The 475,019-nt window shown below is 39.9% G+C and overlaps 8 protein-coding genes across 18 annotated transcripts in view; 3 read left to right on the forward strand and 5 right to left on the reverse strand.

The window, feature by feature from the left end:
• Positions 1 to 15,438, reverse strand: part of nxf1a (nuclear RNA export factor 1a) — a 16,313-nt gene extending 875 nt beyond the window's left edge. The window contains exons 1-21 of one of the 2 annotated variants that reach the window (XM_041797420.1): positions 15,353 to 15,438; positions 15,013 to 15,107; positions 13,589 to 13,648; positions 12,276 to 12,489; positions 11,497 to 11,662; positions 11,327 to 11,410; positions 11,110 to 11,214; positions 10,798 to 10,878; positions 10,512 to 10,581; positions 9,288 to 9,376; positions 9,077 to 9,184; positions 8,880 to 8,989; positions 6,163 to 6,199; positions 4,652 to 4,720; positions 4,440 to 4,495; positions 4,243 to 4,350; positions 3,181 to 3,239; positions 2,970 to 3,085; positions 2,827 to 2,869; positions 2,647 to 2,725; positions 1,080 to 1,262 (exon numbers count right to left, since the gene is read on the reverse strand). In XM_041797420.1, the coding sequence (XP_041653354.1) occupies positions 1,080 to 1,262; positions 2,647 to 2,725; positions 2,827 to 2,869; positions 2,970 to 3,085; positions 3,181 to 3,239; positions 4,243 to 4,350; positions 4,440 to 4,495; positions 4,652 to 4,720; positions 6,163 to 6,199; positions 8,880 to 8,989; positions 9,077 to 9,184; positions 9,288 to 9,376; positions 10,512 to 10,581; positions 10,798 to 10,878; positions 11,110 to 11,214; positions 11,327 to 11,410; positions 11,497 to 11,662; positions 12,276 to 12,489; positions 13,589 to 13,648; positions 15,013 to 15,082 (1,907 nt within the window). In that variant the 5' untranslated portion in view covers positions 15,083 to 15,107; positions 15,353 to 15,438. Of the gene's footprint in view, positions 1 to 1,079; positions 1,263 to 2,646; positions 2,726 to 2,826; positions 2,870 to 2,969; positions 3,086 to 3,180; positions 3,240 to 4,242; positions 4,351 to 4,439; positions 4,496 to 4,651; positions 4,721 to 6,162; positions 6,200 to 8,879; positions 8,990 to 9,076; positions 9,185 to 9,287; positions 9,377 to 10,511; positions 10,582 to 10,797; positions 10,879 to 11,109; positions 11,215 to 11,326; positions 11,411 to 11,496; positions 11,663 to 12,275; positions 12,490 to 13,588; positions 13,649 to 13,706; positions 13,945 to 15,012; positions 15,108 to 15,352 lie in introns of those variants that run through there. The other variant, XM_041797421.1, reaches the window with a different exon arrangement.
• A 20,189-nt stretch (positions 15,439 to 35,627) lies between these two features.
• rnaseh2c (ribonuclease H2, subunit C) lies at positions 35,628 to 39,630 on the forward strand. 2 transcript variants are annotated; one of them, XM_041798275.1, is made up of 5 exons: positions 35,628 to 35,709; positions 36,155 to 36,312; positions 36,437 to 36,549; positions 37,927 to 38,046; positions 39,416 to 39,630. In XM_041798275.1, the coding sequence occupies exons 2-5, from the start codon at positions 36,156 to 36,158 to the stop codon at positions 39,437 to 39,439; spliced, it is 414 nt and encodes a 137-aa protein (XP_041654209.1). In that variant the 5' UTR covers positions 35,628 to 35,709; position 36,155; the 3' UTR covers positions 39,440 to 39,630. The 2 variants fall into 2 exon arrangements, with proteins under 2 accessions (XP_041654209.1, XP_041654210.1); XM_041798276.1 differs by lacking the exon at positions 35,628 to 35,709 and having other exon boundaries at positions 36,131 to 36,312.
• Positions 39,631 to 44,051: 4,421 nt separating this feature from the next.
• On the reverse strand, positions 44,052 to 50,913 carry zbtb3 (zinc finger and BTB domain containing 3). Its single transcript, XM_041798239.1, has 4 exons — positions 50,843 to 50,913; positions 50,416 to 50,542; positions 46,394 to 47,214; positions 44,052 to 45,874 (listed from the first exon to the last, which is right to left on the reverse strand). The coding sequence occupies exons 3-4, from the start codon at positions 47,209 to 47,211 to the stop codon at positions 44,845 to 44,847; spliced, it is 1,848 nt and encodes a 615-aa protein (XP_041654173.1). The 5' UTR covers positions 47,212 to 47,214; positions 50,416 to 50,542; positions 50,843 to 50,913; the 3' UTR covers positions 44,052 to 44,844.
• trpt1 (tRNA phosphotransferase 1) lies at positions 50,546 to 61,411 on the forward strand. 4 transcript variants are annotated; one of them, XR_005992511.1, is made up of 9 exons: positions 50,996 to 51,160; positions 51,365 to 51,446; positions 53,230 to 53,399; positions 57,861 to 58,038; positions 58,118 to 58,174; positions 58,280 to 58,390; positions 58,474 to 58,542; positions 60,991 to 61,047; positions 61,188 to 61,411. XR_005992511.1 is itself a non-coding variant. In XM_041798242.1 (8 exons), the coding sequence occupies exons 1-7, from the start codon at positions 51,095 to 51,097 to the stop codon at positions 58,494 to 58,496; spliced, it is 687 nt and encodes a 228-aa protein (XP_041654176.1). In that variant the 5' UTR covers positions 50,996 to 51,094; the 3' UTR covers positions 58,497 to 58,542; positions 60,372 to 60,447. The 4 variants fall into 4 exon arrangements, 3 of the variants coding, with proteins under 3 accessions (XP_041654177.1, XP_041654176.1, XP_041654174.1); XM_041798242.1 differs by lacking the exons at positions 60,991 to 61,047; positions 61,188 to 61,411 and adding an exon at positions 60,372 to 60,447; XM_041798243.1 differs by lacking the exons at positions 50,996 to 51,160; positions 60,991 to 61,047; positions 61,188 to 61,411 and adding an exon at positions 50,546 to 50,575 and having other exon boundaries at positions 58,474 to 59,074.
• Positions 61,412 to 64,824: 3,413 nt separating this feature from the next.
• Positions 64,825 to 86,287, reverse strand: fermt3b (FERM domain containing kindlin 3b). 2 transcript variants are annotated; one of them, XM_041797726.1, is made up of 15 exons: positions 86,105 to 86,287; positions 82,331 to 82,455; positions 81,548 to 81,781; positions 80,834 to 80,950; positions 79,216 to 79,384; positions 73,386 to 73,488; positions 73,198 to 73,305; positions 71,376 to 71,510; positions 71,200 to 71,246; positions 70,972 to 71,096; positions 69,003 to 69,109; positions 68,689 to 68,910; positions 68,365 to 68,489; positions 67,019 to 67,160; positions 64,825 to 65,525 (listed from the first exon to the last, which is right to left on the reverse strand). In XM_041797726.1, exons 2-15 carry the CDS (start codon positions 82,452 to 82,454, stop codon positions 65,346 to 65,348), a joined length of 1,938 nt encoding a protein of 645 aa, XP_041653660.1. In that variant the 5' UTR covers position 82,455; positions 86,105 to 86,287; the 3' UTR covers positions 64,825 to 65,345. The 2 variants fall into 2 exon arrangements, with proteins under 2 accessions (XP_041653660.1, XP_041653659.1); XM_041797725.1 differs by having other exon boundaries at positions 82,331 to 82,479.
• Positions 86,288 to 88,168: 1,881 nt separating this feature from the next.
• macrod1 (mono-ADP ribosylhydrolase 1) lies at positions 88,169 to 343,476 on the forward strand. Of its 4 annotated transcripts, none has more exons than XM_041797546.1 (11): positions 88,169 to 88,720; positions 89,369 to 89,467; positions 93,066 to 93,173; positions 227,478 to 227,507; positions 260,365 to 260,481; positions 311,987 to 312,108; positions 319,850 to 319,880; positions 324,333 to 324,406; positions 332,811 to 332,892; positions 335,855 to 335,896; positions 343,066 to 343,476. In XM_041797546.1, exons 1-10 carry the CDS (start codon positions 88,183 to 88,185, stop codon positions 335,857 to 335,859), a joined length of 1,206 nt encoding a protein of 401 aa, XP_041653480.1. In that variant the 5' UTR covers positions 88,169 to 88,182; the 3' UTR covers positions 335,860 to 335,896; positions 343,066 to 343,476. The 4 variants fall into 4 exon arrangements, with proteins under 4 accessions (XP_041653480.1, XP_041653481.1, XP_041653479.1 ...); XM_041797547.1 differs by having other exon boundaries at positions 335,855 to 335,884; XM_041797545.1 differs by lacking the exon at positions 335,855 to 335,896.
• Positions 136,392 to 143,789, reverse strand: flrt1b (fibronectin leucine rich transmembrane protein 1b). The gene is made up of 2 exons (XM_041797544.1): positions 143,445 to 143,789; positions 136,392 to 139,474 (listed from the first exon to the last, which is right to left on the reverse strand). The coding sequence occupies exon 2, from the start codon at positions 139,448 to 139,450 to the stop codon at positions 137,252 to 137,254; it is 2,199 nt and encodes a 732-aa protein (XP_041653478.1). The 5' UTR covers positions 139,451 to 139,474; positions 143,445 to 143,789; the 3' UTR covers positions 136,392 to 137,251.
• A 27,540-nt stretch (positions 343,477 to 371,016) lies between the features above and the next one.
• Positions 371,017 to 464,762, reverse strand: ccdc88b (coiled-coil domain containing 88B). 2 transcript variants are annotated; one of them, XM_041797830.1, is made up of 27 exons: positions 464,683 to 464,762; positions 462,789 to 462,937; positions 459,704 to 459,812; positions 445,571 to 445,640; positions 445,315 to 445,373; positions 440,437 to 440,520; positions 439,473 to 439,613; positions 435,043 to 435,188; positions 431,936 to 432,017; positions 430,305 to 430,463; positions 427,275 to 427,421; positions 426,882 to 427,050; positions 426,541 to 426,656; positions 426,070 to 426,138; positions 423,332 to 424,003; positions 422,957 to 423,136; positions 416,039 to 416,379; positions 415,726 to 415,885; positions 410,862 to 411,260; positions 406,624 to 406,785; positions 403,124 to 403,401; positions 402,736 to 402,879; positions 397,072 to 397,258; positions 392,234 to 392,379; positions 381,208 to 381,315; positions 376,372 to 376,523; positions 371,017 to 371,945 (listed from the first exon to the last, which is right to left on the reverse strand). In XM_041797830.1, exons 2-27 carry the CDS (start codon positions 462,917 to 462,919, stop codon positions 371,584 to 371,586), a joined length of 4,773 nt encoding a protein of 1,590 aa, XP_041653764.1. In that variant the 5' UTR covers positions 462,920 to 462,937; positions 464,683 to 464,762; the 3' UTR covers positions 371,017 to 371,583. The 2 variants fall into 2 exon arrangements, with proteins under 2 accessions (XP_041653764.1, XP_041653763.1); XM_041797829.1 differs by lacking the exon at positions 464,683 to 464,762 and adding an exon at positions 464,085 to 464,288.
• Positions 464,763 to 475,019: the final 10,257 nt, after the last annotated feature.

The following is a 475,019-nucleotide window of genomic DNA, read 5'->3' on the forward strand; positions in this document are numbered from 1 at the left end:
GGGAAGAAACTAGACTTTGAATGTGACATGGTTGTTGGTGCCAGACAAGCTGGTCTGAGGGTGTCAGAAAGTACAGATCTACTGGGATTTTCTCACACAGCCAGCTCTAAGGTTTACAGAGAATGGTCCAAAAAGGGAAAATATCTAGTGAGCAGGAGTTGTGTGGACAAAAATGCCTTGTTGATGTCAGAGAAGAATGGGTAGACTGGTTTGATATAATAGAAAGGCAACAGTAACTTAACTACTGGTTACCACCAAGGTATGCAGAATACCATCTCTGAACACACAACACGTCAAACCTTGAAGCAGATGGGCTACAACAGCAGAGGACCACACACTGCCACCCCTGTCAGCTCAGAACAGGAAACTGAGGCTACATTTCACACAGTCTCACCAAAATTGGACAATAGAAGATTGGAAAAATGTTGCCCGGACTGACAAGTTGATTTCAGCTACAACATTCAGACGGTAAGGTCAGAATTTGGCATAAACAACATGAAAGCATTGATCCGTCCTACCTTGTATCAACAGTACAGGCTGCTGGTGTTGGTGTAATGGTGTAGGAGATATTTCTTTTGCACATTTTGGACCCTTTAGTGCCAACTGAGCATCGTTTAAATGCCACAGCCTCCCTGAGTATTGTTGCTGACCATGCCCATCCCTTTATGACCACGGTGTACCCATCTTCTGACAGCTATGGTCGATTCCAGCAGGATAAGCACCAAAGCTCAAATAATCTCAAACTGGTTTCTTGAACATGACATGAGCTCACTGCACTCCACAGTCACTAGATCTCAATCCAAAGGAGCATTTGTGGGATGTGGTGGAATGGGAGTTTGGCATCATAGATGTGCTGCCAATAATTCTGCAGCAACTGTGTGATGCTATCAAGTCATAATGGACCAAAAAAAGAATATTTCCAACACCTTGTTGAAACTATGCCATGAAGAACTAAGGCTGTTAGAAAGGCAAAAGGGGGTCCAACCAAGTACTACAAGGGTGTACCTCATTTAGTGGCAGGTGAGTGTATTTTAAAGACAGAACCCTCAGCATCTCAACATACACAAAACAAAACTTACTTTTGAGACCATTCCAGGTTCATACCAGACTTCAGTGAAAAGGCTGTGAGCATTTCCTGCTGCTGTGCGGTGAGGGTGGGGACAGGGCTCGAAGATGGAGTTGGAGCGGGAGCAACAAAGGCTCGACGGATCTCCTCTGTGGTTGCCATCCGGATAAACAGCTGGTCGTTCACTATGCATAAACTGTAGAAAAGGAACAGAGTGAAGACAAACATTATTGGGCTGTTAAAGGGATATTAGGAGAAGTTAAAGCCTGTATTCAGGCTTATTTGTACGATTTTCCTTTAGGTTAACGTGCCAAGTAAAATAATCTCTCAGGTTATTTGGCTCCCGAACCAAAAATAATGTAGTCTAATAACTGACTTTACCTAGTGTAGTTTTTCTCAACCTAAAAGTGGGTTGGAAAGTGTGTCTGGATAAAAATGGTGGCAAAAGATCATAAAGAACATGCAACTGTACCGTTTATTTTACTGTTTTATTGTGATAATGGGTACATTTAAATATTCTATTGACATTTCAACATGATTATCACCTTTTCTTGCAATAAAGAGCTGCTTTTACCATGTTAATGAAGTGATTTCTAAAGATCTCTGGAAAATTGGCTAAAATTTACACACAATCATGGGGAAAGGAAGGTGTCGTCTCGTGTTCCTGTCATCAATTCTGTTCATCCAAGATCTTAAGTGCAACATTTTTATTTATTTAAACCTGCATTGTTGAAAATTTTTGGAAATGTGGGTCGCCATTTGTCATCAAAGATATTGGTGGGTCCTGAGGCTAGAACAGTTGAGAATCAGTGATCCACTCAACTTGTTTAAGATGTAACTTGACTGTACCATTGATCAGTTTTTAACTCAAGATAAAGAAACATATGAAGTATATCTAAGCAGCAAACTTTCACTGTGGCCTACATGACATATTCAAAGGCAGCATATTAGTTGGTGGAACTGAGGGCATTCGAGGTGAGTGCATATTGCAGGTATGTTTAAATGCTGTAAAACACGCTGAACAGGACAGAAGCTATGTAGCTGGCAAAACAACATTGAAGTGTTCCAAAGTTAAGTGCTTGTTTTGCTTTTTATTCAACAAACTCAAGTGCAGGACAGGTCAGGAGTTCAAGTTTGTTTGTCATTTAACAAAGATGTAAACAGAAAAGTTAGAAAGCTGCTTATCTATTTAAATCTTGAGAACCACGCCTTGTTTTTATTGGAAGTTTCAAAACTTGACCATCAACATAAGATGATGCCTGAGGGACATCTGTAGAATTACTGAAAATACGATTGGATTGAAAAATGTGTATTGTTCCTGAGGGGCAATTTGGTTTGTGACCCACATCCACACAGACTATACACGTCATGAAAACTACACAAAAGCAAAGATGAATATATATCATGCATTACTCTTGTGTAAGTCATGATGGATGGGCAGTGAAATATGAGACACTAAGTCCAGTAGTTTATAATATGTTTGATGGCAACATTGTCTACAGCTAGCCAGATAATCCCAGGAGAAAATATGAAGGAAAATATGAGGATCATGGAGACTACTGGGAGTGTCCCTGACTTACCCTGAGCCACCTGCTGGGACTGTGATGAAAACACGAGAGAAAGCCATGGTGGACTCTCTGGATTTCCCATCAACAACAACTGAAAAACAAGCATGATTCTAATTAGTGACAAAATCAACACCACACAGCTTTGCAATAGATGAAAACAGAGCTAAAACCCATGACAGTCAGACACCTTACCTTCTTTGAAGACCCCGCTCACTGTGAATGACAGTAGTGTGTTCTGTAAAAGAAAACATGAATCAGTAATTTATACTAAGAAACTATTAACACTGAGGAGGAACATCTCATAGTCCTGGCTGCCAGAACAAACATAAACTCACTGTGTAGGTGTTCACGTCGACATTAAAGGAGGCAATGTCGTGCTGAGTTTTGGGCAACTCGTTGAGGAAAGCCACCACGTTCAGTCTTGTGTGCTTCAGCAGGCGAAAGCGCATCACTAAAGGAGAACAGGAGGAACCAGTGAAATTCCAAATAGTCATTGTCAGTGATTCAGATTAATTGAAAGGTAAAAAATGTATTATGCTGACTCACTGGAGTCTTTAACCCTCTTCAAGTTGCGAGTGTCTTTGTGGTATTCTCCCAGACTGCTCCTTTAGCCAGAAGAAAGGGGATCGATATGAATACAACAGAAACTCAGACAAGGAGGAGTCAGGAGACGGTTTAAAGGAAAAAGCAGTAAATAGCAAAGCAGAGTTTGTGGGTGGGTGGGTACACAACAAACAACAGTAGGCAAAATGAAAAATCATATTCATTCATATGTTTTACTGTAAGCTGCACAGTAATACCTAGATTACAAGTCACCCTGGTGTATAAAACAGCTTGGTTTTTGTAATCTACCAAGAGGAAAAGGTTTTAACCTTCCTCCTGCATGAAGATTGCCTTTTTGTTCACACAACATGCAGCTTCTGCGTAGCTGCTCTACTGAGCTGAGCTAAATCGCCTGGATCTCTAAAATCACAACAAGCAAAGATGTAGGTTTATGAAATTAACTCAGGAAACCCAGTGAGATCAGAGTTTAATCAGTGTGCTAAACTGTGCTGAACCAAACTAGACCACTTTGTGGAAACAGACAATACATGAGCATTGTGACATCACTCATCCAGGCTTCAGACGGAGACTTTTCAATTCCAGGCTTCTGCCGTTAGTTTTTAAAACATTTAAAATTTTTCTGCTTGAATATTTAGCTACTTTTGGGACACAAAAGTAGCCTAAGAATTAAGGATGGTTATATTTTCATACTATGAAGCTTGGCATAGTCGACACAGCTCACAACAAGGCCTTCTGGTAGCGTTTCACTATACAGAAATCACCACTTGCCCCCAAAGGGATGTTCTCTGCTGCTTGACGTTATCTGCAAAGAACCTACACACAATGAGCAGGGATGAATTCTCAATCCTGCCGCATGTTATAGGACGGCTGTGACAACTGCATGTACTAGAGGTAATAATGTTTTGTTTTAGCACTTTTTACTGGTATTTAAGTCTCAGCAGGTAAGCCACAGCCAGCTTTGAAGATTAAAAAAAAATGTTTTGAAAGTGCAGCTTATACACCAGATTTGTTGGCATTTCTTGTTATGAATGTGAGTCTTCTTACCTAGAGGGGTTCTGGGTCGAGTATGGTGTAGTGAGGGACAGAGACGCTCCATCATGGTAAGCATCAAGGAGTGGCTGTCTGTCCCCTGAGTCGTATATACTGTAGTACCTGCAACGCAGTCACACGTCACTTTACTGAAGAGCAGGTCAGATTTTGAGTCACATTGAGCCTCAAAAAATAATTAAATAAAAACTCACTGTTGCAAGAAACGAAGGATGAGAGCCTTGATTTCATCAGAGCCAAAGTAGCTGCCCTGCAATTATAATTTAAAAATGTGTCAGGAACAGAGAGAATTATGCAAAGACTTTAACCTGGAAAATGTTCTAAAAAATATTAATTACACCAGAAAAAAATTCTTAAACGTGTTTGAGTAATAAATACACCATAAGAAAGTGACAAAACAAGTAACCTTGCATGGAGGAATTGTAGTGGGTGTTTCCACGTCAAAGCCAATGGGTGGTGGGAGGTCGTGACCATCCTAAAAGAAACAGAAAATATAGATTATAGTACAAGTTAAAATGAACAGCTCTGGTCATTACTAAAATCATTTTTATTTTAATTTCTGACTTCCCACAGAACCCCAGTGAGCTGGCTTGAATTTGGATGTAAAAAGGTACATTTAGTTTGAAATCCCACATTCCTCTCCAAAATGGTAAAACATCAAGAGCTAACTTAAAATGAAAGACTCAACATTAAAGCATTTCATGATGCTGGATAGTCTCTGAGACAAATACGGAGAGACAAAGTGTCAAGTTTGAGCTCTTTGCTCTGCATCGCCGTGTTTATGTTTGCAGAAAAGCTGGAGAACGTTTTGATGTCAAATGCATTGCACCCACAGTGAAACATGGTGGAGATTCCACTATGGCATGGGGTTCCATTTGTGGAACGGCATGGGCAAATTTGTGAAAATCAATAGTATCACAAACAACAAATTCTATCACATCATCTGAGTGTATCATGGAATCCCTTCCGGACTGAATTTGATTGGTCATGGGCTCATATACCAACAAGACAATGACCCTAGAAACTAGCTAGAAAACTATTTGGAACTCAATAACAAAACAGACTGTTGTAAAATACATAAAATCAATGCCAGCAAAAGTGCAAGTTGTTATCAAAGCCAAAGGAGGCCATACAATATGTACATTTTTTTTCGGTTATTATGTACGAAAAGGACTATTTCAGTTGTTTCAGTTTATTTTCCAAATAAAAAACAATACCATTTTTAGTTTTAAACCATTTTTGGAGAGACCTGTGTTACTATGTTTTCTCGTTTTTATGACAGGTGGTCTAATTAATTTGTTAAGCACTACATATTACAGTCAACAACTAACAGTAGTGTATGGGCTTTAAACTACCCAAATCCTACGCAAATTGTAATATTTAAATTTTAGATATTCTAATGACCCTGTAAAGTGAAATCCAAAATTTGTGTCTTAACACACACGATATGTTAGAATATGGTTGCTGTAAACACGTGAAAACACTGAGATCTACATGTGACTTAATTTTGGATTTAGACTGTTCAAAAGTTTTTTACCTCTTCCTGGCTTGGTTTCATGTGGGTGGGGCCAATATGTGGGCTCATGATGTCACGAGCCCACAGTAGGGAATGACCCCGCCGCTCTAACACTACAATATAAAATCACAGAGCAGTTCATCTCAGTACAGTCTGTAGTTAGCTGATGTCACTGCCTTTGTTGAAATTTAACAGTCAGTTAAATGATGTGTTTTTTGTTCATTGTGAGGTAAATTTGCCAAATCTATCAGCCACAGTGGTCTATGGATCATTTAAAGCATGATAACAGAGATTTGAGCCAGAAAACAGACTCTGACTTTGACTTTACAGGGTCTTTAATGTATGCAATATCGACCAGCGTTCAAACACTTCAACAAAAGGACATCAACTTGTAGACCTACCAGTTTGAGAAGCCGGGGAAACCTCTGCCGCACAGCACTAGTACAGAACAAAATAAAGGGCAAGAAAGTTATCTTCACAAACCAACTCACAGGCAGCAGAATAATCACACTTAATCCTGTAGATACTAAACACCAGTCACACTTGCTGACTTATTCTCACTGTGTGTCTTATGTGTGGTTTTGGTTTAGCATTCAGCAAAGCCTTACAAAACAAAATATTTTAATGTTCAGGCTGAAACTTAAAAATGAAAGATTATGTAGCAGGGTTGGGTGAGAGTCTTTTCTTTACTTAGAGTTTTGGGGCAAAAGTTGAGCAGGAGAAAAAAACATAACATGCTGTAAAGTTCACTGAGTACAGTAATACTATGGTAGAAACAAAAAGGAGATAGAAACAGAGGTCAGTGACTCTAGTTCACCAGCTCCCCAGAGACTCTGCTCCACTGATGACTGTCAACATTAAATACCAGATGCATTGCTCCAGTTTAAGATTTAAATTAATATTAGGAGAATACCGTTATATGACAAGGGTATCTACAACCAGCATAGAAGAACTTTTCAAAAGAATAGTTTTTAATAGTCAAACTGACAAATCCTTGTCCTTTCTTCAGTTTTATGATGGGAACTGTCAGTTTTCCCTCCCCCAAGTGTACTTACCAGCTGGTATACTCACCCTCTCCCCCATTATGAAGAAACAAACAGATCTGACACAGGGAAGCAACATCAAAAAGACTTTTCTAAGAGCATACACACACACACACACACACAAACACGTAGAATCCAAGATCTGCCAGACTGCACTGTAAACATTTTTAATTTGTTAAATAAAAAAGGTATTCATTGCTGGGAGAGAGGGGGTTACCGCTAGTCATGTGTTAACTCCCACCCAAACTCTGGCCAAGGTGCTGGAAAACAGAGGAGTCCATGTCACAAAATACAAAACAGGGTCTGGATACAAAAAAAAAATAGAATGTAAAACTAACATAAACACACAACACAGTCTAACATTCAGAAGAATGTGTAATTTTGTAAGAAGTCTGCAACCATGACTGTCGGAAAAGAACTACTACCTGAGGAAAAAGTTGAACAACAAAAGCGTCAGGCTTCAAAGTGAGCTGGACCCAGCAGTCCCACCGGTCATCCTGAAACATTCCCCTGCTGCACAATCAAACAACTATCAAGTATCTGAAAGCCACCATCAATTCTGAAGAGATGGCTCTTCATGCATTGCATGAACTGGGCTCAATGCTGTTACTTTTTTTTTTGCTTAATTTGGAGTCAAACCTCTGGTTACAGAAGGACTAGAAGATCATTTGGCTTCTAGGTAGAAATACTTTTGTCTGCTCTCCCTGTTTAATATGTGAGCTCCTTTGTACTGGTCATCCGTGTCAACACTGCAAGAGAGGTTTTTTAGTCTCAAGGCATATTCCAGGCAAAGCTGAACTTTGATTTTCAGTTCAGGATACAATCTTCTGAGAAGTTTAGTTAGGGGTGTTTCCCAAACCCTCCATGTCATTTCCTGAACAGCAGATGCTGGTTTCAGGCCAAACAGAACCAACTTAGTGGAAGGGATAGATAGATTTTTCTCTTTGGTTCATCTTTTGCCAGTGAAAATGACAAATGACAAATGTTCCCCTCCTCCTCAGCCCACAATTGTCCTGTGAAGCCCCGTCTTCTTGATTTCTTCTTTCCAAGCTCATTGTGAGTCAGATCACGCAGAGACTGCGGCCAAGTAATCGTGACTGTGCCTGCCTTAGGTTGTCCCAGGGTTTCAGGTGGGATCTTACCCGTCATGGGCTATCCAGCCTTCCATACTGGCCTCATGCAGTGGGGGGGGCAAGTGGGCAAGGGTGTTTTGAGGGGAGGGGAAAATCACTGGGTTTGAATTTTCTTTGTTGCATCCAAATGTTTGTCAAGACAACTGTCGACTGCTCTCTTCCCACTAAAAACCTACACTGTTCAACAGTACTGCTCAAGAGATTGTTTCAGGTGTGTATTATTTTATTATGTTCAAAATGAGTTCACAGCAAATTTGGCAGGAGGGTTGTCATGTTAAATCTCTCCTTTGGTTAAATCTTTGTTTTGGATTTCTTTTTGTATTTCACACAAGCTCAGCAATATTTTTTATAGCAGGTTATAGAATAGGTTTTCAAGATGTCAGCAGGGGAGTGCTGTGTACAGAGTCACTGAGAACCATATAACAGAACAGAAGATTAAAAGGATGTCCCACAGAGAGGCTAAATACTAACTGGCAGGGAGAAGACAAAGTTTAAGACGACTGATAAGAAAACATGTTCAACTTAAGTGTTGTTTAATAACCTTAGCAAATTTGGAAACAAGACATTTTTACATTTTAATGAGAAAAGGATGTGTTAATTTTAGAAAATTCAAACTGAATCATGTGCATTTCCCCCATTCCCTACAAAAACTCACATGTACAAACACAGAGACTAACAGTGAATATCAGCTGCATCTGCCCGGTCCAAAAGGTTCCTCTTTGACTGCTGGGGGAGTCCTATATTAAATTATTGCGTAGGCATTTACACCGGACAGTAAAATAAAACCACAACGGCTTCCTTGATCTTCTTCGGTTCATCACTGCTGTGTACACCTGTCATATAGAAAAGACTCCAGCACCAACTCTCCCGGCACGCAAATTGTCTAACCTGGTGTCCCCACCATGGAATTTCTCCTTTCACCCCCCTAAATCTTTGACTGACCTGATGTATGAGGCCTGATCCTTGAAGAAGTCACACAGTGGGTTCCTGTTGAGCCACAGCTCCACCAGCTTCAGGCCTTTCAGTTTGTCCAGCTCCCGGTCAGACTTCAGCTGGATGACAGCAAAGAAGACAAGAGAATTAGTCTTAAATCAAATCATCTACTAATTATTACCAATACACGGAGCAGTCAGCTTTACCTCATTATGGGAAAGGTTGAGGGTCTTCAGATGAGGCACCTTTGAAACCAGTTCACTGAGTTCATCCAGTTTCTGAATTCGGTTGTTACTCAGGTTCAAGCATGTTAACTGGAAAGGCACAAATATAAACTGATCAGTTGCTTTTAACAAAGTATCTCCTGTTTGCAGCTGGCTGTAAATTACATAAAAACATCAAATGTGTTGAAATTACCTCTGGAATGTTTTCTTGGATGATCTTGATAACAGCCTCCATCATCGACTTTCGATTCAGGATCACCTCAATGTTCTGAGACACCAAGTCTGTAACAGAAATATAAATTCCTCAACACAATAGTTACAGTCACAGTGACTTCAGCTAAAAATCACAGAAACAAAGTTGTATGTAAAAGATTGCATCACCAGGACAGTATCGCTACAACTTAATACATAACACAACGGAAAGACACGTTCATCATTTCATTTCACAATCATCGCAACAAAAAGTCAACACAGTCCAAGTTCATTGCAATTTTAACACAGACCTTTTTTTTCATGAGCTCAGCATTTGACCCTCACAGGCGACATATTTGAGCTCCTGTAAAAAAGTCTGTCTGTTGGTTTAGGCAGTAACTACCAAAAGTGGCATAAAGCCATTTGTAGAGCAGTGCTTTCCTAAAGTGTGAGTAAGGGCCCCCTGGTGGTCCCCATGGGTACTGCAAGTGGGCTTTGAGAGGTCATTTACAACAAATAAAGCCATAAAAATTGTAAAAGAAATACTTATAAATCATATTTAAATGATCATAAAATACTTGAAGTGTTATTGTTTAAATGTCAGAAGTATTAAAACACAGCCAGTGTCATGGTTTGACTGGTTTGGATTAACTTGTGGCACTCGATTAACCACTCTACTAGGCCACTCACTTCCTGGTTTAACAAATTTTTAGAGTCTTCTCAGAAATTAATGCTTCTAGGACAGAGTTTTCTGGGCCAGAGGGTACATTTACAGAGATTAGTATTACAAGATTTTTTTTCCCAGACAAATGCCTGATCAAAACAAATAAATAGCAGTGGCTCTGTACTTTCCGACCTCACGGATCCTTTCCAAATAATGTTTCTGAAATCCAGACATTCATATTTAAATTCCCTGTTTATGAAACCAAAGAAATCAAAAATAAAAAGTAAATATCTAAGCTCATATTATGGCTGTATAAAGATCGTTTTGGTGGGCTACAGAAGATTTTCAGGTCTCAAGTTCAGCTACATGAAACAGACGTTTGGGAAAGGCTGGTGTAGAGGAAAACTCCTTTATAGAAAATGAGACTGTAGTGTGAGTTTTCACAAACTATCCCTCTCACTCTTCACTTCAGTGTCCTTAACCAATACCAGTCAGAGCGAGAGCGAGAAAGAACTACTATTATATGAACCAAAAGCATATTTTGATATCAAGCAAGCTTACCTGGGTCAGTTCTGATGTTGTTCAAATCCAGGGCTTGCTGGGAACCATCAAAACGTTTGGCCATGCATTGCTGTAAAAAACAGATGAAAATAAAAAGACCTTAAGTATTCTTTTTCAAGCTAGATACATTTAGATGCATCTTCAAAATTCAATACCCCCTTCTGCTTCTAGTATATTAAGCTTAGAAGTTTTGATGACTATACTAAACATTGACTTTATTTTAGAAACTTTGACTGTGATCCAGAAATGTTAAAGTGGTCACCACTCAGTTTGGAAAATTTATCACCTTCAGGTGCTCCAAGTGTTCAGGCTTCAGGTCAGCAAGGAGAAAGGATGGCGGATTGCTGGGGTTGACGTGCACTTCCACCTTAAATAAACAGATCCAAGTGTGATTATTGATGTTTATTAAATAAAGGGTCAAGGTAGCTTGGCTATAACAGATATTTTTTTTAATGATTTTAAGTGGAACAGACAAATGCAGAGTATTTGCAAACTACAAGAAACAGCATTTAGAATTTTCCATGTTCTGACATTACTAATAAGACAAACATGAGGGGAGACTTTCTGCAGTAATAAAGTCAGTGTTTTTAAAACATACCTTGTAGCCATCCGAGTCTGTGATTTTGTGAGAACATTTGTGCAAAGCAGTAGCTGCAGATGAGTCATCCACATAGAAATGAGCTCGGTAATGGTCAACGTGATACTGGACAGAGAGGAAAGGGGAAAAACATTAATTCCACTTATATATATGTTTAGATGCATCCTAAAGACACAGTGCTGCAAGTAATTAAACACCTTAATTGAATGACACATACCTGAACAGGTGTGTAAGTAACTGAACAGATGTTCTGAAGAGCTGTCAATAACCATTTCTTGTCATATTTTTTTCCATGGGGTATCTGTCAACAACCAGAGAATATGATCTGTTAAACAAGTGTCAGGAAAAATAAAATTTAAGATATTACATAGCAAAAATAGTACTCACTGTTACTCTGTACCAGCGTGGTCGATTTTTCCACAATCCTCCACTGCTGCCTCCTCCACCTCTGAAGTTACCTCCTCCCCTGTTACCTCCTCCTCCTCCTTTGGCTTGACGTCTGTCTCTGTCAAACCGTCCATCTCCTCCTTTCCGAGGTCTTGTATATGGGTTGCTAAGAAAGAAAAGAAAAAGAGTATATAAAACAAAATACTTTCAAACACATCAGTGTCTGCTCTGATATTTTCCAGGAAGCTTTCTGGTGTGATGTCCACTTTTGTTCTGGCTGAAGAAAACAAGTTCCTGCTTTGTGGTTTGTATTTCTAACACCCAAGTAGGGCTGCATCACAGTTTGTTATTATTCTCAAATCCCTATGCAACTAACAAGTCCCAAGAGTAAATGTTGTAATGATTGATTGATCTCTACTAAATTTTAAGTCACATTTAATGCTCATCCGTAGTCCATGTTATAAAGAAATCAAAATAAAACTCCCTCCCCTTCATTATGTCATTATGATATTATTGGTGTTTTACTTCTTTTTATACTGTATTTTCCCTTTATCTCACCCCAGTGTTTGCTGTGCATCCTGATACATGTACTTGCAGAGAATCAGATAAAGTAATATGGTGGAGCCGAAACTAGTGTGAAACAGTTTAGAACTGGTCTTTTCCATAAAAATCCTTGCAAAAGCCCTTGCAAATACCCTGATACTAAATATATGTGCTTGAGTGTTTCTGTCAACAATGTGATTTACAACAACTTAATATGGTCAATCAGTCAAACTTACAATCTGTTCTGGGAGCTGCTTTCCTGGGAGTTGTCGCTCATAGTCACATCTCCATCAGGATCATCCAGCCTTGACCGTGGCCCAGGACCTCCAAAACCACCCAGGTGGCCTCCTCGCTGGCGGTCTCGTCGGGACCTGTCATATGACCTTCCCTTGTTGCCGCCTCTGCCTTTACGGTTACGGTACTGCTGCGGATTAGTTCTATCATCGTGCTCTGACAAATTAAACCATGTTAACATGTATTAGTCTGTTTTGAATTAAAAAAAAAAAAAAAAAAGAAACATAAAAGATCAGCTCAAACTATAAAACCCACTCCATGTTCCGAGATTCTTCAACAGTGTAAAAGCAAACAACTTCCTTAACTATGAAGGATACTTTTGGATGACACTGGTGGTAAATAATTAAATAAAACCATAAAAATTCAAAACCTTACTGAAATATTGTTTGACTATTTGACTGAACAAAACCAAATCTGAACATCTTAAATTACCTTTGTCTCAAAAAGTTTGTCTTGGAGGACTTTTGAGGACCTATTCTACATTAGCTCCTAATCTTTATTAAGTTGTTGGACAAATTTTGTAAAATAATACGACAAAATAACATTAACACAAGTGCTTATATATACTTAGCCTTTTTTAATCTAAAGATAAAATTAATTTGTAATAACCAGAGGTGGAAGTAACCAACTACATTAACACAAATACCTGTAATCAGGCTGCTTTTTTGGGGACTTCTGCTTCATTTTGAAGTTAGTAATTCTACTTTTACCTAGATGTATTTTAAGAAGTATTGTATTTAAGTATATTTTAAAAGCATACATTACTGAGTTGAGAAAACAACTCAGTAATGTAAAACAACGAGTCAAAATGTGGAGGTTCTAGCTTTTAATAACATGACACTGGCCTGTTGTTTTGCTTCGACTGCACATGACAGTGGGAGATAATGGTTCCACTCCGAAAGTGAAACAGCTATTGCAGTTCACTTAATTATAAATGCATGCCTTTACTTGAACAACCTGGTTTGAGAGCCATATTGTCATGTTGTTACTAATAAGAAAAGCTCATATTTTACTGTTCAATTCCTCAGTATCTACTCAGTACTAAAAGTGAATCTTACATAAAATACTTTTACTTGTACTTGGGTAGATTTAGAGGCCATTCATTTTGCTTTTAATAACTCATTTAATTTCAACTGAAGGAACTATTTTTACTTGAGTACAATAATCCTGTATTTTCTTCCACCTCTGTAGAGGGATCATGTGTATACCCATATGAGGACAATCAGACCTCAGCTGGGGCCTAAATATAATTTACCTCCTTGAATCACGAAGCCAGTGCTCCTGACCTCTCTCCTCACCATAAAGTCCCCTCGGTCTAAGGAAAATGGCACAAGTAGCACATCAAATGTTAGGGTTATGAACAGATCTCTTACCGTTGTAGTAATGCCCGCCATCCGCCATGTTCCTTGAACACTATTTGACTAAAACACAGCCCTTGATTGGAATTTAAAACTTGAAGGGCTTCGTTTCTGTCAAATACCAAACAAATTTTCAGATATGGGCGAAACTGGTAGACTCCACGCCGTTCAGAAGAGAAACAAAGGCGAGCACGACGGGATCGGGCGGCTGCTCTTCAACCAGCTGGTAGCTTAACAAGCTAGCTTTTCCTACTACGCGTTAACGAGAAGACAACGGAAGCGTAACATTCACGCTCTTTCCCTTCCGGGGCAACGACGGGGCGCGGGAGGTTCAAACAGCACACTCTCACTAAGACAAAGAATAGACAATGATGTGAAACATTTGAAAAAAAGCTTTGGTTTGAGACTTTATAGCAGACGTTTTCATAAAAAGAATGTAGCTAAAATTACTTGGAGGTTTGTGGTGTAGTTTAGACTAGAGATGGTGAAGGCTTCCACAAATCGTGTATTAAGATTAAAACAGAAAAGGAGGAAACTATGGGGAGCCGTTTTCAATGCACGCGTTAATGCTGGTCCTATGGCCGTTAGTTGCCATGGAAACAGAAGTTTACTAACGCAATTGCATTGACGATTTAAAGAATAAACCAAGTATTCTCAAGGAAAAGTACCTTCAAAATTTCTAATTAATTTCGATTAGTCAATCGCAGGGGTGAAAACGCGATCAAAAATATGTGCTTATTGATCGCATTTAGATACCATCACATAACCGGCTAAAGTAGCTTTGTAACTTCTAACTCTAGCGTTGATAATACATAAAATGGGACGGTTTGATGATATTAAAAATGAATACCGCCCATCATATTTATCTTAAATTGAAGATGATAGCCTTAAACATAGGAGTATAGCTTTTTAAAAACTTAAAATAGAAATTGTCCTCAATGCCTTACTTTAAAAACACTATTATAACAGAACAAAATCCTTAATGTATTCCTTTTTTTAAAGTATTCGTTTGTTTCTACCTTTTACAGTCTATTTTCTCAATGAGAATATTTCTTTGTGCCTTTCTGAGCTTATTTGAATCTGGTCAAGTTCCCCTTATACTGGTCACTTGGGTGGTCCTTCTGGCGCATCAACCCAATGTCAAAGCCGACTGAGGATTATTTATTTTCAAATATTTATACAACATTAACGATTCCTTTCAATATCGTTCATTTCTAGTGATATTTTAGCACTCAAAACCCCCCGACTTGACTTTATCCGTTGAGCAACTTGCCCTGGCTAAAGCTACAGAGCTGTAAAGTGGATACAGGATCAACATTACCTTGATTTAACACACGTGCCACCACGGCTAGGTTTGGGTAGCTCCTCTGCCAGACATTCACATGCTCCATCCCAGAAACAGTTTTCGGTCTCAGCCTTGAAAAACACCGGCAGAATATACTCCATTATCATAAATGTAATAGGAATAGCGGCAAATGTCATATAAGCAGCGCAAATTCAAGCAGAGTATACTTAAAATGACCCAGTTGAAAATTAGCTTAAGCTAGCTGTTAGCGTTAGGGTAACGGACACTGCAGACATTGGATGGACTCACAAACAAAGAGAATATTTATCTTCATTTGCGTTATCACAGTTATATTTAACGTAATAATATACTTAACAATTGTCTCCTGCTGACTGCCTACTATTCCTCTCGTCAGGCCGATGTCCCGCTCCCCTGTCTCCACCTCGTTCAATGAAACAGCGCCACCAAGTGAACAGCTACTTTGAAGGTCACCTGGCCAACAGCTTTCTAGAACGTTGATTCTTTGACCTCTGCAAGACGGACCAGGTAAGCTTTTTTGAACGTACTTCCCACGGTTGTAAATGATATTATACATGTAATTGTGTGGTGGAATTGCCGGTTTTACTTCTGTTAGCGTCATAGTGCCTTCTTAATGATTTATTTCTACTTTTCATCCCCATTGTAAACTCTGTCAGATGTTTGTCAGCTCCATCTGATGATGGTTTTATAGGGTGTCTGCAAAGCCTTAAAAAGTATCAAAGGTTGATAAATCACTTCACTCAGAATTAAGGCTTTTAAAAAGTATTAGGAAGTCTTAAATGCAAGACAATGATGTCTAACATTTTGTAGTTTTGTTGATTTTTTTTATAGTCTACTCATCTAAAGAGATTTTAGACTAGTTTTTCTGCTTTTGTTTTTATATTATTCAGATTTAATCACACATGAAATTTTTCAGAACTTTGCCAGATCTGACCTGAATCCTCATTCTTCCCAGACTTATGAAGATAAGTTAAAACAATTACAACTCAATCAATATCAGCTATGGCTGATCAGCTTCAACAATAAAGCAATCATTGAAACATCAGTGCTTTATAATCAGTATTAAAGATTATAAAGATCCTGAAATTGCCAATTATACTATGCACTTCTTCTTAAAACCTACCTGTAGGCTTCTCAACTTTTTAGTTCTAACCACTGTGGAAAACATGTAAATAGGTACTGGATTGAAATATACAGTAAATAATTTTAGACCACTTCAGTAAAATAAAAAGACCTTTCATTCAGCCACCTTATGGTATCAGGTTCTTTTTTTTCATAATCCAGTCTCTAAGTGCTCCAAGAAAGCTTAATTTGCATACTACAGTAAAATTACTCCAGGCATTTTCTTTTGGTTTTGTCTATTTTTTTTTAATCTTGCTATCAGCACAAAACATAACTGTAACTGTGCTGTTAATATAACTGGTTAAAAATTGAAGAATTGATAAAATGCACAAAGAGTGACTTAAAAAGGTCTTAAAGTATTTCATCAAATGTCAGATTTTCTGTATAAACTGTGTTTTGTTCATTTTACAAAAAACACATTATCCTCAGCTTATTCTAATCTGCTTGTTTGTTGAAATACCAGCTAATCTATATGCAATAATAATTAGTTAAAAAGATCAATTTAACATGGTTAAAATAAAGATAAAGTAAGAAAAAGGTGGTGAGATGCTTCAGATGAGTGAAAGATAAAAAATGAGTGAAAATAATGCATTTTTAACCAAATATCATCACTGAATACCAGTATCAGATACCTGAAAACTTGAAATTCATTTGAATTGATAAAATGAAAATTAATTTTTTAGTTTTTCTGACAGAGTTGTCAAAAATCAAGATATAGCAGGCAAAAAGTCATATTTTAGAAAAAAAAAATGTTGAATCAAAAACCTGTTCCTTCACACAACCGTCAGCTTAGACCTTAACCAACACAAAAATCCACTTCAAATTATTGAAGTAAAACAAAAGTACGAATTTAGATTTGTGAAATGTTTTATCTTGAAATGTGTTTTATCATTTTCTTAAGAATCAGTGATGTTCCATCTTGAGTACATCCGTTGGAAATATACAGACGAAAAATGAAGGCTAACAGTTAAAGTCAATTGTATGTTTAGGAAACAAATTGACTGATGTGTTTTTTTCTGACATCAATTTCCCTTTTTAAGGTTTTCTGAGGAGATTATTTTTCCAAGTCGGGCTTAAACGAGCCATAAATTGCTACAGAAGAGGCACATGTGGCTCAAGAACCACCCATTGAGTGTCACTGCTCCACATACTATGTTCTGGTGGACCTAAAGTGGGTCACAAAGCCATTTTCAGTTGGCCAATGATTCACTTTTTTGTGCTTTCATCAATCAGCACCAAACTTCACAGGGATAAACACATATCCATTTAATACACCAGTGCCTTTGGTTTCTTTGTTTTGTCACAGCGCCCCCGTGTGGCAACAGGAATTTCATTTGTTGATTTTTCTCCTCCAAAAAATTAAAACCATCAGCCCTAGCTTTTGAACTAGAAAGATGGTTTTTGGCGTGCATATGCGTCATGACCACAACCAAAAAAAAAGCCTCCTGGGCCCATGCCAAAATCCTAACAGGAAGTCCACCAGCTTCATTGTAATTTCAAAATAATGCCTCTTTTTGGAAGCTTATTCAGTGAAAACTGATGTAACTTTGGGAGAGAGAAACAAATGGGTAATTTAATTCTTTACTGTGCTGAGCCTGTCACACTCAGATTTTGACCTGTAGTTCTCAATATCTGTCAAAATATTGACATGTTTCATTAACAGATACCCCAGTGGCAAGTGCAGCCATTTCTATAGCTCGCCACTTGAGACAGGAAGTTGGTGTAACTCTCATAGGAAAAAATCTGATTTCATTCAAATTTCATAATGTACGATCAAGGTCTGCCTACACTTGAAAGGTTTATTTCAGCTTTTGGTCCAGCCCCCTCTACGGACAACAGGAAGTGACACAATTGGGTGTTTTCTGTAGTCCTGTCATTGACTTGCACCAACCAAGGTCAGATTTACAGACAGGCCTCAATATTTATCTACAACACTGACATGTCTTGTTAACGGCCGCCTTCCTGCCGATGGCGACTAATTCGATAACTTGCCACATGGCACAGGAACGTTACCTCATGCTAAAATGAAAGATCTGATTCTCTTCAGATTTTACCTGATAAATAGTTCTGCCCTGATCACTTCTACATATCAGCATCCACCTTTGTCATACCGCCACCTACTGTTGACAGGCACTACAACCTCTAGCACAGGAAGTGCACTGTGCTTATGTTTTTTTTTAACTTAATGACATTCCTGTGAGGATCTTCATGGTCTCTGCTGTGCTGCAGCACACTGCACCGTTTGCTTACGCCTGACTATTCCCTCATACTTGTCATTGCAACACACCCCGACATGTGCCAGGGTGCAAGGGCCCTCCAGTGCTGCTTGCAGTCCTAGTTTAGAACTGGGGTTATATGTGTGATAGTGATGTCAGTGGGCACAAAAACATTTCTCCAAAATATTATCTTAAAAGCTACTCAAAGTGTGTTATTACAACCATTTCTTGTCTTTTTACAGTAGAGTGACTGATGAAGTTGTGTTTTACTAAATATATTCAAATACCTTGAGATTATCACAAAAAGAAAAGCAAAACCTCAATTCAAATTGGTCCTTGTAACAAAAGAGAAACTGTCTCCTGAATTGCAATTCAAGACAACCACAACACAATTCTCTGAGTCACATTCTTGCTCTTGTGACTTAGCTTGTTCCAATAAAAAATCCCAGTTTTCTCTTGATATGAGGCAGGAGTTCAGAGTGTAACAGCACCCAATTAGTCCAGAGTCTACAGCACACGTCAGGTGATATTTTTGCCTCCTCCACAGCCATCCTGCTGCTGCCAGGACGCCACACTGATGGCCTGAGCCAGAGAAGCAATGAGCGAGGTCAGACCGATGAGGTAGCCGTCCTCTCTGCTACCCTCAGCCCACGGGACGTCGTGCAGGAGTTCACTTGTGTCAGGCACAGGGGTCGTCTTCCCAAAGTCTATCATCCACACGCTGGCCTTGGTGCTGTGGTCATGGACAAAGAGGAGCGAGCTGCCAATCACCTGTACAGATCAAAACAAGGGTTTTTGTTGTTTTAGTAGCTGCCATATTTGGTGTTGTCTTTTGATGTAGGTGAAGCAGAATTTAGAGAGAAAAGACTGGTGTCAAACTTACCTCGTGGGTTTTGAAAAACAGAGAGCTTTTCAGTGCTTCACTGAAGGCCAAGAGTCTGGAGTGGTACGATTTCTGAGAACAAAGATGGTTTGATTTGTAATTTAAGCAGCAACACAAAGTCCAACATCACAGGTTTAAAGTAAGTGTGATAAACTGAAGATGAACAGATGAACAGAGCAGGTTTGACTGTCATAAGTGAGCAGGATAAAAATTTTCATGCATATAAATGTACAGGACAGGCTCAGCAAATTACATGCTACATTGTCCACAGGGGTTGCCAAAAGCTTGACTGATTTGGCACATGTTTTCTAAGGCAGGACTAGTGTAACAGAGAGAACTAACCAGGATCTCCAGGTGACTCCTGGTGAAGTAAAGCAGAGCCTCTGTGGCCTGAGCTATACTGCGAATTTTCCTGAAGTCCCGTTGGATGCTGCCATCCTCCATCTGACTCCCAAGGAAAGACACAAAGGAGCATTTGAAATCATCTGAGGTATTTTTGCCATTTGTGTAGAGATTTAACAGGTCTTTTCTCCCACCATGATGCCCTCAATCCTGAAGCCCAGTGTGGATGTGGAGCTGGTCGTGTCTCTCCACTGAAGGTATCGCAGCTTGGTCACTGCTTTCTGTGCATGTTCCTCTGCTGACGGAGCAGAAGGGTCGACTTTAATCATCTTCTGGTACATGTCGGTACGGAGGGACGCTTTGGTCCTTGCTATGATGAGTTCCTCCTCCTGAAAAGTTCTGAGAAAGAAACTCATGATGAATGAAGAAGTCTACACCCAGAACAAAAACCTTTAACGGTCATAGCCAAAAAAATGAACTTGTTAACAAACTGAACATAATAATCAGGAATCAATGCAAGAACTTGTTGAAATTAGGTGAAAAATCATCAGGGATGTGTCAGTCCTTATTGAGAGACAGGAAGTGATCCAGTGAGGAACTTTATACAAAAATTCTGCATTCCGTGTATTAAAAAGAGAACAACTGGAATGTACATGGGTGCAAAGTGATTAAAAACAACCAGAGATGTTCTAGGGTCCTAACAAAAATGGTTCTAATGCCATAAAGGGACAAAAGTCAGGAAAAGGTTAAAACATGTGTACACGAATAAGCTTAATATAATGTGTACCAAAGAGACAGTACTGATTTCATCTATCATCGTGTCTTTAAGTCTGCAGATTGATCACTACTGGTATTAAAAAAACCATTCACCTGACTCCCATCTTGCAGTCCATGACGACTGGCCTCCTCAGGCCGCTCAGCAGGTCATCCAGTCGGATGTAGCAGTGCTCCCCTCTGAAGACCAAGCCGTGGTACTGAGGGACGAAAGGTCTTAGCGCATCTCTCATCAGGCAGTCCAGACATTTCTGCTCCACCTCGCTGTGCAGCTTCAACACCTCCCCACCTTCGCTCAGCTGGAAGTTTCCTACTGACAGCAGGTATCATAAGCAATACATGGAACATGTTGTATAAGATAATATGTCTGACTGTTGGTATAATGTGATTTCGTGACCCTATTGACACTCAGCAACATTACTCATGCATGGAATAGGATTTATAATTGTTGCCCTTATGTGTCTTATTTTGAAGAATTGTGACACACTTGCCTTGGTGTCCAGCCAGCTGAACCCAGGAGCTCTGGCGCCCCAGTGACCAGTGCATTATGCTCAGGTAAGTTTTCCAGGAGCGGCACTGAGAAACAAAAGAGAAAAGATTGTTGCATCACACGTGTATCATATCACCGCAGCATGCATTTCTCAGTGTAAGATAATATTACACAACCTTAAAGCATGCAGAAAAACAATCCAAAAAGATGAACCAAACCTTAATGTCTGCATGTTTGTAAGAGGAAAGTCTGCAGCTTGCACAAGTACTATTAAAGGCAGATCAATAGTGGGTCATGAAGTATGTGAAAAAGGTAAGTTAGCCGTTGATGAAAAGTGTTCAAGTTTCACCACTCCTCTGACAAAAAAAAGCTGATTAACATACACTATATTGCCAAAAGTATTCACTCACCTGCTTTGACCTGCATATAAACTTAAGGGACATCCCATTCTTAATCCATAGGGTTTAATATGATGTCGGTCCACCCTTTGCAGCTATAACAGCTTTAACTTTTTCTGAGAAGGCTTTCCACAAGGTTTAGGAGTGTGTTTATGGGAATTTTTTTTACCATTCTTCCAGAATCGCATTTGTGAGGTCACACACTGATGTTAAACAAGAAGGCCTGGCTCTCAGTCTCCACTCTAATTCATCCCAAAGGTGTTCTATCTGGTTGAGGTCAGGACTCTGTGCAGGTCATTCAAGTTCATCCACACCAAACTCTCTCATTCATGTCTTTATGGACCTTGCTTTGTGCACTGGTGCACAGTCATGTTGGAACAGGAAAGGGCCATACCCAAACTGTTCCCACAAAGTTGGGAGCATGGAGTTGTCCAAAATCTCTTGGTATGCTGAAGCATTCAGAGTTCCTTTCACTGGAACTAAGGGGCCAAGCCCAGCTTCTGAAAAACAACCCCACACCATAATCCTCCCTCCACCAAACTTTACACCTGGCACAATGCAGTCAGACAGGTACCGTTCTGGCAACTGCCAAACCCAGACTAGTCCATCAGATTGCCAGATGGAGAAGTGCAATTTGTCACTCCTGAGAAGGCATCTCCACTGCTCTAGAGTCCAGTGGCGGCGTGCTTTACACCACTGCTTCCAACGCTTTGCATTACACTTGGTGATGTATGGCTGCAGCTGCAGCTGCTTGGCCATGGAAACTCATTCCATGTAGCTCTCTACGCACTGTTCTTGAGCTAATCTGAAGGCCACATGAAGTTTGGAGGTCTGTAGCGATTGATTCTGCATAAAGTTGGCGACCTCTGTGCACTATGCACCTCAGCATCCGCTGACCCCGCTCTGTCATTTCACGTGGCCTACCACTTTGTGGCTGAATTGCTGTCGTTCCCAATCACTTCCACTTTGTTATAATACCACTGACAATTGGCTGTGGAATATTTAGGAGCGAGGAAATTTCATGACTGGACTTGTTGCACAGGTGGCATCCTATCACAGTACCATGATAGAATCCATTGCATTGGATACTACACATTCATCTAAGAAACCTCCCACATAGTGTCTGGGAAGGCTTCTTCAATACCTTTGACACTGTGGATCACTGCATCTCATAGAATCGTCTGAAAGCTTCTGGGTTTTCAGATCATGCTGTTTGATGGTTTGCTAACTATCTCACTGGTTGAACCCAGGCTGTTCAGTTAGAGGGTGCTACATTGGAGGTGTTACAGATTCACAAATGAGGACTTCAAGGTTCAGTTCTGTGACCACTATTGGGGCTTTTTCACTATGAATTCTGGCTCCGATCCGATCCAAACCAAGCTGTGCTGACTTACTTTTCTATCATAAGTTTATACTGAGCTGCGCCTAGAAAGGTCCTGCTCTGGAGCAGGACCCAAACACGCCTGGAGGTGACGTTGCAGCACCTCGTCACCAATCAGGGTTGCCTCACAGACATGTTTAAGTAGCAACTAGTGCACCAATCTCTGAAATACCTTGGAACAAAGGCATGATGTGAGTGGATTGCTAAACCAAACAGTGCTTCTCCTTCTCCTCATGGAACAAAACAATGTTTACCGAAGCGCAGCTGTGTAACGTCAGCTCTAGACGAAACCTCTGCTGCGCTGGGCTGCTGTGCCAAGTTAAACCAAGGAGAGCCAAGCCGCTCAATGTAATGCAGTAGCCCCATATTACTTACTATCTGCTGTATATTGATTGCTTTGGACAAATTATATTGAAGTCTTATCCAAATCTTCATCAGGGTAACAACTGCACTTGATTAAGGTCACTGAAGACATTTCGCCTTTCCTCCAAAAGGCTTCTTCAGTTCGGAACTGAAGAACTTCAAAACTGAACATTCAAAACTGAAGAAGCCCTTTGGAGGAAAGGTGAAATGTCTTAAAGAACCTCAATCAAATCCAGTTGCTCCCTTGAAAAAAAAAGATCTTGATAGGGGCGCAGGTGGCTGAGTGGTTAAAGCATGCTCCATGTACACGGACGGCCTGGGTTTGAATCCGGCCGGAAGCTCTTTACCGCATGTCTCCCCCCCTCTCTCATCCCTGTTTCCGACTCTATCCACTATCCTCCTCTATCAAATAAAGGCACAAAAATGCCCAAGATAAACCTTAAAAAAAAAAAAAAAAGATCTGGATAACCATGACCTGGATGAATGAGAACCTACACAGACAAACCAAATTCTTCTTTTATTGCAGCTGATACTGTTACTTACTGCTGTGCAGCTTTGCCTGTGCAAGCTTCTGCATATCTGCATTTGATTTAGTCCAAGACTTGTTTGATAAAACTAAACGTGCGTTCTTTACATCTACGAGAACAATAAGATACTTAGCCTGAGAATTTTTGTACAAAGGACAGTTGAGAAATTGAGTTGGTATCTTTTAAAACTTCTTCTTTTAGGGAGCACATTCAGTATGTTGCTAAAAAGCTGAAAGTTTTACTTAGTTTTTACTTTAGAAACATGTCTTGTTTCTCTGTATGTGTTAAAAAGAGGTTGGTTGAGTCCACTGTTTTACTTATTCTTGGCTATGGTGATGCATTGTATATGAATGCCCTTGCTTAATGTCTTTATGTGTTTGATGGTGTGTATCATGGTGCATCATATGTCACTAACTGTGGCTTTCTTACTCATAATTGCACTTTATATTGTAAAGTCAGCTGGACCACTGTAAGTTCATGTCCTCTTGCATGTTGCTGTCTTCAATTACAAAGCAAAGCCATGATGGGTAACATTTTTATCTCACTTTTTATCTCATAATTATAGATCATTATCTCATAATTTTGACTTTTATCTCATAATTATGACTTTTTTAAAAATTGCCTAACATCCACACTTTTCTTTTATCAGTGGCGGAAATGGGCTTCCACAGAACCGAATTGGGAAAGAGGTCTAAAAAAAAAGAGATGTCTGATATTAATTAGACTAGCCCGACAACAGAAACTTCAAATAGATAAAAATTAAGTAATTACAAGCAATGCAGGCCTTTTTTGTTGTTACATCTTGAAATAAGACGGTTAACAGGACTTGCCAGGTGACTGCGGTTGACTTTACGTGTAATAACATTTTTCAAAACTAGAAATTAGATACATACACTTGCTTGGATGTGAAGTTTTTCAGTATATCATGAGACATTTATAGAAACGTCTTCATCCTAATATGCTCTCTTATCTGTTGCAGCATCCAGTTATGCAAACACCATTCAAATTCGACCTTGTCAAAGTCCTCTTTCAAGCTTATGCAAATCACCCAAACCACAGGACCAGAGAGCAGTTCAGAAATATCGTTTGGAGCCTCTTCCATGGAAAATGAGATCAGGCACATGTACAGGTGTGATACACGTGCAAATGTCAAATAATTTTTTATCTCACCTTCCTGAATGTCCTCCTTTTTGAGCTGGCGTCCTCTCCCTCGCTGAAGACCTCATCGCTCTCTGCTGAGGAGTTGATGGAGGAGCAGGAGGAGGTGGAGGAAGAGGAGTGTAGAAGCTTGGAGAGGATAGGGTGAGGGGAGGGCCACTTATGAGGAGTGGAGTCCTCTACAACTCCAGGCTCCTCTGCTCCCTCTGGAGTGTCCTTCCTTTCCTCCCTCTCTTCTCCTGAAACAAGAGGCTGCTGTATCTCTTTATCTTCTTCCTTTTTACCTCCACAGTGTTTCCAATCCTCACCTTCTCTTTCATCATCATCACACTTTCTGCCTCCTTCAGTTTCCTCCACCCTTCTTTTCATGCCCCCCCTTGCACTTTTACACCTCTCTGTATCAACCTCAAAGCTATCCCAGAGCCTTTCCCTCCTCCTTGCCCTCCATTTTGCCTTCATTTCTGCTCTTGCACACCTTCTGTTCAAGTCAAACTCCTCTTTTCTTTGCATTCCTTGAACTGTGCCACTCCTGTCTTCTTTCATTGTGGCGTCTGAAGGCTGGTAAGCCGTTTTCGACTCAGGCTCATCATCCCACCCTGCGTCTTTTCCGAGCCCACCTATACACTGACTGTAAGGAGGGAAACTTTTAGTGGACTTGAGTCTGGGTCTTGATCTCAGTTTGAATCTGCAGCTGCTGGAAGGACCTTCCCCGATCGACAGATGTTGGTGCATCTCTTCAGATAGTCTGTTCTCAACCTCCATATTTGTTACCTCCATGTGGTTTTCATCCATCTTATCCCTCTTAGTGTCCAGTGTGAAGCACAGAGGGCGAATCTACTCCTTAGGCCCAGCATGTGCTTATAAAAAGCAAAAAAGAGGATGTTTAAGAAAATGCATTTAAAATCCAAAAAGTGTTCTAAAATAGCCTCAACAGGAGTTTTAAAATGGCACAAAAAAAATAATATAAAACTGAAGGATACTCGATATCTTACCTGTGTCGTCCTCCTGTTGGTTTTCTGCGCCTCTCAGTGAGCTACATCCCTCTCTGCGTGTGTTATAGTTTGCATGCAGTGACGTTAATAAGTTTCCAAGCACGACTGAGCCAGCAGAGCCGCAGGCCAAAAGGACATCCAGAAATGACGCCTGACTGTATCAGATAACAGCTGGGAATACAGTAAGGTATTCTCCCACCTGACATGATTACACTCTTTATGGACTATCTGTGTTAGGGTAGTGCTGCCACGCTGCAAAAGAGAGTCTCCAGAGCATTTTTAACCAGGTTTTATTTCAACAGTTAAAAAAAATGCACTTCAGAGTGAATTTGAAGCCAGGTTACATTTTGTCTCAATCAATAAGATGCATTTAAACATGAAGAAACACATGCAGTTTGCCTTACAGGCTATTCAAATCACAGACAGAAATGGCAACATTTAAAAGTAACATTTTACTGCAAGTTTTAAGGAGCATGCAGTGTGAAATAAAACGAGTGCTTGCATGAAGGAGACTTTAAAATAACCATGACCTAATGATATAATTAAAAAACTGTAGTCTTAAAGAAGTAGAGTTTCTTTTCAACTATAAATACACAGTTCTATTGTACAGATGATATGAGATACACTTTGTGGACAAAAGTATTCAGACACCTGACCATTACACTAACAAGGACTGTAATGGCATTGTATTCAAATGCATGTACTTTAATATGGACTTGACCCCCTTTTTGTTCCCATTCATTCTGTAGAGCAGTGGTTTTCAACCTTTTTTTGCTCAAGGCACACCTAAGGTTAAGCCAACATTTTAAGGCACACCAAATCCATATCTATACAAAATTGCCTATTTAAAATATGTTACAGTAAATTGACCGTACAGCATAACTCAAGCAGGCCACGGCGTCAAGCACTGATATATTATTGAGATTAGGTGATCTGACGCATCAGCTGATGACCATCTGATTTGCTTTTAAGCATGCTATTGGCTAATCACACTCATGCGGCCATATTTAAACTGCTCTAACCTAGCTATGCTTTGCTGCTACCTCTCCAAGCCACATTTTTACAACCCTCCTCCACCCCAGCTCCTCCTTCCCAGAATAGCCACATATACACAACAGCAATACGTGCGAACGTACAACTGCCGATAAATAAAAACTATTTAGGACTGCAAATCATGTGTATTTCTTGACAAAGTGGTCCTGGTGGAACTTAAGTTATTGTATAGTTGCAGTAATTATGTATGGTTGTACAAATTGCTACGGCACACCAAGACTTGGCTCTGTGCCTTGCCACACCATTTGAGAACCACTGCTGTAGAGCTAGAGCATTTATGAGGTCAGGCATTGTTGGCCTGGCTCACAATCTCCATTCTAGTTCATCCCAAACGTGCTCAATGGGGTTAGGAATCTGTGTGGGGTAGTCAAGTTCTTCCACATGAAAGTTATCAAACCATGGCTTCCTAGTCCTTGCTTTGTTCACTGTCAGCACAGTCATATTTGAATAGTAAAGGACCTGTTGCCACAAAGTTGGAAGCATAGCATTTTATCCAAAATGTCATGGTATACTGAAGCATTAAGATTGGCCTTCACTGGAGATAAGGGACCTAGCCCAAACCTTGAAAAACAGCCCCATGCCATTATCCCTCCTCCATGAAACTTCACAGGTAGCAATGCAGCCAGGCATTGCTACCTGTTACATTCTCCAGCATTTGCCAAACCCAGACTCATCATTCAACAGAACATGTTTCCACTGCTCCACAGTCCAGTGTCTGTGTGCTTTACACCACTTTTTACTATGTGCCTCAGAAGTCGTTGACCCCACTCTGTGATTTTACATGGTCTTCTGCTTCATGGCTGAGTCGCTGTTGTTCCTAAACTCTTCCACTTTCGAATAATATCACTTACAGTTGACTGTGGAATATCCAGCAGAGATGAAATTCCATGAGCCGTCTTATTGCAAAGGCGGCACCCATCACAGTGCCAGTACCTGCAGGGCTAGGCGCTGTGTCAACAGGTCTGATAGAAACACCTGAATTTAAAAATTAAACAGGTGTGGCCAAATACTTTTGTCCATAAAGTTTATCTACTTGCTCATTCACTGAATTGATTAAAACAACCAGCAGAAGAAGTTCAGACGTGTCATTCCCATAAAATTTGGGGCCCTTTAACAAATAATATGCAAAAACATTAAAGATAAAACAGAGAGGTCATACTGTAATGTAAAAGTCCTAAGGTCTACAATGAAGTTCGCCAGCCCTGCTTCTTTTCACGTTCTCTCCCCTTTATTTGTGTCCCCAGCCTTCCTCCTATTGTTTCACTTCAGTCTGGACCATAGATCTGTTAGTTCTGCATCTCTGTGAACTCCTCGCTCTGACTTCTTGAGTTCCTCTCACAGGCCGCCTCTGAATCTCCTACACCCAGGAAACAATGCATTCCTTCATTAAGAATACAACACATTCAAATTACTTTAAACTGCAGTGAGTCTTTGTATGTATTTTTGCACCTGCATCGGCATCTCCTCCCCTCCTTTGCTGGTGGTTGTTCACTTGGTTTTCCCTTGCTGATGTCCGTCTTTCTGTTCTTAGCTTTAAAAAGAGAAAAACACTCATCTGTTTGAGTCCAGGAGCTAACATTTGAGATGATGTAACAATTATAAATTGAAACACATTTATAAAATGTGCAGCCCTGCTGCTAAAGACTAAACACTTATGTCTGTCAGGCCTCACCTGCTCTGATCTCCAGTCCACTCTAAACAGCAGCCTCAGGTAGCTAAGGATGAAGAGGAGGCTGAGGAAGCTGAAGTTACTGGACACTCCAACCAGTGCTGACGTCAGAGGGAAGTTGAACAAGAGGTATCTGACAAGGACACAAACATGATGCAGCATGACTCAACGTTTTCTCAGTTTAACGTGAAATAACAGAGATTTTTAAACAACTTTTTAACAAAAGAAAATTTCTGAAATTTACTCATTTGGAGAAGATCAGAGGGAGGGTTTATCCCAAACTAGATGTGTTTTATGTTTTTAATTAATTGATGATTGTGCTGGAGGAATGATTCACACATAATTGTCATCTGTGATTGATTTTCTGTTTATTATTTGGAGAACTGATCTCAATAAGTCCTAATTTTTAATCCAAACCGAGTTTGTGTTGTGATAATGTTTTTAGTTGGTCAAAAAAAGCACTGAAATAGATCACCTGATGCACTACATGAACAAAAGTATTTGCCAGCACCTGTTGATTGTTAAATTCAGGTGTTTCAATCAGACCCATTGCCACAGGTGTCTAAAATCAAGCACCTAGCCATGCAGTCTCCATTTGCAAACATTTGTAAATGGGTCGTTCCGAAAAGCTCGGTGACTTCAAGCAGAGTAATAAGATGGATGCCACCTTTGCAATTCATGAAATTTGATCTCTGCTGGATGTTCCACAGTGATTTATTAGGAAGTGGAAGCACTGAGGAACAACAGCAACTCAGCCACGAAGCAGAAGACCATGTAAAATCAAAGAGTGAGGTCAATGACTGCAAAGGCAAAAGGTGTGTAAAAGTCACCAACGCTCTCCTTAGCCATCAGACAAGTCTGGGTTAGGCAGAAGCTCGGAGAACTTTACCTGCCTGTCTGCATGTGCCAACTGTAAAAGGTGGAGGAGGGATAATAGAATGGGGCTGTTTTTCACGGTTTGGGCAATGCTATGCTTCCAACTTTGGGGCAACCGTCTGGCAACAGGCCCTTTTCTATTCCAACATGACTGTGCCCCAGTAGACCTTCAAGACATGGTTTGATGAGTTTGGTTTGGAAGAACTTGACTGGGCCGCACAGAGCCCTGACCTCAACCCCATCGAGCCCCTTTGGGATGAACTGGAATGAAGATTGCGAGCCAGGCCTTCTCCAACATCAGTGCCTGACCTCATAAATGCTCTACAGAATGACGGGCACAAATTCCCACAAAACACTAAAATCTGTGGAAAGCCTTCCAAGAAGAGTGGAGAGTGTTATAGCTGCAAAAGGTGGCCAACTCCATATTAAAGTACATGTTTTTGAGTAAAATGTCATTGCAGTTACTGGTGTAATGGTCAAGCAGCCAAATACTTTTGTCAATATAGTGTATAACCATCAAACGATATAATTGGGGCTTGATCTCTCTCTTTTTTGTCTTTCTTGTCTTTAAACACTGCTGCTGTGTAGGAGTCAAACGAGGTCCTGCATGCTTCCAGCCAAACCTGACTTGAGATGATCAACAAGATAGAAGATACCGCTATGTCAACAGGAGTCTGCAAGTTCCTCTCTGGGGCTTTTAAGGTATAATAACATTAGCCTCATAGCATAATTGCCTAAGTAATTTTTGTCCAAATTGTGATATCTGCAAAACTCTTCTCTCCTATCGCTGCTGATTCATTGTGCCTTACTACCTATATCCTCAGCGTGCTTGTTATGGTCCATAATCACTGTATGACTAAGTCATCTATTAATAACTATCTATTAAGTCATTTATTTATGGAGTCCTTGTTGTAGCTTTTCTTTTCTAAGAAACTTGTTTGCAAATCTGCTAGAGCTCACTGTTATAGTATAAATAAAAAATCCAATGTATTTGCCAAATCTGTTTTTTCCCCTTTTTTTTCTGAAAACCTGATATATGACTGAGGCAATTATGCTATTAGGCTAACGATGCAACAACATTTTAAGCATTAATCTAGTAAATGAGAGTCCAAGAAGATATAAAATAATATCAAAATAGGTGACCACTGCCCTGATGAAGGCCTGAATGGCTGAAACATGTTGGCATATTTTTATGAGTTTGCAGCCTTGATAAAATAACAGCTTTATATTAATCATCCCTCTTAGTGCCTCAGATCTCTTTAATAAAAAGCACCAGAGGGATCCCCATTTTTTTGCAAGTATATTTGACATTGTTTCCACACCCATGCAGGACTGCATGCATCTGCTATTTGACTGAGCATCAGAATAGATTTTGATTATCAAAAAAGTCCCAAGGAGGACTTCTGTTCTCAAGAGCAGGGCCTAAGCTCCTCAAAAAACTCCAAAATGTCTTCATATTGGGCAAAGGTAAATACATCCCTACAGACATATTGAAGCAATTAACTTGTAGATTACTGCAGTTAAATGACATCCAGTTAATAAAAATGTATGATTTGTTGCAGAAAAAATGAAATTGCACCAGAAGTGAGCATTTATTTAAATTTTTTTAAGTCTCACTTGGCTTACATGTAGTCAGTTTGAGTTATGGCGCTCTTCCGAGAGAAGAGAAGAAGTACTCTTGGCTCTTTTGGTATTTATATTTCACATCTTAGTTTGTCCTATCGATGCTTTGAAATATTCTTTTCACTTGCTATGCTTGCTTTTAACTAAGTGAGGGAAGACCACTGCAGCTTCCAAACTATTAGAGCTCAAATCTAGGAGAATTTGAAAACTAAGATACAGTCAGACCTCTTGATGGTAGCTCTCACCTGATGCCAGTGAAATGAGCATGGATGAAGAGCTCCGATGAGTAGATCTGCACCTTGTTGGACAGAATCTCGATGATGGCTGTGACTGAGGGAGAGTACTGCACATAAAGAAAAATTCTGTCAAGAAAGTTTCAAATTGAGTCATTTAAGCAACTGAACAGCTGAAGACTTACAGGGTCTTCGATGTACTCTGAGAAGAGCTCCACCTCCAGCACCTGTTTCTGCTCTGTGACTCCGCTCAGGAAGGCCGGCAGAAACAGCAGAGTCCCCAGCTGCCTCAGCAGATCTGAACGGTACCGCAGCATGCTCTGTCAACAACACAGTCAACAAGGGAAATATCTGGAGCATTTTATTTTTCCTGGGAATTAATAGTGTCTGTCAGTGCAGGAAGCCAAAGCAGCTTTAATGTGTCTCTGACCATGCCGTGTAATTAAATGCTTCTGTGTATCAGTCCTGTACTCACAAAGCGAGAGCTGGAGGCTGACAGCAGTTCTCTTGTCTGAGAAATAGAGCAAGTGAATCAAAAGAAAGTGTGAGAACTGGCACTGAAACATTTGTCATTGTTTGCAACAGAAGAAGTGCAGAACTTACAGCGCGAGCAGAGGAGGTGATTTGCTCTCCATCTCGGGAGAAACAGGTCGTCTTGATCATGAACATCCCCAAATTCTGATTAACTGGAGAGTCTGGCACCTCCAGCTGCAGGGACATCTTGTAGGCCTGACCAAACGTCAGCACCTGGATGTGGATTTTGGAGAGATTAGAAACTTACAGGTGCTCAAACAATTAACACACATATGTCAAATACATACATGTCTGTTGTTCCTTATCAAAGAGATGTTAGCCAATGGGAAAGAGCATGCAATAGAGCCGGGAGATGCACAGTCTGTCCTGCAAACAGAAACATGATTGAGTCAGCTACATCAAGCAACAAGGGATTCAAGACAGAGTGAAATGGGACAGCTTGATGGGATTTTTACATACGCACCTGTGGTAAAAGTGCACAGGTGTGGAAAAAGCTGCCTGTGGCATGTATGAGAAATAGAAGCTCCCATAAAGAAAGGCAGCAACCCAGAGAAGCAGGAAGACCACAGAGAACACAATAATGATCTGCAGAAGTCTCTGACGGACACGCGCCATCATCATAGAGACGGCACTCTGGAGGCTCTTCATCAGCCGGCCGATGAAGAAAGACGCTTCTCCATCGTCTCCTGAATGCAAATGACTGTTTCCATCCATATAATCTAGAAATGTATGATGATTAAAGAGCAGCATATGAGGAAAAGAGCAGAGGCTTTCAAGGCAAATGCAGAAAAACAACAACAGTAAGGATCGTCATGATTTAGTTCCGCTTATGTCAACAGTCTGTGACTAAATATCATACATTTGATCAAAGTTGAATGATTCTTCCATAAAAGGTTAAATTATGCCTCTTCACATTAAACTCAGTATGAGGGATGAGCTCATGAAGCCAAAGACACAAGAACCACTGATGGTCTAAAACCACTGCGTCCAATCTCAGTCACAAGCAGAGGCTCTTTCTATCAGATGACTTCTCACTGTGTCAACAAGCCAACAATCTCAATGTATTACAGGTCACCAAACAAGCTAAAGCGCCAAATAAGTTTAGCAGTCATGGATTTTTTTTGGCCTGAATGACACATTCAAGAGCTAAGGTTTTTCTTTATTTGGTTCCAAACCTAAACGAAGCAGCTGCTGTCATGGAAATCCTTAAATCTCAGGCTGCCTCTAAATATGCTTAAAAATAGGTACGCTCAAAAATGACTTGAACATGTAGAATTAAATAACAGAGAATTTAACGTGAAATTTCCCATAAATATAAAGATAAAGATAAAGCAGAGGTGATATTCCTACCAGTAAGGTAGGAAAGTAACAGTAGTGACTGTAATGCAAGAACAATCATCAACTAACTGTATAATTAGTCTGCATTTTCTCAGTGCTTTTAAAGGGCTGCCATATTCACAGCTATGTCAATAATGAGGACAGAGAAACTCTATTAACACATTATTGAACAATAATGCAGATTCTGTGACTCATGCTAGCAACCATAAAAGTATGAGCATACTAAAGCTTTTTTTTTTTTTTACTTGAAATCAAAACAGGACAGACACCAAACATCCATGAGGTATACATCAAACATGTTACTTTAAAAACTCACCTGTGTTTTCTGCTGACCAAAATGAGCTGTTAAAATCCACCTCTCCTCTCCCTGAAGTCTCTTAGTCCACAGCCTGACACTTTTCTTCTTTTTGCTGTAGCCAAAGAAACAACTCTCATTGGTCAGGATCAAGTCCTTCCCTCATAAAGACAGCAGCTGCAGCCAACTGGAACAGAGTTCTTAGTGATAAACATGACTCTGACCAAAAGAAAGAGGCTTATTTATACTTTCAAAGTATTTTCCCGGCAAGGCCCACGGCCCATTAGCCTAACTATTTTTTTTTCCTTTTAGCTAGACTATGATTTTTGGATGTTTGATTGCTGTTTAGTGTGTGTTGTTATTGTTTCTTTATCCCTTTATAGCTAAATATATTGCAAATTTCTCATCCATCTATTTTCTATAACCGCTTACCCTGTTGGGGGGCTGGAGCCTATCCAGCTGTCACTGGCCGAGAGGCAGTACATCCTGGACTGGTTGCCAGTCAATCACAGGGCTGACATATAGAGAGAGACCACCAGGCACACTCACGGCCAGTCTAGAGTCACCAATAAACCTATGAGCATGTTTTTGGTGGTGTGAGGAAGCCAGAGTACCCGGAGAGAACATGCAAAAAAACATGCAAAAAAAAAAAAAAAATCAGATATGACTCTCATATGACTGAAAAAATCAGATATGGGTCATTTTTAAATTTTACAGTGTTGCTTAGCAGAGCTTGTCCAAAGTGGTGTACGTGTGAGAGTTAGTAAAAGCAAAGATAGACAAGAGGAAATGAGATCAGCAAGTGCAACAAAGTGCTTCAAAGCCATGCCATGCAGTGTTACAGGAAATGCATAGAAGCTTTTTTTAAGAATATTTTTTAAATGATAAACATCAGCATTGAAACAACCAATAATTTGACACAAGAAGCGAATGTACCTTTGTTCAACTGATGGTAATTTTAGGGTAATGGGCCTTGGCCTTGCAGTGCTTTGTATAGAGTAAAATATAATGGTATTTTCAGGTATATTACACACTTATCTTCTGGTTTTGCATTATGACTTGAACTCTGAGTTGCACCATGATGAAATCAAAAGCATTTCAAATATTTCTTATTGGGTGGAAAGTAACTGAAGTAACTGGAAGTAACAACATTTACTCAAATTACTGAGTTGCTTTCTTTGTATGTGTACTCTTTGAGTAGTTTTTGAATTCAGTAATATTTTAGTGTAGGTATTGTACTTCACCACAATTTAAAAAGCATCAAGTACTGAGTGAAACAAATAAGGACAGAAAGACAAAATGGGGAGGTCCAAGCGTTCTGTCAACAGCATGAAACTGGCCAGTAGTTTGGTTTTAATTACACCTGACGGGCAGTAGCATTTTACTTTAGGTTAAGTCACACCTTTTAACACAATTCGGTTGAAGATTTATATTCTCTTATTATTGCACATTAAGGGAAAGATGATATGTCAATGTACAAGCCCCTTGGTTATCAAAATAGTTGCTCAGTACTAGGAATGGATATTGAAATCTGGTACCAACATGGTACTGGTACCAAGACGTACTGAATTACGTCACAGAATTTTGATGCTTTAATTCGGTACCCACCAACTTGACCAACTCCCCACAACTCCAAAGAGAAAGCCAGTACCATGTTATATGATTTTGTGCACTTATTTTATTTCAGTAGAGCAATACCATTAATGAATTTTGTTTAAGCCTTTTTACATTAAGAAGCGACACCTGTTTGCTTTACTTCTGTGGTCTACTGGCATCTTTTTTAAGATGTTTCCCTAATTCGACAGACACAGCTTTGATTCACCTACTGACTTACAGCACACTTTTTTCTTATAAAAATCGTTTGAGCTTGGGCACCATTTAAAAAGTACTAATTTAGCTCAGGTATCAGAAAAATCCAAACATAGCCAACTCTACTCAGTACTCAGAGAAAACTTTAAATTACTTTCCTTTTCATTTTAACTTAAGTTAATTTAAAGACCACGACTTTTACTTCTTAAGACTTTAACCACAGTAACTCTACTTTTGACTAAGTACAATATTTTGGACTCCTTCCTTCTGCTTTCTTAATAACTTATGTAGAGTAAACTAATTGGAAATTTTGATAGATGATAATGCAGGGAACGTTATTTTTGGGTCACAATGTTGTTCAGCACAAACGCATTTTTTCAAGTCCTGACTTGTGAGATAAACAAATGAAAAACGTCCCGAGAAAACAACTATTAAAGGGGTCATACTGTTGGAGAACTCACCGGAAGAGGGCGGAATCATCTAACATAACAGGGGAAAAACCCCGCGAAAAAATTGTTTTGGCGTAGAAGAAGAAGCTTCGTCCAATCACATTTAGCGACTGGCGCTAACCGGAAGACTACATTACATTACATTGAAGCTTTGGGAAGCTGCAGAGAGGTAATGATGAAGTTCTATTTTTAAATTATTTTTGCACTCACAACATGGTTATTTTTTTTCCTGCGGAACTAAAGGGAAACGTTATCTATTATTCATGTAGACATGTGTCGGATTTTACTAAAAGTGTTAACACTTTGTTACATATGCTTCACAACAAGCGGTTTATTCCTCTGAAACAGAGGGATATATATATTCCAAGGCTTAGAATATATTATTCATAAGGTATACGGGGTAGCACGTTGCATGAATGTTACATTACTGGTAGATATATCTACGGTGAAGTCAGGAGTTCATTATTGATCAAATAAAGATGCTACAAAACAACCTCTAAATGTCTAAATCACCTCATAGTAATGAGAACTAACCTCAGCATCCTTGTGAAAATACAGCTAAGATTTTAATAAAACTGTAAAGTGCATTTTCATCTTCTGTCCTCTGGCTGCAGGATGTCCTCTAACTCCAGTGTAACGCACGTGCAGATTGTCTCATCTGCGGGACAGGCCCCGCGGGTACCTGTCCATCTGATGCCCTGTGAGATCGAACATGATGGGCCAGCCCAGGTCTCCCAATATTTCACTGCTACTACAAAAGACGGCAAACAAGGTGCATTCAGAATGTGTCCAACACACGGCCTATTTCTTTTATCCAGTGTCTTTTATTGTTTTCTTTACAGACAAAGAAACTCGATGTCTTACATCAGTCTATTGTGCATTTTTCTTGCCCTCAGAAAAGTCAGTGTCTTTTAGAGGGCGAGGGCTGAAGGGGCAGGAGCTCAGCTGTCCACAGGGATACACTGGTTTAGTGCTGAAAGAGACCAACAAACCCGGCTCTGACCAAGAGGTAAAAACCACAGACACATTAGGCAGTTGGCTTTGGCTTAGTTCACCGGGGGGTCATGATATTGAAGAAACTACTTTCAGTTAGTGTTGTACTTTGAATAAGGATAAAAAGATACACCAGTCTAACATTGCTTTGACTGGTATCAGCCAAATAATGTGGCATGGACAGATATCAGTAACTAATGGTTAACTGTTGTGACCAATCAATTTTAAGTTGGCATCTGGTAGATTGAGCTGCTGAATCAAATAAGAGATTTTAACTAAGCGGAAAAAAGTGACCGGTTAGACAAACTGATCTGTTTTCATGGTCAAATGTGAGAAAAAATGTCAGCACTATTGGAGTTTTACACTGAAAGAAGTGATGGGGAAAAACCTTGATTTGGCATCTGCATTTTGATTGTGTATAGTTTGGGTTTATTCTGATAGCGGTGTTAAATCAACACTTTTTATCCGTGTCTGTGCCTTAAAGGTTCCTAAATCAATGCGTTTATGTGAGAAACGAGTGTGTTGAGAGTTGTCAGGAGAATAAAAGCTGTCTGGGTATCAAATAATTTTCAGAAATGTCTTTAGAAGATGTCGGTAGAAAATGGGATAGGAAAATAAAACTGGTGGAACTTCTTAATGTGAGAGGCTCAAGCATAATTCATGCACTGATGTTGCGTCAAAGACAAACAAAGTAATTGTGTCAGTTAAAGTGATTATATCTTCAGTAGGAAGATGAAAGCAGAATCCAGACAGCAAAACAATTTTGAGACATTTATGCTGTGTTAAAATAAAGCAAGTGGACAAAATCATAAAAATTGCACAACATATTTCTTGCCTTTCATTTGGGGTGGGAGGGTATTGAAATGAAGAATTGATATCTGAGTTGTAATTCGGTCCGGTAGGTACCAGTACTATGTCAGTACCGGATTTCAATACTCATCCCTAATTGGCATTGGTTAAATTGTAATGTTAAACATCTGTATCAGCCCTAATTTTCACTATCAGTGCATCTATAATTTTGAAAGTAAATAAAGGGTTAAGAGTGAATAAAATACCATCAAATTACATTTTGATTATCCAAAAAAGATGATCACTTGGGCCACCAGCATGATCCAATTCCGATCCGATCCGATCCAAAAAATATACTGCTGATTTGGGTCCGTTCTGTAGTTTCTGGCTTTGTTCCCTAAAAAGATGCTCCGCATACTCTGGCACTCTCTATGATTGCTTTTAGTTAAGTGAGAAAGGCCCTCCAAATGACTAAAACCACCCCTGATCACAGTGTCCTGTGTGTAGCAGGCAGGGTCAGTAAAACAGAAGGGCAAAGCATATGCATGGGTTGTGAGAATGTGATTACTTGAGGCTAATTTGGTGTGTGTTTGTGTGTGTCCAGGACAGGACAGTGAAAGTGGCCTTTGTGTTTGACAAACTGACCTACTGGAACCTGGAGACGCCTCCCAACCCTGATGACACAGTGGTGATGGCCATGGATTGGCCAGAGCTGGCTGAGGCAGTAAGTTCTATTAAAAGCCTCCAATAATAGTTAGAACGATTGTTGTTGAGTAACTTTGAATAAAAGTAAATCAGAGTAAATAAAATTTATAAGAGCAGGGTAAATCTGAAGAAGTCCTTCATTTTACATTAGTGATTATAGAAATGAAACAGAGCTGATTTCCTCCCTGTTAACAGACTGAAGACCCTCTGTGTGTTTTCTATGTCCAGTTATAATTTTGTGAGCGAGTTCAGTTTAAAGGTCACTTATAATGCAAAATACACTTTTTCAGGCTTTTCTTACAAAAATTTGTGCTCCTGGCCTGTCCACAATCCCCCCAAGAATCAGAAAACCCCATTCCCTCCCCCCTCTCTTTCTCCACCTTTCAGAAAATGTGTGCTGAAACAAGACTTTCTCAGATATTCCCCTCATGATGTCATGTGGGGAGTTAGCACCGCCCCCAGGTTTGGTTTGCCCTCTCCTGGTTTGGGGCCCAATCCATTAATCCTCATTCCTGAGAGGGGCGTGGTCAGGGGCGGAGTCAGACAGCTCAGTAACATTTAAAGCCACAGACACAGAAATAGCTTGTTCAGAGCAGGGCTGAAACAGAGGGGTTTTTTAGACATATGAAAATCCATTACTGGAGTGTTTTTCAGAAACAAACTAGAATATGTGTCACAAAATACATGACCTTTAAATGAGTCCTTACCATAACAACTTAAATTCTTTCTACCAAGGACTATGATCATTTACAACAGCTATGAACATTTCTGCTGATATTTATAGGAGATATATTGGCTGTACATATTGGTGGTACAAATCATATATTTGCCTTAAATATCAGTAAAACATACAAGATTACCATCAAATATAGCTGACTGCCCTTTGCCTCACACTAAAAAGGCAATCACCTGAACATTATGAATGAAGTCCAAAACATAAAACAAATACCAGACTGTCTACTTTGCACTCCTCTCTCATTGGTATTGGCTAAAATGAATTTGGAAATACTGGCATTTCAGGTATCGACAAAAATCCAATCGCTAGTATTCCTCTGGTTCAGAGTCAGATCTGAATAACAGTGTAATGGCGGTTGTGCTTTGTTTACAACACTTTGTCAGAAATACTGATTATTTGAAACGAAAGGGGCTGTTTTTTTCTTCTTGTAAACAGTCAGCATTGCATGCACTGTAGATACAGTTGGTTAGATTAAAAATTTTGGCTACCAATTTGGGTTGGAACACGAACCCTTCCTTTGTATCATCTGTCTTGTTAGAAATGACAAGAGCTGACACTTTGGCAGTGATTTATTTGAGTATCACGGTTGCAAATTAAAGAACATGGAGGCAGGGGACTTGTAAACAGACAGTGATAATTTGTATTTTCACAGATACACGGGCCAGTGGAGGACTGAAGAGACGTCCTGTCAAGAGGTGGCAGGTTGGTGTCACCAGTGCATCCTAAGAAGAACATGTACAGTTTCCTGCTTGCAGAAATCTCAACCAATTCTGTTACTGTTGCAGAAAAATAAATACCTAATGCAATGTTTATATTTTTGTATGAAACACTTGTCTGTAGTAAAAAATAAAAAAGGAACATGTTGAACCATTATCTGTTTTGTGTAATGAAAAACACATTCAATATGAACACATCATTTTCACTGAATTATGTTTAATCACAAAGTGACAGAGTTTTGCACACAGCCTGACAAATAACTGATCAAACGATCACTGATCAGGTGTTCCTTATCCAGTGTTATATTGGATTAAATGGTTTATCATGTGGTCAATAATATATAGAATAATGAAAATCTTAAAACATGTAAAATGAAATTTCCTTAAATGATCAAATGCAAATTGAGGCACATTAAAGTTCTAGTTTGAACACAGTATTAAGTTAAAGGTCAAAAGTGTTGTCCTTCTGTATATTCTCTCACATTACAGGAAAAACAGCAGAGGTAAAAGTCACATGAGCATCAAGCAAAGACAAAAAGGGTGGATTACAAAAACTAATTCACTCCTCCCATGTCTCCCCTTCAAACCTACTGGTGAAGGAGGCTGGAAGTTCAGTAGCAGAACAATCAAACCTCGAGCCAAACTACATCTAGACTTTTTAAAATTTTTAACTAAAACTTCAAATTCAAGTCAAAATAATCCAACAAGTTTTAAAGATATCAGAATTAAAACTCAAAATCTGATTGTTCAAAAGAAAAAATATTTAAAAAAAGAGTTTGTGTTCTTCAAAACTTTTGAGTGGGATTAGGATTACTTAATTCCAGATAATCCTCATCCCATCATAGGTCTGGATCCAGGCTGTGTTACAGGGAAAAACACATATTTCCCAAATATATTTTGCACTAGACAGCTGTATTTCCTCAGTGGCAGAGTAGAACAGGCACCCACAGCATTGGGGCTGTAAAGAAAAAGTACAGCCCACAAATAAATAGCAAAAACAAAATTCTTAGACTAAATAATGAGTTTAGTATTTTGAGAATCTTTCAGTTTGTGAGGACAATGCACACAATATGAAAAAGTACTAATAATCCAGGATTGGTAACCTTAAAAGCCTTGTACCTGGATCGGTGTGAGTCTAAACAGGTTCCAGAAAATTAAGCTGGATCTTGATCCTTAGTACAAATAATGGATTTGCAGTCTGGATCATTTTAGTCCATATAAAACCTTAATAACAGCCTGACCAGTGAGTTCAAACCAAGTTGACAAGACATCTAAGCCCAAGGAAACATACGAGTGACCCGTGACAAACCACTTTGTTAATATAGGAATCATCATAATCAGAGAAGACCAACTAGTCTGAGGTGGTAGATGTGCAGACGAGTGAACAGGATGAACAGCAAAGGCAACAAAAAAAAAAAAAAAGCCATTTTGAAAAGTAGATCCTTACAACATCATATACACTATAAATATCTATTCTGTAGCGTTTGCTTCATCAGAACATAGAAAGTGAGATCATGAGTAGCGTTGACTGAATGTGGTTTTACAATGTCAGCAAACCTTCAGGATTTCCTCCTGTTACTACATTTCTAAACTTTAAATACTACTACAAATACCATTAGTCAAACTTTGGTGGCACAGTCGCACTCTGAAAAGGCAAATTTATAAATACAATTCATTATTCCACTTGTTTAGTTCATTTAGCAATAACTACATGTAGCATGTCACAAAATCTTTAGCTATCTCCTTAATTTTCATACAAAATGATGTTTTCCCTCATTTTATTTCCCAAACAGATGCATGGAAAATGATACAACAGAGTAGATGCATGACTTCTATTTCATCACAGTCAGTCAGCCATTGGGCTTGATGAAGACGGCATCAACCAAAAACAGCGTTTAGCTTGATGAATGAGAGCAGATTTTAATGGTGTTTAATGAAAACGACCACAAAATCTCCCATTAAATTTCCAATCCCAGAAAAACAACATGGGGTCATGAAATATGGAAGGGAGAATTATGAAGACTTTGGCAAAAGCAGACAAAAAGCAGTTGCTCAGAAAATCCAAAAGCACTTACACTTGTGGCGAAACTAGAATATTCAAAAGATGGACTACAGTGTGCCTCATGCCCAGTGTGCTCGACTGTCAAAGTTACATGCAGGCACATTAATGTGTACAGTAGGGGTGTAACGGTTCACAGAGGTCACAGTTTTTCTCATACTTCAGTTTGGGGTCATGGTTCGTGGTTGGCTTTGGCTCATCAGGAAAAGGCAACAAAGTCCAGGGTTTACATTACTCGGTTTCCCTTATATTCAAGGTTGCCAGGTCCAAGGATTTCCCGCAGAATTGGGCAACTTTTTATGTACTGCTGCGGGTAAATTTTTTTGTCCCCAGGTTGTGTGGACTCATTTTTGATGTTTTGTGTATGTGTGTTTAATATCCAAAGCAGAATAAACTACTTTATTTACCCTCAAATACAACCAAATCTGGTTAGCATAGAAGCAGGAAAACATAGAATATGGCACACAACAAAAGAGCCGCTGTGCCACACTGGCACATAGTCATACACGCCTCACACAGGAGCAGCACACCTGCACACACAAGCAATTTATGTGGTGTGGCAGAGGTTTTACTGGCTAATGTTGAATTTCAGCGCTGGGCTTGGTTTTGGGCTAGATTTGTCACTCAGACCTGGCAAAGCTGCTTGTGTCTTACTTTAAATTGACAGCAGTACAACGACATCTAGTGTTGTTTAGAGTTACTTGTAATGGTTGGTGCAGCCTGTGGTGTATTAGAAATGAGACAAAAAGAGGAAACAAAGTGTGCTGTGACACTGTCACAGATGTTACTAAATAGCTGATGCAGTTGCTTCTTGTGCAAAATCACAACTCTTGTACGCAAAAGAGGGACCCCGGACTGGCTAATATGTAAACACAGGACTGGACGCTGTAACGGGCCCTGAGTGGAGCACTAAAATACACTCCTGTAGCTGCTGCTCTCTACTTTTACATGTCCATGTTTAGCCTTTACCACGTGCTAGCATTGGTAATATCTACCACCCTCTGCTGCTCTTGCAAATGAATGCAACTTTTCTTTGTCGTGTGTTCTACTATTGTTGTAAATAGCAGTTAGAAAACAGTTATGAGTGTTGATGGTGCTGGTTATGGCATCATGCAGCAGCAGCAGCATGTTGGAGAAAGCTGTGACCCCTGCTATTTATTTGTTTTTTGTATGCTGTATTTATGACTGGTCTGGATATATATTTGGCTGCCCGCTGCAAAACAAATTGCCCTTCATCGGGATAATTAAGTGAGCTTTGAACCCTTGAGTGGTGCTGCCACTTAGGTCGGTGTGCAAATACTGCTGAATTTGCCTTTTTCTCCATTCAAACAACTTTGTCGTGACTCCATGCACCAAACTCTGACGAACCCAAATACCGTTACACCTTTAGTGTACAGCCTACGTAAAGGAGACAAAAAAGAAGCATTTAAACTCCTTTTCTTCACACAGAGACCTAAGCCAGATCTAATTTCAATTACCACTTTAACACTCTCCCATATTACTCAGAAGCTAAACTGGTCTGACTGCTTACTGTGTGTGTGGCGAGTGTGTAATGGGCATCTGTAATAATAGGTGACATGTCTACAGTATGAAAGAAAGCAGAAGTGTACACAAGGCATTTAAGAATAAATAATAAATGGATAAATTAAGTAGGATGGTTTGAGTTGTGCCTCACATGAGAAATGTTAAGAATCAGCCCCACTAGGTTAACAGCTAAGATACAGGCTGGAGTTAGAGGTATGTGTTAGGAATAGAAATACAGTTTTGCATACCTGCCAACATTTAGGTTAAGATGTGGGAAAGGACATACATTTTTTAAAAGTTGGGACACTTAAATTTGAGGTCTAGTGCTTTTATTTCCTGTGTTCTTTATGCAGCTATTCATCACAAAATTCTTTTTGCACAGAAAAAGACAAAAACACTTATTATGTTTCAGTAATAGCCTAAATTTCTTTCCGTCAACTCCCACTTGAAATTTAACTTGGGCTATCAATATTTAAAAGATTTATTGTGACTGACTAAGATCAACAAATAGTGCATTAATTTTTCTTTAAACTGTGATTGTCATACTTTACTGTCCCTTTCAGCACACTTTGGTGAAGCCACTGCAGTGTCTCCCTGCAGCCATCACTAGTGATGTAAAATAAACCCACCCCTGTTCCTTAAAGGTCACATATTATGCAAAATACACTTTTTCAGGCTGTTCTTACAAAAATGTGCCCCTGGCCTGTCCACAATATACCCCAAGAATCAGAAAAATCCTTTCATTCCACCCATCTTTTTCTCCACCCTTCAGAAACTGTGAGCTGAAACAAGCCGTACTCAGATTTTTCCTTCATGATGTCATGCCTCATCTATTTCCTGAGAGGGGCGGACTCAGACAGCTCATTAACATTTAAAGCCACAGACACAGAAACAGCTCATTCTAAGCAGGGCTGAAATAGGGTTTTTTTTTAGACCAAATCCAATACTTGAGTGTTTTTTTCAGCAACAAACTTCACAGGCATGCTTTGGGGACCTCTGAGACCAATATAAACTTGTCTTAAAGGGGTAAAATATGTGACCTTTAATGTCTCATTTTAATTTAAAAAACTCGGACACCTAAGCGGACAAGTCAAAGGTCATCTGCACTTCTTGGTATCAAACATGTATTTTTTTACTGTTCAGATACATAACAAGTTCCTTTTTCTGTGTTTGAGTTTACATTAAAATCTGCGATCTAACTATAAAAGCAGGTTTGTATCCAAACAGGAAGTTAATAATCATTAGTTGAATACAGTGCAAGAATTGAAAATGATACAAAAAGTTTAAATGTAATAAAAAGGATGTGATTAATAGCGATTAACAGAAATTCTGCGATTTATCTCAATTTATGGAATTAATTTGTTAGCCCTATTTTTAACATTAACATCATTCTTAAACCAATAATCCTGGTGCAATGACAGAGAGGTTTCCTTTGCTTTTCCTTATACAGATATAGGGGTATTAACTTTAGATCTGGTTTTTAATCCATAAATTCAACACGAGTACAAGGATGTCATATTTTCAGCACAGATGGAACTATGCGGCGCTGAAGTCCACGTTTACCCCCTTTTTTTTGTAGGACTGTTCATATAGGAGGAGAAATTGAATTGGGACATAAAACATTCAGGACTCTACGTTTATGAATTAGCCTGTTTATAGTAGGATCACAAAAAGTAAGGGACTCTCCCAAGTGAAAATACAAAACAGGAGGTAGCCACAAAATAAGGGCTAAACTAGGATTAAAAACAGGATTGTTGGCAGGTATGCAGTTGTTTTTATGTGTTAGAGGAGAGGTGGTATCGGCGGCGGCGGTGGAGGCTGTGGCGGCTCTAACATCTCATTGTCAACCTTGGTACGTTTGGTGCGCAGTGAGCGGTCGTGAGCTTTGCGAATGTGTCGGTACAGGTCGCCTGACTGCGTGTAGCTCCGGTAGCAGTAGTGACATTCGTATGGACGCGCACGCGTGTGAACAATGGCGTGGCGCCGTAGTGTGTATGTACATGAGAAAGTCTTTCCGCAGGCTTCACACGTGGGGACGTCATCTGCAAAGTTCCCTAAAGAGTCCTGGAAGTCCTGGAAGTAGGAAGGAGGGTCTGACTGATTCTGAGTGGTGGGCGGAGGATTGAAGGAGGCAGTATCCTGGGAGGAAGGGCCGGCGCCTGAGGAGGAGGAGGAGGGAGAGAGAGGGTAGGAGTAGTCGTTGGACTGAACGGTGATTTGTAAGAGGTCCTGCTGGTTGGAGGAGAGATACTGGGGGTTATTCAGGTCCTCCTCTTCAAATTCGTCATCTACGTCCATCACTGCATCTCCTTTTCCGCTTTCCTCTTGTTCCTCCTCCAACTCCTCGTCAGATATAACAATGGCCTCAACTTTAACTTTCACATTCTCGTCATCTTTATCGCCTGTCCTCACTCCACCACTATGAGATGCTCCTGCCTCAGGCACCTTTAAAGTTTGAGACTGAGCAGGGCGGGAGTCTAAACTTTGTTGCTGGAGTGAGACGGCACTTTGGATTCGAATCTGAGGGAACTCACTCTGCAATTGTGAGTGATTTAAGTGGGTTTCTCCATGTGAGGTTCCTGCTGGTGTCTGGATAAACATTACCACCTGCTGTCCTCCGCCTGATCCACCTCTGATGTCATTCTCTGAGGCGTTCCTCACAGAGTCCTGACTGGGTATTCTTGGTGTCTCCTGCTGAAGGGGACTGGGGCTGAGACTTGATTCTGAGTTTGAAAGAGCCACAACTGAGCGACCTCGGACCTGGCTCACCGGTACCAGGGAGGAAGAGGATGAGGAGGGCTGCTGGTTACCACTGTGAATAATAAAGAGACAAAAAGTTATGTTATTTAAGAAGAAGGTTGCTTGACAGCACTAAGACAAAATAGTTTTTTAATCATAATTTAAGAAATAATTGTCCTTTTTTAGCTGTACTTTTAGTTTAATTTGACAGGGACCTACATGGGACCTACATGTACACTATATGAACGTAAGTATTTGGCCACCTGACCATTACGTCAACAGGGACTGTAATGACATTGTATTAAAATACATGTACTTTCATATGGAGTGAGGTGGAGTTCATGTGAAAATCTTTGATTTACATATAAAAGCAGGTCTGTATCCAAATAAGTCAACTGCCTTTCGACAAAGATGGTAGAAAAACTAAGAATGACACAAAACAAATTTGAATGCAATTGGAATTTCTGAATGTGATAAAAAGGACACAATCAATAGCAAACAACTAGTGAAATTCTGAGATTAAAAGTATAATCTTTCAGACAGCCCTAAAGAATAATATTAAATAACTGAGAAAATCACACAAGCCTCATACCTGTAGGATTCTGTAGAGCTGCATGGACTGCAGAGTGCTGAACCTTCTCCCTGGCCCCCAGTCCTTAACCTGACATGAACTCCTGAGGCAGGTTCAGACCGGCCTGTGATCACCAGCTCCACACCTGGGGGCAGGGGAGGGGCGTCCATGCCAGGCTGTGTGGTATCAGCCAGGTTTGGACTGAGAGGAGTCTGGGCTCTTGATTTGTACACCCCCCCACCTGTTCTCTCCTCAGACTTCACAGCCTCCAGCTGACTCCTCTCTGCTGTGGTTACTGATGACAGTGATGCTATCATTGCTGCTGGATTTAAATGATCTGCCAAAGGTGCCATAGGCTCGGGTCCACTGTCAACCCCACCCTGTCTCCCTGTCTCTGTGGTTCTCCTTGCTCCAGCATTCTCCTCAGAGCGGGTGCTATCTGCTTCAGCCAGAGGCCCTCGCCGCTGCAGCCGTCTCTTGCATACTCTCACAACCTCGTTCATGTGAAGAAAACTTGCGGCAGCCAATACATCCTCTACTGGTGGAGACTCATTCAGGTGCAGCACGCCCTCATAGACAAAGTCCAACAGCAAGCCAAAAGCAGCCGCCGTGACAATATCGCTGTCGAGCGTGACAGAGCTGCTGATGCCATTCCCGCCACTAATCCCAGGAGAGTCGGAGTAGAACATGTGGAAGAAAGGTGAGCAGGAAGCCAAAACAGCTCTGTGAGCCAGGAAACGAGATGAGCCCACCAGGACGGTGCAGTCACAGAGGAAGCCTCGCTGCCGCTGGGAACGCAGAGCTGAGAGCAGCTGCTGGGAATGCTGGGGGAACTCCATCGCCTGAGCAGCAGAGAATGAGAGAGAATGAAAAACTGAAATGGCTCTTTATTACATTTTACCCAATGGAAAGACACCCTGGGCCCTACTTTACCATGAACTCTCTAGTTAAAGAGTGAAATATAAGGCTCTCTGTCAAATGTTCTTGCGCACTGGACCAACAGAGAGAACACTTTAGCAACCTTGGCAATAAACTGGCAGTTTTCTTTGAGGGCTGGGCAGTCTCAGATATTGGCTGTTGTCAGTTTTGACTGAAAACTCACCTTCACATTAGTATCTTGAACACCTAAAATATTTACCGTATGCATTTAAGGCTTTTGGCTTAAATGCATACCTCTCAAAATTGAGAGGTGTCTTTAGGCACCAATCAACTATCTCATTCAGGGGTCAAAAAGCAATTATTATTACCATAGTAACACTTAACTGCAGTATGAACCCACAGGTGATTCAGTAGAAACTACTTTCATGCAGCTTAACAAATTAACACAAACAACAAACAATTTGGGTTAGGGAAAGCTTTACGGTTTGACACAAAAGGCTCCTCTTGACTTGAACATTTCTGCCAATATTCACTACAGATATTTTGACTGTGAATATTGTCCTTTATTGGCTGTAAATATCAGCCATGCGTATAAATTTGTGAAGTTTTAGGCAGGAGCAACAGACCTACATCAGCTCAAGTCTTTTTTCTTTGTTCATCCTCATTTCTTCAACACTAAAATGTGTTTCAGGACTTAAGTCTTGAGTCTGAAATACATATTTCAATATCAGTATCGACTAAAATGAATCTGCGAATATCTACATATTGGATATAAGCAAAAATCCAATATCAACCATCCCTAGTCCTCAACTACCATTCTTATCTAACCCTCATGCTTCTTCTTTTCCAAATAAAGTTGATGTCTTTGCTTGTCTTTCTTCTTTGTTGCCCCAACTTCACCCTTCTTCTCTTTTTATATTCCTCCACACATCACTTTGAGCTGCTGATCACAACTACTTCAGGTATTTCCGAAGCTCTCTTCTGTGTTATCTCAGTTTATGGACTCTAAACCCCCAGGGCTTTAAATGTAATTGCAATGATTTTTAAAATGTCCTGCTGGTCAGAACAAAGTCTGCCCCCAAGGAAATTTATCATTGCTTAAACCATCAAGCTGTTTACTACTAGGGATGCAAGAGCTTATTGGTAGGATATAGCTGTTGGAAGAAATTAACTTATAATGTGAATGATCATATCAGTAGATGGGATATTTCTTTAAATAATCACAACTTATGTTTTGGCTAAAAACACATGCCTAAATCAGTTAATATTGGCTGTACAAACCAATAAGTTGGTGGAGTTTTAGGCTGGACCAACAGACCTATGTCAGCTGAAGGCTTTCCTTTATTCATCTTCATTCTTTACTCTTTCAAGCCTTGGTTCTAAACTGGTGGGTCAGACCAAAAAGTGGGTTGTGGATGTATGCCTGAAACAAAAATCTTTGGTAAAAAAGTCTACTATGTGCTTTTATTTTGAAGGATATGTCTCAATGTCTTGTTCCAAGTCCAGACTGCCTGATTTTCTTTAAAAACATCTGGCTATGATTGAAATATTTAAGAAATTGGGGCCGTGATTTGACATTTAGGACGCTGGTGGTGGGTCAATGTCAGACCAGGTAAAAACCGCTGCTTTAAAATTTTGTTTTGTTTTTTTGCAGACTAACATTTGTTGATTTGTTCATCGTAAAACTTTAAATTGTGTGTTTTAAGAACTGAAGTTTAAAGTTGGAACTACAGTCCAATATTGGTAGTGAAATGGTTTAGGCTTAAATTGTTTTGTAAATATCACACTGGATATCAGCAAAAATCCAATAAGGTGCATCCCTTGTTAAAATATTAAGCTTTTGTAGTTCAGCTTCATGGTAGTTTGGCAGTGTGCTGAATGATTTAAAGTTTTAAGTTTCCCAGCTAATTTGTTTTACATAAACTTTGTACAAAAATGAAGGAAATTTGTGTTTGGTAGATTACTTCTTTCTTGTAATGATGTTTCTTGGCAATACATTTTTATATACCGTTGGAAAGCCTGTTTATTACCTGTTTAAATGGTACCACATATGTAAGGAACAGGCATTTTTGGGATGAGGAGCAGAGCTGAGTATGTGGGTTACACCCATGAAAAATTTGCCAAATCTTCTCTGCCAGTGTCAAACAGCTCATTCTGCCATTGACTCGTTTATTGGATTGGATGACTGAAGTCTGAAGAAATAGGACACATTGGCACTTTAACAATTTATTCATTCAAGAAATTGGAGCCTCAGTAGCGTGTGGAAGAACCATACACAGCCACAACAGCCTGGTACCTCCTCATTATGCTGGTCACACACTGCTGTGGGACGGCAACCCATTCTTCAACCAGCGTTTGTTGCAAGTCAGCCAATGTGGTTGTGTTGGTCACTCTGGCACCAAGGTGATACCACAAGTGTTCAATGGGGTTGAGGTCAGGACTTCTGGCAGACCATTCCATCCTTTCCACTCTCAAATTCTGGGGGTAGTCTCTGATGAACCCCATCATGGGGTTGAGCATTGTAATCTCTTAGGATAGAGTTCGGTCCTGGATTTTGAACATATGGGATTGCCACTGGTTGCAGAATCTCATCTCCATATCTTTCTGTATTAAGACTGACAATTGATTGGCACCTGAACCTCATTACCCAGGGGTACCAGAAGCTCAAAATAAGAGTCAATAGCAATAGCAATCCCCATCCTCTGCAGCTCACAAATGCATGTTCCTTACAGATGTGGCACCATTTAAATGGGAAATAAACAGGCTTTCCAACGGTATAAGATTTATTGCATGCATATATATCCACATGTAATAATCAGCCTTCTCTCACTTTCTACTTTATAGCTTTTGAGCTGTACTGTTATACTATTACTTCTATATGATCAATGTGTAAAGCAACGCATCTATTTTGTATGTAATGTATTTATGTTTTGTTTTTGTTTTTTTTTTAAGTTTTCAACTTCTCCCATTTAAAGCAATAGCTAGAGTTGTAATTAGCCTCAAACACATGGAAATGAAAACGCTGTTGGGTATGTCTGGAGGAAAAAAGGCGTCTCTAAATATGAACAACACAAATATGTCACGGCGAAACAAAAACACATTTCAGGGACACGTTTTTAACAGATTCCATGGAACTATGTAGACGATAAAAGAAAGTTTATTACGGTGTCTTTAGTCTTCACGCTGACAGCTGAGGGTCGTTCATGTCTGAAGTGACGTTTTCATCGGGACCAGCTCAAATTCTTCAGTCAGCTGGCAGCTTCGTGTGAGAGGACATCTCAACTCCAAACGCTGTGTACACAAAAGACAACCAAAACCATGTAGGTGAGAACGAACATGACATGCTATAATCGTAAAAAAAGAAAGAAGAAGTCCAACAGGGAAAACAAGCAGAAATCAGACAACGCTTGACCAGTTATGCTAACAATAGTTAGCAGAGTTAGCTTCGCTTCAGTGTTAAACTCTATCACCGGGAGCTTCTGAAAACAGAGTTCTTTAAATAACATTAAACCACATTGCCGAGAAATGCACACAGCGAAGCCTTGGTTGCGATAGATCTTTTTTTCGAAGACAGGATAGATATATTCATACCTGCAGATGTTGTCTGGATGATGTTTTCCTCTTGGCCAAAAATGTATCTTTTCCTCTGTGGTACCACTAGTGTGTGCTAAGTAGACAACAGCGCCTCCTACAGGCGAACAGCGAAAACAGTCAGGAAGTGACACCTTGCACGTTTGACAGGATTGTGTTCAACACAAGTGAGATATCGTGTTAGAATTAAGCGGTGTATGGCAGAATGACAGATAACCTCATTTTATGATCTGAGAGTCGACCCGCGGTTGAATGGATAGTGGCAGGAGAGGGAGAGGAAGAGGAGGAAGAGGAAGGCGAGTAAATCGTGGAGGGGAGGTATGAGATTTCTACCACATGAACTGGGATTTTAATGCTTTTTTTAGATTCAGAGACTGATTGTTTATCATTGCACTCTGCCTGGCAATCAGTGAAAGCCGTACAAATGATTCTGAATGGTTATGTCCCATGTTTAAATAACAGCCATACTTAAAGCTGTGTGTTGACTGGGTTTATTTTGAGAAAGTCCTTCTCCCCTACTAGGACAGAGATGTCCGCCTGTCTAAATCCATGTCTTACGCTCTACGCCATGGAGCCAACCAGATGGGTCTTCACATGGGTTCAGGTCAGCACCTTACAGCACTTCAAGCTCTGGTATGGGTGACAGATTTCTCAGGACAAGTATGGCTTGTCCAGTCCCTAAATAAACTCGATGCATGAATATAACTATATTATTATAGCAAATAAATATAGAACTGTCAGTATTAATGCATTATTGCTGGTATTGCACTGCAGCATCTCCCTGCAGCCACAGTAATGTAAAATACTGGTGCATCCAAACAATTAGAATATCATGAAAAAGTTCCTTATAATCTGGTGATTTAATTAAAGAAGTTAAACTTCCATAAACTCTAGATTCATCTTATGCAAAGTGAAATATTTCAAGACCCAATCTCAAAATTGTGGAATATTTCAAAACATCAGTCTGTCAGTTCGTGGCACTGCTGGGATGTTATGAAGCACAGACTGCTCTGATAGCAGCCCTTAGCTTGTCTGTATTGTTGATTCTGGTGTCCCTAATCTTCCTCTTTACATTTCCCCGGAGATTCTCCATGGGGTTCAGGTCAGGCCAGTTGGCTGGACAATCAAGCACAGTAATGCTATCGTCAGCAAACCAGTTTCTGGTAGTTTTGGCTTCGTTGGCAGGTGCCAAGTTCTGCTGGAAAAGGGAATCAGTATCTCCATAGAACTTCTTAGCATATGGAAGCAAGTAGTGCTCTAAAATGTCCTGGCTGACAGTGTTGACTCTGGACTTGATAAAGCACAGTGGACCAATAAAGGGACCCCAAACCATCACTGACTGGGGAAACTTCACACTATATTCCAAGCAATTTGTATTCTGTGCCTCTATGATCTTCCTCTAGAATCTGGGACATTGATTTCCAAATGAAATGCAAAATTCACTTTAGTCTGAAAACAGGACTTTGGACCAGTGAGTAATGGTCCAGTTCTTTTCCTCCTTTGCCCAGATGAGAAGCATATAGCATTGTCTGTGTTTCAGGAGTGGCTTGACACTAAAAGCATGACACTTGTAGTCCATCTCCTTCACCCATCTGTGTTTGGTGGCTCTTACTCCACTGTCTCCAGCCTCAGTACAGTCCTTGTGGAGCTCGTTTGTTTGAAAATCCTCTGAAGTCTGATCTCATACCTGTTGCTTGTGTTCCTTTTTCTTACCACATTTTATCCTTCCAGTCATCTTTCCATGAATATACTTCGATACAGCCTCTGAGAACAGCCCGGCCTTCAGCAATGACCTTCTGTGGCTTGCTCTCCTTGTGCAGGATGTCAAAGATGGTCCTCTGGACAACAGTCAAGTCAGCAGTCTCCTCCAGGATTGTGTGTACTGAACCAAAATGAGAGAATGGAGGCTCAGGACTTTTTAGACTTTTCCACAATACTTAAATTTTTTGAGATAGTGGATTTTTTTATTTTCATGGGCTGTAAGCCATAATCATCAAGATTAAAACAAAACAAGTCCTGAAATGTTTACATTTGTAAGGGATGAATCTAGAATATATTATTTCTTGAGAAATATGACAGGTACAAAACTATATCAAAGATATTTATCATGCTTTTGCAGGGCTTTGTGACTTGCACACAGATACATTCACACACAAAGCATCTTTAAAGAATATCTGCAAATTATTCATTATTTTAAAGCCGTTATTAAAGTACTTAATAATACCAGGATGTTGATGTTAATTGGAGTTACACATTGGAGTAAAATTTAGTTTTCATGTTTTAACTACTATTGATACTGTTTTTTTAATGAATAGTTTATGAAACCAATGCCTTTATTCCTGAAATGTTTACATTCAGAATAACCTTTACATCTCTTAATCTCATAGATGGCTTCCTGTTTGTGGAGGACCTCCTATCCCACCCACAGTTCCACTCATACTCACTGGAAGATGTGGAAAGAGTTGTGGCCACAAACGACAAGCAGCGTTTTAAGCTTCGCCCCCATCCAGAGGATGGACGGCTGCAGATTCAAGCTTGTCAGGGACATTCGATACAGGTACGTTAAGTCAGAAATCTTCAGGGAGGAACATCCTAAGAACCCAGAATAACCCTTACAAACCCCATTGAAACCCCAACAAATATACATATCACAAATGTCAAAATACAAATATATGTATTGACTGTTTCTTTGTAACACAGCCACGTCCATTTGTAGTCATAATGTTACCTCAGCTCATAGGGAGGGCCAACACCACCAGGTATATCAAGAAGACAGTTGAAGCTCAGGCGCCAGGTGATCAGCATCAGCATGACTAATACAGATGGATAAAGTCTCCTGTCATGTGCAGTGTTTCTCAACCATTTCACCCTGTCATTGTCCAGCTACATGCTACTTCAGCCTGGACTTGGACATGACCTTGTAATGACAAATCAAAATCACAGTGACAACTGAACATTGAAAAAACACCACAACCTCATTTCCAAAAAGGTTGGGGCACCACTGGGTGTAAAAGGGGCATTCTAGAGAGGCAGAGTCTTTCAGAAGTAATGAAGGTCAAGAATGACAGTGTTCAAAATTATGAACCATTATGCCAAGAGCTGTGAGTGCGGCAACAAAGGGTGTTTTCACACCTGAAAGTCAAGATCAAGGTTCACATTTTTGGTGCATTATATATAACCTTGGCACAAAAAGTAAGAAACTTTCTATTATGTTATTTCTTTGATGTTACATTTGTAAGGAACATGCATTTGTGGGGTGAGCAGCAGAGCTGAGAATGTGGGTACCAGAAGCTCTAAACAAGAGTCAGTAACAACAGCAGGAAAAGCTGTTTGGCATTGGTAGAAAAGATCTAGCAAATTTTGGGGCTCAACCCACATACTCAGCTCTGCTACTCATCTCACAAATGCATGTTTCTTACAAATACAAATACATGTTTATTTCCCTTTTAAATGTAGCACCATTTAAAAGGGAAATAAACAGGCTTTCCAACTGTATAAGTTTTACTGCCAAGAAGCACTGTTACAACAAAAAAATAAAACCAAACATAAATTTTCTTAATTTTTGTGCCAGATTTATTTGGTCGGGTTGGATTTGCTCTCACACTGTAAATACTGCATATGGACAAACAGACTTTCCATGACAAACAGCTACGTGGGTTACATGTCTCTATACTTTACATTGTTTGGTTACTTGGCCAATGGGTGTCTGATGTCAGCATGTTGAATAATGCCCAAGCTTGTATGCTGTAAACAATTAATGAAATAGTAATTTTGGCCTTCAAATCAACGTTGATTTAGCACAAAAATTAAGAGCAGTATATGGCTAGGCTAGTTCTCCTTATGAGCTTCCTCATTGGTTGACAACTTCATCGTCGTAGATAGGAAAGGAGAAGACAGAAAGAAATCCTGTGAGCCATGTCAATGCTAACTCAGGAGAGAAGGTGAGTGGTGTGATTGCGCACCTTCATACACTGCTGCCACAGTTTCTTTATCTGCGGATGGTACTGTTCTCCCATCCTCTCGTATCCACTCTCTTTTTCCATGGCTGAACAGCTGCATTCATCATCAAGTCCAGGGGCGGATCTGGAAAAATATTCTGAGGGTGGCAAGAGGGTGGCAGGAGATTTTTTTGGGGTGGCAACCCAAGGCAAAGTGTATTTGCTGATTCAATCACATTATCAACTGATATTTACATGGAAAGCCTCCAAATTAAGATATGTTGATTCAATAAAGTTTGGCTCCCTTTTTTGTGGCACATAAGTAAAACTATTGATAAAAATAGACACTGTGAAAGACAATAACTAAATGAATTCTAACCAAATAACTAAATGGTGCCGCTTTACAACAAAATACTTCTTTTTGCACTTCTACACCAGCAGCAGGCACCTAGTTTATGCAAAGGCTGATACAATAAGTGTTTTGAGTAAATATAATTGTAACTGGTGTTTGTCAGTGTTAACAAGGGATATTTCTATCAATCGTTAGTCCAGCTTGAGTGCACCAGTCAGTTTATTTGCAGACTTCATTATCATACATCCAGTATAAATTAACTACTTTCAAAGCTTCAATATATCAAAAGAAAAGCAGCTGATAATTGAAAATGTGGATGCATATAAAAGTAGTCAGACCTGATATGAGCACAGAGACCACTGTCTTTGAGTTTGGTCTTTTTTTATCACAGCACTAATCAACTGAAATAAAAACAGTCTTCAGGTCAGGAAAAAGGTCAACAAGGGAAACCATAAGTGACATATTTGGACTGTGGAGCCTTCTTTAGCCTCCTCCTTTAAGGTTTTTGCAGAAACAGTCCTATTTCAGCTGAGCTGGCTCTTCACACCTGGATTTGGATGTCTAGAGGATGGAGAGAAAAAAAAGATTTAAACTTCCATTGAGTGTTACTGATTAAAATATGAACTACTAATAACACAGTCGACACATTTTGAGTGGAAGGGGATTTTAAGTTGTGAAAAATCAAACTAGCTGAGATTCATGGCTCTACCAGTGTTTTAAGACTCTGCAAAACCACGTCCTGTTTCATGACAAACAAAAGAATTGTCATGACTACGGTTTTTGATATGACTTGAGCTTAAGCTGACTTGAACCCACTGGCAGTTGCAAAAAAAGACTACAACAAACAACAATCATCATAAACATTTAGTATTCATGTTCAAATGACATTTGTAGGAAACTATTACCATTTAAAAACCAGTGATTTTTACTCTCCCACCAATAAATTAAATCCCTGCAAATGTAATAGTTAGTAAGATTGAGAGAAATTAGTTATTGCATTTACAGTGGGCAACTGCTTTTACTTATTGCACTTGTGGAATTATTATGTTAAAAACTGTAGATTTGTATTTCGTTTGTTGCTTATTACATTTGTGGGCAGTTGAAACATTTGCAGGTGTAACACTTTTTCCCTACACCCACCAAAATGACACCAAACTCCAACACAGAGAATGTGTGAGTTTAAGGGTGTCTGATACCCAGTGTGAGGTGAAAATCCAGTGAGAAACATGGTGGATTTAAATTTAAATGAATTGTATTTTTTTTATGCAGACTCTCAACTTTAGTTAATTTTCGCAGTGTGACTGCAATATTGAGTGAACCATGCAGGATTTAGGAAATAGACAACCTATGTAGAGGTTCAAAAATAAATGGGGAAATTAACAGAAATGAAAGAAAGCAATCATTCGTTCTATCAGTAAATCTATTAATAAATCATTCTCTACTGCTTTCTCTCTGATTTTAAATGAAACACAGAGAGATCCTTAGGCAATACAATACTCTTCTTGTTCCACGGAGAGCGCTCAAATATAATGAGACAATTTACACCTTCAGAACATCAATTTCAATCTCATCGTGAGGTGAAATATGCTGTAAGTCCCCTGGAAATCAATTTTAGATGATAATCAAATTTGAATCATCCAAATGAAGTGTAATGAGTGCAGGGTGACTGTACAAAGTACATTTAGGAATAACACAGACTCCTCTGCTTAAATGCGTCTTTAACTTTGATTGCATTCGCCTTATTTTTGTCCCTCTAGAATCTTTTAAAGATGTATCTGATTCAAATACTTAAATAGAGGTAGGATATGAGATGAATGCAAAGCATCAGGGAGCTTAATTTTTGGTTCTACCCTCAGTTTTCTTCCAACTATAACCATCAAATTTTACAAGAAGAGCTTCAGCAACAATTTTTTATCACTCCCAGGTTCTCCTTAATCATTAGGGCAGGTTCCTCCCATGTTTGGGCATTTCAAGGACCACATTGTCAAAAAGCTCACATGATTTGCAGCTATAAATGTTTTTATTTATTAGCAGTTATTAATTAGCACTTATGCTGTTATTTATGTTCTGCAGTGTGGTTCCCCATGCCCTTCCTTGAGCTTACATGGATAGCATCAAGCAGGAACAGCACACGTTCTTGCTCTTCCTTTGCCGATAAGGAAAACCTGAGGCAGGGGAAGAAGCAGCAAAAAACCCAGAGCAGAGCAGGCATCAGTGACAACAGAATGACATGATTAAGCCCAAAGCAGAATGAAGGAGGAGCTGGGGTGGAGGAGGGTTGCAAGAGCAGCTTTCAGAGAGAGCAGCAGAGCATAGACAGACTAGGGAAGTTTAAACATGGCATGGAGAGAAGCAGCAAAAGTCCCAGAATGGAGCAAGCATTAATGACAACAGAATGACATTAAGAAGGAGAAGCTGGGGTGGAAGAGGGTTGCAAGAGCAGCTTGCAGAGAGAGCAGCAGAGCATAGCCAGGCTAGAGCAGTTTAAATATGGCAACCTGTGTAAGATTAGCCAACAGCGCAAATCGGCTAGCTGTCAGCTGATGAGGGCTTGCTTAAGATCAGCTGATTTCAATTGTGGCAGGGCTTGACTCTGTGGTCTGCCTAAACCAACGCTATTCTCTCAATTTTCCCCCCTGTTTTAAAATTTAATCTCGTTATAATAACCCTAGAGTAATAACCCTTATTTTAAATGCTGTGTTAATGTTGTTTGTATTGCTGTGTTCAGGTAAAAGATTTAGAACTGAAACCGGTCCTGGCTGGTTCTCCAGACTGTCCCTCTGAAGCTATCCATGGCTCCTACCTCCGTAACTGGAGCTCCATTCAGCAGCAGGGCCTGAGCCGCATGAAGAGGACACACATCCACCTGGCACCTGGCCTGCCAGGGGAGGATGGAGTTGTCAGTGGTAAGCCATGTTTGTTTTTTTGTGTCAGCTAAACATTTAGATAAATAAGGCCCCACAGTGTCATTTATTTTCCTGGCAGGCATGCGGAAGGACTGTGATCTGGCTGTTTACATTGATGTCCCTAAAGCTCTTGCTGGTAAGGTTAAAAATCAAACAAATTGCTCCCAAAAATCTTAATTCAGCTTATTTGTCCAGCAGGAATCTCTCATGCGTGTGTTATTGCTTGTATCTCGCTACACAGATGGTATTGAGTTCTTCTGGTCTGAAAATGGTGTGTTGCTGACTGCAGGCGACTCAGAGGGAAAACTTCTCCCTAAATACTTCAGCAGAGCCTTAAGACTAAAACCTACAAGTAAGAGGAAAATAAATATTGACATTATTTTCCTTTAATGTTTTATTCAAGGGAATACAATGTTTTCCTTTTCTGTGTTCCAGGAAGCATCCTGCCACTGCAATAATGGACAGGGATACTGCTGTGTAATCTGACTGGCCCAGCATCCAGTGGTTGGTTAATGTTTATCTTAGTTACCATGGTAACACTTGACAATCCAAGTGAGGTGATTTTGACCGGCATAAAAAAAATCCGAACACATATTACACCAAGCAGAGCTTAGATGCTTTGTTTGTTTATGAAAGTTTAAAGCTCCTGTGAGGAACTGTTGGTGTTTGTTGATTTTGGCGCCCCCTATGGACAAAGATGCCCCTCCAATCTCCATGCTCCTCCTGTCAATAGTATTTCTAACTACAATTCTTATCCTGCTTTCTTTAAAGGTCACCTGTTATGCAAAATACACTTTTTCAGGCTTTTATAACAAAAATATGTGCCCCTGGCCTGTCCACAATCCCCCCCCAAAAATAAGAAAATGCCCATCCCCCCTCTCTTTCTCCACCTTTCAGAAAATATGTGTTGAATCAAGCCATTCTCAGATTTTCCCCTCATGATGTCATGTTGAGAGTTAGCTTTGCCCCCAGCTTTGGTTGGCCGTCCCCACTTGGATGAAACTTTTTTGATGTAATGGGTAACACAATGTGTTAGTTTTGCAATTCAAGTAATCTGTTATTAGTAACTTTTTTCATTAAAGTAATCCATTACTGAAAAAAAAACTCCTATTTCCTGTTTCTTTTATACCTGACATGCTGGATAGACTTTTTTCATTTATATTCATTTCATGGATATATTTCAGATTTCTGGGAAACCTCCCATACAAGGCGTTTGGGAAGGGCAGGACTTTTTGAAAAGTTCTCAAAAGGTGATTGGATGAATGTGCTGTCACTTAATACAGGCCAATCAGAGTGATGAGAAAAAATAAGGTAGGAGACATTCGGAGCTCCAGTAGTAACCTGAGTTCAACAGGCTGCCATAGTATATGAACAGTGGAGCAGTATTAATTTTGGCAGCTATTTTTAATTTTAGTCTTAGTTTTAGTCTTTAACTGAAATGCATTTTAGTTTTAGTCACATTTTAGTCATTTCTATCCTTTTAGTTTTAGTCGCTGAAAACTCAAACAATTTTAGACTGGTTTTAGTCCAGTTCTATGCATTCTCCCAAACCTGAGGTCCCTGCTTTCTACAGCTGAGAGGCAGAAGAGATACAGCTGCAATTTTTTTTTTTTTTTTTTCTGGCAGATTTACCCACAGTGAAAAAATATCACAGATTTTGAATGTCCGATGAAAACTATTTTACATTTTAGTTTAATTTTAGTCATCTTGATGAAAACTAAACTTAGTTTTTGTCAGTTTTAGTCAACACAGATCTGCTTTTGTTAGTTTTAGTCTAGTTTTTGTCATTGGAAAAAAGGCTGTGGATAAACATTTTTAGTCATAGTTTTAGTTGACGAAATTAACACTGCCGTGGAGTTTCGTGGTGAAACTCTGACAAAGAGAGTTTCTCACCAAAGTCAGTCTGGAGGTGTGCAAAAACATCTCTGACAAATCAATCTTTTAATGTGGCTCTTTGTTCTTGTTTCAATAAAGAAATGTTGTCCAGTTCTGATTAAACTGCTGTTATACTACAGCTGCATCCGTGCTAATAGTTACCATGGCAGTAGCCATTGTATACATGACAAGCCCCACCTGTAACAATTGCAAACTAATGCTGAAGCAGGCAAGGGTTAACAGCAGAGCCAAAACATATTTTCACCATAAGAGGCTTTCAGAGTTGTTTTCTTCTTTCCCTTTATTTCATACAGAAATGTCATCAAGTTCTAATAAAACGACCACTGGACTATAGCTACATCCAAGCTAACCTCCTCACTGGTGTCAGCTATAGCTATCAGCTTTCAGAACAACCTTGTTCTTCTCAAATGATGCCGATTGGTCCAAATTGTTCTCAGTTTCTCAGAAATGTTGTGGATTGGAGGTGTGAAAGACAGACTGATGACGAACTGGCAAATCTGTCTGCTTTGCAAGGTTAGTCTCTTTTATGCCTCCCCTCCCAAAAAAAGAAAAAAGAAGCTCCACAAAGCATCTGCACTGTTTCTGTTTCTCTCCTTCATGTTGACACACAGGGGCATGCTGGCAGAAGATAAACACAGCTCTTTGCCCAGTGGCACAACTGTAGAGATACAGACTGTAAAGATGCTCAGAAACTAACTCAGTATCTTTTAACTTAGGAAATGGCCTATTAAGTTTACACTGCTGTTTAATTAACCAGTACTAGTGCTTTAACTGGTAATGGAATAGATTGGTTCCTTTATTAAAATGATGATTTTCTTTTTGTGTTAGTATCAAGCTAACAACCAAAGATATATCTGCTTGTTCATCTGTGCAAAACTGTATCTTGAGATCTTTAATTGTACAACAAATTTTAAACAGAAAAAAAAAAATTAAAATGGACATTTTTCTCCATAGCAGAAAGTTTAGATGGAAAACTGTGTACTTTGTGGATGTGCTACTAAAAACCATCAGCAGGTGGTGCTCTCTTCACTTGCTCTTTTTTGTCTTTTCTTTTAGTTCATTGAGGAAGCTGGTTTCTCGAATGTTCAGACAGAGGATCGGACAGAAATCGAGGTGATAAAAACAGAGCTGCAGAGAGCTGAGGCAATCAAAGATTAATTCAACACTCAGGCACACATGTACAAAACCAAATATGTCAGAATTACAAGGTTACATAAATGACTGCTAATCAATCTTTCCTACTTCCTCTGCAGGAATTTTTTGAAGAATACGGCAATTGTAAACAGATGGAGAGAAAAACTGGAACAATCTAACAGTGGAGATCAAAGATGTGGACTCTTATGCAAAAAGGGTGAAAGATTAAGTGAATTCAGTGAGAATGGAGAAGATAATGACAGAAAAATTGAGCTTCTTTCCCTATTTTATTTATATTTATTGTCTGTGCTTTTGTATTTAGCACTTTATATTGTGAATCCTCAAAAGCGTGTCCATGTGCTGACAATTGGAAAACATTTACACAACAATCACAGTAGTTCTACACTGATGTGATAAAACTAGGGATCATGTCACATACTCAATTAAGATGAGCTCAGTAGTTTCTCATTCCCATGTAATTTAAATTGATTACATTTAATCATAACATTTAACCTTTTGTCACATTTTGTTAATGTGGAACAACGTTGAATTAAACGCTGTTCCTTTACTGCTCTGACACATTTTTGATCTTTTGAGTCTCCCTAAAATATGAAGTAAGGCTATTCAAAAACATGACAAATGCTGTAATACAGTTTAACTGAACATAAACATTTTTCAGTGTCTTTTTCTTTCATTCTCCTCCTTTTCTGCATCAACACACCGCTGCATTCAGGTCTTCCTCTGATCAAATCAGTACAGTAGATCTTCAGACCGTTGTCTCAGAACTGCTGTTGTTCTTTTCTTAACTTCTGACACAGACTCAAAACTTTGAGCACAAATTTGTTTTTAGGAAAAGGAAAAAGCCACATGGTGCTAGATCAGGTGAATAGAGAGGGTGATCGAGCACTGTGGTCTGCTTTTGGGTCAGAAACTGCTTTACTGAGAGCTCAGTGTGAGCTGGTGCATTGTCTTGATGAAGATTGAAACCATTTTTCCCCAATCGTCTCTTTCTGTAGACTTTTCTCACATTTTTTTTTACTTGTTTGTAAAAGTATTGATTCACTATTGACCCTTCTGGATCCCAGTCCTCCAAAATGAAACCCTTAATGTCAAAGAAAATTTCAATATGGCCTTGAACTTTCTTCATACTTGGTGATGATGGTGTTTTCCAGTGCATTGACAGCTATTTTGTCTCAGGATCATATTGAAAGATAAAGGTTTTATCACGTAATCACTCCTTCTAAAAAATTTGGATTATTACAATTTAGTCCAAAATGTTTTCACTAATTTGCTTGCATTTTTCTTTTTAATCTTCACTCAGAAGTTTTGGGAAAAGTTCAGCACACACTTTTGTCATTTTTGAATTTTCATGCAAATTTGGGGAACTGTCTCTTTATCAGTGGAGACCATTTCTGGTATCATTCTTATACCGAGTCATCAATCATTTTGAACGATTTGCTCAATCTGCTTAATGTTTTCAGAAGTTTTGATGTGCATGGACGCCCATAACATTCATGGTCTTGGACATCCTCTCTGCCTTCACTAAATCTTTTGTGCCACTCAAGCATACGTTAATGTGAAATGCAGTGTTCCCCATTCACCTCAGTGAATGTACGAAGAGATGTAGCTGCTGTTTTGTTCAATTTCACCAAAATTTCAAGTAAATGTCTGACTCAACTTTTAAGCTTATAGTTTTCCGATGCCTTAGCAAAAATATGTGAACTTCAATCAGTAGCTAGCAGTGAACTGAGGGCGCCATTTATTGGAAACTTACAGTAGTTGTGTGTGAAAAACCAACCTTTAATATCTTACACTCAGTGTGACTGTGAACCACGTGGTTTTATCCTCATAAGCGCAGTCTCATTATTTAATAACCATACCGTGTATGCTGCAGTTTTTGTTTGCTAGCCCACATCAGGGACTATAGCCAGACCTAAATAAAGGCCGACTGTGATCAATTTTTATTTCATGTGAAAAAAAAAAATTGCTCAAATATGTCATTTTACAGTTCCTTTTTGTATTTTCTCTCAGGCACACTTCACAGCTAAACTGAGTTACATTAGGACAGACAACTGAAGTTTTGACCTTTTTTTTTCTCTTTCTCTCTGTTTTTAGTGCTGCAGATACACATGCTCTTCTCCCCCTGGTTAAGCGGTCACATGAGAAATGATAATTCAAACCATACAAGACAAGATCTAGAAATAAGTAATAACTTTTACTTTTCATTGCACAACTACAGCAAGCTCCATCCAGCCGACTTCACGGTGCAGGAAGCTTAAAAAAATTGACCTCTTGAGCCACTAAAACAGCCGACAACTATCAATGAACTTTATCTACATTTCTCATGAAAAGAGGTTAACATTTATGAAAATGTTTGATAGCTTTAAATGTGCATGGTGTTTCTGCTTTATGTATGGTTATTAACAAACCTTAGTTAATTTCTTATCATTGATTTACACTCAGAGCGAAGAATTAATGAGATTCATCTTGCTGTGAATCACATTACAACCTGTGATACTGTTTATAGCTTGACTTTAGAAAGGACTATGGTTAGCATGGCACCATGTAGTCATGCACAGGTATGCATAAGTCATTCCTGGTTTGTTTTTTGAAAAATCAGCCTGACATCATTAGCAGGAGTTCAGTCATCACTTAATAGCATCATAACACAGGCGGGGTGCTGCTGCTAGAAACAGACACACACTGTTGAAGCAATATATGTATTCGCTTGCACTAGCTAGTAATTTTTGAATGCCACTACACAATACGATATTACTGTCCATTTCTACTTTTCACTTTTTTTAAACTTGTTCATGACTTGATTGGTTCAGCTGAGAAAACAACCTTCATTGGCCTGGTTGCCATGCTTGTCAAAAAGAAGACTTTCTGTTGATGATGATGGTTCCCATCTTTACAAAAGTTTTCAGATACAGTTTGTTCAATGGTGTGTGCACTGTCTTTACCTGCAGCTCTCTGTCTGTATGAATAGATTAAAGAATCGCACAAGCGGCATTTAGGCTCATTCATATTAGCACCTTCAATCATGAGAAAGATGTGCTACCTACATAATACCATTAATAAACTTTCTCTATCTTCCCTAACAACTCTGCTGTTTGTAACAATCAGAAGACGATGTGATGAAAAAGTTCGAGGCTCACCCCTCCTTCCCCTTTTGCCTCTACTGCCTAACTCATGGCAAGCTGTGGAAATAAGTGAGGGAGATGAATCTCTGTTTTCTGTAAGTGCAAGTGTTGCTACACCCACATACCCGCTGGGTGCAACATGCCTGTTGCTAGCACCCAACAGTTGCTACACATCTGTGGTTGCGACACACCCCAACATGCAATGGGGTGCAAGGGCCCTTCATTGCTGCTTGCAGCTTTAACTTATTTTTAAAGTTTTGTGGCGCTCTGACGGCCCAGTGGTTAGGTGGCGCCCCATGTGCGTGGACAGTCTGGGTTCAAGTCCAGTATGTGGCTTCTTTCCTGCATGTCTCTCATCCCTGTTTCTGACTCTATCCACCTTCCTTACTTAAAACTTAATTGACATATGTGACACGTGTGGTTAGTAACTGATGAAGTGAAAGCAGAGGACATAGACTGTGGTTTTTCTTAACGGACTGCCTTTAACAGTTTCTTGTGAGATACAGACACAGCTTGTGAGGGGAGATAAAAAGCTCAACGCTTCCTGTGAAAAAAACCAACAGATTAGCACCATATGTCAGGACCATAAGGAGCGAAGAAAACAGAGATGAAATAATGAATTGCTGTTTTTATTTCAATAAATGGTGTTTATTCAAGTTAATTTTGGGAGCATTTTGCATTGGCTTGATCTTCATCTTCTCATGTTTGTTGAATCTTGGCTTTGGTAACTTGGCTGCGGCTGTAATGTGTTAGAAATTTTAAACTAAGTGATGATAAAACTGCAGCTGAATAAAGCAGGATTTATAATCTGAGTGAAGGGATGCTGTCAGGCTCCAGCAGTCCATTTTGATGCGAAGGAGAAGTCAGCATGGCAGGAACTGTCTGAAATGTTTTGTGATCCATCCAGTGATGAAGCAGATCCACTGACTGAGTGAATATGTGGAACAAAGGTTTTATAAAAACTTGTCTGGACTGCCAGAGGGGGTTTCAAACATGAAAAAAATCTTCCTTTGACCCTTTTTTGTGCTCTTCTGATGTTTTCATAGTGGACTGAATGGAGCATAAAATCCTCTTTCTGGAGGTTGAGACACACTGGGAATCACTGTGGGCTGTGAAGGATTTGTGTGTCGAGTCTTAGAGGGCTTCATGGCCCCCGGTCAGCTTGTGGAAAAGCTCCTCATTGAGTGTGTCACTCTTCTCTCGACTGCGTGTGGACATGAAAATGTAACCTCCGATGAACTCGTGGACGATTTTGCAGTCTGCCGTCACACAGCTGAAAGCGATGTTGACGTTTCCTTCGAACTCTATGGCCATCTAGAGGAGAAGAGCATGAAGAAGAGGATTTATGAGATGGACCTGCTTTTACTATCAGAGTTACCCTTTTGGTTTAGCTACATATTGTTCTACCTGTTTACTCTGTGGAAACAAAACATTCTGATGTGAAAGTAGCATCTCCTTTTGATAAGGATAGTCAGACCTAAAGTAACGATGTCTTTGTCACAGCATGGTTTAGTGCAGGGCTGTCAAATTCTCAATCAAGATTAATCTCAGGTTTTCATTCTTAATCACAATTAATCTCACCATTTTGGTCAGATTTTGAAAACCCACTGCTTTGCAATTATACTGCTTTTGTTTCATTTTGGATTTTACTACTGTCTTAAACTAAGGGTAACAGACTCCCTGTTTGGATAAAGCACTGCTTTTATTTTAAAAGAAAATAAGGAACTTTGGTGAGATTGAAGATTATTATATGTACCACAAAAAAGGCCAAGACATCTGCCTGCAGACCACACATCTCTGAAAACCCTTCAGAACTGAAGTGCTATATTTTGCTTGTACAGCATATTTCCAGTTTCAAATTTTTTTTAAGAATTAATTTTCATTCATAAACAAAGTCTAGCAGTCACATTCATGAATTAACCACATTGCAATCATTACAGACTAAGATGCATTCATAAATGAAACAGAAATAAAGTCAGAGGTCTATTCTGGGATTAAATTATGTATCAACCCATTTTCGAAGTAGTTTCATGAAACAGTGACTCACTTTAGCTTTGTTAGATTGAACTAAAGCTAACTTTGCTATGCTAGCTACATAGTTAATATTACTACATAAGCCAAAAGCTTTAGCAACCTCAAATTAGCAAATGTAGCTAAAGCTAACATAGCTACATAAGCTAAGCTGTTAATGTTACTACATAGGCCAATGTGGCTGACTAGTTGTAGCAACGTGAACTTTTAACTTTCAGCATCCTAGCCCTTACTGTTACCCTAAACGGAAGTTAAATCAGTTTTTATATTGAAAGTTCCAGCTTTTATTTCTGTTCTGACAGAGATAGCATCTCTGATGAACAGTCTGTGAGAGGGGCTATAAAAGAAGTACAGTCTGCAGCCAGACCCATCTCGAAAGAGGAACTTGTTACAGATTGAAAAGGAAATAGACAACAGTAAAAAGGTAAACACAATGTGTAGACTTTTATTTGTCCACTGAGCTGTCTTTGAGTTTTTGAAGTGAAATGAGACACCAAGGAGCAGTGTTGGACTTAATGAACATCACTGTGGGATGATAAAGCATGTGAGTAATCACAATACAAAATAAATAGAGTGCCCTCATTATTTTAATTAATTGCAACAAATTAATAAATGCTGACAGCTTTAATTTAGATATTATTTTATGATTTGAAGCTGAAGTTCTACCTGCTTAAAATTGTTGAGGTAATTCAGTACAGCTTGTTCTTAAAAAGGAACACTGTGGCATCATTTGCACCTCTCCTTGTAAAGAATGTGCATGAAAGCATCTGTTTCACCTGTCTTATGTCCCAGTTGACATTCCATTGCTTCATGTTGTTGTAGCGCCAAGTCTTCACCACATCGCCCACGCCCAGGTCAATTCGGATCAGACGGTTTGGAGCGATGCCCAAAACTTCGTCCTTCCGACTGCCCTTAAACCTGTTGGAAAAGGAAATCCAAAACACCTTCAGTTTCTTTTCTTTGAAAATGTTCTGGGACAAAAGCAGATAAAAAAATGCTTCCACCAAGCTTTGCAACAGTATAGTGACTAACACGTTTGTGGGATTACACTGAGAAGTTATGCATATTCAACTTCTATCTCCTATTATATGCACAATAATCCAGGAAATGGATCGTTTTATTTCTTTTATTACACAGAATCACACAACAGGATTGCTTCTTAGGCTTTCTTACAGCTTCAACCAGCCTATTGTGCCTATATTCAAGATATGGTCAATGGGGGGTGTAGATGGCCTAGCAGTTAAGATGCATCCCCATGTACACAGGCGACTCAGGTTCAGGTCAGGCTTGTGGGTCCTTTCCCACGTCTCTCCCCCACACTCTCATCCCTGTTTCTGACTCTATCAGCTGTCCTCCTTTCTTAATGAAGGCATAAAAATAAAATCTTTAAAAACACACCAGACTCAATAATTCAGACAAGCTGAAGGCTGCAATCAGAGCAACCTGGGTTTCATAACACCCCAGCAGTGCCAAGGTCTGATTGCAAAAGGAGCTCCAACCAATTACTGAGCGCATAAATGAGCATAATTTTCCAGGTCAACATTTCGGTATTGTAAATCCTTTTTGGACTGATGTTTTGTGATTTTCTAATATTTTAAAAAAAGTGTATTTTTGATTTTCAAGAGCTGTAAGCCATAATCATCAAGATTAAAACAAAAGAGGTCTTGAAATATTTCACTTTGTATGAGATGAATCTGGAATATATGGAAGTTTCATTTCTTTGATTAAAGTGCTTTTTAGACTTTGGCAACAAATGGTGTCCCAAATTCCTTAAATTTTTCAATCACAGCCAAATGTTTTCAGTCAAAAGGGGAGCAGTTTGGACTTAAGATGGAATAAAGAGATAACATTGGTTATGATTTAATGCTATATAAATAAAGATTTATTGATTTTATATAATTCCTTTTCAATGTACATTACAGTCTTAAATTGTGTTTTTTTCCAGAGTTAAAGTAGCTTATCTGTTCTGCTCTGCTCTCATAAGTTTCTAAAAATAATCCCCGTTCTTATAACTAGGTTTTCCAACAGTTTATAAGAAGTGCCCTTCAGACATAACCTCCATCTCACAAACTGAAGTAACACTCAGCACTGCAAAGCTTTAAGCAGAACTTTGAAAGTTCACCTCACGATGAAGTATGAGAGGCCAAAGTCGGGCAGCGCTTGCCAGATCTGCAGGAAACGCATCAGTGCGTCTGTCAGGGAGAGCTGTGCCACGTTCTGGTACGCGTCCAGGATACGAGGGGTCAGCTGGAGGGGCAGGCACAGAGTTAAAGGTCAGATGTAATTAGAATTTTGCTGAGGAAAAAGTGAGCAATACTCTCAGCTGCAGGACATCTAAGTCAGTGGTATTTTGGCCATGCAAAGTGCTTAGGATCAATAAATCTGCAGCCATTAAATCCAGTAAATATCAGACATGAATTTTTTGTGTTGTTCAAAATCTCCCCACCTGTTTGGCCTTGTACTTCTTGTGATAGCGTGGGGACACCAGACTGTGAGTATTAATGCTTTCATCACTGGCAGGTGTGTTGCCATGGGAACCAGAGCTGGTCTTTTGCATAGCCAGGAAGGAGCGGATGCTCTGGATTTCGCTCTGGTAGCTGCTGTCGGCCAGAGTCTTGCCTTTAGAGCCCAGCCGACACGCTGCCATCCACTGAGCGTACTGCTGCTCCTGGAGGGTGAGAGCAGATAGAGATAATAGTGGGATAATGAGAATAATATGTCACGTTTAGAGATGAGACAGGTGTGTTTGTGAAACCTCACATTTTCACAGCGTAGATAGACCTCATTCATCCCCTCTGGTGCTGGAATCAGGAGTCTAATAAGGAACTTCTGTGCTGCCACGTTGACATCTGGAGCCACCTCACAGCCTGTGTGCCAGAGAAAATCCACATTATCAACACAGGAAGCTAACTATTATCACACAGAGAAACCAGCTGAAGATTAAACAGTAATGTGTTAGAAACAGAGTCAGACATTCATGAAACCTGAACAATGCTGACAATTAACTTTCAGTTTTATTTCTTGTAAAAAAGATCATTTTGCACATACTTAAAAATGAAAAGAGTCGGAAAGTTTTTCAAAGTAAATCTACGAACTTTCCAAAAAAAAAAAAAAAAAAAATTGAACCTCGATGGATTAAAACAACAAGTAGCCAGGAATGACATGAATGAATTAATACAGAAGCCCTTAGAGGACATGCATGCATACATTTATTTTTTTTCTAAATTTCCCATTATAAAATGCAAATGTAATTGGTTTTTTAGTGATACATTATCACAGGGACCAAACATAATTTTTTCCCATGAAAAGGAAAAAAATAGTCAAACTTACTCATCACAGCAAAACTGAGTTTCAGGCTTCTGACATCATAGACTATCTGCCACATCTATTTTTTTCTAGGTACATTCATATCCAAAGATCTTGTGGCCGTTTGGGGGGGGGGGCTTCGTCTGCTCACAAAGGCCTTTCCTTGGGGGTTTTATCAGCGAAACAGTTAAAATATAAGTTGATTTTTGGCAGCGGTGTGCCATTTTTTTCTCTTTGGTCTTTTCTTAGGTACATGTGAGGGGGGCTCCAAGGAAAAATGGTTGGGAACCACTGGTCTAGATAGTTAAATAAAAAGAAATGCACCGTATTATCAGCATTATAGCGGTATAGGCAGAAATTAGCTGAAAAAGATACCCTAAATATTTGATTTTTTATTTGGCCAGTTTGAAAGGAAATCATTGCAAGAGGAGTAAGTCTTTGTGATTTGTAGGCATAATTTAGCTCTTATTCCAATTCATTCTGTAACCTGAGAAGGTGCCAAAGAAATCTATGAGGGATAGTAAATTTGGAATGCTTTGTTGGGGTTTTGTAATACATAGAAGGATGTCGTCGGCGTAAAGGGATATCTTTTTTTTTGTATTATCCGTGTTATAGCCATATAAGTTTTGATGTGATCTTATGCTTTCTGCAAGGGGTTCAATTGCCAGAGCCAATAAAAGTGGTGAGAGAGCACATCCTTGCCAGTTTCCTCTCTGTAATGGGAAAGATGTAGATAGAGTTTGATTGGTTAATATCTTTGCCTCATTGGTTTGCATATAAAATTCTTATCCAGTTGATAAAATTATGACCCAGTTCGAACTTCTCCAGTGCTGCAAAGAGGTAGGACCATTCCACTTGGTCAAACACTTTTTCTGCGTCTAAGGTAATTCTTATTAATAAATCTGAGCTTTTTCTATGTGTATACATTATATTAAATAGGCGCCTCAGGTTGGAGTTGGCTTGTCTCTTAGGAATAAACCCGGTTTGGTCTATGTTTGTGGAATTTAAAATAAAAACAACAGACCTACATCAGCTGAAGTCTTTCTTAACCTCAGTCCTAGTGTGTTTTAAGGACTGACATTAGCTGATTTGTTCATCCTTTAAATTGTGTGTTTGAAGGACCAGAGCAGGAAAAAGTACACAACTAATGTACTCAAGTAAAAATACAGTTCTAAGTAAAATTTCTGATTTCAAAAGTACAAATATCCTAAACCCAAAACCTATAGTACAATTATTGCACATTGTAAGGATTGTTTTTTTGTGTTACCTGCAGAGGGACTATGGATGTAAAGAGCAGTTTTGCTAACTCTGGCAAATTAACAAATGCATTTTGCACAATTTCCTTTAATGTGCTCTGTTGCTTTTTGATTAAAAAGTTAAGAAATATTGTGCATCTCTAATAATAAAACAATAAAGTTGTTACCTTTGAGGTTAATCTGTTGAATGGGCTCTCCGATGCTCTCCTCTTTGCTCTTGAAATAACAAATGGAAGTATCCTGGAACTTAAACCAGTACTGTTTATATCCTTTCAGGGTCAGCCTCTTTGGTCTGAAACAAACAATGAAATACTCAGTTTCACCTAAACTATTTACCCTGGTTGGTAAACAAAGAGTTAAAGCAGACATGCATTCAGTAAGCCATGCAGGTTCACCTGAATATCTTCAGATAGTCGTTGAGCTCCGGTGCAGTCATGGTGTCCTGGATGACATACAAAAATGTTTTGTTTAGTATTCAAGTGTATCATTATTCCGAATAGTAAAATAATGTAATGTTAAAAGATCTAAATGAAGACTCAAGTGACAAATAAGAAAATCAAATATGCCTGACCAGCATTTCAGATGCAGAGCTGCTCTCTCCCTCCATCTTGACCTCCAGGGACTGCAGGGCCGACTCCAGGTCATCCATGGCTGCACTGGAGCTCATCATCTGGGGCTCCGACTGAGACACCTTACTGATGTGGTACTGCACAGGAGTTTGAGAGAGAAAACAGCTGAGACCGTGTCATGTTGTTACCCATATGGTCTAGATCAGTAATACTCATGTGGCTTTTTTGTGATGATTTGTGGCTATTCAATCTCTTCATTTGAAATATGTATTTTTTTGCCCAGAAAACCTTAAAAAAGGTAAAACTTTGACCTCAGAAATCATCCACTGCAAGCTACATTAACCACTTTGTTTCCATTAATGTGTAGCTGGCTTTAATTGTCAACCTTTTTTTCCTGTATATTTCTATTGCCCTTATATGCAATTTTGTTCCCATTTTTTTCACTTTTTTTGCCACATTTAATCATTTTTTTCTGCTTTTTAAGCCCATTTTGCTGGTTCTTTTTGCCACTTTTGGCCCATTTTTGCAATTCTTTACCTATTTTTGGCCTTTTTCTTTTTCTTTTTTTTAAAAACTGATTTTTACCTCCGCCAAGGAGGTTATGTGATCGGGTGGGTTTGTTCATTTGTTCGTTTGCTTGTTCATTTGTTCGTCTGTTAGAAAAAAAACTCAAAAAGTCATGGACGGGTTTTCATGAAATTTTCAGGAAATGTCAGAAATGGCATAAGAAAGAACTGATTAGATTTTGGGACTGATCCGGATCACTGTCTGGATCCAGGAATTTTTTAAAGGATTCTGTTCTATTGGGAGAAAGGGCTATTGGCAGAGGTCTGTGCTGTTACCACTTTACACCAGGAGATGGCGGACATGAGTAACTTATTCAAAGTTTTGGAGTTTATAGAGTTTGAAAGACACACGCCCGGTCGAGGAGATGAGTCGGAGCGTAACAGAGAGAAAGACAGCGAATTGTAGTGAGAATACTCACAATGCTGGGAATATTAATAATAATAGAGGAATATTCACCCTCTGCCATGACTTCCACACGTAGTGAAGCGAATGCTTTGCCTCACTGTGTCTCCACTCCACTGGGGAGGGAGTAATCGGCGAATTAGATTTTGGGAGTGATCCGGATCACTGTCTGGATCCAGGAATGGTTTTTAAAGGATTCTTCACTACTGGGAGATAGGGCTGATGGCGGAGGTCTGCGCTCTCTGAACACTTTTCTAGTTTGCCTCTTTTTTTCCTGCTTTTTGCTATTTGCAAAAGAGATGAGATTGTGGCTCTTCCAAAGGTATTTTTCAACAATTTTGTCTCCTTGGTTGAGCAGGGTTGAGTAACACTGGTCTAGATACTCATGAGCAAGATTCATATAGTTTATTAATCTTATTCTAAACCACTGTGATTTGCTGCCAGCTTAAGAATATTACTAATTGTATTTATCATAAGTTAGGTTAGATTTAGTGGCATAAACTGACAAAAGTTGAATAACTATTTAAAGTTTGGTTGATCAAAAATGTTTTCTACTGCTAACTTTTAAAGCATGTTTCCAGTTCAGAGATACATTTATTATCATACTGAAAAATAAATTTAAAAGTGCATTCCGGGCTCAGTTTCTATGCTTAATCTGTTTGAGAAACTGGAAATTATTAATAGTCGTTGCAGCTCTGGTCATTTTTGTATATATTAAAAGCACTTTTAATTCCTGTAATATGTACCACATAAAAATACAGGAAATTCCACTTCCTGAACAGTATTTTTACGTTCTATTGTTTCAGTTCTTTTGCCAAAAGCATATAGTTTCATTTCTTAGGCAGAGGTCAGTACCTGTAGAGCTCCAAACAGCATCATCTCCTCCTCTGTGCAGTCAATGTCCTCCAGCAGGATAGCCCAGCGCGCCTGCTCATAGAGCTGGCACAGACGTACAGTGTCGTACTACACGACCAAAGAAAGAGAGTCAGCTACAGATTTAATAAAAACACAGATGTTTTCTCTACAAAACAGGTTCAACCCACCTTAGGTTCCAGGTCATAGGGGGCATAATATTTGAAACGAAGCCAGAGTTTGTCGTTTTCTTGGATGCCCTGTTGCTTAAGACACCGGGAGGAATCCAACCACCTAGAAGCAAAGAATTTGTAGCTTTGAGTTAACAGACAAATGATTTAGAATTAAATAACACTGGTTTTATGTGTTTTTTAACATAGTCAGACAACTTAAAGATATAGTTTGGCTTTTTTAAAGGCGATGTTGTACGAGGTACTTGGACTTTAGCTCTTTTCTGGTTGTCTTCAGGGCACAATTGGCTCATTTATGCCTTACATTTTAACCGAATACGGATACAGACGGACCTTTTTTGTCCGTTCTCTTACGGATGCAGCTCAAACGTTGCAATACCGCTGCCAGTCGTAGGAAAGTGTTAAGCAGCGCAACCAAGAGTTCAAGGAGCATCAAAGCAGCCTGGCAAGAAACGACGACCTCTAGTGGATTCGTTTTTCAGGGTCCACTCCATCATAATAAACTCAAAACAAAAAGTAAGGCAATTTGTGTTTGGTAAGTTATTTCTTTGTTGGAACAATGCTTCTTGGTAATAAATCTCATACTGTTGGAAAGCCTGTTTATTAGCCTTTTATATGGTGTCAGATTTGTAAGGATCATGCATTTGGGGGATGAGCAGCAGAGCTGAGTATGTGGGTTGCGCCCATGAAAAATGTGTCAAATCTCTGCCAATGCCAAACAGCTTATTTTGCTGTTGCTATTGACTCTTGTTTGGAGCTTCTGGTACCCCCAGGTGCTGCCAATCAGGTGCCTGATTGGCAGCACCTGTGAGCACGGGCCCTGCTACGGTGGTCAGTAGATGTCTGCTTCAAGAATCGGCATGCCACGTTTGACTGATCTGGATAGGGCCTGTTGGTTCGGCAACTTCAAGCTGGTATTCCGCAAAACCAAGCTGCGGCATTGTTTGGAGTGAACCCTAGTACCATCTCCAAACTGAAGGCCAGGTTCCATACAACGGGGAATGTCAGAGACAGGCCGCGAAGTGGGCGTCCCAAGAAGACAACACCCCAAGAATACCGTTTTCTTACCGCTCTTACAGAGCGGGGTTTATCAGAAACTACCTCCAGAATTTGGGAGTGGAAAGGATGGAATGTCCTGCCAGCAGTCCTGACCTCAACCCCATTGAACACTTGTGGGATCAGCTTGGGCATGCTGTTCATGCCAGAATGACCAACACAACCACGTTGGCTGACTTGCGACAAATGCTGGTTGAAGAACGCGATGCCATCCCACAGCAGTGTGTGACCAGGCTGGTGACCAGCGTAAGGAGGAAGAGCCAGGCTGTTGTGGCTGTGTATGGTTCTTCCACACACTACTGAGGCTCCTGTTTGTTAAATGAATAAATTGTTAAATTGTCAATGTCTTGTTTCTTCAAACCTTGATAATCTAATCCACCAAACACCAAACGAGGTAATGGCAGCTGCTTGGCATTGGCAGAGAAGATTTGGCACATTTTTCATGGGCGCAAACCACATACTCAGCTCTGCTGCTCATCTAACAAATGCATGATCCTTACAAATGTGGCATCATTTAAAAGGCTAATAAACAGGCTTTCCAACGGTATAAGATTTATTACCAAGAAGCATTGTTACAACAAAGAAATAATGTACCAAACACAAATTGCCTTACTTTTTGTTTTAAGTTTAGATGCACGTCAGTCTTGGCACTTGAAAAGTTCACAACACAGGGATCTATTTATTTATATTTTAGTGTGTAAAGCTTAAATGAGTCCTGAGGTGTTGGAACCAGAGTTACAGCAGTTTGTTGCACTTTAGCATTAGCTTCAATTTTTAACTCCAACTGCACCCTTTGTACTATATAGAGAAGATATGCTTTCTGGACAAAAGTATTTGGCCACACCTGCTAATTATTGAATTCATGTGTTTCAATAAAACCTGTCACCACAGGTGTACAAATTCATTTGTGAAACAATGGGTCATTCTGAAGATCCCAGTGACTGCAAGCGTGTGATGTGTTGGATGCCACCTTTGCAATAAGAGGGTTCATGAAATTTCATCGTTGCTGGATATTCCAGTCAACTGAAAGTGATATTATTAGAAAGTGGAAGAGTTTACGAACAACAGCAACTCAGCCATAAAGAGGAAGGCCATGTTAAATCACTGAGCAGGGTTAATAACTGCAAAGGCACATAAAAGTCACCAATGCTCTGCTGATGCCATAGCTGAAGAGTTCTGAAATTCTGGCACATAATGGCATTAATGTAAGCACAAAAACGGTGGTGGGCTACATGCACACCTTGCATCACTAAGTCCAATGCCAAGTGTCAGATGGAGTGATGTAAAGCACACTAACACTGGGCAAAAACATCCAAAGATGTCATAAGATGTCAAGGGTTTGTGCTTTATCTCCAGTGAAAGCTAATCTTAATGCTTCAGCATACCAAGACATTTAGGATGATGCTATGCTTCAACCTTGGTGCAACAGTTTAGAGAAGGTCCTTTTCTATTCCAACATGACTGTGCTCCAGTGCACAAAGCAAGGATTATACAGACATGGTTTGATGAGTTTGGTGTGGAAGAACTTGACCGGCCCGCGCAGAGCCCTGACCTCAACCCCATCGTGTACCTTTGGGATGAGCTATAGAGGAGACTTTGAGCCAGGCCTTCTCATCCAACATCAATGTCTGACCTCACAAATGCTCTACAGAATGAATATGCACAAATTTCCACAGAAAAACGCCACAATCTTGTGGAAAACCTTCCAAGAAGAGTGAAGGCTGTTGTTGAATGGCATTTCTACTGGTGCTGTCAAATGATTAAAATTTTTAATCAGATTAATCACAGGGTCGCTGTGGATTAATTTCGATAATCATGATTAAATAACATTCATTTTTTTATCTATATTAATCGCGTTTCATTTTGCAAGCTTGGCGATGCATTAGCCAAAGTGCTAGCAGAATCCCTGACGAACGTATGCTTCGAGTTAATGTGTTATTTTAAGCTGGAAGTGCTTCGGTGAAAAGAAACTCCTTCCTGCAGAATGTGCATAATACTTTATGTTGGTCGACTGTTCCATCTTGGGTTTTTTTGGACTCAAATTTCCCATCGAGAAGGCCAACGTGCCGTTTAGCGTCTTCCATATCGAGTTGGTCGGTCACCGCCCGATCAACGGCCCATTTGCGCATGCGTGGCAGCATGTTCGACGGTTACCCTGCTTGGACAAACTGCCTGAAATGCGTTGCCAGAGATGTTTCAGGGATTTTGAGTCAATCTGCGCTGTAGATAGGTTAATTGCGTTAAAATTTTTAATCAGATTAATCATCATGATGGATTAATCCGCATTAACGTGTTAATTTTGACAGTCCTAGTTTCTCCTTAACATTTGATGGAGAGGCTATGAAACACATGCAAAATAATATTTCATTGTGTGGTAAATTTGTGGATATTTTCATCGCTTCTCCTTAGAAAAAACAACTACAGGTGGCTGAGTTTACAGTTATTCTTTTTATTTGACAGGTCTTTGTTGATGGATATGTATGAGATCAATCAATTTGAAAAAATTAGACAATATACCATCTTTTATGTCATTTTGTTTCCTGCTCCTTTTAAACAATGCCTATTACAGAAAAAAAGATCAAGTTTAAACAGATATAAACTTAAACTTATTAAAGAGACAGTGGGGGAGACAATATAAAAGGAGAAAAGAACTAGGTGAGAAACTCATTTTCCTGAATATAACTTTAGTGTGCTCATTATAGCAGAAATGAGAGTGCTCCAGAGCGTATCATAAAGCCCAAAACGCTTCAAACAGCTCCAATTATAATCCAATTATAGAGCTGCGGTAGACATATCCTTATCAACGAGCAGCACATAAGATAAAGCTACACCTCACAGTTAGGAGGCACTAAATGACCTGAATCAAATTCTTATTCTGACTTGAGGATACGTTTATAACCTAACTTTACACACCTGTGAATGAAAGATGTTGAATCCTCTTAAAAGGTACAACAAAAGGAGCGTATCATTAACCTCAATTTAGTTGACTGCAATAAATACTGAACCTGCCTTCTAAGCCCTAGATTTAAAATCAGGGTAATTAGTCTGTACATGCTCTCATTTTCAGTCTAATTAGCAAACAAGCTACACCTGTGCGAGCTGTTGTATATAGTATGAACAAAGAGTTCATATAACAGACTTTTTAGGCCTGTGACTCAATAGGAAGCAAAGGGTTGAATAAAATACAATTATAATGGCTTCATTCCATTTAGCTGCTTCTACTTCATGCTTCATATCTGTGCACACCAGCTTACTACATACTTGTATCTGCTGTTAGTATCATTAGTGTTGCCAATGTGTCTTATTTAGCTTAATCTATATCCTCCTGAGACCTGAGCTTTTGTTTGGAAAGAATTTTGAGTTTTTCCCAATTATTTGTGCTAAGTGGGGTCTGATATGTTAAAACATCAGGCTGATTTTTGAACAGGAATTTCTTAGAAAAATTACTCTCCAAAATCCAAAAAAAAAAAAAAAAAAAAAAAACTCCTGTGAAATGTATCCCTAAATTCCTTTAAAAAATCATCAAATCTTCCGGTGAAGCTTTATCATAAAGGCTTAACATTCCAATAAAAAAATTCCCCCCAAACTTCCATGCAAATTCATGACCATTTTCAAGCAAATTCCCCAAATTTTAAAAAACATTCACCTTAAAATGTCGTAGAAAATTCTTTAAAAAACCAAACCAATTCATTCTCCAAAATTCTGTGAAAATGACGGAAACATCCAAACATCAGAATAAATTCCCTAAGATATCCAGGAAAATTCCTGAAAAGTTCAAAGATCAACCTCTACCTCCAAATTCCCAACTTTATTCCCAAAATATTATGAATAAATTCTCCAATGTCCTATGAAAATGACAAAAAAATTAAGCAAATTTGCCCAAATTCTTTCAGTGAAACGCCAATATATTACCAGCATATCCCCAAAATTTTCATAAAAATACTTGCTAATTTCCAAGCAAATTCCACAAAATATCCAAATAGTAATGTATCTCAACATTTCAAGCAAATTACTTACACTTAACTGGACATTCCCGACAAAAAACATTAAAATTCTAATAGTAGAAATTATTTATTTTGTTGTAGGAAAGCCAACATGTTCAGCACCCAACATTACCTAACCTAACCCAACATCGCAGCACCACGCTTGAAGCCACTGAGCTTTTCAGACATGTCTAATAATTACTGGTAATAATAACTAACAGGGGTATAATTATTAAGAATTAAGTATAACAGGTGTGGCCAAAGACATTTGTCCGTATAGTGGAGTTTGTATTTTAATGCGTTAATGTAGGTTACTGTCATATCACTTTCTTAAAGCTCCTCTGCAGGACTTTTGGTTTGTGTTGATTTTGGCGACCCCTGTGCACACAGTGGTAGGCTCACTCATCTTTGCTCTCTGTGCAGTCTCATCTTTCTTTCTCTCAAGAATCATTGCTTTAAAAGTGTTTTAGCAGGACGTGGTTAATCACTTCATCTGTCACCTACACAGTGGCAGCAGTTTCAGGCACTAATAATTACAATACAGAAATAAAATTCACTTTAATGACAAGCTAAAAAGGGCAAAGCACTGTTAAATACTCAATGATATTTTTAAAATCAACTTGCCTTTTCCTTACCTGTGTTTCACTCAATAAAACGAGTAAAAAATATTTTAAAAGGGTTAAAAACAACTTGTGTTTAGATTTGAATACATGTTTTTTCCTGAAGTATAATTCAACTCTCACTATTTTGTTAAAGAGGGGCTGATTACATCAGTATGTGTGGGCTCCTACCTGCCATGGATGTGGGCCTTGTCCACAACGCTGGCTGGCCGGTACTGCTTGGCGATGACCTCGGGGGCAGGGGGAGGCTGGGTGATTGACAGTATTTTGTAGATGCCCTCCATTTCTGGTGAGTCAGCAAAATGAGCTGGCATGCCGTTGTACAGGCTGGGCCGGGATACTGAAAAGGACATGTGGAACAGTTAACCAGGAATTTTAAAGGAAGTGAACTCTGAAGTCACTATGATAAAGTTTTTATTGTCTTAAGATGAGTTTCTTTAGCTTTAGGCGAAACTGGGAGAGAAAAGCATCCAGTTCTAATTCTTTTAATTTGATCCTCAGAGAACTTTTGTACAAGACTTCTTCTTTTAAGCAAGGGAGTAAAAAGTTCATTTGTGACCGTACCTCTTATAATTTTATCCCTCCATTTCCTTTCTGTAAAGTTTAAATCATTAATAAAAGGCAAAGGCAAAAGTGGTTGTACCTTACCTTTTATCATATTCATCATTGCCTCAGGGATTGCCTTTTTTAATTATCAAATATTGTTTTCTGGTGCATTTGATATTGAATTTGTTAATAAACTCGTTGTGATCAAGAAGATTTACTTCTGGATCCACCAGCTGTACAATAGGCCAAATATCCTTTTTCAACCAGTCACAATAACATAAAGATTTCCTCCTAAACTGTTATTCCATGTTGATGAATTATGAGGAGTTAAATTATGCTTGAAAGCCAATTTCCAGCAGAGGAGGACATGCTGATTAAATTTTGATAATATAATAGGTAGTTTAGAAACACAAAAATCACATTTTAAAAGAAATTCAATGCCACCACAAGCCATTTTAGTTTTATCATACCATTCATTGCTTCAAAATCAATGACATTTAAACCACCATCTTTTAATGGCTTAACTACATCATTTCTCTTTAGATAATGATGTTTTTCCAGACAAAGTTGAAAATAATCTGATTAACTTATTTAATAAAATTATCTGACATAGCCAATGAAAAAGCAGGATATGTTAATCTAGAGTGTTTTTAGAATGCTAACAAAGTTTTTTTTTAGCTAAGTTAGCCTGAATTTACCTCTGATCTATCTATCTATCTGTCTGTCTGTCTGTCTGTCTGTCTATCTATCTGTCTGTCTATCTATCTATCTGTCTGTCTGTCTGTCTGTCTGTCTGTCTGTCTATCTATCTGTCTGTCTGTCTGTCTGTCTGTCTATCTGTCTGTCTGTCTATCTATCTATCTATCTATCTGTCTATCTGTCTGTCTGTCTATCTATCTATCTATCTATCTATCTGTCTGTCTGTCTGTCTGTCTGTCTATCTATCTATCTATCTGTCTGTCTGTCTGTCTGTCTGTCTATCTGTCTATCTATCTATCTATCTGTCTGTCTGTCTATCTGTCTTTGCTAAAGCTAGTAGCTAACGCAGCTGTTCGTTTTAGCTAAAGCTAACGACGCTAAAGCTAACGACGCTAAAACTAAATCGCAATTAAGTACTGAAACTGAGAGATTAACTTGAACCTTTCTGCGCTTTTCTACAAGTGTTGAAACGGGAATTCCTTCTGTGTTCTTATGAGGATTTAAAGCTGTTAAAATGTGTGTGATTGAAGTGTGATGAGTCTACCCGAGGAGAGGGGCACCTCGGTCAGGTCGTAGATCTCCTCAGTCGAATCCTTGCCTTTCTTCTTCTTCTTCTCCTCTACAGGCTGAAGGAGTGACAGTTCCTCAGGGTGACGGATATCTGTGAGGATAACAAAGATGAAATAAATGCAAAAGTAATTGAATTTCAAGCAAATTCATCCTGAGCTAGTTTGTTATAAAATAACTTATAATTTTATTGGTTTGTACTCTTGAGCCAAACTCTACATGAAACAACATGAAATATTCTGTCAGTTTTATCACTCTTTACCATGTGATGAGTCGTCTATTAACAAAGTGACACAGTGCAATGGCACCGTATAATTGCTCATGAAATTCAGCCAGAGGCAAGTTTATTATCTTCAAGTCAAAATCAGATAACCAGTGAAGTGAGTGGTGCTATATCTCTGTGCCTTCACGGCTCGGCGTCCTGCCTTTTAAGGGCTGTTTCTAAGTTTTGATAAACTCGTGATCAGTGCTGAAATTGTTGACAGTACTTTAGGTTTGCAATAATCTTTCAAGCTTTTTCACAGCAAATATCCACCCATATCTTTGTAAGAGTTGATGACATCTTAAAATGACTGCAATCCTGCTCCTTGTTTTGGTCAACCCATACTGAATGTGACAGACAGACAACAAAGAAACAAAGGAATAACATGGATGTGGATAGAATCCAGACAGACTGATGGCTGAGACTCACTGAGCAGTCTGCAGATGCCCATCACGGTCTGGAAGACGGGGTTGGAGAAGCAGGCTCGCAGGCTCAGGGTTTTTCCATTTGGCAGACCAAGCTTCAGGGGCTTGTGCTGGGGCATGAAAAGCAGCCGGGCGTCGGCATGGATTCCATATTTCTCCAGAGACCAGGCTGTCCTCAGCAGCCAGCACTGCTTCTGCTCCCACCACAGAGCATGGTCTGACCAGTCCTTCTTGATCTCTGCAGACACGCAACACGGATGACACTAACACTGAGCTCACATCATTTATGTAGGAACACTGAAGTTTAAATGTCCTCTCCTAATTCTAATAACTCTGTTAATAGTGAAGAAAAATATAGTTTACTGCACTAAATAATAACTTTTTTTTCTCGGGCCCTACAGAAGGGGTAAGTGCTCAGTGAAGAAATCTCTAAACCCAGTTATGCCCTAAATATTGCCCCACAAAAAAACAGTTTCAGTAAGAAGTAAGAAGCCAGCACTTCACCAGTGTTGTCAAATGGGAATTTCCCTTCACTGAGCTTTGCTTAGTGAGTCCCACAAGACTCCAGGATGGCTGGACAGTGAGCTCTGGTGCCCCAGATCCACCTCCCTCTAAACTTGCTCTCGCCACCCACTATGACATCTGACAAGTACAATGGAAGTTACATGTGAATTTTTATATAGAATGGAAACTTTGTCCTTGCAATCTCTGTGACTTCTTTTATTCTCCCTACACAGTGACTGAGGCAAAGACTGAGACAAACAGCAACAGACAGACAGACACCCACGTGTCTTCTCCACCAGCTTGAGGATGACCCCTCCGACATGGAGGTCTGAGGCAACGCTGATGGTGACAGGTGGGGCATCAGGGCCCAGGTCTTCCACCGTGATTGACAGGTCCCAAGATGCCATACTGGGAGAGAGAGAGGGAGAAGATCTGACAGAGCAGACAAATGTCAGGAGAGAAGCAAGCAGGAATACAAAATGAAGAGCGTTAAAAGACAAGATTAACTAGCATCTCCAAAGTGATAACAGTTTGTAATGAAAAACTGCTTAAAAAATGCACTTTAAATGATCTATTATGATGAATCACTTCAATGAGATTTTAATATAAAATGTTTTCCTCCCACAGGTTCTTAAATTAAACATTTCTTTTTTCTCTCTTCAGGACTGACAGGAAAAAAGGTTCCGAAGTCTCATGAAGTCTCACTAAGTGTTTCAGCTATTATTAATCTAGAGAGTTATGTGTCACAAGTAAGAAACAGTGCGAGGCAAGGCGGGAGAGAGCACTGTTCACTCACAGAGGAACTCAGAGTGCTTTACAGAACTAAAATCAAAATGTAGAGCAATGTAAATAAAGAGCATTTAAGGACAGCAGAGTGACATGAAAATTAAACATTTAAAAGTTTAAGATGAAATGAAACAGAGGATGATATGGGGCAAAAAAGGACTTTAAAAAATTGGTAACACTTTAATGGTGGGCCCTAATTACCTTGTACTTCTATAGTAGTAATTGTAATCTAGTAATTTTTCAAGAATGAGGTGGTAATAATATAGAGATAAGTTGGCATTTTACAAAGTAAAAACACAGAAATATGGTATATTAAAAATATTTACCTAGTAATAATGTACCAGTTATCAAATTATTCCTTGTGTGGCAATTCTTTGTTAATCAGATGGTATTATACCCTAAACCTGACCCCTAACCCTGACCACTAACACCCTACACTGTGCATAACCCAACCCCCTAACCCTAACCCTAACCCCCTAAACCTGAACCCTAACCTTGACCACTATCCCCCTACTCTGCCCATAACCCAACCCCCTAAACCTGACCCCTAACCCTGCCCACTAACACCCTACACTGTCCATAACCCAACCCCCTAACCCTCACCCCCTAAACCTGACCACAAACACCCTACACTGTCCATAACCCAACCCCATAACCCTCACCCCTTACCCCCTAAATCTGACCCCTAACCTTGACCACTAACCCCCTACTCTGTCTATAACCCAACCCCCTAACATTAACCCCCTAAACCTGACCCTGAAAAAGCAAGGACTCACTTTGATTTAGTGGACCATCATAAAGAAATAACCTTGGAAAGATCTACCAACTTATATAGAGACATTACTGGTTAAATACCACCCAATTACCAGAGAACTGCCCCAATATTAGGGGGGTTAGGGTAAGGGTAAAAACTACCTAATTACCAGAGAATTGCCATAAAATTACCAGGGTTAGGGTTAGAGTTTGTGGGTTAGCTTTGAGGTTGAAAGGCCACCTAATTACCAGAGAATTGCCCCAATATTACCATGGTTAGGGTAAGATTTGGAGGCTTAGGACTTGAGTGTTAGGGTAAAATGCCACCTATTTACCAGAGCATTGCCACAATATTCTGAGGGTTAGGGTTAGAGTGTTATGGTAAAATACCACCCAATAACCAGTACTATGAGGGTTAGGGTAAGGGTAAAATCCAACCTAATTACCAGAGAATTGCCCCAATATTATTATGGTCAGGGTCAAGGTAAGGGTTGGAAGGTTAGGATTCAAGTGTTAGGGTAAAATGCCACCCAATAACCTGAGAACTGCCGGGGTATTATGAGGGTTAAAGTTGGGGTAAAATGCCAACTATTTACCAGATAATTGCCCCAGTATCACCATGGTTAAGGTTAGGGTTGGAGGGTTAGGATTTGAGTATTAGGGCAAAATGCCACCTAATTATCAGAGAATTGCCACATTATTATGAGGGTTATGGGTGAGGGTTAGAGGGTTGGGGTTAGAGTACTACGGTAAAATACCACCCAATAACTAGTGAACTGCCTCATTATTAGGGGGGTTAGGGTTAGGTTAAAATACCATCTAACTACCAGAGAATCACCCCAATATTACCATGGTTAGGGTCAGGGTAAGGGTTGGAGGGTCAGGATTTGAGTGTTAGGGTAAAATGTTAAATACTACCTAATTACAATAAAAATTGACGGCAGTAAAACAAGGAATTACCTGGTATATATTATTTCTAGGTAAATACTGCATTAAACTTACCAAGTTATTTACTGGTAAATGCTTACTTCTTACTAAGTAATTACACCTCATTCTTTTGAGAGATTTCTAGATAATTGCACTTTTTGGCACAAAATGAGAAGACCTAAAATTTCTGTGAAAATTCTTACATTTATGTCTACCAAAAAATGTTCCCCAAAAAATATCTTCAAACAGTCCCAAAATCTTTCAGTGAAACTTTATCATTACAACTAAATATTCCAATTAAAAAAAATCCTCCACAGGTTCCATGTGAATTCCTGTACATTTGCAAGCAAATTCCCCTTAAACATTTTTTTCCAATTCCCCAAAATTTGCAAATACATTCCCCAAAATTCCATGAAAATGATGGGAAATTCCCCCCAAAATTCCCCAAAGTTGGCATGAAAATTCCTAAAAGCTTCATTGCAAATGCTCCCAATGTTTCAAGTATACACGTTAAAGTTTAATTGACATTCTGGACAATTATGTCAAAAAATCTAATGTCTGAAATTACTACTTTGTTGTAGGAAAGCCAAAATGCAGTGCCTTTATATGCACATGCAGGGTCTTAGGAGGTTAAAGGTATTATCAGTCGTAGAAAGCTCTGGTTCTCCAGTATTATTTTTTCACTGTGATGAATGTAAAACCTAAAAGCTGCCTCACCAGCTCTGTTCTGATTCTGGAAACAGTAAGCCAACCTTTCCCAGAGGACCTGAGGGTCTGGATTTCTCATAACTGACTTAGAGATCTGATGGGTAATTTGGCCAAAGACCATTTAATGCTTTATAAACCAATAAGCACAATTAGGAAATCTATTCTTTATTCACAGCAAGCCACTGTAGAGATTCGGACTGATGTAATGAACTCTAAGGCATGCATGAGTCACTGAAAATCCTGGGAAGCATCAGAGTAAATGACAGAATAGAGATTAAAGTTTACCTGTCAATCAAACTTCAGCCAAATAGACCTGATGCCCCCATATCACATGATACTGAGTAACTCACAAACACACTGAATGGGCAAGCTGATTCCAGCAACAGGTCCAGTTTGATGAGCACTTCCTGTTTCTAACTTGAACTATCACCAGGCGCACACTTCCTCTTTCTGACCCACTCTGAGAAAATGTTCAATCAATCACAATAAAGCAGCTCACTGTGTGTGTATGTAGTTGTTAGCCCATGATAAAAATATTACAGCTGAGAATAAAAACGTGTTTTTGTGCTTATATTTCTGTGTTTTTTTAACGTACCAAAAACAGTAGTCTAACACTGAGCATGGCTGCCCCTATTTGAAATCTTTTGGAGGCCTAAACATTCTTTTCTTGTGTGTTTCTGAATTTAAGTTCTGATTCGTGACCAGCTTTTTTTCCAACATTACATCTTTTCAACTGATGTGACCCCAAAATTGACCCCTTGGCTTGAATCTTCAAACAAACACACCCAGGTCTTTTCTCTCTCTCACTGCTGTTGTTCCACCCTCCTCTCATTCAGCCACACACACACACATAGGCCATCACACACACAATAAAAGGCTCTACCTTCAGTCTCCTCTGTCCAACGGTTTGATAAATGAGAACTGTGCCCCTGCACCTCTCTCTGTCAGAGCTTTGAAGAAGTTTCCCAGGTTTTCAGTGAAAAATGAGCAGCAGCCTTTCTCCCGTCTCTTGGGCTGGGCGGGTTGTGGTCTGTGCAGCTTCGCCTGCTTGTGACACTTCTGTCAAAAAAGGCTGGTTCCTTTTTTTTTGTCAGTTTCCGTCAGGCGGAAATGTAAAGAGGGTTCAACTTTCTGACTGACTGACTGTGTATGATGCACACCAGGCAGCATGTGCACACATCTGCATGCAGCACATGTTGAAGGCTAGATATGAGATGAACAATGGACAGACAACACATGAATAGCTTCCCTTTTCTTGAGAACTGACTGCATATATACAATAAAGTGATCATTAGATATGTTGCAGGATTACTAATGAGTACTTCAGGGTGTTAGATTGTGTTTTAATTTCATAAATAGCTTTTAAAATTTTTCACGTGAAAAGCTCTAACAGCCAAAAACAAGATAGATGCCTGTTTTGATTGTAGGAAAAACTCTGGTGATACATTTTACCATTTCATTTGTAAAAGGATATGCAGTTTTTTACTTGGCGGAGAAGGCTTTGACTTTGCAGGGAGCACATGGCTCAAACTACCATATGGACAGATACACATTTATGACAATGTGTATTGAATGCAATAAAATTAGTTCAAAAGCAACCGATCCATAGAGGCATAAATCTGAATTTGAGGGGGGCAACAAGCTTTATGCCATAAAGGAGGAGGCTGGGGTGGAGGAGATTAGTTTTTCTTTTTTCTGATTATTTCAACTGTTTTGATACTGACAACATACATTTTACTGGGTGCACATTTTTCAATAGAATATTGAGATTTCAAGATCAGAACCTGCAGGGGGTCAATAATAAGCTCTGAACACTTCCTGTATACACTCAGGGTACTCATGACCAAAAATGCCCCCTTGAAACCCAGTAAAATCATCCTTTTTGACCATCCCCAAACTGTAGCAGTCCAAAAAAAAAAAACTAAAAACTGCTGAGTCACTGTTACTGTCCCATATTAGGCACAAATGGAAAATGCATTTTTTTTCCTGGTTCCCTATAGAGGAAATATGATAACAATGTATAAAAATCATAAAATGTAACAAAATAAAAATGCAAAAAAAAACTGAAGTTGTTGCTCATTTTTTACATATTCGGCTTTGATAATCTCCTTCAAGGAAATCCAATTTGCATGTAGTATGAGAAAAATATTTCATTTTTTGTATTATTAACATCACAAGCATCAGGGTTTTTGTACTTAAACTGGCACTAAAGAGGTTAAATTGCTAAAAAAATGTTCACTAGTTTATATTCATAATCAAGGCTGATCTTGACAGTAAAATTAATGCAAAAATGGGGAAAGGGTAATGTTCCTATATATATATTAATGCTTAGATATCAAAGTTGTTTCTCTTTATTAACATATTCAATGCTGTGACAATTCCATCCAATGAAATCTAATTGTCATGCAGTATATGAAAAATATTTCAGTTTATTTTCACATTACAAACATCTTTTTGCACTTAAACTGTCATTAAAATGATTAATTTTCCCTAAAACAGTAATTTACATGTGATATTTCTGATGGGGTCTGTTCATGATCTAAAAATTACTAAAAAAAATTGGATGAATTAAATTCTAATTTATGTATGCCTATATTTAGGGCCCTTTACACCCTCAGTAATAGCTGTATTAGTTTGTTACACTCGCAAGTACGCTGTCATCCTGTGATTACTAAATTTCCGAAAGCCGTGAAGGAGGCATCAGATTGCAGTTTCCTGCTTTGGCTGTTCCATTCCATTTTCTTCGGGGGTGAAAATTTAATGTGAGACTGAAATATGTGCTAAACGTGGTTCTTTTCTCATATAAGTCTCTCTTTAGAAATATTAATAAGTAAACATAAACACTGCAAACTACATTAATGCTTTTTAAGACTTTTTAAAGTTCGCTGTTTAGCAACAGTCCCTTATCAACCCTAGTAAATGGTACAGTCCACGCGCTAACGTCCAAAACAAAAATGGCACATGAGGCGTGATTGCCTGAGATCTCCTGTGAAAGTACCGAAAGCGAAACTGCTCCACGGTGTTGCGGACATTTATCTCTTTGACACAGACGTAACACGAACCGTTGTCCTCCCTGACTCGGGCATGGCACTGCAAATGTCAGCTCTGTTTTCACATATCCGAGCCCCTCTGTCCACCGGCCCTCTGAGCCGTATCCGCGCTGACTTCCAGGGAGCCGGTGTCAAGTTCAAACACATTTTATCTCCTGGAAGCCCACAGCTGGGAGGAAAGCCAGCAACAAGTCCTGTCCGCGGCCATATTAACGCTCCCCTCCGAGCTGAGAGGTTTTCAACGACAGCAGCAGTTTGGAAGTCCAGCCAGGGGAGCTGTCCTTCCTCACCCACGGGGAGGAGAGGGTGGCTGGGAAAGTTTGCCCTCGGTGCCGCTCTCGGAGTGAGCACTGCCACCTTGGTCCAGTGTCTCCACACCGGAACCCTCACCGCCATGGCCCAGAAAGTTAACCTGAACTCGGCTGAAGGAGAGTGGAAGGAGACCAAGGGTGAGACTCTTCAATAGAGGCCAAGAGGAAGTTAAAAATTTAATTTCACAGCAGGTTGTCTTATGTTGCACGACTAAATAACCTGTCCACCAGTCTGTCACTGGCTTATGGATGTAAACATGAAACCAGCAAGTCTATGCTTAAAGTGAGCGACCATGATGGTGCACAACAATAACACAAAAGCAAACGGTCCAACCATATTCAATCTTAAAGACTAAAAGGTTAACAATTTGTTAGTTATAGCAACATTTTATTGAATCAACACATAATAAACTCACAATAAGCATCTAGAAATTAAAACACAGGGTAAGTCCAACTATACCATCACAATTAAGCCTCTACTAATGACCATTTTGAGTAATTTACTTGCCTTTGAGTTACATTTTATTTTGTACAGATTATGATATACATTATAGATTACAAGGAAGCTCACTGTTCAATTTGAGAAGCTCCAGGAAGAACTTTTTTGGTATTAGGAACCACTGTCTCATGGAAATTTGGTCCATTATGCCAGAATTACTTGTCCTGTTTTCCTAGCTTTTCTCCAGTTTGACATGCAAAGTTAACATGTTTCTCTCATCCACAAAATATATTGATATTTATATGTAGTTTAATGTCGTTCACTGTTGTTTCTCTATTGTCTCTCAGAGTTTCTGCTGTCTCTGGCAGTGAAGGACAGGCGTCAGTACTACAGGACTTCCAGCTCTGTGCCCCTCGAGGACATCCCTTTGTGGACCCCTGCTGCAGGTCAGACTCCCAACATCTGTCAAAGTCAGTGTTGAGCTGTCTGGGAGGATTGTGAGACATCACTGCTTCATAATTCTTCTATCAGATGTTTAGTCACATTGCGACTACTATTGCTACTATCATAAAGTGTCTTAGTAGGAGCAGTTCAACATTTTTAGCATCATGAAGAAAGTTGGGATATTTTACTTGCACATAATCAGCTGTGTGAAATACGCAGAGAGTGATAAATTGTATCCAAATATGTTTATCACTTGTTATTAAATATCAAAAGCTTTTTTTATTCACTGTGATATCTTAGGGCTTCCAGCTTACTCTGTTCTTCACATACTAACCCATATGTAAGCCCTTCTCTCTGTATGCAAGCAAACAGTTGCATGTGTGTTGGGTCAGTAGCATTGGTGCTTTTGTCCTGGCTAACATTTACTTCATTTTGGTGCTGTAAAGTGTGTCAAACTATTATTGGGTTCTGATGTTGAAATTATTTATTTGTGCCACTTTTTTTTTACCACCTGTCATCATGGTTTACACCCATTTTATCATTATTTTCCACATTTAACTCATTTTTGCTTCTGTAAGCCCATTTTTGCCTTTTTAACCAATTTTATCACTTTAAATCAATTTTTGCACATTTTTAACCCTTTTCACTACATAGGTCACCTATTTTGCCACGCCTCTGCCACTTTTGGCCATTTATTAACCTTTATTCACTATTTTGTCTGCTCATTTTTGCTATACCTCTGCCAATGTTACACAGATTCTGACACTTTTAACCCATTTTTTTCCACTTTTGACCCATTTCTACAGCTTATTCCGTCCGTTTTTGACACAACTTTGCTACTTTCATACCATTGTTGCCCCTCTGAACTGATTTTTGCCACTTTTTAACCCCATTTTGGCCACATTTAACCCCCTTTCACTACTTTGTCTGTATTTTTTTGCCACATCTCTGCCACTTTTAACCATTTTATGCCATTTTCTTAACGAGTTTTTCCACTTTTAATCCATTTTGGCCACTGTTTTGCCACTCTTTAACCCATTTTTTGCCACTTTTTACCCAGTTTCACTTTCAGAACCCTTTTTCACTACTTGTTTGCTCATATTGTTGCCACACCTCTGCCACTCTTAGCCGACTTTTGCCACTTTTAACCAATTTTCACAACTTTCTTACCCTGTTTTCACGACTGTGTCCTACTTTTTTGTCACAACACTGCACCTTTAACCAGTTTTTGCCATTTTTTTTTTTAACTATATTTGCCCCTTTTAACCCATTTTGGCAATTTTTTAAACATTTTCACTGCATTGTCCACCAGTTTTCTGCAACTTTTTGACCAATTCTATCACTTTTAACCCATTTTCACCACCTTCTGACCCTTTTTCACTATTTTGATGACTCAATTTTGCCACACTGCTAATATTTCAACTTATTTTTGCCACTTTTTACCCATTTTCACAATATTGTAACCCTTTTCCACTACTTTTTTCACCCATTTTTGCCATACCTCTGCTACTTTTAACTGATTTTTGCCACTTTTAACCCCTTTTCAAAATTGTCAGCCCAATTTAGCCACTTTTGCATCACGAAAAACCATATTTGACGTTTTCATTCCTTTTTTGCCACTCTTAAAACCTATTTTTGCCAACTTTTGCCTCCTCACAACTATTTAATCATTTCCCATTCAAGTTGTCTAAGTTTCTTCAACTTTATTTTATATCATTTTGACATTTTTGCAGGCATGACCTTGCTATGAAGTCTGACATCAGTGTCCAAATGGTTTATTTCAGCGTTTTTTATCCACATTTTAACATTGTCAGAAAAAAATACATTTTGTTCTGAGAAAAGGGTTTTACATTTTAAACAGAGCTGTACCATACTACAGAATAAATAAACAGAACTGATTTTGTAGCTTTAATAAGAGTAGTTATAATTCAGGTTAAATTTAAAATGTTGTTATCACAGATTAACTTTACAGTGGACCATGATTTTGCTGTTTTTTTTTTTTTTTTTTTTTGGGCCCCAGAAAGCTCTCCTCTATCCCCCCTTATGGGCAGCCTTGTGTATCGGTAATTTGAATGATGTGATAACTGTTGTGAAATTTTATCATGAGGATAAGGATAAACCTTACTGTCCCCTGAGTGAAATCTGTCATGGCAAAGTTCAGTGTAGCTGCTCACAGTCAGTGCATCCAGAAAAAAACAAAAGCAAAAAAACAGAAAACACACAAAAACACAGCCCACAGTTTCACAAGATAAAGGATAATAAGAAAGAGGGTTATATGTAAGAGTTTAGATTGGACCTGCCCTGTCCTCACTGCGATGAGCAGATTGAAACGTATTACACAAACACATTGTGCAAGAAGGCAATATGCCTGAAAATTAAAATGAAAGAAAGCACATAAGCGTCATCATTAAAACCTCTGTTTTATCCCTACTGTGTTTTGTGTAGATGCCTTTTCAGATGAAATAAAACTACAAAATAAACAAAAAAGCAAAGTGAAGGTTATCAACACTTTAACCCTTTACAGTCTTTTGTATCATATTTGATACACATATTTTTTGAGGTGCCTGATTGGCAGCATCTGGGGGTACCAGAAGTTCAAAATAAGAGTAAATAGCAACAGCAAAATAAGCTGTTTGGCATTGGCAGAGAAGATATGGCAAATTTTTCATGAGTGCAGCCCACATACTCAGCTCTGCTCCTCATCCCACAAATGCACGTTCCTTACAAATGTGGCACCATTTAAAAGGGTAATAAACAGGCTTACCAACGGTATAAGATTTATTTATAAGCATTACTACAACAAAGAAATAATCTAGCAAACACTAATTTCCTTACTTTTTACGCTAAGTTTAGTGAATAACTGCTTTTTCGTGGTTTAAGTCAATATTTGTCAAACAAATTTTGGCAGCCTCAGAGCAGACAAAGCCTCACACCCCCTAAGATCTTTGCTGCCCCCCACTGGGGTTCCCAAACCCCAGATTGGGAACCAATGCTCTATCTAATCAACATGATCAATAAACCTTTTGGATACAATCTGCTAAATGATGAAAATGCCCTCCAGTATGCCATTATCAGTTGCCAAGAACACCTAATTAAAAAATATATATATATACGTGAAATTTTAAGACAAGTTTTCTATTTTTTAAGCTAGGTTAAAGGTTGAATAAATATCTCAGCTCTTTAAAATGAGAATTTTCTGGCTGTTATTTGATGTATCAGGCTTTAAGGCGTTAAGAGTTGTCAACACTCCAGTGGCCTTGTCTGTGTGAAAGTCTGCAAAAGAAAAGGAAAAATATATGTTGTGAAAGGCTGAGCTGTTGTTTTGTTTGTACAGCCGATCTCTATGGCATCAAAATAAACACAACTTTTTTTTTTCCCCACTGAGACTTTGCACAGAGATTTATCAGCTGTGTGTGTGTTTTACTTCGGTAATGTGTGTGTACGGGGCTTTCTAGGGTAATTTCCAGCTCAATATCAGTCACTGTGACACATCAATCCCACAAGGTTACACCCTTTATACTGTTATATTGTGTATTTATTATGTTTGAATTATCTGTAATGCTAAGTTCTGAACATGATGTGTCTGTTTGTGATTATCAGGTGGTACTGGTAAACCTGTGCACCAGAGAAATGAGAAGCTGGACCAGAAGATTTCCCTTTACAGCGGTGACATCACCAAGCTGGAGATAGACGCTATCGTCAATGCCGGTATGTGGGAGAGATGTAGTTTCATTTCATGTGTTTGAAACAAAAATGAGACGTAGACAAGTACAATAGATAAAGAAAGACAACCATAGTGAAACATGCGAAAGGATTATGGATTAGAGCGCAGCCTCTTGTTGGTTTGTGCGTCCATCTGTAGAAGTGAACAGAAATGTAGCACAACAACAGCTGTGAGGGCAGCTTTGTGCTGTGATAATAGGAATGATGCTTTCTCAGTGTGTGGGAGGGACAGCTACTGGCTTAAATATTGTTACCTACATGTTTGTGCTGTGAGGTTTCCTGTAAGGTAGTGTACACACGGTGAGCAACAGCACAGGAACAACAAAGAGGGTTTAAATCAGGAGGATTGCTTCTCTGAAAACTTCAAAAGCAGGAAAACAACCTGAAAGCAGAGCTAGCTTTTATGTGGAGTCTCTGTAGAACTAAACAGATTATAAAGAGAGTCCTTTGAAATTAAATTATGCAAATTAACAAAAGTTACAATGATTTCCCTTTTAAAGGCCAAACCAAACTCTTTATATTTAGTCTAGTGAAAAACTGGGAGTTTGTCTACAGAAAACAGCCCGAAAGCTCAGAAAAACACACTGCTTGTATACATAAAAATGTGTTTTATTTTAGTAATAGCCCCTGCGTATTGCACATGTTTTGTCCTTGAAACGCAGTCTTCTTTAAATGTTTTTGGTTTATAAATTATTCTTTTAGTTCTCTAACGTGAAGAGTTAATCCACAGAGACAGCAGTCTCAAACACATTCACCTCAAACAGGAGAGTGGACTACTTTATCTGTAATCCCCACTTTAAAATCCACCTGGAGCATCACTCTTGACTTCAAATGACCTTGAAGCAAACTGTGTTTGAGGAAAACAGCAGACATCTCCTGCCAAAACCCAACAAACCTCTGATGTTTTTATTAACCGATGACTAGTGCTGCATTTTATTACCAGCTGATTCTTAAAGCTGCTGTCCCAGCTCTCACACGAAATAAATTAACTCCTGAAAGAACTGTGAACAGTAACAATAAAGGCAGCTTTGTTAAAAGATCGGGTCGCAAAAGAAACAGCCTGCATTTATCAGCAGGTTTCAAAGCATTTTAAGTGCTCAGTGCAGCCAAATGCACAGAAACTGATACCGGTATCGAGAATCAGTGCTGATACCAACTCTGAGTACTTGCACTCTGAAAATATACCTGACCTAGTATCATTTTACATCAGGATGTTGGCCTCTCTATGTCTGAGCTGGGAGGCAAATTTGGAGCCATGTCTGCAGTATGGTGACATTTCAGCATAAACAAAGATGACAAAACTAGATTAAACTGCAAACTATGCACTGATATGTTTTCAAGAGGTGGGCCGAGGAACATTCGAAAAAATAGAATGGACTTCAAAGTGGACATATGCAAAAATCCCTTTTTCAGGCTTTTCTAACAAAAAATTTGTGCCCCTGGCCTGTCCACAATCCCCTCAAGTTAAAAGTACCAGAAGAATCCCCACCCCCTTTCTCCTCCTTTCAGAAAATGTGTGCTGAAACAAGCCGTTCTCAGATTTTCTGCTCATGATGTCATGTGGGGAGTAAGCCCCGCCCCCTGGTCCAGTTGGCCCTCCCCATTTAGAAGGAAGTTCTGCCCTCCTCTCCTGATCTTCCTCTTAGCTGCCAACTGAGAGGAGGATCAGGAGAGCCACATCCATTTCCTGAGAGGGGTGGAGTCAGGGGGCGGAGTCAGACAGCTCATTAACATTTAAAGCCACAGACACAGAAACAGCTCATTCTAAGCAGGCCTGAAACAGAGGAGTTATTTGACATGAAAAAATCCAATACTGGAGTGTTTTTTCAGCAACACACTTCACAGACATGTTTTAGGGACTTCAGAGACCAATATAAACTTGTCTTAAAAGGGTCAAATTTGCCCCCTTTGTAAGACTTGTAATGGTATTTTTAAGTACTCATATTTGTAATGGCTGTTGAGTCCCCAGATGTAAGTCCTTACACTTATACTTAAGCCAGGCAGACATGGTGTGATTTCTACAGGTATGGTAAGATGTCATGTCATACTGTGTAATTGAATCGCTTATGACGTATGACCAAAATGCACAATTTACGTGCTTACGCTGGACAAGTGGGGTCAGGATGGATTGACAAAAATCTGTGGACTTTCCCATTAAAAGTCTTACATACTGAGGTTGAAGTCTGATCTAGTAAAATCCCCTCTCTCTCTCTATCACACTAATAAACAGTAATGCCATCCATGTCAGCTGGAGGACCACAGGGAGGCATATTTCCTGCTCGTCTCTTTCCTTTATTATGGGGGGTGGTGGGGGTTGGCAGTTGTATGAACAATATCAAACATGCTAAAAAATCCATCCAACCATTTGGGAGCAGATGGTTGGGCCGTATTTAGGTTGAGGTCGGCCAGCGTACGCTGCATGACAAACGAAGTAAGGTCCGACTGAAAGTCTGCGCTTCTGCCACATGAGTCGTACAACTCAAAATTCCTCTCTGAATTGGAGGAAATTTGCACAATATACAGTACCATGAAAAAGTATTCACCCCCTTTCTGATTCCTGACTTTTTTGCATATTTATCACACTTAGCCTAAATGTTTCAGATCATCAAGCCGACAACCACAAAGACAACCCAAGTAAATACAAAATGCAGTGTCTGAATGATTAATTAATTTTTTAAGGGGGGGAAAAAAATCCAAACCTATCTGGCCCTGTGTGAAAAAGTAATTGCCCCCCTTAGACCTAATGACTAGTTGTGCCACCCTTGGCAGCAATAACTGAAATCAAGCATTTGCGATAACTGGTGATGAGTCTTTTACATCGCTGTGGAGGAATTTTGGCCCACTATTCTTCGCAGAATTGATGCGAAGGAGCAGTAGCTCTACTCCTAGTTCCCTCCGAATGTCTGAGCTCCTTACCCTATCTCTAAGGCTGAGTCCAGCCACCCTCCGGAGGATACTCATTCTGCCCGCTGACCATAGGTGAGGGTTGGGAGGTAGATCGGCCGGTAAATTGAGAGCTTTGCCTCTCGGCTCAGCTCCCTCTTCACCACAACTGTTCGGCAGTACTGCCGATGCTGTGCCAATCCGCCTGTCAATCTCACACTCCCCTTTACCCTGTTGAACAAGACCCCAAGATACTTGAACTCCTTCACATGACATGTTTGTTTGAAATACAAGAGGGAACAAATGTTTAAAAGTGAGAGATTGACTGCATATATTTTGGTGAAATTAATATAAGTTGTCCATATTTTTTTAACAGTGTTGCAAGGTGTCATTGTATTCTTGTTGAATTATTTTTCTAGATTATGAGAACCTTTATTTTTGTAGGGACAATCAGGATCGTTATGAGAAAATGCAATTACTGTGATTTGGCTAGGGCTGAATGATTTGGGAAAATAATCTAATTGCTTTTTTTTTCAATATTGCAATTTAATATGCAATTATATCTTTATTTCCTTATTTTCTGTATATTTCAACAAAGTAAGAAATATTCTATATTAGAACCATCAATGTTAGAAGATTAAACATAAAGTGTTATTTCCTCTGGGCCAGGGAGATATATTAGGAGGAAATCAGATGATGCATGATTCAATATGAATTACATGTTTTTATTTTTCTTCTTCAATCACAGTAATAAATTGACTGATATATTTAACTTAGAGCTTTGTAAGACATCGCCATGACAACAATGCCAAACAAGTATGGAGTAAACATCCATATGAAAGTCAGTAGCAGACCATCCAAACTAAAGTCCACACTGCAGAAACAATTAAAGCAAATCCGTGGCTCTGCATTTGATAATTCAAACTGAGTTATTGTTAGAAACATGATCTGTAAACATGTGGCTTGTCTCTTTTAAACACTGTGTGTTAAATTTTTTTGAATGGGGAAGGGCATGATCATTTTTATGCTGCTCTCATTTTGACTTAGAAACCTACAAAAACAAGGCAAGTAGGATTTTTTTTTTTTTTTTCAAAAACAGCTTTAAATGGGTATTTTTACACACATTTCAGGTTAAGGAAATAATGCACCTTCTGCGATTCTTCATCAAGTTGACCATCCAAGCCATCATCAAAAACCAAATTACAGTAAAAAATGGTACTGAATAGAGTAAAAACAATCCAGCTGTTTTCATCCAACCCGCTATTATGCTTTTAAATCAGCCATATAATCTTTTCATTTTAGAGCCCATTCTGCCATCATCTTTAGTCTCCAGCTTACACAGGCAGGATTTGAGTTCACTCAGTGGCCAGTAGATGGAGCTCAAAGCCAGTCCATGTACCTGGACCTTTTCCCACGAGGCTGTTTGGGCATTGGGGGGAAATTGAATCGGAGTCCTGGCACAGGCACTTTATCAGGGGAGAGAGAGGCAGGCCAGCATGCCTAAATGATGCTCGATGATGAGGCTTTAGCAGAAAATGATAGATGCTCATTGGCAGCTGACTGTCAGCAGGTGTACGCGGTGCCAGCATCCACTGAATATGTTGATCGTTGACTCTAATTTACAGCATTACTGCCTGTGTGTGTGTGTCTGTGGGTGCAATCGTTCTCACGTGCATCTGCCTACAAATGTTAAAGTAATTATATATGTGTGCAGAAGATAATTTTAATTTGTGACACTGTGTCTCTGCAGAGGCGACTCTGTGAATTTTAACAGGCGCTTTTACAGAGTCACACCATGCAAAGTAGCACATAGTTAACAAGAGGAAACAGCTAGTAAAGTGCCATTTAGCAGAGAGGACGAGGCAAGGTGAGGGAGGGGAGGCTGAAAAACAGAGCAGCGCCAGAGGAAACATGACTGAGAGACGGAGCGTGAGAGCGAGTCAGCACGCCGACCGGCAAAAAAGCAAGTCTGAAAGAGGGAGGGAGGGAAAAAAGAGGATAAAAAGAGAGGCAGGGAAGGGACACAGGCTTGTATTGAAGCCTTGGACTGCATTGCCATGGCAACAAGCAGGTACAGGGTATCCACAGAGGGGTTTTTGGGCTGCTCATCTTTCTGTGTACGTGTGTGACGGATGGGCTGGCCTGCCGCCTGTCTCTGTGGTCATTTTGTCGAGTAAGCAGCTGACCTTTCCAGCCGATGACTAACTGATTGACTAAGAGGCGCTGAGTGATGTCAGCTGCACTCAATGTGAAGTTAAAACAAAAAAGGCAGACACTGAGGGACAATTACAGATGAGACAGTTAGTTCTGCTCATTTAGAAAATTGCTGCTAAAATGATTCTTCTGTTAGAGAAGAGGGAAGAATGAGCGTTAAAGAGCAGTGCCTGTGGTTTGTGACATGTGCAGGGGGCTGTTGTGTCTTTTCTCTGCCTGCTCTGACGGCCTTGAAGAATCATTTAGCCCCTAAAGCAGCAAAACATTCAATTGAAGCCAACTGTGGCCAATTATACGCTGCACTGGCAGACTGGTAGGCAGGTTAGGAGGGGGGCTTCTAGGCCTGGCTGGTGGTTGGTAATTGACTGCAGATGAACAAAAAACACACTCATGGATGTTTGTATAATGAGATGCGCTCACATTTGTTGGTGGGTCTAAAAACACAGTAGAGCGGAGGATGAACAGGTGGAAACTCTTCCTCCTTTTCTTCAGTATCGATCAGGTAAGCAGGGCGTTGCAAGGGGGAGGCCGGCAGGGTGCTGTTTGTCGTTCGTGTCGCTCTCAATAAAGATTGGATTTACTGTAACTCTCCACTCCTCCTCCTTCTCCTCCTCTTTTCCTCCCTCCCTCCTTCTTCCACACTTTTACAGCCCCTGGCTCCTGCCCACTCCTATAAAACACTACAAACATAAAAACCCACAAGCACTTAAGAGCCGTCCCGGTGAAGGGGGTGGGGGGTGGGGGATTGGTTGGGTGGGTGTGGTGGGGGGAGGAGACGGTGGGCTGAAACATCCTCCTCTTTACACCCCTCAATCACTCCATCCGGAGCAGGAGGGAGAGATGGAGGGGAGGATATATTGTCTCTGATGGGCTAGCTGATTAAGATGGATTGCACAATGAAATGGCGTTGGAGTGATGAGTTCTTGGAGTGTGTGTGTGCAGCGAGGGGGCGTGTGTGTGAATACGATGTCTCGGCAACTAACTTTGCATTAAAACCTTTTTTCAAATTGATTAAATGCAAATTTGCTTAGCTCTAGTGAGCTGCATTTTCCTCCTGCAAAAGTTCTATTTCTCATTTCCATTCCTGCACAAAGTGTTGATCCTGATATTAGCTGGCGTTTATTTTGACCCTCCTTTTTCTTCATCAGGGGATTAAAATTTGATGACAGTTTTAAAATTCAACTTAGAGGATCTATTAGTATTTTTTTGATAATCTTTTTTTTCTCATGGATCTTACTCTGTATTTCAGGCAGTGCCGGCTACTGAATCTTTTAGGCTCGACTATAAAAAACTGTCTCTAAAATTAAGCTGAGTGAGTGATTAGAAATATTCTGCCCCCGTCTCAGTCTTTAGAGCTCTACGCTGTGTCACAGTCACAATTTCTGCTTGCTGAGAGCATGTTGTAGTGTCTGTTTAACTTTTGCACTGGTGCGGGGTGAAACCAGATAAAAATAAATATGCTTGCTTTTTAATGTGTGGTAAAACGATGATAGACGATTTTATCATAAAGCAAAGGAAGGCCCAGGCATTAAAGAGATACTTCAACATTTTGGTAAATTTGTCCATTGCCATAATTCCTATAGTCTTAGTAATAGGTTTGTTACCTTCAGTTGTTGGTGCAAGCTGTTTTTAGATCGCCGCTGCCGAGTTTAGATCTGCTGTGCCAACTCAATGTAAGCAGACGGTATTCCAGCTTTCCCTCATCAAACTCATCAAATACACAATCCATCATCTCCAAAACGCTCTTGTGGACAAGTTGTGACCTGCACATTCACCACGCTATGAAATAATCATGGAACATTACGAGACGGAGATGTTTTAAAGCTAAATGCAAAGCCGGAACTACACTCCAGGCATGGCTGCTGCACTGTGTCACTCCACCCAGTGGTTTACTCAAGAAATAGTTCTGAGTATTTGCTTCATGCGTCGTAATGTTACATAATTATACATTTGATCTGTAAAGGGTTTTCCAGTGCACTGACTGCTGTTTTGTCTCAGGATTGTATTGGAAGTTCGAGGTTTCATCGCATGTTATCACTCCTTCCAAAAATTTGTGTTTCCTTTAATTTGTTCCAAAATGTCAGAAGTTTTGGGGCAGCTGTGGTACACACTTTTGTCATGTTCAAATTTTCATGCCAAATTTGCTGAACTGTTTATTTATCAGAGACCATTTCTGCTCTCATTCTTATTCTGAGTCGCTGATCATTTTGAGTGATTTGTTCAACTTGTTGAATGTTTCAGAAGTTTCTGATGTGCATGGGCCCCTAGAACGTTCATGGTCTGGACGTCCTCTACCTTGATGAAATCTTTTGTTCCATTTAAACACACGTGACTGTGCTCCTCATAAACATCAGTTAATGTACATTCTTTGTTATGATTTTTGCCATATATTAGCAGCTCCACTTTGCACACACATGTTTATCGTGAGATTTCTAACATGTATGTCCAGTGTGCACACCTTTGCATGGCTGCACCTGCTTGACACAGATAAATGAACCCGGTTCTGTGATTGTGTGTGCGGCAGGCGAGTGTGGATGACGTGCATGTGTTCCATGTGCAGGGGCCCCATCATGTGTGTGTGTGTATGAGATATGGTCTTCCAGGTTTTCCTCTGCAGGTCAGAGATAAAGCTATTGGTCAGTGTTAGAAACCACTCACCGTGGCAACAGCTGAGAGATACAAGATTAGAGCCAATAGTTTTCTGAGCCTGCAGGTGACAGACGGCATGAAAGAGAGGGAGATAGCAACTGTGGACTGTACTCTAACTTCCCAACAAATTAGAAAACCTGCAAAGGAAGCCCAGATGGACGGCTGAGTCGATGGATAGCAGTGTTGGCGCTGATGGACAGGTAGGGGAAAAAGCCAGACACTCAGGTGAAGGGTTGCAACACTTCACATCTCACCTTCCACCAAACATGTCCTTGTTTTACTGTCAGTGTGCATCGCATTCTTCCAGACAAACCTGGAGGAGGACGAGCTTTTCTGTAGCCAAACAAGCCAGTTGTGATTTGTAAATCTGTGAAACATTTGCAGGATTAAGTTGCGATGCTGATCAAAGCCTTGACTCACCAGGAATAATAATAAAAGGCTGGATGTGCGGTCGATATAAAGGTCAGAAAGAGAGTCAGCTCACACTCAAATGACACAATTAAGCTGTGCAGATCAGTCACAGTGAGATCAAAACAAGAGAGAAACATGTTGAGTGTAGTCAGAAGTACACCACAGCCTGAAAAGAACCAATGTTTTATCATAATAGAAGCCCTTTTAACAACATTGGCTGCTGGATAAAGGCTGTCTCCATGTTCTCTGACGTCTAATTAGTTCATCCTGGGTTATTTAAGCTGCTCTTTTTTAGGTAAGACAGTGCATCTCTGCAAGTTTAAGTCAACTTAAATACAGTAAATCAATGGAAAGCACAATAGGTAGAGAAATCCCCTCCTAGAGGCATTTCTTCTCTGTGTTTTTCTCTGCCTTCTCTTTCTCACTCCTGTCAGGCAGTCATTTTTCAGACCCGTGGACATTTTTTTCCGAGACAGTTTTCATGCTGTCCTCTCGGGCTCCCCGTCTTAAAACAATCTTCAGCGTGACACAGTTTTTCTTGACTGCCTGACAGATGTTTGATGACTGCCTCGTTGGCCGTTCCCCGTCGCTGCAGTTGTTGGAGCGATGGTACCTCTCCGCTTCGCTCCAGTCGCTTTTGTGGCACAGCTGCTGCGTTGAATGTGTTTAGACATTTAAATGCCTTGTCCTTGAATGGAAGACAACTCCAATTTTTCACCAGCAGTTTTAGAGTGAAAACATTAGGCGCTGTTACTAATGTTTGTCTGTAAAATGTCAGGAAATAATAAATAAACCCTACTGTGTTTTCTTGCAGAGTAAGGGGATATCTTTAAATGTCTTGTTTTATCTAAAAAACAAAGTTATTGTATTTACAATGATCACATCCTCACGCGACAGAAACCAGAGCTAGCAATTTCAGAAGTTTGTCTGCTTTTTCTCCCTGAGGGCTTTAGTGGCTGCAATCAATATTACTCACACAACAATGTGTTCTTTGAACATGTAGAAAATATTAGATATAAGAAATGTCTCACCTGTAGTGATGACTCCATAAAGACTTACCGTCTTTATCTGCTCAGTTTTAGCACTCCTTAAAGCTGTCTGGACCCCACTTTTAGTGCTTCGTTTCACCGCTCTTAATCTTGGACCAAGAATGCAGATGTTTACTGCATAAATCTCTGAAAACTAGGAATGCAAAGTACTCTCAACTGACGATAGTTATGCATCACAATACTTGGCTCTCAATATGAATTTCACACCGTTTTCTTTGATTTTCTAATTTCTAAGTGAATATTATTTTTATATTGAAATTGTCTGATTGAAATTAATAAAAATATCTTAATTATGCACCTCTCTCTTCACCGTAGTTGTTTTGTGAGATGTTACGTGAAACAGTAAAACACAGAAGTTAAGTAACTTTGGAAATTGATAGGCTAAAGACATTTTTCCCCTCTTGAGTAGGAAGACACTAATCAGAGCTAAAAGATAGTAAATGGAAAAAAATGCAATGTGAAGGCATCCTTATTAACAGCATGGCCTTTATTTAATTATTTTACAAATACTAAAAGTGTGCATGAGACCAGTAGGGGTGTAATGATCCATCGATGTGTATCGATACATTAATTGGTTGATTAATCATACAGTCAAACTGATAGGAAGTCAAAACATCAATCTAAACCATCCCCTTTAAAGTCCATGTAAGGTTGTATGAGAGGCCACTGTTTAGTTAACCACCAGGCCAAATTTTAGTCATGAAAATCATCTCTAAGTTTATAAAATTATGCTTCAAAATCATGAAAAATGAGGTGATAAAAACTGCTCTAGTACGGTGTGGGCATGTCCTGCTGAAGCCATGCCCAGTTATAAGAAATACGATCCTCTCAGATTTAAACAAATGCTTCTGATCACAGTGCAGCTGCCTGGCTTTGTGTGTACAGACAGTTTTACTGTTTTCTGGCACAAATCTCTCTGTTCTGATACTTTTAATGACCACTAGGCTACCATGGCGGACAGATTTGGGAAATACATCTCACAGTAAACAAAAACCCAGCATGTAAATCGCTGTTAACTTTCAATGAAGGAAGTGACATTGGCTGACAACAGACTGTCTTGAGATCAACTACTCAGTGATTTTATATGAATGTAGCGTTGGAGGTCTGAGTAATTATGCATTAAGACTGGTGATGTCATGAGCTCAGATATTTACCCTTCTTTTTTTTTTTTTTTTTTTTTCAGATTTATTTTTGGCCTTTTTGCCTTTATTTGATAGGACAGTGGATAGAGTCGGAAACAGGGGAGAGAGCGGGGAGAGACATGCAGGAAATAGTGCCACGGGCCGGATTTGAACCCGGGTCGCCTGCGTATATGGCATGCGCCTTAACCACTCGACTACCGGCGCGCCAGATATTTACCCTTCTTAAATAAAACTCGGTGTTTTCACATGTTTACAGCAAGCTTATTCCAACGTATCTAGTGTGTTAAGACACAAAGTTTGGATTTAACTTTACAGGGACTTTAAGCTATGCTTTTATTTTGAAATTCTTCTTGCATGTGTTTTGACAGTTTCCACCCTGCAGCATGTCCTCAATGAGCTACCAGTAGCAGCAGCCATTAACAGTTAGCAGCAGAGATAAAAGGGCTTTCCACTCTTCTCTTGGCTTCATGGATATACTTTGGGTGGAGGCTACTGCAGGGTAGGCTTCTTGCCTTATTTTGCAGACGTCATTTGCATTTTTTATCCATATTTAACCACCTTATAAGAGTGTTTACAGGTATAAACCACCCTCCCCTCATTATGGTAGAAGTAGTGCCGTAGTGTTGTCTGATACAAGCTCAGTACAAGACTCCCCAAGAATCTTGTTTCCCTTCATCTGGATAGACTCTATAGGAGGTATACAGAACTAAGCATTTGTGATATGGATCACCTCCATATCCAATAAATCAGTTAAACCTTAGGAAAAAACCCTGCTTTGTAAAGTGTAGGGATTGTACTCAATGTATGTAGATTTTGTTTAATAAAAATTGCAGCATACAGGTCTATTTAGAGCTTTAAAGTACTAACTTTCCTCCATTCCCATTCATTCCTGATGGCTGTCCCAAACAGACATTTGGGATCACGTGATTGCCAGTAACCAATAGCAGTATAGGGATGTAAGGATGTGTTCAACCCACGATTCAAAGGCATCAATAGCGTCAATGGGAAGGCTTAACAGCAAGCTTCAAAAGGAAAAACAAGAAGGAGGTAACGATTTATGGTTCAAAAGTTATTTAAGTTTTGATAAACTGTGTCAGTTCCTGTTGTGTACAACAGGCATTTAAACAATCACATTCAGAGAAAAACTGTCACATAGCCACCATTCTTTGCGGCTGCAGTGGGTTCTTTGGTTCTTGTTCGCTGCCCTAAAAACGGTAGCTTGTGCATGTGGCGTTTTCCAGCAGCAAAGAATTGATTTCCAGTTTATAGCGCTAATATTTAAACAAAGCAAAATATAAGCCTAAACCAAACAACATCAGATTGGTGCATAAACTTGTGTACTCGCCGATACCAACGTGCATTTTAAGGACTACCGGACTCATTTCCTATACTGGTATTGGAATTGGAACAACCCTAACCACAGTCATGGTTTGATTTGTTGCATGATGATGATGTGCTTTGAGCTTTTGTTCCACTTTGCAAAAGGAGGAAAAACTGATGCATGCTTTTGCATGAATACCTGAGTAAATTTTACTCAAATTGAGTAAAATTTTACTCTGAAAAATATAACACTTGGTCCCAATCTGTTTGGAGTAAAATATACTCTGCTTGCAGAATAATGTTTTCAGAGTCGTTTTTAACTCTAAAAAGTGTTTTTATTTAACTCTAGATGGTGATTATGTACTCCACAATGAACAAAATAAAAACAACTCTACAGCAATTGTACTCACTACAGTGTAATTCAGACCATAGTTTATTCATTATAGAGCTGTTTTTTTCTCAATACAATGTTTCATTTAATCCTTTCAGAACTGTTTTTCATTCTTTATAGAAATGTTTCTACTCATTACAGAACAATTTCTACTCCATATAGAATTGGGTAATGGTTATGCAGAAATGTATCTTACTCTAAATAGACTGATGTTCCTCGTTATATAGAGCTACATTTTCCTCTTAACAGACAGTTCTGCCTTTCCACATATAAAAGGTGTAACAACAAAAGAGGAGTTTTTGCCTATACATATTAGACAGTGTTCTAATATTATAAGATAATTGTGATGAACATATGACAAGAACTCAGGAGCAGAGCATGAGACAAGGTGGTAAAGTTAAAGAAGTTTATTTGACAACAATAGAGCAAATGATGGTGAGTGTACTGGCTGGTGGTTGGAAACAGCACTGGCAGAGAGGCGGAGATGCTGCAGAAAAAAGAGGACAAATGGAGTTAGACAAGGCAAAAAACAATAATAATAATAATTCACTGAGAAATCACTAGATTATCAAAGGTTGAAGAGGAGTTACCTGACTAGAAGCTGTAGTACAAAGGTGTCTGGAGGTTCATCACCTGGTGAGGAGATCTTGATTGCCAAGGATTATCTGCAGCTGTAACCGTCCATGAGTGACACCAGCTGAGCTGAAACTTAAGTGGGTGTGGTTAAAGTTTTACTCTGGCAGAATTTACTTTGTGTTTTTACCCCAACTCTTGTGGTGGCTGGTAATGAATATACTCAACAAAGAGTAAAGTTTACTATTTTTGAGTGAAATACTTTTTACTCTGGAAAAATGACTCCCCAGATTTTCTTATGTAAGACTTGATTGCAGTATCGATAAGCTAAAATGTTATTGATTTTTTTATATTGATAAATACATACCCGGATGTTTACATAGCTGGATTTCAACTGCATCCATTCTGGCACCAGCTGTGACACGAGTAGGAGCCACCAAATTTAGCTGCCTTTCTCTGTGCAGAACCAACAGAAGTCTGTGATTCAATTAACCTGTTTTTTCTATTTCTATTTACCTGCCACCATGGCTGTAGGGTTGAGTAAATTCACCTGACACTGAAAAAGCTGATAATAATAGAGCTGGTTGTGAAGCAAAGCATCTTCCTCAGCTCTGTTGGTAATCTTCAGATGGATATAACAGCAATCTTACTTCATGTTGAATATAAAGACTGATTCTTCTAATATAAATAAATGGTTAACATGTCTGAGATATGCATGTCCTGTTGAATTGACCTCCCTAGTACAGCAGAAACCTCCCAATATCAGCTTAATGTTTCATTATTACAACCATCTATATGAGGACGGGTGCGTGGGGCGAGCATCAATAATTGAACATCCGTGTTTCTTGAGTGTGGATGCTTCCATTGGGCGCAATTTAAATTCAACCCAGCGCTGGAGCATCTTTTATTGATTCCAGGGAAGTCGGTTGGTTGATGGTGACCGATAGCTGTAGCACGGCTGGTTGTGGAGCTGTGGGATTTGAGTGGATGAGAGGACTGGGATGTTGGGAAAGCACGGATGAGTAATTCAAACAAACAAAAAAAAAAAGACAGGAAGGCATCGCCTCGAACAGCTTGATGAGAAAGGTGAGAGGGAGGTGCTAGTTGATCCTGTTTGGCGATTTTAAGAGGATAAACCAGGCGAACCCTTGGCTCTGCAGGTGGATCCCCTAACAAGAGCATTAGCCCTCAGTGGCACAGCGCCACACTCCTTCTGCAAGGCTTCACTGATTCTTAGCTGGCTTTGTCAATGGGGCTTAGCGCTGTGCTTAGCGCCAAAATCAGCCTGGCAGACATCCCTGCTTTCCACACGCTGTTTGAGCTCGGATGGAAGATTGTCAGGCCTGACTTGTTGTTGAAAATTGCTTTAGAGTGGCTAAAATTATTCTTCAGATTTCACCTGAGCTGCTTTCTTCTCATTTGACTGGAGTAACAGAGGACGTACAGCGTGAATCTTTGCATGCTTAACCACTTTATAAGGGATTTTCCTGCATCAAGTCGAGGATTAAGTGATTTTTGTCACAGTATCTGCTCCAGTCTCTCATACTTAAGCTCTTGATAGTCTGTTTGTTTTAAGTATGAACATGATGTCGCAGTTATTAGAGGATAATCAAGTCGTTGCCAGCTGTAGTGTTTTTTCTCTCTGCCTGAGGAATTAATGCTTCCAAGGCTGCATTTCATCCTTACATGGCTGCCACTTTGTCATCAGGACACTTATCCCGGCTTTTAATCAGGAGAGGCGTGTTGTTACGATCCATGAGGCCTCCCTGGTAGTAACAGAGGGTCAGAGGAGGCGGTGGAAAGCCCAGAACAGAGATTTCTCTTGCTGTTAGGGTCCCTGAAGCCCTGCAGTGCTTTCTGTATATCTCCTTCTGTGCAGCACTTACCATACATCTACCCCAGAGCTGCTGTCAGCTCCTCTTAGGACAGGCTCATATCGCAAGATGCAAAATGTCACACCAAGTTTGCCATCGCAGAGAAATATTTTAGATGCGTGTGTGCTCAAAGAAAGCCTCAAAAATGATACTTTAAAATAGTCCCAAGTGTATTCATCACTGTGTTTGGACACATTAGTCCTGCTTGATAAAAGATAAAGACACATCTTGCACCATCTTTATGATGATTAAGTTATCCCTGTCTCCTTCCTGATACCAGTTCTAATATCTTTACTTTTTATTAGATGATACAGAGGAGCCCTCTGATACTAGTCAGACTCTAAAACCCATTATAGGACACACTCTCAATATGTTTTTTCATCTGGAAAGTTAAATGCATCCTATATATACAACATGTACAAAATGTGTCACAAGCATCATGCATGCAAATGCAGCCGTGTCTTTCAAGCAGCTGCTTTACTGTGCAAAGAGAGCAGGGATAAAAGCAATGAAGACTGGTCTGAAGGTGCCTAATGGCTTTGCTCCCTCAATGGGACATATTCAAGTACCCCAGTCCCTACAGTTATCCTGATACATCTCTATGAAAGGTATGCCATATTTGCACTAAAAATAGCTAATTTTCTAGGTTGGATGTATTTTTTGTCTTGCTTGAAGCCCAAAGAGCCACAGGATTGATCAGTACACTGACAGCGGTGGAATAAGTACAGTGCTAAGAAAACACGTTCCTGATTTCTGATTTTTTTTTTAATTGTACTGTTTTAATGTTTCAGATTATCAAACAAATTTTAAAATAAAATAAGGATAATCTGAGTAAATACAAAATACAGTTTCTGAAATGATTATTTCTTTTGTTAAAGGGAAAAAAGCCATCCAGACCTACCTGGACCTATGTAAAAAAAAAAAAAAAAAAAAAGTCATTGCCCACTAAACCTACCACCCTTGTGCCAGCCTTGGCTGCAACAACTGCACACAAGCCTTTGTGATGAGACTTTCACATCAATAGCTGCGTTTCCATCTCCCTTAGAAATGTGCAAAATCTAAATAGCGCATTAAAAAACTGGTTATGGAAAAACCTGAATTTTGAACAACCTCTCAAATATCGCAAAAAGGTTTTTACACTCTCATGAGCAGGTTTTTTCAGGTGTCTCGATATATAAATATATCGCAAAAGTGTAATGGAAACAGTTTTTACGCATTTACAAGTCAAGGATGTGACGTATAGTGTCACATGACCAGTCACTCTGAGACAACATGTCACTGTACGTGTGGACAGACGAGGCGACGAGACTTTTCTTATCATACTTACACCCTTATACATGGCTTTTGCCATACATGCGGACCTTGCCCTGAACTATCATCCGTTACCTTCATCTTTTGTTCAAAATTATCAAGGCAACCGCTGTAGATGTAACTAAAACTACCAACATGCAACAGATTTTGAACATCAAGCTTCCCTGCAGCGGATGAGATTTTATGAGAATTGCAAGGCTTTTGCCCAAAACTCCCTTTAATGGAAATGCATTCAAAGCGCAATTGTACCTAATCGAAATTTAAGAAATATCGCTTTTATTTTGTGAAAAACTGTAATGGAAACCCAGCTACTGTGGAGGAATTTTGGCCCATTCTTTTTTGCAGAATTGTTTTAATTCAGCCACAATCTCATTCTGAAGCCTTTCAGTGGTGGACTTGCTGGTGTGTTTTGAATCATCGCCCTGCTGCATAACCCAAGTGCACTTGAGCATGAGGTCACAAACTAATGGCTGGACATTCTCCTTCAAGATTTTAGAGAGCAGAATTCGTGGGTCCATCAATCATGGTAAGTCATCCTGAAGTGGCAAAGCAGCCCCAGACCATCACTCCCACCACCATGTTTGACTGTTGGTATGATGTTCTTTTATGAAATGCTGTGATAGTTTTAAGCCAAGTGTAACAGGATGCACACTTCCCAAAAGTTCAGCTTTCAAATGTGAGATGAGTCTTTGTGTTGTTTTTGCTTAGCAGTGGTTTTGGCCTTGGAACTCTCCCATGATGCCATTTTTGCCCAGTCTCTTTCTTATTGTTGAATCATGAACACTGACCTTAACTGAGTCAAGTGATGCCTGCAGATCTTTAGATGTTGTTCTGGGTTCTTTTGTGACCTCCTGGATGGGTAGTTTATGCGCTCTTGGAGTCATTTTGGTAGGCCAGCCACTCCTGGGAAGATTCACCACTGTTCACCAAGGTTCCCCCACTCTCTCATCCCCATTTTTTATTATCCACTGTCCTCCTCTATATATAAAGGCATAAAATGCCCAAATATACCTTTAGGAAAAACAGCCATCAATAACTTTTAGATCCCCTTTGTCAAGTTTTCCAAATTTATATTTTCAAAGCATAATTTAGACTAAAGCTGAATAATTAATCACAATTTTAATGTAATTGCAATATGGCCTTCTGCAATTTTCAAAAAGCAGGAGGTGCAATGGCTTTTTTAGGTGAAATATGGATCAAAGATCCATTTGAAGTAGGAACATTTTGCAGCACAGATGTCCTGGGACAAATATAATGAACAGACAAAAGAAAAAAACTCTGGCTACAAGCAGCACTGAAGGGCCCTCCCACCTCTGCATGTGTCAGGTGTGTGGCAACCGTGGATGTGTGGGAATACTTGGGTGTAGGGCTGAATGATTTCGGAAAATAATCTAATTGCAATTTTTTTTCTCCAATATTGCGATTGCAATTTGATATGCAGTTATTCCTTAACTCTCTTTTATTCCCAAACAAGCACTGAACAATTCTTTAAAAGTGTCTGATTTTCATCATTTTGACTGGTATTGCAAATTAGATATGAATCGTGCATTGAAAGGGTTTTGTCATTCTCATATTTAATAGGAAAAAAATACAAAAATGAAGGGAGGATTTTTTATTGACTATTCTAAAAAAATGGCACTTGAATGATTGCATGATATGTCATGTATAGCATCTCTACTGTAAAAAAAAAAAAAAAAAAAAATTTAAACGGCTATTTTGGCACGAGTTGACCTTCTGTGATTTGAAAATTGCAGCAGGCCATATTGCGATTTAATCTTATTTTCAATTAACTGCCCAGCCCTACTTGGGTGATTGCTAGGGTCGAGAATCGAGAACCGGTTCCAATTGGTTCAATCCATTGACATCATTTACATTTAGTCTTGACAGTTCCCTTAACAATCCCTTAGTTCCACGTATCTTGAAAAACATCCAGGAGGTTTAGAAGGTAAACATGATGGACAGTCACAAAAAAATGGCTAAAGTGGTTGAAAGTGTGGCTTCATTTCTCAAAAAATGAGGACAGAGCGAAGTGCAGCGTCTGTCTATCAGTGATTTTATGCAAGGGATGCATCTTTTTGCTCAAGAACTATTTATTCTGTACAAGATTTCAATCCAGAGATCTAGGGTCCCGAGACTAGTTTTATATTTTTCAAAGGTTTTATTTTTAGTATTATATAATTTAAGTTCAGAGAATAAAGGCCCAGAAACCAGTTTGTTTTAACTGAGACATTCTCAACAAAAAAAAGAGAATATTTTCACATCTATCAGCATGTTTTCCCCCTAAACACTTGATGTTTAACATTTTTAGTCATCAAAACTGTTTATTATAGCCACTGAAGGTGGCATACATCTTGTTCAGTGTTCAGAAAGAAGGAAACTCAATAAAATTTGAGTTATTAACAGTGAAAACCTTTAGGCTATAGTCTTCTTTTCCAAAAAGGTAGAATCGAAAGAATTGAATCAATCAGAATAAAATGATAATGGCAGCGATATCAATAAAATTGTATCAAGTCACATTAGCAACCCATGCAGTGTGCAGCTGATACTGTAAAGCGCCCCAGGACTCTCATTAAATGTAGCTTATTGCACTTTGTATATGAGGTAGTATTGGTTATCAACACTAGGTGGCAGTATAGCAAAGGAAGATGTTGACATGTAAAGCTGATCAAGCCAGAGCAAATTTATTTTGTAAACACAAAGAAAATGGGATGTATTTTGTAGGGGTGGCCACTGGAACCTCTCAGTAGTTGGCGCTACAGCAAACCATGAAGTTTACATTGAAATGTGCAGAGATCATGTTAAAGTTAAGGCAAATAAGATGTTTCATATCAGAATTAGGTTGATTTTCTGTGAAATTTGCAAGATATCGAAATTCTTTCCAGCAGCAGTTAAGCATCTTTTATTTAGCCATGATAGTGTTTGGACAAATATTGAGGCCTTTCTATCTAAATCTTAGCTTAATAACACTGTCATTTTTATCTCGGATCCAGCGAGTCTCTAATTTTTACCTGACAAGTCTCAGATGAATCTTTTGCTTGAGCTCATTCATTGTAAATTTTTCTGCAGTTTAAGCAAAATTATTGTTGTCCTCATTTTAGTTTATTTTTCGTCTGTGTATTTACATCATTGTAATTGGCCGGTATTAACACAACAGATAAGGGCTAAAAATGCATTATCTTCAACACAGATGATTGTGCTTTTAAATTCAAGTAATTGAGCTCAGCTAGCATAGATGCTAAAACCAGCACCTCTCTGTAAAACAGGGAATATGGTGAAAATCATTTCTGAATTAAATCCTGCCCCAAGACTCGGAATCTAATTGAATCTGAGATACACATCCGTGGTATCACAGGCTAGTAAGGATACCGATGTCAGTACAATTCCCCCACTTTTGTAAAAACTAATTTAAAAAGAGCTGTATTGTTTACTTGAAATATGACCTCAGTTCATGTGTTGCTGCAGAAGAAGCTTCAGATCCCTCGAGAGCTGCACCGACTCTCCCTGCCGTGGTAACTGAACCTCCTCTGCTCCAGCTCCTTCAGCAGTATCCCCACCGCGCTGACTTTGTGTTTTGTCAGGCACAGCCAGCGGACACATTCTCTCAATAAGCTCGCCAACTCTCTGTACACACCAGCACTTACAGAGACAATTTGGCATGGCTGATCCTCCCTTAGTTTCAGACTCCATGTGATGTGCTGTCAGAACTTTAGTGTTGTCTTGACCTCCTCTCAGCTGTACCGCCTTCAGCTCGCTAAAAGAAGAAAAAAAAAATCAAATCAGTCTTGCCACTGGGGCACAGGGAGAGTGGACGGTACGTAGGATCAAGAAGTCAAGATTCAGGCAAAAATACAGTTTCTTTGGCTTTATTGAACAATTTTTGTGCTGACAATTAAAAGCTATTTCTGCTCATAAATGTGCGTACATCACCCAGTCTGGTTAAAAATCCACTCACCTCTTATATTCTTAATCACACTAATAATATCAGACTTGACCATGTCTTCAAACAGAATAATAATAAGTAAAGGAATATTGAAAGAGAACCATTTATCAGTCAAAGATGTGGGCTGTTTTGTGTTTTTGTTGATTAATATTGCCGCTGCTTGCAGAGACAAATTAGACGGTTCTCAAATAAACATTATTTTAATTGGCTGGCAGACGGACTTCAACTCAATACTCTCATCTCTGGTTCATCTGCAAAACTCAAGTTGATGTATTGTTAAAGTGTTTGATTAAATGTCTAAAAACTGTAAATCTATTAATCATATGTTTCCCCTGAGCTTAAGGCCATTCTGGCAATGGACTCCATTATCACTAGACAGAGGAGGGTTGAGCACACTGTAAAAAATGTCTAGATGTAGGGCTGGGCAATTAATCACACAGTAGATTAAATCGCAATATGGCGTGCTGCAATTTTTGAATCGCAAAAGTTGCAATATTTCTTTAACTTGAAATGTGCCAAAATACCAGTTTAATAAATCCATTTTTGCAGTGGCAGTAATTTTATGCACATTATGCAAACAATCAAGTTTCATTTTTTTACAATGGTTCACAAAAATCCTCCTTTTTGTGTTTTATGCATGTTTTTCTTAATCAAAATGAGTGACGTAAAAGTGATAATGCCCTTAAGCAAATCAAATGACATCACATTTGCAATGTGAGCAAATCAGCTGGTAGCCAGCCTGACCTCCCCTTCCCCTAGCCGCTTCCTAGCTTAAAGCTTCAGAAATAATTTCATTGTTTTCAATACACATGGTCGTATTTATGGAATTATTTATTGCTTGAATTCGTCAAAAATACTTAAGGTTAACCCAAGAATAACTGGATATTAAATTGCAATCGCAATATTTGGGGAAAAAAAAATCACAATTAGGTTATTTTTGCAAATTGTCCAGCCCTATCTAGATGTTATTGTGAAAACTGTAAACCACACTAGTAATAGATGTATAATATATGACAGGTAAACCATGTTTCTGTGACAGTCAGAGATAAGGGGTCTTGCCCAAACCCTGAAAAAACCCAGTACCATTGTCCTCCCCCACCAAACTGACTCACAAACAGAGAAACATGGCTCACCCTACAGCTTTCACAGCTCCACAGTCCAGTGTAAGTGTGCTTTACACCACTCCATCAGACGCTTGGCTTTGGACTTTGTGATGTGAGGCTTGCATGTAGCTGCTCAGCCATTGAAACCCATCCATGAAACTCATGCTGCATATTTTTACTGCTTACATTAATGCCAGTGGAAGTTCAGATCTCCATGTGGAACTTTTATGCTCCTTGCACCTTAGTAGTCTTTGACCCTGCTCTGTGATTTCCATGGTCTTCCCGCTTCGTGGCTGAGTTGCTGTTGTTCCTAAACGTTACCACTTTCCAATATTATCACTCACAGTTGACTGTGGAATATCCAGCAGGCAGGAAGTTTCCGAGTCTTAATGAAAAGATGACATCCATCACAGTACCAAGTCCCTGAGCTCTGTACACACCAGCACTTACAGAGACAATTTGGCATGGCTGATCCTCCCTTAGTTTCAGACTCAATGTGATGTGCTGTCAGAACTTTAGTGTTGTCTTGACCTCCTCTCAGCTGTACTGCCTTCAGCTCGACACAAAACTGAACAGAGGTCAAGGACAGTATAAGGATTGGGATGTTTTTAACCATAAGAATAAAGTTTTAATGCAGTTGTTACTTCCTCTTAAAGATATACTTTATATTTTCCTATTGTTTGTACAAACAGCTAAGGGTAAAGTGGTTCTACTATTTATTTTTGGGGCTTTTTGCAGAGATAGGACAGTGGATGGACACTGGGATGAGAGAGAGTAGGGAATGATGTGTAGTGAAAGAGCCACTGCCGGGACTTGAACCAGGGCATGGCACGACCTACCCACTAGGCTTTTGATGCCCCGGACATGTTTATTCATGGAGACAGCCATTGGTTGCAAGTTCAGTCGCTCAAAGTTACCTCTCTAACATGGATCCCCCTACACAGTCTGGATGGCCATGCTTCATTGGGGCTTTTCTATTGCATGGAGCGGCTTGGCTGGACCTGGTTTGAGCCTTCCTAGGTCTCATCCACAGTCTGATCTCTTCACTGTCTGATCGGATTAACTTCACATTGTTTTAAAGTAAAAATCAGACTTGACTGCTAGCACGGCACGCTGCTCTTTCCATTATCTCTCTCTCTGTCTTTCAGCTATCAGTGAACAAACAATTAATGCTTATCATCAAAAAGAGAGAATTTTCCTACACAGAAGTTAAAGAGCAGCCATCTGATGGTAGATTTATGGGTCTCTTGACAGCAGATAATAACACAATCATATTTTTGGATTTGGCAGTGAGAACCGCATGCTTTACTAGTGCCAGTTAATAAATTAAAGACTGTCTCTATCATGAGCTAAATGTTTCAATCTCCAGTTAAACTTTTATTATTAGTAAGCACTGACGAACTTGTAATCCTGGCGCCTGGTCTGCCCTGATCTCACTTGTCACTGTGAGAACTAAGACCGTGCACCACTATAGGACAGCAGTATGAGCACTTATATGTCGACTTTTGGTCGTGTGCCATAAACGTTTCAGTCGCACATGCTGAGATTAGACCACCACTGTTACAGAGCTGTAGTCGCTCCAAGCAGAGGCAGGTATAAAACATATCCTCCTGTGGGCTGAAAATTTATCATCAGAGGGACTGCTTTGATGTCAGCATGGCACGCTTGGACAGGTGCTAGCTTGCTTTGAGCAGGACCGGCCTGGCCAAACTGGTGATGGCAAAGTAAATCAGCACGGCTTTGTTTAGCTTGTTGCAGCCAAAAGTCATAGTGGAAAAGCCCCAAACGTCTGTCATCAGGAAAATCTATCTTGCAAAGCTCCAATTTTTAACATTTGTGCCAGACCTGAAAATAGTTCCGACCAATCAGCATCATTCGAGGAGAATGAGGCAGGAGCTATGTGGGGGATTTAGTTGTACTGGAAGCTGACTGCAATGGCTGCCACTAGTGTAGTGTTTAGCTGAAGCATATGACTGTTTTATCAGAGCTGTGCCACATTTATTTACTAAATAAAAAGCAAAGAACAGAAATGAAAGCTTTTCATGACAGAAGAGATTTTTAGGCTGTTTTCCAACCTGCTGTGGTATGAGTTTGTGATAGTTGCAGGTGGGGTTGGATGTAACTTTAGTATAGCAGCAGTTTTATCAGAACCGGGCCGCATTTATTTAATTGAACAAGAGCACAGAGCCAGCCAAGATCAGGTGAATACCGAAGCTACACATACCTGGTTTTGTGTTGTTGCTCTGATTAACAATTCCAAGATTTTTTTTGAAAAGTCCTGCCCTTCCCAAACACATTGTATGGGAGGTTTCCCAGATAGATGTAACAATTAAGCTAATTGCACTTACAGGTGCCAATGTTTCCTACTTTTTCCAACATTTTCTCACAAGAAAAAAGGTAAGTTTGTCCAACAGGTCACATCTTCTGCCCAATAGTAAGTCTCTCCCTTGAATTAGCCATTAGATATGTTTAGTGGCAGGGTTAAATCTATACAAAGCAACGGCTACTGACATTGGTTCATAACCACATTTTTTGCTGATGTCTGATGAATTAAGCGACCTAACCTGAGCTGTCATATATGGATCAGAATATAATGTGGGAAGACGAGGAACACCACTGAAAAGTGAAGAAACTGCAATCATTTAAATCAGGGATCCTCAACCTTTTCAGCCCGGGACCCCCAAAATAAAGGTGCCAGTGACCGGGGACTCCCTCTGTACCTGCAGGTGGCTGAACACAGCCATGCACTTTCTAGAATAGTCATGTGGAGACAAGGCCACCCGTAAGGGGGGAATTGGGAGAGCTTTCTGGGGCCCAGCCAAACTGGGGGCCAGCAAAAAACTGGTCCTTTGTAAAGTTAATCTGTGGTATTTTATATTTAACCTGAATAATAACCACTCTTATCAAAGAAACACATTTTAATTCATTTGTGTAGTAAGTAGCCCTCTTAGAATATAAATCCTTTTGTTAAAAACAGAATTAAAATACATTAAAAATAGCTAAAATGGGTTAATTACAGCAAAAAATGGTGGGAAAGGTGGTGAAATTAGAAGTAGCAGAAATGGGTTAGAAAAGCCAAAAATTACATAAAAGTAGCAAAAAAATAACAGAAAAAATGGGTTAAAATGGCAAAAATGCGCATTTTAAGTGGTAAAAGGAGATTCAAAAGTGGCTGACATGGCGTTAAAGTGGCAAAAATAGTTGGAAATTCAGTGAAATGGGATGAAAATTGAAATAAACTGGTTAAAAAGGGTTAGTGGAGGCAGAAATAGTCAGAAACAGGCAAAAATGGGCATATCAAATTGTGAAATGTGACTAAAAAGGTGGTAAAAGGGGTTAATAGTGGTAATGATGTGTCAACAGAGACAACAATAGGTAGAGAGTGGCAGGATTTGGTTCAGAAGTGGTAAAAAGTGAAAAAAAGTGGTGGAAGGAGTTTAAAATTGACAAAGCATGGGTTTTAAGTTGCAAAAATGTGTTAAAATTGGAAAAATTAGTGGGAAAAGGTGATAAAAGTGGGTTAAATTAGGCAAAATTGGTGTAAAGTGGCAACAGTGTAATTCAAAAATTTTCTTAGTCTTTTAAGGCATCTTGAGACCCCCTCTCAGTGTCTTGCTACCCCCAACAGGGTCCCGACCCCAACGTTGAGAACCCCTGATTAAAATAACCAGAGATATGTCAAACAACTTCTTAGATCTAAACCTGATTTTTCCTGTCATGTCAGGAAAAGGAGCAAACTGGAACAGGGTGACCATGATGAAGGGAATCAAAATAGTGTGAAATCTGTCAAATAAAATGAAGCCCGACATGCTCTAAGTGTACTGCTCCCGCATCTGAAAGCTCTTAAAAGCCTTAAAATGGATTTTAGCGTAAGTGCAAATCCACTGGGTGTCATTTAAAATTCACAACCACAGCAGCAGCATGTGACAGAAGCATTTAAGGGCTCATAAACGGACTGTATTTAAGCTTTTTCCATCATAAATGTTCTGAGAGTAAACATTACTTTGCTGGAGTGAGGAGTGTATATTAACAAAGACTCTCCATAGAACTATTGATGTGATAAATAATGAAAAAATAAATCTTTAACATTGCTGAGCGGCCTGTCACTGAAGAGACTCTCTTGTATAATTAGCATGGTCCCTGCACAGTGCTACTGCTTCTGTGCTGAGCTGATATTAAAGCCAAAGTGATTTCTCTGCTTATTTGTTTTGAGCAATTTGGCTTCTTCCTCGTGATTTAAAAATACACATCAAATGAATAGAAAATTGCTCTTCCACGCCCTCTTGAAGTGTCTCATTTTTGTTGTGTAGTAAATGAAAGGCTGTGGGTGTACTTTATGTCTTTAAGGCTGAGGACAGGCTACCACTCTGAGGAACAAGGGTCTGTGAGGCTTAAATTCACTTTAAACTGTGTTTGAGACTCTGAGTTTTCAATGTTTTCTCCTCTTCTTTGAGTTTTGTTAACAAGCACGCTGCCGACCCTCGTCTTGTTCCTACTCCGATGCTCTTGTCTCGTACTTTTCATCACGGCGCTGAGGTCGTGTCATTATGTCCACTCTGTCCTCTTATATCTGTGTCTTTGCCGTGGGCGATGTTTGGAAGCTGCGGCGGCTTTGAGAATTGGCTGCAGCGTGAATTTAGACGGTGCTGCTGCTCCACTTTTTCCAGTCCAGATCTGTCTCAGTTAATTATGGCACAACTGTCAGAAAGAGCACTTTTACTGGTCATTTGGGCAGCGACATTAACGCTCTCTGTGCTCTGAAAATTCTGCGCTTTCAAGGTTCAGTGCCCCGAGTTTCCGTGGGATGCTGTGGTGTCGAGTTTGTGTCTCAATTTGAGTGCAGAGATGGAAGAACAGCACGGTTTCATGGTGAATTTCCCAAGTTTTATGCTTCTCCATTCCCTCTCTACCTTTTTTCATTTCCACATCATCGCAGCGCTGTGACCTGAGAGAAGTGAGACATCGGCGTTAAAGACAAACGGCCCCTGCTGCAAAGCTTCAGATTGATTTACACCCTGACATTGAGAAGTTAACGTACCCTTGGAGAGTTAATCCCTAATGTCGTCCCGGTCAGTAAATAAATGTAAAAAAGAAAAAGCCAAACTGACAGAGTTAGCAAAAAAGCTCATTCGTGCTAATTATTTCTCTCCCACCCCTCCCTTGTTAAAAGCTTTCCCACCCCTCCAATCAATCGGCACTTTAGCGAGCAGGAAGGGATGGAGGAAGTGCGAGCCTCATTAGCCTGATTGGGCCGATGTAGGAGATAGAAAGATGGAGTGAACGAAGGAGTAAAAGAGAAAAGGAGTCAGCTTGATCATCAGCATTTGGCCCGTCAGAGTCCATCTGTCATCGGGGTGAGTGCTGTGTTCAAATGAGTCTGTTTTTTTTGCCACTTTGTGACTCCTCGCAGGCCTGGAGAGGATCATCTGGAGGAGCTGTATTTGTACTTAGTTATTTAGTTTTGATCTTTTATGTGATAAAAGTAAAGACTGTAAGACTCAAAGTGAAGCATTCAGTAATTTCACCTTTTCTTTGAAAAATTCAGGGGCTTAAAGAGCCCTTCAACCACATCCTTAGTCTTCACGTCTGCTCCAGATGATAAGCCAGGATCAGCAACCTGAATGAGCGCCATATGTCTGCCATGAAGATGTAGTTAGCACTTCTAACACACAGGGGCATGGGTTGTTATGAGATCATTTACAGAAATAACTCTTTAAGTCTATCCTTGACCTTTTGAAAATAAACAACCAACATGAACATTTATGTGTGGCTGAGTAGAGGAAGTACAACAACATGTCAGACGATCAAATAGCCACTCTGCAAAGCCTGCCATAGTTGCTCCCACTGCCTTCCTGATGTCTGTCCAAGAGCTTTTTTTTTTTGACATTTCACCAAGTGGAAATCACTTCAGCCCATCCCTTCTCAGAGGCATTAAGAACTTTGTGTTCAGAATTAAAAAAAAAAAAATGAAGTTGAAACCCTGTCTCACATCAACACCTCCACACTCTTGGCTGATCACTCCATATAGTGGGCGTGATTGTCAGATTGTTTGTTTGGAAAGTTTCAGTCCCTCCCTTCTCCAACCATTGGAAGCCAAGCCAAGAATTGATCACTGAGCATATTTTTAAAACAATAATTACTGCGTGGGATATACAAAAACATAAATTATAGTTACGTGGTTGAAGAGAAAATGAGCATAAAATAGCATAACTCTGGATAAAAATGTGCAGTTCATGTAGAACCTCATTCTACAGTAAAGAAAGGAGAGGTTAAACCCATGACCAATGCATTGAGGGCTTTAGCCCCTATATGCAGATACAGGCTCTACCCACTGAGCTAAACTGGGGCCCATAGTCAAGACAGCAGACGTACATCTGAGACGCTGTATATCTCAGAAAGGAAATACACACTAAAACTTTCAAAACAAAAGTGGGTCAGAAACCTGTCCTGCAGAACCTGATTACAATAAAAGTCGGGTGAATGGTTTAAAGTAAAAATGCTCATCCTCTATAAAAACATTCCAACTTCATAAGCTACATAGTTAATGGAGCTACATTGCTAACTGAGCTACATAGCTTACATATTAAAATCTAAGCTCACAAAGCAGCTATGCAAGCTACATAGATAATAGAGCTACATAGCTCACATATCAAAAGCTAAGCTCACAAAGCAGCTATGCAAGCTACATAGATAATAGAGCTACATAGCTCACATATCAAAAGCTAAGCTCACAAAGCAGCTATGCAAGCTACATAGATACTGGAGCTGCATAGCTTACATATCAAAAGCTAAGCTCACAAAGCAGCTATGCAAGCTACATAGATAATAGAGCTACATAGCTTACATATTAAAATCTAAGCTCACAAAGCAGCTATGTAAGCTACGTAGATAATGGAGATACATAGCTAGCAGAGCTATGAAGCTAACATAGCCAAATTCACTCACACTCACAGAGTCGATATATATGTATCTATGTTGTCTGTGTAACTGAATTGGCTTAAGCAACATTTTCTAAATCTCACCTTGCTAAAGCTTATTAAGCTAAAAACAATGGAGCTACATACCTAATGTAGCTATGTTGATAAAGTAGCTAAAGCTAATATCACAAAGCAGCTGTGTAAGTGTAGGTAGGTTACCTGTGTTGCTAAGTTAGCCTTAGCTATATTTGCTAAAGCTTATGGTGGTACAGCTAACTTAGCTATAGATAACAAAACTACATAAGCTACATCGATAATGGAGCTACATAGCTAATAGACCAGCTAAAGCTAAGCTCACAAAGCAGCTACATAAACTACATATCTATGTCATCTGTGTAACTTAGTTTTGCCTTAGCTAACTTTGCTAAAGCCCAAATTGCCAAATCTTACTTAGCTATAGGTAACGTAGCTAACAGAGCTATTTAGCTACAGCTAATATCATAATGTAGCTATGTAAGTTACGTTGGTATGTTATCTGCAAGCTATGTTACCTTAAGCTAGGTGTGCTAAACCCCTTTTTGCAGAACCTAATTTATTGGCTTATTTAGTAATAATAATCATGTAGCTAGTGTAGCTATGTTACCTTTAGTTAAAGCCAACAAAGCTAATGCGAGCCACTGTTTGTGTAACTACTATGTAGTTATTTCATGGATGTAACTGTCAGACTCTGTTTATGAATAAAGTTGAATTAAGAAAAAAATAAATCAAACTGGAAATATGTTGTACTGCAAAATTATGGCACCTCCTTTCTGAGATGTAAGCTGTGTCTGTGAGACTGACTTTCAGACATGTACCATCTGCAGTCAGACCCCCTTCCATAAAGTATTTTTTATAAACACTTATCTAATACTGAATAGCCAGCTGCAGGTTTAAAAGAAAACCGCGCTGCTGTCATCTTCCACCATGCAACATCTCCAACTTCCCTGGTACAGACACAGCACACGAGGATTTAAGGTCAAGGCTTTTAATGCTGTTAGAACAGTTATCATATGATTGTTATTAGTATTATTAGTGTGTCTGGATGTTAAAGTAGCCTGATGATTCAGGATGAGGAAGAGGATCTTAAAGATCTGTAAGCTTCCAGATGCTTTTGGCTGCTTTGACAGGCTCTATGTGAAGCCTCCTCAGGACATTTGGCGTCAAAAATGGCTGCTTAAATACGGCCCCGACTAATGATATTGTATAAAGCAGGTCCTCTGAGGTTTTGACAGCACGACAGTAATGAGCAGTTAGTGAAGCAGCCGGCTGTCAAACTCGTATGCCTTTTCTTGTGCAGGGCAGGGTTCAATTTTCTCTGCTGTCTCACTTAATGCACTTCTTAGTATAGCAATAATCGTTTGCATATCCACTTCTTTATGACAGTCGCAGCCTGCCCTTTATTTTTCCTCAAATATTGGTTTTGGTGCCAGATGAATAATCAGCCTGGCATTAAAGTTTTGGCCGTGCAGCCAGAGTCCTCGTCTCCTTGGCGCTGCAGGTTGAATAAATGAGCACCCATCTTGATATAAAAAAGCAGGCTAAGTACAAGCCCAATCACCTGATGAATGGCTTTTTAAATGAGTTTATCAACCTTTGATGATTGATGTTTTTCATTTAGACTTCTGACATCTAAATCCAGCCTTGTCTCACTGAACCAGCTGTGCAAATAATTCTAGAAGAAGTGAGACACAGGAGACAGAAAGGAAAAAAGAGATATGGAAATTAAAAGCACATTGGGGGAAGATTATCCTCATTGTAGGCAGCGTTATTTGAATAATAAAGTATAATGCAGCCTGACAATAGGCTTCCATTTTCTCTCATCTTTGTAATCATAGCTTAGCGAATGAAGTACAAAGGATGTATCATTGTAACCTCCAAAATGGGCTTTAATCTAACCCTGAGTCCTCTCTCTGTCTCCTCACCAGACAGTGTAAGACCCCCCCCCCCCATTGTCATCACACATGTCCTCATCACAGACGCTGCTTTTGTCGTGTAATCACACAAACACACATGAGGACGCAGGCAGTACACACTCCACACAATGACCATCTTTTAATTGGGATCTTTGAGACGCAGTTGTGGAGTGGTGCCCGATGCTGGCGGCCTCCGGCTGCATTATCAGAGCTTAGAAAATGACAGGACTATTTACGGGAGCTATTTATCCACTTATCTCTGTTGTTTGCATCATCCCCGGACAGAGCGGAGCAACGCGCCGGTGCATACAGTGCATGCAGGGAAAAGAACATGAAAGAACGGGTTTGGTCTATGGAGTCTATGGTCTATTAAGAGCATGAACGTCTATACGGTATGTTTTTGTGACCTAGCCTTTATAATCCCAGTGACAGCTTTGCTGAGCTTTTAAAATGCTAAGCTGGTGAGCTTGTGGAATTTTACTTTAATTATTTCAGGTAATTGAAGCTTAAAATTTTATTATGTTAAGCCCCTAGCAGATCCCTGTTTTTAGTGCACTAGCAAGGATATTCCTTTGGTCAATGCACGCTTTTAATCACAAATTCTAGAGAAGATTATTTATCCCTGGAATAACTATTTTTGTTTCCTTTATGGAGTGTGTGACGTAAACTGAGAGCAAACAGCAGGTGAGTTTGTCAAGGACACTGATGCATCAGGATACTGAGAACACCTCAATCACAGCAACGTCAAGCAGAGGAGAGATTTATTACCACCTTTACTTTGTGCGAGTTCTGCAGGATCAACAGCATGTCTGTGATAGCTTCCCGCACACACGAGCGCGGCCGCTTATCTGAGAGTTCTGGTAATCTTTTCACTTTATTGTGCAGTTTAGTAAAAGAGTTTGCCTGAATATTTTTTTCAATGTTAATACAGTATTAAAGAAAGTGCCTTTGTATGAAGAGCAAAGGCTGGCCGGTTAAAGGCTGGTTTTTCTCTCTATTATTATTTATTGCCTACAATCCTATGAAAAGAGCCAAACCAACAGTTGCCCTTTCCCTGACCTTAATACTCTGTGTGTGCTGCTCAGCTATAAGCCTATTTCTTCCTGCTTAGGGCATAAATCTTTAAAAACTGGTCATGAGTTTATCCTTTCATTTTTAAAAAGGCCACACAATACCATGAAAGAGATGCTCAGTGCAGTGTGTGGAAAACATTACTCAAATAGCAGTAAAAAAAGAGATGCATCCAACCCACGATACAATATGGATCATGATGCCAGAGTCAAGATGTTTTTTTCATTTTTTTTAATGTTTCTGGTGTTTATAAAGACACGAGGTCAAAGTCAGTTTATAAAAAATAAAGGTCTGTCAAACATTACAATTTTAAATTTAAATTAATCCCAGGAGTTCTATGGTTGATTGTGGTTGACCTCTATTCGCCACACTTATATTTTCAGTGTCTCGCACTTAATACTGGTCATAGCCATCCTGTTTAAATCCAAATCAGCTTTTATTTTGAAAGAACTTTGATCATGAATGATTATGACACGCACTTAGCCTCAGAAAGAGGAACTTGTGATGGATTGTTAAGGAAAAAAAGGGAGCAGTAAAATATAAATGCTGGATAACTTAAGGTGCAGATGATGTTTGACTTGTCCACTGAGCTCTCTGTGAGTTTTTAATGAGAAAGGAGCAGTGGTGGACTCATTTAATTTAATTTGATTTAAAATTTGCTTGCGTGTACAGATCTGTTAATGCCAAAGCAGTGTGCATAATAAAAAAACAGCATTAAATATTTACACAAAATATAAATTTTACATATCACATAATTCCACAATTAACCAATGAATAATAAAAAAATCAGACTATTTAGTAAGATCATATTTTTTCTTTCTTTGTATGTTTGTGGAATTATACAGTAATAACAGTGATAGTCAACAAAAATTATAACACAAATAATATTCACAGTGTGGGTTTAGAGGAGACTGGTTGAAGTGATATTTTTTATACTAGTATTCATATTATATACTTAATTTATTAAGTAAGTAATATTACTATGTAATATTTAACTTGCATATTTGACTCAGAATTTGTTTTTTTGTGTTTGTGTCGTTAGGCTGCAACGCTGCAGCTCTTTATCAAACTTCATCCCAATCATGTTTGTCGGGAACCACAAATGATCATGGCTTTGAACTTGCACGCGGTCATGGAGACAGTGGTGACATCAGCATACTGTAAGTGGTCAGGATCACACTTGTTGATTACGCTTATCCTGTTCAGGGTTACAGGTGGGCTGGAGCCTATCCCTGCTATCACTGGGCGAGAGGCAGGATACACACTGGACTGGTCGCCAGTCAATCGCCGGGCTGACATATAGAGACAGACAACCAGGCACGCTCACATTCACACCTACAGCCAACTTCAGAGTCAGCAATTAACCTACACTTGTAAATGAGATTCTTAATAAGGTTTTTTCTGGTTAAGTAAATTTAAACGGCTATAGCAATGTCGAAGGAATATCTACCAACCTCATCTTCATTTATTTCATTTATTTTAAAGTCCTACAGAGGTAGAATTGTTTCCTGATCACTGGAAAGTTTGTGCATCATAAAAACTGTAGCACACTTCCATCAGCTCTTGCAGACAGTAGACTAATCTCTACTATATTAATGCCGTGCTGTTACCGTCCTTATCATAAGATGCTTATTGCAATAAGGCCAACTTGCTTACATAGGGGTGTTAAATCCTCACATAACTGCATATGAACTCAGCCTCTCTGTGTAACAATGCTAAAACCTAAAACCTTTGCTGCTCACCACTAAATGGCCGTAGGTCTTTGGTTATATATTCACCAATACTCCTGTTGAGCCCTCACGCTGTCGTGGGGAAGTGGGACTGCGAATACATCCTTTAGAGTCTTTTGGCAAGGCCAGATTTTGCTCCTCGAATATCCGCAGATCTTTTCAGGATGAGGATTTATCAAGTGGCTCATCGTGTTACTCCTATTTCCCATGAAGTGTGTCACCGTGGTCTGGCAGTGTCTGCATACTATCTTTTGTTTGTCCGTCACGTTTTCTCCTTTCTCATTTCTTGACACCAGGAAGCCAAAATGTTTCCATGAGTCAGATTTAAAAGTCATTGGAGCCTCCGCAGTCTCAAAAACTCTCACTCACCTCTCCCTCGCTACTCCAAGCATCTGCCATTTTCACGCTGTACAGTTAAGCAAGCGAGTGGAGCGCAAAGCATGGTGGGTATGCAAGGGATGATGGGAATTATAGTTTCCACATTAATTAGCTCTGCTCCACTATGAAAACTACACTTTCTGGTGTGAAGACACACCAAACCGTCGCATGCTTGGAGCGGTATTTGGACGCTTCTGATACCGCCATACAATATTACTGATACCGTTACACCCCTGGGAACAGGTGTATCATCTCATCCAGATATGTTTCCTTGTGGGCGTGTTTCAACAAAGTCCAGCTGTTTTTCTGGTTCTGTCCCTTTCTCTTAAGCCAGGTATACACTGCAATTTCAATCCGACCATACGACAGTCATGGCAGAATGTCATCTCATGAATTGCCTCCGATGCACGACCATCACGCACGAGTTGTGTGCTCACACTGTTTGACTGAAGTCGGGACGGACTGTGACAGACACCCGCGGAGTTTCCTTTTTAAAAGTCTCACATGTGAAGTGTCTCCAGTCATATTCTCTCCCCCACCCCATCTCTCCCGCTCTCTTCCGCTCTCTCACTGTCATGCTCTCTCTCTGTCCCTCTCCCGCTACCTCTCTCTATCCCATACACACGAACAACATCATCTCTGTGTCAGCTGTAGGTCCACGGATAGGAATATTTCCTGCTTGTTTATTTACTTTATCATAGCGGGGTGCATCAGAAAGTCATTCCAGTTTTTGTGATGGTAATTTAGGACATTGTCTGACTGTTTACAAAGGAAAAAATCCCCAAAGTTGTTTACTCTGCTTGCGTTTCAGCTTTCACTGTGAAGTGTCTGGAGTCACCAAAATATCAAACATGCCAGGTCATCAGGTCGTAGTCAGGCTGTGGTCGGCTGTCGTACCTCCATGTACACAGCACGACAAACGACGCCCGATCCAACTGAAAGTCGGCTTGACTTCAGAGTGGGTCGTGTGACTCTAAATTCGCGGCTGAATTGCAGGATTGCACAGTGTACACCTGGCTCTATGAAACTGATGGTAGGATTCTACGTCACATAAGCCCCGCCTTTTCAGAAAAGATTTTTCAAAGCAGATGTACGTTTGAGCTAATTAAAAGCCATAAAGTGCTGATTTTTATCAGTTTGGTGCAAATGTCCGCAGTAACACCAGAACTGATGTGTTTTATCATAGTTCAGTCAGACACTTAGGTGTACAGCTGTGTTCACTGCTTCTTTAAAGGAGCAATGCTCTCTAAAATCACTGGAGGCCAATGCCACGTCTACTGCCACGTACCTCATATGACTCAACTTAAAAAACACTGAAATATCCCTTTAACACTACCAAGCCTAGAGGTAAAATAGCTCTGAAGAACATTTTTAGTGTCACCTTTTCACTTTTCTTTTGTTGTAAAATAACATGTGTACAGACATAGATGCATGTGTACATGCATACATGCAATGGTATAAAAATAAGAACTGAAAATATGAATTGGATCATTTCCAGATACAGTATGTCTACTAAAAACATACATTGCCAAACATAATGTTCTTTTTTGAACTGGTTTCTCATCTTCATTTCCAAGTTTGCAGTGAAAGGATGACAGAAAATATTATCTTTAATTGTTTGTCCTTATCCTTATAAATGGGAGAGAAAGCCGTTAAAAGCCTTTGCTTCTTCATTTAGAAAGGACTGAGTTCTTATTGCATCACTTTTTAAAGCACTTGTTGATATTTTTTTATATTTCCGTGTTTCAGCCTCTCAGCGTTCGTGCTGGACCTCTGCTATGATCACAATGCTCTCTGTGGCTTTTTTCTGACTGAGTAATGAATAATTCACAGCACTCCTGGAATTCATTTATTTTTTTTGGCTGCGATGTTTCTGCCTGTGCCGGACAAAGACTGTGAGCTGTTACTCCAGAGGAATCACAAGTTGCCATAACTACAAGTGGCGAGGTGTGTGCGTGTGCGGAGCGTAGCCCCGCAGAGGTGGGCAGCAAGCCGAGCATGAGTGAAGGCTGAGAGCTGAGGAAGACCCTCGTCCAGCAGGAGCCGCCGCCTGGAGCGCTCCTTAGTCGAGGCTGCTTCTCCTCACAGTTTTTACTCATGTAGGCAGGAGATGAAACTGCATGCCTGATGGCTTGAAAAGGAATCCATTAATTATTCACTTAGTGTGCGATGAGGACAGATAATCAGCCAAATAGCACAGCAACTACCAAAGGTTATAAATGCTTTAATTTCCCTCATGCTCCTTTTTTCCAACAATGAGGTTATACAAAAGTCCACCGGTATACGGGCTCATATTAAGCTAAATTAAAAGATAAAAACCACATTGCCTGCCAACTGAATGGAAACCAATTCAAGTAAAAGCACAATTTGGTTATCTTTTCCTGCATGCTAACAGGAGGGGTTTCATTCTTCTCACAAAAGGCGTCTTTCTGTGGCTCCTCAGCGGCGCTCTCCCTGATGGACAGCCTGATTCGTACAGTTGAAGTCGTTAGAATCCCCTGGAGGATGTCTTCGCATTTTCTCTCCACCATGTTTATTTCCAGTGTTGTCCTCTCCATCCATTGCTGCAGAGGGACCGAAACCACAACTCTGATGTGCTGTTGTTGTTGTTGTTGGATCAGTTTATCCCTCTGAGGCTTTTCACCGGGTTCTTGTATTGTGTGTGTGTGTGTTAAGAGAAACACGCCAGTGTTTGTTATCAAGCTCCATCAGGCTCCTCCTGTGACTGAGAGGTGAATGATGGATGTCTAACAACAGACTTAAAGTAATTTCAGTTTGAGTGTTTATCTTGAGCTGGATTTTCAGCTGAAGAAAGGACTGGGCTGAGTAAATAGGTTTGGATTTCTTGTAATTTAGTGGTGATTTCTTCGTGCATGGAGGCTTGATTTGATCCTTGTCATGGCATGTACAGTGTCTATAAAACAGTGTTAATTTCATCGACTAAAGCTATGACTAAAAATGTTCGTCGACAGCCTTTTTTCCATGACAAAAACTAGATTTAGACTAACAGAAATAGATCTGTGATGACTAAAACCGACAAAAAGTACGTTTAATTTTCATCAATATGACTTAAACTAGACTAAATCGTCATGTAGTTTTTGTTGGACATTCAAAATCCGTAATACTTCCCCACTATAGGTAAATCTGTAAAAAATCAATGCAGCTGTATCTCTTCTGCCTCTCAGCTGTAGAAAGCAGGGACCCAGGTTTGGCAGAGTGCACAGAACACACAACCATGACTTGGTACCAGATTCAGGCAAGAAAATAAATGCTTGGACTAAAAGTAAAGACTAAAATGTGTGGACTTTTTATGGACTAAAACTAGACTAAAATGTTTTGAGTTTTTGTCAACTAAAACTAGAATAAAACTAAAAAGGGTAGAAATGACTAAAATGTGACTAAAACCCAAGAAAATATTATCTAAAGACTAAGACTAAAGTCAAAAATAGCTGCCAAAATTAACACTGCTATAAAAAGTATTTGCCCCCTTGGATGTTTTACCCTTTTTTTGATTTTATAAATCAGTCATCAATATGATCTGACTTTTTTGACAAAAAATGCCAAAGTAAAAAAATATGTTTTGTGAAATAAGTGATTGCGTCACTTTTAAGTGACCTGAGTGCAGTCAATGTGTCTCAAGTGATTGTAGTATGTTAAGTCACTGGTTAATCAGTATTTCTGGCTACCATTACACCATGAAAACAAAGGAACACTCCAAGCAACTCAAAAAGGTCAATGACAAGTAGAAGTAAGGGGTAGATACAAAAAATCTCCAAAGGCTCTGAACACCCCTCAGTGATTAGTTAAATCCATCATCACTAAATGGAAGGAGTATGTCACATGTATAAATCTGCCTAGATCAGGCCGTCCTCACAAACTGAGTGAGCGTGCAAGAAGGAGAGTAGTGAGAGACACCTGTGACTACTCTGAAGGAGTTACAAGCTTCAATGGCTGAGATAGGAGAGACTCTGCAGACAACAACAGTTGCCTAGATTCTTCACCAGTCAAAGCTTTAGGGGAGAGTGGTAAAGAGATAGCCACTGTTTGGACAACTCAGATTAAATATGGGCTAGAGTTCACCAAAGGTTATGTGGGGGGCTTCATGATCAAGTAGAGGAAAGTTCTTTGGCCTGTTGAGACCAAAAAGTTGCTTTTTCACCATAAGACAAGACGCCAAAGATAACATCTGAAGATAAAAATATGAAGAGCAATAAGCATTCATATTATATCCAGACTTAGTGCCTAACATTGTTTCAGTTGCATGTATTGCATCCTTAATATCTCTTTCAGCATGCTTTGGTTGAGCCACTGCAGCCACAGTGATGTGAAATAAATCCCCCACTGCTCCTCAGTGTCTCATTTCACTTATAAACCTCACAGACAGCTCAGTGGACAAGTTCAAAAGGCATCTGCACCTTGTTTTATCAAACATATTACTTTTTACTGTTCCTTTATTTCTATTTGATTACTGGCAACTAGTCCAGGGTGTACCCTTCCTCTCGACCAATGACAGCTGAGATAGGCTCCAACCTCCCGTGACCCCCAGCAGGATAAGTGCTGTGGAAAATGGAGGGATGTTCCTGTATTTCCTTTTTAATACATAACAAGTTCCTTTTAAAATAATGGTTAAAATAATGTCATTGTTTTTTAGTTCCTTTCTATCTTTTAAGCAGGTCTGTATCAAAACAGGTAGCCTGTCACCTTTGTTTTAAGACGGTACAAATATTTGAAATCAAACTTTGAAATGCTAGATTGTGAACTTGAAAAATGTGAAGACCTTAGTGATTAGAAATGGTTATCATTTGACAGCCCAACAAAGAGAGCAAATTAGCTACAACTCTCATGTATTCATGCCTATCTGCCCGCTATGTCTTCACAATACATTTGTCTAAGAAATGTTACGCACTCTAAATTAAAAATGAATCCAAATAGCATTTTTTTACAAGTCCATCAGACCCAATTACAATGACAGCTGGTTTGAGCTGCATCAACACGGTGTGTAAGCACAGCCGGTATTCACAGGCCTCCATCCATCAGGTAAAATATGTGCATGCTGAATGAGAAAGCACTGCTTGTTTACTTAAAATAGTATTTACTATTATTGCAGTAAATCTGTAAATGCTCATATCAAATTACGATTAAATGCTCAGTCCTACCTCTGGGTGGATTCCACTGAACGATGTTTGCATCCAAACCATCTTTGCAGGAATATTAAGGTGTGGACATTATTCTGTAGAGAGGAAAATGTATGCATGCTATATACATTCACCAGATACATGCATTCAGAGGAATACATTGACCTTTTGTTGGGAAACCTTTAAATGCATGCAAACACCGGAGTACACTTTACCCAGAGCTGCAGCTCTACATTTCTCCTAACAGCCCCGTGGTGAAGAAAATACTGGAGTTTAAAATGCAACCGAGCGTTTTATTGCACATCGGTGAGTCGGGCTCATTTGTTTAAGAAACGGAGGCAAAGTGTTTGAGGATGCACTGAATTTAAAGCAAAGGCATTAAAACTTAGCGGACTACTGCAGTGCTTAACATCTCTTCCTTCTTGAGGATTTTATTTCAACATATGATATACATGTGATGTTAATGGATATGTGAAAGAAAAGCATAGCCTATTTTTAATAATGCAGGTATATTTAGACAAATATACACAGTGCAGGCTCTGCAGAATGCATTCATGTTCTTATTGGGTGTAATGCGAGTTAGAATAATTAAGCTGGAGGGCTCAACGCTAGATAATGGACTGCGTCAGTGAAAGGCCCACATAATGACGGATGAGTACTCGGGGCAGAGTGGAGACATCACTTTAAAAGGCTGCAATGACACACACTCACAGATATATGATCACAACCCCTTTAGATAAACACTCATGAAGTCGGCTCTTTGTCCGTATTGCCCTCTTGGCTCCCTCGCTACCACAAACCTTTTCAGTCTTCATAAGGTATATTTCTCTCCGACTTCCTCCCTCTCGAAACACCCTCCGCCTTCACTTACTCTTAGACGGACACTTATACACTCCCCCGTTCGTTATATTGATCCGTGCTTACACAAGCATTAGCACTCACTTAGAATGAGAGGCATGTCTTCACCCAAATGCACCACCACAGTGTATAAACACATCCGAACGTGCACACATGCTTGTTTTTCACGTCGCTTGGTAAAACTGTGCACAAACTTCATGGATGGAAACCACTCAAATGTGTCAGCTTTAGATTCTTCCAAATAGAGTTGCAGCGAATAGCAGGCGATGAATTCATTGAGTGTGTGTGATTTAACGAGGTCCACTCCAACTCGTCATAAATCATATTAATAATCTCAGCTTCCCATTGATTTCTATTTTTTAAGCCATCCCAGTGCATTATTTGATATCTGCAGCCTTTGTTTCAGATTTAATGAACCCACCCACTCGCGCTCAAACACACAAGGAAAGCTCATGAAAGCGTTGCTCCTTTTAGAAGTCTTTATTCATCTGTGTAGAAAAAAAGATGACAGACCAATTAATAGAATAGCATTTTGCACCCATTTTTATGTTTATACATAAGAGTGTCTTCATTATCACATCTGAGGGTGACTCTTCTTAAAGGAAAATGACTTCTGCACAGCATGAAAGGAAGCTTCAGTGCTCTTAAGAAAAACAAAAAATAACAAAAACAAGAGCAGAAAGATAACTAAAACACCCACAATGGAGCTCTTCCTGTAGAAGTGGTGTCCAGTAACACACGTTGGAAAAAAAGAAAGATAGAATGGGTTTCAACACTTACAGGCTCTATATATAAGTATCAGTCCTCCCCTCTATGGCCTTGCTCTCTACTTTCTACCTCTTCCTCTTTGAATCTCCGGCTATTTGTGTTTTCCTTTTGAAGTTCCAACACCTTTAAGTATATTAGGGGGGGTCAGTGAGGGGCGAGCAGAAAGCAGGTGCTGCTTCCTTTCTGCCGTGTGTCTGTTGAACTGCACAGTGAAGCGGTAAGGCTGTGATCCCTGTTAAAAGAACTGCATGTATGCTCTGCTAATGCCTTTTAAATCCAGGTGACCCGAGACAACTCATGTCCTCTACCTCACACGATGCATCACATCCACTTGAAAGCTTTACTTAATTAGAAATAAGCATGTAAGTTTTCAGAATATACCAGACTGAAATGCCTTCTCAATGGGTCTAGTCCAGCGCTGCCAAATATTCACTCCTGGGAAACTAAAGCACAATTTTTGCAGCTTTGCCTACAAACAATTTATTGTTCTCCAAAAATTGCAAATGATGTCTCTATTTATTTATTTGTTTAACTAATCAGTTGACCTCTACAAATAGACCAACTATTTTATTCACAGTCTATGAAGCTTCATGTCTCTGGTTTATAAAGGCATTGTTCTCCAACAAGTAGAACTAACATACTGACCTGCATGTGAGATTTTTTCCTCTGACTGAAAAAGTAAGGCCTTCTTTAATGAGGGCATCCAGACTTTTAAATGTGAATATACAGTAAATCCCAACAATAGATAGAGCTGCTTATTTGTACGGTGAGTGTTTACACCTGCAGTGTCAGAGAGAGACACTAGTGGAGACATGGTGATTGTCGTAGTGGCTCACAAGTACGGAAAGTTATCGAACATCAGAGAGAGAGCTGTGATTTTATCTGTGTAGGAACTAGTCCATGATTGATAAGCTTGTGGATGAGCTGTCCTTTACCGTTGTGTTGACATTTACAGGAGAAGGAGTGGGATGGAACATAGCGCTGTGTGTATTAGAAGGGGACAGGCAAGTGTGTGCTCACAGCCTGTTGGGACTGCCACAAGTATACTTACAAAAATAATAAAAAAAAATATGACGGGTAATTCTAAAAGCTAAAGAAAGCCTGATTTCTAGAGATGCAGGTATTACTATCATGATATGTGTATCGGCAGAGTTCCACTTAAAAGGTCAAATATTGGTATCGTCAGATATGAACATTTCTGCAGATATTATCAGCCAATATTGTCCAGGAATATCAGCCTATATTGACTGTAAATATCAGCCTATATTGTCAGCAGTTGTGGCCTATATTGTCTGTCAATATAGGCCTATATTGTCTGTAGAAATTGGCCTATATTGACAGTAAATATTGGCATATATTTGCAACATATTGGCCAATATAGGTTGTAAATGAAGGCCTGTGTTTTGGTTTATATTAGTCAATATAGGCTGTAAGTGTGGCCTATGTTGGTTAGAAATATCAGCCTATTTTGGCTATATATATATATATATATATATATATATATATATATATATATATATAAAATCAGCCTATATATGCTGTAAGTATGGCCAATATTGCCAGCCAATATAGGCCTCACTTAATTGTCTGAGATATCAGCATATACAGGCTGTATATATTGGCCTAAACAGGCTGTAATTATGGCCTATATCAGCTTTAAATATTGGCCTATATAGGCTTTATATATTGGCCTATTTAGGCTGTTAATATAGGCCTATATTAGCTGTAAATACCAGCCATATTGGTTGTTAATATCAGCCTATATTGGCAGTAAATATAGGCCTATATAGGCTGTTAATATCAGCCTATATTGTTGGTAAATACAGGCCTATATAGGCTGTTAATATCAGCCTATATAGGCTGTAAATATTGGCCTTTATAGGCTGTTAATGTCAGCCTATACTGGCTGTAAATATAGGCCTATATTGGCTGTTAATAGCATCCATGTGTTTGAATAAGTTAGCAGAGCCTATATCACCTTAAGTCTGTCTTTCATCCTCGGTCTTTAAACTATTAAAGCTTATTTTAAGGACTTTGGATTTAGGTCTAAACAGCGTTTATTTGCGTATTGGATACTAGCAAAATCTAGTCATGTGCATTCCTACTGATTTCATTTATCAGGTGTTAAATCAACAGTCTTTTTGATTTTTTCAATGTATTTGTTTTAAAATTAAAATAAAGGTCATCTTATCATCATTTAACCTTGCAGAGCAGGTTGGTAGGCCAATTCTGTGTCTGTTTGTTTCTGGACCAATCAGCGTCATTTGTGGAGAAAGAGGTGGTAGCTATGGGCGTGGTTTAGTTGAGGTGACTGCAAGCCTGTAAACAACGGTGACCAGTGAGGAGATAGCATGAGTTTTGTCAGGACTGAACATAACAGCACTGAAAGTATTTCTGGGTGGAAAAGCTTTTTTTGCTTCACTGATGGCGATGAATCATACATTGTCAGTAAGTTTTGACATGACATCAGCTGTCTGCTGAGCTTCTGTTCTTTAGTTTACTCTTCAGTCGTGGTACAAGCCTCCGGTCATGTGTTTTGTTGCTCTGATTGGCTTGTAATGATCTTGTAATGATCATCTGAGTTTTCTTTAGGGGTTCCACCCTTCCGAAACAGAATTGAAATATATCTTATGTTATGCAAATATGTGGAACAGTCTATCTGGTGTGTCACATTAAAATGCATCAGGAATGTCATCAAGACAGTCATGTACTCAGGTTCACTTACGTAAACAAACTCAGTCACAGATGTGTCATCAACTTCTTCTACAGAACTGAAATATATGTATGTACTCCTGAAAGATTACCCAGACCAAAGTTGTTCAGACTTTTAACCAAAAATGATTAGCTGCTAAAACTTATTTTCAATTAACAAGGTTTAACCAGACTCCAGGAGATAATGAGATACTATAATAAGATGTGTGATTAGGTTTCTTCCTCTTCATTTGCAAAGGTAATTTAATAATGAGACCAGACCACAGTGTAAATTGGGTACACGCAGTAATTTTTCTGAGAGGGCGATTTTTAATACAGGCTCTTTTCTATCTAATTATTTGTTCTGCATTGTCTTGCCATGCTGCACTCTCTCTCTTCTTGTCCTACAAATGTTTCTAAGATTCATTACACTTGGTGGTGAAATGGACCCACCTTATGATGCAAATGCAAAAAACATATGGTGTAATCTGCCCTAAAAACTGTTAGGTTAAACCAAATATGAACAGTCATAATCACAGGAAAGAAGAGTCTGCCATCACTCCGGTATTTGCTGAGTTCAGTGGTGAAGACACCGTGGGTAAAACTTGAGACATTGTTCGGATGATGCCACATTATTTCAGTTGTCACCTCTTTTCTGTACCCCGCCCTCACCCTTCACGCTTCCCCATCTTCTTTCTCTTTTGTCTGCTTTTTTTGCCTCCTGCCACTGAATTTGTCACACGCCCTTCTTTCACTTATCTTCCTTTCTTCTCTTTTCTGTCTTCCCTCTCTGCCTTAAGCCAACACACCTCTTTCCCTGTCTCATCCCCAAAACAGCCCCGCTTTTTTCTCGCTCTTTCTCCCCCCTCTGTCTTCTTTTATGTTCTATCTATCCATCTATCCATCAGCTCCCCACTCTCTCGCTCTCTTTCCCCCTCTCATTAGTCTCCCTATGCTGTGGTTTGTGTCTCCCGTCTCTGTCAGAACTGTTATCACTGCTGTCAGCTCCCTCGGCGAGAACAAAGTCGTCCTCTGCTCAAGGCACCACAAAAGACGAGAGAAATAAAAAGAAAGAGGCTCACAAAAAAAAAAGGCGGAAAGGAGGAAAAAATTAAAAAGGAGGGGGGCAAACTAGAGGGAGAGGAGGGGGATAGAAACACATCTTTTCATGTCAACCATGATGCATTGTCATCTGTGGGTTATAACAACCATTGATTTCTTCCCCTGTCATCCCTTTTATCTACACAGCACAGAGCTTACAGTTGGTAGGAAGATATGAGAGCTATCTCTATACACATCAAGTGCCTTTTCCTCGTATTATAAATATATCTCCTGCTAAATCAGCTAAGCCTAGTATATCAACCTCAAATAAGTTACTGTGTATTATTATGATCTGAGAACAGTAGGTTTGAAAGACACTGAGATATCCAAAAGAGAAAACGTAACCATTTATAATGAAGCGCTGAAAGAAGAGTCTACTGTATAATGTAGAACACAGTAGAAGTATAGTAGGACCGTTACATCTGTCACTCAATAGCAAAGTCCAATCAACATAGCTGAGTCTTTTCTACCTAGCAAACCAATCAGAATTGAACCAGCAGAGGCACAGAGGGTACTTTGGAAACCAAGGACAAAATGACCACCAGCCACTGGCTCATCACGGCGCCTGGCATTTGTGGCTTGGGGAATGTGTCCCTGTATCATCACGTGTAGGCGTAATCTATGTCGGGGATGCCGCCCTCTCTGTAGCCACGGTTAGTACCGTAAGTGACGTGATGGTGGCTGGTTTGGCTGAGGATGGTGCCATTGAGGCTGCCAGCTCCGTGGCTGCTCCGGTAGGTCCCATTAGCTTGGGAGGACGAAGAAGAGGAGGGGAAAATGGTGTGGATGTAGGTGACGTCCTCCAGCCTTGACTGGAGGGGCTGATGGGCCATAGCTGTCATCTGAAACCCTGCTGGAGGGGCCCTGATCTCCAAGATAGAAGTGTCTTTCTTGGTGCCTGACTCTACATAGTCATCATAATGCTTTCCACCTCTGCCCCTGTTGAACGAGCTGGAGTCCCCGGACATGTACCCTGCCCTCTGTCCATACCAGCAGAAGATGCCAAAGATTAAGAGCAGGCTAACCAATGCTGTGGCACCCCCTATGATACCCGCCAGTGGCAGGGCTGTTAGTTCAGAGTCCTGGCCCTCTCTGTCTGAACCGTCCCCTCCTGAGCTGGCCAGGGCATCTCCAGTCTCTATCTGTGCACAGGCTGGGGTTGAGACTTTACTGTCAGTGTCCATGCTACCACTTCGAGATGAACCCATGCTGGACCCCCCAAAGGAGGACTCCTGTCGGAGAGGCAGCAAGCAGATGAGGTAATGGGAGCGTGGGGTGAGCTGGGTAAGCAGGTATTGCCTTCTCTCTCCAGGTACTAGAGTTTCTGTTATGGAACCAAGCGCTGCACTGCTACCCAGCCTGAGCCATGATAGGCGGAAGGAGGGTGCTGGCTGTGGGCACAACCAGCTCACTAGTACACTGTCCGAAGAGAGGGGTTTTACAGTCAGCTCCAGGGCCTCTCCAGATACCTGTCCCCCTTCACCTGGAGGCAGAGGCATAACAAGTCCTGGCCGTTTAGCCCGCAGGGTAAAGAGGGAACCTTGTGTGGGTACCAACAGGGAGCTGGTGGTGGTGATACCATGAGGGACTGAAGCCACTGCTTGGCCTCCTCCAACACCATCTTCTACTCCTCCATCTTTTTCTACTGGGTTCATCCCCATTCCAGTACTGGGACCTGCAGGGGGGCCTTCACACTGCTCCATCAGAGAGGTCAGATCCCTCAGGAGTTGGCCTCTTACAGGCTCAGGACCCACGCAGGTCAGACCCCTAACAGTCACTGCTGCCCCACGGCTGTGCAGCCAGGCGTGGAGCCAGCGAAGGTTGCAGCCACAGTACCAGGGGTTTCCCCGCAGCAGTAGCAGCTCCAGGCTTTCAGTGTCCTTTAGAAGTCCTCGTGGAAGGCTGGTCAGATTGTTTCCTGACAGATCTAGCTTCTGCAGCCTCCGCATCCCATCCAGGGCCCCTCGAGGTATGTGGGTCATTCCGTTGTCTTGTAAATGAAGTCGCACAAGGTGAGCTGAAGGAAGGTTAGCTGGTGGGGACTGCAGCGCATTCCTGACCAGTGAGAGCTCAGTCAGATTTGCTAGACGGGAAAAGGTGTCATCTGCAATCCGTGTGTTGGCCAACAGGTTTCCATCGAGGACCAGGCGTCGCAGGGAGGAAAGCCCACGGAAAGCATGCGTGGGGATGGTGCTGATTCTGTTGTCGTCTAATCTCAACTCCTCCAATGATGCTGGCAAGCCTGCAGGGATGCTCGACAGGTGGTTCCGAGACAGAAACAACAGTCTGAGCCGTGGAGTCCCTGAAAAAGCTCGCTCCTGGATGCTAACTGTTGATATTGAGTTATCATCCAGGTGTAATCGTTCTAGTAGCGGTAACTTGGCCAGAGCTGATCTCGGTAACGTTCGTATGTTATTATCCTGCAAATGAAGTTCCCTTAACGAAGGCGGGAGGTGTACAGGGAATTCATCCAGCTGGTTTGCATACAGGTATATTACTCGTATAGAAGTACTGCGTTCCAGTGAGGGGGGTAGCCCAGCGTTACTCAGCCGATTGCTCTGCAAGTAGAGGATGGCCGCCATTAACGGCAGAGGAGGTATTATGCTGAGGCCACGGTCGTTGCAGTAGACGAAACCCTCATCGCAGCGGCACACAGAGGGACAGATAATACCCTCATCTCCCTCGCCGGTCTCCATCGCAATCGCCGCTGCTGCCAGTTCCAGCACTTCAGCCAGTAAAGTGAGGCAAAGAAGAAGCAGGAAGAGCCAGTCACGGAGCTCAGCAAGACTTTCAGCTGCCATGTTGGTGTGGTACACAACTCCTGACTGAAAGAGAAAAAATGGGAAACTAGATTAAAATAAGGCAAAAATCATTACTTTGAAAAACATCCCAGAAATTATTCATAAGATTTAAAAGAAAATGTAGAAAGGCTTGAGGGCAAACTACACAGTTAACTGATTGCTCTAAGAGAGCTGCGTTTCATTCCTTCTGTTAAAAGTTAGATTTTTAGGTCTAAAGTGAGAAAGATGTGGTTATTAAACAGTCAGACATCCTTTAGAGGGGCCGTTCAGTATTTTATGGGTCAGAGCAACCAAGCAGAAGAAAAACGGACATTTAGAAGCAGAAAGCGCGATGAAGGGAGGAGAGAGCTGTAGAGGAAGATTACAAGAATCAGAGAAAGCAAAAAGGGATGACAGAGATGGAGAAAATTGGACAGTGACAGTTGCGGGGAGGGAAAATGAGGGAGAAAGATTTTTTTCCAGGGAGATTAAGTGAGATGGAGTGAGTGACATGAAACTAAAATGGAGGAGAGATCGGGGGAAGAGAATCAGATTAATTGCTGACAGCGCTTCTGATCGCTCTGAGGACAACAAAGTGGTGAACTTGTTGTGACCACACTACATCTAACCCCTGAGGAAACGGCAAAGAGAATTCACATGGAGAGTAAAAGGTAAAAGAAGCAGAAAACAAATTTCACATGATCCCTGCTGTGCAACTAGAACCACCAGACATCTGTTGGAGGTTATGACCAAAACACACACACAGGAATCCACTCACTAATAAGTAAACAAACTAAACGGGAAGCATTCACATACAGAACACAGCCCCGGAACACGCTGACATGTATAATGCATGTTTTCTCTTGCTTGTTATTGTTCGTGAAATTTCTATAAATTATTCAGCAAAGTGGTCCTGAAATCCCCTGAAATGTTGGAGCGAAATGTTCAACAGAGAAGCATTTTTCTGCAACATTAATACACTCCTAGCTCGCTAGCTGTTTTATGACTTGTCTCTTTGCAGATTCCTGACACCGACATCAGTAACATGAATTTACAATTTAGATAAAATGATCTCAGTGCGCGCACATTCACAGCACACTATTTATAGAAGGCGGATAATATACAGTTGGGAAAGTTGTAGAAATTACACTGTGGTGTACTCGTTTGACTGCTTTCTTTTGGTTAGCCAGGGGCTGGAAAATGTGCCCTGATGTGAAATGCCTGACATGATTTGACAGCACATTTGATAAACAAATCCTCTAAAGGCAAGTGTTTTTTTCCTTGCCCCCTTCTGTGCACGCATGTATGTGTTGGTGAGTATGTGTATTTGTATGTGAACTCAGTGCTAGATGCAAAATTGCCCCTTGGCTGCAGTCAAAATCCATGCAAAGCAAACAAGAGATGGCAACAATAGAAGAGGCTGAGGGAGTAGGGGTGAGGAAGGGGAGGGTGGGGGGGGAGACAGATGGAGAGTTGGACAGTCAGTCAGAGGAGGAGAGAGGAAATGAGTTCCTGGCAGCGAAGACTCCAGTCAGTATCAGCGGAGTTTGCTGCAAAAAGAAAGGCTTGGCATTGTTTATTTTTTGTACGATAGGCATAAAAATAGCTTCATTTCTTTACCTTTACATGCCTGTGTGTGAAATAGATCAACAGCATCCAGCTGCTGTCTCAGCCAGCTCCACACAGGCTTCATTTGATGTGTAGGGATGGGAAAGAATGTGAGCCACTCTTTTCAGCATAGACTTTACCATTATTGTTGGTATTTTTAGTGTAATTTTGACTTTTCTCAAGCATTCCTAGCATACAAGGGACAGGAACGTATGCCCTGAAAAAGAAAGTGTCAAGATAGAAGCAAAAACTTTGTAGGGAAAGCTTCATGAATATCAACTAGCATAGCTTTGATACCACACTTTCCCTGCCATCTTTGTATAAATATCATCTTTGTTGTGATTTTGGCGGCTATTTTGAATTTACTCTTAGTCATAGGGTCAGTTTGAAAAGTAAAAAAAAAACTTCCTGAGTCTTTTCCACTTTTCCTTACCTTGTTGAAAAACGTAACAGGGTGAAGGAAGGGTGAGTAAGGATAAGAAAAGAACCACCGTGATAAGGGAATTTGACCATTCTTAAACTTAGTGTTCAGCGTTACTTCAGGCCATGGAATGTAGTGCACACATATTATTGAGATCAGCTGATCTCATGCAAGCTCCTATCAGCTGATGGCCAGCTGAATCACTCTAAGCACACTATTGGCTAATCGCAATCATGATGCCTCATTTAAACTGCTCTAGCCTTGCTTGGCTTTGCTGCTCCCTCTGAAAACTGCTTTTTGCATCCCTCCTCCACCCCAGCTCCTCTTTTATTCCGGCTCTGACTTAATCAGTGGAATTCTGTTGTCATTAATGCCTGCTATGCTCTGGGTTTTTTGCTGCTTCTCTCCCTGCCTCAGGCTTTCCTTGTAGACAGGAACGTGCGCTGTTTCATGTAGACTCGTGGAAGGGCTTTGGTAATCCCAGAACAGACACCAACAAATATAAATAACAGCAATCAGGGCAAATTAAGAACAGCTGATAAAGCACACATTTGAACTTAAAACAATGTGTGTTTCTTGAAAATGTACTGTTGATCCTTCGGGGATACTATTAGTAGACTATAAATTTGCTCTTTATAACCATATTCAGGCTGGGAATATCCCATTAAAGGAAATCCAATTTAGATGTTATATATGGAAAATATTTATTTTTTTGTGTTTCTTACATTACAGACATCAGTGTTTTTTGTCGCTTGTAGCTTGAACTTTTAGTATTACTGCAGTGAAGTTTAACAGAAAATCTCAATTTTTAATTTTCAGACTCTAAATTTTCCAAAAAGCCGATTTATCGATTCGATCAGTTTATTGCCCAGCCCTACCTTAGAACATACTGAAGAAAATCCTGACATTGCGTGAATGCTCTCTAACCAATCTCTCCTTGTGTTTTTACTAACTGAATATACAATGGAGAAATATCATATCCAACAGTCCAGCACTAATATTTTAGTCTTCTTGGTGAATCTGAAACTTACTTTTTGTCAAGAGTTTTTTCCACCAAATATCTGTTTTTATCTAAGTCTTGTCAGCATTTTTAGGCACAGTGTTTGTCTACTAAATTAACACTTCTTGGTGTGGACTTGTCTGTGTCTTTGCATTACTGCCAAGGTTTTCTTTTGAAAAACAGTCTACACGCACATCCAAACCAGGTGGGCAGGTGCTGAGCTGAAGAAGAGACTAACAAATAACAGACGGTCTGATGAAGAGCAGCTCTGCTCGCAACATCATGTTGGTGCAACAAATAATCATTTTTTTGGAGCCCTGCAGTGTGCGAGACGTCTGTCTGTTCAAGGTTTCTATTGACATGCCCTCTTAAAGATCCTTAGATTTTCTGTCTGTGCTCTTTTACCTCTTCCCTGGCCCTTTCTTTCTTATACGCCTCTCCATTCTCACTTCTCTCTTTCTTTCACACCATCTAGCTACCCCCATCATTCGCCCACCTTCATCTCCTCCCCATCAGAATTTTCATTATATCCACTCTCAGGATTGTTTACAGAAGTGTCCATGCAGCCGTCCTCCTCCCTTCTCTCTATCTATTTCTAATCCTCTTTTATCATTACCTCCCTGCTCCATAGTTTATTTTCTACACACTGACATTGGATCAATCAGCTCTGCTGCTGTCTTACTTCCCGAACGTCCTCTCTTCTCTTTTCTATGGGGATTTTTCTTTTTTGTTTAGATGCAGCAGACCCGCTACCCCTCTCTGATTATACTCCCTCTAGGCCTCGGCCTCCTCGTCCTTGCCTCTCTTTGTGGCATTTTTCCCCTTAACATTTCAGTCATGATCTGAAATAAAAGCCTCAGAAATAGTGTGAATTCCTCCTTCTTTTCCCCATTATGCAGCCGAGAGTGAAATAATTGTGAGACTATTGTAAGTACAGAAAGAAAGCATGTGTGCATTAGTCAAAGCTCTAGGATGGGCTTCCTAACCTGCTCAGTCTTTGCCTTTTCAGGTCCGTCCAAGCTTGGTCTTCTCTGTATCGAGGATTTGTGGAGGGCAGTCTAAGAGTGTCTGTGTGATTGAGGGTGTAGCTGTAGATCTCTGTGTGTTAGCACACTTTCCAAGTCCTCTCTGAATCGTTCAGAAGTGCAGCCTGGCTCCTTGGGGCCGTTGCATCTTCCTCAGCTTGGGTGAATGATGATAGGGATGATGATAGCCTGTACTCCAGGGCTCCACGAGAAGCAACACCAGCATGGCTCAAAGCAACTTCGGCACCCACATTTGTGCGCAGTGTGTGTCCTACTGCCAAGCTCTTTCTCTCTCTGGGGTAGGGGGCTTTTAGGCCTGCCAACTCAAGTCATCTTCAACAAGCGTCCAAAGGCCTATTTCTGAAACCAAGCCTCCACACCCAAATGCTACAGTTGGGCAGACAGTCAGAAGATAGTTGAGCGCTCAAGGGTCCTTCTTCGAAGTCAGAAGCAATCCTGGATACTCGTGCAAGCAGTGGGTCATTCAGAAGTAGCTACGCGCTGTGCTACACTCACTTTGTATTTGTTTAATTAAAGCCGAAGAAAAAAGAGACTGATATCTCTACAGATCAGCAAAAACAGCACCTGGAAAAGCAATCCTTTATTCTAGAGTGTTGATACGGCATAAATTTGACACCTCAGTCATGTTAATGAGTGCGTTTGAGGCTGTGATGGGCAGGTTGGCCTGGTGCTGGCTGTGAAAGTTTAGTTCAGAGGGAGAAGTATTCCTCTCTTCTCCTTTCTCCTAGCCTCTCAGTTTCAGCTTCACTCTCCTCTGTTAAATGTTTGATCGCTTCTTTTCCAGTTCACACAGATTATCTTCAGAGGCAGCAAAGCAAGATGACAGTGTGCGCTGTATATAGTTCGCTGAGAGCGCGTGATGGCCAGTCACGAGGCTCTGTGTGAAAAGTTCTCCCACAGGTTAGCCGAAATGGACCGCTGCCGTCTGCCTTTTTCTCAACATAGAGCCGACTGGCGTTTGCTTCAGAGGGACAGCTGGCCGAGTGTTAGCGAGCAGCAACCTGAGAGGAGACAGAGGACAGGAACAGCATTAAAACCTTCATGGAGATGCAGCGAGTACGTGTCACAAGGTATTTGAGTATACCAAAGCTTCTGTACGCCTCATACATTAGGTGAGCTCATGAGTGCTCTCATAGTAGAAAACTTTATCAGAATTCAGTGTTAGAGAATGCAAAAATGTGTGACACATCATTAAATCAACCTTCAACTTCCTAGCTTAATTAAAAATATTCAGAGTATGCTCTGTCTTTAGAACAGACAAGCTGCTTTTAAAGTGCTGCATAAAAGGAAAGTTTTGCAACCTCTGTCTCTATTTACTGCTTCTTTTACAAGCTGTGCCAAGAGTTTATTTAGATTTTCAACACTGGCTCAATGCTTCAAAGGTATAGCCCTAATAATCATACCCATCAGAACATTTATACCTTTTAGAATTAACTACCTCTTAAAAATACTTCCTGAAGGTCAACACTGCATATGTGCGACACTAAGCTCCCAGCGGAGACAGAACCTCCCATTAAGGTAACTCTTTATTTTTTTTCTCTTCACACTAAGCTTCGGAGCTTTCATTAACCACCACTCGCTAAGTGCCCGTATCTTGTGTGCACAATCGAACCCCCCAGTGGCTGCTGGCTTTAGAAATATAAGGTTTTCATCAGGCACACTGAGTGTACAGAGACAGATTCATCAAGGCCATTAACTGCTCTGCTGCTCACATTCGTCTGTTCGCTTCATCCCACAGTAACTAGACTACATAGCCAACTGGGAAATTATCATGCCGTTTGCTTAAACACAAGTAGAGACAAATAAAGCCGTCCTCATTTTCATTTTCAGAGGACACATGCTGCTGCCGAGAATAAGTTGGTCGACCGGCTTATGTTGGGGTGTGAATCTGTCCTTGAAGGGTATTTAAAAATGCAATGAAATTATCCCAAGAAACATCTGAAAGTGAGGAGGACGGAGTCTGGTTTATCTCAGCATTGTGTTTTTACTTGATTTCTATAATGGAAAGGAATGTGTTTAACTGGGTGTGTGGTTAAGTCAGGTAGTTAGAGGGTTGGAGTGAGGTTAAGTCAGACAGTAAGTGGTGAAATAAATGCCTTTTTATGAAACAGCTCCAGACAATTATCCAGTTTGTGGCACAGTAAACACATTTAAATGTGCAGCAAGCCAAATGTAGAATACCAAAGGAGTGTAAAACAAAAATGACTGGATGATTAGAAAAGTTTTTTTTTTTTTTTTTTTTTTTAACTTGGGATCAACCATTGTGACGCCATTTCCTTAATAGAAAAACAGCCGAAGTACAGCTGAAGGAGAGAAAGAGCAGACGTGCAGGCCTTGTTTTCTTAAGACTCACAAAATGTTCAGGTTAAAGCTATAGAGCTCAACAGTGCCTGTCCATTTTCTTCAGCAGCCCTGGTTCCAGGAGTAAAACTTGTTCTTCAGATCCTTCATAGGCATTTCACAAAATCGTCACACCAAGATTTTTGAAAACATGAGCCAAGCTTACCAGCTACCTAAATACTCATGGCTGTAAAATATTTTAATTTGACACAAAAACGGCATTCCAAAACAGAGAAGGCAAAGGTACAAGTATCACGATACAGAGGCCCCTATACAATACGTATCATGATACAGAGGCTTTTATTAGTGATGCACGACAAGTATTTTTTTGACCCGATACTGATAACCAATAATTTCTTACTCCTGATGGCCGATAACCGATAATTACCAATATATTTTTTTCAAATGTTGATTTAACAAAAGAAGTTTATTTGATGTGTTTATGCACATCTGGGGGTAAGAAGGGGTTAATATGTAGTGAGCAAAGGTATTTATAACTAATTTTAACTAATATCACTCGTGTTTTTCAAAAAATAAAGAACTATTCTGACTTTCTAACTGTTATTATAGTTAACGTTTTTTAGTTAAACATTTGTGTACCAAGTGCATCATAAACAAACAACTGACATAGGTTTTCCCCCATAAAACCAAATGATAACAGGCTGTTATGCTTAACAAATGGAGATATTTGGGGGTCTGGGTTTTTTTTTTTTTTTTTTTTTTTTTTTTTTGCTGCTTAAGCCAGAATTAAAGCGAGCTGATGTTTTACATAAAGATTAAAAATATGCACTGACATAACTCATATCAGAGATAGGTAAAGAATGTAAAGTCCACCGTGGTCTGTGGCTAAACTTCTGTTCCTAACATCGATCAGACTGAATGAAACCACGTCAAACAGAGCAGGCAGGTATACGTCTATGAAAGTAGCGATGGATCAGGAGACTGTCAGACTGATTTTGTTATTATACCGTTGCGCCTTTTGGATCTGGCAAACTTTCTGCAGTTTTCAATGCCTGTGCCTGCGGCTGAGGCTAGTGGCTGCTACCGCTTCGTTTTAACGTTGTTAGGATGATGACTCCTAAGTGACTTCTAAGATTCGTCGAGGACTTCTTTCTACCCTTTGCGACCTTTGCAGGGCAAATTCTACACACACGGTCATGTTATCCTCCCTGTAAATACTGAATAACGCTACTGTGTTGTTAGCATTTTAGCACAGGGGCTGCTTCCTCTTCTTCTCCGGTGCTTAACAGCGGGTCGTGTACTGCGGTGCCACCTGCTGTTTCGGAATGTGTAGACTCTTGAGAAAGAAAACAAACACCAGCACTGCTGTGCTGACAAAAATATATATGTAATTGGGGCTCGTTGTCATGATATCAGACTTATCGGAATGACGTAATAATTTCCTGTTATCGGCCCAATTATTATCGGCCCGATCGTGCACCCCTAGCTTTTATATTATATGTATCATGATACAGAGGCCACGATACAAAAAATATGATGATACTTGAATTTGTAAGAATGTTTATATTATATACTTCTGCATAGAACACTTCTCTTTTTTTAAAGATTTATTTTTGGGCCTTTTCATGCATTTATTGGATAGAGGAAGGACAGTGGATAGACTCGGAAACAGGGAAGAGAGTGGGGAGAGACATGTGGTAAAGGGCGACAGGCCGGATTTTAACCCGGGCCATTCGCATACATGGGTAGCGCTTTAAACCACTCGACCATCTGCGCACCCATAAAACACTTTCTGTAAAGAACAGACAAGTGAGGATTACACAGCGTTAGTCACACTACCAAAGCAGCTGCCTGAAGCTGTTGTTATCTATGCTGTTGTTCAGCACATGTCTTGACAAATAAAGCAAACAGTGCTGCTTAAGATCTCCTCATCAGAAGTTGAGGGACACTTTGACTTTACAGTGTCATTCAGTGCTGGTTGGAACAACGCAGATTAGCCCAGTGAGCATTGCCATTGTTGTTGTGCTCATGAAGATTGGTGTTGCTGCAGTCTTTTACCTTGGTACTGCTTTCATGACTCATGCCCAGCTCCTGAAATAATCCAGTATCTTTGCTTTTAGCCTGTTGGCTGTAGATAAACACAATAGTAGATGTAACCGGTCTGAACACCAACTTGTTTTGGATGTGTGTGTGCTGCATCATGCAGTTTTACGACTGCCACCATCTGCTGGCTTTTTTATTAACTGCACCACGGGGATATATATTTTTTAAACTGTGGTCACAGCATTTACGTCTGTATCAGTTCTGTAAAATCTGTATCATACGTGTATCGACAAGGTGCCCGTGACTATATATTGCTGTATCAATATTTTAAGCCCAGGTCTAGTTACAGAAGGCTCCACCAATCAGAGATTGAGAAGAGGTTGATATTTGAAGAACTTTTGCCTTCTGACTAAGCATGATAAGTCTACCTGGGATGTTTCTGACATTATGGGAAAAATCAAATCAGCTATGGAGAAAATAAATGGGATTTTTACACATGGATGCACACTGTTGAGCTCTAAAACTCTGTGCCATCCCCCATCACACTCCTGACAACAGGTTACAAAATCAGGAAATTTGTTAGTGGTGAATTAAGCCCTCTTTTGCTTCACCATCACTGATGACCAGTGGTGAGTCCTCATGCCTGTCTTAACTGCATGAGCAAGTTGGAAAACTAGTTTATGAGTTTATAAGCTCACAAGATGAACATAAAGACACATCAGCTGCCATCAACAGAAAGTGAATCCTTGTGTTGGACTGAGTGGACCACATGTATTTGTTTCCGGTTAGTGAATATGATTGAAGCAGAGCTGCTGAGGTGGTCTTTTATTAAACATGAACCTACTAAAGTTAGCTTCCATGCTACGTAAGTCCATTTATCTTTTAGACATTTCCAGTAAAGAGAGAGTGAAGTCAATAGTTTGTGGGTAGATGGAGGGAAACTGTGGGAGCTACTTCTGAGGCATCTCAGCTGGTGTTCAGCACAGTGCTGATGTCATTGCACCAGGAAACACATCGTCATACTAAATGGGGGAACTTCTCCTCTGGTAGCCAAGACAACATGATGTCGCTTGATTATCACAGCCAAATTGAGCTTGTTGGAACACATCACCTGGATGTTGCAGCTGAAAAACAAAGAGTGACTGACCGACGTGATGCACAGTGTTTTTGGAATTATTATGATATTCCATGTCTCTACTGAATGATTTTCTTTGCTTCCATTCAAAAAGGAAAGGAAACTTATGATAATAGATAACCATCAGATCATTGTGATACTCAAGAACTGCAGTATAATCAAATCGGCACCCAAAAAATCAGAAGCCGCACTACAACATATCCTCCCCAGAGTTAATGATCAGTAAACATTTGCAAACAAAACAACAAAGTGAAGTGATTGCCATCTAAGAAGACACAAGACATCAGTATGTTCAAGGACAGTCTAGATCTATAGAGAGCTCTGAGTGAACACTCAAACAGGCTTTAGCTTTTTACTCCATTCATTGATTGATGTGTAATAATTAAACCCTCTTGTGTTAATACTGCAGAGACCAACTCTTTTAAGAGGCTCAGAAATATAATCGTAATTCAGATGAAGACTTTTAATTGGGTGTCATCAGTCATGAATTAACAGCAGATGTCACCTTTAATAACAGTAGCTGTCCTTTTAAAACAAGTTGTCTAATTGGTTACAGAGTGTGGTCCAAAAGTAGCCGTACGCTCGGCACTAGTCTTTGCCTACCGCAGGCAGAATGTCTGCCTGCCTCGGACAAGATGTGAATATTGAACATCAGCAGCATTTCCACAGCTCACTGCCATCACCCATTAGACATCGATACGTGAAGTTCTGTCTGTGTAATGTCAAGGCTGTCCTTAAAACTTTTTGTGATGGATTTTCAAAAGCAGGCCTCGCTGGGGGGAGAGTGAGTGGGAGACAAAGGAAATAAGGAGAATTAAGGAGCGTGTGTCAGAGAAGGGAGTCGGGAGGAAAAAGGCATCATCGTTTAGAAGGGTGAATCTGTGCTTCAGTAGAGGAACCGTACTTCATTGCAAATGAAATATCTCCTTTTATAAGTTATTTCCCAGTCGCCAAATAAATCTGCAGAGAAGATACCTAAGAGATAAATTAAGATTCATTATAAGGTGAATGGATACACCTTGATACAGGGCCAGCTGTCTTCCACTAGATAAAAAATAAGTTATTTATTTATTTATTATCCGTTTATTTGTCAGGGACAGTACATAAGCATTGCTGCATTTCATTACAGTGCAACCGATGCAAAGTATAAAAGACTTCTAGCCATGGCTAATTTGCAGTCCTTATCCCTGGTTAGACTGTTTCTCTTTTCTTTTCTTTCCTTTCATGTTAGAAGTAGCACTTTTTGAAGGTTTTTTCATCAAGGATGTACGAATGATCACGTCAAGTATCCAATCAGCAACCAGATTCGCATTCAAACTCAGACAAAGCTGTTACTCAAAAGAATTCATTCAATGAAACAAAATTATAAAGATTCAAATGCATGGAGTCCCTGCCTTTAAAGCAAGTATGTGTAACAGAAAATGGGGCTGATATATTATGGCAAAAAACATAATCCTGAGTGTTTAAATTTTGATTGAGGTTACAATTATTAAACACAATTACTCACCGGTTTTACACAATCTGCATCACAGGCATTCATTGAGCTTAAATACTCTTACTCTTTGAAAAACAAGTTATTAATGAAATCTTTTAAGCACAAAAAAACAAAACAAAACACATAAATGTATAAAAAAATGGTATGTAAAAACAGGGTATAAAAAATAATTATTTTTATGGCCAAATAACCAGGGCTTGACAATTACATCCGCCAACTGGACAAATGCAGGTATGGCGGTTAGCAGAATGACTCCAACTAACTGCCAGGTTGAATTTTTTTACTGACACAATCTTTGTTTCACTTTAACTGTAGCTGATTGTTAGCGCTGAGGTTATTATAGTTATCTAAAACTAAATAAATGTAAATGTAAATGTACTTTATTTATATAGCCCTTTACAAAACCCCACAGCTGACCAAAGTGCTTTACAAAAAAAAAAACAAAAAAACAAATAGCATTAAAACACAGCACAAGAGAAATCCATAAAGATAAAAATAATAGCATTTATAAATACAGATTAAAAGCATAAAACACTCACAGCACTACTAGGTATTAAAAGCCATTCTGAATAAATAAGTCTTTAGTTTTGATTTGAAGAGGCTCAAGTCAGAGATAACATGCATATCAGGGGGGAGATTATTCCAGAGCCTGGGTGCAGCAACTGGAAATGCTCGGTCACCCCAGTGTTTGTATTTTGACCTGGGAATTTCCAACAAAAGTTGGTTGGATGACCTCAGAGCCCTGCCATGTTCCCAAACAGTTAAAATCTCTGTTAAATAGGACGGAGCGAGGCCATTCAGAGCTTTAAAAACAAACATTAAAAGTTTAAAATCAATTCTAAAATGGACTGGAAGCCAATGAAGGGAAAAGAGAATGGGATCAATGTGCTCTTGTCTGGTTGTGTTAGTTTAAAGATGTGCAGCTGCATTTTGCACAAGCTGAAGGCGTCTGATTGAGATTGGGGGATTCCAACATAAAGTGCATTGCAGTAGTCCAGCCTGGAATTTATTATGGCATGGATAGCTCTCTCAAGATCATGACAGCTTAAAAAAGTTTACATTTGGCAAAAAGACGTAATTAATAAAGTGGTCTTCACTTCATTGTCAGTATGTTTATCAAATCTCAGATTACTGTCCAAAATCACTCAAAGATTTCTGACAGACTGACTGAACCTGGAAGACAAGGCACCAAAGCCAGCCGTCTTGGCATCTCCAAACATAATATATTCTGTTTTCTTCATTTAAATGAAGAAAATTTTGAGCTAACCACTGCTTGATGTCAGAAATACAATCAAGCAAAGAATGTTGTGCATCATTTTCTTTTGCCTTCATTGGCTAGTAGATTTGCACATGGTCCGCATAACAATGAAAATATAAATTGACTTGAACTAAATAACTAAAACTAAAATGTAAAAATCATTTTAGTAACTGAGACCAAATAAAAACTAGGCTTTACAAATAAAATAAAAAATAACTAAAACTATATTTGTGCTTCCAGAACTAACTAAATTTAAATAGAATTTGATACAAACTCTCCTTAGTTACAGTCTTGACACTAGCATACTGGCTGACATATATGCTCAAGCCTGGAGAAAAATAAAATCATAAAAAATAGTAAAATCACCTTTTGATTTGATTGAAGACAACTTCACACAATGGTAGTTTTAGGTCTTGAGTTTTATACAAACTAAGCCTGTTAATATTAACTCGTTAATATCATGATTAATCCAGGAAACTTAACGTGTTAAAAACAATGACTAAGTTTGACCACAACTTCCTCCTGTAATCCTCCTGCGCCGATGTTGGCATCCATGGGGTGAAAAGGTTAAAGGCGGGTCAAATGCAGCCAGCAGTGATGAGTGAGGAGACAGACCCAGGTCTGCGTCACGGCAGAGTTGGATTTAAAAAGCTGCCTAATGGAAGTCTGGATGAAACAAAAGCTGTGTGTACACACTGCGGTGATGAACTGTCTTTACGCCGAAGCACAACCAGTCTGAAGTACCACCTCCAGGCAAAACGCATCTTTTCTAATGTTAGCAAAGACGCTACAATAACACAGGATCAAGCCATGATAGCTAATGTTGCTAATGTTAGCAAAGATGCTAACAACAACACGGGATCAAGCCATGACGCCAAGGTACACCAGCGCAGTCCAGCAGACCCGGATTTGTCCCCAAAACGATAACATCTAAGCTAACCAATGCGATCAGTAACCGGTCGCCAGAGACTGCAGACCATTGACATCGTTGATGACAAGGAGCTTCAAGACATCATTCAGGTGACCTCTGATGACCCGTTTAAAACTCTAGTTTGTAGGGTGATCTAAATGGGTCACAGATCAGCTCCACCAGTTCATCAGCTAACAAAACCACAGTTTTAGAGTGTCCAAGGCATCTTTGTGATCTTTAATAATTTCCAGTTTGCTGTTGTTTTCTGTAAGGAGAGCTGCTGCTCCAAGGGTCTGCGCAGTATTGACCTTGCAAGATGGATTTTTTTGCGACGAGAAATCTTCTGGCGTTTTGATCTCGCCACCCCCCCCTTATATATATATGTATATCTATATCTGCACTTTGTATTACCAAACATGAATCTTTTTAACACCAGCTTTTATCCTTTTCAGATCATATCAAGTTTCTTCTTCAGTGTTTCAGTTCATGTTATAATCTTCAGTCTACCCATAAAAGCATGGGTCTGTATCCAACCAGGAACTCAATTTTTTCTAGTTGAAGACAGTAGAAAAATCTTAAATGAAACAACAGTTTGCCTCACAGCTTGACAGATTAGTGAATTCTTATACTGCCATTGAGTCAGACCTTTGCAACATGTTTACTGTGATGCTGCAATAATGACTAAAATATGGTTAATTGTGCAGCCTTAAAAAATTTTTTCTGGTTTCTAAAGTGTGAATTATTTTGCTTTTTTTTTTTTAAATCTTTGGGCCTGATTGAACTATCTTTGTAGGTGGATGAGTTGTTGGACAAAGCAATTTTTTTAAATGACTGACCTCTGACCCTTTAAAGATGTGCTTCTTTGATTCGATAAATGAGGATTACTGGCAACCTCTGAATAGCTCAACTCTACTGAAAATTAAAAATAAAAAGTCAAATCTTGAGGCTGTATTTTGTGTCCCAGCCTTTTATTTGTGTTTTAGGTTTTAGAAACTTTTGTTTGCCTGTTATGAACAGAAAAACATCTTGCACACTGCAGGGCTTGAAAAATCCAAATTATTTATTGCACCAAAGTTGCTCCTAACTGCTTCTGCTTGTTCTGCTTGTTGCTTGATTGTAGTTATACATCTTATTAGGCACATGTATATTTCAATATTTCCTGCAGCTATATTGTGCATTATGTCCCCCCAGGGGATCCCTGAAGTATCTCTGAATCTGATCCACACTAGACTAACCTTAGTGCTAAATATGTGACTGTTCTGGGTTGCATTTTGGAAATAAAGAAAACATAAGTAGAAAAAATTGTTAATCTTTGATCTACAGTTATCTTCAACAGTAAAGGAACCTTGAAGAGTCACAAATATGCCAAAGAAATCCTTCTTGTGTTTATTTCTTTCTCAGTAATAACGGAGTGAACTGCTCTCACATTTAAAGCAGGCAACACATCCTAGCTCTGAGGTCATGTCTAGCCCACTGTGTCTTTTTTGGTTGTATTTTTCTGCATAACTGAGTGCCTCTTATTGTTCAGAGGGACAGAAATCACTGTGCTGTAGTAAGCCAGTCAATGACGGCTGTGTAGCCTGTGGGCACGCTGCGGCGTGACTTAAACTGAGGCTTCTGTACCATTCAAATGCTCACGCTGGTTTGTTTCCTTCTTGTCTTTGAACATCAACCACCAGACCCAGGCGTGTTTTTCTTCGCTTTATGGTCGGGACGATAGAAAAGCCTGTTGGATGCAGTGAAGATAGATTATAATCTACTTCTGCATCTAAACTGAACTAAACCTGTCCAACTACAACAACACCAGTGATGTGTCAAACACTTTTATGCAGCCAACTGTTAGTAAACGGTGTGCAGATGTGAAAATATGTGCTTTAAGCGAGTCCTGTTCTTAAAGTTGTCCAGATGGTGCTAACATATGTACAGAAATCTGACCAGAGCATTTATGTGTTCATTGTAAGTGCTGACCTTTAACAATGTGCAGATGTCTGCTACTACAGGTGTGTTTACTCACACGAGTCTTTGCATCCGAACTGTAAAAAAAAAAGAGACGATAGAGAATGACTACAAACCAAGGTGATCATTTTTCATTCAATTTATTCTAATTTTGTTCAGTTTCATTTTGTGAAAATGCTGAGGTTCATGTTTGTTTTTGTCAGTTTCCTCAGTAATATGGGATACTTATTAGGAGGAGACCCATAAGAGCAAGAAAAATTTAAATCATACAATTTAAAAACACATTCAAATAGGTAACTCTTCTTACTCCCCTTGATATTAATCAAATTTGATGTTCAAACAGCCACTGTGTGAAGTCTTTACTCCAGGTAAGGCAGGCCACTTTACACCACCCAGGCAGGAATAGATGCTCAAACATGTTTATTTACTGCTAGAGGATAAAGTAGATATGATTATTGGAGATGTGTTGTAGAAAATTTTGTTACAAGCTATTTACTTGTGTCTGCACATAAACAGAATCAATCAAACTTTGCATAATCAAAGTACTCTCAAGACACTTTACAAAGAGGGCAGGTCTAGACCGTACTCTCTGTTGTGGCCTATTATAATAAGACCAGTGTTAATCCCCATGAGCACAGCACTAACAGTATTTAGCCTTGTTACTGTGGTGATCCAGATCCAAAGTTTTCCGGTGTATTTTTAAATTCAAAATGAGTTAAGTAAATCCCATAGGAATGCACAATACTGGATTTTTGCCGATATCAGCGTTTAACCAATGAATTTTGGATCATACTGTCGTTGATACAGATGTTTAAATGTAGTTCAGACTCAAAACTTCAGTCCCTAAAACACAATTCCAGGTGAAGATAGGAAGCAGGTAGGTGAGTCCGCCGTGTGGCTCCTGTCCTGCATGTCTCACCCCCATTTCTGATCTCTCTTTCTCTCTCTATCTACTATCCTCCTCTCTGACATAGGTATGTTGGTCCAGCCTAAAACTCCACTAACATATTTGTTTGTTTGGTCAGTATTTACAGCTGATATAGGCAGATTTTTAGTCCCAAAGAATAGACCAAAATCATGTTTTAAGAAAAACTAGTCCCTAAACAAATTCAAGAATAAGTGCCCCAGTAAATAGTCTTAAGCTTGTATAACGCTTTTCCAGTCATCTGACTTAAAGTGCTTTTACACCGCAGGCCACACCTACCTTCACTCCACATTCACACACTGATGGCAGAGGTTGCTATCAGGTTGCGCTAAGCTAATCTCATTCACATGCATCCATACCCATTTACACACCGTCGATGGCGCAGTGAGAGCAAACTGGGGTTAAGTGTCTTGCCCATGGACACATCGACAATTGACTGCAGGATCTGGGGATCGAAGCCACAATCTTGTGATTATGGGACACTGATGACACTGATCCACAGTCGCCCCAGTGTCCTCTTCTAAAATAAAAAAAATAGTTAAGGACTATTGTTTAAGAAAAAAGCCCCTTCTGTATGACTATTTATTGGGCATTTTGCCTTTGTTTTATGTGACAGTTGAAGAGAGACTGAAAATATGTGGGATGACATTGGGTATAATCGTTGAGATTATATTTAGGAAAAACCTCGCTGCAGACTGATTGACACATCTCATTTGATTGGCAGATAGCTGGACAGGCAGAAGCTACGTTTCTGTCAACGAGAATGTTAGCTAGCTAGCTGACAGGAAGTCATGCCTAGTGGGCGGGCCGTTAGGTTGATCCAAGGTTCGTTTGAGACCACGATTTCAATATGGAAGCCTCCACGGATTGGCTTCAAGAGCTGTTTGAGTCCGCCTATTGTAAGCAGACGGCTGACGTCACACAGAGTTTGTTCAATTCTTTCTACAGTCTCTGGTTTTTTATACGCCTTCTCTGTGAAAATTTGTAGAATTTTGGAAATTTTTTCGTACTGAGAGCCTGTGTCTCTGTCACTCCTTTAAAGTCTCACTGGGTCCATCCTGACAGAGAGCTTCATACAGCACAGCTCATGCGTCTCAGCGCTGAGCAAAGTTGGTGAGACGGAGATTAACTTTTTAATTCAGCCTCTATTATGACCTGTGAGTAGGCTACAGACTTCTGCCTTTATCTGTTATATTTCCAGATCTGATATCCACATAAAACACCAGCAACCTACAGTGTTTAAAGTCAGGTTTTGGTGTGAGAGAGAGAGAGAGAGAGAGAGGGAGGGGTTGGGCGGGGGAGAGCGAGCAAGAGAGAATAAAGCAACAGCCGCTGATCTGAATCATCAATCACCCATCTGTCTGTTATATTTCCATGGTTGATATCCACATAATAAATAAGCAAACTTTGGTGTTTAAAGTGAGGTTTGGTGCAAGAGAGAAAGAGAGAGAGAGCAGGGGTCCGTCCAGGGTGAGCAAGCAAGGAAGAAGCAGCAGACACTGTTGTGAATTATCAATCACCAATTTAAATGACTTGGACTGATGCAAAATTTCGCATAAAATCGAGTCTGTTTGGAAACAAAATATGACGGACGAAAATTTCGGCTTCAGTGTGCAAACATAATTATAACAACATGAGCTGAACGGCTCGGTTCAGACTGCTGCGACTCTTGTGCATGACAATTGACTGCAACTGCAGTGCGCATGTGCGTTTTCAGAGAGTGACATTTTGTCCGTTTACATGGAGGTGGAGGCGGGGCATTTGGGAAACTTTTCACTCTCCATATTGTTCTGTTTTCAGGCACCAATAACTCTGTTCTCCTGGAGACAGACAGCCAAAATGTTACAAAATTTTTGCGTTTTCACCTCTAAACACCCCATAACAGGGCCTTAGTCGACTCTAATAACCTTCCTATAAACACCCCTAACATATCATGCAGACTCCACCTGGGCGTTTCTAAATGTTCATCAAAAATAACCGGGAAAAATGCATTCATTAGTTTTAGACAACTCTCCTCCAGACGACCTTCTTGCTGCTAAATCGCACATTTCAAACACTGGAGTGTGTGGCTGGTGGAAATTGACAATATCAAATCTCCATTTCTATCCTCCCTTTGCTGCTGCTCTGGATAATTCAGAAACTGGGTGGCAAAGAAAAGTGACAGCTGTGATCCTTGGCAGTGGGCTTGCTCTGTGCTGCTCACTGTAGGGAGCGAGGAGATAGGAAGCGAAGGAGTAGGAGTTAGGGATTAATAGTTCTGGGTCTGGGGACCAAAGTCTGAGTACTTTGTAATCATGTGGCTGCCTAACCCCGGTGTTGGCGAGGTTGATGAGCATGCGTCCCTGCTGACACACTCTCTCTACATCCACTCTGCTGAATATTAATATGGAGGAGAGAATTCCTCTGAGCCCCATTGTCAGACGGCACTATTGTTCTCCGTTGGCCTCTGTCTCGGCGCGTGTATACGCGTGTGCTTCCTATTAATGCCTAAGTTGCTGTCTGCATTGTGTGCTTATGCATATTATGCCCATGTCTTGAATTGCGTGTGCGTGTCAGCTGCAGCAGAGCAGCAGTTAAAGTGTCGGCGAGGGATACTAGGGATGTGTTTGTGGCCCTCCGTGGCCCATAAAGACAACTGGCCTGAGAGCACTTGGACCGGCCATCAGGGCCCAACATTGGCGATTATTTCACCTAGAGGCACTATCTGTAAAATGAACACTCTCATTAAAACAGCAAAGTGTGTGCTCATGTGTTTGTGGGGAAATGTGAGAGCATGTTTGCCGGCACAAGTCAATTTCCAGGCGTGGAAAATATATTGCAGCACAAATGCTTGTTTTTCAATCAAAGCGTAATGTGCTGTTTATGATGTTTGACTGCCGATGTGTGCTCATGTGTGCGTGTATTTACACATTTCTTCTGAGCACATCTGTGAGTGTTGTGTTTGTGCAACTTTGTTTGTGTAGCATGTATCAGTACGGATTTATGTGCGACTGTTTAACTACCCTGCACACGTAACCTCCCCATCTCTGCCTCCCTGTTTCTCATTTACTGAGCCCGCGCCAGAGAGGAGGAGAGCGGGGAAACGAGAAAACAAGTGATAGGGGAAGAAAAAAAGGAGGGAGACGGTGGAATAGAGGCGGAGAGGGAAAGATGGAGGAGGGTAGAGGTTTCACGGAGAAAAAATGAAGTGGAGGAAGAAAGAGACAAGAGGAAGAGAGGGAGATGGAGAAGCAGAGGCAGGAAGACGGAGGGGGAGAGAAGGAGGCAGAGGAGGAGGAGGAGGCAGCAGATTTATGAAGCCATTGGAATGTAATTTGGAGGCAGAAATTACTGTCAGCCTGAGCAAGGTTTAAAGTCAGTGAAGCCTGAATCCATGGCCTGCCTGGGTGTGTGTGACGCTGTGTGAGCCAAGTATCACAGACAAATGGATGGCCAATGTGATGCAGAACAATGCCACAGAAGCTCGTCACACACCGTGAACGCCACATGTGTGTGCACGCTTGCTTCGACTCCTCTCGGATGCATGAGTGACGTTGACTACACAGCATGGGAACATAACCTAGCATTCATATTTAACAGCTCGTATTTCATCTGTGCTTGACGACCCAGATGCACACACTTACGCACACATACGCGAGCGCTGAATTCCTGTCAGGCTCTGAAGGCCGTGACTCCGGCAGACTCAGTGGAGGGTGTCGGCGTGGACAGAACGAAGGCTGGAGGGAGAGGAGTGGGAGACGAGAGACACAGAGAGAGAAAGAAGGAGAGGGAGAGACAATCAAGGATAGAAAGGTAGAGGTGGGAAATAGAAAAAAAGCAGAGAGAAAGGCTCTGAGAGGGGCTAAAAAGAAGAGTAAGAGGGATGTGACTGGCTTTCTAACGCAGCGACACACAGCTTCCATTTAGCGTGAGAGGGAGGGGCAGAGGAGGAGAGATGAGGAAGGCGACAGAGTGGGGATAAGCAGGAGAGATCTGAAGGGAGGCTGTTAACCACACCTCGGGTCGGCTTTATTTTCTTACGCTATTTTCTACTCTGAGCGCTTATCAATTTGTGTCAGTGGGGGACACATTTAAAAGACCCTGCTGGTGTTCTTTTTTCTATATTTTGATAATTGGCGACAAATTCAAACAAAAAAGCAACATTACAGTGTAAGGTTTCAGCCACCGATGCATCACTTTAACATTGGCATTGGCCAAAAGAGCTCAACTGTGGGTTTCTGGAAGTTAAATTCCCACTTATTTTCTCTGCAGCTGGTTTGATTATTAGCAGCCAGAGCTACCTAAGTGTGAAACAATGGTAAATGCTCTTATAGAAAACTAAACTTTGTAAGCTATCAACAAGAAAACATAGTTTATTTACAATATCTGCCCAAAATACTACAATAGCAACACTCGTAAAGTGCTACAATGATGCTGCTGATTGGTGGGGTCTCTCTAGTAACAATGGAAATGTCTACCTCTACCACAGATAACTGTCGACTCCTGAGCTCAACAGTCCCTGCCCACTTTTTCAGGAGCTCTGGTTCCAGAAGTAAAATTTGCTATTCAAATTTTCAATACACATTTTGCAAAATCCACATTACAGCACTTTTACTGGATGAACCAAGTAGGCCTGGCATGTTCCAGTTGGTTGGTTGGTCAGTATGCTCTTATCTGATCCAAGACCCTGCGGGTGAGTGCGCATAAGAATGAATCAGCGTAAGCACACAGCTGGCTGATTGAGAGATATGCAGCAGGAGAAAGAGAGTAGTAATGCAGCGCTGGGCAATTACAGATAGAGAGGCAGAACATGTTGTATTCTATGTGGTATTAAGTCCCTTTATCATTGCTTCAAAATGTAAGAGCGTCTGTTACAGTCAGAGGAAAAGAGACCATGTCTCCTGGTCATCAGGAGTATTCACTGAAGTTTCTTTTATCATTGCAGGGTTTTATCCACACGGAACAAGCATCTGGGTGCCAGAAAATGTTACTTTTTGAAAGCGGATCCCAGAGGTCATTTCTGACATTTCCTGAAAATTTCATCAAAATCCGTCCATAACTTTTTGAGTTATTTTGCTAACAAACTAACAAACCTGCCGATCACATAACCTCCTTGACGGAGGTAATAAATAGGCCTATGCATGCGCCACTCCTTGCGTCTCCATGTCTACAACCAAGCGCATCTCTTGGCTCTTGGGGACTCCACTTTTATTAGGTACATATGGGGGTGTGGCAAGGGAAAATTGTTGGGAAACACTGACCTGAACCATAAATCGATTGGTCGGTGTTGGTTGTAACTTCCATAGAAGTTTTTCTTTGGTTGACTGCAGCACTAGAACCAAAAACAACCAGCTATCTCAGTACTCATGACTACAAACAGCATTTTAAAAAGCAAAGCAGAAGACTGTGTACATGTGTCTTTACAAGGATAAAGGAACTACGTATCCCACAATCCTTTGTTTTCAAACTTCTTCTTAACCCTTCCTTTTGATTGTATTTTATAAATGATACTGTTGTGATATGTCATATTTTAAGTATATTTTGCTTCATACTAAGGTGGCATGTATTCATGTCATCGACAGTCTTCATTTGTGAACGCAGTAGATATTTCCATGGTAACCAGAGATCCCACCAATCAGACATCACTATGATTCTTGAGGACTAGGTAGTTGAACGTGGTCACAGTTAGGCATATTTTTCTTACTATATACGATATATTGTCAACTTTCTGCACTCAAATATCAATATTAACTTAAAAGTGACCCTTTAGCCCTTTGTTTTGCTCTCAAAGTTCACTTAAATGTCAAGGACAATCATGATTGTTATCCTTTTTTAAAAATATTTCTTTTAATGAAACATTTTTGACTGACTACTTGACTTTTGAAGGTATAAATGCTATCGTAAGCACTTAAAGGCAACCTCTATCACAGACTTCAATAAGTGGCACTGCTTCTATTCCTATGAGGGGTTAAATTCACTTCTGCAGATGCAAGGGCGCATGTTAAGAATCCAGTTGGATTTAAAGGTCGACTCCAAAGAGAGATGCATGTTTTTGGCTTTGCTGTTCTTATGGGATTTGTTAAAATCAGTGGATCTTTGGACATTATGATTTTTGCAGCCATTTCCTCTCCCAGCTCAGCAAAAGCTTCCTCTGTACAGAGTAGTAAGAAAAGTATGCATCTGCCCCTGATAATCTGATTGGACAAAAAGATGACTGTCATGTCCCCTAAACTCAAACTACTCAGTGCATGATCCAGATTTGCAGCAGAGAAAAACAATATCACCAAAATAGATTAAAAAAAAAAACAACTAACAGCAGCAATTTAAAAGTCGACTGTTAATCCGAGTCTTTTTCAGCTGGTCAGAAATGGAACAAATGTCTTTGGATGGTGCGCTGCTTTTTCACACAGGTGCTGTAGCTTAGAAGTGGCAGTGATTTTATCCTCTTTTGAGGTTTTACTTTGTGAAATATAATCTGAAGTGAAATGTTCTATGTGCTTCTTTTTTATTGTGGCCATCTTGAGTTGAGCTCTGACATGTCTTTGTACGACTGCAGGAATAAGAGGCATTTCTATAAAAATTCTGTTAAATGTGGCAACAATAGCACTGCACTCCTTTCTACACTGCCACTAGCCTTATTCAGCAGCTTTCCTCCAAACACGGTCACCTCGCACAAATACAAAGTGCGAGATATCCTCCCCAACAAACATCAGCACGGTCACGGCCCCATAAAAACACACCTTTTTCTGCTCATTTGACCTGTGAACTTGCTATGACTTTCTCACCCTAACATGGCAGCTCTCTCTGTTCTTTGTTCCTGTATCCAGTGATAATGATAGCAACACCATTTATGCACTGTGACAACACCACCTCCTACTAACTCTCTATGGAGGTTCACTCCATGGTAGCTCCTGTCTCTCTCCTCTCTCACTCTAGAAGTGCTGAGGTCAATTATCTCTGAATCTGCTTATACGTGAGGTCGACTACTCCAGGCTGCTGAAGGTGTTGAGTAGTCTGTGGATTATTTAGAAGGTTTTCTGACATTCATCCTCCTTCAACACCTTCTTTTCGAGCTTGCTATTATTCTCTCCTCATTTAGATTCTGTGTTTTTTCTGGCACCTTTTCCTCCTTTTCCGCTTCACCTGCCTTTACTCCAGTTGTATTTCCTTTCCCCTCTCTTTCTGTTTCCCTTCTTTTTTTTTTCATCCTTTCATCATTGTTTTCTGGCAAGACTAGCATGATGTACAAAAGATGCTGCAGAAATTTAGGCAGGTAGAAAATCAACACAGGCCAACACTATTCTGCCTTTGCATCAATGCTACATCATCATTATCTACAAATGAGTATAAAAGAACATAAAAAGGTGCAGAAAACAGCCTAAAACAGCTTCACTGCATGTGTGAAGATTGCTCCAGTCACACATTACTTTCATAATTTACACGTTATCGCCCCTTCCAGCCAACTCAAGGTGAATTTTCCTGAATATTTCCTGCTGTATTTACACATTCGCTCGCCCAAATCACACAGAAATTTCAATACTTTTCCTTGGGGTCTTACAGGAGAAAATCCAGGTAGAGTCAGCGTGAAATATTTGGCAGCGTTCACAAACATGTAGCTCACCCTGACTTAACACAGAAATTCTATTTAGGCTTGGAGGAAATGATTAAGGTAGAAAATGCATTGTAGAGTCCACCCAGTTGCCCTCTGTGGACATATACAGTACTTTGCAGAACTTTAATGCATGTTTGGGCCAAAAATTGTGGCTGAAGTAAGGCGTAGATGTGGCGAGTAAGCCACCTGAGGGCGCCATCAGGAGGGAAGGAGGATTGAAACAACCCTGGTTGTGCTCTGGATGTCCTTGCGTATTACCAGGACAATAATCTGTTGAAATAACAAAAAAGTCCACAGCTTTATGGCAGAGTAAGGGGTGGATGTGGTGAGTAAGCATGGCCTAGGGCAGTGATCATCAGCTGGCAGCTCAGGGGCCACATCAAGCCCCCCCAAATCTTAATATTCAGCCCCCAGAGCATGATCAAATTCAAAATATTTGCAGAGTAAAAAATTCTAGAGGAAAACTGTTGTGCCATTTTTGGTAATATTTTAAAAAAAATGTATTCAGTTTTTTTATTAACTCCCTACAGCTATTAAAACAACTACAAAACAACTGAGATTGAAACAGTTTAATCAGAAATTATTATTTTTTTTCATCAATTTTTCAGAAATCCAGCTGTGAGCCACTTTTAGCAAACATAATGCATGTTAAACATGAATTTATCAGTTTATTCTGGACAAAAACTGCCATTTTTTAATGGAAATTTTTTATGGAAACTTTCAGCTTTAGGTGTTTTGGGAATGCAATTCTCCTGCTTGGGTTTTCACTCATCACTACACAGCATAGACAACATGACAGAAACAGAAATATTCAGCTGAAATTTCTCAGTCCCCCCCTTATGGCTGGATGCGATATACAGTGCTTAACAAATTTATTAGACCACCCTAACCCTAACCAAAGTAAGGTTTATGCCACAGCTGCCCCAAATTAACAGCACTGGTAATTACCAAAATCATTGTTTATGTTTCTGCAATGGTTAATACACCAATATGTAGAAGATCTTTAACCCAAATGATATTTTTAATGCTAAAATATCATTATTATTGTTATCCATAAATTTTCAAATGCACTGATTTAAAAAAAACAACAGAAAAAATAGTAAAGCACATTATTATTTCTTGATGAATATGTCAAATTATAGTTATTTACTTGCATTCCTGAAGAGAAAAAAGAGTTTTAGTGGTTGAATGTTATGCTTGATTCATTTCTGACTTCTCAGAAGAGCCCAGTGAGCCAGCTCAAATTTAGGTATAAAAAGGTGAGTTTAGTTTGAAATTCCTCATTCCTGTTAAAAATGGTAAAATGTGGAGAGCTCACTGAAAATGAAAGAGTCTGCATTAAAGCACTTCAAGATGCAGCTGTGTCATAAACCTTACTTTGGGTGGTGGACTGATAAATTTGTTAAGCACTGTAAATATGTACAAAAATATGTTAACTAGACTATTTTGGATTTTATTTTTGTTTATTTTATAATTCGGCCCCTAAAGTGCCTGTTTAGGTAAATGCTGGCCCTTGTACAAATGTAGCTGATGGCCCCTAGCCTAGGGCGTTGTTTCACAACCCGGAGACCCCAGCTGCTCTGACGTTGTCACAACTGGATGTACATATTTTTTAAAAATCATGATTAGAAACAAAACCTATGCATTTGCGTAGGGACAGTATAAAGACAACAAAATAAGAGAATCTGTTAATAAATGAGCAAAAAAAAATATCAAAATTTGTGTGGGGGGGGGGGATTTAAAGTTTTGAGATTCTAGTCACATATTTACAAGAAAGCAAACGCAGAATTCCAGAGTTTAAAAAGTAAGAAATTTACGTGAAAACTCTAAAATGTCCAGGTTTTAAAAAGGCTTGAATTTTGACGTTAGAAACTCAAATATTTCAAGTTTCTAAAATTTAAATTTAGAATAGTGTAATGTCAAAAATTTACAAGAAACCACACTGTAAACGGTGGTAGGATTTTCAACTTTATAATCTCAAAGTTAGTTCACCTACATTTCAGACTTTTAAAGTCAGAAATTTCAAGCTTTTTTTCTGGTAAATGAACGACTTCTTAAGCCTGACAATAAGCTTAAGAAGTTTTTTATTCTTAGTAATAAACAGCTTCTCTTTACTATTATTTTCTAGCATGGCCCTAATAGACTGTTGTAATAACAGATAGTTTATAAACAGATCTTTTGTCAAGAACAAGTGTATGTAGGCCGATGAAAACAATTGAAATGGAGGTTTAATTTCTCCAAGTGCTCAGGGGGGTGCTTGGTTTTTCTTAGTACAAGTGTGGGGGGGTGAGGGGGTGGGGGCATTGAGGGAAATAAGGTCGGGATACTAGCCTTGGGGTACTGTCCTGGTGGGTAGAAGGGTTGCCACAAGCTCCTTGTCATGTTGTGGATGTCCCAAGGGGCCAAAAATCACCAGTAGTCTCTGGGTGAATCACAAGGGCCCAGACAAAAGAAATGCCCTCGAGCTTGACCTTGACTGCCTAGCAGCACATCTGTGTTGACATGTGTCGAGTAGGGATGCGCATGGTTAAACGGTTAAATTTATTTAGCTAATTAGCCAGTGCAAGATTTACATGTTGGTTAAACTAATTAATTTTTTGTAAACATGGGTTTAAAATCCTGGTCTATAACGCTGTTTTAAACTGTTACATCCTCCTGCCACTAGAGGCCGCTGTAGCTGCAGTTAATGGACACTGCCTTCCTCTCAGAGCTTCCCCCTGGCACTTTACCAGACATAAATAAGAGAAGCTAAGCAGTTAGCGTGTAGTTGTAACTGCATTGTATGACTTTTTTTTAAAGGTGAAAATAAAAATGAAGTGGTATGTAGGTTATCGAATGGTTAAACTCACATACTCAACTGAAGTGAAAAGAGGACACATCTTAAAGCCCGATATTAATCTGCATAGAGGAAGGAAGGCTGGTGGAGCTAGCTGCTAATGTTAGCCCTGCTCTACAGAGTATATCAGGCTCACATCATACCCACTGACACAATGACTCTGCGATGAATTTGACTATTTTCTAAATGTTTTCTCCTCTTTAGACTGGTCGGTTAAATTTAAATGGGCGTTTAGCCAAATGGGGAAATAGATGCCTAGGAACATCCTTTGGCCCCGTCCACACGGAGACGAATTCAGGAGCATATGCAAAAGATTTTTATCATATCGGTGTTTCATCCACATGGAAACAGTGTTTTAGGAGGATGTGAATGTTAACTTTTAAATGCGGGTCCCAGAGTGAACACATCTGTAAACGCTTACGTCACACATAGCATAGCTCACTTACGCCGCATGTGTATGCCGAATAAAAAAACAACAATGGGGGTTTACGGGGTTGCGTTCGTGCTGCAGAAACTACTGAGCTTATTATGGCTTTTACAGCAAAATCTGATGCTCCTTTATCATCAACGTGAACAGCACACACCAAATGTTCTTAAATCCACTGCAGAGAACAACCAGAAGGGCAACTAGGAGAAAGTTTGTGGCAGTTTTCTGTGATCTTCTTCTCTCTTTTGGTGCATACCAGCAATACAGCGCCACTTACAGGCTTGGCATATATACTACAGCGTTTTCAGTCATTATCAGTGGTTCTGTGCATACACGGATGTTTCCTGAAACGATCCCGTATTTAAGGAAAACTTTTTCAAAACAAAACAGAAATATAACGTTTTCGTCTCCGTGTGGACTCTGGCTGCCACCCCTCGGGTCTTTGTTGTCCTACCCGTGAAGCTGCCTATGTGCCTGAAACCTACGCACATGACTGTAGCGGAACATTTTCAGGAGTTTTCTGCATGTGTAAAATCACCATAAACTAGTACTGTCAGTGGGAGTCAAATGTTAAAAGTTGGGGTGTACCAATTGCAATTTTCTGGCCGATCACCGATCACTGATCTTTAAAAAGCCTGACCTGCAGTTTCCGATTTTGGCCGATACCGATTTTTTTTTTTTTAAACTGACAGCATACACTTCCAGTGTCCCAATGTTCTTATTTTACTGAAAGACATTGAACAATACCCGTGAAACAATACAAACTTGTTGTTTTAACTGCACGAGGTAGTTCCCCTCAAATATAAATGAAAGGTTTAGAGCATTGCTGTCCAAACTACTAAATTATATCAGTTCCTTTAGTCTTTCATTTTTAACATTTTAGTAGGTAGAGGTACATATGAAACCGATCTTATCCACTGATCTTATCTAAGTATCGGCCGATCACCAATCCCCCAAAATTAAGGAAATCGGCGCCAATTCCAATTTTGGCTGATCGATCGGTGCACCCCTAGGTTAAAAGATAAGGAAGTTTAAGTTCGGAGCATTTTTCTCCACAAACAAGACATTATTGAGAGCAGTAAAGAATGTTTGCTGTTTTGGAGTTGCACTGCAAGCTGCCAAATACAGTTCAGTAGGCCTTGTGCAAAAGTATAAAGTGCTGGTTCAGCAAAACAAAAGAAAAATGTAAAAATTCAGCGAGCTTCTCAGAGGACAAAGAACTACAGAAGCTGCATACAAATCTATTTAAATGAATAAATTACAGAAAAAGTTGACTTGAATATTTAATCTCATTTGTTAAAATTCTTTGTCAGTTACAATCCCGAACTTTCAGTCACTTTAAACATGATTTATTTATTTTACCCATATCTTCCCACCTAGCTACTTACCTAAAAGTAAACCTATCATGTAGTAACCAAGAGGGAGACAGTATTAAGTTTTTTCCTGCTGGGATGTCTATTAACTGGGCATGCAATACTTGCATCACTGCATGGTGAAGCTCCATCTTGGTTAGAATGAACATGTGCTTGTGTCAGCATTTAAATACATTTAGCCAAAATCTCACATTCCTCAGAGATTTGATTCTGTATCAGCTATTACTGATGCGCTGAACAACTAATAATAATGAATTTGATTGAAAAAAAACCCCAAAGTATTCCAGCCACCTCTGAATAATTGATATTTATGCATCTTCGTGCTTGTTCAGCTGTCCTCCTGAAGATCAATCACAGCCCACCCACTGTGCCTGTTGATTAGAGATGAGACTGTTAATGGTATTAATGATAACAGCGATGAAATTTCCCTGTGGTTGTTATACCTTTTATACTTTAATTGTAATGATAACCATTAGAGACGACTGCGCTTAAAGATCACGGTAAATAATGTCTAGAGAGCATGCCACGTGGGTTTGCTTACTGAGGAAAATGAGGGAAAAATGTCAACAGTTTGACTGAGGATATAAAACACGTCAGAGAGGAGACATCGTTGTGTGTCCTCACTGTGACTGTCAGACTGCAGAGACTCAGACAGACAAGTAGAACTAAAGAGCATGTTAGCCTAGGTTCATCAATCCACAAGCTCAAAACACATCAGAATCAAATTAAACCAAAGTGCAGTAGCCTCCCTTAGACTGTTTGACTAAAAAAAGAACAAACTCAGACTGTGGGAGCAGTATGCACTCAATATGAGCATCATTTGAGGAGAACAAGGTGTAGTTATGGGTGGAGTTTAGCTGTACTGAAAGTGTGTAGCAATAGCTGCTGCTAGTGTGTAGCGATTAGCTCGAATGTAGCTGCATTTTCATCACAATTGCACCACATTTCTCCATGGATTAAAGCTTTAATGATGGAAAATGTGTTTTCGCCCTCCTGCCAACCTGCTTCGGCATGAGATTCGAGATCTGGTTCAAATTGTTTCAATCAATCGAAATTTTACCCTAAAGATTCCCTTATCAATGCCCTACTTCCATGTGCCTTAAAAAACACGGTCTGGAGAGAGGCAGTCAGCGAAGTGAGCAAGAACAGAGAAGTCGAGGAAGTAAACATGGCGGACAGTCACAAAAACAGGCTGAAGCGGTCCAAAGCGTGATTTCATTTCTCAAAAAATGAGTGCAATGTGCAACGTCTGTCGAACAATGATATCATGCAGGGCATGCATCTTTTTGCACAAGAACTGTAAATTCTGTACAAAATTTCAATTTATCTTTGTACGTCTAGAGATCTAGGATCCAGACACTAGTTTTATATTTATTTGAAGGTTTTATATTTTAAAGAAGATGAGCAGTATCATTGTATTCTAATTCAAATTCAGAGACTGAAGATCTAGAGAGCAGTTTGTTTTAACTGAGACATTTCCAATAAAAATGTGAATTTTTCTTGCAGGTTCTCCTCCCAAAGGAGGAAAAAGTGTTGTGCTGCTAGTATGATTTATAGTGTTTTTTTCAAATCAAGCTTAAAGGCAGAAATGCAGAAACCACTTTTTCAGGTTTTTCTAACAAAAATATGTCCCCCTGACCTGTCCACAATCCCCTTTCAGAAAATTTGTGCTGACACAAGCTGTTCATGGTGTCATGTGGGGAGTAAGCACCGCCCCCAGGTTTGGTTGGCCCTCCCCACTTGGATGAAAGTTCCGTCCTCCTCTCCTGATCTTCCTCTCAGCTACCAGCTGAGGTGCTGGCTAGCTGAGTGGTTTACCCTGCTGACTTTGGTCTGGGAGATGATGGTTTAAATCCCAGTCAGATCTTTAACTTTGGATAAAAGCATCTGTAACATTGTAACAGGAGTGCCACATCCATTCCTGAGAGGGGCGGAGTCAGGGGTGGAGTCAGTAACATTTAAAGCCACAGACACAGAGATGGCTCGTTCTGAGAAGGGCTGAAACTGAGGGTTTTTTTAGGCATGCAAAAACACAATACTGGAGTGTTTTTTCAGAAACAAACTTTAATGAAATGATTTTTAATGATGAAGCTTTACTTTTTTAGATTTTTATCAAATTCTAACAACACTGTGATAATACTGATAACTGTGATATTTTAGGTCCTGCTTACAGTGACCTGAACTTTTTCCCTCTCACATCTCTATTGTTGATCAGTAGGGACTATTTCATAAGTAAAGTCCCTCCTCTTCTGTCCTGTCTGGCTTGTTTCAATCAAGTTTTATTTTCTAGTGGACAGTATCCAGTTTTTACCATTAAACCTCCCTCAAACCTCCCTATAATATATGGCATTACTGCATTACTGAAAATCACATTATACAAATGGCATGTCACCAAGCTCTTTGATTGGTTATCTGGACTTCTAGAATGTGTTCAAAGCACAGCAGTGACAGCAGTGTTAATCTTGTGGACTAAAATGTGTGCCCATCAATAGCTTTAGAAACAAGTAAGACTTCTTTAGAGGCCAGAATAACCAACGTGTAAATTCATCAACATATTCCATAAAGGTGGTTAAAATCAGTTTTTATAAACTGATGATTGTGGCTGATTTTCGGGCCTGCTGCAGCACCCAGTGCCTTTGGTTATTAACAATAAACCTGAAATCATTTCCCTGTTGCCATAGAATGCATTACAACAAGTGGTGCACATTAGTTTAAATGCAGAGAACAGCCATTGTCGGGTTGTGGCGCTCTCAGCTCTACGGGGATGGACACTGACAGATGCAGGAGGGAGACTGGGGGATGAATTTATTACCAGACCAAATATCAACAAACACCCCCTTAGTGGAGTGTCTCCAGGGTCTGTGGCCTACTGAGTGCTGTCTGAAAACACAACCTTAGAACATGTTTAAGGAACAGCCAAGTGAAATGGTGTCGCATGAATGGGCTAAGAGCACAGCCTTTTGTTTGACAGGGCATTTATCTGACAAAATAGGCCTACATCATTTCTAGTAGTTCTGTCATCACTTTCATGCTGTCTGCAAACATGATGGTGCTGCTACTAATATAAAGATGGGCACAAATCTATTCAAGTAAACACCCTGGGATTTGGTATTCCTAACCGTTTCTAGTAGTGTATCGCAAAGCGATAATATATTCAAGCAATTAGTATTTGAGCCTGAAAAATCAAAGATCAGCACAGAGTCTTTTCCTGCTGTTTGTTTGTCTTTTACAATATTCCTCTCTGCGTTTACTTCCCTTCCCTCTCATCTCCCCCTCTGCATCTTCTAAGCACTAATGCTGGGACAAAACTCCAGCAGTGATAAGATGAGAGCACGCTGCTGAGAGGCAAGCAGTGCAAATGGGAATTTTCAATAGATGGGTCCTGAAACCCCACTGTATTGTGAAAAGGAGCGAAAGAGTGAGGATAAAGAAGATGGATGGAAGGAGGAGAGCGTGGACGGAGGCGGACAGGGAGACAGAGTGAGCTGTAGAGTTTTTTTGCCCTGGAGGAAGCCGGTTTTCCAAAGAGGGGAATGAAGAGCAGAGGAGGGAGCAAACGAGACTTTGAGAGAGGAGAAGAGAAGGAGAAGGAGGATGAAGACTGAGTAAGATTGGAGGAGAGGTGGTGGAATGGCAGAGCAGGAGTGGAGATAAAGTGAAGTATTCACCCCTTGGATGTTTTACCCTTGTATTGATTTTATAAAGCAATCATGGTCAATATGATTTGGCTTTTTGCCAAAGAAAGATTATAAAAGACTTTTAAATGTCAAAGTGAAAACAGATTTCTGCAAAGTGATGTCAATTAAATAACAATATGTCATGCAAAATAAGTGATTGCATAAATATTCACCCCCTTGAAGTCAGTATTCAGTAGATGCGCCTTTCACTGCAATCCCAGCACTGAGTCTGTGTGGATAGGTCTCAATGAGGCGCCAACATCTGGACAGACAACTTTATTAGTTTAATTTTGTGCAGAACACTTAACAAACAGATAGCATTAATTAAGCTATGATTAAAATAATTAACCTCGGTGATAACGTTTTTTTAAATAATAGACACGGATAAAAACTTCAAGTATTATCTTTATTATTGCTTAATTGTAACTCTTTTCAATGACAGTAACTGATGTCAATGAGAGTTTTTAAGGGAATAAAATCTGTTTAATCTTAAATCTTTATCAGGAGGTCAGACCAGGAAAATTCATTTGAAAATGGCAAGTCAAACTGGAATCAGCACCACTCTGGTTTAATTTCTACAAGGTCACAAAACTGTTTCAAGAGAATGGAATTTTACAGATTAAGGCTGGCAACACACTACAGGATTTTAAGCCTGATTTTAGGCAAGATTTGACCCCCCCGATGATTGCGGGGGCGTATACCGGCTGGAGCCTCGTCGCAAACGATTATTTGTCTGAGTAGTCTGCATGTGTGTGGTGTCAATACGATATTGCTCCAAATTGCGTTGTAGCGTTGAAGTCACGTGATTATGTGAGGTCGTAGGCAGGTCGACAGGTGTGTGGTCTCCAGGGGTCTGACAGTCTGGCTGAGTCGTCTAGTGTGTGCGTTCAGGGGATTAAAGATGAAAAATCTTTGGAAATTGTCCTAAAGTTGGCTGAATATTTACAGCACAAACTGAGTTGGAGGTGAAATAACCATTCGTTAACCGTTAATCATGATTATGATATTTGCCATATTTGCTCAGCCCTAATTTACATGTGCCATATTCCTTCCATTTCTTGATGATTGATTCAGCTGAACTCTGTGGGATGTTCAGTGCCTTGAAATTTTTTTTATATCCATCCCCTTACTTATACTTGTCATTAACCTTTTCTCTGAGTTACTTGGGGAGTTCTTTTGTCTTCATGGTGTAATAGTAGCCAGGAATGCTGAATAACTAGTGACTGGACCTTCCAGACACAGTTGTCTTTATACTACAATCACTTCTGACACATTCACTGTACTCAGGTGATCCCAATTTCACAAATTGTGAGACTACTGGCACTAATTGTCTGGACCTCAGTTGAATTAGGTCAGTCACTTTAAAGGGGGTGAATATTTATGCTGTCACTTATTTGACCTTACATATTTCTGTTTAACTGCATTACTTTGGGGAAATCTGCTCTCACTCTGACAAGACGAAGGTCAAATCATATTGACCATGATTGATTTCTAAAATCAGTAAAAGGGTGCATGGTGGTGAGTACTTGTCATAGGCTATAAGAAGGAGAAAAGGGAAATCATTAGTAAAAGCTAAACACAGAGCGAGCGACATTTTTTGGAATAAATATGATGTGAATAATAAAAAAGTGCTGCTGGCTTCATTTTAAACACAGCAGCTAATAATTAAAGCAGTCAGACCTCACACTGTGGGCTACAGAGACAGCATGCAGGTTTTTCTGCATAAGCGGTAAATAAACTGTATTATCTCTCTGGAGGCTCTCTGAGGGCTTTGGCCTTGGGTGCTGACAATATTTACACCGCGCTGCGAATCCAGCTTCTTCTCCCGCTCACTGCAACTCCAATTAAGGTTAAGCAAACACCCCGGTTTAATGATGACTGGTCATATTTTAAGGCGGAGAATCCGCTACTTTTAATTAGAGGTTGACCATTTTACAGCAAACAGAACCCAGTTTTAAAACACTTCCCTTTGGCATGTTACTCTGACAGTAAAAGCCTTCTGCTGCAGCATTAGAGCATGGGACAGTGAATTTTCAGGGAATCCCTCACACATGAAGGCTTTTAGCTGGGCTGGCAGCTCCTTAAGGCAGGGTGAGGCAGGTTTCATCGCAGGTTTTACCAACTGACACTCCTGAAGCTGTGAGTAAAAATCCACCCACGCTGTGCTGGAAGCCATCTGTGATAAAGGAATAATATTTACTAAAACATACTGAGCAGCCACGGTGAGACAGGAACGGACGATGTGACCTGGAAAATGTCTTAATGGAATATAAACAGCTTTAACTTTGACCTGTTATTTCCATCCAACACTGATCTCTATCTACACAACAGGGGGAATGCATTAAATTTATCCGCATAAAAAACCCTACACACCCATCTGCCTGCAATATTACGTGCCAAGAGATGCTCCGATACACCCCATCTCGCAATGAAACACACATTTCAACACAAACACACACACACCCCGGCATGCATACACATCGTCTCATGACAGTACGTGGCTCAATAATCCCATTAAATATGATTGAGGGTTTTTCCAGCTCAAAGCATTTACACTCCCGCTCCGTCTATGGGCCCAGAAGAGGAAGTATCTTCAGACAGTCAATTTACAGGTCAGACACCCTCAAACACGATCATACATGCACGCAAATGCCCACACATCCACCCACATGACAGTCGAGCAAACAGCACTCCAGATAGGTCGCAATAACTCTCACTAGGTTGAACTTGGCACTCATGCCTTTGGAGCAGAATCCCAGGAGTCCCTTTGTGTTTCCTGAGTGTGTGCCTGCCTATGTGTGGTTTTGTGTTGTGATGACAGATAAAACAAGTCATTTTGAATCCAATAAGCTGTGAAGTACATGTGGCCTCCTGGTGGCTGGCTCAGAAGGTTGGATTCCAGCTGACAAGCTCACCCGCCAACACTTTATCTCCCTCTTTCTCTATTATTTCCCGTCACTCTCTATTTCATTATTATCTCTGGAAGCCAAAAAAAAAAAAAAGGAAAGACTTCACGGGAGCTAAACTTTGTAAAACTGCTGTGTGAACTGGCAGAGTCTGAGTGAAGTGAGTGAACCAACTCCTGCCTGCCTGACTGACATTCAGGAGTCGCTCTTTTTAAACAGTGTTTACCATTGTTCCTCATTAGACAGAGACAATGAGCATGCTGCAGAAAAGGCTGTAGGGTAATTATCAAAGCTTATCCATGAGCGTGATCCCTGCATACCTGAGAGATCTATTGAAAGTCAGAGCAGAAGGTCAAACAACTATAGCCCTGCCAAAGTCAAACTGCATCTTGTTATGCTCTGAACATAGCTTAGTAAATCTCTTCATACATGCATATCATTCTTTAATCACTGTGAAAAATGAGCTACACATGCATCACCCTAGTTGGCACCAGAATTACCGTAAAATCTGGTGTATAACCCATGCTTTTGATTCCTATTTTTCATCTATAGAGTTGGTTGCGGCTTTTTGCACCTGGAAGACTTATACTAGTATCAAGGGCGGAGACGGGCGACATCATTGTCACAAGTGCGGCGGCTGCGACGGTCGCACTGCACAAGACCTAACGCGAGACTGAGAACACTCATCTGCAGGCTGAGAGTTCAACTACTGGGTTATAGCTAGTAGATACCCAAACTTCATACAAGGGCTGAACAATATCTACATTCTATTGTGATGGCAACGTGTTTATGTGCAGCAGTGACATCGCTAGGATGTGCAATAGTCAGATAACCTGATGCACATCCCACGGCTGCTTCTGTGCTTTTGCATTTTAGCTAAAATCAAACATTTTCTTGTTTCTTTGACAAGTGTGCATGTAAGTCTGTCTGAAATCTCCTTTAGAAGTCAGAGAACTGAGCTCTGTGCGGCAGAGTCTCCTGGTGACGCTGTCACTACACTGGTATGATGCTTCAGACTGACATCAGATTGAGGCCGATCCCATCTGAGTGGATAAATGGCTCGCTAATGACAATCCATTCAGCATGGACATGAGGGACAGGAAATATGGGGAGACAGAGAGGGGGAAGACATGCATCAAAAAGCATAGAGACTGGGAATCGATCCCACAACCAGTGCACCAAAGACCACAGCCTATATAAACATCTGCTTCATCCATGGAGCTAAACCAGCACCCAAGTTTCTATGTAGTTCAGTTGGTTTTATTTTAAATAGCCGCATAAGTAAACAGATGTTTTTAGAAGCAGCCTGACACGCCTCAGGTGGAGAGAAACTTTCTGTGATCTTCTGCACAGATATTAGTTGAGTATGCCATCACATGCTTGTTTCAAGAGGAGAGTGGAGGTTGTAGCACCTGAAAATGCATTGAAATGCTTTATCCCTTTTAATTTCGTAACACTGTGATGTAATACCATTACTGCACCGAGCAAAGACTTTCCATTTTAGGTCAAATTACCCGGCTCTAGTTTCACTCAAGCGTTGTTTTGGGTCTCATACTTCAGAGTAGAGTTGTTGAGATGCTGTGCTGTTTGGTTTCAACATGGTCTAGGTGTATGAGGTTTATGAAGATGATTGATTTTTTATTTGTCAGTTTTCTCTGCACAGTGGTTAAGTTGTTGTGAAGGCCTCTGAGCATACATTCACAACAGTGCAGGGAACTACAAAAACAAGACAGCTGATCTAAAAAAAAACCCAGCCTACTGAATTTTTCAAGGAAAAAGAGCTGTGTTGTACATACAAAGAAACATATGGCAAGGTAAAAATAGAGACTATCCCTCATAAAAGATTTAAGGAAATATTGAACACCCGCCTTTTTAAGCAGTGAGCTATGTCAGGACGACTCGGTTGATGCAAAGCTCCCCATATCTAAAATTGAGCTTCTTAAAGAAAAAAACACACAAGTTCCAAGTGAATTTTCTGCACCGCATGTCACTGCAACATTAATTTTGGCTGCAGGCAACACTCTCAGACTGCTGCAACAGATGTGAACTGCAGTGCAACTAATACAAAATTAGAAAATGCAGACAATCTGGGGCTTGTGGCAGACTGCTGCCATTGCAGATGTGCTGCACTATGGGATACATGACAGACTATTCCATGTTTCTTTTTGGTCTTTCATCCCTCATATTTTAGACAGATCCTCACAGGTCGGACTCCCTAGAATTGACTGAAAAATTAAACCTTTCATGCCCATTTTTTTACAAGAACTGCAAATAAACTGAAAAAGTAACACAGCCTAACAGAAGGTTCAGAAATGACATGTTGAAGGGCTCTTTCTTTATAGAAGAATCACTAACCCTGGGCCATAGGTGCTTGATTTATTCATTAATACTTAAAAAGCTGTCCCTCTCCATTAGCTCTCTCTGCCTTTGATGCATCGAGGATCAAAAGGAAAACCACTCTGCATCAAATGAAGTCCTCAGCCTGATGATCACATCTCTAGTCTTTGCTTTTTCCCACTGCAGGATTTAGATTCTCCACAAACTGCTCCTTTCTATTCCTCTACTGTTGACATAGCTTCCATCATAATTACAACAATGTATGAGAAATACAAGCTGTCAGTAACACAGGCAGATAATTTGCAGCTACCCAACATTAACTCTGCAGTATTAGAGCTTAATGGCAGCGGCTCATTTGTGTTATTTTCAGGAGTGTGAGGTGCTAGTGTTGGCTGTATATTGTCTTTCTTAGCTAATCTCCAGAGAGATTCTTTTTGCACAATTGCCAATGATCTCATTTTAAATCGAATAAAACGCAGTAATCTTAAAAAGTTATTCAACTCGTTGTGACCTGCACTATTAAATCAAAGATTCCTGTATTTCTGGAGGCGTTGCTCGCTGCTATAAAGAAAGGTAAAGAAAAAGTGCCGCGCTCTGAAGTCATCCATACTGCTTGAACAAAAGCACAGCTCTGAAACTTCTCCCTGGGTGACTCCTACTCTCTCTGACCTGCCTGTGTCTCCCACACTCTCCCTCTGCTCCATCAAATGGACTAAAACACACACACACTCAGACACACACTCAGACACAAAGCCATAATGCAATGTAACACAGTCTAATGCTAGCCTGTTTTGTGTGTGCGTGCGTGCCTGTGTGTCAGAAAGCCTCCTAAATTGTTAAACCCTTCCCTTGTGTAATGCATCTCTCTAATGTTCTTATCTGGCATCTGCTGTGGGATATATTTGTTCCAGGTTTTTCTGGGGATCCTATTTATTATGTCTTTTCGGGACAGTCTCAGCCAAAACACAGCATAACCTCAATTATATAAAAGCGCGGTTCGCTTCAGAGCCATACTGCCTCCTACAATAGATTGCATAAGGCATAAACTAAAGCAATAACTGAGCCTACATAAAATCAATTGTAAATGAACACACGGGTTGGTGTTTGTGTGTTAATCTTTAAAGATTGTTTGCTTTCTTAACAAAGACAGAAAACAGAAAGCATAAATGCATTTAACTCCATTGCAAAAAAAAAACCAACTTGGGGATTTATCTTTTGTCACTGTGTATGAAATAAGTGAACTGTCTTTATGTCAAATGACTATTTTAAACAAATTCTCCATGTTCTTGTGGGCTTCCCTGGGGTCTTAGATGACTGTATCATCTCTATGACAACCTGCTCTGACACAGGATGTACCTGGCATATGGTGAAGAAAAATCCATGTTAATGTGTGATGGAAATGCATGCATCATTTGCATTTCTCCACAGTTGTTCCAATGGACACCTGGTACATACAAATCCAGCATTTCTTCTCTTTTACTTCTGTTTATGGTCTCCAAAGAGACTAGAGCCCTGCCTCCCGCCTGCTCCCGCTGGATTTCTGACCTTTCCTGCTCGCTCCTGCCGCGTGCACCGTCCACTCCTTCCTGCACCCACAAGAAGTGTGTTGAATTCTGCCAGCATCCCGCACAGATTCTGACAATCTGTGTTTAATAGTCAGAATAACACAGTGCATCTGATTAAAGGCAACATTGATATGTTCACTTAAGCACCGCCTGATTAAGTTTCCTCTCTGAAAGAAGAAAACCCTAAGAAAACAACCACATCCTTGTCATGTGTAATGGTGCCACACACGGCAGCTGGTAGTCTCAGACTGATTTAACTCCTGGTTATGGCTTAGAATCAGTAGCGTCAAAGTTATATTCTCCAACCTTATTAACATATCATTAATTTTAAAGTCATACAGAGGGGAAACTGTTTCCTGATCTCTGGAAAGTTTGTGTGTCGTTAAAACTGCAGCACACTTTAATCAGCTTATGCAGACAGCAACAATAACGTAACAATCTGACATATTTAAATGTTTTAATAGATAAATAATGGCCAAGGGTTGTCTTAAACAGTGTACAAGCTAACTTTGTCCTCAGCATCCCTTTATTTACAGCTAATTAGGTGTATAGAAAGTGTTGAGTCATAGGCTATCTCTCAAAGTACCCATGTTCCCTGAAGGCAACATAATTGGGGAAGGCTCTGAGCCTTCTTTGCTCTGCTGTCACTCACAATTCCACACCCTTCTCAGTCGAGACCACGCCCCCCATGCCAGAACAGGGCCAAAAAAACATGTTCTGAAAGTGAAAAAAATAAAAAATAAAAGATTTGAGTGTGAAACAAAAAGATTTGAATTTGAAAACATTAAACCTACAATTGAAAAATGATACCTCAAATGTGAAAATATATTTAAGGGTAAATAATGAAAATAAATGATTGTATTAAAATAATTACAGAGCTGAATCAAAAGTATATTTAAATTGAAAAACCTTTGCTTATGCTTATTTTTAGTTTCAGTTCAGTGTTTTTATTAAATTCAGGATCAAACCATAAACTTTTGGTTTCAAAATTAAATTTTTTCAATAACATTTTTTAAATTAAATTAACAAATCCTTTCGCTTGGATTTAGCTCCATATGGTGTGGCGTGCATATCAAGACAGACAAGTTGCCAATTCTAGTAGTAGGATATATATTGACTGGCTGGCTGCTTACTTCCTCACCATGAAAGCCAGTGATAAGTGTCTTTAGTGTCATCATTACAAGTGACCCTTTTCACCCTGTCAGATCAACAAATCAACGCCAACACTGATACTAAAAATAACAACTGAGCCAATGCTGGTATTGTTGGTTTTTCTATGCTTGAGTTTTTCCAACAGGGGATTTTCTTGTGCCTAGTAAAAAATCTTTTCTTTGACTCAGCAATTAGGTGTGCTAGATTTCTGTATTAAAATGTTTGAACAAAACAAATAATTATCTGCTAATGCCACTTGGTTTGATGCTGGGATGCCGGAGGACTTGTTTTGGAGCAGATTTTGGCTGACACTAGTAAGAGCAGTAATACAGTGTCCTAGGCATTTAAAAATAGCCACGGTATTACTTTCATTAACACCATGAAGACAGTGCTGTATAATGAGCACACATTTATAACTAATGCCTTAAGAGTGTGTGTCCATTTCCAGCAGCAGCACACTGCCACTGTGAAAGTGATGACAGAACGGTAAATGATGTAGGCCTGCTATTTAGAGACATGCGTATATATTTGCACAGCATGGCACTGTTCTATAGTTTTACATGCACTTCTGGTTGTAGTGATATTCACAGCAATTTGAGTTAAAACCCCTTTGATTTATCTTTCTGGGGTAAATTGGTGATGTAATATAATGAGTAATGTCACACAATCGAACCTTGCACACTGAGTCTGTTGCATTTTCTTTGCATTCACTGCAAAAATTCGTGCAGGTCACAAATTTATTCATACTGCAACAAAAATCAGCAGTGAAGATGAGCCTGACTCTTTCACTTGATCCATCCACCCTGACCATAGACTGTAAAAAGAATCGGACAAACCGTTTAATTATAATAGGCAGACAACGGCAGATGAGCCCGCCCACTGAGCTCAACTTCCTGTCAGCTAAGATAGCACGAAAGCTGGCTTCTGGTTGTCAGATAGGTAGCTTCTGCCTGTCAAGCTTTCTGTCAGTTAAATGAGACATGCCAATCAGTGTGCAGTGAGGTTTTTCCTAAATACAACTGAAACGGTACAAAAAAATTCCCCCCGGTACAGTGTGAGGACATGAAGACATTAGCTAATGAGACACATTTTGTTTTTTGAACCAGTCTGTAAACTACTAAACTTCCAGTGTAAAAAACATCTTTTTAACTTCCGTTTTTTCTGCAGCCAGCCTCAAGTGGACACTCGCTATATTGTAATTTTTTGCACTTCCGCATTTGCTTCATTTTGTCAGCTTCACGTGGCACCAGCTCCTACGTCACAGCTGTGCCAAGTTGGAGAGACGGAGATTTCAATAGGCTGTAGTTTGAAAGTGGTTTGAGATAAAGGCATACTGTAAATGAGAAAAATCTACAGTAAGACCCAAAGTTTGTGATGGGAGTAAATTTACTCGTCTAATTTACATATTCTGACATCACCAGGCAGCCTCCACCATCTTTGGCTGTGCGTTTCCTCCCACAGCTTCTACCACGTCTGCCACTACCTCTGTGTTTCATTCATTTCCACTACCTCCGTCACTATTCCCGGTGTTTTGACCACCCCTAATACCCCCACTATGTCCCCACCTTGGCATTCGCCGATTACTCCCAACCCAGCCACGATGAGGCAAAGCATGGGCTTTGGTTTGTGCTGCTTGTGGACTGTCATGGCACACAGGACTCCCTGTCGCTGCTCACAGATGCACCGTCAGTCTCACCCATGGTTTCACCAGATGACTGAACGTTATGTCAGAGGGTGAATATTCCTCTATTCCTCCCGACATTGTGAGTATTCTCGCTACAATTCGCTCTCTTTCTCTCTGTTATTCTCCGACTACAACCACTTCTACCGCGTCCTCGTCTCCTCGACCAGGGGTGTGTCTTTCAAGCTCTCTCCAAAACTTTGAATAGAAGCACACCCACAAATGCTGCTGGGATTGAAGTTACTCATGTCCGCCATCTCCTGGTGTAAAGTGGTATCAACATTAGGCACCATATTTGCAGCTAGAGCCTGTTTAATTCAGCAATGTTGCTTGTCGCAATTTTGCAGCTTTGGCGCTTAAAGAGTTAATTCAGTCCCTCCCTATTGGGTGGCTGTGAGAACATACTCATGCCTTTGTCTGTTATACTTCCATGGTTGATATCCACTGGAAAACCAGTGTTTAAAGTAAGGTTTTAGTGCGAGCAAGCGAGAGAGATTTTCTTTTTTAATGCGCGAAAAATTCAGACAAATAAAATGGGCTTGGAGTGCAAAGGTCTTTAGCCGACACCAATGTTAAACTGATGCATCGCTGCATCCCTAGATGAACGTCACTCAATGAGTTGAAAGATTTGCTAAGCAGCTCAAAAATTGCTGCCAGGTTTGCAAAAGCAAGCTGGTGTTGTCTTGCACTGAGTAAAGAAATGATGCCTGAGGATTTGGTCAAAATGTTGATAGAGTTGGTTTACACCAGATGTTACACACCAATAAAATGAATATAACCTAGATACAGATCTTGGGTAACACCAGGTGTAAACAGGATTATTGCTCTAAAGTAAGCCTTCCTCTTGTGCTTTTATAGATAAAATTACATGTAGAGATAATATTTCCCTCTACTTCACTTCCTTGGCAGATCAGCCAAACAAAAAGGGTTCAAACTGATGAAAAATGAGACCAAGTATGCTGGCCTGCTGATCCACAAAATTACTTATTCTGAAAGAGAAATGAAAAAGCACCGTTGTCTTCAAGATATCATCTCAGGTCCTGCCTCAGCCTGAGTTTCTATGAAGTTATTCAAGGCTACATTATGAAATCCTTGTTTTGTGGGTGTGTTGGCTCTAAATCTGGCTGTAAGAGCAGTGCTTCCCCACACAGGCTTCAACTGGGTGTTGCTGGCAAACAATAAAGCCGGTATATTTGGAAACCTATATATTGTAAATAGCAAATACTTCCACCCCTGTTCTTTTTTTCCATCCAGAAATGGAGTGACACATTTTTAACCTATCTTCACAAACACTTCACACATATTTACTCAGTATTATTTTTACTGAATGGCTTCTATATACTGTATGCTCTCCATTTGCTTTTTGATGTATGATCTGACCATTAAGATGACAAGACAATTTCCTGTCTTGCTGATCAATAAAACCTAATCTGATGTGGTTCAATTCATCTGACTGGTCAGTGGATTTAACCGTTTACCTTCCTCACAAACATTTCTTGCAATAAAACAGCTTAAAGCCAGTTGAGGGCTGCATGAGCTTTACTCCATTAGTTACAACACATATTGATTTGGATGAGTACCAATTCCAATATTGAATCATTAATAAAAGGAAATGTTAACAGCCTGCCAAAGTCGACAAGCATTGATATGCTTTGTATCAGTCAAGTCCCGGTTTCATAGTGCTGAATAATTTATATTTCCAGTGAAACATTAATGCTGAATGCCGTGACTTTAGGCGTGAAAGCAAAGCAGAAGACAATCTTTAGTAGATTTTTACGCATTACCCATGTTTGAACGGACATAGGTGATGGGATTAAAAAGGCGATTGAGGTAAGATATTTTTAAATAATGAATGAATAAATGAACAGAGTCAGGAAGTTATTCAGGTAGACACATTTTAAGGTCAAACAGCCTCGGGACAGCAGACATTCTGCTCAGATACATGAAGCACAGAGGGTCATATCTCCTTCCTGACACCTGCTGTTCTGCCACAGGGCACTGACCCACCACCTTGAACGCTGCTCACCACTACACGCAATCACTCCCTGCTAAGCAGAACAAACTATCACCAGGGAAGCATCCCGTCACTCCTGAAGAAAACTGGTCAAACCCTGGAGGTCAGACTGAAGGCGTCTTTGATAATAGGAAAGATATTTCCTGTATAGTCTATCAAAAAAAAAAAAGAGGAACTAGAGATGTTTTCAATCATGTGTTCAGTTTATCCATCGCTGTATCAAAGCAGCTGTGGGAAACTTTGGTTTGTGTTCACCCCCTACCCAATGCCAGGTCATTAGTCTCTTTGCTAATCTTGTCCCGTACGTGTACGACCCTCAATCTTTCTTGGAAATAAATTTAAAATGCTGTTTCTGCAGTGGGCTGTTATTCACATCATTTGACACCTTATCCTTCTCAGGGATGACAAACATGTAAAAAAAAGGTATAGAAGTAAGCAATCTCCTCTCTGTGGCCTTGTATATTGTTGTTGTTTATATTGAGACATGAATGTAAGGCCTTCTAACCTTGAAAAGCTGATGGATTGGCCAGATTTCATGTCTGTCATCAGGCACATCTTGCAAAGCTCCAGTCTTCAATGATTGGGTCCCACTGAGAACAGATGGACCAGTCAGCGTAATTTGAGGAGAATGAGGTGGTAGCTACAAGTGGGGTTTAGTTGTACTAGAAGCAGTGGCCGCTGGTGGAGTGATTAGCTCGGATGCAGCTACAGCGGCGGTTTTTTTATCAGACCTGGACAGCATTTCTTTATTGAAGCCACACACACCACAAAGCCCCTGTGGGCAGAGAAGAGGTTTTTGCTCTTCCCCCAATCAACTTCAGCACGAGTTTGATCCACCAACTAACTCCACTGTTAAAGTAGCCCGCCTGCTGGTCACACATTACTTACCGAAGCTGCAATTCTGCTACCTTATTGTGTCTAGTCGCTCTGATTAACCTGTAAAGAATGTGGCAGACAGGACAGACCTCCAAGCACTATCTGAGAATTTTTTGAAAAGTCCTGCCCTTCCCAAACACTTTGTATGTGGGATTCCTAGACAATTGTGAAACACATCCCATGCAGTGGATATATGGAACAGCCTATCCTATCTCATTGATTCCCAACCTAGGGGTCCTCAGCTCCTCTATGATACAAGGGGGGCTAAAAGGAAAAAAGGTTGGGTGGGAACCACTAGTCTACCTGGTGTGTAAAGTTAAAGTCCTTCAGCTTACGGCACATTAACTTAAAAAATCTTAGCGCTACAGGGCCAAATATTTTAGTTGGTAGAGACCAAAAAGTGATATAAAATAAAAATAAAAATCAGTGTCTTTAAGTCTAAAAAAAAAGAAAAAAAATAGATAATTGCGTTCTAGTGGTTTAACAAGTCGTTTAATCAGTGGTTTAGCCCGGTGAGGACGTTAGCATAGCAAAGTGATATCTAACAAAAAACAGCTCCAACACTAAAGTAGTATCGAGTCAAACATTACCAGTTTGTGGCAGAGTAATTCATGTCATCTACAGCTATGAGGTAGAACGTGTCCTCTCCTCTCCAAGTTTGATCAGTGTAATAACAACAACATACAGCGAGTGTGCTCACTTTGCAAAGCATCTCTTTCAGCCTGCATGGGGCTATAACACAAGCTGTGAGCTGCAATGGCTCGACTCTTTTCATCCTGACTCCAGCACTGCAATCAAATAATGGCTTAACAAACTGTGTTAAGGTGTGTCTTCACTCATGAGCTTCGGGGAAGCAATCTTATGCTCAGACATGAGTTGAGTATGCCATCACAGGCTTGTTCTAGGGAGAGGAAGAGGGCTGTAACACCTGAATATGCATTTACATCTTTAAAAATGTTCTAATACCGTGATACAATACTGTTACAGTAAAGGGCAAAATAAATGCCATGATAAAAGTAATAGGACATATCACCCAGCCCCAGTGCATTTACGGTTAACATAGTACTGAGACTATCCAGGTGAGCTGCATGTGTGAATGTGAACGGTTGAATCATTCACGCTAGCACTTGCAAATTTTTCCTGCCATCAGCGTGAAGTCAGGGTTAACTAGAATGGCCGTCTGAGGCGGCAGACCCACACTGAAGCAGCGCCACCAAGGAACTCATGCTCCCATTGATTACTATGGTGTTCAAAATTTCGAAGTCCGAGAAAAACCGAACAGGCGTGCGGATCATCACCAAAATCTAATCAATTCTTCCCTGTCACTATCCCAATATTCCCTGAAAGTTTAGTGAAGATCCGACTTTCCGTTCTCGAGTTATCTTGTACACATACAAACAATGAAACGAACAAAGATACGGAACCCTTTACATAACCCCCTGCTGATTTAATCGGAGTGGGTAACTATAATGTGAGAAAACAGCAGGAAATATAAACTCACAGTGGATGAGTGGAGACAAACTAAACTTACCAAAAAATGTAACCAAATTTGTGTTTGCTAGATTATTTCTTTGTTGCAACAATGCTTCTTGGCAATAAATCTTACACTGTTGGAAAACCCTTTTATTTCCCTTTTAAATGATGCCACATTTGTAAGGAACATGCATTTATGGGATGAGCAGCAGAGCTGAGTATGTGGGCTGCGCTCATGAAAAGTTTGTCAAATCTTCTCTGCCAATAACAAACAGCTCATTTTGCTGTTGCTATTGATTATTGTTTGGAGTGTCGCTACCCACAGGTGCTGACAATCAGGTGCCTGACACCCATGCCACATTGGACTGATCTGGGTAGGACCCGTCCGATAGGGCAACTTCAAACTGGTGGACTGCAAAACTGAGCTGCAGCGTTATTGGATCGAACCCGAGTATCATCTCCAAACTGAGAACAAGATTTAGCATATTTTTTATGGGTGCAACCCACGTCCTCAGCTCTGCTGCTCATCACACCAATGCATGTTCCTAAAAAAGTGGAATCATTTAAAAGGGAAATAAACAGGCTCTCCAGCAGTATAAGATTTATTGCCAAGCATTGTTACAACAAAGACATAATCTACCAAACACTTATCTCCCTCCTTTTTTTGGTGGTAAATTTATGTGCACTTACACTTTATTGTGTTTATCCTGTTTAACAGTAGCCTTTGTTCTTGTCTGCCCTTAAGATTTGATCCAATGATAGGTGTTACCATATATCCTCCTTAGACCCTACATACACGTATGAGGATATTTGTACATTAGACTTTCCTACAACACAGCAACGACTTCTGCTAGTAGAATTTTAGAGATAATTGTTCAGAATTTGCAAAAAAATTAAGTAATTGGCTTGGAAAATCTGGAGAATTTGCTTTAAAATCTCCAGAACATTTCTTGAATATCTTTTGGAATATATCTGAATTGGTAGATTATTATTATTATTTTTAAGTAGTGGGTGTTGTGCTAATAAAATAAAATAATAAAATAATAAAATCCTCAGTACTTTCATGGGAATTTCAAGAATTAATTTGTATGTCTTTGGGAATTTCATTTGAATTTTGAGTGAGGACTTTGTTTGGATTTTTGGGGGGGGGATATTTTTGGACATTTCCCCTTATTTTCCATGGAATTTAATGGTACATTTTGTGAATTTAATAAAAAAATTGGGAGAATTTGCTTGAAAAATTTAAGGCATTATTACATATTTCTATTGGTGAACATTTAATGTAAATCTTTAGGCATACACTTTTTCAGAAAAGCTAATGAACGTTTGGAGAATATTTGAGGACATTTTGGGTTTTTTTTTTTTTTTTTTAAGATTTATTTTTGGGCTTTTTTGTGCATTTATTAGAGAGAGAGACAGTGGATAGAGTTGGAAACAGGGAAGAGAGCGGGGAGAGACATGCAGGAAATAGTGCCACGGGCCGGACTCGAACCTGGGTCGCCTGCGTACATGGTGCGCGCCTTAACCACTCAACCACCGGTGCGCCCCATTTTGGGTATTTTTAAGGGATTTTTAAAATTTTTCTGATTTTTTAAATGTTTTGGGACTCTCATTATGATAAAGGGAATTTTCCAGAACTTTTAGGAGAAATTTGGTTCCGGTTCTTGTGGTCTATCAGATAAAGGACTAAACTGTATGTCTCTAACACCATGAATTATTGATTGATTCAGAACTAGAGCTCAGGACTCAGGAGGATATGCTCCAATACAGTACAATGAGACACATACAGCTGCCAAAAAACATCAGAAAAAACTACAATCCTCATGTAAACATATAGAAAGCAGCAGCATGAGTCTGAGTCAAGAGCAGGGCATTGCAATGGGAAGGTACTCTTGTTTTAATGCGATGGAAACGTCAAACGTCACATTGCTTTAAAATAAAGTCAACTATTATAATAGCATCAAACGCTGCTGCATTTTTGCGTTGCTCTTTTGCTCTTCCACCACCTTCCCCATCCCAGTGACAGCAGGTAGATTTCCGGGCTTGCCTGCCTGAAATTTTCCAGGATGTTTTGGAGTGCATGTGTGAAATTAGCACCTATTCTGCTGCCTGTATGAATACAGCTGTTTTTAACACACATTACCTATCACTGAAGATGTCTGTGTCATGTCAAAGAAGCATTGCCAGCTTGTTACATTGCAGGAGGCTGAAAAAAGATGCAGCTCTAAGACTCAAGGAATGTGTCTTGCATCACACAAGGATTTTTTCTATTGCTCTAAATTTAAAGGCTGTCTTTGCCACTGCAGCGTAAAGTCTACATTAGGAATAAACCCGGCCTTTTTGCAGGTTATTTTAAAATGTGCTGTTGTTTTAAAGCCGGGGTTCCTAAACTTTTCAGCCTGCGACCCCCAAAATAACAGTGCCAAAGACTGGAGACCCCTGCTGTCCCTGGAAGTAGTTAAAGTGTAGGAACACACTGGTGTGGACATTCAAGAATAGATGTGCAGATGTACATTATAGGGATTTTTTAAACAACATTTATGTCAGAGTAAATCTCAACTGCAATTTTTTATCATTTTAAAAATGTTATTTGTTTTTTGCAAGGCCTCTCAATGTCTTGCAACCCCCACTTGCTTTACAGCAGTGGTTCTCAACTGGTGGGTTGGGACCCAAAAGTAGGTCGCAGAGCTGTTTTCAGTGGGTCGTGAGAGAAGTGTCTTTTAAGTGCTTTTGTTCCATTGCTTATGCTTTTTTAAAGCATATAATTAGATTTATATATATTGATACCCTGAATTATTAAGGAATTTTTATTATGATTTTATCCAAACTCATAGTATTTTTTCTCCTTGATTTTTAAGGAAACAGAAGGCAATATTCCCAAAAAAGGTTAATGAGTTTTCCTAATTTTTGAGGGAATTTTCTATGGGCATTTCCCCTGAACTTTTACTACTCTTCTCTGGGACTTTTACTCCTAATTTTAAGAAAATTTCACAAGCAATAAGAGACTTCCAGGACTTTTTCCAGAAACTTCCAGCAATCTTCCATAGCAGTATTTCAGGAATTGTCAAAGGAAGTTTTAGTGAATTTTCAGATATAGTTTTGCGGATTCTGTCTGGGATTTTTTCCCCAGAAACTTTGAGGAATCTTCTGTAATACTTTCAAAGATTCTCAATCTTGATATGTTTTCAGCATCTTTGTTCTGCTGCATCTCTATTTTGGCTTCAAACAGTGTAATCTTTTCTTAAACAAATCCAAATGATTGAAAAATTGATCAGAAATTTGGGTCACCATTTGTAATATGGAGGATGTAGTGGGTCCCAAGGCTAGACCAGTTGAGAACCACTGCTTTAAAGGACAGCACTCTTTAGAATGATCTAAATTTGCTGAGATGAAACATCTATTTATCAAGAGTATCCTGGCCAGTTTCAAACAAAGAGCAGTCAAACACAGCAATCCTAAAACAGGGTATGTAGTCTAAATGCATTCAAATGCACATATTTACAAAAACAGGCCTCATTCGTAGATTAATCAAAGCATCTGCATCTTAGTCATTCAGCTTCCTCTTTTACAAAAGCTGTTTAAAAATCAGCATTTAAATCCAGATCATACTTTAATATTGTGCTAATCCCCAATCAGGCCTTTCATTAGTCTGACAGTGACCTCATATTGGCAGCAGCAACCTGATTGCACAGCTGAGTCAGCGATATTTAAACATGAAGACTGAAAGCTGCAGCAGAAACGATCCTCCAAGTTCAATTAAGGACCACACACCTCTGGTCTGCAGAGACGTTAACACGCTGTGTGAATACACCCAGTCTGACATGCCTTTTTTTTAATACATGTGGTGCTAAAAGCTAAACCAGCTGAGGATGGAAACAATCTGTGTCTATAAATGACGCCTAGTCCTTTCTTCAGGAAATGAAACTGCAGCAATCACCTCAGTCCAATCATCTTTTTATTTCCTAATTTTGTTTGGCAATTCAACATTCTGAAAACCGTATATTGTGTTTTGCAATCCCTTTCATGGGTTTATTGTGTTTCAAATGCAGTTATATAAGCAGCGCTCCTCTCCTGCTTGTTGGATGGGTGAATAAGAGGAGATCAAAAGGGAGGCGATAGAGGAAGAGTGTCTGCAGCCTTCTCCTCTTCTTTATTCTCTCCACATTCTGCCAATGTGCCGCTCGCTCCGACTGCATGACTTGCCCTGGATTCTCTCTCTTTTACTCTTTCTCTCTAGGACATTACACTTTAATCTCATGTTCTGTGCTGCTCTCCGTTGCCCCCTTTTTTGGTCTCTTTGCCTCACTCTCTTCCCTTGTTCTCCCTCCATCCATCCCTCCATCCATCTCTGCTTTTCTTCTTTAATCCCATGTTCTGTACTGCTTTGGCCCTGAGAATCCCATTCTAATCTGCTGTCTCAATATGGCCCCTTATGACTGCTAATCCTATGCTCTTATATATAGGACTATGTGAGTGTATCTTTGTTTGTGCACATATGTGTTCGCACCCTGAGAGATGTCAGGCAGCTCTACTTAAATGAGTTGTATGACGCAACACTGTGTTTGTATTTGTAGGCCCTTCTGTGACTGTACATGTGGAGGTGGGTGCATAGGTTGTCTTGTATAAAAGGGCATGTCCACTGGGAGACAGTCCCTGCCTTTCAGGCAAACACACACCAGTACATGAAAGGCCACATGCAATTATACACACATGAAAAACACGCACTGCTGCTCTCGTGAGGGATGCAGGGAGGGAGCAGGAAAGAGCGATGGGAGAGATGAGAGAAAACATGCAAGAGGGAATTCAGTCTCTTTACAAAGTATAATCTCTCACTTTAATCTCTCTCTGTCTGCAACTCTCTGAAGCCCAGCTGTTTAAATCTCTCACTTTTTCTTTTTCTAGTCCAGCAGGTACGCAAACATTAATACATCCTCATGAACGTGTTTTAAACGACTGTAGCTGTGAAACCCTTCAAAATAAGAGCCCCGGGTCTAACCTCTACGTACCGTTGTCTCAACCCAAAAGCACCGTACCTGTGTTATCCATTTGTGCCCCTCTCAAGCTCGCTTTCTCCTCAAGGCATCCTTGTCAAATCCTCTCAACTTGACAGAAAACGTCGCGGCTCCGTTAAGTCCCAGTGGGCAGCCTCTACAGCCGGGCTAACGCACCGCGGAGGGACGAGGAAGGGGACCGGGGGAGGATGTTCGGTCTGCCCACGTCGGAGCTCCGCGATGTGCACTACTTATCTCCCACCCTGTTGTTTCACTCTGAGCTCTCTACTGTGGGTTAATGTTTGAGTGTGTGAGGGGAGAGAGAGGGAAAGAGAGAGAGAGAGAGAGAAAGAGAGAGAGAGAGAGGGGGACTAACCTCGGTTAAAGTCACGTTTTTTCTTATTTTCTCTCGCGGTTCTCCGCTTCCTTCAGTCGACACATCAACTTCGCTTCTTCAACTCCACTTGTGACGTTTATGCTACATATTCCTCCTTTTTCTCTGTCCGTTTCTCCTTCTGAGCGGGAAACAGCGGCGATAGGCGCGACCAATCGCTATTTCCACCTCGCTTTATCCCCCAAAGTGTTCAGGGCGCCTCAGCCTTTTAAAATAAACCAACTGTGTTTAGTAACGGCTTGACAGGTGTCGCCTCCAGCGCACGTTCTCCTCCTTCCCTTCTCCATCTCGCGCTGAAGCTGCGCGCGGGACTGTTTTCTGTCTCTGTGTTTGTGTGTGATAGTGGGTGGGTGGGGAGGTGGTGGTGGTGGTGGGGTCTTTACAGTGACTCTCAGAGCTCTGTTACAAGGGTTCAGCAGGTCGCCACGGTCCAGCAATTACCGACAACTCACCGAGCGTTAGACTGACAGGTGCACACTCACTCACATAGACACGCGCACAAAGCTCCAGGGAGTGGCGGTGCTCTCTGGGGCCCGCCGGCATCAGCCAGTTTTGGGGGGCCCTTCAGATGGAAAATGAGCAGATTTCAATCCTCCAGGGGAAGTGGAAGTTCTCTTGTGTTCGGCAGAAAAAGCTCAGTTCTCTATGTTGGAGTCAGTTTGAATTGTAATGCACACTAGAGCTGTGAATCCTGGATGGTCTCACGATTCAGATCGATTATATTAGGCCAACGATTTGATTGGATTTGATAGTGACACCATCCATGTTTGATCCATCAGAGCAGTGGTTCTCAACTGGTGGGTTGGGACCCAAAAGTGGGTCGTGAAGCAGTTTTCTTGATGTCTGGAAAAAAATGGTGTCAAAAGTCCTAAAGTCCTTATACCTTTAATTTTACCCTGTTTTTACTGACACTGGGTAAACTGGTATGTTTGATAAATATTTCAACTAATATATCGCTTTCACAAGTTCAATGGAAAATTGGCAAAAATTGGGAAAGATGGTATAAATGTGTCAGTTTTTTTTAAGTTTTATTTTTTGGCGTTTTTGTGCCTTTATTTGACAGAGGAGGACAGTGGATAGAGTCAGAAACATGGATGAGAGCAGGGGAGAGACATGCGGTAAAGGGCCTCAGGCCGGATTCGAACCCAAGCCATCCGCATACACGGGGCGCGCCTTCATCGCGATTCATCCTCCTTTTATTCTGGAGGGTTCACTGTAGCTGGAGTTTCCTGTACAGTTACAATAACAGCAAAAAAATGTTTCTCCCTGTGGCTTAATATCAGTGTTGGTTCAAAACTGCACAAATACTTATTACAGGAGCTTCCTGGTGTGCAGACCACTTTGTTTTCTTTCTTACTTAAGTGGCTTAGCACCAACGGTGGTTTAGTAAGCGCTGCGTAATTATTTTAGATCAAAAATTCTGCTAAATGGTAGTATAACCTGAAAGTCACACTTTCTGAAACAACCTGATGCCTTTTTCTCTGTGGTGCTAATAACGAGACAGAGTAGTGTGTGTCTCTAACAACGGGGCTTTAGACATGATGTTCGCTGTCTGGCTGCATTAGGGATGTGACTACTTTGATAATAAGTTCATTATAATTCTTAAAACAGAATCAGAGATTTACTGAAATGAAGAGCCAGCCAAGTGAATCCTGGATATTAAAGAGTTCACACATTTAAAAAGGGACTAGTTGGTGAAATAAGAATTTCAGAAAGGAGAAATGCTTAAGCTCTGACTGGACTCTACATCTTGTTTAAAGTACATAATGTCATGTCACAATTCCTTGGGATCATCCTTAATACTATGCAATTATTGATCTAAAGCTAATAAAGTTACCTAAATTTACTAGTGCTCCTTATTGGAGGCAGTTTCATCATTTTGTCCCCTCCAGTAGAAGAAGGAGGAGAAATAATATTACCCTGTTTGAAGTTTAACAGATGACGTTTGCATATTTTAATCTCTAAATCATTCTAATAATCTGGATCTGCAGGTTACTAAACAAAGTCCCAGTCTGACTGAAGGGACTGGCAGCCGAGCCCACATTTCATACTAGATGTCATGGGGACAAGGAACAAGGGGGATATAACTACACAAAGCAGTCTGATAAAGATACACTCCTAATGTATATTTAAATTTCTGTATAAAAACATATATTCTTGATATAATTCAACTAAGTAATATTTACAATAAAAATGTTTAAATGATGTGCTTATTTCAAGCGAGAGGTTTGCATGAAATAAAACAGCATAGGCAGATTAAAATTGGCGTAATATTTGAAAGTACAGGTGCATCTCAAAAAATTAGAATATCATGAAAAAGTTCAATATTTGTTGTCACTCTTTTCTGAAAGTGAAACCCATATATTATATAGACTTGTTACACATAGAGTGAAATATTTCAGGCCTTTATTTCTTGAAATGTTGATGATTATGACTTACAGATAAGAAAACCTGAAATTCAGTGTCTCAAAAAATGAAAATATTACATAAGATCAATAAAAATAGGATATTTTACACAGAAATGTCAGGTGTCTGAAAGTATGTTGATTTTTATGCACTCAATACTTGGTTGGGCCTCCTTTTGCATGAATTACTGCATCAATGCAGCATGGCATGAAGGCAATCAGCCTGTGGCACTGCTCAGGTGTAATGGAAGCCCAGGTTGCTGTGATAGCGGCCTTCAGGTCGTCTGCATTGTTGGGTCTGGTGTCTCTCATCTTCCTCTTGACAATCCCTCATAGATTCTCTATGGGGTTCAGGTCAGGCCAGTTTGCTGGCCAATCAAGCACAGTAACACCATGGTCATTGAACCAGCTTTTGGTACCTTTGGCAGTGTGGGCAGGTGCCAAGTCCTGCTGGAAAATGAAATCAGCATCTCCATAAAGGTTGTCAGCAGAAGGAAGCATGAAGTGCTCTAAAATGTCCTGGTAGATGGCTGCGTTGACTGTGGACACCAGAAAACACAGTGGACCAACACCAGCAGATGCCATGGCAGCCCCAATCATCACTGACTGTGGAAACTTCACACTGGACTTCAAGCAACATGAATTCCATGCCTCTCCACTCCTCCTCCAGACTCTGGGACCTAGAAGAACTTTTTCATGATATTCTAATTTTTTGAGATGCACCTGTATAATCAGATGTTTAGCCTACTTTTTCCTTTTTCATAATTTATAGTTTAAGCTGTTTTCTGAGACATTTTTCAGTAGATGATGTTTCATATTGAAATCAAACATTCACATTTCTCTGTCAGGATTTTAAATTAGACCAGAAAATGTGACCAATGGCCTCCTGTGTTGTTTAAAGGATTTTTATATCAGCTTCAAACAAATGTAACTTTTAGGGAATATTGTTGGCCTTTTGTTAGGCAGTGGGTTCTAGTTTATCAAACTGGGCTCTTGGACTGGACTGCAACATTCATGATTATTTTTGACATTTTAAAACAGAGAAGTAACAATTATAACCAATCTTGTAAAATGGCAAATTCCAAGTTGATTTATAATTGTCTTTTAAAGTTTACCAGTTATTTAAATTCTTGCACTTTTCCCAAGCTTTTGTATGGTCTATTAAACAACCAATGTTATCATTCATGAATAAATCTCACATTTACAGCTTGCAAGGCCTTGCCTTGCGTTTTTTGTTCTTCTAAACTATATCTATCTCTTGCTCTCGTTCCTTTTCCAATAGCTGTGGCTGAAAGCAGTAGATGGGGGAAATGCTACAGATGTCAACTGCACTTACAGATATGTCAACTACGCATGCGTTTACTGATGTCTACAGTCAGGTGCGTCTTGGAAAAGCTGCGCCACTTAAAATAATATGGTGCACAATGCATTGAAAAGAAGAACACAAACAGGCTAGAATTAGAGTTTTTATGATCATGTCTGCAGGAGGAAAATACACATGCATGCATCTGCACCAATTAAATGATTATTTTCAACACCACAAATACATGGAGACTATTAAAGGCCTGCTGCTACGAAAGCAGAAATAAAAGCACGTTTCTTTTCTCTGTGGTAACTCCATAAAATACAGGCTGGATTAACAATCTCTGTGAATGAGTGTTACACAGTTTAAAGCCTTCTGCCACTAACAGCATAATCCTGAAGTCAAAGAAAAAGCTCCTGCACTCCTTAAAATGTTGAGAGTCTGTTCTTAGCTTCTGCCTGGGAGTCAACACTAATTCAGACTCTGTGACCGATGATTTTTATTTGCCTAAGAGGCATACCTCACAATTAATTTGCATTTATTACCTTTGGGCAGTTTTCTCACAGAAGAGTTACCACAGCGTAGCCCTTTAGGTGCTGCTCACACAGCATTATTAAAAGTAGCTTCCCAGGCAGAACATGCTCTCTTTAGACCTGAACACATCGCACTGACACACCCTTACTCCATCCAATCACACACACTTATGTATACTGTTTAACTTGTACAGCTCATCCGTATATAGAGCATCTATAGGGGGCTTATGCTGGCTCCTTAAGGGCCCCTGTTCCAGGTGTGCCCCTGCTACCAGAACCCTCTGGCACTCTTTCACAAATTGCTTCCTACGATAATTCTGATTAAATCAAGAGACCCTGATTGTCACAACCAAAGTTGCTCCCAGAGTGAGACAAGAGGACTCTCGACATAACTGGAGCCTAAACGGATTTTGTCAGTTGCCTTCTATAGTAGAAACAGAGTTTTAGGGTTAAGTAGAATGATGCAGCTGAAACCCACACTTAAAAGCCAGTTATTTGAGGATCACTTAAGGCTGGATGCAAAAGTAAAGCAATTCCTATAAATCCTGTTTTCAGGTGGCCATTTTTACAGCAGTTATTTGCTGAATGGCTAGTGTCTTTATGATTTGGATTTTCACACCCATCATTGTGATTTGTTTGCAGAAGTTGGTTGGTCTTCCTTAAACAACAGAGGGATGGATCATCTTTCTCTGTAAGGCCATTCTACATGTCTGTCTTTCCTATTTTTGTTCTCTACTGACTCCTAAAGCTGTCAGTACCTGTACCCTTCATTCTTAGTGATGCGTCATGTATGACAATCCTCAAACTTGCTCTGTCTTTGGTGAAAGAGCTGTCAGTGTTTTGCTTGGTCGTCTTTGCCTGAGCTATAGGGTTTTCTTCTGGACTGGGTTAAAATTCAATTTTCTGATTTACATGGATTCTCATTTTTGAATTTGATATCAATTCATATAATTGTTCTTTATATAAAGGCTTTCTTTGTTCCTTTGCGGCACCTTGTACAACCATTTTTGGGCTCCCACTTGCCATGCTGCTTAACAGCTGACCTGCACTCGCCTCTAAAAGCCATTAGATACTGATTCGAGGTTTGAAACCCATGCCCAATTATTTCATTGTATAAATCTGGCCCATAGCCAATACGAGCTGAATGTCTCTGCCTCATGCTGTGCAAAAACCTCCAACTCATGCAGTGCAAGCAGCCGATCTCTACAGGTGACTGGATGGAGAGTAGTTCAGCTGCAGCTTTTAAAGACCAGGCTGACTCACAAATACAATGAGTCAGTGACATAGCATAGATCAATTATTTTCTGTAAAAACCTATTTGGTTTGAATACATTTTCAGTGCATTGGAAAGATATAATTCATTTCATATTTTTGCATTTTAATCCCTAAAAATCTCAGGAGGCACGAATAAATGAACCGATTACTGACACTGTTGAAAATTACATTTTAATTGTGAAAAATTCAAATTAGGCAGTAGGCATGATTTTATGGTTGAAATCTTTGCAATAAACAAATATTATTAAAATCAATCAATATGAAGTTAGTCAGATCATCATAAAAACTTTATTTTGGAATTTGCATGTTCTTAAATGTCAGGGTGGGACAGCCGTAATCATGGGACTTTAGTTTAACTCTCAAATCCTGCTGTATCATATTTGATACATACTTTTATCATACCTCTATCTAATTAAAATGATCATAAATGACTAAAAAAAACTTATGAATACATTCTGATAAATGATAAAAAATGCCCTCAAGTGGATTATCAGTTACCAAAACACCTGATATATCAAATGAGATGGAAAGAAAACATATATAAGTGTTAAATTTTATGGAAATTTAGATTTTTTTTTGGATTTCATAGAAAGTGAAATAAACATTTCACGCCCCCCCCAAAATTAGAAATTTCTGGCTATAATTTGTGTTTTCAGGATTTAAAGGGTTAAATTAGTGATTAATAAGAGACTGTAGCATAATTTATCTTTTATTTAAGTTCAGCTGACACTTAGGGAAGAGTGAAATGGTTTGTAGAAATAATAATTAAAACAGTTCTTTTCAGTCACAGGTGGACAGGCACGCTCACTGTCAGGTGGCACAACCAGTGTAAAACTACTAAAAATCATTTTACGATAAAACAAATGATTTTATTTTAAATATGTAACTGTCAGTTTTCTTAAAAGAGCAAAAGTAACAAGATGTGTCTAAGTGTTTGCTGGTTAAATTTGAAATGAGCAAATATCAGGTGGCTCAACCAGTGTTTCAGGTAAGGAAACTGCAAAAAATGTCTTATAAGGAATAAAAAATATCACTTAAAGCTCTAAAAATATTCACTTAGGTAAAGAAATATCACGTATTAAATCACCAGCGTGTTTTCGCAATGTTTTTATTAATATCTGTCATTTTACGCTGTAGTAATGCGGTTCAAACACATCTGTGAACGGGAGAATCTCATCTTTTATGTCCTCCTTCACTTGCCATCCTACGTGATTCACAGCTGGAGTTACAGGGCCAATAAGAGAGCAGTGGGCACATGCCGTCACATCTCACTGTGTGTCATTGGATGAATCCTTTGTCTGTCAAGTTGCGCATACAAACTTTGGTCGAATCTTTCTTTTGCCAACCTATTGACAGTCTGGCCCTCTGTATCACAGTTTTTGCAGGAGAGCTAAGGCGAGAGACAGGAGCGAGAGGAGATCTCGCTGACCTTTGATGATGGTGAAGTGTCTGAATGTTGCAGAAGTGCTGGAACAGATACTGACAAGTAGTGATGAAGACAACAACGCTTATTTTTGGTGAAAACTGAATGACAGAAACAAATTACGTGCAAAAAATGATATGACTAAATTTCATTTTAGAAATGTTTTCAGCATGTACCTATTATTTTATTCAAATATTTCACTACTTTTCTGAGGCTAAGACTTTGGTAAACCTATTTCAAGCACCAAAACGATTTGTCCACATGAGAGAATGGGCCTCAGGATGCATAAAGCTGAGATGAACATTTTGAGATGAAATACTTGGGTATTATGGTATTGTATATGGTATGGTATGGTATTTGCAAGCACCTTAAAAAGGTGAATCAAAAAATTATGTGAAACTCAATTAAATAGACCTCAGTGGGTTAATTGACTGAGCAGGTATACTTTCCATGCCAGATGGTACAGCCAAGGTAAAACGGCCAAATTTAACTTAACCATAAAATTCTTTATTATTTTTAAGAATATATGTGTCCACTGTCTAACTAGAAAAAAAAGTATCAACATGTGTCTGAGTAGTTGCCTGTTTATTTTGAAATAAGATGCAAATGTCAGGTGGTGCAACTGCAAATCAGTTCAGCTTTATATGTCCCTGACCCACATGAGATGGTCTGTGCTACGTTCAAGAGGAGCGCTGCCTCAAACCCTGAGTGTTTTGTTAAAGCCCCGTCTTTAGCGCTCTGTACATTGTTCTTTATTCTACCTCCTGTATTTCTTTGCCTCACAGCTCCCTCTCTGTGCCAATTATGCATGGCCAAGTTAACATAATGAAACATTTATAAAATACATAACATAATACATAACATCCATTCATCAATTATCTATAATGCTTATCCCGTTCCAGGTCACGGGGGGTGGGGGCTGGAGCCTATCCCAGCTGTCATTGGGATAGAGGCAGGGTACAAACTGGACTGGTTTCCAGTCAATCAGGACAAACAACCTGGCACTTTCACACTCACACCTACAGCCAGTTTTAGAATCACCAATTATCCTAACGAGCATGTCTTTGGTGGTGGAAGGAAGCCGGAGTACCCAGAGAGACCCACACATGCATGGGAGAACATGCAAGCTCTGCAAAGAAAGGCCCTGACCAGGACCAGAAACCTTCTGGCTGTGAGGCTCCGCTGCTGTGCAACCACCTACTACATAACATGATACACATTTCTTTTTTTCCTTTTTTTTTTTTTTATTAGTGCTTGGATTTTTGTCATTTAATCAACAAGCATAAATGTCTGCCTAAAGCACATGTTCTGCATTACACAGTCAGAAAGGCAGCAGTGTTTGATGAAGAAACAGAAGAAGTAAAAGCAGTCCCAGTTTATAACAGAGGAACATCACAGCAACACACTGCATGAACTCTGTCTGAAAATGTGTAGTGTAAGAATCATTTTTAGTGATGAAATAACCATTATTGCTACTACTGCATAGGCTCCAGTGTTATTATTTTATTAATGTCTCAAACTAAGAAATAAGACTTTAAGTCTCTAATTGAACCGTTTTTTATTCTTATCTATGAAACCACAAGACATTTAACTTGACATGCGACTTATCTCTGCCTTAAAACGAACACAGCAGAACTCTGCAGGCTGCATTTTACATTCAGAAACTAAAAAGACAAAAGGAATATGGACTAAAGAGGCAGGATGTGCTTCATGGATGTAAAATATAGTGGAAATGCTACTAATTTTGAGTCTATTTTTAAAGCAAACCTTGATATGAATAATGTGCCTTGTTGGAAGAGTCCTTGTAGCTACCAGTTCCCCATTTAGTTCTTTGAGAATCTTTTCAATCTTTTCAAAGAGGTTCAGTAATTACAATACTCCTACATTACATGATATTGAATCATGAATCCAATAGGCCTTGTGAATCACAATTGAATCGACTCAGACAATCTTTGGCGGTACACAGCCGTGGTGATCTGAAACTTGAGCGTTGTACTAGTTTTGGAGATTTATAAAGGGGAATCAGGGAATATCTGACTGGTGTATGCTCAGGTTTTCCTGCTAAAAGCTGCTCTCACTTTTTTATGTTATGTTCTATTGTTTGTGATATGTGGACTCTATCAACCGCAATTTCCACATAGGACGACTGCGCCGCGCACCAAAGCGTCGCAGGTTTGCTCTGACCGAAAGGCGAGTGACCTCGCCCACTGGAAGTGAGTCTAGAGTGCTGCACCGTGGCGTACAGCCCAGCGACCACGGAAGAACTGCGAGTTCATGCAGGAATAATATGTGAACAGCAGACTATTTTACCTTTTGGGCTTAATTTATCATCCTTTCTGGTATATGTCCATGATATGGCTTCCGCTGTTGGGTGAGTACATAAGGATGTTAAAAGGTTAATGTTTGCTTGGTCATCAATGGTGCTGTTGTAGCTCTGTAAACCTCTGCTCTAGCTGCGGGATGAGATGTAATGTTGATATATTGATGATTTAAGGTTGATATATTGATGATTTATGATTGAGAGTCCATGCATTGTGTTGTATTTTGAAAGAACCAGATATTCTACCTTTGTCACTTAATGTTTAGAGCTTCCTGATCGACGGGAATTATCGCGGTTTGGCAGCAGCTGGTGCTGAAAATAGACTTGCAGCGTATCTTGAACGAAGCATAGCAGAGTGGCGCTCCAGGGACGCCCTGCTGCCGGACTGGAGCATGGGCAATGGAACTGGTCTGATAGACTAGAGAGGGAGCGATGTGCTCTGCAGTATGATCTGCTGGCGCGGCGCAGTTGCTGTAGGTGGAAATTGGAGATCATGCTCTAAAACTGACCAGATTTTTTATCTTAATGGGAATACTCCTGGTTGAATAAAAGTTAAATAACTTTTGATTTTATGACAGCTAAGAGTTCTGAACCAATGTGCATAATGAAGGATGTTGCTGAGTTAGCTGACAGGTGGACCTGTTATTGTTGTCTGCCAGGAAGTTTAAGGCTCACCTCACCTCCACCTCTAGACCTTTTGCTGTAGTTTGACCTTAAGCTATTTTCAGATAACATTTTCAATATGGCCACTGCCATGGGCTTCATAAGACCTCTTCACAAATCAATGCTTGCCAACACTGAGTCTAGGTCCATATCTTACAGTCTGTGAACAAAATCCATGAATAAATGCATGAAATACAAAAACACATTACATTTTTTACAGAGGTGTATGCTGGGCTGGGAACTTGATGCTTTTGGACAAACTTTGCAAAAGCTCTCTGTGAAAGACACCAAATATTCAGAACATCTGCAGAACTTATTCTGACGGATTTTCACTCATTTATTTATAGAACTGGCTCAATTTTCTCATTGCTAAGGATAAACAATTCTAAATGTCACCATCACATCAGCATAGACTCCTTACACAAAGATCAATGCAGGTTATTATTTCTGCAACAAACGCAGGCTTTGTAAAGTTTGAATAGGTTTATTCAGGATTGGAGCAGTGAAGAGTTTGTTCATCTCTTTTTTATTATGCTCTTATTTATACTGATGGTGAATTTGCTGTATTGCATCACATTATTTCACAATTTCGTTCCCCTAATAAACACAAATAGTGATTTAATTGCATTCTGTAATAATCAGGGGATCTTTTTTAAACCATTTTGGTATTTTTATGATTTAGCTTCACAGTTTTCTTAATGAAAAGTAGCAGTTATATTCCTGCAGGAGCTATTAGTGCGTCTGCAACAAATGACTCTAATTTATGGTCTAGTTATTCCTCATGGTATCAGTGTTAAAGCACTGTGCAGGCAGTTATTGTCTTAAGTAAAAGTAGGTTAAAGGGTATTAGCTGCTCAATCCCTTTAAGAAAACACATTTAAACAACCAGTAAATACAAAGGAAAATTTCTAATGACACAGGTTAGTGGTGGAGAGAGGGGGGCCAGCTCATCAAATGTTGATTTGTTGTCTACCTGAGTAAATGTAAAACACTGTTTTTAAATGATGATGCCGTTTATATATATATTAAGGACAGAGTCATTGTGTCGGCAAGTGTGTGTGCCTGATACAGTGTGGCTAACATTAGCCACTAGCTCCGCCAGCCTTCATTCCTCTTTGCAGATTAGTATTGTGCTTTGACGTGTGTCCTCTTTTCACTATGATTAAGTAGTTATACATGAGTTTAACCCTTGACAGCCTACATGCCACTTTATTTTCATTTATTACTTAAAAAACTGTCATACATTGCTGTTCCTACTACATGCTGACCGCTAAGCTACTGCTGAGCTTCTCATATTTACGTTCGGTGAAGTGCCGTGGGAAAGCTCAGACAGGAAGGCAGCAGCTTAGAACTGAAGCTACAGCGGCCTCTAGTGGCGGGAAGTTTATTACAGTATAAAGAGCGTTATAGATTTGTCTGAATTTGGCCCCAAAACGACAACATCTAAGCTAACTGTTGCGATTGCTAATGGGTCATCAGAGACAGCAGACCATCAGCATCGTTGACGACAAGGGGCTTCAAGACATCATCCAGGTCACCTCAGATGACCCGTACCACAGAACACCTACGAGAACTACTGTCACAAGAATCCATGAACTGTATGACAGCTAAAAAGGCAACTAAAGAGGAGCAGCTGGCCCGAGCTACATTTATTACACTGACGAGAGACCACTGAACATCAGTCAGCAACTTCAGCTAGCTCTGGGTAACAGCACACCTGATCATTCACTTTACAGCAGAAGTGATTTTGTGCCTGACGTGTTTGTCTGCTGGGCTCGTTTGCAGTTTATAAATATTATTGCTCGGTGAATTAAGACACTCTGATTTACAAACCACAAATAAGTTTAAGAACTCTAGTTTGTTTAATATTACTTTATTTAAACATCATACTTGAACTAATTTATCTCAACCAAGTATACAAGTAAATGGTAGTATTTTAAATGTTAATTTAAAGATAACAATAACAATAATAACAATAATAATAATAATAATACACTTTTTAGTAAAAAGTGCTTTCAAAGTGCTGTACATAAAGTTAAAATTACAAAGTAAACACTTAATAATAAGAACGTTTAAAAATCTAAAAATTACTAAAACTAAAGAAATGCTGTGATTAATCGTTAATCACAGCATAGTGATGTGATTAACTTGATTCTTTTTTTAATCATCTGACAGCACTAATATATATATATATATATATAAAAATATATATATATGTGTGTGTGTGTAGGTGTGTGTGTGTGTGTGTGTGTATACACACAGTGCTTAACAAACTTATTAGACCACCTGTCGTATTTGTCTCAAAGACCATCCAGCATCATGAAGTGCTTTAATACTGACTCTTTCATTTTCAGTGAGCTCTCCACGTTTTACCATTTTGAACAGGAATGAGGAATTTCAAACTGAATTCACCCAAATTTGAGCCGGCTCACTGGGCTTCTCTGAGAAGTCAGAAATGAATCAAGCATAACATTCAACCACTAAAACTCATTTTTCTGTTCAGGAATGCAAGTAAAGAACTATAATTTGACATATTCATTAAGAAATATTTATGTGCTTTACATTTTTTTTTAGTTTTTTTGTAAAACAGTACATTTGAAAATTCATGGATAACAATAATAATTATATTTTACCATTAAAAATATTATTTGGGTTAAAGATCTTCTACATATTGGTGTATTAACCATTGCAGAAACATAAAAAATCATTTTGGTAATTAGCAATGCTGTTATTTTAGGGCAGCTGTGGCATAAACCTTACTTTGGTTAGGGTTAGGGTGGTCTAATAAATTTCTTAAACACTGTAAATGTGTATATTTTTATATATAGATACTGTACCAAGTGAGCAGTCTTTGTGCCACTGGTTTGTATTGTGACATCTATGTTTGCACATACAGACAACATGCACTTTAACTAGTTATTCATAATGTGAAACATCCAGATCAAACTGTTGTGAAAGGCCTGACAAGAAAATGCAATAGCTTTGTATGCTTTGTGAGAAAAACAATTCTGTTGACGCCACAAGAATGAGGAAACTCACTGTTCAACAGATTCACTGAACAACAATACGACAAGGACACAAACTTTCACACTTTTTTTGCATCTTCTTCACAACAAGAAACTAGAAAAGCACTCGCAGAGCGCAGACCTCTGCCATTAGCCCTGTCTCCCAATAGTACAGAATCCTTTAAAAATTTCCAGGATCCAGACAGTGATCCAGATCACTCCCTAAATCTAATCAGTTCTTCCTTATGCCATTTCTGACATTTCCAGAAAATTTCATCAAAATCCGTCAATAACTCTCTGAGTTATCTTGCTGACAATCAAACAAACTAACAAACCCTGCTGATCACAAAACCTCCTTGGCGGCGGTAATAATGGGCCAGTAGTTTCAAACGTGGTTTTTTTGAGTCAGAATTATTATATGAAAAATAGAATAAATAAGTTGAAAACCAAGGGTTGCACTGATTCCACATTTTCCAGATCAGACCAAGTACGTTTAAGTTTGGATACTCAACAATACCAAATACAAATATGAGTACGTAATAATACTATAACTGTTCTTTAAATTATTTTGAAAGTCAGTTTAATTTTCACGAGAAGTTCCTCCTCTAGATAATTTATCAGTGCATAGTTTTCATTCTCCTCTACTTTTGTCATCCTCATTTCTATTAGAACATCACCAAACTGCAGACGACTCCATGTTAGATTGCATGCTCTCATAATGAGCGGCTAACGTCATGCTTTACAACGATAGAGTACAGTATCTGCCATGCTGTATGAGTATGAGTACTTAGGTCCTAATCGGCACCGATACCCGGTCCTTGTATTAGTAAAATCCTGAGGCTTTGCCAAAATATTTAAATCATACCTGACAGTCTCCTGTAATTAAGAAATAAGCAGTAAAATAGATATTTTACCTTTCAGTTTAATGAAAACATTAAGGTAAACTGTGGAATTACAGATTAAGAAATAATCAAACACATTTTTTTTAATAATAGTAATAATGACATTTAAAATCCAAAATAGCCCTAATGAAGCCTGTTGTTAATTAACTACACAGTCTCAACGGTTGCTGAAATTAGAGATAAATACTGAAGATCCAGTATTAACTTTCTTAATTGATTTCTCCATCATGATTTAAAGGTAGAGCACAGTCACCACAAAAAAGGAAAATGGACTTTTAACATGTTTTCCTTCATACTGTAGTCAGTCTCATTTCCAGGCTGTTTCAGTAAAAAGGTTATTGATTATGTTTTCATTCAATAAAGGTCCTCAAGTGTCTGTCTCTGTTCAAGTCTCTGTTAAGGACCTATGTGAACTGTGGTGGCAGTATTTCTGTCTGAATCCTCAGAAGACGATCCAGAGTGAATACATCAACCCTTCCTGTTTCACATCACTGCTCATTTTTTAAAAACTCTTGGACACCTGTTAATTTTTTCAGCATCAGCTTGAAATGAGTGACTGACAGCTGTCTGGTGTCTTATCATCTCCCCAGGAGTGAACACACGAGCTGATGTGTCGTGTAGCTAATGATTTAAGACAGGATCATCAGGTCACTGAAACTCTTTCAAAACCAGATCAAACCCACACAAACTCAGCCGCAGTTTTCCTCATGGATTCTTCAGGAGCTTTGTCACACAGTCAAATATGATGTTTTCAAAGATGAAACAATGTTCCTCTTTGTTCACATGGCAGAGTGTAAGTCACAACCTTGAGGTGATAAAAAGGCTTTTATAAAACACACTGAGGGGAAAAACACTCCAGGAAGCTTGAATACATTTTCACTGTCAAGGTGTTTTCACACATGCATGAAACTCCTGGTATTTTCATGAGAGTTCAGGGTGAGAGGAATGTATGATTGAAAACATTCCAAAGTAAAACTACAACATGAAGTTTGGATGATCAGATGTGTGAGTGCAGCAGGAAATATTCAGGAAAAGGGATGTTTATATTGCACGGCTGCTTCCATCTTCACGCTAGTGGAGCTGCTTTTTCCTCCTTACTGCTTGTAAGAAGATATTGATCATAGTTTTTTAATACTCAAATGGTTGTTCATTAAAAAATTAAGAATGTTCATGCAACTTTTATCTCATATCAAATAACATATGCATTTTTCCTTGTTATGCTTTTTAGTGCCTGGCTGTCCTACTTCCAAACAGTGGCTGTAGTGCATCAGAGAGAGTGTCTAAATGCTCAGACCACTTTTTTCAGATGGAAACTTTAATACATGGCAATTTAGTAGTACTATTAATCAGGTAGGATCCAAATCTTGACATTTTTGCAAAAAGAGTTTTTATTCTGCATTTTATGTTAAAAATTAAATAGAGACTGCCCTCTATGGGTTGAAATTGTCTACTGCAACTTAATTTTGTTGGACAATTCCTATTGGCTGATGTGGTGCCCTGTGACGTATATGGTGTCATCTGTCATCACCACAGAGGTCAACCATTACCGCCCACTTTTTCTGATTAACTTCACATGTAGCAGCCCATGGCAGAATTTATGGCTCCACCAATCAGAGACGTTGCTGTGACACTCCACCACCTTGTCTTTCTTAAAATAAAGTTGACAATATTCCTGCTTGTCTCTTGTACAAGACAGTATATCTTCATTTTCCAGCCTAAACTCTCTTTTGTGGAAAAACAGCCTTGAAATTCATTTCTAGCGGCCTTACCAGACAGAATATGGAAATGTCGAGCCAAAAGACAAACAGCTAATCAGAAGCCTCGCTGTGAATGTGGCGCTGTTGACCTCTATCGCAAATGAACTGTTTCTCCCAGAATCAAGATGAATTTAGGAATTTACGTCTTCTATAGCAGTGGTTCTCAACTGGTCCGGCCATAGGACCCACCACCTACTGTAATGTGAAGTAGGGACCCAAATTTCAGATTATTATGAATTAATTCAACAAAAAAGCTGAACTTTAGACCTTGGGAGGAACACAACAAAAGGCTGAACAAGGAGACTGGCTAACACTTTGGGAGGACATGCATGCGGACATTTTATTTCACTATTTTACCATTATAACACACATCCAAGATAACAAAATAAATAAGTGAAGATCTGAAAAAAACAATCAGAATTTACTCATTTTCCTGCCAAATAGAGTAAATGGATAGATGTTTGCCTAGGGCTTCAATATCAGATATTTTGCCTTCTGAAAACAGCCCTGCGACCCACTTTTAGGCCCCGACCCACCAGTTGAGAACCACCGTTCTATAGGATCAAATATTTTCGCTTAAACCACCTTTTGTTTAAATAACCATTAAATTTGCTTCTAGTAACCATACTGGATTGAATGCAGAAGTTTTCCGACAGCCACTCTCACAGACTGTTCATCTGAGATCCCATCTATTTCAGAATGGAAGTGTTTTTTCTAATTCAACTTTATTCATAAATTCAGTCTTGCGGTTACATTCATGAAAGAACCAAATTGCAAACATTATAGACTGAGCAACATTTCATAAATTAAGCAGAGGTCAAAGGTCTAATCTGGGATTGAATTGTTTACCTGTATTAGAAGTAGTTATGTAGCTATGCTAGCTACGTAATTCATGTTACTAAATATGTCAATGTAGCTAAGTTAGCTTAAGCAATGGGAGCTTTAGCAAACATAGCTACGTAGATAACATACCTACTTAGCTAACATACCTATGTAGCTTATGTAGCCCTTTTGTGAACTTAGCTTTTGCTACATAACTATGTTAGTTACGTAGCTATGCTAACATAGCATACGCAGTAAGTGAAGCTACATGAGGTACGTTTGCTGTGTGAGTGCCTTAATGGACGACTGGCTTTTTTTCCTGTAAGGAGACCGTTTACTTGTCTTCATTCATTTTTTTGCAGTCAAGTTTAAAACTTTTAACTTTTGGTATCCTACTCCTTACCTTAACCCTAAACAGAAGTTAAATCCCACTTTATATCTGAAGTTTTAGTGGGTTTTAGCCTTTCTGGAAGAGAAGGCGTCTCAGGTGAATGGTCTGTGAGAGTGGCCATCAGAGATGTACGGTCTGCAGACATTAGACAATATGATTAGCTGTGTGTTGGAATGATCACATTCAGTATGATGTGAAATATTGTGATTGGCTTGGAAGTAGTTTTCAAAAACTTGAAATAAAATATTTAATTAAAATAGCTTGATTTAAACAAAACCTTAATTATTTATCTATATGTATTTCATGTTGGTGCAGCCTAAGACTTACTAACTCAGTTGTCTGTGTGGCCAATTTTTACAGCTGATATAGTAAAATTTTTGCAGCCAAAATAAATATCAGTAGAAATTTTCATGTCTGCCAGGACCTGTAATTCACTTTTTCTATGTTACAGATATCATACCAGTAATTAGGGGTGGGAATCACTAATGGCTGATTCGATATTATTGCGATTTTAAACATTTTTGCAATACAGTGAGTAATGCGATACCATCTATTGCGGTCTATACCATTTTTTTCAACTGTTTAGCTGACTTAGTATTAGTCTTGCCCTCATGTTTGTCATATTTCTGCAGTATTTTATTTTCATGTAGCACTTCTTGCAAACCTCATGTGTCTTGTCCGTCTTATTCGTGCCCTGCTTGCGTTCCTGTCCTTCCCCTGGTGCTGCCATGTTTGTTGTACTAACTTTCTCCTGCTCTATGACCGTCACCTCTGCCGACCTCACTGATTTTATTTTTCCATTGTCATAGACTTCAGTTCATATTTGCAGTTCATTTCAAAAATTCGATACTTGGTGGACGAGACGATACGATATATCACCAGATGAAATATCGTGATACTATGCTGTATTGATTTTTTTCCCACCCCTACCAGTAAAATATGATGCATCCCAAGCCAATGTGTAGCATCACTAACAGACACAGGACCCTGAGCAGATCTGGCACCTACACCGGCAGTGTCTTTAAAATGCACTGATCTATCATTGTACACCAGTGGAGCAAAAATTATCCTTCACAGACTGCAAAGATGCTGGGAAACTGGCCTGACGTCTTTAACTGGAGGAGCAGTCTATCTCAACAGCAATCCAAGAAATTATTAATCATTTATTTAGTTGAAATTTTAAATGAGCAAAATCTGTCAGCCCATTTAAGGAAATTTCCTTGTTGGTTAGCATCAAGCTTACAAAGTAATATCTACATCTAGACTCTGTTACTTCATCTGTAATTTGTGTGTCATTCTTCCTATGTCATATCTTGTCCCCAGAGACCCCCATCCCCCATGTCAGACAGGGAAAGTCTCCGCATGTAAACAGGCAACTTGTGAGGATTTTAGTGGGAGCATGTCCTGAAATTTCTGTGTTAAAAAAACTACTTAAGATTCTATTTTTCTGTTAATTAAAAGCAGAAGAAAGCTGATGAAACATTAACAGAAGTGTATACTTTAAATCAACTTCAGCTTCACTGCAGATAAGCAACCATATGGATCCATATGGGGTGTATGTTGACAGGGTGGGATTTCCATTTGCACAATAAGCTTTGAAAAAAACATGCTTTTGATCCCATAAATCCTTCCTACTGTCATATGCCACATCTTTTTACCATCTTCTGTTAAAGAACAGATTTCAGTCAAGTGATGATTTAACCATATTCTAATCTCATCTCAGACAAAAGAGGGAAAGCATGTCTGCATTTGTCTTTCATTGTCTCTGAGCCTTCTCTCCACAAGGACCTCAGCAAATTGATTGACATTCTCAAGTGCCCTAACTAAATGATCACTAGAAATTAAATGACCCGAAGAGGTATAATGGTGGTTAGGACAAGTGCGCAGAGGAGGAAGGATGAGGAGAGGAGGAGCTGAGGGAGGAATACACAAACAGGTTGCTCTGTGGCCTTAGGGAATTCAAGAGGGGAGAGAGGGCAACCAGAGAGAAAAATATACGCCGGGCCAAAGGAAGCAAAGATAGAAGGCTGGTTTAACACGCAGAGGAAGTTTTAGCCTGTTTTCATCATCATCATCATTACTCCATGCATTGAAGCAAACACACGGACACATTCAAATACACACGGGTGGATACACCTCTAACTCTCAGCCAAACAACAAATGAGCTCCACCAGCCAACTTCTTCCTCCTCTTCCTGCTCAGTCCTGATGATTTAAGGCATCAATCTTTCCATTTCCCCTTTCCTTCTCTCTGGGCCTCATTCACCAACTGTTCCAGAGAAGAAATTTGGTCTTAAAAGCTTCCTAAATGGTTTCTGTGAAGATTCAGACATTAATCAAAGTTTTCTTATCTGTGATTTGTCCGTCGCTAAGAACAAAATCTGATTTGACATGATGAGCTGATCAGTTTTGCACTCAGATATACGAGATTAAGAATGGCACGACAAGATATAATTTTAGATTTTACTTACTGCATTTATAGCCACAATTCTATAGAATTAAGTAATATGCATGACTTAAATATGTTTCATATATCCATTGCATGGATTTATTTCACATTCCTCTGGGAAACCTCTCATACGTACTGAACAAAGGTACTGTCAGTCACTTTCACTATAGGCCGATCAGAGACAAAACTAGGTTGTAGACTCTTCTCAAGTACTAACCTGAGCGCTACAGGCTAGCGCTAGTGTAGTTTATAGGTAGGTAAGGTTCATGCTGAAAACTTTATGTGGATACCACAATAACTCAAGATTTCCTCAAGTTTTGGCTGAGAAAAGTGTTTAATATTTGTGTCTTTTTGTGCTACTTGCTATTATTAGCATTGTAGCTAAGTATTAGCTCCACTGTCTCAACAGGTGAGATTTATGTGCTGCTGTTCTACTTTATCACTTTTCTCCAGTGTACAGTTGGGCAGACATTTCCAAAGTTATCCTTTCTTTAGATGAAGTCCAAATGTCGTGATTTCTGAGGGAGAGAAGTGTAGCTGTGAGATACTTCGGCGATGCACCAGGTAACACACCTTGCTACCTAGCAAGAAGCTTTTGCGTGTGTTACTTGTTGTAGAAGGCCAACAGGAGTCGTGGGATTAAAGACTGAGCCACTTGGACTTGGACCTTTGACGTAGTGATCTGTTAACCAATTCAGATCAGTTTATCTACCTACTGAGCCAACTGTGACTGTGGCCGATTAGCTAATGTTGGTGGTCAGTTCACCCTCTTACAACAGTGTGTGAATGTGGACTGAATGGGTAGGTGTGACCTGTGGTGTAAAAGTGCTTTCAGGCCTCAGATGACTAGACAAGTGCTATACAAGCTCAAGTCCATTTCTTTATTATCTGTATCTAAACTTAGAACAAAAAGTAAGGGAATTTATGTTTGGTAGACTATTTCTTTGTTGTAACAATGCTTCTTGGTAATAAATCTTATACCACTGGAAAGCCTGTTTATTACCCTTTTATATGGTGTCACATTTGTAAGGAACATGCATTTTTGGGATGAGCAGCAGAGCTGAGTATGTGGGTTGCACCCATGAAAAATTTGCCATATCTTCTCTGCCAGTGCCAAACAGCTTATTTTGCTGTTGCTATTGACTCTTTTCTGGGCTTCTGCTACCCCCAGGTGCTGCCAATCAGGCACCTGATTGGCAGCACCTGTGAGCACGGGCCCTGCTACAGTGGTCAGTAGATGTCTCCTTCAAGAATCGGCATGCCACGTTTGACTGATCTGGATAGGGCCTGTTGGTTAGGCAACTTCAAGTTGGTGTTCCACAAAACCATTGGCATTGTTTGGAGTGAACCCTAGTACCATCTCCAAACTGAGGGCAGGTTCCATATAACGGGGGATGTCAGAGACAGGTGAGTGTCCCAAGAAGACAACACCCCAAGGATACCGTTTTCTCACCCTGTCAACAAGAACTCTATCCTCCAAGATGACAAAACTCACCCCTACAGAGCGGGTTTATCAGAGACTACCTCCAGAATTTGGGAGTGGAGGGGATGGAATGTCCTGCCAGCAGTCCTGACCTCAACCCCATTGAACACTTATGGGATCAGCTTGGGCGTGCTGTTCGTGCCAGAGTGACCAACACAACCACATTGGCTGACTTGTGACAAATGCTGGTTGAAGAATGGGAAACCATCCCACAGCAGTGTGTGACCAGCATGAGGAGGAGGTGCCAGGCTGTTGTGGCTGTGTATAGTTCTTCTACACGCTACTGAGGCTCCTGTTTGTTAAATAAATAAATTGTTAAATTGTCAACATGTCTTGTTTCTTTAAACTTCAATCATCCAATCCACCAAACATCAAACAAAAGTCAATGGCAGAATAAGCTGTTTGGCATTGGCAGAGAAGATTTGGCAAATTTTTCATGGGCACAACACACATATTCAGCTCTGCTGCTTATCCCACAAATGCATGATCCTTACAAATGTGGCATCATTTAAAAGGGTAATAAACAGGCTTTCCTATGGTATAAAATGTATTACCAAAAAGTATTATTAAAACAAAGAAATAATGCACCAAACACAAATTTCCTTACTTTTTGTTCTAAGTTTATTTATCTACTTGTTCTTAAGTCCGGGATTAGTAAAAGAAGCAGTCTGTGGCTTTGTCTCTCTCAAAGCAGCAACATTTCAATCCCCCTGTCTGCTAGTGTCACAATGCTAAAGTTTAGTGAAGTGGATAGACACGTTCTATTCCTGCCAAGTCTGTCACAATAAAAGCCTCCAATTAGGGCTGGGAAATTTACCAAAAAATAATCAAAACTGACATTTAGAGTCTTTAACCAACGTAAACCTGCCATAGCAATTATTTCAACTTTTCCCCTTTTAATCCTCTCTTTACTATCCACCACACCCTTTTCTACTTTTTATACAATAGTAAAAAAATAGTCATTTTGTTAGCAAGAAATACAAGTTTTTTATTCCTGCATTTCTCGTCAAATTTGACTTTTTTCAACAGAACAATTTCATTCCAGCTGATGTGTGTTTTGTTTTCAGTTGTTTTAATATATAACCATAAATTGTTAATAAATTGCATGTTCCATTCAGTTATTTATTTTAAAATTGTGCATATATTCACAGCACAAACAGTTTACAGGGGTTCATCAATCGATTTTGATTGTTACCATAATTGCCCAGCCCTACCTCCAATGGTAATCAAAATTGAAGGGCAACATAATGGAATAGAGTGTTGTCCATAGCAACTTGACAACAAAAACCCCTCAAACAGGAGAGAAACTTGACCCAGTGTTGAATACAGAATAAAAAATGAAACTCAGACTTTTAAGGTGGCTCAGAAGGAGCTGTAACACCCAGTAGAGCAGACAGATAAGTCCTCTGGTAAGATTGTAGCATTTTTTTTAATTTAGAAGAGCTTATTTCTCGTTAGTGGGCGTGGCTTCGGCACATTCAACCAACATGCCCACACTATCCTAGAGCGGATGTTACTGCCTCATTTTTCATGACTCTAAATTTTAATTTTAAAAACTTAAGAAGGTTTTTCACAACTGAAATTTGGCCTGGTGATTCATAACACAGTGGCCTGTCATAAAACAAACCTAACATACAGATTTTTAAAATTACTTTACAGGGACTTTAATAGTCACTCCATCTTCATCACTGATCATAAAAGTGTCTCAATGTCAAAAAAATTATCAAAACTTGTTAAAATTCCATCAAACTGCAGGAGATGACATCTACCTTGTTGAAATTTTTCAGGGGTAGGACCCCCAGACCCCCCATTAAATTGCCCCACCCACTTCTGTCACCCTTAGGTGAATGAGGCCCTTTCAATTCCTCTCCCTCCTCCATTTTTCCTCCCTCGGTGCGATCACTTACCTCCCTAGAAAGCCCAAGTACACTCCATCTTGTTGTTTTATGTTCCTGGCAAATTTAGTCCTGCGTCTCCCTTCTCCCACTCTCAACTCGCTTTCACTTTGTCTCCGTCTGTCTTACTCACTCTCCGTCAGCCCTCCCTCTTTTCCTCCCTCCCTCCGTCCCCCCTGACTCCTGACGGCCTCCTCCTCCCCCCTCCCTCTCTGTATGTCGTTGTATCATCCTGATCCCTTCCCCTGCTCTGATAATTGGTGCATCTCAGCAGCAGATGCGAACACGCTTTATTTAGCTGCTTGGTATTAGCTATTCCAATTAGCTGTCCAATACTAATAAGAAAAAAGAAACTGTTAGTCTCGTCGTATCCGGCGCCACGGGGGAAGAGGAGTTGTGTGAGCTTGTTTTTTTTGTGGCTAACGCTCACGTACAGTTACACTTGGTGCACCTTAGCAGAGGGCACATGTGGGCTTTAACAGATGGTGAAACACTTTCCCATGAGTATCTACATTACTCTCTCGTCTCACTCTCTCTTTATAATTAACTAGGTTTCAGTAACAAACCTTTGGGCTTTGTCGTTGCCATGGCGACCCAAACTCTGCCTCTAGTGTGTGTTTTTGTATGACCGCCGGAAAGTAAGATGAATGCATGTGCACAAATTCAGCCCTCATCTGTGCGTCTGATTGTGTCTGATTTGTTTGTGCCCGTATGTGTGCGTCTGTGTCTCTTCTCGTCATGATTGTGCATACTTATGAGTATTTTGGTTGCTTTGATGCCTTTGTTTCCCTGCAGGGCTCAGAGGCGATCTTTCTGCACAGAGAACAGCAGCATTTTATGGCATCATTGATAATTTATCTGGGGTCCATTGTACCTTACATAATGCAATCTTAATAATTATATAATCCCATGAATAAAGATTAAATGAAAGCTGAATTTAAAGTGAGCAGATCAAGTAAAATTTTTCTCTTTAGTTGTGGAAAAAAAGGTAAAAGTTGAACATGTGTTCAAATTTCCTGCACTCTCCCTTAGATAAAAATAGGATGTAGGATTATAGCTTTTGAACTGCCTGTGCAGCCAACCATATGTGTGATTATGAAGCACTATAGTGAACATATATTACAACGCTACATGAAGGGTAAGCAATCAACCTTACATTAGGGTCTGATACATTTTTAAAGATGAGACAAGAGCATTGTTCAGGGTTCAGCGTGCTTCAAATGAATCCCCGTCTAGAGGCTGCAGCTGTGTGTCTTTTTGCATGTCTTTGTTATCTTTATTCATTAGATTGTGCAACTGGGAATAGCACCAATTCCACTTGAAGGCATTAATGGTGTTCCATTCAGTTGTACACATTAAAAGTGACGTTAAAAGAATGCCTTAGAGAGAGGGAGATGTTCAAATAAATCCTGCCTCTCCTCCCATGTGCACCTGGAAAAGAGCTGCACCAGCTAAGCATAATTGTTGGTTTCAGACGGATGTGGAAAAAAAAGTCATTTTAGTCATTTTTTGGAAGTTCAAGTCAAGTCTCAAGTCTCTTATGGTTGTAATGATCGATCTTTGATGTGCTGCTGACATCCAGTCTGCTTAGACCACTGCATGTACTGTATTGTATCATCAGGAGCAGTGCCGATGAGATTTTTGATTTATCACTTTAAAAGAAATCCTGCATGATCAGACAAATAGAAATGTATGTCTTTCATATGTATATTGAACAAAATAACTCAATAAATATCTGCATTTTGAGTAAATTTGCACTTACAAACTCATCAGTAGGTGGCCATGTTTCGATCCACTCTGGTGGTGTGGCGTCACTTGGCCACAGCACTTCCCGGCCTGCCATCTAAGCTTGACTTCCTGTCAGCTAGCTAGCATTCTGGTTGGCAGAAACGTAGCTTCTGCCTGTCGAACTATCTGTCAATCAAGAGAGACACACCAATCAGTGCACAGCTAGGTTTTTCCTAAATATAATCAAAACGATTGTGGAACAAAAATATTCACCCCCCATACAGTGAGAGCACATTAAGACGTTAGCTAATGAGACACATTTGTTTTTTTGAATCAGGCTGTAGATCAGTTTATTTCTAGTGTAAAAACCAGCTTTTTAACAGGTTTTCAGACGGGACTTCCAGTGTTCCTGCAGCCAGCCTCAAGTGGAATTGCAACTTTTTGCACTTCTGCATTGGCTTCATTTTTCAGGAGCGGAGGCTGCCGCTTGTTATAGACTGGCAGGTGTACATGCTGATATGCACGTCCCACTTACAGAGAATTTTGAGATTTTAGGATCTATATTTGTGCACCACGAGTGGTTATCAGTCAAAATAGACAGGAAAATGATAAATAGACAGCCATATATACGGTACCTTGTTGTAGCAGATATGTACATCAATGTTGGTACAATATGTTTAAAATCTTTTTCTTGATGCACCTGATGAAAGCCATGAGCTACAATACATCTGTTCAAAATATTTGTTCTCCAAACTTCTACTATATATGAAGCTTTCTGTTTCCACACTAAATTATGCCACAGGTAAAGATAAACAAAGCATGGAAACACTCCTGCTTTATGCTTTCAAAGTGAAAGCTTGCTTTGGCATTTCTTAGGAGAAACTCCCTTTGTTTGTATCTAATGCTTTTATTTTGAAAAGCTCCTGGCAAGCTTCCACTATACGCTGAATGAAGTCACTTGTAGGAAGTTTTATTGAGGTGAAACTTAGAAGGAATGACAGAGCATTGACAGCAGGGAGACAAAGCCAACATGCAGCAAACTCATTCATGGCAGCCTACTGCTCGGTTTATACGCTCAAATTTACTCAAAATGCAGATATCTAGTGAGTTTTCATGTTCAGTATATATATGAGAGACACAAAAATCTATCCAATTAGGTGAATTTTTGAGGCTACTTTAAAAGACTACTGCAATGCTATATAAAAAAACACACACACAAGCCTTCCTTATAAATTTGGTTTCAATATTAACATGACATGTTAAAATTACACTTTGGGATTAAAATTGACTCTGAAATGTTTAAACTTGAGATATCAACACTATTTTTTGTTGTCCAGCAGTTATGGGATGTGATGTGAATTTATTCTCTTGAGGTGCGACTGTGTAGTTGACAAAGGTGAAAAAGTATAGGAGTATAGTACTCAAGTTAAAGTACAATTACTGTGGTTAATATGTACTTAAGTAGAAAAGTACTGAAAACATATCACCACGCCCCAAGAACTACTGAATTACAGTAATTTGAGTAAATTAGTTACTTTCCATCCCTGGTTTCAGACGTTAGAAATAATTCTGTTCAGAATTGTTGTGAAAAGTTGTGGGTGGAGATGCTGTTAGGTCAGAAAACAGCACCATAAAGCCAAAAAAAAGAGAAAAACCACTCTTCACTGTAGACAGAAGTTGGAGGCTCTGGCAAAAAGTGGACGCTGTCAGGGCAGAAAGTTTAACCCAGGTCAACTTTTGAACTGTTGTCAGTTTTGTGTAAGTTTTTAAATCATGCTGTTGGCCTTTAAAACCTTTAGTAATGCATTTTACCCGTACTAGAGTTCCTGGGAGGGATTTCACAAGTCTAGAATATTTAACTCTCATATACTAGTCAAAATCAAGCATTTTTAGTATCTGTTTCAAGGGAGTGAGGGACTCTGCAGGGAAATTCAGTGTTTATACACTGTTGCAGGCGCAGCAGTTGGATTATAATGTTGACCTGTTAGTATAAACTGTATCCTTCTCATAGACAAAATCTGCTTTACTTTTTGCCAAAGAAAATGCTGGAGATGTTTGAAACATTCAGCCTGGGAAAGAGACAGTCTTTTATTTAAGTAACAACTAATGAGACATAATCTATATGGACAAAAGTATTCGGCCGCCTGACCATTACACCAACTGGGACTGTAATGAGATTGTATTCAAATGCATGTACACTGATATGAAGTTTTGCAGCTGTAACAGCCTCCACTCCTCTTGGAAGGCTTTCTTTCTGTGAGAATTTGTGCCCATTCATTCTGTAGAGCATTTATGAGGTCAGGCACTGATGTTGGACAAGAAGGCCTGGTTCACAATCTCCATTCCAGCTCGTCCCAAAGGTGCTTGATGGAGTTGAGGTCAGGGCTCCTAATGGGCCGGTCAAGCTCTTCCACACTGAACTCATCAAACCATGTCTTTATAGTTCTTTGTGCACTGGGGCAGTCATGTTGGAATAGAAAGAGCCTTTTGCCACAAAGTTGGAAGCATATCATTGTCCAAATGTCTTGGTATGCTAAAGCATTAAGCATAAAGCATTAAGACTGGATAAGGTGCCTTGTGCCATACTATTATCACTCCACCAAACTTCACAGTTGGTTATGCAGTCAGACATTGCATCTGCCAAACAGAGGAGTGTGATTCATCCACAGAACACATTTCCACAGCTCCACAGTCCAGTGTTGTTGTGCTTTACACCACTCCATCTGACGCTTGGCATTGGACTTGATGATGTGAGGCTTGCACGCAGCTGCTCAGCTATGGAAACCCATTCCATGAAACTCCTGCTGCACATTAATGCCAGTGGAAGTTCGGAACTCTTCAGACTGTGGAATCAGCAGAGCGTTGGAAACTTTAATGAAACATGCGCCTTAGCCTGATTGGGTCAATTTATTAGTACAACCAATATTTACAGCTGATATAGGAAGATTTCTATTGCAAAAATATCAGTTTTGAATATCAGCAGTAATTTTTTCATATCTGCTGATACAATTAGTTACTTTGTAACAGTTTTAATATTGGCAGCTATTTTTAATTTTAGTCTTAGTATTAAGATGAAATGACTTTTAGCTTTAGTCCCATGTTAGTCATTTCTACCCTTTCTAGTTTTAGTCAACGAAAACTCAAGAACATTTTAGTCTAGTTTTAGTTCATAAAAAGTCCTCACATTTTAGTCTTTACTTTAAGTCCAAGTATTTATTTTCCTCCCTAAATCTGGTACCAAGTCATGGTTGTGTGTTCTATGCTCTCTGCCAAATAGAGACAGCTGCATTGTTTTTGACAGATTTTAAATGTCTGATGAAAACTATATTACATTTTAGTCTAGTTTTAGTCATTTTGATGAAAACTAAATTTAGTTTTTGTCAGTTTTAGTCATCACAGATCTATTTTTGTTAGTCTTAGTCTAGTTTTCGTCATGGAAAAAAATGACTGTCGACAAACATTTGCTGCTTACTGCTTTGTAAGCTGATATTTGCCGATACCGATATCATGCTGATAATACTGTGCTTCCCTAATGATAACTTTTTTTCAGTTATCAAAAATGCAGCCAGACTTCTGTACACTGTCCAAACTTCACATAAACATTAGAATGTTGTCCATTTTTTGTGTAGATTAGAAAGTTTCTGTAATTTGTCTGCAATTTTTGAATGATTTATTTCCCTTCCAAACACCTGTCTTATAAAATGAATGAGTTTTATTCCTTAAAATGATTGGGATTGATTTTTCTATTACAGTGGTATTTTAAAAAGTTTCAAAGTATAAGAAACATGGACAGTCTTCCTTCCTTGATTCTCTGTCTCTCTGGTAACAGGAGCATCAGGTGCATCTCCATCATGCCCAATTTCCTCTATGAATGGATCAATTTATGATATTTACTCAAGGACAACCTTTTTGACCACACAGAGTCCTTGCCATTGAAGGTTACGTCATTCATGCTGAAATCTCTTCAATGCACTTATGAATTTAGAATTATCAAACAGTTCACTGCAAATTACTCTGCTGGTAACGTACTCATTGCAGTTCTTAGAAAATCCCACCAACATTTGGTGCTATTTTTTCCTCTCGTTCCTGCTGATAGCTGTCCAAACACAGACAGTGTCACCTCCCACTGAGACACTTCCAGCCGCTACAATGGAGACTGATAGCAGAGAAAAATTTCACTGATCTAAAACATCAGATACTGCCAGGCTTTGGTGTCAGTCGCTCAGAGGGAGAGAAAACCATTTTTTTACACACTGTTTTTTTTCCAGCAGACGCTCATCAGTTTTTCTGGGAAAAATCCAACACAGAGGAGGCAGAGAGACAAATTTTACACTGATACCAGCTTCTATAATCCATGAGACAATACAGTAATAAAGTCTGTGGACTAACAAGAGATTTTTTCCCTAGACTGTTAGAATTTCACTATGTCTGAGTGGGTGTCCGCTCCACGCTTTATTGCAACGACATTATGAGAAGTGTTGGATGTCAAACGACATTGATGTAGACGTGGCAGGTAGAAGAAAGCAGCGTTTGTAATAAATTTCCTCGTAGCATCACACAGAAAAAGGCCTGGAATGCATTTAACATCATAAACTGATACATAACAGTAAAAGCATCCATGGTCATATTTTTCATTTAAAGTGCACTTCTCTCACTTTGAGACAGCTCTTTGTTCCTTATGAAATCTGTCATCTGTTCAAAAATGCCACATAAAAAGTCTGAAAAACAAGAGGAAAACAGAATCAGGAGTTAGATAGTGACACAAACGTATCGTCTCACCGTGATGACTTTATAGTCAAGAAGGACACCATTGGTGACCTACAGTCAGTTAAAGCAGCTCCACTTAAATTCAGGCCTAGATTAATTATAATTTGACCATTTATTTCAGATATTTACATGTTACTGGATTAAAGGGATATTTCTGTATTTTTAAAGTTGGAAGTTGGAAGCCTATCCTAGCTGTCATTGGATTGGGCGAGAGGTGGGGTAAACCCTGGACTGGTTGCTAGTCAATCACAAGGCTTTCTGTTCAGGGTCGTTTCCTCTAATTTATCTTCAGAAAGTTGCAGAAGCCCCATAAAACACTAACATTTAGTAAGGCAGGGAACTCTGGGTGGGGAGTGATGCAGGCTGTCAGAGTGGATCAGAAATGTCCAGATGAAGTCCTACTCATGACAATAGTGTCCACGCCTATACTGCCAGGTAACTCTGGATCTCTCCTGCTAACTCTCCACTAAAGTTTCTCTCCTCTCTTTCTTTCAGCAGAGCCATCATCTGTAGAAGTTCCTCTGTGAACGCTGGTTCATACCAATATCCCCTCATATCCACAGTAAACAGCATGCCATGGTAACTCGAGATGAATTTGTTAATTTTAGTTACTCCCTGTTTCCTCTGCTGAAACAGGCCCAAACAGCTGATCAGATACGCCGAGGCAGAAGAGCACGTAGCCAGTAGAGAGAGATCACATGCTTTCTGGGTAAATAATAAAATGCTTGATAAATGTTGGATAAAGTGCCAGCTGGGTTTTTTGGGGTTTTTGGCCTGTTTTACATTAAACTTGCTAAATTACGCAGATAAACTATACCTGTCTGCTACATCGTATGGCAGGGATGCCCAAACTTTTTCTGTTGAGGGTCACATACAGAAAAATATAAGGATGTGTGGCCACTTTTATATACCTCACCTTGGGGATAATAAAGAAAGTAAAACCAATCTAATGTTGGTTAAGACATCCTTAGAGATTAAGTATGCTCAAATGGCTAGTTAATGACTGACAAGGCAATCAGCCAATCAGATTTGAGGGGGCCTGGTCAGCTTTGGCTACCCCTGTCTCTGCCCGTGAAATGCTATTGGTACTACTATTTGCTGTGGTTATCAATCAGGGCATTATGAATAAATATAGTTTTATTATTTTGGTTGCCAATATATCAACCTTTTACAGTGTTGTCTCAATTAAGTCACAAAAAACACATCGATAGCACAGACTTGTGCTGAAACTAAGAAGTACAATCCTGTCAAGCAATTTTTAAATTTGCTGTGGGCCAATCAAAAGTAGTCGCGGGGCACATTTGGCCCCTGGGCCATAGTTTGGACATCTCTGCTGTATAGCCTAGCTTCACCAAGCATGCCATATTTAAAGCGGCCACACTCTCTGAAATCACTGGAGGCTAATGGCATGACTATCGCCAAGTACTTCATACAGCCCAACTCCAGAAATACTGCACTATCCCTTTAATGTGATGGCAGCCTTAAAATAAATTCAACTAAAGGTTGTTGTCAAAAAAGAGGATGGTAGTAAATATTGAAGCCCATAACTTTATTTAAAACCTAAGCACGGATGTGTTTGTACGCAATAACTTATAAGTGGTTAACTTTTATGAGTTGTGTGAATTCAACATTGTACAAGGTTCATTGTTAAAGGCCTCAGTGCTCATCCTGTCACTCCTTTAAGTTCCACTCAGAAAACAATACAAGAGTTTTACTGTCAGCACAAATTACTCATTGCAAGTCACACCAATCTATTTGTTTTTTCACACATAGGTGAAACTTGGGCAGGTTGTCTGAGTATAATGAGCAACCTTTATTCAATCTGTACATTATCACCACCATGCCTTCACAGTCGAAAGAGACGGGAGTGTGCCAGAGAGTAAGAGATGAAGACAGCTGGTGCATCCCTCAGTAAGTGTATCGATTAAGGTGTGAAGTCTCCTGTTTAAACTGAAGCTTCTATCTGCTTTGTTTGAATATTTTTCTGCAGATGTTTGCTGCTGATGCTGATTAGCACTCCGTCAGTCCTCCACATGCAGATCACCTGCAGTGATAATTTAATATTGAGCGAAACATTCCAGAATGTCAGCAGTGTTAGATGTAACATGGTACAAAGTAAGGCGTTATATTTGTCTGTAATGCTGTAGCATCCCTCCCAATACACGCTCATGCGACAGTTGCCAATTCACGTGAATGACACATTAGCTCAAGTCCATGAGGGAGGAAAAGGAAAACAGTAAATGTTCAATTAAGGACGTCCTTGGATGCGCGGAGGTATGAAAACTACTTTGAATTTGTTTTACAAATGAAGGATGCAGGCTCACTCTCATAATGCCACTTAACAATACCGCTTTTAATTAATGCCACCATTTTACAAAACATAAAACACAAAGGTTTTGTGATTTTGATGAAATTTTCAGGAAATGTCAGAAATGGCATAAGGAAGAACTGATTGGATTTTGGGACTGATCCAGATCACCGTCTGGATCCAGGAATTTTTTTTAAAGGATTCTTTACTATTGGGAGATAGGGCTAATGGCGGAGGTCTGTGCTGTTACCACTTTACACCAGGAGATGGCGGACATGAGTAACTTTAAATCCAGCAGCATTTTGGGTGTGTATCTATTCAAAGTTTGGAGTTTATAGAGTTTGAAAGACGCATGCCCGATCGAGGAGACAAGTCAAAGCGTAACAGAGAGAAAGACAGCGAATTGTATCAAGAATACTCAGAATGCTGGGAGGAATAGAGGAATATTCACCCTCTGCCATGACTTCCAGTCGTCCAGTGAGACCATGGGTGAGACTGTCAGTGCATCTGTTGGCACCGGCAGGCAATGCTTCTGCCATGACAATCCACCCGTAGCGAAACCAATGCATTGCCTCACCATGTTTCCACCCCACCGGGGAGGGAGTAATCAGCGAATGCCGTGGTGGGGGCACATGGGGACGGATCCAGGAATTTTTTTAAGGATTCTTCACTATTGGGAGATGGGGCTGATGGCGGAGGTCTGCACTCTCTGAGTGCTTTTCTAGTTTAACTGTTTTCTGCCTCAACTTTTGAACAGGCCATGTTGTCTTGTCATTCTCACTCATTTCTTTCGGTAAACAAATGATTTGATCGGCTAATTTGAGTAACGTGATCACAGAAGGGCTTATGGCGTGAACTGAATATGCTGTGCACACAAAGTGTGGCTGCACTCTTTGTGAGGAATAGGACACAGCCTCATGAGGATTCATTACTTTATCCTGTTTTATTCATCAAAAATAGGCTACGTGTCCACATTAAACACTTATTTGGTCCATGCCTGGACTGATGTCTGCCATTGGGTGATGCCTGGTCAAGACACTCGTAATATTTTAATACAGTCAAATAATGATAGTTTGTAAAGTGAGGAAAGATTTTTCAAACCATAAGACGTGATTCCAGTGCTCCATCTCAGAGCTGCATCATCTCTCTGTCACTCAGATTTGTCTTTAAAAAGGAGAACTTTCACTTTCCTGGAGTGTAGATGTATTTATTTGGCCTGGGGCGTGTGAGTCAACATGGTTGAAGATTAACAAGACCCAGTGTGTGATATACCTCTAACGTACAGCCTAAGGCTCATCAGCGGAGGATGAATAGGACTGACTTGGAGATATTGTATTTGTCTGATTCTGACTTTTTCTTCCTCTGGAGATCTATCAGCTCTCAAACAAGCTTTTTTTTTTCCATCCACGCTGCACGCTGCTTCACATTTTCATATTAAAGAGGCGAGATATTCACACTGGGAGATGTTAGAGAGACAGTGGTTAACATATACAGAGAAGTATAGTGTGTTTAAAGACTCAAATTAAGTGGGATTTACAGTTAATGAGGCAGTGGGGACGGTGAAGTGTTTATGACTGGAGGATTCTGGAAAGAGATAGATGGCTGTGAGATTTTCTTCTTCTCTTTCTAAAACCAGCTCGCCTGATACTGGATTTGAGTGGGTACCTGCTTGGCAAAATGCCTCCAGGCGAAGATGACGACAGGCATCCCCTGTGCTTTCTGATGAGACTTTTGGAGACGATTTGCACGAATCAGATGTTTGGTCAAATCAGCTAAAATTTCAACCACAGACGAGGAAGTTTTGGGAAATGCACATGTTCAGGTTTTCCTGGATGTGCTGCAGATGTCCTCAGGCTAGCACTGTGAAGTACATGTTTATGGATATTCTAGTGGAAAAACACTTGGATAGTTAAAATATCAGATTTAGCAGCACCATAACCTTTCCAGAAATTTTACTCTTTAATCATGTGCACAGAAATTAATGGCTTAAGATCTAGAGGCCAGCCTGGTTTCTAGCATTTTGTCTCATCTTAGCTTGTTGGAAAGAGCTAATGATGTTGTTACTATTTAAACTACGCACCTCTGTATTATCCAGGATGCTATGAGATTGAATTATTTCTTAGGTAATCAACATCGATCTGTATTGGCTGCCTGTGTCTTCTCTCAGAGTTGTTTTCCCTTGGACTCTGCCCTCAGTGTGAGTTCACTCATTAGTTTTGCAGGCAGCGAAGTGTCTTGTTTTTACTTTGCCACGTCTCTTCTCTCTGACAGAGCTGCTGCTTCTCAATCTCATTCAAACAGACACCGGGTTACACCTGCAATGCCAGGTGATGCAATTAAAACGCTAGCTGGCAGAAACACTGTGAGCCTCGAGCACTTGGATTGAAAACTGCTCTTGTTGAGAAGCGCAGACAATAACACATTGTGCAAAAGGACAAATGTGAAGACCTAAGAGCTTTAAATACGAGCCAAAGCCTGAAGAAATGTTTCAAACACACAGTATCCTACTCTATTAGAGATAAGAACTTAATAGAGAGCTGAGATTTAGATGTTAAAAGATACATCCGTGAAGTGTTTCCATGCTTTTTAACACTGTGGTCAAAAGGTCATGTCAGGGCAGAGCCCAGGCTGTAAAAATAAAGAGAGAAATGTTCATGTCTTTGTTTTAGAAAAGCTGCCAAAACTACCAGTGAAGCTCTGGTTACAACTTAGTTTTGCTGTAATTTTTTGCGACTCTCTAAGGAGGTTTTTCACTCAGTGCTGTTTTGGTAAGGAGAACTTTTCCCCCTATTATCATAAATCTTAAAAATGTTTTAGCTTGTGCAAAGTTAGAAACATTACATTTTGTAATCTACTAGCATTAGTGCCAAATTAGTTCTTAAAGTTTCATTTTCATTGTTTTAAATTCACAGCTAGTGTTTTTGCTGTAGGCTGATTATTAGGGATTTGACCTTTCTAAAAGCTCAAAACAACCTGTAAGGTTAGGGGTGATGCCTTGTTTAATGAAACTAACTAAGGATGTTCCCTTGCACTCATTTCCCTATTTAGTGAAACGAACATTAAAATTGCATTTAACCAACCAGTCTAAAAAGGAGAGAAGGCTCAGAAAACAGTCTGATCTGTCACAGGATCATTGTGTCTGTGGGTATATGTGTGCTGAGTAGAGTGTGGCTAAAGTTAGCAGCTATCTCCAACAGCCTTTATTCCTCCTTGCAGATTAATATTGTGCTTATTGTGGTTACTCATTACTTCAGTTAAGTTACTATAACCCTCAAATAACACTCTCAAATTCTTTGTGCTAAAATGTCAAGATTTGAACCCTAGCTGATCTACAGTACTGCTAAATCCCCATTTACGTAGGTTTATCTGAAACAATTGGTCTAAGGTTTTAGTTGCTCTTTAAAAAGTTGATTATAGGTGTCAGCAGATACGCATGGAAGCCTTGAAGGGCCATATATTCACATATATTATTTACTCCGTTTTCCCGTGATAACGAATAATTTCTGTTTTCTTGTGATAGCGACCTAATTTTTATGTTATCATGGGAAAAAAACATTTGTTTTCCTGTGATAATGAATTGATTTATCACAGGAAAATGGAGTAAATAATAAATGTGAATACATGGCCCTTTAGGGCTTCTGTAAGCATTTGTGTGGATACAAATACTGTATATTGGCTGTAAATATGGGCCTACATCTGCTGTAAATATTACAGGTTAAGGTCACATATTTAACCCTTATAAGACAAGTTTCTATTGGTCTCAGATGTCCCCAAAGACATGCCTGTGAAGACTGTTTCTGAAAAAACACTCCAGTATTGGATTTTGGCATGTCTAAAAACCCCCTCTATTTCAGCCTTCTCAGAATGAGCTGTTTCTGTCTCTGAGGCTTTAAATGTTACTGAGCAGTCTGACTCCGCCCCTGACCACGCCCCTCGCAGGAAGGATGTGGCTTAATGGATATGGCTCTCCTGATCCTCCTCTCCTCCTCTCAGGGCCAACCCAGCCAGGGAGTGGGGCTAACTCCCCACATGACATCATGAGGGGAAATCTCAGAACAGCTTGTTTTAACACATATTTTCTGAAAGGTGGAGGGGGGGGGGGGGGTGTTCTGGTACTTGAGGTGATTGTAGACAGGCCATATTATTTGTTAGAAAAGCATGAAAAGTGTTTTTTTTTTTTTTTTTTTTTTTTTTTTGATAGCATGTTCCCTTTAAGGGTGAAAAATTATATTTCGATATATTTTGGCAATATTTTACATCACAAAAATGTGGAATTTAAACAAGTGTTTGTGAACATTCGTGCATAGTTACAACAGATAATTGGTTGTAAATATTGGCTGTATGTTCTAGTAAGTTTGTATGGTTTACTCAGGACCAACAGAACTACATCAGCTAAGTCTCATATGTTCATGCTCATTCCTTAGATTTTATTGTGTTCTTTTGACTGAATTTTGTTTTTTTTGTTTATCCTCAAACTTTAAAGTGGGTTAATAGGGGTGCAGATGACCTAGCAGTTAGGCCGCGTCCCATATACACAGGCCTGGGTTCAAGTCCAGCATGTGGGTCCATTCCTGCATGTCTCACCCCGGCTCTCTCATCCCTATATCTGACTATTTCCACCATCCTACTCTATAAATAAAGGCATAAACCCCCCCAAACTGTATATTTTTAAGTATGTTATAAAGACTGTAATTTTAGGTCAGAACTACATTTTTTTATTGGTATCGATATAAGCTAAGATGAATTTGTAAATATTTGCATATCGGATATCAGAAAATGGGAGTCGGGAGTGGCAGGAAAACCGGACCTGAACCTGGGTCCTCTGCTTCCCACATTCTTTAATTCTGCTTGAAAAATGAGTCACCCAGATTGTAGATAGTGTGACGTCCCGTGAATTTCGTACAAAATTAACCTTGACTTCACCATTTCAGTTCCTTTTTTCATAAACCTGTTAAATATGCCCTGAAATTTAATACACTTAAAAATATGAATGAAAAGTCTTCGGAGCTGGATGTGATGTCTTTTGTTCATCTGATATTCAACAGTGTAGTCAAAGATCTTTAGTCCTAGGAAGAACTATTAACTGTAATCACAGGTGATTTTAAAAAGCTGCACTTGAACATTTTCTACCCATCCAACATTCAGTAAATCATTTGTTCATTTCAGCTTTGGTTTGATGTTTTCCAGCCTGTTTTTTTTAAGATTGTGTGTCCTTATTTTCTCTTTCAGCCAATAAGACTCTGCTTGGAGGAGGCGGAGGTAAGTCACCACCTGTCTGATCCTCTGGTTCAGTGTCTGTATGCTTGCCAAGATACTTGTTGCCATTAATAGTACAGCTTTGTGCTGCACATAGTCCTGTTTGGATACTAAATCATTTAAAATGTGTCTTTCTAATCAGACGATGCAGTGCAGCGTACCAGCTAGAGAGTGTGTGTGTTTTATGTGTGGCTGCTTTGTCTGTCTGTGTTTTCCTTTGTGTTTAGTAGCAGGTAGCTCTTTGTTGTGGCAGGTGTGCGTTTGCATGCTGCGCCATGCGTGTCTGTCTGCCCATATCTGTGTGTGTGTGTGCGTGTGTGTGTGCAGGTGCAAAGTCGATAGTTTGTAATTTATGGGTGTGAAGTGCTGTGGATATAAACAGTCATTTTTCAGTGTATTGTTGACTCAGTGCTTTGCTGCGTGTGTGTGATGTTGGACGTCCATGCTGGATCGATACTTGTAATAAATCTGTACAGCTAATGCAGCAGCCGTATTCACTAAACCATGCACACACCCTCTGACTCACTTCCACCTGACTGTGTGTGTTGTTAATGCTTGCAAATTCTGGTGTAGCTGAATTTGCCTGTGGTTGTTTTCTCTTACTCCATTTGGACGAACAGCTTTAGCCTTTCAGTCCAGCTCTGGCATTTTTAACTTTTCAAATCTTATTGATGTGTGATTGCATGCTTATTCATTCCTTTCAGTTAGGGGTGTGTGATAGGACAATCTAAGATCAGGAAGAAATAAAATGCATCACGATCTGACAAAGCTGAGATCACATTCTAGTTGTATACAGCAGTGGTTTTCAACCTTTTTTTGCTCAAGGCATTAGTCATCTAAGGTTCAGCCAAAACACATAAGAAATAGACTCTTTAAATAATGTTACTATCAAGGCCGCCCATAAGGGGGGATAAAAGGAAGAGCTTTCTGAGTCCCAGCCAACTGGGGGATCATGGAGGTCAGCAAAACCATGGTCCATTGTTAAGTTAAGCTGTGATTACCAATGTAACATTCTTATCAAAGCAACAAGAAAATACATTTTATTCATTTGTGCTTTGGTATGATATAGCTTTCTGAAAAATGTAATCCTCTTGAAACAGAATTACCTTTTATTGGTAACGTTAAAATGTGGATGAACACACTGAACTACATGATTAGGAAAGTAATGTTAACTTCATAGCGAGGCCATAATGTGGGCAAATATCAGGATGCCAGTAAACAAAGCAGAAGAAATTGAGGCCCTGGCCACACGGAAACGAAGATGATATATTGCTGTTTTGTTTTGAAAAAGTTTTCCGTAAAGACGGGATCATTTCAGGAAATATCCACGAAGCACAGAACCACTGAAAACGACTGAAAACGCTGTAGTGCACATGCCAAGCCTGTAGAGAAGAAGATCACAGAAAACTGACTCAAACTTTCTTCTAGTTGCCCTTCAGGTTGTTCTCCGCGTTGGATTTAAGAACATCCGGTGTATGCATTTCACGGTGGTGTTACAGGAGCATCAGATTTTGCTTTAAAAGCCATAATAAGCTCAGTAGCTTATGCAGCACGAACATAACCCTGTAGTCCACCATTGTTGTTTTGGCCGGACCCAGGTGCTTAAATGAGCTATGCTATGTGTGACATAATTGTTTCAAGAAAGATGCGGTTGGCCGCCCACACGGAGACGAAAAGGTAGTTGTTTACGGATTTGTGCACTCTGGGACCCGGTTTCAAAAAGTATCATTTACAGTCACCCAAAACACAGTTTCTGTGTGGATGAAATTCCAATACGACAAAAACTTTTGCGTATACTTTTGATTTTGTCTCTGTGTGGATGGGGCCTGAGACATCTTAAATTAAAAAGAGCTGAACAATTGTGGAAAGAGACAACAAATGGGTAAAAATTGGCAACACAAAAGGGTTGATGTGGCAAAATTGGTCAAAACGTGGCCAAACAATGGCAAAATGGGTGAAGAAGTGGCAAAAAAATGGGTGAAGACTTGATTTTTTAATATAGGGGCAAAAATTGGCTAAGCAATAGCAAAAATGGGTGAAGAAGTGTCAAAAATGAATTTGAAGGGATTTTTTAAAAATTGGGTAAAAAGTGGCAAAAATGGGTCTGAAGTGATTTTTTAAAAAAAAAAAAGAAGGTCAAAAAGTGGCCAAACAATGGCAAAAATGGGTTTATAGTGATTTAAGAAAAAGGGCAGAAGTGGCCAAATTATAGCAAATTTGGTTAAAAGTAGAAGATTAGGGTTTACAAAAGAATTCCATGAAAAATGGGTTGAAAGTGGCAAAGAGAAGAGGTGAAAATAGACCACAATTGGCGAAAAAGTGGGAGGAGGGACAAAATGGGTTAAATGTAACTAAAAGAAGTGGAAAAAAGGCAAAAAGCAGCAAATGTGGGTCAAAGGGGACATAAGAATTGGCAAAAATTGGTAATAAAAGTGGTTAAATTGGTTAAAAGTAGCACGATAAGTAATTTGAACTTCCAAACCCAACAATAGCTTGACACACTTTTCAGTTCCAAAATGAGGGAACTGTTAGCTAGGACGCTAGCACCAATGCTACTGATCCAGCCCACATACACATCTAACTTAATATCATCAATAAATCACAACTGTGGAGGGTCCGTTCATTGGGTTTTCAGGGTCTCAGCTAATCCTGTGGGCAGACTTGGTTACAGTACTTTTCATAAAGTTGTGGTAAAAATGTACAATTTTACAAATTCCCAAGGCACACCTAGACTTACCTCAAGCCACACTTGTTTGCCTCAGTGTTTGAGAACTGCTGGTATATGGTGTCTATTAAAAGTATTTACTCCCTTGGAGGTTTTACCCTTTTGTTGGTTTTATAAATCAATCTTGGTGAATATAATTGGACTTTTTTGACAAAATAAAACTAAGAAAAACACTCTAATGTCAACGTGAAAACTAGTGATGGGTCGTTCGTGAACCAGCCAGCTCTTTGAAGTGAACGATCAGAGCCTGATCCCATTTAAGAGCCATTTTTTATCATTATGACTATTATTATTTTGGTATGGTGTGTGTCTGTGTGTTATGTGGTTGATTAGGAGGGGTTATCTTTACATTGTTTTATATCAGGTGTGTCATACAGCCCAACTAGCAGATTTCATCTGACCTGCAGGGTGTTTGGGGAGACAGTATATTTGAAAAAGAAAAGATCATGATATTTTAATCAATTCAAAAAGATAGCATAGTTGGAGTCAAATAACTGCACAAATTTCAATCATATGTCATGGCATTGCTAAATTTGGCAGGTCAGATGAAGCCAAACTGATACCTAAAAGTAGGGTGACCAGATCCAAACAAAGACTACGTTTATGTGAAACAATGAGGGATACCAATGCATCGAGGTAGTCTACAATAACATTTCTTTTCTGCCCCTTAGCTTATACCATTTTTATTCTTTACCTTTGGGTTCATTCAGCCGCACACAATAGACCTCGAAACAGCAAATAAAAACTTTGCAAATCTATTTCATTTAAATGTAACTTTCCCAGTGTGCTTCAGAGTGCTTTATAAAGGTTCTCGCTTGCACCACAACAACAGATAGCAACCACACAAAACCCCCCAGGACAACTCCAAACTCAAGAAAAGTAACGTTTTTTTAGGCTTTTCTAGTAGAACAATATACTGAACCACATATTTATGTAGAACATGTACTGAAGCAGTCACAGGAAAGCCTACTTTTGAGCTGTACATTTTTTGTGGGTCTCTCATTTTCTGTGTGGTTTCCAGTCATATTGTAAAATGGAAAAAACACTCAGAAACTTCAGAGAAATATTCTCTGGAACGCCTTGCACTGGTCTCACCAACGGAAAAATTGCTTCTAAAAAGTCATGAAAATTACACAAAAATATGTACGGTAAAACAAGTGACCACATAAATATTAGCCCCTTTAAAATGACTGACCTAGTACAACAGAGGCTCAGACAATTGGTGCTAGTAGTCTCACAGTTAGTGAAATGAGGATCACCTGAGAACAGAGAATGCATCTCAAGTGACTGTAGTATAAAGTGTGTGGAAGCTCCAGTCACTGGTTAATCAGTAAAAGTGTCTCCCTGCAGCCACAGTGGAGTAAAGTATGTCCACCGCTGCCCCTTGTTAGGAATGACAAGGACGATTAAAAATTTCCACAAACAGCGGCCGCGCCGCAATCTGCTGGCGAATCGTGCTGCGGAGCACATCGCTCCCTCTCTAGTCTATCAGAGCATGTTCGCAGCCGGCGCTCCAATTTGACAGCGGCGCGTCCCTGGACCGCCACTCTGTTTGAGATACGCTGCAGATCTATTTTCAACGCCAGCTGCTGCCAAACCGCATCAATACCTGTAGATCAGTATGCACCATAAAGGAAGTCACAAGGGTGGAATATCCAGTTCTTTCAAAACAACACAATGCATGGACTCCCGGTCGCAAATCATAACTATGTCAACATGATGTCTCATCCTGCAGCGAGAGAAAAGGATCACCGAGAGGTCAGTGGGTCACAGAGCTACAAGGGTGCCATTGACAAGGAGAAGTAAACTTTTGAGGATATTTAGCCAAAGAATTTTGTATAAAACCACAGATCCTTTAAGCAAATATGAACCTTTTAACTTCCCAGTGTATTCACCCGATGGCACAAGCAATAATATCATGGACTTATACCGGAATAGATGATAGATTAACCCCAAAAGGGGAAATAGTCTGCTGTTGACATACTATTCCTGCGTGAACTTGCAGTTCTCTCGTGATCTCTGGCTGCTGATCAGGGCTGCAAGCCCCGGCGCAGCGCTCTGGACACGCTTCCAGTAGGCAAGGACGCTCACCTTTGGTCTAAGCAAACCAGTGACGTACCGGTGCTTAGCGCAGTCATCCTATGTGGAAATTGCGGGTAAGCAACATCACCTCAGAATCAGCAATGCACAATGCAGTGGCAGTTTAAGTCCAATATGTTGTCTAAGTTTTGGATTGGAGGGGAAAAGGAGTACCCACTGCTAGGCAAGAGAGACTGACAACACTCATCCCTTTTGCATCACCCTACCTGTGTGAAAGAGGTTTTCTGCTGTTGCCTCAATCAAGACAAAAGAATTCAAAGATGGGCAATGAAAATTAACTGAGACTCAGGAAGATCTGTTGCACCAAATAAGCCTGTGATAGTCACTGGAGCTGGGGGTATAAATCTGTAAGATGTTCGTCTACAGAGAGTCAAATCTTTACGATCTCGTTTACATATTAATGTTGATATGTACAGTGAAGGGTAGGGGGGCCTGAGAATATTTTCATCTGCCAAAGGGGGGCATGACAGTAGGAGTTTGGGAACTGCTGGGTTAAGCTGTGTGAATGTCACAGGATTGCCCAATAGTCTTGAATGCACCGTGCCAGCAGTGTGCACGAAGCTGCGGCCGTGTCACCTTTGATTGACGTCACAGGACTAGGTATCAGAGTGGCCACTGGGGGAATGAAAAGAAGCCATTGCATTTGTTATTGGACTCTCCAAAATCCAAAATGACACAAAAAACGTGTTTAATGTAAAATAGTTAAATTTTAAATTGAGATAAAAAGGATGTGATCAATCATACATTTGAAAGTTTAACTGTGATCAAAAAATCTGATCGTTTACATCGTCTTTGCAAACTGAATCCATCATTTCTGGATGCATTTTTTTGTATAATCTGAAAAAGTCACACAGTTGAACCTTTCACACTGAGTCTGGTGCGTTTTATTTGTATTCAGACATTTGTAGAAGTTTGCAAATTGTTTTGTATTGCGATGAAAATAAGCAGTGAGGTTGAGCCTGTGGCTCTGTCACTCCTTAGAAATCACTCTGGATCCATCCTGACAGAGATCTTCGTACGGCACCAGCCTGTTTGGCGCAGCTGTGCCAAGTTGGAGAGTTGGAGAGCAACTTTTAATTCAGTCTCTGAAAACAAACTCATGCCCTTATTTGTTATATTTCCATGGTTGATATCCACAGAATTTACAGGAAAAACAGACAGCTTAAAGGGAGGTTTCAGTGCAATCAAGGGAGAGAGGGAAGGAGGAAGGCTGAGTCTGCCAGAAAAAAAATCATGATATTTTTACCATATTGATCATGCTTACTTTCACTCTGAATGATAACAGTGGGAGTGGCACACCTGTTTAAGTATCTGTGCATGCATGTGCTTTCATATTCCAGCTTAAAGAAAGCCATTCCTGCCTCAGAAGGTACACTCCAGCTCAAACCTCGCTGATATACACCAGCTGAGCCTTGAGCCATAAAATAAGGGCCGCACTCTTCTGTCCTGTTGCTTCATGCAGTCAAGCAGCTTGAGATCTCCAGCTCCGTTTGATGTTGTCTTCATGTCTCTGATGGCTCTGCAAAGACAGATGGTTTGTAGAGGGGCGCTGAATGTGTGTCTGTGTCAAACTGTGTGCCTCTCAGAAGCATGTTTATGTTGTTCGCCCTGGTTTGGTTATTTTTAAATGCTCATTCAGTTAAATTTAACCCCAACATCTGTTTCAATTTGAAGAATTTCCACCAACTGGAGCGGGCTACATATCCAACAAATGCTGTCTGCATCTTTTATCTGCCACTCTTTAGCAGTTTTCTCTCCGGCTCAGTCGATTTCTCTCATCTCCTCCTTATTGTTTTTATTTCCATCTCTTTGTCTTTCTCTTCAACTCTGTCCTCTGGGGTTTGCAGAGGCAGATAGAGCCTACAGTAGGTGTTAATTAGAGAGAGAGAGAGGGGCAAGGGTAAGACGAGAGAAAGCATGGAACAAACAGGAAGGGGGAGGACAATAGGAACAAAAATGCAAAAACAGACGAGTGGAAAGGCAGAAACAGAAGTGATTCCACATCAGATAACCAAGCATCCATTCATTCAGTCTCTTTGAGATGTTTTTTTGTTCCATCCTCTGAAGTGAGGCAATAAAAGGTCCTTCCAGTTCCTTACTACTTACTCTCAAGGGTACCTGGGTAAATGCCATTCAGTTAGATCAAACCAGAAGCTGCTGACATTGTTTTTGCTCCTCATATGGAGGAGAGCTGAGCTCGTCAACAACAAACTCAAGGGCAGGAAATTAATGTGTTTTATTTCCACTGGCTGCAATAGCTCATCAGTAAAGTTTATCAGCTGTTTCTCTGCTTTCATGATTCTCATTAGAGAAAAAGAAATGCACGTGTTATGCAAATACTCAACCAGAGGGATGTGGGTTTGATGCCCAGCTGCCACAGTCACATATCGATAGGGCAGGACTCTTAAGTGGTTTTCTCACTAGGGGTCCGGCCCCCGTTTTGAGTGAACTTGAGCCCGAAGTCCGCTTTGTTTTGGTAAGTGTGAATGCAAACAAACCGCACCCAGGCCCACTTGGGGAGGTGGTCTCTGACACGATTCAAGTGGACTCTGGCGTGGTTCGGATGAGCTGTGAATGCAACCACGCTGGATACGGGACAGAGAGTCGTACCTGCTTTATGGCATTGTTGTAAAAACTAAACTTTTTCCCACTGCAATCTGTTCACATTTTTCCTCAATAAAAGGCTGAAATCATCAGAATCCAGTCAATAAACGGTCTGTTGTAACTCACCTCACAGGTGAACTTAAAGGGATACTTCAACATTTTGGCAAATTCGCCCATTGCCATAATTGCTATAGTCTTAGTAAAAGGTCTGTTTCCTTTAGTTGTCGGTGCAAGCTGTGTCTAGATCTGGGGGACCGTTAAACCAGCTGCACCACTAACGCTATGTAAGCAGATGGAATTTTTGCTTTCCCTCATCAAACTCATCAAATACACAATCCAACAACTCCAAAACACTCTCGTGGACAAGTTGTGACCTGCACATTCACCACGCTATGAAATAACGTAAAATTATGTAACATTACGACACATGAAGCAAATACTTGGAATTATTTCTTGAGTGAACCACTGGGCGGAGTGACACAGTGCAGCAGCCTTGTCTGGAGTGTAGTTCCGGCTTTGCATTTAACTTTAAAACATCTCCGTCTCGTAATATTCCATGATTATTTCATTGCATCAGTGAGATTAGATGCAAAGGCAATGAAAGTCTCCTGTCACCTCAAAAAAACCACTGTATCTGCACAGCGTTAGCCCATTTAATCCTCTGAGCTGCATGTAAATGTGAAGATACGAAGAGTGACGTTGCTGGCAGCTTAAAATATGATATTAAATCATCCATGGCTGCAAGTTTTTTGCCAGGTAAAAAAAAAACAATCTTCGCTCAGGTCATGATCTGTGTGGTTGCCATGGTAACTTCTTCCTCTTTCTCCTCCTTGGCACATTTGTTAACCAGCTATGTGCATACCGCCACCTGCTGTTTCAGACTGAGTACATACACAAGTAAGCCGAGCATGGATCAATGTTGCTAAAGTGAAAACAAGCCAGTGGGGGAAAGGGGGAGGAATTGCGCCTCAGCGCGGTTCAAAACAACTAATGTGAAAGCACCCTTAACCCCACTTTGCTCCCACTGCTGTGTCAGTGCTGTGTAAATGTGTACGTTTACATTTGAATGGGTGTGAATAGGTAGGTTTGACCTTTGGTGTCAAAGCGCTTTGAGTAGTCAGACTACTAGAAAAGTGCCGCACAAGCTCAAATTAATTTACCAGTGCATGGATGTGTGATGCTGATCACGTGGTCTCAACACCTCAACACTGCTGTGTTGTTGGATGTAAACCAAAACTGCAAGTTTGATCTACTAACCTGCATTTAAGTCTGAAAACACCGCAAGTAGTCAGAGAGCAGAGCCATGTGCAGGCAGACTCTATCAGTGTTTCAGACCGACACGGTTCTAATTCCGGTTCTGGTTCTGGAAAACAAGCCCACGTTCACTGTTCGGTTGTCCTTCTTCAGTTTCTTGAGCAAAATCTGGAGTGTTGAATTTTCAGTGTTAAACATTTCAGTGTTGATTTTAGCTCTCAAAGTATAATTTTAACTCCATTCAGAGTGACATGGCCTTCAGTGTTGGAGTTATTTGATAGTGTTGATCCATTTAGTATGAATTCAACTCTGCAGAGAGTCAACTGATCTAAGCCCTGCCCATTTCAAATCAGGGGGTTGGAGTTATCCCATCATGCTCCAGGGTAGAGTGTTTAGATGTGTTAAGATGTTGCGTGTTATACAGCGATCACCTCTGGGATTCCCTTTGCTTTTTTTTTAGTGGATTATTGTTTTTGGCGATAAACACTTCTGCACCATGAGTGAAGTTGCCCACTACATTGGTCACATCCTGCTTGTGGTGGGGAATGGTTAACACAATAGACTGGAGCTGGCGTGCAACTAAGTGCATTACCATGATACTTTAGTTTTCTTTTGATTTAAAAGAAAAATCACAATAGACAGTTGAAACAGGAAGTTTAATTTCACTGTATAAAAAGACAACCTTTTTTTCTCACTGTCTGACATTAAATCAGACTAAACTCTTTCTGTTTTAGGTCAGTGAGGATTAACAAAATTATTTCTATTTGCTAAATGCCAGAATAAAGACAGAGAGTTTTTTTTTTATTACTTTCTTCCAAGTCAGAAGTTAACATACATTTCCTTAGTATTTGGTAGCATTGCCTTTAAACTGCGTGACTTGGGTCAAACGTTTTGGTATCCTTCCACAAGCTTCTCGCGAGAGTTTGCTGGAATTTTGGCCCATTCCTCCTGACAGATCTGGTGTAACTGAGTCTGGTAAGTTAAGGGTTAAGTGTGTTATGTGTTCTTTGGTCAGCTGAAGGGAGATAGTGCCAATTTTTGCTTCCTCCAGCCAGCTCTCCTCAGCACATTTCTTACCGGATTATGACAAATTATTGTGTGGGAATATTTTTGCCTCTATTCTGTCATATGAAGAAGACTGAGAAGTGCCGTCTATTTTAATATACAGAAAGTTATCTAAATTTACAAGAATATATTAATTACAGTTTCCTGATGTAAGGAGTGACATGTAGGTCCATGTGAGTTTGCTAACACTGCCTTCTTCAAATGCTAAAGCCTCAGAAGCTACTGCTGATCCTCTGTGTGAAATTCATCTTTGATTTTGTTTTACAGCCTTTGCCATGTCACTGCTGTGGTTTGACTCATGCTGGACAGGAGCATGGCCCCTATTAACCCTCTTTCTGACCAAAACCCTGTTCAGATTATGTAGGGATTGCCCCGTATTCGCTCTCTGATAATTTGACTGAACAGAAATTAATTTGAAAATTTTCAACATGTCAGCCGGCAACCTGTAATGATGAAGGCCTCGAAATTAGATCTTGGCTCAATAAAGAGCCTGAAGACCATGAAATTATCCACATGATGCCATTGCTTTAGTGTTGCATATTTCTAATCGCACTTTAAAGAGTAACTAAACCGTCTGACCTCATTTTCACATGAGATTCTATGTACATTGGATAAGGATGTAACAGAATGTTCACATCCTAGTTTTGGGATAATGGTTTGGTACAAATTTAGTTTACCGGTGAAAAAAACAACCACGATGTTTTGGATTTATTCCAGGTTTCCCTGATTTAAAATTTTTAACTGACAGTAATGTGGCTTACAGTTTGTTCTTTAAAGAATTATAAGTGATAGTTGGTACAACCTGTGATGTTAAAAGTGTCACTGTTTCTGCTCATTTTCTCAATTTTTTTCCACATTATTGCTATTTTTTCTGTTTTTAGCTTCTAATTAATAATTAAGCTGCCCATTTTGCCCCTTTTAGCCAACTTAAACCCATTTTTGCCACTTCCCCCCTCTATTTTCTACAATTTTTTCCCACTTTTAACCAGTTTTTCCCCATTTTTTTAGTTTTTAACTCCTCATTACTACTTTATATGACCATTCTTTCTGTTTTGTCACTTGTTGCAACTTTTGAACTACAGTATTTTTACTTTTGTAACCCCTTATCACTACTTTGGCAGCCCATTTTTGCCATTTTTTTGCCTGTTTTAACCCATTTTTGCCATTTCTGCTCACTTTTAATCCATTTTGCATCTTTTCACCATTTTTACCCATTTTAACTAATTTCTTGTATCCCATTTAGCCTTTTTAAACCCATTTTGGCTATTCTGTTACCACTTTTCACCATTTTTTCCTGCATTTGACCTGTCTTTTACTGAAAAACAACTGTTAAATTCACTAGTAGTAGCAGAACAGGACAGGAGGCCGAAGTGTCGTGGGGAAAGGCAGTCAGAGATCAGCCAATCAGGGATGTCGCTATGACACTGTAGAATTGTGGGTAATGTAGTGTTGTTGCCTGAGATCATGATCAAGTGAATGAGATATGAACTCAAGTATTCTGCATGACCATATATCATCTTTTCACACTGCGGTGGCTGCTGGTTAGTCTACCTTGGTCATGGTTAATGGTTATGATATTAAAGCTTATAATCAAATCTGAAAGCAGCATGGACTGAATGATGATGTGGCTGATAACGGACAGCAGGAAGGACAGAGTGGGTGTTTCTTATCCCCCTCCTTCACACACCTTTCTATGATGTTTTAAAGGCTTTTTGTAAAGTTCCAGGATGGATGCCCTTTAACTGAAACTCTGGGGTTTGGTTACTTTGAACACATGAAGGAGCAGGTGGCAATTTTCAGCATAGGACCAGGGGAGTGTAATGTAAGTGATTAGGCTGTCTGGAATGATGAAAAAAACACATTCAGATTGTGTAGTTCACATCAGATATGGTGCAATGATTGTATTCTAATGTACTTCAGCTACATTCCTGTGTTGCCTTTAGTGGCGACTAAGTAGGTTCCTACCATGCAATCACTTTCTTTCACTCTGGTGAGCCATGAATCACAGCTTCCAGAGTTTTTCTGAAGGGATGCCTTTAATACATGTGGGTTACTGAAAAAAGCCTTTCTTCAACTTACCATTGAGATGCCATCAGCATTCTAGCAGCCAGCTGACTAAAATTGAATGCTCAGCCTGAAGCTGTCTGACATCAGGCTGACCTGACTTTTCACTGCCCTCCATTGCCTCTTTTATATTTGGTTTTCTGCCATTCCGACACTCCCATTGCTCTGTGTACAATGACGCAGCAAACATAAAACCAACTGATGAAATATTTGACTCGTGGTCTGCTGAACTGATTGTTTGAATAGTCCCATCAAGTCGTCACTATAAATAATCTCTACAAACATTCAAATCAAGGAGAAGTAGCCATAAACAGTCCAATAACAGCTCTTACAGTCAACACAGTGTCGCTGTGTAGCCCAAACCTGAGGGCTCAGGTAGACATGGACATAACTACAGCTCCTGTCTTTAAAGATGGCTGGAAGTCATCCATGGACCGGCCCACCAAAGAGCGGCTGGGCCTCTGACAGCCAAGTGAATGGGTTGGGATTTATTGATGAAATCAATGTGTATTGGATTGGTAGCATTGGTCCTAGCATCCCGGCTAATGTTTACCTTGTTTTAGAGCTGAAAAACGTGTCAAGCTATCATTATGTTCAAATTAACTCACTCATGCCACTTTAAACCCTATATTCATCACTGATTCTGCCCATTTTCTCCAGTTTTTCCACATTTGACCCTTTTACCTCTTTTACCAATTTTTGCCACTTGTCCAATTTTTTTACCCATGAAAGGTAATTCTGTTTAAGAAAAGAGGTTAACATTTTGAAAAAGGCTATAATATACTAAAGCAAGTGATTTTTTTTTGTTGTTGCTTCAGTAAGAGCGTTTTTTTTTATTCAGATTAAGAATAAAATAATGAAATATGGTTATCACTGATTAACTTTACAATGGACCGTGATTTTGCTGACCTCCTTGGACCCCCCTATTTGGCTGGGCCCCAGAGAGTTTTCCCCTTATCCCCCTCATGGGCAGCTTTGTCAATGGAGCCCCCCACACCATCTGTACCCAACGTTATGTCTTTGTTTAAAGTTACTGTGGAATCACTTTTATAATGCCTTCAATTCCACCAATGAAAAACTTAAAAAAAAAGCACCCTGTTATAGAAAGAAAGCGTGGCTCCTGCTTATTTTCAGTTCTAAAGGTTTAGAGCTCAGTGGGGTCTTGCTTTGCAAGCAGAGCAAGTTGGTTCAGCCAACTTTAATCTGGAGCTAAGCGATCCTCCCTCAAGCTTTTCAGTATCACATCACCCTGTATCCATTGCTCTTCTCCTTTTCTATAATGTAAAGTTTTATTATTATAGCCTTTTTATTTGTGAACCCAGTTTAAAGTCTGTCAAACCTCTGCTCCTGCATTTCTCTGTGTACAACTAGGAATGTGAATAGTGCCCTATCGCTGCTCTTCCTCTTTCCAAACTACAAAATCATCGACTGTAACCAGCGCCTGTTCCAGACATTGTTGAATGCCTTTAGACACGCTCAACTAGGGGTGGGCGATATATCAGTTACACTCAATGTATCATGGCTTTTGCCATGTGAGACTTATAAAATGACTTTATCGTCAGCCATCAAGTACATATTACCTGAAAGTTTCAAGCTGCCAGCATGTAATTCTCCTCGAGTTTACCTATTTCCACCGTCTCCTAATGCCTCTCTCACAGCAGACAGCACACTCCACCACTCATCCAGAAAACTCTCCACTCATCCACGTTTTAGTATCAGAAGAGGAGGGAGGAAAGCATGAGAGAGTGGAATAGTGCCAGCACACAGCCATGGTGGGTTAGTGGTGATAAGAGGAAATAGTGAGGTACTAAGATAGACAGTGTGGTTCAGAAGAAAAACAGTTCTGAATTTCTTGTCTGGCAGTGGCTCTGATTTCAGAAGGAAGGCGTTGAACTAAACGCCCAGAGGGATACAAAATACATTCAAGACAGTCTGGCTGTAGACCGCTGCTGTCAGACACCACCACCGTCAGGACAGAAATACATGTAAAAACTTTCAAATTAAAATCAGATTAAAATTCTGGTTAAGGTTAGGGTAAGGGTGAGGACACCAAAAGTTAAATCAAAAACCTGACATGCAAACCTAATTAACAAATTTTGGTACAGGCAAATAAACAGTTTGCTCACCAAAAATAAGCTTGTCCTCCATGAAAACACTTGCACAGCTAATGTAGCTAAAGCTAACAGAGCTACATTCACATACAAAGCAAAAGCTTATGAAGCTACTATAGCTTTAGCTATGTTTGCTAATGCTAACACAGCTAATGCCAGCATGGTGACAATAATTTTGAAGCTAACATAGCTATGTTAGCTTTAGCTGTGTTTGCTGAGGTTTAAGTTGCTAAAGCTAAAGCTGCTGTAGCTGCATTTGCCTACGTAGTTAGATTAACTGTGTAGCTACCATAGCAATGTTAGCTTTAGCTATGTTGCTAAAGCTATGTTGCTAAAACTAATGTAGCTAGGCAGCAGGCCTACATCCACAACTACTACTGAAATGGGAATTATCTTGTACTGGCAAGTTACATCAGCTCTGTCCTGATGATGTGCTGTGTCTCACAGTTGTGGTCTGCAAGAGTGGTGTCTGACAGCTGCTGTCTGCAGTCAGACCCCTCTCAATATATATTCCATACAATGAAATGGTCTGACTAGAAACTAACAGCCAAAGAAGATTTTACAATCACTGACCCTCTCTAAACTATAAAATTATGCATTTTAAATTGTTCCTTAGCCGTTTTGGACATAATGCCTTACAAAGTAATGCACTTGTGCAGTCAAATTATTGTTCGGTTGCCTTTGCCATCCTATAGAAGTGGGTATACTCTGCCTGAGTTTACCCTGCTGTACACCACTGTGTAAAAGCAACCCACTTTTTGAGCTACAGAGAAGAGATTGCATTAGAAAACTGTTTACATAGCCCTTTTTACTGCCTTACAAACCAACATTTGTAATAACCGTAATTGCTGAATAGCAGAATTATAGGAGTAAATAAAAACATCTTAAAGAAGGGTCAGTAGCTGAAAAATGTTCACTATATTAGGCCCCTCTGAAAAGGAATATCTCTATTTTGTAGGGTTGTTTAGTCATGTCTGTCTTTCTCCCTCTATTGCCTGCGAAGCAAGTTTGGACACACTGCAACAGCAAGACAGAGAGAGAGGGACCATGCACTAGTTTATTGATAGATGGATTAAAAGAAAAATGATTAAATGGGCAGTAAATACACTGCTGTGGGCCTCCCAGTGACCATCAATGTGTGGGAAACACTGGCTGAACATCATCCACTACAGAACTGCAGCCTTCTGCCAGGTCTGTAAACCTTTATTTAGCTCAGATTAAAGAGATGTCTGGACCTCTAACAAGACAAGTCAAAGCAGATAGCATTATTTACTGTTTATAAAAGGGAACAGGGATTCACAATTTCTTTACAGATTCAAATCACTTTTATACCGATATTATACTGACTTGCAAGGAACCGTTTGATCCCATATGTCAGTGGTGTTGACACAGCTGTGACCTAAGGATCTTTAGTTTAGATAAAGAAAATGTACTTTTCCATTTCTACACTCTTTAGTTGAACATGCAACCAAATAGGTTACTGTACATGCACAAACGTGATCCTGTGTACATGCATGAATGCAGAGATGTCAGTAAGGCAGTGCTGCTGACGATGAAGCACCTGTTTGGTTGGGGGGTTTGGTGTCTTGCTCAAGGGTACCTCAGCAGTTCTCTGGAAATGAACTGTCACTTCTCTGGCAACCAAACCAAATTCCAAACATGGTTTGACTGTGACTTGAACTGCCAATCCAATTCCTTAGATCCTGCTGTAGCTCAGCCTTAAGCCTGGCGTATACAACAAGATAATCATGCTGATTTTTGATCTGATTCCCCCTTTCTACTAAAGTCCAGATTGTTGTATGGTTCTAAAGGTTTTTTTTGACAGATTTCCCTGCGGTGTGCTGAGAGTGATCTTCTCGGAAGATAAACAGGCGCCTGCCTGCCTGTTGAGCTCAGGTTACATTTGGAACGCATGCCCTCTACCTCATTTGGGCTTGTTGCTCTGATTGGCCCATAATGAATGTGTCCAATCACCTTCAGAGAATTTTTTGAATGTCCCGCCCTTCCCAAACACGTTTGATGGGAGCTTTCTGGAACATCAGGTTTAGTTGATTTTTGGCAACAGCATGACTGGTTTATACTGTGAAACATACGTCAAAATGACAAGGTAGGGGGCTGGACAGAAATTGCTACTGCAGTGGATGAGACATGTAGCTAAGAGCAGACACATGTAGCTTGTTTACCATGAAGTCATGTTTGACACTGCAAGAATTAGAGTTTTGAGCCAGGCTAAAAAGTCTCTATATTTAATGCTCTTCACACACATTTACTCCTGAAACTAGTATATGAGCCTCAGAGAAGAAGAATAATTACAGCAACCAGTAATGCTTTCACTGCACGTATAGCATGCAGGCATTGTTTAAAGACAGGCATTAAAGAATTGAACCCTGTCCTCTAAGAACCTTCACAGCAGCACAATTGAAGTTATTCTTGCGGCAGCTCCTCACCAGCTCTATTGTGCTGCTCTTGTGTAGTAAACACTATGTGATCAAACAAAGACACACACTGACAAACACAGGCAGCTGGCATCAGAGGGGCTGTGCTGTGTCTGTAGGGATGAAGAGAGCACAGGACGAGAACAAGTCATAAGACTGGGGTCCATCCAGTATCTGTTTCTATGTTAAAGACAAACAGTACTGTGTTAAGTATTTACCCCCTTCCTGATTTATGTTTTTTGCATATTTGCCACACTGAAATGTTTTAGATCATCAAACAAACGTTGATATTAGACAAAGATAACCTGAGTAAATACAAAACCTGGCCTTGTGTGAAAAAGTCATCGCTCCTGAAACCTAATAACTGATTTATCCATCCTTGGTGGCAACATCTGCAAGAATTTGCAATGACTGGCAATGAGTCATTCACATCTCTGTGGAGAAATTTTGGCCATTCTTTGCAGAATCAACCCCATTTGAGGGTTTTTGAGCATAAACGACTCTTTAAGGTCTTGCTCAACTTGATTAAAGTCCAGACTTTGACTAATACACTCTTAAATCTTCACTGTTTTTTCAGGCCATTCACAGGTGGACTTGCATGTTTTGGATCATTGTCCTGTTGCCTGACCCAAGTGAGCCTGAACTTGAGGTCAAGAACTGATGGTTGGACATCCTCCTTCAAGATTTTACAATAGAGAGCAGAATTCATTGGTCCAGGTCCTGTAGCAGCAAAGCAGCCCAAGACCATCACACTACCACCACCATGTCTGACTATTGTTGATGTTCTTGTGATGAAATGCTGAGTTAGTTTTACTCCAGATGTAAGGGGACGCACATCTTCCTGGATGTTCAACTTTTAGGGCCCTATGAAATCCATTTTATTTTATTCCAAATTCCATTTTAATTTTTTGGAATTTGGTTTTTTAACCTTTCCACTAATTTTTCCATAAAAAGAGTGTGCTATTTATGTAAATGAATAAAATTTTCACTAATTAAATAGAAATAACCTTAAATTTATTGAATGAGCCGCAGTTTGGATAACCCTGATATAAAATAATTATAACCAGTGTAACAGTCAGATATTTTCACCATTTTAAGACACATCCACATATATAATCACATCCTAACTGATGTTGATAATGTAAATGAAGAAATCCACAGAGTGGTAGTAACTTAATAAGAAGGTCACATTAAAGTTAAATGGTTAAAAGTAAGCCTGTCACCTAAACTTTCTTTACTCTCACAGTCTGTAACAGTCCATACAGTTGATGCTGCATTGTGTTTTACTCCTGACTGTAACAGTTCTCTCCTTATCTCTCTCCATCCTCACTGACTGTCCGTCTGCGTCATATCAGACCGCTACGTTAATGCAGACACGTATTGGCTTGTTAAGCAACCAAAGGAACTACAGTATCTATGGGAGGAATCAGAACGCTAATTGTTACTCAAATGTAACATCATTTAGACTGCGGGACTTTGTAAAATCTTGAGTCCGTCTGACTTGAGTTTGATGCATTCGAGGGGTGAGCAGGTCCTCAAGTTGTGCCTCACTCACAGACACACCTCTCTCTCTCTCTCTCTGACTCTCTGGTGTGGTGAGGTAAAATAGCACGGATGAGTTTTCTTGTAGGTGCAACATTATGTCGCCCTGTATTGCCCCATGTTGAGTTACTTGATGTTTGCTGGTGATTCGTGCAGCTGCTCTGACACAGTTTGTATTGTGTAGGAGGGGGGGCGGGGTGAGTGTTTGTGAACTGAGGCATAAGTTATGACCTGGAACATATTCCCAAGATATACATTCCTCTTTCTGAAAAAAACCCCAACATTTCAGTCAAATTCATTCATTTCCCACGATTTCCGCGTTAAATAGCAGATTCCATTTTTATTGGCATGACCTTAAATAGGCCTTCATGCTGGAAAAACTCCAGTGGGGCTGAATTGTAACAGTTCTGTGAAGAAGAGTGGCCAAAATTCCTCCACAGAGATGTGAGAGACTCATTGCCAGTTATCACAAATGCTTGTTTGCAGTTGTTGAGGGTGGCACAACTACTTTTAGGGGGCAATGACTTTTTCACACAGGGCCAGGTAGGTTAGGATGGCATTTTTCCCCTCTATAAATGAAATCATTATTTTTGTCTTATGCTATTTTTTGATGATCTGAAACATTTCAGTATGACAAATATGCACAAATGTTAAGAAATCAGGACAGAGGCACATCCTTTTTCCTAGCACTGTAACTGATGCAGCAGATAAGCATAATTAAACTTTCATTCACATTTCTTTATTCTAATTTAAAAAACAGAATCCTTGCATATTGGATTTCTTGTCAGCTCAACAGCCAGACTTAACTTATGTTGGTGCTGACATGTGTAACCAAACCAGAACATAGATGGCTTTTGATACCATGCACTGGGAGTCTGCTGTGGTCCCTTTCTCTGCAGCCAAATATCTGCTATGAATGGAAATATGCAGGCTGAGGAAAGGCTTGTCTGTCTGCTTTTTTTTTTTTTTTTCAAACAAGTGAAAACATAAATTCTGAATAAAGAGAGAGAGCAGACGATTGGTTTTTGGAGCACGGAGACAGGAGGCAAAGAGCACCTGCTCTACCTTCCACATGCATACAAAGCTATCTGAAACTTAAATATATTCGCCTGCTCATCTCGGTTACTGATAAACCGTCTTTATATATGTGAGTGTTTAAGTTCATGCTGGCTGTTAACAGGCTGTATTGTGTTCACATGTACAGGTAATTTGAGTTTGTGTGCACAATAGTGCATATAAGTGCGTGTGTCAAGCAGTATGCATGTGTGTGCGTGCATCCACCACCAGTCCCATCCTAAATGTTGCCTTGGCAACAAGCTGACTGAAGTAAATGAGTGTCCTGGCTCTGCTGAGGGATTGTGGGAAAGCAATATGCCAGCGTTCCGCCCCATTAGTTTGATGGACAGCCTGTTTGGCCTATAAGGGGTCAGCTGGCAAGGGCAGCCATATTAGTATTCCATAGGAGAGAGCTCAGGATTGGTTTTACCCTAATGTCAATCTACCTGAGTGTGCATGTGTGGGTGTTTTTGTAAGTGTGGGTGGTGGTGGGGGTCTGCAGGAGGTGAAGCTTGACCTGGCATATAACATTGCAGTTAGGCGTGTGTCAGCCTGTGCGTGTGTGTTGTTGTCCTGCTGGGGGTTGCAGGCTCCTTGCCAGGTAAGCATATCGCCAATTATCACCTCCCAGTCCCCCCTTTTTCCTCCCTCCATTGTCTCCCCCGGAGTGAGTCAATACAAAGCCTGAGAGGAAGAGATGATAACACCTAAACTGGTCAGCCGCCCGCTGGCTGGCTGGTCACTGGTGTAACGAAGCCAAAGCTCTCTTTTCTAACCCCACAATCCATCCATCAATACACCCTTTTTATCCATTCTCCTCTCCGAAACCTCGCTCGCCATTCATCTCTTCCTCTTTTGTTTTTAGCCTCCCTCACTCTCGTCACCTACACACCCTTTTTTCCCCACTTGATCCTCGTCCAAACACATTTCTCTTTGTCCAACTGTGCTCTTCAGTCCCCTGTCTCTTCCTCTCTTCGTTGTTTTTGTCCTTTTCTCGTTCACTAAAAGACCGGGCTTCAGTCGGTGGAAACTCTGTATGATAATGAAGGCTAACTAATGAATTCTGTTTTTTTAATATGGAAATGAGTTTGACACTTCCTAAAAGATTTTTTTCCATGTGTATCATTATATAAATTAAATTCATGACTAATTCATTATAATCTGTTGATGCCTGTTAGTTGCATTAGGTAAAGCCAATTATGACTGATTGTTGAGCAGTTCGGGTTCTTCATTTGCATGCGACAGAGTCAGTGGAGTATGAACAACAAGTATCCTTTGACACTGCAGTGCAGCTAATTTGGTTAGGGCTCACCCTGCCTCCACTGTCCAAATGAGGGATACATCACACTGATACATGGGGCGGTGTATTGAGCCAATAAAAATGATTTTTTTAACCTCTAAAGGGGCATCCATTCACAGCGACGGCACAGAGTTTTGTCTTCTTCATCCCAACAGTTTTCAGGACTCACGCAAATCACCACCAGGTGTTGGATACTTAATTTGTATTCAGCTTAAGACCATAGATTCAAATCAGCAATGAAATTATGAGGCCTACCCAGGGGGTCTCCTCCTTAACTTCTTTTACAAATTGTAAATGGGGAAAATGACTTTGTCTGGCAAAGAGTTTTTATTTTGAAGGTTTATTCCCTCAGAGGTTTTTCAAAATTTGGGAATCAGCATAACCTTGAGAGGTTGTTGGTCACACAGGCATATATCCACCAAAATATTCATCTTAAAGTTTCTTTAATATGTAGTATGTAGTTTCAGGAAACTTTAAGTTTTGACCTGACGGTGTCCTTCTACAGTGCCTAAAAGAAGTTTTCACACACTCGGATGTTTTATCCTAATAAATCAACCACGGTCAATATAATTAGGCTTTTTTGACAACTCCCCCGCCCCCAGACACCTGTGTCTGGAAGCTCCAGTCACTGATAAATCAGTATTCCTGGCTACCATTACACCTAGAAGACAAAAGCACACTCCAAGCAACTCGGAGAAAAGGTTAGTGAGAAGTATAAGTTATGGGATGAATGGATGGATACCAAAAAAATTCCAAGGCAATGAACATCCCCCAGTGATCAGTTAAATCCCCCCATTCATCCCATCCATCTTCTTCCGCTTATCCGAGGTCGGGTCGCGGGGGCAGCAGCCTAAGCAGGGAAGCCCGGACTTCCCTCTCCCCGGCCACTTCATCCAGCTCTTTCCGGGGGATCCCAAGGCACTCCCAGGCCAGCTGAGCGACATAGTCTCTCCACTGTGTCCTGGGTCTTCCCCGGGGCCTCCTCCCAGTGGGACCTGCCCGGAACACCTCACCAGGGAGAGGCGTCCAGGAGGCATCCGGACCAGATGCCTGAGCCACCTCATCTGGCTCCTCTCACTGCGGAGGAGCAGCGGCTCTACTCCGAGTCTCTCCCCGATGGCCGAGCTTCTCACCTTGTCTCTAAGGGAGAGCCCGGACACCGTATGCGTGATCTCGTTCTATCGGTCACAACCCACAGCTCGTGACCATAGGTGAAGGTAGGAACGTAAATCGACGGGTAAATCGAGAGCAGACTGATGCAGAGACTGCATCACTGCCGATGCGCACCGATCTGCCTGTCAATTTCCCGCTCCATTCTTCCCTCACTCATAAACAAGACCCTGAGATACTTGAACTCCTCTACTTGGGGCAGGATCAGTTAAATCCATCTTCAAGAAATGGAAATAATATGGCACATGTGTAAATCTGCCTAGAGTAACTTTGCAAGAAGAGACTAGTAAGAGAGGCCACCAAGACACCTATGACTACTCTGAAGGAGTTACAAGCTTCAGCAGCTGAGATGGGAGAGACTCTGCAACAACAATTGTTGGCTGTGCTTCACCAGTATTTATGGGAGAATGACAAAGAGAAGCCACTGTTGAAGAGAACTAAGTTTAAACCTTGACTAGATGTCACTAAAAGTCATGTTTTAGACTCCATGGCCAAGTGTAAGAAAGTTCTATAGGCTGATGAGACCAAAGTTGTACTTTTTAGCCATCAGACAAGACACTATGTTTGGCAGACACCAAACACATCACCACAAACGCACCATCTGTGAAGCAAGGTGGTGGTAGCATCATGCTGTGAGGATGCTTCTTGGCAGCCGGCCCTCGAAGGCAACATAGAGAAATCCTGGAGGACAATGTTATTCTATCTGCAAGAGAACAATGGCTTAGAAGAAGATTTATTTTTCCAGCGAGACAATGACCTGAAGCATACAGCAAAAGCTACATAGAAATGGTTTAAAGACAACAAGGTGAATGTTTGGAGTGGCTGAGTCAAAGTCCGACCTCAATTCAAAAGAGACTTTGTGGCTGGACTTGAACAGGGCTGTTCACGCCCAATCCCTGTGTAACCTGACAGAGCTTGAGCTGTTTTGCTAAGAAGAATGAAGTCAAATTCAGTGTTCAGATGTTAATCTGACAGGAATGTCATTAGCTTTGCAGGTAGTCAGCAGCAAACCAAAGGTTTGGAAAAATTGAGATTTTGACCTGATGGTGTCCTTCTATGAGAAGTTGAGTAAAATATTAAGCACCAAAACACAACAGAACCCATCTCATGAAGCTGTAGAGCAGTGATTGATCATCAACAGACAGGCTGGTCTCATTCAGCTTTGATATAGTTTGAATATCTTAAGTTTGACTGGGACTCCTCTTTTTATTCTCTCAGCCACAGTCCATCCCTGGCTAACGTCTTCATATACCCCTGCTCTGTCCTACCAGTGCAGCTCCACTTCAAACACATCCTTCATTTTCCCTCCCTCCTGCTCATGAATTCCCCCTTCATATTTCTGACCGCATTGAAGTGACAGAACAGTGTCTGAATCTACTCAGTAGCGTGCAGTGCTCATGCTGGGCTATTACACCGGCTCCCACAGAGTCAGAAGATACCACAGGCTGAAGGAGAGCTAACAGGGGCTGTCTTCTCTGAGTGTAGTTAGAGGGACAGCTCTCTACATAAGAGAGAGGCAAGAGTCAGCGAGTAAAGGAGGGTGAGGTGGAGGATGTTTATTAACCCTGCTGGCCAGGTTCAGAGAGATGGAGGGGCTTATTCTGTCTCCTCCCGTCTCATCTCCATTTGACAAAGAGCAATCTAAGTTAAACATGAGGAAAACAAAGGCTTCTTCGGCTGAGTGCACAAAGCGCGTTTCATGTGAAAGTTAATGTGATGGAGTGTGGAGTCATTTGCAGCTAAAAAGAAAGAACAAGTCAGCTGCATTTTAACGTTATGCACCTCCTGAAGTTTCACATAAGACCACTGCAGTAATGCATCCATATTAATAAGAAAGAGACTGTCTTCCAAAGATGAACTTTACTTCCATAGGAAAGATTCCTTATGTAAAAGGTGACAGTGAGCTTAAAGTCCCTTTAAAATGGTTTTAAAAATTGTTTTGTAAGACAGTCCACTGTATTATGAACCACCAGGCTGAGTTTCAGTCATGAAAAACATCCTTAAGTTTATAAAATTAACTGTTGACTGTTGCTGCTTTGAGAGAGACAAAGCCGTAGTCTGCTTCTTTTAATCATCCAGGACTAAAGACAAGTGAAATTTCGATTAAAACACACCTTCAGGTGGTAGGGTGTTAGCAACTGCTGCATCCGGTTCAAGTAAAAACTAGACAAGTACTCCAGCAATTAGCCTTCCCCCTGACCTCATGATGAACTCTGCGAGAGCACAGCTGTGCCAAAGCAAAGACAGAAGTTTTGGATTAAATGTACTGTTTTCTTGCACAAATCTTTCTGTTATGATACTTTTAATGACCCCTAGGTCACTGTGGTTGATAGATTTGGTAAATTTATCTCACATGCAAACTGTCATGGGTACAACCCACATACTCAGCTCTTCTGCTCATCCCACAAATACATGTTCTTTACAAATGTGGCATCATTAAAACTGGAAGTAAGCCATTTTTTATTGCAATGAAAGCATTGTTACAAAAAAGAAATTGTCTACCACAGTGTTAGTTTTGACAGCTGTTTTTTCATTTTAGTCTTAATCTTAGTCTTTTGATTAAATGTCTTTTAGTTTAGTCTCAACATTTTAGTCATTTGTACCCTTTTCAGTTTTAGTCTAGTTTTAGTCAAAGACAACTCCAAAACATTTTAGTCTAGTTTTAGCCCATATAAAGTCCTCTTATTTTAGTCTTAACTTTTAGTCCCAGCATTTATTTTCTTGCCTGAATCTGTTACCAAGCCTGGGGTCCCTGCTTTCTACAGCTGAGAGTCAAAATAGATACAGATGCTTTATTTTTTGAAAGATTTACCCACAGTGGAGAAATATCTTTGATTTTTTTTTCAGTTTTAGTCATCACGGATCTATTTTTGTTAGTCTTAGTCTCATTTTCATCATGGAAGAAACACTTTTGAGGAACATTTTTAGTCATCATTTTAGTCGACAAAATTAACACTGATCTACAGACCCTCACCCTAACATCTACATTTCCTTACATGGTATGTGCTGGTTGAAAACTCCACGATCATTGTGAGCAAAAAGGAAATCTTTAGATTAAATTGTCTGAGCATCACAAACCCCTTAAATGCGATTACATTTTTTTCATACCAAGAATTGTATTAAAATGGTCTGATAACCTTTGGAAAATCTAGTTCAGTGTTTTGATTATATTACTGTGTCGCATTCAGCTCCCCAGGGAGGAACGGGAAGTCAGCAAAAATTCTTTTTTGTGTGATTCCAGGAAGCAAGGACAAACAATTCTGGTAAATTTATTTTGGCAGCAGCAGTGGTAACCCCATACAAGAGCTGTTTGTTTCATAACATAATCATTGCCACTAAATGGTCAAGCTAGTGATGGTAATGGTGACATGCTATAATGGCTAGAGATGTAACGATGTTGCTAAACTGCTAAAGTAGTGTGATTCAAACAGCTTTTCTGTGTTAACATGTGTGTTACTTAACCTTGACATGTAGCTGCATGTTTCTGCACTCTTGTGTGGGCTGTTTTGCATGTAAATGTTCTTAGCCTGTGTTAGTAGCCATGCATTTGTGTTTTCTATGTGTGGGACTGAGCACAGCAGCACACAGGTCAGAAAGCATCTCTGTAGCTCAAGGCTATTCATTGCACTCACCAAGACTTCGATAAAAGGCCACTTTTTACACATGTACTAGAACACCTACACATACATTGCATTTATGTAAGTCAACATGAAACATGACACCAAACAGAAGGTATTGTTGGTTTAAGTTTCAATTCAATTTCAGTGTCTTTTTCTTCTGGTTTCATGCCTGTTTCCTTATCTCCCTGCAGACTATTTTTACATCTGCTGCTCTCCCTTATCCCCCCCACCTTCTCCATCTCTCTGTCTTATCACACTTTCTTTATTTCAGATGAGGGCTGCTTCAAAGTTACTGTGCTGTCTTCAATGTGTGTGTTTGTGTGTCACCTCAAGGACTGCATCCACACTAGACACTAAAACACACACATGAAAACATTTGTGCACACTGGCGCTCAGGCTTTGACAAGGATATACACAGCTTTAATATTTCAAACGCGTGCACGCAGCGCCAGTGTGAGCGTGGTATCTGAACTCGTTTCTCTGCACCCTGAGGAGCAGGACGGCGTTCAGAGCTCTGCTTTCACACTCTCACACATGCGGTTTGCTCACAGAGCTGCCCAGTTCAACATGGCACAGCATGAGGTGGCACGCCACAGCCCGGCGCCACATGCGATACGCTAACTTAACACAGTAACGTTCAGACAACACCAGACCTCGCCTGGAGTCACTCGGCTAGGCGAACCACGCCGCTGTAACAGCTGGTCTGAATATGAGGAGGCACAGAAGAGTGACAGGGCAATGAGCTGATCTGTGACATGTGGATGGGTGCGACTGAACGCTTTTCACCAAGGGCTGACAAGTTTCACAGAGCAAGACGGACTTGTTTCTGACACATGTCTAATTCTGGTTGGGCCTCATTACCCGATATCTTCCTAAGATTTTTCTTGAAATTGCTCTTAAGAAAATTTCTAAGAGAAACCTAGGTGGGACTCATGCCATGTCTGGATATGTTGAGAGGTCTCTGCACACCTGAATGTGTGACGGGTGCATCAAAAAAGGATAAGGCTTATAAAAGTTCAAAGAAGCTCCCTCACACTGTCTCACTTTCTGCTGATGTTTATTGAAACACTCAACATTTCGGTTATAACCGACCTTCATCAGGTATCATAGTTGTTGCAAGCAATGACTGCTTCCAGTGTGGCGATTAGCTCAGATGTAGCTACGGTATAGCGGCAGTTTTTTTTAGAAGTGGACCACATTTCTATATTAAACAAAGCTAAAGACTTTGGCAGGAGTTTGCTATTGTTACAGGGGAGTTAAGTCATACTGTTAGCCAGTATATGCGATGTGGCTATTAGCTCTGATGTTACTGTGGAAAAGCGGTCGTTCAATTAGACCATGACCATATCTATTTAGAGCAAAGAGCCACACTGAAAGCTCATCTTGGCAGAGAAGTTGTTTTTGTACGTCTCTCGTATAAATTTTAGCCACCGAAAAGATCTGCCTTTCTTAAAGGGGTTATATGTAACTTTTCGACGTTTACCAATCATTATTATTTTTTGTGTGGAGGTAGACTTTAGTCAGATGTGAAACATGACACCCCAACTGTCTGTCATGGTTGCGTTATTAAGCCTCAAGGCTCCTCTCATTAAAAGGTACTTGGGCTGAGTGCGCTCGCGCCTGACCTCACTCACCCCCACGCACTCCCAACTGCTTCTTCCTCTGCTGCAGAGAGCAGCGGACGCTAACCATAGTACCTTGCAAGAGTACAACATTGCGCTAGATAACAATGCTCAGTACAGCTGTGTCTGAGCAGTAAACTTACTAACGTTATTATGTTATGTATTACCACTGCAGCTTATTTAGCTAATGATTCTGAGGCTCTCTGAAAGCCAAGTTTGATATCAATGAAGCTTGTCGGCTAACATTAGCTAAAACAGTCAGTTAGTAGTCAGCATACATATTACGAGGTTTATAAAGTCAACACATCATGAATATGTCACAAATATGTTCAGTGCTGTACTCGGTAGAAGGCCACTAGTGCGATAAATCATCAACAGCCGTAAAACTATCTTCATTTCCTCGTCTCCTCTGTATCAGATAATGTTTCACCGCTGTGTCAGCATACCAGAGTCAAACGTAAATTATTCTCCCGTCCCGCAGGAGAAAACACGTCATTTTATAGGCCATTAATAGAGATTCAGACCAGGTGTTGTGTCGGCGGTAAAGGGGAAACAAAATTGTCACGGGATACATCAACAATGAAAAACAGTGCCTTGTGCAAAAACGGGCCAAGCATCTCTCTCCCTCACTCTCTCTCTGAGTGGCAGCAGTCAGTCAAATCTGCCGCGTTTCAGCACCAAGGCCAGCTCATTTAGCCATTCTAAGCATAAACATTAATGTTCACAACACAAAACCCGCTTTTTCAGTTGAAAGAATTGTTTATGAAACTGTACTTGTCTCGCCATGTAGTGTTCAGTAGTAGATATTAATCAGTTATTCCATCAGAGCTTGTCTGCAGACACAAAACTTGTCAGACTTTCCTTGTTTTCTTTTTCTGTTGTAAAGACCTTGTTTGAGCTTTTTTTCTACATCATTAGTTGACTCCATCATCCTGTCACTAGGCCACATCCTGATCCTGCAGTGTTTTTTTTCTTTTTTTGCTGCCCGCCCCCGTCCACAGAAAAGTTCAAACCGCCTGCTCTCGCGGGATTTGCCTTTGGTCCCTCGGGACCAAGCGGGATCCAGCAGGACCCAATCCCGATGGGTCCCTCTTAATATAAACTATAAACTTTCAGAAGTGTAACTTCACTTACCTCCCGTTAGGAAAGTGCTTCATTACTTAAAAAATGTTTTGACTTTTTGCCAGCCTGCTTTGGTAAGAGTTTGCGATGGATACGGACAGGGTTTAGTTGAATTGTTTGCTGCATAAATGCAATAGCTGCCAACAGTGTAGCAATTAGCTCAGATGTAGCCACAGTAAGGCAACAGTTTCATCAGAACCACGCCAAAAATTCAAGATGTAGCGTTAGTAAAGCAGCCACAATTCTTTATAAAACCTGAACATTCCTCCAATCACCTTCTGGGAAATTTTTTGAAAAGTCCTGCCCTTTCCAAAATGCTTTGTATGAGAGTTTTCTCAGATGAATGTGAAATATATCCATGCAATGGATATATAAAACAGTCTATCTGGCATGTCGGGTTTATTGTTCGCACTGTGTTTGTAAGTTGATACATGCCAGGTGCTTGTGAGCTGAAAGTACATGCATGTTACTCCCAATAAGCATGGAGAAACTCCCCTTTTATGCCCATGTAAGGGCATGAGAATACAGTGCAGAGTGCAAAGAAGGAGTAGCAGGCCGAGCATTGAACCTTGTATGTCAGGACAAAAGAGCTAAGGTTGGAGCAGGTGATGGGGCTCCACTGGTGTGTTTTTCATCAAAAGGTATTCCGGATAGCCTGCTCCTCTCTTGTTTGTTGGTAGGATGAAGACATTACATCTTGATATACTGCTTAGCACTACTCTAAACTGACTTCCTGATGATGAAGATGAAGCAAAAATAAAATGGCTTTGCCAGAGTTTAATAATATATCCCGAGTATCCTTGGCAAAACTGTGTGTCTAATGCTGATCAGGAGGGTGAGGATGGGAAGGGTCAGCTGCTTGATACAAGAATGGTAGCTGAGCTTCTGTGGGCACCTGGCACCTTTCTTGGGCCTGATACTGGGTGCCTGGGACCTGGTGGGTTGAACAGGCATTGGGGGCAATGGTGTGCGTCACAGAAGGGTCAACTGGGAGTTCATCAGGAGAGATGGGGTATGGGCCTGGTGCAAGCCTGGACGATGGCCATCAGGAGGCCAGAGCAGTACAGCACCAGGGTTAACATGGCAAAACATATGCTCCCATACCTGAGCTGACCTGAATGATGTAACATGATGTGCAAGTGATTTTTACTGTAATCAAAGTTTTCAAATCTGATCAAATCCTTGCAAGCTGTATAGATCAGCAGGTTTTGCCTGGGTTCCTGCATGCTTCTTTTTTTGCAAAAAAAAAAAACAAAAAAAAAAAAAGAAAGAAGTTAGCATAAGAATAAAGTGAATTCTTCCTGCCTTGTGCTCAAAGAATATCGAATTTTCCATTATTGAAAAAAAAACATCTCCTAACCTTACCTTTGTGCACAAAGATAACCATAAAAACAATTATTCTTCAGCTTCTAGACTTATATATTGTAAAAACAGATATTCTTGGGAAAACAAATTAAATATGCTGTCCGTGAACAATTTGTGACTCAGGCTGTGCTGGTGGCCCGGGGCTTTCAAGGCGAGGACTGTGAACATCACTTTTTGAGCTTGGCCAGGGATTTGTTATCTCTCTTCCTTCCTTTTCCTGATGCTCTACAAACAAGAAGGGACTCTTTTGAAAAAAAAACCATGATGACTGCAGGAAGTGTGGATGCCAAATGTAATTCAGAAGGCCTTATGCTGTTGCATGTGAATGGTGTTTAAAGAAACTCTGGAAGAACATGTCCTCAATCAAAATAAGCTCCTCATTGGCTCCCTGCTGAAGGAAAAGTAGTGGTTTGAAGTTCTGATTTATTCTCAACATGATTTACCAACCTGATTGTCTTCAATAAGACAAAAAAGAAGAAAAGGCTATGCTAGTATACTTTGCTGTTGTACACCTCAATTTCTTTGATGTGCCAAAACACTGATCTATTGAAATTGTAATTCTTTTTAAGGTCTCAAGCATCAACCATACAGGATAAGACTGTGTAACCTGACACATCAGATACACACCATTGCATGGATATATTTCACATTCATCTGGAAATGCTCCCAGAATAAGCTTTCAGGAAGGGCAGGACTTTTCCAAAATTTCCTGAAAGGTGATTGGAGAAATGTTCTGTCATCATTCATGACAGGCCAATCAGAGCAACAGGACAAAATTAGGTTGTACACATGCAAAGCTCCCATACTAACCTGTGCTCGACAGTCAAATGCTGCCATAGTTTATGATGATAAAACTCGTGCCAAGAGAAGCTTACAGTATGGCTCTTGTTTTAATAAAGAGATAAGGCTGCTTTACTAAAGCTACATCTTGAATTTGTGGTCCTGCTCTCTTGAAACCGCTGCCTAACTGTGGCTACATCTGAGTTAATTTCTACACTGGTGGCAGCCAATGTATAGACCGGCTTACAGTTCAGCTAAACCCTACCCGTTACTATCGCACACTCTTGCCAAAGCAGGTTGGCGAAGAGTGAAACGTCTTTTCCGTCATGAAGAGCTTTCAGTGCTGTTCTTTACTCTTTATTTAATAAGGAACAGTGGTCCATTTCTGATAGAAATGCTGCGATACAATAGTCACATCAGAGCTAAGCGCTACACAGGTGGCAGTCTAGCAACCGCCACATTCTCCTCAAATGACGCTGATTGGTCAGACCTGTGTTGGGAAGTCAGCTATGTTGACATGAAAACTCATGCCTAGCAAACTTACAGAGGCCTGATTTGTAGTTTGGAGAGAAATTTTCAAACAACAGTCATAAAAACTGAGAGACTCATCATCCCAGGATCCTTTGAAGAACTTACAGAGAAGACACATTCTCTTCTCTAATGAGGAGACTCTGCAGGGGGTCCACAGGTAATAAAAGACAGAGTAGCCCCCCCTTAGGGCCGTTACACTGCCTGCAAATCAGAAGAGCAACTGCCTTCCACTGTGTACTTTATGCTCCCAGCTTCACCTGAAAGTTTGGCACAATCAGCCACTGGCCAGTCGAGTACCAGAGTTCTTTCCTTCCTTTGACGTCATTCAGACAGGAATGCTGCAGGAAGCCCACCTTTATCTGAAAAAGGATACTCAACTGTTCTCCCACTGTTAGAACGACGATGCAAGCCCTGCTTTCATCCTAAAGCTCTTAGTGCCACAAGACTTTTAACTTGCTGGAACCATGGAAGGAACATTAACACTGACCTCTGCTCACTTCTGGGTCTGGTTGGTCGTCAAACCCTCGTTATTTTTTGATTAAGTCTGTTGGTTTAAATTGATGCTGCTTTGTTAAATAAATTCTATCATAGATTAAAGAGAATTTGTCTGTGATCATCATCCATATACAATAGAACAATCTGCTCCTTGAGAAGATCAGTGCTCATTCTTGCACCTTTGTTTATCTAAAATATTTATTAAATGATAACAGTATTATTTAATCTTAATTTGGAAACAGGTTTCTGCTTATTTATGGTTGTTGTTTTTAAGGTGGTGCGCCGTTAATTGATAAATACTTTTAACCCTTTAAACCTACGGGATCGCCGGTGCTCCCATTTGCATATCTATCTTTAACCGTGGATAGAATTGTAACCAAATGAGGTTGAGCTATAATTCTTTATACATATAAAACTGGAGGAGTAACACTAACATATTGCACATTCAATATACTCCAGATTACTTTTTCCTTCTAGAAATATCCTTCCTTCTTTTGCAGAAATGTAGTATAAAGCACACACATCAAAAACTATATAATATAAAATAATCTGGGCCAGAATTGTGTTGGTTTCTTGCAGGTCACGAGTCACACTCATTATTATTTCAACATGGTCTACTGCAAACACATGTATGCTCAAAGTATCTGGCACACTTACAGATTTGAGTGCACAACTGATTGTTTTTAAAAAGATGCTGTCTTTTTGCAAATGGAGCACAATTTCATTTTATTTTTGTTTTTGCCACGGTTCATAAAGATGAATGTATTTCAAAAATTAAGTTATGACCATACTCAAAATATTTATTTGTGGGTTGAAATGATCTAATGCAACTTTTTTACAATCACAATTTTAAAGGATACAGCTATTCCATCTCTGTATTTAGGAAAATGTGTAAAAAGAATTAAAAAAGCTTTCTTTTTTTTTTTTTTTTTTTGCACTTTTGAGCAATTTAATTTGTTACTATGGACTTGTCACATACATATCATTAAAATTTGGGTTCTAAGGGTTTTATTGATAAATAGAGAATTCAAATACTTCAATAAATTGCACTACAACATGTAAAAATGAAAAGATATGCTCTGGTGGACTTGTTCTATGGTAGGTCATAAAGGGTTAATGATGTATATTAAAAACTCTAATGGTTATTATTAATATCTTAATAATAACTGGTCTGGCCAATCCATCTGTTTAACAAGGTTAAACATGCTTTTATTTAAAAGTGTTGAGTAGTTTAAACTGATTTCAAAGTTAGTTTTTTGTCCTCGGATAAAGACTGCTTTCTCAGAGCCATATTGCTTCGACTCCTAGTTCAAACGCCGTTTTGGGATCCAGATGGTCTAAATATTAACTTTGAGGAAATGTGTCTCGACTGTGAGAGGTGCAAAGATTGTGAATGAAGCTGTAATTGGTGCGGCTGCAAAAATGGCTTTTTTCCTGCATCATTGCCCTCCTGGAATGAACACAGTCACGGTCTTTAGATGTGGTGTGGATCAAGGAAAGATACGCATTTCTGAATATTATGCAGATATATGAAAATGTAATTAATAAAGACTAATTGACCAAGAAGTCAAAGTCAGCTGAGTCTGTAATAAGACATTAAATCGAGTAATTAACCAAGGCAGTTGCCCTAAAATCCATTAAATAGACTGACGCGTGGAGGCAGATGCTCTGACTTATTAAAAGGAAAAAAATGGATCCAGGGTGAGAAGTCAGCAACCTGCAGGAGGAGAAATTCTGTTCATCCCTAAAATTGTTCAGGTTTATTCAGCACTAAGTTCTGACCCTTGTTAACGTGTCTTTTGGACTTGTTATAGTTTAATTCCCCTGTAAGTGGTGAGATTGCAGGGTATTCACAGAAGTAGGCCAGCTCTTTGAATACTTTTTCCCTCTTCTTTTCAGTGGATGGAGCGATCCACCGTGCTGCAGGTCCCCTGCTAAAAAAGGAGTGTGCCTCTCTCCAGGGCTGTGAGACCGGAGAGGCAAAGATCACTTGTGGCTACGGGCTCCCAGCAAAGTGTGAGTACACAGTTTGTGAGAACATGTGTATCTTCTAGCTACTCTAGTGACACTAGTCACGGTTTTGTTGGACTGTTCTTGGGTGTGAAAGTGTGTGAAAGTTGTGGAGGATGATTCCAGAGCTATAAGAGAATAAAAAGCCCTTAGAAGGAAGAGGAAGGCAACTGATGTTAAATCTGGAGATATACTCACTTTTTAACCTTCTGTGGCAAATGCATGACCTTGCAAAGCAGATTTCCATGCATCTCACTGCTGAATCCATCTTGCAAAGATGCCGTCTGAACCGTTTAGGCCTGGTTAGAAAGTGACAGGACCAATCAGTGAGGGTGCAGTACTTTCGGCCGCAGTGGAGCCGTGACGTAAGCAAGCAGCAACAAGAGGCTGATGCAGATATGGTGGAAGACATTAGCGTGGATGCTGCTAAAGCATCTGTTTTATCAGAACTTGACAACATTTCTTTGTTAAAAGAAGAACAAAGAACAGCAGTGAGTTGTTTTCTTTTCAGAATTGACAAAAGTCGTGTACTGATATGTCTGCGGTCTCCATGGTTCGCGTTATACAGTTCTGTCTTTATGGAGTTTACTCCTTCGGTAGGGGCGCAGCTCGGCAGTGGCTATGTCACATGTTTGATTGCTCTGATTGGCCCGTAAGGATGTGACAGACAGAACATTCATCCAATCACCCTCCGAGTTTTTTTTTTTTTTCAAACGCTCTGCCCTTTCCCAAACGCTGTGTATGACAGGTTTCCCAGATGAATGCGTGAAACAAATCCATCTGGCATGTCAGGTTAGCATATGCATCCATTCGCTCAACATATATAGTTTATGTATGGAGTCAAGCCTGTCGCCATGCACTCTCCATTTTCTATTATTTTGATAAAAAATGGGTTGAATCTTTGGAGGATTGTGGACATGCCAGGGGCACATATTTTTGTTTGAAAATCCTGAAAAAGTGTACTTAGCATAATTTGTGACTTTTAATCTCTATAAATCAGAGAGTGGCTGGATGAAGCCTCTCTTCTGCAAAACTTGTGAAAGCCTCTATGGAGTTTGCAAAAAACTGCAAATGAAAGCTGGGTGGGTTTTTATGAGTTTTGCTCAGGGAGGCTTCTGTTTAGCCACTTTGCCATAAAGCCCAGATCAGTGGAGGTCTGCAGTGATGTTGTCTCCCTGGAACTTTGTCTCATCCCCACACAGGATCTCTGGAGCTCAGTCAGAGTGATCATCAGGGTTCTTGGCCACCTCTCTTACTAAAACTCTTTTCCCCTGATTGCTCAGTTTTGCCAGACTACCAGCTCCTGGATGAGTCCTGGTTGTGCCAGACTTCTTCCGTTGGAGAATTCTGGCTGCCCCTGTACAGCAGTTCAGCAGAACCTTTTTATAGCCTTCCCCAGATCTGTGCCTGAGCTCTGCAGGCAGTTCCTTTGACCTCATGGCTTGGACACTTTTCAGCTCTTTAAGTTACCCTTAAAACTGGTGACTTTCAGCCGAGTGCATCTATTTTTCATCAAATACACATCTGATGTGTGAATTTTGATGATTCATACATTAACTGTGTATCCTGTTCAGGGTTGTGTAGGCTGGAGTCGATCCCAGCTGTCACTGAGTGAGAGGCGGAGTACATCCTGGACTGGTCACCAGTCAATCACAGGGCTGATGTAAACAAACAAACAGGCATTTACACTCTAATCTACTGGGGATTTTGGCATCACCAATCAGCCTAATGAGCATGTCTTTGGACTGAGGGAGGAAGACCAAGTACTCGGAAAGAACCCACTGTTCATGATCTCATCTCCATAACATGATATCTAATGGACTAGCTTTCTTTCTCAGCCACCAGAGGAAACTCCTCTAGGTATCCATGGTGTCACTGGTTGCCTTCCATTTATAGCAGAGTAAATGGATCTCAATTATTAAGTGGCACTCCATTGCAGTGTGTATAATGTGACGAAACTGAAGATTCAACATGACAGGAAAAGCTTTTTTAGGTGTTTTAGTTCCAAAATAATTCCTCCTCCTGTTCTTCTGACGTCAACATTTGACTGTGAGAGGGAACATTAATAAGAGAAACTCAATAACTAAACACAAGTCTTAGCATGTTTGAAGATACCAAGGTCACTAATGGTGCCCTCTTTGGATCTGCTTCATCCTTTTTGCAGTCACTGATATTTTCTTTCATTAAAATGTGCATAAAAGGCTAAAATATCAAAATCATGGCGGTGTTTTGAACTCTGGCTCATAACCAGGCTGTCTTTCCAGCATGCTGCTTTTGTGCAGTGATCATCACTTTGTTTTTTTGTTTTAATAAAGCAGAAAGTTGATAAAGTTCTTACTTCTATAAAGTATTTTAGATCAAACAAAATTGATTCCATGGTTTGGAAAGTCATTTCATTTTTCTTGAATTATACTCTTGTGACAAAACTCCGCTATTGTGCCTCTACAGACATTGTTGTTGAGTGAATAGGGCTGTCTCTTTCCCCTCATGTGGCGGCTAAGTCAAGAAGTTCATGTGGAAATAAACATGTATGAAACATATTTATCTTATGAGTGAATCATAATATGCTGAAATAGGGCTGTCATGTTGGTTTTGAACATAGAGCTGAGAATAACAAACCCAGGGCAAGTTTGACTTCACTCTTTTTGGTGACCAATTTTAATTATTTTTCAATAGAAGTAGCACATACACAGTCATGTGCATACATTTTAGGGACATCTGAAAAAAATATACAAAACTTATTGGGCAACTTAGAACGCAGGTGTAAAAATAATGTCTAGGTCACGGGATGGATGCAAAATAAATTCCAAGATACTGAACATTCTCTGGAGTTCAGGTAAATCCTCATCAAGTAAAGGAAGGAATATGGCACATGTGTAAACATCAGGCCGTCCTCATAAATTGAGTGACCGTGCAAGAAGGAGACTAGTGAGAGAGGCCATCAAGACACCTATGACTTCTCTGGTGGAGTTCCAAGCTTCAGCAGCTGAGATAGGAGACTCTGCTAACAATAACTGTTGGCTGTTTCTTCACCAGTCAAAGCTTTATGGGAAAGAGAAATAGAAAGCAACTTTTGGAGAAAACTCATGATAAATCTGGACTTGAGTTCATCAAAAGGCATCTGGGAGACTTCATGGTCAAAGAAGAAAGTCCTTCAATGATGAGACCAAAAGAGCACTTTTTATCCCTCTGGTATAACGCTTTGTTTAGCGAATGCCAACCGCCTCACATCACCACAAACACACCATCCCAACTGTGGATTATGATGGTGGCAGCATCATGCTGTGGGGATGTTTCTCAGCAGCCGGCCCCAGAAGGCTTGTAAACATAGAGGGTAAAATGAATGCAACAAAATATTGAAAATACCTGGAGGACAATCTTATTCAGTTTGCAAAAGACCTATGGCTTGGGAGAAGATTCATTTCCAGCAAGACAATGATCTGCAGCACACAGCTAAAGCTGCACAGAAATGGTTTAAAGACAACAAGGGGAATGTTCTTGAGTGGCCGAGTCAAAGCCTAGTCTCCACTCCAATACAGAATTTGTGGCTGGACTTGAATGCACTGTGCAGTCACTTATTTTACATTCCATATTTTTAGTCATTTGACATTACTTTGTAGTATTCTGGTTTCTCTGTGACACTGAAGACATTTTTGTTGTCATTTTATGTTATTTCTTTCTCTTTTTTTTTTTGGTAACAAAATGACTCTGATTGAATTATAAAGTCAATAAAAGAGTAAAACATTCAAGGAGCTGAAAACCTTTTATAGGCATATCTTTTTATTTTTCCATACTTAACCCCCAAGAGCTGGAACCACCAAATTTCTCTTAGTATTAATCCATGGAGTTTTAATTGGACAAATGGTGAGATCTTGGAGGTTTAACTTAACGCTCTGTATAGAAAGTCTACCTGGATCTTGCTTTGACTTCACTCATCGCTGAAAGCCAGCCCTCATTTACAATGACATTGAGTCGTTATAGAGTCATTTAAAGACTGACAACACACCATTGAAAAAACCAGAGCACAGAGGGATACAAGGCCACTGGAATAAAGAAGCAAAGAATTTCTAAGAAGCCAAGACAATTAAAGAGATGAATTAAGATCAAGCATATACAGCAAAAAGATAAGATACGATATTCCTTCATTAAAGCCTAAGAAAGCCTGAAATATAATGAAATGGTTAAGTGAGATCAAGGATAGTAAAATAAATTTGTTGAATAGATATAAAAACACTTACAAAAAGAGGTTGGGAGTTTTAAAATCAAGTTTCTAAAATGTCCAAGGTAAAAGTGCATTCCGCTTTAGCAGATGCTGTACCTTGCTTCAACAGTCAGTTGCAGAATGTGAAAAGCAGATTATCTATATGCATATACGTTATACACAATAACTGCCTGATTATTAGGCCTCGAACACTAACCTAGGGTTGGCAAGGATTCTATTGTATCTGAATGCATTATTTTTCTGTCAGAAGAATTTGAGGGCTTACAAACTCACCAAACTGTGGAGAAAATTGTCCTTCAGCAGAAATTTGTGTATTTTGGCTAACGTGAGCTAGGGGACTGGGTAAGAGCTGCATGCATGAAAATTGGTACACATATATTTCATAAATAGACGAACAAAAAAGTCTCTTGGGGCCGTCCTCTAAAATGTAAAGGAAGCGCACTACAAACAGCTAAATGTCAAATTTTGGCACTTTTGGGTGATTCACAAGTTTCATATTTTAACGAACTCATCCGAGGGATTTCATCCGATTGACTGCAGAATTTTTTCATTCATACTAGACAACCTGGAGATCTAAAGCCGTGCATACTGTGAGTTTTTGCCATAGGGTGAGGCCGTGACAGGAGCCCAAACTTAAAGTACTTTTTTGTATGTTTTTTGCAACGAAAATGCATCAATAATGCCTTATATCTTTTTAATGCTTATGTCAATCATCACCAAACTTCTCAGGGATGATCACACACTGATCCTAAATCCATTCCTTTACAAGCAACATTACTTTGTCACAACTTCCCCTTCTGGCAAATGAGCACTTCCACCTGATTTTTTTAGTTTTCCCTTTAAATATTCGGACAATATTAGCACCACAGTATTAGCACTTGTATCTCGAATTTTGCTTGTGTGTCATCAATGTTTCAATCAAACATTGGATGCTGAGATTAGACTACCAGAGTAGGAAGCATTCAGAGGCTAATCTGGCTAGTTCATCTGTTTTATAAGGTTAATGTATGTTAACAGTGAAAAAGCTGTCATGTTGTTCTTTGACACCTACTCATCCTCTTCCTCTCAAACAAGATCTTTTGCCTCTGCAGTGAGAAACAAACAGCATGACATCAATCCCAACAATTCTCTAACCATGCTTTGTACATCATAGTGACCAAACAGGTATGTGTGTGTTTAAGTGTGTATGAATTAAAGAGAGATTAAAGCAACTCTGAGAGTGTGTGATATCAGCTTATGGTTCCACAGAGAGTTTAAGTTCACAGAGAAAGATGGAGGGGGGAAAAGGAGGAGAAGAGAAGATGATAAAGGCGGGCTGGAGGCAGAATGGAGAGCAGGAGGAGAGATAGATAAGGAGCAAGTGGGAGAGTGGTTAAAAAAATAAAAGAGAGCAGCTTTGGGGAGGGGATGGATGTGAGGGGAGCTGGAGACAGGAGGGAATTAGGAGCAGATGAGTTCTTTCATTGTCTCATCTCCTTTGTTGGTTCACTTGTTAAACTTTGAGGATGTTCGCTGTAATGTCTGTCTACATGGCGTCTCTGCTGAGTGTACATTTGTGTGGATGTGTATTTATGTCTACTCAATCGTAGAGTCTTGTACTCTGCCTTTCTGTGCTGTGTTTACTCGTGCCTGAGCTGCATTAGGTGCAGTATATCAGTGTGGGTTGTCTGTCAGCTCTTATCACTCTCCTACCTGTAACTGTCTGTCAGCATGAGATCCATGTGACTGACTTTATATCTGACTCAGTGACTGACTAAGAGTGTGTGGGTGTTTGTGTTGTGCATGTCACTGCCTTGTGTATGTGTGGTTGTTCCCCAGCAGGAGGTATGAGTAGACTAGTTCCCTCCTCGCAGACAAAACGTTAAGTCCTGAGAATAATTCAGCATGCGTCTGCGCCGATGCTTAAACAGGCGCAACAGGGCTTGATTACCTCTCTGCAGGGGGGAGAGAGCAGCGACGGAGGCAGAGCAAAGGAGGGATAACAAAGCGGGGCGGAAGGATGACGTGGAAAAGTGCGAGACGTGAAAATGGAAGTCGACAGGAGGGTGGCAGAGAGGTTGACGGACAGGTCCAATCTAAAGCCAGCTCTTTGATGTTGATTTGTATGGGCTTGCCACCAGATGTAGGATTTCAAGAGAGTCTGACATGCGAGTTGCCAAATAGTCCAGAGGACCTGCTGTCAGCCCTCAATGCAGAGAGTCCGTCGATGATCCCGCAGCCACTTAGCCAGCAGCATCCCAAAGACGTAACCTAGCAACACCCGGAGTGCATGGCACACCACGGCTGCTGTTTAGCAAGAGTCACAAGCAATTTAGGGATGTTGACAAATGACAGCTGGAAAATATCAAGCAAGCTTGACCTAAAAATCACGCACTAAGTAAACTTACAGGCAGTTAAAACAGCAATCTGCCAACGTTACTGTAATTAGGACGACTTAATTAAGAGTGGAACAGTTTAAGATCAGTCTGAGTGTTTATCTGTGGTTCAGCTTGTAAGCAATCCTTTGTGTTTTGTGGTTGCCAAGGCTGAAAGTGTTGTTCAGACGACCCGGCGCCCCAAAGCTCACCTGTGTACCAATAAATACAGCTGTAACCTTGCTTACCTGATCCCCAGCTGGCCCCCGCTCCCCGGACAAATGCACCAAGATACAACATAGCAATACACAGGGGAGAGAAAAGACCTGAGGAGAGATTGACAACATTAGATTAAAAACCACTATTGCTGTTCACGTCCACCGACGGCAGCGCTCTGCTTTACTTTAATTATCTTTAACCTTTGAGACGTTCTCTGGTGATTAACTGATACATCACCATCAATGAGAGACAAAATCAGAAGTGTAGGACATTTCAGTACTCAAGGCAGTCAGCTGCACAGCTTAATAGTGTCTCATTAGCATAGTAAAGATTCATTATTTATCCGCCAGTTGGCAGCACTATAGATGGGTCCATTAGGACGGCAAACAGGAGATGTAAACGACTGCGTGTTACAAAAAACACAAGCCCTTAATTTAAATTACATGAGCCAAGAAGGGGGAGAACTTCACAACTATAACATTTCTCTATGAGAGATTGTTTCAGATACTACACTAGCGGTAGCTCTTTAGGCTCATGGCTTACAGAAAACAAGTCATTTGAGTGTATTTAGCTCAGTTGAGGGACCATCCTGCCTGTGTGAAGAGATCCAGGTCTTAACTGAAGTGGCCTGTGGTTCAGTACTTCATCTCCACTTCATCCCCTCTCAGTGTGTCTTGAGTTTACTCAGCTGTCTAACCAAAAAGAAATAATCAAAAAAGAAACCTTCAAATAGAGCTGAGTGTTATATAGTTTTCATAATGATGCAGGATTTATATTTTTTTAACCAATATGATAACCATTAATTTCCTACTTCTGATGGCCAATAACCAAAAGAACTGATACATTTTTTCATCAATTGTTGATTTAAAAAAATAAATTTATTTTATAGATGTATAAGGGATGTAACAGTTTTTGTATTCGTCTTAAATTGCCACATTACGGGGGGTTACAGGGCTCATAATTTCACGACGAATACATCAGAACCATTAAAAAAAACAAACAACTAAATGCAGACAAATGTTACACGTATTTACCCGCCAATGTAGGTGGCAGTTGTGTTCTTAAGTGTTTGCTATCAACTATAAAACAACCAACTTAGAAGCGGAAGAAGCCAGCAAAACAAAACACAAAAATCCAACACCATGCAGCCATTTCCTTGCATAATTTTCTCCGTTTAACACACAAGCTTAACAGGATACTTTTAAAGTTACACTATCCAACACTGATAGAGAAGGGGTTGAAGAGAGGAGCATGCAGTGGTGAATTTTTTTTAATTTTCAGGTATTTTTAAGTCAATTTAGACTACCAAGAGGATGCAATGAGGAAACTGTGATAGCCTCGGTTGAATTAGAAATGATGTCACATGCGATTGGTCAGTGTGTGGATGTAATTTGAGTTGACCAGGGTTTTCTTTGGTTGATTACATCTGTAGATACTGTATTGATCCTGAGGGAAATTCAGACACCCAGTCACCGCCTTCAAGACACATGATGTTTAACATCTCTAACAGCTAAACCCCTTCCCTATGTGTGTATTTTCACCCATACAAGATAAAATGATGGTTTTATTTAATAAGAGAAGCCCTATTTGAAAAAGTAATTGTCCACTAAACCTAATAACTGGTTGTGCCAACCTTGGCGGCAACAACTACAAGCAAGGATTTGCGATAAGTCTTTCACATCAATTGGATTGTTTAAATTCAGTCACACTGGAGGGTTTACAAGCCCAAACAGCCTGTTTAAGGTCATGCCCGACATCTTTATTGGATTTGAGTCCAGATTCGACTAGGCAGCTCAAAACCATTTTGTTTTTGAAGCCATATGGAGGCGGACTTGCTGGTATATTTGGGTTAATTATCCTGCTACATTGAGATCATCAAGATGTTTTTTGTCAAGTGTGAGATGAGCCTTTGACTTCTTTTTGGTCAGATGAGGTTTGGAACTCTCCCATAGATGAAATCATCATTTAAAAACAGCATTTTTCCCAGCACTGTAGTGCAGAGAAAATAAATATTGACGAAACAACCATAGAGTGGTTGTGTGAATAGATGGGTCTCTTGGGGAACCAGCAGTTATCCATCGTTTAAGTAAAGATATTGATCACAGCAGCTTCAAGATTGTTTCTTCAAACTCTGAGTTTTCTTTCCCTTTGTCACTCTCCCATAAAGCTTTGACTGGTGAAGAACCCCGGCAACAGTTGTTGAATGCAGAGTCTCCCCGTCTCAGCTGCTGAAACTCGTGACTCCTTCAGAGTAGTCACAGGTGTCTCGGTGGACTCTCTCATTAGTCTCCTTCTTTCATGGTCACTCAGTCTGTGAGGGCAGCCTGATGTAGGCAGATTTGCACACGTCTCTCATTCTTGATGATGGATTTTACTGAATTATAGGGGAGTACCTTGGATTTTTTTTATTCCATCCCCTGATTTATACTTTTCAACATCCTTTTCTCTGAGTTGCTTGGAGTGTTCTTTTGTCTTCATGGTGTGATGATAGCCAGGAATACTGATTGACCAGTGGCTGGACCTTCAAGACACAGATGTTTCTATACTACAACCACTTGAGACATATTCACTTCACTCAGGGGATCCCCATTTCACTAATTGTGAGACTACTAGCACCAGTTGGCTGGACTTTTGTTGAATTACGTCAGTCACTTTAAAGGGTTTTTGTGATTTTATTGTAATTATATTGACCATGATTGAGTTATAAAATCAATAAAAGGTTAAAACATCTGAGGTGGTGAACACTTTTTATAGGCACTTCACACCCAGAGGTGGACTTTACCATTAGTTAAAGGTAGGCAATCACCTGGGGCCCAGACTACGAGGGAACACCCTTTCTCCTGCACCAGCCAATATTTTGGCAATGTGGAATTTTGAGAGCTTAACACACTCATTAACATTGCAAACTGTGAATCAAACTAAGTGCTGTTATAGATGGTTAGAAAGAGGAAAACCTCCAGATTCTAATTACATCCAGCAGTAGCGGATCACAGAAACACAGAGACAGAAACTAGACCTTTAGTGTGGGAAACACAGGAAAAATGATGTATGCTGCGTAACATTTCTGTCATATCCGCCTAAAAATCAATACGATCCCATTAATCGTGGTATCCAGATGAACCTAAGGGTCCAAAAACAAAACAAGACACTTCATTTACCTGTAAGAACACGCTAACTCAAAAAATCATCACTACAAAAGCACTGCTCATCCCTGAGGTGACATCCTGTGCGCTTGGTTGTCTGTCTGTCACATCTGCGGGGGGCGGTGTCTCATAGACTGTAAGGAACAAAACAAGCCCACCCACATGGTCCTGTGGCCTGTTTTTTCCCAGTAATGTTTGCTACTCTTTGAGGTTTTAGTTGGTAAAACATGGCAAAAAAGTGAAGAAATCAAAAATTGAACAAAGATTCATTCTTTGAGTAAATTTTCATAAAAAAAAAAAAATTAAAATAAACATGCAAAATAAAAACAAGAAGTTATTTGGTTAGGAGATTTCCATTTTAAATTCTCCAAAGTCTCCATACATTTGTAAATTTGCTTGACTATTACTGTACAATAACATTGGAAAACAGTTATTTTTGGTTCGTTTTGCCTCAGTTTCTAACTTGAATATGGTCGGGCATTTTGCAATGGCTCCTTTAGGTTTCTAAGCTTAAATATCACAGCTATAATAAAACAACATTAACCCTCGTGCATACTTTAAAATTAACATACACTCTTTAACCTCATGTACGGTCCGTCTTATAAAAGTGCTTTAAAAATTTAATACATATTTATTTTTTTTACTTTCACTGCATCAGATCTTTTCAAAAACTTCAGCCCTATCCATAGATATAAAGTTTATTATAATTTTTCAATATTCTTTATGTTTTTATGGTCTTTTTGTCATTAGAACCCCTGATTTTTTCAACAGGAAAAACACAAAATATGCAATATCTCCAAATATGAGGTGCGAAGTGAAATATTTGTGATGAAGACATTACAGCCTTGACCATGTCATTAATTGATAACAATATTGATTTTAATACAATATCATTTTTGGCACACTATTTTATATCAGTGCTAATGTACCAAGACCATTTGATGGTGTTCAGCTTTTTTATTGCATTTTGCGAGGTAAGAAATCCAGGCCTGCACTGAAATTTCCCTGAAATTTTATGTGATTGCCTCTGGTGGTTAAAGAGGGTCATTACACCTAAAACATGTTTTCCCTATATTTTGAAGGTAGAGCCTTATATCTATTAGGTATTAAAGGAAAAAGCATTATAATATGTGAGGATTATAGTCTATGAAACTTGGTAGTTATAATGAGAGTCAATGGGGCAAATTTGGTCACGAGGTAAAAGAGTGTCAGTATGATGCAAATCTCATGTTCTATACAGTTCTAATAGACGGGGTTATGGAATTAGCAAGTTAAAAAAAAATTTGTGGCAAAATTTCATACAGTTAGCCTTTAAACTGACCGGTATATCAAGAGCTGAACAAATAAAAACAACCAAAATGTCAGTTTTGGTCCCCAAGATGCTCAGAGGGTTAAACCAAATTACTAACAGAAGTGTTAAAGCATTAGAAGAATGCAAAAAGAAATTTTAAAAAATGATATATACAATATATTAGACCAGTGGTTTTAAATATTTCTTTGCCCAAGGCAAACCTAAGATCAAGACAAAATTTCAAGGCACACCCCAACTATATCTTTACAAAATGGCCTCTTACATTTCACAGTAAATCGAGCGTATAGTTTTAGTCCAGGCAGGCCATGGAATCAAGCGCTGCATTATAACTGAGATTAGCTGATCTAACGAAAGTCCTCTAGGAATGCTATTGGCAAATTGTACTCATGCTGCCATATTGAAAGCCTGTCTACACTTTGTTCCTCACAGGCTGCTTTTCCAACCCTCCTCCACCCCAGCTCCTCTTTTACTCTACCTCTGACTTCATCAGTGTCATTCTGTTGTCATTTATGCCTGTTCTGCTCTGTTTTTTGTTATTCTACAGTTGTAGTAATTACGTATGGTTGTATAAATTCCTACGGCACACCAAGACTTGGCTACACACACATCAGTGTGCCTCGCCACGCCATTTGAGAACCACTGTATTAGACTATAAGGTCAAAGGGAATAGAGAAAATTCCAATTTTATAGTTTCTATGTGTACTTGATTAACTGTTTATATATTTTTCAAACCCAGTCCCAAACATCCTAATATTGTTGTGTGAACACTGATTTAGATATGTTACGAGTAGCTCTTTCATGATAAATAAGAATTTAAAAAGAGGAGAACAACGGATTTGGAGGCCCCCCATGCCACTGTCTGTGGCCCCAGAAATGCTAAGTTGGCCTCATTTATAGCCCTGTGCTGTAGTTAGGTGAAGTATGTGGAGCTCTCCAGCATTGTTGCATGAAGATTCATACCCTTTCATTTGTTCTGCTGTGTGTAAAGAAGATGTTTGAGTGTGTGTAGTGACAGAAACTGTTCATGGAGTTTGGCAGTATCACAGTTGGAGGTGAAAAAAGATGGCGGCGAAAAGAGGAAATTGAAAGCCTTGGATGTATAAAAGTGCTGAAGGAAATAGAGAGATACAAAGCAAGAGAGATATCACTCTGTCAAAAAGTGCCTCTAATGCTCCCCCACTCTTCCCTCCCTGCCTCCCCGCTCCCACTTTCTGCTCCCTCGGTGGCCAATTACCGCTAATTAAAATCCTCACTGCAGCTCTCCCGGACTCCCCCTCCTCTTTCTCTCCTCCTAGACCTCCATCTCTGCGCCTCACCCGTCGCCCTGTCGCTCTCCCTCTTTCTTCTTCTGTCTTTATCTCTTTGAAGACAGGGCGCCTCTGCCCGTTGCCATCAACAACTTCAACACCACGTTTCCTCCTGCTTCTCCCGTCTTCACCTTTCTTTATGCTTCTCCTCACTTACTCCCTTATGCCCCCTCCAACCCTCTTCATCACCCCCCTCCCCTCCTTCCCTCTCTGCTCCTCTCATCTTCCTCATCAGCAGGTTTCTTTAGTAGTGCCAGGAGACTTGACAAGTCTGTGGGCTAAAGACTATAACACTCACACTGTGATACCTTGCTAGTTTCTCTTTTTCACCCTCTTCTCTATCCCTTTTTTTTTTTTTTTGACAAGGTTGTCGGCATCTCTACTTCTTCCTGCCACGGTGTCAGCAGTGCGATCCTTCGAGGTGTTGGAAAGCTTTGTCAGAAAGCTGCTGCTGCTGCTGATGAGGAGAAGCGCTATGGTGATGATGATGATCACAGCAGCAGCTTTGGTGTTAATTCATTCAGTTAATTCATACGCCTTGAAGGAGAAAGGGGATGAAAAAAAGCCCCAGTGTCGCTTGGATCACAGAAGAAGAGTTGGAGAGCAGGCATGAGAGGGAGTACAGAATGTCTTTGCTGCATGGAGAGAATTATACCCGCTCCTTTTTTAGCAACATCAACTTTATCCCTGTTTAGAATAACACCCCCTCTGTCTCTCAGAAAAAAGGTGCAAAGAGATAGGTTGAGCCGTAGGGGCCTTAACAAGACCCGAGCCTTCCTTTTGTGCTGAAGCCAGGGTCTGTATTTAAGAGCCGTGTCCGCTTGGGTGAGCACAAACTGAGGGCCCCGGCGCACAAAGGAGCAGCTAGCCTTTTTCCTGCCTTCTGCTTTAAAGGAGGAGAAATAAAGGCCAGGGACAGATGGAGGTAAGAGAGAGAGGAGAGAAAGAAAGGGGGGAGGGGAGAGAGGATGAACGGATGGATGGCTGTTGAGTATGAATAGCAGGAGCGGCGTCTTGTGGCCTCCCAGGTAAGAATGGTGCAAGGCCTCGCTGGGAGGAGAGGAAGTGAGGACAGAGCCAAAAAAAGGCTTGTGCGACAATAAGGCTGAAAAAACCAGAACGGCAGACAAAGGAAAAAGCCAGGCGGGTGTCACCGGATGGCTTTCAGTCAAGTTCTCTTAAGGCTCACGCTGGTGTGACGGCCTCTTACGCACATACAAAGTCTTTTACTGCCTATTTTTACATAAATGTGAAAGGCAAATCAGGTGAGATGAAAATACTTTGAGCTGCAGTCAAGTGCTGCTCTTCTCCTCATGTGTTTCTCACCGTTTCCCTTCCTTTTCAGTCCTTTTATCATGTTGTCTTCTCTTTTTAAAAGTTTCTGCAACCTTAATAAAAGCAGAATGTTTTATAAAAGTGCGTTGGTGCCATCTGTTAGAAACACACCTTTGTGTTATAATTACACCCAAACTCTGCTTTGTGTTTTACACACTGATTAAAGACACTTCTAAGCATTTTATTTTAATAATCCTGATAAGCAGGGACACTTTTCTCAGGTGGGAAACAAGATAAAAACACACAGGACATTGTAAGCAGATTGGCCGCCTAATACAGAACAACCAATGACTTTTTTAAGGGTAAAAATACAAATTAAAGAAACCTGATGAGGAAACTCTTTTGCACTTTTCACTCTTACTTTAAATGAGATATTTTAAACATTAGTTACTTCTTTATGCACATAATCAGATCAGCTTCAGAGAAGTTAGAGAAGTGGATGGAAAGGTGAAAGTGCTCCAGTATTATAATCACCTTAAGTCCAGACGCCCTCTAAAAGCCTTAAAAAGACCCGAGATGAGTCGAGGAAATAGTCCTCTACATCAGGTGGTGCCAAAGCCAGATGCTTGATCAGACTTGCTCTGAAAAATCTGATTTTCAAAACAGTCAACCAGTCATGTTAGGTCAAGCTTTAATGGGGTTATAAAAAAACAGAATTCTGGGTAAAATCAGCCTAAAACGCCTATTCAGGTGTACCCAGATTAAACTGAATGTGAACACTCTGTGGTTTCTTCCCAGCAGTGTTAATTTTGACAGCTTTTTAAAATTTTAGTCTTAGTCTTAGTCTTTTTAATACATGTCTTTTAGTTTTAGTCACATTTTAGTCATTTCTACCCCAGCCTACCCTGGTTTTAGCCGCTGAAAACGCCCTGACTTACAGGTGAGACACTGCAACTTCCTAACTATGCAAGGCAGATGGATACACCCGTTTCTGTGTTTCTCACTGGCGAATCCATCTTGCAAAGCTCCCATCTTGAACAGTTAGATGACAGGACCAATCAGCGATGCTGCTTAAGCGCCAGTTTTATCAGAATTCAACAACATTTCTTCGTTAAAAGAAGAACAAAGAACAGCAGTGAGTTGTTTTCTTTTCAAAATGACAAAAGTCGTGTACTGACATGTCTACAGTCGCCATGGTTTGCGTTACGGAGCTTTCTATGGAGTTTACCCTACAGTAGCAGCTACGGTACATGTTCTGTTGCTCTGATTGGCCCGTAAAGATGTGACAGACAGAACGTTCATCCAATCACACTCCGAGTTTTTTTTTTTTTACAAAAGCTCTGCCCTTTCCCAAACACTGCCTATGAGAGGTTTACCAGATGGATGTGTGAAACAAATCTATCTGGAGCGTCAGGTTAGCGACTTCCAGGTGAGCCTTTCTTCTTCTCCTCATCTCTGTCTCAGACTTTATTGAAGGGCATCTTGTCATTTCCAATTAGGTTTGAATATTCAATATAAAAAGAGGAAACCAGGCACTCCAAACAAATGTTAAAAATGAGGAAGGAAATACTTTAAAAGCCCCCATCACAATGGCCAGATCATTTAAAAAGTCAACGTTTTGACCATGTAGGTCTTCATCAGGACTAAATCCGGGCATACACTGATTCTATGACAGCTCACACTGTGTGACTGAATTGTTTACAATGCACGACCATCGCCTGGTTTATGTGCTCACACTATACGATCTGATGCTTGTTCATGACCTGATTGCTGACACTGTATGAGAATTTTGAACGGACTGTGACAAACATCAGTGGACTCTTCTTTGAAGTCTCACATCCTGAGGTTGAAGTCGTATGCTCATCTTTCACTCTCACTATATCTCTCTCCTACACATTCACACGAAAGCAGCATTGCCGTCTAGCTTATCTAGTGGCTAATTAATGAATATCAGCAGGAGGGCTGTAGGTAGGCCTATTTCCTGCCGTTCCTTTCCTTTTATCTAAAAAAGACACATCAAAGAGGCATTTCAGCTGCTTTCATGGTGCTTTAAGATGGTGTCCAACAGTTTACAAAGGATACCCCAAAGTTTCAGAATCTGCTCTCTCACTGTGCAGTTGTGTGACCAAAATATCAAACATGCCAGAAATCCATCTGATGGGTCAGGAGCAGCTGGTCAGGCTGTAGTCTGGCTGTGGTGGGCTGTCGTGTTCCCCCTGTACAGTGCACGACAAACAGCACACTCACCAGGAAGTCGCCTCGACTTGCATGTGAAATGCCTCTTTGATGTGTTTTCTTTGTAATAAAGGAAATAAATGGCAGGAAATAGGCCTACCCTCAGACCTCCTGCTGATATTTATCATTTAACCAAAAGATGCCTGCCGGCAATGCTGTTTATGTGTGTAGAAGAGATAAATAAGAGAGAAACAATATATGACGACACAACTTCAACCTCAGGATGTAAGACTTTCCAAAGGAAAGTCCACTGAGATTTGTCTGTTTGTCCCAAATATATTTGTACAGTTTGAACACTCAAGTCATGCATGACCATCGGACTGTATAGTATGAGCACATTAATTGTTTGCAAAACAAACATAGAAACACACCATTCCCACTGTGAAGCACGGTGCAGGCAGCATCATGCTGTGGGGATGCTTCTCAGCAGCCAGCCCTGGAAGGCTTGTAAAAGTAGAGAGTAAAATGAATGTGGCAAAATATAGAGAAATCCTGGAGGACGATCGTATTCAGTCTGCAAGAGAACTACAGCTTGGGAAAAAAATTAATGTCCAGCAACACAATGACCAGAAGCATACAGCAAAAGCTACATAGAAATGGTTTAAAGACAACAAGGTGAATGTTCTGGAGTGGCTGAGTCAAAGCCCAGACTTCAATCCAATAGAGAATTTGTGGCTGGACTTGAAAAGTTCTATTTATGTGAATCCTGAAAGAGCTTGAGCAGTTTTGCAAGAAAGAATGAAGAAAAATGTAAGTGTCCAGACTCAGTGCTGTGATTGCAGGCAAAGGAGCATCTACTAAATACTGACGAAGGGGGTGAATATTTAGGCTCTCACATATTTAAATGAAATGAAGCTCAGCATTAGTTCACACAGAACACAGTAGTCATACTCCCAGCTTTGTTCAGTGGACAGCCAGCTGATCCAAATAGAGTGGTGCAGTCGTGACATAATTTTCTAGACACTACCCGGAAGTTAGCGTCTCATGGGTTCCCTCGGCGGGGAGCCTATGGGATTTTTTCAATGGGTTTTTGGATCATTGCTGAAAATAAAATCTGTGTCCATTAAAAGTTTATCTTTGTTATCAACCGCGGATACAAGTGAACTGCAGGCTCAGTTGTGTCGTTTCAGATGATGATGATGTATAATCTTCCAGACAAACGCTGTAGTCCTTGTTAGCTTTCCTTTAGCAACTGCTTTTAGTAAGACGTGAAAAGATACACAATTCAAAGGCGGGGCACGTCGCAGATGTATTTTATGTTGTAGGATTAAACGTTAAACTCTCTTGAGTTGTTAAACTCAGTCAAAAATCTCATTGACTTTCAGACGAGGGAACTTGAAGTGCTAAATTGCTAACTCACTTCTACGTTTTAGGACTCATTCCTGCACCACTCTATAAGCGCCTACCAGCTCCCACAGCCAATCACAGCTCTTTCTCTCAACACAGTCATGTATTTAAATATGACCAGTTTCTCTCTAATCCCTGCTTGTATTAATGCTGTTGCACCACACTGCTGCTGCTGCTAGCAAAACTTAACCTTCTCCACCCCAGCCTCCTCCTTTATAGCATGAAGCTTAATGACCCTCGTATTCAGATTCATAGTACTATTTATTACTTTTGAACTAATGTTACTGTTTTCAACAAATTGTCATTATTGTAGCTATGCATATGGGGGTTTCTAGCCATGCTGTCCTTGGAAATTTAAAATTGTATTGCTATTTTGCAGTAGAATGGTAAAATGTTTGACAAAAGGGTTCCTGACTGAAATATTTTTATTCAGTCATTTTAATCTGTTTTCACTTTGACATCAAAGAGGTTTTCTTATATTTTTTGAAAAAAAAAAAAAGTCATATTATATTGACTATAGCTGATTTATAAAATCAATAGAGGTAAAACATCCAAGGGGATTAACACTTTTTATAAGCACTGTAAGCAGTGAAAAATGTTGCCATTGTCACGGGGGCTTTTTGAGTATTTCCTTCCTTTTTTTTTTTTTTTTTTTTAACATTTTTTTGCATTTGGAGAGCCTGGTTTCCACTTTTTAAATTAAATATTCAAACCTAGGCAATGAAAAGATTTCCTTCAATGAAGTCTGAGACAGAGATGAGGAGAGAAGAAAAGGCTGAAGATTTCTTCATTCAGTGAAAAAAACTACTCAATTATCTTACATGACATTAGACTCAAATCGAATCACTGTGCAGAATACCTTATTACCACCCGATGACTCTTTTTGTTCTGAACATTAAGAAACAGGCTCTGCAGGATAGAATTTAAAGGCTTCACATCTGTCTAACAATAGTGCAGGATCCCCTCCTCCATGTGTAAAATCGACCTTTTCAGACCCACAGACGCAAGGACACACTTTGTCACAATGAAATGCACAACTGCAGAGTAATGACAGCCATTAATTCAGACTGCACACTAACGCCCATGTGCAGGCAGCTTTAAATGTCTTCTTTACATATCATAAACCAACACATGTGCACATGTTCCCGTAATGATAATGTGGGAACATTTAACCTCCAGCAGGAAGATAAAATGTGCTCATTACATCTCTGCTTTTCTGCACTGTTTGCAGCTACCGCAGTGATGGCTGTTGTTAGGTAGATGGCATAAAACTGCTTGTTCCTGTTATGTGCAAAATCAGCATGAATGAGCTGCTCTGTTAAGTTTCTCCCTCATTAATCAACAAACAGCCAGAGAGTGAAAACTCTTTAGGTAACAGCCACAAAACTGACTGTGAAAACTAGCACAATCACAACTCGAGACAGTTTTGGCAACACAGTTTTTAGCTGTTGAAAAAGCCGGATTTAAATCTAAGGGAAGGGAAATCACTGCATTGTTGCAGTGATTGTGTTTGAGCAAAACTCTGACCTGCATCTGTAATGTGTATTGTAAGTTTACACAGCACTGCTCTGACATTACTCATGTGACGCTGGCTCGAGTCTATGCAGGGAGGAAACGGCAAAGTGGTTCAAATCAAGACATCCTTGGAGGTTTGGAGAGCTGCACTCTACTCCCAGTCTACTGTGATAAAGAACAAAAAATGTGCTGGTTAGGAGTTTCTGACTGGGACAGAAACAAGCATCCACTGTTGGGAACGGGACATCAACTCTTTCCAAGCACCTGCAAAGAAAAGAAGCTAAAACAAGGCTGTGGCTCAACTTTGGTTGCCCGGGATCCCGGGACCCTGAGTGATGCTAAATGAGAGCATGCCAACACCAACCAAACAGGCACGGCTTGATCTTCAACTAAACATATCAATACTAGAAAAGCACTCTGAGAGCGCAGACCTCCGCCATTAGCCCTATCTCCCAATAGTAAAGAATCCTTTAAAAAAATTCCTGGATCCAGACGGTGATCCAGATCACTCCCAAAATCTAATCAGTTCTTCCTTATGCCATTTCTGACATTTCCTGAAAATTTCATCAAAATCCGTCCATAACTTTTTGAGTTATGTTGCTAACAAACTAACAAACTAACTAACAAACCCTGCCGATCACATAACCTCCTTGGCGGAGGTAAAAACAGAGGAAAAGAAGAATGAAATGTCCTTTTATCATTTTACAATGCCACCTATCGAAGGACTCAGTACACTACAGAGCTAAGTAGACTGACTGACCATTAAAGCACCTGTTACACTTTATAGACAAAAATATTTGGCCACATGGCCATTACACCAATAGGGACTGTAATGACATTTTATTGAAATATGTGTACTTTAATATGGAGATGGGAATTCTGTAGGAATTTGTGCCCAGGTCAGGTACTGATGTTGGACAAGAAATCCTGGCTGACAATCTCCGTTCCAGTTCAGCCCAAAGGTGCTTGATGTGGTTGAGGTCAGGTCTCTGCTCAGACCAGTCCCATTCGTCCAAACTGAACTCTTCAAACCATGTCTTTATAGTCCGTGCTCTGTGCACTGGGGCATGTTGGAATCGAAAAGGGCCTTCCCTAAACTGTTACCACAAAGTTGGAAGCATAGCATTGTCCAAAATGTCTTGGTATGCTGAAACATTAACATTGACCTTCGCTGGTGATAAGGGGCCTAATCCAAACCCTGAAAGAGAGCCCCATACTGTAATCCCTCCACCAAACTTCACAGTTGGCAAATGCAGTCAGGCAGGTAACCTTCCCCTGGCATCGGCCAAACCCAGACTCACCCATCTGACTGCTAAACCTGACACATTTCCACTGCTCCACAATCCAGTCACAGTGTGCTTTACATCACTCCATCCAACGCTTGGCATTAGACCTTGGGATGTGAGGCTTGCATGCAGCTGCTCAGCCATGGAAACCTATTCCAGGAAGCTCCTGCCACACTTTTTTTTGTGCTAACATCAACGCCAGTGGAAGTTCAGAACTCTTCAGTTACGGAATCAGCCGAGTGTTGTCGATTTTTACGCACTATACATCTTAGCGGTCACTGACCCCGCTCTGGGATTTTATGTGGTCTTCTGCTTTGTTGTTGTTGTTCCTAAACGCTTCCACTTTCTGATGACATCACCTACAGCAGGAATATCTTGCAGGGAAGAAATTTCACAAACCACCTTAATGCAAAGGTGGCTTCCATCACAGCACCACGCTTGAAGTCACTGAGCTCTTCAGGACGACCCATTTTGTACCACACGTCTGCAAATGGAGACTGCATGGCTAGGTGCTTAATTTTAAACACCTGTGACAACAGATGAGATAGAAACACCTGAATTCAATTATTAACATGTGGGAGCAAATTCTTCCTTAAAGTGTATATTATCAGACCCTCAGTCAGCTGATCTCACTAATGGGTGAATGTGATTGGTTGCCAGAATCTTCTCTATTTTTCATTAGATACAGATTTGATCTTGGGCTTGAATACCATTTATTTTTGTTGTCTTAAATCAATTTAAAGAACTTTGACTAAAAACACTCTATAAATCAAGTATTTATTTGCTTGTTTGTTTGTTACTATTATTATTTTTTTATGTGAGAAAACCCTGAAATTCAATGACATAGAGATGACATTGTATCATGGACCCCAGTAAGAACATACTGCTCCTTATCTTTATTCTCCTTTTTTCTTGCAACATGTCTTTCTTGAATCTGAATAGATATACAGTTAAGGAAAAAATTATTAGCCCCCCATGACAATTTCATCTTTTCTCAATTATTTCCCAAGTGCTGTTAAACAGAATGGAGAGTTTTTAACACAGCTCTTCCAAATGTCCTGGTTTTATTTTGGATGCTGGGATTGTTTTACTTGGCACACAGAAATGAAAATATTCCACAAAAAAACAAAAACTACCAGGGTCAAAATTATTAGCCCCCTTGGTGATAACAAGGAATCGTGTCTCCTTTCTGCTTAATAACAGCCTGCATTCATTTGTTGTAGTTTTCTACAAGTCTCTGACTTGTCTTCTGTGGAATCCCAGCCCGTTCTTTCTTGGTGAAGCTCTCAAGCTCCTACAGATTTGATGGCCTCCTGGGATGGACCTTCTTCTTCAGTTCACCCCACAGATTTTCAAGGGGATTTGAGTCAGGGCTTTGTGCAGTCCACTCAATAACGCTCACTTTGGTCTTCTGAAGGTAGTTCTTCACCAGGAGCGGCGTATGTTATGGATCGTTGTCATCTTAAAAGAAAAAGCAACAACCCAGACCCAGTCTTGTTGCTGACTGCTTCAGGTTTTCTCTCAAAACCCCCACATTCCCTTCTTTCTTCATGGTTCCTTCTACCTTGACAAGGTTTCCAGTCCCAAACACACTGAAGCATCCCCACAGCATAATCCTCCGACCACCATGTTTCACTGTGGGGACGGTGTTCTTTGGGTAATACGCCTCTCCCTTCTTTCTCCAAACATCACCAACGTCTCTATGGTCAAAGAGCTCTAGTTTAGTTTCATCTGACCAAAGGACATGATTCCAGTATGCAGAATCCTTCTCCAAGTTTTCCTTAGCACACCTCAGTCTGGCTTGAAGGGGTCTCTTCTGCAGACGTTGAGTTTTTCTTGGTCTGCAACCTTACAGTCAATTTCTGTGCAGGACTCTGGTGATGGTCTTCTTTGAGACTACAATTCCTGACTTGGCTAAGTCATTCATACGTGTCTTGTTAGGTGTTCTGGGGTCTTTAGACACATCTCTCTCTAGCTTTCTTTCCAGAGTCTCCAAAATCTTTCTCTTCCTACTTCTAACAGGCTTGTTCTGGACTGTGTGGCTCTTTTTGAATTTCTTGATGATTTTTCTCACCCCAGATCTTGACTCTTGGAAACACTATGATAACTTTGTAGACCCTTCTCCTGCATCATGTGAATCAACAATTCTTTTTCTCAAGTCTAAACAGATTTCTTTTGGTTTTGGCATGGTGCCTTCTCAAGTGACAGCCTAAACTCTTTCTGATGCTTTTATACTGTGTGTAAACTGGGAAATAACCATTGGTTTTAACTTGATTTTACAAGCTTTGAGCTTTGCAAAGTTAAGGCACGCCATTAACTTACAGTAGTTTTTTGCTATGGCTCCACTAAAAGGTCACTTCTAAAGGGGGCTAATAATTTTGACCCTAGTAGTTTTTGGTTTTAGTGAAATAACTTTTTTTCTGTGTACAAAGTAAAATAATTTCAGCATCCAAAATAAAATGTTTGGAAAAGCTGTGTTAAAAACTCTTCACTCTGTTTAACAGCGCTCGGGAAATATTTGAGAAAAACTATAAGGTCATTGCCAAATTGTTACCAGTGCGTAGAGAACAGCTAGCTGGAGCTTCATATGAATTCTTACAGGTTTGAAAGCTTGTTAAATCTATGAGCATTGCGCTAAAAGGTTAAAAGTCACTCTTAATAACTCATGATGAATGAGAAATCATTACATGTTCAATTGTGTTATTCCTTTGACGTGTGTATTACATGCTTGATAATGATGTTGTACTTGTGCAGCTCTCACATTACAGATTTCTGTTGGTTTGTGCTTGAAAACCTCGTGTGTCAGTTTCTATTTCAAGAGATCCAATCTCTGTAGATCCGGGTGTGTGTGCATACCTTATTTCCCCTCCATCATTTCATCACAAATGAATACTAAATAATCCATTTGCACATCATTACTGACTCCACTTTGCCATCATTAGACCTGTCAAAGAAAAAACAACAAAGCAGACATGTGGTTTCACTGTGTTGCATCAGTGAGGTTCTCAAGCAGCAGAACAGCTGCTGGCTAGTGGGGAGCCTCAAACACCAGCACAACATACAAACCTTTAAACCAACATCTTGGTGATACCTCAATCATTGTGGATAAATTTGTAGGATGATGATGGATTCATTGTTTTTCTTTCAGTCTTTCCCTGATCTGTATATTTATATTGGATCAGTCAACACAAAATATGTTAGGTAGAGCTCCTGTGTTAACAGTTGGTTGTAAAACATACTGGCATTAATACTAATGGATCTAAATAACCTTTAAAAGTAAACAACACCACCAGCAATAACAGTGATCACTCTTATGTGCCCATTTTTAATGCTGTTAACAAGGGCTGTCAGCTCTGATGCATTAATCATCATTAAGGTCAATAATTGTTGCATTATTTATTTTAATCGCATGCTTTATTGCCCCTTTCAGCACGCTGCAATGTAAAACCATAGAAAGTTTAACAAATGCAACAAATCGTTTTCCCTAGCAATGCCTGAGGAATGACGAATAACTGGGACAGTCATAACAGTCCCATAAAGTTCTTAGGGAATGTAAACAGAGTTCAGTACTTCAGTTAATGGGACAGGCCATGGATATGGAGGAGCAATGGGAAATAGATTAGTCCGCTCAGCTGACTGAACAGCATGCTGTTAGCTGTTTTAGCAGATGAGCTCTGTTTGAATAGACAGAATAATATTCCTTTATGTGCTATGAGGTGATGTGAAATGGCGCTGTCATCATCATGCAGATGCTGATGGTGCAGTATACTAAAATAGTTGAAATTTTTGATACTTTTTGGTACTTTTTTCAAAACTGTACAGTAGCTGAATTTCCTGGCTGCAGACCTTTTTGGTGGGGTGTTTTGGGCTCTTCTGTTGCAGACCTCTAAAACAGGGCAACAGGAAGTGATGTACTACTTGTTTAGGTCTTCCTCAGTCTGTTGCAGTATGTGTTATTTTTAATTTTATCCCCCTTACTCTAACCCAGCCTTCAGGATTTGGGTGCCTAACCCTAACCCTCTTTGGGTTTTCCTTAAGGTGGCCTTACACCTAACGACTTTTTCTCCAATTTCAAAGTCGCAGACAAAATTCCAAAGTCAGGGTAAAATCATGGGAGTCTTGCTAAAGTCGCAGCTTGCTCCCGTTTTCTATGTTGATAGGTTAAAGGTGGTCATAAGACTCGATTTTAGCCTTTTTGAGGTGGTCTTTTTTTAGTCTTTGTGTTACGATAATATCAAATGTGTTTGATATTGTAAGTCTTAAGTCTGGTCGTATGAAAATTGTTTCTCAGTGACGCTCCCGTTGTCTGTGACCAATGGGTGATGGTGTTGTGCAAACGCACATTAAATCACTTCATTCTTTAAAATACGAACATGACAAGATGATTCTAGAGCTGCTGAATGTCCACTCATTACTCAAGAGACTGAAAAATGTTCTGATCGCCATGAGGATTCAAAGTAAAAGTGTGATCAGTTTGTTTCTGTGGTGAGGCGACTCACATTTGCATACAGTACTTTTATTCTTTTTTTAAGATTTATTTTCGGGCATTTTGTGCCTTTATTAGATAGAGGAGGACAGTGGATAGAGTCGGAAACAGGGTCAAGAGTGGGGGATGGACATGTGGTAAAGGGCCTCAGGCCGGATTCAAACCCAGGCCACCTGCATACATGGGAGCGCCTTTAACCACTAGGCCACCTGCTCCCCACAGTACTTTATCCTGAAGTGTTTGGAGGATAGTTCCTCTGTTGTTGCAGTAACATGCAAAGTTGCGTCAGAGTTTAACTCTCCTTTCATTTCTTCTCCATGTAAATGATTTAAAAACATCGGATTATAAGAGATATTAAGTCAAAGGCGATCTCCATCTCCTTCTACATCATGTTCTCTACTCAAAAATTGTTGTGAATTTCTACCAGATGCAAGATGGGAAATCACCTCAAAAGGAATCCTATTCTAGTCGTGTAGTTAGTGACCCACAGTCTTTGCAAAATCTGAGACTAAAAACTCAACGGCTTGCCGACAAATTGTCTTTAGATGAGAGAGGGTCTCAGAATGTCAGTTTTTCTAGATTCTTTTAAGAGTTTTAGCAAAGTCCTCTGGTGTAAGGCCGGCATTAGTTTGTGGTGTGTTATTTTTTTTATTTTATCCCCCTTACCCTAACCCAGCCTTCAGGATTCAGGTACCTAACTCTAACTTTCTTTGAGGTTTCCTTAGTTTGTGGCGCATTAAATTTAAATGTATCCCTTCAGTATATTTTCGAGTTCTTCACATACATTTCTGCTGTTGTGAGAGATAACCACTTGCCTGCCCCATAATTGAGATTGCCTTATTGTAAAGGTCCCGAGCTCAACGCGCTACCGTAGAGCCCTACAGCCAGATCCTCTTGGAATTTCCTGGTGTTTAGTGCCACTTGTTGGTCTAATATGGCTCTGGTTCCTGACCTCCAAAGAACATTTTGACAATTTGATTGCAAACAACCTGTTGTAGACTAAATGTTTTAAACATCTCCAGCATTTCTTTAAAAAAAGAACATATCAGTAGTCTGTAAAGGGGAACAGTTTGACCTTTTTATATCAACAAGTCCAGCTAAAAATTACATGACTCCATCCTAATTTGTAATCCTGGCGCTGTGCCTGGTTTATACACTGTCTGCTTTTTCCTTTGTTGCATCAAATTGCTTCCAGTATTTTACTTTGCATCTGACTATTTGCATTCTGATTAAATTATCCTTCATGTATATTGTTTTTGCTTTCTTCTGTGCACAATTTCAGCCAGAAGCAACACGCTCTCATTGTAAAATACTGCCTTAACAGTGCAGGACATTATATGTCATGCATTCATTATATTTTGGATGTTTTTTTTTCCAGTTTGAGCATAAAAATGTGACTGAACAGAAATGTCTTCCAGAAGATTTATTGTTTTTCACATTTTGTACTAAAAGGCCTCTTTCAATACAACAATGCCTGTGTGCAAAGTCGGGTCCATTAAGAAATTGCTTTAGAAGTTAATTTTGGAGAGTTTTAGCAGCTTGTGCAGAGCCGTGGCCAACACCAGTGAATGTCTTTGTGGTAGTTATGTGTCGTTAAAGAATGAGATGGTTCAAAGAGGATATTTCATGCGAACAGTGGGATCCGGATTTTTTACCTTGACCGACCGAGCAGAGAGGATCTTTTCTCCACACTGCTCTAACAGGCACCCCACAAATTAAGGGCTTGTGCTTGATGGTGTAGCATTAATGTTTCACTCCAGGGGTGTCATACAAGCTGGCAAATGAGCAGGCGTCATCTGGCCTTGGAGCCATGTTGGATAGACGGGATATTTAAGAAAATAAATACACAAGATTTTCACTAATTATAGGAAAATACAAACTCAAATATCAACCATATGTCAAAACATTGCTAAATTCGGCTGATCTAATGAAAGAAAACTGGGACCAAATGAAGAGCAGGTAGCCAAAAAAGAGCTGAGCTAAACCTCTCAAAAGAGCCTGAATTCCCGTATTACTTTCATACTCCATCTTAGTCTTGAAAACATGGGCAAAAATGTTCCTAAACGGATCCGTTCAGTGACTGTTATTTGTCGGTTGTAATTGTTGGTGCTACATGAACATGTTTGAGTGTGTATCAGTTCCTGTGCAGCCAAATGGTGTGATGCTTTGTTGAAGCTCCACACTGTAAATAATTTCCTTGTAAAATAACAGTAAAGAGCTGGCAGCAGCAGACGGCAGCTCTTTACCGTTTTTTTACTGTATCTGCACTGTAATCAATTTTACAGTAGCTGACTGTAAAAAAGAGAAACTGTATAATCCTGTAATTCAGTAGTAGTAATAATAATGATAACTTTATTTGTATAGCACTTTTTAAAACATGGGTTTACAAAGTGCTTTGGTTTGTGTGGAGGCAAACAGAAGAACAAAGCAATAAACCCAAACAAAAGAGACTAGAGACAGAACGTGACAGAATCCAAACACAATCTATCACAATAACCAAAAATATGATCGAGATAATAATTCAACAACATCAGATTACATCAAAACCCAGACATCATATGATGCCATGCAAACGAAGGCATCACAGACAATCAGAGTGCAGACATCATACGATACTACACTAAGACATCATGAACATCATCAGGATGCAGGCAAGACACAGACATCAAGTACCATAAAAACAATAGGAACCCAGGCAATGCAGGAATTAAAGACGTGAGAAACAATGAGGAGTAAAAACAAAACAAGAGAAACGAAAAAAGCAGTAAAATGTGAATACAGGGGGCAAAAACAGATAGTAAAGAAGGATAAAACAAGCTCCAAAACTGTAAAATCTGTAAAATTGATCAATATTATAGCAAAGGTAAACAAAGGAGAAGCAAAAAGGAGATAAAAGCAATAACGCAAGGAAGACAGTAATGATTTAAAGCAGCCAAAGAGGCAAAGAGCTAAAATGAGGTTGACAGAGAGTAAAGGTGAGGAAAAGATAAAGAGGAAACCAAATAAGATGTGAAACTAAAAAATTTGTGAGAAGATAAAAACCAAATAAGAAGACGACGTCACATAAAAGCAAGTCTATAAAAATGAGTTTTAAGAAGTTATTCAAAAGATGTGACTGTTTCTGCATGCAGTGATTTGGCAGCAGCAGACACCAGTTATTTTACAGTACTCATACTGTAAACCAGAAATACTATATATTACAGTATTTCTACAATTTAAATTCAATTTTCTTTTAACCTGTTTATCAATTCTAATTTTACATTCTGCAAAACATATTCAAGCGTAGGTTAAAATAAATACTGACACTAAGACATGTAAAGATCAATCATGTAACCCAACTTTCATTTTATAAACCCAAGGCTCTGAGCAAACAAACTGTTTTTCCAATAAAGAAAATGTTAAACAGAATGATTTTTTAAAAATTAAATGAACATTTATCAATTTTGATGATTATCTTTTTTTTTTTTTTTTTTTTCAGAACAAGAAATTTCACTTTACTTTGGCTGTGTTGAAGTGTATGGGTAGACCGATACGTAGCAGTAAACTAGCTAAATTATACATAAATCTTTCTCATGCTTCAGCCATGGCTATCAAAATATGATCACAGAAAGCAAAATTCCCTTAGGCCAGCCACACACTACAGGATTTTAAGCCCGATTTGGGGCAAGATTTGCCTCCCCCTGCGATTGTGGGGGCGTATTCCGAGAGGAGCCTCGTCGCAAACGACTTTTTGTCTGAATAATCCTCGTGTGTGGTGTCAACACGATTGTTTTACTACTCCAAAATGTGTCGTAGCCTCCAAAATCCCAAATCGTAAAAACATGTTTGGTATTTACGATTCCAGGTTGCCGAGTTCAGACCTGCTGTGCCAACTCAATGTAAGCAGACGGTATTCCGGCTTTCCCTCATCAAACTCATCAAATACACAATCCAACAACTCCAAAACGCTCTCGTGGACAAGTTGTGACCTGCACATTCACCACGCTATGAAATAATAACGTATAATTATGGAACATTACGACGTATGAAGCAAATACTTGGAGCTATTTCTTGAGTAAACCACTGGGCGGAGTGACACAGTGCAGCAGCCATGTCTGGAGTGTAGTTCCAGCTTTGCATTTAACTTTAAAACATCTCCGTCTCATAATGTTCCATGATTATTTCATAGCGTGGTGAATGTGCAGGTCACAACTTGTCCATGAGAACGTTTTGGAGTTTTTGGATTATGTATTTGATGAGTTTGATGAGGGAAAGCCGGAATACCGTCTGCTTACATTGAGTTGGCATAGCAGGTCCGAACTCGGCAGCGGCGATCTAAAAACAGCTTGCACCAACAACTGAAGGTAACGAACCTATTACTAAGACTAAAAATGTTGAAGTATCCCTTTAATTCCAGCCAGGATTTCGCCTTGAGTCTTTCCCTTGTTTTGTGATTTTTGCTGCACCTACAATGCATGCCAGGGCAGTCTGTTATTGAGGGACACCAAGACAGTATCAACAGACATCCGTGTTTGTTTTATTTTGTTTCTTTCTGTTTTTGAAGTCACGTGATCACCGAGGTTGTTGGCAGGTTGACAGGTGTGTGGTCTAAAAAATCATCTAGTGTGTGGCCGGCCTTAAAGAGGAAAATGCATTTTGTCTTACCTTGTTATTTTCTACAGAATTTAAGCAGGAGTGATGCGGATGATCTTGAAAAGAAACTCCAGATTGTCATATTGTTCTAATAGGAAAACAGTATAATGCTGTTAGAATTTGGCCGTATTTTTACAGCAGTTTGTTACAGTGCACATTTGAGTGCATGCACTAAAAACTGTAAATCAAAGGCACAGCTTTAATGCTGAAGGCCTAGCACCAAACACGCACAGGTGCACGGAGATGCTGAGCCATTATGAAGTTACTTGGGGAAAAAAACACCCTTTCAATGCAAATTGGCCTCATTGCATTAAGCAGAGTAAAGGTCAGTTTTCTGTGAGAGATGATTTAAGTGCACTGCAGTTTATGGTGCTCAAACTTTCTAGATATTAGGAAACTATTCCTGCCTGGATGAATGTGAGAGTATCCACATACTTTTGATCAGGTAGGATCCACTTTAAAAATAGCAAATATTTTAAACCCTCTTTGTTAGGGAAAACGCCAACAGCCCCATGTAGTCACACAGAACATTAGAGTATGTTTTCATCATTTTAAACCCAAGCTCAACACACAAAAACACCAGCATCCACGCTCATCGCTCCTCACCTCACACATGCTTCGTAACCCACTACCTATCACACCTTCTCCTTCACACATAAATCCCTCACACATCCTTACATGCTCCGCTAGATTTCCATCTCGCCATCCAGCTCCCCCTGCACACACACACCCCCCCCCCTCCGTCTTTCAGGGTAATGTGAGCCAGCAGCCGTAACACCGGGGGTGGGGGAGAGGAGGGTGAGGAGGAAGAGAAGGAGGAGGTGGTTTTGATGTATGGTGGAACTAAAGCAACCCTGCCGATCGATAATGTAAACAGGAGCGAAGAGAGGCGGTAAATAAGGCCGACTCCTGACAGAACTGTCTACCTCAGGTGACGGAGAGAGGAGGGGGGTGAGAGGAATATGTAATGGTGGAGGGCAGGGAAGGAAAAAAGATGTAGGGGCAGAAGGGATAATGGAGGGATGAGAGGGACAAGGTGGGATGATGGGAGGATGAGGGATGGATAAAATGGGGGGGGGATGATAGGAGGGAGGTGATGGCTGGAAGGAGGGGAAGGTAATGGGGGTGAGGGGAGAGGTGGGTGACGGGATGAGGTAATGGGGAAGGAGGGAGGGAGATGAGTGACGACAAAGGACGTGGAAGAGAATCAGAGGATTGGGAGGAAGGGGAAAGAGGAGGAGAGAGGGATGAAGAAAGAATGCAGCAGAAAAGCAAAAATTTCTGTGTTTTTTTAAGTTTGGATGAGTAAGGTAATTGGCAGTAGTAATGGCATTAGCCCCCAGAGTTTTCAGTGTGTTTCCCCTTTTAAAAGAACAAATTGGATTGATATTTGTATCTCTTATATGTTTACTGAACAATAAAACTTACTTAATATCTGCATTTTGAGAAAATATTGAACTGAAATTGAAATTGACCACCTGGAGGCTGCTATGTTTTAGTGCGCACTGCACTCTGGGTGTGACATCATCAACCTCCGCTCATACTTTTTCTATACATCAGCTGCCCATTAAATCTTATTGCTATATCATTGGCGGCATGTCTGTTTTTCTGTGTCAATTTGCACGCCACACTGTTGCTCCAGTTGTCCTTGATACCTTTTAGAGGACTGAGATCAGTGTACTGGTTCAAAACTGGTGCAATAAAGAATCATAAATTTGTACAGATTTGCTTTAAAATTCAAAATTGTTGCATCTTTTGCTTTGCCTCTCCCCCATCTGCCACTACATGCCATTATGTGACTTCCCCTGTATAACACATATGCTCACTGGAAACTACACCAGGCTCATCACTCTTTTTTCTTTATAACTGAGAGAGAAAGTGACAGAGCTGGAAAATAGCTGGACTTTGCTGAAACATGCCCACGAGGAAACATATTTGGCACTCCTGGATATGATGATACACCTGCTCCACAATCTCTGATAGAAGTGAGCTCTTCTCAAAGCTCATATTAAACAAGATAACACAGTAAATGTGTCACATACTGGTGTGTGAAATCACAGTTTATTTGCTGTTATTTGTCGGTTGTAGTTGGCGGTGCTGTCTAAACATGTTTAAATGTTTGTCTGTCTCTGTGCATTCATTGTGTGAGCTTCAAAACTTTGTAAACAAGTCAAAAATTACAGCTGTCTTGCAAACACGCTAGAGCATGCAGAGACGCTGAGCCGTTATGTAGTTATTTTTGAAAAAAAAAAAGCAGACAAACAAATTGGTCTTACTGTATTAAGCATCTATTGACAAGGTAACAGTTACACCTTTGTGTAACAACTGTTGCAGAGAAATAGTAAGCATGGACTGGTCTGGCCCTATGGCAGTGATCCTCAACTGCAGGCCCGGGGGCCACATCAGGCTCCCCATGGCTTCCCATCAGGCCCCCAGAGGATTAATAAATTCCAAAAATTTGGGCAAAAAGATGGTGTATGGTTTCACTTTACCTTTAGGTTTAAATAAAACCTTTAACCTAGCAGCTTATCAGACAAGAAGCGAACTAGTATTTCTGTAATTTGGCATGGCAAACACATAGTTCTCATTGTTCTCTTGAATAACCCATTAAAACCTGAAAACACAAACTATAGCCAGAAAATTCTCATTTTTTGGGACTGAAATCATTATTTCACTTTTTACTAAAAACCAAAAAAATCCAAATTTCCCTAAAATTTAACATATGCAGTGCTTAACAAATTTATTAAACCACCACCCAAAGTAAGGTTTATGCCACATCTGTCCTAAATTAACAGCACTGGTAATTACCCAAATCATTTTTTTTATGTTTCTGCAATGGTTAATACACCAATATGTAGAAGATCTTTAACCAAAATTATATTTTTAATGCTTAAATATAATAATTATTATTATCCATGAATTTCCAAATGTACTGATATACAAAAAACCCTGAAAAAATAGTAAAGCACATTATTATTTCTTGATTAATATGTCAAATTATAGTTATTTACTTGCATTCCTGAACAGAAAAATGAGTTTTAGTGGTTGAATGTTATGCTTGATTGGTTTCTGAATTCTCAGAGAAGCCCAGTGAGCCGGCTCAAATTTGGGTATAAAAAGGTGAATTCACATTGAAATTCCTCATTCCTCGTTCAAAATGGTAAAACGTGGATAAATGTAACAGGTGGTCTAATAAATTTGTTAGGCACTGTATATTTTTTGAATCTCATTTGATACATTAGGTGTTTTTGGTAACTGATAATCCACTTGAAGGCATTTTTATCATTTATCAGATTGTATTCAGAAGTTTTTAAATAATTTTTTGATCATATTGGTTAGATAGAGGTATCATAAAAGTATGTATCAAATATGATACAACAGGCTTTAAGGGGTTAAAGTTGCAGTTTTTTTCCACATAAGCCTCTTTAAAGGTGCAATTTTCCCCTCTTAGAATCTTCACAGAAGATCTGTTACCAGCACATGCTTTTGGCCAATCACAACACAGCATATTAGCACCAAACTCAAGAGGGCTCCAGAAATACGTTGCTAATATATCTTAAACGTTCCTTGTGGCTGGCTGCAGTAAAGGTGATAGTGGCTGATCTCCCTGTTAAACGTTTAAAAAGTTTAATTAATTTTGGGGAGGATATTTTTACAATACTACGTTAATTAGACAAAAATGTTGATTTTATTTCTGTGTATTTCAATGACCGGCCCCCACAGCATCAGACAGGAAAAAGCTGGCCCTTGTGAAAAAAAGGAGTGGATGACACCTGCCCTATAACATCACACTAACCAGAGGACTAAAACACAGAAGCCTCCAGGAGAATTTATAACTTCAAGGGTGTACCCGACCTCTCATTGGGTGAGAGGCGGGGTACACCCTTGAATGGTCACCAGTCAATCGCACACACACACTGACATGCAATTTAGAATCACCATATGACCTAACAAGCATGTTTTTGGTGGGGGAAGGAAGCCCGGCCAACAGACAATGTTGGCTTACATGTTGAAAAATCTCGACACGTTTATTTTTCTTCCAGAAAGCCTCTGTTTTTGCACTATTTTACAATGCAACCTTCAACTTTGTGCTCTTACATGTTCTCCTGCCTCAACATCCCTTATCTTCTGATCAGCTTCTTTGGTCTATGGACTTCAACAGAGACAGTTACAGTAAACTAAACTAAAGCTAGTTATGTCATCCCAGTTTTCCCACTTTAACAGCTGACACAATTTTTTATAAGGAAAACATACTGTACTGACTGTAGCTTGTCCAATCGTCAGCTGTGAGAAGGATACATAATCTGACACACTAGATGAATTTGTTTCACACATCCATCTGGAAAACCACTCATACACAGCGTTTAGGAAAGGGCAGAAGCTTTGAAATAAAACCTTGGAGGGTGATTGCATGAACCTTCTGTCTGTCACATCTTTATGGGCCAATCAGAGCAACAAAACACGTGACATAGCCGCTACCGAGGTGCGCCCCTACCGAGGAGTAAACCCCATAGAGAACTACATAGCGTGAACCATGGGGACTATAGACATGTCAGTACATGACTTTCGTCATTTTTGAAAGGAAACAACTCACTGCTGTTCTTTGTTCTTCTATTAACGAAGAAATGTCATCAAGCTCTGATAAAACTGGCGCTTTAGCAGCATCCACGCTAATGTCTTCCGCCATAATTGCACCTTCTTTTTGTTGCTGCTTGCTTACGTCACAACCCCGCCATGCCCGAAAGTACTACCCCTTGATGCTGATTTGCCCTGTCACTTTCTGACCGGGCCCAAATGGTTCAAATGGGAGCTTTGTAAGATGGATTCACCAGTGAGAAACATGGAAACAGGCGAATCCATCTGCTTTGCAAGGTTAAAGGATACAGCGACTGTAATAAAATTACTTGGATGAAAAAATTCCGTTCGGGGCATCCAGGTGGGGTTATATTTTTTCAATTCATCTTCAGAAAGTTGAAGAAGGTCGGGAAAACATAAGCGTTAAGCGTTAAGCAATAAGACAGGGAACTCTGGATGGGGAGTGATGTAGGCTGCATATGTGCAAATATGCTAAATAATCTGTTATTTGAAACACATTTTACTAAGCTTTTTAATGTCAAATGATAATTCAAAACTCCTTAGTGTACAGCAGACTGGAGTAGATGCTGAACTAACCAGCTCTAGGGAATGTGTTGTGAATCAAGAATCAGTTTGTGTCATAAAATCGTTTCTGAACTCAATATCATGAGATACTTACAGACTTACATCTCTCTTCGCCAAGTTCCTTGTACAGCCCAACCTCAAAAATACAGAAATATCCCTTTAAGCAGGAGTTGTGCTTCAGTTATGAGTTAGAAAAACTGTGTTTCAGCAACATTAGGCACATGACACGCAGATGAATGATCAGCAAGTGACCCAGTGTTAAACCAAACGGGTCCAGCACATACAGTACTGAACACACACATGAAAACACACTAACACACACACGACCGAGTCGTGAACCTGACCACTGCTGAGCGCTCGGCTGATACATTGGCATGGATGAACGACTTTTTCCAGAGCACATGCTCGCTCTGAACTACTTGACATCTGACAGAGAGGAAACACACGTGTCATGAGAAACAATCACACAGAAACACACATGGAGAGCAGTTATGAGCCATCTCTCTGTGCTTGACTTTATGTTTGAATGTGACGCTGAAGTTTGTGTGTTCCACTAATTCACGTGTTCTAATCTCTCTTAGCTGCTATCTGCTGCATCCTCTAACACTATAAATAAAGCTGTTGCTGCTCACCAGGCGATGATTCACTTTAGTGATTCATCCTATTGCCGCTTCTCAGAAGCTTGGTTTAAAACCACTGTCTTTTCTCTGTTGTGACAGTGTAATGGTGTTTTTTTTAACACTCTCAGAAGCAGAATTTAAAATAAAAAAATCAAGATAAATGTCATTTTGAGTTTTTGTTGTTGTTGTTGCCAGAGTGTACAGTGTTTGACAAAGAAATTTAATATCTGGAGATTTTACTCATCAGCTAACTAAAATGTAAAATAACTAGATTAATATCCTTGTTGATATTCTCTACATATATTCTTAATTAGGACTAACCCCCCTCAGATGTGTCATCTTGTTTTTGAGGGAATCCTTAAAGGGATATTTTTGTATTTTTTAAGTTTGGTTGAATAAGGCTGGGGAAGCTAGGCTATAGAGCGCTACAGACAGGTACAGCAGCTCTGTGTAATTTAGGAAGTTATAGGTAAAATTGGGCAAAAAGCATCAAAGTTTTGAAGTGTTTTACTGTCACTCAAGAAGCCTCTGAGTTTGGCACTATTTGCAAAGCAAGCTTCGTCTACTGGACATGCGCTCTTCCGCTTACCCTGCAGTTTCCACACAGGACGACGGCGCCGTGCACCGAAGTGCTGCAGGTTTGCTCCGACCGAAGGTGAGCGACCTCGCCCACTGGAAGCATGTCTAGAGTGCTGAACTACAGCGTGCAACCTTGACATTTGCCCCAGGAGACTATCTGGGACAACTATCTCTTCAGCTTTCTGTGCTCCATGTTCAGTGTGGTACACACCATGATACCAAACAGTTGTCAATTATCAAGCAAAAGCTCATGAAATTCAACTTCCCCTGCTCCATGTGAAAAACAATATGTTCTGTCTGATTGCATTGGGCATCTGTAAATGGAAATCCTTTGATTTTTTTCATAATTGGCAAGGAAACAAGGCAATACATCAAAATGTCACCTCTGGCTTTGAGTAATTGTAACGGGCATATTCTTCTACATATTCCAATGAAAAACATAAAGGCACCATCTAAATGGAACAAACAGAGGCCTGTATTTAAGTTGTTTTTTATGGCATACAAATTAATATGTGATAACTCTTTCAGACATGTTTGCCCACATCCCCATTATCCAGTAATGTAACAGTCATGAATATAGATTGAAACAAAAGATGAGTTTAAAATGGATTAATAATAAAACAATACTGTCATACTTTAAAGTCTAAAATGCAACTTTTAAACTTTAAAGAGTGGATATCAAATATACTGTAATTTAACTCTACGTATGTATATTTCAGACTGGCAAGACATACCGTTAGATCGTTTTTGGCAACAATGGCAGACCTGTTCAAACTCATCTGCTTCTATAGTTCTAGTTAAAAATGTACGTATATCTGCATCATGTTAAATCAAACCAAATGTAATATTTTATCTCCCCTTACACATGCTCTCTATACTGTCTACAACTATAAAAAGCGTGATGTGAAAAGACTTTAGGTGAGTGCATTATTGTAAGTGGCACTTTACACCTAACAGTCCTTCAGTGCTCACTGTTGTTAAAACACTTCCACTGAAATAAGCGTCTGCACTGAAACTGAGCTCAGATTTGTTATAAATGTGGATAAAGAGGAGAATCAAGCAGATGTCAGCAGGGTTAACTGGTGTGATTACTCTTGTTACAGATAACATGTATATGTGAATTAGCCCCATGACATTTCCAAAATGTTCATTACTGCTGAGAGGCTGCAGCGACAGTGTGTCACCTAAAAGCACACAAAACACCAACACACAACTGCTGCTGTAATACAGCCTAAAAAAACACCATGCAATGTCTCACACTTAAATGCACAATGTGTAAATTACACCACCAGGGGGCTCGTAATCAAAACAGTAACAGAAGATGAGAAGTAGAGATGCACTGCCCAACTCTGCCCATTTTCATTCTTTATTCCTGTTTTGCATAAATAATGGAGATGTGCACGTTTGCAGGCAGTATCCACTTTTTCACACTGTTTAACCCTCACCAAAACTTTCCTGCAGTGTACTTTAATACCACTGCATGCTTATTTAAAATTATGGATGACTTCAGTGCCCAAAATCACCAACAACTAACAATTGAGTTAATCTACATTTCCCATAAAAAGGGTTGACATACTGTAAGTTGAAATGTTTTTAAAAACTGTTAGTTTTAATTGTGCAGTAGCATGCAGTACATATTAATTAGTACACTTAATAAAACTTCATCTCACATTTCTCATCACTTCTTTCAGCCTAAGAAGAAGAGTGCTGGAAACATTTAATGCATTTGTTATAAATATGCACTCATTACTTAGCACCTTTTTCATGGCAGAAATTAAAGAGGACATATTACACAGAATTTACCTTCTCAGGCTTTTCTAGCAAAAATATTGCCCCTGGCACAAAAGGGGTAAAAAAAATGGGTAATAAGTGGCAAAATCGGTTGGGAGATAAAGTGATTAAAAGGGTTTAAAATGTAGTAAAAAGAGGCTTTTTTACAAGGTTTATTTTGGGCATTTTTGTGCCTTTATTTGATAGAGGAGGAGAGTGGATGGAGTTGGAAACAGGGATGAGAGCGGGGGAGAGACATGCAGCAAAAGGCCTCAGGCCAGATTTGAGCCTGGGCCGTCCACGCACACAGGCCCAAGCACTGTGGCAAAAGATGGTAAACAGTGCAAAGTTGCTGAAAAGTGGCAAATGAAAGTGGCAAAAATGTGCAGAAAAAATTCTTTAAAGGGGTTGAAAAGTCGCACAAATTAATAATTTCCACATCAGAACCCTATAGTAGCTTGACCGGCTTTTCCAACACACATGCACACCATCATTAAATCACAACAGGGGAGGGCCTGTTCACTGAGTTTGTCAGAGGCCCATCCAAATCTGTGGGCGGTCCTGATCTAAACCACCAATGTGCCAAATGGACTTCACCGCTAAGCGCTCACAGTTGGTGGGGCGTGTTTGCACCTGCATGTTGTTAGTGCAAATTCTTTAGTGGACAAGGTGCAGAAGAGGAACTAATTGCAGGTGCAAATCTTGTGCTGAAGTTGGCACTATTAGCTTGGCACAAAAAGTCTAAGTGGATCTACCCCTGAGAGTTAAAAGTTCTGCTATTTTACCCTTTTATGACAAGTTTATATTGGCTTAAAGGTCCCCAAAACATGCCTGTGAAGTTTTTTGATAAAAAAAAAAACACTCCAGTATTGGATTTTTGCATGTCTGAAAACCCCTCTGCTTCAGCCCTGCTCAGAACAAGCTGTCTGTGGCTTTAAATGTTAATGAGCTGTCTGACTCCGCCCCTGACTCCACCCCTCCCCAGCAATGGATGTGGCTCTCCTGATCCTCCTCTCAGCTGGCAGCAGAGAGGCGGCGGTGCTAACTCCCCACATCATGAGTGGAAATTCTGAAAAAGTGATATTTGTATAATATGTGACCTCAAGGACACTAGGGGGACTAAAAGCAACTCTTTGCGTTGATTTTGGCGCCCCCTGGGGACAGTTGTTGCAGTGTTCATCCTAGATCTTTAGATGAACACATTTATTGACAGAAACTGGAAACATTTTATCCCAGTTTTAGTTGACAAACTTCTTTGGAGGTGGCAGGTCATGGATATTATTATAGGATATTGACACAACAGGCTATTATTAGCTTGATGACGTTTATTATAGTGATCTTGCTCTGTTGGTCACTTTGCTTTACTGATGCTAAGATCCTCCTGCCCTCTGCCAGGCTTTTCCATACCTCTCCCTCTCCTGCTTGTATTTCACAATCACAGTCTTTATTCTACTTCTCTTTGTCTTTTCTTTGTCACGGCAAAAGATCTTCAACCAACATATGTCAGCATTAGTTTTAAAATAACTCTGCCCTATTTACACAGCAGAATTGTTACACTTCACTGTGTAAAAATGACAAAGGGGGGCAGCTTGCATGCATGTTTAAACAGAATGTAACACATCTAACAACCACTTACTGATTGTATATCTGCATCTGTGTGTGAATTTCTAATGATTAGGCCTCAGTAAATCTTTGTGTTGCCTTGAGTGGCAGCCACAGCTCTGTTACATTAGAGTCCCTGTATAGTGATAAAAACGTCTATATTTTAGGTTTGTTGTTGGACAGGCCACTGTGTGATGAGCCATCAGGCCACATTTCAGTCATGACAAAGTATTCTAAGTGTATAGAATTATTATCAGAATCATGAAAAATGAGGCAGGAATTTCTGCTCTGGGAATGTGTGGGTGTGTTGGTTGAATGAGACAAAGCCACACCCACTCACATAAAATATAAATCCTCTCAAATTAAAAAGAAATTGCTACAGTCAACTGGAGGAATCATCTGTGTGCTATTCTGCTATGTAGTAACTCTCTTTTTTAAGTCACCAGAGAAACAATAATGTTTATGACCTGGCATGCCAGATGGATTAGTTTCACACATCCATCTGGAAACCCACTCATACACAGCGTTTGGGAAAGGGCAGAGCGTTTGAAAAAACATTTGGAGGGTGATTGGATGAATGTTCTGTCTGTCACATCTTTACGGACCAATCAGAGCAACAAAACACGCGATGTAGCCGCCGAGCTGCGCCCCTACAGAAGGAGTAAACTCCATTGGAGCTGCATAACACAAACAATGGTGACTATAGACATGTCAGTACAAGAATTTTGTCCTTTTTTTTAAGTAAACAACTCACTGCTGTTCTTTGTTCTTTAAACAAAGAAATGTTGTCAAGTTCTGATAAAAATGGCGCTTTAGCAGCATCCATGCTAATGTCTTCTGCCATAATTGCACAGGCCTCTTGTTGCTGCTTGCCTACATCACGACTCCACCGCGCCCAAAAGTACTGCCCCTTGACACTGATTGGTCCTGTCACTTTCTGACCGACTCAAATGGTTCAGAAGGGAGCTTTGCAAGATGGATTTGCCAGTGAAGAACATGGAAACAGGCGAATCCATCTTCTTTGCAGATTATCATGTTTATGTAGTGACAGACAGTTTAGAGCTAAAGACTTAGTTTAATTTTTTCATCCTGTTTTTAATTCTTCAGGTATCCCTAACATCTCAATTTCGGAGTTATGTGAAGTTAGGGCTCTCTCCTGTTTATGAGACGGCTTTGTTGTTAAGTTGCTGCTGAAAACACTCTATTTCCTGATGCTGCTCTTCAAAATAAAAGTCTTCAATGATGATTAGAATTGGAGGCTTTTATTGTGAAAGACTTAGCAGTAATAGAACGCGTCTATCAACGGATACTTTACTAAACGTAAGAATCACATTGCTAACAGACATGAAGGATTAAACTGTTGCTGCTTGTAGAGAGACAGTCTCAGTCTGCTTCTTTTAATAATCCAGGACTAAAGACAAGTGAAAAATGGATTAAAACACACCCTCAGCAGGTAAGATGTTTGTTCCTGCTGCATCTGATTCAAGGGAAAAATCGACAAGCACTCCAGCAGTTAGCCTGCCCCTTGACCTTACGGTTGACTCTAGCCAGAGCACAGCTGTGCCAGAGCAGAGACAGAAGTTGGGGATTAAATTTACTGTTTTCTGGCACAAATCTCTCCATTATGTTACTTACCTGTGGACAACTGTGGTTAATAGATTTGGTTAATTTACCTCACAAGGTACAAAAACACAGCAAGCACCTGGCTGTTATTTTTCAGTGAAGGCTATGATATCGGCTAACAGCAGACTGTACTGAGATGAACTGCTCAGTGGTTTTATATTGTTGTAGCATTAGGGGGGAGGGGTTTATCCCCATAGTGGCCGCTGACGTGATGGGGGTGAAAAACGTTTTAATGGTCTAAATCTAAAATTCAGTTACAAATACAGTAGATCTTAGTGTTTTTAGCAACCTTATTCCAACATATCCAGTGTGTTAAAACACATATTTTGGATTTCACTTTACAGGGACTTTAAGTGTTAACATTTCTTGCTTTTATAAATTTCATAAGGACAAATTCTATACAGAGAGGCTGTAGAGAAGTGTACGCAGCTAAAACTTTTTGTAGCCTTCCCCTGATCTGTGCCTTGCAACTCTGAGCTCTGCAGGCAGTCCCTTTGACCTCATGGCTTGGTTTTTGCTCTGATATGCATTTTCAGCGGTGAGGCCTTTTATAGAGGTGTGTTCCTTTCCAATACATGTCCAATCAATTTATTACACCACAGGTGGACTCAAATCAAGGTACAGAAACATCTCAGCAATGTTTCAGAGAAAAGGGAGGAACCTTTGCTAAATTGCAAGTGTTACTGCAAAGGGTCAGAATACTCATGTCCATGTGAGATTTCCTTTTTTTTTCCTTTCTTTTTAATAAATATAAAAAATTGTCATTATGGGTAACTGAGTGTAGATTTATGAGAACAAAAAGTACATTTTCTAACTGTAGCAACTTAAGGAAACTGGAAAAAAGTGAAGGAGGTCTGAACACTTTCTGAATGCATCAGTTGAGACCAAGAGCACCAAATATTTACAATGTAAGCAGTTAAAAGAGAAAGCAAAGAGGAATAAGAAAAACGAGATTAAAACAATAGACGGAGAGTAAAAGCAGTCATTATGATAATGGAAACAAAATGAGCCGATAAAATCACAAGAAAAAGATAAAATTAATATATAAAGATCTATAAATGTAAAGGAAGTAAAATTTAAAAAAATCAGAGACAAAAGTCTAAAAAAGAATAACAGTACAAGAGATACAAGTTTTAAAGAGAGGAAGGCAATGCAGATTGAAAAAAGCCAGAGTATGGCTAACCCTATCATCCTCCATTGATTGTGGGTGCCAGAGCAGAGACAGAAGTTGGGGATTAAATTGACTGAAAGCACTGTAGTATATATGCCAAGCCTGTAAGGGGCGCTGTAACTCTGCCTCGGAAATGCACCAAAAAAAAGAAGAGGATTACGGAAAACTGCCCCAAACTTTCTCCTGGTTGCCCTGCTGGTTGTTGTGGTGGATCTAAGAATATAGATCATTAATCTTGTTGGTTTGGAACCAAGATGCTGATCACTTACTGGTGTGTTTGGGTTGTTGTCTCGTTGAAACACCCACTTCAAGGGCATTTCCTCTACAGCATAAGGCAGCATGACCTCTTCAACTATTTTGATGTGTTCAAACTTATCTAAGACCACTATAATGTGATAAAAAGGCACCATAGTGCGTGAAACATCCCCATATCATGATGCTTGCACCACCATGCTTCACTGTCTTCTCAGGGTACCATGGCTTGAACTCAGTGTTTGGGGATCATCTGACAAACTGTCTGCAGCCCCTAGACTCAAAAAGAACAATCTTGCTTCATTAGTCCACAAAATGTTGCTCCATTTCTCTGTAGGCCAGTCAGTGTGCTCTTTGGAAATAGAAACCTCTTCAGCACATGTGGTTTTTCAACAATAGGGCTTTGTGGAGGCTTCTTGCTGATAGCTTGGCTTCACATAGGTGTTTTCTAACTGTTACAGTAGTCCTTCTTTGATCTTCCAGGAGCTGATTGTTGGCTCAGTCTTTGCCATTTTGGCTACTCTTCGATTCTTCTTCCATTTCAATAGTAGTTTTCAGTTTGCTTCCATATCTTTCTGGTTTGGTTGCTATTTTCAAACAGTTGAGATCATTTTAGCTTAGCAGCCTATCATTTCTGCACTTCTTTATGTTTCCCCCTCTCCTATCAGCTTTTAAATCAAAGTATGCTGTTCTTCTAAAAAACAAAATGTCTGAAACGAACCAATTTAATGTGATTTTCAGAGAAAAATTCACTATAACCAGCGTGTATGACATTTGCTGCCTACGAGTCGCTGCAGTGCTAAAGAGAAACCGTCTCACGTCTGATCGATGTTCTGACTTTGCATCAGTTGGATTGTTGCACCTCATATTTTGTAGTATACATTGTGTGCATGCTATAAAGCAGGTCACTTACAGCAGAAGTTAATGCTGCATGATTTGATAGAAATGTGCAGTTGTGATTGCAATTACAATATGCATAAATGGCATCAAAAGGTGTTGATTGGATATCAAGGAAAACGTAGAGAATGAAAGTTTTAAAGTGTGTATTTCTCAACTGAAAACATACAAATATTAAGTAGCATAAAAAATACAAAACCCAACCCAGTTAATATTTAAAAAGTTTTTGAAAATAAAGTGCAATAGTGGCACTATTTTAACCTTTCTGCAGACATCTTTGTAAACCTTTCAAATATTTATCAATACAAAAATATTTGCAGCCCTTTATGCCATTCTGTAAATGCACAGCCTGATTGTGATTGGATTAATTGTGCAGCACTAGTAGAGGTATGTTATTATCTATTGGACCTGATATATTGTACCGTAGCCCGCAGACCTTAAAGGTTGACACAAGATTTCTGGGAAGTTGACACAAATAGACACGCTTGATGCTTTTTGTCTGTGTTTCTGCTTTTGAAATAAGATCGGCGGATCATATTTCAGTCTTACACTGTGCTAAATCTCTCTGCCTAATGGCCTTTTGTCTTCAGAGTGTAGGGAAAAAGAGCTTCTTTCCCTTCTAGTCATCTTCTGTTCTATAAAGTCTTTTTAACCTCTATGTCTGAGTGAGTTTGTGGGAAGAAGAGAAATGAGCAAGAAAAATCATGGGTCAGGTTCTTTTTCAAAGTATCAGTCAAAGATGTAGGAATTTGCGCTCAAACACATAATTTAAACAGAATTAAACAAGATGTGATATACAATGCCTGTAAAAAGTGTTCACCCCCTTGGATGTTTTACCCTTTTATTCATTTTATTATGTAAGGTAAAATAAGTCACCTTTGGCTACAATTACAGCACTGAGTCTGTGTGAATAGGTCTCAATCAGGTATGCACATCTGGACACTGTAGTTTTACTCCATTGCCTTTGCAAAACTGCAAAGCTCTGTCAGGTTGCACAGGAATCAGGCATGAACACCCCTTCAAGTCCAGCCACAGATTCTCTATTGGATTGAGGCCACTCCAGCCACTCCAGAACATTCACCTTGTTGTCTTTAAGCCATTTCTGTGTAGCTTTCACTGTATGCTTCAGGTCATTCTCTTGCTGGAAATAAATCTTCACCCAAGCTGTAGTTCTCATGCAGACTGAATAAGATTTTCCTCCAGGATTTCCCAGTGTTTTGCTGCTTTCATTTTACCCTCTTCCTTTAAAGCCTTCCAGGGCCGGCTGCTGAGAAGCATCCCCACAGCATGATGCTGCCACCACCCAGCTTCACAGCACTTTTTTGGTCTCAACAGACTAAAGAACTTTCTTCCACTTGCCTTTTGGTGAACTCTAGTCCAGACTTAATGAGTTTCCTTCAACAGTGACTTTCTTTTGCCACTCTCTCATAAAGATTTGACTGGTGAAGAACCCGGCCAACAGTTGTTGTGTGCATTATCCTTCAGAGTTGTCACAGGTGCCTTGGTGGCCTCTCTCATTAGTCTCCTTCTTGCGCGGTCGCTCAGTTTGTGAGGACGGCCTGATCTGGACAGATTTAGGCGTGCCATATTCCCTCCATCTCTTGATAATGGATTTAACTGAACTCCTGGGGATGTTTAGTGCTCTGTCTTATACTTTTTTAATAACCTTGTCTCTAAGTTGCTTGGGGGGTGTTCTTTTGTCTTCATAATGTAATGGTAGCCAGGCATACTGATTGACCAGTGACTGGATATTCCAGACACAGGTGTCTTTATATTACAATCACTTGAGACACATTCAGTGCACTCAGGTGATCCCCATTTCATTCATTGTGAGACTATTAGCACCAGTTGGCTGGAAATCTGCTGAATTACGTCAGTCACTTATTTTTACATTACATATTTTTGTTGAATTGACATTAATTTGTAGAAATCTGTTTTCACTTTGACATGTTAGAGGGAGTTTTTAAAAATATTTTTAGTAAAAAAAAAAAAGCCAAATTATATTGACCATGATTGAATTATAAAATCAATAAAAGGGTAAAACATCCAAGACGGTGAATACTTTTTATAGGCACTGTACACTTTCAGTAATTTCCATAGCAACCACTCCCTCATCAATCCACTCAAAAATGACTGAAAAATGATACACCTTCCTTCTCTAGAATGATTCTGTGCTTATTTACTACACATCCATAGTTTTATCATGAAAAGTAACTGCTTAATGCAGCTACGGCCTGTAACCCATGGCAACATCTTGGTATATGAGATGGCAGACTGTAACCACAACCATAGCGGTATAATGCCAACAAAAAGACCTGATGGATAAAACATTCCACTCTTTGTTTTGGGCTCAGCTTAATGCAAACTCTGATAAGTTCAGATGAGAAAATGCTGTTAGGTAAAAATCAGACCCCTTTAATGGCTACTAACTGGGTGTATGGATAAGAATGAGCTTTGGGTGTAAGTAAAATAAAGAAACAATATAGACTAGCCTGGTATCGTATCAGGAACATGAAGAAAAAGACAAGATTGATTTCTGATAGAAACAAAGAGATTCTGTCACCATAGGATCTTATAGATAAATGGTGTCAATATGTGATTAAAGAATTCTCAGAATGGATTTGTTTTCCGCCATGTGTGTTGAGGCGCCTGTCCAGCTCAGCCTGAAGGTTTGAATCCACGCTGAGAGCAACATGCTGAGTCTCATCAGAATGTGTGGCAGTGTCAGCGTAGGCGTATTCAGGTTGGTTAGACCACATTTCAACTGCAGCTCTCTCTGTTCTCACCCAGACTATTTATTTTCCTTCTACCCTCTCTCTCCCTCTCTCTCTCTCTCTCTCGCTCTCTCTCCCCACTGCCTTCAGCACATGAACCCTTCATTTGATCAATTAGTCCACTGAAACATTTTTCTCAGAGACCTGACAAGAAACAAAGCGGTCACATTAACTTAACAAAGAAAAATAACACTTTGATTTATTTGAGTGTTTCAGGAGCTACATGACAGGAAAACACAAGTGAATTATTCGAATGAGTTTAAACACTGAATGATGAACAAGTGACAAAGAAACGTAATCTTTAACACTTTTTACTTTCATCTTTTAAAATGGGAGAGTGGCAAAGAGAAAGCCACTGTTGAAGACAACTTGTATTCAATCTCTAGAGTTTACCAAAAGGCATGTGGGAGACTCCATGGTCAGGTGGGAGAAGGGTCTGATGAGACCAAAATGGTGCTTTTTGGCCGTCAGACAAGACCCTACGCCTGACAGACGCTGCACATCACAGGCACTGTACCACAGCTGAGCTAAGTGAGGTCTGCAGGTCTTTAGATTTTTCTAGGTTCTCTTGAAGTAATGTTTGTTGGCCAGCCACTCCTTGGAAGGTTCACCACTGTTCTAAATTTTCTCCATTTGTGGATAACAGCTGCCACCATGCATTAGAATTAGCCTTTACTAGAGGTAAATGGCCTAGCCCAAACCCTTATAAACAGCCCCGTAACATTATCCCTTCTCCACCAAACTTCACAGTTGGCTCAGTGCAGTCAGGCAGGTAAGGTTCTCCCAGCATCCACCAAACCCAGACTCCCCTGTCTGACTGCCAGACTGAGGAATGTGGTTCATCACTCCAAAGACCACATTTCCACTGCTCCACAGTCCAATGCTGGTGTGTTTACACCAATCCATCTGATGCTTGGCATTGGACTTGGTGTTGTGATTCTTGCATGCAGCTGCTCAGCCATGGAAACCCGTGCCATGAAGCTCTGACTGCGCAGTTTTAGTGCTTACATTAGTGCCAGTGGAAGTTCAGAACTCTTCCGCACCATGCAGTCGTTGACCCCACTCTGTGATTTTATGTGGTCTTCCACTTTGTGGCTGAGTTGCTGTTGTTCCTAAATGCTTCCACTTGTTAATAATATCACTTACAGTTGACTTTGGAAGATCCAGCAGGCATTAAATTTAATGAACGGTCTTATTGCAAAGGTGGCATCCATCACGGCAACACGCTTGAAGCCATGAACTCTTCAGAACAACCCAGTTTGAATCCCACATGTTTGCAAATAGAGACTCCATGGCTAGGTGAAACAACTGAATTCAATATGGACAATATGTGTGGCAAATCAAAGAAAAAATCTCCACAGATCATAAGAGGGAGGTGACATCAAATCATGTCAATGATGGAAACACTTTTATTCAGTCGTTAACAGGTGTGGCCAAATACTTTTGTCCATTTAATGTAAATGCAAACTAGCATATATCATCTAAAAATGTAAACACCACAGTCAAGATAGATGTGGAAAAAGGTGCATATGTGGTGGGAAAGCTGGAAAAAAAATCTTTAAAAAATAAGGCAATTGAATTGCAGTGGAATGTGGGATATGAATTTCCTTTAACCTTGGAAGAAATATGCAAACAGTCTTGCACTTTTGCTTTTTTAAATGCTTTTTTTTGCACTGAATAAACTGTTTTATGATCATGACTATTCAGGTAGATGGTTAGCTTGGTTCATTCATTAAAAGTGCTGTTATTCTGATTTTAACAAAATGTCTATGGGGGATTTTAATGGCGAGTTTTACTTCCTGAACCAGAGCTGCTGAAAAAGTGAGCTGGCACTGTTGTGCTCCATGAAGAAAAATCTACTTACTGTCACTTAATGTTGTAAATGTTAACGGCAGACATAAAATGTGGCTTTAATTAAGATTTAATTATAAAGTTTGAGTTTGAAAAGGTAATGTTAACCTTTAAAGCTGATGGTTAAATGATAGCCATGAGCTTACAGCAAAGCTTTATCTACTTGGTTGATTAAGCGTTTCAACAACTGGGCATTGGTTGCAGCCTGATAAGTTAAAAGAATTTTTCCAACACCGCATTCATCATATTCATCTGTAGTGATTATTAAAAAACTATTTGACGGTGCAGCTACTTAACCAGCAACAGCAATGCATTTGCAGCTCCACAGAAATCTTATTAAATCAGGCCTTGAAAACTTCTACACTGAATCTGGGAGATGAGATACACTGAGTTATAGAAATCTGAATTAATATTATGTAAAGCCTCGTTCCACTCCTCTGAATGACTGACTCAACTACAGTTTTTTTTCTCAGCTATTCAAATAAAGAGGAGCAAAGGAGGCAAAATGGGAATTTAAGGCAAAATAATGCAAAACATCACCATGTGCTAACTGGTCTACCTTTTTGCCTAACATACCCACATCGAGGACCGAGCCTGCCAGGTGTCCTCATGTTTGTGCTTCATTTCCCCGTCTCAGGCCAGGGGTGTGGAAAGGAGATATTGATCCAGACTCCAACACGCTGTGGAGCTTGAAAAATGTAATCAGGAGAAATTTTGTATCAGAAAACAGCTTTTATAAAAAATAACAGGCATGCGTTCTTCCTGCATAAATTTACACTATGGTGGATGGACAGTGAAGCTTTACAACACATCACAGCAAGGCCGCCCATGAGGGGGCCTAAAGGGAGAGCTTTCTGGGGCCCAGCCAAAGGGGGGGGGGGGTCAGGAAAACCATGGTGCATTGTAAAGTTAATCTGTGATAACCTGATTAATAATTACTCTTAACAAAGCAACAAAAATTACTTTTATTTATCTTTATTAGTGCAGTGAAAAATAACAAGCTAATGCATTATGATTAAATTACAGGATTGATTAGTCATTTTTTAATGCATTTAATGCATGCACAGATTGAGCCCTCCAATATATCCCATAATTCCACTCAATTTGTCACTGCTCAAATGCAGTCAGACAGGAACAGCTATCCAAACAAACGAAGGATGTGGATAATTCCGATGAACATGATGACCTTCTGGGTGGGAAGTTTGTATCCAAAAAAAAAAAACTAAGAAGATAAAGTCAAAGTGATATACACAGTCTGTAAGAAGTTATCATTTCACCAAAGCAATACCAACCCTAAGTACCACCTCACTGTTGAGCATGTGTCAGTTGGCGAAAGGAGTTCAAGTGGAACATTGCACCAAACTAACCTACTGAACAACATAGGCCCCTCAGGAAGTCGGCCTGCGACATGTTGACAGGCACAAGTGCAAAAAAGCTGTAGACTGATTAATATTGTTGGGGACAAAGGGTTCACTGAAGTTTTGCAGGTGACTGTTGAGACTCAAGCATCAATATGTGATTATTCATGAATAATCCACAGAAATCCTTGATTCATTTGATTAAAAATTCAAAAAATTTAACAGCTATTTATTGCTGTAGCACAATTTAGCCTTTTTAAAAATGTAAACACATTTCCTTAAAACAGAATTGCCTTTTTGGTAATGTTATAAAAGGAGATGGGCACATCGACTGAACCATTTGGAAAGTGAAGTCAGACTTCATAGCTGAGCCATGATATGCATAAACACCACCATACTTTACTACTGGAGAGTAAAGTAGAAAAAACTGGAACAACTTTAAGAGAAATATAATTAAGTGAAAATTAAATTGGCAAAAATTGGTTTAAAATGGCAAAGATCAGCAGAAATGAGTAAAGAAAAGTGGTGAAAGAATGGCAAAAATGGGTCAAAATTGGGATGAACAAGCAAATATTGGGTGAGACAGTATAACTGTCATAAAACTGAGAGAAAGGAAATATTTGGCAAAATGGGCAGTAAAAAAAGGTGAAAACCAGTTAAACAGTAGCAAAAATGGATTATAGTAGCTGATATGGATTAAGTAAAGAAAAATGTGGCAAAAAAGGTGAAAAGCAGTTAAAAAGTGTCGAATATTGGTTAAAAGTGGCAAAAATCTGCAAAATTAATAGGGGAAAGTGGTAAAAAAAAAAAGGCAAAAATGGGGTAAAAATTGGGATTCCTCAGCAAATTAAGGTAAAGAAAGGAAAAATGTGGCAAAATGGGCTGTAAATAAGGTGGAAAGTGATTAAAAAGTGGCAAAAATGAGATAAAGCAGCTGATATGGGTTAAGCAAAGAAAAATGTGGCAACAGGGCTGAAAAAAAAGGTGAAAAGCAGTTAAAAAGTGGAAAAATTGGTTAAAAGTGGCAAAGATCAGCAGAAATATGAGGTGAAAAGTGGTTAAAGAATGGCAAAAAGGGGTTAAATTTGGTACTCACTGGGATGAACCAGCAAATCTCAGTTAAGAAAGGAAAAATGTGACAAAATGGGCTGTAAAAAAGGTGAAAAGTGGTTAAAAAGTGGCAAAAGTGTAACAAAGTTGGTGAGTTATTTCTGTCGGTAATCTCAAGCACAGTGATTCACGCCTGATATGCATCTTACTCAAATCACATGACTCACATCCTCCTTAATTAGTGGTCTATTTAAGATGCAAGATTTCAGGTCTCTTCCTCTGCTCTGCAACGCCTGCTGCCCTTGATCAGCTCCATGCCCTTGCTTTCAACCCACCTTCACCCCAGCATCTACCTGTTGGCTCTGGTTGGGGGTTTAAGCTGTTTTCTTATCACTCCTCAAGTTCTGTATGTAAAAATCAGTGAGGAGTGATTCAGCTGGAGCCTGACGCCAAACATGTTATGTTGCCACAATAAATGCTTAAACAAACTACACAAGAGATTATTTGCCAAAATGAGTTAAAAGTGGCAAAAATGGTATAAAGCAGCTAATATGGGTTAAATAAACAAAAATGTGGCAAAATGGGTGAAAAAGGTGAAAAGCAGCTAAAAAGTGGCAAAATTGGGTTTAATGTGCAGACAAATGTAACAAAAAAGGCAAAAACAGCAATGAAAAGGGGTTCAAAAGTGGTATGGGTGAATGTCTGCTGTCAACTAGTGGTTGGAGGTTGAATTACAAGACAAATCTATTGCACAAAGTAAATTAATGATAAGTAAAATATTGATACAGTACTTAGAAAGAACTGATATAGTAATGTGTCATGAAATATCTTGATATTTTAGTGTAGGATATTTTTAACACCCCAAGTATCTTTCTCACATTTTATCATGTAATATCAAGCATGTAATATTATATCATGTCATTACATATCATACAGTACTGTACCGTAGCATACTGTAGCATATTATAACATACTGTTGCATTTTGTTGCATATTGTATTGAAACATGTTGTATCCTATCCTATTGTATAGTAGGATGTTATAGTGCATCATTTTAAATCTTTTTGTTTTGCATCATACCATGTTGTATGGAATTGTCTTGTTTCATATCATATATTATTATTATATAATGGTATTTTACAGTGTAAAGTATTGAGTGTATTATTACATCCCTGAATACAATTGGGCAAAGAAACATTAAAGCAAACTATTTTATGTCAGCAATACAGCTTAAAAAGATCTGGACGAATCAGTGGGGCTTCATTGTGTGATTTTTTTTCCACTCCATTTGGTTTAATGTGGGAGCTTATTCACCCTGACTGCTTTATATAAACTGAATGAATGTGGATATTGCAGCTGATATGAAACTGAACTAAATGTATTTTACATTTTCACTCTGGATCTGTCACACTATGGAAAGGTGGAGGGCCTTCATCTTCTCACCCTCCCTCTCTTTCTCTCTCTCCCTGCAGATGTGATTCACACAGTGGGGCCGATTGCACAAGGAGGAGTTGGAGAGGTGGAGAGAAAAGCCTTGAGGTCGTGCTACAAAAACAGCCTGACAACAGCCACCAGAAACGGCGCTCGCTCTGTGGTGAGGATGGAATGATTGGTTATACTGGGATGAACAGAGGGGAGAAATAGGAGATTACAGACCTGTTGTTGTGGTAAAAGAGAAGAGAGGAAGGTTATGATTAAAACCTGAAGAAAACCTCAGCAAGGGAGAGAGGTTTCATCATATGAAGATTGTCAAGACAAACTACAGTCAGACTGAGGAACAGGAGAGGGAGAAAGGAGGGGCAGGTAGGATTGCTGAGTGTTAGAAGGTTTCAGAAATCACACCAGGCAGGAGGTTTTACAACAGCACAAGGTGTTAAAGTCAAGGAGAAACACCAAAGCAACACAAAAAGTGCATCTCCCTAAGGTGTGTTTGGGGTAGGTGGGTGCTGATAAAAGAGCGCAGGCATGAGAGTAGGATCACATTAAGCCTTCTTCTCTAAAACAAATAGAATTTAAATCTCACTCAATTTTCCCTGCTGTTGTTGTGTTACGTTTGCTTCTCCATCTCTGTGTGCTTCTTCCTTCCTTTACCTGTTCACATAAGCAGAGTTATGAATCTTTCAATTGATTTCATTTTAAATCCAAGTTTGATTGAGATTAGGGCTATGATTCAATTAAAAATGGATTTTCTATCCAAACAATTCCCATTTTGTTATAAAATGATGCTTATTTCAGGATCTACTCCGGTCTGTTGTGCTCTAATTCACATCATGTTACATTTTCTGTCAGCTAACTTTAATAATGTAGTCGGCAGAGGACAGCCTATCTGTCATTTTTTGTGTCTAACTTCAAAAATACGTTGACTTGAGTGAAATTTATGGGATAACTTAACATTTAACAGAAAGTCCCACTTAAAATTAATTGTCTTTATAATGTATAATGCTGTTGAAGAGCAAGTCTTTGAAATGAAACAGGTGATACATTTTATTTTTGTTGGCCTCTCAGAATTAACAAGCAGATGGGTGAATTGATAGCATGTGTGGCAATCAGCCGTCATTGACTGTTGTCATTCTACTCTTATAAATAGATACTGTTAGCTAAGGCTTTTGCCCCTTTCCTGAGGCACTTCACTTTCATTAAGCAGACTTAGCCCAAATAATTCTTTAGGTCAGGCTTCCTTTTGGAGATTGCAGCATCCAAAGTATGTCCTAAAGCATGCCTTTAATGAAATGTTAACATTAGACCCTGAAAGCTAGTGCTGCCAATGCTAGCATCCCAGCTAACGAGCCAGGACTGACATACCTTCCTGCTGCAGTGATGTAGTGTTGGACTAACCTTGCAAAGCAGATGAATTGGCTGGATTCACTGTCTATCATCATGCAAATCCATCTCAAATAGCTAATAATCTGAAACCATTGTGCCGGGTTTAGAAACAGAATTGACCAATCAGCATCATCTTAAGGATAGTGTAGTTATAGTGTAGCGGCATTTTCATCAGAGCATTTCTTTATATTAGATAAAGAGAAAAGAACAGCACTGATAGCTTATCATGGCAGAAAAGATATTTCCAACCTTCAGCTGCTTCAGCATGAGTTTGCAAAACTAACGGGCAGAGTTAAGTTGCACTGTGGGCCAGGATAGTCTAAGCTGCTGCCGGTGGAGGTTATCTTGGATGTAGCCATTGTACAAAGTCACAGTTTTATCAGAACTAAACTACACTAAATAAATCAAAAGCCAAGTTTCTCTTGGCAGAGATGTTTTGCACTTTTGCCAACCGGCCTTGTCCTGAGTTTTATCAGCGAGCTCCACAGTGCCTGTCTGTTGTGCTCAGGTTACTACTGGAGCTGCACGTGCATGCTACCTCATTTTGTCCTGTCGCTCTGATTGGCCTGTAATAAATGTGACAGAACATTCATCGAACCAACTTCCAACTGTGATACCAGTACCAGAAATATGTCCAAAACTACATGTTTATGCACTGATCTGATACTGTATTGTTCAGCTATATATTTTGCTTTTTTTTTGCCATGCTACATGTTAGCATTTTAAACCAGAAATCTATTACAACCAGTATAACCAGTTGCTTTGCTTGTTTGTGAACATATACTGGGGGCAAAAGATAAGGAATAATAATAAAGATATTGGTAATCAGCATTGCACTGCATATTTGAATATCAAGAATATTAATAGCAGTCAATTTTTACATGACATCCCGGATAGACTATGTCACATGTCCATTGCCTGGGAATGCCTCTTATAGATCTGGAATCTGGCCAATCTATTGGCTTTGCAAGGTTAGTTAGTGTCATTACCAGCCAGAATCTCCTCTGAGTGCTTTAAAACAGTCTGAAAATGTCTACACTTGTCCTCAGTTCTTCATGTATTCTCTATTACAGGCCCTAAATGTGTATTTGCATCACATGTCCTGGTTTGGTTGATACCACAAGATTTTTTTTTTTCTAATTGGTGTGGTCTAAAATCACGAAATAACCAACTTTGTAATCCTTGATACTGACTCCTTCACCTGCTCTGTAAAACGACCTTACTCCCAGAAAAAGAATACCCTTTTTTCCCCACTGTTAATCCCTTTGAGTTCAGCGTTTGAAGTTCACTTGCACTGAGTTCAATGTTTCCCTTTCGTCTTGAGGAACTTGTGAGTCATGTCTGCTCTCACCCCGAGTTGCCAGCTCCGCAATCTGGTCAAATGCACAGATCTGGAGACTCTGAGAGCATCCAAGCATCTGCTCGAACGGCGCCGTTTGACAGCAGGTTGAGGATCTGCCAGATTTGATTTACTTTGAAGTTTCTTGGCTGCCTCTCTCAGCTCAGGAGCATTGGTAGAGCAAGAACCTTTCTGACATGTATCTCAATTACCTAAAGTTAAATCCCTCGCGTTTTATATTAAGAAATACTTTTTAAACTGTTTGTGGTTAACGCCATCAGCATTAATTTACATCCAGTAATCACCTCAGTTTGTATCAACTTTCATTTTTATTGATTAATCCACGTTTCATGAGCAGGTTTTATATTAGCTGCCCACTCACCAGGGATTCACAGGAGGAATCGATGTGTGCATGGACCTAAATGTTGCTGTTTGTAATTATGGCTAATTGACTGAAGCCTTTTTCACCTCCTGCTTCCCAGCAGTTCAGTCAGAGGTGTGTTGAGTTACCACAGAGGCAAAAACTCAGGGCTTCTGCCTTATTTTAAAAACTCACATTAGCTCTAACTAAAACAGTGCTAACATGTGCAATAGAAGAATTGTGGGTCTAGCTGTTTCAGCTGTTACTGATCTCAAAAAGGCATCCCCTGCATCAGTTTTCATGCAAAATACACCAAAATGAAAGGCGCAGTTCTAGTCCAGTTACTATTGAATTTAATTAAAGGTTTACCTCACTGTACCTAATGAGGGATTGATTTGGTGATCACCTGAGCCAAGTCTTTTTATTGTATTATATTGATTTTTTCAATCTAATTAGAATGAGGACAGCGCATGTTAACATGAACATGGAAATAAGACAGATTATAGCCATAGGCTAATTTACAAGAGTCGCTCCCCTGCAAGTTGATGTTGCACAAGTGTTCATAGAACTTCACCTAACAAAAGTAGCACAACAACAAGCAAACCAAACCCAACAACAGCATAAAAGTTATATTGGCTGTCAATGGCACACATATAACAATACCAAAGATGAATTTTGATTTTGTTCAAACCAATCCAGGAATAAAATTACCATCAGAATTGAAGTGCATGAGCTGCTAAGGAGGCAGGAGGTGAAGTGCTAAAGGGGAAAACTGCACATTTCTCCTAATGCCTGGCAAATTTACAACCTGGTATAAATGCACATAGCCCTGTTGCAAAAAATAACATTTATATACCTGTGAATTCACATTCTAGTGCAAAGAGTCACCATACATAAATGGGTTTTAAGTATGTTGATGAAACCAAGTGTATAATTTTGGAGTTGGAGCTAATAAATATTGAGCAGCAGTTGAATATGTTGGAAATTTTGCAACAAAAAGAAAAAATGCCTTGACTCAAAGTTTTGTTTTGAGGAAGGGCACATCCCTTTGAATGTAGACTTTAATGTAGGTTTAGAGCTATAGACTCCAGTGTGTACTACAGCTTAGATTCAATGCAGAAGAATAAATCAGGCTCCATTAAAAAAAAAATTGCACAGCGTAGGGAGTGGCTAATTTGACTAACAGGTGGTCATGTTGCAGCTGTTTGTCAGTAGGCTTACACCCGACTAAAGCCCAAAACACAACAGGCCACAGCAGCATGGTGCATCATGTGACCTGCCACAAGTGCCACCCCTAGCACATACCGGCAGTAGCGTCTCAACAGTCAAACTCCCCATCAGCTACTGCTGGTCAAGGCGCTTGATTCCAGATACGTCTCACCAGAAACCATAAGAGTAGCGGTACTTTGCTGACAGCCGAAGCTCCCACATTTTCCAAGACAGTCCGTAGACTGTACATCTGCACACCGTATATCTCAGAAAGTAATTTGCTGGTACAACAAATAGCCATTTTTAGATTTTTCTTTTTAAAAATTTGATTTTATTCATAAACAAAGCTTTGCAATTACATTCACGAAATAACCACATTGCCAGTTTTATAGACCAAGCAACATTTCATAAATCAAACAGAGAAAAAGATACGAGGTCTAATCTGGGACTAAGTTATTTACAGACCCATTTTAGAAGAAGTTACATGAACAGTGGCTCTCTTTAGCTTTGTTAGCTTTGGCTACAGTTTAAGCATAAACATTGCTTCACTATTAGTGTTACTATGTAAGCCACATTCAAGCCAACATAGCTATGAATGTGATAACGTTTCTACATAGCATAGCGTTGAATAGCTGCTTTGTGAGCTAAGCTTTAGCTATGTTACCTACATTATCTATGTAGCTACATTATCTATCACTATGTTAGCGTTAGCAATGTAAGCTTTAGCAAATGTAGCTAAAGCCAACATATCTATGATAATGTCGATACATAGCTGCTTTGTGATCTTAGCTTTAGCTACAGTAGCTACATATCTATGTAGCTACATTATCTATAGCTATGCTAGATTTAGCATGTGGGCTTTAGCAAATGTAGCTTAAGCCAACTTAGCAATGTAAATAACAAAGATACATAGCTGCTTTGTGATCTTAGCTTAAGGTACGTTAGCTATGTTAGCTATGTAGTTCTGTTCTATATGTAGCTTGGTTATGTAGCTTTCGCAGGTAACTGAGTTACATACGCTTTGCTTGCTGCTTTAGAGTTTCCATGGATGACAGGCTTTTTTCCTGTAAGCAGACTGTTTACTTGGCTTTATTAAGTGTTTTGTAATCAGGTTTCACAGGTCAGGTTTTTAACTCCTAACCATTACCTTAACCCTTACCCTAATCCTCAACAGAAGTTTAATCTGTTTTGATTTCGAAAGTTTTAGCGTGTATTTCCATTCAGAGATACAGGGCGTCTCAGATGTACAGTTTATAAGAGTGGCTGTTTGAGAAGTGCCAGACCACTCTCACATATTCAACACCAAGAGTGGAAGACAGTGCTAAATTCCTTCTCTGTGCAGTACTTTGGGCGCAGCAGAGTCCTGGCGTAAACAAGCAGCAGCAAGAGCTGGTGCAGTTATGGAGGAAGCGATTAGCATGGATGCTGCTAAAGCACCAGTTTTATCAGAACTTGACAACATTTCTTCATTAAAAGAAGAACAAAGAACATCAGTGAGTTGTTTTCTTTTCAAAAACGACACAAGTCGAGTACTTATAGTCGCCATATTTCGCGTTATTCCTCACTAGCTGCGTACGCGTAACTCGATAGCAGCTACGTCATGTGTTTTTTTGCTCCTATTGGCCCATAGAGATGTGATAGACAGAACTTTATCCAATCACACTCTGAGTTTTTTTCAAATCCTCTGCCTTTTCTCAAACATTTCCTATTGAAGCTTTCCCAGATGGATGTGTGAAACACATCCATCTGGCGTGTCAGGTTAAATTTCCTCAACAGGATAAAAAAACAAGATTCTAAATGCCATGTTTCTTGGTCTTAATATCCAACCTAAAAATAATCTTTTCAGAACATAAAAAAATTTTCAAACATTTAGCTGCTGCAACACAGGAGTCTTTTATCATGAAATAACCACAGTGAGCAGAGAGCTTTCATTGCTACACCTTTTACAAATCTGTCCTGTTGTGAAAATCTGATCACAGCTGGGGTTTGCACAATGGGAAAAAGTGACTACACACATAAAAACGCAACATTTTCTTCAGTGTGGTGTTGAATGTCACTCTGAGACCTGATATTTAACTGATCCTGCTATTACAGGCTTAATAAGATAAAAACAACTGATGTCCTAAAATGTTAGCTACAGCACTGGTTCTGTCTTTAAGACAGTGAGTAATGTGAGAAGCACTTCAGACAGCAATTACACCATTACACATAAATATTCCCTTGATCTTTTTTTCTTATTAACCCATTAGAGCCCACACTCATTTCTTCTCATAGCAAAATTATGGCAGGGCATTACACAGACTCAGTAGACCAAGCACTACACATGTCTGACTTTAAAAAAAATACACTTAACACTAATGTCAAGGTTAGCTAATGTTACCTTTACGTCAACTTTGTCTTTTGTTGTTAACCTATTAGCATCTATTGGAAAATACATTTACTTTCCAGTCTTGATCACAAAGTGGTGCATTTTTATACAGCATAAGTCAAAATCAGTTTGATTTAAAAGGAACCCTGCATGATCAGACAAGTTAATCTTGTTGGATAGATATTTGTATGTCTCAAATGTATATTAAACTTAAAAACTCACTAAATATCCCACATACCTGCATTTTGAGTACATTTTAGCTCATAAACTCACCAGGAGACAGCCATGTTTTCATCCGCTTCACGGAGTATGACGTCACAGTTCCGCAGCGCTCCTCTCCGTTGCTAAGCAGCAACCATTTTTCAGACGGTTTTTCTGCTTGCAGCTGTTGCCGACTTGAGTTTGCTGCGTGTTGGTTTTGTCTCCCTGCTGTCAAAGCTCTGTCATTCCTACAAAGTTTTACCTCAGTAAACCTCCGTCAAATGACTATATTGAGTGTATAGTGGAAGTCTGCTGCTAACACTGGCTGCCAGTCTGCAACAGCGGTTACTGCATAGGATCACCGCGGAACTGTGATGTCACGGCACCAGCGCGGACCAAACGGGACCAACACATGGCGGTTTCCTGATGAATTTATACACTCAAATGACTCAAAATGCAGGTATCTTGTGAGTTTTTTAGTTCATTATGTATATGAGAGATGCAGATATCTATCCAAGATAAACTTGTGTGATCATGCAGGGTTATCATTATTTATTGATGACATCAATGCATGTTTGCTGGATTGGCAAAATAGGGGCTTTTTAACCCTTTTTCACCACAGTTCCTGGTCATTTATGCCACTTTTTTCCCACTTTGCTCATTTTTCCATTTCTAATTCACTTTTGAACCCCATTTTCCTACTTCATCTAGCCAATTTTTGCAACTTTTTTCCCCCTGGCTTTTCACCATTTTCCACCCATTTTGGCTCTCCCTTTTATCCCCCCTTATAGACGGCCTTGTCTTCACATGACTATTCTTGAATGTTCATGGCTGTGTTCAAACACCTTCAGGTACCGTGTGGGTCCCTGGTTTCTGGCACCTTTATGTCAGGGGTCATGGGCTGGAAAGTTTGAGAACCCCTGCCCTATAACATAACCACAACAGGAGTCTGGGCTTTCTGAGGTGCATTTGTATAAGTATGTGATATCAGAGGTAGTACAGTGACCAATCTGTCCGTCTTCTTTCCTCTGCAGGCTTTCCCTTGCATCTCCACTGGAATCTACGGTCAGTGTTTTTTGTTATTCATTTGCATTTCAACTCTAGAACAATTCTAAAGCATTTTCTCTTGTTAGGTGGTTTGTTTGTGTGTTTTTGAGTGTGTGTGCTTTCACATTTTTATTTCGCAGTATTTATATGTCGCTCGAGGCTCTGAACTCAGTTTTTTTGTTTTATTTTTGAGCAAGGGAGGAAAACATCAATTTTTACCAAACAACAACAGCATAGCTGTGAGTGCCAGATTACACAGTCAGATCACTGGCTGTGTTTTTCCGTCATGTGCTTGTTTCCACTATCAGTCTCTCTCTGTTTAACCAGCATGCCGAGCTGCCTGGCTCCACTTGTCACATTATCTCCAGCAACCCAGAGGTGGTTCTCAGATTAAGGCCTTGGATTAAGACCGGCAGATTAAGATAGATTAGGCCGGAGATTGTGTCAGATTAACTGTAATCTCCCTTCACACTGGCAGGGGAGAGAGTTAAGGACAGTGCTTACACGCTCCCTGGGGTGGGTCTGGGTGTTAAAGCAGCTTGTTGACACTTCTCAGCTTTCCTAGAAAGAGGAGGAGGACACAGCTCAGATTGACTCTGTGAGAAATGTCGTCTTCTGTCCTTGCTACTCCTGTTTTCTCTTTTCCCTCAATGTACTTTTTTCAAGCCTTCACAAGTACTTCCATTTTTCCTCTGCCATCAGCGCCTATTCTTTCAGAAGTACAAAAAGCAATGCCTCTTATTGTACCACAGTGACTTATTCATGTGAGGGAGTTCAAAACGAATGAAAGGATGCTGTATTGATACTTTTAACCAGTCATGAAAACCTTAACTACAGCTGGTTTTAGAGCCAAAAAGTAGATATTTACTTTGAATTTAGCACACAATTCAAGGAAACAATATCACCAATCTACTTCAAAAACCCTTAGTAGTCTAACTGGTTCTCACAGAATCAGGCTTTAACAGAGTGTTTTCAGTCAATGTCACTGATTACAACTGGTGTTCAGGTGGGCGGTGAAACACTGGCAGTCATATCAGGTCACTTCACTCGTTGTGCCTCTACAAGTAGTTGAAGTGTTTTGGAGGTAATTAGTGCTTTTATTGCCTTCTGTAAAAACATTTTGTACACACTTGAAGAGTTTCATATATTACACAGGAGTCTTCTAGGTCATTCTGGGCTTAGTTTGGTACATTCCTGTACTTATTTATTTGCATTTCCTTAATTAAATTTGGAAAGGGTCCCAAGTACCATTCCACTTTTTTAGCACCCTTCCATTTGGGTAAAGGTCTCCAGTGTTCTGCTGATGCCATCGCTGAAGAGTTCAGAGCTTTACTGGCATTAATGTAAGCAGAAAACTCTGTGTTGCGGGAGCTTCCTGGAATGGGTTTCTATGGCCGAGCAGCTGCGTGCAAGCCTCACATCACCAAGTCCTGTGCCAAGCACCAGATAGAGTGGTGTAAAACCCCCTGACACTAGACTGTGGAGCATTGGAAACCAGTTCTATGGAGTGACCAATAACGCTTCTTTGTTTAGCAGTCAGATGAGAGAGTCTTGGTTTGGTGGATGCTGTGAGAATGTTACCTGCCTGACTGCATTGTGCCAACAGTGAAGTTTGGTGGAGCAGGGATAATGGTATGGGGTTGCTTTTCAGGATTTAGGCTATGGCCCTTATTTCCAGTGAAGACCAATCTTAATGCTTCCACAAACCAAGACATTTTAGACACTGCTATGCTTCCAACTTTGTGGCAACAGTTTGGGAAAGACCCTTTTCTATTCCAACATGACTGTGCCCCAGTGCACAGAGCAAGGACTATAACAACATGGTTTGAGTTTTCCAGGGCCCAGCCAAACTGGGGTTAATCTGTGATAACCATCATAATAACTACTCTTATCAAATAAACTAAAATAGATGTTTTTTAAATGTATGCTTAAGTGCAATATAGCATTTTCAAAATGTGAACCAACTTTCATGAAAGAGAATGGCCGTTTTAACAATGTGGATGAGCACATTAAGCCATGATGTGTACAGACATCAGGATGCTAGAGAGTACAGTAGACAGAACTGAAACAACTTTAAGGAAAAACAATTTAAATTGTTGTAGAATGAAGGTAAAAATGGGAAAAAAATGTGTTAGAAGTGGCAACAGTGCGTTAAAGGTGACATAAATAGGTTTAAAGTTGCAGAAATTGGCAGTAAAATGGTGAAAAGCAGTTAAATTGGCAACAATACATTATAAATGACAAAGATGGGTTAAAAAAGGGCAAAAATTGGCAGTAATAGGTGGCGAAATGTGGTTAAAGAGTAGCAAAATAAGTTAAAATAGACAAAAAAAGCAAATATGGATTATGAAAGGAAAGTGGCAGAAATTAACTAACAGTGGCAAAATTGTCCTAAAGTAGCAAAAATTGTTTAAAAGTAGCAAAAGTTGTCTAAAAGTAGCAAAAAATGGCTAAAGTGACAAAATTAGCTAAAGTAGCAAAATTGTCAAAAAGTAGCAAAAATTGGCTAAAAGTAGCAAAAGTTGGCTAAAAGTAGCAAAAGTTGGGTAAAGTGGCAAAAGTGGCTAAAAGTAGCAAAAATTGGCTAAAGTGGCAAAATTGACTAAAGGTGGCATTAATGGTTTAAAAGTAACAAAAATTGGCAGAAAGTGTGGCAAGATGTACGAACAATTCCAAAAATAGGTTAAAAGAGACCTGAGACCTGTTAAAAGAGGCAAACCAAAATTATTAAGCAGCAAAATGAGCTAAGATAGAAAAGTGGCAAAAAAATGGCTTGAAGTGGCGAAACTGGCTAAAAGTGGCATAAATGGTGTAAAAATAACAAAAATCGACAGAAATAAGTGGTGAAATTTTGTAAGGGGGCAAAAATGTATTAACAACGGCAAAAACAGATTTAACAAGGCAAATAGGATAAAGCAGCAAAATAAGTTAAGAAAGGACAAAATTGCAAATATTAGTGCTAAAACAAGTTAAGAATGGTTAAAACTGGTTGAGTGCAGATGGTCGAGTGGTTCAATGCTTTTGTAAGGGGGCAAAAATGTATTAACAACGGCAAAAACAGATTTAACAAGGCAAATAGGATAAAGCAGCAAAATAAGTTAAGAAAGGACAAAATTGCAAATATTAGTGCTAAAACAAGTTAAGAATGGTTAAAACTGGTTGAGTGCAGATGGTCGAGTGGTTCAATGCGCTACCCATGTACGCAGGCGGCCTGGGTTCGAATCCAGCCCGTGGCCCCTCACCCCATGGCTCTCCCCAATCTCTTCCCTGTTTCCGAATATATCCACTGTTCTTCCTCTATCAAATAAAGGCATGAAAAAGCCCAAAAATAAATCTTGCAAAAAAAAGAAAAAAAAGGTTAAAACTTAGCAAAAGGGGTTGAAAGGTGCAAACTTGGATGTCTTGAAGTATTGAAAAGAGTTAAATGTAGCAAAAATTGGCTAAAAGTGGCAAAAACTGGTTTAATATGAAAACAAATGTGGCAAACATAGGCGGAAACAGTGATGAAAAGTGGTTAAAAAGTGGCGGAAGTAAATAATCAGAACCCAATAATAGCTTGACACACTTTACAGCTCCAAAATGAGGTAACTGTAACAGGAGCCCAGCCAACAACCAATACTGAAGGCCAGTTCTCTATAGCAGCCTCTGCCATCAGTGTTTGAATAAGGAGTGGAAGGGTGTGAATGGGTAGGTGTGACGTGCGGTGTAAAAATACTTTGAGGAGTCAGATGACTAGAAAAGCACTATACAAGCTCAAATCCATGTACTATTTATGATGAAAAAGCCTGTGGATTGCTGCATGTTAGGTTTTTGATTTTTAAACAAGAATTCTAAGGAAGAATTGACAGACAGGTGAGACAGAAACACCAGTTTAAAGTCCAATAACTGTAAAGATACCTTTAGTGTCCAGTATTAAACCTAATCTTGTGACATTAAGGGGAAAATATCTGTTTATTTTTCAGTCAAGCGTTATAATTTACATCTCCAGTATAATAAATAATAACAGTAATCCTCCCCCAGTTTTAATGATGTATGTGTCTATTTTACTGCAGAAATAAATCCATTTTCAGTGCTAATTTGTGCCCACATGTATTCCCTCATGTTGAAACCTCTCCTCCTGATGTATGGAATAATTACTGTATAATCACACAGTATGTGTTTGCCTGGGCTGAGCAGTTTGGCCAGATGATGCATTTTTAGTACTTGTGTGTAGAGTCTCCAGCAGTGGGGATAATTTTCCTGCGCTGAAAGGTCTCTGCTGCTGTTTGAATATGGAAGAGATTGTGTAGTCCTCCTCCATCTGTCTCCTCCAGCAAGTGTGTTGTGTCTGCATCCTATCAGAGCATGCAAGTCAATTTTAGAGAGAAGAAGAGATACCTGTTAACGCTCAAACCAACTAATGCAAACACACTGCACCTGTTTCGTCTAACTGTGTGTGCATTTTAACATTGTGTGTGTGTTATGGTGCAGGATATCCACCCGAGCAGGCTGTGCACGAGGCGTTGGCGACTGTGAGGGAGTATCTGGATGAACATCACGACAAGGTGGGTATTCGTGCATGTGTTTGTGCGTGTCTGTATGTGCATGATTGGCAATTTTCCACTTCCATTTCCTCTCGGTATTATTCCTTTCACAGCTGTTGTTTTTGTTTTCTGGTGGGAGCCAGGAGAAGGGTGTATTGAGAAAACACATACACACTCAGTGACACGCTCATAGACATGCGTTTAAGCGTACACACTCCCGGGTTCTGGCTCTCATGCTCATGGCCAAGTCGGCGTTTTAATTGGCTCCTTACGGGACTAAACCCAACTAACACAAATGCGCACACACATACTCTCTCTCCGGAGAAACGGCAAGTGGAGAAAGACAAAGTGATGGGATAGATGACTGGAGGGGAGGGATGGAGGGGGTGGAGGGGGTGGAGGGGAACAAAGAGGAAACTTTCCAATCAGTCCTTTACATGCTCTAAACTCTCCTCCTCTCTTCCTCTGTAACTTTTCAGGTCTCCTCCCATCCCTTTTTTCATCCTCTGTCTCTCTCTCACTAAGCAGCATGCTGTATCACCTCCCAGCGAGAGTGTTGACGATGTTATTGTTAGCACTCCGGTCTCCCGGGTCTCTGCAGCAATACCAGTCGACTGATGCCGTCAGCCGGCGCAGAGCTCAACAAATGAGCGTTAAACATCACACGTCTCACCACAGAGGCCAACAGTCAACAAAACATGAACGGCACAAAATAAGACCAGGGAGCCAAATCAACAAAACTCCTATTTACACTCTGCCCAAAAATCGTTCCACTGTGTGTTTGTTTAAGAGGAGGGAAAAAGTTTTATTATTGACAGATGAGATGGAGGGACAGAGTTTATTTGCATTCATATAAAGTCAGACTTCACCAGAGGAGATCCAGTTTAATCTGTGATCGGGCCTCCTTCCATTATGGGTTTTTTACAGTGCATTTTGTTGGCCTTGAAGTGCTCTAATGAAGGAAATTAAATATAAAATTACAGACACAGTGAGAGATAAAATGGACTCCAGACACAGGGCAGTGTGCCAGCACTCTGCATCAAGTATAATAATAAAAACATGAATCATTTATTCCTGAATCACCAAATTGCTAACACCCCAGGCAGCCCGTGTTAAATGACTCTTGTGTTTTACAAATTAGATTTACAGCAAGAAGTTTCGACAGAAATAGTGCATGACATTGATAAATCAGCCATCTGTAAAAGGTCCATTTCAAGTAACTTTTAAGTCAGGGAAACTTCAACGGTTGGGATATTTTTTTTTCTCCTGTTGGTTGTAAGGTGGTCATTAAACCCTGTCAGATCTCACCATCAAATTCCACATACTCCTTCTGTACAGAGATCCCAATGCAGAGTTCACTCTAGAGAAAATCGCTCTCTTTCTGGTCAATCTTTGAAATCCCACAGCACATTCTTTAGGGTCGAGCCCATTTCTACCCCACAGCCCTTATCTTAGCCCTTCCCTTTGGTTTTGTGTATTCATGTCAGATGAAGGGGTGTCCCATTTGACTTTTGAATCAAGGACTGGGGCAAAGGGCCAAGTGTCACATAGCCTCTGAAACAAAGATTCTTCAGGACCTCACTTGAAACCAAGGGGTATGATGAATTTCCCACCACACACTGCATTCACTTGCAAAATGGCATAATGGACAACGAAGGAGGCATGTAAATGTAAATATTTTCTGCATTTAGACAGGTGAAGTTTTCTCATGTATTCAATCTTTAGCTACTAGGGATGGGAGGTTATTGTATTTTCCAGTATGTACATGTGTAAACCAGGGCTATTAACTGTATGAATATATGGAGAAGATCAAAACAGAGATCCATAGTATGAACGAGGTGGTCGAAGCTTTATCGTCACCTCTGATGACGCGCTGTTTATCAGCAGTGTGTGATGATGAACAGCAATCAAGTGGTGTCTCATTTCTTAAGGGAAGGTTTTCACTTCCATCCCTTACCACTCTGTTTCAGGGGGCAAGGAGAAAGGCTTAAGGGGTAGAAATGGGATTAGACCCTGACCTGTCTCTGGTGTATACCAGAACAGCCTCACTGGAGGCCTCTCTGACCATCCCTGCTGCTGGTCATCAGTTGATCAGAAGGTCACAGAAGTTACACAACACAATGGATTAAGAAAAGTTCATTTTTTAAGGTGGAAAACCACAGGATAATATATGCAACTACACATTGTTTCAAAAAGAAAAATCTACCTTGTAACTTCCCGATGTATTCACCCATGGTAGAAGCAAAAACATTGAAGTGAACAACAAATCAACCTCAGTAAACACCAGTAATAACAAATATTCACTTGTGATTATAGAAAAAACATCATCTGTGCACATCAAAACAAAAAATTTAATGGCATCATGGATGTGGGAAAAAAATCAGATCTCTTTCCTTTGGCTTTCTTCACTCAAAATATTTTGGCCCTTGGCGAAAACTACTTGGGGAACCCTGCAGTAGGTGATGGCGTGTGCCATTGGTTGGGGCAAAACCACAGCTTGCACACAATGCGATCAAGGATGTGGAATTTGCAGATTAGCAATACGATGAAGACAATCATTTTTGATATCACATATGTCAGGTCTTTCCAGCATAAAACAGGAAGCTGCAAACTAGTAAACATGGCTTATCTCCTCCTTTTGGGTTTTTTGCTCCAAAATCGTGGTTGTAAGTTTCCAACAGGGGCATGATGGGATGTCATCTTGAAAGGGCTTATTCTTACAGTTTTCTGTCTTTGGAAATTCTTGGTCTCTGTAACTAAAAACTCTTTCGTTTGTGTCTGCATTGTCTTCAGCTTTGAGAGGGTATCAGAGGTTTGCCTCTTTTTTTGGCCATTTTCTAGTGTATGGTAGGATTTCTTGGTGTAATTCATGATCTTTTCCATGAAATGTTCATAAATGGCAACAATAAGTCAGAGGTCAGTGTTATCTGTCATAATTCTGATTCAGCTTCATATGAATAGGTGATGATAGTTTCAACACTAAGTTAAGCTTAGTGTACACTTTTCAACAATTCCGACTCAGTTAACCTTTGCACATAGTAGTTCTGCAAAACATGTTTGACTAATTGCTGCTGTCATTGCATCTTTGTACTTATAAATACAAAGGTGTAACGATGTAAAGATTTAAAAGTATAATGGCAGCATAACATAAGTGTCTCAGGGTTTTATTTTTTTTATTTTTTTGCAATTCAGAGGCATGAGTGGAAAGGTGTAAATACACAAGGGGATCTTCATACTCACTCACACATCACAGTTTCCCCCCAGTTCTATATAAAACTGAACAGATGTACAGGTTTACTGGTGAGTAGGCGATAGTGCAGTTCTTCTAAATAAGCATAAAACACATAATGTGCAGTTGTAAACAGAAGAGATAAAGTCCAGTGGTCGAGAATGTAGCACATAGGGTCTGTTTAAACCTGCATTTTTTTTACCTCTGGTTAAGGTGTTTAGTGAGAGTCTGTGAGGGTGGAGAGAGGAGAGGGCTGGAGTACTGTTCATGAGGCTGATGTTGCATTCACACCAGGCGCGAATGATCGCCTAATATAGGGAACTCGTTCCACTTGCACGTCAGATTGTCCAAAAGACACCAGAGGAGAGTGGCTTCCTTTTCCCACATCGGGCAGTTGTCAACAAACATGGCTGTTTGCTTGACTATATTGAGGGGATTGGTGGTTTGTATCGGCTGAGGAAAGCCCAAAACTGACAGGGTGACAAAGTTGACAGACAAATGCTTTCACAACTTACCAGGCAATTTGACCCCCTCACTCGCTTTGCTCCAATTAAGCTCCTCTTTATTCCTGTTCCAGTAGAATAGGCATGTTGTGCTGTCTAGCTCAGAGTAGCCACAGACAGACACCACAAGTTTTTCCCCTATTTTCTGGTTAAATGAACCTCCTTCCCTAGGCTGGTCCATGGGAGATACTCTGGTATTTCACATACATTGGAGGATCTCCACACTGATTGGTCATTAGCTTGAGTTCGGATTTTTCAACTCAAATAAAGCGAATGGTGCATTGAAACATGGTGCAAATTCTCCTCATTTGCACAAATCACTCGTTCAATTTTCGTCATTTGTGGCGCCCAAAGGGAACTCCCATCTACTGGCGTCTTTGCATTGACTTTACATGTAGGCAACTTGCTGAATGATTTTACTCATCTCTGGTGTAAAGACACCATGACAGCAGAAGGGAAGCAACTGTTCTTATGGTGGGAGGTTTTGGTCCTGATGTACCTCAGCCTCCTGCCAGAGGGGAGATCCTCAAAAAGTCTATGTCTCCAATTTTACCTGCCAGCCTCAGCGTCCTGGAGGTGTACAGGCCATGCAGAGATGGTAGGTTGCAGCCAATCACCCTCTCTGCAGAGCAAATGCAGCTTGTTTCTGCCCCTCGCCGTGGCTGAAGCATACCAGATGGTAATTGATGATGTGAGGATGACAGATGATGGTGGAGTAGTAGTGCAGATGATGTAAAATCAGTGAGTAATTGTGTTAAATAATCGTGATCTTGATGTCAATTAAAATAATCGTGATGAGGATTTTTGCCATGGTTGAGCATTTCTACTGTCATCAAGCTAAATCAGTGCATAATGTGAATAATTAATTTTGCTGCTGACCGATCTTTGGTGGAGAGGAAATTTTTCAAGCCCTGTTTCCTTTAAAGACTGTCAGTTCTGAAAAAGCCCATTACACTCTTTTATTTTTATTGTTAGCTTTAGCATCTCCAGGGTCCATGCTGTAAAAGTATCAAAAATAGCCCCCCACCGCCACGAGCTTCTGGAGCCCATTTTCCATCCCTCCTTGCAAGCATTTGCCTGTAATTTGAATGCATGAAGCTGCAAGATGGCGCAATTGGATGCAGCTCAGTGTGGAGGTTTGATTTTTTTTTCTTTCCAACCTTAGCCCAGGGGATGTAGTTACATACCACACATTTCCATATATTCATTTTTTTGCCTCCATTTGAACAGTGGTGACTGATGGTAATTGTGCAACAAGCTGGGAGTGAAAAACACAAGATGGGAGCTAACAGACGGCAGAAATGTCTGTATTTGAAGCTGAAAGACTTAAACTCTGACGTTAAGCATAAAGTGATAGAAACAGCCCGGGTATAAATTCACACAGCCTCCAAAAAGCAAAGAATGTAAACCTTTGAAGAGACATTAGGCTGGTAATAATGCTTGTCAGAGTCTGAGCGATAGGAGAGCACAAAGGTGCTTTTATTCCTGAGAGCAGCTCTTTACTGTAGCTCCAGTAGCTTTAATCATTAGACTACATAGAGTACAACTATTTTACTGTTTGCCCACAGAACATGGTGTGTTATGGAGGACTGAGGCATGATCTAAACATTACAAGAGCCCAGAGCGTACTTTCAGGGTTGTAAAACAGCCACACTGGCCGGCCACTAGCTTAATGTAATTTTAAATCTATTATGTTTATAGCTTTGAATGTTTATGTGTGTAAAGAGTCTAGATTGAGTAGACTTTTATTTTCATGCAGTTATAAGAGTCACTAAGGGCCTATTAGATTTTTGCATGTCTAAAACCCCTCTGTTTCAGCCCTGCTCAGAATGAGCTGTTTCTGTGTCTGTGGCTTTAAATGTTGGTGAACTGTCTGACTCCGCCCCTGACCCTGCCCATCACAGGAAATGGATATGGCTTAATGCCAGCTGAGAGGAGGATTTGTAGAGGAGGGCACTTTCCTCCAAGCTGGGAGGGCCAATCGAACCTGAAGGGGGCGGAGCTAACTCCCTACATGACTTAACTTAATGAGGGGAAAATCTGAGAACAGCTTGTTACAGAACACATTTTCTGAAAGGTGTGGGGGGTCTGATTCTTGGGGGGATTGCGGACAGGCCAGAGGCACATATTTTTGTTAGAAAAGCATGAAAGGTGTATTTAACATGATATGTGACCTTTAACTGTTCCAGATAACCTGAGTATGTTTTTAAGTAATGATTTCATTCATTTAGAGAAAAAAAAGCCATCCAAACCCACCTGGCCCTGTGTGGAGAAAGTAATTTCCCCCTCAACCTAATATCTGGTTGTTCAACCCTTGGCAACAACTACTGCAAGCCTTTGCTATGACTGGTGATGAGTCTTTCACATCGCTAGAGAAATTTTTGGCCCACACTTCTTTGCAGAACTGTTTTTATCCAGCCACACTGAAGGGTTTTCAAGCATGAACGGCCTGTTTGAGGTCATGCCACAGCATCTCGCCCAGATTACAGCCCAGACTTTGACTAAGCCACTCCAAAACCTTCATTTTGTGTTCTTTTAAGCCATTCAGAGGTGGACTTGCTGGTGTGTTTCTTGCTGTATCAGTATTATAACACTGGCTCCCAGTTCAGAATAGAATAGGGGAGAATGGGGTTGGTTGTCACACTTTTTACTCTAGTGTGAACTGCTCATCATCACATATCTTTCAGTAGTCATTCGTACATAAATTGAAGCTTACGGTGTTGGCTTTACCGTGTTTTCCAGACTATAAGTCCCTCCGGAGTATAAGTCGCATCAGTCAAAAAATGCATCACGAAAAGGAAAAAACATATATAAGTCGCACTAGACTATAAGTCACTTTTTAGAAACTGACACACCGTTATCCGTACTCTGATAGAAAGGCGGTTGCGTTGCGTGAAGCGGTAACACCAAGAAGGCCCACCTGCAAAGTCATTTATATTCCTCTCCTTGACAACTACCAGGGCGTGGAGACATAACTGCACCGTTGACAAGCCTCTCCTGGCAGCATGTTGTTCAAGCACCCATCTGTGTACTCGTTCCTTCAGCTCTGGCCATCTTCCTTACAGCCTGCGATTAGCTTTCTTCATTTTCTTCATTGCAATAAGAGTAACCTCTGCTTTTTGCCAGTCCCTCACAAGTTTCTCACTCACTCTAAACTTTCTTTCTGCTGCTCGATTACCGTTTTCGTTCATTTTTTCAATGGTACAGGAGCATATAGCATATAGTTGTCACCATGGTTGTCACAAGCCTAGAGCTCCCTCTCGCGGCTGTAGACGGTAATGTTTACTCCTTGTGCATGTCAGTCAGTATGAATTAACATTAAAAAACATGTTAAATTATATATATTTTGATATATAAGTCGCACCTGACTATAAGTATCAGGACCAACCAAACTATGAAAAAAGTTCGACTTATAGTCCAGAAAATACGGTAAATGTTTATCCCTCTCATTTTTCAGCTTATTGTAACGAAGATATAATTAACTAGATAATTAAGATGCTCTGACACATTGTGACAACCAACCCCATCACGGGGATGGTTGTCACACACTATGGGGTTGTTTGTCACAATTTTATTTTAATGGGAAAAATCTTAACAAGAAGGCAGAAATAAAATTGAAACTTAAATTGCTTTGAAAAGTTGACGAAAACATAACTTAATGCATCTTAACACAAAATGGGGAATGAGCATGAACAGGAACATCTTTGACATATATTCCAATGTGTCTAGGTCTTGTTTTGGAAGCACTTTATAAATAAAGTTGACCTTGACTTTAATTTTGGTAGGCCAGTCCTCCAGGGAAGGTTCACCACTGTTCTAGGTTTTCTCCTTTTGTGGATAATGGCTCTTGCAGAGTCCTTAAGTCTCAGAAATGGCTTTGTAACCCTTTCCAGACTGATAGAGTCAATGATTGCCCATCTGTTCTTGAATTAATTTAGATGGCACCATGATGTCATGCTTTTTGAGCTCTTTTAGCCTACTTAATTTTGTCAGGCGGGCTCTATTTAAAGGACGTCTTGATCAACACGTCTGTCAGTAATCAGGCCTGGGTGTAGCTAGTGACACTGAAATCAGCTTCCCCCCCAAAAATTGGGTTAATCACAGTTAATTTGTGATTTAACAAGAAGGGGTTTACTTTTTTCACATAAGCCCAGGTAGGTTTACATGGCCTTTTTACCTTGATAAATGACATCTTCTTTTAAAAACATTTATTCGGGTTATCTTTGTCAAATATTAAAATTTATTTGATAATCTGAAACATTCAAGTGTGACAAATATGCAAAAAAAACAGGAGGGGGCAATCATTTTTCAGAGCACTGTGAACACAAACATTCAGTTTAGGACTCTGGGGGGTTCACATGTCTGTCTCACACTCACATCTACACACATAAAGAATTCAGTACAACAGGAGTCCTTAGAAACCCTCGACAGAAGCCTCTCTCCCTCAGACACCCTGGCTCTCTTTGTACATTTGCAGCCCTCCGTGTCGTCTGGTGGTGTAATAAGCATTGTGTTGTGTCATGATCATAATAGGGCGCTAATATGGGAGTAATGGACTGATGCATTAGCTGTGCTCTCCTGATGTCGCCGCCACACACTGGCACGCTCTGTTATGTTGCCCCCCCCCCCCCCCCCCAATACATTTTCAGTTATGCTTGTAATCAAGGATGTTGTGTGTTTTTGTGTGTGTCAGCTGGACAGAGTCATCTTCTGTGTGTTCTTGCCGACGGATAAGGAGCTGTATCTGCAGAATCTCCCGCTCTACTTCCCTGCTGGTGAGTTGTCTTTCTGCCACACACTCATACACGCACACATTGTTCAAACACAAAAATACACACGTCTCTGTACCGTGATGACAGTTCAGCACATACAGAAACATCATCTGTGGTGTGATTCTTCTGATGTTCACATACCCACATGAGTCCATTAGCCACATGACACCATATATATGTCATTAATTGAGTTAAATGTCATTAAATAAACATTTACTTGCCGCCATGCTCATACACCCATGCAGAGGCTTCTAAAACATTAAAATACACATAAATTTACATAGAGGCTTGATTTCACTGGATGATTCATGCATGGAAAAAAATATCAAGAGATAGAAAATGTACAGTACATGCCGTTCATGTGTGTGCCTTTTTCAGCTCACTTTCTGAGAAATTGCTCTGCTGATGTTCCCCACAAAATGTGTTTGGTTCATCTAGTCTCTTAAATCTGTGTGAACTCAAATTGCCATGATAAACTACAGCTGTGTTTGTGTCTGACGCTTCTTCTGGTGAATTAAGTGAATTAAACACTGTGTTTAATATCAAATCATTCATAAATAGTAAAAAAAACATGTTTGTGCCAGATGTAGTGAGTCGCTAATTTCACTAATCTGTAGTCCCACTTTAAAGTGATGGAAAACATACATAAAAAAACCCAAGTAGCAAGGGAAAACACCTGACAAGACCACAGCTAACTGGACAAGGTATAAAATTGCATTACAGAGAACAATCAATCAGTCCTACTCAGGCCAGATTACATAAAAGTTAAAAAGTTGTATGAAGTATTCACAAAGGTACTTTAAATAGATAAATTGGTTCCAGATGCTGAGGCCAAACTCACTAGATGATTAAACCATCGATAATTCTATTCTGTGATCTATGTCAGGGGCCGAAGTCTGAATTTAGGTCCAACCTGAGGGCCTAACAGGGTCAACATTTAACCATAACCTGTCCACCTCATTTTCAAACTAAAAAATTATGGAGGAAAAAACTTAGCTTGGTTGAATGATTTTGAGATCTAAAATTAGTCAAAATGACAAGTTTCAAGGCTAAAAATCTGAGCTAAAAAGTCAAACTAATTAGTTTAAAAGATCAAAATATGGGATAAAATTCAAAATCATGAGTTTTAAAAGTCAAAATATATGATAAAATTCAAAATCATGAGTTTAAAAGGTCCAAAATATGGGATAAAATTAAAAATGATTAGTTCTTAATGTCAAAATATGAGGTAAAATAAAAATCAGGAGTTTTAATGGTCAAAATATGGGATAAAATTCAAAATCTTGATATTTAAAGGTCAAAATATGGGATAAAATGCAAAATCATGAGTTTTAAAGGTCAAAATATCAAATACAATTCAAATTTATGAGTTTTAATGGTCAAAATATGAGATAAAATTCAAAATTACGAGTTTGAAAGGTCAAAAAAGGGAGACAAACGAAGTCATAATGGTGACATGCAAGATTGAAAATATGAAATGAAAACACAAGTTAATTCCTGTCCTTAGATTCCTGAAATTTTCTCTAATTATTTTTGCTCTTTTTCTAATTATTATGATTTAACAAGGATTTTTTTAAAATCATCAAGGTTCAGTTTACATTTTTATACTGGAGGAAATCTGCAGACCTCATGTGAGCTAGTTATAATAAAATATGATATGATCTTGCGGGCCAGGTATAACTGTACCACAGGCAGGATTTAGCCCTCGGGCCTTGACTTTGACACCCCTGGTCTATGGTAAGGTGTATTTACTGAACGGGAAGCCATCATTTTGTTTTTATTCATAAATTTGTCTTAATGAGGGAAAAATGCACTGAAAAAGGCATTAAATCTGATTGATTATCTGTGTATAGCAAGCAGAAACATCTTTACCTGTAGATAAAAGCATGCTTTATAACACTGGGATTTTATTAGTAGGTGTAACACCTGAAGAGCTCTATTTTGACCATGTAAAGTACTTTGTCTGAAGCACACAGTGCAAATTGGTTTTGGGGCATGTCTGCCTATATTCTGCTTTCTAGATGGAACACAATCCCAGTGCCAACGCAGACTCAAAGCATGAAGAAGATGGATTATATGCCTTGATTTTACATTGGTGTTTTTTTGGGCATAGCATCACTCAAACCACCAGAGCCCAGGCACTTCTCTTTAGAAGCAGTGTGAGCCTGCCAGCTGGCACACTGGTGTTAGCAAGGCAGATCTTAGTTTTTCATCTGTCGTAGATGATCGCTCGCCCTCGGTCGGAGCAAAACCATGGAAGAAATTGCGGGTAACTCTGTGTTTGTCTCATTGGTCCATGATTGTCCACAGGGCTGCCCCTGGCCAAGGTGAGGCCCTAAAAGCAGACTCTGATATGAGACCCCCCAACAGCCCCCGCTCCCAGCAGGGATGACTGTACCAACACAACTACACAACTAAACACATATCAAACACACCTAGATATTCTACCCAAGTGCACCTTTCCTTCACAGACAGTCTTTTATGAACCAAACTCTTACTGGCTCATTCAACTTCTGTCCTTTCATTGTGACAACACACAGGACACTGACAAATATGCTGTTAGAGGATTTAAGTTATATATTTTACAAGCTATGAACCCTTCAGCATTACACAAAAAACATAACTTCATTAATTAGTTCCATTATTTCTGCCATGAAGCTAATAAATTGAATCAAATGTTCCCCTGTCAAAACTTATTCTAGAAAAAATATGTCAAAGCTCTAGGGCAGGAAATGCTTTTTTTTATCTCCAAACAAATGTTCAGATCCTTCATGATTACTTAATATTCTATTTTCTATTCCATCATCTTTATTGGTGATTCAAATTTTACTCCAGAAGATTTGATATTTGATATTTTTTCGACTTTTTGATTATTTCAACGTATTTTTCCAGCGTTGATTGATGATTTGTGGACTCTAAGACATTTCTTGTGAGTCACTGGTGTTTCATCATATATTCTTTATAGCTTGACCAGACACCACAGCTCATCCTTCAGGTAATCAGCATGGTATGTATAAAGAAAGTGTGTTCTTAGCTTTATTAAAAAAATTAAATTGTCAGCGATCATGTTAACCGCTGTGTGAGATGTCAGTGTTCACAGATGGATACCTTAACAATTCTTCTAAACTGCGTCCATCCTTTTTTGGCAATAACTTGCTGTGCTTAGCACCTTGGTTCAATGAAAATAGGTTTTTGCATCTTTTGCATTCCTCTATGTTAGCTAAGAAAACTGCAGGCCTGGAGCTGCCTCGTCAACAAAATGTCACAGAGGAAGTAAATGTGAAGCTTTTTCCTCAGGGTGAAAAGTGTCCTGTTTTATGGTGGAAAAAAATCCCAATGGTTTGTTCCTTCAATCTGCTACTCGTGTCTGTCTTTCTTTTCAAAATGCACTAAAAAGAGGCTTTTAGGCCATTATTGCAGATTGATCTGAACGGTTAAATGAAGTTTAGTAAATACGTAAATTTTATGTTGGCTCAAGCTGTGACATGATGACTTCACCCATTTGTTTTGATTGCACTGCTGATTGATAGTGTTGTAAAGCGGAGCAGTCTGGGCTCCTAAGCATGATCAGTCATTCACTCAATTATTCAAATTAAGCATTGGTATTACAACAGCAGCTTTAACCTCTTAGTCCCACTTTAACACGGCTATAAATCAAACTCACCTCCAGACTCCAGAGCATTTTTGATTTCTGTTTTTAAGAACTGTTTTCTTTTTTCTTTTTTTAATCATTATTTGGCCCTGCAGCTGCTGCAGACCAAACCTAACCAGCACCATAACCAAAGAGGGAATCCTACACAGTTTCATCTCCACAGAGCTGCAGGGTTCTACATCGAAACGAGGCAGGCCTGAACCCACCCACCTGTCCAGCCTAAATGATTGGGAGATAACAGTCTTTTCTTGCTGATACTTATTGATTTATATTACATAACTAACCTGAATAATGTTGAACACCATGTAAGAGAAATTTAAGTCATTATACAGTGCATTCAGAAAGTATTCAGACCCCCTTGACTTTTTTTTTAATTCTGTTATGTTACAGCCTGATATTACAGTAAAAAAAAAAAAAAAAAAAAAAAAAAAAATTTTTATTCTCATAAATCTAAACTCAGTATATCATCATGACAAAGGGAGACCAGAATTTTAGACATTTTTGCAAGTTTATTAAAAATAAGCTCAGGTTCCTCCCATTTCTCTTGATCTTTGCTGAGATGTTTCTACACCTTGATAGGAGTCCCCCTGTGGTCAAATAAACTGATTGGACATGATTTACAAAGGCATACACCTCTCTATAGAAGGCCTCACAGCTGATAATGCATATCAAAGCAAGCGCCAAGCCATGAGGTCAAAGAAACTACCTGCAGAGCTCAGAGACAGGATTGTTGCGAGGCATGGATCTGGGGAAGGCTACAGAAAAAATTCTGCTGCACTGACGGTTTCCAAGAGCACAGTGGCCTCCATAAGTCTTAAATGGAAGAAGTTTGGCACAGCCAGGACTCTTCCAAGAGCTGATTGCCCAGCCAAGCTAAGCTTTCTGGGGAGAAGGGCCTTAGTAAAAGGGGTAACCAAGAACCCAATGATCACTCTGACTGAGCTCCAGAGATCCTGTGTGGAGATGGGACAGAGTTCCAGAGGGACACCCATCACTGTAGCCCTCCCCTGATCTGGGCTTTGGCGGAGTGGCGAGATGGAAGCTTTTCCTCGGTGCAAAACACATGAAAGCATATTTGGATTTCACACTGATTTTTGTTGCAGACTCCAAGAAGAGTTTCATTTGTTTTGCACTGAGGAGAGGCTGCAGTCTTGCCACTTTGCCATAAGATGTGACGTCATAACAAGTCATATCATGCCATATTATGCCACCCGAGCTTTTAAACTAGCGTGGGTTGCATTCATACTTGCAAGCACGTCATGCTCTAAGGAACAAAGTGGGGATCTCATCTCTAATCTCATCCACGGTGACTGAAGCTGTGTTTGCTGAGTGAGTCATGTCTGATTTCTTAACTGGATTAACACCACTTAATGACAACGCAAGAACCAATAAAACAAAAAAGGAAAGACAGGGATTAGTGGTAAATGTTTCTGTCTCGATCTGAAATTGTCTAAAAGCAAAAATAAAGCTGTTTCTGATGATAAAAGACTACAGAAAGAGCGCGGTGTGCCAGTATTTTTCCATCAAAATTCACATTTAACAGTGGGCTCCACCATTCAGACATTGTTGTGATACTCTAGGATTGTAATTGGTGAGCTTCTTTACCTTAGATTGTAAATAAACCATGTTTTAAAGAAATGGTTGATGACATATGAGGTTGTGTCTTCTGTAGGAGCACAGACCATTGTTTCCCCATTTAAAATGTCTGTAGTTTAAAACAAAAAACAAAAAACAAACAAAAAACTTGTAGTGGTAGAGACTGAAGTCTAGCCAATTGGTGCTAGTAGTCTCACAATTAGTGAAATGGAGATCACCTTAGTGCAGTTAATGTGTTTCAAGTGATTGTAGTATAAAGACACCTGTGTCTGGAAGGTCCAGCCACAGGTTAATTAGTATTCCTGGCTACCTTTACACCATGAAGACAAAAGAACACTCAAAGCAACTCCGAGGAAAGTTTATTGAAAAGTAGAAGTCAGGGGATGAATACAAAAAGAATTCCAATGCACTGAACATCCACTGGAGTTCAGATAAATCCATCAAGAAATGGAAGGAATATATCACGTGTGTAAATCTGCCTAGATCAGGCCGTCCTCACAAACTGAGTGAGCATGCAAGAAGGAGACTAGTGAGAGAGGCCACCAAGACACCTATGACTACTCTGAAGGAGTTACAAGCTTCAGCAGCTGAGATGGGAGAGACTCTGCATACGACAACTGTTGGCTGGGTTCTTAACCAAAGCGACTCATGAAGTAAACTCAGATTAAATCTGGACTAGAATTTGCCAAAAGGCATGTGGGAGACTTCATGGTTAAGCGGAAGAGGGTTCTTTGTTCTGATGAGACAAAAATGGTGCTTTTGGGCCATCAGATGAGACGCTATGTTTGGTGGACACCAAATCCTGCACATCACCACAAGGACACCATCCCTACTGTAAGGCACAGTGTTGGCAGCATCATGTTGTGGGGACGCTTCTCAGTAGCTGGCCTACAGCTTGGGAGGAATTTTATTTTCCAGCATGACAATGACCCTTACATACAGCTAAAGCTAAACAGAAATGGTTTAAAGACAACAAGGGAGAATTTCTGGCTGGACTTGAAGAGGGCTGTTTAAACCCAAGCCTGGTTATATTGACCTTGATTGATTTATAAAATCAATAAAAGGGTAAAATTTCCAAGGGAGTGAATATTTTTTAGGCACTGTATTCAAGTCCACAAAAGCAGCAAAGACTGTAAGATGATGATGGCTGACTGGGACTGTATACCTGCTGAAACTTTGCTGTTTCGTTACTCTTCAATTACCTTAAATAATAAAGCACCGATGATTAGTCACAGAAAGCAGACGAACCGTTGCACATTGTACTGTCTACACAAACTTGGCAGAAAGACTGCAAAAACCTTCACAGTGTAGTGAGGCTGACACTAAAACCAAAGCGGAAAGTGTTGTGTTTTATTTTAAATGAGATGAATTTACATGGTGTCAGTGGCAGTCAAGTCAAAGCAACAGAGAAAAGCATGTGGTGTGTAAACATATACTAGTCTGTATAGCACTAAAATGTAGTCTTTACGTTGATAATTCAAGGAAATAAATAGTTTGCATAAAATCCACACAGCAGACAAATGGTCAGATAAGGAAAGGAATAAAACATAAAAAATAAAAAGTCACCATGCACACAGGATTTATGCATCTTTGTCCTCCTGACAGAGAGCTGAAGAAGAGCAAGAGTGCAAAGAGGGGAAGTCTATTAAAAAATAAGAGCAGAATCCAATCAACTTTGCAGCTGAATCTCTCGCATAAGCTTTAAAGTCAGACAGTGGGTTAAGAGTCTTAATATTTTTATCTCTTTGCACACAGATCCGACCACTAAGTGTCCGATACCAGGGAGGATTTCGCTCTCATTTCAGTCCGGCCTTAGGGAAGATCAATCGCTAAAAATAATGGGTTCTCAGACTGTTATGCCCTTGTATTCCCTGTTTTATTAATATGCAGGGAGTTTACTAATGAGGGTTTTGCAGATAAAAATGCAACAGTTATCAAGTAGAAGTAGCCACCCACCACTAACACAACATGTGCAATGATAAGCAGAGCTTAATTGATTTGCAGCCATTTTTTGTTGTTGTCAGCAGAAACACCCAACAATGAAAGTGTCTAGCTGATACATAATATCAATATCACTTAATCCTGATGTAATCTATTAATCCTGTGCTTCCACAGTCTTAGAAATAGATCCTGCATATCTTCCGTATTGATTTATGGGACAGGTAGATTATTTTGAGTTGATCATATTCACTCCGTATTGCTGGTGGTAATGCTCACTCTTAGAGATTAGGTAGTAATCCACAACTTGACGATTACAAATTCAGATTTTACTTAACCTTGCAAAGCCAATGGATTGGCTAGATTCCATGTCTGTCATCAGATTCATCATGCAGAGGTTTAGTCTAAAACCTTTGTGTCTGTGGGCATGGATGGACCAATCAGGGTCATTTAAGGGGAAAAAGGGGTGTGGTTTTGCTGTGCTGCAAGCTAGTAAACAATGGCTGTCAGTGAGGTGATTTCTTTGGATGTAGCCATGGCAGTTTTGATCAGAACTGGAAATTTCTTTACTAAAAGTAGAGCAAAGATCCACACTGAAAGCTTTCTTCTCCTGATTACTCTGACATGAGCTTGATTCACCATCTGGCTCCACTATTCATGAACAATGATAGCAGCTACCTGTTGAGTTCATGTTCTGCATTTCACTCACCGGGGCTGCCTTCCCACTACATGATACACTGTATGGAAAAAGTATTTGGCCACTCCTGTTAATTATTCAATTCAGGTGTTTCAATCAGACCTGTTGCCCCAGGTGGATAAATCAAACACCTAGCCATGCAGTCTCCATTTTTAAACATTCATGATACAAAATGGGTCGTTCTGAAGAGCTCAGTGACTTCAACGGTGGTGCTATGTTGGATGCCACCTTTGCAATAAGCCAGTTCATCCTTACAGATATTCCACAGTCCACTGTAAGTGATATTATTAGAAAAATGGAAGTGTTTAGGAACAACAGCAACTAAGCTAGGCAGTGAAAGACCATGTAAAACCATAGAGCTGGGTGCACAGAATTTAACAATGTTCGGCTGAAACCACAGCTGAAGAGTTCTGAACTTTCAGTGGCTCTATGTAATGGGTTTCCATGCTGAGCAGCTGCAAGCAAGCCTCACATCACCAAGTCCAAAGCCAAGCAACGGATGGAGTGGTGTAAAACCCATCGACACTTGACTTTGGAGCGGTGGAAATGGGTTCTGTAAAATGAGGAATCATGCTTCACCATTGTGCATTCAGATATCTGGGTTTGGTGGATGTTGGGAGAACGTTACCTGTCTGACTGGATTGTGCCGAGTGTGAAGTTTGGTGGAGGAAGGATAATGGTACAGGGCTGGGCTAGACCCCTTATCACCAGTGAAGGCCAATCTTAATGCTTCAGAATACCAAAACATTTTGGGCAATGCTATGCCTCCGACTGTGCCCTTCATGTGGAGATTTTTGAAGTACGCTTTCATGTGTTTTGCAGTTGTGTTGTCTGCTTTTGTTGTGTTGTTTTCTGCTTTTGCAGTTGTATTTCTGCTTTTATTGTTCCATTTTCTGATTTTGTTATGTTTTCTGTGTATGCAGTTGTGTTTTGTGGTAATATTTTTGCATATTCTGCTTTTGTTGTTGTTTTTTCTGCTTTTATGGTGCTTTCTGCTTTTGTTGTTGTTTTCCACTTTTATTGTGTTTTCTTTATTTGTAGTTGCGTTTTCCACTTTTATTGTGTTTTCTACATTTGTAGTTGCGTTTTCCACTTGATTGTGTATTCTACTTTTGTAGTTGTTTTCCACTTTATTGTGTTTTCTTTATTTGTAGTTGCATTTTCCACTTTTATTGTGTTTTCTACATTTGTAGTTGCGTTTTCCACTTGATTGTGTATTCTACTTTTGTAGTTGTTTTCCACTTTATTGTGTTTTCTTTATTTGTAGTTGCATTTTCCACTTTTATTGTGTTTTATGCATTTGTAGTTATGTTTTCTGCTTTTGCAGGTGTGCTTTCTGCTTTTACCGTGTTTTCTGCATTTGCAGTTGTTTTCCACGTTTATTATGCATTCTTTATTTCTTGTGTAGAGGTAATATTAAACAGCCAAAGTGCTGATGCCTGGCTGCTTCAGCTTGTATTCTGAGAAGTTTTAGGGGTTGTTGTCAGAAAGAGAAATCATATCAATACTCTCCAAATCAACTTTGGCCTTTGTCCACATGTGTAACTTTTAAAACGACCACTAACATTTGTGGGATGATTACTTTAAAAAATCATGTTGTATCTAGAGCTTGAACTTAAGCCCAGCTGGACAAAGTAAAAAAAAAATTGCTGCTCTTCAGATTATCTCTTCCCCAATGGTTAACAAAATGAAGTTATGTCAGGGTTAAAGAGGTTTGCCATCTTGTTTCTGTGATGAAGCCTCCACTTGACCTGCTGCACTTTCAAACTGTGACACAGCATAATCTCATCACTCCAAGCGTGCAATCACCACTTTAAAATCTCCACTCTTGGCTCGGCTTACATAAGAGGATGTTTTTCTAAAAATGCAGGTGACTCTCTAAAAAGATGGTGTTGTGTCTTTGCCCTCTGTTGGCTGTGCAGCAGCAGATTTGGTAGCAGCAGTGAGTGAGCAGCGGCGGTGTTTGGCTGGTAGTTGGTCTGGAACTGTTCGTTGTGTGACAGAGCTGCAGGCAGGTCTCCAACTCTCCTCTATAAACCTTATATGTCTCCAAACACCTGGCGCTTCCCTCACTGCCTGCCTGTTTCCTGTGTATGTGCGTGTGCGTTTGCATGTTTTTGAGTGTGTCGTCAGCCATGTTGGAATGAGAGAGACTAATCCTCGCTAACGGATCCCTTTGAAGCAACTAGACGCTCCGAACGCCAAAACTGCTATCAACTGCAGCATGGCCAAGGTAAAAAGCTCTCTTCCATTGTTTTACTTGTTTCTGTTTTCTCTCTCTCACTTCCCACAGAGGCCACAGTGAAGAGTAAACTGTGAGAGTGGGCTTGTCAGGTCTGGTTTCTGTGGAAACGCATCGCTATATTCAGCATCCAGATTGCTCCTCTTCGCCGTCCTTACAGATCGAGACCTCCTCCTGCATGACGATGACTCCTGAATAGATGATTTCTTCTCCACTGCACATAGGCTCTTCTGCAGATCATTTTCTTTGTGTTTCCCACTAATAGTTAAGGATATGATAGACATCATGCAATGGTGTGGAATAATAAGATCATTCTTGTAAAAACAGACCTGTAGTTGCACCTTAACTTGACCCTTATTGTTTCAGAGCAGTCATAGCTTTGCAACTAGCTCTTTTAAGGATTCCAGGGTGTGCATGAGTGCAAGACGATGACAAAAGCTCATTAAAACGATTCACACAGGCTCCTGGTGTGTTTGAATTGATTATTTCTCGGGATGTGATTCAAGTCAGTGAGCTGAAGCGTCATGAGGGAGAAATTTACATGAATATTTTTCGTTAGTTTTCACTGCATTTGTGCGTGACACAAGCAGAAAAAGGTACTTTTTAAAGTTTTCTTTAGAGGTAGACATTAACTAATAGGCTTGTTCTTATAACAGAGAAGTCATTAGCATATATTTTACTTGATACATTCAGTATTCAAATTTAACTTGGAAATCTATCCTGATAACCACACGTGAAGATCTGCATGATCAGTTGCTATCATTTAAACCAGTGGTTCTCAACCTTTTCAGCCTGTGACCCCCAAAACAAAGGCAATACAGACCGGGGACCCCCACTATACCTGAAGGTGGATCAATACAGCCATGCACTTTCAAGATAGTCATCTGCAGACAAGGTCACCCATAAGGGAGGTAAATGGGAGAGCTTTCTGGTGCCCAGCCAAACTGGGGGCCCATGGAGGTCAGCAAAATCCTGATCCATTATAAAGTTAACTTGTGATAACCATGATTTATATTTATAACCTGATAAAATAACCACTCTTATCAAAGACATAAATATCTTTTTAATCATTTGTGTAGTAAATAGCCTTCTTTAAATGCGAATCCCTTTTGTTGGAAAATAAAAAAATTAAAATGGGCTAAAAATGGCAAAAAAAAAAAAAAAAAGTGGAAAAGTAGTGAAATTGGATTTTAAAAGAAGCAGAAATGGGTTAGAAGTAGCAACAATGACATTAAAATGGCAACAAAAAAATCAATTGCAAAAATAGGTTAAGGTGGAAAAAATTGACATAAATAATAGTAAAAGGGAGTTCAAATGAGGCTGAAATGGCTTTAAATTGGCAAAATTGAGGAAATTTGGTGAAAAAAATAAAGTTTAATTGAAAAATTTAATTGAAAAAAATATTTGCAGAAATTGGTTAAAGTAGCAAAAATTGGCATATCAGATAGTGAAATGTGGGTAAAATGGGAAAAATTGGGTGTAAAAAAAAGTGGTAAAAAGAGGTTAATAGTGGCAATAATGGGTCAACAGAGGCAATATTAGTCTTAAGTGGCAAGAATTGGTTTAAAAGTGGTATAAACAGACAGAAAAAAAATGAAAAAAAATTCTATTAAATGGAAAAAAACTGTTAAAATTGTTGGGAAAATTGATAAAAATGGGTTCAAATTGGTGTAAAGTGGCAACAGTGTTATTTTAAAAATATTCTTAGTTTTGTTTTAGGGAATCTGGTGACCCCCTCTCAGTGCCTCACGACCCCCAATGGGGTCTCGACCCCAAGGTTGAGAACCGCTGATTTAAACAATTACAAGAAACATTATCAATGTGATATAATGCTAATACAACCCCCAATTCCAAAAAAGTTGGGACACTGTGTAAAATGTAACTCAAAACAACGCAATGATTTGCAAACTAATAAACACACATTTTATTCAAACTAGAACATAAACAACATATCAAATGATAAAACAGACATTTGAACATTTCATGAAAATATTAGCTTATTTTGAAAGTCCTTCTTTTTAAAAAACATTATAAAAACATCTTGGAAGTGAGGAGACCAGTTCCTGGAGCTTTCTGGAGAGGAATGTTGTAGCTGCTCTCCAGTCCTGGGCTTTTTTGCAGGATTCTTCATTTTATCATATGACACTGGTGTCTGGGGGAAATTTATAAATGATCAGAGGTCCATGGGTACTTCTAAACTTAAACTTTTGGTGGAAAAGTTACATATCATTGCTGGGAGCGGCTCATGATCATCTGCATGTTCTTCAATTTGTGCAACAGCCTTCACATTTGTCCTCATGTCATTTGATAACAAAGCACTCAGTGACTTTGTTTTTTCATCAAACTTTCCTGTTGTTCTTCCTTTCAGTGTGTTGACTAGTATTTAGCAGTCTTGTTACTTTTTCACTTAAAAAGGACCCTAATGCTTCCACTGCCAACAATATCATTTTACACTCTTTCTTCTGTAGCTTCACTTCTTTTATTTTTTTGGACACCTGTTCATTTTCAACAACAATCATCAATCCTCCCCCCTTACTTTCTTTCTTTCTTTTATTTCCTTTTGTCTTCACGCTGTCCAAATCACGTCTACCCGGGCTGCCTGTCAGAACCCACCATATGTGTGTTTATGCCAGCTCCATCATGCCTCTCCCTGCAGCCCATTTGCATGAGTTTTTAATTGTTTGTTGCAGGATGTAAGCATCACGTGTTGGCGGGACTCAGGCGGTGATTTGTGTAAAGTGAATTGAGTGTTTAGTGAGCCACTGTCCCGCCCCTAGACTCTCATCTGCCAACAACCATCTTTATTGATTCCAAACAATCTGCCATGGAGGCGCAGACGCTCGGGGAGGAGGGGGGGAGGGACAAAGGAAGGAGACGAGCAGGAGGGGAAAAAACATAAACTACAAAGAATATCAACAGGAAATTGGGAGAAAGCCCTCTTTTTTGTCTTAAAGCTTCATCCGTCGCAACGGGGATTGTCTTTTCCTCTTCTGAGTCCTTTGATTTCCCTCCCTGTCTGGGCCTTCCTCCTCCCTCCTCCGCCTCTAAATTTCTCGCTGTTTGACTCGACAGTATGGTGGAAAAAAAAAATAAACAGATGGAGGAAGGGAGGGATAAAGAGACAGCAGAGGAAGGATGTAGGAGTTCAAACTGAGAGAGGGGGAGGAGAAAAAGGTGGGGATGAGACGAAGCAGGCGGCCGCCGGCGGGAGGATGGAGAGATGGTGGTAGAAAGAGGGATGAAGAGCCTGATGAACTCATCTGAAGGCGCTCAGGGTTTTTTTCTTAATAAGCAGCAGACTGTGAAGCTACTCGGACCAGTCACTCTGAGTAATGAGAGAGAGGGAAGGGAGGGAGAGAGACACAGGATGAGAGGATGAAAAGACAACGAGACTCATTATCTTCCAACCAATTTTCATCACTGTCCCGTCAGTAATCTCTCTCTCTCCCCCTCTCTCTCGTTCTTTCTGTCTCAAACGGTCTACAGCTCTGTTTGAGATGACAGATGAAGACCAATTACGCTAACTGTTTCGTTAACTTGAAGGGTGATTCCCCACCATCTTCCAGAGCATACACTGATAATCCTGTTGGCCCTGGAAAATTACTCGCTGAACACACCTCTGAGTGTGTGTGTCTAGCCTTAATGCTTCCAATACTTTGTGAGTGTTGAAAAATGTCCACTCCTTGTTAGGTTGACAGTTTTCGCCAGCCGTGAACTCTCCGGTGTTTGATGGAGAATTATTTCAGGCTGATGACTGCTGCTGCTGACTTGGTTCTTTACCGTCTAATAGCTTCTTGCCTTGTCAACATTTCCCTGGCTCTTAAACATTGTTGTTGTTATTCTGCCTGAGTTTCCCCTAGCAGGGAACAGAAAAAAAAAACTTAAAATTGTTAGTTTTTCCTTTACTGCTCTTTGCATTAAATGTTCGTACGTGAGTGAGTAGCAACCTATTTCTCTGCAGTCGTCTGTGTCTAGCATGGCTGAAATGTCCTATACATGGAATCAGAGCTTTGCAGTTTCTCTTAAAGTCTTTGGATGTGGTTGTCATCATGCTGTACCTCAGCGCTCGGTTGTATTGTTTCAGGCTCTGACAGCGTGGTGTGGCACGCTAACTCAGAGATTTACAGCTTTTTACTTCAAGTGTTCCAGAGTCGCCAGAAAGCTTTATGTGATGTGTGCCAATCTTTTGGAAAGGGTGAATGTTCACTTAGGCTGTTCTTCTCAAACAACAGTACTTGCTTGATAGGGACTGTAGAAGGCTGTCACATATAGTAGTTGACTTAAAGGCTGTGAAAACCAATGGTTTCGCTCTGTTTACTGTGCAACATAACTCAGCTACCACTCTATGCTGATATATCATAAACTGCAGGTGGTTCATTTGTTTTCCACAGATTCATCACACACGAAGTGAGATGTTTCAACTTTTTTTTTGTTTTAGTCTTGGTGATTATGACTTACAACTGACAAATATCAAAAATCTGCTTTCTAAAAATATTAGAATATTAAAACACACCAATCAAAACAGGGGTTTATAATACTTATGTCAACCTACAGGAAAGTTAGGCTTATTTTTGCACTCAGTTCTCCTTTTTCATGAATTACAGCAGGGATGTCCACACTTTTTTGGCTTGTGAGCTGCTTCAGAAATGACCAGGGGTCACATTTATGGCCGATGTGTATGCACAAAATGGGGCCTTAAAGAGATGCTTCAACATTTTGGCAAATTCGCCCATTGCCATAATTCATATAGTCTTAGTAATAGGTTCGTTTCCTTTAGTTGTCGGTGCAAGCTGTTTCTAGATCTGGGGAAATGCTATACCAGCTGCACAGCTAATGCTATGTTAGCAGACGGTATTTTTTGCTTTCCTCACCAAACTCATCAAATACACAATCCAGCAACTCCAAAACGCTCTCGTTGCCAAGTTGTGACCTGCACATTCACCACGCTATGAAATAATAACGTAAAATTATGTAACATTACAACATATGAAGCAAATGCTCAGAACTATTTCTTGAGTAAACCACTGGGCGGAGTGACACAGTGCAGCAGCCATGTCTGGAGTGTAGTTCCAGCTTTGCATATAACTTTAAAACATCTCTGTCTCGTAATGTTCCATGATTATTTCATAGTGTGGTGAATGTGCAGGTCACAACTTGTCCACGAGAGCTTTAGAGTTGTTGGATTGTGTATTTGATGAGTTTGATGAGGGAAAGCAAAAAATACCATCTGCTAACATAGCGTTAGCTGTGCAGCTGGTTTAGCGGTCCCCCCAGATCTAGAAACAGCTTGCAGCAACAACTAAAGGAAATGAACCTATTACTCAGACTATAGGAATTATGGCAATGGGTGAATTTGCCAAAATGTTGAAGTATCCCTTTAAATTGACGTGCACTACCCTTATACGTCAGATGGGTCTGTTTCACACATCCATCTGGTAAACCTCCCATAGACAGCATTTGGGAAAGGGCAGAGCCTTTTAAAAAAGACTCTGAGGGGGATTGGATGAACGTTCTGTCTGTCACATCTTCACAGGCCAATCAGAGCAACAAAACACGTGACGTAGCTGCTACCGAGAAGTAAACTCCATAGAGAACTGCATAACGCAAACAATGGCAACTGTAGACATGTCAGTTACTCGACTTTTATCATTCTTGAAAAGAAAACTGACTGCTGTTCTTTGTTCTTCTTTTAACAAAGAAATGTCATCAAGTTCTGATAAGACTGGTGTTTTAGCAGCGTCCACGCTAATGTTTTCCCCCATAATTCAAATCGGCCTCTTGTAGTGATGGGTCGTTCATGAACAAGCCAGCTCAAAGAGCCGGCTCTTTTATGTGAACGATAAGAGCTGGATCCCGTTTGAGAGCTGTTTTATATTTTTATAGCTATTATTACTTTTTTATATAGATTATGTGTGTCTGTGTTTTATTTGATTGATTAGTAGGGATGATCTTTTATCCTCTGCCACAGGTACACCACGCATTAAGGACTTGTGTTTGATAGTGTAACATTATTTGTTTGATGTCAGGTATGTCATACATCCAACCAGTGAGCATATCTCATCTGAACCAAAAGGTGTTTTGGCGAGACAGTATATTTTAAAAATAATTACATGGCATCTTCAACAATTTTAAAAATTGAGCACAGTTGAAGGAAAATACCTGCCCCAGATATCAATCATATGTAATAATATTGCTAAAATTAGCAGGTCAAATGAAGCCAGACTGGTACCTGAATGAAGAGCAGTTTTGGAGCATAAGAGCCGACTCTTTTTGCTGAGCTGAGTCAAATGAGCCGGATCACTGAAAGAGCCAAAATTCCCATCACTAGCCTCTTGTTGCTGCTTGCTTACGTCACAACTCTGCTGCACCAGAAAGTACTGCCCCTCGTTGCTGATTGGTCATATCGCTTTCTAATCGGACCCAAACAGTTCAGATAGAAGCTTTGCAAGATGGATTCACCAGTAAGAAACAGAAATGGGCGTATCCATCTGCTTTGCAAAGTTAAGTGTGTGCAACTTTCCACCCTAAGTACGTTGTCTATAAAAGCAGTAACCTTGCAAAGCAGATGGATCCGCCCGTTTCCTTGTTTTTCACTGGTGAATCCATCTTGCAAAGCTCCCATCTGGAGGAAGAGAATTATGGAGGAAGAGATTAGCGTGGACGCTGCTAAAGCGCCAGTTTTATCAGAACTTGACAACATTTCTTTGTTAAAAGAAGAACAAAGAACAGCAGTGAGCTGTTTTCTTTTTAAAAACGACAAAAGTCAAGTACTTACATGCCTATAATCACCATATTTCGCAGCTACGTCACATGTTTTGTTGCTCTGATTGGTCCGTAGAGATGTGACAGACAGAACGTTCACCCAATCATACTCCAAGTTTTTTCAAAGCCTCTGCCTCTTCTCAAACATTTCCTATTGAAGCTTTCGCAGATGGATGTGTGAAACACATCCATCTGGCGTGTCAGGTTATAAAAACAGACCTGACGGTAAAATGTGCACACCTGTAAGCAAACCATGATCCATACGTATGAATGCGCTGAATGCAGATTGGCGACACACACAGTGGAGCGGTGAATTAGGGCCAGTTAGTATATTTATACATCTGACAAAATTTCACTAAATTCAAACTTTATTCCACTATTTACATCATCATTAGCAAACAGTTTCATTAGTCTATACTATCTTTTAAAAACCTTCCATACCTTTTATTATCAAAGTCTCATCATCATTCGCCCTGACGTGGGTGGCCAAACCGTAACTTCATCATATGAGGCAAAAATCTAAACACCAAGAAGCAAGAAAATACTGCAGACTTCAGCACCAATACTTAAATTCATATCTTATATTTTCCTTGTTATCTCAGTGTGAGTTTGGTTTGAATAAATTTACTTTGCTGCAAGATGCACAGACAAAATGGAGACACGGTGTCAGCTTCACACTGAGCGCATCTTTATCACCCGCATGTATCTAATCACATAACTGATCAACAGTGTGCAAATGAAGCCCAGACAGATCTCTCACAATAGGAATATTCTAATAATCAGTCATATTTAAAGCTGAGCACACCAGAATTAAACAAAGGTAAATAAATATAAGTCTTTGTACATGAATCAAACTTTAATTCATTATATCCCATAGTGATCAATTGAAATTATCTTTAATAATATCCTACAGTGGAGACGAGATCTGGCATTATGTGAAGAAATCAGTGTGGGCCCGTAAACAAAAACTGCAGAGATACTTGTGCAGTTTCCTGCACCCAGAACCAGTCGAATGGTTTAGATAAAGGATGGCTGAAGTCACTACATGAGCCCTGTTATAAACTTTTATTTATACTCATCAGGTTCCAGTCCTCCTATGGCAAAAAGTAACTTACTATAGCTGTTTGAATAATGTGACAACAATGCTAGTAGATGGTCTAACTATCTTTGAGTTGCTGGTAAAGGAAAATTTTCCCATTCTCATGTATAAATGTGAAAACATAAAGAAGATCTGTCAGAATTTGACCCGTAGTTCCTCAGTGCTACATTTATCTACTTGTTGCAAACATTACCTCAGCCTGCAAAATCTGCAAAATTACCTCAGCCTGCAAGTCTGTGGGATTTTATCTCCCTGAGGGGGACTAAGAAACCTGCAGATCGCTGGCAGTGTTACGGCCTGATGTTGAGATTCAGGTCATCTCAAGTTGAAGGTGTGAGCCTGAGCTCAGAGCTGAGCATTGAATGAAGAGTGCAATAAAAGTGACAAGATAAGGAATGATATCAGCAGGATCCTGTTACGTATAAGTGCACTAAGTGGCAAAATAAATAATGGTTTAGGGCACAGTTAATCAAGATTACTTAATCTCTTTTAATCACAATAATAAAAGCACTGCTATAAAGGGGGCCACATTAGACCAAATGCCTATTAGTAGTGACAATCACTCCTGTGGGATGTTTTTACGTAACAAGAGAAAACCAAAGAGCTTCATGGATTAACATTTATTTCAATAAAAAGTCACATGTCAAACAGACCAAATGCTTTTTAGACCGAAAGAGAGGCTAGAGTTTATATGAGTGACCAAAAGGACACAATTAGTGCCACAGTAAATGAGTAATCAAACTAATATGATATTCAAATCAGGGTAAAGCGAGGAAGGATCTTGACCCATAAGCCCTATCCTGTGGCTGTTCTGATTGTTTTAATCATATCACATGATTGTAATCAGCAGACAGACCACACATTATCACACTGGAGATGTTCATATTTCATCCATTTCTCTGATCACTCTCAGAACTTTGTCGGTTCGAGTTGAAGACAAAAGTCTCAGAGTTTTTCTGAGAAAGTTTGCCATTTTAGCTACCCTCTCATCCTGAAAAGACGCAGCCTTTCCTCACTGCACATGTTGAAGTGTTACTTTAGTAAAACACCAGTCAGAATCCATCGGCTCTCCAAGGTACACGCTGCTGCATTGAGCAGTGAATCATTTCTTGTGTGCTCTCCACTTCAGCGTTCTGAAATAAAAACAAAACACATTTGAGCCAAGAGAAGAGATGCCAGCTTCCCCTCGGACCTTAAGCCAGTTGGTATGGCAACTCAACACACAGAAATAAAATTAGCATATTCTTTATTAGAACGTTGGATGATTGCTTCTTTTTTTTTAATAAAAGAGCTAATTTGTTTGCAAACAAGGCAGTTGGAGATGCTACATCCGATCATGTCTTACAACCCCATAACGGAAAAAGTTGGGGCGCTGGGGAAAATATAAACCAAAAAAATGCAATAATCTGCAAATTAAAAAATCCATATTTTATTCTCAATACAACATAACATGTAAGTACACCAGCTGGTTGCTGAGTACACCAAGAACAGCATTGAGCGGTCTTAGCTACGCCCGGTCTTACCCTGCCTTCGGTTAGTATTTTATAGGTTTATTTACTAAATACTGGATCACTGTTTTCTTTATATGGATGATTGTAATGACCTACTGAGTGAGAAAAGTTTGGCACACAGTGAGAGAATCATCACCTACAGAGCGGGGTCAGCTCCATTTCACATCACATCTCATAGAGCGCTGATCGTCAACCGGCAGCCTGAGGGCCATATCAGGCACCCCAAAGCTCCCTATCCAGCCCCCAGAAGATGGTTAAATTCAGAAAAGGAGGAGAAGAAGAGGTTGTGGTTTTTGGAGTATCTTTTGGCTTTAAATGTCTGCAGCTGTTAAATCCACTCCAAAAACAAATAATATTCAAATAGTTTTAGAATGACTTAGCATTTGATCTGTTTTTACAGAAATTCACTTGTAAATATTAAAAAAAAAAAAAAAAAAAAAACAGGTTTGGACTGGAGGAAATGTTGCAAAAATGGTCGGATATAGAGGTGAAAAGGGGTTGGAGAGTGGCAAAAATGGGTGATAAGTGTCAAAATGGCTTGTGGAGTGGCACAAAGGGATAAAAATTGGCAGGAGAAGTGGTTGAAAGAGGTAAAATCTGGCAAAAATTGGTAAAGAGGAAAAAAGGGGCAAAAAGTAACAAAAATGAGAGAAAAGTTGCAAAAATAAAGCAAAAATAGCCTGGCAAAGTAGTGAAAGGGGGTTAAAGAGTGACATAATGGGCAAAAAAAAGTGTCAGAAATTGGTTTAATAGTGGCAAAAATGGTCAAAAAATGGGTTAGGAGTGCCAAAAAATGTTGCAGAAACGGTTGAATGAAGTAGTGAAAAGGGGTTTAAAGTGTCAAATATGAGTTAATATTGGTGCTAAATCACAGTTGGGGAGGGCCCAGTCCCTGGGATTTTCTAACCTTGCAAAATAACAGGATTTGCCCGTTTCTGCGTTTCTCACTGGCAAATCCATCTTGCAAAGCTCCCATGTCCCAACAGTTCGGGCCCGATTAGAAAGTGACCAATCAGCGACGAGGGGCAGTACTTTCGATGTTTAAACTGGGCCGTTTTACCATTTCATGGAAAAATATGACCTCATTTGGAATTTATAGCAACAACACATCTAAAAAAAGTAGGGACAGGGCAACAAAAGGCTGGAAAAGTAAGTGTTACTAATGACAAACAGCTAGAGGAGAGGAATTTCTGGAGTGGCAGAGGAAGCAGAGGGAAATTCAGTACAAAAGTTTTAATTAAAAAAGTGGAAGCAAAAACAACTGAACACCAGGATGTGCTGCTAACTCAGACCTGAATAAACTTTAGGAAAAAAAACCCACAACAAAATAAACTATAAATGGTCAACACTAGAATTGGGATTTAGTTTAAGAATAGAGAGAGACAGTGAACAGGAAATTGTTGCCAAGGTTGCTACCTGTACTCATCAATACCAATCCAAATCTTAGCTGGGCTCGTCTGGACAGGTTCGAGGTCAGGGTACTCAACATAATTCAAACTTACAAGAAGAATGAAGGTTTTGTACTTTCAAGTCTTAGAGAAAAATTCTGTCCTGCACAAAGATGATATATAGTTTATTAGTGCTCTTCAGAGCATCAATGGAGAAGTATTGAATTGACTCTGCCTCAGTGTCAACCTCAGGTCAGGCTAAGAGGAAAAGAGACTCAAGGAAGAAAACAAGTGAATTGTTGAAAACATGGTATAAAGTTTGTTCTTTTGGGTTTTTTTTTTGTTTGTTTTGTTTTTTGGAAGAAATGGAAGAAGAAAAAAATAAATTCTTATTTCAGCCCTCACTGACCTGGACTTAAACTTGGAGAGATGGGTGTTATATTTTACAGTTGGAAACATAAAGGAAAGGCAATTCTATAGAGACTTTGATAGGAGTCCCCCTGTGGTAAAATAAACAGATTGGACATAATTTAGAAAGGCACACACCTCTCTATAGAAGGCCTCACAGCTGGCAATGCATATCAGAGCAAAAACCAAGCCATGAGGTCAAAGGAACTGCCCACAGAGCTCAGAGACAGGATTGTTGACAGGCACAGATCTGGGGAAGGCTAAAAATATTTCTCCTGCACAGAGGCCTCCAGAATGAGGCTGCCGTCTAGCCACTCAGCCATAAAGCTTAGATCAGTGAAGGGCTGCAGTGATGGTTGTCCTTCTGTGACTTTTTTCCTGAGTTGAGACAAAATCCAGATCTCCAAAAAGAGCTGCGATTTTCATCATTCCCAGTGAGGCTGGATAGATCTGAATAATGCCATGCACTTTTTTTTTTTTTACCAAAATACAGCAGACCATAACAGTTGAACACACAGCTTTTAAAGGTCACATATTTGGCCCCGTTAAGACAAGTTTATATTGGTCTCAGAGGTCCCCAAAACATGCCTGTTTGTTGCTGAGAAAAAACTCCAGTATTGGATTTTCGTATGTCTAACAAACCTGTCTGTTTCAGCCCTGCTCAGAACAAGCTGTTTCTGTGTCTGTGGCTTTAAATGTTAATGATCTGTCTGACTCCACCCCTTTCAGGAAATGTATGTGGCTCTGAATGATCCAGAGGGCAGAACTTTCTTCGAAGCGGGAAGGGCCAACAAAACCTGGGGGTTGTGCTAACTCCCCACATGAAATCATGAGGGGAAAATCTGAGGACGTCTTGTTTCAGCACACATTTTCTGAATGGTGGAGAAAGAGAGGGGATGAGGGAATGGATTTTTCTGATTCTTGGGGGAATTGTGGACAGGCCAGGGGCACATATTTTTGCTAAAAAAGCCTGAAAAAGTGTATTTTGCATAAAATGTGACCTTTAAACACACAGTACCTAAAACTCCACCACCAGGGGGCTCTCAACTAAAACAATATGACGAGTACAGATCACTAGTTCAGTTGATCTGGTCCAAATCAAGGACCAATTTGTGACATTGTTGCATATGATGTGAAATTTGGTGTTCACATGCATTTACAAGCGGATCAAAACCTGTGATCTGTGAGGAAAACGTTTGCTGATTGGTCAGTTTCTTGCAGTTTATGATACAGCTATACTGACATACAGCTTTGACACTTTGACATGAAAAACAAATGTTTGAAATTAATATTTCAGAGTTACAAACAAACCTTGAATGCATAAATACATGAAAAAATGGGTTATGAACTCTGTAATAGTTTGAATTGATAACAAACATGATAACATTACCAAATTTCATCATTTGCACTCATTAAACAACCACAAAAGACGATATTTAACAGAATCTTTCCACCAACTAGTTTACAAGAGGGACAGAATCAACGAGCAAAGCAAAGTTGAATTACTTCTGAGGCATAAATCATAGCCACTAACATGTTTTTTCTCCTCTGAAAGCCCCCTGTTGTGCTGTTCTAATGACACTAACCACGCCTTCGTAGCTCTTACAGAATGTTTTCTAGCAAGACTGGAACTTGGGTGACTTAAACCAACACCAGTAACTCTGATATTGAAGTCATTGTCTTTTTATCCACCTACAATTCATTTTTCGATTGTTCCTGCAGCTATTGGCCATATTGTGCGTTTGTATCCCAAAATGCATTGCAACTAGGCTGTGACAACCAGTGGGAGGCTATTCTATCGTCACGTCATGCTTTGCTGAACAGTGCATGTGCACAGACTTAGAAACTGGATAAAAGCCTGAATGACTAATAACAGAGAGAAAGAGACACAGAGAGGCTGTGATGTGTCCCTCAGAGTCACTGAAACAGGAACAGCTTTAAATGACTTGAATTCTCAAAAGCACAGGGACTTTTTTATTTAAATGTTAATGTTTTCAAGACCTTTGTAACAGAATGATTTTTTATTCAGGATAGTGTGCAAAAAAAAAAATCTTCGTCACTAATGTTTACTGTGTGTAATACATAAACATGTTTGAGTTTTAATTCCAATACGTTTTTCTTTTGTCTTCATAGTCCCATAACTTTTCTCAAATTAAACTGACATTGCTGCAGCACACATGCCCTTAAATCCCAAGTTGTCCTGAAAAAAGGACATTAAGAGCTTGTCTGTGCACCACAGGGGTGCTGTTGTTCAAGCTTTTTAAGTCAAAAGTTCAGGTGAGATCCAGTGGTTAAAAAAAAAATAGCATAGGACTCAGAGGGTTAATTGATCACGGATCGCATTATTTCTCTGATAATATATAAAATTAATCAAGTGTTCATAGCCTTTCTGAAAGAACAGAGACGTCTATCCCTCTGGAAAAGTCAGAAAGGACGAGACCTTCAGCACCAGACAGTCTGAGTGCGTCTGTCATTGTGTGTTAGAGGGGCGGAGCGAACAGAGTGTGCGCTCACTGATGGATCTCTGATCATGTTATTAATCCAAAAGTATATAAATCCTGGTAGAGGAATGACTGATGTCAACTATCTGTGATATTTCTCACAGAGACAGCAGCCTGATGAGAACTGTCTGTAGTCTTAAACATGTCTGTGGCTATGGTAGCTGATTTAGTCCAAAAATGCTCAGTGTTTCCTGAGGTAGGCCGGATTTAGGTAGGTTTGTGTTCTCACCACAAAATAACCGCAGCAGAGTGCGGATGAAAGTGGACTGAGACCTACTTTTGCAGGTGGTCTCAGTCCGGTTCTTTGGTTCACACCATAGTTCGGTGGTCAACTTTGACACCGGCACAGATGAACCGAAAAATGCTGCAAACAAACTCATTTTGATAAAAATAAACAGGTTAGGCGTGAAAGGTTAGGTGCTCAGTTTGGATGGGCAATCAGCTCTTGGAAGAGTCCCGGTTGTGCCAAACATCTTCCATTTGAGATTTATGGAGTCCACTGTGCTCTGGGGAACCGTTAGTGCAATTAACCAGGAAGGTCACTGAAAAGAAGATGAAGAAGTAAACAGAGGAGGTGGGGGCTAAGCTGAGCAGTGCATCTCTACTTGTCATCTTTTCTTATTGTTTATATTGAGAGCTCTACTGGTGGTACAATTTACATACTGTGCGTTTAAATTCAGTGCTCTAAATCATGTATGAGTCCCTTTTCCACTTCAGATAGAATCGGAAAACATTGGAAAATGTGTTGCTGCCCAAAAGTGCAAGGTTTGCTCTGAAAATCAGCAGCTGCAGAAATGTATTTTGCACATTTGTATACCCAAACTTTGTGCCAATTTGCATTCAAATATAAACATATTGCATGGCTCATCCTCTAGAGTATGGATATAAAAGTCAGATCTTTGATTTCTTGGAGGAAATGCAGCACAAAAGCATCTCTGTGTTAATTTTCCAGCATTCACCCAGGGTAGAATAAAAATGTAAAGGAATGTTGTAGAAAGGTAAAGACACAACGAAACGCTGCAGGAAGGCCTGTTAGCCGAACACATTTCATCATTATGCTGATGTCAGACAAATTACAGTGTGAAGTTAAATTAGTCTGGATGTTGCTGGAGTCAGACCTCTTGGAACCCATTCAAGGAATCCCGCTGAGCTCTGAACTGTGTTTGGGAAAATGTGTGCTATTCAAGTGTGTTTTCTGAGTGTGTGTGGTGCAACCAATAAATAGAAATTGAATGTTTTAAGGTCTTTAGAGGTATTTTTCATCCAAGAAAATTGTGAGTCGGCTGTGGAAAGTGGGAGGAAAACAGCACCCGGCACTCAGAGTGGATGAGGATTCGGCAGTTAGGTGAGACAGGTGATGTGTATGGATGAGGCCATGATGGAGAGAGCGAGAGAAGAGGGAGGAGGGCGATGTTTACGGGGGTGGGGGGGTTGTAGGGTAGCGAGGCCAGTAAACTGCTTGTGAAATGAAAATGGCTCTTTAGCAGAATCCAGGACACTTGGGCGCTGTGCTGGATCAATGTCTCTGATTTACTGTCTGAAAGCCTGTCAGAGCGAAAGAGAGGCAGAGGGGGGAGACGGAGGACAAGGAGGGGAAGGCCGGACAGGGGGAAGTTAGAGAGGAGAGGTAGAAGAGTCCTTTAATGAAAGGAGAAAGAGGAGGGACAACGAAAGGTAAGGATGGAGAGGGAAATTGTCCATCAGAGTGACAGTGTGTGGAGGCAGAATCAGAGGGATTGCTCCTCAAGTCCTCACAGCCCAGATACAAAATCAATCTGTCAGGGCGATGGCGAAGGGCAATCTTGTTTTGTGCAGGGAATTGGTACGGCCATTTGGGGTAAAATCAATAGGGGACACATGGTGCTTCTTAAATCCTTACTATCCCACTGAGGCCGGCCGTATTGACAAACAGGAGAGTGAACGTATGCAGTACACAAATCTTTAACTTGACCCGTCTGAGAGGAATCTGTATTCTGTTGGTGGCCGAGGAATCAGCGGAGTCAGGGAAAGGTGGCGCTTTCTGCTGCACACTCAGGAAAAGCATGTAAATGATGAAAAGACAACTCTGGGGCAAAACTGATTAAATCACAGCCTGCTAACAGAAATCTATCTCCTTCTCTCTGTATATCATTTCATCGTTCCTGCCCTGATACACCTCTGGGACTGTAAGTTAACAAAAGAGGTTAAGAGTCTACAGCCATACACTAAGCCGACATCAGCATGCTACTCTGGTGACATTTAGCTTGTTATTTTCAACCTTGGTGAACTAAACCTTCTAGTTTCTCTGTCCCTATACAACACCTTTTACTTACTTTAAAAATCAAACATGGTCAATATAATTTGGCTTTTTGACAGAAAGAATTACAAAAAAAAATCTTTAATGTTAAAGTAAAAACAGATTTCTATAAAGTAATGTCGATTAAACAAAAATATGTAATGTAAAATATTCACGCCCTTTAAAGCGACTGACCTTATTCAACAGAGGTCCAGCCGATTGGTGCTAGTAGTCCCACACTCAGTGAAATTGAGTTCACTTGAGTGCAGTGAATGTGTCTCAAGTGATGTCAAGTGATTCCTGGGTACCATTACACCATAAAGACAAAGGAACATTCCAAGCAACTCAAAGAAAAGGTTAATTAAAAAAGTATAAGTCAGGAGATGGATACAAAAAAATTCAAAGGCACTAAATCCCCCAGAATTCGGTTAAATCCATCATCAAGAACTAGAGGGAATACGGCACATGTGTAAATCTTCCTAGATCAGGTCGTCCTCACAAACTGAGAGAGCGTGCACAAAGGAGACTAAAGAGAGAGGCCACCAAGACACCTATGACTTTATAGGAGGGTGGCCAAGTGAAAGCAACCGTTGAAGAAAACTGATTAAATGGAAGCTGGTTGTGTTTGTTGTTTGCTGCAGTCCCCTAGGTGAATAGCGGCTCCAGACTTATACAGTAGAAAACTGCATATTCCATATGGCTGTTGGGAACGTTTGACAGGTGTAGCAACAGTAACCAAGGGGTGACAGGACTAAGCAAAGGGTCAGCTCCACTGTGGGTAAATAAACATTTATATGTGCACAAAACACTACATATTCATGGCCTGGCAATTTTCAAAGGGAGCTGTGCCTCTCCTACACCTCTGTGGTAACACTGACTTCCTGTTTGGCATTAAAGCTAACTTACCTGACGGGAAGCAGCAGGCCCTGTCAGTATGATACGCTAGTCTAGCTATAAGCGACACTGATTGACACCTGTGCAGATAAATCAGTATCACATGTTGAATTAGTGATGATTTTCTATCAGTTAAAATAACAACAGCCCTGACTGTTGCACGCATGGAGCAATGTTTCTGTATTTAATGTGGCTCCAACTGGGATATGTTGGAGCTTCATAGATATTTGTTGGGACAGGGGACATGGAGCTTGAAAATGGGACGCCCCGGTCAAACCAGGACGCATGGTCACCCTAATCTATCATTGTGACAATGTGTGTGTTTTGTTTTCATTGTGTCTGCACTGCATGAGTGTGCGGCCGACTGTTCCCTCCTAGTTAGTATCTGCATGTCTGAGTGGGTTACCACACACATAAATACACACACTCAGGTGGAGCTCTGGGGCCCAGGATGACAGGCCGGACGTCTCGATAAGAGTGTTTTCCCGCACCCTCGGGACACAAGGAGTCTGGGTGGGTGGAGTGTGGGGGGCTATTTTATTTTTATTTTGAGTGTTTAATGTATTAAAAGGGGCTGGGGTAATGAATTATAATCTTTAATGCAGAAACCGATCGATACCACCAAGAGAATAAATCAGCTTTTACTGAGAGCGTCAAAGCCCCTTAATACACTTGGGGAGAGAAAGGGAGTGCATGGGGGAGGAGGAGGAGGGGAGGGAGGCAGCAGGGACAAACTGTAAAGAGAGGAGAAACACTCAGAGAGAGTGAGGATGATGATGACATAGAAGTGAGGGCTCTGTGGTGTAGAGAGGGGGGTGGGGTGGGGGTTGTAGATGAACAAACTCACCTTTGGGCTAACCTCATTGAGTAAAAGCTCGCTGAAAGCACCAAGATTTTGACAGTTTTGTGAGGAGGCAAGGTTGCGGGGTCAGCCGGTGTGTGCTCACACACTCCACTTTCTTGTTATTTTTCAACCCAGTTGTATTGTGTTCCTTCTCGATGGTCCCCTCCCCAACTTGTGTTGCCTGAAGCAAAATATAATTAATTGAATTACAGCACCACTTCTCGATCAAAGATCACCTCACCGCTCTGTTGTCTCGCTGCCTGCCCATGCGGAGATGCCTCTGCTGGGAGAAAAGCCTAACACCAATCTATGAATTACAGCTTTGTTTTTTTTTTTTATGAACACAAAGTGAAGTTTGGATGGTGTGCGCTGATTCTAAATCAGCCAGACTGCAGAGATAAGCCTGGGAAGAACAAAGATTGATCTGGATTCAGCTGGCAGAGGAATCATAATAGAATAATAATAATATAATAACTTTATTTATATAGTGCCTTTAAAAACAGATGTTTACACAGCACTTAAACAGATGTAGCAAAGGCATGAACTCCGGAATTAATAAAATACATTAACAAACAAAACAAGTTCTTGAAAGTCAAGAAAAAAGTCAGGAAAAACAATCATACAACAGTCAATCTAAATTAAAGGAATGGAAATAATGCAAACGATCATGAAAGACAGTTAAAACAGTTAGTACATGATGAAAAGATCGAGGAAAAGACAATACGATATATTATAAATGATTAAATAGTATAAAAACATACCAAAAAGACCATATAAAACGACAACACTTCATTTAATTTAGAATCAGTCTCCTTTCACCGCTACACAGACAACACTCAGATATACCTTCCACTTAGATCTGAGAACCCGTAGTTATTGAGTTGAAATTTTTTTTTTTTTTTAGGGCTGTCAAAGTTAACGAGTTAATATTGCGTTAACTCAAATTACTTTTAACGCCGCTAAATTTTTTGTCGCATGATTAACGCATGTGCGTTCTGTGTTACCCTCGACCCATCCCGTAGTTTGCCAGACCAGGAAGTGGCGCAGTCGTGATGCGGTAAGCGAGCAGAAATGGATAAAGGACAGACTTTTGAATGACAGGTTCAGCTCTCAGATCATGTCAGATAAGACTGAAGTTATTTTCTCCTACTGTCGACATGAACGGAGTTACAGGAAGTTCGTAGAGTCTTATATAGCCCGCACCACTCGCTAGCCATGCACACCGCTAATGCAGAGAGCCGCCCCCCTCGCCATGCTGGATTTGTTTACAATGGAGACACTCAGACAACTCTGCAGGGATGGACTCGCTATCTGGCATACCGGGCATTTCCCGGTGTGCCGACGCACTTTTGGGCCAGTATGATTTATTCATTTATTTAGGCTATTATATCTGCCATGAACCGGCACCACAGCTGCGCTATTGACTGTTGACTGGTCCGATCACGTCTCCTAAAGGTCCGCTCTCATCCGCACGCAGCTCCTGCTTGAAAGTGAAAGTATTCGGAAAAAACGAAACTTACTGAAACGATCGACTGGAACTGTAAATAAACGCCAGATTTAAATTACAGTCAATCAAGAGGCTGCAAAACTGTCAAAGACTCTGCAGTCCCCATAGGAGACTGTCTGATGCATGGTGAATGTACAGCTGCATCATGAGGAGGAGGAGGAGACAGAGCAGCAGAGGCTGGTGTGTGACAGGAGAGCAGAGGTTAGTGAATGAGCTCTGTAGAGTATCATAATATAAGCTGAAAGCATAATTAGACTGTGGGTCTCCTTTATTTAGGAAGAAAAAAATGGTTTTAGATTAAATCTGTAGCTCTTCTATGATCTGAAAAATGAAAAGATGGTTAAGTCCTCTTAGTAGACCTTAAAAGTGCTCCACTTAGACTTCTTTTACTTTGTGTGTTCATGAGTTTTGAAAAGAGGCTTCACATGTGTGTTTGTTGACATCATTCCAGTAAATCTACTGGACTGATGACAGTCATTTCTTACTGTCGGCATTTATTTTACATTTGGACTACATTTTTTAGTTTGAAAGTAAGAATATGATAAATAATAGCAGACATTTTTTAAGTAATTACTTGCTTTTTCTCTTGAGCAGGGCAGATGTGTCCACCTTACTCACATCAGAACAGTGAAACACCATTAGATGAGTCTGTGCCTTACTGCTGAGCTCTCAGCAGAGACTTGACTTCTTCATGTCCATGTGTGATGATGAGATCTGTTTGGTGTTCAGCTGCTGAGAACGGAGGAGTAACTTCTAGAAGTCTAAAGTTTGACTCTACATTGTGGTATTATTCAGTAATGTTACATTAAGGTCAGTGTTTTCATCTGTTGTGGCTTTTTGGGCTTGAGTTTACCATGTTATGCTCTCAGCATATTTTTGCAGCATTCAGTATCTTTGAGCTCAGACTAGAGAATTTTCTGGACTTTATCTGTTGTTGTTTTGGTTTGTTGACATGAACAAACATTTACATAAAGAAAGCATTTTTGTCCACTTGTGTTGATAAGGGTATTTAAATCTTGAGAAATAGTACTGTAAGGTACATTTAGAGCAGACAAAAAAGTGTGATTAATTTGCGATTAATCGCGAGTTAACTATGGAATTTGTGAGGTTAATCGAGATTAAAAATTTTAATCTATTGACAGCCCTAATTTTTTTTCAACTCAGTACCTCAAATTCCAACATAAAACCTTTTAAACATTCAAAATTCCACCCACCTCATCAAATCCAAGATACTGGGCAAAAATGGCACCATGGGAGAGTTCCAAGGCCAAAACCACTGCTGACAAAAAAGAAGACAAAGGTTCGTCTCACATTTGCCAGGAAACATTGCCAGGATCCCCAAGACTTTTGGAGAAAATATTCTGTAGACTGACGAGACAAAAGTTGAACTTTTTGGAAGGTGTGCGGCCCGTTACATCTGGTGTAAAAATAACACAGCATTTGATAGAAAGAACATCATGCCACCAGTCGAACATGGTGGTGCCAGTGTGATGGTCTGTGGCTGCTTTGCTGCTTCAGGACCTAGACCACTTGCTGTGATTGATGGAACAATGAATTCTGCTGTCTGCCAGAAAATCCTGAAAGCCAGCGTCTAGCCATCAGTTCATGCCCTCAAGCTCAAGCCCTCTTTGGTTATGCAGCAGGACAACGACACAAATTATACCAGCAAGTCCACCTCTGAATGGCTCAAAATAAACAAAATTAAAGTTTTGGAGTGGCTAGGTTAATGTCCGGACTTAAATCCAATTGAGATACTGTGGTGTGACCTAAGACTCGGAGTTCATGCTTAAAAACCCTCCAATATGGCTGAGTAAAAACAATTCTGATGTGAAAGACTCATCAACAGTTATTGCAAATGCTTGATTTCAGTTATTGCTGCCATGGGTGGCAAAACCAGTTATTATGTTCAGGGGTAATTACTTTTTCACACAGGGCCAGATAGGTTTGAATTTTTTTCCCCCCTTAAAGAATTAAATAATCATTCAAACACTGCATTTTTTTAATTTGCTTGGGTTGTCTTTGTGAAATATTAGAATTTGTTTGATGATCCAAAACATTAAAGTGTGAAAAATATGCAAAAATATCAGGATTTAGAAAGGGGGCAAATACTTTTTCACGGCACTGTATGTAACCAAAAGTGGGTTAAAGGTGGCAAAAGTGGGCATAAATACATGGTGGAATGCGGTTTGAGAGTGGCAAAAGTTGGTTAAAAATGGTAAAAATAGGTTAAAAGTGGCAAAAATAGGTTAAAAGGGAAAAAATAAGAAGGGAAAAGCAGCAAATATGGGTTAAACGGGGAAAATGGACAGTTAAATGGTGAAAAGCAGTTGAAAGTGGCAAAAATGTATTAGAAGTGGAAAAATGTGCTAAAACTGGCAAAAATGTGTCAAAGTTGGAAAAAAATGACAGCAATTAGTGTTTAAAAGCAGTTTAATAGTGTTAATAATAGGTTAAAAGTGGCGAAATCAAAAGGAAAAAGCAGTAAATTTGGGTTAAGACAATAAAAATGAGCAGTTAAAATTGTGGACAGCTGTTGAAAATGTTAAAAATGGGTTGACAGTGGCAAAAATTGTATTAAAGTGGCAAGAATTTGCTTAAACAGGCAAAATGGTGAAAAGCGGTTAAAAATTGGCAAAAATTAATTTAAAGGTGCAGAAAAGGGGCAAAATGGGTGACTGAAGTAGTGAAAGGGGTTCAAATGAGCATATATTGGCTAAAAGTGATGAAACAAATGATGATGAAAAGGGGTTAAAAAGTGGCATGAATGAATAATTTGAGCATCAGAGCCCAATAATAGTTTGACACACTTTTTAGCTCCAAAATGAAGAAACTTTTAGCCAGGATGCTAGCACCAATGCTACTGATCCAACACACACATATATTGACATCATAAAAAAATCACATGTGGGGAGGGCCCATTTACTGGGTTTTTCAGGGGCCCAGACAAATCTGTGGGCAGGCCTGACTCGTTAGTTTTATCAGAAGGAAATGCAGTTAAGTAACAAATTACTCTCTCAGTGTGTAACGCAGTAACGAGTATTTTCTAAACACATATCTGAGAAAACTGTGATGTCAACCAAGGCAACCATCTCAGAGGCTGGGACAAAAATGTAGTGCACCTCTTAGCATTTAGGATGCCTTGCCTGTTCAGTTAGTGGACTAAGTGGTTTAAGCGAGGGCTCGGCCGCTGGAGGCTCTTTAGGAAGACACAGTCATTAAAATTTGATAGCTCAGGCGTGGAGGTAAATGGGAAGAGAAGGGGCTGATGAGGGAAGATATACAAGAGAGAATTATGTCTGGGAGAAAGCGAGAGAAGCCATGACCGAATGAAAAAAGAGAGGAAGTCCTAACTTGAGGAGAAAAACTGACAACATTGAAAAGGGAGGTTGAAAAGGTGATGTTATCTGATAGTGTTACACCCCTAAGGTGCTCAATAATTAAGCAGCTGAGAAAACTCTCGAGATCCAACTGTGATGTCAACCAAGGCAACCATCCATCATTCATTGCTTCAGGGATCAGGGGTGGAGATAGCACTTAATCACTCATTTTGTGCCAAGACTTTTCTCTCAATATTTTTTTTTCCTCCAAGGTTTTTCTCTGACTGCTGCTTGTTTTGCTTCCGGGGAGAGGGCGCCGGCTTATTTATCCTTGTGAATAAACTGAGGTCAGACCACAAACAAATCACATTCCTGTTACTCATCCTCCTTTTCAAATGCTCCTCTCAAAGCATTTCTCTGTATCGCACAGGGGTCAATAAATGAAGAAAAACAACCTGTGAATCCTCTCGCTGTGTGTGCATCCACAAGGCTCCTCCTTTGAGGATTTAAAGCCTCGCCCTTCACGTTTTGTCTGCGGGTGCTGTCTGTTTGTGTGCCTGAGGGCGTGTGATTGTTGCATTGCACTCATAATAAGCCGCTGAGTGACTGGCAGAACCAATATCTTGCTATCGCTTTGCCCTGCGCTCGCTCAGGCGGCTCGGTGTGCAGCCCCCGTCATGCATCTCAATTCCACAAACACAATGTTCGGAAGCGAGAGAAAGGGCCTGCTTTTTGATTAATGTCGCCATGACAACTACATAATTCATGAATTGTATTAGCGGTCCATTTGTCATTTGCAAATCATAATTCAGGATGTGCGTTTGGGGAGGGCTGGCTGTAGAGAAAGAGCAGCGGCCTGTTGTTATCCTCACTGTTGTCTCTGCACACAAACACACTCTCACTCTAAAACAAACCCCAGCTGGAAATGCTGACGTATCCTCATCCTAATCTGAGGAGCAGGAGCTCTTCGCAGGCTGCCTGTCTCACACGAGGACCCTTTTAGCGTCATGATGAACTCTCAGGTCTGCTCATTTGGGAAGCTGCATGCTAATTCCCCTTTTCCATCCATCCGTCCATCCATCTGCCAACAGCGGCCCGGCTCCACACTGACACCATTTGGTGCAAAAGTGAACGGAGCATTCTCATTAAAGCACTGGAGCAGATTATTCGCCATTTGATCAATGACTGGATTTACACAGGAATCCTAAAATGAAATTGGATTTTCGACCATATGTGAGCCAGATGGCGGAGTTTGTCCATGTTTATCCTGCTGAGCACAGATCAGATATGAGGGTTACAGAGAGGTTTATCATTAGATTTATGTATTTATTTTGCTCTCTAGATAAATCCGACCTCCGGACTGTCGCTTCAGGCAGGGCTGGAGATGATTTAGTCATTTCTCAGGTTCTGTACTTCAGTGCTAAATCTTAAATACATTTTCTGGGCACATTTATTAGGTGTCTTAATTCCTGATCTCCTTAATGCTCTGTGTTCACCTTGATTCAGCTCTGATAGTCCACATTTTATGAGATATCCAACAGCTTCTCCTTGAAGCATGACTTACAGAAGGGATTTTTGGAGTGAGCAAACTTAGAGAGGAGTTAATATGAAGAAAAAACAGGACCAGGGAGAACTTTTAGCTCCTCCTGTGATGGTTTTAAGAAGACAAAATGAAGAACCTTTAGCTCTTAAATTTAATACTGAAGATAAATTTGCATTTTGGAGGTTTTACCTTTTCCACTTTTGTTGCTCTTGGGTATTTCTTTCACAGCTTAGCCAGGCCTTAAATGTTCTAATACACGCTGCCTGTTATTAAACCCAACCTTAAAATGCACTTTCATTCCCTGGCCTTTGGCTCTGCTTCAATCCCTTTCTTTTCTATTCATATTAATATTTTAACTTTTTGTGTTTTGTTGTGTTTAATTTCAGTGGTACAGCACTTTGGCCACCTTCTCTTCTTCTCTCTCTCTCATCATTGCCATTTTTTTGTTAATGCTAATATAACAATGTAACCTGGCACACAGGATCGACTGTTTTATTTGTACATTGCATGAATATATTTTACAATCGTCTGGGAAAGCTCCCATACAGCATGTTTGGGAAGGGCAGGACTTTTGGGCTCTGATGGTCTGATCCAAGCAAAAGGACAAAATGGTGTTGTACACATAGGCTTTTCTTGGGCTGACAGGCTGCCACTGCCTTAGATTGTTACTAGCAGAGTTTCTTGATGAATGCCAAGGCTGGTTGAGACGGCCAAGACAAGCTAAATCCAAGCTAATAGCTACCATGGCAGCAGCCGTTGCTGAAGCAGGCTGGGAAAGGAGCGAACAGATCTTTTCTGTCATGAAAAGCTTTCAGTGCTGCCATCTCTCCTTGTTTTGATCAAGAAATGTTGTCCAGTTTTGACAAAACTGCCGCCACGGATATGTCTGAGCTAATCACAACCACTTACACAACTAACCATTTCTCCCTGTAACTCTTAACAAACTTATGCCGAAGCAGGTTGGAAGAAGACCACAAACATCTTCCCCATCATGAAAAGCTTTGAGTGTTGGTTTTATTCTTTATTTCATGCAGAAATGAGGTCAAGCTTTGGTAAAATTGATACTTTACCAGCGTATATCTGAGCTAATCAGCACACACCATTGCAAACAGCTTTGAGTACAATTAAACCCCGCCCACAGCTACCACCTTGTTTCCTCAAATGACACTGATTGGTCCAAACAGTGTTCGGTTCAGCATAATTGTTGATTGGAGCTTCTCAAGATGGATGATAACGCATACCATGCTGTACCAAACTGAACTGTACTACTCAGTGGAAATGACCTTATACAGTCTAACTTGTCGAAAAACTGACACAAGCTATATTACCTCTGTGGCCACATTCTGTTATTTCCTTTGAATTTATTTAAAAAACAGGTTAGTTTCAAGCATCACAATTTGCTTGTATTAAAGCGTCCACCCAGATACTTGTGAGCTCTAACACCTCTCTGTCCCTCCACAGATTGCCTACATCGCTGCCGTGTTCCATGTTTGTTTTCACTGAGCGTGGCTGACTCCCATCTCTGCTGATACTGTTTCCTACTGGTTCAGAACTGTGATGAGTGTCACTCCAGATTAACGTCAAAGTCACATTCAGTGTGACCTGGCCGTTTAGATTGCAGTCTAATTCCAAAAGATCCGATACGTATCTGATTTAGGACCACATATGTAAGTGGCCTGAATCTGACTTGAAAAGATCACATTCACAGCGACTTGTGCTGTTTACACTGTCAGAAAAAATCAGATATGAGTCTATATCTGCAGAAAAATCTGATTTTTAAGGTGAAGGTAGCCTTAAGGCGGCCTTACACCTAGCGACTTTTCCAATGATTTCAAAGTCACAGACAGAATTCCAAAGTCGGAGTAAAATCGTGGGTGTCGTGCTAAAGTTGTAGCTCGCTCCTGTCTTCTCAGTCATTAGGTTTAAGGTGGTCATTAGACTTTTTAGGCGGTCTTTCTCTAGTCTTGGTGTTAACGATATCAGACACATTTGATATTGTCGTAACCTCCAATTTCCAGATACAGCAAACGCGCCACAAAATGCCAGCGAATCGTACAGTGGATCACATCGCTCCCTCTTTAGTTTATCAGAGCAGTTCCACAGCCGGCGCTCCAGACCAGCAATGGCGCATGCCTTGACCGACACTTTGCTCTACAGCACTGGCCACTGCCAAACTGCGTCAATACCCGTCAATCAGAAAGCTCCAGAGGAGGAAGTCACAAGTGTAGAATATCCGGTTCTTTCAAAATACTACATAATGCATGGACTCCCGATCGTAATTCATCACTATGTCAACATTACGTCTCATCCTGCAGCACGAGCAAAGGGTCACTGAGAGGTCAGTGGGTCACAGAGCTACAACGGTACCATGGATGAGGACAAGTTAACTTTTGGGGAAATTGAGCCAAAGAATTTTACATAAAACCACAGATTCTTTAAGCAAACATTAACCTTCTGACTTCCTAATGTACTCACCCAATGAAGGAAGCAATAATGTCATGGACTTATACCGGAAAGGATGATAAATTAAGCCCCAAAGGTAAATAGTCCGCTGTTGACATAACGATCATAACTCACAGTTCTCCCATGATCTCTTCCTGCTGATCAGGGCTGCACGCCATGGCACAGCGCTCTAGACTCGCTTCCAGTGGGCAAGGTCGCTCGCCTTCAGTCGGACCAAACGTAGGTGCTTCGGTGCGTGGCACAGGGGTCCTATGTGGACATTGCGGGTAAGTCCTAGGTCTGGTTGTATGCAAAATTGTGTTTCTCAGTGACACGACCGTTGTCCATGACCAAAGGCAGCCAGTGTTGTGCATAAGCATATTAACTCACTTCATTCTTCAAAATATGAACATTAGTGTAGATCATTCTAGAGCCGCTGAATGTCTGCGCAGTGTCTCCAGGATAGTTCCTCGGTTGTAGCAGTAACATGCAAAGTTGCTTCAGTGTTTAATTTTTCCTTTAGTTTCTACTCAATGTAAATGATTGAGAAACATCTGATTGTAAGCGATATTAACTTAAATGCGATCTCCATTGACATCTTGTTCTCTGTTCAAAAATTGTAGTTGTGAATTTCCAGCAGATGCATGATGGGAAATAATCTCAAAAGGAATAAATTGTCTTTAGATATGAGAGAGTCTCAGATGTCAGTCTTTTTAGAGTCTTTTTTAGAGTATTAGCAAAGTCCTCTGGCGTAAGGCTGGCTTTAATGGCATGATCACAGGGTGAGAAAGACCAGCTTAACATAGCAAACACTGTATTTCTTTTTAACCGCAGCTGTGGTGTTGATCTGACATGTACATCCACTTTTACCCTGATGTGATGCAGTAGCTTCAAGATGTTGTGCTGCAATTATTTCCCAATTCACTGCAGGCACTTTCACGGCAGTTGTTTTCAGCCAAATGTAGATGTGATCATTCTGAGAAAAGTGAAGTGATGTTTGGCTGATTTTCTATATCATGAGATATATTACCAACAGAGTAAAGAGCTCAGAACGAAGCTTTTTAATATCTACCTTCTTCTCCCTGGGTGACACTAGATGCAATGCTAATCTACCAGCATTCATAAATATTTTTATAAGCTAGAGACAGGCACTTTTGTAAGCATTCTTAAAACTGGCTTCCTCTTTTTCCTCTTCAGTGGACATGCTTTAAAGATTATGATTCTTTTAACTCTGTCTCTACGGATAAATTATTAATGTGTGCGAAGTCAAAAAGATTTACTCAGGAGCTGAAAATGAAACAGGATACAGTAGCAAAAATACTCACATGTAGTCTTATTGAAGGTGTCTGTCGAATGGTAAAATAATGCTAAAAACTAGTTTATTTGAAGTTATCTGGTTATGTTTTTTAACATTTAGTCACCTTTGGGCTTAATATTCACTGAAGCTGACAAAGCAAAGCAGTTAATTTCTTTAAAGCTCACTAGAACACACTAGAAACCATTTCCTGAGAGTTTATTTTATTCACGTATTCCAAAAAACTGAAGGAAAACATATTTAAAACAGCCGACACACAAAACCATTACAAGTGTTTGCCAGGAGCATATATAATATAAAACAGGTCTCTTAATTGAGAGTCTGCAGCGGTTCTTTCTCTGCCATGTCTGCGCTGTGAGTGTTGATTGTCTGGAGGGCAGAGAATATCTCAGTCTAATAGGCCCATGCATGTTTTATTAAGACGAGCATTAGCTGTATCTTCAGTGATTGTAGATGTTAGGGCCATTCTCCAGGCTCCGTTTTTACTTTACAGTCCAATTTTTATTCAGCTTGACATTTCACTTGTTTCCCCAAAGACCTTTCTTCATGCTGTGCACGTAGCTGGGAGCCTTGCAAACACACGCAACCATTTCAAGTATATTTAAACAAAGTATTTATTTTCCTTTTCATAAAAATTCAGAGAACTCTTTTAAAAATCCCCCCTCATACAAATACATCTTACTATATTCTTGTTCTGTTAAAAATGTGACTAGTTAGGTGCTGATTTCTGGAAAAGTACAAACATTGCAAGACATCTTCCTCATTACACTTTCTCGTCCTCACCTCTACTCTCCTCTTCGACACTGTCCCGCTTGGTCAGTGCCGCATCCCCTGCTTGTTCTGCATTTGTTTGACCTCGCTCTCCCTCCCAGAGGACGGAGGAGGTGTTCTGGTTGGAGCGAAGCCGCAGTCGGGGTGGTGTTTTGTGATCACCAGGACTGAATGACTGAGAAACTCCGGATCCTCCTCTGGCGAGCCCGAGCCCCCAGCCGTGACGGGATCCCAGCTTACGACGGCCCCCGGAGCCAGAACGCAGGACTGGGGTCCCGGGAGCTGAGATTTCTGGGTCTGCTTGGGATGGAGCTTTTCTCGCCGGGGATGGAGAGACTGGAGCACTGCGGGGGTCTAAAAACAAATGGTAAGTCCAGTGTCAGGATAAAAAATCTGTGTGGGGAAAGCCTCAGTTTGCAACTCTGATAATGGATGGTGTGGTTTAAGTAAATGTATTAATTGTGGTGAAGGTGGCAGGTCTGAATTGCCATTAATCAGCAGGTTAGTGGTTTGACTTCTGGCTCCATCAGTCCACAACTTAAAGTGTCAGTGAGAAAAACTTCACATCTAAAAACGGCGTCTGTCAAACACCGCCTGTGGGTGTAATAGTTACACAACAAATATTACAATTTACTTGAGTATAATGATGATCAGGACTGGACCAGTAATCTGAAATACAGGGCATTTTCCAAGTGGGCTGACGCACCTTTTTTTGGACAGTGAAAACAAAGTGAATACACATCATTTTAGCTGACTGTAGCATTTAATTCTCAGTTTTGTAATAGTTTGGGGGAATAATTTGCTCAATCTTGCTGTAAAAAGGGATGAAGTAACAGTTAGGTCATGTTTAACCAGCAGTAAAGGGCAGGTTTGCACCAAAATTGCCAGGGCCAAATCATCTTCCCAGTCCAGGCTGCTGCATACCTTTATGATAGAAATGTTAACCCATCTATGAAAATACTGTAAAACTTTTTTGGGGGTGCTCTTGAGAACCTTCAGTGAAGCAGAATTTGTTTTTGTGGCCTTCCCCAGATCTATGCCTTGCAACAATCTTGTCTCTGAGCTCTGCAGGCAGTTCCTTTGACCTCATGGTTTGGTTTTTGCTCTGATATGCACTATCAGCTGTGAGGCCTTCCAAATCATCCATCCATTTTCCCGTTTTTGAGTCATGGAGTGGCTGGAGCCTCTCCCAGCTGTCATTGGTCGAAGGAAGGAAGGGTAAACCCTGCAAAGGTCGCCAGTCAGGGCTGACATATAGAGACAAACAACCAGGCAGACTCACACTCACAGCTACAATCAATTCAGAGTCACCAATTAACCTAACGAGCATGTCTTTGGGAGGAAGCCCAGAGAGAACAAACTCATCACAGAAAGACCAGGACTGAGAACCAGGAATCTTGTTACACTAACCCCTAAATTCCACCAAATACGTGTTTAGCCTGTGTCCACTCCATCACGGCAACAGAGCAAATGGGTTTCAGTTTTAGTCAACAAGAGTGCTTCCACCAGCTCCATCAGTGCTTTTAAATTTCAGAGCCCTGCAAAGCAGATATGTTGGACTTCTATTTTTGCCTGATCCCAGAGCCCTGGGCACAATTCAACAAGTTTTGCTAAAACCAAATTAAAATATCTGGTTAAATTTCAGAATAGAATACTCAGTGCTGATGTCAGACAAATGCCAGACCATATTTCACTTCACTACGTCAGCAAAATGTCATAATGGGGAGTAGCAGAGCCCTTACTCGACATGTCAGAGGGGCAAAATAAAGTGCATTTATTTATAAATACACTATACTGCCAAAAGTATTTACTCACTCATCTAAATAATTGAAATCAGGTGTTCCAATCACCTCCATGGCCACAGGTGTATAAAATCAAGCCCCTATGCATGCAGACTGTTTCTACAAACATTTATAAAAGAATGAGTCGCTCTCAGGAGCTCAGTGAATTTCAGCGTGGTACTGTGATAGGATGCCACTTGCGCAACAAGTCCAGTGGTGAAATTTCCTCACTCCACAGTCAACTGTCAGTAGTATTATACCAAAGTAGAAGCGATTGGGAACGACAGCAACTCAGCCACGAAGTGGTAGGGCGCGTAGAAATGACAGAGCGGGGTCAACGGATGCTGAGGTGCATAGTGCGCAGAGGTTGCAACTTTCTGCAGAGTCAATCGCTACAGACCTCCAAACTTAATGTGGCCTTCAGATTAGCTCAAGAACAGTGCTAGAGAACTTCATGGAATGGGTTTCCATGGCCGAGCAGCTGCATCCAAGCCATACATCACCAAGTGCAATGCAAAGCGTGGGATGCAGTGGTGTAAAGCATGCCACCACTGGACTCTAGAGCAGTGGAGACGCGTTCTCTGGATTTACGAATCGCGCTACTCCATCTGGCAATCTGATGGACTAGTCTGGGTTTGGCGGTTGCCAGGAGAATGGTACTTGTCTGACTGCAGTGTGCCGAGTGTAAAGTTTGGTGGAGGGGGGATTATGGTGTGAGGTTGTTTTTCTGGAGCTGGGCTTGGCCCTTTAGTTCCAGTCAACTCTGAATGCTTCAGCATACCAAGAGATTTTGGACAATTCCATGCTCCCAACTTTGTGGGAACAGTTTGAGGATGGCCCCTTCCTGTTCCAACATGACTGCACCAGTGCACAAAGCAAGGTCCATAAAGACATGGATGAGAGAGTTTGGTGTGGATGAACTTGACTGGCCTGCACAGTCCTGACCTCAACCCAATAGAACACCTTTGGGATGAACTGAGAGCCAGGCCTTCTTGTCCAACATCAGTGTGTGACCTCACAAATGTGCTTCTGGAGGACTGGTCAAAAATTCCCATAAACACACTCCTAGACCTTGTGGAAAGCCCTCACGGAAGAGTTGAAGCTGTTATAGCTGCAAAGGGTGGACCAACGTCATATTACACCCTATGGAGTAAGAATGGGATGTCACTTAAATTCATGTGTGAGTCAAAGCAGGTGAGTGAATACTTTTGGCAATATAGCGTAGGTTACTAAGTAACCATAGTAAAAGCACAAACATCCACATGAAAGGACAAAACAGAAACAAATCCAAGCAATTCAATCCTTGTCCAACTCCTGCAGCTCAGAGCAATAGTCTCACGTGTTTGCTACGTTTTTAAAACACTTTAGCAGTTTCTACTCTCACAGACAGGTGGGATTCTGTCACTACAGTGTGAACTCCTCAGTCCTGCAGGTTGGGCAGTCTGGCAGTGATGCTCTGTGCTGCGTATGGAAAACGGATGGGGGGTGTTGATGGACAGGGGGCTTCAAGTCTAACCACAGCACAGCCGCAATGGACCGGACATGGACCAAGTGGAAGTCCCGGATAATCCCTGTGCTGCCATGCAGCCCCTTTCAAAGTCATGTCCAATCAATTCAATTAATCACAGGTAGAATTCCCTCCTCCATAGACTCGATAGGTGTCAGTCACCTGAACCAGTGAGTGTTACCTGAGTATGCATTTAAAGTTGGAGGATTTACAGTATCGCCAGAGAAGAGATTAATATTTTGCAGTCAAAATAATTGGATACAAAAGTTACCGGCAGTAGTTCATATAACTGCTGTGTTACTAACAAATATTATATGATTGCATTAATGTGTTGTTGAACTGTGATACACCCAAAACTGGTTACAGGAGCATCTGGGCAACACAACCTGCAGCCTATTGCAGAGAATAATCATGGTCCATCACAAGCTAGCAGCACTGAACGTGATTGAGATACAGAACCAGAGCAGCACATTCCATTAGCAGTTCCTGCATCTTTCAATGTAGCAGTCTTTACATAACATCCAGTATTTTCATGGCAATAACATAGTTGTCATGGTGGCCCTGTAAAGGAAACTCACATGAAGCAAAACATCCCGTTACTATAAAGGTTAAGGATTTCTCTGACTTTGAAAAATTTGGACTAACATAGAAAAAGTCTTTTTTTTAATGAATTTTGGTACCAAAATTCTACATACTGTACCTTTAAGGTAAGCTATCCTTACTTGAATCACAGCTAGTGCAAAAAGCAACAGTTTCCTCACACAACCTGTGTGTAACAGCACCTTTCAGCAAATCTTATCTTTGACGATTACACTGGGATTTGAAGTGTTTCTACTCTTATGGATTCAGTTTGCTACATGCTTCATCTTCTGGAGTGATGTTTTGATTTTTCTGCCTGCTGTGTTGTGGAAAGATGAAGTGTTTCTCTTTGGGATACAGACTCAAAGAGAAAAAAAAAGCACACCAGTCCACCTGTTGAGAAACAGAAAGAGCTAAGCTCCCAGCTGGAACAGCTTAAGAAAGCAGGGTTTAGCAGGGGGGGATAGGAAAAATCACAAAGGGATGAAAAATAAAATTAAAAAGGGCCAATAATAGTTTGTCACAAAGGGAGTGAAAAAATCACAAATGCAGGTCAAAGCTTAAATCTTGGCTCTGAAAACGTCTGCACTTTTCCCCTCCCTCATCCAGTAAGTTCATTCAGCTGTCAAGGTGCATAAAAAGAAAATGAAGCCTCCCAAATCTCTTCCTTTCAACATGTGGTTAGCAGAGAAAGCCTGCCTCAGTACGTCTTGGCGCTCTGCAGGGGGAGATCTGAGGAGAGGAGAGCCGTATCAATGCTGACCACACTTGGTAGTCATGAGATGATTTGCATGCATGCCTGTAGCCCTGCTTGATGGGGTGAGCATCTGAGCATATCTTTGAGGAAACCAGTCCACTGCTGTTTGTGAGAGCGAGCGCCTCTGCTCGTGTGTGTTTGTGTGTGAGGTCTCACCAGGCTGAGGTGTGTGCGAGTCTGATGTAAATTCAGGGCTGTCGGCCAGGTTTTCCACACTGCCCGCGGCGGTGAAGAGGGCGCGTCCCTCCTTCCCTCCTCCCCGCGGTTTGATTAGCTTCTTCATCCTGTCTGCAATCCAGTTAGATTTCCTACGAGGACGCAGGGGATAGAGACGTTTACAAAGAGGGATGAGGTGGGGGAATGTGTGTGCACATGAACAAAAGCAGCCAAGTGTCAAAACAGATGCATCTTATTCACTGAAATGTATTGTGCTGCAAGCTGTGAGTTTCTTTGACGTGAAATGTAAAATAATAATAAAACGTCCCTTAAGGTTCAGCTGTCATTTGTCATGCTTTTCTATGACATCACAGTAATCGGCTTGGAAATGTTATAATTAAATTGTCAGAACCATACAAACTTGTAGCACTGTAGGTAAAAAAACACTATTTTGACACAAGAACAATTGGTCTAAAACAATACCCATTATTCAAATGTAGTTTTGTCTGCCAGCTGTCCAATCAAAACAGGTACGCCTCCTCTCAAAACTCTGGTTTTCAGGATAATAGAGAGCAAACAAAAGGAGAGGAAACATTTCTTCTGACACTCAATCTGCCATGTGGAGATCTCAGTGATTAACCTCAGTTAACAAAATAAATTAAAGCAAGTAAAATACATTTTTCATAAAAGAGTCAAATGCTTACTCTGTAACCTAAAACCACAACAGCCAACAGTGCATACTCTGTACACAAAGTGCAACTGTGGGCATGCCACATTGTTTCAGACTCGACTTCACAACAATGGCTTGTGAAGCAAAACATATTCAGACTACAAGGTAAGCTAGAGGGAGCCTGTTAAAAACACAGGAGGAAAAACATGTTCTCTAAAACAGTCTGGAAGAAAAGTCTTTCTGATAAGAAAAAAATATTTGCATGAAAAATCATCATGTTATCCAAAATGTGTCCCTGGGTTCTAGCCTCAGCAGACTGCTGTTTCTCAGAGCAGATTCTGGTTCAAAACAAATTCACCATTTGAAAAGGCTTAAATGGAAAACTGAGCATTAATGAACAGTATTGATTTTTTTCAGAAATGCCAGTGTTCATCAGAGCAGCAGTCTGGCAACTTTTTTGTATTCTTTTTATTCAAAACACCAAGCATTAAGCAATAGAAGAATATTTATCCACCATTTTCCTGGGGGCTTCACTATAGATATGATTAAAGGTGGAACTTTAGTGATAAAGTGGAAGCAGGACAAATACATTACTGTCATTATCCAGGTTGTTGATTTGTTATTTTATGAGTTTTTCTAGTGTTTTCCTGTTTTTTCAGTGTATTTCATGTTGTCTGGTGTTAGTTTACGACCTCTTGTGTTTCATGTTTGATTTTACTCTTTGTGTTTCATGTTTAGTTACTCCCTGTGTTTCATGTTTAGTTTTAGTCCTTGTGCTTCAGGTTTAGTTTTACTCGTGTTTCATGTTTAGTTTTAGTCCTTGTGTTTCATGTTTAGTTTTAGTCCTTGTGCTTCAGGTTTAGTTTTACTCCTTGTGTTTCATGTTTAGTTTTACTCCTTGTGTTTCATGTTTAGTTTTACTCCTTGTGTTTCATGTTTAGTTTTACTCCTTGTGCTTCAGGTTTAGTTTTACTCCTTGCATTTCATGTTTAGTCACTCCCTATGCTTCATGTTTAGTTACTCCCTGTGTTTCATGATTAGTTACTCCCTGTGTTTCATGTTTAGTTACTCCTTGCATTTCATGTTTAGTTACTCCCTGTGTTTCATGTTTAGTTACTCCCTGTATTTCATGTTTAGTTTTACTCCTTGTGTTTCATGTTTAGTTACTCCCTGTGTTTCTTGTTTAGTTTTACTCCTTGTGTTTCATGTTTAGTTACTCCCTGTGTTTCTTGTTTAGTTTTACTCCTTGTGTTTTATGTTTAGTTACTCCCTGTGTTTCATGTTAAGTTTTACTCCTTGTGCTTCATGTTTAGTTTTACTCCTTGTGCTTCATGCTTAGTTTTACTCCCTGTGCTTCATGTTTAGTTACTCCCTGTGTTTCTGGTTAGTTTTACTCCTTGGGCTTCAGGTTTAGTTTTACGCCTTGTGCTTCATGTTTAGTTACTCCCTGTGTTTCATATTTAGTTTTACTTTGCTTCCTTGCTCCCTCATAGCGTCTCATGTTTGATTCTGCTCATGGTCCAGTGTTCTTGTGTATCGTGAAGTGTTCCATGTTTCCTGTTTTATTTTGTAGTTGCCTTCACTTGTGTGAGATTCTAGTTTTGCTTCTGTCTCAGTTTCCCTCCTCTGTGATTACCCTCACTAGTTTCACCTGTGTCTTGTTATCCACACCTGTCTCTCCTTGTCTAATCACTCCCTGTGTATTTAGGTTCTGTGTTTCTTCCAGTCCTTTGTAAGTTCATTAGATGTCTTCCCCTGCGTTTCTCCTCGTGCTGCTCCAGTGTTTTTTGCCTTGTTTCATGGACTTTGATTTTGACTCCTGTGGATTTAGATTAAGTAAGTTCTTTTGCTTGTTTTAAATCAGTCTTTAAGTTTTTATCTGCATTTTGGGTCCTCCCTTTTGAGTTTTTTGCTTCAAACCTTACAATTACCCCAATGGCTAACCATCAATGGATTTTGTTTTAGAAGGAATTCATCCTCAATTCAACAATTACTGCTTCAATTTTCAATTTTTTTTTGTTTAACTAAATTATATGTGAATATGTAAATTATAAACAGATGTAAAAAGAAACATTACATTTACTCATGGGACAGAAATTAAGTACATTTTTTGTGTATTTGTTGTTTTTGAGTTTTTATAATCAGTATATTTATTTGATTACTCTTTCAGAACAGAAGTGCCATAATTTGCTGGAAGTTTAAGGTTTTTTTTGTTCTTTTATTCAACTGTATTCATTAAAAGTCTGGCAGTTACATTCATGAATTAACTACATTGCAAACATTACAGACTAAGAAACATTTCATGAATAAAACAGAAAAAACATCAGGTCTAATCCAAGGTTTGAATGATTATAGATTGGTTAAAGAGGTAGTTACATGAACGGTGGCTTGCTTTAGCTTTGATAGCTTTAGCTAAAGCTAACATAGCTAAGCTAGCTATGAAATTAGCATTACTACATAAGCTAATGTAGCTAAGTTAGTGTTAGTAACTTGAGTTTTAGCAGATGTAGCTAAAACTAACATAGCTACATAGAGAACATACCTACCTACCTTACATAGCTACATTGTGAGCTTTGCATTAGTTATGTAGCTACATTACCTAAGAAGCTAATACAGCTACGTGAGTTAAGTGTTCTGCGTTAGAATGTTTTCATGGAGGACAATCAGACTGTTTATCTGGCTTAATTTAACATTTTTTGCAATCAGATTTTGCAGGTCAGGTTTTTAACTTTAAGTATCCTAACCGTTATCGTAATCCTAAACAGAAGTCTGATCCAATTCTGCTTTTTAGTTTTAGCGTGCATTTCTGTTCTGAAGTTTTCTTTTTTCAACCTAAATTTATTTAAATGAACTCAGATTTTAATTCTATTCATTGTTTCATTGTAATGTCCCTTTGTTGTATTTTAAATGTTTTTCCTTTTAATCTCTGTAAAGCACTATGAACTGCATTGTGTATGAATGGTGCTATACAAATAAACTTGCCTTGCCTGAAAAAGACTGTGTCTTAGATTAATGGTCTTTGAGAATGGCTGTCAGAGATGTACAGTCTGCAGCAAGGCCACTCTTCTTTGTTGCCTTTATTCATAGATGAGGACAGTGGATGGAGTTGGAAATAAGGATGAAAAAGTGGGGAAGAGACATGCGGAACTCAAATGATGATGTCTGACTCACTTGAAATGTGATCTACTTCTGATTAAAACTGCCACTATAGCTATACCCAAATTTTTTGTTTTTACCATTGTTTCTCAGCTTGCTTTCAAACCAAACCCTGCCTGTTGCTACTGCCTCGTTTTTCCCAAACAACACTGATCGGTCTGTCTGTTCTCAGACCTGGCACAAACATTTCAGATTGGATCTTTACAAGATTGGTCTGCCTAATGGCAGACATGGAATCTAAACAATCCATCAACTTTGCAAGGTTAGCAGTTAAGTGTTGACTTCAAAAGCAAAGAGAAATCTACCCCTCTTAATGTCTACAAAGTAAATGCTGTGATTTCTTTGCTTATATTACCCCTAGAGAAGCACCAGTTCATCTATTTTGAGTGAGTCTCAATTATAACTGTAAATAGCAAGTCATACTGAGGTTTCACTCTGGCTGAACTAAGAAGTACACGCCCCAGAAAGAAACCAAATTCTTTGTAATTTACTTGTATTGTATAGTTAAAATGTTGAAATTTTATCTCATAATTTTTATTTAATAACTATGACTTATATCTCACAATTATGACTTTTTATCTCATAATTTTAACTTTTTATCTCAATTTCAACTTTTTATTTTATAATTATGACTTAGGATTTGTTGTTTTTTTTTCAAGAAGCCTTACTCTCACATTTTTTCTTTTCTTTTGGCAGAAATGGGCTTCCATACTGCTCTGATGTCGACCTAAAATATAATAAAACTGTTGTGCTACACAGAACTTAAAGCATACTTCCTTGCATTTCATCATCTGTCTTACTTTCTGCTACTTTTGCAACCCTCACTTTGACTATAATGCACACCTATATGTTGACCTACTGCGCTGTTTCTTTCCCCCTATGTAAAGAATTTAAGTTCCTTTGTGCATGGAACAAGCTGCATAGCTGTGAATTCTGCAGGAACATGGTCAGGCACGGTTGTGATTAACCCATAACTGGAAATATATGGGTGTAATATATCTATACAGTACTTTGCTTTGCTGGCCGGAGGCTGCATGCTGGGCTCAAGGACTCTATACTGATCCATAATCTTCTCCACCAACTTCTGCTTCTCCCGACGGAGCTCGCTCAGCTTCTCCCTGAAGGAAACATAAGAAGAGTAAAAACAAAGCTGGTCAGAGGAGGATGGAGAAGAAGAAATGAGTTGAAAAGGGTTTGATCTATTTCTTAGATTTATTTTATAAGTGTAAGTAGATCGGAAATGTGATGTAACATCTCTGATAGTGTATGCAGCCTATTTCTCCAAAGTCACTCCCAAGAATCTAATCATGCTGTGAAGTTAGAGCGAGATTCTTTTTAAAGCAGCAGATCAGAGAAGAGACTGAGTGGGGATGTTAATGCTGGTGTGCTGCTGGAGTGCAGGGTTCAGGGTTGGAGCTGCAGTGTGGACAAAGAGTGGGATAGAGTTAGGGGGTGGATGCTTTGCAAACCAAAAAAGAAGGCTAAAATTAAAAAATACTGAGCATAAAGTCAGTAGCTGCATCACAGTTTCCTTAGATTGCATCTCTGCATCTCTCACTTACTTCTCTTCCATGCATTTTAGTTCTGCCTCGCCAGGGATGCATTGAAAAGATGCAAGGAAAGAAGGGACAGAGGGAACAGTGACAAATGCTTTAAGAGAAGTAACAAAGAACAGACTTGCAAACAGAATGAAGCAGCTTCATTAGGTGCACAAAGATCACTCCAGTCAAGTGATAAATGTAGCATAATTTCTGAAAACTACCTGCAGACATCAGCTCACTGAGACTTTGGGTGGAAATTTTACAAGGGGGCTGGAATAGAAATTTTGGCTGTTTACTTTCATTCGTGCAGCACAACAAAAATGTGAAATTTTCAGGAGTTTGGAGCATTTGTGAAATTTGAAATTTGGTGGTGCCCCGACCAGGGGTGCAACTACCTACTTTCTGAGGGGTATGCAGATACATCACAGCGCCCGTTAAAACGAGAGCATTAGAAGCTTCAACACAAGACAGCACACCTTTATGAAGGTAATATGGACTTACTGAAGAGTACACGCCATCAGTGGACTCCCTCTGCGCTCTTTTACACACGTTCCTCCGTCCAACAGTAATAATATACAGGTTTTTATTTGAATTTGGCAGTTAAAGTCTGTCTTCTTTGTGTGGACTTAGATTTATTGATATGACTTGTTGCAGTCTTTAGGCTACTGCTGACAGTTTCACCTTTATAGAGCATTTCGGGAGGATTTTTTTAAAGTAAGCCTTATAAGAGCCATGATTCAAATGAACACACCCTCGTGCTCGAGGGGGCGCGCACTGGAGCACCTATAGTGTGTGTGGGGGACGAAAGGAGGGGAGGTGAAGGAGCAGAGGGGCGTCACGTGGGTATGCACTATATGCGGCGCATAGGGTGGTAAGGGTGCAGTAGCAGTCAACAGTTCAACATACGGAACAGAGACCGTCCCGTATGGGACAAACCAATTTAGTCCGGTATACGGGATGTCCCGGCTAATACGGGACAGTTGGCAACCCTAGCTGCGGCTCAGTCCCAGCTAATGGCAGGCCTGCTAGAGTCATGAGCTAGGACACAAAAACTCATTAGTTGCATTCAAGAACAAACCCCTTCTCTATAACTTTCACATAATCATGCCAAAGCAGACACTTTTGTTTTTCCCAAAGTATAAATGAAATGTAACAACTCCTCTAATTTTGTTCACAACCAAGAACCTCTGAGAAAGGCGATCACATCAGTGTCAGCTCAACCGTGCTCTCAGTGCTACGAAGCAAATGTAAGCATGTTAACACTCAACTAAGAAAATTAATATGAAAGAAATTATTGGAAAGCATGAGCCCGTAACCATTCAGATCCCCAGTCTCACAGAGATGCTTATTTTTCCTTGACTGCTTTAATTTCATGTCTGATTGACTCATCAGCACAAACTCTTTTGATGTTTTTATATTTTGGTCTTTTTTCCATTTTAGTAATGAAGCAGTTGTTTCTGTTTAATTTTTTGTCCTTTAGATTTGTATCCTCTTAAAAATCCCTCTTTTTCTCTATCAAAAACAATCCAAAACCACGCTTCTGGCAGTGGTGTATCAAATGTGGAAAGTAATTTAGGGCTTGATAATCTCTGAAGGCAACTTTGATGCATTTTAGACAGCTCATGACCCCTCTTTACACATCAGCTCACTGAAATTGCAGCACTTCTTGCAACATCAGTTTAAAAGGGCGAAGCCCTGCATCATTTCCTCGGAATAAACTAAAAGCATCTTTGGTAAATCAAATGATCTCTGCTGTCTCGTGCATTTTCAACAGCTTTATCCAATAGAGAAATATTAATATTAATAGAAATAATAACAAGTGATAACTTATTGGAGCAAAATCACATTAAAACAGACATCAACTGAAAAACCATTTCATCCTGTTAGTATTTTTTCCCTTAAAATAAACTGTTTTGGATGCCAGGTGGCCTAGTGGTTTAAGGCTTTTCCCATGGTTCGAATCCAGCCTGTGGCACTTTCACACATGTCTCTCCCCAGCTCTCTCATCCCTGTTTCTGATTCTGCCCACTGTCCTCCTCTGTCCATAAAAGGCATAAAAAGCTCAAAAATAAATCTTTAAAATAAACTCTTTCTCTCTAAGAAGGCACAAAAAATAAAGGTACACACTTCATTAGTGATACGTTTCCTTTGCCCTCATTTTTACAGCCTGTTTTTCCAAGCAAGAGAAAATTATGACTAAGAAATAATACCATCAGTCCCGTTCTCCCCCCTGAAGCTCTATTTGGACTTGTATCCTGTTGTTAGCTTGGACTACATTCTCATTTTTAATAAACCACACCGCAGTTTACTTGGCTGACGACAAACTCCTGTGTTATGAGCTCAAATAACCAGAACTGCAGGAGTAAACACTACAGTTTAGATAAACCACTCTAAAAATGCAGAGTGCACCTTTGGCGCTTAACTTCAGACCTTCTGATAATAACAGTTGATCTGATAAATCAGCAGGAAGAAGAATGATTACAAAGTGTGGCGAAGTGTCAGCTGAAGCTCTTAGAAAGAAGACAAAACCTCTTCTGTTCTCAGAAGGATTCTAGATCGTTTTCTTGTGTTCTATTAATTAAGTGCTCTCATTAAGAATAATGACAGAGGAACAGCACTTTATATCATGAGCATTCAAAAGCAGTAGGAGTGTTATATCCAGTAACATAGGGCTTGTGTCTATTAAAAATGCTTCGTTTTAAGTTCTGCCAGCACACAAAAACTCTGTTTCAGAGCGCTTCTCACCGGCACTTCTTGTTGCAAAGTTATGAGTACACTTCTGTTTTCCTTGGTCGTATCTGTGTGCTCATTTTCAGCTTTGTGCTGTTGATATTTTCCTTTATGTGAGGAGGAAACACCAGGAAACACGAAAATGATGTAAAGGAATTCTGTCCTGGCATTTGTAGCAGCTGTAGACCATGAAATTACACCCAGAACAATACAGGTCATATCAGGATTCCCTCCTCCGCTGGTGTTGACAAATCTAATAAATTACAGTTGCAGGGGGAAAAAATGTTTCACAGCTGAATTGCACATATGAACTTTGATAAAAAATGTCCAAGAATCAATATATAAAAGCTCCTGGAGCTGAGAGGAGGATCAGGAGAGCCACATCCATGATCAAGTTTGAAGGAAAATGGCGTGAAAATGCTCTGTCCAAACCAAAACTTAGTACGTATGTGCTGATTAAAAACACATTTGTGCCTGAACTGTACATTACATCTGAACTATCTAGAAACTATCTAGAAACTAAAGATCCCTGCTAGCACAGTTAAGGTCTGGTATTCTTCCTCTGGCTTTTGAGATCGGTCCATTCAAAAATATCCCCAGAGGAAACAGACTTTGTGAGTTGTGTGATTCAGCAGAAATAGAAAGTGAGTCTCATTTTATTTTGTATTGTACCAAATATGATGACCTAACAGAAGTATTGCTTCATGAAAAGACTTGTCAAAATCCTGCAGTTGTTTGATGAGCAAAAATTGGAATGGCTGTTTTAGTTTGAAATTTTTGGACTGGTTAATTTTTTTTTTTTTTAAGATTTATTTTTGGGCTTTTTCATGCCTTTATTTGATAGAGGAAGGACAGCAGATAGATTCGGAAACAGGAAAGAGAGTGGGGAGAGACATGCGGTAAAGGGCCACAGGCCGGATTCGAACCCAGGCCGCCTGCATACATGGATAGCGCCTTAAACCACACGACCATCTGCGCTCCCGGACTTGTTAATTTAGTTCTAAAGCCTGGAAAAGAAGACAAAATAGTTTATTTAACCAATTAGATCATATTTAGTTTGTCTCCATCTTCCTTTCTGTTCTATAATGATGAGAGAACTACCATGCACTCTGATCCTGCTTGTGTTTGAATTCTTGGTGTCATGTAAGCCCATGTGGGCTGGGCATATTATTGTAAGTGTGACACAACAATAAAATAAAACCTTCAAAATGTTCCATTAAGCCATATCCATTTTCTGAGAGGGGCATGGTCATGGGCAGAGTCAGACAGCTCACATATGTGGGGATTGCCCCCCCCCCAACACTACACTGATATAAAATCAAAGAGCTGTTAATCCCAGTACAGTCTGTTGTTAGCTGATGTCACTCCCTTTATTTAAAGTTAACTGTAAGTTAAATGCTGTTTTTCTGTTCATTGTGAGATAAATTTGGAAATCTATCAGCCCCAGTGGTCTATGGATCATTTAAAGTCTCATAACAAATGATAACCCAGTAAATAGTTTTAAAGAAAACTTTGTCCTGTATAACTCAATCAAAATCTTAAAACAGATGAAAAGGGTGGTTCATGCACCTGAATTCTCTATATATTCACCTATTTGCTTTAATCACAACTTTGCCCCATCCAAGCGTGACCAAGCTTTTATTCACTGGGGCAAAAAAGGAATCAAAACAATTGCAGACTTGTATAGGAATAATCACTTTGCATCCCTTGTGGAGCTTCCCTCCCACAAGCCAATTTTTTCCGATATTTACAAGTTAGACATTTTGTTAAGAGCAGTTTTAATAATTTGGAGAGCTTACCTAACGAACATCCCTTTTATGAATTAATGAAGTTACCAGCTGATACAAAACATCTCATGTCAAAATTTGTTTTATTGTTTTCTAAACAAAACCCAGTTTCAGATGAGCATATCAAAGCCGCCTGGGAGGCTGATCTTGGTGTTGAACTTTCTGAGGATGTTTGGAGGGAGGGGATGGAAAGAATCCATCAAGGCTCAATCAATGCAAGGCTGCAACTGATTCAGTTTAAAGTTATGCACAGAATACACAATTCAAAAGAAAAGCTGAGCAAAATGTATCGTAATATCTCTGACACTTGTGACGGATGTAATGTTGGGAAGGGTACACTAGGTCACACTTTCTGGTCATGCCCAAAGATCGCCCCCTTTTGGCAGGACATCTTTAGATTTTTTATAATTTTAAAATTTATAATTTAAAAGTTCAACCAGATGCACTGATCGCCTTGTTTGGGTGCTCCAAAAAGAGCTCCAAAGCTCTTCTGAAACTCCCATATACTGTGCAACAGGCTTTTATGTTTGGCATGTTAGTAGCTAAGAGAATCATACTGAAGGAATGGAAAACTGTCAGTGCTCCTTGTTTGTCTAGATGGATTAAAGAATTAGTGTCAGGTATACATTTGGAAAGGCTCCGTAGCCACAAACATGGGTCTAATGAAAAATTTGAGAGGGTCTGGGGCCCAGTTATTAGATCTCTTAACATTTTCACTTCGTAACTGTAGTTCCTGCTGGGTGATATGAATTTTGGGATATCCTTTGCCATACGCTTTGAGGAGGCTGAAGCTTTGCTGCATATTTTGCTGCCAAGTCTGACTTTTTGTTGTAAGCGTTTTTGTTTTGATCCTATGTTATCGTAGTGTCATGTTTTTGTTTAGTAAAGTTTCTGTTAGTCTCTTAATGTTTATTTGTCTTGTACTGAGTCTTGTTTGTGCAAAAACATAATATAATAATAATAATAATAATAATAATAATAATAATAATAAAAAAGGATCATAACAGAGAGATTTGAGCCAGAAAACGGACTTTTGTCAGGCAGCTGCACTCTGATCATAAGGTCAATGTAAGGCCAAGGGGCAGGATAAGAGTTTTTTCAGAGTGTGGCATTTTTTAAATTTGAGAGGTTCTTATTTCTCCTGAGTGGGCGTGGCTTCAGCTCATTCAACAGGCACGCACACACCATCCTGGAGCAGATTTTACTGCTCCATATTTCAGGATTTTGAAGCTTAATTTTTTTAAACTTTGAGATATTTCATTTGACCAAAATTTGACCTGGGGGTACATAACACAGTAGCCTGCCATACAACAAACCTAAATACAGATTTATTTTCACTTTACAGGGTCTTTAAGGAGCAGTGGTTGATTTATTTTTCATCACTTTGGCTGCAGGGGGACATTGCTGGGGCTTTACTAAAGTGTGCTGAAAGTGACAAAGTATGAAATGCAAAAAAAAAAAACAGACTTTAATCATTCACAATGAATGCATTAATGCTGACAAACCTAATGACTTCCTCTACAAAAAAGTTGGTGAACTCCCTCTGGATTTGTTGTTCTCAGCCTTGTGTTCACACTGACAGGATGGCGCTTCACTCTGCTTGTTTGTGTTTGGTTCAGGGGCTGAAACATACTTCATGCATGTTTTTCTCCCTCATGTGAAGCCCTCCCTGTCTGCAACTTAATCCTGCCGCCACACAGGAAAGCGACGCATCTCGCCTGTTCAGGGACACTGTCAGTCAGTAGGAGTTTAATAACAGCTGTCATTGCAAGAGCACAACAGATGGAGAAACAGCAGACTTTCTAATCCATTAAAAGACTTTCTGAGGCCTACAGAGGCAAAAACATTACAAACAAATTATCTTTAACTTGCAAAAATAGTGAACAGGACAGGAAGTGGAGGGAGAAGTCTGGAAGACCGGGGTGAGGGCATTTATTTCGCTATGAAAATCCGCTCTGAAAATTGCATAATTAGAGCAAAGATGTGGGCAGCTCTCCCTTCTAATTCAGTCCATTTTTTTCAGTTTTTTTTGGGGGGGAGCTTTTATTTGGTTAGGACAGCTGAAGAGAGAGAGGAAATATGGAGAGAGAGAGAGAGACTGCAGGAACACCCCACGATACCATGACGAGTGCACTGAACTACAGCCTCGAGCATCTGCTCTACCAACTCAGCTAAACCTGCGCTCCAAAGTTACATTCTTTTTATTCATTTGAAAATCCCATTTATTTTTTCATCTGATTATCAAGCATACAAAGGGACTATTGCCTTCTGTGACTGTAAAAGAAGACTAGATCTCAGTGGTTGTTAAACGGTGTCTGTTTAACATGCATTTGTAAAAGATCCCTGCTGGTTTCACAGATTTAAAGGCTGTAAACCTTGTGTGGCAGGGTGCTAAACCAAATACAAAGGTGCTGCGAAACACTGAAATGTGAAGTGCTAAAAGCAAAAGCATTTTCCACTTGAGTAAGTAAAAGCTGTCGGAACAAAAATGATCCCTTTTGAAAGAATAAAGCTTAAAATTAACTTGTGGAGGAAATTTGCATGGGAGTAATTTTGGATCATTAGTTGTTAAAGTTGAAGCCAGCTCTGCGGGATGACTGTTAGCTTTGTATTCATCTGTTAGCTGTCTCTAAGTCATTCAAAAGGAAGACTGCAGAGTGCTGTTGGACTGTGAAATTAAGTACTTGCAGTCTTAAACATTTACCCAGAGTCAGTGCATTAATGGGACTGAGATCAGACTGAGCTCAACCTAATTTGAGTCTGAGGTGAGTCAGCTAAAATGGGCACATTGATGACTTATTGGTTACAAAAGGAGTATAAAGAGAGGGGAGGTATAAGTCGAGTAGTGATCGTTATGTTTTGAAAGATGTAACCATAGAATGAAACAGGAAATAAAAGTGTATCAGGAAGCTGCTTAGGCTCCATGAGGGGAGAAGAAAAGAAAAAACAGCTTGTTGAGGGTAAACCTGCACGTGAGCAGGTTATTTTGACTCATATTGCAAATATATTATGAACTGTTGTAGCAAAGGGAACAAGCATTCCCATTTTAATGAGAAAACATACATAAAAAAGGTAGAAATACCAAGCCAAATAGGTTTGTTTGCAATCATGTGATCCAGAATGTCTGTTGCTTCTCAGGAAGTGGGGACAGCCACTAAGAATGTATAGGAACGGAGGAAAGTTAGTACTTTAAAGCTCTAAATGGCTCTCTACAATGCAATTAACATCAAAAATTTCTACATACATTAATTGTGATTTTTTTTTTCACAGTTTAGCTGTTTTATGTAGGTTGGAGGTAATCATATCACAAATTGCTCAGTGCTGCAGACCTCCTAGCGTCACCTAGTAAGATGAAAAGTCTTGAGGACTCTTACACTGATCTAAGAGGCTGCCTAAGCTTTAACATGCAAAAATTGCCTCATTTTATCACAAACATACCTTTAATTGGAATGGTGATGTACTAACAACTGAATAAACTTTGTAGTGGGAATGACTGGGTAATGATGTGCCAATCATGAACATGCCTGTTCTATGAAACAGCTCTTTTATGTGAGCCACTGTAGCTGGCATCCGTCTGAGTACCAGTTTCTTTCCCTCTTCCTTTGCCATTATTTAATCCACATTTTTAAAAAACGGACCAATTCCCCTCCAGTGGAACTCAAACACACCTCCATCTTTTAACAATTAGGTTAAGGAAATGTTTTCTATGATACAGCTTGAAAAACTAAGATACAATAGAGCCAAATGCCATGAGAAATTCAGAGGGACCTTGTCTTTTTTTATTGAATGGTTAAAAACTGAGTACAACATAACATTTTGTTTATCCTTCAAGACATTATTAAGAATTGTGTTTAGCTGGAAAAATCACTGTTGAAAAAGGGGGGTTGTTTTTCTTTTTTTTTTTAAATAATGTATTTATTTATTTTTGGTTATTTCCTTTAACACTTAGACTGTCTTAGTGTGTTTACTGATTTGCTTGTTTTCAAGGTGTTATTTAATTGTATGCACTTGGTGGAAATAATATTTTATAAATCTATATCTACCAAAGTACTAAAAAAAAAAAGTAAAGAGTGGTTTCGGAGCCAAACATTAGTTTTGTAGTTCTTGAGAACAGTCTTGGTCTTGCAACCAGTCTCAAGACCACATTCTGAATGTCTTGATCATGTCTCTGACTGAAGAGCTTTTTTACTCGGCATTGTCTCGGCCGGACTCCGAATTTTCCATCAAGACCAGTCGAGACCAGCGCTGATCTGCTATTCTTAAGAAGCACTGGCTAACACAACAAATAGATACACCTACAAAAACTCAGACATCAGTTCATCTTATTTCTAGTCAGAAATATCCTGAACACTTATTTTAGGCCTCATTCACCAGGCAAATCTAGATAAACATTACATTTTCAGATATTTAAAATAATTCCAGACTTGTCAGTAGCTTTTAATACATACAACATTTATTTTTCTTTTACAAGAAGTTAGTTGAACAAATTTGTTAAGATTTGAGATTTTTGGATGTTGTGCTTTGAAAGAGTTGCAGACACCTTGTTTTTATCTGTCAAATTTATTAAAAAGAAAACTAAATAAAAGAGAGAATGCTCTTTACTTTTTCAACCTTGTCATGTTTTTTTTAAATTAATTTTTATGGTCTTGGTCTTGTCTTAGTCTCAGCTTGTCTCGGTCTTGTTCTTGACTTGGTCTCGACCCCCAAAAGTCTTGAGTCTTGTCTTGGTCTCGGTGCACTCTGGTCTCAGGCGAGTCTCGGTCTCAGATAGTGTGGTCTTGAGTATAACACTACAAAACAACCAGCTCTACTGAGCTGAACCAAATGATCTTGAGCTCTAAAAAGAGACGTATTTCCCATCACAACAGACAAGAATCAACGGACATCAGCTGAGGAAACATGGGTAGGATCAGAGTTTAATGTGCTGAACCATGACCTAATTGAACTGAGCTAAACCAGTATGCTTTGTGGAAATAGATCATATATGAGTGTTTATGTGACATCACTAATCCAGGGCGTTAGACAGAGGCTCTTTTTTATCTGTGCCTACAGCCATTTTTTTTTTCTGAATATTTCCCCACTTTCGAGACACAAAAGCAGCTTAAGGATTAAGAAGTTCTTATTTTTGCACTTCAAATGCTTGGCATAGTCATAAACAGCTTAAAACATGGCCTTTTGGTAGCGTTTTGCTATGCAGAAATCCCTAATTGCCCCCCAACAGGAGTTCCCTGCTCCTGCATGACATAATCTGCAAAGAATCTATCGCCCAGCTTGAGCTCATGGTTGGTTCACATTAAGGGCGCAGCCAAGGAGCTGTGTGCACTTGAGTTTGTCAAAGTGTTTGATACTTTGATGCTTTTCCATACCACATGCTTTAAACAATACAATGTCCATTATTTTTATATTTGATGGTACTAAAAGTACCAAAGTTTTGAAGGAAAAACATCAACCACAACCACTGCTGCGGGTGGTGACAGAGAGACAGATAGGAAGCACTGATGTGCGACCAAGTTAGAGCGAGTGTTGGAGTCCCGTAGCTAAAACAAAGACATAATAAGGAGAAGAGATATTTCCAGAGTGTTTCACACCTCTGCACAGACATGAGGGAAGATTAAAGATTTTGTCTGCCTGATGCTGAAAACATGTTTTGTTCTGCCCACTGAGGCCCTTTCTGCTCTGCCCTTCTTCACAAACCAAATTCAGTGGTCTACAATTACATTAACACACACTAATGTTAGTGTCTGTTACAGACAGTAAAGAGCAGAGGAGAGAGACAGCAATGCCTCCTGGTTTCAAATATTTTCCCTTTATATCCCAACCTGCAGATTGATGACAGTCTCTTAGCAATAAAATACAGAGAGCAGATGCACTGCATACACTTCTTCTGTTTAATTAATGATAAATTAAAGGGAATATTTGATTCACCACTTTATAAAACATGGCCCTTGTTTGTGTGAGGTGTGAGTGTGTATACTGACTGGTACTCCCTCTGCTGTGAATAGTGCTGGTCTCGGCGCTCCAGACTCTGCTCCAGTAAAGCCCGGTTCTCCTTCAGCAGGCTCTGGTTCTGCTCGGCCAACTGTCGGTTCTCTTCCTCCATGTTTCCCTTCAGCTGGGTCAACAGCTGCATTCATGAGATCAAAATATTCTTCAATCAAAACAAGTTTTTTGAAGATCAGAAATATACACACAGCCTGTCTGTAATCACTTGTCCAATAACTTAAGTCAATCTCTGACTGTCGTCCCAAGACGATATCTGTTTGTGTCTGTTCATTCACATATTCACAGCAAGATGAGGGATGAAAAAGACAGATAAAACAGAATATCTAAGAAAACAACTTGATTTTGGTTTAGTCTGAACACAATCAGCAACGTTTCATGTGCAAGCTTTGGAATAATGTAGCAAAATTATGACTTTGGTGTAACTTTGAACTGATTTTAGTCTACTTTAGAAAATTAATTAATTCATGACACCCTTTAGGCCACTTTATTTATTAATGTAAAATTTGGGGGGGATTTTCTCATGGTGTTTTATCATCTTATTACAGTGTCTTTGATTTCTTCCAATGGAGCTGCTGGATTATGGTTAAAAATCTTAATCACAGTTGCACTGACTGAAACAGAGATCATGATTGATAATTGATCTTACAGCAATGCATGCATTTATCTAACTTAAGCAATCTTTATGATGAAAAAGTACAAATAAATTATTTTCTCCTGCAGGAGGGTAGACAGTGAACAGCAACCTGCATCCTTAAAAATGATAATGAGAAGTCTTCAATTCATACTAAAGTTAGCTATGGAGTTCCACAAGGTTGAACTAATTCTATTCAAATTTATGAAAAATAAAAAGCTGACATATAACATTGACATAAGTCTTCAATCACAAGCCAGGGATTCACAAACAAACTGACAAAGACCCAGAGAAACACAGGAACTAAATAGACAGGAGTGATCAGACACAGGGAGACAGGTGTGGCGAATGAGACACAGGTGAAAAAGGTCAGGGAAAGCAAGGTGGAGGGAAAACACAAGAGCAGAAAGAAACCCAGAAATCAAACACAAGGAAGGCAAACTACGAAATAAAACAGGACACACTGAGGAGTTAACTGGAGACTGAATGAACTACATAACAGAACTAGAAACTAAACTGGGAAACACTCAAGGACTAGAGAACACAGGAGGTTGAAACAAACACAAAACGCTCAGAAAACATACGAATCTCAATAGTTAAACCCAAAACATGACAGTAGAGAGCTCTGCATCTTTCCAAATCATGTCCAATTAAATAATTAATTCACTACAGGTGGACTCAAACCAAGGTGCAGAAACAAAAGGTCTGAAGACTGATGTCAAAGCAATATTTCAGTTTTTTATTTTCAATAACTTTGCAAAAATTTCTAAAATTCTGTTGTCACTTTCTCATGATGGGGTAATGAGAGTAGATTTATGAGAACTAAATTGTTCTTTTCTGCAGCATCAGGCTGCAAATAAAAAAATAAAAAAGGTGAAGGGGATCTAAATACCTTCTGATTGCACTGATACTTCCTTTAGGTAACATTATGAGGAATAACTCCATGAATTTTCATCGCTGTGCAGACAATACTCAACTGTATGCATCAATGAAGCCTGATGTCATTGGTCAGTTTTATTAGCTATACATTATGATTTGGATGACAAGAAATGTCATCCTCAAACTCAACTCAGAAAAGACTGAAGTTGTTGCATTTGACCCGATAAACCTCCGAGAAACTTTTTACAATGATAAAACCACCCTGTCTAAGAACGATGCAGGAAACTTGTCCATGCATTTGTTAACTCTAGCTTGGATTATTATTATTCTCTTTTATCAGGATGTCCTTGTAAGTCACTGAAGACTCCCTCAGCTTGACCAGAATGCTGCAGCATGTACACTGGCTAGAAGTAGGAAAAGAGATCATAACACTCCTATACTTTGTTCTCTGCGCTGACTCCCTATAAAATCTAAAATAGTTTAAAATTCTCCTTCTCCCTTGCAAAGCTCGTAATGGTCAGGCACCATCCCATCTTAAGAGCTCATAACACCTTTTAACCCTTCTAGAACATGACAGTCCTTGATTGCAGGCTCATGACAGTCAGTAGTAGTAGAATGGGAGGTAAAGCTTTGGGTTGTTAGGTTCTCTCTTTTGGAATCATCTACCTGTTGGGGTTCAGGAGGCAGACACTCCCTACCTTTATGTGTAGGCTTGAAACTTTCCTTTTTGACCAAGCTTATAGTTAGGACTGGCTCAGGCAGGGAGCAGCTATAGCTCACAGGCTATTAAGACACTCTAAGTGGAACCATTTGAATTATGAGTTGGTGCTGTGCAAATAAACTTTTACTTTAACCTTAGTAAACAGGCTAACCAGTCTCAATGTTATGACATGACATGAGTATCCAGAGTGACCTTGTCTCAGCTGGGGCTAAAACACTCAAAACAGCCTGTTTTGTATTGAAAATCATAAAGCCATAGAGCCAATCTTTGAGATTTAAGAAGACTAGAATAAACAGCGCACATACCCACCCTTTTTGTGCAAGATTAAGCAATAAGCCATACCTTTCCGTGAACACCCCTCCACATTTTGTATTTGTGCATCCATTCCCAATTATTTTTTGCCTTTGTCACCGCTGTGCTGTCCAATTAGGCTCCATCAGTAATAACAGCCACTGCAACAGGTTAATTGAAAGATGACACAGGCTCCAAATTGAACCGTGGATCAAAGAGAAGCACTGCTGCCTCTCCAGATGTCCACTTTCCCTCTGCATACAGAATAATGAGAAATCTGGCTGTCTGATTTCCGGAACTCAAACCTGACAACTAACGATGCAGTGTTTTCAGGGACTCTGTAAGGTCAGTGTGATACAGGGTAATGATGATATCAAAGATTTTTTATTCTTTTTGGAAACTATTGGGATTTTTTTAATCTTTTGTGCCAGCAGTAAAATCAGAAAACTACTCTCACATCTTCACAGTCAATATGAACCAGTATGACTGAGAGCACATGGCTTTCCAAAGGCACCAAAATCCACTTACAGCACTTCCTTACTACGTGTTTTCCAGTGGTGACTGGTGCCTTTTTCTTCGTGAGGGGGCTATAACAAAATCTCAATTTCAAACATTAGGTAATATAAAGCAGTGGTTCTCAACCCAAGGATTCGGTACCCCCTTGGGGGTTGCAGGACAAGGGGAGGGGGTCACCAGATGTCTTCCAAAAAACAAAGGATATTTTTAAATGCTGCCAAGTAAGCTGGACGCTCAAAACCCGTTGCGTGTTGGTACGGTTATGATTACATCTGCAACAGTTGCCTTGACAATTTTAAACAAAAAATGAAGGCAACGGATGACAGTTCAGAGGCAAAGTCCCGATGTATGGCAAAAGTCACGTATAAGTGTATAAGTATGATGTTATAAAAAGTCTCGTCTCCTCTTCTGTCCTACAGCGCCATGTTGTCTTGGAGTGAACTGGTCATGTGACACCGTATGTTACATCTTGTGATGTGCAAATGTGGGAAAAGCGTTTTCATTGCACTTTGGCGATGTAGTTCTATATTGAAATGTCTGAAAAACATCCTCATGGGAGTGTAAACTTTTTTGCAATATTTGAAAGGTTTTTCAAAATTCAGGTGTTTCCATTAACAGTTTTTTATTGCGCTATTTAGATTTAGCGTATTTCTATGGGTAATGGAAACGCAGCTATTGACGTTTTATTAATAGGGATATTGCAATGTTTCTATCGTCTTCCATTGTACAGAACTGAAGCAAAAATAGCCCATCAACAAGTGCTGACATGCTGGACTGGTGATTAAATTAGGGGCCCAAATTTGCGTAGGAACAGCAGCTGTGGATCTGACGCCACATCATTCAAGCTAATAAAAGGATTTACATTACTATCATGATGTTACATCTGTGTTTTTTCCACTTTTTCATAAAGACTATTACAACAGAATCTGCTTCATAGTTTTAACCATCTCTCATCTGATTACACTTAGGAAGCGGGGTTTATGACCTACAGCCTTACAGCAGGGGGAGCTTTAAATACTTTTGGCTTCACTCTCTGGCAGTGGTTCTCCATCCATCTTAATATAAAGAGTCCGGCTAGCCAGCAGACACGAGAGTGGCAAATTGATGTATCATCTTCTTGTTATGCTGAATTCTGATGCATTTAGACTAAACATCCTGAAGCACTTTAAGCAGAACCAGATGATTCAGGATTTGTTTCCTGATTAGCCAGAAGCATCAAAAAGCATTATCATCTGATAAACTTCATCAGCTCTTTACAGAAAGTCAATTTCATCCTGGTTCATCCCTAAAACGACCCCAGACTTGCTTGCTTGTAAAACATTTTCAACATTCAGTGCTTGTCTGACAGCAATATGGGGGAAAATGAAGCTGTTCTGAAGATGCCTCAGTACTTATGAGCTACTTGGTATTCATTTTCTGTTTACAGCAATAAATCATTTTTTTGTGGGGTGTCAGCCTGAAATTGGCTTTAAATCATGTATTAGAAATCAGCCACTCACAGTTTCTCACTCATGATGTGAAGTAGTTGACAGTTGTTCCTCCCTGACCCCAACAATATTATGTAAAACACTCTCTAAAACCTGCAATAAATTCCCAATAAATTGTGATTAATTGCCCGTTAATGCCTTGAATAAATTTGCTATTTTAAAACAAGAGGGTAATAAATATAAGTGTCTCCACTCAAATCCACTTTTCTGAACATCAGGAACCGGCAGCTTGAATACAGCACACCTGCAGGTGTGTGGATAAACACGGCGCGTATATGTGGTTAATACCTGGTACTGGCTGGTGAGGCGGGCATTGCTGAGGTCCAGGCTTTGGTTGGTTTCCCTCAGGGTGCTGAGTTCCCCCTCCAGCCGCGTCCGCTCCAGCTGGGAGGCGCTCAGCTCCCCTCTGAGCACCGATCCCTGAGCCAGCAGCTCGGTCTGCAACGCCAACCACTCCTTCTGCTGGGCCTGCAGCCTGCAATGCACAAACAGACGCACGTACATGCTCAACTCATCGTTCTGTGCACTGTAAAGTGCTGCATATCCCTCTTTGGTCATTTCCGTCTAACTGAAGCTCATTGTGATGTAATAAAACATTCCCGCAAGAGACAACCATCACATAAATCTGATAACATCTCAGAGAAAATGGCTACAAAAATAAACATAATGGGTATGTTTTAGTCCAGCATACCAGCACTGAAAGTTTTATTGTGGAAAAACATCTTTGTTTCATTTTGTGATCCAACTTGCAATGATGAGATAGGACAAGAGGAAGCTGTAAAGATCAATGTGGGCAGAATCTGGTTAAGTCAAGTACACAACAAATACTGGTTGTCTTAACGTCAATTTAAACATTCTTCAAATAAAACTTTAATGTGAATTTAGGGTCACATATTTTACCCTTTAAAGACAAGATTGTATTGGTCTCAGAGGTCCCCAAAACATGCCTGTGAAGACTGTTTCTGAAAAAACACTCCAGTATTGGATTTTTGTATGTCTAAAAGAACCAGCTGTAGCTTTAAATGGTACTGAGCTGTCTGACTCCGCCCCCTGACTCTGCCCCTCTCAGGAAATGGACGTGGCTTCATGCATAGACATTGGCTGTTTTCGAATTGGCCTACTGCATACTCCTGCCAAACGCAGTATGCAGTATGTATTGCGCACTGTGTACTGCAATCGACAGTAGTATGCAGTATGACTGCCAGTTGGATGTTATTGTGTAGTATGCTTGGCCTGGTTTAGCTGGTTTCCAGTATACAGCGGTACGTCATACCCTGGTCAATATTAAATGATGCTACAGTGTTCTCCATCCATTTACGTACAGAAAAAATCTGGGAAGTGTTTTTATTTGATTTTTCAGGATTTTTATAGCCGTTTTTTTTAGCTTAGCATGTGTAGTGCAGTAAAAGGACACACTTGACAGCACCTTTCCGGCCGTTACGAGCTGTAACGGCAAAACAAAAACAACAGTGACCCTATTAGAACTTATTTCGCTATAGTACATGTTGAAAAGGTAAAGGCACTTTTTGTAACCGTCAACCACTCCGGTGAAAGTTCCGCCGCTCTCTGCTATTACGAACTCTGACCCGGCGCTTTGCATTGTGGGTAACAGCAGGCGAAGAAGACTGGTCCGATGCATATTGTGAAATTTTCCCGAATCAGTACGTCATCCGGGAATTTTTGGCATACTTCAACTTTTGCATTTGTTTGTATACTGCATACAAAATTTTGGGAAAATCAGTACGCACTGCTAATATAGTAGGCAAATTTGAAAACAGCCATAATATACGTAGACGCCTCATTAGCTGTGTTTGCCCACTGCCGAACACGTTAACATGACCACCATACTGCCAGAGGCAAGAATGCCTCACAAGCATATACAAGTATACGAGGGAATATTTTCTAAATAAAAACCACTCGTGTTCTAATAAAACTGAATTGCATTAGTGGTTTTTATACTCAATGGTATGGAAGAGGATTCTGGACATTTTCGAAGGAGACAATAGTTTTGGGCAAATCAAGATTAAAGTGGAAATGACAAGGAAAAAATCAAAACTTGCTATTGCTAACAGTGGATCATAGACATTGTGTGTTAATGTGCTAATGAGAGAGAATCTCTTTGTTGTTGAATCCAATAATAAAGTATAATTACACATATTCATCGATATGAGATACAAGTTATTTTGTAGAGACAGACGCGATTCTCTGCTATTGTCTTAATCATAAATCAACAGAAAAGACAACAGCTCTCATCTCTCTTCCTCTCCGTCTGATCACCTGTGGAGACGGCACACAGGTGGTAGGCTCAACCTCAGTAATGGGAGAGCGAAGGAAGATTGATCACTTCCTATCGATGAATATGTGAAGTTTTGACTTTTTCTTGTCATTTTGATTTTAATCTTGATTTGCCCAAAACTCTTTGTCCTTTGAAAATTTAGTTAGCATACATAATTAGCATAACTACATAAGCCAATGAAGCTAAGTTAGCGAAAGCTAATGTAGCTAAGTAGATAACATAACTGCTTTTTGAGCTTAGCTTTAGCTACGTTGCCTACGTAGCTCTGTTAGCTACGTAGCTCTCTTATCTTTAGCTAAGCTGTAACAATGTGAGTTTTAGCAAAAGAAGTTAAGCTACCTTAGCTACACAGGAAACTTGGACACATAGCTGATGTAGCGGCTTTGTGAGCTTAGCTTTAGCTCTGAATACTATGTAGCTCCATCATTTACATGGTTCTGTTATCTTTAGCTAAACTTTAGTAATGCTAACATAACTCAGTCAACAACATAGATTTCTCGCTGCTTTGTAAGCTTAGCTGTGGCTGTGGTAATTTGTATTTTATATGCATGCCATGCAAAAAGTCAAACATCAAAAATAATCCTGTAAACTCTGGAAGCTTTAAAAAAAAGTGGTTCTTTTTAATACTTGGAATCACAATGGAAAACAGCGGAGAAGCCAGCATCAATGTTTCTTTAGCTTTAAGATTAATGTCATGAACAAATTCTTATTTACACATCCAGCAGTTAAACAGCAACATTACCATTCACTTAGAGTTGTGTTTAATTTGGAGTTCAATATTCACTCCCCTTTATCTGTGTTTTGTCTCCAGTTTCTCCTGAGGGAAATATCTGCTCTTTAGCTGCTAAGTACTTCACTATGTTCAGAAGAAAGCTGTTTACTTTGTCTTTTTTCTATTGTCTGGTGCTAAGCTGGTTCTGTGAAGAGGATTTTCTTAACACTATAAAAATTTAAAAGAGGATGAAAAAAAACATGTTTGAGATCTGTGATAGTGAAAATGTTTTAGAGAGTTACAAAATAAACAAAAACTCACTATAGAGCACAGCTATATTATTATTTCTAAAATAAAATCCTTGTTGTGAAAAATGTTCTTATTCATTATTACTGCCTCGTAAGTTCTTAAATTTATTTAAAATTGTTTCTGTGGCAGTGATTTGATTTTTTTAATTAAAAAACTCAAAATCAAACTGATCACTATAGCACAGGGGTGGTGGATCTTATGGAGGATCAAAGAATGCCAGTGTTCAAGCAAAAAATACATTTGCTTTGGTTTTTATTCTACCACAGTTTCTTACAAACAATTGGTGTTCTCCTAGCTCCTGCCTTCCTAGCAAAAAAACAAAAAAAAAAACAAAAAAAACATTTACCTTCCCCTTTAACTCCCAAAAGCCCAAAATTATTTTTCAAACATTTTGTCTTGCCTGGACTTACTGTCTTAAAAAGCATGTGAAACATCAACCCTGTTGTGCACAGTCAAGCTGTAAACATCTTTTTTCTTCAAGACAACCTGGGCTTTAAGAATATGTGTGCTGTAGTAAAGTCGCTGGAATTTCATAAGAGTTATGGGACTATAAAGACAAAAGAAAAAACTGAATGAAAATTAAAACTCAGATTTTTATGTGTGGCACAGTTATCAGTAATGACAAAGGCATTATTTCATACAAACTTGTTGTACAAAAGTACGACAAAAATGCCTTGTGCTTTTTTGAATTGGCTGAATTTGAGCTATTATTCTAAGCAGTTCCTGTCTGCAGTGATACAGAGGGCCACGTCACAGGCTCATTGTCTTTCTTTCTCTCCATTTTGAGCCACTCAGGCTGTCTCCACTGCTAAATGTACATGTGCACTTTGGTAAAGCATGATGCAATGATGGAACAGCCTGCCATTGGTTGTAGCAGCCAAAATTTGACAGCCATTGTAGGGGACCATTATGGTACAAATGCCAAGCAAGCAGCAGAAATGATAAAAAAATGAGTACAAATGGATAAGCTCTCAGAGGGTTAACCCACTATGCCTGATGTTGTAGTATACAACAAGAAGAGACACAAAAAGTTAAATATTTTTTTAACCACAGATTGTAGCTACTTGTTTTTTTTCTGAAAGCCAGCTGTTATGCCATTCCAATGACACTACCTACACCTTCATAGCTCTTGCAGAACGTTTTCTAGAAAGCCTGAAACCGGGGTGACTTTCAGGGGTCTTTAAAGATTAAATCCAGTAACTCTGATATGTTATGCCTATGTATCCACTTATAATCCATACGATTGTTTCTGCAGCTAGAATGCTGCGCGCCATACTATCTGATGTTTCCCACAGTGCATTTTGACTGGGCTTTCACAACCAGTGGCAGGCTGTTGCTGAACAGCATGCTTTGCTGAACAGCTCATGTATATTCACTTGTAAACTGGATAAGAGAGCCTGAATGACTCATAATAGAGAGAAAAAGACACAGAGGGGCCGGGATGTGTCTCTCTCTGTGTCACTGCAGACAGGAACTGCTTTGAATAATGACTCAAATTCCCAAAAGTGCAAGGACTCTTTTTATATAAAACTGAATATTTTGAAGAATTTTCAATTTTTGATCCTGAATAGATAGGAGAGATGGGCACAAGTGTGTGCAAAATACACCCTTAGTCATTAATATTGAGTATGTCACATAAACAAATATAAAACCTTGTAATTTGTTTCATTTTTTCTTTTGTCTTTAGAGTCCCATAACTGTTTTGAAATCCAAGTGACATTACTGCAGTTCACATATCTTAAGGCTCAGGGGGTCTGGAAAAAGGATGTTTAGAGTTTGACTTTGCCCCACAGGGTTGATGTTTACAAAGTATTTGAGACAATAAGTCCAGGCGAGACACAGCGATTAAAAAATGGCATAGTGCTCAGAGGGTACCCCATCCCTCCTCTTGGGAAAGGGAAGAGCTCAACACCCCCGTCTGAACATTTGGAGTATTAGTTGCCAGATTTGCAGGTCCTGTAAGAACACTTCTTCAGCATGCGGGGTTCTGCTGAAAGCTTGGCCAGCCTCCTGTGCATGGTTGCATTTGTCAGTTGCCATTCAAGGGAATTGCTAAACGAAGGGTCAGTTAACCTAATGAGCATATCTTTGGTACATGGGAGGAGGCTGGAGTACCTTGAGAAAATCCAGGCAAGCACGGGGAGAATGAGCAAACCCCACACAGAAAGAATTCTAAGCAGAATAAACCTTCTTGCTGTGAGGTGTCAGTGCTAACCATTGCCATGCTGCCCATCATTATGATCCCAAAAATTAAAATGTTTGAGTGCTTGTAACATTTTCATCCTCAAATCTTAAGAAAACAGGACTAAGGCTAAAGTATGCACTGTTAAACTGCAGTGAGTCCAAAAACCTTTACATTTATGAGAGGCAAATCCCCAAAATACATCTGTTCCATCCCTTTAGGAAGCGTTTTTTGATATCTCACGCCTGATATTTCTTTGCTGACTTTTGTGCCCAACATCCTTGGATTTAGGAACAAAAAGTGAATTTCTTTCATGCATATGTATTCAAACCAATTCCGTATTCCTCTCCATATTCAAAGAATGTGCAAAAGAAGAGAGGAGCAGTGAAAGTTAATGAGATTTTACAAATGTTTATGCTGAGCTGACTTGGGAGTACTTTTTTATTTTTTTACCTCTCGCTGTCTTCTTTCAACCTCTCCAGCTCTCGTTCTCTCTCCTGTCTCCTCTGGGCCTCTGCTTCCATCTCCTCTTTCTCCGTCTTTATCTCCTGCTCACGCTCTTCAAGCTGGGTTTTACTGTCCAGGAGCTCCTTGTACCTTCAGATTACAATCACAGCATTTATCCCATGAAAAAAGTGCAGTTTAAATATATGACAGAAAGAGTAAAGAGAGTGCCTTTGAAGGATTCAAGATGTTTTTGTGGATTTGTTTGTTGGTCCAGGGTTTTACTTGAATAGAAACAGCTTCAAAATCCTCTCTTCAAAATCCTCTCAACAGTAATGCACTCATGTTCTGTTCTTTAAAGAAATGGTCTGATTAAATGCAGACAGTGTTGTTGTACCTTGCCTCCAGCTCCCTGTGCTGGGCCTCCAGGCTGCGGTTGTTGCTCCTCAGCTGCGAGTGTTTGTCCAGCAGCTCCTCCAGCTCCACCTCCTGCCGCTGCTGCAGCGCCGTCATACGTTCATTGTCCCGCCTGAGAGCCTCCATCCGAGCCACTGACTCCTCTCGCTCCCGTGCCCACACCTTGGACTCGGCCTCCAGAGAGGCACACCGAACCTCGCTCTCACTGCAGCGGGCCAGCGCTGCTGCATGCTGGGAACTCAGGGATGCTTGTTCTACCTGTTTGTGTGTCAGTGGCATAAAACACAGATGAGGCCGACAGGAATCTAACAACCAAATGTAACAATTAATGTTCTATTTGTACTCTATACCTCCTTGCACTGGTTAGCATTATGCTTAAAGATCATCACATGAAAGGCAGTGTCGTACTGAGTATCATGCTGTGACATGATATTAAAGTACACAACAGTCATATAAGAAGGTCACTGAGCAAACCAAACACTGTATGGCTGAAGAAACAGACTGGCTAACACTTTGAGAGGACATTTCATTTCACTATGTTTTAGTAGGAAAAAGTCTACACGCACATCCAAACCAAGGTGGGCAGGTCCTGAGCCGAAAAAGAGAATATCAACGGTCTACACGGTCATATGTTCTTGTCCTACATCTATCTGTGTAGAAGTTGTTACATTTTACATATCTCTACAATGAGGTTAACAATTAAGAACTATATCTTGAACATTTGAAACTGTAAATATTGCACATAGTCACTGGGTTGTATGCTGACGTGTTTTTTTTGTTCTTGAAACTTGTTCACGTGATGACTCATGGATCAGATCATGTGATTGTCTGTGATTACCCTCACCTGTATATAATGAGGAGCTTTGCACTTGTCACTTTAGTCTGATGAAGAGCAACTCTGCTCGAAATGTCACGTTGGTGCAATAAATATTTGTATTTTTGGAGCCCTGCAGCGAACGAGACATCTCTCTGTAGTTTATTTCGCTATGTTTTACCATTTGGTAACACAATTGGTTGTTTTTTAAAGGTGACAAGACATTTACAAATTATCTTATAAAAAATAATAATAAAACCAACTTTCCTGAAAATATTTCCCTCCAAGATAGCAGGATAAATAAGTGAAAATCTCAAGAAAACAATCAGAATTTACAAGTAGTCTTGCAAAACAAATTATATAGCTAGACGTCTGCCTAGGGCTCAATATCAGAGATATTTTGCCTTTTTTTTCCTGAGACCAGTTCACAACCCACTGAAATAGCCCCACAACCCACTTTTGGGACTGACCCACCAGTTGAGAACCAATGGTTTCAATTCATAGCTGAGGGAGAGCAGATAGTCGAGGGAGAAACAAAAAGTTGTCTAATTTCAGAGCAGGGGCGGATCTAGACTTTTTACTTGAGGGTGCAGGCCCTGATTTGTGCAGAGGAAAAATTAAGTTTGGGTGAACACAAAGAACAGATCATCCATCATGTATTAAAAGATTTGACTTTATGATTTAATTCTATGTAAACATACTAAAATAAAGTACAACAAAGTAGTATAAGTAAATTAGTAGTTGAAAATTTTAAGTGACATTTGTACGTTTGAGTAAGAATGACACATTTAAAAGACTCTTTAAAATAATAATAATAAAAAATTTAGTGTAGAGTAGAGAGTAGAGAGTGGAGAGTGGAATTGTTAATAAAAAAGAGCAATTTTCAGAGTTGGGTGTATGAAATTGTTCAAAGTGGATTTTAGTGTCATTGACCATTATCCTTTTATTTCCTCCTAAAAGTATGGATTCAGGCACTGTTTAGGTATAGGTACTGTTTTAAAAGTATTGATTTAGCACCCGTACCGGAAAAAACACAAACAACACCCAACCATACTAATAACAAATATTCGGTGTCAACTGGAGGTCCACGCACAGGCCTTTTTCCTGCTTATTTATTTCCTTTTTTAGAGTTGGGGCCAGCACATCTTAAGGCATTACTGCTGTTATTACTGGGATTTAAGCGTGTAGTCGTATGACCAAAATATCAAACATGCCAGAAATTTTAAGGAACGGCAGATCTGGCCATGGTCGTCTGTCATGACCCCCTTCACACTGCACGGTAAACGACGCATTATCAGACTGAAGACAGAGCAACTTCCAAGTAAGCTGTGCGATTTAGAATCCTTGTCTGAATCAGCTGAAAAGTGCACAGTGTACACCTGGCTTAAGGGCCTATGGCTGACAGAGGCTCAGAAAGTACAATGCTGTAACTGATTTTCACACATCTTTCACTTACAATAACTACAAAAGAGAGAAATATTTAAAAATCTAAATCACATTTAAATGTTCTTAAAAACAAGTCATAAAAGTAACAAAAACAGCCAGAAGTTTTAACTTACATCTACAACTTTTCATCTTTTTTATCATTGAATTTCTCTGATGTATGGAACCAGTGGTATAGTTTAAATGGCTTTGGATTAACTTATGACACTGTCAAAAATTCTGTTGTTTAAGGATCTATCAGTGCCTTCAGAGACAATAATGCTGCTAGGAAAGAGTTTGCTGGGTGACAGACCATGTTTACAAAGATGAATAGTAGGAAAGAAAATTTAAGTCACTTTGCTGATGCCTGAAAAAAAGTAAATTGCAGTGGCTCATTAAATACACTTTGTAACCCCAGGAACACTTTCTAATTAATGCTGATCTTTCACAAAAAACAAAGATTTGGCATGTTAATCCTCTGTGTATCAACTAAAATACAAAATAAAACACTTATGAGTCTTATGTTGTGGTTGTACAAGGGTTTTGGTGGGCCCCAGAGAACTTTCAGGTCTGAAATCTGGCTGCAGCATACTGCAGTTTGGGAAAGGCTGCTCTACAGAATGAATGGACACAAATTCCCACAAAACACTCCAAAATTTAGTGGAAAGCCTTCCTAGAAGAGTTGAGGCTGTTAAAGCTGCAAAAAGCGGGGACAGCAGCACAGTCTGAACATGGACATGGGATTCCAAGTTTCATAGCTTTTCACTTACACCTGCCACGAGTAGAAATAAAAAATACTTTTTTCAAACAGTAAATTAGTATGGTTTCTCCTGAAATCTCTCACAGGGTTAATGTCCCCCATCTCTCCTCCTGAAAAAGGGGAAAATTCAACACCTCTTCTACACATTTGGAGTATCAGCTGTGAGATTTGCAGGTCCTATAAGAACAATGATTGAGCATACAAGCTTCTGCTGAAAGTTTGACTGGCCTCCTGTGCACGGTTGCATTTGCTAATGTCAGACATGACAGCAGCCGTTCTAGGGAGGGGCTTAGTGAAGGGTCATTTAACCTAATGAGCATTTCTTTGGTCTGTGGGAGGAGGCTGGAAAGAGCTGAATGGTCAAAATTATCTTTATGTAAGGGGGGACCAGATGAGGAGGTTTATCCCTTCAACTCCATCAACCTTTTTTATTTCTATGCTGAACTGTTTAAGTCTCTTTAATACTCATCGTTTGTGTGCTTACCTGTAGCTCGGTGTTCAGTGTTTGAAGTCTGGTGCAGGAGTCCTGCAGGCTGAGGGAGTGCCGGCGCAGGGCCTCCAGCTGCTTCTTAAGATGCTCACAGGCCTCCTGGGACTCGGACAGCCGGGACAGCAGAGCCTCCTGTGCTGCGACCGCTACCGCTTTCTGAGGGAAATAAAACATCATATTAAGACCTCTTTCACAGCCTTGTACAGTAGCTCCTATGAAAGGCTCTGCTACTTTTGAGCAAATAAATCACATGAAATATTCAAACCGTTTGCATTCTGAAAGATTCTGCAGCTGACCTTTCAAAGTGCCTTCAGTCAGGTAGCAGCTGCATGACATTTGTGTCAATCTATAAATGCAGACATGCAATCCATGATGCAGAAATAAGATATTGTTTCTTAAAATAGATTTTACTGCTGCACATCTGTAATTTGTTGCAGGATTTTAGTTAGTGAGAACTCTGAACAGGCATTTATAACCCAATCAGATAGGCAGCACATTAATTTATGACTTGATTGTGCAATCTGCCCTTGATAAATCAAGCATGTTGATTGGGTATTGTGATGAACAGATTAGAAATTAACACACTAACAAATCACAGAAGCCAAAAAATTGCCTCATTTGTAGACCCACTAAAATGTGAATTTCTCTGACAACATTTTTAATGTGAGTCATCTGACAATCTCAAGCTCAGGTTTGTTCTGGACAGCCCTTATTTTCTTTTATTTTCGCTATTCTATCAGCGCTGGTCCAGACTAAATCATAGCGCCTGACAAGAGCATTTTTTACCCTTTTTACAGGCTTTTATAGATTCCCTGCATCTTCGCTTCACAGTTCTCCCTGCTGGTGTCAGCAGTAGAAAGAAAACATTTACACTAAACCCAGTAGTGTATTAAAGAATCAATTTTAAGATGCTTTATTTATTGATGCTTTCTGCTTCTAATCCACAACATTTCAGCAAGAAATATTAATGTCTTTACTCCATGGCCTTTACTCCGAACCTTTGGTGAATTGTTATTTAAAGAATGTTGTTTAACAATAAAAAAGCTTGTGGCTCCTTATAAAAATAGTCTCTTTTGAAGTGTTTTAATAGCGGTGCCATTAAAGCAACATTTCCCTTCTAAACTCCTCAAACACGTTCATTAAAATAACTCTCTGAGGCTGCAGGAGGTCAAATTATGAAGTATTAAAAAAGCAAAGATAAGAAAGAAGGCCAAAAATGAATATAAGAATATGAAGTAGGATTTTCTTTTTTTGACTTTCCTCTCCTTTTAATCCTTCTGTGACCCCTCAGATTTATCTTCTGACCCTTTGTGACAGTTCAGAGCTGCTGGACGAACCTACAGAATTGTTTAAAAAAGAGGTGAAAACCAGCTCTACTTCTGACAGCAACAGCTTTAAAATATTATCCCTGTATAAATAATCTACTGGAATTAGCACTCACAGGGGTGACTTCTATTTTTCATCCTTTAAAGCAACATTAAGCAGGATTTCAGTTTTGCCTATCAAAGTATCTGAGTATAATTGTTGTATAAAAGTCAAAAAATCTGTGCTGTCATCTACCTCTGATAATCAACGATGTGCTTTTGTTGACAAAGATGGCGAAGACATTGTGAGAAGTCAAAGAAAAATGTCAACTAAAATTGGGCAAATTTGACTCTACTGACCCTTACAGCCACTTATTTGTCAAGAGTTTGCATGTGGAGTTGCACTGACCTGATGAGGCAACAAGGCTCAATTGGAGGGGGTTACATATTATATGCTAGCTGAGAGGTCCATAATTAGTGCATTCAGTCTTTTAATAGCTTGCTTTATTGTTTCCCTCAGTACACTTTGGTTAAGCCACTGTATCATCTCTCAGTTGCCACAGTGATATAAAATAATTCTACCACTGCATCTGTATTATCTTACTTTAAAAACTTACAGACAACTCAGCAGACAAGTCAAAAGTCATCTGCACCCTGTGTTATCAAATATTCACCTTTTTACTGTTCCCTCATTTCCTTTCCAACCATCATAAAGCTCCCTTTTCTACAGTTAAGCTCCTTTCATAATCTTTGATCTAGAAGAAGTTCCTCACTTTCTTTCAAAATAAAAGCAGGTCTGTAGCCAAACAGGAAATCAATTAACAATACAAAAAATAAATGAAACAAATGAAATGTCAAAATATGACAAACAGGTGAGACAAATTGCAATTAACCAGAAATTAAAATACATAATATGGAAAAAAAGTATTCAATGCCTGAGCATTACACCAACAGGGACTGTAATGCAATGCCTGAGCATTACACCAACAGGGACTGTAATGCCATTGTATTCAAATATTTGTACTTTGCAGTATGAAATAATCATGGAACATTACGAGATGGAGATGTTTTAAAGTTAAATGCAAAGCTGAAACTACACTCCAGACATGGCTGCTGCACTGTGTCACTCCCCCAGCTCCGTTTACTCAAGAAATAGTTCCAAGTATTTGCTTCATGTGTCGTAATGTTACACAATTACATGTTATTATTTCATAGCGTGGTGAATGTGCAGGTCACAACTTATCCACGAGAGCGTTTTGGAGTTGTTGGATTGTGTATTTGATGAGTTTGATGAGGGAAAGCAAAAAATTCCGTCTGCTAACATAGCGTTAGCTGTGCAGCTGGTATATCAGTCCCCCTAGATCTAGAAACAGCTTGCACCAGCAACTAAAGGAAACAAACCTATTACTAAGACTACAGGAATTATGGCAATGGGTGAATTTGCCAAAATGTTGAAGTATCCCTTTAAGTCTGCTTGTATGCAAATTGTGTTTCTCAGTGACGTGACCGTTGTCCACAATCAATCAGTTGGTGCTGTGCATAAGCACATTAATTTACTTCATTCTTCAAAACATGAATGTGAGCGTAGATCATTTTAGAGCCGCTGAATGTCCGCTCATAACTCAAAAAAAATGAGAGACGACTCGTGTTTTCATACGGTACTTTTATTCTAAAGTATTTCTGGGATAGTTCCTCAGCTGTTGCAGTAACGTGGAAAGTTGCTTCGGTGTTTAACTGTCCTTTCATTCGGTGTAAATTATTTTAAAACATCAGATTATAAGAGATATTAACTCAGACGCGATCTCCATCTCTTTCCACATCTTGTTCTCTGCTCAAAAATTGTTGTTGTAAATTTTCAACAGATGCATAATAGGAAATAATCTCAAAAGAAATCGTATTCTAGTCTTTTAGTTAGTGACCAGTATGTATTTATAAACAAAACCTAAGGCATAGCTTTGATAAGTTGACTTTCCTAAAATGGTAAAGCTTCCCAGCATGACACATACGTTATATTGATAATGCTACAGCCTAATGATATGTGTTAAAAACATTATCTGCAGTGATGTACACTCTGTTACTTTTCAGCTTCTTCCTGGGTCTTTCTCTTTTACTGTTAACAGCTTCATTCAACACAGTCCTCTTCTGCTCCATAGCCTCAGCCATTGTATCAATCTATATGACTGTAACACTGATATCAGACTACTACCCAATCTGTACTGGAGCCAAAAAAGTTGGATGGGTCAGGGTACCGCGTTAGCTTGGCTGGTGCTCATGTGCTCATGAGCCTGCAGTCCTTGACAAACTGGTCATAGGATCAATTCCCAGCATGTCTTGCATGTTTACTCTCTATTTCTCCTCATATTTCCTGTCTCTCTTCAGCTTCCCCATCAAAATAAAGGCAAAAAATCCCCAAAAATAATCTATAGAGAAAAAGACCATTAAGGTATTGGACCCTTGCTCCATCCATCCTAATCTAAAACTAAATCCTGACAGTTTTCATGCTTTACATCCCTACTGAAAAGTCCAGACCTTGGTGCTGCTTAAGATGCCCTTTCCAGCTTCACATAGGAGTTTATTCATGACACCGTGTGTGAGTGTTTAGGAGAAAAAGAGGAAAAGCTCCAGTTCCAGTGCAGCAGACGAGATAAGGAAGATTAACAGTAGCTGAGGTGACATTATAAAATCTGATGAGCAGAGATAAAGCAGTAGCTCTGGAAATAAAGCACTGCACTCAGAGAAGCGGAGGCCTACTACCGGCTGATAATCGTCAAGCATCCCCAGAGCAAGAATTTCAGCATGTATAGATAGAGATCATCTCCATTACACCGAAGTTGAACTGAACTCCTCTGATATCCTTTAAATTAGATTCAAAAGCTCATACATACACAAAAATCCTCCCCGGGAATAAATTCAAACACAGATACACACCTCTTTCTCCAGCTCTGTCAACCTCTCCCTCAGCTGCCTCTCAGCCTCTCCTGAGGCCTCATCATGAATAACAGAAAGGTCGAGACCTTTGCCAGCTTCAGGGGATTGATCCAGATGTGGCGTCTCCTTGGAGGTTGTCTGACTAACGTGTGTTGTGTTTGAGGAGTCTGAATTTGAATTAGACCTATCATCAACCTCTGCACTTCCTCTCCTTTTCTCAAGCTGTAGCAGGGATTCACTTTTCTTCAGGCTCTGGGAGAGCGACTCGATTCTTTCCTGTGACTGGTTCAGTGAATCTGTCATCCTCTTCAGTGCAGCCTCGGCATTCTGTAGTTTCTGATTTAGACGTTCAACTTCAGTAGATACTTCCTGAGAATGAGCCTGCTCTCTCGATAGATCCTGATGAGAAGGAGATACAGAGCAGAAAGTGTTTCAGGGATTACAAGAGGTGGAAAAACAACAATAAAAAGACAGTGTTCTTCGTAAGATACACCAGAAGAACCAATAAAACCATTTAAATTTTACTGGAAACAGGAATGATCTTTATATAAGAATTAGCCTTACTGACTAGGTGCCTGCTTCGCTTTCACATGAAGTTTTTTGCAAATTCCAAGTAGTCTTTCAGGGGTTTTGCACTGACCTGAGGCTTCTATCAGGCGTCTTTTGCACTGAAGGTTCCCAAGTTCCCATGATTCCTAAATGGAAAGTTTGGCATGACCAGGACTCTTCAAAAGCTGGTCGCCTAGCCAAACAGAGCAATCAGGGGAGAAGGGCCTTAGTAAGATAGTTGACTATGAACCTCATGGCCACCCCAATTGAGATCCAGAGATCCTGTGTGGGGATGGGACAAAGTTCCAAAGACAACCATCACTGCAGCCCTCCACCGATCTGGGCTTATGGCAGAGTGGCTAGACAGAAGCTCAGGTTGGTGGAAAACACTTGAAACACTGCTTGGTGTTTGCAAAAACCTCCAGGTAAAAGCCAAGCAGGCTTTCATGTGTTTGAACTGAGTCTTCCCACTCTGCCCTAAGCCAGGGCAGGGCTGCAGTGATGGTTGTCCTTCTAAAACTTTGTCCCATCTCCACACAGGATCTCTGGAGCTCAGTCAGAGTGACCATTGGGTCACCACTCTCATAAAAGCCCTTCTCCCCCAGGTGCTAAGTGGGGCCAGACCACCAGCTCCCATCCTGGTTGTGCCAAACTTCCTGATTTAAGTATTATGGAGGCCATGGTGCTCTTGAGAACTTTCAATGCAGGAGATTTTTTTGAAACCTTCCCCAGATAAGTGCCTTGCAACAATCCTGTCTCTGAGCTCTGTAGGCAGTTCTTTTGACCTCACGGCTAGGTTTTTGCTTGTCAGTTGTGAGGCCCTTTATAGAGAGGTTTGTGCCTTTCCAAATCACGTCCAATCAATCTAATTTACCACAGCTGGACTCCATCAAGGTGTAGAAACATCCCAGCAAAGACAGAGAAATGGGAGGAACCTGAGTGGACTTTCAAATGTGTCTTGCAAAGGATCTGACTACTTATGTCAGTGTGATATTTCAGTTGGGCTGCATGGTGGTGCAGGGGTTAGCGCTGTTGCCTCACAGCAAGAAGGCCCCTAGTACGCTTCCTGGTCAGGGCCTTTCTGTGTGGAGTCTGCATGTTTTCCCCGTGCACGCGTGGGTTCTCTCCAGGTACTCCGGCTTCCTCCCACCACCAAAAACATGCCCATTAGGTTAATTGGTGACTCTAAATTTGGCCGTAGGTGTGAGTGTGCCTGGTTGTCTGTCTCTATATGTCAGCCCTGCGATTGACTGGCGACCAGTCCAGGGTGTACCCCGCCTCTCGCCCAATGACAGCTGGGATAGGCTCCAGCTCCCCCCGCAACTCCCAATGGGATAAGTGGTATAGAAAATGGATGGATGGATGGATATTTCAGTTTTTTATGTTTAACAAATTTGGTAAAATGTCAAAAATTCTGTTTTCACTTTGCCATAAAGGGGTACTGAGAGTAGATTAGTGAGTTTAGTTTCTTTTTTTAACTGTAGCATCAGGCTGCAATATAAGAAAACTGAAAAAAGGGAATTGGGTCTGAATGGTCGATGGTCTCTTTGCTGATCTTAACCTGTATACTTTTTTGTGACTCATAGAGCATAACCTACTTTATGTTGAATATGAAAAGTATGTTTTTCATATAGCTTTGGTGCAGAAAAAGTTTAAAAGCTCTCTTTTGGCAGTTTGCTTTTAATCGCATCATCTGACACCCTGCCTCCAGCCACTTATTAGTTGGGTGCATTTTGTAGCTCATAAGACAGCATTGGTGTCCATTTTTGTGTGTTCCAGACTATTGTACTCAACCAACTAAAACCTTCTCAGTGGAGCTTCAACTAGAAGAGAGCAGCTCCAGAAACAGATTACTAAAGCTGCTTTTATCTATTTCAAATGTCTTCACTGCAAATTTTTCATTGCATTCAAGCAGCTCAGGTACTTATGCACTCCATGATCTTCTCTCATTTTTCATATTGTATGACAGTCTGGGCTCAAGGTTTGCCTTCAACAGTCAGACTTCTTTCATCATTGTACAATAAAGCTTGAAAAAATATGGACAAAAAAACATCCACTGGCATCACAGACACATTTTGATAAAATACAATCTACTGAGCTTTGAGAGCTTCATGCATCTTTCTTTCCTTAAATTAGTTTTTAAATGTATTAATATTTTTGCCCTTGAACCCTTATCCAAATTTGTCCAAAGACAGAACAGCAGCAGAGTAACAAGAAGTGCAGTGAATAGAAACTGTAACATACAAAAATGAAAGTCAACATTTGGACAGTCAGCCTTTTCTATTAAAGCATGTAAACTTTGGAATTCATTACCAACAGAAATTAAACTAATAACAGATTTAAAATCCTTCACTGCAAAGGTCAAGTGCTGGCTGAAAGCAAGCCAGAGCCGTAACCATTCTTAGATTATCATGTTTTAAACTTCATATTTGAACTTTATTCAAAGGCCCAACTAGGGAAAGGAGTTGGAAATTAGCAATTGCTATAAACTCTCTGTGCAGAAGATCAGATTCATGCTCTGTCATGAAACTATGTTAAACTGCATCACCCCAATCAAATAAATAAATTCAATTAAATTTATAAAAGCAGCAGAGGTGGAAAAAGTACCAGACTATTGTACTCAAGTAAAATTACAGTTACTCTGGTTAAAGATTACTTGAGTAGAAGTAAAAGTACTGGTCTATAACTCTACTCAAGTAAAAGTAAAAAGTAAGTCATTTAAAATGTACTCTAAGTACTGAGTAGCTACTTTTGATATCCAAGAGGATTTCATAGTGACATATGGCCTGTCTTTAATGTGCAATAATAATAAGAAACTAGGGCTGCAAGCAGCAATGAAGAGCCCTCACACCCCAGCACATTTAAAGAGGTTGATTTTGTAGGTCTGGTGAAGATCTGTATGCAGATCAAAAGTCATAAGCCTAGGTCGAAAGGTGTGCAGGGGCAGAATGTTTAAAATTCAGAGGAGGAAATTATCAATTAGCAGAAAGGGGTGCTGTGACATAGTGATGAAATTGATGCATACATGTACTCAGAGTCAATGTGTTATCATCCCTGTTAAGTCTGGTGATGATTGACATAAGCACTATAGAATACAGAATCAAAATAGTTGGTGCACTTAAAAAATATGGAAAAAAGATGTTCCAACTTTGGGCCCCGTTCACAGCCCTGCCCTATGGTGAAAACTCACAGTTTGCACAGCTTTAGATCTCCATCTTGTCTAGAATAAGCACAAAAAACTGGAGACAATCAGAGGAAGTCTGTGTGTGGAGATCCTTCAGATGTGACAACAGTGATGCAGCCAAAAACAGTTTAAAATGGCCAAAATATGACTTTAACTATTTGTAGTGCATTTCCAGTACATGTAACAGGATGGTCCCAGGTGACTTTTTATTTTGTCTAGATCTGATACATATGTGTATCGAATTTCATGCATATTGCTCTTACCCAGTCCCATTTGTAACACTTGGGGCCACATGTATGGCCCTTGTGCAATGGACTTGCATGATTCAATCAAAACACAAACATTTCTTCTTGTGAACAATTTTCTGGAAGGTTTTTGGGACATTTTTAGGCACGTCAAGACCCCCAAAACAAGTTGCAAAATGTTAAAAAAATATCTAAGACAGATAAAATAGGGTGCTTGTGCCGAGGTCAGTGCTCGGGTCCTCCAACTGGGCTGTTTATTATAAGGTGTGACCTAACCTAAAGTTCAATGCAACAGCTGTTCTGGAAGGAAATATGAAATCATTCTCTCGCTATTTGCATGTACTGACTGTTATGTGTTGTGAAAGCCAAAGCTTGGACCTGCTTGTCGTGGATTGTAGTGTTAATTTTTTACTCAGTACTCAATGCTTTTTAAAATGTAATTAAGTACAATACTTCACCCAAAATATACGTATGTAAAAGTAGTGATTTTAAAAACTACTAAAAAAAAGTAAAGGCACACCAAAGTTACTCAATTACAACTCTAACCCTAATTTGAGTAACTGTAATTAGTTACTTTCCACCCCTGAAAAACAGTGTTCATCAAAAACACACAAAAAAGTCCAGCCAATTATGTGAACAAATTACAAACTTCAGTACACTGACTGTTCCAATACAAATTTCCAAATATGTAAACAGTACAGGTATAAAGACACTATAGATTTGACAGTCAGTACCATGAATTTTGATCATAGATTTAATAGACTTCTATCATTTTATGAATGTTATCTTTGCTGTCTAAGGTAAAATAGCAGGGCTAGTTGGTTTAGTTGAGTTATAATTTTACCGCAGCAGAGATAACTGTTGGTGACAAAACTACCACACACACCTGTGACAGAGAGGTAATCTTGGCCTGTGCATCTGTGCACTGCTCCTGTAGTTGCTGTTTACCCTGCTCCATGCTGGTTAATCGAATGCAGAGCTCCTTCTCAAGGTCCTGTAGTCGAGTGCAGAGCTCCTTAGACTCAGACAGCTGCTGGCACACACGTCTGCACGCACACACAGCAGCCGCAGCAGAGGTCAGACACAGGTTGAGTGAAGATAGAGTTGACATTATAGATAAACGTCTCTGAAGTCTTGTAAAGTTAATTGGGTACCTGAGCTTGTGATAGAGGTTAAGTGTGTGAACCATGTGTGTGTACCTGTGTTCAGCGTCCAGAGCCCGAGCTCGCTGGTTGCTGTGCTCCAGAGCCAGGGTCGTGCTCTCCAGCTGCTGCTTCAGCCTTGCCGCCTCCCTTTCTCTCTGTCTCCCCTCCTTCCGCTGGCTGTCCAGCTCAGACTGACATACTTCCTTCTCCTGCTCGAGCCGCGATGCCTCCAGCAGAGCCTGGTCCCGTGCCCGGGCCAGAGATTCAGCCTCCAACGTGGCCTCTCTGAGCTCTGCCTCCAGTTCCTCCTCCCGACGGCGGGAGGTCTCCAGACTGCGACCTTGACGTTCCAGCTCAGACCTGAGAGTCTGGACACTGAGCTCTAACTGGTCACCCTGAATTAAAAAAACAACAATGATTAATAATACCACTTAATTCTTACAAGTTAATTTAAGGCAATCAATGCAGGAATGGAAGCTAGCTTAGTCGTTGCTACAAGGGCAGAAGGACATCACTTAAAGGCACTGGGTCAAAAAAACTAATGAACATATTTCTCAAGGACATGTGTGCTTCTTACTAGTAATAAAACAAAAGAACATGCATGTAATTTAGGCCAACAGTCTGGTAGTACTAAAAAGGGACCAAGGAAACAGGCTATGAGCATGAAATTAAAAGTTGAAGTTGTATTTGTACAACAACACAAGCTAAACTGGACCTTAAAATAAATACTATGCATCAGTGACAGAGTCAGCTCCACTACATTGATTCCTATTGTATTGTGACATTACACAAGCAATTCAGCACGTAAGCAGCTTGATGAAGTGAAATTGCATTTCATTTGAATTTGCATTGTGAAAGTCAAGGAAAGAAGTAGATGACAAGGTATCAGGAAAGCCAGGCAGGAACATTTTCTTGCTTTTTCTTTTACTTTCCACAGAGTTTATTAGCTTGGTTTACAAAATGGAGATTGACTATATGGACTAAAGTATTTGGCTGCCTGACCATTACCCCGACAGAGACTGTAATGACATTGTAATTAAAAACAAGTACTTCATTATGGAGTTCGTTCCCTTTTGCAGCTATAAAAGCCTCCACTCTTCCTGGAAGGCTTTCCACAAGCATTTGTGCTACTTTTCTGTGAGCCCTTGCCCATTCATTCTGTAGCACATTTATGAGGTCAAGGCTCTGTGCAGGCCAGTCAAGTTCTTCCACACAGAACTCAGGATTGTCCTTAAATGTCATGGTATGCTGAAGCATTGAGACCGGCCTTCACTGGAGATAAGGGGCCTAGCCCAAACCCTGAAAAACAGCCCTATATGAATTTACGTGGTCTTCGGTATTGTAGCTGAGTTACTGTGGTTCCTAACAATTATAGCGTTGAGCACTTGGATTTGTCAGACTCCATCTCTGTCATTAGGCAAATCCAATCATTTAAGAGACCAAGGCGGTAGCTATGGGCAAGGTTTAGTTGTACTCAAAGCTGTTTGCAATGGCTACCTCCTGAAGTGATTAGCTTGGATATAGCTCTAGTATAGCGTCAGTTTTACCAGAACTAGACCATGTTTCTGTATCTAGTACTACAACACTAAAAGGTTATCATGACAAAAAAGATCTTTTCACTCTGCCGATCTGCTTTGGCATGAGTTTGTGATGGTTGCTGCCATGGTAGCTGTTAGCTCGGATGTTGCTCCAAAAAAGTGGCACTTTAATCAGAACTGGATCATATTTCTTTAGAGCATAGAACCACACTGAAAGCTTATCTTGGCAGAGAAGATGTTTTTGCACGGCCTCGACATAAATTTTATTCACCAAGAAGCTCTGCCATTACCAATCCATGGCAGCTGTAACCTGTCTGCTCAAGAGTAGTGCGTGCGTATAACATAATTTTGTCTTGTCGCTCTGATTGGCCCATAAATATGACAGGCAGAACGTTCTTCCAATTACCTTCCTAGAATTATTATTTTTTTTAAGTCCTTTTGCCTCCCAAACGATTTTTGTGGGAGCTTTCCAAGATGAAAGTGAAATATATCATGCAACGGATATTTGAAACAGTCTATTTGGCGTGTCAGGTTAAAACACTTCCACTTTCTAATAATATCACTTACAGTTGACTGGAATATCCAGCAGGGATGAAATTTCACAAACCGTCTCATTGCAAAGGTGACATCCATCACAGCGCCACATTTGAGGTCACTGAGCTCTTCAGAATGACCCGTTTCATATCACAAATGCTTCCAAATAGAGATTGCAGGCTAGGTGCTTGATTTTATACACCTCTGGCAACAGTTCTTATTGAAACACCTGAATTCAATAATTAACTGGTGTACTGGTGGTACTTTGTCCATGTAGTGTATGTCAGAAATAACAGTTTCACAGCTGTGGACACAGAAGATCGTATTCTTATCTTTAGGAACATTTGCTGCAAGCCTTTCAACACACTGTTTAGACTACTTAGTCCATCAAAGAGAATTAATAATTATCTTAAAAAAATGGACTAATAAAGGCCTCTGAATAAAGCACTCTGAACCGATTTTTTCTTTTTGTATTTCTGATTCTTGCAGTGAATAGTCAATCACAATAAAGGACACGGACTTCAAACATAAGAAATAAAAGTCAGTCCTTGAAAATTTCAGCCTCTTGTAGAAGCAGCTATTGAGCAGTTTCTTTCTGAACTTTCACAGCTGTGAAGATAATATTGTGATCCTTTACATAAAAAAATCACTTCGAGGTAAAATATCACAGAATAAAAATGATTATATCCAGAGAAAGTCTCACATTTGAAAAAAAAAAAACCTCAAGCAAAGTTCACAAGTACCACTGGCAACTGCACCTAGTATTATCCTATTACATAAAGTCTAATAAGCATTAGAAGAATTTCCAAGAATTCAAATCTTTCTACATCAAACTACCAAATCACAACATTGCATCCTAATACAGAGCAGTTAAGAAAAACCTCAGCATACAAGGAGCAGAGAATGAGCAAGAGCATGTGGATGAGTAGTTATTTCTTATTTAGGTTTTATTTACCCCTACAGCTGAAAGAACTAGAGTGCACTTTATGTTTCATTTAACACATTTTTATAATCTCCATAAATTTGCCCTTGCTTTTCATTCTGCTGGTCAGAAAACAAAGTCTGCCTCAAACATGTCTGGAAAACTACTCCACTTTATAAAGTAAATCATTGAGCAGTAAAGTAAAACCATTTTTATTGTGTGCTGACTTTGCTAAGGTGCATCAGGAGTTGTTTTATTCATAGACTGAAAGGAAAGCACACTACTTTCTTTGCCTCTCTACGTGTAAAAGAGTGGATTGATATTCAAATGTTTATAAATTTCAAAAATAGTCCAGTCTTTTCCAAATGAAATATTTGGCTTTACACAGTTAAATGTGCTTTAATGATCACCTGACAGACAAAGAGAACTGCTCTCTCAAAGAGTTTAAACAGGAGTGTCAAACTCAATCACAGCAGGGGCCAGTTCTGGTTTAGGTCTAACCTGAGAGCCTAACAGGGTCGAATTTTAACCATAAACTATCAACCTCATTTTCACCATTAATTATTTATTGGACTTATTAGTTCAAAAGATCAAAATAATGTTTTTAAAAGACAATTATGAGATAGTCAAAATCAAGAGTTTTAAATGCCAAAATATGAGATGAAATTAAAAATCATGAAATTAAAAAGTCAGAATTTGAGATAATATTTGAAATCAAGAGTTTAAAAGCTCAAAATAATAGATAAAAGTAGAAATCATGAGTTTAAAAGGTCAAAATATAAGATAAAACTTTAAATTATGAGTCTAATAGGACCAAATATGGGATTAAAAGTCAAAACCAGGAGTTTTACAGGTTAAAGTTTATAGGTCCAAACATCCCTAAAAACGCTATATTGCTAAAAGTAGCAAAAGCTCACCTGCCTTGACTCGGGTTTAATATGACGCTGGTCCACTCTTTGCAGCTATAACAGCTTCAACTCTTCTGGGAAGGCTTTCCACAAAGTCTAGGAGTGTGTTTGTGGGAATTTTGACCATTCTTCCAGAAGCGCATTTGTGAGGTCACACACAGATGTTGGACGAGAAGGCCTGGCTCTCAGTCTCCGCTCTAATTCATCCCAAAGGTGTTCTATCAGGTTGAGGTCAGGACTCTGTGCAGGCCAGTCTAGTTCATCCACACCAAATTCTCTCATCCATGTCTTTATGGACCTTGCTTTGTGCACTGGTGCACAGTCATGTTGGAACAGGAAGGGGCCATCCCCAAACTGTTCCCACAAAGTTGGGAGCATGGAGTTGTCCAAAATCTCTTGGTATGCTGAAGCATTCAGAGTTCCTTTCACTGGAACTAAAGGGCCGAGCCCAGCTCCAGAAAAACATCCTCACACCTTAATCCCCCCTCCACCAAACTTTACACTTGGAACAATGCAGTCAGACAGGTACCGTTCTCCTGGCAACTGCCAAACCCAGACTCGCCCATCAGATTGCCAGATGGAGAAGTGCGATTCGCCACTCCAGAGAACGTGTCTCCACTGCTCTAGAGTCCAGTGGCGGCGTGCTTTACACCACTGCATCCAACGCCTTGCATTGCACTTGCTGATGTATGGCTTGGATGCAGCTGCTCGGCCATTCCATGAAGTTCTCTACGCACTGTTCTTGAGTTAATCTGAAGGCCACATGAAGTTTGGAGGTCTGTAGCGATTGACTCTGCAGAAAGTTGGCGACCTCTGTGCACTATGCACCTCAACATCTGCTGACCCCACCCTGTCATTTTATGTGGCCTACCACTTCGTGGCTGAGTTGCTGTCATTCCCAATCGCTTCCACTTTGTTATAATACCACTGACAGTTGACTGTGGAATATTTAGGAGCGAGGAAATTTCACCGCTGGACTTGTTGCACAGGTGGCATCCTATCACAGTACCACGCTGGAATTCACTGAGCTCCTGAGAGCGACTCAGTCTTTTATAAATGTTTGTATAAACAATCTGCATGCCTAGGTGCTTGATTTTATACACCTGTGGCCATGGGAGTGATTGGAACACCTGATTCCAATTATTCTGATATGTGAGAGAATACTTTTGGCAATACAGTGTATCTAAAATTGTGAATCTTAAGGGTTAAATTTTAAACTATGAGTCTAATATGACAAAATATGGGATTAAAAGTCAGATTTAGGAGTTTTAAAGATCAAAATATGACTTAATATTTAAAATTGTGAATCTCAAAGGTCAAACTATGAGATATGAGTCAATAAGTTTTAAAGGTCAAAATATAAGATACATTTTTAAATAATGAGTCTAAATTGTCAAAACATGAAAAAAAAATTATGAGCTTTATAGGTCAAAACATGAGATACGAGTCAGAATCATGAGTTATTAAAGTCGGGAGCTTAAATTGTCAAAATGTGAGATAAAATGTGAAATTATGACTTTCAAAGGTCATAACATGACTTAATATTTAAAACTGTTGATCTTAAAGGTCAAAATATGGAAAAAAAGTAAAATTCTAAGTAAATGTAAATTGCAAAAAAGAAAATAGAAGGAATATAAACACAAATTAATTTCTATTCCCAAATTCCTGATTTTTTATCTAATTATTTTTACTCTTTACTTTTTCCGATATTTACGACTTAACAGGGATATTTTATAACATCGAGCTTAAGGTTACATTTTTTCTGGAGGGAATCTTCGGACCTCATTCCAGTGGGCCAGTTAAAACAAAAATATGATATGATCCTGCAGGCCAGGTTTGTACCCCAGGCCTTGAGTTTGACACCCCTGAGTTAACAGAAGATCTAACTGTTGTTGGTTTATCATCCTCTATGCCTTAACAGTGAAACACTGGGTTTATGTTAAAGATATATGCATGAATGTCTGGGAAGTACATGAAGCAGAACAACATCAACGATAAAGAATCTGAGCTCCACTTCAGAAGAGGAGGTAATGCAGCTGAGAATTGTAATATCAGATGGATTATGTACCAGCCTCTCTGAATGGGAGGTATTCATGAATCCTTTTATGGTATTTCTTTAACGCTGACTTTGCACTCTTTGCTCTTTTCCTTAGCTTGCAGTTTCTCTGATGTCTTCCATTTTACTGCAAATCACACATTCAACCAGAAATTTGCATCATCTTTCAGAAAATCTTACAGATGTCTCCATCCTGATGATGCGTTTGAAAAAGGTGATTTTAATCTAATCCTAATTTAACCCCCCCCCCCCCCCGCCTCTGGAACTCCCTCCCACTGGCCATCCGTAACATCAACACATGGACTATTTTTCAATCTCACGTCAAACCCCACCTGTTCAAACAAGCATACTCAATCTGACTGTCACTCCGTAGATCTCCCCTCTTTTTAACTGTTACATCCTATTAACTTGTTTTTTCACTGTTTGTTTTTATCTGTTTTGTATGGTGTCCTTGGGTGTTTTGAAAGGCGCCTATAAATAAAACGGATTATTATTATTATTATTATTATTATTATTATTATTATTATTAATCCAAACCTCCCTCTGAATGCTCCTGTGGATTTGGACCTGAATCTAGTCAATTTGTAAAAACAGCAGGTAGCAACAGACTTAATACTGCGTTAATGAAAACATGTTGAGCAGCCTGTTTTATCTGTTTCACTTCATGCATTCAAATTTAAATCCTGCAGAACAATTTCTCTGTGTAGTAATAAAATAAGATTTTAGATATGAATGCAAGACAAGAGACATTTATTTGGCAAGAAGAGCCTCTATCTAATGTAGTCTATTTAATGTAACCAAGTTTTATTTAAAGAGATTACAGAATAATAAGATGAACTATTTAGAATTAAATGAATTTTGTCACTGGGGATTTGTACAACATCATAAAAGCTCCCTTTCATTTAAAATCCCTCATCTTTTTCCCCTGAAGTAAAATGACATCTGCTGTCATCATGACAGTGTTTGGTGTCACAGTGAGTGTGCGTGTGTATTGGTGCGTGTGTACTCTCCAACCTTGCGCTGGGCGGTGCGCAGGGTGTCCACAGTGCTGCGTAGCATGTCCCTGTCTCTCTCCAGTGTGGCCCGCTCTCCCTCCAGGGTGGCGATGACTGTGGTCTGCATCCTGTGAAGCTCTGCTTGGCTCCGCAGGCGGCACAGCTCCTCCTCCATAACCAGCCCCTCTGACTGAAGTGCCTGAGGCAAAAAGGTCAAATATTCAGCCATCTATCTAATTATATAGACCCCTTTAAGTTTAGTCCACACGTACATCAGTCGTCATTGTAATATTTACTTGATTAGTATTTATTTAATATTTGTCATAACTTTAAAAATGCTAATGTTATCCATTCATCCATCCATGTACCCATCTATTCATCCATCCATCCTTACCTCTATCTGTTTGCGGGCCTCTACCAGACTCTCTGCAGCTTTCTTCAGATGATGCAGCTCTGCCTCCAGCACCACCAGCCTCTGCTCGGCTTCCCAGGTTTTTCTGCTCTGCTCCCCGAGCTTGGAGCGCAGGTCTAGGGCCACAGTTGCTTGCCTTTCAGCCTCCTCTTGGGCCTCCTGGAAGCGGTTTGTTAGAAGCTCTACATCAGCACTAGACAAGGAACAAGCAGTCTGGTGTGCAGCTGAGGCCTCTGTATTTTCTGTTTCACTTTCAGGATGCTGTTGAATCTCTGAGCTTGATGTTACTGAAGCCTGTTCTTTGTTTAACTCTCTTTCTTTCTCCTGCTTCTCTCTGTCTTTCTGCCCTCCTTCTGCCTCTCCTCTTCTTTTTGTCGCCTCCTTCTCATTGCACAGCTCTCCTATTTTCCCTTGAACATGGAGAACCTCTTCCCCAACTCCTGCTTCCCTATGACCCCCAATTATTTCTCCTCTTCTCTCCCTCTCCTCCATCACCTTTATCCTTCCTACACCCTCTCCCCGATAGTATTCGTAGCCCTGGACTCCTCTCTCCACCTCCTCCTCCTGTCTGTTGTCCTCAAGGTGTTGCAGTTTGGTCACCAGCAGATCCAGGCGCTGCTTCAAAGTGGCGTTTTCATTCTTCAGGTTCTGACACTGAAAAGTAGAACGAGGAAATGGAAGAGCAATATCAGTGCTTCTTAGAAACTGCATTTTTGCTTCCTTTCTTCCTTTCTTCGGGTTGTTCTATATATCGAACAAGACTAAGCTTAAAAGCACTGAGAAAACGAGGACTGAAACCACCTTTTGGTATTACTCATCCAGGTTCAATACATGGAAGTGGAATGAAAGAAATGAGAAAAACAGAAAAATGGAAAAATGTTGGTGTGAAAGTCAGAGATCAATTTAAAATGTGTTTTTCTGGGTATAAAAATTGATACATGGAGGCACCCCTTGACATGCATAGCCTCAGAAAACCCTTAACAATCCAGTATGACTAACACCAAAAAGCAGCAGCCATCAGAAATGCAACCTGAAATAAACTTGTGTTATTTGGTAGGTAAAAATCATATTTAGCATTTTAAAAGTATAATATGGTAGAATTTCCACACTGAAATGTCTACATTTATTAACAAATGACTACTCCCATGTTGTGTACTTTTTGAGGAGGTACTAATAACACCTCAGATATTTCTTACTTTTTTTTTAAAGCCAAAGAAATTCTTAATTTAATGACGGCCACCATGACAGAGCCACCATGACAGGCACAAAATGTTTAACAGTGTCGTGGAATGCTGGATATTATGGCAAAGAATGCCACATGTTCATGTTTTCTGCTTATGTCTGATGGACCGCAATCATTTTTGCTGACTTATCATATAAGTCTAAATATGTGCTGCCTTGCTCTGCCCACCTCCAGTGTACTTGGTATCTTAAATGTGGATGAATTTCCAATAATGAGAGAGGAAAGCTGTTAAAAGTGGCCTTCCTGGTTAATGTTGCAAGCAATCCTGCAGATGCTTTGCACATATTTTACAGCATGAACCCCAACTATTTAAAGGTTTTTCCCCTCATTAGTTAAAATCCTGTCTTTGAGCTCTGCAGGCAGTTCCTTTGACCTCATGGTTTCTTTTTAGCTCAACATGCATTATCAGTTGTAAAGCCATAGAGAGGAATGTGCCTTTCTAAATAATGTCCAATCAAGAGAAATGGGATGTCATGATGGGGTACTGAATTTAGATTAATGAGAAAAAAAATGTTTTTATTTATTGCAGCATCATGCTGTTACATAAAAAATTGAAAAGGTGAAAGGGGTCTGAATATTTTTCTGAATGCACTGTATGTCACAGACACAGCAGCAGATCAACCAGTAGAAATTCTTCAGATAATTCAGTTGCAGCTGACGGTTTTATCCTGTAGAGGGCATTTGCTATTCACATGTTTTAAGGTGAGATATTTTACCCTTTTAAGACAAGTTTATATCGGTCTCAGAAGTCCCCAAAACATGCCTGTGAAGTTTGTTGCTGAAAAAACACTCCAGTATTGGACTTTTGCATGTCTAAAAACCCCTCTGTTTAAGCCCTTCTCAGAATGAGCCGTTTTTGTGTCTGTGGTAATTAGCTGCCTGAATCCGCCCCTGACCACGCCCCTCTCAGGAAATGGATGCGGCACTCATGCTATTACAGACACTTTTTTCCAAAGTTTAGACTGGGATTCAAACCATCAACCTCCCAGACCTGAGTCAGCAGGGTAACCCACTGAGCTATCCAGCATCTCAGCTGGTAGCTGAGAGGATCAGCAGAGGAGGGTGGAACTTTCCTCCACGTAGGGGAGGGCCAACCAAACCTGGGGGCGGGTGCTTAGGCCCCTGGTCACTAGATGTAAAATCTGAGAACGACTTGTTTCAGCACACAATTTCTGAAAGGTGGAGAAAGAGAGGGGAAGAGGGAATGGATTTTTCTGGTATTTGAGGGGATTGTGGACAGGCCAGGGACACATATTTGTGTTAGATAAGCCTGAAAAAGTGATTTTTGCATAATATGCCCTCTTTAAACAAAAAACACAAAATGGAGAATTAAAATACTTTGTGCCATAACAAACCCTTGCTTGATGAACAGCGCTACTGGATCCCCCTATGCACAGGTCTTCATCCAAAAGTGGTCTGAGTTTTAGTCACTGTTTAATTCAGGCATTAAGGAGGTTTTATTTCCCCCTAAGCTCACCTCTCTGAGTGTGTTCTGATGTTCCATCTCCAGGCAAGCCAGCTCATCCTTTGCATCTGGGGAATCAGCCTGCAGTGAGAGGAGATAGATGTTTAGCTCCTCCAACTGTTGCTTCTTGCTTTTCCTGTTTTATTAGCATCTACATGCTGTAAGCCCAGATAGTAAGACTCCATGTCTGACAGAAGGGTTGCCTGGTTGACTCTAAACAATGGAAGATTATTATTATGAATCAAACTGAAATATTTATTTCTACCAAAACATGCAAAACCTGTCAAATAAAACACATATTGAAACCGTTTGTCTGACGTGCAGCCCAACACAATCGTCTCACTCTTACTGATCCCTGATACACTTTCATTAGCACAAGTCTGTTCCTAATCCTGATTTACTGCTTTGACCTTTGTCCAGAGAGAGCTGAACTGCTTCAGATTATTTTTCAGGGTCAAAATGATCAAACCCTTGAACTCTAACCTCCTGCTGCGCCTGCAGCTCCTCAAGTCTTCTCCTGAGCTCTGCATTCTCCTGCTCTGCTCCAAGCAGCCTCAGCGTCGAAGCCTCACCCACCTCCACACTCAGCGGCTTCAGATCTGATGCACAGGGAAATAAAACATGAAACAAGAATATAAGAAAAAGGAAGAGAGAAATATAGGCATGAAAAAGAAATGAAGAAAAAGAGAAGTGGATATATGAGGAGATTCTCTCGGTTATTGTTGATTGATAACCTGTGGGCCTATATTACCACAACGTATTTTCTCTTATCAGTTAATTAAAATGTCTTAAATGACAAGGTGCAAAGAGGAAGGTGTTCTGACCAATCAGCTCGCACAACTCCTCGTCAGATTCCAGTTCTGACTGGAGGAAAGGCTGGTGCACAGGGGCAGGAACACTGTTACTGCTGCTGCTGCCAAGCCTCAGGTCCGCCTCGAGGCTCATATTCATCTCCAGCAGCTCATCAACCCGCTGCCTTTCGGTGTCACGCTCCTAAACACAAGCACACAGGAACACATATTTCAAGGGGCAGAATGCACAAGGATATTTGCCATTAGATGCTCCTCTCCAGCACAGATGCAAAAATGCAAACTCATACCCTTTCTTATTGACAAACCTCATTGAGCAGACATATGTTCCAATTATGTTTAGGTAAAAAAAAAAGCACATATTTGGATGAAATAAAACAAGCGTTGGATGAAATAAATTGAACCCACTGCTTCCACGTCTATGATTCTCTGACGCAGAGAAAGATTGTCCCTCTCAAGCTCTCGTAGCGAGGAGCAACGCGCCCTTGCATCTGACAGCTGCTCCTCCAGAAGAGCTTTGGTCTCTTGAAGCACAGTACACACCTGCTGTTGCTCCTGCAGAGGGGCAGAGACACAAGCCACATGAGGTCAAGACTTAAAAAGGTGGGAATCAGCCAGTCAGGTGTTGATCTTTTGTTTCTTTTATGGTTGAAAGATAAACCAGGGTTAGTAAAGATGGAACTGTTTACAAAGCAGCATGGGCATGATATCAGACTTCACCTTAGCCCAGGTGAGATGCTTATGACTTTGTCTCTGGTTCAGGAGTGGCTCAAAACTAGGAACAGGACACTTGTAGTCCATCTCCTGGACTCATCTGTGTGTGGGGATCTTGATCCACTGACTCCAGCCTTAGTCCACTCCTTCTGAAGCTCCCCCACGTTCTTGCTTTGTTTGACAGTCCTTTGAAGGCTGAGCTGACTTCTGTTTTTGTGCACCGTTTCTTGCCACACTTTTCCCTTCTAGTCCAGATCTTCTGTGGCTTACCGTCAATATTCTTAGCCTTGCACCCCCCCCCAAGATCTTTGGTCCAGGTTGGAAAACAGTGCTCTTGAGAGTGAAAATAAGCCTATCCCGTAATATCTTAAGCTTTTCTAGTGTAAACTGAATCTTTTAGATGTTGTATTAGTTTTTAAATAATTCAGAAGATATCCTGCTTTAATCACAACCCGCCAACCATCATTAGCCATCTTGCAGCTGCTTTGCATTCTGGTCTGTGAAGCTGCTTTACACGGGAGTACCTGTTTCCTTCTCTCTTCAGAAAAAGACCTCAAACACAGACAAAACATTATAATTATAGCAAAAGAGCAAAATTAACAATAAAATAAGCTAAGAAAGAGAAGACAAAATATTTTCAATGGAGACTGCTTCTTCACCATCATTCAGAGGGCTTTTATTGTCCCTTTACTTTGATTCTATCACTGAGTACAGGAAATATTGCAGCTTACACAACAAAGTCAGACAAGGCAAGGCTAATAAAGAATCCCGTGATCAGGCTGAATGAACGCAAACCAACAATTTATCTAAAACAGGGGTGCCAAACTGAATAACAGCAGGAGCCAGATTCTGAATTTAGGTCTTACCTAAGAGCATAGCAGGGTCAACATTTTACCACAAACTGTCAACATCATTTCTACTTGTAATAAATTATGGGGGGAAAAAAATTGGCACTGAGGATAAATCATTTTGAATAAAAAACCTAAAAAAATCCAAGATAAAAAAAATCCCACCTATTAGTTCAAAGGGTAAAAACAGAGAATTAAAATTCATGTTTTTAAAAGGCAAATATATGAGAAAGAAAGTTGGAATCATGGGTTTGAAAGGTCAAAATATGGGATTAAAACCAGAATAATGACATAAAAAAGCAAAATATGGGTTAAACTTTAGAATTGTGACTCTATAAGGTAAAAAAAAATATGTGACTGAAAAAAACAAAGTTAGAAGTTAAAAAAGTCAAAATAGAAGAAAAATTTAAAAAATGGTTTAAAGTCAAAATATGCATCAAAATTTAGAATTGTAAATCTGAATGGTGAAAACATGGGATTTAATAAAATTAAAAAACAAAGTCAGGCATTAAAAAGTTCATAATGTCAGATAAAATTGAAAATAATTGGTAAAAAAAAAAAGGTAAAAATATGACTTAATATTTACAATTGTGAATCTTAAAGGTCAGAGTCTAAAATAAAAAGTCAAAATCATAAATTTGAATCATGCTTTTGGGATACAAAATTGAAAATATGAAATACAAATAAAATCTTTTGCTGCATATTAATCAATACATTTGAATTTTTTTTCTATTATTATTATTATTATTATTAATATTATTATTCTACATTTCTTTTTCCACATTCCTGAATTTTTATTAAATTATTTTTACTTTTTACTCTTTACTTTTTCTTATTTTCATGACTTAACAATGATGCTTTAAAGCATCAAGGTTAAGTTTGCATTTTTATACTGGAGAAAATCTGTAGAACTCAAGACAGAAACATGCTATGATCTGATCATATTTGGACCCTGGGCCTTGAGTTTGACACCCCTGATCTAAAATATCCCTTGAATTAAACGATAAACATTAAACCAGCCTTGTGTTTCTTGTCCCATTTAGCTTAAGTTCTGGATACGATGGTGATAAAGATAGGAATGGTGGCTAAAAGGTCAAGCTGTGTTCTGTGGTGGGCTAATCTTCAAACAGAGCACCTCTACATGTGAACACTCAAAAATCTGGCTTTGACAACCCTGTTGGAGTTCACGGCAAATTTGTCAAACTTATTTCAACCCTCAAACATGAGAAACACTCATCCTACCAGCTAATTTTGTCCGTCACAGAAATGCAGCAGGAAGGCGGAATAAATCCCAAAAAAACGACTGAGAAGGTGATAGTGAGGACACTGTGGGCTGTTTTACAAGGATATGAGCACATTTTCTGCCTGCGAATACTTATACTACCTCAGAATAAATCTCATTTAGGTGTAAAAGCTCCAATAAGTGAAGCCGTACTCCTGCTCTTTGTCAATGAAGCAGCTCGGGGCAGTAAATCCTGATGACATCACACAGTATAATCTCATTCTCTGAGCTTCAGAGTTGTTCATACTCACTCACCATTGAAATGCTTTGGGCTTTTAGAGCCGTTATATTGCTTTTCAGATTCAATGGTGCTGTACTTCTTTTTAAAGAAGAAAAGCAACTAAGAGAAAAAAAGGGGGGATTTCATTGATGTGACCTTCTCTGGTGATGACGATACGACACAATCCTTGTACAAGGTCGTGTGTTTGTTTATTTACATGCATATAGAGAAGTTTGTTTTTCTGCATGGGGAATTCTTTTATGCAAACTGACTGATAAAACAATCAATTTCAATTAAACTGCAGCTAAGCTTCTGGTATTCTTCAGTGCTAATGACTTAATCAGAAGTATGTGAAGAGGTTTGTGAGTTTGTACCTTCAGCTGAGTGCGTGTTAGCTCCAGGCTACGCAATCTGTGTTTACAGCTCTGAAGCTCGGTCTGGAGATTCTCAGCCCGCGCAGCTCGCTCACGGGTGCAGTCCAGCTCGTCACGGAGTGTACGCATGGCCCTCACCTCCCCCTGCAGAGATCGGTTCTGCAGAGATGCACACATGAAACACACACTCATGTAACAGTGGAGATGAGGTCAAAGAAGGTTGAGATCAGATGGAGGATGTGCAGTGAAGCAAATGTTGACAAAGTCTAATACAAGAAGGAAGGGTGTGAGTGTCTGACAGTGTGATGTGTGCTTTATATTTACATTGTGCTGTTGTATTTTCTATAAGGTCTTATTGTGAAGTCAACATTTGGATTAGGGTTTGATAAATGAACCCCACACATGTTGTACAGTGCCTATTAAAAGTATTCATACCCTTTTACTCTTCTTATCAATTGATCATGGTCAATATCACTGGTTAATCAGTATTCCTGGTTGCCATTACACCATAAAGACAAAGGAACACTCAGAGTAAAGGTTATTGAAAAGTAAAAGTCAGGGGATGGATACCAAGAATTTCCAAGGCCCTGAACATCCCTCAGAGTTTTAAATCAATCATCAAGAAATGGAAGGAATATGACACATGTGTGATCAGGCCGACCTCAAAAATGGAGTGACGGTGCAAGAAGGAGACTAGTGAGAGAGGCCACCAAGACACATATGAGTACTCTGAAGGAGATACAAGCTTCAGCAGCTGAGATGGGAGAAACTCTGCATACAACAGCTGCTGCCTAGGTTCTATACCTGTCAAAGCTTTATGGGAGAGCGGCGAAAAGAAAGCCACTGGACTAGAGTTCACTAAAAGGCATGTGGGAGACTCCATGGTCGTCTCTGATGTGACCAAAATAGTGCTTTTAGACACTATGTTTGATGGACAACCAGCACTGCACATCACCACAAACAAACCATCCCCACTACGAAGCATGGTGGGTGGCAGCATCACGCCATTGGGATGCTTCTTGGCAGCTGGCCCTGGAAAGGCTTGTAAAGGTGGAGGGTAAAATGAATGCAGCAAAATATAGGAAAATCCTGGAGGACGATCTTATTCAGTCCGCAAGAGAACTACAGCTTGGGAGAAGATTTATTTCCCAGCAAGACGATGAACTGAAGCATACAGAGAAAGCTACACGGAAATGGTTTAAAGACAACATGGTGAATGTTCTGGAGTGGCTAAGTTTGACTGTATCTGTCTGTTTGTTTCTATGGCAATGGAAAAACACAAGTAAATGAATACGGGAAGGCTTATTCAACCAGGAAGTATTTTGACCCGACATAACCCTTGATCACACCTTTTTTTAGACTGTCAACTTCGGCAATGTTCCTGTTGACAAAAACATGGCAGCGATGTGTTCAGTCTAGTATCTGCTAAATACATAGCCTTAGAGAAATCTCTTATTGGCTGTTAAGTGCCACCTGTGTTTTGTGCTTTTGGCTGTGCTGCAGTGTTTTCAGGCCTATTATACAGTCTTTTACAGCTTCTGCCAAACTAGTTAAGTGTTAAGTGTGACAGAGTGTTTCTGTGCTCTCAAAGCAGGGATGTCTACAGCTGTGGAAATTCAGGCTGTCTGTACCTCTTTCTGAAGTTTCTTCAGCTGCTCCTCCATGGTTTGAATCTCCTGTGTGTAATCCAATATCTGATCACCTTTATCTTCCCTGAAAACAAGACCAAGAGAAATTAAATCTCAACATTTTCAGCCAATACTTTACTCAGTGTCCAGCTCATTAGTAATGTTTCCCAGGGCTATATGAGTGGAGCAATAGTGCCAAAAGCCTTATCTTTGATCTTTTCCATCATTGGCTCTTATCTATGTTTGGTGGTTTTATGCAGATTTTGGGCAATATTTTGTTTTTGGTTTAAATTTGTACGTGCTTCTCTGTTTAGATGATGATTACTGTTTTGTTCCTGTTTTTTTTTATTATACATTCTGCAAACAGCAATCAGCATTGGAGTCAAAGACAAAATTTCCACAATACAATAAAGTATGCTGGTTTTGCACCACTTTGTGTAGTGTCTCCTATCCAATCTTATTCTATCGTGTATGCGTTGTACATCAGATCATGTGTTGTGTATTGTGTTGTACCGTAACATACCGTATTGGATTGTATCATATCATATCATATTATATTGCGTCATCCTGTACTATATCATATCATATCTTAGCATGTCGTTTAGTTCCATCCAATCCCATATTGTATCATATCATTGCATTTCATACCGTATCATATCATATCCTATGGTATCTTAAAGTATCATATGGTGCCGAATGGATTCATATAGTGTCTTCTTGTCTCATCTTGTCCTATCCCATCCCATATTGTACCATATTGTATCCTATCAGGTCATATTGTCATAAGTATTGTGAGGTATGGTGAAGTATTCTCTATATCCTCTCGTCTCGCCCGTCACACATCATATCTTTTCGTATCACATTAGATTCTGTCATACTGTATTATCCCATATAATATCACATCCTTTCATATCGTAAAGCAGTGTTACTCAACCCTGCTCAACTAAAGAGCAAAATTGTTGAAAAATACCTTTGCAAAAGCCATAACCTGAGTGGTGAAAAGTGGCAAAAATAGGTTAAAGGGCAAAAAGTGTTATAAAATGGGTGAAAAGGGGCAAAATAGGCATAAGAGGGCAAAAACTGGGTGAAAAGTGACAAAAAAGGGCAGAAAGTGGCCAAAACAGGTGAGAAATGACAAAAGAAATAGTTAGAGATGGCAAAAATGGTCAGATCGTGGCTAGAACTTGAAAAAAAAAAAATAAGTGAAAAGTGACTGAAATTGGCAGCAGCAAAAAGGTGGGAGAAATAGGCAAAAATGGGCAAAAAAAGGAGGATAAAGTGACAAAAAGCAGCTTAAATGGGCCAAAAGTGGCAAAAAAGGGACAACAGTGGCAAAAAGAAGTGGCAAAAATGGGCTTAAAGCAGCAAAAAATGGATTAATAGTGGCAAAAAAAGTAAAAAAAAAAAAAAAGGGGGGAGGGGCAAAAATTGCAAATAAGGGCAATGGAAATATAGACTACAGACAAAAAGTAAAGGTTGACAATTAAGTTTGACATTGAAGTGCACTATCAGTGTGGAGAAAAAACTGATTAATGTGACTTGCAACAAATAATTTCGGAAGTCAAAGTTCCCCTATTTTGAGGTTTTTCTGGGGAATTTTTTTTTTAAATTAAGACATTAAAGAGCCACAAATCATTAAAAGAGCCACATATGGCTCGAGAGCCCCACATTGAGTTTCACTGTCGTAAAGTATAACCCTGTATCTTATCCTATTTTGTCGTACTGTATAGCTTCATATCGCCTCTTCTTGTCCCGTTCCATCCCATATCACATTATATCATATCATATTCATCGCATATTGTATCACACTGATCATATGATATCGTACTAATCTTATCACATCGTCCCGTCGGGCACTGAATTGCATTTTCTTGTCCCGCATCATAACGTATAGTATCATCTTGCATCACCTTATATTGTTCCATGGCTGGCTGTGCTGTATCATATTACATTGAGTCATACTGTATTGCATAGTGTTGTATCATATAAAATCATGCTGGTGTATCCTGTCATGTGATTGATTAAGAGCATAGTATAGTGTTAAGTTATGAGGCAACTTGTCTTGTTTCATCTGGTATCGCCTGGTGTCTGGTGTTGTGTTGTCTCATATCATATCTTATTATACTGATTTTGTTTACGATTTACCCTGTCAAATCAAATAATATCATATTATATTGTTGATATCAGCATCCTTTTAATCCTTCTTTATTGGTCAAAAATGTGTAAAACCCACTGACAGATGAAAGACTGACTAAAGCACTAATTTCTGAAAAAAATAAATAAATAAAATATTGTAAATGGAGATATGAAGATGTCGATGACAACCTAGTGCAGCACATTGTATGGTATGGCAATGGTTCTCAACCTGGGGTTAGGACCCCCTGGGGGTCATGAGCGCTGACAGGGGGAATGGTTTCAAATTGTACATTTTACCCATTTTTAAGAACTATATGTATGAATTAGTTAAATGTAAAATTTAAAACATGGTAATTCAGTGAGATCTATGCTCTAATCAAAGTAAGGTTTAAAAAATCCTTAACATGTAAGTCTGAACATGACTGTTCTTGAATGTGCACTGCTGTGCTCAGCTATGCTTCAACCACCCCTAGGTACAGTGGGGTCCCCAGTCTCTGGCACCTTTGTTTTGGGGGTCATGGGCTGAAGTTTGAAAACCCCTGAGGTATGGTGTGGTATGGTGTGGCGTGGCATGGCATGGTATAGTAAAGATTTTGGTCGATTTATGTCACGTCTTGTTGTATCATGCCATACTGTATTAAGAGCTATATCTATAATAGCTGTTAAGAAATAAAATGAAATCTGATTTTGTTTGCTAGAAATAGAAACAGGCCGTTCATCTGGAAAATAGAACTGAGCAACAGTGACCTTTAGCTTTTTTTCTCTTTACATTTAGTTCATTGTGTAAACCAGGTAAGAGCAGAGAAGATCTTATTTGTCCCTCAGCAGTTACCGCGTAAAAACACACAGTTTTATGTATTTCAAAATCTGACATTATAATTTGTACATTTTTCATGTTGACCTTTCTCTCAGATTTTTCTCATGTTTCTCTGAGTTTTGGTCACGCACACAAACACACTCCCACTAATACTCACAGTTGTTGTTTGAGGCGTCGGAGTTTGGCCTTGCTATCTGCCAGCTGGAGTGCCAGACCTTGGGGTGGCTCCTCGCTGCGCCCACCCAAGGGCCCTATGGTTGAGTCAGCATGGGCCTCCCGCTCCCGACACAGCTCTGTTATCCTCTGAGAGGGAGAGGAAGTGAGATGGACCAGGAGGAAAGAAGAATTTAGAAAGAGGGAGAGATGTGGCGGATAAAAAATGGATCATAGTAACTAAAAAAGACAAAAATCAAACACCCTCAGTGAGACAGTTTGGATATGTAAGTAATAATGTTTTTGACTGCAGGTAAGCTGTCATTTTAATGTCAGGACACCTCTACGGTTTAAAACAACCTGTTTTTTTCTAATAACGAATCTGCTTGCAATTTCTTCTCTATGAAATCTTCTGTGACACCACAGCAATAGATTCATATTTTGTGTCGATAAAAAAATCAGTAAAGGAAAGCAAGGTGAGCCTGAGTGTCAGATCCAATTTGTCTTTGTGTGACTTATTTGAAGGAAATCTAATATCCCATGCAGCTCTATACTTAAAGCAAGGTTGTAGATCGAGGTTTAAAATATAATAGTCATTCATGCAGTTATGATTTTTCAAAAATTAAGCTCATGTGTGGAGGCAAAAATCAGAGTCTTGGTCTCATTACTAAAAGATAAAGAAAAGATGACCTTGCTCTAGCAAGTATGTAGGAAAAATCCATTCAGTGGAGTCATAGACAGACGAGGGGAGCACCCTGTGTCATATTTCATTTATTTGTATTTATTTTTCATAAACTTTCATGGACCACAAGCTTTTCATGTCAGCCACAAGTCCCACAGTACACCTGTGGTTTCAGACACTGAATCTATCCTGCAGTCTGCCAAATTAAGACATATTAATGTCAGCTTCGATGTGACTGGTGAACAAAAGCTACAGAGTGAATATGAGATCTGACCAGTATAAAAATGAAATAATAATCAAATATATGACACAATTAAGAGCTTATGAAGCTCAAACTCTGCTTACTCATTCATGTCCTTATTTCTGGTTAATAGATTGTTGAGTATGTCATGAAAAAGTAAACAGAATTTCTCATTATCACGTTGGTGTAAAGGAAATATTGTACTGGTCTCATGCAGAAATGTCAAACAGTATTTCATGCTTTACAGGCCCCAAGCAGGAACAGTCTAGAGTGGTGGATCTCCACTGATTGAACATTAGGACCAACCAGCACTTCCTCAAGAGAAAGTGCAACACAAATTTATAAATTTACAACTAAAATTTATTCATTGAAAAATGACAAAGTTTGGACCCTAAATGGAACAAAACAAACAAGTATAAAAAACACAAAAACTTTAAAAACCACTTCATTAGGGATGGACGTGTATAGATACGTTTTGTTTTTCTCCATTTTCCTAAGATGGAGTGGAAATTTGTTATTTACTCAATGAATTTCCTTATTGTGATTCAAGGACTAAAATTTGTTAATTTGTACATTTTTAACCTATATTTATCTTGTGTTTCTTTGTTCAAGGTTCAGGCTTCAAGGTTCTTTATTAGTACCCAAAAAGGTAAATTTGTTGTCCAGACAGGAGTTTTCAGACCTCAAATCAGAAATATCAGACCACTGCAAAAGAAAAAAACACATGATGGACTGGGACAACGCAAGAATCATTGGATCAGCAAACAACAAACATAACCCCCAGATTAAGGAAGTCATTCCAATCAGGAAGCAGGGGAAAACACCGTCAACCAAGACGAGGGGGCATTTATGCTCTCCCACACCTGGGACTCTCCCCTCCATAGACCATCGGGCGGCGGGGGGCGTGGTCAGCCTGATAGACCTGTTAGGTCCATCAGGCTGCCACGCCTTGGAAGAACGGCATATAAGGTCATGTCACAGCTGATGACAGTCGAAACATGTCAAGGTAACAAAACATCTTCTACAATTAATTATCTGAAAAAATCAACACAAGATAAATGTTCAGAATAAGAAGACAAAATGAATTTGCTGGATCTACTTCTTTAACCTCCTACGACCCTGCATCCTCATATGAGGACATTACATTTTTGGATTTCCTGCACCATTAAACTTAGCTTTTCTGAACTTAGACCTATTAGACCCCATTCAGGGATGCTTTGTCTGCCACCTTGTGGTCACAAAAACCCATTATATTTGTCAGTGCATGGAAAATACTAAAATGTTCTACAGCCAGTCTTGACACAAAACTGGTCCAAGTAAAAAAAAAAAACTTTAAATATTATGACTGAAACTTTCTAACTTTGGCTTGCTAATTTTTTTAGTTTGATATGGCAATATGGCAAATATTTTCAATAGTAACAAGCTACGACACTGCTGAACAGAAGGGGCTCTTATGAGAACATTGGGACTTGGTTACTGTTATATGGTTCAATATAGCTTGGAAAGATTTTGGAAAAAAATGTACAGATTTCAAGTATAAAAGTATTATTGCTTTTGCAACATTCTACCGAATAGTTTTTTTGCACTTATTTGTGAGAAAAGCCCATATATTTGTTGTCAGATCGAGTCTTCACTGTGTTATACAGTAAAATAAACCTACTCTCCTCATATGGGAACCTTCCTTTTTTCAAAAACCCCTTTGTTAAAAACATTTCGTTTTATATTTATCAGGTCCGTCTGATCCCAAAAAATATTGGAGAGATAAAAAATGGACACCAAATAAAAGCTCAAGTCTCAAGAGGTTAAACTTAAATTGTGTTTTTTAAGGAATAAAGTTTTAGGTCCGAACTTTGTTTAAATATCAGTACCAATACTGGTATCAGCTACAATGATTTTGTAATTATCTGCACATCAAATATCAGCAAAAATCCACTATTGCGCATCCCTGTGTCTCACACCACTGAGCTTGAATTTAAAATCCTCTAGGGACAGACACAGTGATATTGTTTGTGATATTGACATCATTTGGAAAAGCAAAACCAGCAAATATTTTCTCCAGAGTCAAGTCTATATGCCAAGATTAGCAACTGATGCTTTGTATTGATTACTTAGACACAAGAGTGGCTTATGTAAAAGGTCATTTTTTTCCCATGATGTCCATATATTCTAGATTGACCTCATACACAGTGAAACATTTCAAGGCATAGTTGTTTTGATCTTGATGATCAAGGCTTACAGCTCACAAAAATCAACTATCTAACAAATATCAGAATATTGTGAACAGTCCAATTTGCAGACATTTCCTGAACCTTCACCCTCACGCTGGTTCAGTACACACAACCACAATCATGAGGAAGACTTCTTGACTCTTGCCCAGAAGACAATCTTTGTCATCCTCCATAAAGAGGAAGCCACAGAAGGACACAGGCTGTTCTTAGAGGCTGTATTAAAGTATATTCATGGAAAGTTAACTGGAAGGGGAAAAAAAGCAACAGGGATGAGGTCAGCCTTTAGAGGATTGTCAAACGAAGCAGATTCAAGAACTTAGGGGAGCTTCACAAGGGAGTGGACTGAGGCTGGAGTCAGTGGATCAAGAGCCACCACACAGAAGGGTCCAGGAAATAGACTACAAATGTTGTGTTTATCAATCCAATCCTGAACCACAGATGTTACCAGCGTCTTACCTGGGCTGTGGAGAAAAAGAACTGGACTGTTGCTCAGTGGTCCAAAGTCCTGTTTTCTGACGAAAGTCAATTTTGCATTTCATTTGGAAATCAAGGTCAAAGAGGCACAGAATCCAAGGTGCTTGAGGTCCAATTTTTTTCAGTTCCACAGTCAGTGATGGTTTGGGGTGCCATGTCATCTGCTGCTGTTGGTCCACTGGTTTTACCAGGTCCAGAGTAAACACTGTCGGCTGTACCAGGAGAATTTAGAGCACTTCATGCTTCCATCTGCTCAGAAGCTTTATGGAGATACTGATTTCCTTTTCCAGCAGGACTTGGCACCTTACCACAGTGAAGCAAAAACTTCTGGAAACTGGTTTACCGACCATGGTATTACTGTGTTTGATTGTCCGGCCAACTGGTGTGACCTGAACTCACAGAGAATCTCTGGAGAAATGTGAAGAGGAAGATAAGATGCCAGACTCAACAATACAGATGAGCTTAAGGCTGCTATCAGAGCAACCTGGGCTTCATAACACCCCAGCAGTGCCACGGACTGATTGGTTCCACTTTCTGTATTGTACATCCTTTATTGGACTGGTGTTTTGTGATATTCTAATATTTTAAGATAGTGGATTTTTAATTTTTGTGACCCGTAAGCTGTAATCACTGAGATCAAAACAAAAAAAAAAAGTCTTGAAATATTTCCCTTTCTATGAGGTAAATCTAGAATATAAGAAGGTTACACATCTTGAGCAAGTACACTTTTTCATGATATTCTAATTTTTAAGCTGCAAATGTATAGCGCTCTTTTAAGCTACATTTCATATCCCATTAAGTGTGAGTACCTCCAGGTGTGTATCCCTCTGTGCCAGCAGGTTCTGGATCTGTTTGGCCATGGAGCTGAACACCAGCTGTAAGTCTGCACCCTCAACCTCCACTAGTTCCTCCCACCTGAGCGGCAGCACCATGCGTGGATCCTGAGTCACCTGCAGCAAGGACAGCGTCTCAAGTCTGTGATAAGATCGATGTAGCTCTGGGACACAAAATGGCAGATCTGCGGGCAAACTATGCAAGCAGTGTGAAGGCTGTTTGAATACCAAGCAGACGTGTATCCCTGTACTGACTAAAGATGAATTCTACTGGGATGTCTCTGCACAAAAAGTGTGTCTAAAATCCCATGACTAATGTATGTAAAGCTAATGATCAGGTGGACAGGTTTGAAATGGCCTCGAGTAGAAGTGTACGTGCATCCATCCAAGGAGGAAGACCACCTCTCACCTGTGATTTATGAGGCTAAGAACCTAAAAAAAGGCTGGCTGGAAACATGCTGATACTGTAAAGCAGACACGCTGCTATGCAACATGCTGTTTTTATAATACAGGCGTTTATTCACATGTTGTCTAAAGAGGGCAATTTGGCATTTAAGTTTCATTGGAGAAGAGGCGGAGAGTGACAGAGAAAGGCGATGAAGGAGAGAGGGTAATGTGACAGAGGTGGAGGTGGAGGGGTGGACAGAAAGGGTGAAAATCCATCCCACGATGGCAGGAAGGGGCACCCAGAGGTCCTTCAAAGGCTGTCAGCAGAATAACAAGTAGCTAATTTTCACATTTCCTTGAAGCACCAGTAGAACCTCTAATAGTTTCGCTCCCACTGCCTACAGGCCAGACAGGGAAGAAATTCTTAGCTTAATCATAAATAGCACCTCTTAGATGTGTCTCCCCTGGATAAAATCTGCTCAAACTGACAGTTGGTGTGTGAATCTATTCTTATGTGTCAGTAGCCCTTAATTAGTTCTGCATTCAAACATACCTGCTGGATACAGCTGGCGATGGCTGCCTGGGTCTCAATGTCCAGAGACTGGATTTGCTGAATGAACGTCTGCTTCCTCTCACACTGCAGACACAGACGGATTAAACACAGCATGAGGCTTGGTTCCAAATAAATCTCTACCATAGAGCACATCAGCCAAATGTGACGGGCAATCAAAGCTGCTAATTAATTATTTGTTTCAGAAATCTGTCAAGAAAAAAAAAGCGTAAAAATCATTTTCATGGCTTGCTGCAAATCCCACTCTCACATCAACATGGCTGAATGTAGCACTGCTAAACTCACTCCAAATTTTCCTTAAATCCACATCCAGGTATACCTCATTCAACTCAGTGAGGAACTGATTTAATGATCACCTGAAGAGCAATCAAACAAAGCCAAGCTGCTTAAATTTTTTGCACTGAGAGTGGCAGAACCTCAGACAACAGCAAAGTGAAAGACTGGTGGAGAGCCAGCTAATAGGCATGAAAGATGTAGCAAATGCTCAGGATTAATCCAGCTAAAGATGGTTTTTGAAAAGGACTGAACAATTTAGGAAAATAATCTAATTGCAATTATTTCTTTCCAATATTGTGATTCAAAATGCGATAATTTTCTGTTAATCTGACTGGTATTTTTACACAAAAATGATCAATAAATCATCCTAACAAAATATAAAATAGGTTCTGAAAAATATTTAATAGGGATATTTTTTATTCAAATTGCACATTTGATTTTAATTGCTAAATCAAACAAAATGATTTACAAATTCTGTTCTCATTTTGATTGAGAAAAAAAACTGCAAAATTAAGGAAAGTAGGATTTTTTGCAAACTATTTAAGAAAACTGAAACTTGAATATGTGCCTGAAATGTGTAACATAACATCTTTGCTGCAAAAAAATTGTGTTAAAATGGTATTTTGACATACATTGCAGGTTAAACAAATATTGCAGGTTCTGTGATTTAAAAACTGCAGTAGGCTATATTGCAATTAAATCTAAATTTCGTTTAATTGACCAGCCCTATTTCTGAACTCAATATTTGTGTTCTAATGTTTTAAAAGGAACTGGAGATTGTTTTGGTTTTGTTATCACAGCCTGAAAAGTTATTTCTATGTTTCCTTAACAGGTTGCATTTTCTCCATATAAAAAACATAAATAATCATATGAGAAGGAGGGGACATTGGGAGAAATGCTGCATGCAGTGATCAGAAATGTCACTGTACTGAAACATAGGCTTTTAATAGAAAGTATAACCAAAGGAAAACCTTTTTATTTGTTGATCTCCCTTAATTTTCCTTTTTCATACAATTTTTCCAGAGCTGTATCTTTTCGTCTTTATGGCTCTGAAATGACAAGTTTCTTTCATTTTTTTTTTTTTTTTTTTTACAATTACTCACATTGAACAATCCTCAGTTAAAGAAGCAGGGGCTGACGGACAGACCTTCGCATTTTTGTCCACATTAGGGCATGTCGCAGCCTTGGGTTGTGGTCCCCTCAAAGTGTGATATTGCTCTAAACTGTGTTTTGTTCACAGCTTAAAGTTAGAGGACAAAATGTTTATTCTAGTTGAATCTAGTTCATTGATTTGGGGCATTTAAATCAAGGCTGTCTGGCTCTTACTAGTAGGTCAGGGTTACCTAATTAGTCTTCCCTAAGGGCAAATTTATGGCAAGAAAACCAAGCTAAGGGCCAAAGATCTGGATTTTTCCATGTGGATTTTATTCATACAGTTTACTTGTGAGCAGAAAGATGTATTCACATTATCCTGCAGTTTTCTACAAATTTCTTTTAAACATTTTGGATTATGCTGAATAAAGGGTCAGCCGTACACATGAGTCTGCATGTGACTGCCCGACTGACTGAGTGACTATACTTTCAGAGTCGTAGAGTGGCACCAGTGGAGCAGTAGCAACATCAAATCAATGCCATGCTCTGTAGTAGAGTAAGTGGAGCTACTCCTGCCCCTAACCTTTGCAAAGCAGATGTATTTTCCAGACTTTCCATCTTGAAAAACTCCAATCCGCAATGTTTGTGATGAACCAAACACTGTTCACACCAGTCAGCGTTAATTGAGGAGAACGAGGCAGTAGCTATGGGCAGGGTGTAGTTGTACTCAAAGAAGGTTGCTATGGATACCTCCAGTGTGGTGATCAGCTTGGATATAGCTCTAGTATAGCATCAGTTCTACCAGAACTTGACCATATGTCTGCTTGAAATAAAGAATAAAAACAACTCTCAACTCATGCTGAAGCAGGAGTAGGTAAGTGCACAGGGAAAGGGTTAGTTGTTGCATGAGTGGTTGTATACAATGGCTGCTACATGAGTGATTAGCTCAGACTTAGCCACAGTTTTATCAGAACTGGACTATCTGTCTTTATTAAGAAAAGCGTAGAGAGCCCCACTGAAAGCTTTTCATGGCCTGAAAGATGTTTTCACTCTTCTCCCAGTCTGCTTCAGAATCTGTTTGTGATCATTACAGGTGGGGTTTGCTGGTGCATCCAGTGGCTGCTGCCAGAGTAGCTATTAGCTCAGATGCAGCTGGCAGAAAGCAGCAGTTCAATCAGTACTGGACCACATTCTTTTTTGAACAAGAGGAGCCACACCAAAAACTTTTCTAAGCAGAGAAAACATTTATGCTCGTCTCCTGACCGGCCGTGGCATCAATTGTATTCCCAGAAGAGCTGCGCCATTAACAGCCAACTGCAGTGGTAACCTGTCAGCTCAAGAGCAGGGCACTTGTCATTTTGTCTTGTGGCTCTGGTTGGTCTGTCATAAATATGACAAGACAGAACGCTCTTTCAACCCCTTTGAAGAATTCTTTGAAAAGTCCAGCTCTTCCCAAACGCTTTCCCAGATGAATGTGAAATATATCTATTCAATGGATATTTGAAACAGTCTGGCTGGTGTGTGTTATCTTATCTGTCTGGCATTTCAACAGGCATTTCACAGGCAGGTCAGCCATATACTAGGTTTAACCTAGTCCTGTTGTAGCCTTCCCCAAATCTGTGCCTTACATTAATACCGTCTCTGAGCTCTCCAGGCAGTTCCTTTGACCTCATGGCTTGGTTTATGCTCTGATATGCATTGTCAACTGTGAGGCCTTCTCTAGAGTGGTGTGTGCCTTTCCAAATCATATCCAATCAGTTTAATTTACCACAGGTGGTAGGGATGAACAATTTGCAAAAATAATCTAGTTGTGCTTTTTTTTCCCAATATTGCGATTGGGATTTAATATGCGATTATTCTTAGGTCAATTCTATGTATTTTTCAACAAATTCAAGCAATAAATACTTTCATAAATAACACCATGCCCATTGAAAACAGTTAAATTATTCCAAAAGCAATTAATACACAGTAGTGTGAATCTAAATATGGGGGTGCAAAAAGCTTTAAGCTATAAAGGAGGTGGCTGGGGTGGGGGAGGTAAAGCAGGCTACCAGCTGAGGTAAGACTTCCGTGGCATAACGCTAGGCTTCATCAGTTTTATTTAGAATTAACTTACTATTTTTGCTTATAATGCAAATGTGATGTCATTTGCTTTGTTTAAGGGTATCATCATTTTTATGTTATTCATTTTGATTAAGAAAAAAACACCTAAAAAACAAAGAAGAGCATTTTTTGTAAACCATTATAAAAAAACAACACTTGAATGGTTGCATAATGTGCATAAAATCCTTGCAAATAAAGTATTTTATTAAACTAGTATTTTGACACATTTCAAGATAAAGAAATATTACAACTTCTGCGATTTGTAAATTGCAGCAGGCCATATTGCGAATTAATCTAATTTGCGATTAACTGCAGAGCCCTAACAGGTAGACCTCAATACAGGTGTAGAAATATCCAGAGGATTGGGAGGACCCTGCGCTAATTTTCAAGTGGTGTTGCAACAGGTCTTTCTTTTTTTTAATTATTATTATTATTATTTTCAATAAATTTGCAAAAAAGAAAAAAAAAGAAATCATTTCTTTCACTTTTTCATTATGGGGTATTGGGTGCAAATTAATGAGAATAAAAATGACTTTAAACTATTAAAGTATGATGTTGAAAAGGAATGGAACTTAAAAACAGTATCATGTAGTAGTAGTATGAATCGACTAGAATCAATGTTGAGATGGGAAATTTTCTTGGACTTTCTTGCTCATAGCTTTGTTTAAAAACTGAGGATTCGTTTAAGCCGCTATAACTGCTAAATATCTCTTTACTTTGGTTATTTGAGCGTGCAAACATACCACAGTCATTTGGCAGCCTTTGCAATTCAAAGTGATGTTGATGCCTGTGTGTGTAATTTTTTTTTTTTTTTTTTTTTAATGAAACTTTAGTGAAAAAACAGGTCATTTCAGCAGCAGACCAGACTAGTTTGATCAGATGAGGGGGAGTATATCCAAGCCTCATTAGTTGCAGGAAGCCAGACAATTTTGCAATGGTTAAGCTTCAAAATGAGTAAAAATAAGATCTCTCTGGAAAACAAGGCGCTTTGATTTTCACAATAATCTTCCCTGCTGGGGTGTAAGTGTGGCTGTTTGTCTCTATATGTCAGTCCACGGTGTACCCCACCTCTCGCCTGATGATTGCTTGGATTTGCTCCAGCTCCCCAAGCAGGATAAGCACCAGATAATAGGTGAATGGATTCACTGCTGAGGAAAAATGTGTCTAATTTGGCCTCAGGGTGGTGCCAAAGAAAAGTCAGACTAAGATTAAGACGGTCAGTCGTGGGTCTGCCTTAATCCTGGCAGTTAGAAATAATGATGAATCCATTTTTCCATGAACTTAGTGAACACAGGGAGTTCAGATATTGGATTACATGTGCAATCTATGAGTGTCCACAGGTTCAACGGTGTAATTATGGACCATGCTGTCATGTGAGAGTGCGCTCACCTGCACTGCACATCCGAGTAAAAGCAGCAGCAGTCGCCTGAGCTCTTCCACGGCAGCCTCTGAGGACACAGAAATAACTGTCATCATCATCATTATCATCATCATCTCCACCGCCCCCACCACCATCCTCACTATCATTATCACCTTAATGTGTTTCACTGATGGCAGAGATATGGACTCGTATAAAAAGTATAATTACTTTTTCGCCACTGCCTGAGAGACATGGCACTGATAGCATCGTGCTGTTATCTTGTACCTGTTAGGGGGTCCTGCCCCAGGATGGCAACATTTGGGAGAGGCATCAGTATCAACTGCTGCAGGTCTTCCTGAAGAAAAGAATAAATTTCAAGAGTTAAGGGAAAAAAATATTTCAGTGATCAGCTTGTCCATCCTGTCCATCTGCCCACAGCGAGCAGGGATAAACAAAAACACGGAAAGTTTCCACCAGCATCCTGCAGTTTGTGGTGCAAACAAAACTGATTTCTGATAAGAGAAACTTTCCTGTTGTTGTTCCAGGTCAAAGAGGTTTTGTACAGATTAGATTCAATTTATTTCACCTTGTTCTCAGTTTTCTTTAAATGTTTCACATAAAAACAGATCACAGAGCAGAAAAGCAGTGTAACAAATTCCTTAAACTGTTTCTACTGTTGCCAAACACCTATAAAAAATGGTCTCAAATCACCTATAGATGTGGCCTTTTTATTGCTTGATAAAAAGAGCAACGAGGATGAGTTTTTCTACCCATGAAGATGTTCAGTAGCTAGAATAAAATATGCAAAAACTAAAAATATACATAAGCTGCCATGTCTGAAAAGATGTGTTTGACTGCCCTCAAGCCTGATCAGCCTAAGGGAGAAGCAGGAAATCCAAGCCCAACTCGGCTTCAGGCTGCAGGACACATCAGGCCGAGAATCTAACCTCTACATCCTTGGCCCTGAACTGCAGATTGTAACTGGTAAAAATCAAATGAAAAGGCAATTTAAAGTGTCACAATCTTTAGCAAATATGAGGCCGAGTAAATCTTGGTCAATATTTATACAAGTGATTATGGATAAAGCTTTGCCCACTTTTACTGGACATGCAGTTAAGAGGCAGTGCTGTGCCAAAGCCCTCAACCACAAACAGGGCTCTGGGATTGACTGCAATTTCAGCATTATGTCGATATGAGTACCAATAATAAACACATTGTAAATGTCCTAATTTATGTAAAAAAGTAAATTTGTATAAAGTCAACAAGTAATGCTTTCTCACTTGGCATGGGTTGATTTCACTCTTTGAACATGGGATTAAACATACTGACTGTGCTTTCACAATTTAATACAGTCAGATGAAGCTATGCTTGTTAGTTATTTGGTATCAACACACAATTATGAACTAGTTTTTGAATATGGCGCAACAAGCTTTGCACACCCAGAATGGAGGATTTTCTGCTATTCAAATCCTCTCAAGCTCGGTCGGGTTGATGTGGACTGTAGTGGACAGCCATTTCCAGGTCTCTCCAGGGGTGTTTGATAGAGTTCAGGTTAAGGCTCTCTGACTGGGCCACTCTAGGACATTCACAAAGTTCTCCAGTAGCCACTCCTGTGTTGCCTTGGTTGTGTAAATAAGGTCATTGTCTTGTTAGAAGGTGAACTTTCAGCCCAGTCTGAGGCCCTGAGTGCTGTGGAACAGGTTTTCATAGAGTATTCATTCAGGATTCATCTTTGATTCAGCTCCCTCAACCCTGACCCATGTCCCCTGAAAAACACCCCCACAGCATGATGCTGCCACTACCATGCTTTACCATTGGGGTGGCATTGGGCAGGTGATGAGTGGTACCTGTTTCCTCCAAAGATTACCTTTTGAATTGAGGCCTAACAGTCCAGTCTTGGTTTCATCAGACCACAGAATCTTGTTTCTTACAGTTTGAGAGTCCTCCACATGCCCTTTTGCTCCAAGCAGACTTTGAGATATTTGCACTGAGAAAGGGCTTCCATCTAGCCATTCTGCCATAAAGGCCAAATCAGTGGAGGGTTTCAGAGAGGATTCTCCATCTGGAACTTTGTCCCATCTCCATACAGGATCTCTGGCGCTCAGTCAAAGTGACCATTGGGTTCTTAGGAGAGCCCTTGTTGTGCCAAAACTTATTCCGTTTGAGAATTACAGAGGCCACTGTGTTCTTGGGAACTTTCAGTGCAACTGAATATTTTTTCTGCAGCCTTCCCCAGATCTGCGCCTGTCAACAAAACTGTTTCTGAGCTCTGCAGGCAGTTCCTTTGATCTTATGGCTTGGTTTTTGCTCTGATATGCATTGTCAGCTGTGAGGCCTTCTCTCGAGAGGTGTGTGCCTTTCCAGATCATGTCCAATCAGTTAAACTTACCACAATCAAGGTGTAGAAACATCTCAGTAATGATTCTGAGAAATGGAAGGAACCTGAGCTGAATTTCAAGTGTTTTTGCAAAGGGTCTGAATACTTATGCCAATGTGATATTACAGTTTTTTCTTTTTAGTAAATTTGCAAAAAATCTAAAATTCTATTTTCACTTATAATGGGGTACCGAGTGTAGATCAATGAGAAAAACACAATTTAAAAGTGTGTAGCATCAGGTAGCAAGGTAACAAAACTGGAATAAGTGAACAGGGTTTGAATACTTTCTGAATGCACTGCAGACAAAAGAAACTTAGATATAGTATGGTTTATCTATTATACTGTGTTGTCATTGCAATATTAAACAATACTGCAGTGCACACAGAAATAACGCAACACCCCTATCTCCTTTATGAAGCATCTTCTCCTAACATCCATTCATATAAATGCTTTTTTGCTTGCTCTCTCCTTTTCTCTCTCTCATTCATTACCACTATTTTCTGCCCTGCGGTTTACCTGTTCCATCATCTCACCACCTGAACGTCACTGATCGTCTGACCACCATTTCCTGACTAGGCCAGCAGTATTACACACCAGCTAAACTCCCAGTTGCATTTGCCAGATTTTCTGGTGTGAAACCAGCCAGCTTCAGAGCCTTCATTCTGCTTACCTGACCCTCTGCCTGACCCACAGTTTTATGATTTGCTGCTTGGCAATTTAGTGGATTTGTCTGTCTGGTGTAGCTGCCTGCCTGGTTTAACCCTTGTCTGCCTTTTCAACCAGAATAAAATGAAGCTTTAATTTAACTTGCCTGACTAAAATTCATGCTTTTGCCTTATTCCTGAGCTGATGCATAATAGTTTGTGTTTCACTGAGTAAAACCATAAAAAAATCTATAAAAATACAAACTACTGCACCTCATGAAGCTTAGCGTCTTATTAGTGATCACTCACTCATGTCTCTCTTTACACGCTCTTCTTCCTGCTCTGGTAATCAGCTGGTATGGACATCTACTCATCTAAGCTCTCAGTCAATCCCTATCAGGCATGACCCCTATAAATCCAACCATCCTGCTGCTGTCATGTTTTAAAATCTGTTCTCCTCTCCTCTGCAGTCAGTCTGTTGTTTCAGTGCGACCGCTACAACCGTCCTCCACCCCAGCCACCTCCATCACATCTCACTGGTGTCCAGGTTCAGCTCCTTTATGATGTTGTTGTAGAAAATTCTGTGAACTGAGCACTCGGGAGACAGATCAAACGTCTGGAAAAGCTAACATCAGAAGGAAAATCTGAGAGGTAGAGCCCATAAACTGTCAATTGAATATGCAAAAAGGAAAAAAGACATAAGAGGTTAAAGTTCCATTTTCTGTTTGAAATCAGCCTCAGAAATAGGGACAAACTCTTGTTATTCTGGTTTTTTGTTTTTGACTAAAAATTAAAAATGGAAAAACAAGCAGTTTTCCTTTTTTTTTTTCTATCACACAATTTTTAAAAAGGGGTCTAATTTTTGTTTTTTCAACTCCGTTTTTTAGTTTTCTTGTTTTAATAGAAGACTCGAGGAAAAGAAAACCATGTGATCCAACGGAAAAGGTGAACATTTTAAAATAAAAGCCTCAATGGCAAAATATTAGCCATCCATTGTGTTTGACAGTATAACAATAGGCCTAAATGCTCCATACAATGTGTGATTAAATTGTAAATTTACTGGTGAATTCATGAAATAATTCATTATTAATTGTTAAAAAATAAATAATAGGAACATATTAGCCTGAACTGCTGAAAACAAGTCAAATTTTCAGTTCATGATTGTATTGTTTGGTGGAAAGATTTATTTATTATTGTGTGTAAAAATAAATGAGTACATTTAAAAGATAGATAATAAGAGATTCTGATGTAATAAGCCTGTTGTTGCTTTGTTTGTTTGTCTTATCTTGTTTTTAATTTATTTTTACACACAATAACAAATAAACCTTTCCACCAAACAATACAACCATGAATTGAAAATTTGACTTGTGTACATCAGTGCTAATTTCTATAACAACAAACTATCGCAAAAAATGTTCGTTAACAACCTTTTTTTCAACAAGGAAGACAGGACGAGGACAGGCTTACAGCTAGGTTACTTTTGTTACAGAGACAAGACTAGACTAGACTAGATCCTGTTAGGTAAAAATATTAATCCAAAGTCGAAATCTGCGTTAAAATCGGCGAGACAAATGCTAATTAGTGAGGCAAAGGCTCGACATACCTTTACATTATGATGTGTTTAAAGAGCTTTAGACCTCTTACAATTCAAGGAGGATGAAGTTAAAACCTTATTATGATGTGTTTAAAGCTGCATGGAGAAAATGGATTTTTAGTTTTTGTCAAGAAATCTGAATAAATGAAGTCCTTTAAAGGAGAAATGTTTGTTTAATTAGTAATATAATATAGATAAAAAGTACGACTTCAGTTAAAACATATTGTCTCATTCTTACATCCTAAATGCACCAATATTCCTATTAGCATTACTAATATTATCAATAAAGAGTTTGATAATTTAGGCACATTAACGAGAGAATGATTATGAATAAAAATCAATGATCCTCATCCCAAAATCTGTAATCTGTCAGTATTTAATCAGTTTATTTTGGATTTCTACACATAGGATACCAGTTGTACAAAATGAAGTTTTATTTATTTCTTACACTTTGGCTAATTTTTTTAAAGAGAGAAAATATGATGTGACTAAAAGTAAAGACTATTTATCGACTAAAACTGGGCTAAAACTATGAAGGGTGAACAGGACTAAAATGTGACTAAAACTATTGTTGTCTAAACACTATATCTAAAAACGGCTGCCAAAATGAACACTGGTATACATGGATAAATACCTCAAACCGTTCAGGCTTATATGTTCTTACTTTTTATTAATTTATCTATTTTTCTCTAACAATAATGTAGTCCATGAACTGTTAAAATAATTCAGTGGTTTTCAATGGGACATTTTTTGTCATGAGGAACAAATGTGTCGGTTTTTGTGTAGCTTAGCTGAATTTGAGCTATAGACATTCAACACAGCCAAAATAGCTTGAAAATTTAAACAAACTGAAGGCACAACATGTCCCTAAGATCTTTTAAGGCCTAAATTGATCCAGGACAAATCTATTTTTCTACACCCTCCTACATCCCTTCATTGCCACCTCCAAGTCATTTCACCAGTGTCTGAGATAAGCCCCTCTGAAATCTGCTCCTCAGTATTCCCTTCCTCATCTTATCCTACTCAGTCCATCACCCCCACCAGTGTCTAGACTCCACAGGGGGGATATCCTATCCTGCTGTAGGCCTCACAAATCCTTCAAGTTCATGAAGACATCATGATGAAGTCTATTTGCACAAGACATTTCACAAACATTTCCAAACTTGTAAAATTATCAATATGAAACTCGTATCAAGCCTCTCCTGACTGAACTAAAGTTAAACAGTCATGATGTCTCAGTTGTGGGCTCCTTTCTTTTCAAAAGCTGGCCCAAAAAGCTTAAGAATTTTGATTTTCTAGTTTGGTTCTGTGTAGCAGAGCATGTATTGTGTATGGCAACATAAATGGAGAGATTCCTGACTAGCAGAAGGACCACCAACACCCTGACCAGCTTGTTTTGCTAAGTTGTAGTTTTTGTTTCAAGATTTTTGGACAAATCCCACGGCAGATTTCAAATAATGCTGAATCTATTTGGATCACAGAAACCTCAAACATCTCCCCGTCCAGAAACCTGGCTCTACTGGCAGCAAAAACGAGTTTTGGACTATAGCTCCTCCTACATTATCATCTAGTACACCAGAATAGCAGGCACACGGCTTTACAAAGGGAACTTCAGCTAGGACATCTTACTGATTATATTAATACTTTATTTACTTAGTGTTAAACCAAGAAGATGACTGGAGCATTTTCCCTGTTAATTAAAATGTTTCTGTCAAAAAGCCACACATTTTGTTGGCTAGCCTCATTCCCAACTGTGCTGAAAGCCTGCTCAAATCTATTGATGCAAAATCCAACCCAAGTCACGACTACGGCTCTCAGTGCCTCTGATTATAACATAACTGTACAATGTAACAGGAAATGTACAAAAGGAGGCAGCTGTCCCTTCATTAACCCCATCATATGTGAATTTGGCATCAGTTTCATGTGCAGCCAACCTGAAGTTTCCGCTCCTTTAGGGCGAGCAGGACGTTAGCCACTGCAGCTCTGTGCTGGTCACCGTGCAGCTCACGGTTCACGATGCCAAACAGACTTCTGCATGAGATTAGCCGGACTAGAAATCATACAAAAGCTGCTTGTTGCTGGCAAAGGCACGTCCTCTCATGAACAGTTGCCTCCCCATTATCATTCTGCCAAAATACACAGAGGCTGCTAATCGCTCAAATCCCTCCTGCATTCTATTTTCTACATCCTCCCTTGGTACAGTTCTATATCATCACTTAAATGAGAGATTAACGTTTGTCACACATGGTGCTCTTAACTTGAGTTTAAAACTTCTAACATACTGAATAAGACATTCTGAGTCAGTCTGCCTTTAAAATTTATAGACATTTGTATAAAGTACTTCTGAATTAGAAATAACTTTTTCATCATGCTGCTTGCTGCAGAGTAAGACTTGAAAACCATCTGCTGTATTTTCTCCTCTGTCAATACTTCCACTATATGCTGTTTGAATAAAAGCTGCTTTTCATTTCGCCCAAAGACAGAATTGATTTCAAAGCCTCTGATGACTGTCTCACTTTTTCTTTCTCGTCCGTTTTTCTGTATAGCCCTCATACTTATGAGCACTTCAGATACAATCACTAGAGTTTTATGTTAATTCAAACATCATTTTCTGGATGTTCAGCTTTTAAAATGTCACGCTTTACTGAGAACAGAGATTTTTAAATGTAGAGGGGTCAATAAATTAGCAGGCAGGAGAAATTAGCACTTAAAATCCCATTAACGAGGAGGTGTCTTCATTCAGAGGCATTAAAGGATTTTACATTTAACACAAAACAGAATAAAAAAAATAGAAGAGACAGGAAGAGCAGTGTAGAATTAAAATAACATAAGAGACCAAATGGAATAACAATAGATTAAAGTGGCATGCCAGATAGGCTGTTTCACACTTCCATTGCATGAGATATAGCTCACATCCATCTGGGCAACCACCCAAATAAAGTGTTTGGGAAGCGCAGAACCTTAGATCTGTCTGTCTCATTCACTACAGGCCAATCAGAGCGACAAGAAGAACAATAATTCACATATTATATAAATTCATAACACATAGATGGATATATTTCAAGTGTTTATGTCTTTTAAATTTGATGATTATGGCTTACAGCCAATGAAAACCCAAAATTCACTATCTCAGAAAACTAGATATCACTTAAAACCAATAGAAAATTATTTTTAAGACAGAAATGTTACTACTGACTATGAACAGCTCTCATGCTTGGTCTGGGCTCCTTTTGCTTTTATTACTACATCAATGTGGCATGGCATGGAGGTGATCGGTCTGCTGAGGTGTTATGAAGCCCAGGTTGCTCTGATAGCGGCCTTCAGCTCTTTCAGGTTGTTGGGTCTAGTGTCTCAATCTTCCTCCATAGATTCTCTATGAGGCTAAGGTCAGGACAGTTTGCTGGCCAATCAAGCACTGAAATACCATTGTCCTTAAACCAGATGTTGGTACTGGTGTGGGCAGGTGCCAAGTCCTGCTGGTAAATGAAATCTGCATCTCCATTAAAGCTTGTCAGCAGAGGGAGGCATGAAAACTTCCTGTTAGACAGCTGTGCTGACCTCAGACCAGATAAAACACAGTGGACCAACACCAGCAGATGACATGGCAGCCCAAATCATAACTGACTGTGGAAACTCCACACTGGACTTCAAGCAACTTGGATTCTGTGTCTCTCCTCTCGTCCTCCAGACTCTAGGACCTTGATTTAAAAATGAAATGCAAAATGTACTTTCATCTGAAAAGAGGACTTTGGACCACTGAGCAACAGTCCAGTTCTTTTTGTCCTCTGACGCTGTCTCTGGTTCAAGAGTGGCTTGAATACGACAGTTGTTGTCCATGTCCTGGATCTGTCTGTGCATGGTGGCTCTTAAAGAACTGACTCCAGCTGCAGTCCACTCCTTATGAACCTTCCCAAAATTCTTGAATGAGCTTTGTTTTACAATCCTTTGAAGGCTGTTGCTTGTGCACCTTTTTAGCCACATTTTTTCCTTTCACTCAACTTCCCATGAATGTGCTCTGATCCAGCACCCTGTGAACAGCCAGCTTCATTAGCAATGACCTTTTGTGGCTTACCCTCCTTGTGCAGGGTGTCAGTGATCGTCTTCTGGATATCTGTTAAGTCAGCAGTCTTCCCCATGATTGTGTAGCCTACTGATCCAGACTGAGAGAGTGTGACACCACAAGTCTCCAATACTGAACATTTTCACAATACGGTCATTTTCTGAGATACTGGATTTTGGGTTTTCGTTGGTTGTAAGTCATAATTATCAAAATTAAAAGATATCAACAGTTGAAATACATCAGGCTGTATGTGATGAATCTATGCAATATACAAGTTTCACTTTTTGAATTGAAATACTGAAATAAATCAACTTTTTGATGATACTCTAATTTATTTGAAATGCACCTGTATACTACCTAAAGGCTGGCTCAGACTGTATGTTTTTTTGTCTTTCCCAATGTCGCCATGTCAGGTGTCAACAACGTGGCCGACAGATTTGTCGTCGTCACCAATGTCTCTGTGACGGTGTGTCAGTTCCCAGACAAAGAGTGTAAATCGGAGCTGCAACAGAAGCACTCTGTGTGATGCTAGCAGCCTTTGCACTGAAAAGACGAAAACTACAAACAAGAAACAACTTCTCCCAATGTGTAGGAAGGACAACAATGTGGACTGGCTATCCTTCAAATAAAACTTAAGGTATAAATGTGACATGTCAAGAAAATTAGCCCGGTTAGCCTGGCTAATACATACAGCTTCCACCGTGTGTAGAAGCTTTTCTTATCTTATTTCAAAATGATAAACATCCACAGTGAGTAAGACAGAGTAAAAATAGCAAAAGCTCGATCATAACACATGCATGTGAGTACAGATGAGCAGCTGTTTTTAAGAACCTGTGGTCACATCAGAAAAAATTAGCACTGAGAAGCTTCACACTGTTTCTAGGGCTTACATTTACCACACACATACACAATGCTATTGTATCTCATACGCAAACACAAATTAACACATACGAAGCAAAACCACCCCAAAAAAGACAGCAAGAAGTAAAACCGTGACCAAAGTGAGACTAAACGTCCACAGCTACTGTGGAGCTCATTCTAAGAGCACACTGTGTAACGACTGATATGAGCTTCCCAATTATCACCAGTGTTTTGTGCTGCTGCGAGCTTTCAAGGGACATTAGCAATTCACTGAAAATGAGGAAGTGAAACCTTGTAGACTTGTGTTCTTGTGTTGTGTGACAAGCTGTGTGCATGTTCAGTCCACCTGACTGCTGCTTAGGGAGGTTTTCTCTGCTGAGAAGAGAGGCCTTTGAATCATCCTGCGGGGAAGCAATTGTGTCATTTCCTCTAATGCCACAGGCTTCTTCGACACATTATGCAATGCATGGTGCTGCTGCCTGATAGATTTTTATTACCCGAAACACAACTGAAGCACTAAAACTCAGCTCGCCATTTCTTCACTTTTTTCCTCTTCCCATTTGCCAGATAATAAGTAAGGACATGTCTTCTGAGGATGTTTTTTTTTTTCTTTGTTTCATCTTCTTTTTCTGTGCAAATGCTCTGTCACCCCTTTAAACACTTCAAACTTCAGAAAATTTCCTCAGGCTAAATATTCTGTGTTGAGACTGAGGTTGGAGTTTCATCTTGTTCGCTACCTCGAAGCTAGACAAATGCTCCTCCAGCCCTCCGCCATCAGACCCTCTCCCCTGCCATTTGGTGTGGCCTTGAGATACGCTTTTAAAAGAAGACATATTTATAATGAACTGCAAGTCATTCCAGTACATCCGCAGAAAAGCTGTTACGTAGTTGGTTTTCAAACATTTTTTCTAAGAAATGCTACAACGAGTGATTGGGGCTATTCGAAGCATCTCTGTGAAACACAACAGATGGGGCTCAGACCAGACCAGCTCTGAATGACAGAGTAGTCTCTAACGCTGGTTCTCTTTATGTTCGCTCTCTTTGCAGTGACTGCTTTACTGCCACCTACAGACATATGTATACAAAGCTTATATAGGGTTTCAGAATCTCTAACTAGGATTTACTGGGGCTTCACTAAGGCAGATTTGAATCTAAAGTAAAGACAACACCAGGAACATTTCACTTTCTGTTCCTGCTTTCAGACAATAGACAGTAGCATATTCTGTATGCTTAATAGCTGAAACAATGGGCTACAATTGACGACCTCTGAGCCTAGCCCAAACCTAAAGAAAACATGAAACAAAGAGCAAGTAAAAGCGTGATTACTAAAAAAGGCCTACATGGTTTGGCTAAGCTAGGTTTTGAGCTGTAGCTATAGTGCCTATTAAAAGATGGATGTTTTACAGTTTTATTGATTTTATAAATCAGTCATGGTTGATATACACTGCCTGTCCATACAAAAAAAGTCACACACTCTGATATTTCGTTTGACCGCTTTAGGTTTGATGACGCCACGCATTCCCTGTTATCGCATCAATAAGCTCCTGCAATGTCACAACATTTACAGTATCTCTGTCCAGAGTTGCAGTAATTTTTCAACAAGATCTTGTATTGATGTAACCTGGTATGCCAGATGGATTTGTTTCACACATCCACCTGGTAAACCTCCCATAGACAGCGTTTGGGAAAGGGCAGAGGCTTTGAAAAAAGACTCGGAGGGCGATTGGATGAACGGTCTGTCTGTCACATCTTTACGGGCCAATCAGAGCAACAAAATGCGTGACGTAGCCACTATAGAGGAGTAAACTCCATAGAGAACTCTATAACACAAACCATGGCGACTGTAGACATCTAAGTAAATGACTTTTATGGGTTTTGAAAAGAAAACAACTTAATGCTGTTCATTGTTCTTGTTTTAATGGAGAAATGTCATCAAGTTCTGACAAAACTGGCACTTAAGCAGCATCCACACTTCTTTTTGGATGGGCCATGTAATTTAGCTTTTTGACAAAAAAAAAAGACCTTAAAAAACCTCCCTAAAGTCAAAGTGAAACAGATTTCAACAAAGGTAAAATAAGTGACTGCATAAATATTAACCCCTTTAAAGTGACTGACATAATTCAACAGGGATCCAGCCAGCTGGTGCTAGAAGTCCTACAATGAGGGAAATGGGGACCACCTGTGTGCAGTCAATGGGTCACAGGTGATTGTAGAATAAAGACACCTGTGTCTGGAGGTCCAGTCCTGGGTTAATCAGTATTCCTGGCTATCTCAAATCCTTTACATCCCAGCCCTCGCCATCACTTCAGGTGTGCCTCTGGGGTCTGTCCTGGGGCCCCTTCTCTTCCTCACTTACCTTCTTGCCTTTGGCAATATTTTCCGTAAATTCAATATCCATCTCCACTACTTCATGGATGACACCCAGCTCTCCCTAAAGAGAAACCCCTTCACCAACTGCTTATCTGAAATAAAACCCTGGTTCATCTCAACTTACTAAAATTAAACAGTGACAGAACAGAAATTCTCTTCATTGGCACAAAATCCACATTATACAAAGTTGACAGGCTTTCCCTCACAATCAACAGCCCCTCAGTTCCCCCCTTCTCCACATTTTAAGAGTCCTGGTGTCATCCACAATAGCTCCTTATCTTTTCTATCTCACATCAATAATATTACCCGGTCTGCTATTTCCATCTACGCAACGTCAATCGCCTACGCCCCCCCCCCCCACCCCCCATAACACTTCAATCCTTGTTCTCAGCTTTGCTACCTCCCATATAGATTACTGTAATTCCCTCCTCTTTGGCCTCCCTCATAAATCCATCCATAGGCTTCAACTGGTTCAGAACTCATCACCAAAACCCCCTCATTTCACCACATCACTCCTGTCCTACAGCAACTCCACTGGCTCCTGGTTAAATTCAGAAAAGAATTCAAAATCCTCCTGCATCTGTCAGATCGACTCTCTTCCTCTTTTCAAATCCAGAATCAAAACACACCTGTTCAAGATAGCATACTCACTGCAACCGCATTGTTCCATTTTACACTGCATGCTGTTTTTATCTGTTTGTTTATATTTTTGTTTTTATCTCTGTAAAGTGTCCTTGAGTGTTGAGAAATGTATCATTATTATCACTATTATTACACCATGAAGACAAAGGTACACTAAACAACTCAGAGAAAATGTTACTGAAAAGTATAAGTCAGGGGATGGATACAAACAAATTTCCAAGAAATTGAACATCTCCCAGAGTTCGGTTAAATCCATCATCAAGAAATGGGAGAAATATGGCACATGTGTAAACGTGCTTACATCAGGCAAGAAGGAGACTAATAAGAGAGGCCATCAAGACACCTATGGCTACTCTGAAGGAGTTACTAGCTTCAGCAGCTGACATGGGAGAGACTCTACATACAACAACTGTTGCCCTGGTTCTTCATGAGTCAAAGCTTTATGGGAGAGAGGCAAAGAGAAAGCCACTGTTGAAGAAAACGCACTAGATCTAGAGTTCACCAAAAGACGTGGGAGACTCCATGCTCAAGTGGGAGAAAGTTTTTTGGTCACAACTAACACACCATCATTGTGAAGCACAGCGGTGACAGCATCATGCTGTGGGGATGCTTCTCGGCAGCTGACCCTTGAAGGTTTGTAAAGGTAGAGGGTAAAATGAATGTGGAAAAATGTAGGAAAATCCTGGAGGACAATCTCTGGAAGAGAACTACGGCTTGAAATAAGATTTATTTACCAGCAAGACTACCTCTGTCCAACAGATTATCAATCCAAGCTTTACTACTGAAATGACTGCCTCTTAGTTTTGGAAACAGATTTAGAGTCAACCAAAAAATATTGAGCTAAGCTATACAATTATGTATGCATATTTTGTGCAATATTACATACATAGATAGTCTTATGCATGCTTTTAAAGTGCAATAATACATGCATAAACACATCTGTCAATGCAAACTATGTGCAATAGGGCTACTTGTAATACTATTAGCACTTTAACTAACCAGGCCAAGGGGGATATGCAATTTCTTTTTAAAGCACACTCATGATCATGTGCAATATATCAGCACACTTGCACTTTAGCACTACAGCACTTTACCGTCTGCCTTATGCACTTTAACTGCAATGGTCACTTTACTCCTGGTCCGTCTTAAGCAAAAGTCGTGCAGCAACGTACTGTATCATTATATTTGGGTCTTTGTATTTTATTCTTCTGTCTATGTTGTCTGATCTCTTGGTGTTGTCTGTTTTTTAGGTGGATTTTTAATGTACTCTTTGTTGTATACACCATCAACCTGCCAGGGACTAGAGATGGGAATTAGCCTATGGCTACAATCTGGCACATTTGCATGTTCATGTTCATTAATGTGCATTGTCCCTTGTAATAAATGAAAAAACTAAAGAAAAACATCAGGATTTTAATGGGTTAGATCTAACAGAAAATCATTGCCCTTGAAAACAGTTTTAAAAACTCTACATTCAAGGCTCATTCAAAACATGTGCAAAGTGCTTTCACTGAGAGAGCAATTAGACTTCTTTAATTCTTTAATTGAACCTGTGGCTTCTTTGTGAATAGAAAATTAAACTCTTCACCAGCTTTCTTTAATAGATGTGATATGTTGATATTATTGTACAACTGAAAAAGTGCAAAAAAACAGATAAAGAGTTTAAAAAAGAAAAATGTATTTAGTTTCCTTCAAATATTTCTCATTAATCAGAGAACAACCAAGTGTTTCAGTGAACTGAGAGTTTATTTTATGTTCAATGGGTTTCATCTTAAGAGAAAAAAATCCTGAATATGTGCTGTAGTCTTTCAGATTAACTCCTCTGATTCCCTTAACCCCCCCCCCCCCCCCCCCCGACACTCCCCCTCACCTGGTAGAAAGCTCTGAGGTGTCGATTTAAAATTGAAAAGTTCTGGACTCTCAGCATGTGGTCGTTTCTGTCGCTGTCATACAGCCGCTCCACTTTGGGGTTCGGGTCTCTGAGACAAACACAGAAAAGAGGCATGGCATTGAATTAACTGCAGCTTAAACAAACAACCCAGCACCTCATTGGTCTGGGATGAGACATCCTTCTACAGCAGTGCATTTAAGCAGCGAGTGAATAAAATTTTAATGAGCCTGAGAAGCAGGCAGTGAGAATCGACATGCAATTATTTATTGGAATAGCGAGACTTAGGTCGAGCCAAATTAATCAGCTGTTCTGCAAATGCTGACCGCATCTCATCTCTCCGGCTGAGGGAGAAAATATTTTCTTCTGCTGGAAATTGAACATGATGATAAAGAATCCAGCAGAGATAACTGACAGGCTGGCCAGGCAAGAACTCACATTAGGATTCACTGTAATTAGTGCCTAATATGTATGGCTAGTACCTTAATGACATCCTTTCACACAGGTTAGAGAACAAAGTGAGATTATATAACTGACTGTGATAAAAATAAATCAAATTTCATGCAAGTAAAGAACAAAATATGTTGTCTACAGCCATATGAGAATCAGTGCTTTAAGCTCAATGCTGATCCTATGTTTTAGCAGGTTATGAAAATGACTAAGATTAACGCTTTATATGACCCACAAAGGAGAAAAATGGCCATCTGGAACAATACTGATCTGATCTTTACAGTTATTTTTGTTGCTTGGACTTAAACACTGTAAGTGACAGGCTGCTGTGAATCATCTTTATTGACTTTTCCCAAGGCAAAGAGTCACAGCGAGTGACAGGATTGACCGTTAGAAACAGCAGAATGAGATTTTCAGCCAAAAAAACATCAGAAAAGATCAAGTTTCAAAGATCAAAGTTTCTCACAGATGTTTTAAAATGCTCAACATCTAATTTTAATTATTTAGCATTCACTTAATGACATCAATCGTTAAACAGAAAGTTATGTCATTTGTTTTTTGCAGATTTGAACATAACCACCAAAGACAGCCGCCCCCCTAGCCAAAGGAAGGCCATGCTGGATTGTTTACAGAGGAGATGCTCAGACAACTCTGCAAGCGACAAACTTTCAACAGTGGTTGCTAAACTGTGGCTACAGATTGCAGGCTGATGAATATTGTGGAGCAGGGCTATTCAATTACAAATTCAACTGGGCCAAATTTTAATATCAAGAAATACAGCCCGGCCAGACATGTTCTGTGCCCAATAAGCAGCTGGTAATGTCAAATTTGGAACCAATAGTGATCAATTTGATGAAAAAATATTCACTTTTTATTCATAGTCTCTCTACATTTTGCAACATGACAAAAGCACATCAGAAAGTGCATAAAAACACAACAGCAGAGCTGCATTTGAACATAACCTGAGGGAGTACAAATGTTTTTTTCACTTAAAATACATATAATGAAAAAATAAAATGAAATTTTGTAAATAATAACTCTGGTCACATCTTACTCAGGCATATCTTAAAGTGCATACAAACTAAATATGCACAGTTGTAGCTACAGTTGAAAAGGACATGTTTTATGCTCGGTATCTCTGGGCTTCTTCTGTCAGCATCGATAGCCATGCTTCAAAAAAACACAGTGCATTGTAGGTAGACTGTTGCAAGGCTATGTGGACTGTTGCATTCACGGTCTGAAACTCTGTGGGAATTTATGAAAACTTGAAAAACAGATCGCCCTCTGGATTTCTGGCATGGCCACAGGCTGGAGCACTTGGGGGTTGGTTCTGGGCCGAAAATTTAATAGGCCTACCATAGGGTTTAATATGACGTCGGACCACCCTTTGCAGCTATAACAGCTTCAACTCTTCAGGGAGGGCTTTCTACAAGGTTTAGGAGTGTGTTTATGGGAATTTTTGACCAGTCCTCCAGAATCGCATTTGTGAGGTCACACACTAATGTTGGACGAGAAGGCCTGGCTCTCAGTCTCCGCTCTAATTCATCCCAAAGGTGTTCTGTTGGGTTGAGATCAGGACTCTGTGCAGGCCAGTCAAGTTCATCCACACCAAATTCTCTAATCCATGTCTTAATGCTCTAGAGACCAGTGGCAGCATGCTTTACATCACTGCATCCGACGCTTTGCATTGCACTTGGTGATGTATGGCTTGGATGCAGCTGTGCGGCCATTGAAACCCATTCCATGAAGCTCTCTACACACTGTTCTTGAGCTAATCTGAAGGCCACATGAAGTTTGGAGGTCTGTAGCGATTGACTCTGCAGAAAGTTGGTGACCTCTGCGCACTATGCACCCGCTGACCCCGCTCCGTCATTTTACATGGCCTACCACTTCGTGGCTGAGTTACTGTCATTCCCAGTTACTTCCACTTTGTTATAATACCACTGACAGTTGACTGTGGAATATTTAGGAGTTAGGAAATTTCACAACTGGACTTGTTGCACAGGTGGCATCCTATCACAGTACCACACTGGAATTCACTGAGTTCCTGAGTGCGACCCATTCTTTCACAAATGTTTGTAGAAACAGTCAGCATCTCTAGGTGCTTGATTTTATACACCTGTGGCCATGGAAGTGATTGGAACACCTGATTTCAATTATTTGAAGGAAGGAGAGCTTCTTTGAATTGTTTTTCATCCCATCCAGACCATAAATGGTTTCACAGCTTTTGATGGAAATCAACCAAGATAGAGAAATGTTTCATGGATGGATAGGCATGGAACTGCAAGGATATTAAGTAAATCTTAAATGCCTTATCTCTCAATTCTGACCTTTTAGTTTGATTGAGGAATTGATTTTCATGTTTCAATATATTAAAAAAAATGAGACAATCTCAGCAAGCAACTACAAAATAAAATAATTTATCTAGACCTTCAATATATTGCATTTTGTTCACAAATAGCAGAAAATTACTACTTCAGATAGTTGATGATAGGCTAGGAAATGCAATATCCTTGCATGTTCTTAACATAATTACTATTTTGTCTAGCTGTCACTTCTCCTGCTAGCAGTGTAAGGCAGCAAGGCAATGAAGCAAGAAAAGCTTGATCAATCTTACATGACCCTCATGACCTCATTGAGGAAAATCCCATTGGTCAGCCTCATGTAGCGGTCCCGGGTACCCTCGGTTATTGAGTTTACTTCCATGTACTGGTTGTAAAGAGATAAACCATCCTCTCCTTCCACCATCTTGTCAAACAGCTGAACCTGTGAGAGGCAGGGAGGGAAAGGATGGTGAGTTTTGAGATAAGGGTGAGTGTGGAGGAGGAGGCGGTAGAAAAGACAGAAACAGTAGCAGAGAGAGGGTACACACAGAGAGACAGAGAGGAAGGAGATGGAGAATTGTAAACATTGCTACAGTGCAGGAAGCCACTTGAGTCGGAGCACCTGTCTGGACAGGTGGGATCTGTGCTCTCACACTGGGAAGCACTTCACAGTGACAGGCGGCCAAGCAGGACGGCAGCCAAGGTCTCTCTCCCTCCTAAGAAGAGCTGTGCCAGTGCAAACTGCAATATAATGAGGCTTATTCCCACCTGCACTTTCTAAAAAACTGCACTGTCTGTAAACAGAGCAACCGGCTCGCCTCGGTTCAGCTGATTAGGTAAAGAAGAGCAGCACGAGACTCTGAGCCAGAGGGTAAACCAGGCAGCAAGACAGACTTGTTACAGTGAATGTCCTTCATCATATGTGAAGCGGGGCGAAAGCTCTCTCTTCAGTGAATAACCGCCTCGCTGAAGTGTCCTCGAGCCAACACTAAACCTCAGCTGACTGTGGGCTGTGAGCCTGACCTATGGCCCCTCTTTAATGGATGATAACTATAAAGAGAATATCCTCAGCAAGGTTCAGCACAGTAGAACGATATAATGTAAACAATGTTCAATGACCAGAAGGGGATATAAATCCCCCAAGGCTGATTGGCTTCCCATGTGGAAAACTCAGCCTGTTAGACACATAACAAACCCTACAGATTAGTATGATTTTCAAATCAGAAAAAGCCCAGGGACACGGAAGTTTCAATACCCAGAGAAAAATGGTCATTGAGAGACAAGGGAAGCTGACAAAAGGAGAAGTAGTGTTTGTTTTGTTGTTCACAACGCCAATAAAATATCTACCTTGATTTTAGCTCTCTGTTGCTTTTGTTTAGATGAATACAACAGGAAGTGATATGGATATTTTTCATTCTTATGATCTGTAAGTGACCGTCATAAAGTAGTGACATAGTCTAGGCCTAGTGTTGCTCTAGCCATCGTCTGTGGCAGGTTTGCACAGTTTCAACAGCTTTACTTTCCTCTGTCTGCCTCTAAAAATGATGACCTTTCCTCAAGCAGAGAGTGATAAATGATAAATGACGTACCCATTGCACCAAAGCACTGTCCATGAATTCCTCTATTATCTCCATAATGTTAGAGTCCATTGTTGTGCTACGAGAGCTGCAGAACAGCACAGAAGCTAATTAAAAGTATTATAAACTCTGTGTATGAAATGAATCAAAGCGAGAGGGTTCATCTTGCGTCAAGTGAAGTAGTTTGACATTTCTGCAGCTCTTCCCCTCCCTGCCTCTCTCCTCCTCCACCTCGCTGCTGTCTCTTCCTCTCTCTCTGACTGTTTGTCAGTTAGTTTCATTGCAAAACCACACCGGAATTTTCAAAAAAGCACATGTTGCTTTTTTTGTGCCTACATCATTGAACGCCCTTCCCACAACAGACAGAGCTCATTACAGACTACAAATACAAAGGCAACGCATCTATTAGCTTTGTGTTTAAACGCCCATGGACTTTTTATGCTCTAGATATGAAGGATGAATGTGGTTTAGGCCTGTAGCCAAACGCACAATGGAAACGTTTGCCCTCATATCAAAGCATAAATCATACTTTAACCACTCCTTTTTACAGAAGGGTTATTCCCTTTTAAAAAAAACAACGAAATGCCACATTTTCTCTCCAATAACTCACTGGTTTTCTCGGGTTAATGACGGTTTAAGCAGGTTGTTGCTAACGCTGTAGTCTAAAGTCCTCGTCAAAGCCTAGCCAATTCAACCTCTGTGCAACAGCGACCTCTGGTGGCTGGAAAATAAAGCACATGTTTGTTTAATATAGACATGACATCATTCTCATCGCAACTAAAGTAAAAGGGGAAGTTTAAGCGGCTCTAATTTTATTTTTTGTGCCACACTTCCTGTAAAGTGAATGCCATTTAAAAATGTTATCTTTGTTTGCCTGAAAGGAGCCTGTTTGTCGTTTCGTATGGCTCTTTGTCTCTCCACGTGAGCTGCCGTAGGCTGTAACAAATACGACTGCCATATAAAATGTCTTCTAAAACTTGAATTATATTTACGGCGCAGAATGGGTCGCCCACTCCCTTTATTTTTGATCTCAATAAGAGCAAGGAAATGTCTGAGATCCCATGGTAGAGCTGAAAACCAAACGTGACAGGGCTGTGCCTTCATTTTAACCAGAAAGTACTAGAACCAGTGTAACTGAGTAGGGTTTTTGGGGGGGTACTTGTACTTTTTTAAGTACATTGTGAAATCAGTACTTTTACCATGTAAGTCAGTTTTAACAAGAGTAACTGTACTTTCACTTGAGAACTGTACTCCGGCACCCAAGGGCGTAGGAATGAGTTTAACATTGGGGGGGACACATATTGGAAACCTGACCGATCCGCAAAACATTCACAAAATGCCATGTGATCTTTTACTCTTTCTTCTTTTTTCAAATGTTTCTTGGAAAAATAGTGCTGTGCACACCTATATAAATGCATGTATAATATCTGTATGTATATGTTTTATGATCTTGAAGATGTGGGCAAACCACCCAGAAAAACCACTTCTCCGTCTTCCTCTTGAACAACATGGCTTGAGTCTTTAATCAAAGCATAATGATTATGAGCTGTCAAGGTGCAGCTCCTGAGCACAAAGGTGGCTCATTTTAAAAATAAACAGGAAAAAAATCCACTTATGTGTCACTATGGAGTAGCGTTTCACCATATAAATGTGCAGAACACTAGTGGGGTGATCTAGTGCAACTGATAACCTAATCATAACCTAACCCAAACCCTCCTTATGATTTTTAAACCTTACCTCACACCCTGAAGCTCCATCTGCCTCTCTTGTCTCTTCCCTGAATGTATTACATTTCTTCTCATGACAAAATTGTTTATGTTTAAAAAGTATTAATGGGCTAATACATATTTCACTAATCAGTTTAAGACCTCACCTGAGCTTCCTCAGTCTCTCCACTTTTCATCGCTTCAACTGCCTCACTACTCTGTATTCTCCTGATATGACATTATTGCACATTGTATCTAATATAATGTCATACATGTTGACAAATGGTCGAGTATGATCAGTGGCGCCTGGCATGAATGACACCTCTAGGACAAGGGCGCACCTACAAACAGGTGCACAGAGAGAGAGAGAGAGAGAGAGAGAGACTAAGGCTGCAAGTACTCAGATTAACCACATGTAGCCAGAAAACTGCCCCTAAAAACATCAGACAGCTTTAAGAGCAGCAAAGAGAAGAGCAGTTAGAGTTACAAGAGAAATTTCACCACTTATAATTATTAAAAAGCCAGTAGATGGAAAATTCAGAGGACAGGTGTATGCTACATGTAGGTCTCACGTTTTATGAACATTGCTGTGCGTTTTCCGCTCTTACTATAGTTACTTCAGATGTTTTAAACTTACGCCAGCTCATCCCTGGCATAAAATGTTACACCATGTCATAACATAAGAACAGCTAAAGTCCAGCTGGTGCACAGGGTTTAACTTCAGTCATAACTTCTAACTCTCTCCAGAAATAACCCTAAAATCAGCTGCTCTGCTCGGCTCAGGACAGGATGAGATTATGCGTGAACCAACACATTTCCTCTGTTTGGATTCAATACTACGGACACACTCTGCGCCAGCACACACGCCCACGTTAGTAGCTGTGGGAAAGCTCACATGATCTACTGAGAGCTTGTTTTATCTCATAATAAAGCTATAAATGCATCCAAACATAATTACGGGCAGCGAAAAATAAAGAGCTCATGTTAAGGCACGGCGGCCAAATTTATAATTAAAACCTGGTCTTACCTTAATATAGCAATATATGACACTGTGACATGGATGAACCGCTGCCTGTTTCTCTCAGGTCTGTCCCGTTAGTCATAATTCAGGTACCCAGTGATAGCAGCCTGCTAGCGGATGTTGCTAACTCTTCATCTCAGCTCTCAGCTGTCTGTACAGGTGACGGTAACTCGCTGTCGGCATGCAGGAGCATCAGCTGTTGTTAAAGCCTACTGCTGCTGATGACTCCTGAGTCACAGCTGTTTTTATCTTTTGCCTTCAAAAATGTCCGTTTGTCCATTTTGTTAGCTGAAATTAAGTGTTAACTTTGAAAACAGCGCTTGATCACCTGTGATTGGTGGGGTGTTTACCGATTTGATGTCAGGATGTGATAGGCTATGTGGAAATGAAGATTTTTTTGTTTAGCCTGCCTACCGATAGCTGCAACATACAGTCACAGTCAGTAGCCTATGACTCTACCCAACTGTTTGTGTGTTTATGTCAATAACCAGCGCTGAAGGGACCATGATAGTGGCATAATATTGATAGGGACGCCTGCGCCTTTTCCACCTCTCTAAAGACAACAAACAGCTGTTGTATTTCACTTAATTAGTATAGAGGTGTGACTTTACATGAAAACCTGGTTGGAGCTCCATATTCTCATGTCCAATAAGGAAGGCTAATGTTTTACTTTACAACTACTCAGTTCAGTAGGTACTAAGGCGGGGCAGTTAATTGAAATCTAGATTAAACTGCAAGATGTCCTGCTGCAATTTTCAAACATCAGATGTTGCAATATTTCTTTGACCTGAAATGTGTGTCCAGAAAAACAGTTTCATTTTGCAGCAGAGATGTTACATTCTGCACATCAGGCAAATAATGAAGCATCAAAATCTTACTGTAAGCGCCATTTTTCAGTAATATCTGTGTTTGTATTGTTTTAATATTACAGTTTGATAAAAGGAAGCAGAGAATATAATTTCAGTAAGATGAGAGGAATATTGTTGGATATTTACTGTGATTTATTCCAATATCTTATTTTGAAGTTTTGTTGCTATGCTTTAAGACTTCCGTAGTCATGTGATGTACACAGGAAGTGAAGTGTTTATTGTGAAATGCTGCCGAAGTCAATAAACGAGTGACGGCGGCGGAGCAACACGGTTGTTTTACCGTGATCGTGCGTAGCCATATGCCGACTCAACGCGTAGAACATTGCCATGTCGTCACTCATGAAGTGGTTATGAAAGAAGTAAGTTTAGAAGCATAAGATTAAGCAAGAAGTGTAAAGATAGCCATTACATTAAGTAAAACAACCAGCTCACGGAGCTCGACGGCGGTCGCCATGACACCGAAAGAAGCTAACAAGACAGCACAAGAACAACAGTAAGATACCCAGCGTCACGAGAGAATAAGACGACAAGGAAGTGTTGGTCTTGCTACGATGACACTTGTTAAGAAAGCTAGCCGTGCTTTGTGTCATAGACCATCATTTATGGACATTTGGTGAATAAGAAGCTGTGTAAATGGAACAATGGCAGATGACGGCGCACACGACAGCGGACCTGGAGCACAGCGCTGCGGCGGCAGAGCTGACCACAAGAGGGCGACAAAGCACACCGAAAAGGGTTTGGAAGAGCACCTCAACAGGCATATTAATACAAGACGAGCCAAACTAACACAGTTAACAGCTAAAACGAACAAAGTTAATGGACTTACAGCAGCTAATGAGAATCCAGACATTGTCAATAAACATTTAAATGAATGCTCAAGGCTACTAAAGGAGTTTATTCACTCAAATGATGAAGTATTGTCACTGTTACCTGAAGAAGAAAAGGAGGCAGATCAGTCTTACTGGTTTAAGCCTAAATATGAACAGTTTGATAACTTCATGAAAGAGACTGAAAGATGGATAACCACAGCAAGGCAACACCAAGAAGACATAAACCCAGATGACAGTGTGTCTGCTGTTGATGCACCAGTGAATAGGAAATCTGTGTTAGTGTTGCACAAAGCGCTGTTACAAGCAGTTCGTCCAGATCATCCAGAGTTTCATCCATATCGTCTGTGCGACGGAAGGAACAAGCAGAACGTGCTGCCCTACTTGCACGAGCAGCATCCCTGAAACAAAGACAAGCATTGGATCTTGAAGAATACAAATTGAAGGCAAAGAAGGAACAACTTGAGATAGAAACTGCCATTGCAGCTTCTACTGCAAAAATAAAGGTGCTGGAAGACTTTGAATATGAAAGTTGCAAAAGTGATGCAGTTATTCATCCTGAGGTAAGCTCAGCAGACAGTCCACTGCAAGAGAATCATCATCCAAAGACAAAGGTTGAGCACACTGAACATTTAAATGTTATTGATTATCAAGTGAAGCAAGAATATGACACACAGCAAGCTAATTCCAGCAATAATCCAATAGACCTGTGTGAAGTAATGCTGAAACAAAATGACATCACTGAGATGTTGGTCAAACAACACAGACTGTCACACTTACCCCAGAGAGATGTTCCAGTCTTCAGTGGTGATCCACTTGAGTTCAAGTCTTTCATAAGAGCTTTTGATCACACCATTCACGACAAATCTGACAGCGACAGTGATAGGTTATACTATCTTGAGCAGTTTACAAGAGGTGAGCCCAGAGACTTGGTAAGAAGTTGTGTACACATGAGTCCTTATCAAGGCTACAGAGAAGCAAGACAGCTGCTAACTTATCACTATGGTAACGAACTGAAAATTGCAACTTCCTACATGAACAAGGCATTCAACTGGCCACAGATTAAACCAGATGATGCTAAGGCTCTTCAGAGTTACTCCTTGTTTCTCACTGGGTGTAACAATGCAATGCAAGACATTAGTCAGCTTCAAGAAATGGAGAATCCTACAAACCTCAGAACCATTCTTTCTAAGTTACCATATAAGATAAGAGAGAAGTGGAGAGTCTGTGCATTTGATATTCAAGAGACAAGTGGACAAAGAGCAAAGTTTTCAGACTTGGTCAGATTCGTTAACAGACAAGCTAAAATAGCTGCAGATCCTGTATTTGGTGACATAAAGGATGCTGAGGATAAGGGAAAGTCTTATGCACACTTGAAAACAACAAGAGCATCTCGACCAAGAGGAAGTGCATTTGCCATCAGTGTAGCACCAGTTACAAACGAAAAGTCACCTGAAAATGGTAAAGATTCTAACTCTTCTAACATCAGCGCTGCTTTTCAGAAACCATGCATGCACTGTGAAAGACATCACACATTGGCAGAATGTCACAACATCAGAAATCAGCCTTATAAGGACAGACTTGAGTTGCTTAAAGGAAAAGGTCTGTGTTTTGGATGTTTGACATCAGGACATTTAAGTAAAGACTGTAGAAAAAGAGCTTCATGTGAATACTGCTCTAAGAAACATCCAAGCATGCTTCATTACACAAAAGAAGACAGCAACACAGTTGACAGTTGTCAGAAAAACACTGATAGAGCTACAACAAATGAATCCACAAATGTCTCAGGTGGGACATGTGGTGCCACTGGGGCCGGAACAGACAGTCGTGTTTTGTCAATTGTGCCTGTGTTTGTAAAGTCAAAGAAAAGCAACAAACTAGTAGAGACTTATGCATTCATGGATAATGGAAGCCAAGCCACATTCTGCTCCGAAAAGCTAATGAGGCAGCTTGACATGGAAGGCAAGAAAACTCAGATCCTGCTTCGCACGATGGGTCAGGAAAAGCTTGAACCAAGCTACTGCCTTTCAGGATTAGAGGTGTGTGGTTTGAAAGAGAACATCTACATTGACTTGCCAGAGATTTACACTCACAAAGACATTCCTGTTTCCAAAGAGAACATTCCAGTGCAAAAGGACTTAGAAAGGTGGCCGCATCTTCACAAAGTTCAGCTGCCACAGACAGATGCAGACATTGGACTGTTAATAGGATGTGATGTGTTCAAAGCCATGGAACCATGGGAAGTGATCCACAGTGAGGACAATGGACCATATGCAGTACGAACAGTCCTAGGTTGGGTTATTAATGGTCCTCTTAGGAGAAAGGATTACAATGCACCACATGAAAGTGAGCTTTGTGTTTCTGTGAATCGCATTTCTGTTGCTGATGTAGAGAACCTGTTGGTGCAACAGTTTAACCATGACTTCCCAGAGAAAGCCTGTGAAGAAAAGCAGGAAATGTCAAGAGAAGATGTGCAGTTTATGGACTTGGTCAATGCAACAGTAAGAAAGGTTGACGGACACTACAGTGTAGGTCTCCCTTTAAGAAACAAAGAAACAAAAATGCCCAACAACCACAGTGTGGCTGAACAAAGAGCAGAACACCTGAAAAGGAAACTTGTCAAGAACAAAGAGTTGCACAGAGAGTATCAAAGCTTCATGTCAGACCTGTTGAGCAAAGGATATGCAGTTAAAGTAAGAGATGAAGATTCTGTGACTGAAAAGAGAGTTTGGTATATACCTCATCACGGGGTGTACCACCCGCAAAAAGGGAAGCTTCGTGTGGTCTTCGACTGTGCAGCATCCTATCAAGGAAAGTCACTCAACAGTGAGCTTTTGCAAGGCCCAGATTTAACCAACTCATTAGTTGGAGTGTTAACAAGATTTAGACATGATCATGTTGCTTTAATGTCAGACATAGAGGCAATGTATCACCAAGTAAGAGTACCACCTGAGGACAGTGACCTCTTGAGATTCCTCTGGTGGCCTGAAGGAAACTTGAATGAACCACTGCAAGAATATAAGATGGTTGTGCATTTGTTTGGGGCGACCTCCTCGCCCAGCTGTGCCAACTTTGCACTCAGAAGAACAGCTGAAGATGCTAAAGACAAAATGGCACCTGATGCAGTTCAAGCTGTTCTCAACAACTTTTATGTAGACGATTGTCTTTTGTCGGTGTCAAATGAAACACAAGCATGTGCCATGGTTAAAGACTTAACAGCAGTGTGTGAGAGTGGAGGATTTCATCTGACAAAGTGGATGAGTAATAGCAGAGCTGTCCTCACCTCCATTCCTGACACAGAAAGAGCCAAAGAGGTCAAAGACTTGGATCTAAGTCACAATGCGTTGCCTGATGAAAGAGTGCTAGGAGTTAACTGGTGCACTGAAACAGATGTTTTCAAGATCAGGATTAATGCAAAACATGTACCACAGACAAGACGTGGTATCCTTTCATATGTGAGTGCCATATATGACCCTTTGGGGTTTTTGTCTCCTGTTATCCTTCCAGCTAAAATGATCCTGCAGGAGCTTTGTGGCAGAAAGGTCTCCTGGGATGAGGACATCCCTGTTGAACTGGCTAAAAGAGCACAAATGTGGATTTTAGATCTTACAAAGCTTCATGGCTTCACAGTGGAACGATGTGTGAAACCGACTGGGTTTGGAGCAATCACATCAGCACAGTTGCATCATTTCGCTGATGCGAGCGAGAAAGGTTATGGAGTTGTTACCTACCTTCGTATAACAAACAAGAAAGGAGAAAATCACTGTGCGTTCATCATCAGCAAGTCAAGAGTGTCACCACTCAAACGAACGACGATTCCGAGGCTGGAGTTAACAGCAGCCGCAGTTGCTGTTAAAATGGACCGGCTCATGAGAAAGGAGCTGCACATGCAGCTTGAAGATTCTGTGTTTTGGTCCGACAGCACTACTGTGTTGAGATATATTGCCAGTGAGAATGTAAGATTCAAGACATTTGTAGCAAACCGAGTGTCACTCATCAGAGACAATACCAAGCCAAGTCAATGGATGCATGTCAGCTCCCAGCTAAACCCAGCTGACCATGCATCACGAGGTATGAATGCAGACAAGTTCACAGAGTGTCAAAACTGGATTTGTGGACCAGAGTTTTTGAAAAGAGACAAAAGTCACTGGCCAGTATCACCAAACATAAGAGAAATACAGAAAGATGATGTAGAAATCAAAGCAGCAGCAAGTGTGAATGTTACAAATGTACATGAGAATCTGCTGAACAAGTTTATGTGTCATTATTCAGACTGGTACAGACTCAAAAAAGCAGTATCGTGGATTATAAAGTTCAAGCAGTTGCTTCTCAAGCTGAGCACACATCGCAAGTCTCTTCTCTTACAAGCAAGTGATAGACTGAGTCTTGAAAAGAACATTGAGATGGTTGAAAGACAAATGCAGAAATTCAGATCAACTATCAAAGGATTATTCCTCACTGCTAAAGATGTTGCAGATGGAGAAAATGAGATCATCAAATTTTGTCAAAGTCAGAGCTTCAGTGATGAGCTTACGACTCTTGGGAAAGGTGACAAGCTTAAAAGAAGCAGTCACATCGTGAAACTTGATCCTGTTTTGGAGAATGGGATACTAAGAGTAGGAGGAAGGTTACATCAATCTTCACTGCCAGCAGATGTTAAGCATCCAGTGATTCTTCCTAAAGATCATCATGTTTCTACATTGATCCTCAGACATTTTCACAAAGAAACAGGACACAGTGGAAGAACTTACACGCTATCAAAACTGAGAGAAAGGTTTTGGATTCCAAAAGCTGACTCTGCAGTAAGAAAAGTCCTGTCAAAATGTGTAACATGTAGAAAAACCTCTGCAAAACCTGGTGAACAAAGAATGGCAAGTTTGCCTCCAGATCGACTGACACCTGACATGCCTCCATTCACAAATGTAGGTATAGACTATTTTGGACCTTTTGAGGTTAAATGTGGGCGGAGTAAAGTCAAAAGATATGGTGTTTTGTTTACATGCCTTACTGTTAGAGCCATTCACATTGAAGTTGCCCACTCTCTTGATACCGATTCATGCATTAATGCATTCAGGAGGTTTATAGCTAGGAGAGGTCAAGTATCTGTTATGAGGTCAGATAATGGTACTAATTTGGTTGGAGCAGAAAAGGAAATGCGTGAAGCAATCAAAAGTTGGAATCAGTCAAAAATCTCAGAGACACTCATGCAGAAAGGCATTACCTGGATATTCAACCCGCCAGCTGGTTCGCATTTTGGTGGAGTCTGGGAAAGGCAGATTCGTTCTGTGAGGAAGATTCTTACCCAGATCTTGAATCAGCAACCCCTTGATGACGACGAGCGTCTCCACACATTATTATGTGAAGTTGAGGCAATTGTAAACGGCCGACCAATAACAAAGATCTCTTCTGATCCCAATGATTTAGAAGCACTTACACCTAACCATTTGCTTCTTCTCAAGAGACAACCAGTTCTTCCCCCAGGAGTGTTCCAAAAGGAAGATTTGTATGCAAGAAGACGGTGGAAACAGGTGCAATACCTGACAGACATTTTTTGGAAGCGATGGACTAAGGAATATTTGCCACTTCTACAAGAAAGACAAAAGTGGTTGGTTCCCAGAAGAAATCTGAAACTAGGAGATGTTGTTCTCATCGTTGATGAGAGTGCACCCAGAGGTTCATGGTTAATGGGAAAAGTTGAAAAGACAGTTTCTGATCCAAATGGATTTGTCAGACGTGTGTTTGTCAAAACTAAGACTAATGTTTTGGAAAGACCAATTGATAAGTTGTGTTTATTGCTTGAAATGGAGGAGTAAGTGTGGTTTACTTTTAAAGTAATAAGCATGTGCTTAAAGTGCATAATTTAACATTTTGCTTGTGATGCAAGATTTTTGAGTTTATTAAAGGTGGATTTGAAACATTTAGTTAAAGTTAACAGGAAACTGCTAGTTGTGTTAAAACAAGGAAATCATATATTTTCTGGTTTGAAGTTAAATGCCGCTTTAAAATGTTAAGATGTAATTGTTATGCTTTAGCAGTAACAATTAGGGGCCGGAATGTAAGCGCCATTTTTCAGTAATATCTGTGTTTGTATTGTTTTAATATTACAGTTTGATAAAAGGAAGCAGAGAATATAATTTCAGTAAGATGAGAGGAATATTGTTGGATATTTACTGTGATTTATTCCAATATCTTATTTTGAAGTTTTGTTGCTATGCTTTAAGACTTCCGTAGTCATGTGATGTACACAGGAAGTGAAGTGTTTATTGTGAAATGCTGCCGAAGTCAATAAACGAGTGACGGCGGCGGAGCAACACGGTTGTTTTACCGTGATCGTGCGTAGCCATATGCCGACTCAACGCGTAGAACATTGCCATGTCGTCACTCATGAAGTGGTTATGAAAGAAGTAAGTTTAGAAGCATAAGATTAAGCAAGAAGTGTAAAGATAGCCATTACACTTACTTACTCTGCAAATGTTCATTTCCTTCAATATAACAATTCACACTGCATCAGCAATGTGAGTCAA

The sequence above is a fragment of the Cheilinus undulatus genome, linkage group 10 (genome assembly GCF_018320785.1).
Source record: "Cheilinus undulatus linkage group 10, ASM1832078v1, whole genome shotgun sequence".
Classification (NCBI taxonomy): domain Eukaryota; kingdom Metazoa; phylum Chordata; class Actinopteri; order Labriformes; family Labridae; genus Cheilinus; species Cheilinus undulatus.

Bases quoted from the DNA above. Each gene is read 5' to 3' on its own strand.
- rnaseh2c (XM_041798275.1), top strand. From the start codon at position 36,156: ATGTCCTCTAACTCCAGTGTAACGCACGTGCAGATTGTCTCATCTGCG. The intron at 36,550-37,926 runs GTAAAAACCACA...GTGTGTGTCCAG, and splicing joins AACCCGGCTCTGACCAAGAG to GACAGGACAGTGAAAGTGGC. The intron at 38,047-39,415 runs GTAAGTTCTATT...GTATTTTCACAG, and splicing joins GGCCAGAGCTGGCTGAGGCA to ATACACGGGCCAGTGGAGGA.
- zbtb3 (XM_041798239.1), bottom strand. From the start codon at position 47,211: ATGGAGTTCCCCCAGCATTCCCAGCAGCTGCTCTCAGCTCTGCGTTCC. The intron at 45,875-46,393 runs GTATGAGGCTTG...TATTATTCACAG, and splicing joins AGCTCTACAGAATCCTACAG to TGGTAACCAGCAGCCCTCCT.
- trpt1 (XM_041798242.1), top strand. From the start codon at position 51,095: ATGGATAGTGGCAGGAGAGGGAGAGGAAGAGGAGGAAGAGGAAGGCGA. The intron at 51,447-53,229 runs GTCAGCACCTTA...TTAATCTCATAG, and splicing joins GGGTCTTCACATGGGTTCAG to ATGGCTTCCTGTTTGTGGAG. The intron at 58,391-58,473 runs GTAAGAGGAAAA...TCTGTGTTCCAG, and splicing joins CTTAAGACTAAAACCTACAA to GAAGCATCCTGCCACTGCAA.
- fermt3b (XM_041797726.1), bottom strand. From the start codon at position 82,454: ATGGCATCTTGGGACCTGTCAATCACGGTGGAAGACCTGGGCCCTGAT. The intron at 80,951-81,547 runs GTGAGTCTCAGC...TTATCCTCACAG, and splicing joins GGGCATCTGCAGACTGCTCA to ATATCCGTCACCCTGAGGAA. The intron at 68,911-69,002 runs GTGAGGTTTCAC...CTCACCCTCCAG, and splicing joins TCTATCTACGCTGTGAAAAT to GAGCAGCAGTACGCTCAGTG.
- macrod1 (XM_041797545.1), top strand. From the start codon at position 88,183: ATGAGGCGTGATTGCCTGAGATCTCCTGTGAAAGTACCGAAAGCGAAA. The intron at 260,482-311,986 runs GTGAGTACACAG...CTCTCCCTGCAG, and splicing joins CTACGGGCTCCCAGCAAAGT to ATGTGATTCACACAGTGGGG. The intron at 332,893-343,065 runs GTGAGTTGTCTT...CACTTCCCACAG, and splicing joins CCCGCTCTACTTCCCTGCTG to AGGCCACAGTGAAGAGTAAA.
- flrt1b (XM_041797544.1), bottom strand. From the start codon at position 139,450: ATGGCAGCTGAAAGTCTTGCTGAGCTCCGTGACTGGCTCTTCCTGCTT.
- ccdc88b (XM_041797829.1), bottom strand. From the start codon at position 464,144: ATGGACTCTAACATTATGGAGATAATAGAGGAATTCATGGACAGTGCT. The intron at 392,380-397,071 runs GTATTAACCACA...TCATGAATGCAG, and splicing joins GCCTCACCAGCCAGTACCAG to CTGTTGACCCAGCTGAAGGG. The intron at 371,946-376,371 runs GTGAGACCTCAC...ATTTGTTTTTAG, and splicing joins CTCGCACACACCTCAGCCTG to ACCCCCGCAGTGCTCCAGTC.